Here is a 561,491-nt window from a genome sequence, read left to right on the forward strand (position 1 = left end):
AGTGATTGATAAGTTTGTGGCCTAAGGTAGAAGAAGATGAGTTATTAACTTCAAACTTTCTGCATTTTCACTCAAAGAGTCGAACTGTACGTGCATGTAACGAGAGCTGTATAACTCATCTCCTACCTTAGGCCACAAACTTATCAATCACCCCTGCGTGTGGACCACTTCTGGAGGTTCAAGACGCCGACTTCTACAAAGAAGGGATCGGTAAGCTCCACGACCGCTGGACTAAGTGTGTAAATGTAGGAGGGGACTATGTTGAAAAATAAATGTGCTAGGTTTTCTAAAATTGACTCCTTCTACCTTAGACCACAAACTTATCAATCACCCCTCATACTTCATATGAAATGTGCTATTAACTGCATTTATCTTGAATTTTCATTTCTCCATGTAGATAGCAAAATATTTCACCAAAAATCTAAGTTTTCCACTAAGGGAAAGCGTGCTCAAAGTTAAATGCAAAAATTATCAGAAATGCTTTGGTTTCATTTTGGGAAAAATAAATATTTGACCAACCACAGACTTTATTTGGTCGGGGAGAGGTGGAATTGTGGAAGAAAGCAGGATCTCTTGATGTATTTGTCCATTACTACTGATAGTATCATGTAGTTTTTTTTATGGACTTGTGGTTAGCTTTTGTTTACAACTTGAAGAACATTAGTCATACAGAATGGAATGCACCTGTTTTTACTCTATTAGCAGTATCATACATGCAACTGAGCTGTGAATAGATGCCAAGAAGAGGAAAACTCCTCCTTTCTGGATCTCATTTGTTATGTGCCGTGTTGTATGATGTGATGATCATGGTCTTTGTTTTCTACAGAAGTCCTTCAGAGACTATTTGCCTGGCGTCAGTGGTCGCTTAACCAAGACTCGTGATATGCGCAGCTGCTCATATGACTATCCACCTCCTGCTCCCATGGCTTTGCGTGACACTGATTGGGGAGTGGGGGGCTAAGCAAGTGCTACACATTGCCCAAGGATGACCTACAGGCTAGTGGAGGGAAGGAGTGCCTTTGGTAGAGACGTATCTCCACCCCGCCCCCCCAACCGGTGCAAAAGATATATTTATTTACATTTTAGAATGGGAGTCATTGGGAAGTATTTATTCCCCATGCTTAAATCCCCTTGAATAGTTGATATTGAGGCACCATCTTGAATTGTTGCTGTCCGTCTGTGGAAGTTACTTATACAATGTAATACAATGTTCCAGGATTTGGACCCAATGACATTAAAGGAACAATGATATATTTTGAAATCAGAATGGTTTACAACTTCAAGAGCACATATAGGTGGTGCTGTTCCCATGGATCAGTTGCCCTTGTCCTTTAAGATAGGGGCCACGGATCTGGAAAGTTGTGTCAGAGCACTTAAACAACCACAATAATATCTACCTGTGGGTTACTACGACAATTAGAGTGTTTTCTTCTTGATATGCCTTGAATTAAGTTTTATTTGAACTTGTTGATTCTACACCTCGTTCACTCCTACCTTGATATTATGGAAAGTCACACTGTCACATGACTTCTGGATTCATCTTTCAGATCAATGTTTGGACAAAGACTATGATGAAATCTCAAGTTGAGTGGTCCTGGTGAAACCCAAACAGTGGTGATAGGTTATTTGTAAATGTCACTTGACAACACTGTTGATGATATATTCTATCACATTGCTGATCATTGAGAGGAAAATGAATGAACAATAGTTAGTTGAATTTAACTTTTCCTCTATTTTTGAGGACAGGCCATAACCAAATTTCCACATTGCTGATTGCAGCTCTTTTTATCATATATTTTCTCTGAAGGGACAACCAGATCTTTTATTCTGGATGTGGCTTTCCAAGCCCTTGGTTTTTGTGGATGAAATCAATAATTTATGTATGATGGGTTTGTAGCAAATAGTTATTTGAATTGAAACATATGTCTGCATATACTAAACAAAGCTTTATGTAGGAACGTCAGTTAGTTGCACCAGTCCCAAATGGAGGGAAAAGTACTACACATGCAAGATTTAATAGGACTAACTGATTTTTTGGAGGACACAGCAAGAATCTGAATGAAAGCCTAACATTAGAAATGTCAGACACACACTCAATTGAATCTTCTCACTTTTCAAATTTGACCAGCACAGGATCTTTTCAAAATGCTGTTTATCTTTTAAAAATGGCACGCAAAAGTTTGGGCATCCCTGGTCAAAATTTCTGTTACTGTGAATTGTTAAGTGAGTAGAAGCTGAACTGATCTCCAAAAGTCATAAAGTTAAAGATGAAACATTCTTTTCAACATTTTAAGCAAGATTAGTGTATTATTTTTATTTTGTACAACATTAGAGTGAAAAAAGGAAAGGAGCACCATGCAAAAGTTTGGGCACTCCAAGAGATTTGAGCTCTCAGATAACTTTTACCAAGGTCTCAGACCTTAACTAGCTTGTTAGGGCTTTGGTTTGTTCACAGTCATCATTAGGAAAGGCCAGGTGATGGAAATTTCAAAGCTTAATAAATACCCTGACTTCTCAAACCAACAACCAGCAGCCATGGGTTCCTCTAAGCAGCTGCCTAGCCCTCTGAAAATTAAAATAAATGATGCCCACAAAGCAAAAGGCTATAAGAAGATAGCGAAGCGTTTTCAAGGAGCCGTTTCATCAGTTTCTAATGTAATTAAGAAATGTCAGTTAACGGGAATGGTTGAGGTCTGAAAGACCAAGAAAACTTCCCGAGAGAACTGCTCGTAGGATTGCGAGAAAGGCAAATCAAAATCCCCATTTGACTGCAAAAGACTTTCAGGAAGATTTAGCAGTCTCTGGAGTGGTGGTGCACTGTTCTACTGTGCAGTGACACCTGCACAAATATAACCTTAATGGAAGAGTCATCAGAAGAAAACCTTTCCTGCTTCCTCACCACAAAATTCTGTGTCAAAAGTTTGCAAAGGATCATCTAAACAAGTCTACATGTACAAACAAGCTGGATGAACTCAGCAGGTCAGGCAGTATCCATTGAAATAAGCGGTCAACAGATGCTGTCCGACCTGCAGAGTTCATAAAGCTTGTTTGTATGTGTTGATTTGACCACAGCATCTGCAGTGTTCTTTGTGTTATCTAAACAAGCCTGATGCATTTTGGAAACAAGTCCTGTGGACTGATGAAGTTAAAATAGAAATTCTTGGCCACAATGAGCAAAGGTATGTTTGGAGAAAAAAGGGTGCAGAATTTCACGAAAAGAACAGCTCTCCAACTGTTAACCACGGGGGGGGGAGGGGTGGATTGATCATACTTTGGGCTTGTGTTGCAACCAGTGGCACAGGGAACATTTCACTGGTAGAAGGAAAAATTAATTCAATTAAATTGCAGCAAATTCTGGAAGCAAACATCACACCGTCTGTAAAAAAGCTGAAGATGAAAAGAGGATGGCTTCTACAACAGGATAATGATCCTAAACACACCTCAAAATCCACTATGGACAACCTCAAGAGGCAGAAACTGGAGGTTTTGCCATGGCCCTCACAGTCCCCCAACCTAAACATCATCGAAAATCTGGATAGACCTCCAAAGAGCAATGCATGCAAGACGACCCAAGAATCTCACAGAACTAGAAGCCTTTTGCAAGGAAGAATTGGCAAAAATCCCCCAAACAGGAATTGAAAGACTTAGCTGGCTACAGAAAGCATTTACAAGCTGTAATACTCGCCAAAGGGGGTGTTACTAAGTACTGACCATGCAGGATGCCCACACTTTTGGTTCAGGCCCTTTTCCTTTTTTGGTATTTTGAAACTCTAAAAGATGGAAATAAAAAAGTAATCTTGCTTAAAATATTAAATGTGTCATCTTTAACTTTATGCCTTTTGGAAATCAAGTCATCTTTTACTCACTTAGCTATTCATAGTAACAGAAATTTTGACCAGGGGTGCCCAAACTTTTGCATGCCACTGTAACATTTCTTACAGCACAGCTAAATGGAAAAGGAACTCTTTGACACTAGACCGAAGCTTGGCTCATGAGCTTAGCCTGAACTGAAGCCTTCCACACAGGAGAATGACGAACCTCTGGACACATGCACTGAGCCAGTACTGTACATTCCCCGTTGAATTGAGTGGAGCAGAAATAGGTTCCTCAGATGATGTGCCTGCTAAATCAGATGGCACAAGGACAGAAAATCCATGGAAATAAATCAGGGAAGAGTAATAACACCTTTTGTTGTTACTCTGTTTAAATCTTTTAAATTATTTTAACTGAGTGTTTTAATTCTTTTTTTTAAATCCTGAAATATTTCTAATGGTTCTGAAGTTTTTTTTTGACTGCTTCAATGAAAAAAGACACAATATTTGATATCTGCATTGATCTCGAGAGCTGGTAAGCCAGTATCAAGGAATTGCTGGCTGTTAAAGCCATTCTGGTAATGCAGTCAGCCCCTTGAAAGGTCTAGTAGTAAGATTTCATCTTAGCATTTTCACATGTTTACTATTGTAATGGTTGGTTGATGAACTCAAGTAACTTCAAAGATAAAATGCTATTTTATAAAATTTCTGAACAGCTAGCATGGAATCTTAGGCTACAAATAAAGTTATGTTTAAGCAAAAGATGTTTACTGCATAAAATCTCCACCAGAAGACCTCAGCCTTTGTCTCTCCCAAGAACTAAGGATTGAATTTAATATTTTTTAATGGTGCTAGTGACTATATTTGGCTGTAATAGAAATGGTTAACAGGAAAACTAAAGACTAGCTTAAGTTATTCTAATGCTTGATCATCTTCATTTTTCATTATGTCATCTAAAGTTCTACTGCATCTTGACTTGCAGTAATTCACTCATCACTCATTACCCCAAGGTTTGTCTGTCTGTCTTTGGTATTTGTATCTCCTTATCTCCGCTGTTGCTTTCTAGAATTCTACAAATTCTTAATAGCGATGAATTTAATCAGTCACTTTCTTTTGGTAGACAACTTTTTAGACAAATCTAAATTTTATACATTGAATGTATAATGGGAGGGAGGGAGATTTTTATACATTCAGTATGGTGGTATTCCTGAAGCCCTAACTCCTTTACACTTTTCCAAAGCTGTCAATTCCCAGATCTTTAATTTTTTTTTTTAAATCCAAGAAAGTTTCAGACATTTTTCAAACTTTCAAACAAAATTTCAAAAACTACCTCATCTTTTAATACTTTCAATGTTCTAGCTTCCACAACTCTTCAGGGCTGTGAATTCCATAGATTCACTACCCTCTGTCAGGAGAAATCTCTTAGCACCTCAGTTTTAAATTACTATCTTCTTGCAATTATATCTCCTTGTTTGAGGCATTCCTGCTAGTGGGAAAATTTTTGGGTCTACCTGATTATCTTATGTTTCAGTAAGATCAACCTTCATTCTTCTAAACTTCAAAAAGTAAAGATCCAACATTCCCAATTCATGCTAGGTCAGCTCTCTCATGCCCAGAATTAATTGAGTGAATCTGATTTGTACTGCCTCCAATGGCAGAATAATCACATCTCTCCATCTCCACCCCTTAAACTTTTTTCAATTACACTCCTTAAAAACTCGCATTTTCCAGGCATTTGGTCAGCCATTCCAACATCTCAGACAGCTAGGTGTTTCGTGTTTTTGTGAACTGTGTTGGATTGCTATGTTAAAGGGAGCTGTGGAGTGAAAAGATGAGAAATTGTAAAAGCTTGTTTTATTTTCCAATTGTCTTGGAGAGAGGAAATTGTTACTGTTAAATATTTTGTAATATATTGAAACACATTAAATTGGGGAAAAAAAACAATCCTTTTCTGACCAGATATATTACATCAAATAAGACAGACATGAAAATGGTTAGGTTATATTATCAAATTAATGATATTTTGAAATTTAATAATCAGCACTATTAATCTAATATTACTGCTTGCTTCTCTCTTCTATTACTTTCTTTCCTGACTACTATCCCTACTATCCTGCTGGACAAAGTACAGTCTCTGGAAAATAAAACTGAAGACCTCAGAGCAAGACAGCAGTACCAGAGGGACATCAGGAACTGCTGTGTATTCTGCTTCAAGGAAACATGGTTCACCCCACCTTTTTGGATGCAGCTGTACCTCCTGAGGGCTTCACCATTCAGCGTGGGACAGCCAAGTCTTCTAAAGGTAGAGGAGATAGAGTATATTAATTCATCATGGTGCACAGATTTGATGGTTCTGTCTCAGTCCTGCTCACCCAACCTGATCATATGTTGTATATTTTATCTGCTGAGAGTTTTTCACTGTCATCCTGGTAGCATTGTACATTACACCTCTGGCCAGTGTCAGAGAGACACTGGAGGAGCTGAGCATCATGATCAGAGTGTACTCTGATGTCTTCCCTATCATTGCACTGGATTTCAACCAGGCCAGCTTGAAGTCTCTGAAAACTGCCACCAACATATCACCTGTGGAACCACTGTTTCACCACAATCAAGAACGCTTACCATGCCATCCCATATCCACACTGATCACCTGGCTGTACTTCTACTTCTGGCATATAGGCAGAGACTAAAAACTACAGCATCAGTGGTGAGGACCAAACAGGAATGGACAAAGAAGGTGGAGGAATACATACAGGACTTCTTTGAATTGGTGGACTGGACAATATTCAGGAATTCATAATCAAATTTGAATGACTATGCCACTGTCGTCACCTACTTCAAGACCTGTGTGGATAAGTGTGTGCCTTTGAGAGCATACCTGAGATACCCAAACCAAAAGCCATGGATGAACCAGGAGTTTCATAGTCTGCTAAGGGCTAGATCTGTAGCAGTGATCCAGTACCATACAAGAAGTCCAGCTATAACCAAGAGCAAATAGTCAGATGCGCATCAGTTCTGGCAGGGTTTGCAGGCCATTGCTTCCCATAAGGTGAAACCTAACATCATGAATAGTTGTGAAGCTTGACTCCCAAGCTTTGAAAGGGAGAATAAAACTACACTGGTGTGAATCCCTGCAGATGCTGGTGACCCTGTGAAGGTAGATGTCAGAATATCTTTCATGAGGGTGAACCCTCGCAAGGCTTCAGTTCCTGATGCTGTACCTGGCATGACACTGAAAACCTGTGCCAGCCAACTTGCAGGAGTGTTTAATGGCATATTCAATCTCTCATTGCTGAAGTCAGTGGTTTCCATTTGCTTTAATAGGGTAACAATTATACCAGTGCCCAAGAAGAGCAGGGTGAGCTGTCTCAAAACTGTTGCCAAGTGGCACTCACATCTGCTGAGATTAAATGCTTTGACGAGGTTAGTCAAGGCCAGAATCAATTCCTACCTAAACAAGGACCTGGACCCAATATAATTTTCCTTTTGCCACAATATGTCCACAGCGGATGCAGGTTCTCCACTCAGCTTTACCTGGATAAAAGCTACACTTGCATCAGGCAGCTGTTTATTGACTACAGCTCAGCGTTCAACACCGTAATACCCTCAGTACTAATCAACAATCTCCAGAGCCTGAGCTTCTGTACTTCCCTCTGCAACTGAATCCTTGACTATTTCATCAGGAGACCACATTGGAAACAACACCTCTGCCTCACTGACGATCAATACTGGCACACCTCAGCTTAGCCCACTGTTCTGCTCTCTACACCCATCGCTGTGTGGCTAGGCACAGCTCAAACACCATGTGTATGTATTTGCTGATGACACAACTAACGTTGGCAGAATTTCAGATAGTGATGAGAAGGCACATAGCAGTGAGATCAGCTGATTGAGTGGTGTCGCAACAACAACCTCACACTCAACATCACTAAGACCATGGTATTGAATGTGGGCTTCAGGAAGGCGACGTCAGGAGAACACACACCAGTCCTCATCAAGGGATCAGAAGTGGAAAGGGTGAGCAGTTTCAAGTTCCTGGGTGCCAACATCTCTGAAGATATATCCTGTGCCCACCATATTGGTGCACCTACAAATAAGGCACAACAACGTTCATTAGGAGTTTGAGGAGACTTAGTATGTCACCAAAGACTCTCGCAAATTTCTATAGATTTACTGGGGAGAGCATTCTAACTGGTTGCATCACCATCTGGTATAGAGGGGCTACTGCACAAGACAGGAATAAAATGTAGAAACTTGTAAACTCATCCAGCTCCATTATGGGCACTAGCTTCCCCAGCTTCGAGGACACCTTCAAAAGATGATGCCTCAGAAACGTGGCATCCATCATTAAGGACCCTCATTACCCATGACATGTCCTCTTCTCATTGCTGCCACCATCAAGGAGGAGGTACAGGAGCCTGAAGACACACAACATTTTGGGAATAGTTTCTTCCCCTCCATTACCAGATCTGAATGGACAAATGAACCCATTCACTATTTCTTTATCTCCTTTTTTGCTCTCTTTTTGCATTGCTCATTTAATTTTTATTTTATTTATATTTCTTATTGTAATTTTTAGTTTTTTTTTGCTAATATGTATTGTAATGTACTGCTGCCACAAAGCAGCAAATTTTGCACTATATGCCTGTGATATTAAACTCGATTCTGGTCCCAGTTCTGGTTCTGCCTCTGCCACCCCACTCTCTACTCAACTTGGCTTGGTTTGCTGTGTTTTAGTTGTTGAAATTCTTTCTTGTATAGAGTGCCAAATCTCAGGAATTCTCTTCCCCGGTGGGTGGTGGAAGCTGGAGTATTAGAAGTATTTAAAGTGGAGGTGGATAAAATATTCAGTGGATCAAGGAATAAAGGGGTAAGGAAAAATGGCACAAGTTGAGACCAGTATTGATCAGTTTTGATCCTAAAAACCAATAGAGCAGATTTGAAGAGCCTGATGGCCTACGGCTGCTCCTGTTCTCCTGTTTCTTGTGTCAGTGAAGTGCCCTTTCATTTACATGTGAAAAGATGAACAAAAAGTTACCAGTCCTGCCCTGAATGCAAATATTGTCATTTTTGGAGTCAGCAGATTAGAGATTACTGGAAAGGAATGCAAACTCTGTGCAAAGCTTGCAATAGCAAAGTTTTTATTTTAGAAATATGAGTTTTATTGATCAATTTTTATTAAATTGAAAGTTATCTCCTGTTCATTGAAAATATTAAAGGAATCCATAAGCTGACTTTAAAAATCTAAATGTTGGAAATCTGAAATAAAACAATGCTGGTTAACAGTGGGCCACTGATTGCCTGTATAGGAAAGAAAATGATTTACATGCTACATTAGTATCTTTAATCAGAGTAATCTTTAATCCTGATATGGTTCACACTCCAACAATCTGCTGTGGAGAGCTAAGAGGGATGACAATGCACAGTTCCAGAGTGCCGCAAGAGACGGGGTTGAAACTCATCTTTGGGTGCATGCAGTAAACCGGTGTCAAGTGCTCAAAAAGCTGAAAGACCTAAGGATACATACGTCAACCAAACCAAATGAACTGCACCCTAGGGTTCTGAAAGAGGTAGCGGTAGACACTTTGGAGGCATTAGCAATGATCTTTCAAAAATCATTGGACTCTGGCATGGTGCCAAAGGACCGGAAAATTGCAAACGTCACTTCACTCTTCAAGAAAGGAGGAAGGCAGCAGAAAGGAAATTATAGACCAGTTAGCCTGACCTCAGTGGTTGGCAAGATGTTGGAGACAATTGTTAAGGATGAGGTTATGGCATACTTGGTGACACAAGACAAGATAGTACAAAGTCAGCATGGTTTCTTTAAGGGAAAATCTTGCCTGATGAACCTGTTTGATTTCTTTGAGGAGCTTACAAGTAGGATAGATAAAGGGAATGCAGTGGATTTGTATATTTGGACTTTCAGAAGGCCTTTGACAAGGTGCCACACATGAGGCTGCTTACTGAGTTAAGAGCCCATGGTATTGCAGGAAAATTACCAACGGTTAGTAAGAGGGTGGTGAATTTGTGGAATTTATTACTACGGGCAGCTGTGGAGGCCAGGTCGTTGGGTGTATTTAAGGCAGAGATTGATAGGTTCTTGATTGGACATGGCATCAAAGGTTAAGGAGAGAAGGTCAGTTAATGGGGTTGAGGAGGGGAAAAAGGATCAGCTATGATTTAATGGCGGAGCAAACTTGGTGGGCCAATTGGCCAAATTCGGCTCTTATGTCTTACGGTCTTATGATTGGAGTTCCACCCAGCTATGTTGCTCCTCTACAATATTCACTTAGATTGAAGTCAATGGAGCTGAATAACAGGGCGTATAACAGGCTGATATCCTGACACCCATTTAAAGCTAAAATTACAATCTCATTCACCTTGGTGGAGACCAGTGCAGCTTCCAAAATGATGCTAGCTTCATCCTGTAGTGCGCAGGAATGAGATAGATTAGCTGGTTGAGTGGTGTCACAACAACAGCCTTGCACTCAACATCAATAAGTCCAAGGGATTGGTTGTGGACTTCAGGAAAGGGAAGTGAAAAGAGCACACTCATTGAGCGATCAGCAGCTATACATTGTTAGGAGTTTGAGGAGATTTGGTATATCACCAAATTCCTATAGATGTACCATGGAGATTATCTGACTGGTTGCATTGCCACCAGGTATGGAGGGTCCAAAGCACAGGATCAATAAAAGCTGTTAAGGATTGTAGAATTCACCAGCTCCATCATGTGCACTCACCTCCTCACCATCGAGGAAGTCATCAAAAGGTGGATCAAGAAGGCAACATCTATCATTAAGAACCCTCACCACCCAGGACATGTCCTCTACACATTACCACCACCACGGAGGAGGTTCAGGAGCCTGCAGACACACAAGGAACAGCTTCTTCCCTTCTGCCATCAGATTTCTGAATGGTCCATTAACAATACCTCACTATTTTGCTCTCTTTTGGACTACTTATTTATTTTTATTGTTCTTATTATTATCTATATTATTTTGTATGTACTGCAATGGTACTGCAACCACAAAACAACAGATTTCATACGTATGTCAGCGATGATAAATCTGATTCTGATTACATTCTTTCCTTCTCATGACTGTTACGTTCCACCAATGATCTTTGCTCCCTGCACCAACCTCTGCCCCCACAACTAATATACTTATATATTATACTAGTTATACAAGTAATATACTTGTATATTATACTTAGTTGTATACTAATATACAACTAATATACTTTTATACTTGTCGCACCAGCAGACCCAGCATTCACTTGAATGCTGATATGAATTATACTTGTTGGTCTTCGGTCATTCTCATTGAAACTTTTCTTTCAATCTTAGTGCTCTTTATGTCTCAGTATGTATTTACAGTTTTGTATCTGTGACCAAAAATATGCTGTAAATAACAAGTGATTAGGAGAGCTAACAGAATGTTGGGAGCGTTAAGTACAAAAGTCGGGAGAGTATGCCTTGGTTATATAGGGCATTTACGAGACCACATCTGAAATACAGAATTGATATTGTATCAGGAAGAATCTTAATGATGCAGTTCAGAGAATATTTAACTGGAATAGCCTGGTTGTCTTATGAGGACAGGTTGGGTAGGCTAGGTTTGTATCTGCTAAAGTTTAGAAGAATGAGAGAGGACTTGTTTGAAATATTTCAATCCTGGAAGGTCTTGATCGGGTGGATGTGGAGAAGATGTTTTATCTTGTGAGCGAACCTTGAACCAGAGGTCTCTGTTTAAAGATAAGGGTTCCACACTTAAGGCAGAGGCAAGTATTTATTTTATTCCTCACAGGATTGAGACTTAGAGATCTCTTCCTCAAAAGGTACTGCAAACAGAATCTTTGAGTATTTTAAAAACAACGGTAGCTAAGCAAGGTTGTGAAAGTAGATGGGAATTGTTACGAACCCTGTAACTGGGTTACTTACCAGCAAAGATAGAGGTGTCCGTTGGAGTCTGATGATAATATTTTTAACGGTATTTATTAGTAAAAATACACAAAAATAATATCAATGCAAATATACAGATAATATACGTCGTCAATACTAAACCTAAAAGTGCGGGTATAATAATAATCAATAAGAAATAAGCTCTGTCGTTGTCTAGGGGATAATGAATTGTCCGAGGGAAAATATACAGTTCACTGCAGTTCACACAAGCTGCCATCATTTGGTTGTCGCTGTGTTGCAATTGTTGGAGAGAGAGAGAGAGATAGAGAAAAATTTGCCGATGTTCCTTTATGATTTCGATCTGTCAGGTGTCTCGTTGTCGTGGCCATTCAAGTGTGTCCTCTCCTTTAGCTAAACCGTTCTTCCGTGATGAGCCCGCCACCTAGGCAAGGGAGGACGCACATGAGCTCCCACCGGCTTTCGCTATAAAACGCTGTCACTGGATTTCTAGCGTTTCTCCTGGTGCGTCTAAGGGGTGTTCCTGAGACCCGTCTTTTATCCTCACTCACGGGGTCTCAGATGTCAATCAGGTTGGGATGATGCAATCTCTCAACCAGACCACTCTGGTTGTCCCCTGAGGGGTTTCAATGAATAGTACAGTACTCAATACACAATTCCTTCTCCAAGAGACAATAAGCAGTAATCAGTGGTTCTGTTCCACTTATGTCAGGAGACATTCCAAACCTTGTGTATTCTGCATCTCCCTCTCTCATTATTGACATGATGTGTATCTCTCTCATTTCCTGGGTCTCAGACCCGAAATAATAGCGATCTTGCGATTCTCAAAAAGGAGGGGGCGACTTTGTACCCTTCAGCCCCTCAGAGTTGCTCCACATTCGTAACACCCCCATCCTTCTAAAGATTTTTGCCACAGGTAAAAATTAACTAATACAGAGTCTTACAGAATTTCAGAATCTAACACAATACAAAAAGAGTTTTTTTTTCACTACAGAGTAATACAGTTATACATTCAATTCAGCATCTAAACAGTTAGTGATTACATTGTCACTTCCTTTAATATCTTAATATCTTGTACCTTAATAAATTCTTGTAGCATCAGAATCCAATTTAATAACCACCTATTTTTATTCCTTTTCTTCAGCAAAACAAGACTGAAGAGTTGTGATCTTAGCTTCCGTGTATATTACAAAAGTTCGTGCAAATACTAATCTTTATTTTACTTTCAAACTTAACAGTCAATCTTCCATGGTGTTGTCTTTATTATTTACATGCTTTGTCGAAATCCCTTAAAACCGGATCCTGTTAATTAAAGTGGCATCCCGTCAACCCGCGCCCCTTTTCCAGTTAACTCCCACGGGGTTAGCTTGTGTACCAGTGTGGAATAGGCTTTTGCATGCTCCTTTCATAGGAGTTATTTTATCAACAATGTTTTCCAAACGTAGCCCATTTTCTGAACGTCCACTCAATTCTTTATTCTTAAGCAAGTCGTTAGTTTTATCTTCAGGACCCTTCATTCTATTAGTTTTCAGTTTAATATCTGCAAGCGATCCCTCTTTGTCCAAACAACATTTCAAATTCTGCCTCTTCACAGCACACCCTTGAATAACATTAGCACATGGGGCACCTTTACATTCCAAATCAAACTGTAATTGATTCGCAGGCACCGTGCTAACAAGCCATTGTCCCTTCAGCCTGGTTACTGCTTCTGACACCAATCCAGACTTTAAATTTTCTTCATTCAATTTAGGAACTACACTTTTCCCTTTCCCCTCAATAATAATATCCACATCACCACCTTTTATCTCCTCACTAACTTTTAACACACCTTCGAACACAAACAACTGGGAATTCTCACTTCCCACTATTACCACGGTTAACCCTTTCTTCACTGAACCAAGTCCATCTGACCCACAAGGACTGCATTCCTTTTTAACTGAATCAAATACCTCAGACTTTTCCTGAGTTCCATTACTAGGTTCAGTACCATGTGCATCCACATCTTGAACACACTCAAACGGGACATCTGCCTCTTCCAGCCTTTCAATACCCATCCCCTTTTCAAATTCTAAGTTCCCCTGATCCTCCCAGTTACTCTCTGGGCAACTCCCTTCTGGAGTAAATTCAACCCTGCGGGCTGAAACAACCTCATCTGCCAACCCAGCAGACTTCTTCAAGGTAATGGCATCCTTTTCATCTAGGACTGCCCTCATTTCATTATCGGGAATACATTTAAAATTTTCAACTTCTTCAAACAGTTCTGTCAAGCCAGACAGATCACCCATGTCCAACCCTGGACCTTCTAACAGCCTTATCTGTTTCTCATTTTTACTCCGTGCCTCTATAAATTTCCTCCTGGCTAAGGGTAGGTCTACCTCCTCTCCTTTACTCTCTTTCACCTCCCTATTCTCCATTTTACCATCCTCTAACCCCTCTTGGTACAGGGTCGGTAAAAACGTCTCAGCCAAATCGATACTGGCCTGAATTAAACTGGTCTCTTTCTCATCTGTCTTTCTCGACATGCTGCGAGTGGTCGCGCATGCGGGATAGATCTTGGAACCTAGGGGCGGGTCCTCAATACTTACAGGCTGGCTCGTCAGCTCCATGGCTGACCAAACTTCACCACCAGCTAAATCGTTACCCAGAAAAGGACGTCTGTGTCAGTTTTCGGAAATTCTGATCGCACCCCTATTTCAACTGGTCCAGATACCAGCTCACAATTTATAATGATCCTATGCAAAGGCACAGCTTCTGTCCCTTTACCTATGCCTCTCAAAGCTACCTCTCCCATCTCAGGACCAAAATCTAGTACCTTACTGAGAATCAATGACTGCTCAGCTCCAGTGTCTCTCCAGATCCGCACTGGAACTGGTGTTTCTCCCTCTTTCACTGACACGGTCCCTTCTGAAATAAATTTCTCATGCCTCTCTCGTATTCTATCTACCTGGGGCTTTCTCATTGATTTACTGATCAACACAATATATCCTGTAGGGACTGCTGCGTTCCCTTTTCCTGTCTCCTTCCTTGGAGCAAAGCACTTAGATGCAATATGACCCACCTTTCCACAATTAAAACAGGTCAAGCCAGGACCCCTCCTGCCATCTTGCCTTTCTTCCTCCTTATTTTTACCACTAGCTCCCGGCTGAATCTCTGCTTCAGCCGGCGGGCTTTCTCTACCGTTCCCACGGTCTTTCTGGTAACTCTTATTCGAGGAAAACTTTGTCTTGTGGGTTAGGGCATATTCATCTGCGAACCTGGCAAATTCGGATATGGACTTATTCGGCTTCTCGTTCAAATACATCCGGATATCATCCGAAACACAACCTTTAAATTCCTCAATCAGAATTAACTCCCTTAAATGCCGAAAATCTTCTTCCACATTTCCGCTGCACACCAACGATCCAAGAGCACACCCTTCTCATAGGCAAACTCTGCATACGTCTGAGTCCACACTTTCTTTAAATTTCTGAACTTTTGTCTATGGGCCTCAGGTACCAATTCATAGGCCCGAAGAATGGCCTCCTTTACTTCCTCATAATTCTCATACTCCTCCTCTTCCACAGACAACGCCGCATATGCTCGTTGTGCCTTCCCTTTTAACACACTTTGTAACAACGCCACCCACTGATCTCTGGGCCACTTCTGACTCACTGCCACCTTTTCAAAATGCAAGAAATAACTATCAACATCCGTCTCCTCGAATGGAGGTACTAACCTAAACTCCCTACATTAAACCGCTCCTCTCGGTCTGGCCCTTGAACTCTTCGCTCTTTCCTTAACGTCTCCATGTCCCGCCCATGTTGCCTCTGTTTCTTCTTCTCCTCATACTCCTTCTGCTTTTCAGCTCTTTCCTTTTCCTTTTCAGCTCTTTCCTTCTCCTTTTCGGCTCTTTCCTTCTCCTTTTTGACTCTTTCCTTATCCTTTTCAGTGGCTTCCAGCTGTTTTAACTTAGTTTCATGCTCCAACCTTACTTTTTCCAACTCTAACTGAGCCGTCCCACTAGCTGGTACCTTTTCAGGGATATTTTCCAATACCTCAGCCGAAAACACATTCTTCACAATATAATACTGAGTTATGGCCCTCCGCACCTCCCGCTTTTTCATTGACAACCTCACCTCTGCGAGATTCAGTCCTTTCGCAATATTTATCAAGTCCGACTTTGTGGCAGCCTCTAGCGCCTCCAGAGTTGGGTTTTCTATAAATTCGTCTACGTCCATCTTTGCTGGTTTCCCGTCTGGTTACCCGCGCAACCAGATCCAAGTTTGGACTTAAAAGCCCGATTTACTGGCCCTCCAATTTGGTATCAAATCTCGAGACGAGGCCCCAAGTTGTTACGAACACCGTAACTGGGTTACTTACCAGCAAAGATAGAGGCGTCCGTTGGAGTCTGATGATACTATTTTTAACAGTATTTATTAGTAAAAATACACAAAAATAATATCAATGCAAATATACAGATAATATACGTCGTCAATACTAAACCTAAAAGTGCGGGTATAATAATAATCAATAAGAAATAAGCTCTATCATTGTCTAGGGGATAATGAATTGTCCGAGGGAAAATATAAAGTTTGCTGCAGTTCACACAAGCTGCCATCATTTGGTTGTCGCTGTGTTGCAATTGTTGGAGAGAGAGAGAGAGAAATAGAGAAAAACTTGCCGATGTTCCTTTATGATTTCGATCCGTCAGGTGTCTCGTTGTCGTGGTCGTTCAAGTGTGTCCTCTCCTTTAGCTAAACCGTTCTTCCGTGATGAGCCCGCCACCCAGGCAAGGGAGGACGCACACGAGCTCCCACTGGCTTTCGCTATAAAACGCTGTCACTGAATTTCTAGCGTTTCTCCTGGTGCGTCTAAAGGGGTGTTCCCGAGACCCCTCTTTTATCCTCACTCACAGGGTCTCAGATGTCAATCAGGTTGGGATGATGCAATCTCTCAACCAGACCACTCTGGTTGTCCCCTGAGGGGTTTCAATGAATAGTACAGTACTCAATACACAATTCCTTCTCCAAGAGACAATAAGCAGTAATCAGTGGTTCCGTTCCGCTTATGTCAGGAGACATTCCAAACCTTGTGTATTCTGCGTCTCACTCTCTCATTATTGACATGATGTGTATCTCTCTCATTTCCTGGGTATCAGACCCGAAATAATAGCGATCTTACGATTCTCAAAAAGGAGGGGGCGACTTTGTACCCTTCGGCCCCTCAGAGTTGCTCCACATTCATAACAAAATACAGAGATGAGGTTATACTCAGATCAGCCATGAGTTTATTAAAGAGTGGAGCAGGTTGTAGAGGCCTGGTGTCCTGCTCTTAACTTGTGTGTTCTTCAGAATTCTGTTTTCCATTTCCACTGATTGTATATCGCCTGATAAGAGGAATATTTTCATCATTTTCTATTATTACATAAAATTTCTTAACAACTGTGATATTTTGTATTCCTAGTTTTTTTTTTCTATTGCTTGCTCCTTCAAAACCCTTAGCCAGGTCCACCACAGCACAAGCTTTAGCAGAACCAGAATCAGGTTTATTATCACCAGCATGTGACGTGTAATTTGTTAACTTAGCAGCAGCAGTTCAATGCAATACATAATCTAGCAGAGAGAGAAAATAATAATATTAAATAATATAAAACACAATAATAAATAAACAAGTAAATCAATTACATATATTTAATAGATTTTTTTAAAACGTGCAAAAACATAAATGCTGTATATTTTAAAAAGTGAGGTAGTATCCAAAGCTTCAATGTTCATTTAGGAATCAGATGGCAGAGGGGAAGAAGCTGTTCCTGAATCACTGAGTGTGTGCCTTCAGGCTTCTGTATCTCCTACCTGATGGTAACAGTGAGAAAAGGGCATGCCCTGGGTGCTGGAGGTCCTTAATAATTGACGCTGCCTTTCTGAATCACCGCTCCCTAAAGGTGTCCTGGGTACTTTGTAGGCTAGTACCCAAGATGGAGCTGACTAGATTTACAACCTTCTGCAGCTTCTTTAAGTCCTGTGCAGTAGCCCCTCGAAACCAGACAGTGATGCAGCCTGTCAGAATGCTCTCCATGGTACAACTATAGAAATTTTTGAGTGTATTTGTTGACATGCCAAATCTCTTCAAACTCCTAATAAAGTATAGCCACGGTCTTGCCTTCTTTATGACTACATCAATATGTTGGGACCAGGTTAGATCCTCAGAGATCTTGACACCCAGGAACTTGAAGCTGTTCACTCTCTCCACTTCTGATCCCTCTATGAGGATTGGTATGTGTACCTTCGTCTTAATCTTCCTGAAGTCCACAATCAGCTCATTCATCTTACTGACATTGAGTGCCAGGTTGTTGCTGCAGTACCACTCCACTAGTTGGCATATTGCACTCCAGTACACCCTCTTGTCACCATCTGAGATTCTACCAACAATGGTTGTATCATCAGCAAATTTGTAGATGGTATTTGAGCTATGCCTAGCCACACAGTCATGTGTATACAGAGAGTAGAGTAGTGGGCTAAGCACACACCCCTGAGGTGCGCCAGCGTTGATCATCAGCGAGGAAGATATGTTAACATCAATCCGTACAGACTGTGGTCTTCCAGTTAGGAAGTCGAGGATCCAATTGCAGAGAGAGGTACAGAGGCCCAGGTTCTGCAACTTCTCAATCAGGATTGTGGGAATGATAGTATTAAATGCTGAGCTATAGTCGATGAACAGCATCCTGATGTAGGTGTTTGTGTTGTCCGGGTGCTCTCAAGCCGAGTGGAGAGCCATTGAGATTGTGTCTGCCGTTGACCTATTGTGGCGATAGGCAAATTGCAATGGGTCCAGATCCTTGCTGAGATAGGAGTTCAGTCTAGTCATAACCCACCTCTCAAAGCATTTCATCACTGTTGATGTGAGTGCATGGCACTCTTCTGAGATATGTGGTGGCTATTGTTGGAAGTGACTGATGGTGCAGTTTCATTTTTATTGTCTTCTTTCACTTCCACTCATTTCCTACCTCACTGCCCAGTTAGCCATATCTGTCTGTTTGAAAGGAGAAGGCTTTAGGTAAGGTTGTGGTGAGTATGGTGCAGCAAATTATGCACACTTACATCACTACCGTTTACAAAGAGCTCATGTAATGAGGGGAGAATCTGATATGAGATGGAGATTCATTATCAGGATACTGGTTCAGTTCTTCTGCTGGCCACAGCCTCAGCAGCAGTTGCTCTGATGGTAGCAAAAGCTGCCTCCTCCACCTCCAGCTTGCTTCTTTAGTTAATTACTGCTGCATCTAGTTCATATGCAGAGTTTGATCAATAATGGTGGGGGGAGGGGGAATGTGTAATCTATGCCTGGGTGTGTTCTGGAGCTCCGTGGATATAGCAGGTAACAATTCAAACAAGAACCAGTCTTCAGTTCTTACTGTAAATGTAAAATGTTCAGGGCAGTTGCAATTAGCCTTCAGTTCTTATTGTAAATTGCAAGCAGTAAATTGAAGTTAAACTGTCCCATAAATTTAAGAGATTGCATATGCAAAAGCCAAATATTAGGACAAAAGGGTTGTGTTAATTGGCTTGCATCAAACTAGACAACGTGGCTTTGTTATTTGCATCATTGTGACTCATGTTCAAGTTGGCAGACCAGATGAATGTTGTCACTTAGCATAGCAAACATGGTCACAGGTATAGATGATCAAAAGTGTTTGTGTACTTATGATATTTGCATACTCAGAGACGACAAAATTAATCTTGGGTGCCTGGTCCTCTGTGTCAAAAGTTTTTTAGAATATCTGTGTTAATCATTTTCTCCCAAAGGTGTTTGGACCTTCAGGGGTGTCTTATCAAGTACAATGTGCTTCCACTATATATCTCAAAGGAAACATTTGTCAATCCAAAGTACTGAAGTAAACAATGTTATTGTAACTACTGAAAATTATTGAATCACCTACTGTTACCCTTGATCTTAAGGGTATAAAATGCGATGTACCTTTGGGTTTGTGAGCCTCTACCAAGAGTGTCTCCAGAATGATGCCTTGTTGTGACAAGTAGACTTCTATATCAGCAGCTTCTGTGTCTCTCTGGTGACTTTGATCATAGTCATAACAATGTGTATTAATGACTACTCTGTGCATGTCCTCAGTCACAAACAAGAGAAAATCAGCAGATGCTGAAAATCCAAGCAGCGCACACAAAACGCTGGAGGACCTCAGCAGGCCAGGCAGCATCTATGGAAAAGAGTACAGTCGACGATCCGGGACGAGAACTTCGGCAAGACTGGAGAAAAAAAACTGAGGTTAAAAGGTGATTTAAAAGGTGGAGGGAGGAGAAAGAGAAACACAAGGTGATAGGTGAAACTGGGAGGGGGAGGGATGAAGTAAAGAGCTGGGAAGTTGATTGGTGAAGGAGGTACAGGGCTGGAAAAGGGGGAGTCTGTTAGAAGAGGACAGAAGGCATCTGGCCATGGACTCATCTCCACCTTCCTGCCTTTTCTCCATAACCCTTAATTCCCCTACTATGCAAAAACCTATCCAACCTTGTCTTAAATATATTTACTGAGGTAGCCTCCACTGCTTCATTGGGCAGAGAATTCCACAGATTCACCACTCTCTGGGAAAAGCGTTTCCTCCTCATCTTCATCCTAAATCTACTCCCCAGAATCCTGAGGCTATATCCCCTGGTTATATTCTCACCTACCAGTGAAAACAACTTTCCTGCCTCTATCTTATCTATCCCTTTCATAATTTTATATATTTCTATAGGATCTCCTCTCATTCTTCTGTATTCTAGCGAGTACCAGGCGACTCAATGTTTCCTCATAGTCTAACCCCCTCATCTCTAGAATCAACAATATCAAGTATTTATTTGAACAATAGAAATTAAATTGATCATAAATTGAAGGCAAGTCTTTGTGCTCATTAAAAACAATGAAATGTTTTGGTATCACTCTTGTTTATTAAGTTTCACATCAGAATGGCTTTTCTCAAGAAAACATTAAGCACACTGGAATAACTTTCAACAGTGTCACACTTTAAGGAAAAATATGCAGTCAAAATGTAAGTTTAAAATTATTTGTTTTATCATTTCTTTCCCAAAATGCATGAATTATGTACACTGAAGAACAACAAAAGTATATATTTTCTTTCATGACCTGCTTTTTTTTTTTTTTTACAAATGTAGCAATAAATTTACTGGAATATTGAACAAGTTAAGATTATCTGCAGGCATGATTAAAATAACATGATGGTGTGTGTGATATATTCCAAAGAAAGAATTGCACAACCATTTAATTGGAATAGTTTATGCTATAAAATACTTGAACTGTAGACTAAATATAAAAGATGACTTTAAATTTAACAGTGATTGGAGCATTGCACAATATTCACTCATGCTCATGAGCAGTCACTACTCCCACTGTATGGTAATATCATTGGTCATATATACAGTAAGTTTCAGGAACTGTAGGAGGAAATTCTTGGGAGCAGATGCATGATCTGAATCAGATTTTTGAAACATGATCAGGCTATGAACTGCATTTTGGGACAGAATGAATCCATCTGCAGAACAGTGGAGCGGAACAAGAAGAAGCAAAATTCAGTGAAGCAAGATTATAAGCATATTTATCTATTACTCGTCACCAACGCTTGTTTTCCTCAGCACAACTTCAAATTCCTCAGTTGAGAAATGGAGCATTCTCGGCAGTGTCTGTTTCCAAAAGATCAACCTTTTTGTAAAAAGCCCCGTTTCTGAATATGGATAAGGTGAATTGCCTTTTGCACTAACATATTTTAGTTCTTACTCCATATAGTTTCCATGTGAACAATTTAGAGATAGTAAATGCTACTACTGCATAGCATAATTTTTTTAAATTGATTTTTTAAATGCATTTTCTACAACACTACAAAAAAAAAACCCCAAGAACAAAGTAGGAAATTAATACAGTGGAAGATAAACATACAATGGTAATATAATACAGAATATAATAATTGAAAAAGCACCCAAATTGAAGTCGTGTAAAGTTAGTATCCACCCCCACCCCCACAAGGAAAAAAAACTCCAGACCAACCAGAGCAAAATGTAGGAAATATAAATCAGAACATTCAAACCCCCAAAACTGTAAATACAATTAAAAACAGAAGATAATAATGCCTACTACCAAAAAAAAGCTGAAAGCAAGGGACTGAAAAAGAAACTTAGTCAAAAGGAAAGTTACGAAAATACTCAATAAAAGGTCCCCAGACCTTATGAAACTTTATGTCCGAATTAAGATTTGAGTAATGAATTTTTTCAAGATCTAAACAGGACATAATATCGTTAAGCCATTGAGCGTGCGTGGGTGGGGCAACATCTCTCCATCTAAGAAGAATTAGACGTCTAGCCAGGAGAGAAGCAAAAGATAATATTCGACATTTAGTCAAACTCAAACATATATCTGTCTCAGCCAAAAAACCAAAAAGAACAATTAAAGGGTTAGGTTCTAAGTGGCGATTCAGAATACAGGATAAAGTTAAGAAAACATCCCTCCAAAATTTCTCTAGACTAGGACAGGTCCAGTATATATGAATGAGAGAAGTCTCGCCACTTTTGCATTTATCACAAAGAGGACTAATATTAGAATAAAATCGAGATAATTTAGATTTGGACATATGAGCCCTATGAACAATCTTAAACTGTAAAAAACAGTGGCGAGCACAAAGAGAAGTTGAGTTAACCGACTTGAGAATCAAGTCCCAAACCTCATCAGATAAAGGGATATTTAAGTCATGTTCCCAAGCCATTCTGATTTTATCCAAAGGGGCGTGCTGTAAGGATACTAATTTATCATGAATAAAAGATATTAAACCTTTACACAATGGATTAATAGAAAGAAACAAGTCCATAGCATTTTTCTCGGGCATCTCAGGGAAGTTGGGTACTAAAGGATTAATGAAGTGTCTAATTTGGAGATATCTAAAGAAATGGGCATGAGGTAGATTAAACTTAGCAGAGAACTGTTGAAGAAATGTGAAGCGATTATCAATGAAAATATCCTCAAAATACCTAATGCCCTTTCTATACCAATCATAAAATGTTAAATCATGCATAGAAGGTAGAAAAAGATGGTTATGTAAAATAGGACTAGAAAGGGAAAAACCATAGAAACCATAAAATTTCCTAAACTGGGCCCATATTCGCAGAGTATGTCTAACAAGAGGATTAACAATTAATCTAGGCAAACTACTAGGGTGTGCAGAACCAAGAAGTGCAGAGACAGAGAGATCCTTAGTGGAATTCAGCTCCATTGCTACCCAATTAGGGCGGTCAGACTGGCTATGGAAAAAAGACCAGAAGATAAGACAATGAATGTTAGCTGCCCAGTAGTATAGACGGAAATTAGGTAAGGCCATGCCGCCCTCTTTTTTAGATTTTTGAAGGTAAGTTTTATTAATTCTGGAACGCTTACCCTTCCACAGATAGGACAAAATAATAGAGTCTAAGGAATCAAAAAAGGTTTTAGAAATAAAAATTGGAATAGATTGAAATAAGTATAAAAATTTAGGGAGAACATACATTTTAATAGCATTAACACGACCTACCAAGTACATAGATAAAGGTGACCATTGTGACAAACTGTTTTGTAGAATACAAAAGATTGGCAAAATTTTCACGAAAAAGATCCTTAAAATTCCTTGTAACTGTAATACCAAGATAGGGGTAAATTGATTATCAACTACTTTAAAGGGGAGGTCGCAAAATACTAATACTTGTGCTTCTTTATTAATTGGAAAAGTTCACTCTTATGTAAATTAAGTTTATAGCCAGAGAACTGGCTAAATTGATCAAGAAGTGAAAACATTGGAGGTCAGGATGTGGACGGATTTGAAAGAAAAAGTAATAGATCATCAACATAAAGAGAAACTTTATGCTCAACACCCCCCCTCCAGATCCCCGTCAATTCAGGACAACTTCGAAATGCAATCACCAGAGGCTCTACAGCCAAATCAAAAAGAAAGGGACTTAAGGGGCATCCTTGACGGGTGCCACATTTAAGGTTAAACAACTGGGATTGCTGAAAATTAGTCAAAACAGAGGCGGTAGGACATAGATATAGTAGTTTGATCCAAGAGATAAAACTTTGACTGAGGTCAAATTTTTCTAAAACCGCAAAGAGGTAGTTCCACTCTATACGATCAAACGCTTTCTCCGCATTGAAAGAGATAACACATTCAGGAGTCCCAGTTGAAGGTGAGTATAAAATATTAAATAAACACCATATGTCAAAAAAGGGAAGATGATTTTTAATAAAACCAGTTTGATCATCAGAAATAATAGAGGGTACAACAGTTTCTAATCTATGAGCCAAAACTTTGGCCAAAATTTTAATATCAACATTAAGCAAAGAAATCGGCCTGTAAGAGGAGCACTCTGTTGGATCTTTGCCCTTTTTAAATAAAAGAATAATACTTGCCTCATTAAATGAGGGTGGCAATTTACCATAATTAAATGAATCAGATAGTACTGAGAGTAACTGAGGTGAAAGAAGTGAAGAGAATGATTTATAAAATTCTATGGGGAACCCATCAGGACCAGGAGATTTGCCTGATGACAGTGCAGAGATTGCAAAAGGTACTTCTTCTAATGATATAGGGTCATTAAGTTTTGCTTTAGAATCAGATGAAATCGAAGGGATATTCAAGCTATTTTAAAAAAAAGTCAACAGAAATATTCTCATTCAGGGATTCGGAGGAATAAAGCCGAGAATAAAAATTCTTAAATAAGTCATTAATTTCTGAGTGACTTGATGTAATATCCCCATTCTCCTTCCAGATCTTTGTAATATGTTGTTTAGCTTTAGAACGTCTCAACTGATCAACTAGAAACTTGCCAGATTTGTCACCATGAATATAAAAGCGACTCTTACTTTCAAGAAGTTGACGTTCAACTGGTTGAGGAGAGAGAAGGTCAAATTTAGTTTGGTGCATAACATAATTTTGTGGATTTAAATTGGTTAGCTGGTTTATTCTTGTCACAGTTACCGAGAAACTTTGAAAAGCTTGTCTTGCATTCTGTTCATGCAGATCAATTCATTACAACAGTGCATTAAGTAATATTTAACAGTTTACAGAATAAAGTGTAACTGTGGCAGAAAAAGTACACTGCAAGTAGACAGTAAGATACAAGGTCATAATGAGGTAAATTGAGAGGTCACAAATCCATCTTATTGTACAAGGAAACTATTCAATAACCTTACAACAGTGGGATAGAAACTGTTCTTGAGCTTGGTGATTTCAGTTTTTTGCATCTTCTGCCCATTGTTGAGGGGGGTGGTCAGGGAAGAGAGAATTTGTTTACGGTAATATTTTATATAAATGATCATTGAACTACTGGCTTCTAGGGATATGTAATCATGTTGCTCTTTAAATGCCATTCCTCTTTAAATTTAAAACAAAAATGAAACGACTTATTTCAATTTGCAAATTGACAGCCACATTCAAATAAGCTATGAAAGGTTTACCACGGAGAAACTGCAGGGGCCCTAGCAGAGATATTTAAATTATCCTTGGTGACAGGTGAGATATTGGTGGTTTGGAGGATAGCTAATATTGTTCTGCTGTTTAAGTAAGGCTCTAAAAATAAACCAGGAAACTATAGGCCTGTGAGCTTGACGTTAGTAATAGGAAAGTTATCGGAAGGTATTCTAAGGGAATGGATATATGAGTATTTGGATAGACAGGGGCTGATTAAGCATAGTCAGTATGGCTTTATGTGTGGTAGGTCATATCTAACCAATTTTATAGAGTCTTCCAAGGAAGTTACCAGGAAAGTTGATGGCAGTGGATGTTGTTCATGTGGACTTTAGCAAGGCATTTGACAAGGTCCCGCATAGGAGGTTGGTCAAGAAGGTTCAGTTGACAGGCATTCAAAATGAGGTAGTAAATTAGATTAGACATTGGCTTTGTGGGAGAAGCCAGAAACTGGGAGTAGATGGCTTGACAGCCTGTGACTAGTGGAGTGCCTCAGGGATCAGTGCTGGTTCCGTTGTTGTTTGTCACCTAGATCAATAATCTGGATGATAATCAGCAAATTTGCAGATGACATCAAGATTGGGGTTGTATTGGACAGCAAAAAAGACTATCAGAGCTTGCAGCGGAATCTGTACTAAGCTGGAAAAATAGGCTGAAAGTGGCAGATGGAATTTAATGCAGACATGTACGAGGTATTGAAAGAGTACAGAGAACTTTTACAAGGATGTTGCCGGATCTAGAGGACCTGAGTTATAAGGAAAGATTCAAAGGGTTTGGAATTTATTCCTTCGAATGTAGAAGATTGCAAGGAGATTAGATAGAGGTGTACTAAATTATGAGGGGTATAGATTTGGTCATTGCAAGGCTTTTTCCATGCTGTTGGTTGGGACTTGCAGCTTAAGGGTGAAAAATAAAATGTGATTACTCTGCAAGTACTTTAAATTTATGTCCTGTAACTTTTTTTACTCCACTGCTAAGAAAAGTAAGTGCTATCTATTATTAGGCACTTTGCTGCTTTATTCAACTCAAGAATCTCTCCCCTCAGTATCCTGTTTTACAGAGAAAACCATCCAAGCTTACCTAACCTTTTCTGCTCATTACCATTTTACAATCTTGGCAACATCCTTGTAAATATCTTCTGTACTCCCTCCAGTGCAATCGGATCCTTTGTGCAACCAGATCTATCTACAATATCTCACGTGCAATCTAAGTAGCAGTCGATACCATTCTGCCCTAAAGTCCCAATACTCATGACCTGTGCTTTGGCTAATGTAGAATCCTCTATGCTTCATTAGCCATATTATTGCTATCTTTAAATATTTGTGGATAATTCACTCTTTCTCTACACCACTCAATCCTTCCAATTACATATTTCCCTTGTTGTTGAATCACCACAAACGCAATACCTTACACCTCTATGCATTATATTTGGGTTGCCTTTCTAAATGATGTTTCATGTTGTTCCTTGGAAATGATTCCAATAACTTTTTCACCAGCAAAGTTCAATTAATAAGCCTGGTTTACTTAGTTTTTGCCTTCCTCGATTTTGGACATGATACACATTAGCAGTCCTTCAGAAGTTTTGTGCCACTTCCATTGCCAGGAAGGAATGAAAAATGATGGTCAGAGTCTCCACTATTTCTTTCACTTCTTTTCAACAGTATATGATATATTGTAAGTAAGCCAGTGATTTAGTCACTTTCAAAGATCACCTCCTCTTTTAGAATATTTGTCCCAACTACTTTTTTTCTGTTCTTCCTCCTGTAGGATTATACACAGTCTTATATTAAAGCATGTGTTGTGTTTACACCACACAGAACGCTGATGTTTAATTTTGCATATTTTTGCCTAGTGGTGCCAGGATGGTGTGGTAGCATCTTTCCAATTACATGAAAATTGCCCAAAGGTATCAAGTCCACACTTGCAATCTTCTCAATGAATAGTAGTACAGAAGTAGCAAGATTTGGACCACATTCATTTAAGGACAACATGACATTGTCGATCAGGAACAGGGGACATGAAGTCTGAAAGAATTCAAATTGGCTCTGGGTGATGGTGGTGAAAAGGACAGTAAATCACAGTGAGCATGGTCCCAAATTGAAGCTAACAAAGGCGGAACAATTTCCCACTCAAACTGCTGATTAACTCCAATCCTGCTAGGAAATTATTGCAATTGAGAAGTATGTCAACAAGGAAGATTGGGAAGTGTTGATATGGTGACTAAACATTACTTGACACAGTCTGCATTAGGATTAGGCCAATGGTGGATCCATTGAAAAGGGCCGTGGCCTTTGTGTTATTTGTGAAGCAGACAAGGGATGATGACAACATTTTTGAGGACAGCCAAAATGTGCACATCTACATGGAGCACTTTCGTAGGAAAGCAGCATCCATCATTAAGAGGCAACACGAGTGAATCTGCAGATGCTGGAAATAAATAAAAAACACAAAATGCTGGCAGAACTCAGCAGGCCAGACAGCATCTATGGGAGGAGGTAGTGACAACATTTCGGCCCGAAACATCGTCATTACCTCCTCCCATAGATGCTGTCTGGCCTGCTGAGTTCTGCCAGCATTTTGTGTTATTTATCCATCATTAAGGATGCCTGCCACCAAGGCCATGCTCTCTTCTCGCTGCTGCCATTAGGAAGAAGGTACAGGAGCCTCAGAACACATACCACCAGGTTCAGGAACATATATTACTCCTCAACCATCAGGCTCTTGAACCAGAGAGGAAAACTTCACTCAACTTCACTTGCCCTATCTCTGAAATGTTTCCACAACCTATAGACTCATTTTTAAGTTTCAACCTATAGACTTTCACTTTCCATAAGGCCAGAAGATATAGGAGCAGAATTAGGCCAGTTGGCCCATCGAGTCTGCTCTGCTGTTTCATCATGCCTGATCCAATTTTCCTCTCAGCCCCAATCTCTTGCCTTATCCCCATATCCCTTCATGTCCTGACCAATCAAGAATCTATCAATTTCTGCCTTAAAGATTCGCCCTCCAAAGCTGCCTGTGGCAAAGAATTCCACAGATTCACCACTCTCTGGCTGAATAAATCCCTCCTCGTCTCCATTCTCAAAGGATGTCCCTCTATTCTGGGGCTGTGTCCTCTAATCTTAGACTTTCCCACCATAAGAAACATCCTCTCCACACTCTATCAAAACCTTTCACCATTTGATAGGTTTCAATGAGGTCACCCCTTCATTCTTCTAAATTCCAGTGAATACAGGCTCGGAGCCATCAAATGCTCTTCATATGACAATAAATCAATCCTGGAGATCCTTGAAAGTGATCCTTGATCACTTTCAATGGTCTGATGTTCTCGATATTTATTGCTTATTTATTATTATTATTATTTCTTTTTTTCTGTTGTATTTGCAAAGTTTGATGTCTTTTCCACATTGGTTGTTTATCTGTCCTCTTGGATGCAGTCTTTCATTGATTCAATAGTTCAATTTTTCAATAGTTCCATTTAATATCAGAGACGTGTATACACTATACATTCTATTCTATTATGTTTCTTGGATCTACTGAGTATGCCCTCAATAAAATGAATCTCAGGGTTGTATATGGTGACATACATGTACCTTGATAATAAATTTACCTTGGATTTTTTTGATCTTTGAACTTTGAAAAGAATGCTCCATAACCTCCCTTGTTCGACGACAATGAAGTGCTTGTGAACTGATATAATGTATTGGTACTGATCCCTACAATTTTCTGGAATCTGTCGTGTGGTGATGATATTCCTTTCTTGCTTGTTACAATCCCAGTTGTGGCTTTGGGAGGGGCTCTGTCCATCGAAAGGAGTCAGTTGAGGATAATCTTATTCATTCATTTTTTGATGGATCTGGGCACTGCTAGCAAGGTCACTAATCACTACCAGCAACAATTTTTTTTTCATGAGAAAGTAGTGGTAAAGTCTTCTTAAATCAAGCAGTTCTTCCAGACACCAGTAACCACAATACTGTGAGATAAGCATTTCCAGATCAAGACCCAGCAAAGATGAAGGACTAATTCCAAAATTAGTTGGTGTACAGATGAAGGGAATCTGTAAATACGAAGTACAAAAGTACAAAGTAAATTTATTATAAAAGTACACATACATTACCATATACTCCTTTGGGATTCATTTTCTTGCAGGCATTTACAGGAAAAAACAATAGAATTTACGAAAAAGCTATACATAAATAGAAAAAATCTGGCAAACAACACGTGCAAAAAAAGACAAGTTGTGCAGATAAAAAACAATGCTGAGAATATGAGCTGTAAAGAGTCTTTGAAAGTGAGACTGCTGATTGTAGTATCAGTTCAGAGTAGTTGTGATTGAAGTTATCCATGCTGGCTCAGGAGCCTGATGTTTATAGGGTAGAAAAAGTTACAGAACCTGGTGTGAGGGACCCAAGGCTTCTGTTTCTTCTGTACGATGGTAGTGGGTGTTGGGAGCACAGTTTGCAGCTTTGGGAGGTACTATCAGAGTAGCCAAGGTGAGTAAAAATTATGGATTCTGAACATAGTACTCACTGCAGCCAATGCGTACTGGTAATGCAGAAGGTGACTATTTTGGGTGACTAATGCAGTGCACTCTGAGTCTTATGTTCAGGTCTGGTCTAGGAAGGATGTGAAAGCTTTAGAGAGGGTGCAGAGAAGATTTACCAGGATGACTTTTACCCAGGATGGAAATGGCTAATACTTCAGGGTATAATTTTAAAGTCATTAGAGGGAAGTATAAGGTGGAGTCAGAGGTAGGTTTGTTTTTTTTACACAGAGAGTGGTAAGTGCACTGCTGGACTGGTGATAGGGCAGGTACATTAGGGACTCTTAGATAGGCATATGGATGGAAGAAAATGGGAGGGAAGAGTTAGACTGATTAAAAGGTTGGCACAACATTGTGGGATGAAGGGCCTGCACTGTGCTATGTTCTATGCCTTTACTAACAAGAGAAGTCCCTTCTTTATGGGGTATCAATTTCTGTATCTCTAAATTTCATTGGTTATCCACAAGTCATTCATGAATGCTGGGAGGAGATCCAGTAAACGTATTAATTTCCGAACAATTAATTAGTAACCACAAAATCTGTAATTTCTGAACCACTAAACATGTTGGACATAATGAATGAAGATGAAATATGTTGCCATATAATGTTTGTATGCTTACCTAAAAATTCACAAATTTTTTCTTTGAATTCAAAACATTTCAGAGCGAACAGACTTTTTTTTAAACCAGCTTCTATTAACACAACAGTGATAAAAGACAGGAGTTAGTGGAAAACAAAAAAAGACAGCAGATGCTGGAATCTGGAACAAAACAAGAACAGAACCCTGGAAAGTGGGTTAAGCAGCAATCTGTGGAAGCAAAAGGTGCATGTCAACCTGTTGCATTAATTAGTGGAAAATGAAGGCGGGCATGATTCTCCTTTCAAAGGAAATATGGATGAAAAATTGCAAATCCATCTGATATAAATGGGTGATCACTGGCCCACTTTACTATCTGTTTCGATGTATATAAATAAGTAAAACCGATTCTGGAGATTGTGGATCCAATGGCCAAGTCTCCATTCTGCATGACTCTAAATTGGAAACACTTGCTTTAAGGCTACCTCAGTAAATGTGTTTAATACAAGGTTGAATAGATTTTTGCATCCTGGGGTAATTAAAGGTTATGGGGAAAAGGCAGGTAGGTAGGTGGAGATGAGTCCATGGCCAGATTGACCATGATCTTATTGACTGGTCAGGCCTGATGGCCTACTCCTGCTCCAATTTCTTATGTTAAGCTTTGGATTCTTATCTGGGGAGCCATGGATAGATTTCAGAGGGTCCATGAACTTGGACGGGAAAAAATTTACATTTGTATTTTCACTAACTTTTAATTGAAATTCAGAATTTCTTTCAATTATGAATGTAGACAACAAACCACAGTAGTATTAACTGTAGCTGTGATTTGGTCGCCAATAGAAATCACAGATATTTTCATATCACATTACAGTTGTTGCAAATATCTTAAAATATCATTTACAGCAGCTCACCATGATGCACTATCAATAACTCTCGGAGACAGGAGGCGAACAATAGGCTTTTATTAGCTGCAAGAGACCACGATTAGCAGCAAGAGACCACCACACAACATCCTGGAGACTGAGGGGGGAGCAGTGCCTCCAACCACCTTTATACAGGGGTCTGTGGGAGGAGCCACAGGAGCAGTCAGCAGAGGGGTGTGTCCAGACAGGTATATGTAGTTCACCACACACCACTACTTTGAAATTACAGTAGTCATTAGACCTGCCACTCACCTGAACACAATTGCAGTCTTCCTGCCTGCAGATGCTTGTGCAATGTAGCTGTCCAATTTTTGGGCAGGCCTGCACCTATAGGCTTTCAGCTGCCAGATGGTTAAGTCACTTGCTCTCAGATTTGTGACCCAGACATCTATATTGCTCTCCATTATTCCCTGTCTACAGTTGCTTGTTAATCAATGTGTAGAAGGAAGTGAGTCATTTTACTTGCTAAAGTTTTGCACAACTGGACAGTTCAAATGAAAATCCTTAACTCTCTAAGGCAGCATGATTCCATGTGCAACAATAGCCAAATTCCAGGAAGGACATGACACCTGAGATACTGCTGTAATCCTTGTGTCTATTCAAGTATCTAAAAGCTATTAAAAGTGTTAAAACATTGGATAAATTGTAAAACCTGCCTTTTTTTACTAACTTGGCATACAACTTTCTTGAATATCTTACACTTCACTTAATTAACATATAGATTACTTATTTCTTTGCAGATTTATCAAATTACTTAAAACCATACAAAAATATTGAGTTTCAAAACATGTCAATTGAATCAAATATTTAATTTTAGCTTTATTTATTTTGTATTCTTTGCAGACCAAATATAAGTTGAAATGTCAAAGAAAAGGATGGATGATGAAAACTATATGTTACATGGTTTCACTTGCACTAATGGATGTGATGGGACACAAAAGCCACAGTGCTTTTGTGCGGAAAAATTCTTGTGAACGCAAGTTATGAAGCTGGCAAAATAAGGAAATAATGCTGAGCCTTTATAAGACATTGGTCAGGTTGCATTTGGAGTATTGTCAATAGTTTTTGGCCCCATATCTCGGAAAGGATGTGTTGTCATTGGAGAGAGTCCAGAGGAGGTTCATGAGGATGATTCCAGGAATAAAAGGATTAAAATATGAGGAGCGCTTGGCGGCTTTGGGTCTGTATTCACTGGAATTTAGAAGAACGCATGTGGATCTCAATGAAACCCGCCAAATGTTGAAAGGACTAGAAAGGGTGGATGTGGAGAAGATGTTTTCTATGGTGGGGGTATCCAGAACTAGAGGGCACCACCTCAGACCTTTTAGAACAGAGGTAAGGAGGAATTTTTTTTTTGGCCAGAGAGTAGTGAATCTGTGGAATGCTCTGCCACAGACTGCAGTGGAGGCCAATACCGTGGGTATACTTAAAGCAGAAGTTGATAGTTTCCTGATCGGTCAGAGCATCAAAGGATATGGTGAGAAGGCAGGTGTATGGGGTTGAGAGGGATCTGGGATCAGCCATGATGGAATGACAGAGAAGACTCGATGGGCTGAATGGGCTAATTCTGTTCCTATGTCTTACGGGCTCATCTGTCTTTGCTGCCTCAATGAAAAAGGAATTCCTCCCGTCATCATCACCCATTGTTTTTTATACAGACATGAAGACAACAAAGCTCCAACAACTCTGAGAGAAATTTTGTCAACAGCCATAACAGTCATCAACTTTATTAGAAGCAGGTCTCTGAATAATTGCATTTTTAAAAGACTTTGTCAAGAAATGGGTGCAGAATATGAAGTGCTTCTCTACCACACAGGAGTTCATTGGCTTTCAAGAGAACAAGTTTTGAGGCACTTGTTTGAACTAAGGGCAGAAGTCTCACTTTTTTCTGAAAGGAAGAGAAAACCCACTCTTGGAACAGTTTGATAAAAAGGATTGTGTCCACATGTTGGCTAATCTGAAATATTTTTAACCATATGAATGAAATAAATCGTTCAATTCAAGGTCCTGAAGTCACCATTACTGATGCTACTGAAATATAAGGTTTCTTTTCTAAGTTGTTGAAATGGAAGAAGAGAGTAGAGGCTGACATCTTTGCGAACTTTCAAAATTTGAGGAAGTGCTTTAGCAAGATGGATCTGAGATACAAAATTCAAAGCCAACATCTTTGAAAAATTCTCAGAACATTCAGGCTCCCTTCCAAAACTGTCCAGTGTATCCAGAGTTTCTCCACTAATTTCACCTGCAAAGTCAATGTCAATTTCTTTGAAGAATTCTCAGATCATATGGGATCTCTTCCAAAATTGTCCAGCTTATCCAGAGTTTCTATGCTAATTTCACCCGCACATTTGGGGACTGTAATTTGCTCTTTGAAGTCAAGACAGGAGTCGGGATGATGTGTGATGTCGGGGATATTATTTACCCTGGTGTTAGACTGGATTATGAGGCAAACAATGACAGATATACTGAGAGGCATTAGGTGGACTCTATTCTCTACTTTAGAAGACCTTGACTTAGTGGATGACCTCGCATTACTATCACATACACACCAGCACATGCAAGAGAAAACTCAGTGCAAGTGTACTTTTGGTGGACAGTTGGACTCAGAGTAGGCCAGGGAAACACTGAGACCATGACCTTCAGTGTAGAGTTTCCTCTTCCCGTCAAGGTATATGGTGTCGACTTACCCAGCACCAGCAGATTCACCTACCTGAGCAGCATCATTCAGCAGGAAGGTGGGACCAAGGACGACATCCAGTGCAGACTCAGCAAAGCTAGAAATTTCTTCAGATCAGTGAGCAACATATGAATATCAACCAAATGCAGCATCCACACCAAGGTGAAGTTGTGCCAGAGCTGTGTTCTTTCCACACTCTCGTACAGGTCAGAATGCTGGTGCATGACAAGGAACGAGTTTGCCAAGCTGTCATCATTCCACAGCAGGAGCCTCCGGAAGATCCTCCGTATTTTCTGGCCAAGGAAGATCTCCATCCATGCCCTGCTTCTTCAGTGTCATCAAGAGGACATGGCCACAATCATCATGAAGAAACATCGGAGCTGGATTAGGCACATGATGAGAAGAAAGGCCAACTCCATCATCAAGGCAGCATTTCATTGGACTCCTGAAGGGCAGAAGAAACTCAGGAGACCAAAGACAATTTGGTGCCACGCTTTAGAGGCAGAAATGAGGACCCTGAACCACACCTGGGGACTGACAGAGATGGAAGACCTTCATTGCCACCTTAAATACCATCAGCAACTCATCATCAATCGCCAACAGGCAGCAACTTATTTGAAGAGAGACATCTACGAACACCTGGAAACACTTCAGAACTCATTCAATAGTTATTTCCATCTTGGTGGCATTAAAGCTGAACCATTGATCTGCAATCAATTTCTTTCTGATATAAACTGTATCAAAGACTGACCTTGGTACAAAAACTTACTACAATTGGAGTTTAACTTAAAAAGCCTTGGAGAATCTGGTGTTCCTTGACAGAAGCCAATTGTCGCCTTGGAAAGTGAGCCATAGAAGCTGTAGTTCCATTTGCAAAAATATATGTTTGTGAATGAGGATTTTCAACACTTGAAAACAAAAAATCAACATTAAAGTTGAGTTAAAACAAAAATCATGTCATGTTCGACATGACATGTGCGTGGCTTTGTCAAAGACCACCTCAGTTTAATGTTCTTATTCTAGCTAAGCAACACCTTCACACTGACATGTCTTTAAAAAGTAAAATTTAATTTTAACTTGCCTGTGTTTTGAATTACTAGTCTTGTTATTTACCGTATTAAGAAATAAGCACATATATTACTACGTCACCAATGTGTTTTAAAAAATATTTTAATGATTTTGTTTCAATATAATTGGTTTCTTCTGTAATCGTCTTGTATTTTGTTTTATATATTTAAATACATGGACTGCCTAGTAATGGTGAAGAACTCCCGCCGCGTTTTGTTCGACAACTCCACTTGAACGAGAACCTGTTGCCGATGATGGTGCAATTGCCTCTCGTGCGCCTCCAGTTGGCGCGTTCACGTTCCCTTCCTGGCTCGGGATGCGTGCGGGATGACGCAATGACGTCCACTCCGCTGAATGTGGTCTCTGGCGCAGGGGGTTTTCATCATGGCGTCAATGCAGGTGAGTGTGTCGCCGACGGGAAGGCGCAGCGGGGAGGTTGCCCTCTCCTCCCAGAGCGGGTGGTTGATTTTCTTCTTGTGACTGAGGCATAGTAGAGGGGAGGGGGCTGGCGTGTCGGTTTGCTTGTATCAAATCCTCCCGTTGTGCCTCGAGGGAGACCGGGTAGCAACGGCCGGAGGGACCGGCCCGCCGTGTTTTTGGACATGTTGTCCGTGTATTTGGTGTTGCCTCGCATAAGCCGGCGGACCCCGGGTGGTCCCGCCGCTCGGCAGCTGCCGGACTTGTAACAGTAAGGCTAGTGGTAAACGGGGAGTTGGGCGACTCTGATCCCCGGGAGAGGTGGGCTCCATCCCTTACCCTCGTCCCGATTCGCTGTCCGGCTAGGTGATGCCTGGCCGCTCGTATGAAGGTTACAGGTGTCAGTCGGCCGCAGCGATTGAGGCCCTGCGGGAGCAGCAACTCGTCGCCCCGCCAGCAGTCGACAGGCTTTCATTACCTTAGTTTTGTCAGATCTTCCCTTCGGAGGTAACCTGAAATCGAGAGAGGGCTTACATAGGCAAACTTCAGCAAACATCTAGTTTTTGGTGATACCCGGCTTTTTAATCGGAATGATCAAGTAATATTGGATACCACGGGTGTGAACTTGCGTTTCTTTAGTGTTCATCTTAAGTGGTAAAACTTCTTTTTGTCAATCTAGAAAAAAGATCTTTTTAAATCCTCTATTGAAAATGATAGATATTGGATGTTCCAATTGAATCCGTTGCTGTAAATGTGTTCCTTTGTATGCTGTGATTCACGTATATTAAGCACAAGTTTGACAATTTGGAGTTAGGTTCATAAGTTTAGCAACTATCCTGGCTTTTAGTATTTATATACACACACACAAAATACTGAAGGAGCTTAACAGGCCAGGCAGCATCTATGGAAAAGAGTACGGTGGATGTTTATGGCCAAGACCCTTCATCAGTATTTATATGTTATTTCTACCGTTTATTAAAAGAAAATTGGAAATACAGTGGATTCTGGTTAATTGGGCCATCAGTTAATCAGGACAACTCTTAAAGAATAAAAACTAATCGAGGAAATAGTTGGGATTCCCATCGTTCATTTCGGACACCAGGCTTGCAGATGCTGGAAACGGCTGGGAGTGAAAATGAAATGACTTCACTACTTTAGCAAGTTAAGAAGATGAAGAATTTGAAGCTATGGACAATCATCTTGAATGTTACAATGAAACGAGGATTTGGAGGATTCAGTCGTCAATAGCATTGTATGAATGCAGTCCACGATCATCACTTGATGTGAGTGCTTGATGCATTTATAGTCAAATCAAAAGAACGTGGCCGCGTACACTGGGTTAATTTTTCCGTCGATAACTATAAGTGACTAATACACCTATAGTACTGTTGGAATTTGTTGTATATTTCATTTAAGTACATAATTTGTTACTCAGTTAAATGGTAGTTTGTCTTTTTACACCTTAACTATTTCCATGAAACTTACGCTAATTAGGCCAAATGTACTCGTCTCAATGCAGCCCAGTTAACCAAAACCCACTCTATATGAAACTGGATACATATACTCCACGAGCCAGGTGGCCTATTCCTGCTCCTATTTCTTACTATCCTTATAATTTATAGATTTGTTTTTAAGTTAATTCAGTGGAACACAATGTTTATGTAGAGAATGACTTTGGGAATGAACAATGTGCAGTGTTTCTAACTATTCCATCCTTTTTTTTATTAGAAAAGATTACAGAAAGAACTAATGGCATTGCAAAATGACCCACCCCCAGGGATGACTTTAAATGAGAAGAGTGTGCAAACTTCAATTACACAGTATGTATTTGAATTTTTTTAATGTATCTCTTTTAAAATGCAAATAGAGGTTTAAGGTTTACCTTTAAATCTTGACAAAATAACTAAAGATCTTTCTAATGAAATAGTGAATGAAGACTTGAATGACATATATCATAAAGTTTGCTAAGTTGTACAATGATATATTTGACATCATGTTAAGAGTAGAAATAATCACTTGTCAGATTTTTTTAAAATAAGATGCATTTTCATAAAAATCACAACTTCATAAAGTGGATATCAAGATGAATCATAATAGTAAAAAAACAAACCATTTGTGGTGACTGTGAAGTTCTCACAAAGATTGTTTGATGTCTTATGAATGTTAATTTTTGAACAACTTTTCTTTAACAGCGATGCAGTATAAAATTATGATTTTTGCAATTGCCAGACATGGTATAACCAGGGTGTTCAAGAAAATGAAATGTAACTTTAATGATGTTGGTATATTGTTTGGTTGTGTTTCAATGTGTAATACCACCTTTTTCAAATTTTTAAGTCCTACATAGTTCCTTTGTTTACTTTGAGTTTGGCAATGTTTAGGTATTTAATGAAGAAGCTTGGCAGTTTTGCAATTTTTGTGATTATGTATACACAATCATTGTTTAATAGCTTTCTTTAACTCTCCACCCACAGTACTCCAGAACAGTGTATGGTCAGCACCATTAGTTTGTAATGTCTTTTATTTGTGATGCAAGTACTTGTTTCATGATGAAATAACATTGATATTTCTAAGAACAAATACATTTTCTATAGATTATTTGCAAGTAATTGAATGCTTTAAAAGTTACTACTCTTTATTTACAAGATATGTTTAACTTGTTTTCAAAAAAAACTTGTGCTACAGAAGATATTTTGTTCTGCAAGTTATTGTCTGTCATGTATAACACATATATTCTAAACAAATAACAAGGTTAGTAGACTTGATATGATAATGCTAATTACAAAAGCATAATTAAAGAAAATAGAACTAACAGTCATATTTGTTAAAGACTATAGTGCTATGGTGCAGACAGTTCATTTTCACATCCAGATCCTCTCTTCAGGAAACTGTCGATATTGTTTAAAGGAAACAATAAACCATATTTTTAGTTTGATATATTGACTTTGGGTTGTGTATTTGATACTTTGAGTGAATGGACCTTTTAATATTAACAGCATATTGCATTTAATCAGGAGATAGTGAACATTATGTGACTTGAGGGATCATTTTAGTGGATCAACTAATGTGTTTAAAAACCAATAATAATTCCATTTAAACAATTGGTTTAAGAAAAGTTTTAATGTCTGTTTGATCCTAGCAATAAAAAAATTGGACCAAGTACAACATTACACACTATACTTTCAAGCCGTACAAATAACTGTTCAATATTTTTTGCAAGCAATAGTAAGCTTGAATTCAGTTTATTCTTTCATAGAAATTAAGTTAAATTTGAATTCAATTTTTCCTCATGGGAATATATGAGTGAGTCAGAAAATGATAGTATTGCTTTAATATTTTATGATTCCTTTTATGTACATTAGATGTGCTGAAATTAAAGGATATTCACAGTAGCATTCAACAAAATAGATTTTACTGTTATGACTAAAATTAGCACAACTGAGACATGGATGCCGCAGATGTACAGTTGCAAGAAAAAGTTTGTGAACCCTTTGCAATTACCTGGTTTTCTGCCTTGATTATAAAATGTGGTCTGATCTTCATCTAAGTCACAATAATAGGCAAACACAATCTGTCTAAACGAATAACTCACAAAACAATTGTACTTTTCATGTCTTTATCAAACACATTGTTTAATCATTCACAACCCAGACCAGAAAAAAATGTGAGCACTTGTATTTAATAACTGGTAAAACCTCATTTATTAACAAAAACCTCCATCAAGCGTTTCCTGTAGCTGCTGATCAGACTTGCACAATAGTGAGGAGGAATTTAAGACCATTCCTCCATACAAAACTGTTTCAGTTCATCAATATTTCTGGGAAACCTTGCATGAATAGCCCTCAGCAGGTCATGCCACATCATCTCAATTGGGTTTAAGTCTGGATTCTGACTTGGCCATCCCAAAACAGGAATTTTCCTCTTTTTAAACCATTCTGTTGTTGACTTACTCTTCTGTTTCAGATCATTGTTTTGTTGCATCATCCAGTATTTGTTAGGTTCAGGTGACGTACAGCTACCCTGTGACATTCTTCTGTAAAATGCCTTGATACAATTTTGAATTCATTATTACCTCAACAATTGCAAGTTGTCCAGGTCCTGAGGCAGCAAAGCACCCCAAAACCATGATGTTCCTTCCACCATGCTTCACAGTTAGGATGAGATTTTGGTGTTGGTGCCCTTTTCCCTCTGAACATAGCGGTGTGCATTTCTGCTAAAATGTTCAATCTTTGTCTCATCTGTCTGCAGAATATTGTCCTAGAAGCATTGTAGAGCATCCAGCGGGTGTTTTGCAAACTAGAGACATGCAGCAATGTTTTTTTTTGGAGAGCAATAGTTTGAACACCTTTCTTGTTAAGTGTTTTTCTTATAGTGGACACATGAACAGAGACTTTAGCAAGTTCTAGAGATTTCTGCAGGCCTTTTGCTGTTACCCTTGTGTTCTTTTTCATCTCCTTCAGCATTCATTAATTAGAACACCTGACTTCAAATAGCTTTTGTAGAAGGTATTACCCCAGAGGTTCACATACTTTTTGAACGCAGACTGTGATTGTTTAAATGGTGTACTCCGCTTTGACAAGAACTATTATTTGTGTGTTATTAATTTAGGCAGATTTTGTTTGTCTATTATAGTAACTTAGATGAAGATCAGACAACATTTTATGAGTAATTAATGCAAAAAACCACGTAATTGCAAAGGGTTTACAAAATTTTTCTTGCAACTGTAGAGATCTCATAACTGCCATCCTGCGTCAGCTTTTTCAAAAAGTTATCTAATTTTACTTTTTCCTCTTTTCAAAAGGCCTTGCAAATTCTCTTGCTTTAAATATTTATCCAATTCTCTTTTGAAAGTAATTTTTAAACTGCTTCTAACTCTACTTCAAGCTAGGAATTCTTGTTCTACAATTTAAGACTTTTTTCCCCTCATTGTCTTGGATTATTTTGCCAATTACTTGAATCTTTCTCATAATCAGGCAGCACAGAAGGATGTCCTTTGGCCCACTCTGTTCAAACTGACAATCAATCACCTACCTACCCTGATTTTAAGTTCCCTGGCCCCCACCGCCTTATTTTCACCATGGATGTCTGGTCCCTATACACCTCCACCCCCCACCAGGAAGGGCTCAAAGCTTTCCACTTCTTTTTGGATTCCAGACCGAACTAGTTCCCCACTACCACCACTCTCCTCCATCTAGCGGAATTAGTCCTTACTCTTAATAATTTCTCCAACTTCCCCTTTGGCTCCTCCTACTTACTCCAAACCAAAGGTGTAGCCATGGGCACCCATATGGGTCCCAGCTATGCCTACCTTTTTGTTGGCTTTGTGGAACAGTCCATGTTCCAAGCCTATAATGGTATCCGCCCCCCACTTTTCCTTCGCTACATCAACTGCATTGGCGCTGCTTCCTGCACACATGCTGAGCTCGTTGACTTCATTATCTTTGCTTCCAACTTTCATCTTGCCCTCAAATTTACCTGGTCCATTTCCAACACCTCCCTCTCCTTTCTTGATCTTTCTGTCTCTATGTCTGGAGACGGCTTATCTACTGGTATCTACTATAAGCCTACGGACTCTCACAGCTATCTGGACTATTCCTCTTCCCACCCTGTCTCTTGCAAAAATGCCATCCCCTTCTCGCAATTCCTCAGTCTCCACCGCATCTGCTCTCAGGATGAAGCTTTTTAGTCCAGGATGAAGGAGATGTCTTCCTTTTTTAAAGAAAGCGCTTCCCTTCTTCCACCATCAACTCTGCTCTCAAACGCATCTCTCCCATTTCATGTGCATCTGCTCTCACCCCATCCTCCCGCCACCCGACTAGGGATAGGGTTCCCCTTCTCACCTACCATCCCACCAGCCTCCAGGTCCAGCATATAATTCTCCGTAACTTCCACCACCTCCAATGGGATCCCATCACCAAACACATCTTTCCCTCACCCCCCTCTTTCTGCTTTCCGCAAGGAACGCTCCCTACGTGACTCCCTTGTCCATTTGTTCCCCCCCCCCCCCCCCATCCCTTCCCACTGATCTCTCTCCTGGCACTTATCCTTGTAAGCAGAACAAATGCTACATCTGCCCTTACACTTCCTCACCACCATTCAGGGCCCCAGACAGTCCTTGCAGGTGAGGCAACACTTCACCTGTGAGTCGGTTGGTGTGATATACTGCGTCCAGTGCTCCTGTTGTGGCCTATATATTAGTGAGACCTGACACAGACTGGGAGACCATTTTGCTGAACACATATGCTCTGTCCGCCAGAGAAAGCAGGATCTCCCAGTGGCCACACATTTTAATTCCATGACCCATTCCCATTCTGATATGTCTATCCATGGCCTCCTCTACTGTCAAGATGAAGCCACACTCGGGTTGGAGGAACAACACCTTATATACCGGCTGGGTAGCCTCCAACCTGATGGCATGAACATTGACTTCTCCAACTTCCGTTAAAACCCCCTCCCCTTCTTACCCTATCCCTTATTTATTTATTGATTGATTGATTACTTTCCCTTTTTTTCCTTTTCTCTTTTTCTCTCTCTCTGCCCCTCTCACCATCACTCCTTGCCTGCTCTCCATCTCCCTCTGGTGCTCCCCTCCCATTTCTTTCTCTCTTGGCCTCCCATCCCATGATCCTCTCCTTTCTCTAGCTGTGTATCCCGTTTGCCAATCAACTTTTCAGTTTTTAGCGTCATCCCTCCCCTCCTGTCTTCTTCTATCATTTTGGATCTCCCCTCCCCCTCCCACTTTCAAATCTCTTACTATCTCTTCTTTTAGTTAGTCCTGACGAAGGGTCTCGGCTTGAAATGTCGACTGTGCTTTCTATAGATGCTTGGATTTCCAGCAACACACTGCAGGTTTCCTCGTGTTTACCTACCTACCCTAATCTTGTCTACTAACACTTGATCTGTAGCTAATTGAAATTGTTATCTGATTCACTCCTGAATGTGAGATTACCCACTTCCACCTCCTACTCAGTGTATTTGAAGTTCCAACTTCCCTTTGGGTGGAAAAACAATTCTTCCTCAGATTCCTGCTTAAACCTCTTCCCTGTTACCCTAAATCTGTCCTCTTGTTTTTGCCGCCTCCATTAATGAGAAAAGTTTCCTGCCATCTCTTCTGTCTGTGTCCCCCATAATTTTGTTTCCCTCAATTACACCTTTCCTTCACTCAAAGGAATACAAACCAGCCAATCCATTCTCATATTTGAAGCATTCTATCCCAGGCAGCATTAAGTGAATATCTTCTGCAACCTATCCAGTGAAATCATAAATACCTTCCCATAATGTAGTGGCCAAAATTGTACAGTGTTCATCCAATCTTTTTATAATGATGTATCATATTTTCACCACCTTATCTATCCATGCTGCCACCTTCAGGGATCCTTGGACTTGTACAAGTCCTTCTATTCCTCAATACTCCCTAGGGCCCTACCGTTCATTGTGCATTATTCAGCCTCTGATTATTCAGCCATTTGCCTGTAGCCCTTTTTAAAATTTCTATCAAAGCAGTTCATACCAGATCTTCACTTAGCTGTCTGATGAGAAACACAAGTTTCTCATTTCTCCACATTACAGATGAATTTCATTTCTGGTAATGTAAATTTCTCTGCATCATCTTTAAGACATTGATGTCCTTTCTGAATTTTGTTGCTCCATTCAGCCATTTGGTGCCTTCTAAACCTGTTTTAAAATTAAAGTTACCACATCATCCTGTACATTTTAAGTTCGTTCAATAGGTACTTCCGTCTTCAAGGATATCCCTGATATCCATGTTACTCTGCTTCTGTGTTCTAGGTTATACTGTTTCTTGTCATCCTTTTTATCAAATTAAATCACTTCATGCTTCATATTATTAAATTTCAAATGCCTATTTTACCACCATGCTTGCCCCCTTGAAGTCTTTTGCTGTCATCTTTACTGTTTCAAGTCAAGTCAAGTCACTTTTATTGTCATTTCGACCATAACTGCTGGTACAGTACATAGTAAAAATGAGACAACGTTTTTCAGGACAATGGTGTTACATGAAACAGTACAATAACTATACTGAACTACGTAAAAAAACAACACGGAGAAAGCTACACTAGACTACAGGCCTACACAGGACTGCGTAAAATGCACAAAACAGTGCAGGCATTACAATAAATAATAAACAGGACAATAGGGCAAGGTGTCAGTCCTGGCTCTGGATATTGTGGAGTCTGATAGCTTGGGGGAAGAAACTGTTACATAGCCTGGTCGTGAAAGCCCAAATGCTTCGGAACCTTTTCCCAGACGACAGGAGGGAGAAGAGATTGTATGAGGGGTGCATGGGGTTCTTCATAATGCTGTTTCCTTTGCAGATGCAGCGTGTAGTGTAAATGTCAGTGATGGCGGGAAGAGAGACCCCGATGATCTTCTCAGCTGACCTCACTATCAGCTGCAGGGTCTTGCAATCCGAGATGGTGCAATTTCCGAAACAGGCAGTGATGCAGCTGCTCAGGATGCTCTCAATACAACCCCTGTAGACTGTGATGAGGATGTGGGGTGGGACTTTCCTCAGCCTTCACAGAAAGTAGAGATGCTGCTGGGCTTTCTTTGCTACGGAGCTGGTGTTGAGGGACCAGGTGAGATTCTCCGTCAGGTGAACACCAAGAAATTTGGTGCTCTTTACAATCTCTACCGAGGAGCCGTTGATGTTCAGCGGGGAGTGGTCATTCCGTGCCCTCCTGAAGTCAACAACCATCTCTTTTGTTTTGTTCACATTAAGAGACAGGTTGTTGGCTCTGCACCAGACCGTTAGCCGCTGCACATCCTCTCTGTAAGCTGACTTGTCGTTCTTGCTGATGAGACCCACCACGGTCGTGTCATCAGCAAACTTGATGATATGGTTCGAGCTGTGTGTTGCAGCACAGTCGTGCGTCAGCAGAGTGAACAGCAGTGGACTGAGCACGCAGCCTGGGGAGCCCCCGTGCTCAGTGTGATGGTGTTGGAGATGCTGCTCCCGATCTGGACTGACTGAGGTCTCCCAGTCAGGAAGTCTAGGATCCAGTTGCAGAGGGAGGTGTTCAGGCCCAGTAGGCTCAGCTTTCCAATCAGTTTCTGAGGGATGATTGTGCTGAACGCTGAACTGAAGTCTATGAACAGCATCTGAACGTATGTTTTTATTTTTTGTCCAGGTGGGTTAGGGCCAGGTGGAGGGTGGTGGCAATGGCGTCATCTGTTGAGCGGTTGGGATGGTACGCAAACTGCAGGGGGTCCAGTGAGGGGGGCAGCAGGGTCTTGATATGCCTCATGATGAGCCTCTTGAAGCACTTCATGATGATGGATGTAAGTGCAACGGGACGGTAGTCATTTAGGCAGGACACCGAAGACTTCTTCGGCACGGGGACGATGGTGGCGGCCTTAAAGCACATTGGAACGGTGGCGCTGCTCAGAGAGATGTTGAAGATGTCAGTGAGAACATCTGCTAGTTGGTTTGCACATCGTCTGAGCACTCTACCAGGGATGTTGTCTTGTCCAGCAGCCTTCCGTGGGTTGACCCTGCGCAGGGTTCTTCTCAAGTTGGCCACGGTGAGACACAGTACCTGGTCATTTGTAGGAGGGGTGGACTTCCTCGCCGCCACATTATTTTCCGCCTCAAACCAGGCGTAGAAGTTATTCAGTGCATCTGGGAGGGAGGCATCACCTGCACAGTCAGGTGATGTTGTCCTGTAATTGATGATGTCCTGGATGCCCTTCCACATGTGCCACGTGTCACCGCTGTCCTGGAAGTGGCTGTGGATTAGCTGGGCGTGTGCACCCTTTGCCCGTCTGATGGCTCGGGACAGTTTGGCCTTATCTCCAAGTTTTCTTCAGCCTTTAATGTAACACAGTATGTGTCCAAGAGTTCAGTGATTTCAGCACCATCCTGTGGTACACCATTGCACATTTTTAGTCTGGAAAATGACTGTTCACAACTAATCTCTGAATCAGTTTCCTCTTCAGAGAATCTTTTTCTCCTTTAATCCAATAAGCTTTAATTTTGTCCGTGTTCATTATGGTTCTTAATCAACAGTCTTTTAATAGTCCATATGCATCAACTTTCATTCATCCCTTTATTATTTTGAAAAAAACTGAAAGCTTGTTAAGCATGATTTGCTTTTAAAACATCCATGCTGACTTGTATTTATTTTTACTCTGTTTTTCCAAGTTGTATTTTTTTCTTGGATAGTTGCCTGAAGAAGGAACTCGAAAGTTTTCTTTTCTATTACTCATAAAATATATTCCAAATGCTATTTTTGCTTTCAGTTCCTTTTTTCATTTCCCCCTGAAGTTTCTATTTAAATTAGTCATCTTTAAAAGGTCAGTCAAAACATTTATCTTTTTGTTTTCTTGGTTTCCATTAAGGTTGAATTTTGTTTCATGATGGAATTGATTAATTTGTTTCATTTTTGAGTGTTTAATAATTAGTGAGATCATACGTAAATACAATCTGAGTTCTTTGTCCATAGGAAAAACAATACAGGTTTCCCCCGCTATTCGAAGGTGGAGCGTTCCTATGGAATGGTTTGTAAGCCGGAATGTCGTAAAGTGAAGAAGCAATTACCATTTATTTATATGGGAAAAATTTGTGAGCGTTTGCAGACCCAAAAAATAACCTACCAAATCATGCCAAATAACACATAAAACCTAAAATAACAGTAACATATAGTAAAAACAGGAATGATCTGATAAATACACAGCCTATATAATGCAGGAATACTTTGCAATTATTGCAGCACTGTCCACCGTAGCAAAAATCTCACGCAAGCGCTCTCGGCAGCGCTCGCGGCAAAAACACACGGCGCAAGTGCTCCCGGCAGAAGCACTCTTTCCAGTAACCTTTAAGCTATGAAGCTGCCAAATAACACATAAAATACACGGCCTATATAAAGTAGAAATAATGTACGTACAGTGTAGTTTCACCTACTGGAATCGGGAAGACAGTGAGCACACTGATGATGGTGTGTTAGGCTGAGTCGTTGGAGGTTGGGGTGGTGGGAGGTAGAGGAGACTGGAGTGTCATCTCATCATCGTCTGTTTCCATCAGGGCAGACAGGTCACCTTCTATGTCTGCCTGCCTTGATGTCGAAGGTCGAGTTTCGTCATCTGCTGTGGCTGATGTGGAAGGCTTGAAAAACAGAATGCTTGACTGCTTAGCCTCGTGCATTTTTCTATCATAGTTCTTTGTAAGCACTCAAACCATCCTGCAAATATGCCCTAAACCTATGTGACCTTTCAAAATTAAATTCATACTTTTTTGCAATCATTGCAGCATTCTCAATCACAGCAAAAATCTCACACAGTTGCTTCACGTTCAGTTCCTGGACAACTTCACTTTTGGGCCATTCGCTACTGCGTTCAGCTTCAATTGTTATCCTTTCCTCTTCATCAGCTCTTCATTTTTCAGTTCTTGGTCATGGGATGCCAAAACCTCTTCAACATCATCTTTGTCAACTTCCACAAACCCTCAGCCAAACTCACTATATCCTTACTTTGTTCACCATGATCGAAACGCTTAATTATGTCTAATTTTACACTAAGTGTAACACCCTTATGTGCTCTTTTAGGCTTTTCCGATACCTTAGAACTCATCTTGCTAACGAATGCACAAAGTAAATCGACGTAAAGCACAGATGCTCACAGGCATGTGTTTAAGCAGTGCCGATTAGAATGCAGTTCTGGGGGAGGAGCTTGGCTGCTTGGCGCATGCACTGCCTTTTTTCGTAACAGTGAAAACACCTTCTGTTAGCGAAAACAGGTAACTAATGTAGGTCTTTCGTAACAGCGAGGTGTCGTAAAGCAAATGTTCGAAAAACAGGGGACACCTGTATATGGCCACCAAAGTCCATTGATGTTGGCCTTGGAATATTTAGGTGATTCCTAAACACTATCTTTTTTTTAATTAAATTTTTTTATTAGTTTTTCAAAACATTTTACAAAATTAAAAACCCCAAATCCCAATGAGGAGCATTAATACAGAGCAAGGTTAAGCATACAATAACAATATGCTACAGAGGAAGAGAATTTAACAAAAAAGCACCTAAATTAAAGACAAGTGAGCTTAGTGTCCTCCCCAAACCCCACAACACAAGAAAAAAAAACAACAATTCCAGACCAACCACCACACAATATAGAGAGTATAAGTCCGGACAGTCAAACTCCCAGACTGTGAATACACTTGGCAACAGAGGATAATACTGCCTACTACCAGAAAAAAAAAGGGAGCTGAAAGCAAGGGACCGAAAAGAAAAAAAACCCTAGTCAAGAGGAAGGTTATGAAAGTACTCGATAAAAGGCCCCCAGATCTTATGGAACTTTAAATCCGAATTGAGAACTGAATAATGAATTTTTTCGAGGTCCAAGCAGGCCATAATGTCGTTAAGCCATTGCGCATGAGTGGGCGGGGCAGCATCTCTCCATCTAAGGAGGATCAAGCGTCTCGCCAGGAGAGAGGCAAAGGATAGTATTCGGCATTTGGTCGGACCCAGACATAAATCTGTCTCGCCCCAAAAACCGAACAGAGCAATTAAGGGGTTAGGTTCTAGGTGCTGATTCAGAATACCCGATAGTGTAGCGAAGACATCTTTCCAGAATTTCTCCAAGCTAGGACAGAGCCAGTACATATGGATGAGAGAGGCCACGCCCCTCTTGCATTTATCACAGAGCGGACTAATGCCAGGGTAGAATCGAGATAGTTTAGATTTAGACATATGGGCTCTATGAACAATCTTAAACTGTAAGAGACAATGGCGAGCACAAAGAGAGGTTGAGTTAACCGATTTGAGAACTGAGTCCCAGCTCTCCTCGGATAAGGAGATATTTAAATCCTGCTCCCAGGCCATTTTAATTTTATCCACAGGGGCCCGTCGTAAGGCTGCTAGTTTATCTTGGATAATTGAAATTAAACCTTTACCTAGTGGATTAATGGAGAGAAATAGGTCCATAGCATTTTTCGCAGGCATTTCAGGAAAGTTAGGAATTAAAGGAGCAGTAAAGTGTCGGATTTGGAGATATCTGAAAAAGTGAGCGTTAGGCAGGTTGAACTTAACAGAGAGCTGTTGAAAAGAAGCGAAGCGGTTATCAATGAAGAGATCTTCAAAATGTCTAATGCCCTTCCTGTACCAAACATGGAATGCTGAATCGAACGTGGTAGGTAAAAAAAGGTGATTATGTGCGACAGGGCTAGAAATGGAAAACCCCTGGAAACCATAGCATTTCCTGAACTGAGCCCATATACGCAAAGTGTGTCTAACCAGAGGATTAGCTATTGATCTGGGCAGACTGCTAGGGAGTGCAGAGCCAAGAAGTGCAGATATAGATAATTCTTTAGTGGAGCTCAACTCCATTGCCACCCAGTTAGGGCACTCAGGTTGACCGTGGAAGAAAGACCAGAAGAAGCTGCCCAGTAATATAAGCGAAAGTTAGGTGAAGCCATGCCACCCTCTTTTTTAGATTTTTGGAGGTGGATTTTATTAATTCTAGAGCACTTATTCTGCCACAGATATGACAAAATAATAGAGTCTAAGGAATCAAAAAAAGATTTAGGAATAAAAATTGGGATAGATTGAAATAAGTATAAGAATTTGGGGAGAACATACATTTTGACAACATTGATACGACCTACCAAGGACATAGATAGAGGTGACCATTGTACCAGACTCTGTTTTGTGGCATATGAAAGATTGACAAAGTTTTCACGAAAGAGGTCTTTAAACTTCCTTGTGACTGTAATTCCAAGATAAGTAAATTGATTATGGACTACTTTAAAAGGGAGATCACAAAATATTAGTTCTTGTGCTTCTTTATTAATTGGGAAAAGTTCACTCTTATGTAAGTTGAGTTTATAGCCAGAGATCTGGCTAAACTGGTCAAGAAGTGAAAACATTAGAGGTAAGGATGTAGACGGATATGAGAGAAAGAGTAGTAGGTCATCAGCATAGAGAGAGACTTTATGCTCAACACCCCCTCTCCAAATCCCGGTCAGTTCAGGACATTTTCGAAATGCTATCGCCAGAGGTTCTATAGCCAAATCAAAGAGAAAGGGACTTAAGGGGCGTCCCTGACGGGTGCCACGTTTGAGATTGAATACTTGGGATTTCTGAAAGTTAGTTAGAACAGAAGCAGTAGGACACAGGTACAGCAATTGGATCCAAGAGATGAAACTTTGGCCGAGGTCAAATTTTTCTAAGACTGCAAAAAGGTAGTTCCACTCTATCTTTTTTGAGTTTTTTTATTTTCTACTCATTATTGAGTGATACAATATGCTACTTCATTTGGCTTAAATAGCCTAACTCTAAATGCTTTTTTCTTTCGGTCTGTGTTTACATCTTCTACATGAGAATGAACACCTTCATTGGGTCATCCTAATCTTCTAAGCTCAAGGAATTGCAAGCTGAAGAAATGCAACTTGACCTCTACCCTTTTAAGACAACGAATTCCAGTGAATTTGCTCGATTTCTCTCCTCCCATGGTGCCCCTCTCCCCCAATCTTTACTTTGGATTGTTGTCTGAAGGCAAGTAAACTGTTCCAGTTGTCTACAGGATTCTGTGCAAATGAAGCTTCATTTACACTCTTCTGAATTTCATGCATGTGGAGATCAAGACCATCATTTGCCTTTTAGATTACTTTTTGTACTTATCAGCAAACTTTGGTAATTTTGTGTATGCGCAACAGCTGTTAGTCTTCTAATATTTAAAAAAATCTCAGTTACCTCCCCTGGTCCCAATCCTCTTTGTCACCTTTCACTAAAGATTGCTGTCTTTCAAATTGATTTTTGTCTGCAAACTTCCTTTTTTACAAAACGGGAGTTATGTAATCAGATTATGAATATATATGACTAAAAGTCGAGACCTCAGAAAAATTCCTTGGAGAACATTAGTTGTCACCAAACCAGTGACAGAATGCTCTCTTTATCTCATCTATATTTCTCAACCAATTATCAATTACTGTAAATTCCGAACTATAAGCCGCTACTTTTTTCCCACGCTTTGAACACTGCGGCCTATACTACGGTACGGCTAATACATGTTTTTTTTTCATGCCGCCAAAAACATTTTGCCTCGTAACAGTAGACCAATAAAATTGATGAGTAGTTCACAGAGGTCCAATGAAATTGTACGATAAATCAAGCGCACTTTCACAATTAAATTATTGTAAATCAGTCATTTGTACTCACCCTCATCAACATGGAAAACACTCGAAGAAAAGCATATGATGCAGCTTTTAAGTTAAAGGCGATCAATCTGGCGGTTGAAGAAGGAAATCGAGCTGCTGCACATAATCTTGGCATAAATGAATCGATGGTGAGACGGTGGAGACGCCAGCGTGAAGAACTGAGTCAATGCAAAAAGACGACAAAAGCTTTCAGAGGTAATCATAGCAGATGGCCCGAACTTGAAAACTTTCTTGAAGACTGGGTTAACACACAGAGAGCAGGCGGCCGCGGTGTTTCCACCGTGCAGATCAGACTGAAGGCTAAAGCAATCACCACCAAAATGAAAATCGAAGATTTTAGAGGTGGGCCATTGTGGTGTTTTAGATTTATGAGACGAAAAGGCCTGTCCGTCAGGGTACGCACGACTCTGTGTCAGCAGCTCCCTCCCGACCACGAGGAAAAACTTGCTAACTTCCGCACATTCACTCAAACAAAGATAGCGGAGAATTCCATCGGGCCAGATGATATCATAAATATGGATGAAGTACCTTTGACGTTTGACCTGCCTCTCACTCGGACTGTTAATAAAAAAAGGTGACTCGTCCATCACACTGAAAACAAGTGGCCATGAGAGAACGCATTTTACTTGTGTTCTGAGCTGCACAGCATCCGGACTAAAGCTTCCACCGATGGTGATTTTTAAGTGGCTGACAATGCCAAAGGAAAAATTCCCAAAAGAAATCATGGTGAAAGTCAATAAGAAAGGTTGGATGATGGAGAGTCTAATAAAGGATTGGCTGAGAGAGTGCTACGCCAAGCGACCAGGGGGATTTTTTCACAGAAAAAAAGCATTGCTCGTTATGGACAGCATGAGGGCCCATATAACAGATTCAGTGAAAGCTGCCATCAAGAGTACAAACTCAATTCCAGCTGTGATTCCTGGGGGCACCACGAAGTATTTGCAGCCACTGGACATCAGCGTGAACCGGGCATTTAAAGTGGCTCTGCGCGTTGAGTGGGAGACTTGGATGACGAGCGGCGAGAAATCCTTTACCAAAACAGGCCGCATGCGAAGAGCATCTTTAACTCAAGTCTGCCAGTGGATCCTAAATGCGTGGAGCCGTGTCACAACATCCACCATCACCAATGGGTTTCGAAAGGCTGGACTGCTGCGTGATGAAGAGGACCGCGTGCGCTCAAGTGAGAGCGACAACGAAGAGACTGAAGTGAGTGACGAGATCCTGAGGTTGTTCAATTCGGACACTGAAGAAGAGGACTTTGATGGTTTTAGTGCGCAGGAGGAAGATGAAGAAGGCGATCAATAACTTTTCCTGGTAGGCTGCAGTATATATATATTTTTTACCAGTCGTTAGGAGATATTGGAATGTTGTTCGTGCACTGTTCAGTAAAAAAGTATACGCAACATAATTTGTGTGTTACCGATACGTATGTATATTTAAAAGTAGCTGTGTTACAGGCACTGTTCGAAAAAAAGCATTTGCAATATGTATTTGTTTATGTTGCCATACGGATTTAATTAAAAGTTAAAAAATCCTCACGTGTAATATCTTTCTGTGTAAATATCTCATATTACAACGTGGGACACCTGCGGCTTAAAATCCGGTGCGGCCTGTACAAGTACAAAATTGATTTTCTTTCTAAAATTAGATTGTGCGGCTTTTAATCAGGTGCGCTCTGTAGTCCGGAATTTACGGTATTTCAGATAGAAAACCTCAGGAAATGTTTGCTAACCTCTAAGCAGGACTATATTATTCATGTCTTCTTGAAACTCTTTTTAACAATAATTATGACCGATCTTTAAAACACTTTTACTGTACTTTTAAACTTCAAAATACAAATCTTTTGATTTTTTTTCAACATTTTGACAGTTAATAAGGTGAAGTATTGAAGAAGCTCAATGAGAAACTCAGATTGCTTGTTGAAGTTTAGGAATTTCAATCTGCTGACTCTTTGAAGGGTGAAATCAATTTATTTCAATTGCTGTCTTTATTCGGAAATCACTATAGTATTGTAGATTTGTAAGTTGCCTATTGCTTTTCTGGAAGAGTGATTCACTGTCTTGACTTATTCATCTGCATTATTTATGATTTTGTTTTGAAAATCTGGATCTGTATAGTACCCCTAATTTACCAACTTCTCCCAAGTGTCTTCACAGAAATTTGTCACATTAAGAAGATAAATAGAAATGGATGTAGATTGCTTGCGCCATTGTTCAATAAGTTAATGAGAGATTTGTGTCTGTTGGAAACCCACTGACTCTTACAGCTACCTGGACTATACCTCTTCGCGCACTGTTGCTTGTAAAAATGCCAATCTCTTCTTTCAATCTCTACATCTTCACTGCATCTGCTGTCAAGCTGAGGCTTTTCATTTCAGAACTATGGAGGTGTCCTTAATTCTCCTTTTTAAGAAAGGGGCTTCCCTCCCTTCACCATCAATGCTGCTCCCAACTGCATCTCTTCCATTTCACACATGTCTGCCGTCACCCCACGCTCCCACCACCCCACCAGGGATAAGGTTACTCTTCTCCACACCTGCTGCCCCACTAGCCTCCGCGTCCAGCACATAATTCTCTGTAATTCCTGCCTTCTCTAACAGGATCCCACCACCAAGCACATCTTTCCTGTTCACTCTCCTGGCACTTTTTCTTGCAAGCGGAACAAGTGCTACACCTGCCTTATACCTTCTCCGTCACTCCCATTCAGAGCCCTAATCAGTCCTTCCAGGTAGGCAACGCTTCACTTGTGAGTCTGGTGATCATATACTGTGTCCAATGCTCCCAGAGTGGCCTCCTGTATATCGGTGAGACCCGATGTTGATTGGAAGACCACTTTGCTGAGCACCTACGCTCCAGCTGCTACAAAAAGTGGGATCTCTCAGTGGCCACCTATTATAATTCCATTTCCCATTCCCATTCCCACCTATCAGTCCATGGCCTCCTCTGCTGTCACGATGAGGCCACACTCGGGTTGGAGGATCAATACCTTGTATTCCATCAGGTAGCCTCCAATCCAATGGCATGAACATCTGGTACTGTCCTCCCCCCCTCTCCTTCACCATTCCTGGTTCCCCCCGCCCCTTTCACCTTATCTCCTTACCTGCCCATCACCTCCCTCTGGTGCTCTCCTCTCTCCCCCCCCCCCCCCCACCCCAACCTTTCTTTCTTTCATGGTCGTCTGTCCTCTCGTTTCAGATTCCTCCTCCTCCAGCCCTGTATCTCTTTTGCCAATCAACTTCCCAGCTCTTTACTTCCACCTTCAATAAGTTGGGACCAGGTTAGATCCTCAGAGATCTTGACACCCAGGAACTTGAAGCTGCTCACTTTCTCCAGTTCTGAAACCTCTATGAGGATTGGCCTGTGTTCCTTCGTCTTACATTTCCTGAAGTCCACAATCAGCTCTTTCATCTTACAGATGTTGAGTGCCAGGTTGTTGCTGCAGCACCATTCCGCTAGTTGGCATATCTCACTCCTGTGCGCCCTCTCATCACCACCGGAGATTCTACCAACAATGGTTGTATCATCACCAAATTTGTAGATGGTATTTGAGCTATGCCTAGCCACAAAGTCATGTGTATACAGAGAGAGCAGTGGGCTAAGCACACACCGCTGAGGTGCACCAATGTTAATCGTCTGTGAGGAGGATATGTTATCACCAATCCGCATAGACTGGTCTTCTGGTTAGGAAGTTCAGGATCCAATTTCAGAGGGAGGTACAGAGGCCCAGGTTCTGCAACTTCTCAATCAGGATTGTGGGAATGATGGTATTAAATGCTGAGCTGTAGTTGATGAACAGCATTCTAACATAGTTGTTTGTGTTGTCCAGGTGGTCTAAAGCCTTGTGGAGAGCCACTGAGATTGCATCTGCTGTTGACCTATTGTGGCAATAGGCAAATTGCAATGGGTCCAGGTTCTTGCTGAGGCAGGAGTTCAGTCTAGTCATAACCAACCTCTCAAAGCATTTCATGATTGTCGATGTGAGTGCTACTGGGTGATAGTCATTAAGTCAGCCCACATTATTCTTCTTAGGCACTAGTATAATTGTTTCCTTTTTGAAGCAAGTGAGAACTTCCGCCCGTTGTAGTGAGAGAATGAAAATGTCCTTGAGAACTCCCGCTAGTTGGTTGGCACAGGTTTTCAGAGCCTTACCAGGTACTCCATCGGGATCTTCTGCTTTGCGAGGGTTCACTCTCTTTAAAGATGGTCTAATATTGGCCTCTGAGACAGAGGTCACAGAGGCCTCAGGTGCAGCAGAGATCTTCACAGCTGTAGTTGTGTTCTCCCTTTCAAAGTGTGTATAGAAGGCATTGTTCATCTGGTAGTGAAGCATCACTGCCATTCATACTATTGGGTTTTGCTTTGTAGGAAATATTGTCTTGCAGACCCTGCCAGAGTTGCCATGCATCTGATATCGCCTCCAACCTCGTTCTAAATTGTCTCTTCGCCCTTGAAATAGCCCTCTGCAAATCATACCTGGTTTTCTGGTACAGGCCTGGGTTGCCAGATTTGAATGCCACAGATCTAGCCTTCAGCAGACAACGTACCTCCTGGTTCATCCATGGCTTTTGGTTTGGGAATGTCCAGTAAGTCTTTGTAGGCACACATTCATCCACACAGGTTTTAATGAAGCCAGTAACAACTGCATGATACTCATCCAGATTCAAAGATGAATCCCTGGATACAATCCAGTGCCCAGATTCAAAGCAGTCCTGTAGGTGGTCCTGTGCTTCCCTTGTCCAAACTTCCTTGGTCCTCACTGCTGGTGCTGCAGTCTTCAGTCTCTGCCTATACTCAGGGAGTAGAAGTATAGCCAGGTGATCAGACTTCCTGAAGTGAGGGCGTGGAATAGCACGGTAGGCATTCTTGATAGTGTTGTAGCAATGGTCCACTGTGTTGTTTCCTCTGGTATTGTAAGTGATCTGTTGATGGTAATTGCTTAGTAACTTTTTTCAGGCTGGCCTTCTTAAAATCTCTCAAAACGATGGTGAAGGCGTTAGGGTGTGCTGTTTCGTGCATGTTGATCCCATTGCTCAGATCATCTAAAGCTTGCTTGACATTGGCCTGAGCTGGAATGTAAACTGCTACCAGAATGACCCCAGAGAACTCCTGTGGTAGGTAAAAAGGGCGACACTTTACTGCCATTTATTCCAGGTCTGGTGTGCAGAATTGGGACAGCACTGATATATTTGTGCACCAAGAAGAGTTGATCATGAGGCATACTCCTCCACCTCTGCTTTTGAGAAACTCTATAGATCTATCATGGCGGTGTATAGTAAACCCGTCGATCTGAATCGCTGCATCTGGTACGGAAGGGTTTAACCAGGATTCCGTGAAACAAAGAACACACGCAGTCTCACCATTATAATGTCAGCTTCATCAATGAGATTATACCCAGGTATTTCTGGGAATAATGCAGAAGGTGCAGGATCGGTTCATTCCAAAGAGGAAGAAAGATCCTAAGGGGAGTAAGGGGCGGCCGTGGCTGACGAGGGAAGTAAAGGGCAGTATAAAAATAAAAGAGAAGAAGTATAACATAGCAAAGATGAGCGGGTAACCGGAGGACTGGGAAGCTTTTAAAGAGCAACAGAAGATAACAAAAAGGCAATACGCCAAGAAAAAATGAGGTACGAAAGTAAACTAGCCAAGAACATAAAGGAGGATAGTAAAAGCTTCTTTAGGTATGTGAATAGCAAAAAAATAGTCAAGACCAAAATTGGGCCATTGAAGACAGAATCGGGTGAATTTATTATGAGGAACAAGGAAATGGCAGATGAGTGGAACAGGTACTTTGGATCTGTCTTCACTAGGGAAGACACAAACAATCTCCCAGATGTAATAGTGGCCAAAGGAACTAGGGTAAAGGATGAACTGAAGGAAATTTATATTAGGCAAGAAACATTGTTGGATAGACTGTTGAGTCTGAAGGCTGATAAGTCCCCGGGACCTGATGGTCTGCATCCCAGGGTACTTAAAGAGGTGGCTCTAGAAATCGTGGACGCATTGGTAAGCACTTGTTCCTACATTTCTGCCCTCATCCAAGGACCTAAAGAACCCTTCCTGGGAAAGGCTAATTCCAATTTCCTGCATTCAGCCTATACCCTTCCATGTAGTTATCAAAGTGTCTCTTGGATGATACTATTGTATGCCTCAATCACTTCCTCCAGCAGCTTGTTCCATGTACTTACCATCCTCTGTGGAAATGTTGGCCCAAATGCTTCTTCAGATATGTCAATGGCACCTTCGTAGTGTGGCCTCATGGACTCCGGGCACTCCCAACAGTTCCATGACCATCTGAACAGCATATATCCAAACATTCAATTTACGATGGAGATGGAGAAGAATGGTTGCCTCCTATTCCTGGATATTCTAATATGACGGACATCGGTCTGTATCCTTTTGGGCATGGCATCCACCAGAAGCCCACTCACACGGACTTGTACCTCATCAGTAGCAGTGACCATCACATTTCCCAATGTGGAGCAGTTCTTTCTACTTCAGTTAACCCTAAGAAAACTATTTCAGACCCGGAAAGTCTCCATGAGGAAATAAGATAATTACGTATAATGTCCCTACAGAATGGCTACAAGTTGAAGGAAATCAATCAGACCCTTAAAAGGGCCAACAGAAAAACCAGGAAACTTAACAACAAAGAGGAACCCCTCACTGCCACCTGTCTTCCCTATATTTCAATGTTTTTTGCAAGGATTGCTAAGATCCTGAAGAAATACCAGATTAATTCTACCCACAAATCTGTAAGGAGGCTCAAATCCCAGTATACGCGAGTCAAAGACGACCTGGGATTCGGGAGAACCGGTGTTTGCAGGATGCCCTGTGAATGCGGAGCAGCGTATATTGGCCGGAGGGATTGTGAGGTGGAAACCCGCATCAAGAAGCATAGGAGGTGTATGCGTTTGGGTTAATCAGAGAAATCAGTGGTAGAAGGACTGACCACAGGATTGACTTCGAAGGCATAAAACTACTGTGCTTGGCTTTTGAGACCAACTAGTGAAGGGAGACATTGAAAAATATTTTAACAAAGACAAAGGTCTCGTTCTAAGTAAGAACTGTAATGCATTTTTAAACAAGATGGGACAGCAGAAACCTGATTAGTTGAGGACTAGCCAATCAGAAGGGAAGAACGGCGGGTATTGAGAGTATATATATCGTCAGACTAGACATGCTAAGAAATCATCCCTGATGAAGATGGAGTTTGTTATTAAAACATTGGACATGGATGGAAGCCCATGAAGTGTTTATATGTCATATATACTGGGAAAGCCCTAGTTCCTTTTTCCCTTTTAAATCTTTCCCCTCTGACCATAAATTTATGGCCCTTAGTTTTGGACTCCCAGGCCCTGGGGAAAAGACTATTATCAACCACCTTGTTATGCCTCTGTAAGTTTACCCTTCATTCTCCTGTAGTCCAAGGAATAAAGATGTAGCCTGACCAACCTCTCCCTTTATCTTCAAGCAACACACACAAAATGCTGCTGGAACGTAGCAGGCCAGGCAGCATCTATAGGAAGAAGTACAGTCGATGTTTCGGGCCAAGACTTCGACTGTACTTCTTCCTATAGATGCTGCCTGGCCTGCTGCGTTCCACCAGCATTTTGTGTGTGTTGCTTGAATTTCCAGCATTTGCAGATTTCCTTGTGTTCTCCCTTTATTTTTGGCCTTTTAGTCTGTGCAACATTCTTATAAATCTTTTCTGCACTCCTTCCAGTTTAACCATGTCCTTCCGAAAACAGATTGACCAAAACTGAACATTGTACTCGAAGTGTGGCCTCACCAATGAATTACACAACTGCAACATAATGTCCCCACCGCTATTGGTAATCATATTGGTTTATTATTGTTACATCTTCTGAGACACAGTGAAAAGTGTGTGTGGCATACTTTCTATACGGGTCAGTTCATTATTCAGTATACTTTCTGTGGGCTATGCCTTTGACTTAAACCTATTTACAAGGATGATTCCAGGAATGACAGGGTTATCATACGAGGAACATTTGGTGGCTCTGGGTCTGTACTTGCTGGAATTCAGGAGGATGAGGGGAACTTCACTGAAACCTTTCAAACGTTGAAAGGCCTAGACAGAGTGATGTAGAAAGGATATTTCCCATGGTGGGAGAGTCTAGAACAAGGGGGCACAGCCTCAGGATAGAAAGGTACCTTTCAAAACAGATGTAAAAAAATTTCCGTAGCCAGAGGGTAGTGAATTTGTGGAATTTGTTGCCACATGCAGCTATGGAGGCCAGGTCATTGGATGTATTTAAGACAGAGATTGATAGGTTCTTGATCGGACATAGCATCAAAGGTTATGAGGAGAAGGCTGGGAACTGAGGGTTGAGGAGGAGATAGAAAAAAGGATCATCCATGATCGAATGGCAGAGCAGACTCAATGGGTCAGATGGCCTAATTCTGCTCCTGTGTCTTATGGACTAGTTCCTGCATGGTAGGCTGGTCTGGAAAGATAGGTCCAATGGAACCCAGGAAGAGCTAGTTAGGTAGATACAACCTCTTCAAGAAAATTGTCAAGCTCAATTTTCCATACACAAAGCCATGTTGACTCCTCCAAATTAGATTTTGTCAATCCAAATGCTGGTAGATCCTATCCCTCAGAATCCCCTCCAGTAACATCCCCACCACTGATGGCAGGCTGACCAACCTTTAGTTCCCTGGCTTATCCTTGCTATCCTTCTTAAACAACAGAATGACATTAGCTTCCTACCACTGGCTAACAACAAACCAAATTTATCTACAAGGCCTCCTTAATTTCTTCTTATTCTTAAAAATTTTTGATGTTACATGAGAATTACATATGTACAAATACTAGATAAATGAGAATTTACTTTTAATCACAAAAGAGCCAATGTGGAATTAATAGGCATACGAGAGAGAACTAGTTGCAGGGATGAAGAGAAGGGGAATGGGATAGTAGGGCTTGCTATGCTTGGAGCCTGCAAAGTGCTGAATAGTCCCATGTGACATAAATTTGTCAATTTAAGATTTTTTTTTTACTACTTTTTCCATTGAGAATTTTAAAAGAATTCTGCTCACTAAGGAGCAGGCACTGTGTCTGGGTGCAGCTGATATGAGGAAGACTTTAGCCAGGGTCAACTCGCGTAAAGCTGCGGAGGCTGATGACTTACCTGGTTGAATGCTGAGGGACTGTGCAGCCCGTTTAACTGAGGTTCTAACAGACATCTTAAGCATCTCTGGAACAAACTACTGTCCCCTCACGCTTCAAGGTAGTCACCACCATCCCGGTGCCCGAGTAACCTGCCTCAGTGACTACTGTCCCGTGGCACTGGCCTCAACAATAATGAAGTGCTTTGAGCAGCTAGTTATGGATTACATTAAATCACTTCTTCCTGCTACATCGAACACTTTCCAGTTTGCTTATCGTTCAGATTGGTCCACTCATGATGCATAGCCTCTGCATTCCACTCTGTCCTGTCCCATCTGGAAAATGGTGTCTCATATGTCAGGATGCCGTTTTTTGACTTCATCACGGCGTTCAATATGATTATACCTCAGAAGCCAGAGGGCAAATTGTTCTCATTGGGTCTCAACATCTCTCTGTAACTGGATCCTGGACTTCTTGATGGAAAGGCCACCATTCAGTCCATGTTGACAAAAACACCTGTAGCTTCATCATAGTGAACACTGGCGCTCCCCAGGGCTATGTACTCATCCCACTGCTGATGCATGTTTACATTGCTGGATGCATTTCAAACCGAATCACCAAGTTGGCTGATGACACAGCTGTGGTTGGCCTCATCAACAGCAATGAGATGGTGTACAGTGTGGAACTTTGTTAGACTTTGAGAGATTTCTATAGATGTGTAGTGACACTAGCCAGTTTCATAGCCTGGGTTGGAACCACCAGTGCCCTTGAATGGAAAATCCTACAAAAAGTAGTGGATGTGGCCCATTCCATCATGGGCGAGGCTCTCCCCACCATTTTGAGCACATCTACGTGAAACATTGTTGCAGGAAAACAACATCCATCATCAGGGACCCCCAGCACCATGCTCTCTTCTCATTGCTGCCATCAGGAAGAAGGTACAGGAGTCTCAGGACTCGCACCATCAGGTTCAGGAACAGTTATTACTCAATCATCAGGCTCTTGAACCAAACTTCGCTTGCCTTATCATTGAAATGTTCCCACAACCTGTGGACTCACTTTCAAGGACTCTTCATCTCATGTTCTCATATTTCTTGCTATTTATTATTGTTATTTGTTTCTTTTCGTATTTGACAGTTTGTTGTCTTTTCCACACTAGTTGAACACCTGAGTTGTGGGGTCTTTCATTGATTCTGTTGTGGTTATTATTCTATTATGGATTTGATTATGCCTGTGCAAAAATTAATCATAGTGTTGTATGTGATGACATATGTGTATTTTTATAATTTACTTTGAACTTTGACAAGACCAAAGTGATGATTGTGTACTCTGGGAAAATGCACGCTTGCCATTCTTCACTGCACATACATGGCTCCTCCCTGGAAAGAATTAGGAGCACCAAGTTTCTAGGAGTGTACAGTGGATGATCGCACTTGGTCCCTCAGCACCACCACTGTGGTCAAAAAAGCACAGCAGAATCTCCACTTCCTGAAGAGATTGAGGCAAGTGAGGTTTTCTTCCCCACCCTTTTAACCAATTCTTACAGTAGTACCATGAAAAGTGTCCCAACTACATGACCGTCTGATGTGGGAATTGCAAGGCATCTGACCTCAAGCTCCCACAAAGGATTGCAAGGTCTTCTGAGAGGATCATGGGGGGGAAAGGGGCTCTCTTCTTAGAAGAGATATTTATCAGGAGTGCTGTGTATGCAAGGCCATTAGCATTGCCATTGATCCCTTCCATCCATCCAATAATCTCTTTGAACTACTAGTGTCAGGCATGAGGTACTGTGGCATTAGGATAAGATCTTTAGGATTGGAAACAGCTTCTTCCCCCCCAAGATGTAAGAGTACTGAACTTCCTGCCACCATCCAGGTCACATCACATATGAAGTGCCGATGGCATTAAACTATTTACTTTTTAACTTGTGTTGTAAGTGCACATTATTAATTGTAGTAATATTGCTTTGTGTTGTTGTGTGAGTTACATGTTCTGTGTAGTGCACCTTGGTCCAGAGGAACATTGTCTCATTTGGTAGTATTCGTGAATGATAATGACCTTAAACCTGAAAAAAAACACTTTGACACAAGCGAGTGTCGATGCTGAAATATGGATTTGAGAGTTGAGAGGGAGAAGGCTAGAGACATAGCCTGGTAGGTAATAGGTGAAACCAGATGAAGAAGGTATGATGGGCATATGGAGCCAGTTGGGGAAAGGTAAGACAATTTATGTTTATTTGTTTTTTCTTCTTTCCCCCTCTTGTTACCAACACCACTATCTCTGTATGCCTATCAATAATCAGCTTTATTTGCCATAAACATTTTCATGTATTGGGAATATGCTGTGGTCAAAGCGCATTCAATCATTATAAATAATAATATTTTAAAAAGCTTGAAGGACTGTAATGGAATAAGATATGCATAAGTAAATTACAGCATGTATTTACAATGTAAACAGCATCATAAAAGTGGTTTAAGGTGTCTACAGTGCAGTGATGGGGTAATAATAGAGGAGGGTGGGAGGTGGGCTAATCCCTGCCCTCCTATCATTCACTTACCTATCTACCTGGATTTCTTTACCCACTCCCACCAATCCAACCTACTGTGCTCAGTTGTTTTTTTTTTCTCTCACTCTCTTGTTACCAACACATCCTCCAAGACCAGCAGATTCCACATGCCAATCATAAGGAATTTCTTTAGCCTGAGGGTGGTGAATCTGTGCAATTCATTGCCACAGGCGGCTTTGAAAGCCAAGTCATTTTTAAGACAGAAGTTGATAGGTTCTTGAATAGTAAGTGCCTTAAAGGTAATGAGACACGAACGGGATAATAAATAAGCCATGATGAAATGGCAGAGCAGCTAGACAGAGGGTAATGTTCATAGATGTGTTCAAAATTGCAAGAAAGGTGCAAAATCCCCATTAACTCTTGAAGGGTAAGAAATATTTAGAATAGTATTGAGAAACTTGTAGCAGAAAATGATGACCATCTCAGGCCACTGATCCATCCAGCCCATCGGCCTTTTCCTCCATCTTCATTGGTGGAAGAGACTTAAATTTCATTAAAAGACAACCTCTGAGAAAATAGTTTCTTGCGTGGGGGTTAAATGATTTCTCCAGAAATCGCATTGTACTGTTGTTACCCACTACTTGGTAAAGTTTAAATAGAAATAAATCTTGACAGATACTTTGAGCTTTGCATATGCATTGAATTGCTGGACATTTAACAAAGCAGTTTTCTGGCCCACAAGTGCAAAAACTGTGATCAGCTTTATTTTGTTAAAGCGTGGTTCCAATTATCTTATTCCAAGTATGGCAGAAACCTAGTCCATGCTTCTTGATTCAGTAGAAAGATGGTGTTCTGCCATAAAACAGCAATTGAAAATGTATTTTTCAGGTTGTTCAGTTTGGGATTTTTGCTCACAAATTTTATACAGTTTCTAGCATTCAAGCAGCTAACAGCTTCAAACAAAAGCAATGAGATATTTGCAACTGATGGGGTTACTTAGAGTATCAAACTCATCTCCTAGTAGATTGCAAAGTGAACACAAAGTACACTGCAGCTGCTGTGGTCAAATCAAGACGTACACAAAAGCTGGATGAACTCAGCAGGTCAGGCAGCATCCGTTGAAAGAAGCAGTCAACGTTTCAGGCCGAGGCCCTTCGTCAGGACAGTCCTGATGAAGGGTCTTGACCCGAAATGTTGACTGCTTCTTTCAACGGATGCTTCCTGACCTGCAGATTGCAAAGTGGACTTGTTTCAATTCCGTATTTTGTAAAATTTATGAATTATGAAATCAACCTTGAAAGAAGAAAAAAATTTTTTTATTACTGTCTCCAAATTTGTTTTTCCTTAAAATTTGGAAAGTAGTTTGAAGGTTGTAGAGCAGCTTCAACAATAACTTATCTGTACATAAGTGTATCACGTCAGCCTTTGACAAATTCAGATCTTTTCCAAGCAGTCTTGCTAGAAAGAGGAATGGCATCCCTTCACAATAAATGGCACTTATTGTAGGGCAACTGTTGCACATTATTTTCAAAAAATGTCTGACAAATACATGCTACAAACCTGTCATGTTTCTGCTGAAGGAACTACTCTGAAATAGATTGCTAACCGGTCCATTTGATTGATGAATGATTAATACATTCCTGGTGGTGACACCTGTACAGATCAGAACTCTCTTTTTCCCACGTTGTTTGCAGATGGATTGTAGACATGGAAGGCGCTGCTGGCACATTATATGAAGGGGAGAAATTTCAGCTTCTCTTCAAGTTCAGCAATCGTTATCCTTTCGATTCACCTCAGGTAATTCTTGTTTGCAGACAGATCCAGATGACTGCAATTTTATTTCTGTAAGTGTATGTTTAACTATTTGATGGACGTTGGTAAACTTCATATGAATCTACAGTTTCATTTTATTGCTTATGCCATGAAAAAAGAAATTCATAAATATTGATACCAAATGACCAGTGAACGTAGAACAAAGAAATCGGCCCACAATGTTGTGCCAACTATGTAACCTATTCTAGAAACTGCCTTGAATTTCTCTACCTCTTAGCCCTCTATTTTTCTAAGTTCCATGCACCTATCTAGGAGTGCCTTAAAAGACCCCATTGTATCCCCTTCTACCACTGTCACTGGCGGTGCATTCCAAGCACCCACCATTCTCTGTGTGACAGCTTAACTTACCTCTGACATCCCCTCTGTACCTACTTCCAAGCACCTTAAAACTATGCACCCTCATGTTAGCCATTTCAGCCATGGGAAAAAGTTTCTAGCTATCCACTCGATCAATGCCTCTCATTATCTTATATATCCTCACCTCTCATCCTTTATCTCTTCAAGGAGAAAAGGCTGAGTTCACTCAACCTATTCTTATAAGGCATGCTCTCCAATCCAGGCAACATCCTTGTAAATCTTCTCTGCTCCCTTTCTATAGTATCCACACCCTTCCTGTAGTGAGGTAACCAGAACTGAGCACAGTACTCCACGTGGGGTCTGACCAGGGTCTTTTATAGCTGTAACGTTACCTCTCAGCTCTTGAACTCAATTCCACAGTTGATGAATGCTAACACACCATACACCTTCTAATGAAATTTAAAGTTAGTAATCAGAATAACAGAACAGAAGCTGAGTGCTGAATGCTTCAGCATAGGACTGAGGAAGTGGTTCAGTGTGAAGCTGTCTATCAACCCTAGCTGCACTTACAAGTGGACGTAACATGTCCTGCAGATGTATTTTGAATTGCACTGGAGTTTTGCGTAGTTTTATGGTCAATATGGTCAACTCTTGCCTCAGCAAGGACCTGAACCCATTGCAATTTGCCTATCGTCACAATAAGTCAGTGGCAGACGTAATCTCAATGGCTTTCCACACAGCTTTAGACCACCTGGGCAGCACAAGCACCTACGTCAGGATGCTGTTCATCGACTACAGCTCAGCATTTAATACCGTCATTCCCACAATCCTGATTGAAAAGTTGCAGAACCTGGGCCTCTGTACCTCCCTCTGCAATTGGATCCTTGACTTCCTAACCGGAAGGCCACAGTCTGTGTGGATTGATGATAATGTATCCTCCTCACTAACAATCAACACTGGCGCACCTCGGGTGTGTGTTTGGCCCGTGTTCTACTCATGGCTCACAGTCATACACATGACTGTGTGGCTAGGCATAGCTCAAATACCATCTATAAATTTGGTGATGATACAACCATTGTTGGTAGAATCTCAGATATGCCAACTAGTGGAGTGGTGCCACAGCAACAATCTGGCACTAATTGTGGACTTCAGGAAGGGTAAGACAAAGGAACACATACCAATCCTCATAGAGGGATCAGAAATGCAGAGAGTGAGCAGCTTCAAGTTCCTGGGTGCTGAAATCTCTGAGGATCTAATGTGGTCCCAGCATTGCGGCTATACTTCATTAGGAGTTTGAAGAGATTTGGCATGTCAACAAATACACTCAAAACTTCTATAGTTGCCCAGTGGAGAGCATTCTGAGAGGCTGCATCACTGTTTGGTATGGAGGGGCTACTGCACAGGACCGGAAGACGCTGCAGAAGGTTGTAAATCTAGTCAGCTCCATCTTGGGTACGAGCCTACAGTGTACCTAGGACATCTTTAGGGAGCGATGTCTCAGAAAGATAGCGTCCATTATTAAGGACCTCCAGCACCCAGGGCATGCCCTTTTCTCACTGTTACCATCAGGTAGGAGGTACAGAAGCCTGAAGGCACACACTCAGCGGTTCAGGAACAGCATCTTCCCCTTTGCCATCCGATTCCTAAATGGACATTTGAATCTTTGGACACTATCTCACTTTTTTAAAATACAGTATTTTTGTTTTGGCACATTTTTTTCAATCTATTCAATGTAACTGATTTACTTGGTTTTTTTTCTCTGCTAGATTATGTATTGCATTGAACTACTGCTGTTAAGTTAACAAATTCCACGTCACATGCCGGTGATAATAAACCTGATTCTGATTTTGAATATTCGTCATATTATCTAGTCATTATCACATGATATTTGTGGGAGGTTGGTAAATGCAAATTGGCTGCTGAGTTTCCTGAATGTCTGTGATAAACGTGCATCATGAAGTATTTCATTGGCTATGTTGTAAAGCTATCTAGAATAATTGGAAAGGACATGATTAATGTTCCATACATGCAAGATATTTGTTTTTGGTGTTTTGCTTTTTCAGAATGGACATGACCAACAAACTGAGTTATTACCATCTTAGTTGGTTCCTCTATTTGATGATCTTGATAGTTGGTATATGCTTTGTCAAGTATTAGTTTTTGAAATTAATTGCCAGATGAACATTATTAACTAAAGAAAAAATGCAATTTATAATGACCTTAATTTGAATAAATTAGGAGATAATTCAGAAACAGAAGTTGACAGTGTAAAGCATTCAGAAACAGAAGTCAGTAATCTAAAGCAACACAGTAAGTTACAAGGTTAGAACTTTGTTTTCTCTGTTTCATGGATGTCTGTGAAGAGTAAGGATTTCAGGTTGTATACCATATACATTCTCCAATATTAAATGGAACCATTGAGTAATGTAATCTGTTTCAAAGGAATATCTTTGTAGAAGTTTATGAGGCAACTATTCTTGTATTTCAGTATTTTAGGGTCAAGGAGGAGAGCCAACAAATAAAATGCTACATATTTTTTTGGCACGTATTTAAACAATCTCATCAACATTTGTCTGATGCTTTTATTCATGATTCAAAATACTTCTGAGTAGATTTATGCTCTTGGTGGATAAAACAAGCAAGTTCAGATCTGGGGAAATAAAGCAGTACTGTATTCAAAAGGTGAGAAAATCTGGATGCCTTTTTCTAGTTCTGCCCTAACTCAAAAATGATGAGATTGTGTTATATTTTATGGCAGTCTGCAAAAGGCTTTGAGAGCTTTATATTGTGCAGATAATCGATATTGTAATGTATTTTTAATCATTTTCAAATTATGCGTGGTGGTTAGATTTTCACTGTTGGTAATGGTGAAACAGATCAGATTACTTGCCATGTATTTGTTAGGCTGCTAGTTGTGGATAATTTTCCAAAGGTGGACTTAAAAAATTGAGCATGAATGGACAAACCAACTCAGAGGCCAACTCAATTCTGTCAAAGGAAAGACATTCTTTCAATTTTAGGTACAAGAAGTGTTGTCATAAGAGTAGAGAATTTATAAAACAGCAAAAAGGACTGATTATAAACAAAAAAAAATCAAGTAGTTGTGTTCATTGAGCAATAGAGTTAGTCTGCTGTATCTTAAAATGTTTACTTCTGAATTGTGGGGAAAAAAGCTTTTTGCAAAGTTTTGTAAAATGGTAGATCATTAGAAGTATCAATACAGGCTGCTCATCATTTTCAGAAGGCAAACATAATTTATGTTTTTGTTATGGATTACTGAATATTAGATTGAAAATTATGACTGAATAACAAAAAGAAATAGGTTAGTGTTTTCAGAATAGATTATACATTCAGATGTGTTAACCTGGTAGATGTACAATCAAAATTCCAGTGGTTTTATTCCAGCTGATTATATTGAAGAAAAATGCTAAATGTTAGCATTCAATTTTGGAAAAAAAAGATTATTTTATATCTGAATTTGTCTCCTACTAGAGAAGTTTCCAATTTTTTCCATTATGCTTGATAAGTGAGTGATTACATAAGACTTTCATATCTTATGTTAATGGCCATAAATTTTGGTTCTCAAGAATTAACCTCTTTAGTGTCACAAATCCATCAAGTTTAATTGCATTATTAGTCAACATCATTAAATACTTCACATTCTAATTGTGACCTTTACTCAACTTTTCTATTCTAACTCCCAAAATCCATTTCTAGACTAACAAACCTTCTACTAAAATCCACTGACATCCCTCCTGTCCAAGAGAGGTGAAAAGGAATCAAAATCTTGTATCAAATACTGGCAGAAAACTTCGCAGCTAGAGGCTGACATGATATGGAATTACAGAGTGTACAGCACAAGGAATTTAGTCTCAACAGCCCATGCTGGATTATGCTCCACTCAAGGCATCTCCTATCTTTCCATTTCTAAATTTATATGTGCAGATAAATCCTTCTCCCTCACAAGCTTGCCCTGCCTCCCCTTGGATAGATGTTATCCATCTTCCCAGATTTTGTACCAGTGATTAACTTAATGGGCAAACAGCCAGAGATCTGGGCACAAAGTAAGCCACATGGGAACTTAAATTCAAGAACTGAAATGAATCTGAAATTTGTTCGGTTTCTGTCATGGTATCTAAGGAACTACTGGATTATTGCTAAAAACACATCTAAACCACAAGGCTACTAAACAGCTTCCTCCCACAGGCAGTCAGACTGCTAAATAGCTGCTCTACCTGACTCTGCTTTGGACACTTTTAACTTGCACTGGACACTTATAACTTGTTTTTAACTGACATGTGGCTGTTGTGTTTTACTATTTATTGTTATGTTTATTATTTAGTGTTGCATTTGTTATGTTATGATTGCACTGCTCCTGGGAAACGCTGTCTCATTCTGCCCTGCAGAGCTGATGTACGGTTAGAATAACAATAAAGTTTTTGAATTTTTTTTGAATCTTGAATCTAATTCACTATTTGATTTCAGGGAACTTCCTGGTTTGTTTTTTGGTTTATCACTTCAGAAATGCTTGTAAGAATGGCTATAGTTTAGTGGCATAGGAAATAAAGCCAGAAACACCTGTGTCTCTTGAATGAATTTAATAAAAACGAGTTCGCCATTCACACCACTTTATCTAAAAGTTGTTTCTTCTGAATATTCCAGTGGATTTCTTGAAACTTTTATAGATGAATTAGTTATTTTCTTTATATATCAACCCATAACCTCCTTCCATAAAGTCCAATGTAAGTTTATTATCAAAGTGCATGTATGTCACCATGTACACTGGCCTTATTATTGTTGTCTCCTCCAAAATCAACATCCTCAGAGTTACTTCTGACCTGAATCTGACTTGGACTGTAAATTACTTCCAGACATCCCAAAGCCTTTCCACCATCTACATGGTACAATTTGGGAATCTGATGAAACATCCCACTTCCCTGGGTGAGTGCTGTTCCAATATTATACTCAATTTTCAATAAACTCGATACCATATAGTGTAAATCAGCCAGTTGGTGGTCTCCTTCCTGAAACATACATTCCTTCTACCACTGGCACACTATGGTATGTACCATGTATTATTCACGTGGACTACTTTGATAGCATGTCTAAAACTACTGATCTCTGTCACCAAGAAAGATGAGGATTTTAGATGCATGGGAGTGCCACCACCTGCTGGTTCCCCTCCAAATGGTACACTATCTGTATTGGAAATATCACTGTCTTCATCCTGCTAGATCTGAATCCTAAAACACCCCCCAAGGCATCATTTCAGGGGTACCTTACCAGTAGGCCTTCTGCAGTTCAAGAAGGCAGCTCTACATCACCTTCTTAAGGCCTTGTCCTTTATACCAGATCTTGAAAAATTAATAAGTAATTTTAAGTAACAGATCACCTCCCCATCATAACTTTCTCAAGAGTCTGTTCATCATTTTTGATATATACACTCTCACATCTCTGATTTCATCCTTGTATATCCTGTTTTGTTATAATTGCCAGAATTGTACTCCTAACATAAAGGATTGTCTAACTAAGGTTGAGAATGATTTCCCTTTTCAATTCTTTCTCTCTAGAAATAAACCCTAGTGTTTTGTTTGCTTTCTTTATAGCCTTTCTAACCTGTGGCTCAACATTTAGTGATTGGTGTATTTGTACTCCAAGATCCCTTTGTTCCTCTACTTCAGCTAGACTCCCACCTTCCATGTAGTAAGTGACTTTCCTATTCTTCCTATCAAAATCTAAAACTTTGCATTTATCTGCATTGATCTTCACTTGCCACTTATTTGTCTTTATTGAGGACATCTTGTAAATTTTTTAGGTACTTCATGGTGACTACTCCTCCTAATTTGGTATCTTTGGCAATTTTGAAAGTAATTCTTTTGATTCCATACTCTAAACTGCTAATGTAATGATTCAAATTAAAATCCTTGTGGAACACTTCTGCCCACCTTCTCCTGCTGCTCTTTAGTTCTTGCTTTCCAACTTTAAGTTAAGCTGGCAATCCTGACTCCATATTCTCAGAGTTTAATCAGTAGTTAATCTATTGTAGGACATCAGAAGCTTTTGGAAGATCTAGATAAATTACAGACAATGAAATACTACTTTTGAGTCCCTTCAATCAAAATTTTCAATATTGAGTCCCCTTTAGAAAACCATGCTATTTATTATTATACTTTTGAGTTTCCAGGATTGTATTTCCTCCTTGATTCCATTAATTTTCTGAAGGTGTTTCATCCCATTTCTGAAATATAGGCACAACCTTCTGACACCATTGTTTTTACTAATGATTGTGGGATATAGTTCAGTCATGGGCTCGACAAATTCCCACAAGAGAATAAGGAAGAATGCACTTTGTTGAAGTTCCTGGATGATAGGCATAGAGAGAGTAAAATGAAATTGTAAGTAGGTTTGGTAAAAGTCAGATTCAAATTCACAAGGGAATCAAGCTAAATACAAAAAAAACGAGGCAGCTAAAGGTGAAAAGCGTACTAAGCGGAATTTATGAGGAGATTAATCAGACCATAAGACAGCAACAAAATTATGTCATTTAGCCCATCAAGACTGCTCCACCATTCAAACATGGCTGATCTTTTTTCCCCTCCTCAGCCCCACTCCCCAGCATTCTCTCCATAACCTTTGATGCTGTGTCCAATCAAGAACCTATTAAGCTCTGCCCTAAATACACCCAACCACCTGGCCTCCACAGCTGCCTGTGGTAACAGATTCCACAAATTCACCACCCTCTAGCTAAAGAAATTTCTCTGCATCTGTTTTACATGGACGCTTCTTTATCCTGAGGTTGTGCCCTCGTCCTAGACTCCCCCACTATGGGAAACATCCTTTCCACATTTACTCTGCCTAGGCCTTTCAACGTTCAAAAGGTTTCAATGAGACCCCCCCCCCCCCCAAATTCCAGCGAGTACAGACCCAGAACTATCAAATGTTCCTTATATGATAACCCTTTCATTTCAGACTCATCTTTGTGAACCTCCTCTGAACTCTCTGCAATGCCAACACATCTTCTCTTCGATGAGGAGCCTAAAATGTTCACAATACTCAAGGTGAGGCCTCACCAGTGCCTTATAAAGCCTTAACATCACATCCCTGCTCTTGTGTTCTAGACCCCTTGAAATGAATGATAATGTTGCATTTGCTTCCTCACCACTGACTCTACCTGAAGTTAACCTTTGGGGTGTTCTGCACAAGAACTCCCAAGTCCTTTTGATCTGAGATTTTTAGATTTTCTCCCCATTTAGAAAATAATCTGCATATTTATTTCTGCAACCAAAGTGCAGGACCATGCATTTTCCAACATTTTATTTCATTTGCCACTCTCTTGCCCATTCTCCTAATCTGTCTAAGTCCTTCTGCATGCTACCTGTTTCCTCAACATTACCTGCCCCTCAACCAATCTTCGTATCATCTGCATAATACTTGGCAACAAAGCCATCTGTTCCATCATCTAAATCATTTATATACAGCATAAAAAGAAGTGGTCTCAATATCGACCCCTCCAGAACACCACTATTCACTGGCAGCCAACCAGAAAAGGATCCTTTTATTCCCACTCCCTGCCTCCTACCAATCAGCTAATGTTAGTAACTTTCCTGTAATACCTTGGGCTTTTACTTTGGTAAAGCAGCCTCGTGTGGCACCTTGTCAAAGGCCTTCTGAAAGTCCAAATATACAACATCCACTGCATCTCCTTTATCTACCCTACTTGTAATCTCCTCAAAGAATTTCAATATGTTCATCAAGCAAGATTTCCCCTCAAATTAGAATTTATCTTTAAATAAACATGGGAATAGTCAAAAGAAGTTGGGAACCAAAAATGATATGATCTTGTGCTATGATATTAAGTACTTTTGTATTCATGTTGATTAACGGATCATTGTCAGTATTATAAAATAGAGCAGAAATAGTTGAGAAATTGTCAACTCCTAGATTGTCAACTGTTAGCCCATTTCTTTGGTTGTGAAACACATTGCTATCTTCAACATTAACTAACATTCTAAACTGTGTCATATCCATCAACTCCTGATGGTGGCCTAGGTTATTAGTGTATCAAAGGATGCAGTGGTTTATTTGATTATTATTGTCATTGTACCAAGGTACATTTTAAAAAAAACCAATGAAACCAATACTCGCTAACATTTATCAGTTGTTTTGAAATCAGATCAGAAGATGGAAGCGGGAGTGGAAATTTTTGAAGAATTGGCCACAGTAGGTCAATTCTATAGGCAAAGCTAAATGTTCAATGTTTATAAATGTTACACCTGTGATCACAAAAAGTGAAATAGATAAATCTAACAAAATCAAGGTAGTCAACCTAAAGTTGAAGATGATGGAACCTTTAGCCATATTTATCTGGAGGAAAAATAATTACAACTTGGAAACATGTTTTTATATTTGAAGCAAGTGATGTTTGCCAAGCTTGATTTAAGTAATGGAGGCTTTTATGGGTTTGTTTTCTTGTAGCATATTAAGCAAGCTGTTTTGTCCTTGAGGTCAATGACAACATCGAAGCAATCCCATTCCCTCATTTATTTCCTTGTATATTCTTCTTTCTCACATATCCAGCAACCTACAAACCAGCCCATTTGTGAGGTGTAGGCACACAAAACCGGCAAGGGACCTGAAAGCAAAATACTGAACTTTTTCGGGCAGAAGGGAAATGCGCAGCAGTGTCCCTCTAGGATTAAGAACATGTTGTATTTTGATAAGTTGCACTCTAGTGTAAAGGGCATAATTTAAAAGTTCGCCAGTGACGTTAAAAGCAAACAGAGAAGGGTAGTAATAGGCTTCAGGAAGACATAGTTCAAATGCCTTCCAGTATAAGTTAGGTTTATAGAGCCTTCTCATTTGGAAAAGCAGTAACTTTCATTTGTTTATAGTAATGTGGTTGTAATGGATGAATAATTAGCCAAGAAAGTTGAACGTAATGTGACTTCTATTGGACTGGCCACATTTAACTATAATGTTACTGTGTCAGAAATTCTTCTCAATTATGTCAAATTATATTTCATGTTAAACCTGCAACGTGCAACTTAAAGCATACATCAGAGAAGGCAAGTTGTGGAGTGAGTATTCTGCCAAAACAAGTATGCCAACATCAGTACAATAAGTATTTTAAATAGATGCATTGACAAGGATTTTGACAAATGGTCTCATCATACATAGTTTCAAAATATATGATGTCACTTTTATTTGTCTTTTAATTAATGACAATGAGGGATGTAAAATAGACTTTAGCAGTTTACCCAATCCTGAAAGCAATTATTTTCCCCTATTATAAGCAGAACAGTACAGTCCTTGCAGCATCTACACAAGTACCTGTACTGAGAGCTATAGTGTTCTCACGCTGTGTGATGAGCCTGCTACGAGTCCATGCTATAACCTGTACTGTTGCAGTTAAGAATTAAAAATAGAGAACCATGGTAACTCTAGATAATTGCTAATGTAAGGACATGATCGGCACAGCATTGTGGGCTGAAGGGCCTGTATGGTGCTGCAGGTTTTCTATGTTTCTAACCACACACAACTTTATATAGGGAGGCTGTATGTGAGGAATGGTGAGAGCTTATGTAGAGTTCGTTGTGACAACTAATGTTGCTGCTTAGTGTAGAGATGTGGGGCTTAGGACTGCATAGTGACATGCATGGTATATGCAGATTGACAACTGTGGACTGACAGCACCAAATCTTTGCTTGGATCCTGCTGTCTTTTTTGTCACTCCCATTTAATATGACAGATGTTGCAGTATTTCCCTTCACTCTCACCCCACCCCACACTCCATTCTCTTTGATTGATGGAACAAACTCAAAGGCCAATAACTACTATTAACCCTTTTGCCATAAAGAAATCTCGAGATTGGGGAGAGCTGTGCAGTTTAACAGAGAAAAGGGGTGACAGCAACTTCCATCACATTCAACAGGGTGGACAAAATAGACCATGGGATTTAGGCAATCTGTCGACGCAGATGTCAGTGGCCCACATCTCAGCATTGAGCCGCTTTACCACTTGCCTCAACTTATCCAAAGTCAGTGCTCATAATAAGCCTTGGATGATTTATTTCTGGGTTTCTGGCATGGCCTCAAGCAACAATGGTTAGTGCAGGAATTTCTGCTTAGTACTTAGTACCCAGGTTCCTGATGCAATAATGGAGCTTGCAGGGGTGCATGCCAGGTTCCTTGCACAATTTCACTCCTGATAATGCATTTCTATATTTATAATGATGTAATAACCCTTCTGAGCACTGATTCTTTAGCACTCTTTCATGGGAACACATCCTGAGCATGAAGCAAGGTACCAATGTGTACATGCTTGTACAATTTCATCAAAATATTCTATAATATGTGGACATGGGGTGTGAATTACGTTGACTATGTTTTGATTTTGAAGAAGATATTGCCTTAGAAAATCAATGTTTAGATTCTTTGTCTGATGAAGAATGAGCTCTTAGGAAACGTAACAATCAAAGCTGCTAATTAAATAATAAATGGATCAGCTCCCCATTTTCTTATGAAGTGTTCTTTCCACTGTTCACTTTAGGAGAACAAAACAGTTTGATTTCTACACTCAGTCCCCTAAAACTGTCCTCATTTGACACATAACCATTTGTTTAGTTTTAAATTGTTAGATAACTTAGTGTCATCGATTTGCAACTTCAGAACGACGAGATTGTTGAGAACAGTGAATTTCTGCACATTTCTAACAAAGCAAAATGATTGTGCTTAACAGTACTGAGATATTATTAAGCATAGATAATCCATATAAAGGATTGTGGAAGGCTACCAAAAGTTAAATAATAGCTTTAGTGAATTGGGCCATCAATAGAACAGCAATTAATTATGAGATGAAATTAATGGCAAAAATTAGTAATGTAGCTATCCTGTAAAATGAAGATTAGAGTTCAGGACGCCACACCAACATAGCAGTTGCGTGATGCTGTTACAGCTCGGGGTTTCGGAGTTTGCAGTTCAATTCCGAAATCATCAGTATGAAGTTTGTACATCCTCCCTGTGGACTCTGGTTTTCTCCAACAGTCCAAAGACCTACCAGTTAGTAGGTTAATTGGTCATTGTAAATTGTCCCATGATTAGGCTAGGGTTAAATTGGGGATTGCTGAGCATTACAGTTTGAAGGGCCAGAAGAGCCTATTCTGTGCTGTGTCTCAATAAGTAAATAAAGATGAGCTCCAATGTTGCACACACACATCTTTTGCTACTGAACCACAAAGGAATTTAAACTGCACAAAAGGTTGTCACTCTGCACCTCATTGGCATGTTAAGTATATCAATAGGTTCAATAGGTATATTTAATGTCAGAGAAATGTATACAATATACATCCTGAAATTCTTTTTCTTTGCAGAGGAGTGCCCCAAAGAATGATTGACATTTAAACGTTTGAACCCCAAGAGCACCCCCCAGCTCCCCCCTCCCATGTACAGACAGCAGCAAGGCAGCAACCCCCCCCCCCCACCCCGCCCACCACCACCACCACCAGCAAAGAAGCATCGGCGGCCTCCACCGAGCACTCAAGCAAAGCATGCAGTAAAGACACAGACTTGCAGTACTCCAAAGACTACTCATTCATTCAGTAATTCAACATACCACAGGTTCTCTCCCTCTCCCGAGGTGTCCCCGTTTCACAGCAAGAGGGGAGACTTAAACAACTGGCTGATTTATGATGTTAAAAGTCTGTTGCATCACTTTTTCCGAGCTCTTCGCCTAGAGAATCAGCCCTGGAAAGACTCGGGTCTCTGGACACACAGCAGGCAGCTAACCCGCTGCTCCAGATGTTCCATGTTCTCCCATGACATCTCAGTCAGGGGCACTGGCCTTGAATCAGCCCGTCTCCAGGGCCATGAAAATCCGGCACCCTGAAGGTGTGCTAATTTTCCAGGCCGCATCCTTGGGATATCAAAAAGCGGCTGGTTGTGAGGCCCTGAGAGCGAGTCCCATTCACGCAAAGAACCGAAGTCAGATCATACACAATCACATTTCCTTTTCCAGTTTCTGATGCGGATGGTGTTGACAACATGGAGTTTGTGATGATTTGTCTGCAGATTGTAGAACCAGCTTATTTATACTGTTTTTATTGAAGCAATTATTCAGTGTGCACAGGTTGTCACTGGGCAAAAAATTGCACAGGACAAGATTTTTGCACACACTGGTCATTACAAATCAGCGGAAACATTTATGAGCTGGTCCATATGGTTATTTGAAAACAAGGATGCAAATTTTTAATTTAGTTATTTTTCTGGGAGTCAGTATAGATAATCATGGAAAATGATGGATGAAACAAGGTTAAGTTGGGATATGAATAGCAGATACCAGATACTTCAAATTTAGAAAACATAGAAACATAGAAAATAGGTGCAGGAGTAGGCCATTCGGCCCTTTGAGCCTGCACCGCCATTCACTGTGATCATGGCTGATCATCCAACTCAGAACCCTGTACCTGCTTTCTCTCCATACCCCCGATCCCTTTAGCCACAAGGGCCATATCTAACTTTATTGAGCTAAAGAATGAAAGATGTCAGCCACAGATGTGTTGAATAAACCACATTTACAAATTGCAAAGACATGATTGAGGGTCTGATTACTAAATGATCTAAATCATGGATTGGCCAAACTGATATTGTGTAGGGGATTGATGGTAATATACTCTTTGCTAGATTCAGAAACTTAATTTGGGCAATGTGGAACAGAGATTTTATCTCATCATTTTGGCTCTTTCCTGTCACACTTTTATCAGACAACAGAAGGGATTAGAGAAGTTATTATATAATTCATCACTTTCATTTCACATGTTACTGTTCTAATTATGATGTTTACCATTTTTTAAATAAATGAACACAACCCAGAATGCATAGGAACAGGCACTTCAGCCTACAATATTGTGCCAGACAAATTAGTAATCAAAGTTCAAATATTATCAAATATATACGTATACATTATACAATCTTGAGATTCATCTCCTTACAGACAGCCACAGAACAAAGTACAGGCAGCCGGGTTATGTACGAGTTCCATTCCTGAGTCTGTATTTAAGTCGGATTTGTACGTACATCGGAACAAGTACATCCGGTATTATTAAGCGTCAGTCAAATGTTTGTCTTGGTATATAGTATATATTTTACTTTTCTATGCATGTAAAACACTTAAACGTATGTATTCCAATAATTAAACCACTGCGCTGCTTAGTAATAATTGTAGTTTTCATCAGGGCAGGGCCTTTCAAATGCTTCATTATTCTCACTTTATCGGTTACACTTTAAAACTGTTGCGATCGTTGACCAACTGTAGCCTAACACTTTTCTAATGACCGATGGTGTTTCACCATTTTCCAAACGCTTTATTATTTCCACTTTATTTTCAATCGCGATCGCTTCCCGTCAATGGAACAGAAACACTGAGGGCGTTGGGTCCCGACCTCCGCCAGCTCCCAAGGTCCGCCGGGTCTTAATTACCACCACACACCGTCAACGGAACAGAAACACTGCAAGCATCAGGTCCCGACCTCCGCCGGCTCTCGAGGTCCGCTGGGTCTTCAGGACCACCGCACACCATCAACAGAACAGAAACACTGCGGGCAGCAGGTCCCAACAACCACCACACTGAGACAGGCTGAATGGGACAAGTGGGGGCTGTGCTGGGTTTACGTATTTGATCATCCACAATATTCCGCGTGGGAATTTAAACTGGAGATGGCAGTGTTTTTTTTACGAGGTCGAGTTGCGAGCTCGATATCAACCTGGCACGGATGGTACGGGAGTCACTGGATCGACATCAACCCGGCACGGAAACCTCCGTTCTCCAGCCTGGCGCTGATCTCACTGCACCACCAGCCGACCGGAAACGGGGGGGGGGGGGGGGGGCGGGTGGGGTCAGGGTGAATCTTACTAAGAAAATTTTAAGTTGTACACTCAATAGACAGTAGGTGCAGGAGTAGGCTATTCGGCCCTTCTAGCCAGCACCGCCATTCACTGTGATCATGGCTGATCATACACAATCAATACCCCGTTCCTGCCCTCTCCCCATATCCCTTGACCCCACTATCTATAAGAGCTCTATCTAACTCTCTCTTGAATGCATCCAGAGACTTGGCCTCCACTGCCTTCTGGGGCAGAGCATTCCACATATCCACCACTCTCTGGGTGAAAATGTCTGCATCTCTGTTCTAAATGGCCTACCCCTTATTCTTAAACTGTGGCCTCTAGTTCTAGACTCAGCCATCAGTGGGAACATGCTTCCTGCCTCCAGCGTGTCCAATCCCTTAATAATCTTTTATGTTTCAATCAGATCCCCTCTCATCCTTCTAAATTCCAGTGTATACAAGCCCAGTCGCTCCAATCTTTCAACATACGACGGTCCCGCCCATTCTGGGAATTAACCTTGTGAACCTATGCTGCACTCCCTCAATAGCAAGAATGTCCTTCCTCAAATTTGGAGACCAAAACTGCGCACAATACTCCAGGTGGGGTCTCACCAGGGCCCTGTACAGCTGAAGAAGGACCTCTTTACTCCTATACTCAATTCCTCTTGTTATAAAGTCCAGCATGCCATTAGCTTTCTTCACTGCCTGCTGTACCTGCATGCTTGCTTTCTTTGACTGATGTACAAGAACACCTAGATCTCGTTGTACTTCCCCTTTTTCTAACTTGACTCCATTTAGATAGTAATCTGCCTTCCTGTTCTTGCCACCAAAGTGGATAACCTCACATTTATCCACATTAAACAGCATCTGCCATACATTTGCCCACTCAAACAACCTGTCCAAGTCACCGTGCATTCTCATAACATCCTCCTGACATTTCACACTGCCACCCAGCTTTGTGTCATCGGCAGATTTGCTAATGTTACTTTTAATCCCTTCATCTAAATCATTAATGTATATTATAAACAGCTGCGGTTCCAGCACTGAACCTTGCGGTACCCCACTGGTCACAGCCTGCCATTCCGAAAAGGACCCGTTAGTTGCTACTCTTTGTTTCCTGTCAGCCAGCCAATTTTCAATCCATGTCAGTACTCTGCCCACAATACCATGTGCCCTAATTTTGCCCACTAATCTCCTATGTGGGTCTTTATCAAAGCCTTTCTGGAAGTCCAGGTACACTACATCCACTGGCTCTCCCTTGTCCATTTTCATAGTTACATCCTCAAAAAACTCCAGAAGATTAGTCAAGCATGATTTTCCTTTCATAAATCCATGCTGACTCGGACTGATCCTTCTACTGCTATCTAAATGTGTCGTAATTTCCTCTTTTATAATTGACTCCAGCATCTTTCCCAGTACTGGCGTCAGGCTAACCAGTCTATAATTCCCTGTTTTCTCTCTCCCTCCTTTCTTGAAAAGTTTGATGACATTAGCCACCCTCCAATCCGCAGGAACTGATCCTGAATCTATAGAACATTGGAAAATGATTACCAATGCATCCACGATTTCTAGAGCCACCTCCTTAAGTACCCTGGGATGCAGACCATCAGGTCCCGGGGACTTACCAGTCTTCAGACCCAACAGTCTATCCAACACAGTTTCAACAGCAGCGACTTAAAATGGCAGACGGCGTCGGGATCTGACTTAAAATGGCGGACGGCGGTCTCCTTCCTCAGTTTGTAAGTACGAGTTGTCCGTAAGTTGGATGTTCGTAACTCGGGGACTACCTGTAATTCAAAAGAACTCAAAAATGCAGAGGAAGAAGAAAAAACAAATTGTACAAGCAATAAAAATAAAAAATAACATTTAGAACAAAAGTGAGTCCTCAGACACTAAGCCCAGAGCAGGCTTCAGCCTCAGCCTCATTTCACTGCATAGCAGAGTAAACGTGGAGCCTGCAGACACAAAACCCGGAGAAGGCCTCAGTGCAGTGCAGAGTGGAGTAAACGTCACTGAGCAGCAAGCAGGACGGGCTCAAACCTTGCCTCTGGTCCTAATAGTCTGCCTCTTCAATCCATCTGACACTGTGTTTGTTTAGCTCATTGATGCACCATCAATAACTCTCGGATAAGGGAGGCGAACGATAGGCTTTTATTAGCTGCAAGAGACCACCACACAACATCCTGGAGACTGAAGGAGGAGCAGTGCCTCCAATTGCCTTTATACAGGGGTCTGTGGGAGGAGCCACAAGAGCAGTCGGCAGAGGGGTGTGTCCAGAAAGGTATATGTAGTTCACCACACTCATGCAAACTTCAGGCCATTTTGCGCTCTAAGACCCAGGCTCTGTCGCATTAATACATAGTGGGCCTGAACCTTGCCACTACGTCTTGGCCCATACCCAACTCTTCCAAACCATCTCCTTGCTTAGATTGATCAAACCCACTCTTGGTTTAGGTGGACGAGCTGTGAATCTGCCTCTTCTCTGCTCTGACTTTGCTCCACTCCACTCGCCTTGAATATGCCACAACCTCGCACCAACTTCGCCCTGCACCTGCTGGCTTTAATCCTCAACTCAGCCTTGCCTTCGCCCACCCCTCCATTGTTTTTGGTGATCAGTTGCTACAGTGTTTTGCAGGAAAAGTGTTATTAATAAAGCATTTAGTTGTATTCCTTGTCTTGTTAATCTCCATTAATTGGTTGCTCACCTTCAGCAGTGCCATCTTAAACTGGAAGTAATCAAATGCTTAACTAAACTAATCCCTTCTGTCTACACCATGTTCATATCCTTCCATTTCCTGCACACTTTGTGTTTTATCTTTTGAACACCTCTATCGTATTTGCCTTTGCCACTAGGCAGTGCATTTCAGGTACCCTATCTCTGTTTTTAAAAGAGAACCTTGCTTCACGTATCTCCTTTGATCTTATCCCCTTCATCTTAAATGCATGCCCTCTGGTATGAGATGTATCAACCCTGGGAGAAAGATACTAGCTGTCTACTCTATCTAAGTCTTTCATAATCTATCAGATCTCCCCTCAACAAGGGATTTCTTTAAAAGAAATCATTGCTGTAAGGGAATTGGTAGAGTTCCAGTAATTATTCTACACACTTTTTTGATATTTTTGAGGAAAATTTTTAAAAGCCTTTTGGTTAAATTTAGAAATGTTTTTTTGAATGAAATTGCATAGGTCAAACATGTTGTAAGCAGTCAATAAATGACCACTTTTGATTTGATGAAATAGTAATGGAGTGTAGCCAACTACACGGGATCTTTTTTCTTTTGGGTTTGAGTCAATTTGGGTTCAAAAATAGGTGATAAAGCATCAGATTGGGCAAACTGAGGGGACAGGTTAATGACAGTGTCGAATAGGTGGTAGATACATTTTAGTGCAGTGTGTTGTAAGCAATGTGGATAAAAGCTGAACACTACCAAGATGGAAATAAATGAAGCAATCCTTAAAACTGTCAGAAGTCACTGTAATTGCATAAGTCTTCTTCCATTTTGGATCTAAAACAATGAATCGGTGTAAATGATGAAGAGCTATAATTTATTGAAGGTAATGAGAATTGGTTTTGGAAAAGAATGTGTAAACTCTACACATGCTATCAAAATGCTATTAACACGTGCAGAAAATGACTAAAGAGCAAACAGAAAAATTGGTTGAGGAAAATAATACAATGAGTAGAAGTTATTATGCCTTTTTCCAAAAACCTGGTAAAAGTACATTTGACATATAGTTAACAGTAAGACCCAGCACACCTTTGATCTATTGACTTTGAAGGAGTGAACTGATTGCCCTTAATGCTATTAGGATCCACAACATAAAATGACACATAATGTGATTGCACTATGTGGTATTTAGAAGTTTGAAGTTATTTGATGGGATTTTGATTCCCATTAATGAATGAAACATAGTTATCATTTACAGGAATATGGAAGTATTCTAACATTAATGTATTATTTTGTTCAATCTTGGAGAATTAATATTAAGCTGTATTATTTTGCTATAATTGAAACAACCATTCTCATATTGGTTCATTTCGATCTTCCCATAGAAATAAATGGTTGATCTACTATCATTGTCACAGTCAGAATATTACACTGATTTACGAGTCATCATTTTCATCTAGTAACCCAAACTATGAAGTAAAATAACATAGAAAATCAATGAACCAGTGCAATAATAACATTTTCTTGGTTGTGCCTTGTATTCTTTCTGATAAGAAGGAAAAAGTGCTTTTCGGTCGCTGTCAGGAGGTCTCATGAGTGAGATGGGCTGCATTTTCTGTTCATCCTAATTCAGTAAAATATGAAAATGTTGTTGACCAGCTATGCATTGAGGTATGTGTAGTGCTGAAATTGTTTTCCTTTTCTTTTAGGTTGTGTTCACTGGTGAAAATATTCCAGTTCATCCTCATGTTTACAGCAATGGACACATTTGTCTATCGATTCTGACAGAAGACTGGTCTCCAGCTCTTTCTGTACAGTCAGTTTGTCTTAGCATCATCAGCATGCTTTCCAGTTGCAAAGAAAAGGTAACCCATGATTAGATAAAAAGCTATTACGGATCAAAGCCTTTCTTGTCTCTGATGTGCCTGATTGTGTTGTTTAAATTATGAAAGGAAAAGATGAAAAATTTTTGCCTAATATTTGCATGCACTCAAAAATTTTGAAGATGTAATGCTTACTTGTTACCTTACTAGTGATGAATTGTGCATGCTTTTATACCTCTTGAGAATAGTTTGATGTGGATGTCCATTTCATACGTGCATTTCCTTGTGGTTCTTAAGTCTTTGTAAATATTATCAGTAAGGAAGGTAGGAAATAACTTAACTATTTATTAAAATTGCATTTATTTCAAACTTAAGGTCATTTGATTTCCTCTCTGACTTGCAAAATCTCAGGATACATAGTAACATAGTATTTGGTAGCTAACTATAAATTGTTTGAAAGTGTGCTTATATAATATGTGGTCACTCATGGAAAATATTGCCAAATTAAGACCAAGATTAACAAATGATCCTTAGTTGCATTCTTCCATTGCCCAGTTATTTATCTTAACCTGTTAATTTTACTTCTGGACAGTTAAATCAGTTATTACTATATTTTTGATTGTGTTACATTGCCTTGATAGAGAGGATTGATTTAATTTCCTGACATCAGATTACTTTACCAATGTTTTTCACCTTTGAAGCAATAACATGGCTTATCATTGCCCACAAAAGTAGTTTTTATTTAGTACCCCTTGAGCTATGCATGAACAAAGCTATTTCAAACATTTTAGTCATCAAGAGGCCAGCTGTTTACTATGTTGTCATCTCAATTATGCTCCTTTGAAAGCACGGGACCAGACATATTTAGAACTAAAATCTTCTGCTAAATATGATTATTATTGAGCCATTCTGAAAATAAATCATAGTGACTAAACTTATTTAAATTATTACCCTAACCTTGAACTTGTTTTCTTTCTAGAATAGCAAATAGTAATTTTATTAAATAGTTAACATTGAATAGGAATTTTGATCATGTTAAATGCTTAATTTTATGTTGATAACTATGTACTCTTACGTATTTTATTGTGAATGGTTCATCTGAAAGTTTCATTTTTATGTTTGTGAAAGGTGACATGATCTTGACTTAAAATAATGTATTGAGATAGTCAATTAAATAACTAAAAATTCAAGGCCAGTGTTAAATTTTCTTAGCTTGATAAAATTCTATAAAATGGTATCTGACCATTTGGAAAGCCTGATGGATCAGTATGTGGGTCACCTCGGGATGTTTCTCTTGTTCTCCATCCGACTATCTATGGTCTCGATTCTCATGATCTTCCTCTGCCTTTCTGGGAGCATAGTTTTCATGCTTTCCTTAAGCTTACTTGGTTTTACTGAGAAATTTATTACAATAGATGTGATATCTTCTTTTCCCAGAAAATTTGCTAATCTGGCACCTGCAAAGTCCTTAAGGTGCTGGATTAGGGGCGAGTTTACAAAGAGCAGCAAGCTGCCTGAACTCACATATTTGAAACTAATATCCTCCCAGTCATTTTCTTCTGAAATGAGATCAGCTCCCAATATGTTGGTGAGGTCTTCACTGCAGGATCTGGTGTCTCCAGGTTTAACAGCTGTCAAAGTTCAGTTAACTGAGCTTGTAACATTGCAAAATGTGATCACAATGAAATCACAAAATCACAGTGGGGTGTCAACTTAACAATTCATAGTGAAGGTTAATAAAAATGGGTTGATGAAATGGGATTTTAGTTTATTTCTAGAGGAAACCAGTGAATGAAAAAAAGATTACATAATGCTGTGCAGCACAGCTGGAAAAAAATGCTAGTTAGTAATTTGACCAGTAAATGTAAAGAGTGCTCAGTCATTTCAAGGATTGCAAAAAATGGGTTCAAATAGACATACGAAAAATCACAGATCCCATTTGTCAATTGCAGACGTGCCACAGTCCAGTTTATTCCTAGAATTACAAGTACGATCAAATTCACTGAAACTGAAACAGTGGATAGTTTATCCAGTGTGAAATATGCTGGGAATTTAACCCAAAAGTGTATTTTTACTTCCAAATGAGCAGAAATATTTTCTAAAGTTTGCTCAGTTTAAACAAGTTAGATCACAAAGCACTTGCTGGTGTCGTACATTTCTGGCTCTCCAGGAATGATGGGGAGCATGAGTTTTTGAACTGTAGAGGTTGGTGCTTTCATGCTGAATGCTAGATAGAACTGTGTTTCCCATCATGAGGCTCGGTTATTGGTATCCAACAATTTACAAGCTTGTCATTGAAGTGATTAGCTTTGAAGTTGTACCCTATTGTGCAATGAATAGGAATGATAAGAATCAAAGTTCAATTTAGTTTACCATACGATAATCTGACATCTATTGAAGTAGCTATTGTGACCTCAGATAATTTCAATATAAAATTAATTTATATGACTTCATAACCTGAGCCTCTGTACCTCTCTCTACAACTGGATCCTTGACTTACTGATAGACCACAGTCAGTGTGGATAACGAATAAGATTATTAGAGTGTGACATTCTTTAGCATCCCCTTTTTGTTTACTGATAACTGCACTTCAGGGCCTCCAGGTTGATCAGCTCTGCAAGGCCTGTTTTAATCTCCTGATTCCTTCTCTCCACCACCCCACTGAACTGCAGGTGTAATCCAAGTGTTGGTGGAATCCAACTGGAGCTGGACTCCATTGTGTTCCTACTTGTTCCTACATAGCTTGAAAGCTTTTACCAATGATGGAAGACCATTGGTCTGTATGTAAATAGGTGGGAATGCCAGCATGTAGAAGTATCAAGTTCTGGAATGCTATGATGGTAGAGGTCTCACCATAAGTGGTGGGAATTAATCATGTATATCTTTTATAAAGGTAAATTTCGCAAGAATATACTTGTTTGGTTTCCAGTAAATTGGATTGTTTTGGGATGCTGGAAGTGGACTTTTATGATTGGTTTGCCACATGCGCATTGGTGCCTGCTTTTATTTGCCTTTTAGGAGGTGGTCTTGTGACTGCTCCCTTATTATAGATCTAACATTGTTTTACAATATGCAATGAATTGCTGACATTAATCAACATAAGGACATCACCATAACATTGCTAATTTCACGAGTGCTTTCCAACACCATGAATATGTCCATATCCTTTAAGTTTCCTTGAATCCATTCTTATGACTATTAGCAAGAGGTATTTGCTTCTATTTTGGGTGGCATGCCCAAACCTTGCCTTCACCTTCAGCCTTGAATTTATACTGTGTTGGTAATACTTTGGGATTCAGTGTAGTAACATCTATGAATACTGTTAAAAGATCTTCCTTTTTTTAAAAATTTTGTTGCTAATTACTACCATAACCCTGGCCTCCCTAACCCTGGCAAAGTCCATCCTGTTAACTAGTTTTGTTTATGGAATGGAGTACAGATGATGTTTCAGGCCACAACCTTTGACTGGACTTTCCTCACCAAACCTGGAAAAAGCAGCTTTCCCAGGTTTGGTGAGGACGGTCCTGCTGAAATGTCTCAGCCTAAAACATTGACTATACTCTTTTCCATAGATGCTGCCTGGCCTGTGAGTTCCTCCAGCATTTTGTGTGTTGCTTGGATTTCCAGCATCTGCAGATGTTCTCTTATTTGTAACTAGTTCTGTTTGTTCATCTGCTAACTTACTACCAAAGCATTGTCAGTGACCATTGGTGGTCTACCACATGGACAACTGTTGAAGTGGTTTTACTGCATGTGCTTTTCATCCAGTAATTTACCAGCTCACTTTCCACTGCATGCCTGACATAATTAGAATCAATGAAGATCAGACCGGTTCAACCACAATCACTTGTTTCAAGCATATTTCAAGGGTTCTAGCCACAGCAAATTGTGCTGAAAGGCTCCCTTAAAAATGGGCTTGTAACTCATGAGGTTCAAATTTTGTTTCAGATAAAAATCTACCTTTTATATTTCCTGCTCCTGCTTGTAGTCTTCTAGATTTACCTTTCTGGATTTTCATTCCTGATTATTCACAGAATGATGTCTCAGAAATAAGAGATTCTGCAGATGCTGAAAATCTAGACCAAAACACACAAAATGCTGAAGGAGCTCAGCAGGTCAGGTACCATCTATGGAAAGTATTTTTCTGGCCGAGTCCTTCATCGGGACTGGAAAGGAAGGAGGAAGAAACTGGAATAAGGAAGTGGGAGGCCATATTGGCATTATGGAGATACCATATCTCACAAATGGAAAATGATACTGGTGAGGTAGTAATGGGGGACAAAGAAATGACAGATTAACTTTATGGGTACTTTGCATCAGTCTTCACTGTAGAAGACACTAAAAGTGTGCTTCAGGTCCGTGAATGTCAGGGAGCAGGTGTGGATGATACTGCTATTACAAAGGAAAATGTGCTCGGCAAACTCAAAGGTCTTATGGTGGATGAGTCACTTGGACCAGATGGACTACATCCCAGAATCTTGAGAGAGTTTGCTGAAGAGATAATGGATGCATTGGTCATGATCCTTTAAGAATCATTTGATTCTGGCATAGTCCCAGAGGACAGGAAGATTACAACTGTCATTCCACTCTTTAAGGAGGGAGGAAGGTAAAAGAAAGGACATTATAACAGTTATCCTAACCTCATTGGTTGGAAAAGTGTTAGAGTCTATTAAGGATGAGGTTTCAAGATACTTGGAGAGTAATGATAAAATAAGTCAAAATCAGCATGGTTTCTGTAAAGGGGTGGACAAAGGAGAAACAGTGGATGTCATTTTCTTGGATTTTTCCAAAGCACTTGGTAAGGTGCCACAAGATGAAGTCCTATGGCATTACAGGAAAGATACTGGCATGGATGGAGGAATGGCTGACAGGCAGGAGGCAGTGAGTGGGAATAAAAGGAGCCTTTTCTGATTGGCTGGCAGTGACTAGTGGTGTTCCTCAGGGGTCAGTATTGGGACCACTACTTTTCACATTGTTTGTCAATGATTTGGATTATGGAATTGATGGCTTTGTGGCAAGGTTTGAGGATGATACAAATATAGGAGGAGGGGTAGGTAGTGCTGAGGAAGCAATTTGATTTCAGCAGGACTTAAACAAATTAGAAGAATGGGCAAAAAAGTGGCAGATGGAATAGAGTATTGGGAAGTGTATGGTAATATATTTTGGTAAAAGGATTACCGAAGGATTACCATTTGGGGAGAAGGTTCAAGTATCACAGATACAGAGGGACTTGGAATTCCTCGTGCAAGAATCCCAGAAGGTTTATTCACAGATTGAGTCTGTGGTAAAGACTCAATACAGTGTTGGCATTTATTTCAAGGAGAATAGAATATAAAAACAAGGAGATAATGCTGAGGCTTTAGTCACTAATCAGGCCACACTGGGTGTATTGTCAACCGTTTTTGGCTCCATATCTCAGAAAGGATGTGGTGTCATTGGAGAGAATCCAGAGGAGATTTACAAGGATGATTCCAGGAATGAAGGGGTTAACATATGAGGAGTGTTTGTCAGCTTTGGGCCTGCTGTATTCACTGAAAATTAGAAAAATGCATGGGGATCTCATTGAAACCTACCAAATGTTGAAAGGATAGGATAGGGTGGATGTGGAGAGGAATATCTAGAACTAGAGGGCACAGTCTTAAAATTGAGGGGGGATCTTTTAGAATGGAGGTAAAGAGAATTTTTTTTTAGCCAGAGAGTAGTGATTCTGTAGAATGCTCTGCCACAGACTGGGGTGAAGGCCAAGTCCATGGGTATATTTAAGATGGAAGTTGATAATTTCCTGATCAGTCAGGGTGTCAGAGGATATGGCGAGGAGGAGGAGGGAGGTGTATAGAGTTGAGTGGTATCCAAGATCAGCCACAATGAAATGGTGGAGCAGACTTGATGGGCTGAATGATGGAACAGACTCGATGGGCTGAATGGCATAATTCTGCTCCTATGTCTTATGGTCTATGGTCTAATAATGTTTTAAATGATATTGTGCCTTACTGGGCCATAGAGGAGATAGTTCTTCAACCTCCATGACTGGTAAGGATTGTAAATCATAGCTCTCAGGAACATACTCCCATAACAAAGTCTCATCTTGTAAGAATGCTTACCTTTTTCATACCTAACTGATGTAGCTAGCTATCTGTTCATTTAAGGGTCATTTTATTATTTTTCAGGGATGCAAATTATTTGATATTAGGATTCTCTCCTTATAGTGGCCTTGCTGCAATAAATATACATCCTATCCTCGTTATAGGGATACGTTCCTTGCAGTTGGCGCATAATGTGAAAACGCACAATGTGAATAATTATTTAAATGGAGGCAATAGGGATGCGTTCCAGAGGCCTTCCTAAGTATTTTTTATCTGTAAATTATTCACATTTTCATACCAATACAACACAAAAGCTGTATCACAAAGGCAACATTCGTTTTATATTTCATCAATTTAAGGTAATATTCAAAGTAATAAATCAAAGTTAACATACTAGAGTGTACAGTACTCACCAACAGTGGCAGGTGTGTTCAGTCTGGGAGATGAGTGGTTGTTGTGGTGTCGGGATCATATCAAGCACAGCAAGGGGTGAAGGAAGACTCTCAGAACTCTCAGACCTGCTGGCACTGGTTTGAAGAAAGTGTTGAGGCTTGGCAGCATTTTGTTTTTCAGCATAAATTTGCTTGTAGGGAAGAAGGGTTGACAGCAGGGAACAACTGAAATGCTGACTCCGTTCTAAACTTGGGTCCATGTCCATCACCATTTGTGCCAAGTGTTCCAACTTCCACCGTTCCCTCACCATTGGTAAGCTCCTGGGATTTTCAAAATCTTCTGTTGCTTGCAGCATCTGAGAGATAGTTTGCTGTAAAAAAAAAATGCACCTTGAATATGGATCACACCTTGGTTGAGTGGCTGAATCAGTGATGTTGTGTAAGGCAGCAGGAAACACACTGTTATATTAGGAGGAATGCTGTCCAAATGTTTAGGATGGGTTGCGCATTGTCAAGCAACAAAAGAACTTTAAAGGCAAGATTCTGTTCCCGGTAGTAGTGTCCCAGAGCTGTGTTACCTTCAGCTGATACCGCGCTGTTTATAATTTCCAACTGTTTTTCCAAGTGTTAAAGCAGTTCTCTGCCGCTCGGCTGATGACCCAGGACATGACATCAGATGCTTAGGAGCCATAGATAAATATTTCAAACACAAAATCACTGCACCGTAGGTAAAGCCAACAAAAGTTTAAGAGCGCAAGATCATGCATCCACACCTTGGCAAAACTAATGCGAGACTGGCGGGAGTGAGATTGTGAAGCGTGTGCATGTGACTTGTATTGGCGGGAAACCAGGGCTCCTCGCATAACTGAGAGTTTTGGACGCCTATAAGGAGACATTGGTAGAAATAGGTTCCTCGCATAACTGTGAATCCACATAGTCTGAAGACGCATATATCGAGGATGGCGTGTATATTGAGGTAGTAAATTTTAATTATTTTAATAGTGCATACTTAAGTGTGATTGAAATGTAAATTTAAACAGTTAACTCTACAAATAATTTCCAAATACATGTAGAATTCTTGCAAACTAGAGAAACATCCCAATGAACTACAGACAAGCAAGTCATCCTTTACGGTAAGGCGGCAAAAGATCTTTCTCTGGTTTTGGCTGAGGAGTGGACTCTGTTTTCATCCCTGTACTTCTCCCCATTCTCACAGCCTTCTACTATCTAGCGATGCACCTCATCTGCATGTTGTGTATTCTCAACAACAATGGTCAGGTCAGATGGCAGGAAATTTAGGTAGGCTAGCAGAGAGTGGTGTTTTTTCAGATTAGGTTGCAATCTCCATTAATTTGACAATAGGCTTCCTAAGCTTGGACAACAGTGTTTCTCCAGAAAATGGGTAACTATACTAGTTAAAGGTTAACAACAAACATCTTGAACAGTTTCTTCTACTGTGCTAAAAAGTTGTTGAGCAAAAAGACTCCTGAACCTGGATAGTAAATATTCATTACAGAACGAACAGGAGAGATTCCATTTCATGAAAAGGAAAGTGGAGGATAAAGGAAAGAAGAAAAGCTTATCATGATTTTGTATAACAGTCTATAAAATTTCTTGAACATTTGGCAGACTATCATAGAGTATTGATGCAAGGTCATTCACTTGAAGCATTTCCTGTTTCCATCTCGATGGATGTTCAGTATATTTTGTCTTTTATTTCAGATCTGTGGTATCTGCTGTATTTGTGTTGAAAGTAAAAAGCCCTTTTTACATAACTATTATTTAAAAAGATTAATGGATTATTTCAGACAAATAAGAATTAATATATCCGTGTTCAAATGTTGAATGTTAATCTCTGATATTCCATAAAACTGCAGTCTTAAAGTCACATGCCAGTTTACTAGCATTCACTACCATTACCATTCACTCCTCCCTTGCTTCCATTCAGGGCCCTAAACAGTCCTCCCAGGTGAGGCGACACTTCACCTGTGAGTCTATTGGGGTCATTTACTGTGTTTGGTGCTCCCGTTGTGGCTGCCTGTATATTGATGAGACCTGACGTAGATTGGGAGATCGCTTCACTAAGCATCAACGCTCCATCCACCAGAGCAAACGGGATCTCCTAGTGACCACCCATTGCAATTCCATGTCCCATTCCCATTCCGGTATGTCCATCCATGGCCTCCTCCACTGTCATAATGAGGCCACATTCAGGTTGGAGGAACAACACCTTGTATTCTGTTTGGGTAGCCTCCAACCTGATGGCATGAACATCGATTTCTCAAAGCTTCCAGTAATGCCCCCAACCTCCCCCCACTCCATTTCCCATCCCCTTTTCTATCTCTCACCTTTATCTCCTTGCCTGCCCATTGCCTCCCTCTGATGCTTGTTCCCCCATTTTCTCCCCCTCTAGGTTTCACCCATCACCTGGTGGTTCTCTCTCACCTCCAGCTACCTTTTAAATCTACTTTTCAGACTTTTTTCTCCAGTCCTGCTGAAGGGTTATACTTTCTTCAACTGTACTTTTTTCCGTAGATGATACCTGGCCTGCTGAGTTCCCCCAGCATTGTATATGTGTGTTGCCAGTTTACTTAAATATTACCTTTGCCCCCACTATACCTTTTCTTTGTCAAAGATGGGCTTCTGGGATTTTGTCCGAGTAACTGTTTTATCGGCTATTTGAATCTGTGTATAAACAAATTTTGTATGATGTATGTGCAGTTCACTACCAATTGTGATACTAGAGCATAAGAATTGAGTGCACTGGTATCTCAATTAGTGTGCATGATATGTGTCCAGCAATGAGAGTGTACTAAATGGAAACATGGCATTATGCAGATGTGTTATTGACAATGCTTCTGGCAACCTGGCTCAAATCCAACAAGAGCCTACCCTTGACTTTATCTATAATATAGCAAAAATTAGTGGGAAGGTAAAGGATTAGGAAGCTTTTAAAAACCCACCGAAGGGAACTAATAATGCTATAAGGAGAGAAAAGATTAACTATGAAGGTAAGCTGGCCAATAATATAAAAGATGATGCAAAATGTTTTTTCAGATATATAAAGAGTAAAAGCGAGGTGAGAGTGGATATCATTCTGCTGGAAATAACGCTGGTGAGACAGTAATGGGGTCAAAGAAATGGCAGGCAAATGTAAATTGATATTTTGCCTCAGAATTTACTGTGGAGGACACTGGCAATATGCCAGAAATTCAAGAGTGTTGAGACAGAAGTGAGTATAGTTGCTATTACAAAGGAGAACGTTCTTGGGAAACTAAAAAGGCTAAAGGTAGAAAAGTCACCTGGACAATTTGGACTATACCCCAGGGTTTTGATAGAGGTTGCTGAAGAGATTGTGGAAGCTCTGGTAATGTTGTTTTAAGAATCACTAGATTCTGGAATGGTTCCAGAAGACTTGAAAATTGCAAATGTCTTTCCATTCTAAGAAGAAAAGGAGGCAGAAGAAATGAAATTACTGACCAGTTAGCCCAACTGGTTGAGAAAATGTTGGAGTCCATTAAATGTGAGGTTTTGGGGCACTTGGAGGCACATATAAAGTAGGCCAAAGTTAGCATGGTCTTCTTAAGGGGAAGTCTTGTCTAAAATCTGTTAGAATTCTTTGAGGAAATAACAGGGAAGATGGTCAAAGGAGAGTCAGTGGATGTTGTTTACTTAGTTTTGTAGAAGACCTTTGATAAGATGCCACACATGAGGCTGCTTATCAAGATAAGACCCATGGTATTACATAAATGAAACTAGCATGGTTGTAAGGTTGGCTGACTGGTAGGAAGCAGAGAGTCGGAATAAAGGGTCCTTTTCTGGTTGGTTGCTGGTGACTAGTGGTATTCTACAATGATCAGTATTGGGAGTGCTTCTTTTTTGCAATTTATGTCAATGATTAGGATGATAGAATTGATAGCTTTGAGGCCAAATTTGCAGACGATGCAAAGCTAGGTGCAGGGTTAGATAGTGTTCAGGAAGCAGGGAGTCTGCAGAAGGACTTAGACAGATTGAGAGAATAGGGAAAGGAATAGCAGATAGAATTTAGTGTAGGAAAGTGTATGGTCTTACACTTTGTTGGAAGAAATGAAAGGGCATACATTGTTTTCGAAATGGGGAAAGAGTTCAAAAATCAGATATGCAAAGGGGCATGGGAGCCCTTGTGTAGGATTCCTTAAAGGTTAACTTGCCGGTCGAGTTGTGGTAAGGAAGACAAATGCAATGTTAACATTCATATCAAGAGGACTAGAATATATGAGCAAGGATGTATGCTAAAGCTTTATAAGGCATTGCTCAGACCACACTTAGAGTACTGAGCAGTTAGAGGATGTTCACAAGAATGATTCTGGAAATGAAAGGGTTAACATATGAGGTGCGTTAGATGGCTCTGGACTCTTATTGAAACCTATTGAATATTGAAAGTCCTAGATAGAGAGGATGTGCAGAGGATGTTTCCTATAGTGGGAAAATCTCAGAGCAGAGGGTACAGTCACAGAATAGAGTGATGTCCATTTAGAGCAGAGATAAGGAGGATTTCTTTAGCCAGAGCAATAAATCTATGGAATTCATTGTCACGATCAGCTGTGGAGGCAGTCATCATTGAGTATATCATGAATCCTGATGAAAGGTCTCGACACAAAACATTAACTATTTATTCCCAATCATAGGTGTTGCCTGACCTGCTGAGTTGCTCCAGCTTTTTGTGTGTGTTTCCCAGCATCTACTGTTTTGTTTGCCATCCTGGTAAATGTCTTCTGCACACTCTCTAAAGCTTCCACTAACTTCTTATAATGAGGCAACCAGACTAAAAGCAATATTCCCAGTGTGGTCTATACGGAGTTTTAGAGCTGCAACATTACCTTGTGGCTCTTGAACTCAATCCAACCTAAGAATGCTAACACATCATACAGCCTCTTAACCACCTTATCAACTTGCACTATAACTTTGAGGGATCTGTGGGTTTCAATCCCAAGATCCCTCTATTCCTCCACACCATTAATTGCAATGAACCTGCCATTAACTCTGTATTCTGTCTTCAAGTTCGACTTTTCAACATGAATCACTTCACGCTTTTCCAGATTAAACTTTCCTGCCACTTTTCAGCTCAACTCTGCATCCTCTCAATATTCCAATGTAACCTATCCACAGCAGCACCAACATTTGTGTCATCTGCAAACTTACTAACCCACCCCTCCACTTCCTCATCGAAATTCTTTATAAAATTCACAAAGCAGTTTCCTACAGAACACTACCGATCACCGACCTCCAGGCAGAATGCGGTCCATTCTCTTTCACCGTCAGTCTTCTGTGTGTAAGAGCATTCTGAATCCATGCAGACAAATTTCCTTGGATCCCATGCATCCCGACTTTATGAATGAGCTTACTGTGAAGAATGTTGTAAAATGCCTTACTAAAGTCCATATGCACCACATCCACTGCTCTAGCTTCATCAATATATTTTGTCACTTCCTCAAATAATTCATTCAGGTTCACGAGTCATGACCTGCCCCTTACAAAGCCTTTTCAACCCTCCCTAATCAGACTATGCTTCTTCAAATGTTTCTAAATCCAGTCTTTCAGAATCCTCTTCAATATTTTACCAGCAAGACATAAGACTAGGATTATTCCTATTACCCTTCTTGAACAAAGGTATAACATTTGCCAACTTCCAATCCTCTGGCTCTGCACCTGTGGCCGGTGAGGATGCAAAGATCATTGCTAAAGGTGAATTGATGGCTTTGTGGCTATGTTTGTGGATGATACCAGGATAGGTAGTGGGGCAGGTTGAGTTGAGAAAGCAGGAATTCTTCAGGAGGACTTGGACAGATTAGGAGAAAGGGCAAAGATGCAGCAGATGGAATACAGTGAGAGGAATCATATGTTCATGCACTTTGGTATAGGGAATAAATGCAGAGACTGTTTTCTAAACGGGGAGCGACTCCATACCTTAAGAAGAATGGGTAGTTCAGTGTTCCGCAAACTTAATTCTGTTTAATCAATGGGAAGAGCTTGATTGGTATTTCCATTTCTTGGGAGCAAGAATAAAACTCCCTCCAGCCACTTGGAGAAACCCAGTCATCAGTCCCAAGTGGCTGGAGGGAGTTTTATTCTTGCTCTTGTTTTCTTAATATAGTGAGGCAGTATCAAGGTTTTATCTGGGCTCTGCTGGATGGAAAAAAAATTAATTAGATTTATTGCTTAAAAGATTGTTTTTCAAAGTACATATATGGTATATGTAGATTCAGTTTCTTGAGAGCATTTAAGAATCAATGAAAAACTGCACACAAAGCATCAGAATCAGGTTTATTATCACCGACATGTGACATGAAATTTGTTAACTTAGAAGCAGCAGTTCAATGCAATACATAATCTAGCAAAGAGAGAAAAAAAATAGAACATAATAAATAAACAAGTAAATCAATTATGTATTTTGAATAGATTTTTAAAAATGTACACAAACAGAAATACTGTATTTAAAAAGAAAAGTGAGGTAATGTCCAAAGCTTCAATATCCATTTAGGAATTGGATGGCAGAGGGGAAGAAGCTGTTACTGGATCGATGAGTGTGTGTCTTCAGGCTTCTGTACCTTCTTCCTGGTGGTAACTGTGAGAAAAGTTCATGCCCTGGGTGCTGGAGGTCCTTAATAATGGATGCTGCCTTTCTGAAACACCGCTCCCTAAGGATGTCCTGGGTACTTTGTGGACTAGTACCCAAGATGGAGCTGACTAGATTTACAACCTTCTGCAGCTTCTTTACGTCCTGTGTGGTAGCCCCTCCATACCAGACAGTGATGCAGCCTCTCAGAATGCTCTCCATGGTACAACTATAAAAAGTTTTTGAGTGTATTTGTTGACATGCCAAATCTCTTCAAACTCCTAATAAAGTATAGCTGCTGTCTCACCTTCCTTATAACAACATTGATATGTTGGGACCAGGTTAGATCCTCAGAGATCTTGACACCCAGGAACTTGAAACTGCTCACTCACTCCACTTCTGATCCCTCTATGAGGATTGGTATGTGTTCCTTCATCTTACCCTTCCTGAAGTCCACAAGCAGCTCTTTCGTCTTACTGATGTTGAGTGCCAGGTTGTTGTTGCGGCACCACTCCACTAGTTGGCATATCTCACTCCTGTACACCCTCTCATCACCACCTGAGATTCTACCAACAATGGTTGTATCATCAGCAAACTTATAGATGGCATTTGAGCTATGCCTAGACACACAATTGTATATATAGAGAGTAGAGCAGTGGGCTAAGCACATACCCCTGAGGGCAGAAGTTCCCACTTGCTTCAAAAAGGCAACAATTATACCAGTGCCTAAGAAGAATAATGTGGGCTGCCTAAATGACATCGCCTGATAGTACTCACATCAGCGATGATGAAATGCTTGGAGAGGTTGGTTTTGACTAGACTGAACTCCTACCTCAGCAAGGACCTCAACCCATTGTAATTTGCCTATCGGCACAATAGGTCAACAACAGACGCAATCTCAATGGCTCTCCACACGGCTTTAGACCACCTGGACAACACAAACACCTATATCAGGATGCTGTTCACTGACTATAGCTCAGCATTTAATACCATCATTCCCACAATCCTGATTGAGAAGTTGCAGAACCTGGATCTCTATACCTCTCTCTGCAATTGGATCCTCGACTTCTAACCTGAAGCCCACAATATGTGCAGATTGGTGGTAACATATCCTCTGCGCTGATGATCCACACTGGCACACCTCAGGGGTGTGTGCTTAGCCCACAGCTCTACTCTCGATGTACACATGTGTGGCTAGGCATAGCTCAAATACCATCTACAAATTGGGGCACGACTACGCAAGTGCATGGATGTCAGCCAGTGAGAAGAGCGAGAAGAGTTTAATGGGAGACAGTTATTTCTTCAGCAGTTTGACAAGGGCACGACTGCGCAAGCACATGGACATTAGCCAGTGAGAAGAGTTTAAAAGGAGACAGCTTTATAGAGTGGGCGTGGGAGTAGAGGGAGACAGAGTGGGAAGGCTTTGGCGATAATAGTTTGATGCGAGGTAGGTTGCCTGTGTAAAGTACAGACAGGAAGTATGTGTGTGAGGCTGGTGGTCTGTGCTCGGTGTTAGATGTGGGAAGTCCGGGAGACTCCCAGCCTCCCAGATGGCCAGATCTGCACCAGCTACTTTGAGCTGCAGCTCTTTAGGGACCGTGTTAGGGAACTAGAGAACTGAAATTGCAGCTCAATGACCTTTGTCTGGTCAGGTAAAGTGAGGAGGTGATAGAGAGGAACTGTAGGCAGCTAGTCACACCAGGGCCTGGGGAGACATACAGTGGGTAACATACAGGAGAGGGAAGGGCAGGAGTCAGAGGCTAGAGAGCACCCCTGTGGCTGTACCCCTTGAGTACTGTTGGGGGGTGGGGGGTGGCCTCCCTGGGGGAAGCAACGGTGGCCGTGCCTTTGACACAGAGTCTGGCCCTGTTGCTCAGAAGGGTAGGGAAAGGAAGAAGAAGGCAGTGGTGATATGGGACTCTTTAGTTAGGGGGTCAGACAGGCGATTCTGTGGGTGCAGGAAAGAAGCACGGGTGGTAGTTTGCCTCCCAGGTGCCAGGGTCCAGGATATTTCTGATCGCATCCACGGTATCCTGAAGTGCCAAGGAGAACAGCAGAGGTTGTGGTACATATTGGTACCAGCGACATAGGCAGGAAAAGGGAGGAGGTCGTGAAAGCAGACTACAGGGAGTTAGGAAGGAAGTTGAGAAGCAGGACCACAAAGGCAGTCATCTTGGGATTACTCTCTGTGCTATGTGACAGTGAGTATAGGAATTGAGTGAGGTGGAGGATAAATGCGTGGCTGAGGGATTGGAGCAAGGGTCAGGGATTCAGATTTCTTGATCATTGGGATCTCTTTTGGGGCAGGACACATGTTCTCAGGGAAATACAAACCCCATTTCCAGAAAAGTTGGGATATTTTCCAAAATGCAATAAAAACAAAAATCTGTGATATGTTAATTCACGTGAACCTTTATTTAACTGACAAAAGTACAAAGAAAAGATTTTCAATAGTTTTACTGACCAACTTAATTGTATTTTGTAAATATACACAAATTTAGAATTTGATGGCTGCAACACACTCAACAGAAGTTGGGACAGAGGCATGTTTACCATTATGTTACATCACCTTTCCTTTTAATAGCACTTTTTAATCATTTTGGAACTGAGGATACTAATTGTAGTAGATTTGCAATTGGAAAGTTTGTCCATTCTTGCTTGATATAAGACTTCAGCTGCTCAACAGTTCGTGGTCTCCGTTGTCTGATTCTCCTCTTCATGATGTACCATACATTTTCAATAGGAGATAGATTTGGACTGGCAGCAGGCCAGTCAAGCACACGCACTCTGTCTACAAAGCCTAGCTGTTGTAGCCCGTGCTGAATGTGGTCTGGCATTGTCCTGCTGAAATAAGCATGGACGTCCCGGGAAGAGACGTCGCCTTGATGGCAACATATGTCTCTCTAAAATCCTAATAAACGCCTCAGAGTCAATGATACCTTCACATACATGCAACTCACCCATGCCGTGGGCACTGATGCACTCCCGTACCATCACAGATGCTGGCTTTTGCACCTTTCGCTGATAACAATCAGGATGGCCATTTTCATCTTTGGCACGGAGAACTCGATGCCTGTTTTTTCCAAAAACTAGCTGAAATTTTGACTCATCTGACCACAGCACACAGTTCCACAGTCTTTCGGTCCATCTGAGATGAGCTCGGGCCCAGAGAACTCGCCGGCGTTTCTTCATAGAGTTGATGTATGGCTTCCTCCTTGCGTAATACAGTTTCAAGTTGCATTTCTGGATGCAGCGACGTACTGTGTTAAGTGACAATGGTTTTCCGAAGTACTCCCGAGCCCAGGTGGCTATAATTGTCACAGTAGCATGCTGGTTTCTTAGGCAGTGCCGCCTGAGGGCTCGAAGATCATTCGCATTCAACAGTGGTTTCCGACCTTGCCCTTTATGCACTGAGATGTCTCTGAATTCTCTGAATCTTTTCACAATATTATGTACTGTAGATGTTGAAAGACCTAAATTCTCTGCAATCTTGCGTTGAGAAATGTTCCTTTTGAACTGACTAACAATTCTCTCATGAATTTTGGCACAAAGGGGTGAGCCACGACCCATCCTTGCTTGCAAAGACTGAGCCTTTGATGAACGCTACTTTTATACCCAGTCATGATACCTCACCTGCTACCAATTAGCCTGCTTAATGTGGAGTCTTCCAAACCAGTGTTACTTGAATTCTGTGCACTTTTCAATCTTATTTTAATTCTGTCCCAACTTTTGTTGAGTGTGTTGCAGCCATCACATTCTAAATTTGCGTATATTTACAAAATACAATTAAGTTGGTCAGTAAAACTATTGAAAATCTTTTCTTTGTACTTTTGTCAGTTAAATAAAGGTTCATGTGAATTAACATATCACAGATTTTTGTTTTTATTGCATTTTGGAAAATATCCCAACTTTTCTGGAAATGTGGTTTGTATATGGAAGAAATGTGGCAAATGTTCAGTGGATATTTGCGTGGAGTTCTGCATAGGTATGTTACAATGAGGCAGGGAAAGGATGGTAGGGTACAGGAACCGTGGTGTATAAAGGCTGTTGTAAATCTAGTCAATAGGAAAAAAGCTTACGAAAGGTTCAAAAAGCTAGGTAATGCTAGAGAGCTAGAAGATTATAAGGCTAGCAGGAAGGAGCTCATGTAAGAAATTAGGAGAGCCAGAAGGGGTCATGAGAAGGCCTTGGCGGACAGGATTAAGGAAAACCCCAAGGTGTTCTAGAAGTATGTGAAGAGCAAGAGGATAAGACGCGAGAGAGTAGGACCAATCAAGTGTGATGGTGGAAAAGTGTGTGGAACCGCAGGAGATAGCAGAGGTACTTAATGAATACTTTGCTTCAGTATTCACTATGGAAAAGGATCTTGGCGACTGTAGGGATGAATTGCAGAGGACTGAAAAGCTTGAGCATGTAGATATTAAGAGGATGCGCAGGAGCTTTTGGAAAACATCAAGTTGGATAAGTCACTGGGACCGGATGAGATGTACCCCAGGCTACTTTGGGAGGTGAAGGACGAGATTGCTGAGCCTCTGGCAATGATCTTTGCATCGTCAATGAGGGCAGGAGAGGTTCTGGAGGATTGGAGGGTTGCAGATGTTCTTCCATTATTCAAGAAAGGGAGTAGAGATAGCTCAGGAAATTATAGACCAGTGAGTCTTACTTCAGTAATTGGTAAGTTGATGGAGACGATCCTGAGAGGCAGGGTTTGGAGAGGCATAATATGATTACAAATAGTCCACATGCTTTGTGAAAGGCAGGTAGTGCCTTACGAGCCTGATTGAATTTTTTGAAGATGTGACTAAACACATTGATAAAGGTAGAGCAGTAGATGTAGTGTATATGGATTTCGACAAGGCATTTGACTAGGTACCCCATGCAAGGCTTATTGAGAAAGTAAGGAGGCATGGGATCCAAGGAGACATTGCCTTGTGGATCCAGAACTGGCTTGCCCACAGAAGACAAAGAGTGGTTGTAGATGGGTCATATTCTGCATGGAGGTCGGTCACCAGTGGCTTGTGTCTGGGATCTGTTCTGGGACCCCTACACTTTGTGATTTTTATAAATGATCTGGAAGAAGTGGAGGGATAGGTTAGTAAATTTGCTGATGACACAATGGATGGAGGTGTTGTGGATAATCTAGAGGGATGTCAGAGGTTACAGCGGGACATTGATAGGATGCAAAACTGGCCTGAGAAGTGACAGATGGAGTTCAACCCAGATAAGTGTGAGGTGATTCATTTTGGTGGGTCAAATATCATGTCAGAATAGATTATTAATGGTAAACTCTTGGCAGTGTGGAGGATCAGAGGGATCTTGGGGTCCGTGTCCATAGGACACTCAAAGCTGCTGCTCAGGTTCACTCTGTGGCTAAAAAATGCATACGGTGCTTTGGCCTTCATCAATCATGGGATTGAGTTTCAGTGTTGAGAGGTAATGTTGCAGCTATATAGGACCTTGGTCAAACCCCACTTGGAGTACTGTGCAGAGTTGTGGTCGCCTCATTATAGGAAGGGTGTGGGAACCACAGAAAGGGTGCAGAGGAGATTTACAAGGATGTTGCCTGGGTTGGGGAGCATGCCTTATGATAATAGGTTGAGTGGACTCGGCCTTTTTCTTTGAGCGATGGAGGATGAGAGGTGACCTGATAGAGGTGTATAAGATGATGAGAGGCATTGATCATGTGGATCGTCAGAGGCTTTTTCCCAGGGCCTAAATGGCTAGCACAAGAGGGCACTGTTTTAAGGTGCTTGGAAGTGGGTACAGAGATGGCGGGGTAAGTTTTTTACGCAGACAGTGGTGAATGCTGGAATGGGCTGCCTGCCACGGTAGTGGAGGTGAATAGGGTCTTTTAAGAGACTCCTAGACAGGTACATGGAGCTCAGTAAAATAGAGGGCTATGGGTAACCCTAGGTAATTTCTAAGGTAAGGACATGTTCTGCACAGCTTTGTGGGCCAAAGGACCTGTATTGTGCTGTAGGTTTTCTATGTTTCTAAATTTGCTGACAATACAACCATTGTTGGTAGAATCTCAGGTGGTGACGAGAGGGTGTACAGGAGAGAGGTGTGCCAACCTGTGGAGGTGGTGCCACAGCAACAACCTGGCACTCAATGTCAGTAAGACGAAAGAGCTGATTGTGGATTTCAGAAGGGTAAGACGAAGGAACACATACCAATCCTCATAGAGGGATCAGAAGTGGAGAGAGTGAGCAACTTCAGGTTCCTGGGTGTCAAGATCTCTGAGTATCTAACCTGGTCCCAACATATCGATGTAGTCACATAGAGAGCAAGACAGTGGCTACACTTTATTAGTAGTTTGAAGAGATTTGACATGTCAACAATTACACTCAAAAATTTCTTTAGTTGTACGGTGGAGAGCATTCTGACAGGTGCATCACTGTCTGGTATGGGGGGGACTACTTACTGCACAGGACCGATAGAAGTTGCAGAAGGTTGTAAATCTCGAGAGCTCCATCTTGGGAACTAGCCTCCAAAGTACCCAGGACATCTTTGTGGAGTGGTGTCTCAGAAAGGCAGCTTCTATTATTAAGGACCTCCAGCACCCAGGGTATGCCCTTTTCTCACTGTTACCATCAGGTAGGAGGTATACAGGTGTCCCCTGTTTTTTGAACGTTTGCTTTATGTCAACTCGCTGTTTAGAAAGACCTACATTAGTTACCTGTTTTTGCTAACAGAAGGTGTTTTCACTGTTACGAAAAAAGGCAGCGTGCGGCGAGCAGCCAAATTCCTCCCCCGGAACTGCATTCTAGCCGGCATTGCTTAAACACGTGCCTGTAAGCATTGTGCTTTATGTTGATTTATTTTGTGCATCTGTTAGCAAGATGAGTTCTAAGGTATTGGAAAAGCCTAAAAGAGCGAGTAAGGGTGTTACACTTAGCGTAAAACTAGACATAATTAAGTGTTTCGATCGTGGTGAAGAAAGTAAGGACATAGTGAGTTTGGCTAAGGGTTTGTGGAAGTTGACGAAGATGATGTTGAAGAGGTTTTGGCATCCCATGACCAAGAACTGAGAGATGAAGAGCTGATGAAGAGGAAAGGATAACAATTGAAACCAAACGCAGTAGTGAACGGCCCGAAAGTGAAGACGTCCAGGAACCGAACGTGAAGCAATTGCGTGAGATTTTCGCTGCGATTGACAACGCTGCAATGATTGCAGAAAAGTATGATTTTAATTTTGAAAGGGTACGCAGGTTTAGGGCAGGTTTGCAGGACGGTTTGAGTGCTTACAAAGAACTGTATGATAGAAAAATGTGCGAGGCTAAGCAGTCAAGCATATTGTCATTTTTCAAGCCTTCCACATCAGCCACAGCAGACGACGAAACTCGACCTTCGACATCGAGACAGGCAGGCATAGAAGAAGGTGACCTGCCTGCCCTGATGGAAACACAACGATGAGATGACACCCCAGCGTCCCACCACCCCAACCTCCGACGACTCAGCCTAACACACCATTATCAGTGTGCTCACTGTCTTCCCGATTCTAGTAAGTGAAACTACACTGAGCGTACATTATTTCTACTTTATATAGGCTGTGTTTTTTTATGTGTTATTCGGTAGCTTCACAGGTTAAAGGTTACTGGAAAAAGTGTTCCTGCCGGGAGCACTTTGTGCCGTGTGTTTTTGCCGCAAGTGCTGCTGAGAGCGCTTGCATGAAATTTTCACTGTGGTGGACAGTGCTGCAATAATTGTAGAAAAGTATTTCTACTTTATATAGGCTGTGTATTTATCAGATCATTCCTGCTTTTACTATATGTTACTGTTATTTTAGGTTTTATGTGTTATTTGGCATGATTTGGTAGGTTATTTTTTGGGTCTGCAAACGCTCACAAATTTTTCCCATATAAATGAATGGTAATTGCTTCTTCACTTTACGACATTCTGGCTTAAGAACCGTTTCATAGGAACACTCTACCTTCGAATAGCAGGGGAACTCGTATGGTCAAAATGACAATAAAAGTGACTTGACTTTATTTGAGCGGATCCAAGTTACTGCTCAAGCATGAGTTGGCATGTTTCATCACTGACCTCTCAAAGCACTTCATCACTGTGGATGTAAGTGCTACTGGATGTTTGTGATTGAGACAGTTTATCAAGTTCTTGGAGATGTATGTTAGAAGTCTGTGGAAGCAAGTGGGTACATCAGACTGCTAATGCAGAGGTTAGAGATATTAGTAAATCCTCCAGCCAATTTATTAGTACTTATGTTCAGTACTCGGTCAGCTACACCTTCTGGGCCAGGTGTTTTCCTTGGGTTCTCTCTCCTGAAAGATGCTCTCGCATTGGCCTCAGACTGAATTTGTGGGGTCATTGAGGGTTGTGGGTGTTTGTGAAGATGCTTCCATGTTTTGAGGTCAAAGCAAGCATAAAAGGCACTGAGCAGATCTGGGAGCTACACTTTGTTGTCACGTGTCACTTGGTGTCACTCTGTCGGAGGTGATAGCATTCAAGCCCTACCAGAGCTGTCAAGTGTCCTCAGTGATTCAAGTTTGGTCCGGAACTGCCACTTCACATATGAGATGGCTTTGCAGAAATCATACCTGGACCTCTTGTACTTTCCCTGGTTGCTAGAACTAAACATTTCAAACATCATTCCCCCTAGAACCCCATGCAAATCACATTCATCATACTTATACTAAATTCTGAGATGCCGTGCCCAGCGCTTTACTTTTTGCTAACTAACAGTATAAGTAAATTTCAGCCAGTATATACAGAAGTAATTGCATCCCCCCAAAAAGAGTGAACTCAATGAGTCAGAGCTCTGATTGAATGAGGAGTTTCCATTGCTTAATACTATAATATAAATGGGTATGAATCATGAGCTTTAACTTTTTATATATAAATTTATCATCAAAATCTTATTCAAGTATTGATACTCCTTTAATGAAAATATTGCTATTTTGATGATTAATATATTTAATCGAAAACAATTAAAATAATTGAGTGCTTCTAGAATGGATGGATCTTATAGTGGTTCGGTTTACTGGGGCAGTTTAAATTGTGGTATATTGCTGATGGATATAAACCACAAGGATTGCATTGTTCATTCCTCACTCTGGAGGAAGAACGTGGTTTCAATATTATTTATTATTGTTGTATTTGCACAGTTTGTCCTTTTCGCATAGGTTTTTTGTAGTTTTTCATTGATTATGCTGTTTCTTTATATCTACTGTGAATGCCCACAAGAAAGTTAATTTAGTTTTATATGGTGACATACAGATTTTGATAATACATTTATAATGAGGGTTGAACTACTGAATACATTGGCACATCCAAGGTGGAAAATCGGTCTGCAGTCATAATGGTACATATTGGACAATGTTTTCCAGTATTGGAATTCATTGTTCTGATGTGCAGAATGGATTATTTATGAGTATTATTGTTAATTATTTCAATTTATCTGCTTTATTTTAGAGGCGACCTCCAGATAATTCATTTTATGTAAGGACGTGTAATAAAAATCCAAAGAAAACAAAATGGTGGTATCACGGTAGGTGTAGATCTGCATACCATTGTGTAGTGTTTAGTTTAGAAAATTGGTCAAAGTTTAAAAATGTCAAATCATGATACTGTTCTATATTGTTACCTTGTTAAACTTGCAGAATTCATTTTCTGGAACAACAACATAATATTAGCTTAAATATAGAGATGCATCACTGATCAGTCATAAATTGCCCTTCTGCCTTGTGCCAGAGATTTGTTTGACGACACAGTTCTCTCCTTTTCAAACTGATATAATTGTCATGTAGTTCAGTGTGGAGTGAGGCCACCAAGATCATATACAAGGCTTGCCTATGAAGGCCAGCCATGTTTTTACTAAAGTGAGCAGTGCAGCCTCTCTGAGCTGAGATGTGGGACTCAGGGCTGCATACTGTCTAGAACTGTGAATGCAGTCTTTACTGGGGCCTGGCTGTAACAGTTCCAGGTGTTGAAGGAGATCATGGATCTGCTGGCTCTTATCGCCTCCTGTTGGATGTAAAGGAAAGTGTTGCCTCTCCCTCTCCTTGTATGGTGACACAACACTTTTCCTCTTTGATATTGAACTTGACAACCCGTAATGATTATGAAGGCTACCATTTAGAAATCTCCATGCTGGTGAGAATTGAACAACCAAAATAAAAAGGGAACAGGGAGGTGGAAGAAGCATTATGTGGACCAGGCAATGCTGGTCTCTAGCAGTAGTTTGCATTCCCCTTGCCAGTCAAGTTGCATCATTAAGCCCTACATCAAAGTGCTGAGTATCTACACTGCTTGCTCTAGGCTACCCAACATCAGTCTTTACAGCAGCTACTGCACATTACCTTAATGGTTCATACTGAGCCACATGGTGACAACATCATTAATACACTGCTTTGGGAGTGTTAAAGAGAGCAGGTGTTCATGCCAGTTTTCTGGTGCTGCAGCACAGAGCCCAATTGGATATCTTTCATTAACCTAGCAGGGCTAGGGGAGGCAATATATGTAAGACACTGCTGAATGTTTGCACTTCAGAACAAGATTGCAAGAATAAATCGATGATCAGCAGTTAGTACTAAATGGGTTATCAGTATAGGCAACACATTTTTGTGATGCACTGAGTATGATTTAAAAGCAGCTGAAATTGTTAAAGTCAATATTCACAGAGTTAGTGTGTTTAAATCTGTTAGTTCTGGGTATCACAACAGATGTTAACAAGCTAACTTCGGTACCTAAGACCATTTGAATAAAAAAAGTTTTATTGAGTTAGCAAACTTTAACTTACTATTCTAAAACAACTTGTTCAATTTTCGTCTTTGAAGCATATTGAATATACTGTATATTGGCCATGGAAGGGTGATGTTATCTGTTCACCAGATAACTAAGTGTTTAATAATAAACCTGTACAGTGATGGCTCATACCCTCTTTAGGTTAGGTTAAGGACTAATTTTGTTCAGATGTTTAAAGTTATAAAAGGATTTGAGTGAACAAATGTAGACAAGTTTATTTGCTGGGGCATCCAGAATAAGAAGGTATTATGTGCCAGGACATTTGGTTTTGAAATTAAAATGCATATTCTCCAGAGTATTGCAGATCAGGACAAGTTTTCAAGACTCTTCATTTAGAGAAGCTTTTGGTTGTGATGTACACAATAGGTTGAAATACATTTTAGTAATTCCATAGATTAATTTGCACACTGATTAGGGCTATTTCAGTATTGTGGCAGGATGGAATCCTGTTTTGAAGCAGTACTTTAGGAAAGATGATCGTGTACTTGGACAGGGACCTTGAAGAGGAAAGAGAACTTGCACAGGCAGAGCGTTTCTTTTTGTATGGCAGGATTAATGGATAAAATGAGCGACTTTAGTCCTAGATAAAGTTAGGAGGAATATTGCAGAAAGCAGGGAATGTAGAAAATAATCCAGCAGGAAGGCTTGTTCCTACAAGTAATGAAAAGAAACTAAAGCAGCAGAAGCAGCTCAAGAGTACTCTTCACATTTGTGACCAAGAAATTCCAGAGATCCTTGCTGTTGGTTAAAAGGTCTCGCTCAGGACTCTGACCATCAGGTTCAAGATCAGTTACTACCCCTCAACCATCAGGCTCTTGAACAAAAGGAGATAGCTACACTCGTTTAAGGACTCTGTTATCTTGTTACTTCATGCTTTTTTATTGCTCTTTATTTATATCTGCATTTGCAGTTTGTTTATAGTTAACAGTTCCTGATATTTACAGCTTAGTTACTGTTCTGTAAATTTGCTAATTATACCTGCAGAAGAAGAATCTCAGGGTTGTATATGGTGATGTGTATGCACTCTGATAATAAATTTTACTTTGAAGGTGGGGGCATGACCAAAATAGGAATAGAAAATTATATAATGAGGTTTAGTGGAATTCAGAGGATGCAGCAAGTTAGTGAAATCAGAATGAATGAAGAGTTACTCATTTGAGAATCTGAAGGAGGCTTGTGCACAGATTGGAGTTAGAACTGTTGTTGAAAATGAGAATTTGAAGATAGAATGGAATCACAGAGAATACAGATATGAAGATATACAAGAGAAATTTGATTTTTTTAAAAAGATATGCAAAAATGTGGGTTAGCAAACAGTTTAGGAGGAGGGGATATCTTGGAAAGGGATTCGAGGGTCAGGCTCATGAGAGATTATTTAGAAGGGTTTTAGTGGGGCAGTAATGGGTTAAAACATGGCAACCTTGTGGAAATGGAAGCTGTGAGGAATTGCTTTAAGGAGCTGGCCATGGCTACTACAGCTCCTCAAGAGGAAATGCCTCACAGATGAAGAGCACAGCAACGTGACATCAGGGATTTGGCAGTGACTGCCAATCCAACTGATATTGTGATGTTATATTTATAACTTATTACCCCACATCGAGTAATTAAAAGTAAAATTTGTTGTTTCTTAAGCATTTTGTATTTATTCATTTCCCATAACTTCTATAAATAAATTTATTCTGTATCTCAAAATTTTGGGTAGTGATTTGTGACTTCCATAAGGGAGAATTTCTGTACTCCAAATGGCTGTAATGCAGGAGTTGCCTGTATTCATACATTAGAATTCAGTGATGTGAATTTTGAATGAGGTTCACCATATCGCAATGAAGGTGGCACATTTTTTGATGTATCTTTGAGTTGGGCATTTGACCTATTAGCTAACTGTCAGTTAATAATATTTTTCCAGGCTTTCCATTCTCTGTATTTGTTTTACATAAATAAGAATATTGCACGTCCCCACTGTTTAGCTTAGTATTCTTAACTTGATCTGTTTTGTTTTGCAGATGATACATGTTGATGCTTCGGAATCTTAATCTTTGTAGAAAGAAAAGTACTGCTGAGTCCAAAAGCACTTTGATCAGTCAATCTTCGAACTTAAAAAGAAACCTGCCGGCAGGCACTGAAGACTACTTCCTTCACTGCATTTTTACTGGTGTTCATCTGGGCACATGCTGATAGCTGGTTAAGTCCCTGCATCTGACCCCATTTGGTTTATTAACAGTATTAATGCAGCACTTAGGAAGAAATGTTATAATTCTAATAATAAACCATTTGTTTAGTTTTTTTTGTGTGAGGAGATACCTTGTGAGAAGGTTTAAAGCCCTCCTATATTGTGCAATAAGTAGATACTGATGCATGTTGGATTTAAAACAGAAAGAAATCTGTGCAATAAAAGTTTTGGGATCCATTTTTAATTGACATTTGCAATTTTATTAGTGTACTAAATTTAATGTATTATGGTCAAATGGCAGGGTATGTAAAATCTTGTGGCATGTTTAGCTACAACAAATTTCATATATAATGAAGCATTCCAGAGCAGGAAAATTTTTGAGTATCATTTGTCTCACTTAAAAAACTATATTTAATTTATTGTTCTTGAGTTGAGCCAAATTGCCTTTTGAGCAATGTATTCTTTATCGGTGTTCTTCAGGGTCATTGACTAGTCTTCAGTGTGGGCCCTTTTGCTCCTATTCTTTTCATAATGGACAGTTTAAACTGGAACACATCCATTATGCATTGCTTCATTTTATTTTTTTCTTCATTGTCACGTTTTTGTTACCATACTTGAAGCTTCTAATATGAAATATATTTTGAATGAAACGCTGTTTCGTTGTAATATTGTCTTGTAAATTATTTTCATTTCACTTGTGGATGACAACTTGTCTTTAGTGCTTTACAATATAAAAAGTACAATTCATCTTGAAGGATACAATTAATGTTTTCACAATTTTTTTTTATTACATAACACTATTTTAATTGTATGTTTTTGGTTTGTTAGCTTCACTTGATAATGGAAAACAGAGCAAATCTTTGTTATACCATTATTTATTAATGGAATTAAATACTGTAGGTTGGAATTTGAAGGTAATTGTAAAAAGCGTGGAACTTGTAAAATAAATGCCAATATGGCATTACTAGTAGAAGCAAAATTAGGGCTCAGAACTGTGGAAAACTATTTCAGGGTGCAACCTTAACCTCCAAAGATAATAAGGTAGATCAGAGATGACAGTGACCTTTTTCCAAAGCAGTGCTGATATGTCTAAGATATGTAACCCTTTGTGTACTGGATCATCTTAGCAGCATTCACAAGTTGATTTTGTTAGCTCCTGTAAACACATTTTATAGATTTTAAATATAAAAAGAAGTAAGGAAGCTTATCTCTTCCACAGTATCCTCCATAAATCAGACCAAGAAGTCTATCAAAAGTTATTTTTAATGGTGCAGCATATCAGCTATGTGGTTATGTAGTTGTGTATCCCCTTCGAAAATCTGTAAACACTGTTAAAGTTGTTTTGAGGGAAAGCAACTAACTTTTATAATCTATTTAATTAACATTTTGAATTAATTTTCCTGTTGTTGGATTAAGCTATTCACAAGCTACATTTATTTGCAACATTCAAGTGGTCTATCAGTGCATAGCCAGTGGCATTTTTCAGCTCAGTGATAATTTGAGCAGTTTTTATAAACATCTGACTCCTGATTTTACTGTTGTACTTCATTTGCAAGTGCCTATGTACTGATTGCCATTGGTCATAACATAATCATAAATCTAAACGATTAACACGTCAGCTTAAATTTTTACTTTTTTTGTGAATTTTCTTTAATTGGGTTGTCTTCATACATATAGACTTGTAAAACTGGGATTCAAATTTCAGCGATTTCAGCATCTTAGCAAATGACTACTGTGAGACCCCTGTTCATGTAAGTGGTGAGAATTTTGTATGAAGATGCAGCTTATCAATCAAACCTTTTTACCCATCTCTATAGGAAAGTTGTGCAGCCTGCAGTGTTCTAGTAGAGGTTAAAATCAGAAAATGTTGTCACTTCAAAAAATGTTATGGTTTCAAAACATTGGTCAAACACTTTGTGTGTGTGTATATTTTGAGATGAAAGCCCTTTAGGAATAATACTACATTTTAACTAGATTTAATTTATTATTTTTAAAAGAACACAGGCTAATTGATGCTGTGACCTGAATGTAGCCTATATATTTGTACAGTCTTGCACTTGCAAAAGTTTTAACAAAATGCTGCAATTACCACTTAGTAATATCATTGGAGATGGAAGTAATCTTAAGGTTTTCAGTGTCTATTCGGCACTGTTGTGAATCAATGTTACACACTGTTTAATTACATCTATATTTTCTGAGTGATGTACTGTGGGGAAAATACATAGCAAAGAATTGGCAAAGGAAAAATAAATTCTAGTTTTATAAGGCACTTAAATAACATTTATTAACAAATAACAGTACAGTATTCTGCTTAGGATCATTTTCACTTCTGAATGCAATTACCACAATATGAATGAGAATTTTGGTATGTTGTGAGTAAATGTAGACTATTCATCATTTTATAACAACCTTGCAGTTCTTCAGAGGTCCTCTGTTTATTCCAGTCTGTTCTTCCTCACCTACTTTAAAAAAAAAGGACTGATTTCTGCTGAGTAAGGTAGCTATTAAGAAATTGCATACTGAGATTTAAATCGGGTCCGTGGACAGAATTTGTTCCAAGAAGTTCTGAAGAGTGCACTGATGGTGCTGGATTACGATTTACATAATCAATGTTTGTCACCTCTGACAAACTTGTGGAAATCTGACTTCATGCAGAATGGACGCGTGACCCTTGAAACTTGCTATGCAAATTCTTGTTGACTTAGTTTTAATCCACAGTATTTGTGATAATATTTTGTTGTTTTTTTTTGTCTGAATTCAAGGAGTAGTCGAAAGTGTGAAATTGTTAAAATGTAAATGCCATAGAAATGATTAGGTGCTTCCTAATTCACATCCTTGCTACGTGTGACTTTTCCTTTTGTTTTCAGTTATTTCTCTTATATCTTTTGTAAATTTATTTGCACTTTCACGTCTTTATTCTGAAGAATTTTGTGTGTGCTCGAGTGTATGATGTGTACATTACATTTTGTATATGAACTTAATTCAATCCTCTACATGTCTGCAGATTAACAAAGTCCTTAGCTGCAAAGTGAAGACCTAGAAGTATATCTGCAAAATATTAGAAAGATGCTAGATCGATTGTGCAAACTGAGAGCGTTTGTGGGTGTTGGGGGTTGGCAGTAGGACCTGACAGCATCTCTCATTTAGGGGATAGTGAAAGCCAGCTGTTACTCCTGTGTATGATCACTGTTCTCTTCATTAACAATCCCCAGAAGTCCAGACTAGCCTCAGTTTTGATGTTTCAGTAGTGAATTACCCACCAGATAAATTCAAACTATCTTAAAGCAGAAGGTTGTTCATCTTTTTCAGGATGAGCCATGGGCATGAAGAGCAAAAATTTGCAGATAATTTGCATTAAGTTTAATATTCCTTATTGCAAAATAAGCATTAATAATTTATTCTTAAACCAAAACATTTTGTTGGTGAGATATTTACATGAAGTCGTAAAAGCCAATTTTTTCATTGTTCTGCATGAATCTTTTTATGAAGGCACAGCTATTTAGTGTGTGAATAGTTGCTGAAGCGAATAATAAACCACTCCCAAAATGTTTGGATTCCTTGCAAAGCATAGGTAAAATTGCATTTCAGATTGTGTTTATATCTCTGAAGTGGACTGGGCAACACCATGCCTGGTGTGGAACTGAGGAGTACTGGCAGGATATGAATAAATTCTATTCCATTTCTCTAATAAGTCACTCAACTCCTATTGCTGGAGAATTGTTAGAATAAGATACTGCTTGGGCTTTTGGAAACTGGGAGCAGGTGTGATGGGTTGGTTTGAGGTATATAGTGGTGGCTGATGCAGATGACGATGATAAATAACTAGTGAACCTCTGAAGCCATAGAGGGAAACACATTGCTGGGGAAAAAGTGAATCTTGGATAAGATTAGGATTAGCTTTCATAAGATTGTTATCAAAAACATAAATTGCATATTTCAGAGAGAAGTAAAAAAGAAGAAACATCTACTCTGATAATAGTGCATTCTCTGGTTCTTGCATATTTTCCTGATTTACACTTTGATTTATCTTGTCATTTCTATAAATGTGAACTTTGCTGTTTTTACTCAGTGGAAATAAGAAATGTGACGCACTGTCTTGGGAACTACTTTTGTGTATGTATCCTCTAATGTCTGATCATCCTGATGTACTTTTTGACTGGTTACTTTCACCACTAATCTATCAGGGCAGATTCATAATCTTATAGAAATTGTTCTCCATTTAAGAAAAACATTTATTTCTTATGCAAGGACAATGACATTCAACTTAGCTGTTTTAAAAATAATAAAAGTTAACATTAAAATCTTAATCTGTACTCTTGTGCTGTTTGTTGAGAAACAGAAGAATGCAAATAAATGGGGGCAGGAACAGGCCATCAGGCACCTGAAACCTGCCCTACCATCATGTATACTGGTGTCAGCTCCTGAGATATTTCTCCATACTACTTTATTCTTTGATTTAGAAAATACCATCTACCTCCACTTTTAAATACTTCAAATGATTCAGCTTCCACAGCCCGCCAGGGCAGAGAATTCCAGAGATTCATCAACCTCTGTGAGAAGAAATTTCTATATCTTTTTTTAAGAAGACCTACTCAATTGGGTCCTGGCATCTTGCCCACCTATCCTGCTAGTGAAAATATCCCAGCAACCACTGTGTCAAGTTGACTTAGTTCCTTACATGTTTGACTAAAGTCACCCATCATTCTTCTGAATACAAAGGAATTCAAGCCCTAACTAATTGGTCTATTGGTAGGTCTGTCCACTCATGACCCCCATGCAATCTGACAGAGCTTGAGCATTTTTGTACAGAAGAATGGGGAAAAAATTGCTGCTAAATGGACATCTACAAAACACTGACTTGAAGGGGGTGAATGCTTATGCAATCAATTATTTTGTATTTTATATTAGTAATTAATTTTTGTACTGATCTCTTCACTTTGCCACAAAAGTGTCTTTTTTTTTTATCGGTGTCAATAAAGGCAAATTAAATCCATTGTGATTCAATAGATAGATAGATACTTTATTCATCCCCATGGGGAAATTCAACTTTTTTCCAATGTCCCATACACTTATTGTAGCAAAACTAATTACATACAATACTTAACTCAGTAAAAAAATATGATATGCATCTAAATCACTATCTCAAAAAGCATTAATAATAGCTTTTAAAAAGTTCTTAAGTCCTGGCGGTAGAATTGTAAAGCCTAATGGCATTGGGGAGTATTGACCTCTTCATCCTGTCTGAGGAGCATTGCATCGATAGTAACCTGTCGCTGAAACTGCTTCTCTGTCTCTGGATGGTGCTATGTAGAGGATGTTCAGAGTTATCCATAATTGACCGTAGCCTACTCAGCGCCCTTCGCTCAGCTACCGATGTTAAACTCTCCAGTATTTTGCCCATGACAGAGCCCGCCTTCCTTACCAGCTTATTAAGACGTGAGGCGTCCCTCTTCTTAATGCTTCCTCGCCAACACGCCACCACAAAGAAGAGGGCGCTCTCCACAACTGACCTATAGAACATCTTCAGCATCTCACTACAGACATTGAATGACGCCAACCTTCTTAGGAAGTACAGTCGACTCTGTGCCTTCCTGCACAAGGCATCTGTGTTGACAGTCCAGTCTAGCTTCTCGTCTAACTGTACTCCCAGATACTTGTAGGTCTTAACCTGCTCCACACATTCTCCATTAATGATCACTGGCTCCATATGAGGCCTAGATCTCCTAAAGTCCACCACCATCTCCTTGGTCTTGGTGATATTGAGACGCAGGTAGTTTGAGTTGCACCATATCACAAAGTCCTGTATCAGTTTCCTATACTCCTCCTGTCCATTCCTGACACACCCCACTATGGCCGTGTCATCAGCGAACTTTTGCACATGTTTTATTGTAAAACAATAAAAGAGCAGTCTACTTTTTATAGGCACTGTACATAACAGCTCCTTCCTCCAGATCATTAATGTAAATACTGAACAAATGTGGGTTAAAACATATCCCTGCAGCACTCATGACCTCTCTCCAGTTTAAAAAATAACCATTTATTGCAATTTTATTTTCTGTGAGAAGGCTAATTCTCAATAAATTCTAACACACTTCCTCCAATATCATGAGTTTCAATTTATGAATTTCCTATTTTACATCTTGTCAAATGCTTTCTCTTCCAGGGAAGGTGAGACCTGTGTAGAAGAGACAGTTTGCACCTGAGCTATAAGGGGATTAAGAGGAAACGTTTGCTAGTACTACACAGGGGGTTTAAGCTAGAGTTACAGTAATATGGGAACTAGAGTGCTGGAACAGGTAGTGCAGTGGTTGCGGAGACATGTTAAGACCTCAAGCAAAGTCAGGAATCAAAAGGTTGAGCATGGTGGGACTAATGTTCTGAGCTGCATCTGTTTCAATGCAAGAAGTATTTCAGGAAAAGCATGGATAACTACATGGAATTAATGATATTGTAGCCGTTACTGAGACTTGGTTGCAGGAGGGGCAGGTCTATATTCCGGGGTTCCATTGTTCTAGGAGTGATAAAGCAGGAGGGGTTAAAAGCGTTACTAGTCCGGAAAATGTCACATCAGTGCTCTGTCAGGATAGACTGGTGAACTCGTATAACTTGGCTTTAAGGATGGAACAGAGGAATAAGAAAGGTATGATCACATTAATGGGGCTGTATTATAGACTGCCCATCAGTCCACAGGAATTAGAGAACAAAGCTGTAGAAAGATCACAGACTATTGCAAGAAACAAAGTTGTTATAGTAGGTGATTTTGGCTTTCCACATTGACTGGGACTCCCATATTGTAAAAGGACTAGATGCGATGGAGATTGTCAAATGTGTTCAGGAAAGTTTCCTTAGTGCATCAAAGTCCCAATGAAATGGTGTGCAATACTTGATTTAATAGGGAATGAGACAGGGCAGGTGACAGACGTTTGTGTGGGGAGAACTTTGCATCAAGTGATCATAATACCATTAATTTGAAGGTTATTATGAAAAAGGATAGGTCTGGTCCTCAGGTTCAGATTCTAAACTGGTGAAGACCAATTTTGGTTGTATCAGAAAGGATCTGGCAAGTGTAGATTGAGACAGGCTGTTTTTTGGCAAAGGTGTACTTGTTAAGTGGTAGGCCTTCAAAACTGAAATTTTGAGAGTACAAAGCTGTATGTGTCTGTCAGAATGAAAGGCAAGGATAACAGGTTTAGGGAAACCTTGGTTTTCAAGACATTGAGGCGCTGGTTAAGAAAAAAGTACAAAGGACCCAAGACGTCTTTAGGGAGCGGTGTTTCAGAAACAAAGTGTCCATTATTAAGGACCTCCAGCACCCAGGGCATGCCCTTTTCTCACTATTACCATCAGGTAGGAGGTATAGAAGCCTGAAGGCACACACTCAGTGATTCAGGAACAGCATCTTTCCCCTCTGCCATCTGATTCCTAAATGGATGTTGAAGCTTTGGACACTACCTCACTTTTTTTTAATATACAGTATTTCTGTTTTTTGCACCTTTTAAAAAATCTATTCAATATACATAATTGATTTACTTGTTTATTATTATGTTTTTTCTCTCTCTCTCTGCTAGATTATGTATTGCATTGAACTGCTGCTGCTAAGTTAACAAATTTCATGTTACCTGCTGGTGATAACAAACCTGATTCTGATTTAAGAGCAGGGAGGTTATGCTGTAACTGTACAGGGTATTGGTGAGGCTGCACCTGGAGTACTGCGTGCTGATCTGGTCTCCTTACTTGAAGAAGAACATACTGGCTTTGGAGGCGGTGCAAAGGAGGTTCACCAGGTTGATTCCAGAGATGAGGGGGTTAGACTATGAGGAGAGATTGTTGCCTGGGACTGTACTCTCTGGAATTCAGAAGAATGAGAGGAGATCTTATAGAAACATATAAAATTATGAAAGGTATAGATAAGATAGAGACAGGAAAGTTGTTTCCATTGATAGGTGAGTCTAGAACTAGGGGACATAGCCTCAAGGTTCAGGGGAGTAGATTTAGGAGGGAGATGAGGAAGAACTGTTGCCCCCAGAGAGTGGTGAATCTGTGGAATTCTCTGCCCAATGGAGCAGTGGAGGCTACCTCAGTAAATATATTTAAGACAAGGTTGGATAGATTTTTGTATAGTAAGAGAATTAAGGGTTATGAGGAAAAGGCAGGTAGGTGGAGAAAGGTCCATGGTCAGATCAGCCATGATGTTATTGAATGGCGGAGTAGCTCGATGGGCCAGATGGCTGACTCCTGCTCCTATTTCTTATGTTCCTATGAAAGAAACATGGCGTGAACTAGAATCCATTACTCAGGCATTGAGGAGATGCCATTACCACCCCCCCCACCCAATCCTTCTCTATTCCCCATACTCTTTTCCCTCTCTCACCTTATCTCCTTGTCTGCTCATTGCCTTGTTCTGGTGCTCCTCCCCCCTTTTTCTTTCTTCCATGGCCTTCTGTCCTCTCCTATTACACTTCCCCTTCTCCAGCCTTGTAGCTCTGTCACTAATCAACTCATCAGGGTGATTGATAAGTATGTGGCCTAAGGTAGAAGGAGATGAGTTATTAACTTCAAACTTTCTGCATAATTGCTCAAAGAGTTGAACTGCATGTGCATGTAACGAGAGCTGTATAACTCACCTCCTTCTACCATAGGCCACAAACTTATCAATCACCCATCTGTGGACACTTTATGGAGGTCCAAGATCCGTATGCTCCACGACCGCTGGACTAAGTGTGTAAATGTAGGAGGGGACTATCTAGAAAAATAAATGTGCTAGGTTTTCTAAAATTGACTCCCACCTTAGGCCACGAACGTATCAATCACCTTGTAGAGTTGTAGGTAAATTGTACAGACTATTCAAAAAAAGCTTAGGTCTGTTGTGTTACGTAGTTTGGTTCAGTGGTTGTAAGTGCTTTATACTAAGCTGCAGCAGGAATGTGGATAGAACATTTGAAGTTGAAGTGGACTTTGCAATTATAAGGACAAACTGCATCAAGCAGGATGTCAAGAAGAGGTTGATGGCTTTGGTTTTCCCAATGTTAGCTGAAAAAATCCGAATTTTCCCTCAATTAGATATTAATTAAGTAGCTCAATGTAACAAAGAAAATGCAAACATTAAGTAGATGGAGGCTGACATATCCACATCAGTCAAAGAAATATCTTTGTAGAATAAATATTAAGTCATCCTTGGTGGATTTAATGCAGTGTCGAAGGGCAGAAAATGCCATATGGATGAATGCCATTGTTATTACAAAGGATATAATTTGACATTATTTAAGACTATTTAAAAATTTTCCTTAATCTCCCTTCCTCCCACACATTCCAACATTCATCCAATCTTTGTTGCAACTTCTAATTTGAATGTTCAATTAGCCTCCAAATTCACTTTTGCAGTCTCTAGTGAAACTCAAGCAAACTTGTCATAAGCATAGAAAGTAGAGTTGATGAAACAAGAAGGATTTAGTTGGATTTTCAGATCACAATAGATGAGAAGTTTTTGGTGCAGAGGCAGGAGGACTTCGGTAAGAAACTCTGGGTGGATGCTAGAGAATGAGAGTGTAGAGAAGTACTGCAAGGTCTGCTGTTTGAGGGAGTAGATGCAGAGAATACGAAGGAAAAGAATAAAACAAGTTAAATAAAACAAGTTAAAAAAGAATAAAACAACGGAATCTCATGTGGATTGGGTGGTGAGGAAAGCTTTTGGTATGCTGGCCTTTATAAATCAGAGCATTGAGTATAGGAGTTGGGATGTAATGTTAAAATTGTAAAAGGCATTGGTGAGGCCAAATTTGGAGTATTGTGTACAGTTCTGGTCACCGAATTATAGGAAAGATGTCAACAAAATAGAAAGAGTACAGAGAAGATTTACTAGAATGTTACCTGGGTTTCAGCACCTAAGTTACAGAAAAAGGTTGAACAAGTTAGGTCTTTATTCTTTGGAGCGTAGAAGGTTGAGGGGGGACTTGATAGAGGTTTTTAAAATTATGAGGGGGATAGATTGAGTTGACGTGGATAGGCTTTTTCCATTGAGAGTAGGGGAGATTCAAACAAGAGGACATGAGTTGAGAGTTAAGGGGCAAAAGTTTAGGAGTAACACAAGGGGGAACTTCTTTACTCAGAGAGTGGTAGCTGTGTGGAATGAGCTTCCGGTAGAAGTGGTAGAGGCAGGTTCGATTTTGTCATTAAAAAAAAAATTGGATAGGTATATGGACAGGAAAGGAATGGAGGGTTATGGGTTGAATGCAGGTAGGTGGGACTAGGTGAGAGTAAGCGTTCGGCACGGACTAGAAGGGCTGAGATGGCCTGTTTCCGTGCTGTAATTGTTATATGGTTAAGTTGAATATTTGCTATTGGATTGGAAAAATAATTTTTAATCTTATCTGTATAGATTTTCCTTTCATTTGTTAAATATCAGAGGTCATATGCCAGAAATAAATTTCCTAATGTACTTCAGTTGTAAAAGTCCAATTAATTTTCTAAAATAATTGTCCATTTGTGGGTTAGATAAAATCTTATATTTCTTGAAAGTTTTGTAATCATGGTACTCTTCAACTTTCCCTGTTCCTAAATTACAAAAGTTAAAACAAAACCTCCTCTCCCAGAGATGCTGCCTTATCTGCCTAATTTTCAGCAACTAGTTTTTTTATTTGTTTATTCAATATTTTTCTCAGTTTTGTTTTTTTCTACATTAAGCACTGCTGTTTCCTACCTAGTTATTGACCTTCTCCTACGACCATTGCCTTGATATTGCCTAGGTACCAATTTCAGATATTTTATTAATGCCTCTGTTTGGATCATTATTACATTTCCAGCTTTCTCAGAAAACAACTCAACTTTTTCTCATACAAACACAACTGATTAGGGGCATCAACATTTATGATTATCTTGTTTTGATTTGGACCTGTTTAGATGTAAACAATTTCAGACAATTAATTCACTATTGACCATTTCAATAAGGTAGATTGGAATAGAGTAATTCCTTTCCTCCACATAAAACGTCAATTAGAACACTGCAAATACATTTCTAACAGCTATACAGTATTTCTCTCAAAAGTACAGCTCTAAATAGGCACAAAGTTCTCACTGAAATTCAAACATCATTTAATGTTTATTACTACTTAAAACAGTTACAATTAGAGCAGTTACTGAAATAAAAGTTCTGAAAAACTAAGCCTTCAATCTTGTTTGAAATATTGGTATACTGAGGAAAAAACCCATCGAAAGTCAAGTAATGTAATATGAAGGCCTATATTTGTACTTATGAATTAATGTATATACCAGAATCCCGTATATCGGGTTGACAAGAAGATAAAAGATAATGCTAAATTGAAAGTTGGGTTATAGAAAGTGGCAAGGGCTAAGGTATACCTGAGGGTTGGGTAGTTTAGTATCAGAATCAGAATCAGGTTTATTATCACCGGCATGTGACGTGAAATTTGTTAACTTAGCAGCAGCAGTTCAACGCAATACATAATCTAGCAGAGAGATAAAATAATAATAAATAAAATAAAACAATAATAAATAAAGAAGTAAATCAATTATGTATATTGAATAGATTTTTTTAATGTGCAAAAGCAGAAATATTGTATATTTAAAAAATGAGGTAGTGTCCAAGGGTTCAATGTCCATTTAGGAATCAGACGGCAGAGGGGAAGAAGCTGTACCTGAATTGCTGAGTGTGTGCCTTCAGGCTTCTGTATCTCCTACCTGATGGTAACAGTGAGAAAAGGGCATGCCCTGGGTGCTGGAGGTCCTTAAAAGTGGATGCTGCCTTTCTGAGACATCACTCCCTAAAGGTTTCGTAGCTACTTTGTAGGCTAGTGCCCAAGATGGAACTGACTAGATTTACAACCTTCTGCAGCTTCTTTTGGTCCTGTGCAATAGCCCCTCCATACCAGACAGTGATGCAGCCTGTTAAAATGCTCTCCATGGTACAACTATAGAAGTTTTTGAGTGTATTTGTTGACATGCCAAATCTCTTCAAACTCCTAATAAAATATAGCCACTGTCTTGCCTTCTTTATGACTGTCAATATGTTTGGACCAGGTTGGATCCTCAGATATCTTGACACTGAGGAACTTGAAGCTGCTCGCTCTCTCCACTTGTGATCCCTCTATGACGGTTGGTATGTGTTTCTTCGTCTTACCCTTCCTTAAGTCCACAATCAGCTCTTTCGTCTTACTGACATTGAGTGCCAGGTTGTTGCTGTGGCACCATTCCACTAGTTGGCATATTTCACTCCTGTACGCCCTCTTGTCACCACTGAGATTCTACCAACGATGGTTGTATTGTCAGCAAATTTGTAGATAGTATTTGAGCTATGCCTAGCCACACAGTCATGTGTATATAGAGAGTAGAGCAGTGGGCTAAGCACACACCCCTGAGGTGCACCAGTGTTGATCGTCAGCAAGGATGATGTTTTATCACCAATTCGCACAGACCAGTCTTCTGGTTAGGAAGTCGAGGATCTAATTATAGAGGGAGGTACAGAGGCCCAGGTTCTACAACCCCTCTAGCACTGAAGGCCAAAATGTATAAGTCTGAACTGCTGCCTACATTTGTACAGTTGTCTGCCACTTGGGTGACTTCACACACGATATATTCTTTCAGATACTGTGCCTTTTAGCACACATAGTCTAAAAGCTTTTTGGAGACACAGATCCCATGTACCAACAATTAAAGCTGTAAAGCTAATTTCCCTGAGTATATAAATCTTCCAAGTTACTAATAGACCAATTATTGATGTGCTCAATGATTGTCTTCGTCTTGTCTGCAAGCGTCTTTAGCAATATACAGGTGCTGTGACCCAACATGTTAATTTCTATAGAGGATTTTTACAAAGCTGTTTTTTTTCAACTTCAAGCTGATTACTGCTTTCTATTTACATTAGGATCTGAAGACCAGCTCCTGTTTACTACTAAAAGCTAAACAATGAATATTAGTTGGAAGTTTAATTTACAACTATTTGATCTTTACAAGTGGCAGCTGCTGTATTTAGAAAACTAAACTTGGCAAAATAATTTAAAAAAAGTGACTGCCAGCCAGGCAACAATTTTCCATTACATAAGTACTCCAATTAAATTTTTTTCCTGCAAATGTCAATCTGCTGGAGGAACTCAGCAGGATAAGCAACATCTGTGAAGTCTAAAAGGATGGTCAGTAAGTTAAGATTGCACCAAGACTTGCCAGGAATGATGTTGGTTTACTTGCTGAGTTCTTCCGGCAGTTTTTAAGCTCTAGATTTTAGATTCTGCATTCCTTTATGTTACTAAGATCCCCCGTTTTTTTGTGAACAGCTTATGTCTAGGAATTCTGGAACTGCAAACATGCAGCACGACAACCAATATTCAAAATCGTCCCAGAATCTTTGCTTTTTCCAGTGGTCGCGGCTGCTTTGCAACATTATTAAGAATGAGTAATAACTTTCATTGACCGAAGACCCGCTTTGGTGAGGGGGGGGGGATCGCAGGAACATGCATAGGGTTCTGGAGCAGGGAATAGTGGAATCTAAAGTAAAACTGCTGATAATGAAAACGTTGTAAGTGTCAGAGCAGGAGGCAGGAATGGGGAGGGAAATGAAGTGATTGATTGGCATTGTTAAGTAGCAATCTACCACCAGATCGGCCGATCGGGCATGCAGTTCGCATGGATGCTCCTCTCCAGGCGCTGCACAACGGAACCATCAATCACCCAGTGCACACGCCCCGCCCACAAGCTGCGTTACTGCTGCTCTAAGTACGCGATTTCTATTGGCCAGTTTCGGTTTGAGCAAAGTCCAGGAGCAGCCTGAGCTTTCTATTGGTCAGTCTCGGACGAATCTGTCAACTGGCCAATCTTCCATTGGACAGGCTCAGGCCGAGATTTCGATTGGCTGAAGTGTTACCCCGGTGTCATTGGTCGGAAAGGGGGCGTGGAGAGCGGCTGGGATCGACCATTTCGCGGCGGCGGGAGGGCTCGGGGGCTGCGGTCGCGGAGTGGAGGGGGTGGGGAGGGGAGCGTCCCGGGGACAGGATGCGGGGAGCGGGATCTCAGGCTGGGGCTGACAGGGTGGCGGTGACCTCGAGCTGTCAATGTAGCGGAGGCGAGCGGTGCCCGTGAAGCGGACGAGGGGGGGTGGTTGCAGTGGTTGGCTCCCTCCTCCCCCCGCGGGGTTATTTCTCTTTAGTGTTTGCCGATGTTGGAGCCGCTTCCAGGCCTCAGGTAGGGGCGAGGGGCCGGCAGCGGGCAGGGGGAGAGGGGCTGGGGGCAGAGGGGAGCGTAAGGGAGAGGGCCTGGGGTGGAGGGGAGAGGGGCCGGGGGTGCAGGGGAGAGACAGGCCGGGTGAGGGGGGGGGGGGTAGAAGATGGGTGAGGGGGCGAGCAGAGGAGGGGAGAGAGGCTGGTGGAGGAATAGAGGAGGGCAGATGGGAGAGGAGGTGTTGACTGACATATCTTATGGATGCTGTATCTATGATGCTGTCATGCTGAGATTTTTTATTTTGCTTTATTGATATTGTAATTATGTCATTACATGCACTGTCCACTTTTCTTTTTCTGCAATGTCTGATGGAGTCCATCCCAAGTTATTGAAATTGGTGGTGGTTTGACAAATGTCATTGTGTCGTCTTTAGCCACAGGCAGGTTTCCAGAGGACTGTTCCTTTGCGATGTATGAAATTATAAATTGGTGAACCTACACTAGCAATGTGGAAACTATTGGAGACACTTCTTGGAAATAACATTCACTCACATTTGGAAAAGTATGGCCTTGATAGTGAGAGTTGGGGGGTGGGGGTGTTGTACCTGTGTTGCAAACTTGATTATGTCTTTTGAGGAAATGATGAAGATGATTGAGAGTAGGGATGTTGTCTGACTCAGAAGATTAAGTCCAAGATGTATGCACTTTGTAGGTAGGGTTCAAACTTGGCCTGCCCGTAGAATATGGAGTGCTCTAGTGGAGGGGTGTCATTTTGACTGAAGATCTGTGACCAGTGGTGTTTCGCAGGGAACTTCTGTCATTTGTGATTCTGAATGCAAGTGCTGTTGGGCTGATTAGTAAATTTGTAGATGACACAGAAGTTTATGTAATTGTGGATGGTGAAAAAGGTTATAGAGAGCCAGGATGTCGACACATTGGAAATATGTGTTCACGTGCTTACTGCCTGTTATGCCGCTGTCATTTAGGGCAGTAGTGAAGGTCCTCTGTCTCTGCCTGTCCTTGGCCACTCAAATGCAGAAGGATTCTTCATTTACTGTTTCTGTAACAGTTTTGTTTTCCCAGATGAACTCCTGAACCTCTGACCTCTACCCTTTAACCTGTTTGGCTTGGGTGACCCTACCAAGAGCCTAAGAATAAAGCCCTGACTGCAGCCAAAATAGATTTCTGGGTTGTTGGGGCACGCAGGCCTCCAAACCATGACAAAGTTGTGGTCCTCTTAGAGGTTAATCTAGGCAGGTGTGAGCTAATTGCCCTTTGGGAAGTCAAATGTAAAAGGCAAGTATGCTGTAAATGGCAGCACCCTTGGGTGTATTGTTAAGGATCTTGTGGTGCAAGTGCAGAAACCGTGTTTGAGCATTGTATGCAGTTCTGGTCACTGTGTTACAGGGAAACTGTGGTGGTTTTGAAAAGGATACAGGAGAGTTTCACGAGGATGTTGTCAGGATGTTATCACGAGGATAAGGAGAAGTTGCATAAAATTGCTTTCTTTTGAAACTTCTCAGGTTGAAATATGCCTTGATAGAAATTCATAAAATTTTGAGAGACATCGGATGGATACATGCTCTTTTTTTCCAGGGAGGAAAGATCAAATATCAGAGGCCATAACTTTAAAGTGAGAGGAAGAAACTTTAAAACTTCTGAGGCAAGTTTTTTTTTAACAGAGAGGGTATGCATTTCCAGGGAAGTTGGTGTGAGCAAATACAACAGTATTGTTTAAGAGGTGTTTAGACAGGCCCATGAAGAGGCAAGTCTTGGTAGGACCAGGTGCATGCAGATGAAGTTGCTTTAATTTGGCATTGTGGTCGGCCAGAATCCTGTGCTGTTCTCTGCAATGCCCAATGAAAGCTGTGTTTATGTTGATGCAAAACACTTCTGTGTTGTTAATATGCCAATAATCTTTAATGGAAGCTCATTGCATTATTTCCAAGTGCACTGATTCTGGTGAAAAAGTTAAACCTTTAAGTTAAAATATTGCTAATAAGAATAGCTGATGTTTGCATATCTAACACATATGAGGCTGCACAAGCTGGAATCTGAAGCAACGGTCTACTGGAATAGCTCAGTGGGTCAAGCAGCATTTGTGGTGGGGGGGGGGGAGAGAAGAAATTTGTCGATATTTCAGGTTGAAACCACGATGTTAATAACAATTTCTTTCAGCCCACTGAAACTACTTGACCTGCTGAGTTTGTCGAGTAGATTGTGTAGTAGACATTTAACTTTAGTGTGTGTTTTCACGTGTTTTTTTTTATTAATAGCAGCACAGCAAGGCAGGCTGAACCAGTTCTAAGTATTCCCAAATTAATTTGAGTAGGGTGTTCCCAAATTTAGACCCGGAGATTATGATAATGATGAACTTCATATATCACTAAAGCAGGATGCTGTGTGATTTACACTGAAACCAGCAAATAGAGGCATTCCTAGGCATCTGCTGCTTTTGTACTTCTTGATGATGAAGTTGAGTTTGAATTCAAAAAGCCTATTGTGGTAGAGTTTTATACTTGTTTGAAATTCGCAAGTTGTGGGCTCAAGTTCCACTTCAGGGATTTGAGCACAAAGGTTTCATAATGGCCAGTGCAGTACTCAAGGAATTCTACATTGTCAGCAGTGCAGTCTTACAGGTGAGGTATTAACATGAAGTCTATGCTTTCTCAGGTGAAATACTGCCTTGGAATTTTCTTTTTATCCTAGCAAATATTTATTTCTTCAAGTGGAGTTTGTTGCATACAAATTTACAGCTGCATACTTTGCATTATAACAGTGACAGCATGTCAGAAATACTTAATTGGCTATGAAGACTTGCAAGATATTACATTTGTGAACAGCATGAGCGGAAATGAATATACTTTATTTTTTTTGCCAACAGTTGGTTAGGGAAGAGAGGATTTAACATATGCAGGGTATGGTTAAATTAAGTTTTTAAAACTGGGCCAATCAGGAAACAATGTGGAAAATTTCTTTCCACGCTGACAGTGATTAAATCTAGTTCACTGCATGCGACAGGATCCTTGTGCAATGCTGGGCAGAAGCAAATTCAGCACTTGGTGTCCGCCTTAAGTCAGCAACTCGGTCTGTTTCATTGGTCGTGAGCACCATTTCTGAAACCTGTACTGGTAGGATGGCCCCACCTGAATCTGGATGAGATGGCGTGTCAGAGAAAGAGCAAAGGTTTGATATTAGGAAGGGCGAGACTCCACAAAATAACATATATGGTTATATGTTATATGGTTTTAAAAAAACATGTCATTTTAAACAAAATGGAAAATGAAAGTCTAGCATATTGGCAAGAGATTGCCTGAAGTTGGAGGACAGGAATCTAAAAGGGCAGTTAATGATAAAGTGATTGGAAATCCCAGTTCAACTCTACAGAAGTGCACTCAGTGGCAGTCATGGCAGTGACTATACTTCATTAGGAGTTTGAAGAAATTTGGAATGTCAGTAAAAACACTCAAAAAAAATTCTATAGATGTACCATGAAGAGCATTCTGACAGGCTGTATCACTGTCTGGTATGGGGGGGGGGGGGGCTACTGCACAGGACCGAAAGAAGCTGCAGAGGGTCATAAATTTAGTCGGCTATATCTTGGGTACTAGCCTACAAAGTACCCAGGACATATTCAAGGAGCGGTGTCTCAGAAAGGCAGTGTCTATGATTAAGGACCTCCAGCACCCAGGGCATGCCCTTTTCTCACTGTTACCATCAGGAAGGAGGTACAGAAGCCTGAAGGAACACACTCAGCGATTCAGGAACAGTTTCTTCTTCTCTGCCATCTGATTCCTAAATGGACATTGAAACCGTGAACACTACCTCACTTTTTTAATATGTATTCTGTTTTTTGCTCGACTTTTAATCTATTCAATATACATATATTGTAATTGATTTACTTATTTATTATTTTATTGCTTCTATATTATGTATTGCTGCAACAAATTTCACAACACATGCCAGTGATAATAAACCTGATTCTGATTTTGATTCATGAAATGGGGGCTGAAGGCAGTCATGCATTGTGACGAAGGGGATCATAATAGGAATTACAGAGACATGATTGCTGAAAAATCAGGATTGGGAATAAATCACTACAGCATGTAGCATGTTTGTAAGGAGGAGGTGGAGAAGCAATGCTTTTTCAATTTGCACAATTGTATTTAACCAAAAGGAGATGGCTCTAGGACAGGTAAGTAGAAACCCTGTGAATGGGAAATATGTCATGAAGTATCAAACCACATTAATAGGCATAATTTGCACATTTTAGAAGTCTGTTCAGTATACGTTTACTCTAATTGATTTACTTGTTTATTATTAATATTTATTTTTTTCTCTCTGCTAGATTATGTATTGCATTGAACTGCTGCTGCTAAGTTAACAAATTTCACGTCACGTGCCGGTGATAATAAACCTGATTCTGATTCTGATACATCACCTAGTAATGCAAATGAAGAAAGATGTATACAGAAAGATTGGGGGTGTCTAGTGTGGTGATGTGGAAAGAGATGTCTGAAATCTCCAGAGAGCTTTATTGAACTGAACAGAAGAGGCTAGTTTGGGTATTGGGGAATAGAGTTTCAACAGTGTTTAAAGAGTTCAAAGTAAAATTTATTATCAAAGATCATATATGTCACCATATTCATGTCACCCTGAGATTCATTTTCTTGTGGGCATACTCAACAAATTTATGGAATATTAACGATACAGAATCAATGAAAGACTGCCCAACTAGGGGGCTCAATCAGAGTGCAGAAGACAACCAATGGTGCAAATGCAGATACAAATAAATAGCAATAAGTAATGAAAACATGAGATGACCATTCCTTGTAAGTGAGTCCATTGGTTGTGGGAACGTTTCAATGATGGGGCAAGTCAAGTTATCCCCTTTGGTTCAAGATTCTGTTAATTGAGGGGTAGAAACTGTTCTTGAACCCGGTGGTGTGAGATTTGAGGGTCATGTACCTTCTTCCTGATGGCAGCGGTGAGAAGAGAGCATGTCCTGAAGGGGGTCCTTGATGATGGATGCTGCTTTCCTATGATAGCATTTTATGTAGGTGTGCTCAATGGTGGGGAGGGCTTTACCTAGCTATGGACGAGGTCAAACTCATACTCTTTGTAGGTTTTCTGTTCAAAGGCATTGGCTTTCAGTATACTTTCCATTACATATGTATTGAAGTTTAGTCAAAGTTTTAGATGTCATGCGGAATCTCTGCAAACTCTAAGGAAGTAGAGCTACGGTTATTTTTTCTTCGTAATTACACTTGTGTGCTGGGCCCAGGACATGTCTCCTGACATAGTAACACCTAAAATACCATTCTGCAAGAGGTATAGAAATAAGGAAGCATCTGGGTAATCATGACTATAATAAAATAAGCCTTTAATTGATGGAGGGAACAGTTACGATTAACAGGCTAATACATTGACAAAAAACTTTCCAAAGGTTTTAGAATGGAATTTGGGAAGAAAAATGCAGGTGCAGGAACAGAGTAACAACAACAAACATTTAAACTGTTACTCAGAAAAATGCAATAAAATATACACTTGGTGGCCACTTAATTAGCCACACATGCTTGTTAAAGCAAATATCTAAATAGCCAATCATGGTAGCAAGTCTATGCATAAAAGCTTGCAGACATGTTCAAGAGGTTCAGTTGATGTTCAGACCAAATGTCAGAAAAATTAATCTCCAGTGATTTTGACCATGGAATGGTTGTTGGTGCTAGATGGAGTGGTTTGAGTATATCAGAAATCCTGGGATTCTCACACACAACAAATCTAAAGTTTACACAGAATGGCGTATAAACAAAAAAAAATCATCCAGTGATTGGCAGTTCTGTGGGCAAATACGGCTTGTTAATGAGGGAGGTCAGAGGAGAATGGCCAGACTGGTTCAAGCTGCCAGGACGGTGAAAGTAATTCAAATAATCGTGGTACAACAGTGGTGTGCCGAAGAGTGTTTCTGAACATATAACACGTTGCCTCTTAAAGTGCATGGACTACAGCCTCAGGAGACCACCCCAGTTCCTAATAAAGTAGCCACTGAGTGAATACTCTGCTGAAAGAAACAATCATGAGAGACCATGGATGAATGAGGATATAAGGAAACAGCTGAAGCAAGGAGGAATGTGTATATTACTTAAATAGATAAGGTGTGTGTGAGAGAACAGAAAGGATTTTTTTTTTTTGAAGTAAATGCCAACAAGAACCAGAAAAAGAAACAGTGAAGTATTTCTGGATCTTTGACAAGAATTATTGGGATGGGGGTGTTACATTTAAGGGATTGACAGGACAGTACCACAGCTCAGAATGGTCGATCGAATAACGAAGCATCTGATCCAAAAGAGTGATAACTTGGCTCCATAGCAGGAAATGGTTGTTTCTATGTTTAGAAAGCTGTTAACAATGGGATTCCATAAGGCTGAATACTTGGTTCCTTTTCATCAGTTTCATGATTTGAAAGGGGTGTGTCTAATAAGATGGTACAAAGCTGAGGCCTTTTATTTAAGGAGATGATATTATGAGACAACATAAATGGAAAAAAAATTGAGAAAAGGGGAACCAGAGTGTACATCCTTCAAAGCAGCAGAATAGGCACTTTAAAGTAAGTAGACATTTTATTGTTTGAGACATAGAACATAAAGGCAGGAAAGTTGTAGTTCAGTAAGCTTCAGATACGACAGCATGAGTAAAGTGTACAGTTCTGACTATATTACAAGAATGATTTGAGGGTATTGCCAGAACTGGGAATTTTAGTCATGAAGTAAGTTTGGATAAGTTGACATTATATTCTCTGGAACAGATGAGCCAAGGTTGACGATTGTTTTGAAGTCTGGAGTGCTTGGCGAGAATGAATTGAAAGTACCTGTTTCCCAGTTATGAGTTTGAACATGAGGTTTAAAGAAAATGGCAGAAGGATAAGACAAGGGATGGGGAGAATTCTTTTCAGTTGCGTTGGAAGTTTGAGGCTTGCAGGTTGGAAGGATGGTAGAGGCAGAAACTTGCATCTTTTTAAAAAGTGCCTGGATGAATGGTTGGAGAGTTGTCACTTGTACATCAGCAGATCTGACTCCAGAAGAGTCATCTTTTGATTCACAAGGAGCACTGTATGGACTCCTATGTCTTCTAAAATTTCAATGACATAGCAATGGAAGAAATATTAAACCTTTAATTTGCTTCAGTATTTACTAGGGAGCTGGAATAGGTAGAGATGACATTAAATGACGAGGTTAATGATAAAATGAATGCAGTTAAAATAGAAACTGGATATAGTAAGGTAATTGAACTTGACATCACTTCAGAATCAGAATAGCGGTCTAATATTACTGGCATATGCTGTGAAATTTTCTGTTGCTTTGCAGCAGCAGTACGTTGCAATACATAATAAAAAACTATAAATTACAATAAGAATATATTTTAAAAAATAAATTAAGTAGTGTAAGAAGAGGAAAAGAAGTACTGAGGTAGTGTTCATGGGTTCATTGTTCATTCAGTAATCTTGACAGCGGAAGGAAGTACAGGTGTCCCCTGCTTTAAGAATGTTCACTTTACGCCACTTCGATTTTACAAAAGACTTATATTAGTAACCTGTTTTCGTGTTACAAAGAGGACTTTAGCTTTTACGACAATTTTTCCCATATAAATTAATGGTTCTTTGCTTTACACCTTTTCTGCTTAAGAAAGGTTTCATAGGAACACTCTACCTTTGCAAAGAGGGGGACACCTGTAGCTGCTTTTGATATGCTGAGTGTCTGTCTTTAGGCTGCTGCACCTCCTTGATGGTAGCAATGAGAACAGGGCATGCCTGGGGTGATCACATCTAGGGAAGCAAAAGCATTGTTATCAATGCACATTATTAATAATTAGAGAAAGATGCAGTGCCAGAAAACTGGTGGTTATCAATGGGAACTGAAGGTGTGCAGGGAATTAGACCATTTGGTATAATATTGTTATGAAGAAATTTGACGGTCCCTGTCAAATGAGGGAACAAAATGTTTGTGATGGTTTTGGGTGCCACGGTAGCGAAGCTGTTAGCAGGTTAATCAGTCATGGTAAATTGTCCTGTGATGAGGTTGGTGTTAAGTGGGTGAGTTGCTGGGTTGTGAGGCTCGGTGGGCTGGAAGTGCCTGTTCCGTGCTGTATCTCTGAATAAATTTAGAAATGGGAAGTGTAATAGTGAAGAGTGAGAACAGGTTTCTGAGTGGACAATGATACCATGAACACAACCTGAGTACTTTTCCCTCTCTTTTTGCACTGCTTAGTTAATTTAGTTTTTTTATGTATGCTTGTAATTTATTGCTTTTATTATTATGTATTGCAATTTACTGCTGTCGCAGAGCAACAAATTTCAGGCATGTACCAGTGATATTAAACCTGATTCTGAGCAGCGATCTTCCTTGATGATAAATGCAGTAACTATAATTTACCTAGATTTTTAAATAAGTCTACAGTAAATTACTCAATAATAAACAAATAAAGTCAGAGAGGCAGAGTAAGTTGCCTGGAATAGTCAGCTAGCTTCAGGGTGGAGAGTGGGAGTTAATGGCAGTCTAAGAACGTGTGGAGTGGAGGTCTTTAGCATCAGTGGAGTTCATGATGCATGTTGACATTTAGACTTGGGTATCAATACTACAGTTTTTCTGTTTGCAGATCCCTTTGGGATGAAGGGCTGATCAACACTGAGGAGAATTGGAAATAAAAAAAAAGAACATTAATTCATCCTGGTTATCCAGCTGGACTCCTCCAGCATTTTGTGTGATTGCTTAATGGAATTGCAAAATTGGCAATTGAATTTGAACTCGGATGTGAAGTAACACGTTTTGGTAAAAAGAAAAGGGAGATTACTTGTTCCTTGGAGAGTGAGAGACCAGGTGGGGTTAGTGGACAAGGGATCTTGAAGTACAGACGTAGCAATCACTGAAAATAGTTGCAGCTTCAAAAACAGGAACCATGCAGCAACATTAACTTCCAAAGGGATCTAACTGAAATGTTGCGATGCAGTCTTTATGAACTTGATTAGAGACTGCTGTTTATTCTTGGTGATTTTTTAAAGTTTCTTTCTTGATTTTTGCTGTTTCAGTGCCAAGGTCTGACACCTAATTTTCTCAACCTGGGAGATATAATATGGCTTACATATAATATCTCTTGCATACCTGTGCACCCTGTGTTAGTCTCATTGAATAGAATGTCTCGTATTAAAAAGATACAGTGTGTGTAGTAGTGCATGGGTTATACCTTTAACTGAGCTGATACTACAGCAAATATGTTCGTATTCTTCCTTTGGGTGTTTCAGAATGTGAATATAACTGAATATCCGGCTATACAATTGTAACTATGTGGATTTTTAAAATTCTTGAACGTGACACAATCTTTTTGAAGCAAGGAAACTTGTTCACGTTGTTTGGCTAACCTGTAAGCCATTTCATTTCACAGCAAGAAGATCAATTGTACTCTGCTCTCTGAAGTGCCAAGCAAGTCACTCAGCTGCTTCAAAAGGATGAGAACATGGGTGACATGACTATTAAATTTGCAGATGACATTAAAATTGGTAATCTCATGGTGAAGAAGTTTGTTTGAGATTACAACCAGATCTGAATCAATTTGGAAAGTGAGTAAGAGAATAACAGATAGAATTTAACTTGGACACATTCAATGTCATGCATTTTGGGAAGTTAAACCAGGATAGCATAGTTACAGTGAGTGCCAGAGCTGTGGAGAGTGTTATAGAACCAAGAGATCTAGGAGTACAAGTGTATTGTGGAGACACAGATGGTCATTGTGGTGACCCCTTCTTTGCTTGAGGCATTTGATACAAGAAATGGGACACCATATTACAGTTGTACATAATGTTAGTTAGGAATGTGGTGTGTAGTTCTGGCGGTTGCCATATTAATGGATGTGATAAAGCAAGAGAGGGTATGGAAAAGGTTTGCAATGATGGCAGACTTTGAAGGCCTTGAGTTAAAATGGGAAACTATAAAGAGTCATACAGCACACCACTAGATCCTTTGACCCAACTGGTTCATGCTGATTATCTAAGCTAGTTCCATTTGTCTGCATTTTGCCATATCTCGTCTAAACGTTTCTCATCCATGTACATGTCCAGGTGGCTTTTAAATATTGTTAATGTATCTCCCACAACTGTTTCCTCTGGCTGCTTGTTCAATAGGCTAGGACGGTTTTCCTGGATTGGAGGAGGCTGAGGAGTGTCCTTTCAAGTTTAAGTTTAATTATCATTCAACCACGCACGAATACCCATGAATACAACCAAATGAAACAGCGTTCCTCTGAGGCCAAGGTGCAAAACACAATACCAACAGTCATGCACAGCACAAGGTACATATAGAAGATATAAGATAGCAGTAAAGATACATTCACACGAAAAAATATGGTGCGTGGGTGTTAATCGGCACGAACAAGCAGTTCACAGCAGTCTGCAGATGGACGAATGAACACAATCCAGCTTGTCTTCCACCGAGTAAACACTAGAGGGCAGCACCAACTACTAATGGAGACATCCTTTCCCCATCCACTCTTCCTAGTATGTTTAAGAAGATAAGAAATAGGAGCAGGAGTAGGCCATCTGGTTCATCGAGCCTGCTCCGCCATTCAATAAGTGAGATACTGTTCCTTCCCCTCTCCCCCACACCCAATCCTTCTCTACTGCATAGAGTACAGATCCAGAGCTGCCAAATAGTTCTCATATGCTGAGCCTTTTGATTGATATTCTTGTGAACCTCTTCTTGACTTTTAGGCGCAGCACATCTTTCTTTAAGTATCGTACCCAAAAGTTGCTTAGAATATTCCAAATGCAGTCTGATCAATGCTTTATAAAGTCTCAGCTTTGCATCCTTGTTTTTATTTTTGAATGCTTTCAGAATAAATGCTAACACTGCATTTGGCTTCCTTATTAGCAATTCAGTTTTGAGGGAATTCTGAACAAGAACTTCCAAGTTCCTTTGCACTTTCAATTTCTGAATTCTGTCTCCATTTCAAAAATGGGCCATTTCCATGTCGCAAAGTGCATAATCTTACTCTTCACCCTGTTGTATACCACCTGCCACTTTGCCCACTCTCCTAAACTGTGTAAGTCCTTAAGCAGGCTCCCTGTCTTTGCAACACTACCCAACCCCTACAGTCTCCTGTTAATTTTCACATGATTTGACACTTTTCAGATAGCGGGCTCTCTGCAAAAATGCCATTGTCTTAAGTTTTCTGCAGTCTGAAGACTTTGATAATATAAACTATCTGAATGACTGCAGCTTGCTGAGCGTTAGAATGTGATTGGTATCATTGTTCAATTTCTCTTCCTCTCCCTTTTACAAGTTGTGAATTGCTGCCATCTGCCAAGTTTCTGATTCATAACGTACAGTGCATAGTTCATCGTTTTTGCTGGTGACATTCTAATTTGCCAGAAGCTCAGCTTTGTGTTTGTCAATGACTGACTTGAGTCATTAATTTAAGGGTTATTTTATCTGGTAACCAGAACAGAGCATTAAATCTTGCCAACATACAGAAAAGCAGGTTTGTTTTCAATCTTCAAAGGCAAGACAAGACCATACAGTAATAACACAAGACTTCCCATCTAGAGACTTCATTGGATGTGTTCACTGTAACAAGGTGTATGTGGAAAATAAGGAAGGGAAACAAACTGTTTGGCCCATGGATTTGCGTTGATGTTCTCGTTGTATGTGAATTGCCTATTCCAATTGCATCTTGGTGTTTCAGCATGTAAATATAGGAAAATTGAAGCAGGTGATGGCCATTTGGCCATCAACAGTTGTGACAGGTGACCTACCTCAGTAATGTGATCCTGCTGACTCACTGTTTGTTTTAATATCCAGAAATCTGTCTGTCTAAAGCAGGGGTTGCCAACCTGGGGTCCATGGACCCCTCGCTTAATGGTACTGTTCCATGGCATAAAAAAATTGCTGGGACCCTCTGCTCTAAAGGGAAGGAGGTACCAGAACCTTGTGTCCCACACCACCAGATTCAGGAACAGTTATTACCTTTCAATCATCCAACTCCTGAACCAGCGTGGATAATTAGACTCGCCTCAACTCGGAGTTTATTCCACAACGTAGGGACTCACTTTCAAAGGCTCTGCAACTCATGTCTTCATTGTTATTTGTTTGTTTGTGTGTACCTTATTTTGCACATTAGTTGTTTGTCAGTGCAGCTTTTCATTGATTCTATTGTATTTGTTCTGCTGTGAACCCCAGGGTTGTATATGATAACATGTACATTGATAATACATTCACTTTGAATTTTGAAATTTACTTTGTTATGAAATCACTGTCATGTGGTAGTGAGTTCCACAGATCCTCCTTCTGAATGAAGGAGTTCCTCCTCATCCCTGCCATGTTTGTCTTTGCCTGCAACCTGAGGTTGCAACTTCAGGGGAAAGGCACTTCCTGAATCTAGCCTGTCAAGCCTTATCAGAAGTGTGGAGACTTTAATGAAATTTCCTGTCATTTTCCTAAAATCCAGTGATCTAATCTCTTCTCATGTGATAGTCTTGCCCACCCAGGAATCAGTGCACCTTGGTTGCACTCTCTCTGGCACACATCCTTTCTAAATGAACACTGAAATAACACTAAATACTTTAGGTATGGTCTCACGATGTCCCTTGATAATTATAGTAAGATATCCTTGCTCCAAATTTCTTAAATAAAGACCAACTTACTCTTTAGTACCTTAATTGCTTGCTGCACCTGCACGTTTGCTTTCAGAGATGGGTTTACAAATGCATATAGAATGCCCATGTACATTGGTGTTTACCAATCTATCATGATTTAAACAGAATTTTCTCTTACTGTTCTTCCTACGGATGTGGATAATCACATTTGCCTATTCTGCCTTTATTATGTAGTGGGGTTGCATCATGGAAACCAGCCTCTGTCTGTACTTGCTGCCTCGGTAAAGCAGCCAGCATAATCAAAGAGCCCATCTACCCTCAACGTTCTCTTTCCTTGTCTTTTCCATCAGGCAGAAAATATAAAACCCCCAAAACACATTACATTAGGCTCAAGGACAGCCTCTGCCCTGCTGTTCTAAGACTATTAAATGATTCCCTAGTATGATAAGGTGGACTCTGGAAGCTCACAATCTATCTCATTATGATCTTGTACCTTATTGTTGACCTGCATTTCACTTTCTCAATACTTGTTACACTTCTTATTTTACCTTTTTGAACTTCAGTGAGTCGGGTAATGATTTGATCTGCATTAGCAGTTTGCAAGAGAAACTTTTCACTGTAATTCAGTGCATGTGACAATAGTAAAATAATTTATCTGTTCAGTGATTTTGACTGAATTGTGTTGAAGCTCACAGCTTACCATCCCACCCACATTTGTATTGGATGTAATGTGAATAGGGGTTCCAAGCACTAATCTCTGTAGTATTCAGTTAGTCATAGAAAGTTCAGTTTATTTCTACTGTTCCCTGTTTATGGAACGATTTTCATTCCATGCAATATGCTTATTTTTGTGCTCTCAGCATTTATTGGGATCAGGTTTATTCTCACTGACGTAAGTTGTGAGATGTTTTGCTTTGTGGCAGCAGTATAATGTAGGCATAACACCTAACTATAAGTTAGAATAAAATAAATAGTGCAAAATGGGGGGAGGCATTACTGGAAGTTTGAGAGATCTATGTCCATGCCATCAGGCTGGAGGCTACCCAGATGGAATTGAGGTGTTGTTCATCCAGCTGAAGTGTGGCCTTATCCTGACAGTGGAAGAGGCCGTGGATGGACATATCGGAATGGGAATTGTAATTAAAATAGGTGGCCACTGGGAGATCCCGGTGGTTCTGGTGGACGGAGTGCGGATGCTCGGCGAAATGGTCTCCCAATCTATACCGGAAGACCTATTTGTTTTCACTTTGCCACCAAATTTCTGGTGGAACCTTGTCAACAAATTGTTACAGTTACAAAGAAAATTTTTTGAAGTTTTAGATTATTAAATACATTTAACCGAACAATATCTTCCTTGCCAGTTGCCTTTCTATCCCCACTGAAATTGAAGGAGAAGGGATTTTGTGTCAGTACTAACCTGGTGCTGGGAACTCTCAGCAAGCTTGTGCTCCACTGTTGAACTCCTTGGGGAGTCCAGCAGCAGGGCCCACTAGGAAATGGCCAATGGAGTGAACCATTAATGTGCGGACTTCTGTGTGGGCGTAACTGCTGGAAACTCCTAGGAAAATCCAGGCTTTGTATCCTGTTCCTTATGGAAGCACCTTTATTTTTCATTTTCTGCAATGTTTATACTTTCAAGTGGACTCGTAAAGACTGAATTTAGAAACAAAAGGGGTGGTACAACAATGTGGAATACATTGTCACAGATGGATGCCAAGTCATTAAGTATATTTAAAGTGGGAGTTAATAGGTTCTTGGGGACGGGTGAGTCCTGGGCTGGGTGTCCTGCTCACTTAAGGATGGTGAAGCTTCTCCCATAGCCTCTCCTTTCCGAGTGTAGTGATTGCTACAGGACCACTGTTTGGTTTGCCATGCAGGAGGTCACTCGCATATGGTCTCTGTTACACTACTGTGCCCATAGCAACACCTTCATGTGGCGTCCCTGTTATGTCATGGTGCAATCGTGAGGTCAATGGTATAGCTGGGCGGGCGGGCAGGCTGGGCTCATCAGCCTAGGTTGGTAGCCAGCCTAGGAGAAGGACAACTTGGATTCCAAACCCAGGTAGATGAGACTTGTTAGCCTTGCCAGGCAGTCTGCTAGGAGAAGCAGAACTTGGATGCTCAACCTACAGCCTTGGGGGTTGCTGCAGTTGTCACAGCTCACGGGCCATTGTGGAACATCCCCCAGCCTTGGGAATGGAACCACACGCACTGATCCTCACCATGCTGTGCAGGCAGCAAATATAGTCCTACAGCAGTGGAGTTCCCTCCTGATCTTCTGAAGCGAAGAATCAGCCATCGTCAATAGGTTCTTGATTAGTAAGGGCATTAAAGATTATGGGGAGAAAGCAGGAGAATAGGGTTGAGAGGGATAATAAACCAGCCATGATGGCAGAATAGACTTGATGGGCTGAATGGCCTAATGCTGCTCCTATGTCTTATGGTCTTTGTCTTTTCAGTGTTATTGGTTCTTACATGGAGTGCTTAACTGGATCCTTTTCCAGATCTTTCCACGCTAACTATTTTAACATGACCTTTTGTCCAGCAGGTGGAAATAATATACCGTTAAGGGGATCTTGATCACGATGGTAAAGAGTACTTTAAATTTCCCTCAGTACAAAATTTACATTTACCTTCCCATAATCAGCACCTCTTCCCAACTTCCCATTGCCCACTGCATAATTCCTTGGTTGTGATTTTATCTGACATTCCCCCAGAGACTTATTTCAGGTGTGAAATAAGTCCTTAATAATTTAGTGAAGAAATAAGTTCTACACAAAGTCATTTGTTTTCTCTATCCTAATGGTTGGCAGTTATATTTTCTCCTTCCTACATATGTAACTTTCTTCTGACTATATCATAGAAATAAATTACCCAGTTATTTGTCTTTCTCCCTTATGTAGTCCTAAGAATCCCAAGTTTTCATTCTGATGTTAAATCATTGCTAGTAAGTCTCAGTGCGGCTAAATTTGTCATGACCTGGACCATAAGAACAAAGTAACGGCATTTGTTTGGATCATTTGTTTCCTGTTCAGTTTCAGAACTTTTACAATAAGAAAGATTAATGTTATGCTTCTGCAAGGCTACAACTCCCCTGGGGTGTGTTTTTTATGATGGTGATTGTAGTTGCAGCTCTTCAAATTGTTGACTCATTTTGGCCTGATTCCTGGCCCCAGCAATGTCTTTGAGTAAACTCCTTTTCATATTCCACAATTATTGGCAGAACTGAAATCAAAAACAAAACTAGTGGAAATCCCCAGAAGGTCGGGCAATATCCACAGAGACAGAAACAGACATTTGAAGCTGCAGGACAGTGATCTTTCATTAGAGCGGATTTTTTAAATCAGTCCTGATGACCTGAAACTTCAAGTATACTTCTTGCCTCCAGATCCTGTCTGACCTGAGCATTCGCAGCATGATCTGTGTTTATTTCAGTTTTCAAGCAGGTAATATTTTGTGGGTTTTTCTTTTCCCCTCTCAGCTTCATTGTAGTAATGGAAGTCTTTGCTGGCCTGAGCAGATCTACTTTGTGTAGCTATAATGGGTTAACAAACAGAAATGAAATTAAATAAATTCTACAATTTGTTTTCGGGTAGAAGGGTGGAGGGGTTTGCTCTGGAGGAGCACATGTTTTATAAAAATGGTCAGAGGTTAACCTTGAAATGACGAAATACCATATTCCACTTCAGTGATACTGAAAGGACATCAAGTACCTGGAAGATATGATTAGATTGGAAACAGAAGGTCTCCGTGTGCTGCATGATTTAGGCTAGTAGTTTAGAAAGAAAAATAATAATCGTTCTAGAAAGATTTCTTTCCAATCATCCTGCTGAATTCTTACGAAAAGGTCTTGGCCCGAGACGTTTACTGTACTCTTTTCCATTGATGTTGTCTGGCCTGCTGAGTTCCTCCAGCATTTTGTGTGTGTTGCTCGGATTTTCAGCAGCTGCAGATTTTCTCTTTGTCTATCTAAATCATTGTAGTTTCAGGCAGTTGCATCTTTCAGTTTTTTGTATAGTTTTACTAAAGCTTTGTGTATTATGACTTTTAAGTATTCAGAATTCTATAAATCAGTACATCAGAACCATTCTTTATAGAAATTGATGTTTTATATAATAATGGGCAAAAGTTTTACTTTGTTTACCAAGCTTAAATCTTTGAAAGGTGCTTCATAAGTCATTAAGAAATCAAATGAACTTCCTTAAATTTTAGTTGTGACAGTCTGATTTGCTTTTCAGGCATGTTGGTGACAGGAGTTGAGTAGAATTTATATTTTGATTTGGTCAGTTGTAACTATAGATTGCAAATTAAATTCAAGTTTATTATCATTCAGTAGTACACATGAGCACCTCCAGATCAAGGTGTTCAACACAGTGCATATAACTCAAAAAAACTCAAGTAATCTCATGCTTTTCATCTATAGTCTCACAGCTGATCCCAGTAACTCTAAATCAGATCAGGGGTGTCAAACTCATTTTAGGTCACGGGCCGGATTGAGCAAAATGCAGCTTCACGCGGGCCGGATCAGTCAGACGCGTGTGAACGCAGCTTTCGTTGCCTCCGTTTTTTCAGCCTGCTCTCATGTGTCTCAGTCTCTGCTATAACTACAAAGTGTTTCACTTTACAAATTCTGTTTCTTATGAAGAAGACTGCTGAATAAACACTAAAAACCCTGAAAACCTGGTACCTGAATAAACTCAGCATTAGCCATATCATACGCCATAGGCGCTTCGATTACTGGGGCCAGCTTTAATAGTAATTAGATATTATCTCGCGGGCCAAAGATAATTCCACTGCGGGCCGGATTTGGCCCGCAAGCCTTGAGTTTGACATATATGCTCTAAATTTTCACTTCAAGAAGTTTCAGTAGGATGATTGCTACATTGGAAGTGGGCAGGAGATAATTATGATAAAAAATTATCAAAATTATGTTTACAATAGACCTAGATGTACCAGGTGAATATCATTTCTGCAGAACAGAATGAAGCTTTATAATAGGCAAATTTATCTCATTGAATTGGATAAGTTTTGGTCATTTCCAGCATACGTTTAAATATAAGTTGTAATGTCTTCAACTATCTAACATAATTCTCAGTAATGCTATGAAGTTACTCAGTTTTTGTTCATGGAATGTGATAGTAGCTGGCCAGGTTGAAATTTATTCTCCATTAAATTACTCCTTGGCCATTTCCAAGAGTCGTTAAGAGTTCATTATTGTTTCACAATAGCTACTGATGTGACAGTTTAAGGATGATAGATTTCCTTTTTGCCATGATAGTTTGGTAATTTAATCAGCAACATCACTGATGCTACTTTTTATTCTATTTAATTGCAGTGGGTTTTGAACTTGACTGAAGATCAGCAATTCAGATCTGAGTACCAGTCATGAAACTTGCCCATTGGGGTACAGTACCTTCTGTGTAAAAAAAAATAAAAAAATTAGTCATATTTATTTGGAGTCCCAACCTTGAAATGCAATTGAAGTTTTATAGTAAAATCAGATCTGCATTATTAACTCGTCGTCATTATTGTATGAATTTCAAAATAGAATGATTGTGTTTGTATATATTCCCAGTGGGATCAAGCTGGCTTTTCATACATAAAAACGCAGTACAATTTTCAATGACTAATCTACCCTGTACGTCTTTGGATTGTGGGAGAAAACAGGAACACCGGGGGGATACCTGGACATTTCATGGGACAAAAGTACACAGACTCTGTTCAGAGGATGCTGGGATTGAACTCTGACCTCCAGTGCCCTGCGCTGTAATAGTGCCATGCTAACTGTTACAAACCATGGTGTCTGTGTGCAAGTAGATGCATTGCAGCTGTGAGGAAGGACAGGCATATGATAGGGCAAAACTGTATTCAGTGGGCTGAGTTGAAGTGTAACATGGCAGAATTGAAAAGGATGATATAAACTGAAGGTGTTTGAATGCATGCAGTATACAGAATAAAATGGATGATATTGTAGTGCAGTTAGAGATTGTCAGGTATGATGTTGTGGGCATCACTGAATCATGGCAGAAAGAAGATCACAGTTGGGAGCTTAATATCCAGGGATACATGAAGTTTTCAAAAGGACAGGCAGGTGGGCAGAGAGGGTGGGGTGGCTTTGTTGGTTTAAAAAAAAAATCAAATGTTAGAAGTGACTTATGGAGGTTTTGGGGTTCTAACATTTAACTGTCATTCATTCTTTGGGGCACTCCTGTTTTCATGGATATTTGTGAAGAAAAAGAATTTCAGGATGCATACTGTATTAATTTCTCTGACATTAAATGTACCTATTGAACCTATTGATCAGAAGATGTAGAATCCTTGTGGGTAGAGTTAAGGAACTACAAGGGTAAAAAAAGACCCTGATGGGAATTTTTTTCAGACACCTGAAATGTAAGAGAGGGATGAGAGTGGATATCAGACAGCTAGAAAAGAATATGGAGAGATAGTAATGGGGGCAACGAAACAGTGGATAAACCAAATAAGTATTTTACATCAGTCTTCATTGTGGAGGTCACTAGCAGTATGGTATTGGGGCATGAAGTGTGTGAAGTTACCATAAACTAGAGAGGAGGTTTTTGGGAAACTGAAATGTCTGAAAGTAGATTAATTATCTGAACGAGATGGTGTACGCACCAGAGTTCTGAAAGAGGTGGTTGAAGAAATTGTGGAGGCGGTAGTAATGATCGTTCAAGAATCACTGGATGTGGAGAGGATGTTTCCTCTGGTCGGAGAGTCTTAACACTAGAGGGCACAGCCTCAGAATAGAGGAGCATCCTTTTAGAATGGAGATGAGGAGGAATTTCTTTAGCCAGAGAGTGGTGAATCTGTGCAAATCTTTGCCACAGGCAGCTGTGGAGGCCAAGTCTTTATGTATATTCAAGGCAGAGACTGATAGATTCTTGTTTGATCAGGGCATGAAGGGATTAGGGGAGAAGGCAGGAGATTGGGGCTGAGAGGAAAATTGGATTAGTCATGAAATTGTGGAGCAGACTTGATGGGCCACGTGGCCTAATTCTGCTACTTTATCTTATATACAAACCTCTGAACAGTGTCCAGGCTGTGGGGTACAAATTACAATGGGAGTTAGAGAAGAAATGTCCAAAGAGCAATGTTATAATCATGGTAGATTTCAATATGCAGGTAGATTTGGAAAATTAGGTTGGTGCTGGAACCCAAGAGAAGGTATTTGTAGAATGCCTATGAAATGGCTTTTTAGAGCAGCTTATGATTGAGCCCACCAGGGGTTCAGCTTTTCTGTATTGGGCGTTGTGTAATGAACCAGATTTGATTAGGGAACTTAAGGTAAAGGAACTATTTGGAGGTAGTGACATGTGATTGGATTCACCTTGCAGTTTGAGAGGCAGAAGCTAAAGTCAGTTGTATCAGTATTACAGTGGAGTAAATGGAATTACAGAGGCATGTGAGAGGAGCTGGCCAAAGTTGATTGGAAGGGAACACTAGCAGGGATGACGGCAGAGCAACAATGGCTGGAGTGTCTGGGAACAGTTTGGAAGTCGTAGGATAGTAACATCCCCAAGATGAAGTATTCTAAAGGGAGGATGAAGCAACTGTGGCTGGCAAGGGAAAACAAAGACAGTGTAAAATCAAAAAAGAGGGCATCTAATTTAACAAAAAAATTAAAAGGAAGTTAGAGGATTGGGAAGCTTTTAAAAACAAACAGAAGGCAACCAAAAAGCCATAAGGAGAGGAAGATATGAAGGTAAGATAGCCAATAATATAAAAGAGGATATCAAAAGGTTTTTCAGATATAAGTAAAAGAAGGATGAGAGCGGTTATTGTTCTGCTAGAAAATGATGTTGGAAAGGTCGTAATTGTGGAAAAAGAAATTGTATTTAATAAGTATTTTGCATCAGTCTTCATGGAAGACACTAGCAGTATGCCAGAAATTCGAGCATTGGGGCAGGAGTGAGTGTAGTTGTTATTACTAAAGACAAGGTGCTTGGGTAGTTGAAAGGTCTGAAGGTAGATAAGTCACTAGGACCACACCCAAGGGTTCTGAAAGGGGTAGCTGAAGAGATTGTGGAGGCATTAGTAGCAATCTTTCAAGGATCACTATAGACCAGTTAGCCTGACTTCATTAGTTGGGAAGGATGTTGTTTCATGGTATTTGGAGTCACATGGTTTCCTGAAGGGGAAAATCTTGATTGACAGAGATATAAGGAGATCAACCATGATTGAATGGCAGAACAGACTCGATGTGCCAGATGGCCTAATTCTACTCCTATGTCTTATGGTCTTAAATCTGTTGGAATTCTTTGAGGAAATAACAAGCAGGATAGACAAATGAGAATCAGTGGATGTTGTTTGCTTGGATTTTCAGAAGGCCTTTAACAAGGTACTGAACATGGGGCTGCTTAGCAAGATGAGAGCCCTTGGTATTATAGGAACGAATAAGCATGGATAGAAGATTGGCTGACTGGCAGTTGGTCAAGAGTGGGGATAATGGGGGCCTTTTCTGATTGGTTGCCGGTGATTAGTGGTGTTCTGCAAGAATCGATATTGGGACTGCTTCTTTTCACGTTGTTTGTTAAAGATTTAGATGACAGAATTGATGGCTTTGTGACCCAAGTTTTCAGACAATATGAAGATGGGTGGAGAGACACATGTGTTGAGGAAGTAGACAGTCTGTGGAAGGACTTAGACAGATTAGGAGAATGGGCAAAGAATACCAAGTGGAATACAATGTAGGGAAGTGCATGGTCATTGGTAGGAGGTATAAAGGCGTGGTTTACTTTCTAAATAGAGAGAAAAATCAGAAGTCAGAGGTGCAAAGGGACCTGGGAATCCTCGTACACGATTCTCTAAAGATTAACTTGCAGGTTGAGTTAGTAGTAAGAAAGTAAATGCAGTGTTATCACTCATTTTGAGAGGACTAGAATATAAAAGTAAGGATATCATTCAGAGGCTGTATAAAGCATTGGTTAGACTTCACTTGGGTCCCTTATCTAAGTAAAGATGTGCTGGTATTAGAGGGGGTCCGGAGGAGGTTCATGAGAATGACTCTGGAATGAAACGATTAACGTATGAGGAATATTTGATAGCTCTGGCCATGTACTTCTGGAGTTTAGAAGAATGGCAGGTCCAGGGGTGGGGGTGGAGGGGTTGATCTCATTGAAACGTATTACATTTTGAAAGGCTGAGACAGAGTGGATGTGAACAGGATGCTCGCTATAGTGGGTGAGTCCAGGACCAGAGGGCATGGCTTCAAAATAGAGGGGCGTCCATTTAGAACAGAGATGCAGAGGAATTTCTTTAGCCAGAGGATGGTGAATCTGTGGACGTACAAAAAAGCTGGATGAACTCAGCAGGTCAGGCAGCATCCATTGAAAGAAGCAGTTTTGGGTCGAAACCCTTCGTCAGGACTAAAGAAGGAGGGGGCAGGGGCCCTATAAAGAAGGTGGGGAGAGGGTGGAAAACCAATCAGAGGAAAGATCAAGAGGTGGGGGAGGGGATAGGCAGGAGAGGTGAAGAAGGAATCTAAGGGGAAAGCACTATGGGTAGTAGAAGAAGGCAGTCATGAGAGGTGATAGGCAGCTAGAAGTGGAGACAGAGTAGAGGTGGGATGGGGAAGGGAGAGGGAGGGAATTACCGGAAGTTGGAGAATTCGATGTTCATACCAAGCGGCTGGAGACTACCCAGACGGTATATGAGATGTTGTTCCTCCAACCGAAGTTTGGCCTCATCATGACAGTAGAGGAGGCCATGTATGGACAAATCCGAATGGGAATGAGAGGGAGAGTTGAAGTGAGTGGCAATCGGGAGATCCTATCTGTTGTGGCAGACGGAGTGTAGGTGCTCGATGAAGCGTTCCCCCAATCTGCGTTTCGGGTTTTGACCCGAAACATTGACTCCTGCTGCCCGACCTGCTGAGCTCATCCAGCTTTGTTTGTACGTCTTGATTTGACCACAGCATCTACAGTGCACTTTGTGTTTACTATTTATGAATCTGTGGAGTTTGTTGCCACAGAAGGCTGTTGAGGACAATTCACTTGCATTTTTTAAAGCAGAGGTTGCTGGTTTCTGGATTAGTCAGAGCACAAAAGTTATAGGACAAAGGCAGGAGTATGGCCTTGCGAGGGATAATACATCAGCCATGATGGAATGTTGGAGCAGACTCGATAGGCTGAATGGCCTAATTCTGTTCCTACGTCTTATACTTGTATGGACAAACATTTCCAGTTTTTATGATGGAATTGAACACAGTATACATAGATATCCAACAGATTTTGAAGAGGTTATGAAATTAGGGCAGAATAAAAAAATATATAACATTGATTGCAAGTAAAAAGAACACACAAGGGACTTTTTCCAGTGAAGTTGGCAGTGTATAATATTATCCTAAAGCATTTTGCTTTGAAAACAGATCCAAGCTTTGGAATCTCTCTGCTGGAGTGTTGTGCAGCATCTCTGTCTGCTTCTCACTTGCTGTGACAGTATTTTTGACACTTCAGTTTCAATGGTAATCACATGATTTTCTGCACATTCAGTATTTTACAGTGGCATGCAGAAGTTTGGGCACCCCGGTCAAAATTTCTGTTACTGTGAATAGCTAAGCGAGTAAAAGATGACCTGATTTCCAAAAAGGCATAAAGTTAAAGATGACACATTTCTTTAAGATTTTAAGCAAATTTATTTTTTTGTTTCCATCTTTTACAGTTTCAAAATAACAATAAAGGACAATAGACAGTAGGTGCAGGAGTAGGCCATTCGGTCTTTCTAGCCAGCACCGCTATTCACTGTGATCATGGCTGATCATACACAATCAGTACCCCGTTCCTGCCCTCTCCCCATATCCCTTGACCCTGCTATCTATAAGAGCTCTATCTAACTCTCTCTTGAATGCATCCAGAGACTTGGCCTCCACTGCCTTCTGGGGCAGAGCATTCCACATACCCACCACTCTCTGGGTGAAAAAGTTTTTCCGCATCTCTGTTCTAAATGGCATACCCCTTATTCTTAAACTGTGGCCTCTAGTTCTGGACTCACCCATCAGCTTCCTGCCTCCAGCGTGTCCAATCCCTTAATAATCTTATATGTTTCAATCAGATCCCCTCTCATTCTTCTAAATTCCAGTGTATACAAGCCCAGTCGCTCCAATCTTTCAACATATGACAGTCCCGCCATTCCGGGAATTAACCTTGTGAACCTATGCTGCACTCCCTCAATAGCAAGAATGTCCTTCCTCAAATTTGGAGACCAAAACTGCACACAATATTCCAGGTGGGGTCTCACCAGGGCCCTGTACAGCTGCAGAAGGACCTCTTTACTCTTATACTCAATTCCTCTTGTTATAAAGGCCAGCATGCCATTAGCTTTCTTCACTGCCTGCTGTACCTGCATGCTTGCTTTCATTAACTGATGTACAAGAACACATAGATCTTTTTGTACTTCCCCCTTTTCCTAACTTGACTCCATTTAGATAGTAATCTGCCTTCCTGTTCTTGCCACCAAAGTGGATAACCTCACATTTATCCACATTAAACTGCATCTGCCATACATTTGCCCACTCACCCAACCTGTCCAAGTCACCCTGCATTCTCATAACATCCTCCTGATATTTCACACTGCCACCCAGCTTTGTGTCATCAGCAAATTTGCTAATGTTACTTTTAATCCCTTCATCTAAATCATTAATGTATATCGTAAACAGCTGTGGCCCCAGCACCAAACCTTGCGGTACCCCACTGGTCACAGCCTGCCATTCCGAAAGGGACCCGTTAGTCGCTACTCTTTGTTTCCTGTCAGCCAGCCAATTTTCAATCCATGTCAGTACTCTGCCCCCAATACCATGTGCCCTAATTTTGCCCACTAATCTCCTATGTGGGACTTTATCAAAGCCTTTCTGGAAGTCCAGGTACACTACATCCACTGGCTCTCCCTTGTCCATTTTCATAGTTACATCCTCAAAAAACTCCAGAAGATTAGTCAAGCATGATTTTCCCTTCATAAATCCACGCTGACTCGGACTGATCCTTCTACTGCTATCCAAATGTGTCGTAATTTCTTCTCCAGCATCTTTCCCACCACTGACGTCAGGTTAGCGGGTCTATAATTCCCTGTTTTCTCTCTCCTCCTTTCTTGAAAAGTGGGACAACATTAGCCACCCTCCAATCAGCAGGAACTGTTCCTGCATCTATAGGACATTGGAAAATGATTACCAATGCGTCCACGATTTCTAGAGCCACCTCTTTAAGGAAAAGGGCCCGAAGCAAAAGTTTGGGCACCCTGCATGGTCAATACTTAGTAACACCCCTTTTGGCAAGTATCACAGCTTGTAAACACTTTCTGTAGCCAGCTAAGGGTCTTTCAGTTTGCCCTTTCTTCCTTGTAAAAGGCTTCTAGTTCTGTGAGATTCTTGGGCTGTCTTGCATGCACTGCAGTTTTGAGGTCTATCCACAGATTTTCCATGATGTTTAGGTTGGGGGACTGTGAGGGCCATGGCAAAACCTCTGCCTTGCACCTCTTGAGGTAATCCATTGTGGATTTTGAGGTGTGTTTAGGATCATTATCCTGTTGTAGAAGCCATCCTCTTTTCATCTTCAGCTTTTTTACAGATGGTGTGATGTTTGCTTCCAGAATTTGTTGGTATTTAATTGAATTAATCCTTCCCTCTACCAGTGAAATGTTCCCCGTGCCACTGGCTGCAACACAAGCCCGAGGCAGGATTGATCCTCCCCCATGCTTAACAGTTGGAGAGGTATTCTTTTCATGAAATTCTCCCCTCTTTTTTCTCCAAACATACCTTTGCTCATTGTGGCCAAAAAGTTCTATTTTAACTTCATCAGTTCACAGGACTTGTTTCCAGAATGCATCAGGCTTGTTTAGGTGTCCCTTGGCAAACCTCGGACACTGAATTTTGTGGTGAGGACGCAGGAAAGGTTTTCTTCTGATGACTGTTCCATGGAGGTCATATTTGTGCAAGTGTCGCTGCACAGTAGAACAGTGCACCACCACTCCAGAGTCTGCTAAATCTTCCTGAAGGTGTTTTGCAGTCAAGCGGGGGCTTTTGATTTGCCTTTCTAGCAATCCTACGAGCAGTTCTCTCGGAAAGTTTTCTTGGTCTTCCAGCCCTTAACTTGACCTCCACCATTCCCGTTAACTGCCATTTCTTAATTACATTACGAACTGAGAAAACGGCTACCTGAAAATGCTTTGCTATCTTCTTATAGCCTTTTGCTTTGTGGGCATCATTTATTTTAATTTTCAGAGTGCTAGGCAGCTGCTTAAAAGAGCCCATGGCTGCTGATTGCTGGGACAAGGTTTGAGGAGTCAGGGTATTTATAAAACTTTGAAATTTCCATCACCTGGCCTTTCCTAACGATGACTGTGAACAAGCCAAAGCCCTAACAAGCTAGTTAAAGTCTGAAACCTTGGTAAAAGTTAACTGAGAGTTCAGATCTCTTGGGGTGCCCAAACCTTTGCATGGTGCTCCTTTCCTTTTTTTCACTCTAAAATTGTACAAAACAAAAATAATACACTAATCTTGCTTAAAATTTTGAAAAGAATGTTTCATCGTTAATTTTATGACTGTTGGAGATCAGTTCATCTTCTACTCACTTAACTATTCACCGTAGCAGAAATTTTGACCAGGGGTGCCCAAACTTTTGCATGCCACTGTACATGCAGAAACTGATAGACTGCTGTTACATAAGTGGTTTATGGAATACTGATGTAATTAAATCCTTTATTCCTTATCTACCTTCAGTGCTATTTTTAATGTCCTATAGTTCTGAAATCCATTTGCAGTTTTGGTCCTACTGCTATATTTAATTTGTTTATTACCTTGGACTGATTTCACATGTGAGACATTGCATTTGATCTAAAAATAAACGTGCTTTTATGTTTTGATGAATGGACATTTAGTGGGTCTTCTTATTAAAGCAAACATAGTGTTAGGGTGAAACTTTTAAAAGTGTAAAATTATTGGTTTTAAAAATTGTTCACCTTATAAGTTATGTCATGTTTGTAATCTCTGCTAAGGCATAGGTTTTTACTAAGGTTACTTTTTCCTATTTTTGTATCCACCTTCAGTTATACAGAGTTTCTATTGTTTGCCAACAAGCCTCTGAAATTATAGTCTTGAAGTTTTTTAGCTGGCTCAAGGTGTGATTTTTACTGGAATTATGGCATGTGCAAAATGCACTCGCATTATTGGACTAAAATTACTGCATGCTGATTTTTCACATCTGCTGTTGCTCTCTAATTACGATGCAATATACCATATACAATATACAACTACTAATGTAAAAATTATAAACGTTTTTATTGGTCTTTACAGGTAAATATTTGAAATTCACGGTGGCATGTGATAAGAATATGAGAGATGGGCGAAAGAGTTGGCCAGTTGGCCTTTCGCCCTGCTCCACCATTCAAAGTAATCATGATGGATCTACCTAGATCTCGTCTCATCTCTGCTAACTCCCCAGAGCCTCCAGTTCTCTGATTGTTCAAAAATGTGTCTGTTCCCTCTTTTTAAGTAGACCCAATAGTTGAGAATTTGTGCAGAATTCCAGAGGTTCATTTTCTCTGTGAGAAGAAATTCTTATTTGTCTGGGTTTTAAATGGCCACCCCTAATTTTGTAAGCTTGTCTCCTTGTTCAAGATTGGTATATTATTTTCACACCTATCACAGTACAGTGGAAAAACTTTGTTTTGCATGCCACTTATACACATCATTTCATCATATTGACACAAGGCGAAAGCAATAGCTGATTGCTGAATATCCCTTTGCTGTTGCAGAGAATGCAGAGTAGGCAGACAAAACGTTGTAAGACCATGACAAGGTAAATTGTGAGGTCGAGAGTCCTTATTGCAGTAAGCTAGAAGCTGTCCTTGACCCTGTGTTTTCATGCTGTTCTATCTTCTGCCTCTCTTTTACCGCAGTCCCTAAGAAGTTTCTACGCTTGGATTTGTTTCACGCATGTGGCTGTGTGGCTAAGCACAGCTCCGACACCATAGCCAAGTTTGCCAGTGACACCACTGTTGTGGGTCATATACAAGGTGGTGATAAATCAGCATACAGCAGGGAGATTGAAAATTTGGCTGAGTGGTGTCATAATAATAACCTCTCACTCAATGTCAGCAAGACCAAGGAGCTGATTGTAGATTTCAGGAGAGGGCAACCAGAGGTCAATGGGCCAGTCCTCATTAGAGGACCAGAGGTGGAAAGGGTAAGCAACTTTAAATTTCGGGGTGTCACTGTCTCAGAGGACCTGTCCTGGATACATCATATAAATGTAATTCAAAGAAAGCATGACAGCCCCTTAGTTCCTTAGGAGTCTGCGGAGATTCGACATGTCATCAAAAACCTTGGCAAACTTCTATAGATGTGTGGTGGAGAGTGTGCTGACTGGCTGTATTACTGCCTGGTATGAGAACACCAATGCCGTTAAATGGAAAATACTACAAAAAATAGTGGAACTGGCCCAGTATGTCACAGGTAAAACACTTCCAACCATGAAACTTTGCCATAGAAAAGCAGCATCAATCATCAAAGATCCTCACCACCTAGGATGTGCTCTCTTTTCACTGCTACTATCAGGTAGAAGGTACAAGTGCCTCAGGACTCATACCACCAGGTTCAATAACAGTTACTACTCCTAACAAAAGGCAATAACTACACTTATTCTATTTCTGGTGTTACAACAACTGTTTTTCTCACTTCAAGGACTCTTTATCTTGTTATATCATGCTCTCGTTATTTATTGCTATTTATTTGTGTTTGCATTTGCGCAGTCTGTTGTTCATTGATCCTGTTCACAGTTACTGTTCTATAGATAATAGGTGTAGGAGTAGGCCATTCGGCCCTTTGAGCCAGCACCACCATTCAATGTGATCATGGCTGATCATCCACAATCAGCACCCCGTTCCTGCCTTCTCCCCATATCCTTTGACTCCGCTATCTTTAAGAGCTCTATCTAACTCTTTAAGCTAAGTATGGCTGCAGAAAAATGAAAATGAATCTCAGGGTTGTATGTAGTGATGTGTATGTACTCTAATAATAAATTTTACTTTGAACTTCTGAACTTTGAGATCACCTTCCTTTTCCTCAATTTCAGATAATACAGATATAATTTACTTAGTTACTCGTCATTGATATATTCCAAATAAGAAAAAATTTTCAAAGGAGAGAAAGACACTACTGTGGCTGACAAGTGAAGTCAGAGCCAAAATAAAAGCAAAAGAGAGAGCATACAAGGAAGCCAGAACTAGTGGGAAGATAGAGAATTGGGAAGCTTTTAAAAACTTCCAAAAGGAAACTAAGAAGGTAATTCCAAAGGAGAGGATGAATTACGAGAGGGAGCTGGCGACTAATATCAAAGGAGATACTAAAAATTTTTTTAAGTATATAAAGGGTAAAAGAGAGTTGAGGGTAGATATAGGACCAATAGAAAATGATGCTGAAGATATTGTAATGAGAGATGCAGAGATAGCAGAGGAACTGAATGCGTATTTTGCATCAGTCTTCACAGTGGAAGACATCTGCAGTGTACCGGACATTCAAGAGTGTCAGGGAAGTGAAGCTTGTACAATGAAAATTACGACTGAGAAAGTGCTCAGGAAGCTTAATGGTCTGAGGGTGGATAAATCTCCTGGACCTGATGGAATGTACCCTCGGGTTCTGAAGGAAGTAACTGGAGAGATTGCGGAGGCATTAATAATGATCTTTCAAGAATTGATAGATTTTGGCATTGTACTGGATGACTGGAAAATTGCAAATATTCCTCCGCTATTTAAGAAGGGTGGGAGGCAGCAAAAAGGAAACTATAGACCTGTTAGCCTGACATCAGTGGTTGGGAAGTTGTTGGAATCGATTGTTAGGGATGAGATTATGGAGTACCTGGTGGCACATGACAAGATAGGTCAAAGCCAGCATGGTTTCCTGAAAGGAAAATCCTGCCTGACTAACCTATTGCAATTCTTTGAGGAAATTACAAGCGAGAAAGACAAAGGAGATGCAGTAGATGTGGTGTACTTGGATTTTCAGAAGGCCTTGACAAGGTGCCGTACATGAGGCTGATTAGCAAGATAAGAGCCCATGGAAATACAAGAAGTTACTAGCATAGGTAGAGCACTGGCTGGTCGGCAGAAAACAGAGAATGGGAATAAAGGGATCCTATTCTGGCTGGCTGCCGGTTACCAATGGAGTTCCACAGGGACCACTGCTTTTTACGATGTATGTCAATGATTTGGACTGTGGTATTAATGGATTTGTGGCTAAATTTGCTGATGATGCAAAGATAGCTGGAGGAGCGGGTAGTGTTGAGCAAGCAGAGAGCCTGCAGAAAGACTTAGACAGTTTAGGGGAATGGGCAAAGAAGTGAAATGAAATACAATGTTGGAAAGTGTATGGTCATGCACTTTGGTGGAAGAAATAAACGGGCAGACTATTATTTAGATGGGGAGGGAATTCAAAATGCAGAGATGCAAAGGGACTTGGGAGTCCTTGTGCAAGATACCCTAAAGGTTAACTTCCAGGTTGAGTTGGTTGTGAAGAAGGCGAATGCAATGTTGGCATTCATTTCTAGAGGTATAGAATATGAGCAGGGATGTGATGTTGAGGCTCTATAAGGCACTAGTGAGACCACACTTGGAGTATTGTGTGCAGTTTTGGGCTCCTTATTTTAGAAAGGATATGCTGACATTGGAGAGGGTTCAGAGAAGATTTCCGAGAATGATTCCAGGAATGAAAAGGTTAGCATATGAGCAACGTCTGACAGCTCTTGGGCTGTATTCCCTGGAGTTCAGGAGAATGAGAGGGGGATCTCATAGAAGCATTCCAAATGTTAAAAGGCCTGAACAGATTAGATATGGCAAAGTTATTTCTCATGGTAGGGGATTCTAGGACAAGAGGGCATGACTTCAGGATTGAAGGACATCCTTTTAGAACTGAGATGCAGAGAAATTAGCAGGTGGTAAATCTGTGGAATTTGTTGCCACGAGCGGCTGTGGAGGCCAAGTCATTGGGTGCATTTAAGGCAGTGTATATAGATTCTTGATTAGCCAGGGCATCAAAGGGTATGGCACGAAGGCAGGGGAGTAGGGATGACTGGAAGAATTGGATCAGCCCATGATTGAATGCCAGAGCAGACTCGATGGGCCGAATGGCCCACTTCTGCTTCTATATCTTATGGTCTTATTGGACCACATTCACATCCCGGTAACTAAATGTCAGGACTGGTTTTACTCCCAAAGAGTTCTTATTTATTTGGGAACCATAAAAAGTCAAAACCAGCTTCTGAGATTACTTTGGATATGAAAAAGTTGTTTGAAGCTTTTGTTTACTCTCAATGCGTTAATCTGAGGGGCAATCAGTTGCTTGTTTTGAAATGTAGCTGTTTGAATTTTCTTCTCAAATTTGAAGCCAGCAGGATGCAACTTTTTATCTATTTTTTAAATAATATATGTAAGATCATGATCCTTTTTAAATTATAAACATGAATTTACGCACAGGATGCTTATTGTACTCTGATGAGATGGGTGTGCTTAATACTGTAAGGACTGATAATTGCTTTCTGGGAACAATACAATGTACAATACGTATTTCTGAGTGAGGAATTGGAAGCAAAATCAGGGCTGAATTGAAATACTGAAAAAAATGTTTCTTTGAAACAGCTGGATCTGGTAGTTGCTATCTCTAACAGGTGACTAAAACATTTATATGATTGTTAATATTTTGTGTGTGGTTTCTATAACAGTCAATTTTCAAATGCAGCACAGAAATCCTCAAGATATATAGCATTATACAATGATGAACATGATTTGCAACTTTGTTTATTTGCAACTTGCAGTTTAAAGCAGGGCTTACAACTGGAATGGCACAACTTTTAAAGAAATACAGGGTTGTTGTAGTGGCCTTTGTTCCATCTCACTTTATCTGGATACATTTGCCGAGGTTTTCCCACCATCATCTTTGCAAACATTTTGTTACAAGAGTGCCCTCTGTTACTTTTGATCCTTCTCTTTGACTCTTCAATATCTTTGTAATTCATTCAACTCATTTATTTTTGAAAAATTTGAAAATACTTGTGTCAACATTTTAGGGAAAACCTGTCATTTATGATTCACATAAAAATAAGGCCAAGCATAATTTGTTGCTGTGATCCCAACACAAAACTTGCATTTTTTTTGTCATGTAAGGAGTTATTGGAATCAGTAGTTATCTTCATGCTCTGGATCTTGGGCACATACTTGTTATATATGTGAATATATAAGATAATGGGGGCCATAATTTACTGCAAATTATTTCCATTTTAATATCATTCTGCTTTGTATATACCTTCCTACCTGCTGTGGATAATTAAAATTCATTTTTGTTTTTTTACCATTTTGTAGCCTTTTTGGCTCATGAACATTTATTTCTTTCAGTGATAGAGAATGGCGCAAGTTAAAGTTCAGACTGCAGTAAACCTATCTGGATCTACGTTAGGTGTCACAATGCAATCACCATCTGTGGCTACTTCTGTTCCTTTGGTGCTGCAGTCTTCTGTGAATGGGTCAGTCCCAGCCTCGACTTCCAGCTGTGTCAGTCCTGCAGCTGGTCTCGTGGATTCCACTGCTTCTATTGATAACTCACCAGGTGAGAATTTTTTATTAAATCTACAAGCTCTTTTGAATCTGAAGTTTGTGTAGCTTTCAACTGGCTATTTGATATAAAGTGATCAGTGAAAACAATGAAATGCACTTTACTTTGAAAAATGTTGTTGCAGTTACTCTAATGAGTGAATTAAGGAAATTGTATTATTATGCATATTATCCAAGATTTAGCAGATGGAATTTGGGTATCAAAGTTCAGCCAGCCCCAAAATATTTTAATGTGTATGAGTTAATCTGCATCTAAAATAATTTATGATATAACTTTCAATTGGTCTTAGTATAATTTTGATTTTGTAGCTTACTGTCATAGTGTATTTATTTCTAATGTTTGAGAGACCTGTGGCAGCCTCCAGGTCACGATACATGCACAATTCCATGGGATATACTAGCTCTGTTAAGATGGATAGATAGATACTTTATTCATCCCCATGGGGAAATTCAACTTTTTTCCAATGTCCCAGACACTTGTTGTAGCAAAACTAATTACATACAGTACTTAACTCAGTAAAAAATATGATATGCATCTAAATCACTATCTCAAAAAGCATTAATAATAGCTTTTAAAAAGTTCTTAAGTCCTGGCCTTAAGTACCAAGGCCTTAACTTTACACTTGTTAAATCATTCTGTTGTTTTCAAGGATATTCTATTACCATATAGTGCCATACTATGCAAAGTTTTTCAGTGTTCATAGCATCAGATTTTGTTTATTCTGTTCACAAGTTATAAGCTCCCCATAAGCATATTCAGTAGCAAAGATGTGGGTAAAGAAATTACAATGGGAATAGAAAATGCGTGCTAAAAGAGCAATGTTAGGATAGTCATGGGAAATATCAATATGCAGGTAAATTAGAAAAAATAGGTTGGTGCTGGATCCCAAGAGGATGAATTTGAAGAATGCCTACAAGATGGCTTTTTGGAGCAGCTCATGGTTGAGCCCACTGGGGGATCAGATGTACTGGATTGGATGTTGTGCAATAATTAGTGATCATAATGTGATAGAATTTGCCCAGCAATTTGAGAGGGTAAAGCTAAAGTCAGATATAGCAATATTGCAGTGGATTAAAGGGAATTACAGGGGTATATGAGAGGAGCTGCCTAATATTGATTGGAAGGAGACACTAGCAGGACTGATGACAGAGCAGCCATGGCTGGAGTTTCTAGGAGCAATTCGTAAGGCACAGGATAGATGCATCTCAAAGAAGAAGTTGTATTCTAAAGGCAGGATGATGCAACTGTAGCTGACAAGAGAAGTCAAAGCCCACATAAAAGCCAAAGGGGGGCATTTAGTAGAACAAAGATTACTGGGAAATTAGGGGATTTGGAAGCTTTTAAAAAAAAAACAAAGGCAACTAAAAAAGTCATAGAGGGAAAAGATGGAATATGAAGATAGGCTAACCAACAATAATAAAGAGGATACCAAAAGTTTCTTCAGATGTACAAAGAATAAAAGAGAGGTGAGAGTAGATAATGGACCACTGGAAAATGATGCTGGAGAGGGAGTAATGGAGGACAAAGAAATGGCAGAAAAACCGAATAAGTATTTTGCATCAGTCTTCACTGTGGAAGACACGAGCAGTATGCTGGAAGTTTGAGAGTGTCAGGGCAGGAATCAGTGAAGTTGCCATTACTAGGGCGAAGGTGCTCGGGAAAACTGAAAGGTCTGAAGGTAGATAAATCTCCTAGGCATGGTGCTCTATACCTCAGGGTTCCGAAGGAGGTGGTTGAAGAGTATGAAGGCATTAGTAATGATCTTTCAAGAATCAATAGATTCTGGCATGCTTCTGGAGGATTGGATCATTGCAAATGTCACTCCACTCAAGAAGGGAGAGAGGTGGAAGAAAGGAAGTTATAGGCCAGTTAGTCTGACCTCAGTGGTTGGGCCGATTGTTGGAGTCAATTGTTGAGGATGTGGTTTTGAGGTACCTAGAAGCACTTAATTAAAAAAAAGCCATAGTCAGCATGGTTTCCTTAAGGGAAAACCTTGCCTGACAAATCTGTTGGAATTCTTTGAAGAAATACAAAGCAGGATAGACAAAGGAGAGTCAGTTGATGGTGTGTAAATTGGATTTCCAGAAGACCTTCAACAAGGTACCATACGTGAAGCTCCTTAACAAGTTAAGACCCCATGGGATTACAGGAATGATACTAACATGGATAGCGCATTGGCTGATTGGCAGGAGGCAAAGAGTGGGAATAAAAGGAGCCTTTATCTTGTTGGCTGCCGGTTACTAGTGGCGTTCCACAGGGATCTGTGTTGGGACTGCTTCTTTTTATATGTTAGTGATTTGAATGATAGGAATTGATGGCCTTGTGGCCAAGCTTGAGGACAATATTAACATAGTTTTGAGGAAGCAGAGGGGCTGCAGAAGGAGTTGGATTAGGAGAATAGGCAAAGAAGTGGCAGATGGAATAGAGTGTTGGGAACTGTTTGGTCATGCACTTTGGTAGAAAAAAAGGGTTGACTATTTTGTAAATAGATAGATAGATAGATACTTTATTCATCCCCATGGGGAAATTCAACTTTTTTTCCAATGTCCCATACACTTGTTGTAGCAAAACTAATTACATACAATACTTAACTCAGTAAAAATATGATATGCATCTAAATCACTATCTCAAAAAGCATTAATAATAGCTTTTAAAAAGTTCTTAAGTCCTGGCGGTAGAATTGTAAAGCCTAATGGCATTGGGGAGTATTGACCTCTTCATCCTGTCTGAGGAGCATTGCATCGATAGTAACCTGTCGCTGAAACTGCTTCTCTGTCTCTGGATGGTGCTATGTGGAGGATGTTCAGAGTTATCCATAATTGACCGTAGCCTACTCAGCGCCCTTCGCTCAGCTACCGATGTTAAACTCTCCAGTACTTTGCCCACGACAGAGCCCGCCTTCCTTACCAGCTTATTAAGACGTGAGGCGTCCCTCTTCTTAATGCTTCCTCCCCAACACGCCACCACAAAGAAGAGGGCGCTCTCCACAACTGACCTATAGAACATCTTCAGCATCTCACTACAGACATTGAATGACGCCAACCTTCTTAGAAAGTACAGTCGACTCTGTGCCTTCCTGCACAAGGCATCTGTGTTGGCAGTCCAGTCTAGCTTCTCGTCTAACTGTACTCCCAGATACTTGTAGGTCTTAACCTGCTCCACACATTCTCCATTAATGATCACTGGCTCCAAATGAGGCCTAAATGGAGAGAAAATACAAAAAAACTGAGGTGCAAAGGGATTTGGGAATCCTTATGCAGGATCCCCTAAAGGTTAATTTGTAGGTTGAGTTGGTGGTGAGAAAGACAAAGGCAATGAAGTCCTTTTGAAATGAGTGCTTGGAATATAAAAAGCTAGGATATAATGTTGAGACTTTATAAGGCAGTGGTGAGGCTACACTTGGACTATTGTGAGCAGTTCTGGGCCCCTTATCTAAGGAAGCAAGTGCTGACATTGGAGGGGGTTCAAAGTAAGTTCACAAAAAAGGTTCTGCAACTGAAAGGCTTATCATATGAGCGTTTGATGCACTCACTGGCATTCAGAAGAATGATGGGCGGTCTCATTGAAGCTGTGCAGAAGGACTTGGGAGTGCTTGTGCATGAATCACAAAAGATTGGTTTGCAGGTGCAGCGGGTGATCAAGAAGGCAAATGGAATGTTGGACTTCATTGCTAGAGGGATTGAATTTAAGAGCAGGGAGGTCATGCTGCAACGGTACGAGGTACTGGTGAGGCTGCACCTAGAGTACTGCATGCAGTTCTGGTCTCCTTACTTAAGGAAGGATATACTGGCTTTGGAGGCGGTACAGGGAGGTTCACCAGGTTGACTGCAGAGATGAGGGAGTTGGACTATGAGGAAAGATTGAGCTGCCTAGGACTGTACTTGCTGGAATTCAGAAGAATGAGATATCTTATAGAAATTTATAACATTATAGAGAGGATAGATAAGATAGAGGCAGGAAAGTTGTTCCACTGGCTGGTGAGACTAGAGCTAAGAGACATCGCCTCAAGATTTGGGGGAGTAGATTTAGGACGGAGATGAGGAGGAACTGCTTTTCCCAGAGAGTAGTGAATCTGCCTAATGAAGCAGTGGAGGCTGCCTCAATAAGTATATTTAAGACAAGGTTTTTGACTAGTAGGGGAATTAAGGGTTATGGCAAAAAGACAGGTAGGTGGAGATGAGTCTATGGCCAGATCAGCCATGATCTTATTGAATGGCAGGGCAGGTTCGACGGGCCAGATGGCCGACTCCTGCTCCTATTTCTTATGTTCTTATGTAAACCTATTGAATGTTGAAGGTACTCTTAGATTGGATGTGGAGAGGGTGATTCCAATCACTGACCTGCCAATGATTTTTATTATATTTCCTCATGAATATGAGCTACCACTGATGCTCTTCCCCTTTTGGCTTTGAGAATGTGGCGATCTATTCCTGTGAATCTTTGTGGTGAAATGATTTTGCTGTTCCATGAGTTTTGACTCCCTGCAGTTGAGATCTGCTGGGACTGCTTCTGGAATACCGTGTACTGGCCTTCCTTCCCTATTTCAGGAACTGTGACTTGCATGGCAACGTCCCAGGCCCATGCTTTTCTTGTTCATCTTAGGTGATGAAGATCTTGGGGTTAGTAGATAGCAAAAATGCAGAGATTTTTCAAGCATTTCACTGAAGTTTTGGGTACCAAATGTCAGAGAAAACTATGTTAGTGCAGAGCCACCTACTGGTATCATGAATGAAAGAAAAGTTGTATTTTTGTGGTTTAAAAAAAACCTCCCATGTTTTATCTTGGAATTTTTAACAAAATGTATGAAATTTGGGGTATACCATTGACTTTTAGCACTTTAAACCAGAAAAAATTGACATTTGTGGACATTTATAGTTAAGTGATTATATATCTGATATGTGATTTATTTACTTTTTCTAACATTTTGTGGGATTGGATTTTAATGACCAGTTTCCCAAGTAAGATGGAGGAAGTCATCCTGGTAAAGCTCTGTTTGAACCTAAGTTTACCAGAAGTATTCATAGAAGAATAAATAACTTAAGAATTTTGTTTTCTTCAACTTGCTTGAGATTTGATGTACCTTGACCTAGAGGAAAGGAATGAATGTGATGGTATTGGTTTATTATTGTCACATCTACTGAGATCCAGTAGATAAACTTGTGTATGCATGACATCCATACAGTTAATCTTGCTACACTATATTGAGGCAGTACGAAGGGGAAACAACAACAATGCAGAATATTCTGTCATGGGATGCAAGAGTCACAACAAAGTAGATTTCAAAGTCAAGCATTCATCTTTAAATGCAAAAGGTCCATTGAAGAGAACAGCAGGTTAGAAGCTGTCATTGAACCTAGTGTTGCACACTTTCTGGCTTTTGTATCTTCTGCCTGATGGAAGGGGGTGAAAAATCTTTGAGGAGAGAGGAGCTTTCTGTTTCATTTTTTTGCTGCCTCAGAAAAGCATTCAACATAATCAGAATCCATGGAGGGGAAGCTGGTTTTTGTGATGGACTGAGTTGTGTCCATAACTGCAGATTCTTGTGGGCTTGAGCAGAGCAGTTGGCTTAGCAAGATGTGTTGCATTTGGATAGTATGCTTTCTTTGGTGCATCTGAGGGAAAAAAAAATTGGTGAGGGTAAACCAGGAAATGTCGGATTTCCATGGTGGAAAACTGATGTGCTCTCATGGCCTTGCTTCTACATGACTGGACCAAGATAAGTTATTGGTAACGCAAACTAGAGAAAATCTGCAGATGCTGGAAATTCAAGCAACACACACAAAATGCTAGTGGACCGCAGCAGCATCTATAGGAAGAAATACAGTTGACATTTTGGGTCAAGACCCTTCGTCAGGACTAACGGAAAAAAGAAATAGTAAGAGATTTGAAAGTGGGAGGGGGAGGAGGAGACCCGAAATGATAGGAGAAGACAGGAGGGGGAGGGATGAAGCTAAGAGCTGGGAAGTTGATTGGCAAAAGGGATACAAGGCTGGAGAAGGGAGAGTATCATAGGATGGAAGGCCTTGGAAGAAAGAAGGGTGGAGGGGAGCACCAGAGGAAGATGGAGAACAAGCAGTGAGTTATTGTGAGAGGGAAAGAGAGAAGAAGGGGAGGAGGGGCATTAACGGAAGTTAGAGAAATCAATGTTCGTGCCATCAGGTTGGAGGCTACCTGGATGGAATATAAGGTGTTGTTCCTCCAACCTGAGTGTGGCTTCATCCCGACAGTAGAGGAGGCCATGCATTGACATAAGGGAATGGGACGTGGAATTAAAATGTGTGGCCACTGGGAGATCCTGCTTTTTCTGGTGGACCGAGCGTAGGTGTTCAGCAAAACAGTCTCCCAGTCTGCGTCGGGTCTCACCAATATATAAAAGGCCGCACCGGGAGCACTGGACACAGTATATCACACCAGCAGACTCACAGGTGAAGTGTCACCTCACCTGGAAGGACTGTCTGGGGCCCTGAATGGTGGTGAGGGAGGAAGTGTAAGGACAGGTGTAGCACTTGTTCCGTTTACAAGGATAAGTGTCAGGAGGGAGATTGGTGGGAAGGGATGAGGGGGGATGAATGGACAAGGGAGTTGCGTAGGGAGCGATCCCTGCAGAAAGCAGAAGCGGGGGGAGGGGAAGATGTGCTTGGTAGTGGGATCCCGTTGGAGGTGGCGGAAGTTACAGAGAATTATATGTTGGACCCGGAGGCTGGTGGGGTGGTAGGTGAGGACAAGAGAAACCCTATCTCTAGTGGGGTGGCAGGAGGATGGGGTGAGAGCAGATGTGCATGAAATGGGAGAGATGCGTTTGAGGGCAGACTTGATGGTGGAGGAAGGGAAGCCCCTTCCTTTTAAAAAAGGAAGACATCTCCTTCGTCCTGCAGTAAAAAGCCTCATTCTGAGAGCAGATGCAGCAGAGACAGAGGAATTGAGAGAAGGGGATGGCATTTTTACAAATAACAGGGTGGGAAGAGGAATAGTCCAGGTAGCTGTGAGAGTCCGTTGGCTTATAGTAACATCAGTAGATAAGCTGTCTTATCTAGAGACAGAGAGATCAAGAAAGGGGAGGGAGGTGTCGGAAATGGATCAGGTAAATTTGAGGGCGGGGTGAAAGCTGGAGGCAAAGTTGATGAAGTCAATGAGCTCAGCATGCGTGTAGGAAGCGGCTCCAGTACAGTCGTCGATGTAAGGAAGGAAAAGTGGGGGACGGATACCAGTATAGGCTTGGAACAAGGACTGTTCCACAAAGCCAACAAAAAGGCAGGCATAGTTGGGACCCATACGGGTGCCTATGGCTACACCTTTAGTTTGAAAGAAGTGGGAGGAGCCAAAGGAGAAATTATTAAGGACCAATTCTGCTAGATGGAGGAGAGTGGTGGTAGAGGGGAACTGGTTGGGTTGGAATCCAAAAAGAAACTGAGAGCTTTGAGACCTTCCTAGTGAGGGATGGAGGAATATAGGGACTGGACATCCATGGTGAAAATATGACGATGGGGGCCAGGGAACTTGAAATCATTGAAAAAATCCAGAGCATGAGAAGTGTCATGAACATAGGTGGGAAGGGATCGAACAAGGGGGGATAAGACAGTGTCAAGGTATGCAGAAATGAGTTCGGTGGGGCAGGAGCAAGCTGAAACAATGGGTCTACCTGGACAGGCAGGTTTGTGGATCTTGGGTAGGAGGTAGAAACGGGAGGTGCGGGGTGTGGGAACTATGAGGTTGGTGACCATCTCCAATGGGATGCTTGGTTGTTGATGTAGTGATAGCTCTTCTGGGTTTACTTATGGTTTCAGCCATATTGTAGAGTGAAATGTTATAAGACTTCCTGAGATCAAGAAGGCTGCCAAATAGTTATTTGATGGTCCAGAGCACACAGAAAATGCTGGAGGAACTCAATAGGTAATGCAGCATCTATGGAGAGGAATCAAAAGTTGATGTTCCTTGGTAGAGGCTTTGGTGTACTTTCTTGGCCATCGTGATTTGATGATTTTTTTTTAGAAACTTGGTGCACTCAACCTTCTCAATCTCAATGCTCTTGATGCATTCAGGGGCATTTAGTTAGACAAATAGAAAGGTGGCATATTTATTTAATTGCTGGCAGACTAAAAGGTGTTGATGTTCAGTGTGATCTGTGGGGCCTTGTACACTACACTGAGTTCAGTAAGCAATTGGGAAGGAAAATAATGTATTGGCCTTTATTACACTAGAATTTGAGAACAGAATTGGAGTCCCGAAGTATGAGTAATATTCCTGGAGGAAAAAAAAACCTCATTGTCTGTCCAAGTTGAAATTAAGTGCCAAACACACAGCATAGAGCAAAAAGGAAGTGGCTATAGAGATGGTGGACCCATATGAAGGTTTTAAATACTCACTGATTTCTGAGAGTATGCCAGTATTTTGATATAAAACAACAAATGTGATTCCCTTGTTTAAGGGAAAAAAGACAAAATGCAGGTCAGTTATCTTAACAATCATCGCTGGCAAAGTGCTTCAGCTAAAGAAGAAATAGCTAAACATTCAGGAAAACTTTATCTGATCAAACCAACAAAAAGCAAATCATGACTGATAACTTTGCTTGTGATTTTTGAGGATGCAAAAAGCAGAGTAGATAATTGGGAGCCAGTGGATGTGGTGTATTGGCACTTCCACAGAGCACTTGACAATGTGCCACCTAAGAGGTTGGTGCACAAATTAGCAGCTTACGGTATTGGAGGAATCATGTTAGCATGGATTAATAAGTGATTGTCACACAAATAAATGAAACTTTTTTGGCATGTAAGGGCATAACTAGTGTAGTAACACGGGTGTCAGTTCTTTGCAATGGAATATAGATTGAATTGATGAAAACTTAGCAAATTGAATTCAGGTGAGAAAATGTGAGGTCAAGTAATTTTGTTAGAATGGAATCAACAGACAAGATTCAGATTCAGTTTATTGTCATTTAGAAACCACTAATGCAATGCAGTTAAGAAATGAGACAATGTTCCTCCAGAATGATATCACAAAAGCATATGACAAAACAGACTACACCAGAAAATCCACATAACGTTTGGCAATCCCCAATCCAGAGTCCGGAGAGGCTGCTGCATATTAATATCGCGCTACCGTCTTAGCGCATTCCCCAGAAAGGAGCTCCAAATCCACCAGACAAACAAGACCAAAAACTAAAGCTACAAGACCTGCACAAAACCACATAGTTACAACATATAGTTACAACAGTGCAAACAATAGCATAATTGATTAAAAAAAACAGACCATGGGCACAGTAAAATAGTCCAAAGATGTTAAAAGACTATAAGTTCAAAAGAAATCACCACACAGTTTCCACAAGTCCTCAGGGTCCCGACAGACTCGCCATCCCACTCTGGCGGCAGAAAGGAATACCCCTTCAAGATTATTGTTTAAAGGGAAAGAGGTGACAGTGAGTGAAGTACACATTGTGGTCTCTTTCCATTTAAATAATAATCTAGGACGTTAATTAATTAAATGATCAAGGGTCCTGTATAAGAATCCAGGTATTTAAGAAGGTAAATTGCATGCTGCCCTTTATTGCAAAGGGGTGGAGTTTAGAAATAGGTTTTTGTTATAATCTGCATGTTTTTGGGACTTGTTGAAACCCAAACACATGGCAGAAACCCACGTGGTCACAAGAGCAATGTGAGTAGGCAGCCCTGAAGCTCAGGATTGAACTTGTGTCTTCTGTGTCACGAGGAAGCAGCTCTACCGGCTGCACCACTGTGTCCCCCAAAACTGCACACAATCTTGGCTCTCTTATTTAAGAAGTGGTATAGGAGCATTGGAGGCAGCTGAAAGTAGGTTCAGCAGTCTACTTCCCAGAATGAGAGGATTGTCCTTTCAAGAGACTACATATTCTTTGTAGATTCAGAAGAATGAGGGATGATCTTATTTCCTGAGAAAGCTTGACATGGTAGATGCTGATGTTTTCACTAGTGAGGAGACCTAGTATCAGGGTAAGGGGTTAATTTTTTAAACTGTAGGTGCATGAAAATTTCTTCTCGACAGTGAGGTCTCTACCCTAGAGAGTGTGGAGGCTATTTGAGTATTTGAATTTGAAGTAGATAAATTGTTGAATAAATGGAACAAAAATCAGAAGAATTTTTACATAGCAATGTTGAAAGAATATGAAATTCATCATTTTATTTTCATAAAAAATTATGTTCTCCAAAGATGAAAATTATTACTTTGTCTAAAGTATGTTGGTTGTAGTTTCTTTCCAGGATAACATGGCAAACCCCAAAGAGAAAACCCCAATGTGTCTGGTGAATGAGTTAGCCCGTTTCAACAGAATCCAACCCCAGTACAAACTTCTGAATGAAAGAGGACCAGCCCATGCCAAGGTAGTAGTTTGGCAGCTTTTAAGAGTGTTTTGGATTTTTGAAGCACTTTTTCACATGCTAATATAGAAAGCAATGGTAATTTAGATCCAGTGTCTTTCATTTTACAGGTCTATCAAAATCTTGGTGTAATTGCCTGGTAATTTTTTTGTGTGCAATAATTTTGACTATAGTGAGAACACACTTGGAGCCCACAAAATGCAGTAGAAGCCAACCCATCTATGATCCCAAGGAACTGCCACAGCAGCAAATGCAGTACTTGGGATATAATCCGATGAGTGCTGAATGCCATTCCAGCATAATTTCTGTTCTCATTGTGTTTTGTCTTAATCACCTTGTTGACTTTTAAGAACCTATGAGCACACCAGAAGATCTTTCTCTCTCTGTTCAGGTAAAGGATATTTGAAGGTTCAATAGATGTTACCTAACCTGCTGAGTGTATTCAGTGTTTCCTGTTTTTATTTTGCATCACAAGATCACTCAATTTACCACCTTGGCTGTCGTCTGAAATGAACATTTTATCTGTGAGATCTGATGAGTCAAGTCACTTTTATTGTTATTTCGACTGTAACTGCTATGTACAGTACATAGTAAAAATGAGGCAACATTTTTCAGGACCATGGTGTCACATGACACAGTACAAAAACTAGACTGAACTACGTAAAAAACAACACAGAGAAAAAAAAAACAACTATACTAGACTACAGACCTACCCAGGACTGCATCAAGTGCACAAAACAGTGCAGGCATTACAATAAATAATAAACAGGACAATAGGTAAGGTGTCAGTCCAGGCTCTGGGTATTGAGGAGTCTGATAGCTTGGGGGAAGAAACTGTTACATAGTCTGGTCGTGAGAGCCCGAATGCTTTGGTGCCTTTTCCCAGACGGCAGGAGGGAGAAGAGTTTGTATGAGGGGTGCGTGGGGTCCTTCATAATGCTGTTTGCTTTGCGGATTCAGCGTGTAGTGTAAATGTCCGTGATGGCGGGAAGAGAGACCCCGATGATCCTCAGCTGACCTCACTATCTGCTGCAGGGTCTTGCGATCCGAGATGGTGTAATTTCTGAACCAGGTAGTGATGCAGCTGCTCAGGATGCTCTCAATACAACCCCTGTAGAATGTGATGAGGATGGGGGGTGGGAGATGGACTTTCCTCAGCCTTTGCAGAAAGTAGAGACTCTGCTGGGCTTTCTTTGCTATGGAGCTGATGTTGAGGGACCAGGTGAGATTCTCTGCCAGGTGAACACCAAGAAACTTGGTGCTCTTAACGATCTCTACCGAGGAGCCGTCGATGTTCAGTGGGGAGTGTCAGATAATTGTCAATATATCTTTGACTTTTGCCATTAGTTGGCTATATTTTAATCAATTTCATAATCTTTAAGTATACAGTACATTAACTCACAGAAAATATAAAATTATAATCTATTATAAAGTAGATTATAATGAAATAAGTTAATAAATGAATGGATTGAGATAAATGGTTATAGGTTTGATTAAGTTTCAAATGACAATAGAAACATGTAAACTGTTTTGTCCGTACATTGGATGTGATAGTGTAAGTTACTCTGTAATAGTTTCTGAATGATGCCCTTCTGGGTGCCAGCAATCTCTTAAAGTTGTGCAAGTCCGTGATGTAGGCACAAATTGATTAATTATGTGTGTGCCAATTTTGGCTTTAACTAGTTTGATGCTTCCAGATACAAGTAATATATATTTATAAAATGAGTTACTTCAGATTTCACTATGATGCAATGAACTTTCCACTGGGGCAGATAACGTACATTGGGTAGTATAGTAGGTGATGACTGATGATCCTTCCTAGGGAAAAGGTAAATGTTACTTGAAATGTAAAGTGAAAGTTTTAGTTCCATAAGTTTAATTGGGTACTTGTTTTCCTTTCCTTGAACATCAGAATCGGGTTTATTATCACTGACATGTGTCGTGAAATTTGTTAACTTAGCATTGAAGGTATTATAGTAGTTCAGGTTATCATTGATCCAGGCTTCCTTCAAAATATCTGTCTTTTGGCAAATGAAGATTTTAAGAATAAAAGAAGCACAGGTTGCTTCAACAAAATTCAATCAAATTCTAAAACACAAAGGCACATTGATTAATTCTGTGTAATCTCTTTATTGAAAATCAGATGAGAATTGTAGAACCTAGCATTGGGCTGCGAAACTTTCGTTGACTGTAATGGATGTTTTCAATAAAATCTACGTATTAGCATAATTTTTCTTTTTGTGCAGATCTTCAGTGTACAGTTGACCCTTGGAGATCAAACTTGGGAAGCAGAAGGAAGTAGTATCAAAAAGGCTCAACATGCTGCCGCAGCCAAAGCATTGAGTGAAACCACTCTCCCAGAACCAACCCCACGGCCAGCAAAAGCAATTATGAATAATAATCCAGGTATTTTAATAATCATAGTTTGTGCTTTCCTGGAATGATTCCAGGAGCTACTCTTAAGTGATAGATTTGAAAAGCTATGGTTCTTGAAGCAAAGAAGGCTAATAGGATGTTTGATAGTTTAAAAAATCTTAAGTAGAAGAAATACTAGTAATTGATAAATGGCCAATATAACTCAAGGGAGTACGTTTAAGGTGACTGGTATGAGACCATAAGACATAGGAGTAGAATTAGGCTATTTGGCCCATCGAGTCTTCTCCATCATTTAATCATGGCTGATCCTTTTTTTCTCCCCCTGCTCAGCCCCACTCCCTGGCCTTCGCCCCATAACCATATAACAATTACATCATGGAAACAGGCCATCTCGGCCCTTCTAGTCCGTGCCGAATGCTTACTCTCACCTAGTCCCACTGACCCGCACTCAGCCCATAACCCTCCATTCCTATCCTGTCTGTATACCTATCAAATTTTACTTTAAATGACAATACCGAACCTGCCTCTACCACTTCTACTGGAAGCTCGTTCCACGCAACCTTTGATACTGATATGTAACCTTTGCCAGAGGCATTGAAGAGGCTGTGTATCAGTTGGAATTTGGAATAAACTACCCGAATAGATGATGGGCACTAAATGAATGGCAGCTATCCAAAGAGAATTGGATCAATAGGATATGGGGCAGAACAGAACCCTTAGAAAGCCAGTGTAGGATCAATGGGCCAGTGTAGACTCAGTGTGCCAAACAGGCAATGTGATGGTTATTAAACCATCTTTGATTTTGATAGAATACCAGCTTTTTAATCTTGTTTTGTCACGCTATTTTTACAAGAATGTAAGGGAAGTGAAATATTTCTTTTGGCTAGTTGTTTTGTGCTGAAGCTTATTCTGCATATGTTTTACATTCATCTTTAATTCTATCAACATAATCTTTTTTTTTCTCCCTTGTGTATTTAGTTATTTATTTTCTCTAAATTTAGCTAGACTATTCATGTCAGCTACTCCTTTTTGTAAGAAATGTAACAAGACACAGGATTTTAGTGAAGCTCCATTGCAAACATCTGGATTGAATGCAAAAATCCTTGAATGGCAAAAAAAAATTAAGCACTAGTTCCAGAGCATGTATCCTTCTGAATGGTTACTGTATTTAGGCAGGTATTTTAGAGCTCAGTAAAATGGGACTGTGGAACAAGTATAGAAAGCGCTATTTTTGTTTTGACTGTTTTCCACACAGTGCCCCGTGCCCCATTCCCCACTTGATCTGTCAGCATTGACCACAAGAACTCGAGAAAATCGGGTCACCAGACTTCTCACCTCTGACCCTGACCAAACCTGCCCATAATCATGACGGCTGGTCTATGCTGGGCTCTGACTCTTGTGCCATTTCTGCATAACATTAATTCATTGACCTTTAGAATATTTATCGATTTCCATTTTAAATTAATCTAATGATCTGGCTTCCTGCACCCTTGAGCAGAGAGGATTGTAGAGCTTCACAATTCTTTGAGTGAGGGAATTTCTATGTAACTCAGTTTTAAATGGCTGACTCCTTATTTGATAGCTATGTCTCCTTTGTTTGTGACAATCCCAATGTTGAGAATGTCTCAATGTCTACTCTTGTCAAGAATTCTCTCCACCCCACTGTCCATTCTTCTAAACTCCAAAGGCGCTGACTGTCTAGCCTCCCTTAAAGGGAATGAGCATAGTAAATCTTTTTTTGGACTATCTAATGTTAGTATTTTTTTTTAGTTAACGGGACCAAATCTCTGCACAGAGTTCCAGGTGTGGCCTCAGCAACACCATGTCCGATTGTAACAATGTATTCTGAAACTTAAACTTTTCCACAATAAAAGTCAAAATGCCTTTTGTTGACTTGACTATTTGTCGCACCTTCCTGCTAACTTTTTGTGATTCATGCACTAGCACACCTAGATCCCTCTGAACTTCACTAATTTGCATTTGCATCATAATCCACTCTTTCAGAGTTCAAAGTAAAGTTATTACGAAAGTATGTATTTGCTACCATATACTACCTTGAGATTCATTTTCTTGGCATTTACAGGAAAAATAAAGAAATACAAAAGAACCTGTGAACTACCATACATAAAGACTAACCAATATGTAAAAGAAGAAAAAACGTGCAAATAAAAACAAAGTAATACAGAGATCATAAGTTGCGCAGAGTCCTTGAAAGTGAGTCTGTCGGCTGTAGTATCAGTTCCTTTTGACTCTTCTTAAAGGAGTGCACGGCCCCTCACGCTTCCTCAAATTAAACTCCATTTGCCAGGTATTTACCCATTCACTCTCTCTGTATCCTGTTGCAGAATCACAATTTCCTCTTCATGATGTGCTTCTCCCTTCTAGGTCATTACTGTAAATCGCAAACGATTACGGGGCAATAACTGGTCCCTGGAGTATTCCACAACTCTTTTTAGCCTGAAAAGGACCCATTTATTCTGTCTTTTTTTTCTATGTGGTGGCCAGTTTGTACACTTTCTTCAATACCATGGGTTCTTAATTAATGCAACAGCTTCTTATTTTGCACCTGGCCAAATGTCTTTTGGAAATCTAAGAACGCTGCATCTGCAAGTTCCCCTTTATCAGCTCTCCCTGTTCGTTCATCAAAGGATTCGAGGAATTTGTCAAACACAGCCCTCCTCCATCTGGCAGGACTAGTCCTCATTCTCGCAATTGCTCTTTAGGCTCCTCCCACTTTCTCCAAACTCATGGGCCCCAGCTATGCCAGCCTTTACCCTGGCTACATAAAACAGCCCATGTTCCAAACCTTTTCTGGTAATGCTCCCTAACTCTTCCTGTGTTACTGTGGTGAACTAGATATACCTGTCTGACTGCTCCTGTGGCTCCTCCCAAGACCCTGCTGACTACCCCTGTGGCTCCTCCCACAGACCCCTGTATAAAGGCGACTGTGGCCTGCTGCTCTCCCTCATTTTCCCCAGGATGTAGTGTTGTCCTTCAGTCAATAAAAGCCGATATCTCACTTCCTAAGTCTCGGCGTGAGTTATTGATGGTGCATCAATTTTATTGACTGAAAGTTACAACATGGAAACCGCTTTACGCCCAGAACGCCTAGACTTGGACCCCCGAGACCCTGGAGCAGCCCTTGCCTTTGAACACTGGCTGGTGTGCTTCCAATCGTACTTAGAGGAGGTTCGTGCCACCGACTCGGCTGCTCGGCACAAACTTCTCTTCTCGAGGGTCGCCCCAAAAGTTTATTCGTTCATCAGGGACATATCCACCTACGAGGAGGCGCTTGCCGCCCTCCGAAGACAGTACCTGCGGCCAGTAAATCCAGTTTATGCACGGCACCGCTTGGCCACGCGAAAACAGCGGCCTACGGAGTCGACTGCTGAATTCCTCAGCGAGCTACAGATACTCGCGCGAGACTGTGGCTGCAAAGCGCTCACAGCGGAACAGCATAAGGAACTCTTGGTCCGAGACGCTTTTGTGACTGGGGTTCGGTCAGTGTGTATCCGCCAGCGGCTGCTCAGGGAGGGGATCATTGAGCCAAGCACAAGCCCATGGCGGTCCCAGGTGGTCGTTGTTCGGACTGGGCAGAAAAATAGGATGGTTGTGGACTACAGCCAGACCATCAATAGATTCACGCAGCTTGACGCGTACCCCCTACCCCGCATCGCGGATATGGTCAACCAGATAGCTCAGTACAAGGTGTACTCGACAATTGATCTGAAATCCGCTTATCACCAGCTCCCCATCCGCCCAGAGGACCGCCCCTACACCGCCTTCGAGGCGGGTGGCAGGCTCTATCACTTTCTGCGCGTCCCATTTGGTGTCACAAATGGGGTCTCAGTCTTCCAGAGGGAGATGGACCGGATGGTGGACCAGTACAAACTGACGGCCACATTTCCCTATCTAGATAACATCACCATCTGTGGTCGCGACTGGTCGGACCATGACGCCAACCTCCAACGTTTTTTCCAGGTGGCCGATGCTTTGAACCTCACTTATAACAAGGACAAGTGTGTGTTCAGAACCACACGGCTCGCTATCCTTGGGTATGTCGTGGAGAACGGGGTCATTGGCCCTGACCCCGACCGTATGCGCCCCCTGTTAGAACTCCCTCTTCCCACTACTCTCAAGGCCCTCCGGCGGTGCCTGGGGTTTTTTTCCTATTACGCCCAATGGGTTCCCCATTACGCAGACAAGGCCCGCCCCCTGGTCAAGTCTACCACCTTTCCCCTCTCTGCCGAGGCCCGCGCGGCCTTCAGCTGCATTAAAGGGGACATTGCCAAAGCAACGATGCATGCGGTAGACGAGACCATTCCCTTCCAAGTAGAGAGTGACGCCTCTGACGTTGCGCTGGCTGCTACCCTCAATCAAGAAGGCAGGCCAGTGGCGTTTTTTTCTCGTACCCTTCAAGGCTCTGAACTTCGGCACTCCACGGTGGAGAAAGAAGCCCAAGCCATAGTGGAAGCTATTCGGCACTGGAGGCACTATCTCGCCGGCAGAAGGTTCACCTTGCTGACCGACCAGCGCTCGGTTGCGTTCATGTTCAGCAGCCAACAGCGGGGCAAAATCAAAAATGATAAAATTTTGCGATGGAGAATAGAACTCTCCACCTATACTTACGATATCCTGTACCGGCCTGGCAGGCTCAATGAACCGTCTGATGCCCTATCCCGGGGACCGTGTGCTAGTGCCCAGCTCGACCAGCTGTATGCCCTTCATGCCCAACTTTGCCACCCGGGGGTCACCCGGTTTTATCACTTCATTAAAGCCCGGAACCTGCCATACTCCCTGGAGGACATCCGGACGATGACCAGGGACTGCCAGATCTGCGCTGAGTGCAAACCGCACTTCTACCGTCCTGACACTGCGCAGCTTGTCAAGGCCACCCGCCCTTTTGAGCGACTGAGTATTGACTTTAAGGGCCCCCTTCCCTCCACCGACCGCAATGTCTACTTTCTCAGTATTATTGACGAGTACTCGCGATTCCCCTTTGCCGTTCCCTGCCCCGACACTACTACCACGTCGGTCATCAAAGTCCTGCGCCAGCTCTTCACACTGTTCGGATATCCCTGCTATGTCCACAGTGATAGAGGGTCCTCCTTTATGAGTGACGAGTTGCGCCGGTTCCTGCTTGCTAGGGGCATAGCTACTAGTCGCACCACGAGTTATAATCCCCGGGGGAATGGCCAGGTGGAGAGGGAGAATGCCACAGTGTGGAAGGCCATACTTTTAGCCCTTAAGTCACAAGGGTTGCCGGTCTCCCGATGGCAGGAGGTCCTCCCTGAGGCACTCCACTCTATCCGCTCCCTGTTGTGTACGTCCACTAATGCCACCCCTCACGAACGCTTATTCTCTTTTCCCAGGAAGTCTGTCACTGGGACCACCCTGCCAGTTTGGCTGACGTCCCCGGGGCCAGTGCTGCTGCGTAAACATGCGAGGAGTAATAAGTACTCACCACTGGTCGAGAAGGTTCACCTCCTGCATGCTAATCCCCAGTATGCTTACGTGGTCTTGCCTGATGGGCGGGAGGACACGGTCTCTGTCCGCGACCTGGCGCCCGCCGGAGCAGCAGACCACTACCCCGAGCACTCCACGGTAACTATGCACCCTGTACCCGAGGTGACTCCGCACGCACCGTGCCCCACACAGACTCCGTATGCGTCTGTTCCAGGGCCCTCGCTCACACGCGAGGGGTCCCTGACACCTCCTGTTGGGACAGAATTAACCCACTCTCCGCCTTCGGAGCACACACCACCTCCGGCACCTGTGCCGTCATCACCTCCGGCTCCTGTGCAATTGCAGCCGGAGCTACGTAGATCGCAGCGAACGATTCGACCACCTGATCGACTTAACCTGTAAATATGCTTGGGAATTTTTTTTTAAACAAAGGGGGGGTGAATGTGGTGAACTAGATATACCTGTCTGACTGCTCCTGTGGCTCCTCCCAAGACCCTGCTGACTACCCCTGTGGCTCCTCCCACAGACCCCTGTATAAAGGCGACTGTGGCCTGCTGCTCTCCCTCATTTTCCCCAGGATGTAGTGTTGTCCTTCAGTCAATAAAAGCCGATATCTCACTTCCTAAGTCTCGGCGTGAGTTATTGATGGTGCATCAGTTACATTGATGTCTACATTGGTGCTGCTTTGTGTGCTCATCCTGAGCTCATCAATTTCACCCTCCAACTTCCAACCTGCCCTTAAATTCACTTAGTCCATCTCTGACATTTCTGTCCTCTTTCTCGATCTCTCTGCCTGCATCTCTGGAGACAAACCATCTATTGACATGCTTTATAAACCTATTGATTCCCATGGCTATCTCCACTCTTCTCACCCTGTCTCCTGTCAAAATGCTATTTCCTTTTTTCAATTCCTTTGTCTCCGCCGGGATGAGGCTTTCCTTTCCAGGATATCAGGGATGTCGTCCTCTTCCATTATTGATGCTGCCCTCATCGCCATCTCCTCCATTTCCTGGACATCTGTGCTGACTTATCTTCCCAGTACCTCAACAGGGATAGAGACCCTCCTGTCCTCGCCTACCACGTGAGCCTTCATTTCCAACACATCATTCTTCGCTGCCTTCAATGGGATTCTATCATCAAATGCATCTTTACCACTTGCCACCACCCCCCACCCACTGACTACTTTCCTCAGGGATCACTCCCTCTGTGATTCTCGTCCCTCCCCACTTATCTCCCTCCTGGCACACAGCCCTGCAAGCAGCAGAAATGCTACACCTGTCCATTCACCTCCTCCCTCGCCTCCATTCAGGGCCCCAAACAGTCCTTCCACGTGAGGCAACACTTCACTTGTGAATCCGATGGGGTCATTTATTACGTCTACGCTCCCGATGTGGCCTCCTCTTTATTGGTGAGACCCAAGCTAAATTAGGGAAGTGCTTTCTCAAGCAACTCTGCTAAAAGAACAATTTCCTGGTGGCTTAACATTTTACTTCCTACCCCCATTCCTGTTCCGACATGTTAGACCATGGCCATCTTTGCCATGATGAGGCCACCTTCGGGGTGGAGAAGCAACACCTCATATTCTGCCTCGGTAGTTCTTCTGGAACTTCCTTCCCTTACCCTTCCCCTTTCATTTATTCCCCATTCTGGCCTCTTAACTTTTCTCCTCACCTGCCTATCACCTCCCCTAGTGTCCCTCCTTCTTCCATGGTCCAGTCTTCTGTCCTCTTCGATACCTTATAATCTAACACTTTACCTTTTGGACCTACCTGGTTTCACCTATCACCTTCTAGCTAGTATTCCTTGCCCTCTCCCCCCCTCCCCTCTTTATTCTGGTGCCTCCCCCTTCCTTTCCAGTCCTGAAGAAGAGTCTTGGCATGAAATGTCGACTGTTCATTTATTTCATTGATCCTGCCTGATCTGCCGAGCTCCTCCTGCATTTTGTGTGTGCTGTCGTCAAACATGACTTGCTTTTGATAGAACATAGACCGGTACAGCACAGGAGCACGTCCTTTGCCAACTATGTTGTGCTGAACCAATTAAATTCATAATCAAATGGCCAACTAATCCTTTCTATCTACACAATGTCCATATCCTTCCCTTTTCCTCATATTCATTTGCTTTTCTAAATGTCTCTTAGAAGTCCCCAATGTATCTGCCTCTAACACTTCCCCAGGCAGTGCATTCCAGGTGCCAATTTGTACTTAAAAAAGAAAACCTCTCGCATCTCCTTTGAACTTGCTCCCTCTCACCTTAAATACATGTCCTCTGCTATTGGACATTTCAATCCTGAGAAGAAGATACTATCTGTTCACTCAGTCTGTACACCTCATAATCTATAAGCTGCTATTAAATCTCCTTTCAACCTCTGCCACTCCAAAGAAAACCTCTTGTTGGATGCCCTTCTAATCCATGCAGCATCCAGGAAACCTTTTCTGTACCCGTTCCAAAGCCTCAACATCCTTCCTATAACAGGGTGACAAGAACTGTATATAATACTCAAGATGCAACATAACTAGAGTTTTATAAAGCTGCAACGTAACTTCCTGACTTTGAACTCAATACCTTGTCTAATAAACACACGCATGCCATATGCCTTCTTAACTACTGTATCAACCTGTCTAGGCACTTTCAGGGAGCTATGAACTTTGACCCCATGATCCTTCAGCTCATCAACACTGTTAAAGCACTGTTAATGGTGCAATGTTTTTTTACATTTGACCTATGAAGGTGCAATACTTAACATTTGGCGGGTTAAATGCCATATGCCATTTCTCCACCCATATCTGCAACTGATCAATATCCTGCTGTGTTCTTTGCTAGTCTTCTATGGTAACCACGACACCACCAACCTTCGTATCATCTGAGCACTTAGTAACCCACTCACCTACATTTTCATCCATTTTATTTATATACATGACAAACAGCGGAGGTCCCAGCACAGATCTCTGCCGAATTCCTCTAATTACAGACCTCCAGCAAGAGTAAGTCCCATCGACCACTATCCTCTGTCTTCTATGGACAAGCTAGTTCTGAATCCAAATGGCCAATTCACTATGAATCCCATGCACCTTAATTTTCTGGAAGAGCCTCCCATGAGGGACCTTGTCAAATGCTTTACTAAAATCCATGTGCACAATATCCACAGTTCTACCTTCATCAATCACCCTCATCACCTCGTCAAAAAACTCATTGAAGTTAGTAATACATGACTTTTCATAAAGCCATGTTGAATAGCTTAATTATGTTCAGCGATTCATTATTTCCTCTTTTGGTTATTGATTCTAGCATTTTGCTGACAATAGATGTTAAAATAACTGGCTTGTGTTTCCCTGCCTTATGTTTACCTCCCTTTTTGAACAAGGGAGCCACATTAGTGTTTTCCAACTTCTAGTGCTCTCCAGAACTGAGTGAGTTTCGAGAAATATCAACATTGGGTCTACCATCTCTACACCTACTTTGTTTACAGTCTCGCTGCAGGCCACATGTCCTGGTGATCTATTATCTTTAATCCTGTTAAGGATCGAAATAAGCTGCAGAGAGTTGTAAAATTAGTCAGCTCCATCATAGGTACTAGCCTTTGTAGTATCCAGGACATCTTCAAGAAGCAATGCTTCAGAAAGGCACTATCCATGGTTAAGGACCCCTGCCAAACAGGACATGCCCTCTTCTCATTGCTACCATCAGGAAGAGGTACAGAAGCCTAAAGGCACAGACTCAATTATTCAGGAGCCATTTAAGCTGTCTACTCCCATTGACCTGCACTGGGACCATAGCCCTCCCTACCCCTACCATCCATGTACCTATCCATATTTCTCTTGAATGTTGAAATCGACCCCGTATCCACCACTTGTGCTGGCAGCTCGTTCCACACACTCACTACTCTAAGTGAAGAAGTTATCCCTTGTGTTCCCCTTAAGCATTTCGCCTTTCACCAATAACCCATAACCTCTTCTTGTAGTTTACCCAACCTCGATACATTTACCCTATATACCCCTCACAATTTTGTATATCTCTGTCAAATCTACCCTCAATCTTCTACGTTCTAAGGAAATAAAGTACAGTTGGCCCTCCTTATCCGCAAGTTCCGCATGCACGAATTCAGCCAACCGCGAATCGAGAAAACCCGGAAGTGCTTTTCCAGCACTTGTTGTTCGAGCATTGTTCGCCTTGTGTCTCGTTCGTTTTCTACTTCGTCCTGTGAAAAAATGGCTCCTAAAAAGCAATTAGGTGGTCAAAATAATTCCTCAACGGCTAAGAGAGAGCGTAAAGTGCTATCTCTTGTCGAGAAAGTAGAAATCTTAGATCTTTTGAAAAGTGGCATGTCGCATTCCGAAGTGGGCCGTAAGGTTGGTAAGAATGAATCGGGCATTCGCACAATAAAGCAGAAAGAAGCTGAAATTCGTGGAAGTGTTAGTGCTGCCCCTACAATGGCAAAAATAGTTTCTTTGGTTCGTGATAAAGTGCTTGCGAGGACTGAGAAAGCATTAATTGTGTGGCTAGAGGACATGTAACAGAAGCCTGTCGATGGCCAAATTATACGTGAAAAAGCTCTTAGTCTCTATGAGCACTACTGTGACAGGGTTGATGAGAGCGAGAGAAGAGTTCCAGGCTAGTAAGGGATGACTGCAAGATTTGTTTGATGCAAAGAAAAAGAAGAGACAGCTTCCTATAACAAAGTTTGATCATTGTTCGCCTCACGTCTCATTCGTTCGCTGCTTGTGTTGTGAGCGAGAGGAACATGTAGTTTTTTTTCTTGTCAATGTTCCCTAAACAAGACAGTGTAACAACTATTTACATAGCATTTCCATTGTATTAGGTGTTATAAGTTCTGTAATATAGAGATGATTACAAGTTTTACTTGTTGTTTGATCATTGTTTGCCTCGCATTTCCATTGTGTTAGGTATTATAAGTAATCTAGAGATGATTTAAAGTATACAGGTGGATGTGCGTAGCCTATATGCAAATACTATGCCATTTTATATAAGGGACTTGTGCATCCACGTTTTTTGGTATCCACGAGAGGTTCCAGAACCAATGCCTCACTGATAAGGAGGGCCGACTGTAATAACCTGTTCAACTTTTCCCTATAACTCAAGTCCTCCAGTCCTGGCAAATGTCCTTGTAAATTTTCTTTGTATTCTTTCAATCTTATTTACATTTTTCATGCAGGTAGGTGACTAAAACTAGACACAATACTCCCAGTTAGGCCTCTCCAACATAACATCCCATCTTCTTGATTTATAGATAGATAGATAGATACTTTATTCATCCCCATGGGGAAATTCAACTTTTTTTTCCAATGTCCCATACACTTGTTGTAGCAAAACTAATTACATACAATACTTAACTCAGTAAAAAAATATGATATGCATCTAAATCACTATCTCAAAAAGCATTAATAATAGCTTTTAAAAAGTTCTTAAGTCCTGGCGGTTGAATTGTAAAGCCTAATGGCATTGGGGAGTATTGACCTCTTCATCCTGTCTGAGGAGCATTGCATCGATAGTAACCTGTCGCTGAAACTGCTTCTCTGTCTCTGGATGGTGCTATGTAGAGGATGTTCAGAGTTTTCCATAATTGACCGTAGCCTACTCAGCGCCCTTCGCTCAGCTACCAATGTTAAACTCTCCAGTACTTTGCCCACGACAGAGCCCGCCTTCCTTACCAGCTTATTAAGACGTGAGGCGAATTATGAAGGCCAATGTGCCAGAAGCTTGCTTTACGGCCCTTTCTACCAGTGCTGCCACTTTCGAGGAATCATGAATCCCTCTGTTCTATCATACTCCCAGATCTCAGATCTGGGATCTACTGCACTCTTCAGCACTCTACCGCTCACAGTGTAAGCCCGATCCTGGATGGTCTTCCCAAAGTGCAACACTTCGCACTCCATCTGCTACTTTTCAGCCCATTTGTCCAGCTCGTCCAAATCCTGCTGTAAGCCAGGTTGGTCTTACTGTGCACCATACTCCAAATCTTGGTGTCATCTGCAAATTTGCCAGTCCAGCTTACCATATTATTCAGATCATTGATATAGGTGACAAACAACAAAGAACCCAGCACCAATTCCTGCAGCACACCACTAGATGCGGGCCTCCAGTCAGAAGCAACCATCTGCTATCACCCTCTAGCTTCTTCATGAAGTCAACATCTAATCCAGTTTACTACCCCATATTGAATGGTAAGCGGTTGAACCTTCTTGACCCATTTCCCATGCAGGGCCTTGCTAAAGTTGATGTAGACCACATTAACTGCCTTTCCTTCATCAACTTTCTTGGTAAGTTCTTTGAACAACTCTATAAGATTGGTTAGACACAATATACCACGCATAAAATTATGTTGACTATCCCTAATCAGTCCCTGTCTGTCCAAATATTTGTATATCCTGTCCTTTAGAATACCTTCCAGTAACTTCCTCACTACTGATGTCAGGCTCACAGGCCCATAAGTTTCCTGTCTTATTCTTAGAGCATTCCTTAAACAGAACAACGTCACCTATTCTCCAATCTGTGGCTAAGGATGTTTCAAATATCTCTGTTAGGGTCCCTGCAATTTCTGCACTAGTTTCGCACAGGGTCCGAGGGAGCACATTTTCAGGCCCTGGGGCTTTATCCACTTTAACTTGCCTTGACAGCAAGAACTTTCTCTGTAATCTGTATAGGGTCCGTGACCTCGCTGCTCTGTCTTCTGAATAAATGCAATCTTAAAAATCCATTTAAGATATTCCCCATCTCTTTCGGCTCTAAGTATAGATTACTACTCTGATCTAACAGAGGACCAATTTTGCTCCTTGCTATTCTTTTGCTCTGAATAGATCTGTACAAGCCCTTGGGATTCTCCTTCACCTTGTCTGCTAGAGCAACCTCATGCCTTTGTTTTGGTCTTCTGATTTCCTTAAGTGTTCTCTTGCATTTCTTGTACTCTTCGAGTACCTCATTTGTTCTTCCCTGCCAATACCCGCTACTGTAGTGGTCGCCAACCCATCGATCACAATCGACTGGTCAATCTTTGAGACTTTCCCAGTAGCTCCCGGGAAAAAAAAAGAAAAATAAATACACAAATACTGTTGAGAGGTTGTTTCCGGGTTGCGGGGTTTTAGTTTCGTTCTTTCTGCCCAGTGCACATTCGCATAGCTCCCCCACACTACACAGTATACTTCAGTGGTCCCCAGCCACCGGGCCACGAGGAAACAATATGAGTCAGCTGCACAATTCCTCATTCCCTGTCACGCCCACTGTTGAACTTGAACCCACGCGAGGTCATCAGTCGCCTAAACGCAGTGATACCCTCGCGCCAGTGTTCACCTCGCATGGCCGGCGAGAACCACCGATGCTACTGGCCTGGAGCACGGCCGGCGGGAAGTGCCATTGGTACTGGCCTGGAGCGCGGCCGGCGGGAAGTGCCATTGGTACTGGCCTGGAGCGCGGCCGGCGGGAAGTGCCATTGGTACTGGCCTGGAGCACGGCCGGTGGGAAGTGCCATTGGTACTGGCCTGGAGCACGGCCGGCGGGAAGTGCCATTGGTACTGGCCTGGAGCGCGGCCGGTGGGAAGTGCTGATGCTACTGGCCTGGAGCGCGGCCGGCGGGAAGTGCCATTGGTACTGGCCTGGAGCACGGCCGGCGGGAAGTGCCATTGGTACTGGCCTGGAGCACGGCCGGTGGGAAGTGCTGATGCTACTGGCCTGGAGCGCGGCCGGTGGGAAGTGCCATTGGTACTGGCCTGGAGCACGGCCGGTGGGAAGTGCCATTGGTACTGGCCTGGAGCACGGCCGGTGGGAAGTGCTGATGCTACTGGCCTGGAGCGCGGCCGGTGGGAAGTGCCATTGGTACTGGCCTGGAGCACGGCCGGTGGGAAGTGCCATTGGTACTGGCCCGGAGCGCGGCCGGTGGGAAGTGCTGATGCTACTGGCCTGGAGTGCGGCCGGCGAGAACCACCGATGCTACTGGCCTGGAGCGCGGCCGGCGAGAACCACCGATGCTACTGGCCTGGAGCGCGGCCGGCGAGAACCACCGATGCTACTGGCCTGGAGCGCGGCCGGCGAGAACCACCGATGCTACTGGCCTGGAGCGCGGCCGGCGAGAACCACCGATGCTACTGGCCTGGAGCGCGGCCGGCGAGAACCACCGATGCTACTGGCCTGGAGCGCGGCCGGCGAGAACCACCGATGCTACTGGCCTGGAGCGCGGCCGGCGAGAACCACCGATGCTACTGGCCTGGAGCGCGGCCGGTGGGAAGTGCCATTGGTACTGGCCTGGAGCGCGGACAGATGGGCGCCGCCTTTAAACCTGCTTAGCACACCGAATGTTCGTGGGGAACCCGGTGCTAAAATATTAGCAGACGACCTAATTTGGGTTCAAGGTTTCATAAGTAGCAGAGCAGCTACCTTGCTGTGATCTGCTGAAACAAACTTTTGTTGGCCGATAGCTCCTACAAGGGGGGGGGGGGGGGCAGGCGCAGGCCTGTTGCTCTCTTCGCTCGGTCGGATCACTCTATCCAGACTGCGATTGCCGCGGCCCCGGTACAGGGACCTCTGGCCCTGACCTTGTCCTCTCATCTGTTGGGCTTTAAATTCTGCCCTGTGTTCGTTTAGGAAGAGAGACAACCAACACCGGAATATTACAAAACTTGGCTTTAATGCAGAAGCGTAACTGGCACAGCGAGGTGACAAGACCTCGCTGGGAAGGCGCGTTCTCCCCTCCCCTTACATTCTTTTCTTATTTATACCCCTTTTTCCCTTAGCCCAACCCCCGCTACACATATCTGATAATGCTGAACTTTGTTATACATATTTGGTAATATTGGACACTTTTGCCCTTCTAATTGGTCTGATATCAATTTTTTCACGAATTCCCAGTTTTTACTGAATCACGTGACACTTGCAGTTTAGAGACAAAGGATCCCTTGTTTCGCTCCCTCCCTTGTATCTCTGTCTGCTAATATCACGCTGACCTGAACTGGCAGTCGCAAATTAACCCTAACACATCCCACCCACGACCAGCTGCACCTGGCCAAGGCGTCTGGCAGCAGGCGTAGTAGAGGCTGGAGTTCAGGACGGGAGGCTGTCTAATGAGGCAATGAAGCCCTCAAAACTGCTTTGGTGCCCTGAGTCCAAGCACCCGCTGAGTTTTTTCAGCAGAAAAAACGTGAGCAGCGTGGGACAGCAGCTAAGTGCCGAGAGCCGTGAAAACTAAATTGCGGAATAGACTGGACATAAGGAACCTGCTTCGAGTATCGCTGTATTCCCGTCGTGTTTAACACCCCCCCTCCCCCGTCAGCTGGTCAGCAAGAATATTGTCAATATTAAACCGGTCCGTGGTGCAAAAAACGGTGGGTACCCCTGGTGTTTATGCATTATTTTTACTTCTGGGTTGTGGGATTTTACTTCTGGTCTTTTCTGCCCTGGTGTGCATGTATGTAACTAATCGATCTGCGGTCGATCTTGCCTTTCACTAAGGCCAAGGTAGGGGATCTTGGGCTTAAAAAGATTGGTGACCACTACGCTACTGTATACATTTTTTAAAATCAGGGCTTATATATCTCTTGAAAACCAAGGTTCCCTAAACCTTCCTTCCCTCCCCGCACCGAGACTAATCTCAGAGTCACAGACAGTTATCCCTGAAGATTTAAAATAAATATCCTTGGGATATTTATTGCTTGTTTTATGAAAACATATTATTTGACTGTAATAACTTTACTATTTGTCGGAATCTGCTGTTGACCAACTGACTGACAGATCTCCTGCATTACTATGTTGCATATGTTGTGAAATATTTGGCATGTTCCAAGATTGTGATAAGTGACCTAAGAATGTTTGCATGAATGAGTGGGGCAAGTTCTTGAAACTATAATAACCCAAGACAGGGATATGTAAAGGTTTTCCAAGTTTCAATTTGCCTATTTGTCTTGCTTTCTGGTTGTATGAATTCTTTTTCCAAATGGTTCTCTGTGTCAGAAAATAGACATCAATCTGTCTTGTTGGTGTTATTCATAGATCTCCTCTGGGAGCATGTACTTGAGACAATAGAATTTGTCATCTTTAATCGATTTTAAAAAAATTTAGAGTTAATTTTTATGCAAACTCATAGTGATCAAGACCAGTGCAACACAAAGGTTAGTTTGCTCAGAGCTTTAAATTGGAATTCTTTCCTAAAGAAATTAGCAACCAGATAGAACCTACATAAGAAACATATCAAATAGAAAATGGTATTTCCTGATGTTATTTGCTGCAGCAATCTGCTAGCAAAAGGGCAATGAAATATTTGCAATTGGGCACTCCCAAAGTAGCCTGCATTTAAAAAAAAATACCATTGAAAAATCTCACACAGAAAAGTTTGGAACAGCTTAGAAAGTCCTGATGAATGGTTTTAGCCTGAAATGTCAACTGTTTATTTCCCTCCATAGATGCTGCCTGACTTGCTGAGTTCCTCCAGCATTTTGTGTGTATTGTTCAAGTTTTCTAGCATTTGTGGAATCTGTCTATTGATAAATACCTTGCTTTGTAAACACAAAAGCAAACTGCAAGCTACAGAAACCTTCACTGTATCTTCTGTTTAATTGTTTACAGTGCCTTGGAGAAGTATTCAACCCCAACGCTTTGTTCACATGAACTACAACCAGGGATTTTGATCAATTTAACTGAGAATTTTTATTTGTGAATCACATGCTCCTTTTTCGCAGTAGAGCCTAAAAATGGGGAAATTGTAAAGCATGAAAAACTAAATTCAAAACTGAAATGTCAGCAATTCAAAAGTATTCATCCCCCTTTGCTCAGTACTTAATTGAACCACCTCTTGCAACTATGACAGGCAGTAGTCTTTATGGGTAAATCTCTATTAGCTTTGCACAACGTGATGGAGAAAGGTTTGCCCATTTCACCTTGCAAAGTTGCTGAAGCTGTGCCAGGTTAATTGGGAAACAGCGGTGTACAACAATCTTGAGGTCCTGCCAGAAATGTTTGATTGGGTTAGGGTCTGGACTCTGTCTCAGCCACTAAAGAATATCAATTGTTTTCATTTGAAACCACTCCATGGTTGCTCTGGCAGTGTGCTTTGGGTCATCATCCTGCTGAAAGATGAAATTCCTTCCCAGTTTAAGGTTTCTGGCAGAAGCGAGCAGGTGTTTTATCCAGGATCTCTCTGTATTTAGCAGCATTCATCTTTCCATCAATCCTGACCAGAATTCCAGTCCCTGATGCTGAAGAGCATCCCCATAGTGTGATGGTACCTCCACCATACTTTACAGTAGGGATGGTGTTACCTGGCTGATGTGCTGTATTAGATTTACGCCTCACAGTATTAGTGTTGAAGTCAAAAAGTAACACTTTAGTCTTGTCTTTTCACTAGACCTCCTTGCAAATCTTTACAATATCTTAGTGTGATTTGCAAAGTCTTAATGGGCAAGGATATGCTTCTTTATAGCCAGGGCTTATTCCTTGCAACTCTTCAATAAATACCCTTTTTGTGCAAGGCTTTAGAGATTGTGAAGCCAAGAACTTCATCACCAGTTGCAGCCACTGACTTCTGCAGCTCCTTAAGTGACTGTAGGCATCATAGTAGCCTCTCTTAAAAGTGCCGTTCTTCTCCAGCTAAGTTCAGAGGAGCAGTCTGACCTGGGCAGTGTGGCTCTGGTTTCACAATGGATTGCACTAAGCTCTGAGGTATGTTCAGGGTCTTTGAGATAGTCTTGTACCATTCCCCAGATTTGTGGTTTTCTATTAGCCTTTCCCTGTTTCGTTTTAAATGCTCTTTTTTCCTTTGTTTTAGTTTAATCTGTTGGAAATCTACTATGCAGTTGTTCCTTGGGGGGGGGGTATCTATTCAGTAGGGGTATTTATTCAAATGATCCTCCAATTTTCTACATAAACAAATTGGGCAAGTTTTTAAAGTAATATGCAATGCTGCAACTGAGGAATGTTAGTGTGGTTATTACAAAGGGGATAAATACTTCAGCCTCACAATTTTGGTTTTTAATTTTCGGTATATTGTTGACAGGTTTTGGAATTATTCTTTTGATTTGACATGATGCACGATATTTTGCAGATTAGTTTAAAAATCCTGCTTTAATATATTTTAAACTTAGACAATGAGACAGTAAAATGTGAAAATAGCTGTGGGGGCTGAATATTTTTCATGTACTTGCCCCTCTCTCTGAATCTCTGAAACTAACCCCTCCACATATTGACTCAACCTCCCACCTTTCAGCCCGCATCAGTGTTGAGTATATGTTGACAATTCAGTGACAGAGGCCTAATTCATCTCAAATCCCTTTCTTAAACTCTTCTATTACCTCGAGTATATTGGAACTCTATACTTGCTCTATTCAAAGCTCCCAATAGTTGACGACTGGTTCAGCAAGTGATGTTTCCCATCCTCCCGTGAAGCTCACTAAGACCTCCATGACATATTCCTGTGATGCTCTTTGGCAAATCTCACAATAAAATAAATCTGGCATTGGTATTGCCCAACAGAATTTTCCTTCTGTTGGATGTTATTTCTATTAATACCATGAGGTGACTTTCTTACACATCATTATAATTTTCCAGAGATCCAGGTAAAATGAAGTGGACTGTGAGTGCTAATCCAGAAAAAATCTGAACTGTATCCACTGTTCATAATACACATTAATGATCTGGAAGAGGAGACCGAGTGTAGTGTATCCAAGTTTGTTGATGATACTAAATTGAGTGGAAAAACAAGTTGTGCAGAAGATACAGTGAGTCTGCAGAGAGAGATGGGTTAAGTGAGTGGGCAATGAGGAAAATTGTAAAAGCAGATTATTATTTAAATGGTAAACTGCAGCATGCTTCTGTGCAGAGGGACTTGGGAGTGGTAGTGCATGAATCACAAAAGGCTGGTTTGCAGTTACAGCAGGCTGTCAAAAAAGCGAATAGAATGTTGGCCTTCATTGCTAGAGGGATTGAATTTAAGAGCAAGTAGGTTATGCTGCAAATGTACAGGGTACTGGTGAGGCTGCACCTGGAGTGAGTGCTGCCTGCAGTTCTGGTCTTCTTACTTGAAGAAGGATATTGTGGCTTTGGAGGTGGTGCAGAAGGACGTTCACCAGGTTGATTCCAGAGATGAGGGGGTCAGACTATGAGGAGAGATTGAATCGCCTAGGACTGTACTCAGTGGAATTCAGAAGAATGAGAGGAGATCTTATAGAAACATAAAATTATGTAAAGGATAGATAAGATAGAGGCAGGAAAGTTATTTCCACTGGTAGGTGAATCTAGAACTAGGGGACATAGCCTCAAGATTCAGGGGAGTAGATTTAGGATGGAGATGAGAAGGAACTGCTTTTTCCCCAGAGAGTGGTGAATGTATGGAATTCTCTGTCCAATGAAGCAGTGGAAGCTAACTCAGTAAATACATTTAAGACAAGGTTGGATAGATCTTTGCCTAGTAGGGAAATTAAGGGTTATGGGGTAAAGGCAGGGAGGTGGAGGTGAGTCCATGGCCAGATCAACCATGATCTTATTGAATGGCGGAGCAGGCTCGACGGGCCAGATGGCCGACTCCTGCTCCTGTTTCTTATGTTCTTAGAATTCCAGTTTTTGTGAAGTTCCCCAGCACTTTGGAGTGTTTCTACAGCAAAACAAGGCACATAAATAAGTTAGTGTGACCTGGTAATATGTAAAAAGAATTTATTTTGTGGAATGCGGAATTTTATACTCTTGATCCAGGTTGAGCCACTTGGTGACTAGACCGGAATGCTCATTTATCCGTAAGCAACATGCCATTCAGTAAGACACTGTAATTGCACCTGCCAAAATTCTAACCTTTTCCATCAGTACCTTGGGTTCTGATGATCTATTATCAGCTGATGAGCTCCTGCCCACCTCTCCCAACAAATATTAGCAGCTGAAGCACAGGAATAATCAAAGACCAGTATCTCCTTAACCAGAAAATGAACTGAAGACTCATTCTGTTGGTGTAGTGCTGGTACTGGGCCTGATCTCTGGTGAGAGTGAAGGCAAAGAATGCTAAATTTCATTCTCAAACACGCTACTTTCTCACTCTTACCCCTCAATGTTTCTCGATTCTACCTACTTTAATATTCCATCTATGCTTAATTTAATATCTACACTTCTGTCATATTTTCAGGCTTTAAAAACCTTTGTCATGTTTTACTATTTAAAATATAATGATATAAATATTGAAGTATATTTAAACGTGTCAGGGACTTTGGTCACTGACACAAATTACTAAATAATGTATTTGTTGCAGAATGCTCATTTAAATTGTCCTGCATATATATCTGCAGCAATTGAAGTTGCATTTTTTTGATTTTTTTTAAAGAAGCTATTGTATTTACTTTGTATATTACAGGAAGTATAACGCCAACTGTTGAGTTGAATGGTCTTGCAATGAAGAGGGGTGAGCCTGCTATCTATCGACCATTAGAACCAAAGCCATTACCAAACTACAGAGCTAATTATAACTTTAAGGGCATGTACAATCAAAGGTTAGTCTGGTGATTTATTTATTGGCAAGTTATCTGTCTGTTTAAGTACTAAAGTGTGATTGTACTTCATTAACAATAACAACTGAATAAATGTTATTACATTAATAAGAAATTTTTTAAAGTAAGCATTTCAAAAGAAATAATGTTGATTGTACTTGAATCTTTTGTCTGTTAAAGGTATCTACAGTATTATACTGTTTTGATTTAGTTTTTGGCTGGTATAATTCAGTTTCCAGTGAAATTCCAACAATAGAAAATGCAGTGAATGTCAGGTGAAAAATATTTATTTACAACAGAAAAACCTTTATCATCAAATACTAAATGTTGAAGTTGCGAGATTCATTGAAACTCTATTGTAATTTAGAAAATTTCGTACACTAAACAGCACTACATAACTGTTCAATTGTCTGTTAGAGAAAATTCTTAGAGCCACCAACACCATCATAGTAAACAGCATAACATTCTGAAACATCTTGATCTTTGAATATACAGTATCTTTCATCAACTAGATACTTGGCTTCACGTTTTCTATACACTTTGTATAGAAATGTTTGTTTCCTCAGGTCTGTGCTCGTTTCTCATGTATTAGAATTGGTTTGCTCTTGGTGATAAGATTGTCATGTATATTGTTTATACAGAGTAAATCATTGTGCTTTGTTGTAGTACAACGTAAAACAGTAACAATGCAGAATAAAGTACAATAGCTGTAGAGAAAGTGCAGGTAATAAAGTGCAAGAACATTACGTGATAAATTTTGAGGTCATGAGTCGATTGAATCACACTAAGTAACCATTCTTAGTACAGCAGAGTAGAAACTGTCCTCAAGTTTGGTGGTACGTGCTATCTTCTGAATTGGGGAGGAAATAAAAGACAATACCAGGGGTGAGTGGGATCTTTGATTATGCTGCTGCTTTACTGAAGCATCAAAAAATGTAGACAGAGTCCATGAAAGGGAGGCTGGATTTCATGATGTGCTGAGTTGTGTCCACGACTCTCTGAAGTATATCTCTCTGTATCATAAGCTTCCTAGTATTTGAGAACTTTAGAACTATAATTATAATCGTGGCACTTGCTCTAAAGTTTGGCACAAACTTTAGTTACCAACTTTATTTTAACATGTAGTCAAATTTGTATTAATCCCAAACATGCATGGGTGCTTTTCCTGTTGTAAATATTTATGTGACATTTTCCCCATGGATAACTTTGTTCATTTTCCTATGCATTCCAGGAAATTTCCTAGTTTACATACTTAATTATGCTGAAGTAACTTTTAAGTTGGGCATCTCCAACATCTGTCCATTCTACTGTCATATTCTGAACAATCACAGCTGGCCAATTCCTCCTTTCTATGTTCTGTGTTCACATGTACACTGTTAGATCACTTAGATCAAGTTATTATCATCGTGCAGCTCATGAAAAAGGAAAATCAAGTGTTTCTTTGCTTTATCTTTGAAGTATACCCTTCATCAGAAGGACTACAGTGATTTAAGCAGATGGCTCACCACCTCTCAATGATAGTTTAGGGATTTGGTTGTGCACATTTTTATTACTTTTGGGATGTTCAAATCCCAAAATGAATATAAAATGTGTTCACAGTAAGGTCCCACTTAAAGGAAAGAATTGATTTATTTCAGATGTTTCATCTAAGGGACATATATTGCCAGGATATCAGGGTTAATTGCCAGTGAAGACAGTGGGTTTTTGTTTTCGTATCAGTCTTAGTTTTTACCAATATGACAGCAGTTAGTTTCAGCAATGACTTTTGTAATAGTATCACTAGTTAGGATTTGAATCCTGGGCTGCTTTTTGCGCGTAGAGGTGAAAGTATTGCATCTGAGTCATAAGACCGTAAGCTATAGGAGCAGATTTAGGCCATTCAGCCCACCGGCTTTACTCTGGCTGATTTATTATCCATGTTAACCCCATTCTCCTGCCTTCTCCCTGTAACCTTTGACACCCTTACTAGTCTGGAACTGATAAATCTCAGTCACAGTTGACTGTTTCAACTTTGAACTTTGAATCATCAACCCTGCTGTGTCATAACTACTTTGCTGTTTTTATGCAAAATTAGACCATAAGACAAAAGAGCAGAATTAGGCCATTTAGCCCATCGAGTCGACCTCACCATTCCATATGGTTGCTTTATTATCCCTCTCAACTCAATTCTCCTGCCTCATCCCGTAACCTTTGCTTATCTAATCAAGAACCGATCAACCTCTGCTTTAAATGTATCAAATGACTTAGCCTCCACAGCTGTCCACAGTAATGCATTGCACAGATTCACCATCCTCTGGCTAAAAAAATTCCTCCTCATCTCTGTTGTAAATGGGCGTCCCTCCATTCTGACACTATAGCTTTTGGTCCTGGACTTCCCCGCTATAGGAAACATCCACTCCATGTCTGCTCTGTCCAAGCCCTCCAGTGCAATTTTTTTCCCCCCCATTCATTCTTCTAAACTCCAGTAAGAACAGGCCTAGAGCCATCAAATGCTACTCAGAAGTTAACCCTTTCATTCCCAGAATCATTCTCAGGAACCTCCTCAGGACCCTCTCTAACATCAGTACATCTTTTCTTAGATAAGGGACCCAAAACTGTTCGCAATACTAAGTGCAGTGTGAACAATGCCTCATAAAGCCTCAGCATCACATCCTTGCTTTTATATTCTGGTCCCCTGGAAATGAAAGCTAACATTGCATTTGCCTTCCTTACTACTCAATCTGCAAGTTAACCTTTAGAGAATCCTGCACAAGCTTTACCAAGTCTTTCTGATTTCCAAATTTTCTCTGTTTAGAAAATATTCTACACCTTTATTCCTTCTAGCAAAGTGCATGATCGTACACTTTGCTACATTACATTCCATTTGCCACTTCAGTGCCCATTCTCCCAATCTGTACAAGTCCTGCAGATTCCCTACTCCCTCAACACTACCTGCTCTTCCACCTATGTTTGTATTGTCTGAATACTTGGCCACAAAGCCATCAATTCCATCATTCAAATCATTAACATCTGAAGCGAAAAGAAGCGGTCCCAACACTGACCCCTGTTGAACATCACTAGTCACTGGCAACCAAAGGCCCTCTTTATTCCCACTCTTTGCCTCCTATCAGTTAGCCAATCCTCTATCCTGTTCTAAAACACTTGATGATATTTTTTTAAACTTGAGACTCTGCTGCACAATCATAATTGATAAATAACATTTCTGGGCATTGATCATGTATATTATAGTGTTCTCGCACAGGTGTAAAAGAACTCTGAACTAAACACCAAGCATAAACCAGTCAATGAGGCGGTCCCAGTGAGATTAACCGTTTACTGTTCACTCTTCCACATTAACGTATGGTGAAAACTGTTGATAAAACAATACAAAATATATACAGTATTTCCTTCTTGACATCACATTTACATCATAAATACTTGCGAAAGTAAAACTACAACAACTATATTACATTAAAGTGCAACATACAGTCAGAATCTACCTACGCCATCGACTGGCTTTAAATGCATTTCAACACAAACTATCCGCAACTCTTTAAATAACAAAAAACATAAACTTTATCAACCGTCATTACTTTTAACAGAATCAGCGTTAACATTTTTAATTCAACATATCGATTATCTCATGAACTTACGGCGTTGCTTCACTGATGTTTCTAGTGTGCAGAAAGAAAACTTTTCTCGTGCTGATCCTGCACACATAAGCCCCCTCCTTCCCGTTTCTCCAAACCGGTATTTTCCCACAAGACGCGGCGTAACCGGGTGTGACATCATCACATGCAGCGATATATCACAGACAACGAATTTACTTTAAACAACCTTAACTTTAACTAGAAAATGATAACAAACGAATTACTAAAGCGAAAATATAATAAACTAAACAAATGCCTTAAAGGCAACACATATATAGTTCTTAAATGTTGAGCTTTTAAGGTCTAGTTCATTAAAAAATATCATCTTAGGATATCTTCTTCCACCATCAACTCTGCTCTCAAATGCATCTCTCCCATTTCCCGCACATCTGCCCTCACCCCATCCGCCCGCCACCCCACTCGGGATAGGGTTCCCCTTGTCCTCACCTACCACCCCACCAGCCTCCTGGTCCAACGTATAATTCTCCGTTACTTCCGTCACCTCCAACGGGATCCCACTACCAAGCACATCTTTCCCTCACTCCCCTTTCTGCGTTCCGCAGGGAAGCGACACTTCACCTGTGAGTCGGCTGGTGTGGTATACTGCGTCCGGTGCTCCCAGTGTGGCCTTTTATATATTGGTGAGACCCGATGCAGATTGGGAGACCGTTTCGCTGAACACCTACACTCTGTCCGCCAGAGAAGCAGGATCTCCCAGTGGCTACACATTTTAATTCCACGTCCCATTCCCATTCTGATATGTCTATCCATGGCTTCCTCTACTGTCAAGGTGAAGCCACACTCAGGTTGGAGGAATGACACCTTATATACCGGCTGGATAGCCTCCAACCTGATGACATGAACATTGACTTCTCTAACTTCTGTTAATGCCCCTCCTCCCCTTCTTACCCCATCCCTGATATATTTAGAATTTTCCCCCTCCTCTGTTTTTTCTCTCTCTCTCTGCCCATCACTCTGCCTGTTCTCCATCTCCCTCTGGTGCTCCTATCCCCCTTTCTTTCTCCCTAGGCCTCCCGTCCCATGATCCTTTCCCTTCTCCAGCTCTGTATCACTTTCGCCAATCACCTTTCCAGCTCTTAGCTTCATCCCACCCCCTCCGGTCTTCTCCTATCATCTCCCTCCACCTCCTACTTTCAAATCTCTTACTGCCTTTCCTTTCAGTTAGTCCTGACGAAGGGTCTCGGCCCGAAACTTCGACAGTGCTTCTTCCTATAGATGCTGCCTGGCCTGCTGTGTTCCACCAGCATTTTGTGTGTGTATCTTAGGACAAAATAGGGGTACAAATAAATGTAACTGTACAACGAAAAACAGGCAGTTATAGGGGGGAAAAGTTGTAAGATTTTGTTCTCTATTTGAATCAGCATCAAACGTCAGTGTTGTGCATAGTTTTGAAGAAAGAATGTGGACATTTAATACCTGATTCTAAACTCTCACTCCTTCCTTCCTTGTGATCTGATTGCTTTCTACCCCACCTGACTGTCTTATCAGCCTTTACATTGAGGAGCTTTGTTCCTCTTGCCCTCCACCCCCCCCCCCCAAAATCTCTGCTTTCCCATCCTCCCAAAATGAATCTTCCCTTGAATCTTTCCAAACTAAATTTGTACAAAATCTTGCCATCTCTACTTTTGTGATCTTTCTCTTTAGAGGTTTGATTATTGACAAGACCATTCTAGGCCCTTGATCTTTTTTAAAGCAAGCTTTTTTCCTCCTTTTCAAGTCCTCCAAAAGCTTCTATTCCCGTCTATCCTTCAGTCGCTTCTGAATGTATTTGCTAAGTCTTGCTGCATTGTTATCGTTTTCTCGGCTACTTTCTTTCCTCAGTGTTTGGTTCCTTTGTTCTCTGCAAGTGCCCCCTTTGCCTGGATAATCCATCACCAGCTGCCTTTTTATGTCTCTCTTGCATTGTTTCCACCTCAGACTGAACTGTTTCCTTTAGTTTCTCTCTCTCTCCCCTCTTCCTTGACTATGACAGTGTTGACTTTATCCAATTCTTCACTTAAAACTAATCTAAATAAAGTTATGAATGCAGTTCTTGATGCCAGACTTGCTGACGTTGTAGTCCATTCCAGTTCTTCTGGGGCAGCCTCACTTCCTTTTAAAACCATTGCCTTTAACTTCCTGGGCTCTTACAAGATGTTCCATCTTCAATTCATGATTCCTTTAAAATTCTTGCAAGAATTCAGGTGTTTCAAATCTACGCCCACCTTTCCTGCAACATCCTATTTAAAATATGTCAGTAATCTTTGTTCTACAACTTCAGTACTGAAATGGTGTTAGACATGTTCAGTGATTAGAATGCATTATTATTTTATCATTCTTAACTCTATATACTGCAGCTTTTATTATGCACACCACATATCTCTAGTGAATACACACACACACACCCCCCCGGGGGGGATGCTCTGTCGGGCTGCCCACATGTACCATCCCTTCTTGCTGAAGTAGAGATTTTAATGGAAAAGTTATTCTTTGTGTTACTGAAATATTGGCTGTTCCTAGGCAGGATAATGAATGGGTCTTATTGTAATATAGAATGTGCAGGAGCATTTTGCCCACAGGGACCAATGAAATATGGAGCAGATCTGTCATGATATGGGATAAATAATGGCTAGACATCAGAGATAACAATCTCTGTCTTCATGGAAAGTGACATTTGATCTTGCACTTCCACTTGAGACATAACTTTAATGTTCTCTGGCTGAGATGTTAACTTCATGTGCTTTTATGATAATAGAATAACAGTAAATGTTTTTCATTTCTGTGGGAAAGTAAAATGAAACAGAAAAGTGCAGTGTAGTAGAATACCTTCACTGGAGTTCTGACTAATTTCTGAGCCCATCTGTAGCACTACAGCCTAGAGATGATCAAAGTGTATTGCTTTTTCTGTATGCAGAGGGCCAAGCATGTTCTTGGTGTCACGTGGAGTAAATTCATTTACTTTCAGGCTTCTTTGGTGAAAATCTTGGGTGAAGCCAAAGCTGTTCATCCAAGTGAATTATGACATTGGCAAGTATTTCAAATTTGTATTGTGTACTTGCACACTGGGTTTCCCTACCATGAATGAATGTGGAGTACGTTTATGAAGTGCCTCTTGTCATTAGTTGGATGCCTGTCTATCACAGTGTTTATAACTGAATATGGTAGAGCTGCCTAGGGTTCTGTAGAACATTGTGTTTCAGATGTTTTGCATATCCACACAATGTCATCTCATTGGTGCATTATTTTTAGGTATGCTTCTAGTTGTCGTTAGTATTCTCTGCATCGAAGCACAGATACATTGACATGTTGAAGCAGTGGCAGAAGTGTGATCCATCTGTAGTTTGTATTTCTGATTTCTGCCCATGAGCCGGGTGGAGAACATCGATTAAATGATCAGATGATGGGACAAGCCAATGTCTCCTCTTTCTGAATGTTCACATGAACTCACATCATTGAGAGACCTGGAAGCTATTAGTGTTATTGCAAACGGCTTTCAGTTTCACAGGAGAGGAATGAGAATGGAAATAGAAGCAACTGGGTGACTGTGAAATTAATGATTTTGGAGTTAATTTTCTTGTGTAGTTTCACGTGCTTCAGCCCATTTATATCTAAAGTTATTATCAGAACATGCGTGTCACCACATACAACCCTGAGATTCTTTTTTCCTGTGTGCATACTTAGCCTGCAGGAAATTGGCACCAGCAAACGATTCTTCCAGTGCCATCTTCCAGATAGTCAATCATTTCAGTTTTTCTACGTCTTCTACTTGTTATTTTAATTTTGTGTCTGACGTTATTAGAGCCTGTGACTTGCAGTCTGTAGTTCAATTGAGTGGGCCTGCACTCTGCTGTCCCCAAGAAAACTCCAGGAGAGAAGCATGAGCTACCAAAAGAAGAAGCTCAAGAAGAAGGTTAGGACTTTATTCCCTGGAGCGTAGGAGAATGAAGGGTGATTTGATAGAGGTGTATATAATTATGATGGGTATAGACAGAATGAATGCAAGCAGGCTTTTTCCACTGAGGCCAGGGGAGAAAAAAAACAGGTCATGGGTTAGGGGTGAAGGGGGAAATGTTTAAAGGGAACATTAGGGGGGAGGCTTCTTCATGCAGAGAGTGGTGGGAGTGTGGAATGAGCTGCCAGATGAAGAGGTGAATGCGGACTCACTTTTGACATTTAAGAAAAACTTGGACAGGTATATGGATGAGAGGGGTTTGGAGGGATAGCTGCAGGTCAGTGGGACTAGGCAGAAAAATGGTTCGGCACAGCCAAGAAGGGCCAAATGACCTGTTTCTGTGCTGTAATGTTCTATGGTTCTAACCTCAACGAGACGAGGGGCCATGATTGACCACATTTCTCACCAAGAAAAACGTCGAGGAAGATTGAAACATTGAGGCAAATATGGAGTCACTCTTCTAGGAGGGGCTGCTGTGTTTGAGTTGCTTCCCTCAGAGGAGCCGCTGGGTTTGAGGCGATCGCTCTCCTCGATGCTCTCAGAGATGTTACTGAAATTCTAAGATTTATGGATTGGACTCCAGTTCAGACTAACTATAGTTCATATTGGCCTTTTTCAGTTCTATGTTTTGTGTTCTTGCCCATTCTTTCTTGTTGCCGATTGGTTTGCTGGGGGTTTGGGGTTTGATGTTCTTGGTGTTTTTCTGTGTGGGTGATCTGTTAGTTTTTGTGCGATGGGGTGAGCATTGGGGTTTGCAAGATTGTGTTTCTTTTTCTTTTTCGTGCAGGGGGATTGATGTCTTTTCTTTCAACTACTTCTATGGTTTTTCTGTATTTTTATGGCTATCTGGAGAAGACAAATCTCAGAGTTGTATACTTTGATAATAAAATGAACCTTTGAGCAAATCTACAGGACAGCTATGTAAACAGGATCAATGAGCAACAAACTGTGCAAATGAAGATATATATAAATAGGAATAAATAATGAGAGCATAAAATAACAAGCTAAAATCCTAAAGTGAGATCATAAACAAGAGAAAATCTGCAGATGCTGGAAATCCAAGCAACAGAAATTGCCGGAGGAATTCAGCAGGCCAGACAGCATCTATGGAGAGTACAGTTGACTTTTCGGGCCGAGACCCTTTGGCAGGACTGGAGAAAAAAAGATGAGGAATAGATTTAAAAGGGGAGAGAGAAACACAAAGTGATAGGTGAAACCGAGAGGGGGAGGGATGAAGTAAAGAATTGGAAATTTGATTGTGGTTGAAAGATATGTGGGGCATGGAGAAGGGGAAGTCCAATAGGAGACAACAGAAGGCCATGGAAGAAAGAAAAGGGAGAGAGGAGGACCAGGGGAAGGCGATTGACAGGCAAGGAGATAAAGTGAGAGAGGGAAAGGGGGATAGGGTGGCCACTGGGAGAACCCACTTCTTCTGGTGTTCAGCGAAATGGTCTCCCAATCTATGTTGGGTCTCACTGATATACAGGAGGCCACACCGGGAGCACTGGACATAGTATACGATCCAAACAGACTCACAGGTGAAGTGTTGCCTCACCTGGAAGAACTGTTTGGGGCCCTGAACGGTAGTAAGGGAGGAGGTGTAGGGGCAAGTGTAGCACTTATTCCATTTGTAAGGGTAAGTACCGGGATGGACAAACGGACAAGAAAGTTGCATGGGGAGCAATCTCTGCGGAAAGCAGAAAGTGGGGGGTGGGGGGAGGAAGATGTGCCTGATGATAGGATCCCATTGGAGGTGGCAGAGGTTCTGAAGAACCATGTTCTGGATGTGAAGGCTGGTGAGGACAAGAGAAACCCTATCCCTGGTAGGGTGGCGGGAGGATGGGGTAAGAGTAGAAGTGCGTGAAATGGAAGAGATGCGGTTGAGGGCAGCATTAATGCTAGAGGAAGGGAAGCCCCTTTCTTTTAAAAAAGGAGGACATCTCCTTTGTTCTAGAATGAAAAGCCTCATCCTGAGAGCAGATGTGGTGGACGTTGATTTCTTGGACTTCTGGTAATGGTACTCCTCTCCCTCCCCCGCCCTTTCCCTCTCTTACCTTACCTCCTTGCCTGGCTATCGCATCCCTCTGATGCTCATCGTCCTCTTTTTCTTCTTCCATGGCCTTCTGTCCTCTGCTATCAGACTCCCCCTTCTCCAGCCCTGTATCTCTTTCAGCAATCAACTTACCAGCTCTTTACTTCATCCAAACACCTCTCTTCCGCCCCCCCCCCGGTTTTACCTATCACCTTGTGTTTCTTTCTCCCACCCCACCTTTTAAATCTACTCCTCATCTAAAAAAAGAAGGGTCCTGCTGAAGGTTTTTAGTCCAAAATGTCAACTGTACTCCTTTACGTAAATGCTGCCTGGCCTGCTGAGTTCCTCCAGTATTTTGTGAGTGTTCCCTAAAGTGAGATCATTGGATGTGGAAACACCAGAAATTGAGCATAGTTATTGTCTTTTGTTCAGGAGCCTGTGATGGTTGATGGGTTGCAGAGGGCTCATCACAGCATGGGGCCTGAGCATTTGAGAGCTCTACTCTCTGCATTCCCATGACTGTGTGGCTAGGCATAGCTGAAATACCATCTGTAAATTTGTTGATGATACAACCATAGTTGGTAGACTCTCAGATGGATTCGAGAGGGCGCACAGGAGCGAGCTATGCCAACTAGTGAAGTGGTGTCGTAGCAACAACCTGGCACTCAACATCAGTAAGACGAAAGAGCTGATTGCAGACTTCAGGAAGGGTAATACAAAGGAACACATACCAATCCTCATAGAAGGATCAGAAGTGGAGAGAGTGAGCAGCTTCAAGTTCCTGGATGTCAAGATCTCTGAGGACCTAACCTGGTCCCAACAAATCGATGCAGCTATAAAGAAGGCGACTATACTTCATTCGGAGTTTGAAGAGATATGGTCTGTCAACAAAACACACAAAAACTTCTATAGATGTACCGTGGAGAGCATTCTGACAGGCTGCATCACTGCCTGGCATGGGGGGAGGAGGGTGGGTTGGGTGGAAGCGGGGCTACTGCACACGACCGGAAAAAGTTGCAGAGCGTCATAAATTTAGTTGGCTTCATCTTGGGTACTAGCCTACAAAGTATGCTGGACATCTTCAAGGAGCGGTGTCTCAGAAAGGCAGCGTCCATTATTAAGGTTCTCCAGCACCCAGGGCATGCCCTTTTCTAATTGTTACCATCAGGTAGGAGGTACAGAAGCCTGAAGCACACACTCAGCGATTCAGGAACAGCTTCTTCCCCTCTGCAATCCAATTCCTAAATGGATATTGAACCCGTGAACACTACCTCACTTTATAAATGATATTATTTCTGTTTTTGCTTGATTTTTAATCTTTTCCATATACATGTACTGTAATTGATTTACTTATTTATTTTTGATCCTATATTATGTATTGCATTAAACTGTTTCTGCTAAGCTAACAAATTTCACAACACATGCTGGTGATAATAAACCTGATTCTGATCTGTGATTAAGAAATAGAATTTGTGAAAAAGGATTGAATGTGTTCACCCTCCCCCCACTACTTTCAAATCTCTTACTATCTTTCCTTTCGGTTAGTCCTGACGAAGGGTCTCGGCCTGAAACGTCGACGGTCCATCTTCTATAGATGCTGCTTGGCCTGCTGTGTTCCACCAGCATTTTGTGTGTGTTGTTGTTTGAATGGGACTTCAGTCTTATAATTTGGAGACTAAAGTGGTCAAGAGAACTGATAGTGTGGTAGTTGGCATAAATATAAGATAGCTTTGTATTTGTGTACGATGTCGCCCAGAGATAGCATGTAGGTGAGAAACAAGAATTGGGAAAGGGAAAGTTAGATCCTTCGACACAGTTGAGGTGAAACCGTTGCAAGAGTTTCTGGTAGGAATCAGGAAAATGTGTGCCACCCTGCTGCATGACAGTGGAAAGGAGGAGGACAGAAGGAGATGAGAAGCAGGAATAAAGTGGCACGATGGTTTTAAATTAGAGGTATGAGAAATGGCTCAGGTACGTGCAAAGGTGGAAAATGCGGTCAAGGAGTAGGGGAAAGGGCATTGGGGTGTTTTCATTTCCAGAACCATCAATTCAGTTAGAATGAGAAGAATTGTGCAACTTTTAGCAAGACAGGGATGCAATGATTAGAGGGAAGCTGTCATCGCACATTTGGTTTCTGTTGATGCAATCGCTCACACAAGACCAGTGGATGGAAAGAATCTAGAAATGGATGATTTAGAGGCATGATGTTGACAGCTCATCCATTTACTGGCAAACTGAACACCATCAATTTGATGGGAAGGTTTCAGATCTGGATTATTTCTTTCTTGTGTACGCTGGGGTGCAATTAAATTCCTTGCTTACTTGAAGCTCACAGGACAAGTGGTATAATGGTAATAATAAACACAGCAAGTGCAAACCAGCATGGTGCAAAAATAGTCGTACAATCTGAAGAAGTACACCAAGAAATGTGAAGGTAACAGTAATGCTGGGGTTCCCAAACATTTTTATGCCATGGACCAATACCATCAAGCAAGGGGCCAGTGGACCACAGGTTTGGAGTCCCTACAATAATGGAAAACTGAAAAGTAGAGTGAAGGAACTGAGAACTTGGCTGCATTACTAGGATATTCATCAGATTAAATCCCATGTGTGGGAATAGGATGAGGCGAGAATATATGCTTTTCAGTAAACTCTTAAGAGGATACTAAGAGCAACAGAGAGACAAACCTTTCTAAGAGCAAGTCAAACCTAGAAAGGGAAGCAGTAGGGTTGAGATCAGTGGACTTAGGGGATCAGCGAACCCATGAAGGAAGGAATGAAAACAGTTGACATGAATAGGAGGAGTGAGAATAAAAGAAGAGTAGGAGAAAGTGGAAATATTACATGTAAGTGGGTGGGAAAGAGATCCGATTTCAATGTAATTAAGCCTAAGTGACGCATTAGGAAGCACGTACCTTGTCAGGCTGTTGACCAAATTCTCAGCCTGTCTGTTGCCCTAAAAGGAAAACTAACGGCACAGTACCACAGCTGGGGGTTCATGGTTTTGTCCCTTTTCTCCTCCCTTGCATAAGTAGTTCTGAAAATGACACCTTCTTAACATCTGAACCCCCAGAAATCTTACAGCAAGTGTGATTTTTAAAATTGGCTCCCAGTTACACTGTGGGAGTCTGATGTTAAATATGATTAAGTACCCTGACTCTCCGTGCCAAGGTCATACAGTAGAACATGCTGATGTCCAGTGTGAATGTTGCTCCAGTACGCCACCTAGTTGTCATCCATTTTGTTACAATGGTGGAGTGGAGCTGTTAATATTGTGGCTGTAATAATTTTCACATTACAAAAAAAATTAAAGAAAAAAATTATGTGCCTTTCATTCAAGTTCTTTGTTTCTGCCTTTCTTCAGTGTATCTCTTGGTGTTTACTACTAACTGATAAATGTCAAAATTTTCAGTCTCATTAAAATAGTGCTTGGGGGATATAGGACTTCCCAGTATATTATAAACCGTATCGAAATAGTTCAGACCTTCATCTATTACTGACTCAGCTGGCATGGCAAATGGAAACCCACAATTAATTTGTATAAGGAATGTGAAGAATCATTGCCCGTATGCCTTATTAGTTAAAGGTTTTGTTGAACATTGCACACTTGGATACATTGGCTGATAACAGCTGAAGTGCATTCTAACATCTGAGAACATTTGGTCAGAAGATGTTACTTGCTGGCGCAGTGGTACAAAATTAAATTGGGACTTGGCGTCTCGTGGTGAAATTAAATAGAAAGCATTAGCTTGTCTTCACTTCCAGCTGGTAGCAATTTGTGTTGGGCAGCATGAGATTTATGGATATCTGGTGAGAGGCAGATTGACTTTGAAGGTTGAATAAGCTACCAATAAGTTGACTGCTGTCCTAATGATTTCTTTGTTATGATATTAGATGGTTGCCAACAGCAGAAAAACCTTAGTTTATACTTGATCGAAATGGAGGAAAATTAACTGGTGCCTGAAGCATTTTAACTTGATGTTTCATACCTTTGATGTAGGATCTCTGAATTTAAGTATTCCTGTGTTAATTTTACTGGTTTGTAAAGGCTCAATGTTGATCCAGATCTGTAGTTATTTGTAGCTTTATTTGGCATGGTTGGAGGTACCTGTGGAAGTCCGAACATACATTGGGGGTTTAATCCTTCAATCATTAAAATTGCAAACAATTTTTCTTTTAGGTTCGAATATGCAGAAACAGAGAATCTGATTAGTGAGACCAACGGGTAAGAAAAATTTCAGTCATTGCTTTAGCCCCATTTTGAACTGTAGGGAAGATGCTGTATGTTTGGCTAAAGTTAAATAATTTTAATTGTAGATTTTGCTCAGAGGCTGTGAAATGTGATCATTAAACGTGCTGATTGGTTTTTAAACAATCTGCTCTATATCAGATCTTTATTTTGTCTGTTGGAAGAGCCTGAATTTTAAGAAGCTGAGATAATGCAGTTTTATCATGAACAATATTGTGTTATGGATTCTGTATGCCATTTTAATGCATCATCTAAAATTGGTGAAGTACTTTTATTACAATTGACCAATTTTGATCAATTTTGAATAAAGTTTTTCAACCATGTTTCAAACTAAGATTGGAAAGTTTTGTAATTAAGGGTCAACGTATGAGGAACATTTGAATGCTCTGGGCCTGGAGTTTAGAAGAATGAAGGGAGAATCCCATTGAAAGGCCTAGATAGTGGACATGGAGAAGATGTTTTCTTTCATGGGAGAGTCCAGGACTTCAGAATAGAAAGAGGCCCTTTTTAGAACAAAAATGAGGAGGAATTTCTTTAGCCAGAGGGTGGTGAATCTGTGGAATTTTTTTTGCCAGATATGACTGTGGAGACCAAGTTATTGAATATATTTAAAGCAGAGGTTGATAGATTCTTCATTAGCAGGAGCACTTTCTAATGGGGTTGAGAGGAATAATAAATCAGCCATGAAGAAATGGCAGAGCAGTCTTAATAGGCTGAGTGGCCTAACTGCTGTTTTATGGTCCACAACAAAAATATTTAATATCAGCTCAGCTCTCAACATGAAGCTTCAAGATATAGGTGTGTGCATGCAAATTTCCTTTTTGATCTCATTTTCTTAGACAATGGAAGAATTGCTTCTTCCTGCCTACACATTGGAAAGAATATCAAAATCCAGAAGGCAGTCATTTGTCCATTGTTAATAACATGTGAAATTGGCACTAATATATCCCTGGGAAGAAGTCATCACACAAGTGCTTTCTCCTCCTCCATCCCCATCCCTACCCACAGCCCAGCAAAGGATTTGAGGACAACATGTGCCATACTGCTTTTGAATGTATTGTTTTAGTTTGGTAGATTACTTGTAGTGGTTTTTGTGGTCATTATCCTGGCTATGCATGGAATAACCAGTAACCATAAATGAGAAAGGGAAGAATATTCACTTCAGAGGTGGGTGAGTTACTGGAATTGGTTTTGAGGGACAGCAAGTACCATTTAGAAATAACAGATTAATTAAAGGCAATTGGCATGGATTTGTTTTGGGAAGGTAATTTCTGAACTAATGTGTTTTATAAAATGATGCCTCCTTAACGAATTCAGTTCCAGAATGACATAGAATAGATTTAATTTTAAGAGATTGATAGTAGTAGTTGGCATCTATCTGTCATGAAAGACAATGAGTGGTGATGATCATTATCAAAAGCCTGGGTGGAAGGTATGCGATGGAGTGTGGGGTGGTTCATTTTGGTAGGTCAAATATGATGGGAGAATATAGCATTAATGGTAAGACTCTTGGCAGTGTGGAGGATCAGAGGAATCTTGGTGTCCGATCCATAGGACATTCAAATCTGCAGCGCAGGTTGACTCTGTGGTTAAGAAGGTGTATGGAGTATTGGCCTTTATCAATCATGGGATTGAATTTAAGAACCGAGAGGTAATGTTACAGCTATATAGGACCCTGGTCAGACCCCACTTGGAGTACTGTACTCAATTCTGGTTTCCTTGCTACAGGAAGGACGTGGAAACCACAGAAAGGGTCTAGAGGAGATTTGCAAGAATGTTGCCTGGATTGGGGAGCATGCCTTATGAGAATAGGTTGAGTGAACTCGGCCTTTTCTCCTTGGAATGACAAGAGGATGAGAGGTGACCTGATAGAGTTGTATAAGATGATGAAAGGTATTAATCGTGGTCAGAGGCTTTTCCCCAGGGCTGAAATGGCTAGCACGAGAGGGCATAGTTTTAAGGTGCTTGGAAGTAGGTACAGAGAGGTAAGTTTTTTATGCAGAGTGGTGAGTGCGTGGAATGGGCTGCTGGCGGCGGTGGTGGAGGCGGAAGCGATTGGGTGTTTTAAGAGACTCTTGGGTGGCCATATGGAGCTTTGAAAAATAGAGGGCTCTGGGTAAAGCCGAGGTAGTTCTAAGGTAGGGACATGTTCGGCACAGCTTTGTGAGCTGAAGGGCCTGTGTTGTGCTGTAGGTTTTCTATGTTTCTATCCTGAGATGCCCAGTCATCAAGATCCCCCTCTCAGCCTCACCAGTGTAGTCCAAAGGAAAGCTTATGAAGCAATACGTTTGGCACCAGCTTGGCTGGAGGAAGGATGTTCAATGACGTCCAGCCACCTTTGGGGCTCCACTCCGGATTTACTGTTTGGGTTTACTCCCATATCCTTCATCTGTCCTGAAGCTGCCCACAAGGCCTTGGGACTATTGACCCAAAGCAGGGAATTTGCTTCACGAGCACCAGCGCATGCCCACACACCAGTGGGCCTACGTGCTCTGTGTACAGGGGCCAGACCTCCTCCCTGTCCACTGTAGTTCAACCGAGTCCGAAAGGTGTTCAGTTTCCGTGTATCACCAGCAAGGAGACACTACATGAGGCTTGCTATTGGAGAAGCTCTGTACTGGCAGGGAAAGACTTCGACAATCAGCTCTCCTTTTCACAAGGCTGCTAGCCAGTGGTGGAAGCTGAAAGTGGGAGCGACAAGCACTACCCACTACACCACCGCACTAGACGCATCACAACGACATTGTGATATTCCAGTCAAAAAGTGGTATAATGCATCTGAAGATTAAAGGAAAGCATTAGAACAGTGTTTTATATTTCACAGTGAGAACAATGGCAATGAAGGCATACATTTCATGAAATTAATATTGCTTGTTGGTATTATAGGAGGAATTGCAAGTATTTCATCACGAGGAGAAAGTAATCAGTTATAAACTACCCCAAGTATGTACAGTGCAGTAACGGGCCATTCATTGGTGCTCCATTTCCCTTTGCCATTGCACTTTTACCTTACTCATCAAGCTCCGTTCAAATGCCACTTTACCTGAGCTGCTGCTAGCTGAAGCAAATTCTACATTCTAATAACTCAGTGACGAGTTAATTAATGAAGGACCAGTGATACTAATTATTCAGCTGGTGATTAATTGGAATTAATGGACATATTTTCTACAAATCGATTTTTTTGAAGTTTTTAAAATACACCATCTTGAAACAAGCATTCATGCCAAAACTGCAGGCTGTAATAGCCTCATAACTGGGGCATTGTTGGAGATTATGCTGAGTATCTTTGAGACATGGGCTAATTGAACGTAGTGTTTTTCTTTTCCTGGCTACTCTTCAAGAGTTAATGCTGGTGTGTGACTGAGCTTTGTTTAAGCTGGTCTGGCTTTGGAACAATTATTGTAACATAATTTTAAAGTAAGTTTAAAGGCTAAATATAATTCATAATAGCAATTTTATTACTGCCATTATTATACCATGGAATGAAGTAGCTGGTAGTGTTAACATACCTGTTTAAAGATGTTTTTTTTATTTAGCGATTATAATGCAGAATAGGCCCTTCCAGCCTTTTGAGCTGTGCTGCCCAAAACCCTTAGCCTAATCACATGATGATTTACAATTGCCAATTACTCTATTAACCAGTACATCTTTGGACTGTGGGAGGAAGCCAGAGCACCCGGAGAAAACCCATGCATTCCACGGGGTGAACATGCAAACTCCTTACAAAGGATGCTGGGATTAAACTCTGAACCCCAACGACCTGAGCTGTAACAGTGTCACGCTAAGCACTTCTCTACTCGAGCAATGATGAGTAAGGAATGGGAAAATGTTGAACACATGCCAGAGCCCGAAGAAATCTTTAGTAAGCTCAGCTAGATACTATAACAAATCAATTATTTAGCAATTCTTTCGGTATACTTCTATAATTTTCAAAGTACGATGTTTAGTGTGCTGAGCCACAGTTTGTGTAGTAGAGTTCAGATTCAGATTCAGTTTATTGTCATTTAGAAACCACAAATGCAATGCAGTTAAAAAATGAGACAACGTTCCCCCAGAATGATATCACAAAAGCATATGACAAAACAGACTGCAGCAGAAAATCCACGTAACATTTGGCAATCCCCAATCCAGAGTCCGGAGAGGCTGCTGCATATTAATATTGCGCTACCGTCTAGCGCGTTCCAGGAGCTCCAAATCCACCAGACATAAACAAGACCAAAAACTAAAGCTACAAGACCTGCACAAAACCACATAATTACAACATATAGTTATAACAGTGCAAACAATAGCATAATTGATAAAAACCAGACTATGGGCACAGTAAAAATAGTCCAAGATGTTAAAGGACTGTAAGTTCAAAAGAAATCACCACAGTTTCCACAAGTCCCCAGGGTCCCGACAGACTCGCCATCCCACGCCGGCGGCAGAAGGGAGTACCCCCGCTATGGACTTCAAGGTGCCGCCCGACTCAGCCTCGCAGACGCAGCACACAATGGAAGCCAGTCGAAACCAGCCTCGCAGACGCAGCACACACCGAAAGTGACCTGAGTCCGTCGAACCTCCAAGCCGACGACCATCCCCTCCGGCACAGCTTCTCCGAGCACCATCCTCTGCCAAGACTATTAAGACAGCCCCACCAACGGCCATCGGCAAAGTGACCCCGAAGACTGGGGGCCTGTTCTTCCCAGCAGAGTCCCAGACCTGTTGGAGTCAATACCTGTTATAGTGATACTAGATGTTCTCAATTCGAAGGTGTCTGCCTCCCATTACACTCAAATCCATTTGGTGGTTTATTGATCTTATTTTTCAGGATACAAACTTGACTTGGAGTTTGGACAAAATTAGTCAATTAATGAACCGAAACATCTTGTGTTACAGATTCCTTATTTAGACACATTTACCACTTCAACTACAGCCTAAAAGTTGACTGTGAGAGTTACAGTAATTAAGAAGCTGGATATAATTGCAAGATTAATCTTTAACACAATTGTGGAATTTTTACTCCAATGTTGTTTTTTTTTAAGGGTCTTGGATTTCTTCATGAAAGGCCACAGTATTCAATATTCTGTGGTCCTAATTCTGTTAAAATGCAGAAAGTGACTTTGGAAACGCAAACTTGAAAAATGTTCTCACCCTGATAATTGTCCAAAAAGATTGCAGGGCACTTCGTCAAACACACAGAAAATGATAGATGAGTAGGTCTATGATTCTGTTCAGTTGCATGTAAAAGGATTAACTTGAATCCAACCATCTGCTGATACCACAGATCAAAAAGGTGTAATAAATTTTCCAAAATATGCCTAATTGTGGATTCTGATCGTTGGCGTGCTGAAGCAAGCCACTGATTATCTGTTGTGTACAAGATCTTTCCTTTGCATTGTCTCGCTGATGAGGGGGAAGTGGAGTAGGGCTCCAGAGGATCATGTAAGGTGGTTAGGGGAGGATCCCTAGCATCTGGCATGGGGTAGATCGGAGGGGTGGTTAGGCAAGTTAGTGAAGGGTTGCATTTCTGCCAGCCTGTTATGGTGGTTTATGATTATTGGTGAGGCGCTGCTGAATGATGGTGGGATTCTGAAACAGGCTTCAACTTTCCAGTCTAGGTTTGTTTCAAACCTTCAAGCCAAGCGGAATTTTCCAGAAGTAAAAGCAAACAAGTATTTTATTCCAGACTTGTGCAAGGAAGGTATAATAGCATGGTGTTAGGATACTGGCATATAATGGATCAGACAGTTGATCCAGTGCTGTAATTATAAATTCCATCCTGGCAGCTGGAGAATAAATTTTGGAAAAATGCTTCTGGTTCACTTATGTTCTTCAGAAGGAAATTTGTCATCTTTGCCTAGAGTGGTGTATATATGATTTCAGACTAATTAATATGTTTATTCTTGCCTGCTTTCTGAAATGGCCAAGCAAGCATTGCTGGTTTAAAAGTAAATTAGGAACAGACAATAAGTGCTGCCTTGCTAGTGATTATTTCAGATTGTGTTCTTTTGGTCTAAACTGTAATTAGCTCTCCAAGCTGAAATGTCACTTGAGCCCTTTGCAGAACAGGCCCTTCACCCCATGATGTGATGCCAAAGCAGGTTTAAAAAAAAGTAAATCAACTCCCCCCCCCCCCCTTCCACCACCCAGACTAATCCCTCCTACCTACACAATGTCCATATCCCTCCAACTTCCTCATAGTTATGTGTCTATCTAAACCTTTTTAAAGCCTGGCATTTTGAATTTAATATACGTGCTTGATACAGAACACTGTTGTTTCTTTATATTTCATTACAGACCTTGCTTTTGTACTGAAATTAAGTTTTGTCGGTTGTTTTGTTCCCCCCCCCCTGCTATTATTCCATGACACCTATTCATACTTATTTCACCAGATGAAAATTTAACCAGATTTCCCCCAGTATAGTGGTTATCCCTTCTGCCACATGACTTACAAAGTCAGCAAAAAACTATCAACTGGAAATCTGAAATGAATGCACAAAATGTTGGAACTGCTAAGATGGAAAGACTGATCAGATCCATTTTATTTTGCTTTTCAAAGATGCTACCTGACCTGAGCATTTCCAGCATGCTTTTTAGTTTAGTTACAAAGTTCCACAGCAACCTCTTTTCATTCCTGTTCAGCTAGCTTGATCAACTTATCCTTCAATTTCTTTTTTCCTCGTGTTTCCTTTTGAATCTATGTACACATGTTGCTGGTCCTGTGTGTTTCTTGGGATAGCTGGCTGATCTCTGGATGAAGAAGTTTCTCATGGATTCTCAGTTGGATGTATTAGAAAGTAATGTTTATGGTCCCTAGTTCTGCTAATGTCCACTAAAGAAACACCATTGTCTGTTCCATTGATTCCTTCCATAATCAGTGTCAGAATGCTCCTTGGTATTAACTGTCCATTATCTTTGTCTTTCCATGGATCCTGACTGACTACTGAACATTTGCAGCATTCTCTTGTTTTGGGTTATTTTGTTTCAGGCTTCCTGTTTTGAGTGAAAGGGCCAGTTTGCAGTTGTCTGTTCAATCTTTCCTGATGGCCATAACTTAGTTTCAGCCTTATTGTAATAAATCTTTAAAGCACCTTATCCAGTGTATTTTTATCCCCTCTATGGAAATTAAGCAAGTTTAACATCTCATAATTTGCATATTTTATTAATCTTAGTTTGTTGAAAAAGTTCCCCTTTGTGACTCTGTTGTGAAGAATTGCAATCTCAGTGCGGGAACATATTTGAGGCAAGTATATCTGGGCTGTTGCAACAGGGAATAATGGGAAAAAATAAAGCCAAGATTGCCTCACTTACTGGATAACTGGTGTGATAATTCCTGTTGGAGAATGTGTTTAGGAGAACATTAAATTATGAAACAGCCTGGCACTGCTTTAATATGCTGTGACTACATGACTACCCATGTACAATAGCTCATCAGCATTTCAGCAAACTGCCAACATCTTGTTAATACACTCAACACGTACAAACAAGCTGGATGAACTCAGTAGGTCGGGCAGCATCCGTTGAAGCCAGCTTGTTTGTACGTGTTGATTTGACCACAGCATCTGCAATGTACTTTGTGTTTGTTAATACATTGATTCTACAAGCCAGTAGGAGGCAGTACCTTGAATAGATCAGGGAAAAATATTGCTGCAGGATTTCTTCCCATAATAACCTTGTGACATTTGAATACTGAGTTTTGCAATTGCTCCCAAGGTTTTTAGTAGGTGGTTTTGGCTTGCATTCCTGAATTTTAAAATATTGCATCATTTATCGAGATCTCTTGTGTCAGAGACGTGTGAACGGCTCATATCCTATCGTCTACTCTTGCTAATTACTAAAATGAGCAGTGAGACTGACCAAGATGATAGGTATTTCATTGATGTCAGGGCTGCACTTAGTTATTTTAGATGATAACCATTTAGCCAAAACATTGTTGTCATGACATTGTTATAAGCAAATATGAAATTGAAAAGGAATATAGCCGATGGTATGAAATTAATGTTTTACTTGTTTACTTTGACAAATACAGTGGTGTAGCAATTGCTTAACAGCGTCAGTGATCACCAATTGGGGCTCAATCCCCACTGCTGTTTGTAAGCAGTTCGTCGTTTCTCCCAGTGACCGCGTGGGTTCCTGGTGCTCTGGTGTCCTTCTACATTCCAAAGATAAGTGGTTGGGGTTAGTGAATTATGGGTGTACTATGTTGGCGTTAGAAGTTAGGCGACATTTGCAGTTTGCCCCCCGCACAATCCTCGATCTGTGTTGATTGTTGATGCCACATAACATATATTCACTGCATGTTTTGTTGTACTGTTGATAAAATAAAGCTTATCTTTATAATGTTTAAACAAGAAACCTTAAGTGAGTGATGAAAGTGTTCCTGTCATTGGCTTTGGTTGGTAAAACAGTTCTACCAACGAGATATTCTTGTGAATTCAAGCTGGGGATCTATAGTAGATATCAGAGTTTTTCAGTCAAGAGGTTACAGATCAACCAGTGTTTCATTTTAATTGCTGCCTCGTGATCTTGACTTTAAAAATATCTGTGGAGATTGAGTTAGAAGATACTGGGTTGTTACAACTCGGTAGCTTGCTTGTCTCAACTTGTATGAAAAATGGGCATGTAAAGGAAAGGTTTGACATGTGCTTTTCATGTCTGAGAGTCACAATATATTTTTGAAGTGCTGATAACATACCCAATTTGTGCTCAGCAAACTTTCTCAAATACGTGATCTGATTAATTGCAAATTATTGAGAAATTTTATTGCTTTCTTATCTAAATGTGAAACTGGGACTGAAATTGCTATGTGTATTGTTGTGACTGTGAACAAAGTCACCGGACAGACACTGAACCTGCTGGATATAGAAGCCTTTATTCAGCAAAACAAGCAGCAGGCATTAGACTCCAGACACTCTTGGAAGAAGAGGCCTGCCTGATCCAATATTACAGGACATTCTTTATATGCTAAAAATCAAGGATAGTAGAAGGAAAATTCTATAGTTACAACATATCTACAATGTTTCCTTTTAATTACATGTAATTTTCAAATACCTCCACCTTCACACCAACACCCCAGGCACCCAAAATGACTCTGCAGCTGCATTCATGTTACACCCTATCCTCGTTATATGCAGGGGAGACGTTCCTCGAAGTTGACGCATAATGTGAAATTGCATAATGTGAATAATTATTTAAATTGAGAAAATAGGGATGCATTCCAGAGGGTTTCCTAAATATGTTTTATCTGTAATTTCTTCACATTTTTATACTCATACAACACAAAAGCAGTACCACAGGACAACATTTGTATTATAGTTAATCAATTTAAGGTAATATTCAATGTAATAAATCGTAGAAAGTTAACGTCCTGGGGTTTACAGTTCTCACCAACAGTGGCAGGTGTGTTCGCTCCAGGAGATGAGTGGTTGTTGTGGTCGTCAGGATCATGTCAAGCACAGCAAGGGGTGAAGGAAGACTCACAGAACTCTTAGAACTCCCGGCAGCAGGAGATGACACCAATTTGAAGAAAGTGTTGAGGGTTGTTTGCTTGGCAGCATTTTGTTTTTCAGCATAAATTTGCTTGTAGGGAAGAAGGGTTGATGGCAGGGAACGACTGAAATGCTGACTGTGTTCTAAACTTGGGTCCATGTCCATCGCCATTTGTGCCAAGTGTTCCAACTTCCACCATTCCCTCATCATTGGTAAACTCCCGGGATTTTCAAAATCTTCTGTTGCTTGCAACATCTGAGAGATAGTTCACTGTAAAAAAAAAACACGCCTTGAATGTGGGTCACACCTTGGTTGAGTGGCTGAATCAGTGATGTTGTGTTAGGCAGCAGGAAACGCACTGTTATGTTAGGAGGAATGCTGTCCAAATGTTTAGGATGGGCTGCGCATTGTCAAGCAACAAAAGAACTTTAAAGGCAAGATTCAGTTCCTGGCAGTAGCGTCCCAGAGCTGTGTTACCTTCAGCTGATGCCGCGCTATTTATAATTTCCAACTGTTTTTCAAGTGTTAAAACGGTTCTCTGCCGCTCGGCTGATGGCCAGGACATGACATCGGACGATTAGGAGGCATAGTTAAATATTTCAAGCACAAAATCACTGTACCGTAGGTAAAATCAACAGAAGTTTAAGAGCACAAGATCGCGCATCGACACCTTGCCAAAACCAATGCGAGACTGGTGGGAGTGAGACTGTGAGATGCGCGCACGTGACTTGTATTGGCGGGAAAGCAGTGCTCCTTGCATAACTGTGAGTTTTGGACGCATATAAGGAGACGTTGGTAGAAATAGGTTCCTCACATAACTGGGAATCCGCATAGTCTGAAAGACGCATATAATGAGGATAGGGTGTATATGCAGACACCTCAGGTGAATGGACGTTTCCTGGTTTGCAATAATGCCAATCTGCAGCTCCAGGAAGACTATTGTCTACAATCCACATTCAGGTCTGTAGACTGGTTGCTGTTGAAATTAATACTTGCTATATACAATAGCGCCAGTAAACACCTCAACGTAAATGATGACAGAATTCCTTTTAGTATTTATTTCTATTATAATTTACTCTCTTCAGACAGCGGCAAGTTACTCAGAGAAGTGCCCTAAGTCCAGCTACCTGCAATGAACTCAATAACTTCTGCTATTGCAGTAACCTAGGCAAGAGCCATCGAGGAAATCGCAGGCAGCGGGAGTGAGGGCACTTCTCTGAGTAACCTCAGAAGCAATGCACTTTGGTGATTAACCTCCAGTAATCACAAACGTATCAACGCTGTTTGACAGTTCTTCCAGCAGTTTGTACATTGCATCATAAACAAGTTACTTTGTTCAAGTTAAATTCATAACAGGAGTATTTTCCCCAGGATTCCCACTAAGACCACAAGATATTGGAGCAGAATTAGACTATTTGGCTCATTGCGTCTGCTCTGCCTTTTCATCATGGCTGATCCAATGTTCCTCTCAGCCCCAATCTCCTGCCTTCTCCCTGTATCCCTTCATGCTTTGACCAGTCAAGAATCCATCAACCTCTGCCTTAAATACACGTGAAGACTTGGCCTCCACAGCTGCCTGTGACAAAGAATTCCACAAATTCACCATCTTCTGGCTAAAGAAATACCTCCTCATCTCTGTACTAAAAAGACACTCTTCACTTCTGAGGCTGTGTCGTCTGGTCTTAGACTCTCCCACCATAGGAAAATCCTCTCCACATCCACTCCATTAAACCCTTTCACCATTCAAAAGGTCAAAACGAGTCACACCTCATTCTTCTGAATTCCAGTGAGTACAGGCACAGAACCAGCAAATGCTCTTCATATGATAAGCCGTTCAATCTTGGGAATTATTTTCGTGAACCTCCTTTGAACGCTTTCCAGGTTCAGTACATCCTTTCTGAGATAAGGGACCCAAAACGGCTCTCAGTACTTGTCTATTATTTATTGTAATGTCTGCACTGTTTTGTGTGCTTTATGCAGTCCTGGGTAGGTCTAGTCTAGTGTAGTTTTTTTTTCTGTGTTGTTTTTCACGTAGTTCAGTGTAGTTTTTGTACTGTTTCATGTAGGACCATGGTCATGAAAAACGTCTCGTTTTTACTGTGTAATGTACCAGCAGTTATGGTCAAAATGACAATAAAAAGTGACTTGACTTGAAGTCAGAACTCACCAGTGCTTTATAAAGTCTCAACATTACATCTTCGCTCTTATACTCTAGTCCTCTTATAAAGAATGCTAACGTTGCATTTGCCTTCCTCACCACAGATTCAACTTGCAAATTAACCTTTAGACTCCCAAGTCTGTTTGCACCTCAGTTTTTTGTGTATTCTCTCCATTTAGAAAATAGTCAACCCTCTCATTTCTTCTACAAAAATGCATGACCATACACTTCCCCTTCACTGTATTCCATCTGTCTACTTCCTTCTGTATCCTCTCTACTTCCTCAAAATTACCTGCCTCTCCGCCTATCTTCATATCACCTGCAAACTTTGCAACAAAGCCATCAATTCTTTCATCCAAATCAAAAAGAATTGGTCCCAACTCAACCCCTGTGGAACACCACTAGTCCCTGACAGCCAGCCAGAAAAGGCTCCATTTATTCTCTCTCTTTGACTCCTGCCAATCAGCCACTGCTTTATCCATGCTGGAATCTTTCCTGTAATACCATGGTCTCATAGCTTGTTAAGCAGCCTCCTATGTGGCACCTTGTCAAACGCCTTCTGAAAGTCCAAGTACACAACATCAACCAATTCTCCTTTGTCTATCCTGCTTGTTATTTCTTCAAAGAATTTCAACAGATTTGTCAGGCAAGATTTTTCCTTGAGGAAACCATGCTGACTACAGCCTATTTTATTAAGTGCCTACAAGTACCCTGAAACCTCATTGTTAATAATTGACTCCAATATCTTCCCAACCACTGAGTCCAGACTAACTGGCATATAATTTTCTTTCTTCTTCCTCTCTTCCTTCTTGAAGACTGGAGTGCAATTTTCCAGTCTTCTGGAACAATTCCAGAATCTAGTGATTCTCCACAAACTCTTCAGCCACCTATTTCAGAACCCTGGGGTGTACACCATCTGGTCCAGGTGACTTACCCACCTTCAGACTTTTCAGTTTCCCAAGATCCTTCTCTCTAGTTATGGTAACTTCACACACTTCGTGCCCCCTGACACCTGGGACTTCCACCATACTGCTAGTGTCTAACACAGTGAAGAGTGGTGAAATACTTATTTAGTTCATCTATTTCATTGTTCCCGTTACTACCTCTCCAACATTGTTTTCCAGCAGTCCTATGTATATTTGCGCTTCTGTTTTACATTTTATGTATCTGAAGAAACTTTTGGTATCCTCTTTGATATTATTGGCTAGCTTACTTTCGTATTCCATCTTTACCTTAATGAGTTTTTTCATTGCCTGTCTTTTTTTTTAAATGGGTTTCCTTAATCCCACATCTTGTTAAATGGCTGTCATCTCATCATCAGCCATTTTTGTTGTTTGGACGTAGAATGTGATGAGGCCTGACAAAATGCAGTCAAGGTCCTGGTGAATCAGTGCTGCTTCATAACACTGCTGGCAACAACTTCCGTCACATAATCAGTTGTGTATCAGGGTTTAACGGTACTGGAGCAGGTTGGCTGGAGGCATGGCTAGTTCTGGAGCACAGATCTAAACTACTGTAGCTGGAGTGTGACGATGGTCTCATCGTCTACTGTATCCGTCCATGCTCTTAGCTGTTTTGCTTTGAATTGATTGAAGAATGGCTTTTGTGGGGGGGGGGGGAACATGGTGCTCTACAGGAAAGAAAATCTCTCTGGCTGACTCTTACCTGAAGTATCCTGGTAATACAGGAGCATGTACTAAATACTAACTTCATCCTCATTCCTTGACAAAATGGGGTGGGGGTAGATTGCACTTCTGAAAGCACGTGACAAAAGCAAAGAGGGAAGAGAGAGAACAGCTCCAACATGATCCTACCACCAGTCACATCTTCCCCTCTCCATTCTCCACTGCATTTTGCAGGGACTGCTCACTTCATGACTCGCTGGTCCTCCTCTCCATTCCCTGTTGCATGGCACCTTTCCATGCACATGGAGGAAATGCAACACCTGTCCATTCCCCTCTTCCCTCCAGTCAGGGACCCAAACAGGTGAAGCAGCAATTCACTTACCTTTCTTCCATTCACGTCTACTGTATTCAGAGTGTGGCCTCTACACTGGAGAAATAGTTTGGGCGATTGTTTCGAGGAGAACTCATACTCGGTATGGAAGAGTGACCCTGATCTGGTTACCTGCCATTTTAATTCATCGACTGCTTCCACTCCAATCCCTTTGTCTACAGCCTCCAGCACTGTTATAATGAGGCCCAGTCTCACTGAGGAACACCTCATCTGGATATGTTGAGGATTCCAGGACTCTTACTCAATTGACGAACTTTGGATAACATGCTGTCCCTTTCCTTTTGTATTTGGACTGGATATTTGTACATGCTGTTCTTTTACAAAAATTTTTATATTTTGGCATGCTCACCGCAGTTCAGTAGGAGAGATGTTAGAGTTCCCATTTTCACAATATTAGTAGCTAACAAAGGAGTTTAACCATTCAATGATAGTCTATCATTTCATCCTGGTAGTGAGATTCCCTATGTTCCAACCACTGGCCTTCCCCATCTTTTCTGTAAGTTTCTTTCTCTATTCTGATGAAGTATCTTTCACCTTAAAAAGTTGTTTGTTTCTTTTTCCGTACTGGTTTCTCTTTCCACAGATACTGTTTGACTGGTTGGGTTCTTCTGGGATTTTGGTTATGGTAAAACAGATGATCAGGTTTGAAAGCCATCAGTTGAAGGCTAAATCAGAGATAAGATGGAAAAATTTCAGAAACATGAGATTCTGCAGATGCAGATTCAGAGTAACACACACAAAATACTGGAGGAATTCAGCAGGTCGGGAAAAGCTGGAGAGGAAAAGCTGGTCGACGTTTTAGACCTTGATCAGGACTTTGGGACTCTGTATTTTTGACAAGGTCCCACACAGGAGATTAATGTGCAAACTTAAAGCACACGCTGTTGGGGGTATGGTATTGATGTGGATAGAGAATTGGTTGGCAGACAGGAAGCAAAGAGTGGGAGTAAGCGGGACCTTTTCAGAATGGCAGGCAGTGACTAGTGGGGTACCGCAAGGCTCAGTGCTGGGACCCCAGTTGTTTACAATATATATTAATGATTTAGACGAGGGAATTAAATGCAGCATCTCCAAGTTTGCGGATGACACGAAGCTGGGTGGCAGTGTTAGCTGTGAGGAGGATGCTAAGAGGATGCAGGGTGACTTGGATGGGTTAGGTGAGTGGGCAAATTCATGGCAGATGCAATTTAATGTGTATAAATGTGAGGTTATCCACTTTGGTTGCAAGAACAGGAAAACAGATTATTATCTGAACAGTGGCTGATTAGGAAAAGGGGAGATGCAACGAGAGCTGGGTGTCATTGTACACCAGTCATTGAAGGTGGGCATGCAGATACAGCAGGCGGTGAAAAAGGCAAATGGTATGTTGGCATTCATAGCAAAAGGATTTGAGTACAGGAGCAGAGAGGTTCTACTGCAGTTGTACAAGGCCTTGGTGAGACCGCACCTAGAATATTGTGTGCAGTTTTGGTCCCCTAATCTGAGGAAAGACATTCTTGCCATAGAGAGAGTACAGAGAAGGTTCACCAGATTGATTCCTGGAATGGCAGGACTTCCATATGAAGAAAGGCTGGATCAACTAGGCTTATACTCACTGGAATTTATAAGATTGAGGGGGGATCTTACTGAAATGTATAAAATTCTAAAGGGATTGGACAGGCTAGATGCAGGAAGATTGTTTCCGATGTTGGGGAAGTCCAGAACGAGGGGTCACAGTTTAAGGATAAAGGGGGAAGCCTTTTAGGACCGAGATAAAGAAAAACTTCTTCACACAGAGAGTGGTGAATCTGTGGAATTCTCTGCCACAGGAAACAGTTGAGGCCGGTTCATTGGCTATATTTAAGAGGAAGTTGGATATGGCCCTTGTGGCTAAAGGGATCAAGGGGTATGGAGAGAAAGCAGGTACAGGGTTCTGAGTTGGATGATCAGCCATGATCATACTGAATGGCGGTGCAGGCTCAAAGGGCCGAATGGCCTACTCCTGCACCTATTTTCTATGTTTCTATGTATAATGCCAAGAAACCTTCACTAGCAGCTGGACATTGAACAAAAATCAGGTGTGACACAGAAGCATTAGGCTAGCATCAGGGTTGATTGTGCTAAATCTCAACTGCAGTGCTTCAGTTTGACACCTTTGAAAAGCAAAAAACTGATATGTTGCTACTGACTTGGAGTCTTCGTTTAATTTTACAGATTGATATCCAAATATTAAATTTATTTGCTATTTTAATGGTTTTATTTATCTGAAATTGTTGGCATTGTTTTGGTTTATTCTCCTGATAATGCCCTATTGCTATTTTTAAAGAGGAGCTTATAAATTTAGTCAGCTAATCAGTCCTGTTTTTAAAATAATTATGTGTTCCCTCAGTATCTTTTCCTCTATTCAACACTAGTTCTCAACTAGACAGGGTAATATTTTTATATTGGTGCAGTACCTGGCTTCTTTCACTAGATGTTCCAAGTGAGCTGCAATTTCATAATGGTTCCGCAATTCCAAACTAATGCTATTTACTTGTCATATCTCTCTTAGATTATATGATTTGAATTTTGTCTTTTTATTTCCATTGTAAAGGTCCACTACTAATTTCAAAATATAGTATCTGTAGATGATTGTACACATGAGAAGTTCTGCAGATGCTGGAAATTCAAAGCAATGCGCACAAAATGCTGGAGGCACTCAGCAGGCTAGGTTGCATCTATGAAAATGAGTAAACAGTCAACATTTTGGGCCGAGACCCTTCTTCAGCACTGGCAAGGAAGGGGGAAGACACCAGAATAAAAAGGTGGGGGAGAATAAGAAAGCCAGCTGGAAGGTGATAGGCGAAGCCAAGCAACACACCCAAAAAGCTGGAGGTACTCAGCTGGCCAGGCAGCTATGGGGAGAAAAAGTAGTCAATATTTCAGGCCAAGACCCTTCGGCAGGAGAAAAGAAAAGAAGTTTAAACACAAAGTACACTGCAGATGCTGGGTAATCCTGACGAAGGATCTCGGCCTGAAACATTGACTGCTTGTTTCCACGGATGCTGCCCGACCTGCTGAGATCCCCCAGCTTGTTTGTACATGAAGAAAAGAAGTTCTTTTTTCCTCCGGCCCTGCTGAAGGGTCTTGGCTCAAAACGTTGACTGTACTTTTTTCTATAGATGCTACCTGGGCTTCAGAGTTTCTCCAGCATTTTGTGTTGCTTGAATTTTCAGCATCTGCAGATTTTCTCTGGTTTGTGTTAGGTGAAGCCAGGGGGGTGGGAAAGGTGAAGGGTTGGAGAAGAACAAATCTGATAGGCAAGGAGGGTGGACCTGTGGAGAACGGGAAGGAGGCCTTGGATCATAGGATAATAGAATGTAAACCTACCTGGGTTGGACGCATGAATTTTGGAGGCATAAATCATTGAATATAAATGACTGTTAGCTTGATCAAATACTGTAGAGAACATAAATCAGAGAGCAAAAATATATAATTGCAATCTAAAATTAAAATCAGATGTATGTGAACTAGATTGTGAATCAGGCAGCCATGTAAAGAGAAAATAGTGGTTCCAGTTAATTTGGCCATTGATTAGGGTAGCTGCTTACTTGGGACAACTCTTAAAGAACAAAAACTAATCAAGAAGATAGCTGGGATTCCCATCATTTACTTGGGCTACGGTGCCCAAGTAGTTGCTGCTGAACAGTTTCTAACTAGCGTTGATCACTTGCACTTGTGTGGTTGTTAGACACTACACTGTGCTTAGAGCGAGCAGTTTTTAAATAGCATCAGTTATGTGTGTTTGTGTCAAGAAGCAGTGATTGTTCTCGAGAAGAAAAGCAGCAAGACATTCCGGAACAGTTTTGCTCACTGTGATTTCAAGCATTCAGACTTCGTGATGTCAGAAACAGCCGGGTACTGAAAATGAAGCTATTTCCCTACTTCAGCAAGTTAGGAATGATGAAGAATTTGAAGGTATTTGGAATTATCTTGAATGTTACACTGAAAATCAAGATTTGGAGGATGCAATTGTCGAAAGCATTGTATGTATTACTCTGAAGACAGTCCATTACCTGCACTAGGTGCCTGTGCTGATTTTGTTCATTTATGGCCAATCAAAACAAAATGGCAGCATACGCTGGATGAATTCCTCCATCAATAACTAATAGGAACTAATACACAGTTTTTTAGTGCTATATTAGTATTGGTAGTGGTCTAATTTCTGTGTTATGTTTAAATACATAATTTGTTATTCAGTTAAATGGCGTGTCTTTGTTATACCTTTGTTAAACCTCAAAATCAGATTGTTGCAAACCACAGGGTCAAGCTTTCTGAACTAAACTTGAACAATGTGCATGTTTGGCTTGTTTTCAGGCAGCTAACTTTGAGCAGAACCAGATTTGCACCATTTATCTTTCAGCATTCTGATGTTAATGTGCACATGAAAGGCCCATATACCCTTCCGGTTATTCCTGGGTTTTAGTGCATCATCTTGTGCCAGTAAAAACTGGGAGTTGGCACAGTTTAGATCCTATTATGTTTGGAATTTGGCTTTGTAGTGCATCACTTTGCCTGAGTGTTACTACTTGATTTTTTTATTGCTATCTGGTGAGCTTGTGAAGGATAGGTTTATGGGATTAATGCCTGATTTTGTAGAAATGAATTGTATGCATTATTTGCTGATCCTATTATTTTAGGTGGATAATATTACATTACATCTGAACAGAGCCTACTCCCATTTTGATAAGGAGGGCAGCACTGAGGAACTTTTTTTTTGGATTTTTCTAATGCCTTCAATACTATACAGCCCTAATTGCTGGGAGAAAAGTTCCGTTCAATGCAGGTTGGCACTTCCATTGTATCCTGAATAATGAACTACTTGACTGACAGACCACATCTGTATGTCAGACATGGCTATAAGCAGCACTGGGGCCCCTCAGGGGACTGCATTGGCTCCCTTCCTGTTTACCCTGTATACCTTGGACTTCAGATGCAATACTCAGTCATGTCATCTGCAGAAATTCTCTGATGCTCTGCAATAGGTGGGTGTATAAAGGAAGGACGGGAGGATGAATACAGGGCCTTGGTGGAGGACTTTGTCAAATGGCGCAATCTGAATCTGCAGCTCAACATCAGTAAGACAAAGGAGATGGTGATGGACTTTAGGAAGGCTAAGTCTGCACTGCTCTCTGTTACTATTGATGGTGAGGACCTACAAGTAGGGAAAATCCTGGGAACTATAGACGTCAGTGGTCTGCAAACTATTGGAAAGGATTCTTAAGGATAGGATCTACGAGCATTTGGAGAAGTACAGTTTACTCAAGGATAGTCAACATGGTTTTGTGAAGGGAAGGTCGTGTCTCACAAGCCTAACTGAGTTTTTTTGAAGAGGTAACAAAAGAAGTTGATGAGGGTAGGGCAGTGGATGTGGTCTACATGGATTTCAGCAAGGTATTTGACATGGTCCCCCACGAGAGACTCATCCAGAAAGTCATGAGGCATGGAATCGGTGGAACCTTGGCTGTTTAGATAAAAAATTGGCTTGCAGGAAGAAAGCAGAGGGTAGTAGTGGAAGTAAAGTATTCTGCCTGGAGGTCGGTGACTAGTGGAGTGCCGCAAGGATCTGTCCTGGGACCCCTGCTCTTTGTGATTTTTATAAATAACCTGGATGAAGAGGCGGAAGGATGGGTGAGTAAGTTTGCGGATGATACAAAGATTGGAGGAGTTGTGGATGGAGCTATACATTGTCGAAGGTTACAAGAGGATATAGACAGGATGTGGAGTTGGGCAGAAAAGTGGCAGATGGAGTTCAATCTGGATAAGTGTGAGGTGATCCATTTTGGAAGGACAAACCAGAAGGCTGAGTACAGGGTTAATGGTCAGTTACTTAAGAGTGTGGATGAACAGAGGGACCTTGGGGTTCAAATCCATACATCCCTCAAGATCGCTACACAGGTTGATAGGGTAGTTAATAAGGTCTATGGGATGCCTGGCTTCATTAATAGGGGGATTGAGTTCAAGCATAGAAAGGTCATGTTGCAACTCTACGAATCTCTGGTGAGACCACAGACTCTACAATACCCTGGTGAGAGTATTGTGTTCAGTCCTGGTCACCTCATTATAGGAAGGATGTGAAAACTATGGAAAGGGTGCAGAGAAGATTTACCAGGATGTTGGATTAGAAAACGAGTCTTATGAGGCAAGGTTAGCAGAGCTGGGACTTTTCTCTTTGGAGCGTAGAAGAATGAGAGGGGACTTGATAGAGGTCTACAAGATTATGAGAGGCATAGATAGGGTGGATAGTCAGTACCTGTTTCCCAGGGCACCAATAGCAAACACCAGAGGGCATATGTACAAAGTTAAGGGAGGGAAGTTTAGGGGAGACATCAGGGGTAAGTTTTATACACAGAGGGTTGTGGGTGCCTGGAATAACTTGCCAGAGATGGTGGTGGAGGTTAAAACATTAGGGTTATTTAAGAGCCTCTTGGGCAGGCACATGGATGAAAGAAAAATAGAGTGTTATGGGGTAGTACTTTTTTTTTAAGGAATATATGGGTTGGCACAACATGGAGGGCTGAAGGGCCTGTAGTGTTCTAGTGTACCTGGGGATGCGTCTGGAGTGGAGCACTAACACAGAGGCTGTGCACAAGAAGGGCCAGAGTAGCCTCTTCCTGAGGAGACTGAGGTCCTTTGGAGAACGCATGCGTCTCCTTCACAAGTTCTACCAGTCTGTTGTTGTCAGTACAATCTTCTATGCAGTGGTGTGCTAAGGCAATGGCATCCACATGGGTGATGCCATCAGGCTCAATAACCTGATTGGAAAGGCTGGCATTGTTATAGGAGTCATACTGGACACACTGAGAGCTGTGGTAGAACAAAGGACCCTCTGGAAAATCCTAGTAATTCTGTCCAATGTTTCTCACCTCTGCATGCAACCTTGGCAGAACAGAGGAGCACTGTGAGTCTTAGACTAAGAGAACTTTGCTGCTCCAAAGAGCATTCTTACCCTCAGCAACTAAGCTCTATAATGAGCCAACCTATAGCCGGGGAAGTGATGACTCCCTCCTGTTAGATTATTATTAACCCCTGTTTACCAGACCTCTCTGTTTACCACACCCTGCTATCATGGACACCCTGTGCAATACTATCATCACTTCTTGTTGGACAGTGTGAATTTGCGCTTACTACTGTAGAATATTATGGTAATTCTTGTACTACCATCTTATCAGTGTGAACTTGGAAATCTTGTAAATCTTGTAATCTTTGACATGTACATCTTATATTAAGGTTTTTTTAATTCTTCTCTTCTGAGATTTCTAACTGTGCATTTGTAATGCTACTGTGCCACTGAAATTTCCTTTGGGATCAATGAAGTACCTATCTATCTTCATCAGGACTGGAAAGGAAAGGGGGAAGACACCAGAATAAGGTGTGAGGGGAGGGGAAGGAGTACAAACTGGAAGGTGATAGGCGAAGCCAGGTAGGTGGGAGAGGGGGGTATGAAGCAAAACTGAACTTTCTTTTGCAGCTATTAAGTGGAGGACTGGAGAATTTCTCTTCAATTTGTGATGAGGCAGTGGACCATGGATCCTCAGAATTAATGTATACAATAGTTTAAACAGTAAACACACAATACATGCATGCCACCAAGCTCATTAATCCTGCCTGACTATTCTATATGGTTAAGGCTGACCTGTCCTGCCCTCAACTCCTCGTCTGTGCCAGAACCTCATCGATCTTTAAAATTTTTATCTCTCTTCACCCTAAGTTTAATGACTTGACATCTACCACCTTGGAGGTGAAGTGGGGGTTGGGGGTGAGGGGGATGCATTGAGCATTCCAGAGATGCACTAGCCTCTGAGAGAGGTTGCTAAATGTTCCTGTTTTAAATGAATTATCTGTTACTTTGCAGCCATGTATCGTTATTTGTACTCCCCCACTAGTGAAAACATCTGAACATCTACCCCATTATGGCCCCTTAGGATCTTGGATGTTTGTATAAGGTTGCATCTCTTCTTAACTCCAATACAAGCACAAAAATGTCTAGCCTCATGATAGGAAAACCCTGTCATTCCAGGAATGAGCCTAGCAACTGCCGTTGGATTGCCTCCAAATCTGATGTATCTGTTTTTTTTAAGAAGAACAAAAGTGTACATAATGTTCCAGGCGTGACCTCAGCAATCCCCTATACTGTATAATTGTAACAAAAGCTCCCTATTTTTAAACTCCTATTCCTTCACAATAAATGGCAACATATCATTTGTTGACTTAACTAGTACTCGGAAGTGCCTGTTAATTTTTTGTGATTCATTCACTAGAAAATCTAAATCTCTTTGAATCTGACTCATTTGCAGTCTCTCTGTCTGAAAATCATCTGCCTTTTGATTTCCTCTTTATTAAGTCTTAGGTGGCAGAGTGGAGATGTATCTCTACCAAAGGAGGTGTATGTTACCCCTTCCCTCCACTAACCTATAGGTCACCCTCGGGCAAGGTGTAGAACCTGCCTAGCCCCCCCCCCCCTCCCCCTGAATCAGGGTCACGTGAACCCATGGGAGCAGGTGGTGGATGGTCATTTGAGCAGCTGGCGCATATTACAAGTCCTGGTTATGCAACCACTGAAGAAGCCAGGCAGACAATCTCTGCAGAGTATTGGTAATGGCTAGGGTCACTGTCTTGTAGAGACACTGCCCAAAAGAAGGCAATGGCTGACCACTTGTGTAGAAAAAAAATGGGCAAGAACAATCAAGGTCAAGGACTATGATCAGCCACGTCATAAGACACAGCACATTATAATGATACCAAGGTGCATGACTTCACAATTCAAAATACATTTGTCAAGTTTTTGCCCAGTAACTGAATTTATTTGTATCCCGTTGCAGAATTGCAATGTCTTCATCACAATAACCTCTTCTACCTAATTTTGTATCTTTGGCAAACTTGAGAAGCTTGTGTTTCATTACCTCCTGCAAATCATTAATGAAGCTTTGAGGGCCAATGGATGTTATTTTCAAAAAGTGACAAATAGGCTTTGTTAAATCCATGAAAATAAGAAGATAATCAGATAGTATATACTCAAGTTTACTTTTCATGTAAAGTACTTTAAAATGGTAGTCAAAGAATTCTGTGAGGATAGAGATTAGTACTTATTTTTTTCTCTGAGCAGGATTGCTTCAAACAACCTGTTTTTTCTTTCACATTCACTCTAAAAATACTTTTTATCATATTCAACTTCCTCTCCCCTCATCCTTGAACAACGACGATCTTTTTTGTTGTTGTTGCAATAAATGCTTGGTTTAATTTGTAAGCAGAAGAGAACTGCCAGTGCGCAATCAAGCTAACTATCTTACTTCCCTTAAAGTAATTTACTATTTTTTGTGAAAATATATGGGAACCAGGGGAATCTAAAGCCTTGGGGACCTTTTTCAATATATTTTTTATTTCCACCATTTCATCACGGATCAGCCATGATGAGATGACAGAGCAGGCTCGATGGGACAAATGGCCGAATTCTGCTCCTATATCTCAAGTCCTTATTTAAAACAATTATTGATGACTGGTTCAAAAAAAAGTGTTGCATGTTATATTGCATCAAGAAGAGAGAGGCTACTATTTCCCTTTCCTGATTTTGTTTACCACGCAACAAATGCACTTAGGATAGATGCTTACTTCGCTCTCCAAGTAGTGAAACAATCCCAATCTTGTATTGATGGGATGTAGGAATTTTTAGTTTGGGGGAATAACAAATTAATATTAAAATGATTGAATTTGACATATTGTATGCATCAATCATGTCTTAATAATGTGCATTGCATGCACATCAACACAGCAGCATGCAATGCATAGCAACAGCTCTCTTTGCTTTTTCTACCTTGGTTTTCTTAGCAAAAGATCTACTGACCACACACTTTTTAAATTGTAATAAATAATTTATCGTGTAAATCTTCTATGGTATGTACCAACACTAGCAGAAATGCGCACACACAGCAGTGGAAGATTTTGGTGTAAATGTCAGGTCATGACCAGCTCAAACGTGAGGAAGTTCAGCTACTAATAAGCTGGGAGGCTCTGGTAAATAAAAGCTTAACTGATCTGTTTTGTCACCTTGGATACAATAGCAAAGGAAAGGACGTTATCCACTGTGGTGATTGGTTCACCTCCTGACCCTTTTCCATCATCAGTGAAGCTTGTCTGGAGCATATTGGAATGCAGATCCCTTCTCTGGATGAATGTATCTGAAGAGCATTGAAGAGGGTTAATAGTCCAGGACAAGTACGCTTTAAACATATCTTCCCTGCCACAAAAAATTTCACATTGTTGTTTTAATAGTGTTTTCCTTCCCTGTAGTCCAATCCAAGCAAACTGACTGGAGCATCAGTATTACTGGAATACAGTTAACTGCAAGTTTGCTATCGAATACACACCATTATAAAACATTGTTATTTCTTTAATATCTTGGATTTCTTCACCTAGCCTCATTGTGACAGTATTACCACGAACTGAGAGATTAGGAAAGTGCAAAACAGATTACCTTTAACAGGATAGTCAAGACGCAATGTAAAAATAAGATTACATTTGTGAATGGATGCAGTTTTATAAAACTGATTTTTAAGGTTTGCTTGTATTGATCCACGTTGATGTTAATAAAGAACTAACTGAGTGTCTTTGGACACATGAATGGAAGTTAATACGCACGCTATTAGGAAGATAACTGTATGTTGACCTTTATTGCAGGAGGGTTATCTTGAACCAGTTGTATAAAACTTAAAAACCAAAATGCAAGAGGTCTAAAATAAGAACAGAAAATGCTGGAAACGCTCAGCAGATCGGTCTACAGCTGGGGGTAGGGGAAGAAAATGAACATCTCATGAATGAAGCAAAAGAGGTTTGTGAATTTGCAGGCAGGGTGGAGGAGGGGATATCTCTGAAAGGGTAAAATTAAGGTGACCAGAGGAATAAATTGTAAATAAGGCTATCAGGTCGATGGGTGAATGGGAAAAGTTGAAGAGTGAGAACTGAATATAATGAAAGAGGTGTAACTGCAGATATTGTGAATAGGATGTGAATGTACGTGATGGCCCAGGGCCAAAACTATCTAACTTCCCTTCAAGTAATTAACTGCTGCATAATGAAGCTTTTGCTGTTACTGTATAATAACAACAGCTGATTTGGAAATAGACCTGTAATCTTGTCACAAACAAGAGAAAATCTGCAGATGCTGGAAATCAAAGTGCTGGAGGAACTCAGCAGGCCGGTATTCCTGTGCTCCCTTCGCTGATGGAATGGAAACTTTCAGTTTTTGTCTGCTATGCGGTTGATGCAAGGGATTTCTAATGTGGTTGTTAACGTGCTTGGGAATCTTGCCACTTTTGCTGGCTAACTGTTTAACATCTTCATACACTGGAATTGATAAAAATTATTTTCTATGGTTTAATTGGTGTCTTCTTCCCGTATTCAGTTGGATGGAGGTGTTACCTCATTTAAAACATAGTTCATTTTTATTTGACTCTTTCCTGGATTAGTGGCAAACTAATGATATACTATATATATCCTGTGTAGTGGAGATGAAAAGAAGATGCAACTGGAATGTAAAGGCTGGCGGAGGCAGGTTTTTAAGTATATAGGTGAACAATTTAGTCATCAAGCTGCAGAATGCTATGAAACAAGGACTGATAACTGGGATTAGTGCAGATGGGTACTTGATGGTAGATTTGGCTATTTCTGTCCTTATGATTTTGTAGAACTGTATAGTTTTTGAGTATTGTGCTGTGCACTGCAAATGTATACAAAAAGATGTATCAAATATCTGCACATTATTAAGTTAATGGAAACCTAATAAAATTATTTCGAACAGGCATGTTAGATTTTTATCAGCGGAATGTGTAGCAGTTCATGCATCATTAGCTAGTAGTTAAGTTTTTTTTTTGTAGAACTGTTTGGTAAATAGGTGTATTTTTGTGAAATGTACCAAAGTTCAAAATAAATTTATTCTCAAAGTACGTATCTGTCACCGCATACAACCTTCAGATTCATTTTCTTACCGAGATAGAAGGAAAACTTGTCTTGCATGCTGTTCATGCAGATCAAATCATTGCACTGTGCATTGAGGTAGAACAAGGTAAAGCAACAACAGAATGTCGAAAAAGAGTAAAGGCTACAGAGAAAGTGCAGTACAGTGCAAGGTCATAGGGTAGATTGTGAGGTCAGTGTCATTTTATTGTAACAGAATAACGTTAGTTACAGAAAATGCAATACAGGCAGACAATAAGCTGAGGTTCAAGAGTCACGCTGTTCAAAACACTTAAAACAGCAGGGTAGAGGCTGTCTTTGAGATTGGTAGTACGTAGTTTCAAGCCTTAGCATCTTCTATCCAATGGGAGAAGGGAGAACAGAGCATGTCTGGGGTAGTTGGAATCCTTGATTATGTTGGCTGCTTTGCTGAAGCAGTGAGAAATATATAGACAGAATCCATAGAGGGGAAGCTGGTTTCCATGATGTGCTGAGCTGTGTCCACAACTCCCTGCCTCTGCCCTGATATGAAGCTTGTTTCTGTTTTCCTGGAAAAAAGTAGTATTTGCAACATCTTGAACTTTATCTTGCAACATCTTTGTTTAATGTACGCTGATAGGAAACTGGTCATTTCTTGGATAGATGAGTATCTACCGTCTCTGTTTTCTATGCTTTAAATCATTTCGGAGTATCTACTCAAAGTGGATATTTTGATTTGCTCCGCCATTTAACAAGACATTGACTGGTCATCCATTTCAATGACCTCTTTCCACCTTCTCTCCTTATCTCTGTCTTGACTTCCACTTCCTTCAGTGGTTAATTCTGAGTTCACCTAAAAGGGGAACATTTTAATGTAGGCACTATAACCAACAATATTGTGCCGACTTTGTAACTCACTGTAAGATCAGTCTAATCCTTCCTATATAGCCCTCCATTTTTCTATCATCTGCCTATCTAAGAGTTTCTTAAATGCCGTGAGGACTAACCAATCACGAGGGACGGATGACAGGAGTATAACTACCACCGGACTAGACATCCCTGATGTTTATTATTGAAACTTTGGTTAAAGTTGAGACCTGTACCTGGCTGGAAGCCGGAGAGGCGTTTATCAGTTTTACAGATGCTGCTTCACAGTAAAAGGCAAATTGTAATTAACTACATTGACTAAAATCCTGATGAAGGGCCTCGACTCTTTACTTTTTCCCATAGATGCTGCCTGGCCTGCTGATTTCCTCCAGCATTTTGTGTTTGTTGCTTTGGATTTCCAGATTTTCTCGTGTTAGTGTAACTAAATTGCTCTCACATTTTTTTTCAATGACATTGCCAAAGAGAATCTTCTAGATATTCTGCTGACGCAGAAAGGTGAGTTTTCATTGTTTGGGTGAGGCAGTGGTAAGTGTTGGGTGAGGAAATTAATCTTATGGCTAATGAACTGTGAAATGCATTAACTTAATCTTTATTTTGAAAGTTAAAAATCTGTTCCCATCTTTTTCTGCATTCTGTTTTGACAGCCCATTTAATGGTGTATAGCTTATTGATCTCACAGTTTAAAAAGTAAGTTGTGCATAAATTAACTAAAAATTGAATAGTAAATGTGTTCCTTTCATTGAAGGAATGAATAATCTGTCCTGAGGCACATGTGTGCATACACAATCTGTTACGTGAGTGAACTAGAGGCTGACATTAATGGCTGAACTCAGGGCAGGGTCACTGATGATAGCCAGTTTCGGGGTGGTTGGCAAGATTTGGCTATTTTTGTCCTTATGATTTTGTAGAACTGTATAGTTTTTGAGTATTGTGTTGTGCACTGCAAATGTATACAAAAAGATGTATCAAATATCTGCACATTATTAAGTTAATGGAAACCTAATAAAATTATTTCGAACAGGCATGTTAGATTTTTATCAGCGGAATGTGTAGCAGTTCATGCATCATTGGCTAGTAGTTAAGTTTTTTTTTGTAGAACTGTTTGGTAAATAGGTGTATTTTTGTGAAATGTACGAAAGTTGTTACAATACTATTGCTGTTACGAAACTCCACAATTTTTACTATTTCTTGCTAGATGTTTTGCTTAGAAAATTCAATCTTGTGCCCTGAGAAAATTACCACTCATAAAAAGTATTCCTTGCGTAAAACCAGTCAAAGCCCTAAGCAAAAGAGAATTTCCATGAGCTTTCTGTTGTAGGGTCTTTTACCTTTTCATAGCCTGAGGAGGTAGGTAGGTAATACTTTTTTTGATCTAAATGTTTTCTTCCACTGTTCAGATGTGAATGGGCCATATGCACGCAGGTTTTAAGAGATGAGTAAGTGGTAGGGATTATGGAGGGCTGTAGTCCGGATGCAGGTAGGTGGTTCAGCAGGGACTAGATGGGCAGAAGGGCCTGTTTCTGTACTGTATTTTTCTATGATTCTATGAACTCAGTAGTGGTTAGTGTAATGTTATTACAGTGTCAGCAACACAGGCTCATGCCCACTGCTGCCTGTAAGGAGTTTGTCAGTTCTGTCTGTGACCACGTGCATTTGCTCTGGGTACTCCGGTTTCCCCACGCATTCCAAAGGCCTATGGGTTAGACAGTTAATTGGTCACTCGGATGTAACTGGGTGACGTGGACTTGTTGGGATGGAAGGACCTGTTATCATGAGCCTCTTAATAACTGAAAATAAAACTTATGTAATGTCAGAAGTATTGTATTAAGTGGCCATGGTTAAACAATCAGGCTCCTGAACCAACACGGGTAACTTCACTCACCTCAAATCTGAACTGATTCTACAACATACCAATTCACTTTCAAGGACTCTCCAACTCATAATCTGCTGTGCTGTATTTTTTTTCCACAAATTATGTTATATTTCTTTATTTTCCTGTAAATGCCTGCAAGAAAATGAGGTAGTAAATGGTAACATATACATACTTACATAATAAATTTACTTTGAATTTGACTTTTTTGTTTCAACAAATACCTTCTTCAAAGATGTAGGTTTGTAAATAAGCATGAATGCTTCAGAATAGCAGGGTTCCCTTTCTTGGTCTTGCTGCTGCTGTGCTCAGTTGTTGACCTCAGAGGAGTCCAAAGGGATCTGCTTTTTGACTCCTTTCTCCATGAGACATAACACTGCACCAGCAGCAGATTCAGTCACTTCAGTAGGGAGGACTGGCTACGAATGATGAGCATTGATCCATTAATTGGTGGAATTTATTTAAATTTGGCACTTTCCTAATCCTGGGGTGAAGCTGAACTGCCTTTCAGAGTTTGTCTGTTACCTTTTCGTCGCGGGTTTTGTGCTCCACCATGGACTATTTGCACGGCCTTGACACCACATGGCGCTTTCTCATTTATGAGTGCCGTGGCGCATTTAATATGGTGGATCCAAAAGGGGTAAGAAAATTCTTAACTTTGACTAATATTTTTCATTCACTTGAAGAGAAAAAAAGGTGAATTATCAGCTTGGAATACCAATTTACTTGTGTCAGATAGTTTGTGTCAGTTTTGATAGCAAAATGGAGCAACCAGGCAGCCAGGATGTGTTCTCGATACTAGTTCATTTATTTAGGTAAATTAAATTGCAATATCACTTAAGCACACTAGGCCAGGGGGTTCTCAACCTTTGGACCCTACCATTAACCAAGTGGTCTGGGAAACCCAGCTTGGAAAACCTTGCTCTAGGCCTTCATGAAGGAAATAGTCTATCAGAAAGTGGTGTGAGGTGGTGCAGCAGTTTCTATAGTTACCAACATAAAACAGTATAGCACAGTACAGACCTTTCAGTAATGATGTTGTGCCAACCTTTAAAACTTCCTTGATGATCAATCTAACCTTTCCCTCCTACGCAGCCTGTAAGCTTCCATTTTTCTTCCTCCATATCCCTTTCTAAGAGTCTTTTCAAGGTCCCTATTGTAACAGCTTCTACCAGCACCCCTGGCTGTTTTTGTCATTCCAAACATGACTGCCTCTCTTGGTTAGCCCCCATTCAACTACATTCCTTCTGTGTTATCCCTAAGCCAAAATCCAAGGGCAAAATGGAGACACGAGAGACTGCAGAATCTGGAGCGGCACAAAGGAACTCCCTGTCAACTCAAACTGTCGACTGTCTCTTTCCCTCCTTACATGGTGCCTCACCAATTGAATCCTTTCAACACTTGGTGCATTGATCTGGGGACAAAATATGGAAACTGGAAAGGAAATGCTTAGTGAATGAAAATGTGCCATTCCCCATTTCATAGTATTGAAATATACCTCTGTATCCACCTAATATATTTGGGGATTTCTAAATGTACTCTCTTGTTAATAGTATTGTTACAAATGGTCAGGCCATTAAGAAGATGCAGGTATATGGTCAGGCAAAGAAAGAAACAAGTTAATGTTCCAGGTCAGAGACCTTTTACCAGAATTGGGAAGGAGAGACACAAGTCTTCAATTTGAAATATTAATTTTGTTTCTCTCTCCACTGAGAGTGTATACAGCATTTGCTGTTTTTGCTTATTTTATTTCCATTAATAAGGTGGCAGAACTGAGGATAGAGATAAAGATTGCGATTTGTAGTGTGAACCCACCAGGGGAATTAACTTGGACATTTTACTGTGGGCTCACATCTGTCCCAGTGAGCTCATGTAGTTACTGTGAGGTCAACAGGAATTAAATTTAAGGATGGTAATAGTTTTCTGCTTCCAAGAACAAGAATTAATGAAAACACAAAGCTGAGCTAACTAAAGCTGTGAACGAGCTTCCTGAATGAAGAATTAAGCCGAGGCAAATGTTTACATCTTGAAGATGATTTAGAGGAATACAACGGCCACTATTGGGGATGATGTGATTTTTTTTAAGGTAGTTCATCTTATTATTATAGGAAACATTTCCAGATGTTTTAAAAACCCTTGTGTAATTGTCATTATTTATTCACGTGCATTTTGCAAAACAGACAGCTGCTTAATCTGGCATCTGTCACATTTCTAACTGTTGGACAACTGGAGAAAGGCATGTGGAGAAAGATTCATTTTCACTATGTGTTCTGGGGGTATCCTTGGAGTTGTGGAATCGCTGAGTAAGAATGGGGCAGTGGGATAATCTGAATATTGGGGGGGAAATATTTTGTATGCAAATAATCACTACAATTGGGAAGGTATTTGTGATAGATTTGGAGTTGTTAAAATACTCTCTCAACCTTTTTGACATGAAGTTCATGATTAAGATACATTCATGCAAGTGCAAAGCACCTGGTTTGCAGAATACTGAGCCCTCTGGAAGCCTGGGGGTGACCTGTCCTGGGGCTGGAGGTCAGTCTGTGTGGGTGGGTGGGTAGGAGTGTGGAAATCTTGTTTTGCTGTTGTTTTGTTTTTGTTCTGTTATTGCTTGTGTCCTGCTGAACATTGTGGGCATGTCATGTTGGCGCAGGAATGTGTGGTGACCCTTGCGGGTTGCCCCCAGCCCATCCCTGGGTTGTGTTTGTTGTTAATGCAAACGACGTATTTCACTGTTTGTTTCGACATGCATGTGATAGATGAATCTGAATTGGATTAATATCGGTTCGGATTTTGCATGGTATTATCAGCATTTTCCAATGTAACCACTAGTATTTTTTACAGTCACCAGCAACATGTTTTTAAAAAATTAATTTAGAGTTCTGAAATTGCAGTCAATAGTTTGTGGTTGTTTTTCTGTGTTCTCTTAAACACTGCAGTCATTAGTGAGTCTAGCATGAAGACACAAAGTAAGCAAAATTGCCGCTAACGTTCCAAGTATGGACTGCAGGCGACATTGATTTTATTGGAGGAAACAGCTGCAAGCATCCTTAGAGAATGAATTTGGTAATTCAGATTTTTTAATATGTTTTTGTAATATATTTTGATTTTTAAGTTTTTGTATTTTCATAAGCCTTTAAATTTTTTGATAATCTTCAGAATTTTTTTAAATGTCAGGACATGAACTCTTTTGACAGCTGATCAAGTCGGTAAGCATGGCTGAGCTGACTTTATTTTGAGGACAGATCTGACCCACACACGATCTTGTTCTGTTAAAGGAGGCCTTGCCACAAGACATGAAGCTGGATCCAGACAGCAAGCATCTGCCACTGATTGTAAATTTTCAGCCATGATGTTACAATAGAGAAACACACAAGTTGGCTGTCTGATCTCAGCTGATATTTATCCCTAAATATTATTATTCCTTTTGTTGAAGTGAATGGAAATATCTCATTTATAATAGCATAGAATTCTAAATTCCCAAGAATCCTTTTTTTTATTGTTTGGGAATTCGTTATTTTAGTTTGTCCGTTGTGCTCACACCAAGGAAGTTTGTGCCCTTCACTCTCTCCACATCGCAGCCTTTAACATGCAATGGAGAGTGGTTGACCTGTGCTTTTCTGAAATCCAGTCATCTCTTTTATCTCATCCAAGTTGAGACTTGGGTTGTTCTCACAGCATTTGGCAAGCCTCTCTACTTTTCCCCTTCTGCATGCTGACCTATCGTTGTTGCTGACGAAGCCAGCCACTGCTGTATCATCAGCAAACTTGAATCAGCAGCGTGAACAGCCTTGGGCTAAGCACATTGCCCTTGGGGCCACCAGTATTCAGCCTGATGGAGCTTGAGATATCTTTTGCCACTTTGGACTAACTGGGGTCTTTTCATCAAGAAGTCCAAGATCCGGTTACAGAGAGGGGTGTTGAGTCCCAACAAGTTCGGTTTACCCACCATCATCTGAAAATTGATTGTGTTAAATGCCAAGCTGAGGTCAATGAACAATATCCTGGCACATGAGGCATCGTTTTCTAGCTGGGACAGGACAGAGTGGAGGCTCAAGGCTATGGCATCATCAGTGGACCAGTTTGAGCCGGAGGTGAAATGGAAAGGGTCCAGTGTAGCTGCAAGGCAGGATTTTATATGATCCATCACCAACCTCTCAAGGCACTTCATGATTGTTGAGGTCAGTGACACTGGGCAGTAATCATTTAGGCTAGTTACCATCACTCTCTTGGGTACTGAAATGTTGGTGGCTCCCTTGAAGCCTACAGGGACAGTGGACTGTTGCAAAGAGATGTTAAAGATGTCTGTTTAGCTAGGCCGCATAATCCCTCAGCACCTGACCAGGTATGTTGTCTGACCCCACAGATTTGTGTGGGTTTACCCTGGCCAGGATCCTCGCATTGGCTGCGGCCAGACAGTGCCTGTTCCTCGAAGAGAGGGGGCTTTCCTCGATGTCACATCATTTATTACATCAAATCGTGTATGGAAGGGAAATGATGCTGTCACTGAAGTGCAGTGTGGACTAGTATGTAATCTGATATGGTTTGTATACCTTTCCGTGTGTCCCTGGTGTCAAAAAGTGGCTGTGAATTTTGATAATTTTGAAGTTGTCTACCAATTCTAACTTTCCCCATATTGATGAAAGGAACCCTGTGTTTGTATCACTTATCCTCAGAACTTCCTACATTGTGATGATCAATGTGTAACTGTGGCATAATTAGGAGTAGGTAAAACTGTAATAGCAGGCTTGCCTTGTGTCCCTCTGTGAAATGATACAGCACTAAAGAAGGCAGTGCAGTTCATTTGGAAAAATGTGTTACTTCCCTCCTCTTATTCCGTAGCTGATTAACTATTTTCCTTTAGAATATTGTTGATTGAGAAAGCTTGTCTTATTCTCAGTATTTAGTAGAATAACCAGCTTTTAGATTGCGGTTCAATTCCCGTCACTATCTGTAGTTTGTACTTTCTGTAACCGCATGAATTTCCTCCAAGTGCTTTGGTTTCCTCCCATATTCCAAAGACATACAGTAGGGTTAGTGGATAGTGAGTACAGTCGGCCCTCCTTATCCGCGGGGGATTGGTTCTGGGACCCCCTGCGGATACCAAAAAACGTGGATGCCCAAGTCGGTGGACTTTAGGACCCGGCATAGCTCCGGACTTTATTTAACCTGTCGCAGTGAAGTGGACTTTAGGACCCAGCGAAGCTCGAGACCCGCCTCCTGCAGTGTTTCTGTTCCGGAAAACGATCACGATTGAAAATAAAGTGGAAATAATAAAGCGATCGGAAAGAGGTGAAACGCCATCGGTCATTGGAAAAGTGTTAGGCTACAGTCAGTCAACAATTGGAACAATTTTAAAGGATAAAGTGAGAATAATGGAGCATGTGAAGCCCTGCCCTGATGAAAGCTACAATTATTACTAAGCAACGCAGTGGTTTAATTATTGAAATACATACATTTCTTAAGTGTTTTATATGCATAGAAAGGTAAAATATATACTAAGACAAACGTTTGACTAACTGACGCTAAATAATACCGATGTACCTGTTCCGACTTAGAGAACTTCTGTTTTTTTTTCGATTCCCGATCCGCAGTAACCTATGCACATCCTCCTGTGTACATTAAATCGTCTCTAGATTACTTATAATACCTAATACAATGTAAATGCTAAGTAAGTAGTTGTTATACTGTATTGTTTAGGGAACAATGACAAGTAGTAAAAGTCTGTACATGCTCAAACAACAAGTGCTGGAGAGGGAAATTCCGGGTTTTCCCGATCCGCAGTTGGTTGAATCCGTGCATGTGGAACCCGCGGATGAGGAGGGCCGACTGTATGCTCTGTTTGTGCTGGAAGCGTGGAGGGCTGCCAGTGCAAACCTCACTGATTTGATTTAACACAAACACTGTATTTCACTCTGTGCTTTGATATACATGTGATAAAGTTAGCCAATCATTAAAATCTTTAAGCAGGCATATAAGGCTGATCGAGATGGGATTCTTGGTCCATGCAGATGAATTAGATTGAAGGGCCTGTTCCTCTCCTAAATGACTCTTATTACTTTGGATGCTCTGTGTTTTTTCAAATGCCACATTTTAGACCATAGTTCCAAAAGACCTTAAGTAAGATAAAGTCAGTGGTTTCCTGTTTAATCCTCCCTTTCCTGTGCTGTATTACATTTGCTGCAAAGTTCTAAAAATCTGTATCCTTCTGCACTTCCATATTTTCTCTCCAAATATTCATACATTCATTTGAAACCATTTATCTACCTATCCCAGGTTTAATAGCTTCTTCCGGACAATCTGCATGTAACTTCCATTGCATTCATCTTTTGGCCTATAATTGCGATTTCTATCACCAGTGATAGATAGATAGATAGATACTTTATTCATCCCCATGGGGAAATTCAACTTTTTTTCCAATGTCCCATACACTTGTTGTAGCAAAACTAATAACATACAATACTTAACTCAGTAAAAAATATGATATGCATCTAAATCACTATCTCAAAAAGCATTAATAATAGCTTTTAAAAAGTTCTTAAGTCCTGGCGGTTGAATTGTAAAGCCTAATGGCATTGGGGAGTATTGACCTCTTCATCCTGTCTGAGGAGCATTGCATCAATAGTAACCTGTCGCTGAAACTGCTTCTCTGTCTCTGGATGGTGCTATGTAGAGGATGTTCAGAGTTTTCCATAATTGACCGTAGCCTACTCAGCGCCCTTCGCTCAGCTACCGATGTTAAACTCTCCAGTACTTTGCCCACGACAGAGCCCGCCTTCCTTACCAGCTTATTAAGACCACTGAGGTAAAGTACATTTAGTATCTTCCTGCTACTGTCTGTAAGGAATTTGTACGTTGTCCCCGTGCCCACGTGGGTTTCCTCTAGATGCTTCAGCTTCCTCCCACATTCCGAAGATGTAAGGGTTAATTGGTCACATGGTGTAATTGGGCAGCATGGGTTCAATGGGACAGAAGGGCCTGTTACCGTGATGTATCACTAAATAAAATCAAAATAATATATTTTTTGCATTGCCATCTGTAACATAAGCTTACCGTGTTGTTTGATGGTGCTCCTATATGTTGTCTACCAGTATATTAAAATTCATAGCCTTCACCTTTCGATTTTTCTTGGGAGGTTCTTGTGCATTTTATGTCACAGATTCCACTATTGTGGTTTCAGATTTTTAAATACTTCCAATTTCTTTCATGTAAAATGGAAATTAATTTGTACTTTGTATCTTCATTTTTAATTTATAAACTCCTCTGAAAAAGAATTAGGGTAGTCATTATATTCTTCCTTTACATATCTTAGAGTTCCATCATGTTTGAAACTGCCGCAAGAACGTTGACCACGAAATCATTAGCCTTATGTTCTGATGCTGAACTAGTATATTTTATTTTGACTGTATGATGTTTTCCCAGCAGACAGTTCTTTTAACACTCTTCATGCATGAAGGGCAACATCCTGAAATTTCAACTCTATTCTGTTTTTTTTAAGGTTGGTTAAGTTAATTTACTTTGTGCCTGTTCCACTTCAGCACCTGCAGTTCAGGTCATGTTAAATGTCACCATAACTCTAATGCAAGCCTAGGCTGAACATATTACGATTGTTGGAGGAAAATAGTTTGACGTTTCTTTGAAATTGTTACAATAAGACAGGTTTTTGACTCAAGAACGTAAAAGGTTTTGCCTGCAATTTGCAAATTTTAATTGTGTAGAGCAACAATTATTGAGCAGAGATTCATAATAAACATTCAAGTTGCAAGCAGTAGCCAAGTAGCTTTTCTGATCTATGCTGCTGAAAGAAAGGCAGTTGTATTTATCTCATATTTGCTGTGGTATGGAATGGACACTCTTGTGAAAGATGGGACTGAGGTTGAGAAGTTTTTTGTGCATCTTCCAGCAATCAGAAACAATGTGTTCTTTATAAAGGTTTTCCCTTCTTGGCAGTCAGCTATCTGTGGATGTATGTTTGGTCTTTTCACCCATAGATGATCTTCACCTTGCACACTTCCTACTTGTACTGATGCAGCCCCAGCTCAACAAGAGTTGGAAAAGGGGAGACACCTTTCTTCTCCTCTTCACACTGGCCATCGTGCCTCTCCACTCTTTGATCTGGAATGTTGACAATTTCTTTCCTTCTTCAGATGCTGCTCAAGCCTTTGAGTTCCTCCAGAAGATTGTTTGTTGCTCAAGAGTCTGATGAGGGCATCCAGCCACTCAAAAACAAGGAAATCTCTGGAAAAAGTTGCTGCTGAGATTTCTAAAAGGAAGCATGATAGAAAAGTACTTCAGCTCTGAAGTAATAACTTTCTCTTCCTCATCTGGGAAGAAGAAAAAAATAGGATCTCTCAGAATCCAAAATTGCTATCTTCTTCAAAAAAAGCATTGACACCCAGAAACTTGAAATTGCTCACTCTCTGCACATGTGATCCTTCCAAGAATTGGTTCATGTTCCCTTGTCTTGCCCCTTCTGAAGTCCACAATCAGCTCTTTTTGTCTTACTGACGTGGAGAACATGAGAACATAAGAAATGGGAGCAGGGGTAGGCCACCTGGTCTGTTGAACCTGCTCCGCCTTTCAGTAAGATGAGCTCAGAGCATGGTTTCACAGAATATTTTGATAGTGTAGCCATTAGTGAAACTTGGTTGCATTTTTCCTTCCAAAGTGGATGCCTCACTTAACCTATCTATATCTCTCTGCAGACTCTCCATATCTTCCGCATGATTTGCTTTTCCACTCAATTTAGCATTTTCAGCAAATTTAGATATACTGCACTCAGTCCCCTTTTCCAGATCATTGATGTATATCGTGAACAGTTGTGGGTTCAGCACCGACCCCTGCGGCACACCGCTCACTACTGATTGCCAACCAGAGTAACACCCATGTATCCCAACTCTCTGCTTTCTATTGGTTAACCAATCCTTTGTCCATACTAATACATCACACCCACCTCTATGCATCCTTATTTTATGGATAAATCATTTATGCGCTACTTTATTGAACACCTTCTGGAAATCCAAGTAAATAACACCCATCTGTTCCCCTCTATCCACTGCGCTTGTTATATCCTCAAAGAACTCCAGTAAGTTTGTCAAACAGGACCCGCCTTTGCTGAATCCATGCTGTGCCTGCCTCATGGATACATTTCTTTCCAGATGCCTCGCTATTTCTTCTTTAATGATAGCTTCAAGCATTTTCCCAACTACAGATGTTGAACTAACTGGCCTGTGGTTACCTGCATTTTGCCTACATCCATCTTTGAACAGTGGTGTGACACTTGCTATCTTCCAATCCACCAGGACCTGCTCAGAGTCCAGAGAATTTTTGTAAATTATCACCAAAACCTCTGCTATAACTTCTGCCATTTCTCTAAGTACCCTGGGATGCATTCCATCAGGACTAGGGGACTTAACAATCTTCAGAGCTGCAAGTTTGCTCAGTACTACCTCTTTATTGGTAAGGTTGAGTGCAAGGTTGTTGCTGCAGCACCACTCAACGAGCTGGTATGCCCTCTCATCTCAATCTGAGATTCTACCTACAATGCTTGTATCATCAGCAAATTTATAGATGGTATTTGAGCTATGCCTAGCCATACAGACATGGGTATAGAGCAGTGGACTAAGCAAACATCCCTGTGGTACACCAGTGTTGATCGTCAGCGAGGAGGCAATATTATTACCAATCCGCACAGATTGTGGTCTTCCAGTTAGGAAATCGAGGATCCAATTGCAGAGAGAGGTACAGAGGTCCACGTTCTGTAGCTTATTGATTAGGGTGGTGTTATAGTCAATGACAGCACCCTGACAAAGGTGTTTGTATTTGCACGATACTTGATTTCTTAATACGGAGTGAGACCAGGTAGGGGACTGAAGTTTGTGCAGATGAACACCTCGCATTATCATACATTTCACAACACTGCATTCCGTCTGCCACTTTTTCCCCCCCATTCTTTCAATTTGTCTAAGTGCATCTGCAATCCGTTGCTTCCTCTGCACCCCTTCACCTACCTTCGTGTCATTTGGAAACTTTGCCACAAAACCAGGAAATTTTAGGCCAGTGAGCCTGACGTCAGTAGTGGGAAAGTTATTGGAAGATATTCTAAGGGACCATGTATATGAGTATTTGGATGGACATGGACTAATTAGAAATAATGTGGTAGGTCATGTCTAACCAATGTTGGACTTTTTCGAGAAAGTTATCAGGAAAATTGATGTGGGGGCAAGGCAGCAGGTGTTAACAAAATGGACTTTATCGAGGCATTTGACAAGGTCCTGCATGAGAGGTTGGTCAGGAAGGTTTAGTTGCTTACGATTCAAGATGAAGTAGTAAATTGGATTAGATTTTGGCTTTGTGGGAAAAACTGGAGAGTGATAGTAGATGGTTGCCTCTCTGACTAGAGCCCTGTGACCAGTGGAGTGTCATAAGGATTGGGGCTGGGTCCATTGTTATTCATCAAATTTGTGGATGACACCAAGTTTGAGGGATGTAGTAGAGAGCGAGAAAGATGAACCTGGCTTGCAGCAGAGTCTGGACAAGCTGGAAAAATGGGTTGATAGATGGCAGATGGAATTTAATACAGTCAAGTGTGAGGTGTTGCACCTCAGTAAGGTCAGCCAGCTGGTCTTGTACAGTGAACGGTAGGACACTGAAAAGTGCGGTTGTACAAAGGAATCTGGGAATACAGGTCCATAAAAAGACCAGAAGATATCTGGCCCATCAAATCTACTCCGCTATTTCATCATGGCTGATCCAGTATTCCTCTCAGCCTCAACCTCCTGCCTTCTCCCTGTATCCCTCCGTGCCCTGATCAATTAAGAATCGATTCATCTCTGCCTTAAATATACATAATGACTTGGCCTCCACAGCTGCCTGAGGCAAAGAATTCCATGGATTCGCCACTCTCTGGCTAAAGAAATTCCCCCTCATTTCCGTTCTAAAAGGACACCCCTCTATTCTGAAGCTGTGTCCTCTGGTCTTACTCTCCCACTGTAGGAAACATCCTCTCGACATCCACTCTATCAAGGCCTTTTAATTCATTGAAAGTGGCAGCACAGATGGATAGGGTCATAAAGAAAGCTTTTAGCACATTGGCCTTCATATTGAGTATAGGAGATGGGATGTTATGTTGAAATTGTATAAGAGTGGTGAATCTATGGAATTCATTGCCACAGGAAGCTGTGGAGGCCAAGTCTATGTATATTTAAGGCAGAAATCGATAGATTTCAGGGCACGAAGAGGTACAAGGGAAATGTGGAGATTGGGGCTAAGATCAGCCATTATGGAATGGCAGAGAAGATATGATGGGCCAAGTGGCTCTAATTCTGCTCTAATTTCTTATGGCCTAATTTGGAGTATTGTTTTGGTCACCTTCAAGAAGGATGCAAATAAGATTGAACGAATATAGAGAAAATCTGCAAGGATGTTGCTGGGACCGGAGGACCTGAGTTATAAGGATAGATTTAATAGGTTAGGACTTTATTCCTTGGACCACAGAAGATTGAGGGGAGATTTGATAGAAGTATACAAAATTGAGGGATATGGATAGGGTAAATGTAATCAGTCATTTTCCACTGCGGTCGATGGGACTCTAGAGAGGTCATTGGTTAAGGGTGAAAGGTGAGAAGTTTAATGGGACGATAAGGAGAAACCTCTGCACTCAAAACTGTGAGAGTGTGGAGCAAGCTGCTAGCACAAGTGGTGGATGTGATTTCTATTTCAATGTTTGAGAGTTTGGATAAGTACATGGATGGTACGTGTATGGAGGGCTACAGTCCGGGTGCAGGTTGGTGTGAGTAGGCAGTATATAGTTGGGCATGGACTAGATGGGCTGAAGGGCCTATTTCTGTGTTGTATTTTTCTATGACTCTGTTCTGGAAATATGGAATAGTATGCAAAATCCTGGGAAGAACTCAGCAGATGAGAAGTGACCTGATAGAAGTGTACAAGATAATGAGAGGCATTGATCATGTGGATAGTCAGAGGCTTTTTCCCCAGGGCTGAAATGGCTAGCATGAGAGGGCATAGTTTTAAGGTGCTTGGAAGTAGGTATAGAGGAGATGTCAGGGGTACTTTTTTTTACACAGAGAGTGGTGAGTGCGTGGAATGGGCTGTGGGTGGCAGTGGTGGAGGTGGAAACAATTAGGTCTTTTAAGAGACACCTGGATAGGTACACGGAGTTTAGAAAAATCGAGGGCTATGGGTAAAGCCTAGCTGGTTCTAAGGTAGGGACATGTTTGGTGCAGCTTTGTGGGCCGAAAGGCCTGTATTGTGCTGTAAGTTTTCTATGTTTCTAGATCAGGCTACATCTGTGGATGGAAATGAACAATTGACGTTTCAGGTTGAGACCCTTTATCAGAACTGGGATTCCAGGCCAGGCTGTTTTGTTTCTTTAATTTTATGACTTACTCATCCATCCTGATGAAAGCCAAAAGTTTCTATATTTGTAGGGCAGACCTTCACTTGGAATCTTTAATTACTGTAAAAGGGTTTAAACTTGAAGAAGCTAGCTATGCTCTTAATTTTTTTTGCTTTTTTTGTATAGTTCTTTGTATTTTTAGCTATCAAGCAAGTTCATTGAAAATAAAAGATGACTTTCTGCTTGTTGCAGTCGCTTCAAGAGCAGAAATAGATATGAGATGTGCATAAAAAGATGGTGATCTCTCTGATGGTGGTAACAGAATAGTCAGCTAGAGCTCTTCCTCACAGTTCAAAAACCCTGGATTTGGTCTTAATCTTAGATACTTTTGTGTGGAGTGTGCATGTTTAAAAATATTTTCAGTTTAGGGATATGAGTTGCTCTTTTTATTAGAAGAGTCATCCATGGAAATTGCAGAGTTGACTTTATAATCATAAGACATCACCCTCAGCTCCATTCTCCTGCCTTCTCTCCATAACTTGTGATGCCCTGTCTAATCAAGAACCTATCAACCTTTGCTTTAAATATACTCAAATAACTTGGCCTCCACAACTGTCCATGGAAATGAATTCCACAGATTCACCAAACTCTGGCTGAAGAAATCCCTCCTCATCTCTGTTCTAAATGGACGTCCTTCTGGTCGTAGACTGAACAACTATAGAAACCATTGTCCCCACATGCACTCTATCTAGACCTTTAAATAGGTTGCAGTGTGATTTTCTATCTTCTAAACAGCAAGTTCAAGCCCTGAGTCAACAAACACTCGTGTATTAACTCTTTCATTCCCTGAATCATTCTTGCAAGTCAAGCTTCAGGGAATCCTGCATAAGGACTCCCAAGTCCCTTTGCATCTCTGATTTTTGAATTTTCTCCCCATTCAGAAAATAGTCTACGCCTTTATTCCTTCTGTCAAAGTGCATGACCATACCCTTCCCTGCACATTATTCCATCTGCCACTTCTTTGCCTAATCTCCCAATCCAAGTCCTCAGTCAGACTCCCTGCTTCCTGAACAGTACCTGCCACTCCACCTATTTTTGTATCATCTGTGAACCTGGCCACAAAGACATCATTTGCGAAATTCAAATCATGGAAATATAACGTGAAAAGAAGTGGTCCCAATCCCAGCCCCCGTGGAACACCACTAGTCACTGGCAGCCAACCAGAATAGTTCTCCTTTATTCCCACTTTTTGTTTCTTGCCAGTCAGCCAATCTTCTATCCATGCTAGTATCTTTCCTGTAATACCATGGACTCTTGTTAAGCAGCCTCATGTGTGGCACCTTGTCAAAGGCCTTCTGAAAACCCAAGTAACAACATCCACTGACTCCTTTGTCAATTCTGCCTGTTCTGCCTCAAAGAATTCTAACAGATTTGACAGACAATATTTCACCTCAAGGAAACCATGCTGACTTTGGACTACTTTACACATGCCTCCAAGTACACCAAAACCTCATTGTTGATAATGGATTCCAACATCTTCCCAACTACTGAAGTTCGGCTAACTGGTCTATAATTTCCTTCCTTTTGCCTCCCTCCCTTAGAGTGGAGAGACATTTGCAATTTTCTTGTCCTCTGGAACCATTTCAGAATGTAGTGATTCTTAAAACATCATTACTACTGCCTCCATAATCTCTTCAACCTCTTTCAGAACCCCAGGGTGTAGTCCTTCTGGATCAGATTTTTCAGTTTCCCAAGTTCCTTCTCCTGAGAAATGGCAACTATACTCACTTCTGTCCCAACACTCTTGAATTTCTGGCATACTGCTGGTGTCTTCCACAGTGAAGACTGATGCAAAATACTTATTTAGTTTGTCTGCAATTTCTTTGCCTCCCCCATTACTACTCCAGTGTCATTGTCCAGTGGTCCAGTATCCACTCTTGTCTCTTTTATTTTTTATAGATCTGAAAAATCTCTTTTATATTATTAGCTAGCTTATCTTCATGCTTCGTCTTTTTTCTTTGTAGATATTTAGTTGCTCTTCACTCACAATCCCCATGTAATCTGACAGAGTTTGAGCAGTTTTGTGAAGAAGAATGGGGAAAAACTGCAATGTCCAGATGTGTAAAACTGATAGACTCATATCCACATAGATGCAAGGCTGTAATTGCTGCCAAAGGTGCGTCTATTAAATACTGACTTGAAAGGGGGTGAATACTTATGCAATCAATTATTTTGTGTTTTATATTGCTAGAGGGATTGAATTTAAGAGCAGAGAGATTATGATGCAACTATATAGGTACTGGTGAAGCCGCATCTAGAGTACTGAGTGCAGTTCTGGTCTCCTTATTGTGGCTTTGGAGGTGGTGTAGAGGAGGTTCACCAGGTTGATTCCAGAGATGAGTGGGTTAGACTGTGAGGAGAGATTGAGTCACCTGGGACTGTACTCGCTGGAATTCAGAAGGACGGAAGGAGATCTTATAGAAACACAAAACTATGAAAGGGATAGTTATGATAGAGGTAGGAAAGTTGTTTCCACTGGTAGGTGATACTAGAACTAGGGGAATTCTCTGTCCAATGAAGCAGTGGAGGCTACCTCAATAAATATATTTAAGACAAGGTTGGATAGATTTTTGTATAGTAAGAGAATTAAGGGTTATAAGGAAAAGGCAGGTAGGTGGAGATGAGTCCATGGCTAGATCAGCCATGATCTTATTGAATGGCGATGCAGGCTTTATGGGCCAGATGGCCGACTCCTGCTCCCATTTCTTATGTTTTTATATTTGTAATTAATTAAATCATTTTGTCGAGATCTGTTTTCACTTTGAGATGAAAGTCTTTTTCTGTAGATCAGTGTCAAAAAACCCCAAATTAAATACACAGTGATTCAGTGTTGTAAAAGAACAGAACATGAAAACTTCCAAGGGGTGGGGATGTGAATGCTTTTTCTAGGCACTGTATTGTGGGCTCACCATGGTCCAAAAGAACACTTTTTCATTTTGTTGTATATATGTATAGCCAGGTGACAATAAATTTGTATTTGATTTTATGTTGACGTAGAAAAAGTATGCGGTTTTTTTCTTCCTTCTTACTTTGTATATTTTCACAAGTGCAATGACGCCAACCACACCCTTAAATGACGTAAGAATCTTGCGTATTGTTCTATACCAACCTGATGGACAGCATAACTCGGGAATCATAATAGCATACTGAAATCTGGGAACCTCTGATGCAGTGTTCTGACCTGAAACAATGACGGTTCATTTCCTTCCACAGATGTTGCTGGACACAGTCTTCCCCCAGCAAACAACGTTTGTTGTCCTGATTACAGAATCTGCAGTGTTTCACTCACAAAATGCTGGATGAACTCTGCAGGTCAGACAGTATCTATGGAAAGGAATAAACAGTCAACATTTTGGGCCAAGGCCCTTCATCAGGACTGAAAAGGAAGGGGGAAGAAGTCAAAATAAGAAGGTGGGGTGATGAGGAGTACAGCCTAGAAGGTGATAGGTGAAGCCAGGTAAATGGTGGAGGAAGGGTTGAAGTGAGAAGTTGGGAGGTGATAGGCGCAAAGGTCTTGGGTTGAAGAAGGAATCTGATAGTGCAAGAGTGGGCCATGGGAGAAGAGCAAGGAGAAGGGGCAACAGGGAGAGGTTGGGGCAGGTAAGGAGAAGAGAGGAGATAAGAGGGGAGCCAGAGTGGGAATTGGTGAAGAAGGAAGGGGGCTGTGGAAAGATGACCAGAAGTTAGGGAAGTTTATGTTCATGCTTCAGGTTGGAGGCTACCCAGACGGAATATGAGGTGTTGCTCCTTCAGTCTGAGGGTGGCCTTATCTTAGCAGTGGAGGAGGCCATGAACCAATATGTTGGATTGGGAGTGGGGATTGGAATTAAAGTGCTTGTTGTGGATGAATCTGTTGGGGCTGTCTGTTTGTAACTGGGGCTCTCGATTTTGGCCTCCTCTACATTGCTGAGAGCCAAAGTAGATTGGAGTACTCCTTTGTCAATCACCTCAGCTCCATCTGTAAAAAGCGGAATTTCCTGGTGGCCAACCATTTTAATTCCTATCCCCATTCCTGTTCCGACATGTCAGTCCATGGTCTCTACTGCCACGAGGTCACTCTCAGGTTGGATGAGCAAATCATATTCCATCTAGTTAGCCGCCAAACTGATAGCATTGATCACTCTAACTGAAATAATTTTTCCACCTCCCCCTTTCCTCTATTTCCATTCCCCTCTCTGGCTCCCCTCTTACCTCTTCCCTTTCACTTTCCTCTGATGCCTCTCCTCCATCCCATTCTCCCATCGTCCACTCTCCTATCCAATTCCTCCTTTCTTTTCCACCTCGCACCATCTAGCTTCTCACTTTATCCACCTCCACCACCCACCTGACTTCATCTATCACCTTCTAGCTTGTACTCCTTCCCCTTCTATCACCCCCTCCACCATATTCTGGCTCCTTCCCCTTCCTTTCCAGTCCTGATGAAGGGTCTTGACCCAAAACATTGTTTATTCCTTTCCATAGATGCTTCCTAACCTACTAAGTTCCTCCAGTACTTTGTGTGCTCTGGATTTCATGCCTCTGCGGAATCTCACGAGTTTTATCCGTCTCTCTGAAAATATCTTTACAATCTCTTTGAAGGCAATTGGGCTAAACTAATCTATTCAAGTTTTGTACCTTTAAACTGCTTCATTCCACTTGTGAGTGTAAAGGACAGTGGTGATGTTCAGATTTGGATATGTTGATTGATGTATCTTGCATATTATGCACAATAATCATTGCTTAGATATTTTTCATGTGGTGAAACTTCTTATAACACCATGAGGCATTGGAGCAGAAGTAGTCTGACTTGGCCTCCACAGCCATCTATGACAATGAATTCTACAGATTGATCAATCTCTGGCGAACGAATTCCTCCTCATTTCTGTTCTAAATGGACAACCCTCTATTTTGAGTCTGTGCCCTCTGGTTCTAGACTCACTCACAATAGGAAGGATTCCCACATCCACTGTATCTAGACCTTCCCATATTCGATAGGTTTCAGTGAGATCCTCCTCATTTTTCTAAACACCAGTGAGTACATGCCCAGAGCCATCAAACACTCAATCATTTGTTAACCCTTTCATCCCCAGGATCACTCTCATGATACTCCTCTGGACCCTGTCCAATGCCAGTACACCTTTTCTTAGATAAGGGGCCTAAAACTGTGAAGTTGCTTGGAAAAATCCTTGATGTCCTGTCTTTCCGGCTAAGAAATAATCACTTTGCAAGTTCATCACTTCCCACAGTTCGATAACACTTGCTGCCTGCCTATTTAACTTTGTTGTTCTGAAAGCTCAACCCTTTTGCTATATGTGCTCAATTTTCTAATAACCAAAACCTTGGGAAAATCTTCGACCCTTTTTCTGATTGATAGGGGTTGTTTATTGATTCTTCTCTGGGATTTCGGATTAAATCTAATTCAGCACTTTCTAAATCCCTTTCAAACCATAAATGATCAAAAGTAGAAATATATGATCTTTGAAAGATTCTTCTCAGTGTTATGACACATTATTTGTTGATGTAATCCACTGCTGAATTAACACGAGTTGAAGTGTAAGGCCATAAATTACTAATCCTTCAGCGAGAAGAAGCAATGTGAAACTAGTTAAACTTGATGATTGCTGTGAATGTCAGTGGTTAAAGAATCAATCAACTATAATTGGCTAATAAAGCTTGATCAAAGAATAAATGATTAAAAAATGTACTGAAGCAGAAGAGAGAGGTAGAGAGGCAAGGGAGTTTGGAAAGAAAGTGGAGATCATAGGAAGAATAGGATGTTGGAGATGGAAAATTGGAGTTGTTTGAGTCTGGAATTAGATGGGGTTGGGGGGTGGGTGTAGAACCACAAGTTTAGACAGAAGAAATTACGTAAAGAGAGGTAAAGAAAAAGAGGTAAAGTATGGAGATGTTTGAGAACAAGGAAGATCATTTTAAGATACAAAGGGTGCCCATGCTTACCAATGTAGATCAACAGCTTTGGAGATGATGGGTGAATAATATGAGTAAGAGTGCAGATGGTTTGAGCATTTCAACGTAATTTGTGTTTACACGGCCATTTTATGATGGACTATTCTGGTCACAACATGCATGGTGTAAAATGCAATATAAATGACGTAGAATACACCTCTAGTCAATTTCTGGTTAAGTATAGCATAGAAGAAACAATACCATATATGTTGCACATAAATTATGAACTCAGCATCAGCAGTCCAGTATCTTCAGTCACACAAACCCACATTTAATAACGATCCCAGTAATGAAAGGCACAATGTATGAGAAGCATTTGATGCTGTTGGGCCTGCCTGTGCTCGATGGAGCTCAGAAGGGTGAGAGTATCTCATTGAAATCACTAGATCCTGAAAGACCTGGATAGAGTGGAAGTGGAGAGGATATTTTCATCTTCGTATTGAAGGGCACAGCCTCAGAATAACTCTCTTTAAAACTGCGATGAGGAATTTCTTCTATTAGCAGTTGGTTAATCTGTGGAATTTGTTGCCACAGAGTGTTGTGTCGGCCAGGTCATTGGGTATATTTAAGGCAGAGATTTGAAGGTTTTTGATCAGTAAAGGGATTAAGGGTTATGGGGAGCAGGCTGGAGAATAAGGTTGGAAACCGACTACCATGATTGAATGGTGAAGCACTTGATGGGCCGAATGGCTTAATTCTGCTCTTATGTCTTATTCTCTTAATTTATATTATTGCATCTAGTAGTATGCCATATGAAGTTTTCTATATTAAGATCCGATATAGAGCAAAAATCCAATCAACCTGTACATGCTGCACTCTGATCCTGGATGATCAGATTTTCTAGACAATCGGATGTTTCTTGTTTCTAACTATCAAAATATACTTTTAATTCACCATTTTTAGATACTATAGAGTATTAAACAAAACTCTTCAGTAAGTTTAAAGGGAGCACAGGAAATTGATTTCAGTCTGATTAAGGAAAATTCATGAACCAAAGCCGTGATCAGTCCAATGAGAGAGTGGGAGCAGATCCCCAGTGAGATGGAAGGGACCATGGAAGTTGGAGCTCCAGTGTGTAAAAGATCAAAGTAAATTTATTATTAAAGTACAACTATGTCACCATATGCATCTCTGAGATTCATTTCTTGTGGGCATACTCAAGAAATGAAATCAATCCAATGACCGTAATGGAGTAAGACTGCACCAAGAGGGCGGACTACTAGTGTGCAAATACAAAAAAAAACAGAAATAGTTATAAATAAAATTTTAAGAGTGTTGACTTCTTTTCAGCTTTGGGGTAGGGCTGGGTGTGAATTACAAATAGATTTATCTTGGGGGGGAAATGCGAATACGAGTTTCATTAAGGATGTGTATGGTATTTGAAGTTTTGCAATGAGTATGACAGCAACAAGCTACCTTAGTGACAAAGAAGTAAATTAAAACTCCTATAGCCCTGGGGACTTTTCTTTTAACAGACTATTGAAATACCCCAAGACACTTCTAATTTCTTTCTTTTCGATGTTGTGCGTTAGTATAAAAATGTTTTAAGTGAATTTAAAGAAAATACAGGAAACAAAACTTGACAAGTTTAATTGGAATTTAAAAGAAGTGTAGAAAATGTGGCCAAAAGGAGCACAGAAAATGGGGCCTTGGTGAGTTTAAAAAGAATGTGGCGAGCGTCACCCAGTGATCCAGTTGCCAAGCCATCAGGACTCCTAATTGGTAGGACAGCAGATTATCAGGGTTTTATTGTAAATGTTTTATTTTCAACAAAACTTAGACTAGATGGTCTCAAATCTCCCTTAGGTCAAGTAAGCAGTTGGAATCTCAGTTGTGCACATCAATGGACAGTGCACAAATGTTGTCAGAATTTCTGCTTATTCTCCTCGGTTTTATTTTTATTCATTGAGTAAAAGCAAGATCGAAAATAATTTCGATGATTTCACAGTTGAATTGTTGTAGAGCATAAAATAAGACAGCAGAGAATTAAGCAGAGTCCTTCATGCACCTATTGAACTAAACCATCAAGAATAAGCGGAGAAGTATTGCGGAAGAGTTATAGTTTATGACACAAAAGTAGTTTAATAAGCATTGTATATGATTGATTAGTTCTGGAAGAGGAGGTCTTTTGGACATTTTCCTCTTAAATTCTGAAAAGTTGCCAACAGAAAAATATATACGTCACATATTCTTGATTATATATTTTAAAATCCATGATTTTTTTAAAAATTTCCAACTTTAAGAATGAGATTAATTCTGTCTGTATTGGGAATTGGACTCCCTTTAAAATAGCCGCGATAACATCGTCATGCATTTTCAACACACCAGCTCAACGATTTCTAATATGTCGGAGTGTTAGCAGCATCATGTTCCATTCAAGTGCTTGTCTGGAATTGAATTGGAAATGAGTGAGCAAATTGCAAACAACCTTCTCTTTACTGAGTTGAACTGCACAGATTCAGTAGAATAAAGTAAATACACCTCAAATCATCATTAAGTGTCTTTGATCTTCACAGTGTGTTCTTGCACACAGGAGCTTATAACATATTGAATTGACCTTATTACGGTACTTGCGTCCTTCACATACATGAGGAGTAAAATTCTTTATGTTACACCTCCATCTAAATGTTCAATGTGCAATTTGTAGTAATTTGTAACAACAGTATGTACAGTAAGATAAACAACAGAACAGTCAATATACTTAGAAATACAGTTGTGTCAGCTTGAATTAATCAATCTGATGGCCTGGTGTAAGAAGCTGTCCTGGACCCTGTTAGTCCTCGCTTTTATTCTGTGGTACTGTTTCCCAGCTTCCACTTCATTTCAAGTGTAGACTGAGTGTGATGTTTTATTCTTCAGAATACTGAGATTTTATGATACCCTTGATAGTTGCGCTACTTGTTAAGTGTGAAGAGGTTGTTATAAATGTATGAAAGATATTTTGGATGTAGGAATACAGAACTTCAGTCAAGTGGTAGTAGAGGTGCAAGTCAATTTGAGTACTGAAATAGGCTGAGGGGATGAGTGATCCTGTTTTCCTGCCTGTGTTTATTCAATGGGTTTGTGGTTGAGATAAGCTATAAGTAATATCAGGGATCTAGATGTGACGAGTTGCTACTTGGATAATTGCTGAATATAGGCCACGTTTAGCATGTACGGTAGTTGGTTTCTCACGGGGGGGGGGGGGGGGAGAGTTTGACTTGAATTTTGCAGCAAAGAATTTTTTTTTGCATATTGGAGCATTAACAATGTAACATTTTATTAAGGTTGAGAGAAACTGATTAAATTACAAGGCCAACAATGACAAGAATGTTTTGCATTCCATGGATGCTGCCTCTAATTGTTTATGACAATTGTCAACAACAGATTTCTTTAAAAAATCATCTTCCTCTTGGGGTGGCTGGGGTGTGGTAGTCTCCACTTGGATATTTTGCCAATAAATTTGCCGAGATTTCATATACCTTCCCCACTGGCACCCAAATAAATGCTCTGTTTTATCTACAGTTACAAACACAAGACCAGCTGGCAACAATCAACTGTTGTTTAATTGTTAATTGTCTCAGAGTTCACAAGAACTGCATGGTGCAACAAAGTGATCATTGTTAACAAACCCAAGGTGAGTTCTGCTTGTCTCAAAATATGTTTGTTGACTTTTGCTCAACACAGGTACCATTATCCAACTCCCAAATTATTTTATGTCCAGTTGCTTGTGGGTCATTCGGAATTTATTGGAGAAGGACGGACTCGTCAAGCTGCTAGACACAATGCTGCTATGAAAGCCGTTCAGGCTCTTCGTGATAAACCAATTCCAGAAAGGACATGTCGGGTAAATATTTATCAATCACCAGAATCTGAATAATCTGCATTAATTTTGCTAGCTTGTCTTAAATGGTTTACCCATTGCTAAAAGGTTTATCTTCACTAAAAGTTTTAATAATATCTTCCGGTTACATGCTTACACTATAGAATAACCCCCTTCTTTCCCTTCCCCTCCCCAATTTTATACCAAAAATAGTTGTGGTTACTGGAATAACTTTGCACTCTGGGACGCACTAAAGTAGCAGTCCTTTTGGTAGATTCATTAGTGGTGACTTCCATTTTGCAGATGTGCCCAGTTCTATTTTTTATAGTGATCAGGAACAGAAAATCTAGCAGATTTTTCTTTCCATTACCCAGGGATCTGAAATCCATTCTGCTCCAGTTGCTTGCCTGTAGCACCTTGGGACATTTTCTGATTTAATATTTGGTTCCAAATTATAACTTGCCTTTGGAATTTTATTTCAATAGGGGAAGCTACCTAAATGATGTTAAGGATATTTTTAAATTAATGTGCTATCTAAAATATGGGCATTATTTTCACTTCATGTCCTGAACAAAGCACAGATGTCTGCCAAGAATTAAAGTGGGCGACTTGTTCCAGTGCTGCATAAAACTATTGATGGTTTTATTTCCCTAATTGAGGCAGAGGGTAAGATTACATCGAATGAGGTAAACCAACCCTCACAACAAACTCTCATAAGATACGAATCCATTGTTTTTGCATCCAAAATTCTCATGTGGCTAGTAAAATTTCTAAGAATATTGAGCAATATTTAACTTTTTTCAAAAACATATGTGGCACACAGTTAATACATTAATAGATAGGGACCATGCTGTCGTATGCTGATTAAACAGCAGCATCTTTTAAAAAGAATTGGCACTTCCTGTGATGGTGGGTACATTTATTTGATTTCTCTTTGTCCTATCTTGAATTAATGCTGCCTACCTTAAAATTTAGACATTTATTTAGAAGGATAATGAAATGTTATATAGTTTAGCAGCTTATTTAATGGTTTAAGCATAGCATACTAGTGTGTTATGTAAAGTAATGTTTGTATTAGGCAATTCTCATTAAGCTAGCATATTTATATAACTGACCTGCCCCCATTCTCCATGATGTCAGATTCTTGAGAAGGTTCTGTAGAAGGATAAAATAGATATTGGGGAGGACTGCACATATCTCAGAGAGACTAAAATGGACCTGAGTCATCTGAGCTTTAGTTAATACTGTCCTCTCCTGCATCTCCACCATTTCTTGGGCATCTGCCCTCAATCCATCTTCACAGGGATAGAGTTCCTCCTGTCCTTGCCTACCACCCCACGAGCCTCCGCATCCAGCACATTATTCTTTGCACATTCTACTTAACACCAAACACACCTTAACCTCCCCCTCTCACTCTCCGCAGGGATCATGCTCCATGATTCCCTTGTCCGTTCATCCCTTCCCCACTGATCGACCTCCCGGCACATATCCCTGCAGGTGGAAGAAATGTTACACCTGCCTCTTCACCTCCTCCATCACTTCCCTTCAGGGCCCCAGACGGTCCTTCTAGTGAGGCAACACTTCACCTGCAAATCAGTTGGGGTCCTCTACTGTATCTGGTAATCTTGATGCGGCCTCCCCTACATTGGTGTGGCCCAATGTAGAATGGGGGGACCATCTGCAACAAGCAAGATTTTCTGATGGCCAGCCATTTTAATTCCAGTTCCCATTCCTATCCTGACACGTCAATTCATGCCCTCCTCTACTGCCATTGTAATGCTACTCTCAGGTTGGAAGAACAATACCTTTTATTTCCTCTGGGTAGCCTCCAGCTTGATGGCATGAACATTGATTACTGTAAGTGAGTAATTTTCCCCTTCCCTCTTCTTCCATTCCCCACTCTGGCTCCCCTCTTTACTCTTCTCACCTGCCTATCACCTTCCCTGGTGCCCATCCTCCTTTCCTTTCTCCTATGGACCAATCCCTTTTCCTAGCTGATACCTTCTTCTTCAGCCAATGACCTTTTCTTCCTATAACCTCCCAGCATCTTGCTACAAACCCCTCTTCCACACACCTGGCTTCACCTATCACCTTCTAGCTTGTACTCCTTCCCCTCCCACCATCTTCTTGTTCTGGCTTCTTCCTTTTTAATCATGATGAAGATTTTCAATCTGAAATGTCAACTGTTAATGACTTTCCATAAATGCTGCCTTAACTGCTGAGTTCCTCAAGTATTTTGTGTGTGTTACTCTGGATTTTCAGCATCTGCATCACTTGTGTCTTTACTTAATGAGTTGGGCTCCCGTGGCAGACAAGTATGCTAGTTACCTGGATACAATTTCTCATCCTTATTTTAGGAAAACTTAGCTTTAATAATTAATGGTTTAATTAGCTAACGGAAAAGAATGGGGATCACCGATTGAAACTATGCAATCTGTTTGGGAAATGATGACTCTGTAGAACTTGTTAGAAGCTGATGAGAATGAGGAAGTTTCTGAGTTACAAAATCATGTATTAGCCATGGTCTGCCATTGCTGGAGACAGTATTTTACAAGGTGAGCACTCACACAGTTCATTCTAGAAGTAATGAGGTTTTCAGCAGTAAATTGGTTGAAATAAGTTATGGGTGAGAAATGAAATCAATAATTTGATTTTTGGGGCAATTAGAAAGCACAACAAAACTCCAGAAATCAACAATAGCAGCAGAGGGGCCAAGTTGGACATAAGAGCACTCATTTGAAAAGTAGCTTGGTGCTTGTGAATGAACCCTTTGAGATGGTGTGCAAGTAATGAATCAATTGCATCTAAAGATTAGATGCTATACATTAGAAGTAGACACAATTAGTGCAGTCAATGCAACAAGGCACAGCAGCGGAACTCTGAAAGATTAGTGCTACTGAAGTAAATAACAGAGAATAGGATGGCCAAAGAGCTGCAGGAGGTGCAGTCATTTAATGGGACGGGTTGATAGCATATCAATATGGTCAATTTTGTGACTAGTAAGAAACTGAAAGCGAGCTGATAAAGTACAGTCACATGTAACTGTTAATAACAATGGGTTTAATGCAGTTGGCTTTGTCACCAACAGTACAGCGAATACAATGGAAGTTAGTTTCAGACAGATACAAACATGCATCTGCCATTGCATTCAGTTGCTGAACTCCATATCAGATTGGAATTCTTTTGATTTCAGTGGAGATTCGCAGATTGCAGATGGAAAAGGCAAAGGGGAAATACTTGTTAAAAATAGTTTCATGTTTTAATTATCTCTAGTGCCTTTATGAGACTTCAATAATTTTTCAAAATTTTTTAATCATTCCCTTCAATTTTATTAGTTTATAAATGACCATTGATTTAATTTTTATTTATTCATGATATTTAAAATTGTTAGAAATTCTTAAAAATTTTGACAGATTATAAAGCTGCTTTGCCTTCTGTGAAAGGCTACCATGGGCACCTAGCAATAGGCCTTCAGCTGCTGTCGCAATCTCACCACTTGTATCCTGGACTGCAAACGTCTTTTGAAATTGGTTCTCTGGATTTGGCTGGTGGAAGGTGACCATGGAAGTGCTGCAGACTCTAGGCAGGACCTTGCATATTCTGATCCAATACATACGTTGACCTTGAAGAGTGTGGAAAGTTAAAATTTAGATAGTTGATTTAATCCTAACAAAGAGAGGAGATGAGGGTTCTTTTAGTCTGAATATATTCTGTTGCCCATTTAAATGATTTAAGGCAGAGGCTGATAGATTCTTAATCAGTCGGGCATGAAGGGATGTGGGGAAAAGGCAGGATATTGGGGCTGAGAGGGGAATGGATCAACCGTGATGAAATGCTGGAACAGGCTTGATCGGCCATATGGTCTAATTCTGCTCCTATATCTTTTGGTCTTAATTCTAGTTTCATTAACGCATTTTACCACTTGGTTGCAAAAAGTGATTTTTTGCAGGGTAATTGAGAATTTAATGTGCTGGAAAGACATTGATGTGGGATGCGTGAAAACATTTTCATTGTGTGTAAACAGACAGCAGGAAAGTGCTTTGATTAAATGTTAGAATCAGTTTTCGTCATGTAGAGTTCCTGTTTATTCAGCAGGAAATATGTTAAGAATATCAGTGTTTAAAATGTAAATGTTTATATAAGGGATATGTAAAGATTGTGCAGATGTTTTTTCTCATTTCTAAATTAGTACTGGATACTACTGTTGGACCTAATTGGGGAAAATTACCAGACTTCTCAAGCAGATCTTGAAGTCTGAGAGATCAGATCTCAAAATTTAATGTTTCATAAATGCTAACTGTTAGTGATTATTCAAGGCGTATATGGAAGGATTCTGATCGGGGGAAGTAGAGTTACAAATACACTATTTACTATTCTCATTTCTGGGACAGACGCTGCGTTGCCCTGGTTGGTTCTAGGTGGTGGTTATTATACTGGGTGCCAGCATGTCAGACAATCCTGGGAGCCAATCTCTGGGTGTCTGAATCTGGAAGAAAAGTTGCTATCATGTTGGCACTGCCTTATATCCAGCTGGTAGATATCTTCCCATAAGTGCAACAGACTAATGTTCTGAGCTCCATTTAAATGATTAGAGATTTTAAACAAAGTCTAGTAAGACAGACTGCTCTGAGAAATAAAATCCGAGGCGAATTGTCAAGTTGGATCCAAGATTGGCTCAGTAGCAGACACTGAAGAATGTTGTTTAATAGGATGTGTGTATGCAAAGAAGGGTCCTTGGGATACAATAGTGGCTCCATTGCTTTTAATATATATCACTGATTTGTTGTACGTCTATAATTTGTTTTTAATGCCAGTGGCATAATGAATAAATATGCAGATGATAGCAAAACTGGTTATGTGGTTGACAGTGAAGAAGAAAGTTTAAGACTGCTATGAAATATCAGTAGGGTGGTCAGGTGGACAAAGGGCCAAATGGAATTCAGTTTGGAGAAGTATATCATAATGTAACAAGGGTATACACTGTGCAAAAATTAGATATGTGGGCCAAACGACTTGTACTGTGCTTTAACGTTCTATATCAAGAAGTGCAGGGAAATTCTAGGATATTTAAGAGCATATATCTGAAGTTAGCAGGCCAAATTCAGATTCAGGTTCAGTTTATTGTCATTTAGAAACCACAAATGCAATGCAGTTAAAAAAATGAGACCACGTTCCTCCAGAATGATATCACAAAAGCATATGACGAAACAGACTACACTAGAAAATCCACATAACGTTTGGCAATCCCCAATCCAGAGTCCGGAGAGGCTGCTGTGTATCAATATCGCACTACCATCTTAGCGCGTTCCCCGGAAAGGAGCTCCAATGCCACCAGACAAACAAGACCAAAAACTAAAGCTACAAGACCTGCACAAAACCACATAGTTACAACAGTGCAAACAATAGCATAATTAATTAAAAAACAGACTATGGGCACAGTAAAAATAGTCCAAAGATGTTAAAGGACTATCAGTTCAAAAGAAATCACCACACAGTTTCCACAAGTCCCCAGGGTCCCAACAGACTTGCCATCCCACGCTGGCAGCAGAAGGGAATACCCCCACTATGGACTTCCACGTTGCCGCCTGACTCAGCCTTGCAGACGCAGCACACAACAAAAGCTCCGTCGAACCCAGCCTCGCAGACGTAGCACACACCGAAAGCGACCTGACCGCAGCGGACTCCGAGTCCGTCGAACCTCCCAGCCGACGACCAGCCCCTCCAGCACAGCTTCTCCGAGCACCATCCTCTGCCAAGCGTATTAAGCCGGCCCCGCCAACCGTCATTGGCAACGCGACCCTGAGGACTGGGGACTTGTTCTTCCCAGCAGAGTCCCGGACCTCACAGCAGCAACAGCAACGAAGAAGGTCTTCCTGGAGATTTCCTGATGTTCCTCCGTGCTCCCACGTCCGTTTTCAATTGATTATGATTGCGCACGGCACCCCACTTCACAAATAACAGATAATCAGCTCCATAGTGGCCACTGCAAGCTGTGTCGCGTCGCCATCTTGGAAGTATGTATGGATAATATGGTTAGAAATATTGTCGTAGAATCAGAGAGAAAGTGCACAGAAGCATCTCCTTGCTTCATCTAGACCGTGCTGACCATCTGGCACTCAATTTCTACTAATCCTACTTTAATCCCATTTTTCAATTTCCCCATATCCTTTTCAATGCCCCTAGGTTCTATCACCAATTAACCATTGTGACCAATCACCAATTAACCCATTGTGACCAATTAACCTACACAACATTGGGATGTGATGGGAAACCAGAGCATCTGGAGAAAACTTACGCAGCCATTGGAAGAACATGCACTGCTGTGTCACCTTGTATACTTTACTGGCAGTGGGACAGAATCATTATTGGCATTATAGGAAGGATGTGATAGTGGAGCACTTCTCTGCAGAGAAAATCACCATGGTGAGTATACAGAGTTTTTGTAATACATGGAGATCTTTGAGGCTGTGATTCTTTTTGCCATGTGGCTGAAAGTGACTTAAAATAGGTTTACAAAATTACATGAGGTTTGAATAACAAGGACAAAATAGGCCTCGTTACCTTGGCAGAGAGGTTTATTGGAGTTGGGTTATTTCCTTTGGAGGCAAGAACCTGGGTGACTGCCAGGAGAGAGGAAGGGAATAGGCAGATACCCTTGTAGCCATTCCCCTCAATAATAGTATACTGCTTTGGGTACTGTATGGACAATTAACCTATCAGGGAGAAGCCACAGTGAGCAGATCTCTGAGTTTTGTTCTGTGGCTCAGAAGGGAAAGGGGAGGAGTGCAGTAGTGGTAGGTGATTCCATAGTCAGAGAACCAGGCAGAAGATTCTTTGCACATGAAAAGACACCCTGGTGTTATTTTGCCTCTTAGGTGCCTGGGTCAGGGATGTCTCACATCGGGTCCACAGTGTTCCAAAGGGGGAGGGTGAACAATGACAAATCATGATACGTATTGGTAGCAACAACATAGGAAAAGGGAGGAGCTCCTGAAGAGAGAATCTTGGGAGCTTGGTGGAAAGCTGAAAAGCAGGACCTCCAGAGCAGTAATCTGAATTGCTGCCTGTGCCATGTGCCAGCGAAGATAAATAAGAATAGGATGATTTGGCAGATGAATGTGTGGCTGAGGAGTTGGCAGGGGGCAGGGTTTCAGAATTCTGGATCATTGGAATCTGTTCTGGGGAAGCTATGACCTGTGTAGAAAAAGACAGGTTGCACTTCAACTCAAGGGAGAACTAATAATCCTCTCGGACAGGTTTGCTAAAGCTGTTGGTGAGGGTTTAAACTAATTTGGCAGGAGGGATGGGAACTGGAATGATAGGGCTGAGGATGGAGCAGTTGGTATGCAACTAGATGCAGTTTGTAGCAAGTCTGTGAGGCAAGACAAGGCAGATGATAGAGCAAAATTGTAGTCACTGGAATGGATTAAAGTATAGCAAGGAGTTAAAGTATAACAAGGGGCCAAACTCAAAAAGGATGATGAATATAGGACTGAAGGTGTTATATTTGAATGCATAGAATGAGGTAGATGATCTTGTAGTGCGGTTAGAGATTGGTAGGTATGATGTGGATCTCTGAGTTGTGGCTGAAGGAAGATTGTGGTTGGGAGCTTAACATCCAAGGTTACACATTGTTTTGAAAGGACAAGCAGGCAGGCAGAGGTGGCTCTGTTGGTTTAAAAAAAAAAGAAATCAAATCTTTAGAAAGAAGTGACTTAGGATCGGAAGATGTGTAATTCTTGTGGACAGAGTTAAGAAACAGCAAAGGTAAAAATATTCTGGGTGTTATATACAGGCCTCCATATTGTAGCCGGGATGTGGAGTGCAAGTTACAATAGGAGATAGAAAATCACCTTGGTGCTGGGTCCCAAGAGGCTTTTTAAGAGCAGCTTGTGGTTCAGCCCCCCTTGGGGAAAGACAGTTCTGGACTGGGTGCTGTGTTATGAACCAAATTTGATTAAGGAGCTTAAGGTAAAAGAACCCTTAGGAAGCAGTGATAGAATTCTCCCTGCAGTTTGAGAGGGAGAGGGTAAAGCTAAATGTGTCAGTGTTACAGTAGAGTAAAGGGAATTAAAGAGGCATGAGAGAGGAGCTGGACAAAGCTGATTCGAAGGGTACACTAACAGGGATGATGGCAGAAAAAATATGGCTGAAGTTTCTGGGAACAATTTAGATGGCACAGGATAGAAAAATCTCAAAGATGAAGTATTCTAAATGGAGGATAAAGCAACCGTGGCTGACAAGGGAAGTCAAAGACAGCATAAAAGCAAAAGAGAGAGCGTATAATATAGCAAAAATTAGTGGGGTGTTACATGTTTGGGAAGCTTTTTAAAAAAACAATTAAAACAACCAAAAAGCCGTAAGGGGAGAAAAGATGAAATATGAATGGAAGCTAGCCAATAATATCAAAGAGGATACTAAAAGCTTTTTCAATATATAAAAGAGTAAAAGAGGTGAGAGTGGATATTGGATTGCTGGAAAATGTCCCTGGAGAGGTAGTAATGGGAGCCAAATTTAATAGTGGGGGAAGTTTATAACTATTTTCTGTAAATCTTCACTATGAAAGACACTAGCAGTAGGCTAGAAGTGAGTATCGTTGCTCTAAGGAGAAGGTACTTTGGAAGGTGAAAGTTATGAAGGTAGATTAATCACCTCAGGGTTCTGAAAGAGGTAGTTGAAGAGATTGTGGAGGCATTAGTAATGATCTTTCAAGAATCATTAAGGTGAGGGAAATTGCAAATGTCACTGCAGATTTTAAGAAGAGAGGGAGACAGAGGAAAGGAAATTATAGACCTGACTTCTGTGGTTGAGAAGATGTTGGAGTCATTTATTAAGGATGAGGTTCAAAGGTGGGTTTTATTGTCAAGGTATGCATGTAAAATACAACTCTGATATTTGTCTTTTCCAGATAGGCATGAAATACAGAAAACCCATGTGAGTTGTTGAAAAGAAAAGCCATCACTCCCCCACAACAATACAGAAACAAAACTTACAAACCCCCAAATCCCCTGTACCTAGCTCACACAAAAAACTAACCAGTCACCCTCATAAACCCCAAAGCCCCAATACTCTCACAAAAAACAGTAATGATGGCATAAAATCCCTCAACCCCTTCCTTGCAGAGAACAACAGCGACAATAGCATCAAAACCCCCAAACCCTTCTCTGTCACACAAAAACTAACAGATTCACCCACACAGAAAAACACCAATAAGAATATCGGATGCCAAATTCCCAACTTCTTCCTCGCATAAAAAGTAATATTTTGCCCAGCTGCCAATCAGTGACAAGCAAGAAAACACGGAAAACTGAAGGAGACCAATAGAAAGTAGAGTCCAATATTCACATAAATCTTAGCAGATCGCAAACTTCTCCCATCAGCTTTGAGGGAGAGTGGCTGCACGTACTCAGTCCTTCCACGAAGAGCGACCACCACGCCGGGTCCAAACACAAACACTGCAGACCCGGCTACTGAGCCCGTGGCCTCCGTTGAGAGTGACTGCTGACCTCCTCTGCATTCACATCTTCCTTGACACTTCGAAATAGAGTTGTTCATGACTCCCCACCTCTTCTCTGATCTTTTCTACAAAGCAGCTTGTGTTCTTGCTAGGTCATTCGATTGAATTCCAAACTGCGTATCACAGGCTCCAACAGTTTCTGTAACACAGTCAAGACAAAAAGAACAAGCTGAAGATGTAGAGAAAGTGAAGTAATTGAAGAGATTGGCTATCTGAAAGTTGTTGCTCGAGAAAATGTTTTCACTGGTGCCATCTTGACTGGAGGTTATGGAATATTTTGAAGCATGTGCTAAAATAGGCCAAAGTCATTATGGTTTCTTTAAGGGGAAATCTTGCCTGATAAATCTGGTGGAATTCTTTGAAGAAACATGAAGGGAAACTTCACTCAGAGGGTTGTGAGAGTGTGGAATGATCTGCCAGCGCAAGTAATGCATGCAAGCTTGATTTCAACATTCAAGAGAAGTTTGGATAGGTACATGGATGGTAGGAGTATGGAGGGCTATGGTCCGGGTGCATGTCCATAATTTGTTCTGAAACTACATAAGTTAGTTCTTCCACCAGCACAAGCCTGCTGACATGGTTAGAAATATGCATTTTCTCCTTGAGTATATCCAGCAAGCTAAGTTCATTTGAGAATCAGAATATGCCATCAAATGTAGTCTCAGGTTTGACATATCGAATAATTAATATCTGAAATAACAAGGCCATGTGTAATTTTTAATTGTATTTCTTGTATCCAAATCTATTAATTGCTTTCATTTAATTGTCCTGCCAGTTGGTAACACTGTGCTGTACTATCTGAGATGTATTAATATTTTTATAATAGCATTACTGTAATCTCATCGGCTTTATTTAATCATTTAATATTGTCTTTAAAAACAAGTTATTATTCTAACAGCTACACACACATTTTTGTTCATATTGCTCAACAGATGACTAGATGGTTATCTTTCTTTTAAAAGAAGTTTCAACATACATTTCAGCAAATATGCCACCAAAGAAGACTGTGTGCATTAACAATATGCTGTGTGCTGAGTAAATTAGGTGATTGAAGACATTTTTGGCTGGAGTTGTAAAGTAGCTTGTTAATCAGCAGTAAACATTCAAAATTGTATAACTCTCTGGAGTAGAGTATAAAAAAAGGTGTGATGTCTGTTAAAATAACATCATTGCTCAGTACATTGCAATAGCTAGCTACGAATCTTCAGAAGCCAGATATTAGTGTCTTGCTGTCAGTATTAGCTAAAAGAAGTTAAATTATGCAACAGTTGTTAAAAATATTTTGCCTATCTTTGACGCCAGCATCATGAAAGCACTCAGTTCTGGGGGAATCAGTAGTATTATTGACATGCCACCATATTCCCTTGTCTCTCTTGCTTTTTAATCTCCAGCAACTCTACTGAAGCTATATCTTTCTGAAATTAGCTACCTTACTGCCAGAAACTACGGCCTGCTGTTCTTCTGACAAACTTTAGTATGAAAATTTTCAATCTTAGCTCTCAGGAGGAGAATTAAGCAACTAATTACTGATACAATCAGTACAGAACAAAGATCATGCCCAAGGCTTTCTTTGCATGGTATCAAAGAATAGCATTCTTTGAAGTGATATTTTCTTTCTGTCAATTTCCTGCTCACCTTTTGAAGCAGTGACTTTTTGGAGGATGAGTTCCACAGATTATAGTGACCCCTACTCCCTTCCACTGTGACTTCTTGCCAGCCTCCAACGTTGTTTGGCTTAAAGGCACATTTTTGTTTAACAGTAATGTGAATGACTGGATATTTAATTTTAAGGGGGTACAGGGAGAGCGTTCTTCGTTAAAGTAAACCATCCTCTTAGGGGAATAAATATGCATAATAAATGTCACTTGCCAGAGACCCAGCCTTACAGTCCAGAGAACTGTAGAATTTAATTTATTTTAAATCTAGTCATTGGTAAATTGCTATATTTTCAAACATTTCTCATAACATGCATGGGAGAAAATCTGCTGCCTTTGCCTTTTCTGGTCTACATATGACTCCACATCTAACGAAATGGTTGACTTTTCAGTGTCCTCTGAAATTACCTAGCAGGCCCTACAATTACAACAGCCAGGGCAATCAGGGATGGACAATAACCCTCACCTTGTCACTGATTTCTCCACTGAAATAATACAATTATACTTTTTCCAGCTGAAGTCACTGGCCCGGAATGCTAATGACACCAATTAGAACTTCCCAGTCACTCAAAACTACATGTTCATCTGTTTGGTTTGATTGAGAGTTTGAAATGCAACAAGGTTGAGGGAAAAAATGTGTCCCTGTATTTGTAAACAGTTGTGTTAGCAGCAACTACAGTGCTTCTTGCAGACTTTACCAAATAGGTTAGGTCCACTTATTGTGCAACTGCCATGTCGTGTAATTAAACTCAACTACATACATAGTAGTGACAGCATTTTGACAATTTTAAAAAATATAATTTTATGTTCATTTTCTTGGATTAGTTCCTCTTGACTTGCACTTGGATTTATTCTGTTCTGCGTAGTTGTGCAACAGCCAACTTACTTTTCTCTTAGAATTTTTTTTTCAGATCATGGTCCTTGTGTGTAGGAGTCCTGGTACTCTATGCCCCAGAGCTGGAGAATTTCTCTTGATTATCATTTGTATTCATTTTGTGTTCCATATTTAGTCAAATGTGGAGACGTCAAATGGAAGCAGTCATGTTTTCCTGCAAAAGTGAATGGAATAATGAATGAGGCAAACCGATCAGGACAGTGCCTCATTTAGCAACACAAGAGATGCTAGAATTCTAGAGCAACATACACAAAATGATGCAACAACTCCGCAGGTGAGGCAGCATCCATGGAGATAAACCTGAGACCCACATCAGGAGGAATATTAAATGTTCATTTGGCTCCATGGATGCTGCCTGACTGCTAAGTTCCTCCAGCATTTTTGGTATGTTGCCTAATTTAACAAATAGCCAGGAAACCCATTGAAAAAACTTTTGAAAGTAAACATATTTGGAGTTTAAAAATAGGCACAATTTCAGGTAAATTGTAAAATCTTATAATGAATAAAGATGAGAAATGGTGAATAAATTCACTAGATTTTTTAAGTGTGATGCCTGGTAGTTGCAAAACGTAATGGCCTCTGCCTTTAGTAGCTATGTTTCCGGCAGTCAGTTCCTAAATGAAGATTTAGTCATCTTCCAAATGAAGTGTGTTTAGTAATTGTTGACTTTCTTATCTGAAGACTCAAAGTTCCCTACTGCTTCATCAGAGCCATATATAGAACATACTTCTCCATGGATTGTCACCTTGTCGTGGTGGACAAGCTTGTGTGGTCCTGTGATCCCGAGAGCGATGCCGTTTGGAGCTATGCTCCTGGTAGGGTCACCCATGGCGGTAAGGTTAAGAGTGAGGACCCTGACAAAGAACAATCTAACCAAGACCTCAACAGTGGAACAGACGGACGAAGTTACTTCAAACTCAATGGCTATGAAGGCTGCAACAAATCCATCAGCTCCAATTGTCGTGGTTTCCATGCCATTGGAATTGGTTGATTTGTGAAGTATCGTGTGCTTCTTGGAGTACAACATCAAGTACACATTAAACAAATACATGCACAGGCATCTTTGCTCTGGAAATGCAAAGAAGACCATCATCCTCGCCTTCGAGAGATAGCGACGATGATATAGAACATAGAAATTTACAGCATATTACAGGCCTTTCAGCCCACAATGTTGTGCCTACCATGTAACCTTCTCTAGATACTACCTAGAATTTCCCTAGTGCATAGCTCTCTAGTTTTCTAAGCTCCATGTAAGAGGCTCTTAAAGATCCTGTTGTATCCACTTCCACCACCGCTACTAGCAGTGCATTCCAGGCACCCACTGCTGTGTGTTTTAAAAAAAAAAATAAAAATAAAAACTTACCCCTGATATCCACTCGGTACCTATTTCCAAGCACCTTAAAACTATGCCCTCTCATGTTAGCCATTTCAGCCCTGGGAAAAAGCCTCTGGCTATCCACATCATCAACGCCCTTTATCATCTTATATACCTCTATCAGGGCACCTCTCATCCTCCATTGCTCCAAGGAGAAAAGGCCAAGTACACTCAACCTATTCTCATGAGGTATGCCCTCCAATCCAGGCAATATCCTTGTAAATCTCCTCTGCACTCTCTCTATAGTATCCACATCCTTCCTGTAGTGAGGTGACCAGAACTGAACACAGTACTCCAAGTGGGGTCTGACCAAGCTTGTATAGCTGTAACTATATCTCAAAAGAAATGAAGAAGCTGTATAATAATTAACTAATAGTCTTTAACTAATGAATGTGAGTATGTAGAGGGAGCTGGATATCGTGGTGCAAAAAATACCAAATTGGCATGGAGCTTAGGAAGGCAAATGGAATGCTGGCCACTTTGTGAGGAATGGAGCTCAAAAATGGCCTTTGTCCAGCTATGATTGGTTAAATTCAAGGCCATTTAATGAGAGGTGTATTTTCCTTGGCTCAATAAATGTGAGTGAAAGAGTTGCTGAGAAGAACAATTGACCTTTACTGAAGGCTCAATTAGGCAGCATGGCAGTATACTAGTTAGTGTAACATTATTATAGTTCCTGCTGCTTTCTGTGAGGAGTCTGTACGTTCTCCCTTTGACTGCATGTGTTTCCTCCGGGTGCTCCGGTTTCCTTCCACGTTCCAAAGATATTTGGGTTAGGGTTAGTGAGCTTTGGGCATGCTATGTTGGTGTCGGAAGCCCAGCACAATCCTTGATGATTTGACACAGATGACACATATCGCTGTGTTTTAACATGCATGTGACAAATAAAGCTAATAGAATAAAACATGGTCTTTTAAAAACATAAGATTCTGAGGTGGCTTAACACATTAGATGCTGTAATGATCCTTTCTCTGGAAGGAGGTAAACTTGCAATTAGGGAACATAATCTCAGGATATGGAGACAAACATTTAAGACTGAAGCTTCACAAAATTTTCTTCTCTGGGTGTTGTGAATCTTCAGATTTTTTTTATTCTGAAGAGCAGTGATGCTGAGTTAAATATATTGAAGGCTAAGATAAATTTTAGGACTAATGGCAAAAGAGGGGGCATGAGAGTTAAGCAGGAAACTGGAGTTGACCCAAGCAGTGCAATACATACAAAATGCTGGAGGAACTCAACAGGCCAGGCAGCATGCTGCTTGGCCTGCTGAGTTCCTCCAGCATTTTGTGTGTGTTGCTCGGATTTCCAACATCTGCAGCTTTTCTCTTTGTTGTGATTCAATCAGTGATTCAGGCATGATTTTGTGATATGGTGTTGGAAGGACAGAATGACTTACTTGTTTCTAATGTCCTCTTTTTGGTTTGACTGTTAGTGTTGGAAAACACAAAGTAATCATAATTCCTGTTCATATTAGAAATGTTGATTAGTTTCAATTGCAGACTCCTATATAACATCCTGTGTGTTAATTCAAAATGATATTGCCACTGTCAGTACAGCACATACTTAGTTCCACACTAGTGTATCTGGTTGGATTAGAAAATCACATTCAACATTTTTAGAAATGTTGGGATCTACTTATTGAGCACGCACAGGAAGGTAATAAAGGTACAACTTATTCATTATTTCTGTAGTGTTCTCAGGATTTTTAAAATTTTTTTTTAATTAGTTTTTCAAAACATTTTACAAAATTAAAAACCCCAAATCCCAATGAGGAGCATTAATACAGTGCAAGATTAAGCATACAATAACAATATGCTACAAAGGAAGAGAATTTAACAAAAAAGCACCTAAATTAAAGACAAGTGAGCTTAGTATCCTCCCCAAGCCCCAAAACACAAGAAAAAAACAACTCCAGACCAACCACCACACAGTATAAAGAGTATAAGTCCAGACAGTCAAACTCCCAGACTGTGAATACACTTAGCAACAGAGGATAATAATGCCTACTACCAGAAAAAAAAAGGGAGCTGAAAGCAAGGGACCGAAAAGAAGAGAAAAAAAAAGAAAAAAAATCCCTAGTCAAGAGGAAGGTTATGAAAGTACTCGATAAAAGGTCCCCAGACCTTATGGAACTTTAGATCCGAATTAAGAACTGAATAATGAATTTTTTTGAGGACCAAGCAGGCCATAATGTCGTTAAGCCATTGCGCATGAGTGGGCGGGGCAACATCTCTCCATCTAAGGAGGATCAAGCGTCTCGCCAGGAGAGAGGCAAAGGATAGTATTCGGCATTTGGTCGGACCCAGACATAAATCTGTCTCGCCCCAAAAACCAAACAGAGCAATTAAGGGGTTAGGTTCTAGGTGCTGATTCAGAATACCCGATAATGTAGTGAAGACATCTTTCCAGAATTTCTCCAAGCTAGGACAGAACCAGTACATATGGATGAGAGAGGCCACGCCCCTCTTGCATTTATTACAGAGCGGACTAATGCCAGGGTAGAATCGAGATAGTTTAGATTTAGACATATGGGCTCTATGAACAATCTTAAACTGTAAGAGGCAATGGCGAGCACAAAGGGAGGTTGAATTAACCGATTTGAGAACTGAGTCCCAGCTCTCCTCAGATAAGGAGATATTTAAATCCTGCTCCCAGGCCATTTTAATTTTATCCACAGGGGCCCGTCGTAAGGCTGCTAGTTTATCTCGGATAATTGAGATTAAACCTTTACCTAGTGGATTAATGGAAAGAAATAGGTCCATAGCATTTTCGCAGGCATTTCAGGAAAGTTAGGAATTAAAGGAGCAGTAAAGTGTTGGATTTGGAGATATCTGAAAAAGTGAACGTTAGGCAGGTTGAACTTAACGGAGAGCTGCTGAAAAGAAGCGAAGCGATTATCAATGAAGAGATCTTCAAAACATCTAATGCCCTTCCTGTACCAAACATGGAATGCTGAATCGTACGTAGTAGGTAAAAAAAGGTGATTATGTGCGACAGGTCTAGAAACGGAAAACCCCTGGAAACCATAGCATTTCCTGAACTGAGCCCATATACGCAAAGTGTGTCTAACCAGAGGATTAGCTATTGATCTGGGCAGACTGCTAGGGAGTGCAGAGCCAAGAAGTGCAGATATAGATAATTCTTTAGTGGAGCTCAACTCCATTGCCACCCAGTTAGGGCACTCGGGTTGACCGTGGAAGAAAGACCAGAAGGCAGCACAACGTATATTAGCTGCCCAGTAATATAAGCGAAAGTTAGGTAAAGCCATGCCACCCTCTTTTTTAGATTTTTGGAGGTGAGGATTTTTTCTTTATATTAGTAACTTGCATATTTGGATCAGCAAAAGCTGGAATTTAACAGGATGTCAGCGGGGGGCAGTGGTGTAAAATTTTGGTTTTCATCACCAGTCATTTACACTAAGTAAATTTTACCCTCATATTTTTTTAAGATAAAGCACAGGAAACAATGATATAACTTTTTTTTATTTTTTCATACTGTAGACTGATGAAATTTCAAAAGAAGGAGAAGAGGATGCAGATATAAACAAGTCCGAAATCAGCTTGGTGTTTGAGATTGCTTTGAAGCGAAACTTGCCAGTCAATTTTGAGGTAGGTGTTTATATCTAAAAATAGAATGACATTCTTCCCCATCAGAGGAAAATGTTTCTGATCAGCTTTTGCAAGAACTGGATGATGAGTTCCAATGAAACATAACTATTACGATGGTGTAAATCTTACAAAGCTCTTTGACCTATACTAATGAGTCACTTCTGCTTTTTGTAATCAGTGACACTTTGCATCTGGCATCCACCAAAGTTGAGAATAAAATCCCCAAACTGCCATCAAAAGCACATTTTGTTAAATATCCATATGAATATCAGTCGCTCTGCTGACTTATCTGGGCAACTGAATTAAGATATTCTCTAAACATCTGATTCTTGGGATTCAGATTTCATGGCACATGCTGGTGCTATTAAACCTGATTCTGATTCCTGTACAGTGAATATCAGCATGCATGACGATAGTCCACATCCAACAAACTAAGTATTTAAGAGGCACAGCCAGCATTTAATTTGAAACAAAAATAGACAATCTTGGAAGCATTGAAGAAGCCATTTAGAATCTGTGCATAAATCATTTCAGGCCAGTGACCTTTCATCAAAACAGTTCACCAGGTACGTTGCCTTCTGGCTGAGCATTACTGTCATCTGTTTATTTTCAGTGTATGAAATATCTTCCTTTTTGTAAGTGAGCTGAAACGTTAGGAGCTGTAAAGAAGAATTTTTACCGTGGAAAGAAGTCTAGCCTCACTTTTCCTGTACCTTCCTGGATATGACGGTGGGATTTGTTTGGTCTTTCTTCCAGCTGTGAAAGGAAGAAGTCTGTAAGGGACATTGGGAAGATATGACTGGAGGCATGATTGATCAGCAGGATTCATTGCACGAGGTGGTTAAATAGAAACACGACAGGAACAGAGGCAGCATTGGTCTCCTTACAATGTGACACACACATCCCACACCAGTTTTCCTTGCAAAGCACCATCTTTTTCTGTCTCTGCACTTCCTCAAATCTGCATCTACCCAAGCTTCCATGAATAAGAATGCTCGTCCTTAGTGTGGGAGGCTGCTTCCTCAGAGTCACCTTGAAGTTCTCCCCAACCAACCTGTGAAAAGTAGCATTTTCCCTCATGGATCTCATCTGCCTTTCCTTGCAGGACAAGAGAGCAAGGAAGTAGAGGAACAACTTTACTGATCTTGTAGTTGGTAACTGAAGAGGAGGCAGCACTAAAGATTAATAGAGCCTCAGTATGGCTGCTTGATGTACATGGTAGCAAATATCAGGCAGCTGCATGTTAGATAATACATCTTCACATTGCCAATGTCAACAGTATGTGTAATGTAATTGTGTACGTAATGAGCAGATCAAGCAACCTTAGCTTGACTAATATAAAGAGAGAATGCTGGGAACACTTAGCAGGTCAGACCATATCTGCAGAAAGAGAAATAAAATAAAGTTAATGAAAGGTTGACCTGAAATGTTAACTTACCTTTCATCCCGTAGATGCAGCCTGACCTGCTCTGTGTTTCTGTTTTTATTTTAGATTTTAACGTCTGCAGTTACTGTGCTTTTCAACTTAACTTGATGGCTGCTATTCATGTCTTTTATCTTCCACATTTCCCTCATGCATTGTTTTGAGTCACTGATGACTACAATTCGGAGGGGGTTAAACTATTACGGATCATGTCCTAGCTCCGATGTGTATGCAGAGAGTTGGATTTTCAAGTATTGCATTTCCCAGTTGGAATTGGTTTATTATTATCACATGAACTGATATACAGTGAAAAGCTTATCTTGCATACTGTTCATTCAAATGAAATCATTACACAGTGCAATTTTATGAAACAATAAAATGCAGAATTAAGTGTAACAGTGAAAAGAGAAAATGCAGTGTGGCTGAACAGTAGGTTGCAAGATCAAGTGTTGAGTACAGGAATTGGAATGTTATGCTGAAGGTGTTGGTGAGGCCTAATTTGTAGGATCGTGCGCCGTTCTAATCACCTGCTCATAGGAAAGATATCAATAAGATTGAAAGAATGCAGAGAAAATTTACAAGGATGTTGCTGGGACCTGAGTGACAGGAAAAAGTTGAATTAAGTTAGGACTTTATTCCCTAGAGAAGTGGTCGCCAACCCGTCGATCGCGATTGACTGGTCGATCTTTAAGACTTTCCCAGTAGATCCCAAAAAAAAGGAAAATAAATACACAAATACTGTTGAGAGTTTGTTTCCGGGTTGCGGGGTTTTAGTTTTGTTCTTTCTGCCCAGTGCGCATGTGTGTAGCTCCCCCGCCCTGCACTACAGTGTACTTCAGTGGTCCCCAACTACTGGGCCAGGAGGAAACGATATGATTTGGTGATATGAAATGGTATGAATCAGCTGCACCTTTCCTCAATCCCTGTCATGCCCACTGTTGAACTTGAACGCACACGAGGTCATCAGTTGCCTAAACGCAGTGATACTCTTGCGCCAGGGATCACTGGTTGGCCTCAGGTAACCGGCCGCCTCGCGTGGCCGGTGGGATATACCATTACTACTGGCCTGGAGCGTGGACAGAGGGCGCTGCCTCTAAACCTGCTTAGCACACCGAATGTTCTTGGGGAACCCGATGCTAAAATATTCGCAGATGACCTAATTTGGGCTCAGGGTTTCATAAGTAGCAGAGCAGCTACCTCACTGCGATCTACTGAAAGTCATCCCTTGAGACAAACTTTTGTTGGCTGATAGATCCTACGGGGGGGGGGGGGGTGGGGCGGGTGCGCACCCTGTTGCACTCCTCACTCGGTCGAGTCGCTTTCTCCAGACTGCTACCGCCGCGGCCCCGGTACGGGAACTTCCGGCCCTCACCTTGTCCTCTCACCCCACCCAAACCAGCCGCACCTGACCAAGGCATCCGGTGGCAGGTCGGAGGCTGGAGTTCGGGCCCAGAGGCTGTCTAATAAAGCCCTCAAAACTGCTTTGGTACCCTGAGTCCAAGCACCCTGCACTTAAAGACAAATCTGTTGAGTTTTTTCAGCGGAAAAAACATGAGCAAGCGGGACAGAAGCTAAGTGCTGAGAGCCACGTAAACTAAATTGCGGAATAAACTGGACATAAGGAACCTGCTTCGAGTATCGCTGTATTCCGGTCGTGTTTAACATCCCCCCCCCCCCCCCCCCCCCCCCCCGGTCGACCGATCCACAAGAATATTGTCAATATTAAACCCCAGTCCGCGGTGCAAAAAAGGGTGGTGACCCCGGGTGTACATACATTATTTCTACTTCCAGATTGCGGGATTTTACTTCCAGTCTTTTCTGCCCAGGGCGCATGCGTGTGACTAATTGATTTAGTAGGTCGATCTTGCCTTTCACTAAGGCCGAGGTAGGGGATCTTGGGCTTAAAAAGGTTGCTGACCACTACCCTAGAGTGTGGGCGAATGAGGGGAGTTTTGATAGAGGCACACAAAAATCTCCACTGAGGTTGGGTGAGACTAGAACTAGAGGTTATAGGTGAAGAGTGAAAGGTGAAATATTTAAGGGGAACATGAGGGGTGGTGAGAGTGTGGAACAAGCTGCCAGTGGAAGTGGTGGATGCAGGGTCAACGTTTACGAGAAATTTGGATAAGTACCGGTACATGGATAGGAGGGGAATGGAAAACAATGGTCCTGGTGCATATTGATGAGATTAGGCAGGTTAATAGTTTGGCATGGACTAGATGGGTCAACGGGGCCTGTTTCTGTGCTTTAGTGTTCTATGACTCTGTCTGTATCATAACAAGGTAGCTGTGAGGTCAGGAGTCCAAGATCATAGACTTTATTTCTACTCGTAATCCTCTAACTGAGCAAAACAGAACTGACCAACATTTGTAATTGGAACATTGAATTCCACAAACAGCAGCAGAATGTTTTGGGTTGTGGTGTATTGAAGTGCTGCTTTAACACATGCCATATTTACAATAATATCATAAACACAAGAAATTCTGCAGATGCTGGAAATGCGGAGCAACACACACAAAATGCTGGAGGAACTCAGCAGGTCAGGCAGCATCTATGAAGGGGAATAAGCAGTCGACCTTTCAGGCTGAAACCCATCTATTACTTTGATCCCAGTTGCATTAATGCTATCCGCCCACTTAAAGTGTTGTAAGCTGATTACTCGGAAAAAAACTAGGTATTACAGAACAGAGAAACATTTAAAACAATCAGTGGATAAGAACGCAATGCTGCACTAATTTCAGTACTCCTTTCATTACAGCTGATTACTTCTAAGGGAAAGAATAACAAAAGGAAACTTTCATTGTAAATCCTCTTTGCATTTTTTCCTACTTAAGTCTTTCAGTTAACATGAATAACCTGTTGAAACCAGCACTTTGCTCAGTCACCTGATCAGCAAAGTACATACAATTAACCTTGACTGACCATTGAAGGGCAGAGTTCACATAACACTGTCAGAAATGTAACAGTTAGGGAAATTCAAGACAATGAGTGCATATGAAGTATTTAATAACTTATAAATGTCTCTGAATGCTTTACAATGGGGAGAAATGGATATTGAGCAGGAACCGAACAAATTAATGGAAGGACTAAAAGCACTCTGCGAAAATCTTTGAAGAGAAAGAGCAGTCATGTAGCTGAAGAGAATTAAAAGGTCAGCAAGAGAGGGCCTGCAAATTGAAGGTCTGGGAATAAACAACATTATAAACTTTAAATTGTTAGAGCCAAAAGATACGAAAAACCTACAATTAATTGCAGAATGACAAAAGATTTGGAATAAGTTTAAATGGCTTACTCAGGGGTTAATTGTGGGTTGCTGAAAAAGTTTCAAAGTTAGAAAGTCTCTGTGAAGAAGAACCATATAAAGAATACGCCTAGACAAAGGGAAGGAGAGTGATAAAAGGAAGTACAAGGCATGCTGATAGGTCATATGCAAACAATAAGATGCAAGCAAAAATATTTCCACAACTGTTCAACAAACTAAAGGCAGATAAAAAGGAGCAATAAAATAAAATGGTAAACTTCCATCCTTTCATATTTCAGATTGCAATAAACGGCAGGAAATTGAGTATGTGTAGAGGAACAAAGAAATCTTGCAGTGTTTCTGCTCAGATCACTAACAGCAGAAGAACCAGCTGACAAGTTGATTTTAAAAAAAGCACACAAATTGTTATCGATCATTATGCAAGGGTTAGAATTTAAAAGCAGTGACGTTTTGCCAGTACTGTACATGGCACAGGTAAGGTTGCAGCTTGAGATTTCAACAGAGAAGCAGTAGAGGAGATTTACAAAGCTGCTGCCAGGAGTGTAAAGTTATTGCTTTGAGGGAAGATTGGATAAGTTAATGTTGTTTTCTTTCAAACAGAAAAGGTTGCAGGGAGACTTAATTTAAATGGATAACATTTTGATGGGCTGGGATACATAAAAGAGAAGGTGGACCTGTTTCTCTTTGCAGAGGAGTCAAAATCTAAGGATTTATAGATTTTAAAGTAATTAGTAGAAACATTAGAAGGGAAATAGAGAAAAATATTTTCACAGAAAGTGCTGGTGACCTGGAGTTTACAGGAGTAGAAATAAAAGTACTATGATGCCTCTTATTGTAACAGTTAGATTAACTGTGAAACACTGTATGTATAACTGTGTAATTAATCTTTGTTGGAAGAAATTTCTGCCAGAAGTGTAATCTTGGGAAAGCTTGGTCACGAGGCTTATGTTGTATTTGCGTTAGATAATATGCTTGGGAGCAAAACAATACTACTTAACTTTTGTCAGACTGCCACAAATTTATTGCAACACAGAACTGAACTAGGACCATTTCCAGCTGAGTGTCTTCGGCTGGTACTGTTGATTGTGCAGATGTGTTCAGTATGGATACCAGCCATTAAGGATCTGGAGGCTATGGGCTGTTGCGGTTAGATGTGGTGGGGCAGGAGAATCCGGTTCTGGGGATCAGTGTGATGAGGCATGTAGCTGGAGCCTTGTGCAGGCAGTTCAGGATCAGAATCCAGTTTAGTATCGCTGAAATGTCATATGTCATGACATTTGTTGTTTTGCAGTAGCAGTACATTGCAGTATGTAAAAAAAAAACTAAATTACATTAAGAAATATGTAAATTAAATAAGTAGTGTAAGAAGAGAGTGAACAATGAAAACATAGTGAGGTAGAGTACATGGATTATTGTCCATTCAGAAATCTGATGGAGGGAAGAAGGGGCTCCTGAAACATGAGTATGTCCTCATGTTCCTGTACCGCCACCGTGATGGGACCAATGAGAAGAGGGCCCATCCTGGGTGATGGGGTTCCTTAATAATGGATGCCGCCTTTTGAGGCATCACCTTTTGAAAATTTCCTTGATGCTGGAGAGGCTAGTGCCCATTGAGGAGCTGGCTGAGTTAACTTTTTGCAGCTTTTTCCGATCCTGTACAGTGGCCCCTCCATACCAGATGGTAATGCAGCCAGTTAGAATGTCCTCTAGGTACAACTGTAGAAATTTGAAAGAGTCTTTCATGAAATACTAAGTCTTCTCAAACTCATAATGAAATAAATCTGTTGTCATGCATTCTTTATAATTGCATTAATATATTGGGCACAAGATAGATGTTGCCATCAAGGAACTTGAACCTGTTCACCCTTTCCACTGCTAATCCCTCAGTGAAGACTGATGTGTGTTCCCTTGACTTCCCCTTCCTGAAATCCACAATCAATTCCTTGGTGCAAGGTTGTTGTGACATCACCTAAGTAGTTGATCTGTCTCACTCCTGTACACCACCTGGTTACCATCTGAAATGCTGCAAACAATACACCTGCCCATTCACCCCCTCCCTCACCTCCATTCATGGCTCCAGTCATTTTAGGTGAGGCAATCCTTCACCTGCAAATCTGCTGGAGTCGTCTATTGTGTCTGGTGCGGTCTCCTCTACAATGCTGAGATCCGTCATAAATTGGGAGAGCACTTCATTGAACCCCTAAGCTCCATCCGCCTACAGCAGAACTGTCCAAATCTTTTAATTCAATTCTCATTGCTGCTCCAACATAAAAAAGTTATTCCCCCCCCCCCCTTCTTTTATTCCCCACTCTGGTCCCTTACCTCTTCTCACCTGCCTATCACCTTTTAGCTCTCCTTCCCCTCCCCTCACCTTTTTAATCTGGCATCTTCCCTCTTCCATTCCAATCCTGAGAAAGGGTCGCGGGCCAAAAAGTCAACTGTTTATTCATTTCCATGGATGCTGCCTGATCTGCTGAGTCCTTCCATCATTTTGCATGTGTTATTCTTCCAACAATAGTTGTGTAATTGGCAAATTTATAGATGGCATTTGAACTGTGATGGGTGTAGAGAGAGTAGGGCAGTGGGCTAAGTGTGCCAGTGTTAATCGTAAGCAAAGAGGAGGTGTTACTTCTGATCCACACTGACTGTGGTCTCCTGGTGAGGAAGTCAAGGATCCAGTTCCAGAGGGAGGATGGATAGCTAAAAGGAGAGGTCATATACATAGGTGTCCATACAGAACCCTATGCACCTGGTGAGCAGGCAAGAAGGGTGTGAAAAGTGTTTAAGCCCACAATACATGCATATATGTGTACATTGGGCAGCCACCTACACTTATGCTGACCTATATGTAAGTATAAATATCCATACAGGAGAGACTGGTCTCCAGTTGTCTTTATCCCCCTTGCTGTCGGATCAAGATCTTGCTCTGTGAAGTTCATGTGGTAGCTGGTCCAACAGTCCAAGCTTCCTCCACAGCCATCTCCTTCAGTGCTTGACAGGTAACTCACCGAATCACTGATTTCCATCCACCCAGAGACCTAGCGGTCATGATCTTCACCACACAACTTCAAGAAAAGTGCTGAGAGCTGTATCAGCCACTGCAAGTTGCATTTATGGCCTTTACTGTTGAATCCATCAATCTGAATGGGAATGGACTGCTGAAGTTTAGCTGCCCACAGAAATTGATATTCGGTTTATACTTGCTTTATGATATTGATCAGGGTATATAAAACTGATCCATTCTTCATGAGCATTTGTCTTAAATAAGGCTGCATCATTAGCCCAACTCCTCTTCTTAAATCTTTTTCACTGCAATGTTGCATGTTACCTCCATCAAGCACCCTGTGAGAGACTGGTGTTAGTTGTAAGAACAAATGGGAAACTGTTCAACCAATGGTGATTATATGAACAATGCAGAAAAGCATTGTAGGAGCAGCAATAGGCATCCCTGAACTATCAGGTACCCACCTGGTGAGGCTACAGACGGTCAACTATCACAGCTAAGCTTTTCTGCGATGATTAAGTCAGATTAAACATATCTACGCGTGAATGGTGGTTGAAAATTAAACTAAGTATGAAACAGAGCATGAAACAGAACTCGAGCATGAAAATGTAAAAGGCAAGGGTGAAACATTTGCAACCATAAGTGTCAAGCTGTTGATTCATCTGTCTTCCCTTGAAAATCCTGAGCATCACAAAATTTGGTCTCCATCCAATTCAATTTGTTCCATTCCATATGATAGTAAGAAGTAGCTGAGCACACCGGACGTAACAAAGGCAATTGGGCCAGGCACTGTCCCTGCTGTTGTGCTGAAGTCTGCTGCTGAATCAGCCGTGCCCTTCCACGATAGCTATAACATTGGTATCCGACTGGTGAAGTGGTAAATAGCCTAGAAATGTGCTTTTCACAAAAGAAAACTCTCTCCTGCCCAATTACTGCACCAACAGTCTATTTTCAGTCATTTCAAGTTGAGAGAGGTGAGGTGGGGTAGTGTAGAGGTTAGCATAATGCTTTACAGTGCCAGTGAGCCGAGTTCAATTCCCACTGCTGTCCGTAAGGAGTTTGTACATTCTGCCCGTGAGCACGTGGGTTTCCTCTGGGTGCTCCAGTTTCCTCTCACATTCCAAAGACTTATGGGTTAGGATTAGTAAATTATTGGGCATGCAATATTGGTGCTGGAAACATGGCAACATCCTTGGACTGTGCTAGTCATTGATACAAACAGCACATTTTATTCTAAGTTTCAATGTATATGTGACAAGTAAACCTAATCTATAGATTGATCCAAGGTGAAATTGATAATGCGATCAGAAACTACCTTTTGACCAGTTTACTTAGTATGCTTGGTACTACTTCAGATTCAGGCTTTTGATGCTAAAGTTCCAAAGGGGATTATTACTGTTTTAGCACCAAAACTTCTTCCACAATATTGTCAGGAGCAGGAATGTTCATCAACAAATGTACTGTGTTTGCTATTGATTGTAACTCCTTAGATTGTGCTTTATACAGACGCATATTGATTTACAATAAAGATAATATTCAAAGTTAGCCATAATAAATGGTAATGCCAAGGGTAAAGCAACATAAATATTGGACAGCAATTACATTCAAGTTCTTCCTAGTAACAACCCATCCTGACTAAGAATTATATTTTTGTTTCTTCATCAATAGTGGGCCAGATCCTTCTGCCATGGCTCAGTTTTCATTGTAAGGATTGCAACTGTGTAGAAACTGGCTCCCTTCACCTCAAGAACAGTTGGGGATGGGTATTACCAATGATACCACACCCAGTGCATGAATAGAAGTACCTTTCAATAGAATTTTAACACAAGGAGACAGTAGTTCTGTTATTGCTGCTTTATCTTTTTCCTTCACTAACTATATGGTTTTCAGGGCTTTTATAAGATTACCGCAGGTGTCTGATTATATCAGCATTCTAAATGTTGAAAAGGAATATATAATATAGTCCTAAAATAATACTGCAGGAAGAGAAACTGGTTCACTTTACACAAGTTTACATTATATGGCAGTGGAAATAAGATTATCAATAGAATAGCAGTAGGTTCTCCCAGATTATTGTGTTACTTTTACTATAATTTCTTAATTCTGTGATAGTCTCAAATTCTGTTTCTTTGTTGACTCCACCCGCCCCCCCCCCCACTCAAATGTCATGGAATGTAGTATACAAATAAGAGATGAGAGCAAATTTGGCACTAATTGTATGGTGTCATCTTGCAACCAATTGCAGTGAACTTTAATTCAGTCAAAAATGTTTAAATTTTATAGTGTTGTAATGTGAAGTAGCTCATTAAATAACATCACAAAATCATTGCCACAATGACAGTCTATGTGTAAAACATACATAGCAAGCAAGCTCTTTGGCTGGAAATAATCAGCTTTTAGTGAAGGGCTCCAAGTCTAAACTTTACTGAGGCAATGTAACCCAACTGTCATGATTCAGAACCAAATGCTCAGAGAACCAATTAAAACAATTATTTGGAGCTGCATTATAAAATCATACTGACCTCTGTTAAAAATCCTTGCTCTTCTCATGCCCTGACAATAATGTACGCATATTTGAAGTCACATTTGCAAGCTCAGTTTTTTTCCCCCGATTGAAACATTCACTAATGCTTTGTTGTCGCAAGTACAGAAAAAGAGGGATGGATAATGACTGCTTAATTTATTCTTTCTGTAAATGTAGTACAGATAAATTCAGTTTGGATTTTTGCCAGGGAAAGTGTAAAGCTGGAGCCCTTTATCCTGGCTCTTCAATCTGCCAGTATTGTAAATAACTCCCTGCTGATTCTGATGCAGTCAGAAATTCCAGTGGGATATTGCTTCCATAAATGGATGATCAATGCTTTCAAGTTTTCCGCCCTAAAATGTACTTTATTTGCAGAGTGTACATTTACTCCTTCGATATTGATGAGAGAATGCTGCTCAGGATGAACCTCAGTAAAGACCACTGCTGAGGTGGCCTTTGAAATCACATTCTTGCTAAACACGTACTGCTAAAGAAGATGGATGATGGTCTAATCTGGAGCACAGCCAACTCAAGCACATCATTATAATGAAGCAACAGCACCTCTACTTTCTTAAACGTTTGTGCAGAGTCGGCATAACATCCAAAACTTTGACAAACTTCTGTAAGATACACAATGGGGAGTATCCTGACTGGTTGCATCATGGCCTGGTCTGGAACCCCTAAAGCCCAGGAATGGAAAAGTCTTTAAAAGGTGGTGGATACAGCCCAGTCTATCACAGGCAAAGCCCTCCCCAACATTGAGTGCATTTACAAGGAGAGCTGCCACAAGAAAGCAGCATCCATCATCAAGGACCACCACCATCCAGGCAAAGCTCTCTTTTCGCGGCTACCGTTGGGACGGAGGTACAGGAGCCTTGGGTCCCACATAGCCATGTCCAAAAACGGTTATTACCCTTCAACCATCAGCCTCCTGAAACAGTGTAGATAACTTCATGTCAACTCCAAACTGATTCCACAGCCTATGGACTCACTTTCAATGATTCTGCAACTCCTGTTAGATATGCTTGCTTGCTTAGATTCTCGTCTTTACGCGTTAGTTGTTTGTCATGATTTGTGTGTGGTTTTTCATTGATTCTGTTGCATTTTGTTTTGTTCTGAAGGAAAATGAATCTTGAGGATACTATATGGTGACATACACTTTCATAATAAATTTACTTTGAACATTTGCTTACAATACTTACATGATGTCAGCGTGGCATCAAATTTTCCTTTCCAAGTGTATTTGAAAGGATATTACATAGGACCCAGGCCTTCATAGTGTTCCGTGGTACAGAACTGAGGGCTCTATGCTGGAGTGTTTCCCCACAGTATCTTTGTAGCAGCAGAAGCACTGAGCATCAGTGCATCCCTTGGAGCTACACCATTTTGCTACATTTATTTATAGCTAGTTCCTTGAACACCTGCAAGCTCCAGACAGGCCATTATGTGTCTTTCACCGAGCTCATGATATCCCAGCAGCAGTCGATGTTTTTCACATTTGTATTCCTGGAAACAACACATAAAACACAGTGCAGCTGGACAGGATGAATCTCAGCAAAGACCATCTGACCCTTTTCTTGACCTAGGTTAGCACACAGTGCAGCAGAAGGTGGATGGTGGTGTCATCCACACTCCAGGTAGATCCAGACATCGAAACTCTGAAGGATCTTACAGTGAAGATCCTTCGCACTGCAATCCAAGTAAGGTTTTAGTGTGTGAAAGTTCTACTGACGAGCCATTGTGGCAAATGATTTTGGCAGTCTGCTTGGGGAGCCGTCTCTCAGGATCTGACTTTTTCTTTTCTTGCAGAGCTTTGTGACACGTGAGGTACAGATGCTGGATCTGTAGCAACACACAAGATGTTAAGCAGAATCTGTGCAACCAGTATTTTGGGTCAAGGCTCTTAATCTGGATTCGGTCTATTTCTCTCCGCAGATACTACCTGACCTTCTGAAGTCCTGTAGCATTTTGTTTATTCCTCTTTGGTTGCTTTGTCAGGTGTCTGGGGGCTTCTGTCAATGTATAATTGCCTAAGATGGCAGGAGAGGATCCCAGCTCTTCCTCCCCACTGCCATGCACAGGCGCACACAGACAGGCACAGGCATACACACAGGCACTGACACACAGACAGGCACAGGCATACACACAGGCACTGACACACAGACAGGCACAGGCATACACACACAGGCACTGACACACACAGACAGGCACAGGCATACACACAGGCACTGACACACAGACAGGCACAGGCATACAAACACAGGCACTGACACACAGACAGGCACAGGCATACAAACACAGGCACTGACACACATACAGGCACAGGCATACACACAGGCACTGACACACACAGACAGGCACAGGCATACACACAGGCACTGACACACAGACAGGCACAGGCATACAAACACAGGCACTGACACACAGACAGGCACAGGCATACATACAGGCACTGACACACACAGACAGGCACAGGCATACACACAGGCACTGACACACACAGACAGGCACAGGCATACACACACAGGCACTGACACACACAGACAGGCACAGGCATACACACAGGCACTGACACACACATACAGGCACAGGCATACACACAGGCACTGACACACACAGACAGGCACAGGCATACACACAGGCACTGACACACAGACAGGCACAGGCATACAAACACAGGCACAGGCATACACACAGGCACTGACACACAGGCACAGGCATACACACACAGGCACGGGCATACATACAGGCACTGACACACACAGACAGGCACAGGCATACACACAGGCACTGACACACAGACAGGCACAGGCATACAAACACAGGCACAGGCATACACACAGGCACTGACACACAGGCACAGGCATACACACACAGGCACGGGCATACATACAGGCACTGACACACACAGACAGGCACAGGCATACACACAGGCACTGACACACAGACAGGCACAGGCATACAAACACAGGCACTGACACACACATACAGGCACAGGCATACACACAGGCACTGGCATACACACACAGACACGGGCATACACACACAGGCACTGACACACAGACAGGCACAGGCATACAAACACAGGCACTGACACACACAGACAGGCACAGGCATACAAACACAAGCACTGACACACACATACAGGCACAGGCATACACACAGGCACTGGCATACACACACAGGCACAGGCATACACACAGGCACTGACACACATACAGGCACAGGCATACACACACAGGCACTGACACACACAGACAGGCACAGCGCACACAGGATGATATAGTGAGTAATGATGTTTTTGATTCACCCTTGGATAACAAGAAAACAAAAGTGCTTAGAAGTTTTAATTTTTTTTCTCATTTTGATGTGTCTCAAGAATTGATTTTTCTTTTGACCACCTTGTGCTTTACGTATTTATTTTATTTTTTAAAAATTCTTTCTGTAATTTATAATTTTTATTATCTGTTGCAGTGTACTGCTGCCACAAAATAACATATTTCATGACGTGCCAGTGATACTGAATCTGATTCTGATTCTGTCCTTGGTGACAGGTAACCAGAGAAAGTGGGCCTCCTCACATGAAGAGCTTTGTTACACGCGTTGCAGTGGGAGAGTTTACTGCAGAAGGGGAAGGCAACAGTAAAAAGCTTTCCAAAAAACGAGCAGCAATAATTGTTCTTCAAGAACTGAAGAAACTTCCTCCCTTACCAATTATAGAGAAACCTAAAACTCATTATAAAAAGCGCCCAAAATCTATACTAAAGGTAAGAGTACTCATGCAGTAAATTATGTTTTTGTTGAAACAGAAGGAACTTCAAGTTTTTTAAACTGGAGCTGCAGCTGGATGACCTTCAGCTCATATGTGAAAATGAGAAGGGGATAAATAGGTGCTGCAAGGAGGTCGTCACCCCTGAGATGCAGGAGGCAGGTACCTGTGACTGGTCTAGAAGAGCAAAAGGAAATAGGCAGCCAGTGCAGAGTACCCCTGTGGCCGTTCCCCTCAATAATAAGTATGCTGCTTTGGGTACTGTTGAGGGGGACAACCTACCAGGGAGAAGCCACAGTGATCAGGTGGCACCGGGGGAGTGAGAGAAGTGGAATACAGTAATGATGGAGGATTCCATAATCAGGAGCAGAAAGAAATTTCAGTGGATGTGAATCCCGCGTTTGAGCGGCTGGATTGCATGCTAGGGGACTGTACCATCGATTGCTGGACATTGGCGCTCAGGTTCTTGGACTATATTTACTTTTTTATAAGTGAATATGCCTCTTTGCTCGCTATTTTGGTTATGTTACTCGCTATTTTTGAATGTTTGCTTGCTATTTTGACTGTTTTGCACCTTGACCCCAAAGGAACGCTGTCTCATTCAGCTGAATCTATGTATGGCTTGAATGATAATTAAACTTGAACAGAATTGAAAGAGACACTTGGATGGTCTGATGCCTCCCAGGTGCCAGGGTCAGGGATAGAACATAGAAAACCTACAGCAAATACAGGCCCTTCAGCCCACAAAGCTATGCCAAACATGTCCCTACCTTAGAACTACCTAGGCTTTACCCATAGCCCTCTATTTTTCTAAGCTTCATGTAGCCATCCAGGAGAGAATGCAGGATGTCCTGGTTCAGATCTACAGTGTTCTGAAGATGGAGAGTGAACAGCCAGTAGCTGTATTGCATATTGGTGCCAGCGACGTAAGTAGGAAAAAGGAGGTGGTTTTGAAGAGAGAATATAAGGAGTTAGGCAAAAAGCTGAAAAGCAGGACCCTCCAAAGTAGTAATCTCTGGATTGCTGCCTGTGCCACACACCAGGGAGGGTAATTTGGCAGGGGGGTGGGGGTCAGACTGATGGGGCTGAGGACGGGCCCTTGGTGTACAAGTAGATGTGATGTGTAGTCAAACTGAGGAAGAACAAGCAAATGATCGGATATAATTTCAGGCAGTGGGATGAGTTAGTGTGTCAGGGGGTCAAAGTCAAAAAGGGTGATGAATAGAGTACCCTGCCACCCCACCAGCGAAGGGATTCCTCTTGTCCTCATCTACTAACCTCTGAGTCTGATGCATAATTCTGCATAACTTCCGCCATCTCCAGTGGGATCCCACCACCAAGCACGTCTTTCTCAATCCCCCCCCCCCCACCCCACTTTCTGCTTTCTGCAGGGATTGTACACTATATGACTGCCTTGTCCATTCATCCCTCCCATTGATCTCCCTCCTGGTACTGATCCTTGCAAGCAGAACATGTGCCACACCTTTCCCTTCACTACCATTCAGGGCCCCAAACAGTTCTTTTAGGTGGGGCAACACTTCACCTACAAGTCTGTTAACATCATCTACTGTATCTGGTGCTTCTGTATATCGGTGATAAATGACATTGATTGGGAGACTGCTTCGCTGAGCACCTGCACTCTCTGCCAGAAAAAGTAGGATCTTCCAGTGACAACCCATTTTAATTCTACTTCCCATTCCCATTCCATTATGTCAGTCCATGGCCTTCTCTACTGCCACGATGCGGCCACACTCGGGTTGGAGGAGCGATACCTTGTATTCGTCTCCGTAACCTCCAACCTGATGGCATGAACATTGATTTCTTGAACTTCCTGCAATTTCCCCCCCTCCCTTAACCATTCCCCACTCCTATTTTCCTTTCATGTCTCTCCCTCTGGTGCTTCTCCCTCTTCCATAGCCTTTGGTCCTCTCCTATCAGATTTCCCCTTCTCTGCAGGGATGATGGCAGAACAGCAAAAGCTAGAATTTCTGGGGACAATGCAGAAGCAACAGGATGGATGCATCCCAAAGATGAAAAAGTATTCTAAAGGGAGAGTGAGGCAACCATGGTTTACAAGGGAAATCAAAGAGAGCATAAAAGAAAAAGAGAGGGCATATAATACAACAAAACTTAGTGAGAAAGTAGAGGATTGGGAAGCTTTTAGAAACCAACAGAAGGCAATTAAAAAAGCCATAAGGAGAGAAAAGATAAAAATGTGAAAGGAAGGTAGCCGATAGTCTAAAAGAGGATTCAAGAAGATTTTTGAGATATATAAAGAGTAACAGAAAGGCGAGAGCAGCTATCAGACAGCTGGAAAATGATGCTGGAGAGGTACTAATGGGGGGCAAAGAAATGGCAGAAGAACTTAATAAATATTTTGCGTCAGTCTTCACTGTGGAGAACAGTAGCAAAATGCCAGAAATGTGAGAGTATCAGAGAGCAGAAGTGAATGTCACGAATACTGAGGAGAAGGTGCTTGGGAAGCCGAAAGGTCTAAAGGTAGATACGTCACCTGGACCAGATGGGCTACACCTCAGGATTCTGAAAGAGGTAACTGAAGAGATTGTGGAGGCATTAGTAATTATCTTTCAGGAATCACTGGATTCTGGAATGACTCCTGAGTACTAGAAAATGGCAAATGCCACTTCACTCTTAAAGAAGGGAGAGAGGCAGAAGAAAGGAAATTATAGGCCAGTTAGCCTGATTTAAGTGGTCTAGAAGATGTTGGAGTCCATTATTAAGGATTATGTTTCAGGGTACTTGGAGGCACATGATAAAATAGGCCAAAGTGAGCATGCTTTTCTAAAGCAAAAATCTTGGCTGACAAATGGAATTCTCTGAGGAAATAATAAGCAAGATAGACAAGGGAGAGTCAGAGGATGTTGTTTATTTGGATTTTTAGAGGGCCTTCAACAAGGTACCACTCATGAGGCTGCTTATCAAAATAAGAGCCCGTGGTATTACAGAAAATGTATTAGCATGGATAGAAGATTGGATGACTGGCAGGAGGCAGAGAGTGGGAATAAGCAGGGCCTTTTCCAGTTGGCTGCTGGTGAGTAGTGATCTACCACAGGGGTCCGTGTTGGGGCCGCTTCTTTTCACATTGTATGTCAATGATTTGGATGAAGGTATTGATGACTTTGTGACCAAGTTTGCAGGCAATGCAAATATAGGTGGAGGGGCAGCCAATGTTGAGGAATCAGGCTGTCTGCAGAAGGACTTGGATAGGTTGGGGGAATGTGCAAAGAAGTGGCTGATTGAATATAATGCAGGGAAGTGCATGGTCCTGCTCTTTAGCAGAAGGAATAAAGGACTGTTTTCTATATAGGCAGAAAATTCAAAAATCAAAGGTGCAGAGGGACTTGGGAATCCTCATGCAGGATTCCCTAAAGGTTAATTTGTTGGTTCAGTTGGCGTTAAGGAAGTCAAGTGTATTTTTAAAAAATTAGCCAGTTCTCTTTTCTCATGCTCCCTTGCGTATTCTCTCTGACTCCCCAACTATGCTCATTTCAAAGCTTTTATGCACCTTTATTTGTGTTCTAGCTCTCTAACTGACATAAGAACATAAGAAATAGGAGCACGAGTGGACCATCTGGCTCATCGAACCTGTAATGCCATGCAATAAGATTATGGCTAAACTGGCCATGGACTCATTTCCACCTACCTGCCTTTTCCCCATAACTCTTAATTCCCCTACTGTGCAAAAATCTATCCAACCTTGTCTCAGATATATTTACTAAGGTAGCCTCCACTGCTTCATTAGGCAAAGAATTCCACAGATTCACCACTCTGTGGGAAAACCAGATCCTCCTCATCTCCGTCCTAAATCTACTCCCCTGAATCTTGAGGCTATGTCTGCTAGTTCTAGTCTTACCTACAGTGGAAAAAAACTTTCCTGCCTCTATCTTTCCTATCCTTTTCATAATTTTATATGTTTCTTTCAGATCTCCTCTCATTCTTCTGAATTCCAGTGAGTACAGTCCCAGGCAACTCAATCCCTCCTCACAGTCTAACCCTCTCATCTCTGAAATCAACCTAGTGAGCCTCCTCTGCACTGCCTCCACAGCCAGTATATCCTTCCTCAAGTAAGCATGCAGTACTCCAGGTGATGCCCACCAGTGCCCTGTATAGTTGCAGCATAACCTCCCTGCTGTTAAATTCAACCCCTCTAGCAATGAAGGGCAACATTCCATTTGCCTTCTTGATAACCTGCTGCACCTGCAAACCAACCTTTTGTGATTCATGCACAAGCACTCCCAAGTCCCTCTGCACAGCAGCATGCTGCAATTTTTTACTATTTAAATAATAATCTGCTCTTCCATTTTCCCTTCCAAAGTGGATGACCTTGCATTTACCAACATCATACTCATCTGCCAGACCCTTACCCACTCATTTAATCTACCTATATCTCTCTACAGACTATCTGTATCTTCTGCATAATTTGCTTTTCCACTCAATTTAGTATCATCAGCAAACGTGGATACCCTACACTCGGGTCCCCTCTGCCAGATGGTTAATGTATATCGTGAACAGTTGCGGGCCCAGCAACGACCCCTGCAGCACACCATTCACCACTGATTGCTAACTAGAGTAATACCCATGTACCCCAACTCGCTGCTTTCTGTTAGTTAACCAATCTTCTATCCATGCTAGTACATCACCCCCAACTCTGTGCATCCTTATCTTATGGGTAAGTTTTTTATGTGGTACTCAAAATATGACAAATTACTGATACTTTTAATTGCTTTAATGAAAAATTAACTTGCAACCCTCAATGACTGTCAAGAGCTTTGGTTTAACAATAATGCTTTTATTCCTAAGAGTGCAAACTGAAAGTGCTGACCATTGAATACCAGAGAAAATGGCATTTTGGCCTGAGATGAGGTCTACTGAACCTATAGGATTGTGGGTTATTGGGGTCTGGTGCACTGTTGTTTAGCAGCCCTCTGAAGTTTTTGACTGCAATGTGGAATTTGGAAGCACACTGCAAATTAGGTGTCCACAGGACTTGCTGATTGAATCCAGTGGTGATTCCACAATAAACTGAGCTGATGGGCTGAATTTCATTTTCATTCTCCCCTTCAGTTTTACACCAGCCAAGGAGAGTCCATTCATTTGTATGAGGTTGCTGACTTTTGTTAAAATGTTTTTTTTTGGTTTGGAATGTGAAATGAAGATATCTAAACAATGTTCATTAATTTGCAGCAGTATAGTACTGGAGACACAGTGGATTGCAGATGCCATCCCTTTCTTTTCAGATTCCATAATCTGCACCCCTTTGACTCTTAACAATCATCTCCCTGCCTCCGGTAATGTCTCCCCCTTTCCCTCCCCCATCTGGCTCCATCTGCCTGTCAACCCCTCTTCACCTAATTCCACCAATCACCTACCAGCCTATCTCACCCTTCCCTCTCACCTCTTTCTATTGGCTATCTTCCCTCTATGTTCTCAGTCCTGGTGCAGAACCTCAACGTTAAATAACCTCTGGCCTCCACAGATGTTGCCTGACCTGCTATGTTCCTCCAGCAGTTTTTATCTTTTGAAATAGCTTAATATTCTTATGTTTTTTGTTTTGCATTTTTCAAACCAAAATAAGCTTTCAGTGCCTCTGAAAATCAGAAATGTTTAAAATTAAAGAAAATGCCATTGCAAGAATGAGCCATCAAAGGTTGTAAGTAAAATTGTTAACTTCAGATTTAAGTGAGGTTGCTGTCATTAATTGAGGCATGAGATCTGCCTGTCACTACTAAATTATCTTAGTCTTCTCTTTCCACCAGTGCAAGTACACTCCATTGTGTATTTTTTATTTAATGAATTATTTCTGTTACAGACTAGTCCAGAATATGGCCAAGGTATGAATCCAATCAGTCGATTAGCCCAGATACAGCAGGCAAAGAAAGAAAAAGAACCTGAATATCTTCTACTATCGGAAAAAGGTCTTCCTCGTCGCAGAGAGTTTGTTATGCAGGTACGTTGCCTAGTTGACTTACAGAATTATTAAGCATAATTTATCTTTAGAATTGTCTAAAACAAACTATACAGAGGCGGCATCTTAATTCTCATGTTTCCTAGAAGTTCAGGTTACATTATGGGGTACCTCTATACCTTTCACATGTAGAACTATGAAGAATGACATTAAAATGTTAACTGACTTAATTTGCACATACTTTATCATTCTAACTCACTGGACTTTAGTCTTCAGCACCCAGAGAGTATTCACAGAAAATAGTCATAACTATAGAATTTTAGAGCGCAACAACACAGAAACAGGCCCTTTGGCCCATTTAGTCTGTGCAAACTATTATTCTGCCTTGTACCATTAACTACACCTGTATCCCTCCCGTTCATGTGCTTATCCAAACTTCATTTAAACACTGAAATCTAGCCCCACATCTGCTTCTGCTGGCGGCTCATTCCGTGTACTCACCACCCTCTGAGTGAAGTTCCCCTTAAATATTTCACTTTTCACCTCGTAATCCACAACTTCTAGTTCATCTCATCCAACAGCAGTGGAAAAAGGCTGCTTGATTTACCCCATCTATACCACTCATAATTTTGTTTACCTCTATTAAATCTCCCCTCATTCTCCTACACTTCAGGGAATAAAGTCCTAACCTATTCAACCTTTTCATATAACTCAGGTAGGTAGGTGACCAAAACTGCACATGCTACTCCAAATTAGACCTCACCAATGTCTTATACAACTTCAACACAACTTCCGAACTCCTGTACTCAGTACTTTGATTTATGACGACCAATGTGCCAAAAGCTCTCTTTATGACCCTATCTGCCTGTGAGCCACTTTCAAGGAATTGTGGATCTGTATTCCCAGATTCCTCAGTTTTCCCGCAATCCTTGATGCCCTAACGTTCACTGAGTTAGTCCTACCCTGGTTTGTCATGAATCATCTGCAGTTCAACATCAGTAAGACAAAGGATATGGTGATGGACTTTAGGAAGACCATGCCTGCTCTGCTCCCTGTTACGGTTGATGGTGAGGACCTATAAGTACCTGGGGGTGCTCCTGGATGACAGACTTCAGAGGAGCACCAACACAGAGGTTGTGTACAAGAAGGGCCAGAGTCATTCTACTTCCTGAGGGAACTGAGGTCACTTGGAGTATGCAAGCCTCTCCTTAGCATGTTCTACCTATCTGTTGTTGCCAATACAATCTTCTATGTGGTGGTGTGCTGAGGCAATGGCATTAACATGGGTGATGCCAACAGGCTCAATAAACTGATTAGAAAGGCTGGCTCTGTTGTAGGAGTCAAACTGGACATACTGGAGGCTGTGTTAGAACAAAGGACCCTATGCAAAATCCTCGCAATTCTGGACAATCTTTCTCACCCTCTGCATGCCACTTTGGCTGAACAGAGGAGCACTTTTAGTAATAGACTTAGACAACTGTGCTGCTCCAAAGAGTACTATATGAGGTCATTCTTACCCTTTGCCATTAGGCTCCATAATGAGTCTACCTATAGCCAAGAAAGTGATGACCCCTCCTGTTAGACTGTTTGAGGTAACTTGTTTTTTTTTATTCTTTCTTTCTTCTCTTCTAATATTTGTGTATCTGTACACTTGTAATGCTACTGTGACACTGTAATTTCCTTTGGAATCAATAAAGTATCTATCTGTCTATCAAAGTGTAACACATCACAGTTGATTGTATTTAATTCCATCTGCCATTTTCAGTCCATTTTTCCAGATGGAGCTGCAAAATTTGATAGTGTTCCTCACTGTCCATTGCGTCCCTCCCCCAATGTTGGTGTCATAAAGAAGCAAATCATAAACAGAATGTACAATTTAGAATTTGAGAGTGGAATTGTAGAGGGAGAAAGGTATTGGATTTGCCTTCAAAACAGAGAGCAGTTATCAAGGAAAATGCAATGGTAATCTCTTGAAAGAGGATTTGAGTATGAAAGTAGAAATATCTTCATCTAATCATATGGGGCCCTGATGAGACTGCATCTGGAATATAGTATAGAGTCATACAGCATGGACACACGTCCTTTGACTCAACAAGCTGTTCCCATTTTCCTGAGTTTAGCCCATATCTCTCTAAGCCACGTCTCTCCGTGACCCTCGTCAAGTGCTTCTTAAATTATGCTATTGTACCTGCCTCAACCTCTTTGGCAGCTCATTCTATATACTCAGTACCCTCTGGGTCTTGTTCCTCAGGTCCCTTTTAAAATTTTTCCCTTTTAATCAAAACCTACTCCCCCCCCCCCCCCCCAGTTTGAATCTCCCTAATCCTGGGGAAAAGACCATTGTCATCCCTTTTTGTAAATTTTTTTTTGCACCCTCTCCAGTTTAACCAGGTTTTTCCCATGACAGGGTGACCAAAACTGTACACGAGTGCAACCTCACCAACGACTTGAACAACTGACAACACAATGACCCAATACCTGTACTCAATGCCCTGACTTATGAGGATCTGCATGTTACAACCCTGCCTACCTGTGACGCTGCTTTCAACAAATGCTTTTAAACGCATCAAGCAGCAAGTTTGAGACGAGACTGCAGATGCTGGGAACTGCAGCAAAAACGCAAGCTAGAGTGATGCACAAAGTGCTGGAGGAACTCGGTGGACCAGTAGTGTCTGTGGAGGGAAACAGAGACTGTCGATGATTTGGATTGGGACCCTTTGCCCGGACTGGTAAAGCAGTGAGATATTCAGTCCAGTGGTGATATGGTAATGGCCAACTGTTCCAAAGTACACTGCAACCAAACATCTTAAAGCTGAGTGGATCAATTCAGGGACTGGAATTTAGGGCATGCATTTCCAGTGCCATCAACCCTGCAGATGAATGCCTGGATTGGCGGACTTTAGTTACGAGGAGAGATTGGACAGGCTGGGCTTGCTTTCCCTGGAGTGAAGGAGGCTGATAGAGATATATAAAATTATAGACACGGTAGATGCTTAGAACCTGTGGTGGAGACATCAAAAGCAAGGGCAAAAGTTTAAAATGGAAGACAGTTTTAAAAGGGTAATTTTTTCTTAACTGTGGTTGATACCATAGAGGTGGTGGATTTAGATACAATTACTATGATTATGAATCATTTAAACACATAGTTAAATAGACAAAGTATGAGATATTGTCCTAACTCTGGCAACAGGACAGTATCAGTTAGATGGATGTAGTAGCTTGAAGGTCTGTATCTGTACTGTATGACTCATGGTAACCCCCCCCCCCCATGCCTCCCCCAGAATCTTAACTTTTCCATCAGTGGCAGCTCCAGCTGCCCAATGGCAAGATGGTAATGGCCAAGTACCATTCTGTATCCTCATTGCCCTGTCCAACCCTCTGTGTTACCACAGCCAGGTTCAATGTACAAAGCAAACTGGTCACGGTGCAATTCAGTATGTTTGCGCTCAGCAACAAAGCTCGGCAATCCTGGTTCAGATTCGCATTCTGTAACCTAAGCCAGCTGTGGATGGTGGGAAACAAGAGCTGAATGTTCTGTGAGCAATCTCACCCTTAACAATGGTGGAACCTAACATGAATGCAAATGAGAATCTGAAGCACACGTCAGCAAGAAATGTAGAGTGGACAGCCTGCTCTTGAGATCCCACCATTGTACATGGCAGAGACCACACCCTAAGAGATATCACCCCACCGGATCATGCTGCCTTTTTATTCACCGCTGGCCTCACAGTAAACAGTCAAACCTGTTACATGTTTAAAACAGTTGCTGCTTCTCCTTCCTTAACCTCACATTAAAGTAAAAACAAAACAGCATGTTTGAAAACGGATCAATAGTCCAGAAATCCTCTCCCCTAGAAAAAAAGTCTTTATCCATTGAGGATAAATCCAGCCTCTCCAACCTCTCTTTGCAGCCCTTCGTTCCAGGCAGCATGGTGGTGAGTCTCTTCTGCACTCTCTCTGTCGCTACCACATCCTTGCAGCAGGGTGGTAAGCAGTCTAGTCAGTGTTTTGTACAACTAAAATACGATGCCCCAACTCTTGTACTCAGTGCCTTAGTTGATGGAGTCAAGCTCACCAAAAGTTGCCAGCACTACCCTCTGCACCACTTTCAGCAAGTTTTGTACATCAACACTCCTTAGTCCCCTGCCATATACTTCACATGTCCTACCAGAATTTGACTCTCCCAACTGCATTACCTTACACTCGTTTGGATCAAGTTCCATCCTGACGAAGGGTCTCGGCCCGAAATGTTGACTGCTCATTTCAACGGATGCTGCCCGACCTGCTGAGTTCATCCAGCTTGTTTGTACGTCTCCATCTGCTACTGCAGTGCTCATCTTCCCAGCGGATCTGTGTCCCACCATATCCTTCATCTAGAGCTCCAACGATTTCTGTGTTGTTTTCAGACTGTTAATCATTACACTGCTGGACATAACCACGTGGGAGGGTGCCAACACATGTATTACACAGTATTCACATATTTAACATGTTCATACAACTTTACCCTTTACCACATAATACCCTGCATTTCATTATGAAATCCATATGGTGCATAATGCAGTTCACACACATAGGTTTCACAGCACAGAACACAGCTAACGTACCGTAGCACAACACTCACACTGTGACGTGCATGGAACAATGCACAAACTGCTGGTTGAATGTTCCTCTGCAATCCTTGTGGAAGTTGCTGATTCACAGGACACAGTACTGGATGTTTCTCTGAACCAGGGTGTAAAGCACAGTAGTACACGTAACACACAGATGATTTATGCATAAATAAGCAAAGTAAAGTGCAGAAAAGTGTCAGGTGCAGAACAGATTAACTGGTGACACTTTGCATGCAATGCGGTAGGGAATTCAGAAGCCTATTGGCCTGGTTCCCCACCAGTTTCTGGGTTATGATGATGAGGACTTTGGAAAAGAACTGTAAATAATCATTTTATAGCAAGAGTGTCACTACAATTAAGGAGAATGTGTTAATATGGTACAATCTAGAGTGGGAGATAAGAATTTTAAGTAAAACATTAGCACAAGTCATATTAGAATGTTTAGTCCAAATGAGCATTTATTTATACAAGCACAGAGTATAAAGAACCAATGGAATGAAATGCAGGTGCAATCAACTGGAAGGGTTTGGCATGGAAACCATTACTGTACTAAGGGTGCAGGACAGCAAACAGAGAGCACTAAATACATTTAAAGTTTGCAGAGAGGAGAAGATTTGTTGGTAATGTGTGACTACTTTGTAATTAATGCTGAAATCACTTCGGTAATGAGGGAAGCAATAGCCAGAGGCAAGAAACACTGGAGATTTTATATATAAAATCAGTAAGAACAGAGAATAATTCAAGAGTCTCTGGTATCAAAATGATAAAGATAAATGCACAGACTAGATAATGGTTAAGGTGGTTTAGTGGGAATTTCAACTGCCATCCAATTTTGGATAAGCAGATAAATTCACAATGACAGAACTTCTTGAGTTTGTTTGAGATAGCTTCCTGCGTCAATTTTTTTCATAAGCAGTGGGACAGATTTATTCAAAAACCTAGCAAGTAACACAATATTTATCTGATAGTGGCCACAATGCATTTGAAGCTGTTGTAGTGCTTGAAAGGAAGAACACAAAGCAGCTACTGGGTCTCTAGATTTAAGTGGGTTGATTACAGTGCAATGCGTTTGTCTGTCTATTAAGGTTAGTAAGGTCTGTTAACAGGCAGGATAACAGATGATCTTGAAGGTATTGATAACCTTGAGAGATGAGAACTCTCCTGTTCTTTTTTCAAAGAAATAAATGAGTAGCAATAAGGCATAAATGTAAAAGCCAGCCAGGAATCCCGGTTACTATAAAAACAGATGTAGTTATGCTGCTTTGTAGGTTTTATGGATAAAGACATTACATTACAGGGAGACATTAATAGATTAAGTAATGCCTCACCTGGATGGACTGCTTGGGGCCCAGAATGGTGGTCCCTGCAAGTGGAAGAAGTGCTGCACCTGCCCATCCACCACCATTAAGGCCCACAAACGATCCTTCCAGGTGAGTCAGCATTTCAACTGCAACACACAAAATGCTGCAGCAACCCAGCAGGCCAGGCAGCATCTATGGAAAAAAGTGCAGTCGACATTTCAGGCCAAAACCCTTCGGCAGTACTGGTGGAAAAAAATACTGAGGAGGAGGTTTAAAAGGTGGAGGAGAGTGGAGAGAGAAACACTAGGTAATAGGTGAAACCTGGAGGGGGATAGATGAAGTAAAGAGCTGGTATCAGTAGTGGGAAAGTTATTGGAAGGTATTCGAAGAGGTTGGATTATGAGTACTTGGATTGAGAGGGACTGGTTAGGTAGAGTCACCACGGCTTTGCGTGTGGTGTGCCGTGTCTAACCAATCTTACAGAGTTTTTCCAGGAAGTTACCAGGAAAGCTGATCAAGGCAAGACAATGGAAGTTGTCAAAATGAGATTTAGCAAGGCATTTGACAAGGTCCTCTGTAGGAAATTGGTCAGGAAGGTTCAATTGCACGAGGTAGTAAATTGGATTAGATAATGGCTTTGAGGGAGAAGCCAGAGAGTGGTAGGAGATGGTTGCCTCTGTGACTGGTGGTGTGCTGCAAGAATCGGTGCTGGGTCCGTTGTTGTTTGTCATCTATATCAACAATCTGGATGATCATGTGGCTAATTGGATCAGCAAATTTGTGGATGCGGTGGACAACAAGGAAGACTATCAAAGCTTGCAATGTCAGCTGGAAAAATGGCAGATGGAATTTAATGCAGGCATGTGTGAAGTGTTGTACTTTGGAGGACCACCCAGGGTAGGTCTTACATGGTGAGCAGTAGAGCATTGAGGAGTGCAACAGAGCAAAGGGATCTGGGAGTACAGGTCCATAATTCATTGAAACTAGTGTCACAGGTTAATAGGGTCGTAAAGAAAGTTTTGGCACATTGGCCTTCACCGATCAAACTTGATACAATATATACTTGATATAAGACATTGGTGAGGCCTAATTTGCAAGATTGTGTGCAGTTTTAGTCACCAACCTACAGGAAAGAAGCAAATAAGATTGAAAATACAGAGCAAGTTTTCAAGGATGTTGCCAGGACTGGAGGAACTGAATTATAAAGGAAGATTGAATAGGTTAGAACTTCAGAACTTTATTCTCTAGAATGTAGAAGATTGAGGGGCAATTTGATAGAGGTATGTAAGATTATGAAGGGTATAGATGGGGTAAATGCAAGCAGGCTTTTTTTCAATGCAACTGAAGGTCACAGGTTAAAGTTGAAAGATGAAATGATCAAGGGGAATATGAGGGGAAACTTCTTCACTCAGAGGGTTGTGAGTGGTGTAAACTGCCAGCGCAAGTGGTGAATGCGATTTTGATTTTGAAGTTTAAGAGACGTTTGGAAGGGTATATGGATGGGGAGGGATTTGGAGAGCTGTGGTCCGGTTGCAGGTCAGTGGGACTAGGCAGCTTAGATGGTTTGGCATGGACTAGTCGGGCCAAAGGGCCTGCTTTTTTGCTGTAATTTTCTATGACTCTAATATTTGCAATTGTTCTTGCTAAGTGGTTCTTGTTTCCATTGCACCACTTTAATGAGGTCTTATCACAAGAGATATTCCCCTTACAGTATTTCAAAGGGAATATTACCTTTGCAACTTCCTGATTCACTCTTCCATCCTCACCATCCACTCTCCCGTTCAACTTAAAACCAGTTGCTTTGGGCAGATAGGGTCATCAGGTGTGGTTAGCAGCTCATCCAAGAGAAGGAAAACTGAACTCAAACCTTCACTGCCTTGCGGTTATACCCACACTTGAGGAAAGCTTCGGGAGTAAACCCAGAGGGAAAATCTGGAGCTGGACTCCCTAAAGCAGTCCTAGGCTGTATTGAAAGCTGACTGGCAACCCTAGCAAGCTGCTGGTGCCAAACTATATTGGTCTCTGCCGTTCCTGTGGATTCATCAGCTGTGTGGAGAGGGGGAGCCTGCTGCAAGGGCAACAGCTTATTCTCCATATCATACTGTCCTGGTTTGCATTCTATGATCAAACCTGACCAACGGAGGGCCTCAGTGATTTTATAGTCCTCAGGAAATTAGAATGTGGTGTGGGGAAAGAGGTGATTACATCATCTGGCAATAAAGTAACACTGTGAAAAATGCTGTTATTTTTGAATTCCCTTAATCCTTTACATAATATGTACAAATCACAGATCAGTGAGAATGGCCCTTACCCTCATTGCTTGGCAATTACTAATGAAAAATCTAGTTTACATTGACATCCTGTTCATAACCCACACTGTGCCATTTTTCACTTGGGAAAACTTGTGTCTTTTTGCAGCAGTTACAGATTGCACTCTAATGAAATGCTGATGGTATTTTCTGCTGTTCTTTTTTTGTGCGTGTGGAATTCCTGCCAAGCATTGAAAGTAGGAGTTAAAGATTGACAAAAATAATTACATGTAATGTAAAGATCTCTTAAAGATACACAAATAAAATTTTTTTAAATAGTTTTCTTGTTATCATCGGGCTTCGTTTTGAAGATGGTCATCAACAAAAAGTGCTCAGATGCAACCGTAAACAGGAGAAAATCTGCAGGTGTTGAATGTGGAAGTGTGGGACCTCCCTCCTTCCTGATGGCAAGAAGACAGCATGGCCTGGATGGTAGGGTTCCTTGACGATGGATGCTGCTTTCCTGCGACAGCGCTCCTTGTAAATATACTCAGTGGTGGGAGGGCTTTCCTTGTGATGGACTGGCTTGTATCCGCTACTTTTAGTAGGCTTTTCTGTTCAAGGAGAGTGGTGTTTCCATACCAGGTCACGATGCAACCAGTCAGTACACTCTCCACCACACATTTGTGGAAGTTTGTCGAAGTTATAGATGACATACCACACTTTGCCTTATTCTATGAACTGAACATAAAGTAGGTAGGTCAAAAGGTTGCCTTCTGTGTCATTACAAGTGTTTTTCTCTTGAGTATGGTGTTTGGATTGCATCTCTCATGCAGTGATGAGCAGAATATTTAGAGATGTGTCAAGCAGAAGCTACAGCTGTCTGGATGACAATGAGTCTGACCTTGATCCCAGTGGCTAAAGCAGTCAGGGTACGTATGAATAGTGAGTCAGGCAAACCAGGTTGGTAAAACCTAGTTGTTCCTTTACTCACTAAGAAATGACAATTTTTAGAGCATCTCATTGTGGACGAACCTTGCATGTTGCACGTACCATAGAACCATAGAACATTACAGCACAGAAACAGGCCTTTTGGCCCTTCTTGTCTGTGCTGAACCATTTTTCTGCCTAGTCCCACTGACCTGCACCTGGGCCATATCCCTCCAAACCCCTCTCATCCATATACTTGTCCAAGTTTTTCTTAAATGTCAAAAGTGAACCCGCATTCACCACTTCATCTGGCAGCTCATAACCCCTCTCATCCATATACTTGTCCAAGTTTTTCTTAAATGTCAAAAGTGAACCCGCATTCACCACTTCATCTGGCAGCTCATTCCACACTCCCACCACTCTCTGCGTGAAGAAGCCACCCCTAATGTTCCCTTTAAACTTTTCCCCCTTCACCCTTAACCTATGACCTCTTTCTTTTCCTCCCCTGGCCTCAGTGGAAAAAGACTGCTTGCATTCACTCTATCTATACCCATCATAATTTTATACACCTCTATCAAATCACCCCTCATTCTCCTACGCTCCAGGGAATAAAGTCCTAATCTATTCAACCTTTCTCTGTATCTCAGTTTCTCAAGTCCTGGCAACATCCTTGTAAACCTTCTCTGCACTCTTTCAACCTTGTTAATATCCTTCCTGTAATTAGGTGACCAAAACTGCACATAATACTCCAAATTCGGTCTCACCAATGTCTTATACAACCTCACCGTTACATTCCAACTCTTATACTCAATCCTTGATTTATAAAGGCCAATGTACCAAAAGCTCTCTTTACAACCCTATCTACTTGTAACGCCACTTTTAGGGAATTATGTATCTGTACTCCCAGATCCCTCTGTTCTACTACACTCCTCAGTGTCCTACCATTTACCTTGTATGTTCTACCTTGGTTTGACCTTCCGAAGTGCAATACCTCACACTTGTCTGCATTAAACTCCATCTGCCATTTTTCTGCCCATTCCTCCAACTGGTCCAAATCCCTCTGCAAGCTTTGAAAACTTTCCTCACTGTCCACTACACCTCCAATCTTTGTATCATCAGCAAATTTGCTGAACCAATTTGCCACATTATCATCCAGATCATTGATATAGATGACAAATAACAATGGACCCAGCACTGATCCCTGTGGCACACCACCAATCACAGGCCTCCACTCAAAGTAGCAATCCTCCACTACCACTCTCTGGCTTCTTCCATTGAACCAATGTCTAATCCAATTTACTACTTCTCCATGTATACCTAGCAACTGATCTTCCGAACTAACCTCCCATGCGGGACCTTGTCAAAGGCCTTACTGATGTCCATGTGTACAACATCCACCGCCTTCCCTTCATCCACTTTCCTGGTAACTTCCTCGAAAAACTCTAATAGATTGGTTAAACATGACCTACCACACAACAAAGCCATGCTGACTGTTTCTAATAAGTCCCTGTCTATCCAAATATTTGTAGATCCTATCTCTTAGTATTCCTTCCAAGAATTTACCTACTACCGATGTCAAACTTACCGGCCTATAATTGCCTGGCTTACTTTTTGAGCCTTTTTAAACAACAGAACTACATGAGCTATCCTCCAATCCTCCGGCACCTGACCTTGAGTCACTTCTGGGGGAATTTTATGCCAGGTGAAAATTGTAAGAGAGAACAAAACTCTGGTCAGTAAATGAGATGACAAATGTCCTAATAGCTAGGGTGGCACCTGAAGATGTAAGCAGTAGTGCTGTAGTCTGGGTTAACCCGATTCCCAACTGTTTTTGGAGCTTGTGAATGATCTTCCAGTAGTTAGTATTCCTGAGCTGTAATGCTGAATTTAAATGTGTTGCCTATTTCAGACTTATTTATATCTCTCACTTGAAGACCCATACCTTACCTTTCCATAGTCATTCCATCAACAAATTTAGTTAAAGCCACTTACCAGATTAGTTTGTGTTTATCTTGGCCATTATTTGGGCTTCCAGATGTGCAGAATGCATTATTTTTAATGATCTTACAAGTAATTTGTGCAGTATCCCCAATATAAGCTCCAGCTGTATTTACGGTGACCACAAATATCTCAGTGGTAGTGTCCTCACAAGTTTCAGTTTGTTATATGTAGCAACTTTGCTTCTGAATCATTCATGCTCCAGCACATAATCTAGTTTAGCACCACTGAACAGAGTAGAATTGGAGCTGCATCACTGGCAGAGCTGTGTTTCTTAATAATAATTGTAAAACCATTTACAGATAAGACAAGTTCTTCTGGCTTCCTGCTTGCCAGTTTTATCTCACCTAAAACATATAAGTAAGAATAATTGGTCATTTATTGTAGCACTGCTTTGAGTTTGTAAGCATAACTAGGAAAAAGGCAATGACTACACTTCCGAGGCAATCTTTGCCCTTGAAGCAGTTTGGGATATTCTAAAAGGCACAATATAAATCTGTTCTATCTGTCTGCAGATTATACACTGGTTCTTTTTTTATCTGAATTGTTTCATCCATCTCTACACTTGATGTGAGCTTCTCTGTAGATTTTACTTCTCATTGTGAATTTCCCACTGATCTTTCTCTGGAAAGGTAATACTACTCTACCAGGATCCGGCCTGGAATTTCTGTGAGATCCCAACAACACTTACACAATTCCTGAAACACCCAATGCAAAATTTTCAATGAGATTTACAGGAAAATGTTTCCTGCTTGGCATTGCTGCCTACTACACCTTCAACAGTACCTTGGGTCAGCTGCAGGATCATCAGCCAGGGACCACCACTACTATTTGTGTGTAAATACTGAGTACAAATTGAATTTTACGGATTTTTTGTCTATAGTTGACCACCCTGTGGCGCCTCCTCACAACCCTGTCCCCTGTGCGGAACTGCAGATTAATTCCCAAGATGCAATTAATCACCATGATGAGTTTCTGCTAATTGCATCCATTTGTGAGACTTCAGGAAGTTATTTAAAATTAAGTACAAGGGCACTAAAAGGCACCTTTTTTAAAAAGCTTTTAAATTTTTTTTTGCTCAGTAACTGTATTACTCCACCATAACCAGTAAATAGTTCTGTATTTTTTTCTGAAATCTAATGCTACAGATGCTGGAAATGTGAAATTAAAACAGGAAATATTAAGCAGTTCAATATTTTGCTATTAAATTGGATTTAAAAAATGTACTTGACTGGATCATACTCAGAAATGTAAATATTTCAGTGAAAATCTATTTGTAATGGTTAATAGAATGTAACCATTTGTGAATGCAGATAATGAGAATTAAATAGAAACGTATAACTGCTCTGTTATTCCTTTAGGTCAAAGTAGGCATTGAGATAGCAACAGGAACAGGTCCAAACAAGAAAGTTGCAAAGAGGAATGCTGCAGAGGCCATGTTACTGCAGCTTGGATACAAAGCGTCCATCCCTAGTCAAAATCCACAGGAAAAGGTAAACACAAATTTTAATTTCTCTTTTTAAAATTGAATTCTAAGAGATAAGAAACAAATACAAGTGAATAATGAAGTATGAGACAAAGCATTATTTATCTTAATTCTACTTTTAGATCTGATGATAAATTTTGCGCTGGGTGTTTATGTTTTGTTTTAACTTTGTAGCCAGTTGAGAAGAGCTGGGATGGACGAAAGGTCACTTTTGCAGATCAGCCAAATAGTGAGTAGTTTTTAATCTTGGGGGAAAAAACATTTTATGATTAAATGCATTTTAAATTATTTCAAACCCTCAATTCAAATTTATTTTTTATTTATAGTGGCACAAGTCTTTGTTTTTTTTAACTTATTAATGTGCTTTAAAATAACTAATGTATGCAATACCAAAATGTAGGTTGCAGAAGTGCTTGAGCATTGAACATTGATACTCTTTTTGATCCCAAGCTTTGAGGGAGTGGTTTCATTATTATTTGCTGAATAATTAATCCAGTTTAGATAAGTTTGAACCAAGAATTGGTCAGTAAAACATAGTGGAACAATGAAAAGCCTTCAGGGAAGAGCTTGAGAGATACAAAGCAAAAGCATTTTGGTGAAAAAGAAGTTTAGAGTATTCAAATTTAGAGCTCCTAAAATAACCAAGATGTTTGAGAATTTAAGGTTTATATCTATAAAGAACCAACCTAATCAAAGAAAATTTATAAAAATAACTAATTGTGGATTATGTAATGATGAGGCTATTAAAGGTCGAAGAAGGAATCTTTTTTTGTAGAGGCAGAGGACGAGACTAAGGTCTCAAATCAGTATTTTATATTTGGTTTTGCCAGTAAAGAGAAAGGCGCCAATTAACAACAGAGGAGGAGGCATCATTGATTGGGATAAAATTAGATAACTGGTTGTATTTAAAGCAGGAAATCCCTTTAGATTGGATTTGAATGGTTTTGTTGGAAGGCTGGATGTTTGATAGATGTTACTGGAGCTATCTCCTTTAGATATGGAGATAGTGCTAGAGGGCGAAAGAATTCCATATTTTATACCTATATTGAGAAAGAGGGAAGAAAGAAATCTGATAGCTAAAAATTAGGCAGCCTAATGTCAGTGAACTACAACAATTGTTCATCCCAGTTTGGCAAAAGAATAAACCAGGGAAGGTAGAGCACCCGTGGCTGACAAGGGAAATTAGGGATAGTATCAAGTCCAAAAAAGAAACACATAAATTAGCAAAAAAAAGCAGCACACCAGAGGACTGGGAGAAATTCAGAGACCAGCAGAGGAGGACAAAGGGCTTAATTAGGAAAGGGAAAAAAGATTATGAGAGAAAGCTGGCAGGGAACATAAAAACTGACTGTAAAAGCTTTTATAGATACGTGAAAAGAAAAAGATTGGTCAAGACAAATGTAGGTCCTTTACAGTCAGAAACAGGTAAATTGATCATAGGGAACAAAGACATGGCAGATCAATTGAATAACTACTTTGGTTCTGTCTTTACTAAGGAGGACATAAATAATCTTCCGGAAATAGTAGGGACCGAGGGTCTAGTGAGATGGAGGAACTGAGGGAAATACATGTTAGTAGGGAAGTGGTGTTAGGTAAATTGAAGGGATTAAAGGCAGATAAATCCCCAGGGCCAGATGGTCTGCATCCCAGAGTGCTTAAGGAAGTAGCCCAAGAAATAGTGGATGCATTAGTGATAATTTTTCAAAACTCCTTAGATTCTGGATTAGTTCCTGAGGATTGGAGGGTGGCTAATGTAACCCCACTTTTTAAAAAAGGAAGGAGAGAGAAACCGGGGAATTATAGACCGGTTAGTCTGACATTGGTGGTGGGGAAAATGCTAGAGTCGGTTATCAAAGATGTGATAACAGCACATTTGGAAAGAGGTGAAATCATCAGACAAAGTCAGCATGGATTTGTGAAAGGAAAATCATGTCTGACGAATCTTACAGAATTTTTTGAAGATGTAACTAGTAGAGTGGATGGGGAGAGCCAGTGGATGTGGTATATTTAGATTTTCAAAAGGCTTTTGACAAGGTCCCACACAGGAGATTAGTGTGCAAACTTAAAGCACGTGGTTTTGGGGGTATGGTATTGATGTGGATAGAGAATTGGTTGGCAGACAGGAAGCAAAGAGTGGGAGTAAACGGGACCTTTTCAGAATGGCAGGTAGTGACTAGTGGGGTACCGCAAGGCTTAGTGCTGGGACCCCAGTTGTTTACAATATGTATTAATGATTTAGACGAGGGAATTAAATGCAGCATCTCCAAGTTTGCGGATGACACGAAGCTGGGCGGCGGTGTTATCTGTGAGGAGGATGCTTAGAGGATGCAGGGTGACTTGGATAGGTTAGGTGAGTGGGCAGATTCATGGCAGATGCAATTTAATGTGGATAAATGTGAGGTTATCCCACTTTGGTTGCAAGAACAGGAAAACAGATTATTATCTGAACGGTGGCCGATTAGGAAAAGGGGAGATGCAACGAGACCTGGGTGTCTTTGTACACCAGTCATTGAAGATGGGCATGCAGGTACAGCAAGGCGGTGAAAAAGGCAAATGGTATGTTGGCATTCATAGCAAAAGGATTTGAGTACAGGAGCAGGGAGGTTCTACTGCAGTTGTACAAGGCCTTGGTGAGACCGCACCTAGAATATTGTGTGTAGTTTTGGTCCCCTAATCTGAGGAAAGACATTCTTGCCATAGAGGGAGTACAGAGAAGGTTCACCAGTTTGATTCCTGGGATGGCAGGACTTTCATATGAAGAAAGACTGGATCGACTGGGCTTATACTCACTGGAATTTAAAAGATTGAGGGGGGATCTTATTGAAACGTATAAAATTCTGAAGGGATTAGACAGGCAGGTTGCAGGAAGATTGTTTCCGATGTTGGGGAAGTCCAGAACGAGGGGTCACAGTTTAAGGATAAAGGGAAAGCCTCTTAGGACCGAGATGAGGAAAAACTTCTTCACACAGAGAGTGGTGAATCTGTGGAATTCTCTGCCACAGTAAACAGTTGAGGCCGATTCATTGGCTATATTTAAGAGGAAGTTAGATATGGCCTTTGTGGCTAAAGAGATCGGGGGTATGGAGAGAAAGCAGGTACAGGGTTCTGAGTTGGACAATCAGCCATGATCATACTGAATGGCGGTGCAGGCTCGAAGGGCCGAATGGCCTACTCCTGCACCTATTTTCTATGTTTCTATCGTAGGAAAATATTCGAAATAATAATCCTGAACAAATGAATGTTGTAAAATAATGGCTAATGATAGTCACTATAGCTTTGTTAAAGGAAAATTGCATTTGACTGACCTGTTTCAGTCCTTTAATGAAGTTGCAGAGAAGATTGAGGATTGTGTATTTGAACTTTTAGAAGGCCTTTGTTAGACAAATTAACCTCCTAGGGATTAAAATGACAGTGGCAGCATGAATACAGAATTGGCAAAGAAACAAAGCAGAGAGCAATAAATGGTGTTTTTTGGATTGAATCTAAATGGTTCCCCAGGGACCACTGTTCTTTTGATATGTTTTAGATTTGCAGATAATCCGAGTTTGGGAACTGGATAAGCAACAAGGAGGATAAATGGTAAACTTTAGGAATGTGGACAGACTGGCAAAATGGGCAGATGGTATGGCAAATTAAACATAACTCGGGAACATGAAGCAATTAATTTTAATTGAAAGACTGACAAGAAGTAGGATGAATTAAATTGTACAGTTTTGAAGTGAGTTTCAAAATGGACTTAATGATAATATATGTACAAGCCTTTAAAGGGGAAAGGACAATGTGAGAAATCTGTTTAAACAGATACGGACCCCTTAGCTAATTTACTGGAAGAATAGAACGACGCAGTTAGATGTCATCTGGAAGGGTGTAGGACAGAAGTAAAAAATATGTTTAAAAAAAATAATGAAGGGCTAAAACATTTACAGGGTTATGAGAAAAAAAGCTAACGCGGGCAAAAAGGACCGAACAACTTCCCGTGGTGTACCATTTAATGGTAAAATTATCCTGCTTCTAATCTTCTGATTGTCACTTTTAAACTTGATCTTAATTATGCTCTCTGACCTGAGTTCCTCTAGTATTTTGTGTATGTTGATCTGGATTTCCAGCATCTGCAGTCGCTTGTGTTGATGTAGCTGATATTCACATTTTCTAGCACTACAAGGAAATTGGGCCATCGTGAAACTATGGTTATTAAGTGTACTAAAATTAACATGATTTTAAGCTGGTGAAGATGCCATCAATACCACAGCATACTTCAGCAAATGTTTTATTTTTTGCTCTCCCATCCACTCTGGTCTCAGAATGAAACTATGGAAAAAATTTAAAGTCTCCTTCAGTCGCAAGGGATGAATGTATAATTGTGATGTATGTAGAACACAGATCTCAGATACCTCATCAAATATTCAGAAAAAAAGGGCAAAGAGTGACAAAATCATGAAACCAATTTTAAGTGTAAACTGAAGAGATTCTGCAGATGCTGGAAATTCTGAGCAACGTGCGCAACATGCAGGAGGAACTCAGCAGGTCAGGCAGAGGGAGAGAGAGTAAATATTCAATCTTTCAGGCTGAGACCCTTCATCAGGACTGGAAAGGGAAAGGGAAGTAGCTAGAATAAGAAGATTGGGCGGGAGGGGAAGGATTACAGACTAGAAGGGGGTGGGAGAGGGGGGTTGAAGTAAGAAGATGGGAGGTCATAGGTGGAAAAGGTAAAGGAGAAGAGGAAATCTGATTCGAGAGTGGACCATGGGAGAAAGGGAAGGAGGAGAGGCACCAGGGGAGGTGATAGGCAGGTGAGAAGGGGAGAGAGGTAAGATGGGGGCCAGTGGGGGGCATTGAACAATAGGGGAGGAGGAGAGAAAAATTACTGGCAGTTGGAGAAACCGATGATCATACTATGAGGTTGGAGGCTACCCAGGCACTCTGAGTGTTGCTCCTCCAACCTGACAGGGTCCTTACCATGGCAGTAGAGGAGGCCATGAACCAACATGTCAGAATTTGAATGTGGGAGCACTAGATGCATTAAACAACCCCAGCAGGTGAAGCGTTGATCTGGAAGGACTGTTTGGTGCCCTGAATGAAGGTGAATGGGCAGGAGTAGCACTTTTTCCTCGTGCAGGGATAAAAACAAGGAGGGAGATTAGTGGAGAGGGACAAATAGGGAAAGGAATCAGAGAACCCTACCACCAAGCTCACCTTTATATGTCTCCCTCCCCCATCGCTCTTTGCTTTCTGCAGGGATTGCTCTCCATGATGCCTTTATCCTCTACTCTCTCCCGTGGCACTGCTAAGTATTTTGTGCGTTGCTCCAATTTAATGTGTTATTCTTTTTAAACAAATACCTTGGAATGACTTCAAGGCAACAGAAATTTAACCTTGCTGTGGCTTTTATGATGTCAGCTTGATTGATAAGATTGCTATTTTGTAGTTGTTGCTGGGTATCAATTGTTTAATATATTTTACTTGGAATGTACAAAAGTTGCAAATACTATTCACTCTCTGAGATTATCTCATATTTGCCTAGGGAAAAACTTCCATTCCAGTAGAATTTAATATTCGCAACTCACCTGTGTAACAATGAACTGTACTGTTTGAATAAATTTATAAGTTTCTCACACAACCATTCTGTCTGCCTCTCCTCCTGAGGTATAATTCCATTATATTCACTTCCATTTGCTCTGTATTTTGCCTAAATCAGTCTTGTCATTCAAAAGTGTGCAAGATGCACTAAAAAAAATCAGATTGTTTCTGTCTTGACTCAGTGTTTATAAATCCTTTCAGTGAGGACATTTCATTAATGTCTTGAACATTTCATCCACCCCTGCTTAATCCAAGATGTTAAAGTTAGTTTAGCATGAAATCTTCACCCAGTTGGATGCACAAACCCAGCAGTGACCCAAGACCTTGCTGCAGAATGGGTCACTCTCCGAAGTTGGTAAACTGAGAGCAGTTGAATGCAATTAAACTGAGAGCAGTTGAATGCAATGATATTAAATATTATTGAAAATCTCTCACACTTGAACACTTAAATACTGCACTAGTTATTCAACCTTGCACTTTAACGTCTTTCTCACTGCTCTGAAGAGTTGAACAATACATCCTGTTCACACTTGTGTCTGTGAATTTAGAACAATATGTTTTGATTACAAATAATTTATTAAAAGGTTAGCCACTGCAGTTTTCTGTCTCAGCTGGGTCTTCAAAGTACAGTACTCCCGAATTTAAAAACTATAGGTGACACCAAACTTGTGGTTCTTTTGTTATTGGTTGTTGTGAAAAGTATTAACTACCTTGTCTTAGTGACGTGAAGGACCATTTTATTGAGCTTTTCAAGGAACTCCTGTTCTCATTTCCTCCGAAAGGAACATGGAGGCAGATGGATCTATTGTCTTAGACCCAGCAATGTATTGTAAAAGCACCAAAAGAGACTGCATACCTCCACAAAAGATGTAATCAAAAACCAGAAGAGTAACCACTCCACCCTAGTTTCTATATAATTGTATGTTTGGGGAAGGTTTTCAATATCTATCTATCTATCTATCTATCTATATCAATCTATCATCTCTCTCTCTCTCTCTCTCTGCTCCCCCTCTCCTCCCCCTCTCTCTCCCCCACTCTCTCTCTCCCCTCTCTCTCCCCCCTCTCTCCCCCCTCTCTCCCCCCTCTCTCCCCCCACTCTCCCCCCTCTCTCCCCCACCCTCCCCCTTCTCTCCCCCCTCTCTCCCCCCTCTCCCCTCTCCCCTCTCCCCCCTCTCCCCTCTCCCCCCTCTCCCCTCTCCCCTCTCCCCCTCCCCCTCTCTCCCTCTCCCCCCTCTCTCTCCCTCTCTCTCCCTCTCTCTCCCTCTCTCTCCCTCTCTCTCCCTCTCCCCCCTCTCTCTCCCCCACTCTCTCTCTCCCCTCTCTCTCCCCCTCTCTCCCCCCTCTCTCCCCCCTCTCTCCCCCCACTCTCCCCCCCTCTCTCCCCCACCCTCCCCCTTCTCTCCCCCCTCTCTCCCCCCTCTCCCCTCTCCCCTCTCCCCCCTCTCCCCTCTCCCCCCTCTCCCCTCTCCCCTCTCCCCTCCCCCTCTCTCCCTCTCCCCCCTCTCTCTCCCTCTCTCTCCCTCTCTCTCCCTCTCTCTCCCTCTCTCTCCCTCTCCCCCCTCTCTCTCCCCCACTCTCTCTCTCCCCTCTCTCTCCCCCTCTCTCCCCCCACTCTCCCCCCACTCTCCCCCACTCTCCCCCCACTCTCCCCCTCTCTCCCCCCTCTCCCCTCTCCCCTCTCCCCCCTCTGCCCCCTCTCCCCTCTCCCCTCTCCCCCTCCCCCTCTCTCCCTCTCCCCCCCTCTCTCTCCCTCTCTCTCCCTCTCCCTCTCCCCTCTCCCCCCCTCTCTCTCCCCCCTCTCCCCTCCCCCTCCCCTCCTCTCCCCTCCCCCTCTCCCCCTCCCCCCTCTCCCCCTCTCTCTCCCCCCCCCCCTCTCTCTCCCTCTCTCCCCCTCTCTCTCCCTCTCTGACTCTCTCTCTCCCTCACCCTTCCCCCTCACCTTTGCCACCCGCCCCCCATTTTAGGAGTGGAAAGAAGAAAGTAACAACAAAAACAAAATACATTATTGATTTTTATTATACTGCAGTATCAAGTGTAATATTATGTGCCTTTTTTAATGAAAAAGTAAAGTGTACTTTGTACTCCATGGAGGAGTATTTAGCTTTGAGAGTTCTGGGAAGAATTGTTCCTGCAGACACCAAAATGAATATGCAGTTTTTGGGGAAATTCCCACTGGCCATTCCTTCCCAATAACTTCATATTTGCATCCTTCTTTCAGTTTTTTTTTCTGGAACCTCTTATGTAATCCATTCAATTGAGGAAATAAAATTAAGTGGTACATATGCTATAGTTACCAAAAAATGTATACAATTTTCTAAATTTCCAGCTAAATACAAATTAGGTTGTCATTCTTTACAAATAGGATCACAAGATTTATGGAACCATTTTCATGTATTACTAATGGAATTTTATTTGGCTTGGATTTAATGTCACTCCTCTCTTTAAGAAAGGGAAAGCAGCAGAAAGGAAATTATAGATCAGTTAGCCTGACTCAGTGGCTGGGAAGAAGTTGGAGTCAATTGTTAAGGATGAAGTTATGGAGTACTTGAAATCAGAATCAGGTTTATTATCACCGGCATGTGTTGTGAAATTTGTTAACTTAGCAGCAGCAGATCAATGCAATACATAATATAGAAGAAGAAAAAAAATTACTAGTTATGTATATTGAATAGATTAAAAATAATGCAAAAACAGAAAAAATATATATTTTAAAAGTGAGGTGGTGTTCATGGGTTCAATGTCCATTTAGGAATCAGGTAACAGAGGAGAAGAAGCTGTTCCTGAATCGCTGAGTGTGTGCCTTCAAGCGTCTGTACCTCCTACTTGATCGTAACAGTGAAAGAAGGACATGCCCTGGGTGCTGGAGGTCTTTAATAATGGATACAACCTTTCTGAGACACAGCTCCTTGAAGATGTCCTGAATACTTTGTAGGCTAGTACCCAAGATGGAGTCGACTAAATTTACAACCTTCTGCAGCTTCTTTCAGTCCTGTGCAGTAGCTCCTCCATACAAGAGTGATGCAGCCTGTCAGAATGCTCTCCACGATACATCTGTAGAAGTTTTTGTTGACATACCAAATCTCTTCAAGCCTCTAATGAAGTATAGTCACTGTCTTGCCTTCTTTGTAACTGCATCAATATGTTAGGACTAAGTTAGGTCCTCAGAAATCTTGACACCCAGGAACTTGAAACTGCTCACTCTCTTCCACTTCAGATCCTTCTAAAAGGATTGGTATGTGTTCCTTCATCTTATTCTTCCTTTTCAGCTCTTTTATCTTACTGACGTTGAGTGCAAGGTTGTTGCTGATACACCATTCCACGAGCCGGTATATCATGCTCCTGTACACCCTCTCATCTCCATCTGAGATTCTACCAACAATGGTTGTATCATCAGCAAATTTATCGATGGTATTTGAGCTAAGCCTAGCCTCACAGTCATGTGTATATAGAGAACAGAGTGGGCTAAGCACACACCCTTGAGGTGCACCAGTGTTGATCGTCAGCGAGGAGGAGATGTCATCACCAATCCGCACAGATTGTGGTCTTCCGGTTAGGAAGTTGAGGATCCAATTGCAGAGGGAGGTACAGAAGCCCAGGTTCTGTAACTGGATGTTGTATTTTTGGATTTTCAGAAGGTCTTTGACAAGGTGCCACACATAAGGCTGCTTAACAAGTTAAGAGCCCTGGTAATACAGAAAAGTTACTGGGAAGGTTAGAGTATTGGCTGATTGGTAGGAGGCAGTGAGTGGGAATAAAGCTATCCTTTTCTAGTTGGCTGGCAGTGACTAGTGGTATTCCTCGGGGGTTGCTGTTGGGATACTTTTTTATGCTGTATATAAATGATTTAGATGACGGAATAGATGCTTTGTTGCCAGGTATGCAGATGATATGAAGATGGGTGGAGGGGCAGATAGTGTAGAGGAAACGGGTAAGCTGCAGAAGGACTTAGCCAGATTAGGAGAATGGGCAGGAGAGTGGTAAATGAAATACAATGTTGGAAAATGCATGGCCATGCAATTTGGTAGTAGAAATAAATGAGCAGACAATTTTCTAACTGGGGAGAAAATCCAAAAACCTGAGATGCAATGAACTTGGGAGTCCTTGTGCAGAACAACCTAAAGATGAAACTGCAGGTGGAGTCGATGGTGAAGAAGGAAAATGCAGTGTAAGCATTCATTTCAATAGGTCTAGAATACAAGAGCAGGGATGCGATGCTGAGGCTTTATAAGGCATGGTGAAGCCTCACCTTGAGTATTGTGAACAGTTTTGGGCCCCTCATCTAAGAAAAGATATGCTAAGTTCAGAGGAGGTTCACAAGGATGATTCTGGGAATGAAAGGGTTATCATATGAGGAACGTTTGATAGCTCTGGGTCTGTACGCAACGGAATGTAGAAGGATGAAGGCAGGGGATCTCATTGAAAAACCTAGACAGAAAAGATGTGGAAAGGATGTTTCCCTTGGTGGAAGAGTCTAGGACAAGAGGGCACAACCTCGCAATAGAGGGGTGTCCATTTAAAATAGAGATGCAGAGAAATCTCTTTAGCCAGGCAGTGGTGAATTTGTGGAATTTCTTTACCACAGCCAGCTGTGGAGGTGAGGTCATTTGGGTGTATTTAAGGCAGAACTTGATAGGTTCTTGATTGAATACGCCATCAAAGGTTATGGAGAGAAGGCTGTGGATTGGGGCTGAGGAGGGGGAGAAAAAGGATCAGCCATGATTGAATGGTGGCACAGACTCAGTGGGCCAAATAGCCTAATTCTGCTCCTATGTCTTATGATTTTATGGTCTTGTGATTTAGGCGTGTTGTAATCATATTTGTCTTTAGGTGGGGGGGGGGGGGGGATGAATCCAGTTTAGGTCACCACTGCCTGCCAGGGTAAAGTTATCATTGTCCTGCTGTCCTCTTTTCCCCCGTGGCCGCAGAGTGGTTTCTGGAATCACAGCATGGATCCACCTTGAGGCTCAGTGGATGTCATTTTTATTGCACAGCTCTATCAGGGGAAAAGCAGGGACACACTATTAATGACTATTGATGGATGATTTTGACCTCGCCAAAGCTTCTGACTCCACCAGTCTCTGGGCATTATGAAGTATCGTCAAATGTGGCATTCCATGGAAATTCAGTTCCATATTGTGTTTGCTTCATGATGATTCCAAGCTGTAATCCTAGCCAATATATCCACAGCAGCAGCACGGTAGTGTGGCAGTTAGCATAATGTTATTACAGCACCAGGCTCAATTCTGCCACTGTCTGCAAGGACTTTGTACATTTTCCCATGACCACATAGGTTTCCCCCAGATTCTCCACTTTCTCCCACGTTCCAAAGACGTGTGTGTTAGGTTAATTTGTCGTGGGTGTAGTTGGGTGGTGTGGAGTCATTTTGCCAAAAGGGTCTATTACTGTGCTGTATCTCTAAATACAAATAAATAAATAAAGCAGCCAAGACCTGGATCATCAAGGAAGGCTGTATCATTGTGCCAACATTTTCTTCACTTGTTCTTGCTCCAGTGCTGCACCTTGCTTTGAACTTGCAGGATGAATGGGGGAAACCCTTACTTCTCTTTAACCAGTGCTTGTTTAGTAGATCGGAGAAGACTGCAGAAAATCTTTTATATCTGACGTGCTAGGGCTGTCGAGAGAGGGTGATCTGAGGAAGGGTAGAGACCGAAAGCCACCATCCAGCAGAGCCAACTTGATGTGGTGTGGCCTGTAGATTGAGAACAGGGAAGTGGGATTAGTCTTAATGTATTTTTGTTGGTCAGCATAGACACTTCACACCAGATGATCTCCTTCTCTACCACTGACATTTATGATCCAGTAGCAGGTTATCAGATTCTGAGAGTTCTTTGTCCGGACTGGTTGGCTGTACAGGAGGTAGGTCAAACTGCCCAGTGCATCACCGGCACCAGCCTACTCACCATCGAGGACATGTACACAGAAAGGTGCTGGATCCCGCCCACCTTGCTCACAGATTGTTTATCCCACTCCCATCAGGAAAGAGGCTACAGAGCATCCACGCTAGGACCACCAGACTCAAAAACAATTGTTTTGCCCAAGCCACTGGGCTGATCATCACCTGCACCCACCTAAGCCACCCCATCACCAGTACTTTATCATTTTCTGTCGAAGTCACAGTATGTGCAAATAATCCTGTACGTAGCATCTCTTTTTGTACGTACAATATTTCTGTGGAAACAGTGTGAGCTAATCTTATGTATTTATTGTGTTCTTTCTGCTTACTGTGTTTTTTTTTGCTGCATCGGATCTGAAGTGACAATTATTTCATTCTCCGTAACACTTGTGTACTGAAGGAAGACCTTAAGTAATTTTGAATCTCAAATCTTATTGTTTTCCAGAGTATTTGTCCTTTTCAGTGTACTCTGGCTCCAAAAGCTGACACTTTTGCTTTTACACCCTGATTTCAAAGCTTTAGATCGAAAAGCACGACTTGTAATTCTTTTCTTGTAACTGCCTCATCAATGTCTCATCAACAGCTCAAGGCTGCCTGTGCTCACAATAACTCGGTGCTGAACAAGAGGCCTTAGGTGAAAGTAAATTTTGTCACATGCCAGGACAAGTGTAATTGTTGGAGATCTCTTCATGTGAAATTCAAAAGGTTAACTCTCTCAGAACAGTTAAGGAATTTCAATCCAGTTCTAAACATCAAAGTACGTTTTACTTAATCCTTATGAAATAAGTAGCTTTGTGCCATGTCTGACCACAATAGGAGGAAGACCACAGAATACAATGAGGCATCTGAACTTCTTCATTTTGAAACACAGATGGGTTTTATTTAAGGTTGTGGTTCTTATCACAGCACAAATGTATGACGCTTTGCTTTTGGATTGTAGGCATTCATGCAGAGGACTCCACTCACTGAATTTGGAGGGATGAGGGCCAATCTGATTGTAATGTTCAAAATTTTCAGAGGCATGCACAATGGCGGGAGGCGACCTTCTCTCAGTCCCATCAAGATGATGGTGAGCTGCAATGTTTGTCAAGGTTGAGGTTAATTGTTTTTGTTGAGGTTCATAGGATGATTTTGGGCAGAGCATGGGAGTTAGATGTCAGGTTTGGGTTGAGGGACAGGGATGAGTGAGCGGAAGAACGGTAAATGAATATCAGGGCAGGAGCCAGTGTTTGGAGTCCAGGTGAGAGCCCCACGTAGTTGAAGGTCAGTGATCCCAGAGATTGGCTCTGCAGGAGCTGAGGAGACCAACAATCCTCAAGTCGGCAAGTTCTGGGGTTGGAGGTCTGTATGGACGTGAGTCACGAGGGTCATATCACCAGGGTTGAGACCTGAATATCAAACCTGTGATTGGTGAGTCTGGAGGTAGAAGCCCGAAAGTCGAAGCCCGTGGGTCAACTTGTCCGGAGTTCAGAGGCCAGATATCTGCGAGTCTAAGCCTAGGAAATGGTGATTGGAGGCCCATTGTCTGTGAGTCTGAGAATCCGGGGCGAAGCACTGGAGACCAGGAGATGGTCGGTTCTGGGGTTGGAAGCCTGTCAGTGCGTGTGGGAGGGTGGGAAAGGGGCTTGTTATGCTGTTGTTGTTGCTGTTACTTGTGTTATTCTGCTGAACATAGTGGGTATTTCTTGCTGGCGCTGGAATGTGTGGCAACACTTGCAGGCCCCCAGCACGTCGTTAAGTGTGTTGATTCTTGACACAGATGATACATTTCAGTGTATGATCTTTTGTATGTGTGATTAAACAAATCGGAATCTGAACTAGGAGTCATTGTTCCCAGAAATGGGGTCAGCCATTTAAGACTGAAATGAGATTTTTTTTCTCTGCTGTGGATTTAAGCTTTTGAAATTTTCTACAGAGGAGTGTGGATGTTAAGCAATTGCAAGTATGTTCAAGGCAGGTTCAAGGGTTGGTTTAGTCATTGAGGGAATCGGTAAAAGGAACTGGCAACAAATTGAACTTGAAATATAGCATGAGCCATTGTCGTATTGAGCAACCTTCAGGAACTATCTTGCCTGCTCCTGCATTAGTTTCTTATCCTGCATCATTTCAAAAAATGATTAAACTACATTTAGTTTTATATTCGTTTTTTGTAATGACGTCAGACATTCATCTCTTAGTACAAAGAGATACTAAACTGGGCATGGCACTCCATTTATACAGAATGCAAAAGCATCTATTCACACTGACATTCAGTAAAACTGCAATCTGACTCTTCTCTCTCACCCCTCCCCTACCCCTTGACTAGCAAAGGCACATTTGGCTATTTAAACAAATCTGGTTCATTTCAATCAAAGTTTGTGTGTGATCTTGAATATAAGAGGGAAGGCGTGAAAGAACTTCCTGTTCCAGAAAGTTGGCAGACTCTGGAAGAAAACAGCTCGGCTGTTTTCACTCCTGCAATAGAATACCAGCAGCTGTTTATTCTGTGTGGTTGCCAAAAGATCTGCTTAAGAAAGAATCTTATTGGTTGATACTGATCTGACCCAACTTTCAGAAGGTCCGCTTAAGGATGGATCAGATCTCTTAATGAAAGTATCCACTGTGAAACTCTGCACCATAGTTGGGGTCTTGATGACAAGCTTTACAGTTTTGATGGTTTAAATGCTGTATCTGTGGCATGCAGACTAGAGGGAGCAGAAAACAGAATTTTTTTGTTTGTATTATAAGCCATAATTCCATGAATTTTTTTTGTATTTTGCTCTGAAGTGCCCTGTAACTTCAGAAAGACTAAAATGACAAGTGGTGTGGTAACTGGTACTATGATGTGCTAAGATTGAGTAGAAACCATTGTTTATAGACAGACAGACAGACTTTATTGATCCCGAGGGAAATTGGGTTTTGTTACAGCCGCACCAACCAAGAATAGTGAAGAAATATAGTAATATAAAACCATAAATAATTAAATAATAAGTTAATCATGCCAAGTGGAAATAACTCCAGGACCAGCCTATTGGCACAGGGTGTCTGACACTCTGAGGGAGGAGTTGTAAAGTTTGATGGCCACAGGCAGGAATGACTTCCTGTGACGCTCAGTGTTACATCTCGGTGGAATGAGTCTCTGGCTGAATGTACTCCTGTGCCTAACCAGTACATTATGGAGTGGATGGGAGACATTGTCCAAGATGGCATGCAACTTGGACAGCATCCTCTTTTCAGACACCACCATGCTGATAAAAGGGATGGAGATTGTTCATGGAATCCGGAATATGTTTGTCTTTTTCAGATGACTTTTTTAGGGTGTCTGCTTTGCGAACAAATCCTGAAATATAGTAAGTCTTCAAAGGATGATGTACAAGCCAGAGGCACTGCAATAGTCCAATGAAGAACATTTTCTTTCATTTAAGGCTGATGATTGTTTTCTCTGCTCAAGATATAAATAAGGACATCATTTGTTGAAGTAAAGAACCATGAGTTTCGGTTTCTTTACCTAAGGGAGGACATATTTCAGAATCAGAATCAGATTTATTATCACTGGCATGTGTCGTGAAATTTGTTAATCTAGCAGCAACAGTTCAATGCAATACATAATATAGAAAAAGAAACAATAATAATAATAATAAATAAATCAATTACTGTATACGCATGTTGAATAGATTAAAAATCATGCAAAAACAGAAATAAAAGTGAGGTAGTAAAAAAGTGAGTTAGTGTTCATGGGTTCAGTGTCCATTTAGGAATCAGATGGCAGAGGGGAAGAAGCTGTTCCTGAATCACTGAGTGTGTGCCTTCAGGCTTCTGTACCTCCTACCTGATGGTAACAGTGAGAAAAAGAACATGCCCTGAGTGCTGGGGGTCCTTAATAATGGACGCTGCCTTTCTGAGATACCGCTCCTTAAACATATCTTGGATACTTTGTAGGCTAGTACCCAAATGGAGCCAACTACATTTTTGACCCTCTGCAGCTTTTTTTTGGTCCTGTGTAGTAGCTCCCCGATACCAGACAGTGATGCAGAATGCTCTTCACAGTACATCTATAGAAGATTTTGAGAGTTTCTGTCTATGGTGAATATCCAGCTTCAGACTAGAATAGCAGGAACTGTTGAGGATGGGAAGAGTTTGGGTCAACTAGGCCTATATTAATTTGAAATTCCAAAACTGAGAGACTGTCTCATTTGCAGTTTGCCGAAGATAGACCATATGCAGAGAAGAAGAGATCTCACAGGTGTTTGTAAGCCTGATTGAGTCAAGGACAAATTTCTTCACTCAGAAGAAATTTATGAAAGTTATGAAAATATCAACCATAGAAGATGGTGAAAGCCAATTTACTGCATAGACTTAAAGAAACATATAGAATGTTGTTGGTTCCTCTCTGCACCTCATGATGCATCAGGCAGCAACCTTGCTGTTTCTTTAGCATTTGTTTTGTACGAGACCGAGTTGCTAGCTCGATGCTCAACCTAGCACGGATGGAAAACATGCAAGGAGCTGGCCGAATTCAAACCCGGGATCACTTGCCCTGAAGTCCGGATTGGATGCCACTGGCTGGCAAAGATACAGATAAATTGCTTATGTGCTGAAGCTATCAATGGGTAAGGGAAGATGAAGGGAATATGATATTTACAGTAGAGACCAGCCAAGAAGAAGCAGGCATGAAGTGCTGTGAAGCCTACTTCTACCCTCTTTAAAAGTTACTGTCCATTTAGGTTTGCATTAAAATCATGAAGAGTTGCACTTTATTGTTCATGTGATATTGACTTGTTCTGTATTTATTCAACCACATTCAAAAACAATAATAACTATTTACACTTCAGATGAACTCTTTTTAATAGATTTTTAGAGTTGTGGAGTTTTAAAACTTTAGGCTTACATAAATATTAAAGCTTCTTCATGCACAAAACCTGCTCTTCTAAAGAACGGTCACAAGTTACTAATTACTCTTGCTGTTTTCCCTGTTGGTCACTGACGCAGTTCCATCTAGAATAAACATACAAAGCTAGATGTGAACTCTGAAATGGGAGAACTGAAAAAAAGGCACAGATTATTTCCTTTAAGTTGCTACAAGTATGTAAGCATTATATCAAGTTTTACTTCACAGATACCCACAAGGTCAAAACTCTCCAAGGCAGTAATTAGGAAACACTATGTTGCATTTGGGATTTGTTTAATAGATGTGTGAGAAAAATAATCTGAAGGGCATGGGAAGAAGCAGGAGAGTGTTAGAAGTGACATGCCCGGGAAAATGTATTTACCATTTGATAAGCAACATTAGCCATGTAATGTGCACATTGATGAGTCATGTTTGCTGCATAATTGTCACATCTTCTCAAGTACCAAGTTAACAGCATGAAGGAAGTAACGTCGTCTGCCTAAAGTGTGAAAAGGACATTTGTTGCTGATGAAAAGCAGACAGAATGACCTCAGTAGAATTAGAATACTAGATTGCAAAAGATAGTCATGTGATTATGAGTGAAACTTTCAGCACATTTTGTTACATATGCTTAAAGATTAGTTTTATCAAAATTCTTTCAATAATAGCTAGTACCTTGCTTTTTATTTAACAGAGGAATGTTTATTGCAATGAAAATTAGAGAATAATATTCCCATGTGTTATTGCGGTAATAACTTTTGCAGTTTAGATAGCTACAGCAATCACAAAATAATAGTTTGTGCAGTAGCTATTAAAGGTTTGATTAATGTTAGCTATTATAATCAAAATTATTTTTCTTGTTGCTAATTCTTATTTTATGGCATACTGCCCTTTAATGAGGCCAGAAGGCACATTTCGTGCCTCTCACCTGTCTTTCATCAAATTAGTCCATTGCACTGCCTTTAAATAGGTGGGAAGCTACAGTTCTGGATTGTGGGAAGCTGCAATTATTGATCAAACCTAATAGTTTGTTAAATCCTTATGAATAAAAAATTCCACTTTATAGCGGCAATGTACTTTTAAATACAATACTGTATAATGAGAAGGATGAGAGGCTAATTTTAGTCCATTCAGACTTCCTCCTTGCGTTGTGCATCCTTTTCCTATATAGTGTTGAATGCCATAAACTGGATGTTGGACTCGCACAGGACAAGGGGCAAATTATACCTCAAGCTCGTGTGAAAGAGAGTGTATACTTTTTATGAGATAACTAAATAAAGATATATTGGAATAAATTGCACAATATAATATGAGGGGTAAAGCTTCCATGGTGCAAAGTTATAAAATCCTAATTTAAGTTTCCAGGTGATTTCCAGGATTTTTTGGGTGTTTAGATGGAGGTTAAAATCTATGACACATCACTTAAAATTCAGAGTAATAACAATGACATTTCATAATGTTTTCTTTCATTTTCAGCCCAGAAAGGAATTCTCCATCTTTCCCCTGATGTTTACCAGGAAATGGAAGCGAGTCGTAATAAGGCAGCTCCTACAATGAACTATCTGACATCTAAAGAAATAAACCAAGGATGCAGTTCATTCTTCAGCTCTACAAGCAACACAGCAACTATTGCAAGAGAGCTTCTGTTGAATGGGACGTCCCCAACTGCAGAAGCTATAAGTTTGAAAGGCAAAGCACCAGTTTCCCCCTGTTCAGCAGTACAACCCTCTCAACAGCTAGAGTACTTAGCCAGAATCCAAGGTTTTCAGGTGGGGAAAATGAAACCGCTAAATGGATAATTTTTACGCATCTTTAAAAATCGTAGGCTATGTTAAACCGTGAGCATAATTTGCTGCATTCTCTTTTATTTTGCAACTTTATCAGGATACTGATGAAGTTGCAAAATGTGAGTGTAAAGTATTTTTAATGTTAACTGGTTAAGATCAAGTTTAGCAAACATAACCACTGTCTGTCCTATTTTCTGCATGTAATTTCTTCAGATCTTTCAACAGAGATGGTAAGCTTTGGAAAGTTGAATTTGAGAGAAATTTTGAAAATCGTATTAACCTTCTTAACTGCATGCTGGCAATTAGTAAGTTTTAGGCAAATCAAAGACCAGAATTTGCAAGGGTTCATCAGAGGTTGATAAAGGCTTATTTGTATTATTGTTTATTTTTGATTAGCACCTAGACTTGCTCCTTACCTGACTGCTGACGTAAGCACACCGTAGAAGTTAAAGTGAGCTTTACTGTGGTCATGTGAGGGCACAGATGCCGGAAGCATTGCAATCCACTGTGCTAGCAGACTACAGTATCTAATCCATCTTGTTATTATTTTAAACCAAACAATCAATGTCAGCAGGCTGTTTAATCATGGAGGCCATTGGAACCAAGCGTTAGCTTTCCCTCACCCAACAGACAAACATATGTTCTTTCCAGCTGGAGTTCTCAGATTGTAGTTAGAGCAGGAATGTTAACTGATTCTTTTCGCCTTCCTATCCCATGGTTTTTTTAGACCAATTGTTGCATTCCACCTGAGATAAGCTGACTCAGCGTGGGCCATAAATCAATCGGAAACAATTTGCTCCCATGTCGTGGTATTAAATAGTGTAAGCTCCTTAACCAAATAAGCCATCAAAGAATTGTGCAACTACAAGCATTCGCAGTTATGAATGCTGTTTCTTTTTGAGATTTTGTACTGAAAAATTAAGGTTTTGTTACACCATTTCCCAATTGCCCACATGGTCCAAATAACCCTTGAACAGACTGCCTATGAAGTTTCAAACCGTGAAGTAATATTTAGCAGATCACTAATGCGAAATGTAAAATAATGGACAATTCCAGGTCATGTGACTGTTGTTAAATCACTATAATCAAAACAAAGCATTAAACACCATAAATCCTACTAAACTAAGAATGTTGACTTTAGATTCTTAATTGTGTCACCAACATACACCTACTAAAAGATCCTGCCAGAATTTTAAATCAGCATTCGACACTTAGGCTATACAAGAAGCATTCAGCCACAGTAATAACTTTTTAAAACAATGAAAAAAAATTTATTAAGCTATTTTTCTAGCCTGGTAAAAATGTTACATTGTCATGGTAATAATTAATTTGGAATTTGCTCTTGCAGCCCATTCAATTCAGAGCTAGATAATATGTATGATTTATTTATTTGGTTGCTTTTAAAGTACAAAATGTGTGTGTTTAAAACAGTGGATAATGTAATCAAGTAATAATTTTGAATTAAGAGTAAATTATAAAAGCTAATTTTGTTTGTCACTGGTTAACCACATTGTTTCATATGTGCTTAACTAGCGATGTTGTGGTAAATTGCTGATATATTCACGGTTACTTTCTGGGATTTGACTTGATTTTAAAACTATTTGAGCTACTAATTTTTCCAGATTTTATAGTCAGAGGAAAATAATAGTCTGGTAACCATTTAATACTTTTAGCACATGCTTAGTCTTCTGCAACCTTTTGCAGAGGTACTTGAAGATGCAAGTTCCCGATCAAAAATCTGCAACAGGAAAATGCAATGGGGTGTCACCATAATCAATGAAGTGAATGAATCCACACTGAGGCATACAAAGTCTGAATCAGGGTGTCTTAAGTTTAAAAAGTTAACATGTAAATCATTGCTCAGGTGGAACAAGGGAGGGAATGAAACATAGTTTTAAGACAACAATGAAAAGAGAGCAAAAATATTAGGAAGTTTTAATTTACAGATGCAATTATTTTAAATCTAATAAAGTTTAAAGCAATAACACTCATTAAAGTTAAGTTTTACAATAGTAAGGTTATTTGGCAATAATCAGCATCACAATCAGATTTAATATCTCTGGCATATGTTGTGAAATTTGTTGATTCATTGGTGAGTATAGCAGCCTGACTGACATACATATATGGTGAAGACCAGGGTTGGAGATAATTACAGCAAAACTCCTGGATTTGCTGAGCAATTAAGCATTTTGATTTCTGCGTTAAGTGCATGTATGTAATGATAGGATCTGCTGTGTGGGTTACTGCTTAGTAACAAATGCATTCTGTTTTCCATTGCAACCTCTTGACTGGTAATGTTTTGGTGTGAAGAATAATTGTACATGAAAGTCAATGGAATGTTGTTAAGTGCTAGAACACAAAGGATCAAGATTAAATCCAATTTTGATTGGTGGAGTTGCCAATTGCTTATTTTATAGCTTGTTTGTCATAGGCAAGGATGATTCTGGAAATTAAAATAATTATAATTGTGGATTCCTTACATCAACATCAAAATATATGGTAGTGCAGCTCTCCTTGGAGAAATTAAGGTTCTTTTCTCCCCCTGTTGTCTTGCAGGGCTCAATTATGGAAATTATTTTTCTGTAAACGGTTAGGTAATATTTTGTGTTAGTATTTGAATCAATAGGTATAAATTATTTATTTCTTCTGTCAATTGCCAAATCCATCTGCCAGTTATATTCTGTAATTTACCTTTTGATGTCTTGACAGCAGTATTCTGGTATCAAGATTTAAAAAACTTGGACAATGTTGACAGATACAGCCAGAGGGTTTCTTCATAGCATTGTAGGTACATACATTGTTGTGTTTTTAATCGATACACATCAGTAAAGTCACTCCTTTGATCTCTGTTCTATGTTGCCTCATAACAGTATCAGCACCTTGTGTTTATATAACACCCTTAAAGCAATATGACATTGAATGTTATCAACAGAATTTGTAATGAGCCACAAGACTAAATTACCTGAATTTGTCAAGAAGTTGGATTTTAAAGATGAAATAGAGTTATAAAGAAGGGATGGTTTAGGGAATGAATTCCAGAGCTCGTGCCATTGCAGCTGAAGGCACTCTTACCAGCATGAACAGGAGATTAAAATCTGCATTCTCAAGGGCAGAATTGCTGACATACAGCTAGCTTGGAAGAGTGTTTGAGGCGATACAGAGACAGGTATTTGAAATTGTGGCATTGAGAGCTACTGAAGGTCAGCCAGCAGAGGCTGTGGGCGAACAGGATAGCCCCAATTTGTACAAGTGTAGAAGAGTTAAGGAGGGGAGGAAAACTGAAAGAAGCTGGCCAGAAGTTATTGCATTGGGACAATCAAATTCAGTGGTTGTATATTTATGCTTACAACTCAAACAGTGATCCCCAATTGCTAGAGCAGAGTCAGCACAAACAAGAGAAAGTCTGCAGATGCTGGAAATCCAAGCAACACACACAAAATGCTGGAGGAACTCAGCAGGCCAGACAGCATCTATGGAAACGAGTACAGTCGATGTTTTAGGCTGAGATCCGTCGACTGTACTCTTTTCCATAGATGCTGCTGAGTTCCTCCAGCATTTTGTGTGTGTTGAGCAGAGTCATCAGTCCAATTTCCTGTTTCTGCTCAGTGCCCCTCTGGAAATACATATCAGATGAAAAGTAGGTCTTGGTACTGATCTCTGTGTGGAGAAGTAGCCTGGCAGTATACAGTAAGATAATAGCAATAACTTTGCACCAAATATTTGCCAACTGCAATGTGGCTTAACCTTGGTAATAGGAGGTAAAAATAGCAATGAAATTCAGAGAGGAAACAGTTATTTATTTGCTGCAAACTTCTCTTTAAAAGATAAATTTATTATGCATTTGGAGCTGTAGTCTACTGGGGTCTGATTACTGTTATGTTAAAAGGAAGAAGCTTGTTTTTATTCATTTTATGCACTTTGACATAAAAAGAAAAATAAATAGCTTTTACATTAAATAATTCACCAAGGAGTACTTGGTTACCATGTGGCCTAGATTATAGAAGGCCAATTGGCTGCCTTTCAAATCCTATGTAATAATAAAACGGAAAAACAGCAAACAATAGGCAAGTGCTTATGTGAATTGACCATTGTGGATGTTAAGGGCCATCAGTTTAGTGGTGCAAACCAGAACCATGAATATGTTCTGTGTTCTAAGCCACAGGAAGTCATTGGTTCTGGTGAAATCAATAGAATATCACACCAGGATTGAAATGTATTGTCTTTCACTGATTTCTTTGACGTTATGCATTCAGAGTTTCATTGATTAGTGTGATCCTGTGGATAGAAAAGAGTAGTCTACATACTACTGTTACCCACTCCCCTCGTTCAAATATTGATTATAATCTTGGCCAGTGATCACTGGGGAAGCACAGCAACTTGTGCTGTGTCTCCTAAAAATCTGCAGATTTCACAATGAATAAACAACAAATATTTCTACAGAACACCAAAGTGTACTTTAATATACAAAAGCATTTTCAAAAGGTTATTCTGATACAGTAAGTAAAAATAACCTGTTGAAAATACATTTCTGATGCTGGAGGACCTCAGAGGGTCACAGAGCATCTGTGGAGGGAAATGGGCATTCGATATTTCAGGCTGAGACCCATCATTTGAGTCCAGGTCCTTTGGGGTATCAGTGTACATCCTGTGAACCTGAAAAGAAACCATTGCTGTTGATTCTGTGACAACAACTGGAAAGGTAAAAATAGAACCACTGCAGATGCTGTTCCATCCAGCTGGCTGATGGTAAGGAATTATCGGAGGAAGGAGCAATTGGGGGAATTGTGATCATTGCTGGTGCTTTTTCAAATCAGTTATTGCAGATTTAGCAAATGTATAGAACCTGATCTTTATTAAATTCACATGTTGCTCTCACCAGTCTGAAACTTTGGGATCCCTGTTGAATGAAACTGCGATCTTGTACACATTTATTTCCAGATATATAAAATTAAATTGTACACTGCACTTTTTGTTTGCATGATGTTTTGTTAATTAATATTGGAGAATATCATTTTCTGATAAGAGTATATAGAAAGATACTTTCAGAATGCATATATAGCTTTTTTTATTCTTTTTCCCCAGAATGTGGGAAATCCTAGGTTGCTACCCATGCCTTGTGCTAGTGAGACCAGAAACCAGAAGATCATACAGTTGAACATGTTGCTGAGATGGTGCAGAGGGAGGACTTCAGATTATTGGATCATTGAGCTGTCTTCCAGAGATGGTGGCACCTGTACAGAAGGGACAGTTTTCACCTGAACTGGAGAGGGAATTAATATCCTACCAGAAAGATTGCCAGTGCTGCAAGAGGGGGGACATTTAAACCAGAGTTGCAGGGGAATGGGAGCCAGAGTGCCAGAATAGATTGTGGAGTGGTTGTGAAGAAAGATGTTGTTGAGTCTACAAACAAAGTCAGGAATTAAAATGATGGGAATGTTGAACTAATGTTCTGAGCTGCGTATATTTCAATACAAGGAGCATTGTAGGAAAGGGGGATGAGGTAGGACATGGATCAACATGTGGAATTATGAGATTAGAGCCATTAGTGAGACTTGGTTGCTGGAGGGGCCAGACTGGCAGCTCAGTGTTCCAGGTTCCGTTGTGTTAGATGTTAGAGAGCAGAAGGGATTAAAGGAGGAGGGTGGCATTGCTATTTAGGGCAAATGTCATGGCAGTGCTCAGTCAGGATGGGCTGGAGTGCTTGTCTAGTGAGGCTTTAAAGCTAGAACTGAGGAATAAGAAAGGTTATGACCACATTAATGGGATTATACTATAGACCAATGCAAATTTAGTGTAACAATTTTTTAGAGAGATCACAGACTGCGACAAGATTTGTGATATGGTGCAACTCAAACTACCTGCGTCTCAATATCACCAAGACCAAGGAGATGGTGGTGGACTTTAGGAGATCTAGGCCTCATATGGAGCCAGTGATCATTAATGGAGAATGTGTGGAGCAGGTTAAGACCTACAAGTATCTGGGTGTACAGTTAGACGAGAAGCTAGACTGGACTGCCAACACAGATGCCTTTGCAGGAAGGCACAGAGTCGACAGTACTTCCTTAGAAGGTTGGCGTCATTCAATGTTTGTAGTGAGATGCTGAAGATGTTCTATAGGTCAGTTGTGGAGAGCGCCCTCTTCTTTGTGGTGGCGTGTTGGGGAGGCAGCATTAAAAAGAGGGACGCCTCACGTCTTAATAAGCTGGTAAGGAAGGCGGGCTCTGTCGTGGGCAAAGTACTGGAGAGTATAACATCGGTAGCAGAGCGAAGGGCGCTGAGTAGGCTACGGTCAATTATGGAAAACCCTGAACATCCTCTACATAGCACCATCCAGAGACAGAGAAGCAGTTTCAGCGACAGGTTGCTATCGATGCAATGCTCCTCAGACAGGATGAAGAGATCAATACTCCCCAATGCCATTCGGCTTTACAATTCAACCGCCAGGAGTAAGATATGTTAAAGTGCCGGGGTTAGGACTCAATGTATTTAAGTAAACTACTTAAGAACTTTTTAAAAGCTATTATTAATGCTTTTTGAGAGAGTGATTTTAGATGCATATCATATTTTTACTGAGTTAAGTATTGTATGTAATTAGTTTTGCTACAGTAAGTGTATGGGACATTGGAAAAAATGTTGAATTTCCCCATGGGGATGAATAAAGTATCTATCTATCTATCTATCTATCTATAAGATTGTGATAGGTGATTTTAACTTTCCACATATTGACTGGGACTCCCAGACCAGAAAGGGACAGGATGGGATATTTTGTCAAATATGTTCATGAAGGTTTCCGTTATCAGAACATAGAAGTCCCAACTAGAGAGAGAGAGAGTGAGACTAGATCTCCTATTAGGGTATGAGACAGGCCAGGTGACAGGTGTTTGTGGAGAGCAGAGATTCCTAACCTGGGGTCAATGAACCCCCTGCTTAATGGCATTGGCCCATGGCATAAAGAAGGTTGGGAACCCCTGGTGTAGGGAACACTTGCATTTAGTGATCATAATGTCATTAGTTTCAAGGTAATTATGGATAGGTCTGGTCCTCAGGGTGAGATTCTAAATTGGAGAAAGGCCAATTTTGATGGGATCAGAAAGGATCTGGCAAGTGTGGATTGGGACCAGTAGTTTTCTAGCAAAGGTGCATATGGTGAGAACAATGGCTTGAAAAGTGTAATTTTGAGAGTACAGTGTTTGCATGTTCCTGTCAGAATATTAAGCAAGGATAACAGACTTGGGTGACCTTGTTTTTTAAGAGATATTGCACCCCTGGTTAAGAGAAAGAATGAGGTACATAGCTGGTAGGAGCAATTAAGTACTTCAGGAGTATAAGAAGTACAAGAGAACACGAAAAAGAAATCAAGAAATCAACTTCTTGATCCAAGATGGCGGCGCGACGCAGCTTGCAGCAGCCACTCCGGAACTGAATATCTGAATATCTGAATAACTGAAGTGGGGTGCCGTGCGCAATCATAATCAATTGAAAACGGACGTGGAAGCACGGAGAAACATCGGGAAATTCCAGGAAGACCTTCTTCGTTGCTGCTGCTGCTGTGAGGTCTTTGCTGGAAAGAACAGGGCCCCAGTCCTTGGGGTCGTATTGCCGATGGTCGTTGGCGGGGCCATCTTAATACGCTCGGCAGAGGATGGAGCTCGGAGAAGCTGTGCCGGAGGGGATGGTCATCGGCTCGGAGGTTCGACGGACTCAGGTCGCTTTCGGTGTGTGCTGTGTCTGCAAGGCTGGTTTCGACGGAGCTTCCATTGTGTGCTGTGTCTGCGAGGCTGAGTCGGGCGGCGCCTTAGAAGTCCATAGCGGGGGTACTCCCTTCTGCCGCCGGCGTGGGATGGCGAGTCTGTCGGGACCCTGGGGACTTGTGGAAACTGTGGTGATTTCTTTTGAACTTACAGTCCTTTAACATCTTGGACTATTTTTACTGTGCCCATAGTCTGTTTTTTTTTATCAATTATGCTATTGTTTGCACTGTTGTAACTATATGTTGTAATTATGTGGTTTTGTGCAGATCTTGTAGCTTTAGTTTTTGGTCTTGTTTGTCTGGTGGATTTGGAGCTCCTTTCCGGGGAACGCGCTAGACGGTAGTGTGATATTAATACGCAGCAGCCTCTCTGGACTCTGGATTGGGGATTGCCAAACGTTATGTGGTTTTTCTAGTGTAGTCTGTTTTGTCATATGCTTTTGTGATATCATTCTGGGGGAACGTTGTCTCATTTTTTAACTGCATTGCATTTGTGGTTTCTAAATGACAATAAACTGAATCTGAAATCTGAAGAGGGCTAAAACGAGGTGAAAGAGAATCCTAAGGGCTTCTACAGACACAGTATATTAAGAGCCAAAGGATACCCAGTGGCAAAATTGTACCAGAAGACCAAAAAGGATATGAGCAACATTAGGCCTTTCAGCCCATCGAGTCCTATGCGCCATTTTATTCTCTCTCAACCCCGCTCTCCTGCCTTCTCCCTGTAATCTTTCATGCCCTGACTAATCAAGAACATATCAACTTCCACCTTAAATACACCATATAACAATTACAGCACGGAAACAGGCCATCTTGGCCCTTCTAGTCCGTGCCGAGCGCTTACTCTCACCTAATCCCACTGACCCGCACTCAGCCCATAACCCTCCATTCTTTTCCTGTCCATATAACTATCCAATTTTGCTTTAAAAGACAATACTGAACCTGCCTCTACCATTTCTACTGGAAGCTCATTCCACACAGCTACCACTCTCTGAGTAAAGAAGTTCCCCCTCGTGTTACCCTTAAACTTTTGCCCCCAAAGTCTCAACTCATATCCTCTTGTTTGAATCTCCCCTACTCTCAATGGAAAAAGCCTATCCACGTCAACTCTATCTATCCCCCTCATAATTTTAAATACCTCTATCAAGTCCCTCCTCAACCTTCTATGCTCCAAAGAATAAAGACCTAACTTGTTCAATCTTTCCCTGTAACTTAGGTGCTGAAACCCAGGTAACATTCTAGTAAATCTTCTCTGTACTCTCTCTATTTTGTTGACATCTTTCCTATAATTCAGTGACCAGAACTGTACACAATACTCCAAATTCGGCCTTACCAATGCCTTGTACAATTTTAACATTACATCCCAACTCCTATACTCAATGCTCTGATTTATAAAGGCCGACATACCAAAAGCTTTCTTCACCACCCTATCCACATGAGATTTCACCTTCAGGGAACTATGCACCATTATTCCTAGATCACTCTGTTCTACTGCATTCTTCAATGAACTACCATTTACCATGTACGTCCTATTTGGATTATTCCTACTAAAATGTAGCACCTCACACTTATCAGCATTAAACTGCATCTGCCATCGCTCAGCCCACTCTTCTAACTGGCCTAAATCTCTCTGCAAACTTTGAAAACCTACTTCATTATCTACAACGCCACCTACCTTAGTATCATCTGCATACTTGCTAATCCAATTTACCACCCCATCATCTAGATCTTTAATGTATATGACAAACAACATTGGACCCTGTACAGATCCCTGAGGCACACTACTAGTCACCGACCTCCAACCTGACAAACAGTTATCCACCACTACTCTCTAGCATCTCCCATCCAGCCACTGTTGAATCCATTTTACTACTTCAATATTAATACCTAACGATTGAACCTTCCTAACTAGCCTTCCGTACGGAACCTTGTCAAAGGCCTTACTGAAGTCCATATAGACAACATCCACTGCTTTACCCTCGTCAACTTTCCTCGTAACTTCTTCAAAAAATTCAATAAGATTTGTCAAACATGACCTTCCACGCACAAATCCATGTTGACTGTTCCTAATCAGACCCTGTCTATCCAGGTAATTATATATACCATCTCTAAGAATACTGTCCGTTAATTTACCCACCACTGACGTCAAATTGACAGGCCTATAATTGCTAGCTTTACTCTTAGAACCCTTTTTAAATAATGGAACCACATGAGCAATATGCCAATCTTCCGGCACCATCCCCGTTTCTAATGACATTTGAAATATTTCTGTCAGAGCCCCTGCTATTTCTACACTAACCTCCCTCAAGATCCTAGGGAATATCCTGTCAGGACCCGGAGATTTATCCACTTTTATATTCCTTAGAAGTGCCAGTGCTTCCTCCTCTTTAATCGACATAGTTTCCATAACTTCCCTACTTGTTTCCCTTGCCTTACATAATTCAATATCCTTCTCCTTAGTGAATACCGAAGAAAAAAAATTGTTCAAAATCTCCCCCATCTCTTTCGGCTCCACACATAGCTGTCCACTCTGATTCTCTAAGGGTCCAATTTTATCCCTCACTATCCTTTTGCTATTAATATAACTGTAGAAACCCTTTGGATTTATTTTTATCTTACTTGCCAAAGCAACCACGTATCTTTGTTTAGCTTTTCTAATTTCTTTCTTAAGATTCTTCTTACATTCTTTATATTCCTTGAGCACCTCATTTACTCCATGCTGCCTATATTTATTGTAGATATCTCTCTTTTTCCTAACCAAGTTTCCAATATCCCTTGAAAACCATGGCTCCCTCAAACTTTTAACCTTTCCTTTCAATCTAACAGGAACATAAAGATTCTGTACCCTCAAAATTTCACCTTTAAATGACTGCCATTTCTCTATTACATCCTTCCCATAAAGCAAATTGTCCCAATCCACTCCTTCTAAATCTTTTCGCATCACCTCAAAGTTAGCCTTTCTCCAATCAAAAATCTCAACCCTGGGTCCAGTCCTATCCTTCTCCATAATTATATTGAAACTAATGGCATTGTGATCACTGGACCCGAAGTGGTCCCCAACACTCCGTCACCTGATCTATTTCATTCCCTAACAGAAGATCCAACACTGCCCCTTCTGTAGTTGGTACCTCTATGTAATGGCCTGGCCTTCACAGCCACCTGTGGCAATGAATTCCACATACAGTCGGCCCTCCTTGTCCACGAGTTCTGCATACGCGAATTCAACCAACCCCGAATCAAGAAAACCCGGAAGTGCTCTTTCAGCACTTGTTGTTCGAGTATATGCAAACTTTTTTTTCTTGTTATTATTCCCTAAACAATGCAGTGTAACAGCTATTTTACATTGCATTTACATTGTAATTTTCATTGAGATTTACACGTAATCTAGAGATGATTTAAAGTATACAGGAGGATGTGCGTAGGTTATCATGGATCAGGATTGAAAAACATCAGAAGTTCTCTTACTAAGTAAGTGGGAACAGGTACATCCGGTATTATTTAGCGTCAGTCAAGCATTTGTCTTAGTATATAGTACATATTTAACCTTTCTATGCATATAAAACACTTAAGAACATCTGTTTCAGCACCGAGCTCGGAAACAGAAGTTCCCGAGTTCAATCCAGTGACAGATCGCTTCCAAGCGCTCTCTCCATCCGTGCCTGGTTGATGTGGAGGATCAAAAACCCAAAACCCAATAATTAAACCACTGCGTTGCTTAGTAATAATTGTACCTTTCAGCAGGGCAGGGCCTTTCTCACTTTATCCTTTAAAATTGTTCTGATCATTGACCAACTGTAGCCTAACGCTTTTCCAGTGACTGATGGCATTTCACCTCTTTCCAATCGCTTTATTATTGCCACTTTATTTTCAATCGTGATCATGATTATTTTCATGAACAGAAACACTGCGGATTCCGAGCTCTGCTGCCGGGTCCTAATGTCCACCACACTGAGACAGTTTAAATAAGGGACTTGAGTATCTGCGTTTTTTGGTATTCGCGAGGGGTCTCGGAACCAATCCCTCACGGATAAGGAGGGCCAACTATATTCACCGCTCTCTGATTAAAGGAATTCCTCCTCATCTCTGTTCTAAATGGACTTCCCTCTATTCTGAGGCTGTGCCTTCTGGTCCTAGACTCCTATAGGAAACATCCTCTCCACATCCACTCTGTCGAACATTTGAAAGGCTACAAGATCTCCCTCTTTGAAGTTCCTGTGAGAACAGGCCCAGAGCCAAGAAATGCTCCTTATATACTAACCCTTCCATTCCCAGAATAATTTTCGTGGACCTCTTCTGAACTTTCTCCAGTGAAAGCACATCCTTTCTTAAATAAAGGGCCCAAACATGCACACAATACTCCAAGTGAAGCCTCACCAGTGCTTCATAAAGCCTCGGCATAAGTCCTTGCTTTTATACTCTAGTCCTCTTGAAAAGAATGCTAACATTGCATTTTCCTTCCTCACCACTGACTCAACCTGCAAGTTAACCTTGGGAGGATCTTGCAAGAGAACTCTCAAGTCCCTTTGCACCTCAGATTTTTGAATTTTCTGCCCATTTAGAAAATAGTTCACACCTTTATTCCTTCTCTCTAAGTGCGTGATCAGACACTTCCTGACACTGTATTCGATCTGTCACTTCTTTGTACATTCTCCTAATCTGTTTTAGTCCTCCTGCAACCTCCCTGCTCCCTCAAGATTACCTGCCCCTCCACCTATCTTCATATTGCCTGTGGACTTGGCCACAAAGCCATCAATTCTGTCATCCAAATCACTGACATTTACGCAAAAAGAAGCAGTCCCAACACTGACCCCTTTGGAACACCATTTGTCACTGGAAGCCAACCAGAAAAGGCTCCCTTTATTCCCAGTTTTTGCCCCTTGCCAATCAGCCAATCCTCTATCCAAGCTAGTACTTTTCCTCTCATACTATGGGCTCTTATTTAGCAGCCTCATGTGTACTACCTTGTCAAAGGCTTTCTGAAAATCCAAGTCCTGGAGCCACACGTTCGTCTGCCAAATCATTGTATTCTTACCCTCATTGGCACGTAGCACAGGCAGCAATCTAGAAATTGCTAACTTGGAGGTTCTTCTTTTCAGCTTTTTGCTTAACTCCCTAACTCTGCACCTGAGAGGCAACATACCATCCGGGTGTCTTTTTCATCACCAAATCCCATGTTTACTCCCCAGTCTGTGGAATCCACTATCACTACTTCAAATCCTCTTCTTTCCCTCCTCCCCCTTCCCTTCTGAGCCTCAGTACCTGGGACCCGGTTGCTATGGCTGCGGTTTCCGCCGGCTGGTCATCTCCTTCTACAACATCCAAAGCTATACACTTATTATTGAGGGGAATGGCCACAGATTACTCTGCACAGGATGCCTATTTCCTTTCCCTTCTCCTGAGATGCACCCAGTTACCTTCCACCTGGAACGTAAGGGGTGACAACCTCTCTGTAGCTCCTCCTCAGTTTCCTGTATAAGCTGAAGGTCATCGAGCTGCAGCTCCACTTCCTTAACACGTTCTCAGAGGGGCCGCAGCTTGGTGCACCTGATGCAGGTATGGTTATCCAGGAGGCTGGAGGTCTCCTAGAATTCACGCATCTCACGCAAAGGTCACAACACAGCGCTCGAAGCTAGTGGAGTGCCACAGTGGTTAGTGCTGGTTCTGTTGTTGTTTGTCACCTGGATGATGATGTGGTAAACTGGATCAGTAAGTTTGCGGATGACACCAAGATGGGGGTGGGGGGGGGGGGGGATGTAGTGCACGGCAAGGAAGACTATGAAGGAATGCAGTGAGATCTGGACCAGTTGGAAAAATGTGCTGTACAATGGCAGACGGAATTTCGTGCAGGCAGATGTGAGGTGTTGCACTTCGAGAGGACAAACCTGGTCTTACAAGGTGAGCAGTAGAACAGAGGGATCTGGAAATACAGATCCATAATTGCTTTAAAGTGGCATCATAGGTGCATAAGGAACATAAAGGAAGCTTTTTGAGCATAGGCTTTTCTAAATCAATGTATTAAGTGCGGGAGTTACGATGTTACGTTGAAATTGTATACAACCTAATGGTGAGGCCTAATTAGGAGTATTGTGTGCAGTTATAGTCACTCATCTACAGGAAAGATGTAATTAAGATTAAAAGAGTGCAGAGAAAGTTTAGAGTGTTGTTGCTGGGACTTGAGGACCTGAGCTATAGGGAAAGGCTGAATCGCTTATGACATTATTCCCTGTAATGCAGAAGATTCAGGGAGTATTTGATAGAGATCTACAGAATTGTGAGATGTATAGATAGGGTAAATGCAAGCAGGCTTTTTCCACTGAGACTGGGCAAGACTACAACTAGAGGCCATAGATTAAGGATGAAAGGTGAAATATTTAAGGGGAATATAAGGGGAGGAATAACTTCACTCAAGGTGCTGGAAGTGTGGAATGAGCTGCCAGCACAAGTGGTGGAAGCAAGGTCGATTTCAACATTGAACAGAAATGTGGATAGGTTTATACATGGGAGGGGTATGGAGGGGATATTGTTTGGGTGCAGGTAGTTGGGGCTAGGAAGATTAATGATCTGGCATGGACTAGATGGGCTGAAGGGCCTGCTTCTTTGCTGTAGTTTTCTATGACTATGATTCTACTTTAGGAACTGTTTTGAGGCTGGTTTTGTGTGAAAAATTCTGCCCAGGATGTTTTTGTTCCTCAATTATAATATGAAAATGCCATTCTATTCTCTTCTGTCTCATATTGTTCTATTTTCTGAAAGTAGCAATGGTCTTACTAACTCCAGCAGCCTTGTTAATTTGATATCCATTCCATGAATATCTGCATCTGTGCAGTCTGTATTTTCAGCCCTTGCCAAGTTGTCTCAGATGAATGGAATGTTGAACAATTGATTTTCTTCTTGCTTTGTGTGATGGAACATGATTGACTTCTGTATCTCATTTTGCTGAGGAATTGGTCTTGTTTCTATACAGCCATTGGTGGATCACACTACTCAAAAATCTGACCTCCATGTTATGGGGAGATCATTGTTTTGTCCTGTGATTTTTAAATGTGTTATTATTGCCCTTGCAAATCTGTGAAGCATTTTCCCCAATGGGACTCTAAGAATGACTTGGAATGTGCATCAGTGACATGTGTTTTGGCATTGTGATCACCATCTACAACCATATTGTAGATGTGCTGAGCATTGTTGTTTATTTCTGACATTGATTAACTCGCACAGGTTCTGATTGAGTATTTGTGAGCAGGCTTGGGTTGGAGGAATAACACCTTCTATTCTGTTTGGGTAGCCTCCAACCTTATGGCATGAACATTGATTTCTCAAACTTTCGGTAATGTCCCCTAAACCCCACCCCCCTCTCCATTACCCATCTCCTTTTCCCTCTCTCACCTCATCTCACCAATCAACTCCCCAGCTCTTTACTTCATCCCTCCCCCTCCAGGTTTCACCTATCACCTGATGGTTCTCTCTCCCCTCCCCTCACCTTTTAAGTCTACTCCTGAGCTTTTTATTTCCAGTCCTGCGGAAGAGTTTCGGGCCGAAACATCGACTGTACTTTAACTTTTTTCCATGGATGCTGCCTGGCTGCTGAGTTCCTCCAGCATTTTGTGTGTGTTGCTCAGATTTCCAGCATCTGCACATTTCCTCTTGTTTAATGGCAAGCTTAATTGGCGAACTGATTCACTTACCGATATAACTTTAAGTAATCCTACATACTGCAGAAATTGACAGCAAAATTTAATTTTGGATGATATATGTAATGTCAAAAATGAACGCACCTGTATTCCCAGTTCTTCTACTCAGCAGTGTAAACTCCCGTGCCTTGGCTCTTGTATTTCTAATTAATTATGCAGACTCACTGCTGAGCACAATATAGACAATAGCTGCTTTTATTTATTGCTACACGCAAATATTTTATGCATTTTGAGTGCCACCGTTCCCAAGGAGACATTGGATTATGTAGACGGAGAGGGAGTTTAAAAGAAGTGAGCAGGAGCAGTTGGCACACTTAACACCATTGTGGCAGGGGCTCACATAAACCAGACCAATACAGGTTTAAAAGCGAATCTTACAGAAATTTCAGCGAAGTAGAACACATACAAAGAGCAGATAAAAATAAATGGTGGCAAAGAGAAAAAGCTGAAAAGTGAAGCTGCACCTTCAAAAAGAGAAGTAATCTGTGTTTTGCTGATGAGAATGACACAGGACTGGGTACCCTTGAGATTTATTAAGTGAAAACTAACAGTAGACAAGTAATATGGTTTCTACCAGAAGTAAACAGCAAATTAATTAAAATGAAATTCGATGCTGGCTCAGCTGTTTGTCATTCCACAAAATGAATTTGAACGGCATTTCAAATATACTAATCTGAAACCTGCAGATATCCAACTAAGAATTTATACTGGCATGAAGATCCTGTGGGAAATGCATTTGTAACGGTGAAATATAACAACCAACATATATATGTAATCATTAAATAGGTAGTGCAAAAAATTGAAATAAAAAAGTAGTGAGGTAGTATTTATGGGTTCAAAGTCTATTTAGAAATTGGTGGCAAAGGGGAAGAAGCAGTTCCTGAATTATTGTGTCTGTGCCTTCAGGCTTCTGTATCTCCTTCCTGATGGTATCCTGGGTGATGGTGGTCCTTAATGATGGATGTTACCTTTTTGAGGCGTTGCTCCTTGAAGATGTCCTGGATACTATGGAGGCTAGTGCCCATGATGGAGCTGATTAATTTTACAACTCTCTGTAGCTTACTTTGATCCTGTGCAGTAGTCCCTTGCTCCCCCATACCAGACGGTGATGCAGCCAGTTAGAATGTTTGTCACAGTACATCTGTAGAAATTCATGAATGCTTTTGGAGACTACCAAATCTTCTGAAACCCCTAATGAAATAGAGCCAATGAAATTGTGCCAACTGAAAGTGAATTTAGAAAGGTACCTTATGATGCCACAGCAGTGTTCAACGATGACATTGGAAAACTCAAACATATCAAGGGTAAAATTGTTTTACTTGAAAATACCACACCTAAATTTTTCAAAGCCTGTCCAGTTCCTTATATCATCCATTATAAAGTTGCCGGTGAGCTAGATTGCATGGAGGCTGTAGGAATTCTTTCCAAGGTTGAGTGGAGCCCATGGGACACACCGGTAGTTCCACTAGCCAAAAAGAATGGGTCTGTCAGGATCTGTGGTGATTTTAAGATCACCATAAACCCAGTCTAAGTAGATCAATCCTTCTGCCCAGGATAGAGGACATCTTTGCAAACCTTTCTGGAGGAAAAAACTTCAGCAAAGTGGACTTAGCTGAGGCCTACCTGCAGATGGAAATGGAAGAATAGTCCAAAGTGTTTCTCACAATGGGCTTTATCACTATAATAGGCTTATTTTTGGAGTAGCATCTGCCCCTGCACTTGGGCAGAAAGCTATGGACAAGGTACTGCAATGTTGCCCAGGGACTCAGTGTTACCAGCATGACATTAATGTTACTGGTGAGGATGACAAGAAACATCTCCAAAATCTCAGTTTCTTTCTTGAGCTTCTTCCTGCTAGCCTTATAATCTTCCAGATCTCCATCATTACTTGGTTTTTTGAACCTTTCATAAGCCCTTTTTTCTTGACTAGATTTACAACAGCCTTTGTACACAATGGTTCCTGTACCCTACCATCCTTTCCCTGTCTCATTGGAACATACCTGTGCAGAACTCCCCCTGAACATTTGCCACATTTCTTCCGTACAATTCCCTGAGAACACCAGTTCCCAATTTATGCTTCCAAGTTCCTGCCTGATAGCTTCATATTTCCACCTACTCCAATTAAACGCTTTCCTAGCTAGTCTGGTCCTTTCCCTCTCCAATGCTATGGTAAAGGAGATAGAATTGTGATCACTATATCCGAAATGCTCTCCCACTGAGAGACCTGACACCTAACCAGGTTCATTTCCCAATACCAGATCAAGTACAGCCTCTTCTCTTGTAGGCTTATTAAACGTTCTTGAACCCTAACAAACTCCACCCCTTCTAAACCCCTTGTTCTAGGGACACGCCAATCGATATTTGGGAAATTAAAATCAACCACCACGACAACCCTGTTATTATTACACCTTTCCAGAATCTGTCTCCCTATCTGCTCCTCGATGTCCCTGTTACTATTGGGTGATCTATAAAAAAAACACCCAGTAGTGTTATTGACCCTTTCCTATTCCTAACCTCCACCCACAGAGACCCTGTAGACAATCCCTCCATGTCTTCCTCATTTTCTGCAGCCATGACACTATCTCTGATCAGCAGTGCCGCGCCCCCACCTCTTTTGCCTTCCTCCCTGTCCTTTCTGAAACATCTAAAGCCTGGCACTTGAAGTAACCATTCCTGCCCCTGAGCCATCCAAGTCTCTGAAATGACCACAACATCATAGCTCCAAGTACTGATCCATGCTCAGCTTTGTTCATAATACTCCTTGCATTGTCATAGACACATCTCAAACCATCGGTCTGAGCGCATCCCTTCTGTATAACCTGCCTATCCTCCCTCTCACACTGTCTCCAAGCTTTCTCTATTTGTGAGCCAACCGCCTCTTCCTCCACCTCTTCAGTTTGGTTCTGAGTAATTTGAATAGGTACTTGGATGGCAGAATATGGAGGGCTATGGTCTGGGTGCAAGTCAATGGGACTAGGCAGATTAATGTTTTAGCATGAACTAGTTGGGCTGAAGGGTCTGTTTCTGTGCTGTAGTGTTCTATGACTAAAAATCTGGGCATAATCAGAAATACCCATTATTAAAAAGTTGATATGATTCTTAAAAGGAAATGTACTCGTATAACTTTACAATGCCCTAGGCACTCGTAGGATAATTTGTAAAGTGGCTCATGAGACCAATGTGACTATCTCATTCCCTTCTGCAAATGGGGCAAGATGTGCCTAATGAGTTGAGTGTGGGGGTGGGGTGGTAGTTTTTGAGGTGGTGTGTTTCTTCTACTGCTTATGCATGTCTTATGTCTGGCCCACATTTTCCCTGGTGTGGGTATGAATATTTATCGTCAGGGAACAATGTGGAGTAGCTGGCATAAATTCCTGAATGGCATTCACCTTGCAGATGTTAGGTGTGAGACCCATTCTGTGGGACGTCATCAATGTTTTAGACCTGGCCTCCAAGCATATGTCAATGCAAGTGCTGTTTGCATTCTGGAGCCTCACTACTGAAGTTCAGGTGACCTTGGTTCTGGACTGTTGTCACTGAAAGCTGAACAATGTACGTAGGAAGTTGAAGGCAGTGTATAACTCTGCAACGTGAAAATTTCAGAGAAATATTTGTGGATAAGGATGTAATTGTGTTTGACACTGGTCTTCAAATGAGGGTGGCTCTCCTGTAAGCCAATAGGTTAGTGTTATGGCTTGCAAGTATGAAATGGATATGAATTCCTGTGGGTAGCCAAATTTGAGAAGGATATTCCACTGAAAGATGGTGTTGAAAGGCTTTGGTGAAATCCAAAAAGGCCAAACACCATGCTGGCATTGTTCTCCGCAGCCTATCTGGAACAATTCCACAGTGAGGATCAAACCCACTTTGTCCCCAGATGAACAGTGCATGCTAACATTCAGCGAGAGGCTTCTTGAGCACTTTGAGGTGGTACAAAAAAGGAGTATTTTATCTCATGTGCACACTTCATATTTAAGTTTCTACTTTCCTTTAAATTCATCTGTCTGCTCTTGTAAGTGCCTCTCCAAAGGCTCTTTATGTGTGATAAACTCCCAGTATTAAAGAGTTTGTCACATTATGCTGTTGCTGCAAGAACAGAAGAGGTCAACAGACTGATATTCAGGCAGGTGATGACACTGAGCAGTCTAATTAACACACAGTTGACAAACACCCTGACTTTATTTGTATGGAATGACAACAAGTGATATTGTGTGTTTGGTGATACTGTTCTGGTCACAGTAATAGAAATGAAGTCAAATTTTGCACAATGCCATAATTATTAAAAATTCTGTTTACACATAACATTATTTGTGTTATAATTTGAATTAATCGATCATTACATGATTAACAATATCACTAAAAATTTTTACTGCAAAAACTGTTCATTTAGAGATTCCACTATTAATTTATGGTCTTAAAAGCTATAAATCTTTTAACTAGAAAGAGGCTAAAGGGAAGTGGTCTGAGATGCAACTAATTTGTGCTGTCAGAGAGAAAAAAATCAATTAGTGTTATATGTTATAAATTGATTCACAGTAATTGTTTAAAGTACATAACTACTTGAGACCCATGAAAAGTATTCGTATCAAGCACATTTCTTTGACGTGATGTTTGGGTAATCTATCACTTACAATTGCACAATTCCATTTCCCTCCCTAATGATCTTGTCAGAATCCTTTTAAACTGTGGGCATTTTTCATACTCTCTTTGGGACAGGCCACAGGGGGGTGACCACTAAAAAAAGTCTGATGGACATAATGTTAATCTGGGTCTTGCTGAGGTTAGTAAAAATACTAAATTTTGTGGTCACACAAACATCAAGGATCTCCAGCATTGCAGGAAATGGCTGATGTTCAGCTTTCTGGAATCTTTACTCCTTGTAGAGTTGGAGGGTGGGGGAAGAAAGAACCCGGTTCTCTGTTTGTAACTAATTGTGTGCATCTGGCTTGATTTAAGTTATTATTAGTAACTTTTAAAAGTATAGAATCTCTACACACGAATGTTCCTTTTTTAAAATTTGTATATCCTTGCGGTATTTGCTTCCTGTGCATTGCGGTGGGATTTAAATTAAAATTTCAAATAGTTAACGTGGTCCCAGTGGATTAAATGAATGAAAGTGAAAGTATCTTGCTCATACTATAAAATGCAAGCAACACAGATAAGAAAGGCTGCTGCTTTCAACATCTTTGCAGTCTTATCTAAATATGGAAATTAAGACCAACTGGAAAATAGCCCATGTGGTATCTTTATTTCAGAAGCAGGAACAGGAGAAGGCAGCTGATGAAGGATCAACATGGTTACTTTGATTTGGGGGTTTACAGATTATTGGGATGGATTTAGGGATGATGATAGCACAAAGTTGTGTGTTTTAGCAAAGTGCAAAAGAGCTCCAAAATTTTTAAAGTGCAATTAAATTAGCAACATGTGCAAACTTTAACCTAGAAGGGGCAAGATAAATGGGCTCAGCTGAAGGAACACTGTAAATAAAGTTTGGCACATGCAAATTATAACAAGTTTTAATTGTGTGAATGGACACTTTTTTGACTTGGCTCATCTGACCACTCATCACACTCATCAGGTCTCAGCTGTGTCTCCAAGTAGCTGTTTGCATGCGACAGCTGCCGCACCCTGCTTCACTGCCTCAACAGGCGAGGGTAGCCAGTGGCCTTGTACCCCAGTGAGATAGGGACATACCTGTCCTTGTATGCGAAGTGAGCGCCCATGGAGATCCGATGGCTAGGAAGGCAGTGCTGCCATGGTCCATGGAGAGCGAAGGACATGACAAGAATATCTCCGTTTGTGACACTTGTTGGTATCATTGGACACGGACTTCTGAAGCTGACAGAGTGGAACTGCCTCAGTGCAATGCCTTTTCCACTTTTAAAACTCTCCTGCACAGGTTTCTTGTATCGCTGGACGCAATGGACAACGGCCGCTCATCTAACCTGCAGACCTTTAAGTTTCATTGACAGTTCAGGCCTTAGTTTTCTTTAAGTTATAGAATTTTGGAAAAGTGCCTTCAGACATCTGAAGTTCAATCCTCTCAATTGTCAATTTTCAAGTAACAAATTTGTCTGAAGAACTCTTATTTTTGTTGCTTTGCTAGAAGAAAGATCAGATCAATCAAAAAGTTACTGTTTTGTATGTGATCTGTGTTGGTTCAGCTTGATCTTAGAAATATAGAAAACCTACAGCATAATACAGGCTCTTCGGCCTTCAATGCTGTGCTGAACATTTACTTACTTTAGAAATTACCTAGGGTTACCTATAGCCCTCTGTTTTACTAAGCTCCATGTACCTATCCAGGAGTCTCTTAAAAGACCCTATCAGCTCTTTATTCCTCTCCAGAGATGCTGCCTGAGCTGCTGAGTGCCGCCAGCATTTTGTATATTTTACCAAAGATGAAAGAGTCTGTGTTAGCAATGATTCAGCGTCTAGCACCATCACTGGAGTTAGAAGGTTGTGGGCTTGAGAAACATTCCAGTATAGTAATTGAGGAATATTAACTGTCTAGGGTGCTGTCTTTCATAAGTTACCAAGTTGAACCATGAGAATGCAGAACTCATTGGTTTGCAATGGAGCCTCAAGAGCAAAGAGGATACAGCGGATTGCCAATTCACTGTACCAATCAGAATTATTGGCTGCTGGGCTGTAACTATCATGTTGTCATGGGGTTGGTTACACCTCAGTTGTATGTTCAGGACTGGAAGCTTGTGTGGTTCTTACATGCTGATGTTCTCTTCAAAGTGATGTGAATGCAAGCAGTGTACTGGAAAACCACAAAGCCTTGTGAAAGCAACCCCTAATCCTGTTTTTCAGAAGTGGAGTGTGCTTAGAAAGTGGCTGATTGAAACAATGAAGTATGTGAAAACTCTCCCTCTTTAAGACATTCACCTAGATGCAGAGCTAAATCAAACCTGCATAAAGCCTTTATGCTCCTCACTTAAGCAGGTGGCATCACCAACTTTTTGCAGGGTGGACACACACTTCACTCCTTTTTGGGATGCAGAATGGAATTGCTCCCTGAATAGGCTAAAGAGTCTTGCTGGAGATTCAAGATTCAAAAACTTTAATGTCATTCTAACCGTACATCAGCTCTGCAGGGCAGAATGAGACAGCGTTTCCCAGGAGCAGTGCAATCATAACATAACAAATGCAACACTAAGTAATAAACATAACAATAAATAGTAAAACACATTTAAAAACAGATCTGCTCTGTTTCCACCTCCTTCCTTGTCATATAGTTTGCCTTGCTTTATGTGTCCTCTTAATTTTCCCTTTCATTGTTTGGAAACAGTTCCAGAAGGCACATTTCGGAGCAGCAGAGTTCTGCTGAAGTTTTGAAATGAAGCCACTCATTGCTTGATTCTGTCACGTTCACTCCTATTGACGTCACAAGCCATAACAAGACGACCAACATGTAGGTTACTCAAACATGTCAGCTGGTAACTAACTGGCAAATAAATAACACATATACAATAATAGTGTAATCTAATGGAGGGACTTGTTGGTAAATCGTTAGCATGTATCACGGTGAAAAGAAGTTGGAAAGAGGGATGATATTGGGAATCTTCCATTCCAGTTGAGCACATTTAATCATTCAGATGCACTTGGGCACTTTTGCACCAAATCACCATTGACTGCCATCTTTACCTGCATATTCTGCAAACCTCTGGGAGAGCAACGCCTGTTCACTGTGTCCTTCCCAGTATGCTAGTTACTAAAACCTGAACTATAAGCATCTTTGTGTGTATCACTTAGTAAATTGGAATAAAATTGACACTGATTTAGCTTTAGTTAATTGGTACCACGCACACAACGTTGTAGCCCTATGTTCACAGTATAGGTGAAGGCCTGATTCACCTTTTCTTGCTAGTGCAACTCAAAATTATCACTACCGCTTTCTTTTCCTCTCCTATTCCAGTATTTGTTACAATACTAGCAACCTGGCTTTATTTCCGCTGCTTTCTGTAAAGAGCTTGTATATTCTCCCCGTGGCAGTGTGGGTGTCCTCCCACATTCCAAGGACATGTGGGCTAGTAGTTAATCGGTCACATGGGTGTAATTGGGCGGTGCAGGCTCATTGGGCTGAAGGTCCTGTTACCATGCTGTATCTCTAAATAAATAAATGTGATTTGAAAACAACCTCTTCATTAATGCCTAATGAGAGGAAATAGAAAATGCATTAGAACTCTTCAGAGAAAATAGATTGTTGGCTTCAGTTGATGAGCTGTTATTTGACACCATATCAATAAAATTCCTAGTTTTCTTATAAGAATACTGTGTTCTTGGATGCTGAAAAATCACAGGGGTTCACAGATTCAGCTGTCACCACCCCCCGCCCAAAAATGCATAGTCATTGACTATACAGACTCATTTTTCAAATCTACATTTGATTGAAGTGCTAAACTCTTCCTAACAATTGCAAAACTAATTTTATCACATTTTCTGTTTTCTACCAGGATTTTGGAGGAGGAAATCAAAACCATTAGATTAGGTTCCTTGCCATTTAGATTCTTTTCCTTACTAGCATTAATTACTGGTAATATTACCAATTGTTTTCTTGCCAGTACTCTTGGGGTTGACCAACAGATAGTAGATGATTAACTTAAACTTTTGTGGGTAGCACTTAGGCTACCCATACCACTGATTTTTAAGCTCATGACTACACACCAAATCTGTGGAACTGAAATGTTATTCAACCCATTGAGCCTTGGCACAATTCTGATGATGCTCTGAGATAACTTTTTAAGAGCACCCTCTCTTGAGGGCTGGGCCCAGGAACTGAATGCAACAGAAACAAGAATTAGACCAAGGTTGTTTACAACTGAAAAATACTATATATTCCCACTGCAACACGAGTGAATCTGCAGATGCTGGAAATAAATAAAAACACAAAATGCTGGCAGAACTCAGCAGGCCAGACAGCATCTATGGGAGGAGGTAGTGACGACATTTCGGGCCGAAACCCTTCGTCAGGAGAAGAGTTTCGGCCCGAAACGTCGTCACTACCTCTTCCCCCAGATGCTGTCTGGCCTGCTGAGTTCTGCCAGCATTTTGTGTTTTTATATATTCCCACTCTTGTTTCCCACCTCCACTGCATAAGAAAGGCTATTCCTTATACTCTTTATATTTACCTATTAGTTGTTATTTGCGTAAATTAATGCTGGAGTTCTCTCCTGCTGTCCATGATTTCAAAACATAACGAGATGCATTGGATTCCAGTTATTTGGGATATATCGGAACCAATGCATTTTGACCCAGTTAAGCAGCTGCCCCAATTAGCTGGAGTTTCATGGAAATATTTATATAAGGATATAAAAAAGACAAACAAGCTGATTAGTTTAACTGAATAACAAATTATATTACATAATACATAAATGTATTAGAACACTGTCAATACTACTACAATACCATAAAATTATTAGTTCCTAATAGTTATTGATGGAGGAATTCATCCGGTGTATGCTACCATCTTCTGATTGACTATAAATGAAGAAAATCCACACAGACACCCAGTGCAGACAAGGGACTGCTTTCATACAATGCTTTTGACGACTGCATCCTCCAAATCTTCATTTCACTGTAACATTCAAATTGATTGTTGATACTTTCAAATTCTTTGTTGAAGTAGTGAAATTGTTTCATTTTCACTCATGGCTGTTTCTGGCATCTCTGAGCCTGAATGCTTGATACCACAGTGAGCAAAACAGTACTGCTTGTTTCTTGCCAACTATTAGTGACAAAAATCACTTTTTTGAATGCAAACACACATAACTGATGCTATTTAGAAACTAATCGCTCTACGTTCTAATGGCCACACGACTGGCAATAGTCAGTAATTGTTCGGCAACAGTCCCCTGCCCCAATTAAGTGATAATAGTGTCCCACCTATTTCCTCGCAGTTTTTGTTCTTTTAAAAAGTTCTCCCAGCTGCCCTAATTAACCAATGGCCCAATTTAACTGGAAACCACTGCTTTACAGTTTTACTTTCTTGGATTGTACTTTCACATGTCACATTCTGCTGACATATTTGGTTCACTCAGTTTTTAATACCGGTACTTTCTGTAAATTTTTGCTTTTTATCTACATAATTGTCCCACCCATCTCTGTATAATCTGTAAATTTGGACAGGAAGTTCTCTGAACTTTTATCTAGTTAACAGTGAAGACTTCATTCCTGGTCCAAGAAAATCATTGTTATCACATGTAAAATTTTCACAGTTGAGTGACCCCTCCACTCCTTTCTATCTGTGATTTATAGGAAGATGATTTACTATCATCCAGTCTTGTACACCCTTATTCTGATTCTTATCCAACAACTACCAACTCAAGAACAAAGTTCTCTGAAACTGTCTGCTTTCGTTTTTGCTTGTTCATGTGTGAAATGTTATTAAAGGAAGTCTACAAAGATAACATTGTAAAGGTTACTTTATCCACAGCGCTTGTGGTTACACAAGATAACCAGGTTACACAATCATTTCTGAAACTATTTTCACTTTCATATTATTTATCCACTTACATGTATTCACTCACTTTGAATCTGATGACAGATTCCTCTAACATCCCTGAAACTGTTAGGAGGGTTAGGCTGGAACCTGTTTCTCTTTTTCTCTCTCTTACACACACACACACGCACACACACACACCTTACATGAAAAGACATTTAAAATTTGTGATGCTGTACAGTTTTTATCTTTTTCATTTATCCTATGTACTTAAAGCAGAGCTGATTGATATTTTTTATTTTACCAAGTCATTTCAGAGCTCATTCTCCTGCTCTTGCTATGTTCTTAACGACTTTTATCCTGTGACATTGTAATGTAACTGAGATCACCAGAGACTTTTTCTTCATTTAAGGTATTTTATTTTCTCTGTTATTACAGAACATCTTCCATTAAATGCAGCCATCACTGGAGATTATATTTCATTGTATGCTAAATATATGCCAACATCTCTTATTTAATTAGCTGCTATACATTTTGGAATTCCAGATTGTTTTTTCACAAAGATTTTGCCTGTTATTTGCCCTTGAATATATCCTCTTGTCCTCTGTATTCCTTTATGCAGAAACTAATAAAAATATTGAAAGAGAATATATCCTAACTCTCACCCTAACTTCAGAAATTTTGACTTTTTCTCTCTTGAAAGACGTCATGCCCTGACCTTCTCTAGCCTATCTGAAATCCCTCTTCTCAGGAATCATTCTGGTAAATCTTTTCTCCAGTGTCTGCAAGATCTTCAAATCCTTCCTAAATTCTGGTATCCAGAATTGGATTGTGTTTCTGCTCGCTGTTATAGTTTTTGCCTCTGTTTATGAAGCATAGAATTCCATATTTTTTATATACCAAGCAGTCTCTTCATATTGCCATGCCTGTTGTTCCCACAGATTGATGCATACTCACGAGTCCCTTTGTCTGTACTTCCTTAGAATGGGGCCTTTTAGTCCTATTATGTCTCACTCAGTCTGCCAAAATGTGTCACTTTAACTCTCTCTATTTTAAGTTTGATTGGCCACTTCAAAAAGCAAACATAAATGTTGAAAATTTGAAATAAAACAGAATGCTGGGAATATTCAGGTGGCTAGTACTGCGTCTGTAGGGAGAGAAACAGTTAATGTCTCAGGCTATTGACGGATTGAAAGCACTGGCATTTCCACATTCTCTTATTTTTATTTCATCTGCAACTAGTCTGCATGTTGTATTAACCTACCTAGGGTCTCTTGTGGTATTATTGCTGTCTCCTCACTGTTCATGTCTGCTCAATATATCTCACCCACTCGTATTCAAGTTACTAATGAAGCCAGTGGTCTCTGCATTGAAACTTGGGACCCCACTTCTACCACTCTCCAGTCTGAAAAACAACCGTTTCTGTTGCCACTGACTCTTTATTCATGTACATCAGTGTTGCAAAGTAGTATTTTATGTGACCCGAAAATGTGTACTATGTTGCAACAGATTCAGTTGAATGTGTTGCCTTCAGTCAGCCTGGGATTTAAATATTTAAAGTTGAAAACATCCAAGACTCGATTCAAAGTACTGGAATTTGATATGTTGAATGCATTCGCTACAAATGTTTATTTACAAAACTGTGTGTGTGTGTGTTTTCTCCATGGGCAGCAATCAATGCAGGCTAATAAAGAGAAAAGAGGTGTAAGCGGAGCAGCCATTGTTGGAGTGGGGCATTCTAACAGTGTTCCGGGACAGGCTTGGATAAGCACTGGTGGAGGTTCTAAGTAAAGGCTGATTTACACTTGTGTGTTGCATCGACGCCGTCGGTAACACGTACCCTACGCTGTGGGGTGACGCGTACCTCCCCAAAAAAGTAACTCGTGTCATTGACGCAGACTGCAACAACTGTGATTGGTCCGCTTGGTAGCATCGCATTTCCTACTAAACATTTCTGGTTGCTTCTTCTCCGCCATGTCTGTACACCGATACGAAATAGATGAACCAAATCGTCAGATCTACCTGCCAACATGCAAAAACGTTTGAAGTGCATTTTCTCGTCCATGTCTGTCACAAAAAAACTCAACACAGTGGCATAGAAACCCCACCGCCAACTAGCGTTTTCACGCACACCAGCGCATACTCGCTACAGCTTAGAGCAACACGGAAGTGAAAATCAGGGCTACGGCATAGCCCTATGCACAACTATAAATCAGCCTTTAGAAAGAAGGTTTCTACTATTTTTTTTCTGTTAGTTCATAGCTCAGAATGGGTCTGGAGGTAGTGATATGTTCCTTGTGTGAGATGTGAGAAATTTGGGAGACTGCTAGTCTCCCTGATAACTACATCTGTAAAAAATGCATCAAGCTGCATCTCCTTAGAGACCAAGTTAAGGAACTGCAACTGCAGCTCAATGACCCTTGCTGATATGGTAGAATGAAAAGGTGATCGATAGGAACTCCAAGGAGCTAGTTACCCCTAAGTTGCAGGAGTCCAGTCCTTGGGTGGCTGTCAGGAGAGGGAAAGGGAATAGGCAGCCATTGCAGAGGACTCCTGTGGCCTTTCCCCTCAATAATAAGTATACCGCTTTGGATACTGTTGCTGGGGATAACCTACCAAGGGGAGGGTATAGCAATCAGATCTCTGGTATGGAATTTGTCTCTACATTTCAGAAGAAAAGGAGGGAGAGAGGAATGTAAAATAGTGATAGGAGATTTCATAACTGGAAGAGCAGAAAGCAGATTCTCTGGATGTGATGATATGTTTCCTCCCAGGTACCAGGGTCTCAGATCAGGTCCATAGCATTCTAAAGGGGGAAAGCAGAGAGTTATGGTACATATTGGTACCAACAACATAGGTATGAAAGGGGAGATGATCCTGAAGAGACAATATAAGGTTTTAGGCTGCAAGCAGGACCTGCAGAGTGGTAATCGCTGGTTTGCTGCCTGTGCCGTGTGCCAGTGCAGTTAAGGATAGAATGATTTGATACGTAGATGAATATATGGCTGAAGAATTGGTGCAGGGGGAAGGGTTTCAGATTTCTGGATCATTAGGATCTCTTCTGGGGAAGGTATGATCTGTATAAAAGGACAGATTAAACCTATACCCAATGGGGATGAATATCCTTGTGGCTAGGTTTGCTGGAACTCTTGGGAAGGTTTCAACTAATTTGGAAGGGGGACGGGGACCTGAGTGATAGGGCTGAGTGATAGGAGTGATGGCACAGTTGGTATACAAGTAGATGCAGCGTGTAGCGAGACTGTGAGGAAGGACGGGCAGATGATAGGGCAAAGTTGCAATCAGTGGGATGAATTAAAGTGTAATGGGGCCAGAAGGGTGATGAAAATGGAACTGAAGTTATTATGTTTGAATGTACACGGAATAATGGAGATGATCTTGTCACGCAGTTAGAGATTGACTGGTATGATGTTATGGGCAATTCCAAGTCATGGCTGAAGATCATAGTTGAGAGTTGAACATCTAAGGATAAACAACATATCAGCAGGGAGTGGGGTGGGTCTATTTGTAAAAAATGAAATCAAATCCTTAGAAAGAAGTAACTTAGGATTGGAAGGTGTAGAATCCTTATGGGTAGACTTAGCAAATTGCAAGGATAAAAAGACCTTAATGGGAGTTGTATACAGGCCTCCAAAAGGTAGACAGGATGTGGGCTACAAATTACAATGGGAGATTTAAAAAAGTCATGTCTAAAGGTCAATTTTGTGATTATCATGGGGGATTTCAATATGCAGGTAGATTGGGAAAATCAGGTTGGTGCTGGATCCCGAGAGAGGGAATTTGTAGAATGCCTACGAGATGGCTTTTTAGAACAGTTTGTGGTTGAGCCCACTAGGGGGGCAACAATTCTGGATTGGGTGTGTAATGACCCAGATTTGATCCGGAAACTTAAGGTAAAGGAACCCTTAACAGGAGAGATCATAATATGATTTCACCTTACCGTTTGAGAAGGAGAAGATAAAATTGGATGCATCAGTATTACTGTGGAGTAAAGAGAATTATAGAGGCATGAGAGAGGAGTTGGCCAAAGTTGATTGGAAGGAGTCATTAGCAGGGATGATGGCAGACAGCAGTGGCTGGTGTACCTGGCAAAATGCAGAAGGAGCAAGATACATCCCAAAGATGAAGTATTCTAAAGAGAGGATGAGGCAACCGTGGCTGACTCAGAAATTCAAAGGCAGCATAAAAGACAGGGCATATAGCAGAGGAAAATTAATGGGAATGTAGATTGGGAAGCTTTAAAGAACTAACAGAAGGCAAATACAAAGGATGTAAAGAGAGGAAAGATGAAATACGAAGATAAGCTAGCTAGCTAATAATATAAAAGGATACAGAAAAGTTTCTTCAGATATACAAGGAGTAAAAGAGAAACAAGTGGATATTGGAATACTGGAAAATGACACTGGAGAGATAGTAATGAGGGAGAAAGAAATAGCAGAGGAATTTAATAAGTATTTTGCACCAGTCTTCACTGTGGAAGACACTAGAAGAATGCCAGAAATTCAAGATCACCAGGAGGCAGAAGTGAGTATCGTTGCTATTACAAAAGAAAAGGTGCTTTGGAAGCTAAAAAGTCTGAAGATGGCTAAGTCACCCGGACCAGATGGTTTACACTCTAGGGTTCTGAAAGAGTTGGCTGAAGAGATTGTGGAGGCATTAGTAATGATCTTTCAAGAATCATTAGATTCTGGAGTGGTTCCTGAGGACTAGAAAATGGCAAATGTCAATCCTCTCTTTAAGGGAGGGAAACAGAAGAATAGAAGTTATAGGCCAGTTAGCCTGACTTCAGTACTTGGAAAGATGTCAGGAGTTCATTTTTGAGAGTGAGGTTTTAGGGTACTTGGAGGCTCATGATAAAATAGGCCATGGTTACCTTGAGGAGAAATCTTGCGTGAGGAAATAACAGGCAGGATAGATAAAGGAGTGAGTAGTTCTTTACTTAGTTTTGAAAGTTTCAAATCAATATCTCACTTCTCTGATTTGACACACCTGTGATATTTACATTTGATGAACAGCTGAAACACTTGGCAGTATATAATTTTGTTGCTTTTACAGCATAATGTATGTGGAAGAAGTAGTTTAATGAACCGCTGAGTGGGAGAAAACAGTCTAAATATGTGAATAAATAGTAAGGCAGTGTCCTTTGAAGATCTATTACACATTCTCCTCCTTTTCATAGACATGGCAACAGAATTCTTTCCCAATGAGTTGATGATCATGAAAGAATATTTCTGTGTACTGTATCAGGGAATTTAGTAGATATTTGGATTGAAGTTATCCCTGACAAGGGCAACCATACCATTTTCTCCAGTGTGAGAAAGCTACTGTTGATTGACTAGTTTTTATGCTTTGTGTTTAGATGATCAGTCCTGCGTCTGGCAAAGATGTAAGTGCCATTACTAAGAAAGTACACCAACACCTTTACTTCGAAGTTTGCAGATTCGGCATGACATGTAAAATTCTGACAAACTTCTATAGATGTCTGGTAGAGTATATTGATTGGCTGCATCACAGCCTGGTATAGAAACACCAATGTTCTTGAACAGAAAATCCTACAAAAAGTAGTGGTTTTGGCCCAGTCCACCATGGGTAAAGCCCTCCTCAACATTGTGCCCATCTACACGGAGCTTTGTCACAGGAAAGCAGCATCCATCATCGGTGACCCCTAGCATCCGGGTGATTCTCTTTTCTCTCTGCTACCATCAGGAAAAAGGTACAGGAGCTTCAGGATTCACACCACTAAGTTCAGGAAGAGTTATTACCCCTCAATTATCAGGCTCTTGAACCAGAGGGGAGAACTTCACTTGTTCCATTACTGAACTGTTCCCATATCCTGTGTACTCACTTCCAAGGGTCCATTTCATGTTCGAGATATTTATTACATTTTTAAATTTCTTGTATTTGAACAGTTTGTTGTCTTTTACACACTGGTTGTCCACCCTGTTGTCTGTCTTTTAATGATTCTATTATGGTTATTGCATTTATTGTGTATGTCAACAAAAAGAGAATCTCAGAGTTGTATATAATAAATTTACTTTGAACTTTGAACTAGTTTAAATCAAAAATAGATTACTGGCCTCCAGGAATACCCAAAAGACCACGTCTATGAAGCCGACTGCTCTCATTTTGGCTAAAACATTTAAACCCTTTAGATGTTTAACTCTAAAAGGAATCTCAGTGTACATATATTTGCATAATTAAAATATGCAATGGAATTTTATTTTAGCAAATCTAATGCTGATTAATTTTATTTGAAATTTGTCACACCTTGGTCATAGGTTTTATTTCTGTACTTGTGTCATTATTTTTCTAGGTGCAGTACAGTGATATGCAAAACGGCAAAGAATGTATGACATACCTGACACTTTCTCCCGTGCAGATAACTTTTCACGGCATAGGAAGTTCCATTGAAGCTAGCCGTGATCAGGTAAACGATGAAAAATATAATCTATATTAAAAGTGATGACTTATTTTTCTTTTTTAATGCCTAATATGTTACTATGTCTAGAAGTATACTGTCACTCACAGCCATATTAAGGGTCATAGGGTCAAGCTGCTTGCTGGTTTATGGTGAAATACAAAGTTGTCATGTTTTTAAAATCATTTTTTTCTTGGTTTATCCATGTCCTGATCAGGGAAAAGTTTGGTGATTAAATATCAACAAAGATTGGAATCTCAAGCAACACACACAAAATGCTGGTGAGACACAGCAGGCCAGGCAGCATCTTTAGGAAGAAGGGTCTCGGCCCAAAATGTCGACTGTACTTCTTCCTATGGATGCTGCCTGGCCTGCTGCGTTCCACCAGCATTTTGTGTGTGTTGCTTGAATTTCCAGCATCTGCAGCTTTCCTCATGTTTGCCTTTTAAAGATTGGAATCTGTGTCTTTTTCTTCTAATGCACGGTTAAATACCAGGGGCAGATCTTCCTTTGCTTCAGGATTGCTGCTTGCCTACTTCAGGCCACAACGTTGCCTCCAATACCATTGTCCTTGGGAACCCAACATTTTGTATGGTGGAGTGTGGCAGGGGGGAATTCTTACTGCAGCTAATCAGCAGTACCTAGAAAATGCTTTTAACAGTCACTGTGGGCAAGCCACCCAGGCTGTCACCTTACCAAAGCTAACAGTATGGTTGTGGCCATTGAACGACTGTGAATGCCATAAATGTTTAACAAATATTTTTTATATTTGCAAATATGCAATAAAACTCACAAACATGAAAAGAAAACAGTGTTGTTAAAAATTAGTATTAAAGTACTTCCCCTTATATTTGGAAAGCTATAAAACAGTCACACAAAAGATCAATTCAAATAATTAAGGTTGACTTAAATAATAAAAATACATCTGCCCTTCTCCCTTGTGTCCACGTCCCCCATTTGTTTGAAAAGGAGCTTTCATGTTTCATACAGCACATGTTCAGAAAGATTTGCAGCCCGAGAGCTGGGAGGTCTGCAGCAGATAGTGTTGCTCAGTAGGACTGACTCCATAAGGAACCCAGTGGTTCAACATGGGCAAGTTTACATCATAAATATTAAAACAGAAATCGTCTCTGCTGGTTTAAACCAAACCAGCACCTCTGCCGTGATACATGAGCAAACCCTGACAAAAGCTTTGGAATTTAGGAGAAGGTCTGTCCCATTGGTTTTAATCATTTTTCCGTTAACTATGTCTTTCAATTGTACCATTTAAAAACAGTTTAAAATTTCCTGGGGAGTAGAAGCTTGTGGAAGCTTTTTTTTTTGACACAAGTATTAGATTTCACCATAGTTGGAAATATTGCAGAAAATGTAATTTAACTGAAAAGTCATTATTCCTGAATTACAGTAGAGTACTACAAAGATAACATCAGTTTCATTCAAGCATTAATGTAGGAGTACTAGATTTATTGTTGATCTTTATTGAAGCATGAAATTAGCTGCTCAGAAGATAGAGTCTACTATGTTCGCTTGCTCTGATGCTATAGCTTCATATATTTGGAAAGCTTTTTCATTACCATGAATAGATTTACCATTGTATGTTGTAAATGAGTAACAGATTTCATGATGGTTATCAACAATTTGTTAAGTATATTATGTTTAAGCTACTGTTGCATGAAGATGCTAAATTAGTATGAGAAAGTGTAGAAATTAACCTCGTAAAAGATTGCCCCATTGGCTCCCATATTTTATTTAAATAAAAGAAAGTAGCCATTAATGTCCAGCCGGGAGACCATAGGTTCTGAAATGGATTCTGGCAACTTTGATTATATATCAGGGATCTATTAGCTTCAGTAAAGGGAATGAGGACAGTTGTTTTTAAAATAGTTGACGCTTTCCCCTCCCCCAGCAGCATAGCTAAAGACTGGAAAAGTTATTCATTGGTTTGAGAATTTTAAAGAACAGGTTTGAGAATTAGATGTCAGAGATTTAATCTGAGTCTACAGAGGTTTGAAAAATCCTATGATCACTGGTCCACACAATCTCTTGACATGCAGAAATACCAGCAAGGATTAGAAATATATTAGTAAAATGTTATATTGCGGTAATTCTTCAGCATTATTCTGTGTCAACTTGTTCAAGAAAGTTTTACCTGTTTTTATACCAAAATTTGTCAAATAGAATATTAAGCTGCTACAGATTGAGCACCCCTCACCTAAAAATCCAAAATATGAATTTTTTTTGAGCGCTGACGTGATGCCGCTTATGGTAAGCTAATCATGAAACAAGCACAGATCTGTCATGACGAACTGAACATTGAAGCTAATTGTGAATATTCAGCAGGCTGTTTGCAGAAATTGAAGAAAAAGGCACAACATTACATTTTTAAAGATTTGTGGTGACAGGGCATCTGTTGATCATGAAGCAGCAGCAAAATTAATTGATGAATTTGCTCAGATTGTCACAGATGAAAATCCCAACACACTGAATGGCTCAGTGCCTCACTGAATGTGAGATGAACAAGTATAAGACAAAGACTGCTTGCCAGTCGCACATAAATTCCTAGTCAGAAATGATGGTGATGTCAAACAACCAATGACTGTCCACATGTGTGACCGAGGTAGTGATAGCTTACCTTCCCGCACAAAATTATTAAAATATTATATAAAACTACATTCAAGCTATATGTGTAAGCTGTATTTGTAACGTAAAGGGATTTTGTGTTTAGCCTTGGGTCCCATCCTCAAGGTATCTCATTATACAGGTGCCAGTTTTCCCAAATTTGAAAATTTCTGAAATCTGAAACACTTTTGTTTGGCAAGTGCTCAACCTGTAAATAGGTCCAGGCATTTACTTCAACGATAGGACTTGTTGAGGTGGATGAAGTAATGGAAAGATGACCAAATGAGTGGATAAACATTCATTCATCATTACTTGTTAATTGTGTGCATGTGCGCGCGCCTCCTTAACTCCTGGTGGAGTCATCAGGGCGCCATCATGTCAAGCTTTTTGCTCATCGTACGGTGTGTCTTGGGCATCTGAAATCTGGTGGAGCCCATCCCTCTCCAGGGATTTTTTAAAATGAGGTCGAGTTGCTAGCTCGACACTCAACCCAGGCACGGATGGAGAGCATGCAAGGGAGCCGGCCAGATTCGAACTCGGGACCTCTTGCCCCGAAGTCCAGCGCTGATGCCACTACGCCACCACCTGGCATAAATAACTAAGCAATAAATATTGAGAACATAAGATGAAGAGTCCTTGAAAGTAAGTCCATAGGTTCTGGGTATCATTCATTGTTGGGGTGAATTAAGTTATCCGCTCTGGTTCAAGAGCCTGATAATTGAGGGGTAATAACTGTTCTTGAACCCACTGGTGTGGGTCCTGAGGCTCCTATGTCCCCCTCTTAAGAGGTTGTTGTTGTGGCACCATTCAGCCAGATTTTCAATCTCCCTCCTGTATGCTGATTTCTCACCACCTTTGATTCATCCAATGAGATTGGTGTCATCAGCAAACATTGAATACATCGGAGCTGTACTTGGCATCACAGTCATAAGTGTAAAGCGAGTAGAGCAGGGGGCTAAGCGCACAGCTTTGTGTGCCCCTGTGTTGATGGTAATTGTGGAGGAGATGTTGTCAATCCAAACTGACTGGGGTCCGCAAGTAAGGAAATCGAGGATCCAGTTGCACAAGGAGGAATTGTGGCCTAGGTCTTGAAGCTTATTGATTAGTTTTGAGGGGATGATTGTACTGATTGCTGAGCTATAGTTAATGAAAAGCATTCTGATGTACTGTATGTATCTACACTGTCCAGATTATCCAGGGTTGAGTGAAGAGCCAGTGAAATGGCATCTGCTGTTGACCTGTTGTGACGGTAGGTAAATTGGACTGGATCCAAGTTGCTTCTCAGGCAGGAGTTGTTAGTCAAACTATTGTTACTTATTTTGATTAGTGCACCTAATATTTTTGTTTTAAGGTGACATGACCTGCTCAAGAATCATGATAACTAATTGAGCTTTCTTTTACATTAAAACTTCAATAATCTTATCCGGTTGTTCAGAAATCCCAGTGGTTCAGCATCTGTCCCTCAGGCTATTATTACTCTTGATCCCTTTAAACTCACTGGGGTCCTGTTTACTTGTTCCACAAAACTCACTGGAGCCCTGTATCCAGCATTCCTTGGAAACATAACATGGCCCAATTCTATGTTCCTTATAAATGCACTGTTGCTCTGGTTTCTCACATTTTTAAACTCACTGGGGTCCCATTTCCCATATTCATTTTGTCCTCCATGGTCCCCCGTTTCCTGTGCTCCCTTTAACTTTACCGGAGTTTGATCTCCACCCCCATTTCTCCATACTCATCCAGTTCTCTGAAAATAATAATTTACAATTGGTTTGCATTTTTAAAAAATTGAATTACAAGTGGTCTTAATATGAAGAATGTGCAAAATGCTACGGTGCTGGATATTTTAATATACTCCACTATCAGTATCATAGTGGCAACTGGATTCAGTCATTCTCACTGACTACAAACCTGCAGATCCCATGCACAACACTGATACTTCTCACTTTTATTCCTACCTAAATTGATTCATAATTCTATCCCAGCTGAAAAAATAATTAGCAATGTACTCCCCAATTAGAGCTACGTGACAGTATATATTTGCAATAACAGTTCACTACTTCTCTTTCATCATAATATAGAAGGTAGGCAATAATATTGAAATATCAAAAAGGGATAATATAAAGTCTTGTTCAGTAGAAGCATAGACTAAGTTTGTTTCACGGACCATTGACACCTGTTTATTAACTGGACAGTCACTGACAGTTCTGATTCATGACTGAGTGACTGCCGAACTGGTCTTCAAATGAACCCTGTGGTGAGCTTTCTACCGCCTACTGGATGCAGATTGTTTGAAGTTTCCTTTAAACACTTCTAAGACATTAGTGCTGCAGGACACCTCCGATGGGGTCCTGAATGTCACCAAGACAGCAGCTGTTGAAATCTTTTCATTCTGGCATGAGCTGTCTTTAAAAAAAAAGTCTGTTCCAGTTAAAGGAATGCCCAGCATATGACTTAACATTACTTTAGGAAGAGAAAACTGGAACAATGCAAGTCTGTGTGACAGTGGCATTTTTAAAAAAAAATTAAAGTTGTGTATGTATCAGAAGTACATCTTCCACAGAATGCGATAATAGAAGAAACTTTTGTATGCTATCAAAGGATTATCATGTCAGAGGCACTGTAAGCACCATCACTATCAGAAGATCTTGTGTTCCAGTATTATGAATGCAGCAAATAATTTCAGTTTTGGGACAAGCTTGCAAATTTGAATCAGTGCATGCAAGTTGTGAGAAGTATTTAAACATTCTTTAGTTTGTTATTAGTAAATATTGCATCCTGTCATCAAAGCTGTTTCTCCTCAGCAGTTTCAAACATTCAAGGCGGATGTAATCAGTTGGCCACTTGAAGGGCGCTATTTTATTTTGGATATATGACAGGAAAAACTAGGAATTTGTTATATCCAGTTGATTCCCCATCCCAGTAAAATCTTGTCATAATTAAGAAGTGTGATGTGAGTTAGTTGCTTACATTCAGGTTCAGTATATATTAATATGCAATTTATTTGAACCAGTATTGCTAGCTTTTTAATTACATATGCAAGATGTTTATTGACCTAATTTTCAAAAACTGAATAATATTGAATTATGCAAGAGGCAATGTAACCACACATATCTTGTGTTTGGCTTATAATTCCATTTGTGGTAACATAAACACAGTCATTACTACTTTTAGAGTTCCCAGACAAAACTTCCCACATATTTTCTGGGGGTATCACAAATAAGCTAAAAAAAAAATCATTCGAGATCCTAATTAGGGGAATCTATGGAAATAAGCATGTCATCCCAGTGAAATGAAATGCAGTTGCAGTGGATCTGGAATGCCACTTCCTGGCTACTAATCTTCTTCCCTCTATTTCTGAGAATTCAGAAATATCTGAGAAGAATGGAGCAATCAGTTTGCTGAAGAGCCAGAAAAAGTAGATGAAAATCACAGTGCTGCCACAATTCTAATGATATACAGCCAAGGGGGGGGGGGGGGGGGCCTGATTGAAGAGGTGCAACATTGTCCTGTACTTTTCACAAGAACCTGGCAAGAGTTTCAGCACAAACTTAGGAGCAGAATTAGACCATTTAGCCTATCAAGTCTATTCCATCATTGCTAATTTATTATCCCTCTCAACCTTATTCTCTTGCCTTCTTTCCATAACGTTTGATGTCCTGACTAAGCAAGAACCTATCAACCTCCGCTTTAAATGTATTCAATGATTTGGCCTCCACAACCATCTGTTGCAATGAATTCCACAGATTCACTACCATCTGGCTAAAGAAATTCATCCTCATCTGTGTTCTAACTGGACATCCCTCTCTTCTAAGGCTGTGCTCTCTAATTTTAGATTCACCTTCTATAGGAAACGTCCTCTCCACGTCCACTCTAGCTCTAGCCTTTCAATATTTGATGGGTTTCAATGAGATCTCCTCTTCCCTCCCCCACTCCCCCCATTCTTCTAAACACCAGTGAGTACAGGCCCAGAGCTATCAAATGCTCCTCATACGCTAACCTTTTCATTTCCACAGTCATTCTCATGAACCTCCTGTGGACCACTTCAATGTCCCTTATATAAGGGGCCCAAAACTGCTCACAATACTCCAAGTGCATTCTGACCAATGCCTTATAAAGACTCAACAGTACAACTTTGCTCTAATATTGAAGTCCTCTCGAAATAAAAGTTAACATTTTATCTGCCTTCCTTAATATTGACTTGGCCTGCAAGTTAATCTTTAGGGGATCCTGCCCAAGGACTCCTAAGTCTCTTTGCCCTTCTGATTTTTGAATTTTGTCCCAGTTTAGAAAATAGTCTATGCCTTTATTCCTTCTACCAAAGTGCATGACTACACACTTCCCCACACTATATTCCACCAGCCACTTCTTTGTCTATTCTCGCAATCTTAAGTCCTCCTGCAGACTCCCCCCTTCCTCAAGATGACCTGTGCTTCCACCAATCTGCATATTGTCTGCAGACTTGGCCACTAAGCCATCAAATCCATCATCTAAATTGTTGGCATATGAAAACAAGTCATCCTAATACTGACCCCTGTGACACATCACTAGTCACTGGCAGCCAACCACAAAAGGCCCCCTTTATTCCCACTCTTTGCCTCCTGCCAGTCAGCCATTGTTCTATCCATGCTAATATCATTCCTGTAGTACCATGGGCTCATAGTTTGTTAAGCAGCCTTGTGTGTCACCTTGTCAAAGACCTTCTAAAAATCCAAGTAAACAACATCCAGTGACTCTCATTTGTCTATCCTTCCTGTAATTTCCTCAAAATAATTCCATTTGCTATCTTCCCACTCCAAATCAGGATTAGCAATTTAGTGGAAGCAGGTATTCCTGTCCATAGAAACACATGCCACTGCTCTCAGTAGAGACTAAGGGGCCAGCCTGTCCAGAGAAAGCAGTGTTCTTTCTGGTCTGCTGAGCATCAAACATCAGGCAACTTTGGAGGTCCCAGCATTTGTAACATATGTTTTAACAATGTAATGCAGAAAACTAATTACTTAGATTAGGTTTTCCCATTTTTCAGAATAAAATCTTAGAGATTATCTTGAAGTTCTCTAAGCAAGTCTAATTGCCTTAAACTTGCAATATAATTTTGACTCTGTTTATACTGGAAATGAAAACAATAACAACCTAATCTGTTGCATTCTGGCAGAATTTGATATATGGTGGCTGTTAGTTTGTACATTTAGAGAGAAGTTCTGTTAGTTAATATTAGGAACACAACATGGTTTTTATATTCTGAAAACACTTTAACAAACTTTGACCGAGTTCAAAAAGTTCCAGGGGCAATCCAAGTAGCCATTTGCTTCTTCAAAAGCCTATCCTAAATGGGTAAATGTTCTCAATCAGCATTCCTCTTAAATGTACTTGATATTGTTCTTGGTGCTGAGTTCTTTGGCTTGTTACCCAAGCATATATGCTACAATCTATTCCGACTGAATTTAGTTATGTTTCAACTTCTTTGGCATTCTCAGCTATTGTGTTTGGGTGAAAAATTGAGACCAGTGATACATTCAAATTCTACTTCTGTTCCAAATTGATGTTGGATGTGCGCTCAGATATATATCTGGCAAGGAATGTCAGTAGTTTTATTAATGAGCATGTTAGCACATGTGCACAGCCAATAACTGCTGGAACTGTGCAGAGTAGGTAGATTTTAAACATCACACAGAAAATGATGGAGGAATTCAGCAGGCCAGACAGTATCAATGGAAAATAGCAAACAGTCGGATGTTTTGGGCTCTCTTTCAGCCCAAAACGTTGACTGTTTGCTGTTTTCCATAGATAGTGCCTGCCCTGCTGAGTTCCTCCAGCATTGTGTGTGTGTTGCTTGGATTTCCAGCACCTGCAGATTTTCTCTCGTATGAGATGTTAAACATGTTGAGATTGCCACTTTGAAGCACAATCATTCAGCTAACGATCTCACTTACTGCCAGTTTGAAAAATGTCCCAGTGGCAGAGTCAATGGATGTTCAAAAGATCATTAAAACTGTAACATCTACAGGGAGCAATCTGTCAGGTGCTGAAGGAATTTATCTCACTTTGGGCTCTCAAAAAAAAAGGATTTAGGAAGCTCAGAGAACAATTCCTCTCGAATGCTAGCAAGCAGCCATGTCTAAAATATACATGTAAGAATGTTTTTTTTGAAATGTAATGCCTGCTACATTTAAATTGTTTACCAGCACAGAGCAATAGCCCACGGTTGATCTTTGTCTTAAGCTGGAGATATTTGCAACTAATTGATCCTCGTGGTGTAAGGGAGCCCAGTAACAGAGATACCTAATTATGTTCCATTCTTGTGAGCTACAGCATGTGGTCTTTGAGATCCAAAGGCATTGGAGAGTGCATTGTGCTGGCAAGTGAATAGATTTCATACCATTGGATACCATCTCTGAGAGACAACTGAACTGAACTCCCTTCCCTTTCTTCCATGGTCTTCTACCCTCTCCTATCAGATTCCCCCTCTCCAGCCCTTTATCTCTCTCACCAATCAACTTCCCAGCTCTTTATTTCACCTATCACCAGCCCACCTTCTTCCTCTCTTCCCCCAGCTTCTTATTCTGACTTCTCCCCTTCCAGTCCAGTCCTAATAAAGGGTCTTGGCCCAAAACGTCAACTGTTTACTCTTTTCCACAGATGCTGCCTTTATATGTGTGGTGCTTTGAAAGGGATAGGACTGCTTGGCCATCTTTGTATTGTGTGGCATTAGGCAGTGATGTTTGCAGGTCATTATCCGGACGTCCAGCAGCATTTTACTATGCAGACAGGAAGGAAAGCAAACAGTGGCTAGTCACTGAGCAGCAGGTGCTGTTCACTGACAGTGTGGATCCTGTAGGCGGCGCGGCACACGGCAGCAGCGGCCTTTCGGATCTGGTGCTACTTTAATTTAGTTTTTTAAAAATTTAATTTAATTTTAATTAAATTTAATTTTACTGCACGATTAGGGTTTAGGGCAATGGATAACAGAGTGACTATCTACCATCGCCAGTTACTGCTACAGTATAGAGATCGCCCAAAAACAAACCTTCATGAAAATCTGCTGGTTAGATTGCGCGACCTCGACTTGCTGAGGGAATCGGGCCTGCAGTTCTCGGAGTCGCCTGATGCTGGGGGCCAGAGGTGGGGACAGTGTAAGCAGTGTGCGAGGAAGCGAGGCGAGCGGGCAGGAGTCCGTGCCAGGAAAAAAGCAAGTCCTAGCCGGCCGGCTCTCCCGTCCATACTGCTCTCCAATGGACTTTAAATTGGACTACATCTATGGAACGATATACTTGGCAGGAGTACAGAAACGGATGGAATCCTGGATGCCGCCATTCAGCTGTTTATATTATGTAACAAATTTTTCCCCAAGCCATCAGACTACCAACCTACTGACCTCTACTGTGCCTACTGTCTTGTTTATTATTTATTGTAATGCCTGCACTGTTCTGTGTACTTTATGCAGTCCTGGGTAGGTCTGTAGTCTAGTGTAGTTTTTGTATTGTTCATGTAGCACCATGGTCCTGAAAAACGTTGTCTCGTTTTTACTGTGTACTGTACCAGCAGTTATGGTCGAAATGACAATAAAAGCAACTTGACTTGACTTGAGTGCACAGCTTCAGTATTCTCATGAGTTGCATATATTCAATAAAATCCAGGCTGCCACAGGTATTATTCCAGAGTGATCCAGGTAGCAGAAGTACTGTTTAAGTACCAGTGGGTGATTAAATGGTGCTTATGCGACTTGGACCACTCTGGAATAAACCTACCCTACTTGGCAAGCCATCGTGGACATGTTTAACTCGCAACTCATGCTTGTCATTTGCTGTATCGCAAGTAGCCGCAGATTTGGACCTCTTGTTTATTCCATGGTCTACTGTCTTCTATATCATATTCCATCATCAGTCCTTTATCACTTCTACCTATCATCTCCCAGCTGCTTGCATCTTTCCCACACTCCTCCTTCCCTCACCTGCTTATCACCCCCACACATGAATCGACGAATCACCCACCAGCTCTTGCTCCACCCTTACCCTCACCTCTTTACACTAGCTAGCTTTTCTTTCTTTCCAGCTCTGATTAAGTGCCTCAACCCAAAATATTGACAATCCATTTCCTCCTCGTAGATGCTGTCTGATCTGCTGATATCCTCTTCTTCCATTCCAGTTCTAATAAAGGGTCTTGGTGTGTTGATATAAGTGAAGGATATGGTGATATTGATGTGACAATAAATTTTAAGAGGAATTTGTTGGACTCTCTTGTGGATATGGTTATGCCAGGCATTGGTGTTACTTGCCATTATTCAGCCATTCCTGAATGATGCCCAGGACATACACTCCCTGCAGGCAGGGACTACCTTGTTACCTGAGAAAAGATTGCACAATAAGTTAGTAAATATTCCTACTGATGTCCTTCTGAAGGAATGGAAGCCATGAATGAAGCAGCTGAAGATGTTTGGAAATAGACATTGTACTGAGGAGTTCTTACTGGGATGAATGATTTCTGTCAACAACAGCCACCTTCCTTTGGCTGTTGAACAGTGGACATTTTTTCCTCTTGATTCCCATTGGCATTAGTTTTAAAAAGGCTGTTTGATGCTATACTTTATCAAATGGAGTCTTCTTATCAAGGACGAGAAAGCTTGTTGTTTTTCTCGCTCTAGTGCACCGTCAATACCAAAATACCCTATAACAAGATGTAATAAGTTTGCGCTGACATTGTTTCAAGACTCATTCAGTTCACTTATATTTGTCTTTTGCGATCCGATAATTTCATAGAAAAGTTAGAGTAATATACAAATGAGCAGTTTTAATTTTTAAAAAGATGCATGGTGGGTGTATGCTTTTATTCACAGGATGTGAGACCTTATGTGTCCCTAACTGTAATGGAAAGTACTTATGAGCCAGAGCCTTGAACTGCTTGCAGCCCTTGTGCTCAAGGTAGTCTGAAGTTGCTCTTGGTTAAGGAACTTGTGATTTTGACCCAGTGAAAGGTTTCCAAGGTAAGATTGTGAGCCACTGTTCAAATTTGAAGCAGGGAAGTTCTCCCACTGCTCTGGGTGATCATTATGATAATGAAACAGGCTCAAGGGGTGGAGGCAGAAATGGAAGCTATTGCTGGAGATGTTTGGAACATTAAAAGCTAAAACTCATTTCATGATCCCCTGGCAGTAAGGTGGAACAGGAAGGAGGAATTGTGAAGGCAAAAAGCTGTCTAACTCTCATCATTTGCAGTAAGGAGATTTATGCATGTGTGCATTATATATGTGTACTTTGTGTACCCATAAATTTAAATTGCCTTGCACAGCCAAGTTATTAGTCCCTTCTTTATTTCATTGTGGTTAGTGGGACCCTAGAATGGGTACCCCATCTTCAACATAGAATATGACTGTCATCTTTTGTTTATAGAGTGCTCTGCTCTTATGAAGCCATGCAAAGCCCAGTGAAAATGCACATTCTTGCAGAAGTTTTACAAACATTCCATCCTCATTCCACCAATCGAGAGCATTTGATTCTGCCCTCGTTCCCATCATCTCACTCCAAATTCTACACTCATTAGGAATTCACTCATAATTTAGTGGCTAATGAGCATACCAGCCTGTGTCTCTTTGGGATGTGAGAGGAAAACACAGGAAAAGATAGCCACTCTGTGCAGAGAGCTCTGACCCTGGATGGCAGGAACTGTGAGACAAGAGCTCTACTGTCACCCCTACTACCATTTGTTTTTCTTTTTTATCTGCCCTTCTGAAAAATCCTAGCGGGTCTGTCAACATTTGAAAGAAAATGGATCGGAATTTTCAGGGAGAAAACCTTGCTAGCAATGCCCACATCCCAAGAATAATTTTAAAATGGATACTTTGGTCAATGTTGTTAAAAGACAATTAACATTGAAAGCCTTTATTACGGTAATTACTTTTCTTTCCTGAGCTTCTTGTGTGAAGCCAAATGTATTAGTACTTCTACTCCGGCTGTGATCAGCTAACCCATATGAAGTTAGTATATTTGTACTGTGGACCTTTTCCTGCTGTTCTACCTGCCCCGCCCCTTCCTTTGTTTTGGTTAGCCTTACAAAGGGGTTCGCTTGTCGGTGTTCTATCAGATCTGACAAAGGCTTTTTGTCTGAAATGTCCAACGGCTTTTTCCTTTTCAAATGTTGACAGACCTCCTGTGTACTTTCAGCATTATTTGTTTATATTCGGAAGAAAAGGGACAATTAGACTGTAATTAAAGGATTTCTGATTTCTGTAGTGAAGTTGGATGAGAATATCTACTGTGTAAAATAAAACCTTGTTTGAATGTTAGAGGTGCACCTTAACATAATAAGGTGATTAGTTCAACTTGGATTGAGTCTTTAGCTTACTAGAGGTATTCTAAACTCTCAAATAGAAGGTGGAGAATTAGAACCAGACTCCAGATGGTTCTTGTGACTTGTGGCTGGAGCTCCACCTCTTAATCCTGACATCCAGCAAGATATTCACCATTAGTTGATGCTAGTTGCCCCCCTCATTGTGTAGGTGTTGAATAGAACTAATCATCCAGACAACTGTTATCAAAGATTACTTAGAAAGAAAAGCAATTAGCCTCTAAATCCACCCAGTCCTATCCAAGGAAAGAGTGAAAAATACAAAAAAAAATTAGAAGATCTTAATATTTTCCAATGGAAAGTAAAAAAACATTAGTGTATTTCACAAAATTTGTTGACACCTGATATGGCGCCCATTTCTTCTAGTGTAAACCCTTTTGAACAGTTTTTAAATAGTGCATTTGTAGGACAGGGATTTTCTTTTTATTTATCTAGCAGTATTGAATCATATTGAAAGGGCCAGTGAAAATCCAACTTTGTAAATGTTAGTGAGAACTGAGTCAGGAAAGCTTGTGATCAGAGCCTATGTTTAGTCTTGATTGTAAGCTTGTAAACACATTCTTCATTGTAATGTCTTTTTAATCTCTAAGTTACCAACATCCAGCAAACTGGGGTACAACATGATGATCCGGGGAGGATGAAGGACTCATTCTTAAATTGAATTCCAAAGGCTATGCTTTGATTATTAATACTTTTATACTCAAATCTCATCACCATTTAAGAAGCACAAAGGAGAGAAACTGACACCCAAGGGAGAATGCAGATACTGGAAGTCGGGAGCCACACATGCGAAATGCAGGATGGATTCAACAAGTCAGGCAGAAATCGGGAGCCACACATGCTAAATGCAGGATGGATTCAACAAGTCAGGCAGCATCCTTGCAGAGAAATGAACAGTTGACATGTTTGGCAGAAGGGTCTTGGTCTGAAATGTCAAATGTTAGTTTCCTTTCAAAGAAGTTGCCTGACCTGCTGTGTTCCTCCATCATTTTGTGTGCATTGAAGGAGAGGAACTGGAAAGGATCAGAAGTAGCCAGAGGAAAATATTTTGGGGAGAAACTTAGAACAAAGATCAATAGAATGTAAGTTCTTATATGAACAGATCAAAAGTTGAATCAGAATTTGTGGGGTTACAGCAGACATTGAATAAAGAGAGAAAATTAATTTCACTTAATCAGTCCATTCTAAGAGACCTATAAATTTGGTATTTGTACAAATGTATCATTGCTTATACAGAGGAATTTTGGCTTCACCGATTTTTTTTTGTATCATTTTAGTGGCCTGTGACTAATTAACGACCCTTAAAACTTGCATTGGACCCATTTTTATTATTAATTTGGCAAATAGAACTGGAATAAATTATTCTTTTTACATATTTTTCATTTTAAATTAAAGCAGTAATACATAATGGATGGATTATGTTACCTAATATAGATCGGCCTGAACTCTACTCTGGAGTTAAACATTCCTTGCAGGATGATATTGTGTAAATCAGGGGTCAGATTTCAGTGGGAGGCACAGGTTTGTACAGCATCCATTTGTCAATTTGATGGCACCTCTAAGAGGTTACATCAGCTTTTCTTTGAAGATGAGGGGAAATTTTACGCTCCTTTTTCAGAGCACACAGATAATACAAGGTAATGTCAGGATACAATCAGACTCTAAAAGCATATGACAACTTTGAGCAACTGCTCCTTACAGAAAATTGTTCAATATGCTGAAAACTAAGGAGATTAGCACAAATTAGTCTAGAATTTCATTTGAGCCATTACAGTCAACAATGATCTAAAATAATTGAGTTGTCCCCTTTGCAAAATTGTCCATTTTAAGAAAAGCATTGGTTTCACATATCAGATGGTGATTTAATCAGAACATTTACAGCAATTTGCAAAATGGAACAAAGCACAGCGTTAATCAGTGATTTTAGTTGCTGAAACAGTAAAACAGCACACCGACTTTACAGCCTTGTGTTGCACTTTATTAAGAAATAGATGTAGACACAATTCAAAGGCTGATTGCAATGGATTACTGAAATTCTGCATAGAAATTGATCTGAAATAGGGTTTAATATGCCCTCTTTCAATTCAGTAACAATATAACACTCTTAAAATAAATTTCTCTCTAGCACTGTGGTGATATTCTTAAATTTTATGAACTTAAAAGCTTTTGTTTTCACTCATTTTAGTTGTAGAAAACTTATGATTAAAGAGTGTTATATGGTGATGGAAAGTAGGAAACATCTAGAATTCAAGGGAATCGTCTGTACTGATACTAGGCTAATAATATCATCTCCTAATACAATATGCGTCAGTGCAGATTACTTTGCACATTAGGTTCTAGTCAGAGCTCCTGATATCATACTTATTTGCTTTCAAATGTGTTCAGTTTGTCAACACTCTGAGGATGATTTTGTTGTCCTTCAAAGTGAAGAGCTTCCCATTGAAGGGAAGAAGAAAACCAATCTATCTGACAGCTGGGGACAGAGTGGTACTGGTCACCATTCTCTGGAAAAGGAAGCTGACTGCAGACACAGCAATGGGAAAGCAAAAGTAGCTGAAAACCTTGGAATGAATGGCGAGGAGTGACATTAAAAAATACAACAAAGCCAATTATACAGGAACATTTTTTTAATGCCTCCCATTCAAAGTTGGTGAAAATTTTATAATTTGGGAGAATGCTCTGAATACGTACTCTCATAGGTCAAAATGCTTTGAACACATGAGCTTACAGGATCTGTGGACTTAGTTGTTGGAACATCAATCTTAATGATGATTTGAATGCAAAGATGTTTTTCCAGCGACAAAGGTATTATAGAAGCCAGCAAAGAAAGAGATCATTTACACAGACAAACTTTACAGGAGTTCAGCACTGAGCTGAGTGGCTGGGAACAACTGTAAAAAGACAGTGAATGTTTTCATTTGGCAACAAGTGCTTGGAAGAACTGAACATAACGATCAGTAAAACTTGTAATTCTGGGACTAACTGAAATTATAAAAAAATATTTTTGCAACGCTTAAAGACGACAACTAGAAGGAACCAAATCTAATTTATTTTCTCATGAAGTAAAAGAAGGAAGATGGTGCCACTTTATAAAATATTATACAAAAAATTTGAATTGTAAATTTGGTTTGCTTTCTAAAAGAAAATATAAACATTTGGTAGTGTGCTGTGTCAGATGGAGTATCAAATGAATTCTGAATATACAGTGTTTTTTAATATCACTATTGACTGGTATGCAGTAATTGTAAAATGTAGTCAACTGAAGATGGACTGCACTTTTTTGTAAGAGAAAGCTAAGAACATGAAAATATTCAATTCTGGTGATTGGATGTTCTTACATAAATTCAAATTTCAAAATATGGGTTATTAGAATCAAAGCTTTTTAAATACAAGTATGGATGTCTGACAAGACTAATATACATACATGTCTTATTAGGATAGGTTGAGGAAGCTAGACCTTTTTCTTTGGCGTAAAGGAGGATGGAAGGTGACATGATAGAAATGTACAAGATAATAAGAGACATAGATTAAGAAGATAGCCAGAGATTTTTGCCCAGGGCAGAAGTGGCTAATATGAGGTGGCATAATTTTAAGGTGATTGGAGGAGAATATAGGGCAGAATGTCAGAGTTGTATTTTTTAAAAACACACGCAGTGGTGGATGCATGGAGTACATTGTCAGGGGTGGTAGTAGTGGCAGATATATTAGGGGCTTTTAAGAAACGCTTAGTCACATGGATGATAGAAAAATGGAGGGCTATGTAGATGAGAAGAAATAGATTGATCTTAAAGTAGGTTAAAAGGTTGGCATAGCATCATATATGTGCTGTAGTGTTCTATGTTTTATGTTCACCTGAGCAGTTAATAACTTTGATTTGGAGACAATCTTTGAGTGTATCTTGACTAATAATTCCTGCTGAAAATTTGTAAAAATTATTCAAAAGCTAACTGTTTAACTGAGATTCATCATAACTAAACCTATCCTTGCTCACATCTTTATTCATGCAAAGAAGCTTTGGGTCAGGCATGGGAAATAGTTGACGTGGCTAAAGGTTTAACAAGTAAACTCTGAGATGGTTAGACTGCAGTGCACTCATATGGTACATGGACCTGCAGTTTTGATTTCTCCAATCCCTTTCAGCTTTACGTGCAGGATTTTAAAATGGGTGAAAATTAAAAGTTAAGATGGGCTCTTTGTCACATACATTTGAATTAGTTGAAGAGTGTCCTTGTTAATAGTTGCAGGAGTAAGTCTTCTGCAGAATTGTTCAACCAGGGAGTAGAACATGAAAATATTAAACCTTGGTCCAGAGATGCATAGAACTAGCGAAAAAGTAATGGTGCAAAAATCACTGGTCGCTGCATGGCATTTTTGAAGTAGAAGGCATGTAACTTGGTATGTATTTGACCCTCTTGCCATTGAAATGTTATGGCAATCATCAAATATTTTACAGCAGTGTGAACTTTGTTCCAGATCTGACCTGAAACTCAAGTGAAAATGGAAAGGAATTTGAACTTTAATAAGCTGAATTCTCTCCGCAATTATGATCTCCACCACGTTGGTCTGTAATGCCAAAAAATTTTTAATGTTTTAAAAAAGCAAATAAATCATTGTTAAGAGTCATTCAGAACTAAAATCAAATACTAGCCACAGTAGTTGCAAGTATTTTTGATTTGAAGCAGTGAGTGACTACAGTTACTTTCTTTGGTAATCTAAATCAGCTGTTCCAGGTTTTAATAACAGACCACCTACCCTTTTTTACCCTGATAAGAACTAATTGCCGTCAACATTTTGGTATGTGTAGATTTGCTGCAGCGATTCAGATCAATCTGGATTAGTTTATTTTCACTAGTGAAGTCAGGGTTTTGGTAGACTGATCAGGCTTAATTTGAAAGCATTCCTTCCACTGCTGACAGAATTAGATTATCCAGGTATACATTCGCTGCTGCAGCTAAACTGATAAAGATACATGGGAAAAGTGGTCTGGTTGTCCACATACCATCAGAAATTTGGTCAAAATAAAAGAGTAGGCTTTTATTGTTGTGCTTCACATTGCAAGTGCGTTTAGTTTTTATTCCTGGAATAGTTTAATGTTCTCATCTCAAGGCTGTAATTCCAGCTAAAAGATATGCTTGTTCACTTGCTTCAGGTACAGTGGATTGCGGTCAATTGGGGCACATCAGGACCAGTACATTTTGGCCCAATTAAGTCCCTGCCCCAATTAGCGAAAATTTCATGGAAATAATTAAGATATATAAAAAGACAAGCTACTATTTAACTGAGTACCAAATTATGTATTTAATTGAAATACAGAACAAATTAGAACACTACCAATACCTGTACGGTACTGTAAACTATGTATTAGTTCCTAATAGTTAGACAGAGAAGTTCATCTGCCATGTTTTTTTTGATTGACTGTAAATGAACAAAATCAGCTCAGACACCCAGTATAGATAATGGGCTGTCTTTATATGATTGCATCCTCCATTTTCACTGTAACATTCAAGATGCTTCTTGATACCTTCATAATTCCTAATTTATTGAAGTGGGAGAATTGTTTCATTTTTCACTCCCAGCCATTCCTCACATCTCCAAGCCTGAATGCTTGAAACCACAGTGAACAAAACAGTTCCAAGTTGTCTTACTTTTTATTTCTCATTAATAATCAGTGTCAAAATCACTGATTTTTGAACACAAACACGCGCAACTGATGCTATTTAAAAACTGTTCACTCTAAGCCATATATGTCAAACTCAAGGCCCACGGGCCAAATCCGGCCCGCGGTGGAATTATCTTTGGCCCGCAAGATAATATCTAATTACTATTAAAGCTGGCCCCAGTAATCGAAGCGCCTATGGCGTATGATATGGCTAATGCTGAGTTTATTCAGGTACCAGGTTTTCAGGGTTTTTAGTGTTTATTCGGCAGTCTTGCTCGGCAGTCTTCTTCATAAGAAACGGAATTTGTAAAGGGAAACACTTTGTAGTTATAGCAGAGACTGAGACACATGAGAGCAGGCTGAAAAAACGGAGGCAACAAAAGCTGCGTTCGCACGCGTCCGACTGATCCGGCCCGCATGAAGCTGCATTTTGCTCAATCCGGCCCGTGACCTAAAATGAGTTTGACACCCCTGCTCTAAGCACTGTGTGGTATCCAACGGCTACACGAGTGCACATGACTGGCACTAGTTAGAAACAGTCTCCTGCCCCAGTTAAACGCTATAGTGTCCCAAATAAATGAAGGCATTCCTGGCTATTGTCTTGATTTACTTTTTGGTTTGCTAGTATTGTCCCAAATAAACAGCTGCCCTGATTAAACTATGGCCCAATTAACCAGATTTGCACATGCTGCAGCTTCTCGGGTTAGATCAGTGATGAGTGGTATCTATTTAAATGTGCATATTAGAAAGCTGTACTTTCCTTGGGCTCCAAATTTGATTATGTTTGACCAAAACATTTGGGAATTGCTAACAATTCCCTGTTCCTTCCTCTTAGAACTATTTCTGTGAGCATGACCGAGAGGCTGCTCAGTGTTCTTCCTTGGAGTCAAACTCAAAAATTTAAATGCTTGGCTGAAGAGATGATGTGAGAAGAAAGTGATTTTATTCATGAGGAACTGGCATCAACTATTTGGCAAAAATGAGTTGTTCCCTTGTGATAGATGCTATTTAACTCACTCCAGGATAAATTTCCCAGTTAAACAAATAACTAGGTTGGCGAATGACCAACACCTTCCTCTGGTGCCCCTCCTACTACTTGTTCTCTCATGGTCCACTCTCCTCTCCAACAGATTCATTCTCCTACCTTTTACCTTTTCCACCCATCACCTCTCAGCTTAGCACTTCCATTTCCCCCTTCCCCCACCCATCTACCTTTTCTCCCTCACCAAGTCTCACCTATCACCTTCTAGCTTGTACTCCCTCCCCTCCCCTCACCTTCCTAATCTGGCTTCTTTCCTCTTCCTATCCAGTCTTGATGAAAGGTCTCAGCCCAAAATGTCAACTGTTTAATCCTTTCCATAGATGTTACCTGACCAGCTGAGTACCTCTTGAATTTTTGCATGTTTTGCTCAGGAAGTTTCCATCTAAATAATTTCCTTGACAGGCACATTTAGTTCTCTTCTTTCTGTGTAATTGTGGTAGTTCCTGCAGCAAGTACTGTATTTCAATGAGATCATTGGAACTGAAACACAGGTCTCTTTCAGATTCTCACTTTGAGGTGCAAGTACCCTGACAAGTCAGCTACAAATGCTTTCTGTTGAGTGCCCCCCTTTCGTCCTCCTCTTCCTCACCTCTTCTTGTTGTGTGTGCCCTCGGCTCAGTCTCTGAAGTGCTCTGTACTCTGATAAGACACTAATGCAACTATGAGTTGCATAAACTGTCTAGTTACGCAGCAGGCTTGAAATGAGACAGATATTCTGAGAGTTGTGGTCTGCTGAGAGTAGGTCTGTGGCATTCAAGACCAGTGATTGAGAACTATACAAGATGTCCAGGTAGGACCTATGGAAGGCTATTTTAAGAGCAAGAAAACAATTCTGAAGAGGGGTTTGCAGGCCACTACTTCCTACAAGGTGAAGCCCAACATCATGAATGATTGATGCTTCACTCCCAGATGAGCTCTATGCCCCTTTTTATTTTAAAAAATACGCTTTAAAAGGGAGAATAAAACTAAATTTGTGCGAATTCCTGCAGCATCTGGTGACCTTGTGATCTCTGTCTCAGAATCCGATGTCAGAACATCTTTCACGAGGGTGAACCCTTGCAAGGCGTCAGGCCCTGATGCTGTAACCAGTAGGGCACTGAAACCCTGTGCCAGCCAACTGGTGGGAGTGTTCAAGGATATCTTCAATCTCTCACTGCTGCAGGCAGAGGTATCCACCTGCTTCAAAAGGGCGACAATCATACCAAGAAGAGCAGGATTAATCAAATTTCACCCAATAGAATTCACATCTACTGTGATGAAGTACTTTGAGAGGTTGGTCATGGCCAGGACTAACTCCTGCCTATGAAAGGATCTGGACCTGCTACAATTTACCCATTGCCACCATAGGTCAACAGCGGATGCAATTTTACTGGTTCTCCGCTCGGCCTGGACCACCTGGACAAAAGTAATAGTAATCAGACTACTGCTTATTGATTCCAGCTCAGCTTCAACACAATCGTACCCTTAGTTCTAAACAACAAGTTCCAAAATCTGGACTTCTGTACCTCCCTCTGCAATTGGATCTTTGACTTCCTCACCAGAAGACCACAGTCTGTGTGGATTGGAAATAACATCTCCTCCAAAGGTGGCATAACAGCGGCTATATTTCATTAGGAGCTTGAGGTGTGTCACCAAAGCTTCCTGTAAATTTTTACAGATGTAATGTAGAGAGCATCCTAACCGGTTGCATCACGATTTTGTATGGAGCGGCCACTGTACAGGATTGGAAAAAGCTGCAGAAAGCTATAAACGCAGCCAGCTCAATGATGGGTGCTGGCATATCCAACCTAGAGGACATCTTCAAAAGGTGATGCCTCAAAAAGGCAATATTCATCATTAAGGACCACCATCACCAAGGACATGTCTTCTTCTCATTGCTACCATCAAGGAGGAGGTATGGAAGCCTGAAGACACACACTCAACATTTCGGGAACAGCTTCTTCCCCTCTGCTATCAGATTTCTGAATGGACAACGAACCTATACTAACTACTTATCTTTCTATTTATTCTCTCTTTTTGCACAACTTTTAAAAATTTTATTTAATTTATAGTTTTTATTATTATGACTGCAATGTACTGCTGCCACAAAACAACATATTTCACAGCATATGCCAGTGATATTAAAGCTGGTTCTGATTCATTTGATGTTTGAAGCATCCACAGACACTTTAAGAATGTAGCAGCCAGCTTAATCAGCGCTGCAGACATGCATCCAGGTGTCATATGTCACCTTGAAGCAAATTTGATAGCTGTAGCGCTCAAAACAAAAGCTTTGTTACCTTATTGCAGCATACCGAGTTGTAAAAAGGATAGTTACAATGGGAAAGAGCAAAACAATTAATCCCGATAAAAAGGATGGCATAAACACCCCAGAGGAAAAAGATGTAGATTGGATGAGAGATTGGAAAATCTATTTGGGTGAAAGGATCAGAGCAGAAATGCATAAATTATACAGTTCAAACAAAAAAAAGTCTATTGTAGTGTGAAGTGTTCATGATTTTCCTATACTGGAGGTGGTGATTAGGGTTGCGCAGGTTGGTTTAAGAACCCAGTGGTTGAAGGAAAACTGTTGTCCTTGAACCTAATGAAATGGGACTTGTGGCCTCTGTACCTCTTACCCAGTCAAAGCTATGAAAAGATGACATGGTCCAGGTGGTGGAGATCTTTGATGACAGATGTTCCCTTTTTGAGGCATCACTTCATGTAGGTAATTCCAATGGTGGGGAGAGACATGCCAGTGATGTATTGGGTAGAATCCACGATTCTCCGCAGCTTCTTATTTCCCTGTGCATTCGAAGTACTGTACCAGACCATTATGCAGCCAGTTGGGTACTGGCTTCCACCACTGGTGCATAGTGCAGCATCGACAAAATAAACTGCAGTCATTTACTCAGACTACACCGACAGCACCTTCCAAATCTATTATCTCTAGTACAAGGGCAACAGGCACGTGGGAACACTATCCTGACTGGGTGTGAATTTTAGAACTCCCTCCATGACGGCATTGTCATCAGAAGGACTGCACTGGTTCAAGTACATCGCACCACTTCCATCTCAAGGGCCATTAGGAGTAGGCAATAATGCCCAGGGCCCAGTTCCCAAAAATAGTTTAATAAAGTTACCTATAACATGATGGTCCTTGAGCTGATCACGTACAGTGTTATTATTGTGTTACAAGAAAGGTATACAATTTAAAGATATGTAAAGTTATCAATAGTGAGTTATCAATTGCTTTCTTATTATTGAATATTTCTAATATGAATATTTCATAATTTCAGAGATTAGGATTTTCTCTTTCAGTGACAAAATGTCTGTGTTGATCTCTGCCTTTGACTATATTTGAAGTACCATAAAGGCTGTTGGATATAATATCTAAAATATACTGATTTTTCACCTCTGCACATTAGCAATCAATACTTCTTTTAAAAATTTACAAAATCACTTCAAATAACTTAAAAATCTCACATCTAGTGTCATGAAATGATCTTCGTCACACTTAACATTCCTGTGTTATAGCCCCAGCAATTACCATGTCCCTTTTAAACTTATTTTAGCTTGATGTTATTGATCTTGACTGCCTTCATTCACTGAACATTGTTGTGGTGGTTTCTCTTAATAAGAAATGTTAAGTAGTGCTATGCCTGCTGCAGGGCACACCGATAATAAGCTTATAATCTTTGGCTTTAAAAATTCCAGCAACATGAGCAGTCCTTTTGTGTTTGACAGCTTGGCTCCAGAATATGTCTTAAAATTACTGCAAAGTCTGGTGTATGATCAATATCCTGGGAATTGTTTTAAAAAATGATTGGGGTGAAGTTTATACTCTGATACAATTTATATACTGTACCTGGATACATGACAGTAAATCTTCCCCAAATGTGGGATGTGGACATGTTCTGCCGGCTTCTTGCCAAAGTGTTCTTTTCAGTACTGCTGGATTCAGGTCCCTCTCCGACTGTCTAATAATCTGGGAATCTATTTTTCCCATAACGTGCATTATGTGTAAAGTGAGCAACTTGAAGCTACCTGGACAAAGAAATTAACCAAAAAAAAGGGCTCAAAGATTTTTAATTCCAATAATTGATGTTTGCACAAGTGTGTGTGGGTGGGGGAAGGTAACTTGAGCACAGGTGCAACTTTATACCAGATTCAATAGAACTATTTTCCCTATAAAAGAAACATCCAATCCACATTCTATATCCCTAATTCTTTGTTTCTCCTGTGTGCATGTGTGCTATTTTAATTTGAACTTTCTTCAGAATATCATTCAGTATCCCGAAAATTTGGCAAACTAGACGAAGTTCATCTTTCTCAGCATTGTTTCAGAATATTCATACGATACCAGTGTAAACTATGGTTCTTGATTCCACGATTATAACATGGGCAGATTATTTTTCAAAAATAAACTCTGTGTTACCTAAAATATATCATAAAATGCCAACAGGGTTCCTATTACAAATATAAAAACAAATTACTTGAAAAATAAACACAAAATCATGATTATACCTTCATTTTCCTCTCTCCCAATGGCTCATTGTTTTATTTGCCTATAGACTGTATTTATCCCCAGCCCGGGTGATATCATTCCAGTCTGACACTTACTTTTTTATTTTTCAGATAATTTCGCTAAGTGCCTAACTACTAACTCAACTTCCTATATTTAATTTTATATTTAAGTTTAGCCAGGGCATCAAAAGGTATGGGGAGAAAGCAGGGGAGTGGGATGACTGGAAGAATTGGATCAGTCCATGATTGAATGGAGGAACAGACTGAATTGGCCAAATGGCCTACTTCTACTCCTATACCTTATGGTCTTAATTTCTTTTTTATTGAGATTCAGCACGGAATAAGCCCTTTGGGCCCTTAGAGCCACACTGCCCAGCAGTGCCCCGATTTAATCCTAACCTTATCACAGGATAATCTACAATGACCAATTAACCTACCAACTGGTAAATCTTTGGACTGTGGAAGGAAACCAGAGCACCCAGAGGAAACCCACACAGCCACAGGGAGAACGTACAAACTCCTTACAGGCAGCAGCAGGAATTGAGCACAAGTCGCTGGTGCTGTAAAGTGTTGTGCTAACCACTACATTACCGTGCTGCCCTGTACAGCTATTTCCCCATGTGCACACACTATTGCAGTAGCACAACTGAAAACTGAGACCAAAAATCAAGTATGTACCAGTCAGTTTTAATTGCCGTATTACCCTATCCTAGCTGAAGCATATATCCAAATCACACTCAAGAGAAAAATCTGCAGATGCTGGAAATCCAAGCAACACGCACAAAATGCTGGAGGAACTCAGCAGGCCAGGCAGCATCTAGGAAAAGAGTACAGTCAATGTTTCAAGCCGAAACCCTTCAGCAGGACTGGAGAAGAGTGGTGGTGGAGTTATTTTCTCCAGCCCTGCCGAAGGGTTTTGGCCTGAAATGTCGACTGTACTCTTTTCCTAGGCACTGCCTGGCCTGCTGAGTTCCTCCAGCATTTTGTGTGTTGCATATATCCAAATAATTGGTTATTCCCATTTCAGAAGCAGAACGTGTTGCATGCTGTAGAGGTAAACAAATACGTCACTGGTCTACCATAAAGTAGTTTACTGACGATGCAAACCATTTCACAGTGCAGCTCTTAACAAAGTAATAGGGCATCCCCCTGAGGGCCTGTAAAGATGAATTCAGAGAGGCAAATTGTATGGGAGTTGGAATGATAACATTTATCCTTTAGGTTTGCATAAATAACATTTAAAAATATTTAATTAGGAAATGGTGGTCATAAAAGATTCTGCAGATGCTGGAAATCTATGTATTTATATATTTATTTAGCTGCTTAGTCGAACCTTTCGACTTTTTGACCCATGCAGTCCCAGCTACACCCTATGAATCCGATTAATCCAAACGTAACCACAGGACAATTTTCAATGACCAATTCACCTACTAACCATTATGCCTTTGGACTGAGAGGGGAAACTGGGACAGCCTGGGAAAATCCATGCATTCCACAGGGAGAATGTACAAAATCCTTACAGAACAGTGCCAGAACTGAACTCTGAAATGGCCTGAGCTGTAATAGTGTTGCAGTAACTGGTACACCACCGTGGCGCCCATGTTGAGAGACACATACAGAATACTGGAGGAACTCAGCAGGTAAGGCAGGTAGGAGATAAACAGTTAAATTTTTGTGTGAGCCCCGGTGACTGTTTCTTTCCCTCCATAGATTTTTTCTGAGCTACTGAGTTGCTCCATTTTAGGAAGGATGTAGAGACTTGAAATGGTTTACCAAGATGCTTCTTGGATTAGAAGACAGATCATAAGACATAGGAGCAGAATTAGGTCATTTGGTCCATGACATCTGCTTTTCTATTCCATCATGGCTGATTTATTATCCCTGTTAATCCCTTTCTCCTGCCTTCTCCCCATAACCTTTGATACTCTTACTAATCATGAACCTATCAACCTCTGCTTTAAATATACCCAATGACTTGGCCTCCACGGCTGTCTGTGACAATGAATTCTCCACCAGCTGGCTAAAGAAATTCCTCATCATCTTTGTTCTAAAGGTATGGCCTTCTATTCTGAATCCATGCCCTCTAGCCCTGCACTTCCCCACAATGGGAAACATTCCCTCCATATTCACTATCTAGGCCTTGCAGTGTTCGATAGATTTCAATTAGAACCCCCCCCCCCACCCCCCACCCTCAATTAGAACTCCAGCAAGTACTGGCCTAGAACCGTCAATCACTCCTCATATGTTAACTCTGTCATTATTGGGATCATTCTCGTGAACCTATGCAGCTCATCCTTTCTTAGAAAGGGGGCCCAAAACTATTCACAGTACTCCAAGTGAGGTTTGACCAATGACTTTAAAAGTCCCAGCGTTATATCCTATTCTACCCATGATTACTGAAAAAGTAGATCAGAAACATTTGATTTTATCTATAACATTTAAGAGTTCAATTTGAATACAATATTGTACTTTGTTCGAATTCCACAAGAGCTTATAATGTTCCATGTAAAGAATTCCACAAATCTTTAACGTCCAATTCTATTATCAGTTAAAATGCATTTTGAGTATCAATATGTTAAACTTGATAGATGGTGGAGCAAAATTTCAGTACATGTCAATAACATGTATACACAAAGATTCTTTGACTTGTATAAATCATGACTGATGTTTTTCATTGAGATTTAGGTGACCCAACATGTTAGATTATTCTAACATGCAGCGTTTCATTAATTTTTCTCTTTCATTTCAGTTACCCAATTTCACTGTTACTAGTGAAAATATTCTTGACATTATATATTTTAAAGTACGTTATTTCTTCTCCTTTTCCTATTCAGTCAATCTATGCTGTAAATTAGTCTTGGTTAAAGTGCTATCTAGCTGGAATCTGCCTGATCAACAGATAGATTCTGATCTTTCATTTCATTAAATTAATGTCATATTCCTTTATTCCTGTTTAAGTTTGCCCATTTTGCTTTTATTTCCCATCATTCCCTTTTTCCTTTAAAATCAAATCTATTTTTGAATATCATCCTACTGTCCTTTCTTTTAAACTTAGTGAATTTATTAACTTCATGAAGTGTATAAAATTTCTCTTGCTTTAAATACTAAAAGGTCTTAAGAAATAATCTTTTATTTTTGATCTGTCTATCCTTATGCAATTTTGAACTTTTAATTTCATACAAATTACAGCAGTTGTATTTAATAATTAAAGCCTTCTGTTATGTAACCGTCCTATCCACTATGAAAACAACAAGTTCTGCAAGTATGCTGACAACACCCTGCTGTGCATCACAACTCTCCATCTCAGCCACTCCGCTGTCATTACTTGGTTCTCCATCAACATCTCTTGAGCAGAAACATATTGTGAATACTGAAACCGTTGCTTTTCGTCTCTGGCATTGACTCCCTCCACAAATGTTTGGAACTGTACCAGACAAATAACAACCTTGATGATGAATTTGAAATTCTAACCACCAGAACGTTTTCAGGTACTGTATGACTGTATCCATAACAACTGTAGGAGAAACTGTCATTCAAGCCTTTATCTCAAGAATTGACTATCCCAGTCCTCTCTGATTGGTCTCCCATCACTTTCTACTTCCTGTAAGCTGGTATGCATCTAAGATTGTGCTGCATCCACTCTAATTCACCAATTCCCATTCATCCATCAGTCCTGCTCCCACTGGCATACCTTGGCTCACAGCCTGTCGAGAGCTCAGTTTTGTAATTATTATCTATGTTTTCCAGGCCAGTTAACCTTTCAGATGGAGGGAGCTTTCCAACAGAGTAGTCAAACAACAGATAACATAGTAACTTGCAATGTATTGGACACCTTCATCGCAATCGCAGACATACTAGTGGTGCTGATATGGTTGCTACTGGTATGAACATGTCATATACTACCATGAGATTCATTTTATTACAGGCATTTACATGAAAAAAGAAATACAATAGAATTTCATGAAAAGCTATACATAGACATTCATTTTTAATGAATTTGTGGAGTGTATGAATTCAGTATTTTTACTGTTTGTTAAAAGTGTCACGGTGACATCTAGCACTGAGGAATTGCGTGTGATATTCAGATGGTATCTTTTGCATCAAAATGCAAGCTTTATGATGCTGTATTTAAATGAAGTCTTTCTATATCTACATCAGAAAAGTTTGGTTGTCAGTAGAATTAGATTTGTTGTGCTGGTGGAAAACTAACTCGTGCACTGGAAAACTTCCCTTTAAATGTATTCTGGAGAATCACCCATGACCATATTGCTGAATCCACACCCTCTGCCCTCTTCACAAACGTGTGCACTTGCAGCCAATTCCAACACACATAAATAACGTGCATACTCCCGTTCAGGCCTCACACTCAGACTCACAAAGACTCACTTAGACCCGCACATAAATAACGACTGCTTCAGAAAGGCAGTCCAAAGTATTTGGTATCTATGGTGCTATTCCTCAGCAGTAATTTAAGTCAGTATAGAAAGTAGAAGCAAAAAAAAAATGTAATTTTTAACCGGGTAACAAAATTAATCAAAAAACTATAAGCCATATTTCTGAGAAGAAAAATTGTTTTGATATATCAGTAAATTTAAAAAAAAGTATTTGTTAGTTAAAATTTTTTAAAGTAGATTGCTTGGGTTTGAAATGTTCCAGTTGGGGATTGTTAACTGAAGTATGCTCTCTCCACCACCCATAAAACTGCGGTATTCAAGCAGTCTGTCATTTATAAATTATGGGTTCATTCTCAGAGTATGTTGTTGACCTTTTTTTGAGTAATAGGTACAATCTAATGATTACATAAATAAACCTGGAACTCTGAAACCCCAATTCTGAAGGCATGTCCTGTTTAATGTGGCTTTAGCTGAAGTTAGAGTTAAAATGTAGCAAGATCAGGACTCAAGTTAGTTTATCTTGTGTTCTGACAGTCAACATGGTAATCTCATTAAATGCATGTTGCATATCAATACTGTAAACTTGTACCAATAAAAGGATAGAATTGGTTAAATATTCTAATGATGTTAAATCAGGAATTTCCCACACTTTCAGGTTAGGAAATAAGGTGGTGTATGCAACAATGGGTGACTAAACTCTGTGACTTCATCACAGCCAAGGCATGGTTGGGCAATTTAGTGAATTTGTTATGCAAACTTGCTTAAGTGGAATTCAGTTGAAAATCATTTTGCACTCCCGGTACACATCAAATCTGCTTTTTGTATCAGTTAATTAAAGGGTATTAACCAATGTGAACTAGTATTGGCCAATATTAATTCACAGGACAAATTAATCGAGAACCTGATTTATTTGATATGAGAATGAGAATTATTTTATACTCAGTTTCAAGTGTGGTTAAATTCACCTAATGACTTCACTAACTTGCTATCATACTGTACATTCTGACAAAAGTTAAAAATTTGATATTCAAAACTACACATTTCAATTATTCAGTTTTACATTTTTTGTTGTGAAAGTATTTCATTCAATCAATTGAAAGCTATATACCAGTAAGTTTCCATGGTGTGCTCAAAGAAATTCTAATTTTCTTCAGACTGGATTTGTAATAACTAGATTTTACAGTCATTGCTGGGAATGCACTCATAATGTGGGTCATAGGATTATACTGTAGGAGTTTTCAGTGCTATTTTTAGCATGGCTTTGAATTTCATGGAAATGGCCATGTAGGGAAATTGGAATAATGAGTTGATTTCCTGTGGTTCCGTACCGAAGGGTGATGGAGTCTTTTTCCAAGCTGTCTGATACTTCACTGTTTTATCAAGTGCAGAAAATGGAATGATTTCATCAGTAGATTAAAACATCTAAAAGCTCTTTTCCAGCAGAAAAGTTCATGAGTGGCTTTATGACTTTATAGCCATGAAACAAGATTTCAAAAGAATGATTTTTATCAGTGTTTTCCCAGATTAAGAAGCTAAATGTTATTATAACTTCAATACTCAGTCAATACTGAGTATTGAAGTCATAACAGTTATAACCACAGAGTCCTCTGGAACTCCTGACTGATGATAGTGCTGACATCAGAAACCATCCTAAGACTTCATAGCATTCTCCAGTGTCTAGAGCCACATATCATATCAACTTCAAATCATTTTCAATTAAATTCCTTAGAGTAGAATGAATATATCTATGAAACGATAAATGACATTCACTATTCAAGGTTGTCTTTCACAACCTCAGAATGTCCCAAAGCTCTTTACAGGCAATGCACTTACAATATTTTTGTAATGTCGGAATCAATAGCACATTTGTACACAAACTCCCACAGATAGCAATGTATTATTAACCGTGTGTTTATTGAGATTTGATTGACAGATGCATGTTGACCAAGACACTTAAGATAAATCACATGTTCTTCTATTCATCTTTCATGTCCACCTGAGAAACCAAATAATCTACCGTTTAACTTCAGTCAAAAAAATGCAGCGCCTTTGTTATTGCTGCATACCTTCAGAACAACACTGGGATTTTGCCTTAGATTTCCATTCAGGCTTTTGACTGCGACTTCAGCCCGAAGTGCCAAAGACATGAATGAGTTCTACCAAATGAAATGCATGTGACCCTAAATAACACTAGTAATCCCGTGGTAACAGGAAAGAAAAAGGATGCCATTCAGCCATGGAGTTAATACCCCTCCCCCAAACTTAACTATAATGTAAAGATCGCAAAGATTTGCAATTCTTTTCAAAATGTTGACTTAATTAACTTTTGAAAACTATTATTGAATCCACCTCCTTCATCTTGTCAGACTGTGTACTCCAGATGATAACCTTTTGTTAAGGAAAGTTTTCCCTAATGTTATTTTGGTTCTTCTGCCACTCTCTTTAAATCTGTATTTTTGTGTTCTTGATTCTTCTGACATGACAGTTGTTTACCTCTATCCTCTCTGTTTGATCATTCATTATTTTAGCACCTCTCCCAGACTTCTCCTCATCCCTCCATTCTCTAGAACAATCCCAGCTTTGACATAACATTCTTTCTCAATGTACCCTTATACCTTTAAAGATTTAGATCATACACGGTACCTATATAAAGTATTCATCCGCCATGAAAGTTACATATTTTATTGTTTTAGAACATTGAGTCACTGGATTTAATTTGGCTTTTTTTACATTATTCAACAGAAAAGACTGTTTCGTGTCTACGTGAAAACAAATTTCTACAAATAAGTCTAAATTTATTACAATTATTAAACACATAATTGACTGCAGAATTACTCAACCCGTTCAAGTCTGTATTTAGTAGATGTACCTTTGGCAGCAATTACAGCCTTGAGTCTGTGTGGATAGGTCTCTATCACCTTTGTACAACAGGACACTGAAATTTTCTCCCCATTCTTCTTTACAAAAGTGCTCAAGCTCTGTCAGATTGCAGAGGAATCGTGAGTGAACAGCCCTTGTCAAGTCCAGTCACAAATTCTCCATTTGACTGAGGTCTGGACTCTGACTTGGCCACTCCAGGACATTAACTGTTGTTTTTAAGTCATTCCTGTGTAGCTTGACTGGGGTGCTGTATATGCTTGGGGTCATTGTCTTACTGGAAGACAAATCTTCTTCCAAGTTGCAGTTCTCCTGCAGACTACATCAGGTTTTCCTCCAAGATTTCCCTGTATTTTGCTGCATTCCTTTTACCCTCTACCTTCACAAGCCTTCCAGGGCCTGCTGCAGTGAAACATCCCCACAGCATGATGCAACTTCACGGTAGGGATGTTGTGTTTTTGATGATATGCTGTGATTGGCTTACGCCAAACATAGCATTTAGTCTGATGGCCAAAGCTCAACTTTGGTTTCATCAGACCATAGAAGCTTCTCCCAGCTGACTTCAGAGTCTCCCAATGACTTCTGGCAAACTTTAGTCAAGATTTCATGTGCGGTTTTTTTTCCAACAGTGGTTTTATCTTTGCCACTCTCCCATAAAGCTGCAAATGGTGAATCTCCAGTTGTTATATGCACAGTCTCTCCCATCTCAGCCACTGAAGTTTATAACTCCTCCATCTCCTGACTTGTGCTTTTCAATAACACTTTTCATGGAGTTGCTTGGAGAGTTTTTTTTATCTTCATGGTGTAGTTCTTGCCAGGACACAGACTCGCCAACAGTTGGACCTTCTAGATACAGGTGTATTTTTACGACAATTGAAAATCCTTGACTGCACACAGGTGATCTCCATTTAACTAATTATGTGACTTCTAAAACCAATTGGCTGCACCAGTGATGATTTGGTGTGTCATATTAAAAGGGGTGAATACTTAATACAAACAATGATTTTGTGTTTTATATTTGTAATTAATTTAGATCACTTTGTAGAGATCTGTTTTCACTTTGACATGGAATAGTCTTTTTCTGTTGATCAGTGTTAAAAAAAGCCAAATTAAATGCACTGTGATTCAATGTCGTAAAACAATAAAACATGAAAAATTCTGAAGGGGGGGATCACTTTTTATAGGCACTATACAGACTGCTCTAGCATCAGTTTTAGATAAAACTACAAAACCAAATCCATATTATCAATAAAAAGTAAGCCCAGGGAACACCGCTGACCAATTTCTTATAACCCAAAAAGAAACAGCATTCACTTCAACAGTTTTTTGTCATTATCTTTGCTTCCAATATAACTTCTATTGTATGAGTTTAAATCTTGAACAAGTTTATTATATGGCACTTTAATCTATCAAATGTTGTAGGCCTTGATGGTGTAGATGTGGAGAAGCTGTTTCCTCTGGTGGGAGAGACCAGAGGACACAGCCTCAGACTAAAGTGGTACCCTTTTAGAAGGCAGATAGAACATAGAATATAGAAATCTACAGCACATTACAGACCCTTTGGTCCACAATGTTGTGGGCTTAGAATTTCCTTACCACATAGCCCTCTATTTTTCTAAGCTCCATGTACCTAGTCTCTTAAAAGACCCTATTATATCTGCCTCTACCACCGTCACTGGCAGTGCATTCCACTCACCCACCGCTCTCTGTGTGAAAAATTTACCTCTGACATCCCACTTGTAGCTACTTCCAAGCACCTTAAAACTAGGCCCCCTCATGTTAGCCATTTCAGCTCTGGGAAAAAGTCTCAGGCTATCCACATGACCAATGCCTCTCATCAGCTTATACACCACTATCAGGTCACCTCTCATCCTCCAACGCTCCAAGGAGAAAAGGCCAAGTTCACTCAACAATTCTCATAAGGCATGGTCTCCAATCCAGGCAACATCCTTGTAAGTCTGCTCTGCACTCTCTCTATAGTATCGACATCCTTCCAATAGTGAGATGACCAGAAATGAACACAGTACTCCAAGTGGGGTCTAACTAAGGTCTTATATAGCTGTAAAATTACCTCATGAGGAGGAATTTCCTTAGCCATAGAGTGGTGAATCTGTGGAATTCATTGTGAATCTTGGCAGCTGTGGAGGCCAAGTCATTGGGTATATTTAAGGCAGAGGTTGATAGATTCTTGATTAGTCAGGGTATGAAGGGATACAGGGAGAAGGCAGGAGAACGGAGCTGAGCAGGAAAATGGATCAGCCATGATGAAATAGCAGAGTAGACTCAATGGGCCAAATGGCCTAATTCTGCTCTGATACCTTATGGTCTTTACCAGCACTCTTTGAAAGTTCATGCCACAAGAACTGCATTGACCTAGTCAATCCTCTTGTTACCTCTGTCAAACTGCTTTTTACAAATCATTGCAGGCTGTCATTAATTAATCTATTCTTTACCAAATGTCTACTAATTTTATCCCTCATTATTGTTTCCAAAAGCATTATTGTTGCTAATGTTAAAATAACCAGCCCTCAGTTCCATGTTTAATGTTGCTCTTAATTTTCAACACAGTTATAACATTTGAATTTTTCTAATTTTCTGACAGTACATTCAGGTTGAAAGAGCAACACCTCATAATCTGTCTGGGTAGCCTCCAACCTGATGGCATCAGCATCGATTTACCTAATTTCTAATCATTTCTCCCCCCTCTTTTTCCATCCAATTTCCTTCTCACCCTCTCTCTTCTCCTCGCCTGCTCAGCATCTGCCTCTGGTGCCTCAGCTCTTCCACTTCCATCCATGGTCTACTATCCTCTCCTATCAGATTGCTACTTCTTCCACCTATCACCTCCCAGCTTCTTAATTCATCTCCACTCCCCCACCTTCCCCTTCACCTGGTTTCACCTATCACTTGCCAGCTTGTACTCTTAACCCTACTACTCCACCCACCCTCTTGTTTTGGTTTCTGTTCCCTTCATTTCCAGCCCTGATAAAGGGTCTCAGCCCAAAATGTCAACTGTTTATACCCCTCCATAGATGCTGTTTGATTTGCTGGATTCCTCAAGCATTTTGTGCTTGTTAAACAAGATTTCCAGCATTTGTATACTGTATACAACATTTTTAATGCTTTTTAAAAAAAATCAATTTTCTGTCTCCTTTTTTATTGTTTCTATGGCAGACACAATTTCCTTAATAAAGGCAGGCGTAAATATTAATTAAATATGAAAGGCCTCCATCAGCAGGTCCATTTTGACCCACCCCTCCAGCTACTTTACTATTTATACTATTGGTATGTTTTCAAAAGAATTCTGGACTCCATTTTTATGTAAGCAGGTGGTCTACTCTTATAATCATACTTCACCCTCCTTTGTGTTAATAACATAATCTCTCATTTATCCCTGTCCTTTATTGTACTCTTAACTTTTCCACCATCCAAGAAAGTTCCAACGTGGTTAGTCTACTTTGCAGCCCGGTGTGAAATTACCAAAATTATCCATGTTTTAAGCTCTGTCCATTGTTAAGTATATTTTTGCAACCTGTCGTAGATTGTGGGTTATTTGTGCCAGATCTGTTCATAACTCTCTCCTAATTGAGTGTTATATCCAAGTAATGTACTCGAGTGGTTACAGAGAGATGGGGATAGTGATGAGAAACAGTTTGTATATAGTTAAGTTTAATAAAGAAGTATGGTAGAAAACTGTAAACTGTAATACCTGAAAGGGTTTAAGTTGCATTTAATAATGAGTACAAAAATGCTTAAAGGAGAAGGTAAAATTTCTACTTAATCCTTCATTTAGTATGACTAAAATTCTTTAGTACTAATTACTTTTTATGGTAAGTAATCCATTTGTTGTTTTTCATACAAGCCTCACAAACAAAGATGTTCGTTTTTCTGTAACTCAAGTCAGATGATCCTTGGATTAGGAGGCAGTTATAACAGGGGCCTTTTAGAGGGAAGGGAATAAAAGAGTATGGAACATTAACTCATTTTCATTAGCTGTACCAAGAACAACACCCTGAATAGCCTTTGTGTACAAAAACTGCTATTCAAATAAAGTTCAGTAAATATTAATTTTAAAATCCTGCTGTGGAAGGCAAGATAAAGGTAGTTGTTTAAGCTTTTACAATTAAACTTCACACTCTGAACAATGCTTGTGCTGTACATAATATATTTTAAAGACATTGCATGACTGAAGGTCCTGTATTGGAAAAGTATTATCTACTGACCCCCAATGCTGTTACATTTGTTTTAAATTAATGGAGAAGAAAAGCTCCATGATGCATCCTGCTCGACTTAAAAGTAAACTCAAAATTAAGGTAATTTTCCATTTAGTTTATAACATTGGAATATTTGAACTACTTTAGATAGATAAACAAAAATCACGTTTTAAATAATGTTGTTGAAAGTCTCCAATTTCTAACTAATATTTGTTTTGCATCTTGCTTGAGTACACTCAGTAAAGGGGATTTGGATGTGGACATCTGCCTTTGTGCCCATCAGGTATCTTGGCCCTAGTGCTTTTTCGAAGAGCTTCCTCGAATGAGCACAGTGGGATTTCTGTCAGCTGCAAGATTTATGTTAGTTCCTTCTTTTCTGAGAACAGCTCTTTCAGCTCTTGACATCTGGATTCAATTGAACAGACATTTAGTGGTTTCGAAAAGTCATCTGACAGAATAACGGTGCAGACTGGTCTGTTAGGAGACTAGGTGCCATTAGGTTAAATAAGACATACTGAGATGGGGGTTACCAAGCATGCCTTTGGAAAATTATTGTTTGGAGATGGGTCTATAATTTTCAACTTCTTAGAAAATATGTCTCTCAAATAAACTTTGGAAGCTGGTTATAGTTGCTGGATGAAAAGTTCCTTTACTCAAAGGTGGTGAGAGTGTTGAATGAGCTGTCAGTTGAAGTGGTAGATGCAGTTTCACTTGCAACATTTAAGAGAAGTTTGGATGAGTACATGGATGGTGGGGGCAGGGATAGAAAGGCGATGTTCCAGGTGCTGGTCAGTTGGACTAGGCAAAGTAATTGCTCAGCATGGACTAGATGGGCCAAAGGGCCTGTTTCTGCTGCAGTGCCCTATGACTTTATTGTTAAGCTTGCTACAGTTGACAGTGCTTATCTCTTTCTGTGCATTTCAAGAAGGGGAGTAGTTCTGTCACCACTAAGTACAAACTCTGTCTCTGAGAAAGATCTGGATGCACTGCTTATCTCAGTGTCCTTGTCTGTCAATTTTACAAATCTCTCAGCCATCTTCCGCAACTTTTGCTTTCTCTCGTGTTCTACTCAGTATTGTGCAATAAAGAGTAGTTATGAACCCATTCATCCAGTGGAAGCAGTCGATTTGGTGAGGGTGACTATAAGACGGGTGCATCACATTGCATAAGGCATGGGTTGAATAATATTGGTAAAGGTTGGTAGTTTAGAAACTGGACTATTGGTAACTGAACTTGTGTCAATGGTCTAAAGTTGCCCTGCATTTTCTTTACTTGAGCCATATTCCTTACTCTTAACATCACCACCAAAGTTCAAAATAAATTTATTCTAAAAGTACAGATATATCACCATATACAATCTGAGATTCCTTTACTTCTGAGCAATCACAGTAATTACAAGAAGCACAATCAATGATAGATCACACCCAGCAGGGTGGACAACAACCAGTAGGCAAAAAAAAGTCAAGTAGTTGAGAAGGAGTGCAGAGGAACTTGGGAGTGGCACCAGCAATAGCTAAGAATAATAAGGTGCCAACTCAGTGAATCTCCCATGCAGAACCATTTCCTCACTAAACCAAAATGGCATGCAATAGGCAGAGCTAAATGATTTCTCAACCAAAGATTAGGTCAAAGCTCTGCAATCTCACCACATGAATTTGTAAATGGTAGTGGACAACTAAACAGCTAACTGGAGGAGGCGGTCCCTGAACATCCTCGTCTTCAGTGAAGGCCCAACCACGCAGCATGCGCATGCTAAAGGAAAGGCTGAAGCTTTTACGATAGTGATCACCAAGAAATAACAAATAAATTATTCTGTTTCTTTCTGCGTTGCCGTTCATCACAGAATCAAGACTACAGCCATTGTGTTCACTCTATACCGTATCAGGAAATGGCTGACAGCACTGGATCCAGCAATGACAATGATCCATTGCTTATTGTTAGAGCTGGTGTATTTCGGATATGGCATTAAACCAAGGAGAATCTTTCCCTTCCAGTTGTTCAGCTATTTATCCCTATAAACATAGTATAGTCTTCCTTGTGTCCTAGCCAAGTATGCTCCTTCATACAAAACCATAAAAAACAAATTCATTCACCATGTATTTTAATTATTAATTGTAATCTCTTCTTCTTCTTCTTCTTCTTCTTCTTAAGCCTACCACCCCTACTGGGACGCGGGCTGCTGACAGCAGCTCGCCAGAGTCCTCTATCTTGGGCCAATCTTTCAAGTTGTCCACAGGTATGGTCCATCTAATAGATTGGGGTTCCCAACCTGGGGTTCAAGGATCCCCTGCTTAATGGTATTGGTCCATGACATAATAAAGGTTGGAAATCACTGTTCTAGATCCTTCCTCTCCCAGGGATGAGGTCTTTGGAGCTTCTGTTGGCATTCCTTTAGCACTGGGATTTGTGGGATAAGGTTGCTAGCCCCAGGCCTAACCACTCTCTTTCACAGCTGCAGTATCACTAAATCATTGTTGAAGGATGGTTGTCATCATCGTCGTTGTGGCTATCCCTCAAGGTCGAGAATGATGGTCTTCATTCCGTTGATCTATGACAGAGCGAAGATGCCTGTGCGTGTATTTGTTTAACGTGTACTTGATGTTGCAATCCAAGAAGCACACGATACTTAACCAATCAACCAACTGGTTCCAGTGGCATGGACACCACGATGATTGGAGCTGATGGATTTGTTGCAGCCTTCAACCACCTTCCCAGCCGTTGAGTTCGAAGTAACTTCATCTGTCTGTTCCACCATTGAGGTCTTGGTTGGATTGTTCTTTGTCAGGGACCTCACCCTCGGCCTTGCTGCCATGGGTGACCCTACCAGGAGCATAGCTCCAGATGGCATCGCTCTTGGGATCTCAGGACCACACAAGCTTCTCCACCACGACAAGGTGACAATCCACGGAGAAGAGGATGGTTGTAGTTGGGAGTTGAATGTCCAAGGTTACACATTGTATCAGAGGGATAGGAAGGTAGGCAGAGGGTGTGGCATGGCTCTGCTGCTAAAAAATGGTGTCAAATCAGTAGAAAGATGTGACATAAGATCAGAAGACATTGAATCCTTGTGGGTTGCATTAAGAAATGGCAAGGGTAAAAGGACCCTGCTGGCAGTTATATACAGGCCTCCAAACAGTAGCTGGGATGTGAACCACAGATTACAATGGAAAATAGAAAAAGCATGAAATAGAAAATAGGAGGGCAATGTTATGATAGTATTGGGAGATTTTAACATGCAGGTCTCAATCAGTTGTCTCAGGTCTGTACTTGCTGGAATTTAGAAGGATGGGGGGGTGGTGGGTAGGAGAGAAATCTCATTGAAACCTTTTGTATGTTGAAAGGCCTAGATAGAGTATATGTGGAAAGGATGGTTCCCATGGTGGGGAAGTCTCAGATGAGGGCACAGTCTCAGGATAGAGGAGCGTCCATTGTAAACAGAGATGTGGAGAAATTTCTTTAGCCAGAGGATGATGAATTTGTGGCAGGCAGCTGTGGTCACCTGGTCTTTGGGAGCGTTTAAAGCAGAGCTTGATAGGTTCATGATTGGCATCAAAGGTTATCAGGAGAAAGCCAGGGAGTGGGGCTGAGGATGGGGAAAGAAAGATCCACCATGACTGAATAGCAGAGCAGAGTCGATGGGCCAAGTGGCCTAATTCTGCTCCTATGTATTATGGTGTTATGGTCTTATGGACTTCGGAACATTCTTGGTAGAGCTAATTGTAAGTTCTTGCTGTATCCAAAATAGATGTCAAATTTGTATTAATATGCAGACTTCCCAACCTAAAGAAATAGATGATTGAATGCTTAATTTGTGACATGTCTCCAACACATCATGTTACAGTATGTTTACTGTAAATAGCTTAATGCTGTCATCTTCAAGCCTACATGAGAAAGAAGGATGAATCATTACAAGGTAAATGAAGAGCAAAATAGCAGATGATGTTCAGTCTCTGCCTAAATTGGCACTGTGCCAATGTGAAACAATTTCAGATGTGCATACATTGGCTCAAAACTGGAATTATAGCTTGTAAATTAAGTTGATGTTTTGGGCAAATATTGCCAGTTTTGCAGGGGAAAATAGCACTGCTGTTCAGTTCACAATTCATCCCCAAGGATGGTTTCCAGGTGCCACCAGTGTGTTCCTGGCAAGAGGCCAGAAGCTGCTTCCCTTTTTGATTCAAGATGTCCAATTGGGTGGTAGATTGACTAGTTGGAGCATTATTCCACCACCCCACCCTATGACCTCTGAACAAAAGTATGCCCATAAATTCAAAAACCATGGCTCACAAAACATTAAAGCTTCTTTTAGGGATAAAATAAATCCATATTCGGCTTATGGACTTGGCAACATAGCTGTGGGTTGCACTAAACACCAAAAAATGTTCAATTCCAAAAATGTACTTTTCCTGGGTTGAAATGTAGTAATGATGTTTCTTTGTTATTTTATGTCACTTTGAAAATTAGGTTGTTCACCTCCTTGTGTGAATCTTTTTTGTGTAGCTGAGATGATTTCATCAGATGATATACATTCAGTGGCTACTTTAGTAGGTACCTCCTATAACTAATAAAGTGGCCACTGAGTGTATTTCTGTATATTCCTGGCTTTTGCTATTGTAGCCCGTCTATTTCAAAAGATGCTCTTCTGCACACCACTATTTTAACTCATGGTTATTTGAGTTACTATTGCTTTTCTGTTAGCTTGAACCAGTCTGGCCATTCTCCTCTGACCTCTGTCATTAACAAGACATTTTTGCCCCTAGAAGCGTCACTTACTGGATGTTTTTTCTTTGTTTTTCATGCCATTCTCTGTTAACTTTAGAAACTGTGGAAATCCTACACAATTTCTGAGATACTCAATCCACCCTATCTGGCACCAACAATCATTCCATGGTCAAAGTCACTTAGATCACATTTCTTCCCCATTCTGCTGTTGGGAGTATGAACAATAACTGAACCTCTTGATCTTACCTGCAAGCTTTTATGAATTGAGTTGCTGCCACATGATTGGCTGATTAGATATTTGCATTATCGAGCAGATGTACCCAATAAAGTGGCCCCTGAGTCTATTTTTCTTTGCATCCACCTAAGGAGTTTAATCTATGATGTTGCAGGAGTGGCCTTTTTCTATTGGGACTTCCAGGACAACTGCATTTTCATAGTGTAGGGTGGAGTCAAACAGCATGGCCTCACTGACAAAGCCAACTGATTGGGACTAGAACCTAAATTGCAGTGAATGTAGTATCAGCAAATATAACAGCCATTTTACAGTTAGCAGTTCCCTATGTACAACAGCTGTCAAGAAACTTAATTCTGATTTTCAACCTACTGAGAAGAAAATACGTTGCCTGGGATGTCAGTTGAAATTGCTTCGGAGTTTTATCATTTACCAAATAATTGGAATTCCATGCCAATTTTCTTCATGTCAATACCTCCTCCAAGCTCCATTCCAATACTTTCCTGAGGCACTCTTGGTATAACAATCAATTCATGCCATAACCTGTTCCTTATAAAAATCCTCTGCTTCCAACAATCAGTCCTTAAAGATATCCACTGGTTCTTTTATCCATAATGTTGCCTTAGACTCTTCTTCTTGAACTCCCCCTACCTAACTTGTTCAACATCCCTTGTCCCTTACGCCAGATTTCTACCTGACTTTTGACATCCTCCATGCTCACTATAGTAACCTACTCTGTTTTTGATAAAATACTTAATTGAACTGTCATCCTATAGATTGGAAAATGGAATCCTAAATACGAATACAAACTTACAAGTCTCAATGCAAATCCTTGTTCCTCGCTAAGCAGCTCCTTAAAACCTATCTCTTGAGTATAGTTTCAGTAATTACTCCACCTCCTCTTCCCTAACCTACTCCACACATACTTGAAATCTTTCCATATGTTTAACGTCTGTTCCTTAACTTGATATCTGAGTTATATCTGACTCTTTGAATGCAGTAAAGGGTTTGCAACCCCATCATGTACTGTTCTTTACAGAGAGTTCTTTAGCAAGATGAAGCTCACATCTTCCTCCATGGCTCAGGATGAAAATTAATTGTTTGGATAATTACAAAGTCATCCAGAGCAAAAACCTTGTTGTTTTCATCTGTGAATTAAACAAAGGTGAGAGAGTGGGATGAATTGGTAAATGAACAAGGAGAAGAAAACTATGAAAAACCAGATTATGATGTATATTTATTTTTAGAGAAGTCTTTTATTTGCAGGCAATTTCTAAAATTTATTAGTTGATTTTTTAAAGGAACTATAGTAGTGTTAGATAGCTTAGTACAGTACAATAATCATTTTCAAGTAATATTGTACCTTAATTTCTGCAGCAAAATGTCTCTTCGTAACCAAGTGTAAGAATTAAATGAACAGTAAAATTTTTTCAGCTGCATGCCAAGAGGTTAAGAAGATAATCGGGGTGAGCTTTGTCACATTATGGAGACACGAGAGTGCCAATGCTGGAATAGAACATAGTGCAGTACAGAGATTGACCCTCTGAGCCTGCGCCATCACCAACCATGATGATGGCTGATCTACCCTAGGCCGCAACTCCTCTGTGCCAGATCCTCATAGCTCTCAATCCCATCATCTTTTATTAATTTTCCTACTTCCCCTTCATCAACATTTTGGGTTTGTATGTATTTTTTTTGTATTTCTGGTAGCGGAGACTCCACAACGTGGGAAGTTATTCATTATTTCAGTATTCCTGTAATATTCTCTCCTCACCAACAACTTTCCATCCAGAAGCAACCCCTAACCCCACCGCATCTCAGAACTTTATTTCTTGACTTTACAATTCTAAAGACCTTGATTAAACACTCTGGTATTTGCAAAAGTGTGTAAATGAATGGTAGGGCACTAGGGAGTTTAGTGGAACACAGGGACTTAAGAATACATGTTCATTGAAAGTGGCATCTCAGCAGATGGTGATAAAAGTGTTTAGCGTGCTGGTCTTTGTCAGTCAGACAGAGCTGAAGAGATTGAGGAGGCATTAGTAATGATCTTTCAAAAATCACTAGATTCTCAGGTGGTTCCAGAAGACTGGAAAATTGCAAATGTCATTGCACTCTTCAAGAAGGGAAAGAGACAGAAGAAAGTCAGGGGTTGGGACATTATATTGCAGTTGTATAAATGGTGAGGGCACACTTGGGGTTCTGTGTACTGTGTTGGTCACCTTGTTATAGCAAAAGTGGTGTTAAACTGGAAAGTGTACAGATAAGATTTGAGTATGTTGTGAGGACCAGGGGATCTGAGCTATAGGGAGACATTGGCCAGGCTAGATCTTTATGACTTGGAACGTAGGAGAATGAGGAGTGCCCTTATAGGAATATCTAAAATTATGAAAGGCATAGATAATGTGGATAGTAAGTCTTTTCCCCAGGGTAGGGGAGTACAAAATTAAAGAGTATAAGTTTAGGGTGAAAGGGAAAAGACTTAATAGAGATCTGAGGAGCAAGTTTTTCACACAGCGATAGGTATATAGAACAGGCTGTCAGAAGTGGATGGGTATCAGTGAACATAGTATCTAAAAGCAAAGAGCCTTGACCAGCGGCCAATCCACACATCAGAGGTTTTGAGAGGGTAGAATTTCAATCAGGTCCACTACCCAAGGATAAAAGATCGGTAAAGCAAAAAAGAGCTTTGACCAACAGCCAATCGGCATTTGGGATTGATTAACAAGAGCAAATTAAAGAAAGCCAGGGCAAGCTAAGCGGCTATCGTCAGAGCGGTCGTCGAATGAGTGGACATAGTCAGAGTGTGATCTTGAGGCTTCAGTCAGAGAAAGCAAAGGAAAGAAAAGCTCAAGTTTTGTTCCTTCTCTTCTTTATATCTGCTCAGCTACAAAAGTAGAGATGACAGGCAGGATAGTTGAATGCTTCCCTTGCAGGATATGGGAAGGGAGGGAAATCTCGAATGTCCTTGGCGACTACAACTACGAGAATTTCATCCTGCTACAGCTTCTAACAAGCTGTGCTAAAGAACTGGAGCTGGAGCTAGAACTGGATGAACCCCAGATAATTCAGGAGGCTGTGGTGGTGATAGATAGGACATTTAGAGAAGTAGTTACACCTACAGGTAGTTAGCAATATGGTGGAAGTGCCGGATGTCAGGGGTCATGAAGTACCATAACTAGAGAGAAGGTTCTTGGGAAACTGACAGGTCTGAAGGTAAATAATTCACCCTGACCAGATGCTGTACACACCAGATTTCTGGAAAGGGTGGCTGAAGAGATTGTGGAGGCATTAGTAATGATCTTTCAAAAATATCTAGATTCTCAAGTCGTTCCAGAAGACTGGAAAATTGCAAATGTCACTCCACTCTTCAAGAAGGGAAAGAGACAGAAGGAAGAAAACTATAGGTCAGTTAGTCTGACCTCAGTGGTTGGGAAGCTGTTGGGAGTCGGTTACTAAGGATGAGGTCTCAGAGTTCTTGGAGGCACATGATAAAATAGGCCATAGTTAGCATGGCTTCCTCAAGGGAAAATGTTGCCTGACAAACTGGTGGAATTTTTAAAAGAAATAAGCAGGATAGACAAAGGAGAATTGGTTGATGTTGTGTACTTGGATTTTCAGAAGGTCTTTGACAAGATGCCACATATAAGGCTGCTTAACAAGCTACGAGCCCATGGTATTACAGGAGAGATTCTAGCATGGATAAAGCAGTGACTGATTGGCAGAAGGCAAAGAGTGGGAATAAAAGGAGCTTTTTTGGCTGGCTGCTGCTGACTAGTGATGTTCCACAGGGGTCTGTGTTGGGACTAATTCTTTTTATGTTATATGCCAATGATTGGGATGATGGAATTGATGGCTCTTTTGCAAAGTTTGCCGATGATATGAAGATAAGTGGAGGGGCAGGTAATTTTGAGGAAGTAGAGAGGCTACAAGAAGGACAGACAGATTAGAAGAATGGGCAAGGAAATGGTAGATGGAATTCAGTGTCGGGAAGTGTATGGTCATGCACTTAGGGAGAAGAAATAAAAGGGTAGACTATTTTCTAAAAGGAGAGAAAATGCAAAAAAACTGACGTGCAAAGGAGCTTGGGAGCCCTTGTGCAGGGTTCCCTAAATGTTAATTTATAGATTGAGTCTTTGATGAGGAAGGCAAATATAATTTTAGCATTCATTTCAAGAGCACTAGATTATAAAAGCAAGGATGAAATGTTGAGACTTTATAAAGCTTGGTGAGGGTGCATTTGGAATTTTGTGAGCAGTTTTGGGCCCCTTAGAAAGGATGTGCTGAAACTGGAGAGAGTTCAAAGGAGGTTTGTGAAAATGATTCCGGGGTTGAATGGCTTGTCATCTGAAGAACGTTTGACGGCTCTGGGCCTGTATTGACTGGAATTCAGAAGAATGAGGGGTGACCTCATTGAAACCGATCAAATGGTAAAAAGCCTTAATAGTGTGTAAGTTGAGATGATGTTCCCTATGGTGGGAGAGTCTAAGACCAGAGGACACAGCCTCAGAATAGAGTGGCGTCCTTTTACAATGGAGATAAGGAGGAACATCTTTAGCCAGAGAGTGATGAATTTGTGTAATTATTTACCACAAGCAGCTGTGGAGGCCAAGTCTTCATGTATACTTAAGCAGAGATTGATAGATTCTTGATAGTTCAGGGAGGAATAAGGAGGTGATTGGGGCTGACAGGAATATTGGATCAACCGTGATGAAATTGCAGAGCAGATACGATAAGCTAAATGGCGTAGTTCTGCACTTATATCTTATGGTCATTTGGGAAGCATTTGGAAAAGGATGTGGAGGTGCAGGGCTTAGAAGGATATAGGCTAAATGCAGGAAGCTGGGTCCAGCTGAGTGGTTGGCATGATCTGTTTGTCCCAAAGGGCCTGTATCCATGCTGTATTGCTCTGAAACTCCAAACAAATTAGTGTAGTAATTATGTTTTTATTGTTTTTAGACACATAACAGATGTGTACCATGTCCAGACACAAGGCCCTGGACCTTCACTTCAACAGTGTATTACTCTGCTCTGTTTAGCAGATGAACCTGCCAGCTGCCTCCAGTCTATTTAAGATTGATTTAAACATGGAAAGGTTTTAGAACCTTTTGCAGGATTGCCTGCAAAACTCTTGAAAAAGTGAATGGACCATGCACCATGCAAGCGTGAACTAGTGCACCCAGTATCCATAAAATGCTGTGGAAGAAACCATAGGGAAGGTGTCTTGATTGTATCTTCTGTGGACCATTTGATGAAGTGTAAGTACAGGATCCTATGCCTGGGCATGAGATATTGGAGAATTCCTCCCAGCGATACGACACAACTATTGACTTCTCTCGGCCTGATAGTGGTCTTTTTGCATGTACTCAATGTGTTGGAAATTTGCAGTGTAAATTTAGGACTTATTAAGTCCTAAAAAAAATGGCAAATTTAGCTTCCTGCACACAGTGAGAATGCTTAATGAATGAACCCTAGTTACACATTTACCTATTGGGACTAATTTCTATTCATCCCCAGTAAAGTCACCAGTCTTCTCCCCATTGTTTGCTCATCTATGAGTATTGCTCCCATGTACCAGTGTTACCAATGCACTTGCTGTCTGGCTCGGCATGAAGTATATTGAGCCATAGTCATGCCCTGCTGGTAGGGTTGCCAAATTTGCACTTTAAAAATAAGGGATGGTTTTCTCAGTATGTTACTGCCAAAATTAGTGTTTGACAGCTTTGACAGCCTGCTTGTCAGGAGGTGTGGCTTAGCCAGCTGTCAAAATATTTTGTGGATCACAATGAAAGGTCCATCCCAGCTGGCAGCAGATGTCAGCACTGGGAGAATTGCTCCAGTAGCAGTTTAAATGTATCTCAGAAGTTAGCAATGAGCAGGCCTTGTTAACTGTTGACAATAAAATCCTAGGGCACTGTGTCTTTCAAATGATATCAGGCCAGATACAGTCCCCAAGTCTTTGTAGGTCAATGGACTGAGTTGGGAAAATTATACAAAAGGCATTCTGTACAAAGTGTCATATAGGCTAGCCAATTTCCAATTTAAATATGGGGTCTCTTTTCAAATTTGCAGCTATTGGCAAACCACCTTCCCAGTCAATACTCAATCTTGACAAATACACGTCCTGACACTCAGTGTTACTTGTCCTCCAGGTATTGTGTAATGTCATTAGAAATGACATCATTCACAATTTTAATGTATAGCAGGCGTTTAACAAGCCACTTGTGACCGCATCTATTTTATAATCCATAACACTGTTCCTTAGCAACTTCATTTTGTCAGATCATGTGGTATTTGATTAGCGTGAAGTATATGTACTCAGAGAACCCGTAACCTTTAATGAAGTCCATTGCAGCCTGTACAGACCTAGGCCTGTGAGACATGAAGACATCAAACAATGTGTTTGTAGCTTATTCAAAAATTCTATTTGGACTGCACTTGCTTATGCTATTGCACATATCACTTAATATATCATAAGGTATGTTACACATATTGACATACCCACTACATTCCACATTAGTAGGATATAAATGCCCTCAACTTTATCCTTCAGCAGAGACCTAGCCAGTTCCCCTCCTCCAACACATTCGTTCCCCTGGCTGAATTTGACCTAACATTGAACGACTTCTTGAACTCATTTCTCCAAATTGAAGGTTACATGTTCTATATTAGTTACATGGGCTAAAGCTATGCCTATCTTTTTGTGAGTTACATGTTTTGGTTGTATTTTGGGGCCACTCCATCAACATTTTTTTTCAATACAGTGATGACTGCATTGGTTTCACTTCATGCATTTGTACAAAATTTGAAAAGTTCATTCCTTTTACTTTCCCTCACCTTGACAGGGACTGTCTCTAACCCTTCCCTTTCTGGATCTCAGGGAATAAGCTGGCCACAAGCATCTATTACAAGCCCACAGACTCCCATAACTACTTACTATACTTAAAGGTGGGGGGATATATGGGAGGCAGGGTTTAAGGTTCGGCACAACATTGTGGTCTGAAGGGCCTGTACTGTGCTGTACTATTTTATGTTCTATGTTCTAATCCCACCCTGCCTCCTGTAAGGATTCCATTCCTAGTTTCTCTGTCTTCATTGCATTTTCTACTACAATGAGACATTATCTTTGAAATGTATTTTTTCATTCTGAACCATGGCTTCCCCACTGCCCTGATAGATATATCCCTGAACTGTATCTCGTGTATTTCCCATATTCCTGATCTCACCCCTTGTCTGAACCTTATTTGCCAGATCATCCTTCGAAAGTTTTGCTAGATCCAACAAGGTTCCACCTTAGCATTACGATGGTGTGCCAAGTAATTGGCACATTGCTCCCTTCCCAACTCCCAGCTCTATTCTTCTGTCTCCACCAACTGTTCTCTGTGGTATAGAACGCTCCCACGCAGCAGCATGAGATGCAGTGTCTGTCGTTTCACTTCTTCCTGTCATCCAAGGACTAGGACAGACTTTCCAGGTGAAGCAGCAATACACCTGCAGCTTTCCAAGCTCGTCTACTGCACGTAGTCACAATGTGGCCTCCTCTACACTAAAGAAACCAGATGCAGATTGGGTGATCATTTTGCGAAGCACCTATGTTCTGTCCATACAAGTAATGCTGAGCATCCAGTTGCTGGCCACTTTAATTAACCATCCTCGTCCAAACTAATCTGTGGCCTCTTACACAACTATAATGAAGCCCTATGCAGGCTCAAGGATTGACATCTCATCTATCTGGGAACGCTGCAGTTTTCTGAGCTCAATACCGAATTTTCCAACGTTACCACGGTTTTGTTTTCCTATCTGTATCAGAAATGGTGCCTATCATCAGTTTATTTTAGTTTATGTATTTTGCGATACTACACGGAAACAGGCCCAACAAGACCGCACTTCCCAATTACACCTATTGTGACCAATTTGAAAGGCAAACACGAAGAAATCTGCAGATGCTGGAAATTCAAGCAACACACACAAAATGCTGGTGGAATGCAGCAGGCCAGGTAGCATCTATAGGGAGAAGCGCTGTTGACGTTTCGGGCCGAGACCCTTCTGCACGCATGCTGAGCTTGTTGACTTCATTAACTTTGCCTCCAACTTTCACCCTGCCCTCAAATTTACCTGGTCTAATTCTGACACCTCCTTCCCTTTTCTTGATCTTTCTGTCTCCATCTCTGGAGACGGCCTATCTACTGATATCTACTATAAGCCTACAGGCTCTCACAGCTACCTGGACTATTCCTCTTCCCACCCTGTCTCTTGCAAAAATGCTATCCCCTTCTCACAATTCCTCCTTCTCCACCGCATCTGCTCTCAGCACGAGGCTTTTCATTCCAGGATGAAGGAGATGTCTTTTTTAAACAAAGGGGCTTCCCTTCTTCCACCATCAACTCTGCTGTCAGATTCATCTCTCCCATTTCCCGCACATCTGCCCTCACCCCATCCGCCCACCACCCCGCTCAGGATAGGGTTCCCCTTGTCCTCACCTACCACCCCACCAGTCTCCGGATCCAACGTATAATTCTCCATAACTTCCACCACCTCCAACGGGATTCCACTACCAAGCACATCTTTCCCTCCCCCCCACTTCTGCTTTCCGCAGGGATTGCTCCCTACGCGACTCCCTTGTCCATTCATTCCCCCCCCAATCCCTTCCCACCGATCTCCCTCCTGGCACTTATCCTTGCAAGCGGAACAAGTGCTACACCTGTCCTTACACTTCCTCCCTCACCACCATTCAGGGCCCCAGACAGTCCTCCCAGGTGAGGCGACACTTCACCTGTGAGTTGGCTGGTGTGGTATACCGCGTCCGGTGCTCCCGGTGTGGCCTTCTATATATTGGTGAGACCCAACGCAGACTGGGAGACCGTTTCGCTGAACACCTATGCTCAGTCCGCCAGAAAAAGCAGGATCTCCCAGTGGCCACAAATTTTAATTCCACATCCCATTCCCATTCTGATATGTCTATCCATGGCCTCCTCCACTGTCAAGATGAAGCCACACTCAGGTTGGAGGAACAACACCTTATATACCGGCTGGGTAGCCTCCAACCTGATGACATGAACATTGACTTCTCTAACTTCCGTTAATGCCCCTCCCCTTCTTACCCCAACCCTGATATATTTAGTTTTTTTTTTCTCTGCCCATCACTCTGCCTGTTCTCCATCTCCCTCTGGTGCTCCCCTCCCCCTTTCTTTCTCCCGAGGCCTCCTGTCCCATGATCCTTTCCCTTCTCCAGCTCTGTATCACTTTCGCCAATCACCTTTCCAGCTCTTAGCTTCATCCCACCCCCTCCGGTCTTCTCCTATAATTTCACATTTCCCTCTCCCCCTCCTACTTTCAAATCTGTTAGTATCTTTCCTTTCATTTAGTCCTGACGAAGGGTCTCAGCCTGAAATGTTGACAGTGCTTCTCCTTAGAGATGCTGCCTGGCCTGCTGCATTCCACCAGCATTTTGTGTGTGTATTGTGACCAATTAATTGGTTTGGTTGTTTTTTTTTGTATAGTCTAGCCTGTTGGCCATGTCCCACAGCCTCATTATTAGCAACGCATCACACTGACAAAGAATCATAATGTCTTTGTAACTTCACCCATTAACCTGTTTGTATTCATCCTTTCAGGGATATTACCTTTGTTCTGCCATCACTCCTCCACCTACTACACCCTTGAAAACTAACTTGTTTTGCTGTCTTCCTCAGTTCTGACACAAGGTTCCAGACCTGAAATGTTTACTGTTCTCATTCTGTGGATGTTGCCTAACTTGACTTTCATGAGTGTTTCAAGCAATTTCTCTTTACCAATCCCTCCACTATTTCCTTTTCTCTTATAAAGTATGTAAATCAATTAAATATTTGTTAATTTAACCAACTCAAAGGATTTTTGATGCGTAAAGATCTCAGTAGTACTGATGTGCTTTGTGTTCAATTTGCATACTTACCAGATATTGTTAGAATATCGTAAACACGAGAAATTCTGCGGATGCGGGAAATCCAAAGCAACACATACAAAATGCTGGAGGAGCTCAGCAAGTCAGGCAGCACCTATGAAAATGAATTAACAGCTAACTTTGGGCTGGGGCTCTTCTTCAGGACTGGAAAGAATGGTGGAAGGTAACAGGATAAAAAGATGGGGGAAGGGAAGGAGGATAGCTAGAAGGTGAAAGGTAAAGGGCTGAATTCTGATAGGACAGGAGAGTGGACCATAGGAGAAAGGGAAGGAGGAGGGTATCCAGAGGGACATTCCCCTCCCCCTTCTTTTATTCCAATTCTGACCCCTTGCATCTTTTCATCTGTCTATCACCTCCCCCTCAATCCGCTCCTCCTTCCACTTCTTCTGTGTTGCACTCTCCTCTACTATCAGATTCCTTTCTTGCCAGCCCTTTACCTTTCCCACCCACCTGGCTTCACCTATCTTCGTCCAGCTATCATCCTCTTCCCCCCCCCCCCCCCAACTTTTTATTCTGACAGGAACGTTCCAATGAGACAGGAGAAAGATAGTAGGGTAAAGGTGTACAAAGGCTGTTGAAAATCCAGTCATGAAGAAAAGAAAAGCTTACGGAAGGTTCAAAAAACTAGGAAATGATAGAGATCTAGAAGATTATAAAGCTAGCTGGAACAAGTTTAAGAATGAAATTAGGAGAGCCAGAAGGGGCTAGGAGAAGGCCTTGGCGAGCAGGATTAAGGAAAACCCCAAGGCATTCTATAAGTATGTGAAGAGCAAGAGGTTAAAACATGAGAGAATAGGACCAATCAAGTGTGACAGTGGAAAAGGAGGAGATAGCAGAGATACCTAATGAATACTTTGCTCCAGTATTCACAACAGAAAAGGACCTTGGTGATTGTAGGGATGACTTGCAGCAGATTGAAAAGCTTGAGCATATGGACATTAAGAAAGAGGATGTGCTAGAGCTTTTGGAAAGCATCAAGTTGGATAAGTCTCCAGGACCAGACGAGAAAGAGATTGCTGAGCCTCTGGCAACAATCTTTGCATCATCAATGGGGACAGGAGAGGTTCTGGAGGATTGGAGGGTTGCAGATGTTGTTCCCTTATTCAAGAAAGGGAGTAGAGATAGCCTAGGAAATTATAGACCAGTGAATCTTACTTCAGTGGTTGGTAAGTTGATGGACAAGATCCTGAGAGGCAGGATTTATGAACATTTGGAGAGGTATAATATGATTAGGAATAGTCAGCATGGCTTTATCAAAGGCAGGTTGTGCCTTACGAGCCTGACTGAATTTTCTGAGGATGTGGCTAAACACATTGATGAAGGTAGAGCAGTGGATGTAGTGTGTATGGATTTCAGCAAGGCATTTGACAAGGTACCCCAAGGCTTATTGAGAAAGTAAGTAGGCATGGGATCCAAGGGGATCTTGCTTTGTGGATCCAGAACTGGCTTTCTCATAGAATGCAAAGAGTGGTTGTAGATGGGTCATATTCTGCATGGAAATCGGTGACCAGTGGTGTGTCTCAGAGATCTGTACTGTAACCCCCTTCACTTTGTGATATTTATAAATGACCTGGATGAGGAAGTGGAGGGATGGGTTAGTAAATTTGCTGATTGACGCAAAGGTTCAGGGTGTTGTGGATAGTGTGGAGGACTGTCAAAGGTCACAGTGGGACAGCGATAGGATGCAAAACTGGGCTGGGAAGTGTCAGATGGAGTTCAACCCAGATAAGTGTGAGGTGGTTCATTTTGGTAGGTCAAATATGATGACAGAATATAGTATTAATGGTAAGACTCTTTGCAGTGTGGAGGATCAGAGGGATCTTGGGGTGCGAGTCCATAGGACACTCAAAGCTACTGTGCAGTTTGACTATGTGGTTAGGAAGGTATACAGTGCTTTGGCCTTAATCAATCATGGGATTAAGTTTAGGAGCCGAGAGGTAATGTTGCAGCTATATAGGATGCTGGTCAGACCCCATGGAGTACTGTGCTCAGTTCTGGTCACTTCACTACAGGAAGGACATGGAAACCATAGAAAGGGTGCACGGAGATTTACAAGGATGTTGCCTGGTTAGAGGAGCATGCCTTATAAGAATAGGTTGAGTGAACTCAGCCTTTTGTCGTTGGAGTGGCGGAGGATGAGAGGTGACCTGATAGAGGTGTTTAAGATGATGAGAGGCATTGATTGTGTGAATAGTCAGAGTCTTTTTCCCAGGGCTGAAATTGCTAACACGAGAGGGCACAGTTTTAAGGTGCTTGGAAGTAGGTACAGAGGATATAGCAGGGTAAGTTTTTTATGCAGGGAGTGGTGAGTGCATTGAATGGGCTGCCGGCAACAATGGTGGAAGCAGATATGAAAGGGTCTTTTACGAGACTCCTGGCTAGGTACATGGAGCTTAGAAAAATAGAGGGCTATGGGTAACCCTATGCAATTTCTAAAGTAAGTACATGTTCAGCACAGTATTGTGGGCCGAAGGGCCTGTATTGTGCTGTAGGTTTTCTATGTTTCTATGAGTTTCAAGTGCTTGCTTTGTTTCATGGCCATTCCTCCGAGTTTCTTTCCATATTGGACTGAACAAAACTTGAAATATGTTCTGTGTCTTCCATGCAACAGGAGACTGTTATTGTGCAGAGTTGTGGTATTCAATAACTTAGTCTGTGTTTCATGGTGAATTAGTGGATTAATTGCATAGATTGTTGCTTTGATATTTCCTGAACTGTGTCTCCTATTTGGATCTGGCTGGTAAGAACAAGTGATATCAGGTTTTAATCCATTATGAATTCAATGTTAACATTCATTTCAAGAGGGCTAGAATGTAAAAGCAAGGATGTAATGCTGAGGCTTTATAAGGCATTGGACAGACTGCACTTGGAGTATTGTGAGCAGTTTTAAGACCATAAGAGATAGGAGCAATATTAGGCTATCATCGAATTTTTTTCTCTCAGCCCCAATCTCATGCCCTGACCAATCATGAATCTATCCTCTGCCTTAAATATACATTAAGACTTGGCGTCCACAGCTGCTTGTGCCGAAGAGTTGCACAGATTGACCACTCTCTAGCTATGGAAATTCTTTCTCATCTCCATTCTAAAAGCACACCCCTCTATTCTGAGGCTGTGTCCTCTGATCGTAGACTCTTCCACCATAGGAAACATCCTCTCCACATCCACTCTATTTGATAGGTTTCGGTGAGGTCACCTCTCATTCGTCTGAATTTCAGTGAATACAGGCCCAGAGTAATCAAACGATCTTCATTTGACAAGCCATTCAATCCTGGAATAATTTTTGTGAATCTCCTTTGAACCCTCTCCAGTTTCAGTACATCCTTTCTAAGGTTAGGGGCCCAAAGCTGCTCAAAATAGTACAGTGTGAAGCCTCACCGGTGCTTTATAAAGTCTTAACATTATATCCTTGCTTTTATATCCTAGTCCTCTTGAAATAAATGTTAACATTGCACTTGCCTTCCTCATCACAGACTCAATCTGCAAATTAACCTTTAAGGAATCCTGCACAAGGACTCCCAAGTCCCTTTCAACCTCAGTTTTTTGTATTTTTTCTTCATTTAGAAAATAGTCACCCCTTTCATTTCTTCTACCAAAGTCATAACCACATACTTCCCAACACCGTATTCCATCTGCCATATCTTTGCCCATTCCTGTGGGTCCCTTATTGAGGAAAGGATGTGCTAGCATTGGAGAGTACCCAGAAGAGTTCCACAAGAATGATCCCAGGAATGGAAGAATTGATGTATGTGGAATATCTGATGGCGCTGGCCCTGTACTTGCTGGTGTTCAGAAGACTGAGGGGAAACCCACTGAAACTTATCAAATACTGAAAGACGTAGAATGGATGATGGGAGGATGCTTCCTATAGTGGGGAGTCTAGTACCAGAGAGCAATGCCTCAAAATAGAAGAATGTCTCTTTAAAATAGATGAGGAAGAATTTCTTAAGTCAGAGAATGCAGATCTGTGGAAATTTCACGTCACGTGCTGGTGATAATAAACCTGTTTCTGATTCTGAAATCATTGCCACAGACGACAGTGGAGGCCAAGTCATTGGTTATATTTAAAACAGAAGTTGATAAATTCTTGATTGGTCAGGACGTCAGATTACAGGGAGAAGGCAGGAAAATGGGGTTGAGGGGGGGGTAAGTCGGCCACAGTGGAATGGCAAAATAGACTCGATGGGCTTATGTCTTATAAATGACTCAATTTGAAGCAATCTGAACTGTGGACTTCTGTCTGATACACCTTGTTTAAGACCATGTGTGGCAAAGATAGATCTTAATTCCTTTATTGTGTTTTGGAGGTGGTGTGTGGTCCGACGTCCAATTAAATTAGATTAGTTTATTGTCATGTTCGCCAGGGTGCAAAGAAATTCCTAGTTCACATGAAGCTCACAGGATAAACACTATACATGGATTAACTATTGGGATCTTTTTCACAATAATCTGTATTGAACTGCTGTAATTGACTTGGGTACCACTTCTACACCTGCAGTATTAGTTTTTAGGTTGTGTTCTACAAATCTGATATACTAAACATCTGCTGGCTAGGTTTTCTGTGTTTGTGACTATGCTAGTGTAACCAACCTTCATATTAACTATATTAACTGAACTAAAGAGAAAGGTAAGCTTTTTTTGTCACATGTACATCAAAACATTCAGTAAAATGTGCCCTTTGCATCAAAGACCAACAAACTCCAATGGGGGCAGCCACACTTCTAGCACCATTATAGCATGCCCACAACTCAGTAATCCCAACTCTAACCTGTACATCTTTGGAATGAGGAAGGAAAGCAGAACACATGGAGGAAGCCTACATGGTCATGGGGAGAATGTACAGACTCCTTACAAGCAGTGTTGAAACTGGATCAGTAATTGCTGGAGCTGTAAAGCTAATCATTACCATTAGAGAGTCCAGAACCAGAGGCCACAGTTTAAGAATAAGGGGTAGGCCATTTAGAACAGAGTTGAGGAAAAACTTTTTCACCCAGAGAGTTGTGGATCTGTGGAATGCTCTGCCTCAAAAGGTAGTGGAGGCCGATTCTCTGGATGCTTTCAAGAAAGAGTTAGATAGAGCTCTTAAAGATAGTGGAGTCAAGGGATATAGGGAGAAGGCAGGAACAGGGTACTGATTGTGGATGATCAGCCATGATCACAGTGAATGGTGATGCTGGTTCAAAGGGCTGAATGGCCTACTCCTGCGTCTATTATCTATTGTCTATTACCATGCCACCTCTAATGTCAGTGTTCTGCGTAATCTTTCATGAATTCTTCTATTTTAATATCCTTGTAAACTAGTTTTGACAAGGCATGTTTAGATGCTCTTTATCAATGTTATAGTCATACTGAGATGTGGGATGACTCATTTTTACATTTTTGATACCACAATTACCAAAGCCAAGTTGGCGCTGATGAACCACCATGATGTGTTGCGGCTGCTTACTAAACTTCTAAATATACTTCTGGATTACTCTTACTGCAATCTGCAGTCTGTAATTTCCCTTTAAGCAACGTACTTTTGATCTACCTTAATGAACTAGCGATTTCATGATCTTCTAAAATCGGTGCATTTAACTCTCAAGTTTGCAAGTACTGCAACTTTAAGCAGACAAAGGTGCATCGCCATGGCTGAAAGAGAGAATAGGATGACTCCAAGCCAGGCTGAAATGCTGAGGAATGTAATTTTCTTGACAGAGGATTTTGTTAGCAAATGTACATTCGTTGGAGAACAAGATTGAGGTTCTAAGGACAAGATTGCTATATTAGTAGGAAATGAGGAAGTGTTGTGTTCTGTGTTTCACAGAGACATGGCTCACTCTGGACATGCTTCCAAGAGCTTCCTTGTACACCAGGTGAATCAGGTGGAACATCGGATGATTAAGTGCTGACCATTCTACTTAGCTTACAAGTTCTTCTCTGTGATCCTGATTGGTGTTTAAATACCTCCAAAGGCAGGTGTTAAAAAAAGCACTGTGTATTGAATACCGTGATTAGCAAACAAGAAACAGTTTACCCCAACACCTTTCAAGTCATAATCGGAGACTTCATTCAGGTTTGTTTGAAGAAATTCTGCCCAATTATCATCAATATATCACCTGCAGTACCAGGGGTCCTAACACACTCAACCGCTGTTACACTACAATTAGGAATGCCTACAGTTCCACATCTAAAACACATTTCAGGAAATCTGATCATTTTGCTCTTCTCCTCCTACCTGCATACAGGTAAAGGCTAAAGACCAAGACCAGAGATAAGGATAACAAAGAGGTGGTTATGGAAGAGCAGCAGTGGGATTGTTTCAAACTGATAGACTGGCCTGTATTCAAGGACTCAGCAGAGATTCGGAATGAATACACCATGGTTGTCACTTCTTTGCAAAAATATTTATAGGCAAGTGTGTCCCCACAAAAGCATTCAAAGTCTTCCTTAACCAGAAGCCCTGGATAAACCATGAGGTCCACAGACTGCTGAGTGCCAAATCTGTGGCATTCAGGTCTGGTGTGCAAATTACATACAAGAGGTCCAGGTACGATCCCTGGAAAGCCATCTCACTTGCGAAATGACAATTTTGGACTAAACTTGAATCACTGAAGGATGCTCGACAGCTGTGGCAGAATTTGAATGCTATCACCTTTTACAAAGTGAAACCAAGTGATATACTGTAAGTGACAGCAAGGCTTTTCTCCCAGATCAGCTCAATTCCTTTTATGCACTCTTGACCATCAGAACATGGAGTCATCTTCACAAACTCCCGTAGCCCCTGATGACCCAGAGATTTCAGTCTCTGAAGCTGACCTGAGAGCATCCTTCAAGATGGTGAACCCACAGAAAGCATCCAGCTCAGATGGGGTACTTGGCCAAGTACTAAAGACCTGTGCTGATCATTAGCTGAAGTGTTCACCAATATCTTTAACCTCTCTCTTTGGCAGTCTGAGGTACCCACCGGCTTCAAGCTAGCTTCAACTATACCATTGACTAAGAATTACATAGTAACCTATATCAATGACTATCGTCCAGTACCACACATCCACTGTGATGAAATGCTTTGAGAGGTTGATGATGAAACATATCAATTCTTGCCTGAGAAGTGTCTTGGACTGACACCAATTTACCTACCGTCACAACAGGTCAACATGACAATGCCATTTCATTGGCTCTTCACTCAATCCTGTAACATTTAGACAGTGAAGATGCATACCTCAGGATGTTCTTCATTGACTACAGCTTAGCACTCAATGCCATCATCCCCTCAAAACTAATCTATAAACTTCAAGTCCTAGACCTCAGTACCTCCTTGTGCAACTGGATCCTCATTTTCCTCACTTGCAGACCCCAGTCACTTCAGATTGGCAACAACATCTCAACAATCTCCCTCAGCACAGGTACTTCAGCACAAGACTGTGTGCTTAGTGCTCTGCTGTACTCACTTTGTACCTTGTGACTGTGAGACTAAACACAGCTCCAGTGCCATATTTATGTTTGCCGATGGCCAAATCAAAGATCTGGTGATGAAGCAGCATATAGGAGCGAGATTGATTACCTGGTTGAGTGTCACAGCACAATATCAGCAAGACAAAGGAAATTATTATTGACTTTAGAAGGAGGTAATTGGAGATCCATGAACCAGTCCTCATTGGGGGAATCAGAGGCAGACAGGGTCAGCAACTTTAAATTCCTTAGTGTTATCATTTCAGAGGATCTGTCCTGGGACCAGCATATAATTGCCATTACTAATAAAGCATGGCAGCACCTCTGCTTTCTTAAAGTTTGCAATGATTCAGCATGTCATCTAAAACTTTGACAAACTTCTGTAGATGTGTGGTAGAGAATATATTGACTGGCTGCATCACAGCCTGGTCTGGAAACACCAATGCCCTTGCACAGAAAAGCCTACAAAAAATAGTGGATATGGCCTAGTCCATTATGGATAAAGTCCTCCCTACCATGGAGCACATCTATATGGAGTCCCATATAGAAAGTCCTACTTTCAAATCTCTTACTATATTTTCTTTCAGTTCGTCCTGATGAAGGGTCTCAGCCCAAAACGTCGACAGTGCTTCTTCCTATAGATGCTGCCTGGCCTGCTGCGTTCCACCAGCATTTTGTGTGTGTTACATCTATATGGAGCTTTGTTGCAGGAAAACAGCATACATCATCAAGGACCCCCACCATCCAGGCTGTGCTCTCTTCTCATTGCTGCCATCAGGAAGAAGGTACAGGAGCTTCAGAATCCACACCACCAATTTCAGGAACAGTTATTACACCTCAACCATCATGTTCTTCTACCAGAGGGGATGACTTCACTCAACTTCACTCACCCCATCACTGAACCTACACCATATGGGACTAGCCTTCGAGGACTCCTCACCTCATGTTCTTAATATTCATTGCTTATTTAAACTAGACTTATAGTGGCATGTGAGCCCAAGCACCAGAGCAGATAGTGGAGTGGTTGTGGAGAAACATGTAGGTAGGCCTACGTACAAAGTCAAGAATTGAAAGGTCATGCATGGTGGGGCTAATGTTCTGAGCTGCCTAGATTTCATTGCAATGTGTGTTATAGGAAAGGCAGATGAGCTTAGGGCATGGATCAGCACGTGGAATTACAATATACAGGTGGTCCTCGTTTTTCGAACGTTCGCTTTATGACAGCTCACTGTTACGAAAGACCTACATTAGTACCTGTTTTCGCTAACCAGAGGATTTTCGCTTTTACGAAAAAAAGACGCCCGCTTTGTTTGTGTGTTTACCCCGAGAAAGACTACCATAACTGTGAAGCCTTGTGCGGGCATTTGTGTGCGCATGCATGTACGTGTGTATGCGTGCACTTGCGTAGGTGTGTACGTGTGCATACGTGTACATGCCGATTTTTTTTCTCCAAATCGATTTTGGCTTCCTGATTTTGATAAGTGAAACTACACTGTACATACAATATTTCTACTTTATATAGGCTGTGTATTTATCATATCATTCCTGTTTTTACTGTATGTTTGTGTTATTTTGGGTCTTATGTGCTATTTGGTATGATTTGTTAGGTTATTTTTTAGGTCTGGGAACGCTCAGAAATTTTTCCCATATAAATTAATGGTAATTGCTTCTATACTTTATGACATTTCAGCTTATGAATGGCTTCATAGGAACGCTCTACTTTCAGATAGCGGGGAAAGCTTGTAGTAACCATTAATGACACTTGGTTGCAGGAGGGGCAGGACTGGTAGTGTTCTGTAGTTTTAGACATGATAGAGCAGGAGGGATTAAAGGGAAAGGGTGGCATTACTAGTCAGGGAAAATGTCACGGCGATATTCAGTCCGGACAGACTGGAGAGCTTGTCAAGTGAGGCTGTAGGGGTAGAACTCTGGAAGAAGAAAGGTACAACCACGTCAGTGAGATTATATTATAGACCACCTGACAGTCCGTGGAATTTAGAGGAGCAAATTTTTAAAGTGAGATTGTAGACTGTTGCAAGAAAGATAAGCTTGTAGTAGGTGATTTTAACTTTCCATATATTGACTGGGACTCCCTTACTCTAAAAGGGCTGGATGGGAAAGAGTTTGTCAAATGTGTTAAGGCAAGTTTTCTTAATCAGAACAGAGAAGTCCCAACTTGAGAAAGTGCAATACCAGATCTTCTATTTGGGAATAAGATGGGGCAGATGACAAATGTTTGTGTAGAACACTTTGCATCTAGTGATCATAATTCCATTAGTTTCAAGGTAATTATGGAAAAGGATAGATTTGGTCATTGAGTAGAGGTTGGAGAAAGGTCAATTTTGATGGTGGCAGAAAAGAACTGGCAAGTGTGGATTGGGACTGTTTGTTTTCTGGCAAAGGTGTAGTCAGTGGCAGACTTTCAGAATTGAGGGTATAAAGTTTGTAATGTTCCTGTAAGAATAAAAGGCAAGGATAACAGTTCAGTGAATTTGAGAGACATTGGATTTTGAGAGACATTGAGACTTTGGTTAAGAAAAAGGAGAAGATGCATAGCAGATATAAGCAGGCAGGAACAAATAAGGCAGTTAAGGAGTATTAAGAAACACAGAACATTTAAGAAGGAAATCAGGATGGCTAAAAGAAAACATGAGGTTGCCCCAGTAGATAAAGTGAAGGAGAATCCTAAGAGGTTCTACTGCTTAATTGCCTTTAATGGCTAAAATCAAGGGTGTTTAGTATTGGTATCAATTCTGACTATTCCAGTCAGAATTACAAAATGATACTATATTTCCTTGAATTCAGCAATTAAAGCATCTTGCTGCACTAAACTGATTAATTTGTGCTGAATGATTCCCATTGCGATGGTTGTACAGTTCCCTCTCAGACCTGGCTTGAGCAAATTAATGTGCATGAGACCTAGGCTTAATATCAGAGGTGCTTATGCCTCCCATCGCATATCGTTGTAACACTAATGTACCAGGCAATATCCTTTCTTATTTTTCAAGACCATTTCCATTGATGTAACCATCTTATATAACTTAGCTCTTACATGTCTGGTGACTTGGACTGGGTTAGTTTGAAAACAAATTTATTGCACCATCTATAAATACTCTGAATTTGCATTGTCACAACAAATTTTTCAGAATGGCCAAATTACTGTTGCCAGTCCTGATGAAGGGGTTCAGCCCAAAACGTCAACTGTTTTCCATAGATGCTGCCTGGGCTGCTGAGTTCCTCCAGTATTTTGTGTGTGTTGCCTTTCCTGCCCTCTGATCATAGGACCATAAGATATAGCAGCAGAATTAGACCATTAGGCTCTTCGTGTCTGCTCAGCATTTCATCATGGCTGATCCATTTGCCTCTCAGCTTCAATCTCCTGCCTTTTCATGCCCTCACTAATCAAGAATTTATCACGCATGCCTTAACTACAGCTAGCAGTGGCAACAAATTCCATAGATTCATCGCGCTCTGGCTAAAGAAACTCTTCCTCTTTTCTGTTCTAAATGGAAATCCCTCTATTCTGAGGGTGTGTCCTCTGGCCCTAGACTTCCCCACCATAGGAAACATCCTCTCCACATCCATTCTATCAAGGTCTTACAATATTCAATAGGTTTCAATGAGATTCCCCAATCATTCTTCTGAATTCCAGTGAATACAGGCCAGTGAAATCAAACACTCCTCATTTAACAAGCCATTCAACCCTGCAATCATTTTTGTGAATTTCCTTTGAGCCCTCTCCAATGTCAACACATCTTTTCTTAGATAGGGGGCCCAAAACTGCTCACAATACTCCAAGTGAGGCCTCACTAATACATTATAAAGCCTCAGCCTTTAGAGAATCTTGCACATGGACTCCCAAGTTACTTTGTGCATCAGTTTTTTGTATTTTCTCTCCATTTAGAAAATAGTCAACCCTTTCATTTCTTCTGCCAAAGCACATGACCATTCACTTCCTGATGCTGTATTCCATCTGGCACGTCTTTGCCCTAATCTGTTACTAATCTGGTACTTTTTCTTCTAATCTGTCTAAATCCATCTGCAGTCTCTCTACTTCCTCAAAACTACCTGCCCCTCCACTTATGTTTGTATCATCCACAAACTTGGCCACAAATCCATCAATGCCTTTATCCAAATCATTGACATATTACGTAAAAAGAATTGGTCCCAAGAGAGACCTCTGTGGAACACCACTAGTCGCCGGCAGCCAACCAGAAAAGGCTCCCTTTATTCCCACTCTTTGCCTCCTTCCAATCAGCTAATGCTCTGTCCTTGATAGTAACTTTCCTGCAATACCATGGGCTCTTAACTTGTTAAGTGGCATCTTGTCAAAGACTTTCTGAAAACCCAAGTATACAACATTCACTGATTCTCCTTTGTCTATCCTGCTTGTTATTTGCTCAAAGAATCCCACCAGATTTGTCTGGCAAGATTTTCACATAAGGAAATCTTGCTGACTTCAGTCTCCAAGTACCCCAAAACCACATCCTTAACAGTCGATTCCAGCATCTTCCCAACCACTGAGGTCAGACTATGATTTTCTTCCAGCTGCCTCTCTGCCTTGTTGAAGAGTGGAATGACATTTTCAATTTTCCTGTCCTCTGAGCCATGCCAGAATCTATTGATTCTTGAAAGATCAAATATTCTTTCCAAATTTCAGCTATCACCTATCTGTCAAAATAAATGTATATTTAATGCATTTGCTGACATTAATATGTAAAAGGTCCAACTGCAAAGGTCAAACAGAAGGTCCAGAAGTTACAACTTGTCAAAGGATGCTGTACCCATCTACTAGTTACTTTGTGGCAAAAATAATCCCTCAGTCCTCAAATAATCCCTCAAATTAGGTTCATGGAGATGCCATAATTGTACGTTATTTGCCCATTAGATTTGTCACTGAAATTTAAAGTAATGTTAGAGCATCATTACCACTTTGATAAATTTAAGTTTCTACAACACCAAATAACTCCTCTAGCACTGAAATTCAATCTAGAATCTCAGTCTTACAAGTAGAGTATTTTTGTTCATTTTTAAAATTATTTTTATTCGCATGTTTTCCTTTGTTCATTCATTTTTTGTTTTCTCTATATATGGTTTAACAAATTTACCCTTCTGTTCCTTCAATGTTACTGTTTAGTTTTCAATCCTTAGTTATCACTGACTGAATGAAGTACACTGAAATGTTGTTATTCACAAAGGATTCATTGTGCAAGTATCAGTTCAAATATTTAGCAATTTACAAGGCAAAATAACTTTCCTGAGTTTAGCTAAGAGGATGCACTATGTGGTGCACGCACGAAATGCTGGAGGAACTATGCATTTGCAGATTTTCTCATGTTTGTGGTATGCTATGTGGTGCCAGCTTCATTCAAATTAGAAACATACAAAACCTACAGCACAGTACAGGCCCTTCGGCCCACAATGCTGTGCCGAACATGTACTTACTTTAGAAATTGCCTAGGATTACCCATAGCCCTTTATTTTTCTAAGCTCCATGTAACTATCCAGATGTCTCTTAAAAGAGCCCATTCCATGCACTCACCACTCTCAGTGTAAAAAAACTTAGCCCTGACATCTCCTCTGTACCTACTTCCAAACACCTTAAAACTGTGCCCGCTCGTGCTAGCCATTTCAATCCTGGGAAAAAGCCTCTGACTATCCACACGATCAATACCTCTCATCATCTTATACACCTTAGTGTCAAGGTAATTAACAATATGACTACAAACAAGAGAATATCTGCAGATGCTGGAAATTCAAGCAACACACAAAATGTTGAGTTCCTCCAGCATTTTGTGTGTGTGTGTTAATAGTATGATTATCTGGTCTTTTGATCTCTGTCTTGGTGGAGTATTTTAAAAATATTAATTAACAATAAAAAAAGGTTCTGTGATTTAATTTTACCTGCTGGATCCTTATTTGGAGAACTGTTTTAGAGTGTATTGGCACGAGAAGCTTTATGCTAGTAAATAAAATGAAACTTAAAAAGTTGGAAATACAGGTCAGGCAGCATCTGTGGAGAAACTGGGAAAGAAAATAACATTGGTGTCCATATTTCATTATAACTGTGTTTCTCCACAGGTCTTGCAAGACCTGCTGAATATTTACAATATTTTTTCCAAGTATGGAACATCTGCAGTACATCGCTTTTAGCTGTTGGTAAATGAAAATCAGCCTTTGAATTGGCTGACAAACCTTAAGACTTTTTATGTTCATGTCTTTCAGATGCTTGTCCCTCAAATGGATGCTGTGGTTAGGTGTTTTTGTTGGTTCTTGAATAGGTATCTAGGTGGAGATAAAAACATGACATTCTTAGGCTACCTCACTCAAGTTGCATTTTTGCTGATTCATCATAGACTAATACTGATTGTGGCGTAATATCATTACCTGCTGTCACTAAAAGACCCTTTGTTTTTAAGTTTGGCAGAAGTAGTGACAGTACAAGAGAAATCAAATTGGAGATGTTATTGATGTATTTGCAAAGAAGCATTCATCAAAGAAAGTATTGTAAATCTCAATAGAAAATTATCTTGTGTACTATCTTCCTCTGTTCCCCAGAGCTAAATATATTTACTAGAATCCCTTTTTGTGGTAACTATTGTAAATTCTGAAGGAACTGTTTGTTAACAAATGATTCTGTCAACAAGTGATGAGATCTATTTGCAAATGGACTTTTCCTATCCCTGTGGATTTGTTTCAGTTATACCTTAAAAGGAAGGTATCGTGCATTGGTATTGCCTAGTTCTCTCTTTACAGATTTGATTTGATGAGCAAAGGTTAGGTTTCTGTGACACAGCACCCAATGAAACGTTGCCCATTTGTTATCAGAATTAATTTCTGTCTCTCTCAACTGCGAGCTTTCCACTTACAGTGACAACATAATGGCTGGAATTGTACAGCAAGTGAACAGCACTTCAGAACTTCTATATTTCTAACAAGAAAGCTGTTTTGTAGGGCTAACCAGGACAAAGAGGCATAAAGAAATTTGAAGTACTGTACTGATAACTAACTACTCGGGCAAGAAAGTAACCAACTTTGGAGTGAGATTTTTTAAAAAAGCTGGAAATGGTGGCAGTGTAGAGCAACACATACAAAATGCTGGAGGAACTCAGTAGGTTAGGCAATATCTACGGAAATGAATGAACATTTGACGTTTTGGGGCAAGACCATGCTGTCTGACCTGCTGATTTCCTCCAGCATTTTGTGTGTGTTGCTCTGGATTTCCAGCATCTGTCGTATCTCTTTGTCTTAATGGTGACAATGTGCTGGTTGGGCCTCAAAGGAAATTCTCAACCAGTTACAAGAGCATTAGAAAATGGAAAGAGAGATCTGGGGTGGCACAGTACTGTAGAGGTTAATGTAACGCTGTTCCAGCTCCAGGGTGCCAGACTTCAATTCTGTTGCTGTCTGTGAAAGGTCTGTACGTTCTCTCCGTGACCACGTTGGTTTTCATCAGGGGCTCAGGTTTCCTCTCACATTCCAAAGGTGTATGGGTTAGCAGGTTAATTGGTCCCTTGTAATTGACAGCGTGAGCTTGTTGGGCTGGAAAGGTAAGTCACTATGTTAAATAAATAAATAAATAAATATCCGGAACTGCTCCAGGACCAAAGGGAACATAGTGAATGGGAAGGATAGAAGAAATTATAGAAGGGTGCTGCAATTTCCAGCTGTACACGATGACCTACATAGGTATTTAAGAAATGACTCTCCAGCACTTGAAGATTGTTCTGTCCTTCACTGAAGGACTTGGCAGTCTAAAAATATAAATATCAGAATGTGAATGAGAGCATTTGTTGACATAAAGACGCCATGAATGAGTAACAACAAAGACTTGGCTTTTCATAATGCCTTTTATGTCCTTTGGAGACTGAATGCAGCTTCGCAGTGGCTGTTGTCTGAGTGGACGGAGTCAGAGAGGTCATCTTGAGGCCTTAGCTCTTCGAGGATTCAATGAAGGGAGGCTTCAGTCAGAGAAAGCAAAGGAAAGAAAAGCTCGTTTTTTCCTTCTCTTCTTTATATCTGCTCAGCTAGGACAGTAGGGATGACAGGCAAGATAACTGAATTCTCCTCTTGCAAGATGTTGGAAGGCAAGGAGACCTCCAGTGTCCCTGACAACCACAACTGCAAGAAGTGCATCCAACTGCAGCTTCTAACAATCCATGTTAAGGAGTTGGAGCTGGAACTGGATGAACTCCTGATTAGGGGGCTGAAGGGGTGATAGATAGGAATCTGAGTGACAGGAAGGGGAAGGAGGTTAAAGAGCTAGTGCAGAGTACCCCTGTAACCATCCCCCTCAATAACAGGTATATCACTTTGGATACTGGATAACCTAACATAGGAAAGTTACAGTGGGCAGGTCTTTGTCACTGAGTCTGCCTCTGTGACTCAAAAGGGAAGGGAGGAGAAGAGGCATGCTGTGGTGATAGGAGATTTGTTAGTTAGGTGAACAGATAGGAGGTTTTATGGATGAGAACGAAATTCCCGGATGGTATATAGTCTCCCAGGTGTCAGGGTCCTGGACATCACAGATCAAGCCCTCAGCATTTGTGAATGAGAGGGTGAACAGCCGTAAGTCGTGGTCCCTGTAGTTAACAGTGACATGGGTAGGGCATGTGACAAGGTTCTGCATAGGGAGTTCTGGGAGTTTGGTGCTAAGTTAAAAGGCAGGACTTTCAGGATTATGATTTCAGGGTTGCTACCCATGTCATGTGCTAGTGAGGCCAGAACAAGGCAGATTATACAGTTTAATATGTGGCTAAGGAGTTGGTGTAGGAGGAAGGACAGATTTTTGGATCATTGTGCTCTCTTCCAAGGAAGGTGGGACCTGTTCAGAAGGGATGGTTTGCAGCTGAACTGGAGGGGAACTAATATTCCAGCAGGAAGATTTGTTAGTGCAGCACAGTGTGGTTTAAACTAAAGTTGCAGGGAGATGGGAACCAGAGTGCCAGAACAGTTAGTGGAGAGGTTGTGGAGGCAGATGTTGGTAAGACCTTAGAAAAACTTAGGAATCAAAATGTTGAGCATAGTGTGACTAGTGTCCTGAGCTGTATATATTTCAATGCAAGAAGTAGGAAAGGCAGGTGATAGTGCTGAAGATGAGGTACGTGGTTTACAAGCAGAGGCAATGTGTAGTGAAGAGAGGCTGTTGAAAGGCAAAATTGCAGTCAACATGATGAGTTGCAGCATAAAGATGGACAAAATTGAAAAGGGTGAATACAGGTTTGAAGGTGTTGTGTTTGAATGCACGCAGTATATGGAATAGGTAGATGAACTGCAGGTATGATGTAGGCATCACGGAATCACTGCTGAAAGATTATAGCTGGGAAATAAATGTCCAAGGATACACATTGTTTCCATAGGATAGGCAAGAAGGCAGAGGGGGCAGTTTTGCTCTGTTGGTAAGAAAATTATATCAAATCATTCCAAAGGGTCGACATAGGGTCGGATGGCGTTGAATCATTGTGGATAGAGCCAAGGAACTGCAAGTGTAAAATGGCCCAGACCCCCAAACAGTAGTATGGCTTACAAATTATAATAGGAGATAGAAAATACATACCAAAAGGGCAATGTTACAATGGTCATGGGGGACTTCGATTTGTAGGAAGATTGGAAAAATCAGGTTGGTGCTGGATTACAGGATGGGGAATTTCTAGAGTGTCTATGAAACAGCTTTTTAGAGCAGCTGTTGGTTGAGCTCACTAGAGGATCAGCAATTCTGCATTGGGTGCTGTGCAAAGAACCAGAATTGATTAGAGGGCTTAAGGTAAAAGAACCGTTTGGGTCAAATGTACATAGTATGATCGAATTCAACTTGAAATTTGAGAAGGAGAAGCTAAAGTCAAATGTATCAGTATTACACTGGAGTAAAGGAATTACAGAGGCATGAGGGAAGAGTTGCACAGAATTGATTAGAAATGAACATTGGCAGTGATGACAGCAGAGCAGCAATGGGTGGAATTTCTGGAAGCAATTTAGAAGACCCAAGATATATACATCCCAAAGAAGAATTCTAAAGAAAAGATAACAGAACCATGGCTGACTAGAGAAGCCATCATTAAAGCCATCATAAAAGCCAAAAAGGCATAAAATAGAGCAAAAATTAGTGGGAAGTTAGAGGATTGGGAAGCTTTTAAAAACCTACAGAAGACAACAAAAAATGTCATAAAGAAGGTAAAGATGGAATCTGAAAGTAAGCTAGCCAATAGTATTAAAGTAGATCTTCAGATACATAAAGTGTAAAAGACAGGCGAGAGTGGTTATTGATCTCTTGGAAAATGATGCTGGAGAGGTAGCAATGGGGGACAACAAAATGGCAGACGAACTGCAGAAGTATTTTGCATCAATCTTCACTGTAGAATACATTAGCAGTATCATGGAAGTTCCAGTTGTCATAACTAGGGAGAAAGTTCTTGGGAAACTGAAAGGTGTGACGGTAGATAAGTTAACCTGGACCAGAGAGCATATACCCCAGAGTTCTGAAAGAGGTAGCTGAAGAGATCGTGGAAGCATTAGTAATGATCTTTCAAGAATCACTAGATTCTGGAATGGTTCCGGAAGACTGGAAAATTGCAAATGTCACTCTACACTTAAAGAAGGGAGAGTGGCAGAAGTCCAGTGGTTAGGAAGATGTTGGAGTTGGTTATTAAGGATGAGGTCTCAGGGTACTTGGAGGCACATGATAAAATCTGTTGGAATTCTTTAAAGAAATAACAAGCAGGATAGACAAAGGGGAATCGGTTGATGTTATCTATTAGATTTTCAGAATGCCTTTGACAAGGTGCCACACGTGCAGCTGCTTAACAAGCTATGAGCCCATGGCATTACAGAAAAGATTTTAGCATGGATAAAGTGGTGGCTGATTGGCAGGAGGCAAAGAATGGTAATAAAGGGAGCCTTTTCTGGTTGGCTGCTGGTGACTAGTGGTATTCTACAGGGGTCTGTGTTGAGATTGACTTTTTTCTGTTATGTCAATGATTTGGATGATGAAATTGATGGCTTTGTTGCAAAGCTTGCAGACGATATAAAGGTAGGTGAAGGAGCAGTTAGTTTTGTGGAAGAGAGAGGCTACAGAAGGACTTAAGACAGGTTAGGAAAATGGGTAAAGAAATGGCAGATAGAATACAGTATCAGGAAGTGTATGGTTATTGAACTTTAGAAGAAGAAATGAAAGGGTTGACTATTTTCTAAGTGGAGGGAAAATACAAAAAACTAACATGCAAAGGGACTTGGGAGTTCTTGTGCAAGATTCCTTAAAGGTTAATTTGCAGGTTGAGACTGTGGTGAGGAAGGCAAATGCAAGGTTAACATTCATTTCAAGAGGACTAGAATATAAAAGCAAAGATGTAATGCTGAAATTTTATAAAGCACTGGTGAGGCCTCACTTGGAAAATTGTGAACAGATTTGGCCCCTTATCTTAGAAAGGATATGGTGAAACTGAAGAGGGTTCAAAAGAGGTCCATGAAAATGATTTCAGGATTGAATGGCTTGTCATATGAAGAGCGTTTGATGGCTCTGGGCCTGTATTCACTAGAATTCAGAAGAATGAGGGGGTGACCTCATTGAAACCCATCGAATGCTGAAAGGCCTTGATTGAGTAGATGTGGAGAGGATGTTTTCTATGGCGGGGAGAGTCGAAGACTAAAGGGCACAACCTTAGAATGGAGGAGCGTTCTTTTAGAATTGAGATGAGATATATCTTTAGCCAGAGAGTGATGAATCTGTTCAATTATTAGCCACAGGCAGCTCTGGATGTCAAGTCTATATTTAAGGCAGAGGTTGATAGATTCGATGGCCAAATGGCCTAATTCTGCTCCTAGATCTTATGCTCTTACCACAATGTAATTCTTTTTGAAGTCCAGTCATTGTTGAAATTGAGGAAATGCAGAAGTTAATTTGTTTTGACATTGTTAATTGAAGGATTAGTATTGACCAGATAGGTTTACTCACTTACATCACTTCCAAATGGTGCCAACCCTGAGAAAGCAGGTAGCATTTTGGTTTAAAATTTCATATAAAGGGCAATACTTCTGACAATATCAGTGCCTAGGTGGAGTTTCGTTTCTGATCTAGGTTCCTTAGATTGTCACTTAAATATCCATCTTTCTGCTTCAAAGGTGAGAATACTACCAATTAAACATTAATTGACAGATTTGTGCACCTTTGTTCACTGTGTGCACATCCAAATCACACTATACATTCCTAATAATCTCGGTGAACACTGTTTCATAAAATGCCCCTTTTTTCTGTCCAGAGGATCTTTCCTCAGTTTATTGTAGAGTCTATTTAACAATTTACATTAATATGCAGTGACAATAAGAAACCAGCCAATTTGACTCAAAAATCGTTTATGCTTCAAAGTTCAAAGCAAATTTTATTATCAGAGTAGACATGTGTCTCCACATACAACCCTGAGATTCAGTTTTTTTTCTGCGGGCATACTCAGCAACTGTTTTGAATAGTAACTATGACAAGATAAATGAAAGATCAACCAAAAGATAACAAACTGCAAATACAAATATCAATAAATGGCAATAAATGGACTTCCTCTCATCCTGCTTTATTTAAACATGTTAACATTATCCACCCTCTTTTCATGTGTCCACATGCTATTTGCCTCTCTAGTTCCTTGACAAAGAGTACTCCAGGTGTGAACCATTCTCTCGGTGAAAAGAAAATCGTCTCCTTGGTTTAACAGTGAAAGTAATATAGGATATTCTTGGAGAACACACATAACTCATTGCATGTTGTTGACTCAGTAGTAAGAAGCAGAGGTTGACAGTTGAAGGTTGTTCCTCAAATTGGAGGCCTATGTCTAGATGAGGTCATCTGCCTTTGAGTTTGGACTGGGGTTAATGCAGCAACTTGCAGCTAATTGCTGTATGTCAGAGGTCAGGAAGCTTAGTGGGACTGTGAACAAAACCTTCAGGAACAAAGTGGTTTTTTAAAGATTAGATTTATTTGTAACGTGCACATTGAAACATACAGTAAAATGCATCGTTTGTGTCAACGATCAACGCAGTCTGAGGATGTGCTAGGGTCAACCGGCAAGTACCGACATTTTTCCAGAGCCAGTGTAGCATTGCCCAATTTGTTAACCCTAACCAAGATGCCTTTGCGTTGTGTGGGAAACTGGAGCACCTGGTGGTAACCCATGTGGTCACGGGGAGAACATACATATTCCTTCTGGACAGCGGCAGAATTGAACATGGGTTGCTGGCACTGTTGTAGTGCTACACTACCATGCCGCCTCGGTGTATGTATCAGCTTTGAGGTGCAAGAAATTACATATCTCAGTGATGATAACGAATGCAATTTGATTGTTGTCCTTTTAACTGTTATGGTTTCAGAGGATACAGGGTCAGTAATTTAACTTCTTGTGCAAATTAATAAGAAATGTCATTTTTTAAGCCAGTAAAGTTGAAAATCTCTATACTCATAAATTCTGTTTTCCCCAACTGTTGATGCACACTCTTACACAATTTTACACCAAAAATAATGTGCTCAGAGTATCAAAAATGTATTTGAAAGGTCTGGCCTCAAATTTTCCAACAAGTACTGAGTTAGGTTCTCAGAAATGTGTGCAAATGTCCTGTGCTGCAGACTAAGCTGACTTTCAACTGTGAGGTGGCTGTTTTTTTGTAAATGAATTTTAGTTGGTGTAATTTATCTGATCTAGGAGTTGACATATGAATTTCAATATGCCAAGCTCCTTAAGAAGCCAAGGCATTTCTTCCAGTAGTCCCCTGTGAGAGTTGTAAATATTTGGTGAAGTGAATGTTTCATTTGTCCTTGCTGCAGCTCCAGCCCATTACCAAGGGACTGTATTATTTTCCTCATTGATGGCTAGGGTCATTTCTTTTAGGACACGGGTCACTGACTTTATCTGAAGAGGTAATACTAATTCTGATTTTAATTTCACCTATTTTGACTGACTACAGCAACTGAAATTTTTGGGAAAATCTACAACGTGAGAAGTTTTTAAAATGATGGTATTGACTGATTTGTATTTCCTTCCTCTGTGACCTATGACAAACAGCTGTTTGCTGCTTTCAGTAGCACAAAGATTAGAATAACTAAATGAGCTTTTCGTTAGCCACGTAATCTGCCTTGAAATACATCACCATGTTACGAAATGTCACTGTAGCAATTCTGTATAATACCATAATAGATGTGATGACAGACAATTGGTTCTATTCTTTTTTTCAACAACATAATGATGTTATTTTTTTTATTTTCTGAAGTACCCATTGATCATTTATATTTTCTCAGAAGCTTGTGAGTCATTCTCTGAAAGGGTGTTGAAAGCTGAGCCTTTGAACATTTTCAAGCCAGAGGTAGACAGACGCTTCGTAAGCAGGGAGGGGGAAACAATGATTTACTGGGGAAGTGCAGAGTTGAGTGTACTGCTAGGTTAGCCATGGTCTTATTAAATGAGGAAGCAGCCTCCTTTGCCCCTATTTCAATGTCCGTATGCTTCTAGACTTAGCTTGTGACTGATTGACCTTGTGGGGACATCAAATTCCATTGCTGTTTAATGTTCCGATGCATGCTTTTTGCATTAGAGCCACTGGATACATAGCAGCAATGTGGTTGTGGAGACTAGCGATGCAGCTTCAGTTGTGAACTCACGCTTGGGTATAATGTTCAAAGTTGTAAAACAAACCATTCTGTCATGAACATAGAATGTAAAATTACTTTTTGTAGTAAGTTTTCTGAACACACCAGCACCAATTTGTATTTATTTAGCATCTTTAACATAACAAAATATCCCAAAGTGCTTCAAAGAAGCATTAACAAGCAGTAGTTGAAACTGTCCCACTTTAAGTCCTTTGGAAGATGACTAAAAGCTTAGCCAAAAGGTTGGCTTTCAGGTGCATCTTGTATGAGAAAAGAGAGGTAGAGAAGTGGTGAGATTCCGTGAAGAATCTCCAGTGGCTAGGTCCTTGTCTGCTGAAGATTTGGCTCCCAGTGGTGAGATGCTTGCATTTGGGGATAAAAAAGCCAGGGCTGGAGGACATTGTGGAGTAGAGGAGAGTGAGACCTGAGGGATTTGGAAATAGATGAGACAGAAATGTTGCTTATATTGGTCAGCAAAAACAACTGGTGGGTGAACTGCACTAGCTGTGAGTTTAGGACGTGACTGGAGTGTTAGATGACCTTAAGTTCATAAAGGGCAGGAGAGAGGAGGCTGGCTAAGTATAGTATGTTAGTCAAATCTCTGAATGCTAGATGAGCTGAGATAATTATTGTACTGTTCCATTCAGGCATATATTCTGAAAAAGTTCTTGCACACACAATGATCTGCATAGCTTAGCTGGTTTTCTGGCATAATTTTAGAAATACACTGTTAGAAGTAATCTATTAAAGACTTGATTCCATAAGTGGAAATGCTTAGATAACTTAAAAGCTCTCATCTTGAAAGGTAATATTAATTACATTAGTATAAAAACCCAGGGTATAGCATTACGTGGAATGAATGGATTATATTTAATATTATTTGTATTCCAAAATATTCATATAAGATTTATAGTTCTCGAGAATGAATGAGGAAAAAAAAGTGACTGACATTATGGGAAACTTGTAATTACTATGAAACTTACAAAAATTTGTTTTTGGTTCCACAGGCAGCTTTAAATGCCCTGAAACAGCTATCTGAACAAGGACTCGACCCAGTGGAGGGTGTAGTCAATGTGGAAAATGGATCCATTGAAATGTAAAGTACAGCAGTTCTCAGTGAAACCATTCTTCTCTCTACTAGATATAATAAGTAAATAATAAAAAATATACAAGACATCAAATAAAAAGTAGCAAAGCAGCCTAGTTACAGAGTAACAACTAACTGAGAAAACAGTTGGCAGATCTATTTCAATGTGCATAAGTGTGCAATCATTATGGTGATTTCTTGTCTGTTCCTTGATTAAATTGTTGCTGTGAGATCTGGTTCTTTTGGTAGCATTCTTCTCTGAGTCAGACAAGAAGACTCTTAAAGAGACAAATCACTATGGGCAACTATGCACTGAATCTCCACTTAATGGGGTTGTATTATAGAATACCCAATAGTCAGTGAGAATTGGAGGAGCAAATCTGCAGAGAGATAGCAGACAACTGCAGGAAACATAAAGATGTGATAGTAGGGCATTTTAATTTTCCACATTGATTGGGACTCCCATAATGTTAAAGGTCTAGACAGGTTAGAGTTTGTCAAAGCATACCATCGGGGCCTGACTCCTTGCAAGGGTTCACCCTTTTGAAGTATATTCTAACGTCGGCCTCTGAGACAGATCACAGAGTCACAGATGCTGCAGGGATTCGCACAGGTGTAGTTTTATCCTCCCTTTCAAAGTATCCATAAAAGGCATTGAGCTCATCTGGGAATGAAGCACCACTGCCATTCAAAATGTTATGTTTCACTTTGTAGGAAATAATGGCCTGCAAACCCTGCTGGAGCTGACATGCATCTAATTCCGTCTCTAACGTCAATCAGATTTAGCTTTATTTTGCCCTTAAAATAGGCTTCCATAGGTCGTATCTGTATTTCTTGAGTACTTCTGGATCACTGCTCTTGAATGCCACACATCTAGCCCTCAGCTACACCATTACTAGGATGATGGCGGACAATTCCCTCGGCAGATAAAATGGATGACACTTGACCACTAGATGTTCCGGGTCAGGTGAGCAGGGCTGATACAGAACTACCACGATGAGTTAATCATAAAGCATACTCCACCTCCTCTGCTTTTAAAAGATTCAGCTCTCCTCCTTTGCAGAGAATCATGAAGCCATCAAGCTACAGCACTGCATCAAAATGGTGGGGGATAGCCATGTTACCATTAAGCAAAGTACAAAGCGGTCCCTGGTGTCCCTCTGGTACAGTATTCTTGCTCTGAGGTCTTCAATTTTATTTTCATGAGACCTTCTCCCTGTAACATTTGACATCCTTACTATTCAAGAATCTATTGACCTCTGCTATAAATATCTCCAGAGACTTTGCTTTCACAGCTGTCTGTGGCAATGAATTCCACAGGTTCACCACCCTCTGACTAAAGAAATTCCTCTTCATCTCTGTTCTAAAGGAATGTATCCTCATTGTCCTAGACTCTCCCACTATAGAAAATATCCTCTCCGCGTCCACTCTAAGTAGGCCTTTTAATATTTGATAGGCTTCATTCATTCTTCTAAACTCAAGTGAGTACAGGCCCAGCACCATCAAACACACCTCATACTTTAACCCTTTCATTCCCAGAATCATTCCCGTGAACTTCCTCTGGACCCTCTCCAATGTCAGCACATCCTTTCTTAGATAAGGGGCCCAAAACTACTCACAATACTTCAACTGCTGTCTGACCAATGCCTTGTGAAGCTTCAGCATTATATCCTTGTTTTTATATTCTAGTCTTGCCAAACTGAATACTCATATTGCATTTGTCTTCTCAATTGTGATAAAATTTATTAATCATGAGTCTATAATATATTGATTTTTTTAAAAATACACACACACAATATAACATATTACAACCTGCCAAATTGTCAAGTTATTTACAAAGTGAAAAAGATGGTACTCTCAACTTTATGTTCAAGGATTGTCATCTTCCAAACCCATGACTCCTACCCTACCATCAAAGAAGACAAGGACAACAAGTCCCTCCCACTAACCATACATTCTGCTCAAGTTTCACACTAGCTAGAAATGTATTGCTGTTTCTTTACCATTAATAGGACAGATGTCTACCCAACAATACTCTGGGAGTGTCTTCTCCAGAAGAACTGCAACAACTGGAGAAATTGTTCCTCAAATAACTGCTTGGTTGTGCTCGTGGAGTTTGAACCTTTAATCTAATGGGACAATTAGCAGTCTATGCTAATGCAACATATTAATCTAATGCAACATTCACTAATGCAACATCTAATCCACTCTGGACTGCTGTGTTGCAGAAGGGAATAGTCTTTGAATGAATCATTAAACTGAGGCTGTGTTTCTCTTCTCAGGCCTACTTTAAAACTCTCATGACACAACAAAGAGCATTGGAGTTCTCCTGGTGTCCTTGGCAACACATAGCATTTGTCAAAAACAGCACAAAAAACAAGATTAGTTATTATCTATCTCATTGCAGTTTGAAAAATTATGATTTACAGTACAGTCACCTGAACTAAAGAAATTACTTTTAGTGCTTTTAATTGTTGGACCATCCCGTGGCTCCAATGGTGCAGCTTACACCCAAATATCCCCATTATTAAAAAAATCTTACTGGAATTGTAGTGGAAGAGAGAGGGCACAAATATGAAAAGTCATAAGGAACATTGCAGACAACACCTGAAATGCTGTAAGATGATTTGGAAAGATTGTAATCTTATTTTTTTGCAAAATAAATATTTAATTTCTCAAATTAGAGATTTACGAAAATTGGTCTTGGCAAATTTATCATTTTGGTAAAGGGTTGATATTATAGATAGATAGATAGATAGATAGATAGATACTTTATTCATCCCCATGGGGAAATTCAACATTTTTTCCAATGTCCCATACACTTGTTGTACATACAATACTTAACTCAGTAATAATATGATATGCATCTAAATCACTAACTCAAAAAGCATTAATAATAGCTTTAAAAAAAAGTTCTTAAGTCCTGGCAGTTGAATTGTAAAGCCTAATGGCATTGGGGAGTATTGACCTCTTCATCCTGTCTGAGGAGCATTGCATCGACAGTAACCTGTCGCTGAAACTGCTTCTCTGTCTCTGGATGGTGCTATGTAGAGGATGTTCAGGGTTTTCCATAATTGACCGTAGCCTACTCAGCGCCCTTCGCTCAGCTACCGATGTTAAACTCTCCAGTACTTTGCCCACGACAGAGCCCGCCTTCCTTATCAGCTTATTAAGACGTGAGGCGTCCTTCTTCTTAATGCTTCCTCCCCAACACGCCACCACAAAGAAGAGGGCGCTCTCAACAACTGACCTATAGAACATCATCAGCATCTCACTGCAGACATTGAATGACGCCAACCTTCTAAGGAAGTACAGTCGACTCTGTGCCTTCCTGCACAAGGCATCTGTGTTGGCAGTCCAGTCTAGCTTCTCGTCCAACTGTACTCCCAGATACTTGTAGGTCTTAACCTGCTCCACACATTCTCCATTAATGATCACTGGCTCCATATGAGGCCTAGATCTCCTAAAGTCCACCACCATCTCCTTGGTCTTGGTGACATTGAGACGCAGGTAGTTTGAGTTGCACCATATCACAAAGTCCTGTATCAGTTTCCTATACTCCTCCTCCTGTCCATTCCTGACACACCCCACTATGGCCGTGTCATCAGCGAACTTCTGCACATGGCAGGACTCCGAGTTATATTGGAAGTCAGATGTGTACAGGGTGAACAGGACCGGAGAGAGTACGGTTCCCTGTGGCGCTCCTGTGCTGCTGACCACTGTGTCAGACCTACAGTCTCCCAACCGCACATACTGAGGTCTATCTGTCAAGTAGTCCACTATCCAATCCACCATGTGAGAGTCTACTCCCATCTCCGTTAGTTTGTGCTTTAAGATCTTGGGCTGGATGGTGTTAAAGGCACTAGAGAAGTCAAGGAATGTAATCCTCACAGCACAACTGACCCCATCTAGGTGAGAGAGTGATTTGTGCAGCAAATACGTGATAGCATCCTCCACTCCCACCTTCTCCTTATACGCATTATATTATGAGGTAACAAGTTAAAAATTAGTATCCTAAAATGATTATTCATTTGAAATTAATTCTTTGTATTTTAAATTGGAGAAAAGGCCTTTAGAAATTGGGTACAAGAGGGATTTTGAAATGTTAAGTAATATGGTTTAATTTAAGTAAATAAGGGTTAACTTTAACAATAGGGACAGCAATCAAAGCACATCAATTTAAGATAAGATTGTGAACAAGAAATTTAAGTCATGTAGTTGGTATGACCTACTATGTATAGTTAAATGCAACTTAAGTTTGCAAAACTGGACTTGGATAAAATACAGGGCTGCAGGGAGAGAGAGCAGGTATGAACATCTCTATCAAAGATTGATACTAACATGACAAGCTGGTGTCTCAAATGTCGTATCATTATGAGGTTCTTGTAAAAAGAGAGTGAAGGGAATGGTGAGAAGCTGCAATCAATGGTAGTTTCTTCAGGTTGTCCATTTCAGGACTCTTATTTTTGATGCTGACATTATTGAAGGATGTAAAATAAGCAGCTTAATTCTCTCCCAAGTTCAGTGATGCCTTTTTTTTGTGATTGTCTGATGTATATTTGAAAAATGACTCAAACTTTGTATGTTAAAGCTATAATAATAATAACCCTACGAATGATTACACTACTATTGGATAGATATTTTAAACATTAATTTCAATTTCATTTAAAATACTTTGCAAACAACTGATTACTGCAAAAAATGACAGCCTTACCACCCCATCCGCAGTGCAATTTCTGATAAGTTCAAAGTAAAAAGGCACACAGACAGTCAGCTGATTGATTGTGCTGGTTTCCTGCTGGAATTTCCTGGTTAGGATCAAACCAGTTTCCTTGGGGAAATAAAAATAATTAGGTCCAAAAATAGTCAATTTATAGAAACTGCAGCATTATAGTCAGGCAGTAAGCAAGTTTACCTCAGAGTTTCTAGCTGGAAACATTTAGGCCCAATTAGTGTGTGCTGCCTTTTATTCTCGATAATGTTTGCTTGACCCTAGGAGTTTCCAAGTGCTTTAAACAAAAATTAGTTGCTGTTGTCATGTAAGGAATTTTTGCAGCCAATGTGTAAGATAGCAGGATCCCACAAACAATAAGGTAGAAAGCCATATGATGGGTTTTATTGACAATGATGGGTGAACACATATCTCCCTGCTCCTCAATGATTGGTTCCATTATCACATACACTTGAGAAGGAGCAAGCAAAGACTTGGCTAAATATCTTTTTTCAAAGACTTTGTCTTTGACAATGCAGCATGACTCAGTGTGCACTGAAGTGAGGGTGATAGATATCTGCAGAAATCTCTGTCGCGAGCCATTAACTGTCAATACTAATTCGGGATGAGTGTTGTATCCAGTAAACTAACTCTAAAATCTTTTCATTAGGCTTCTTCATCAACAACCATATCTATTCTTTTGTTGTCTGTAAATTTCCACAGCAAACATTGTTGATTGTCTTCACATGGCTACTTTTAAACATTCTTTTAATCAGATATCTCCCTTCTTCTCCGTAGCTGACAAGAGAAGTCAGAGCCAAAGTAAAATCAAGAGAGGGCATACAAGGAAGCCAAAGATATTGGGTAGAGGATTGGGAAGCTTTTAAAAACTTGCAGAAGGAAACTAAGAGGGTCATTAGGAAGGAAAAGATGAATTGTGAAAGGAAGCTGGCAACTAATATCAAAGAAGATACTAAAAGCTTTTTTTTTAAGTATATAAAGGGTAAAAGAGAGTTGAGGGTAGATATAGGACCAATATAAAATGACGCTGGAGATATTGTAATGAGAGACACAGATATGGCGGAGGAACTGAATGGTATGTTGCATCATTCTTCACAATGGAAGACATCTGCAGTGTACCGGACATTCAAGAATGTCAGGGAAGTGAAGTTTGTGCATTGAAAATTATGACTGAGAAGGTGCTCAGGAAGCTTAATGGTCTGAGGGTGGATAAATCTCCTGGACCTGATGGAATGCACCCTCGGGTTCTGAAGGAAGTAGCTGGAGAGATTGCGGAGGCATTAACGATAATCTTTCAAGAATCTATAGATTCTGGCATTGTACCGGATGACTGGAAAATTACAAATGTTACTCCACTATTTAAGAAGGGTGGGAGACAGCAGAAAGGAAACTATAGACCTGTTAGCCTGACATCAGTGTTTGGAAAGCTGTTGCAGTTGATTGTTAGAGATGAAATTACAGAGTACCTGGAGGCACATGACAAAATAGGCCAAAGCCAGCTTGGTTTCCTGAAAGGAAAATCCTGCCTGACTAACCTACTGCAATTTTTTGAGGAGATTACAAGAAGGGTAGACAAAGGAGATGCAGTATATGTGGTGTACTTGGATTTTCAGAAGGCCTTTGACAAGTGCCGCACGTGAGGCTGCTTAGCAAGATAAGAGCCTGTGGAATTACAGGTGAGTTACTCGCATGGGTGGAGCATTAGCTGATTGGCAGAAAACAGAGAGTGGAATAAAGGGATCATACTCTGGCTGGCTGTCAGTTACCAGTGGAGTTCCACAGGGGTCGGTGTTGGGACCGCTGCTTTTTACGATGTATGTCAATGATTTAGACTTTGGGATTAATGGATTTATGGCTAAATTTGCCAATGGTACACAGATAGGTGGAGGAGTGGGTAGTGTTGAGGAAACAGAGAGCCTGCAGAGAGTTAGATAGTTTAGGGGAATGGGAAAATGAAATACTACGTTGGAAAGTGTTTGGTCATGCACTTTGGTGGAAGAAATAAACGGGCAGACTATTATGAAGATGGGGGAGAGAATTCAAAATGCAGTGATGCAAAGAGACTTGGGAGTCCTCGTGCAGGATACCCTAAAGGTTAACCTCCAGGTTGAGATGGTTGTGAAGAAGGTGAACGCAAAGTTGGCATTCATGTCTAGAGGTATAGAATATAAGAGCAGGGATGTGATGTTGAGGCTCTGTAAGGCAAGCATGAGATCACATGTGGAGTATTGTGTGCAGTTTTGGGCTCCTCCTTTTCAAAAGGATATGCTGACATTGGAGAGGGTTCAGAGAAGATTCACAAGAATTTTTCCAGGAATGAAACGGTTACTGTATGAGAAATATTTGGCAGCTCTTGGGCTGTATTCCCTGGAGTTCAGGAGAATCAGGGGGAATCTCATAGAAGCATTCCAAATGTTAAAAGGCCTGAACAAATTAGATATGGTAAAGTTATTTCCCATGGTAGGGGAGTCTAGGACAAGAGGCACAACTTCAGGATTGAAGATGGTCCATTTAGAACAGAGATGCGGAGAAATTACTTTAGTCAGAGGGTGGTAAATCTGCGGAATTTGTTGCCATGAGCGGCTGTGGAGGCCAAGTCATTGGGTACATTTAAGGCAGACATAGATAGGTCCTTGATTAGCCAGGGCACCAAAAGGTATGAGGAGAAGGCAGGGGAGTGGGATAGCTGGAAGAATTGGATCAGCCAATGATAGAATGGCGGGGCAGACTCATGGTCTTTACTTCTCTTCCCCCCCCCCCCCCCCCCCCACCCCACCCCCCAGGTATTCCCATTATATTGAATCTACTTTAATCTAGCATGATTACTGTTAAGATTCCCAAAAACCAAGAAACCTCTTCAAATGTTGCAGTCATTATTATGTGAGCCCAGCTGAGGCTTTGCACCGTCAGAGAACCAGGAGAGTGGAGTTGTCCTTTTCTTAGTTACATTTTTGTGAATTACTCAGATAGCAAGTTCCCTATGAATTTATAGATAACCTTTTAAGTTACCCGAGTCCAGGTGAAGGATTTCTTGAGGCCTTTGTGTCAGAATCTGTCTTGCTGGGTTAATTTTATTTGACTTTTTCTTTGTATAATATTTTCAGTTCCTTGAACTTCCTCTCTCGTTTGCCCAAGCATTGCCAATAAATCATTTTGTCAAAGTTCACAGGAAGACTTTCAACCAGATTCCTTCCCAAAAGAGAGAAGAGGTACAGGTTTATGGACTTAATAAAAGAAACTGTCAAATCATGCAAAGTAATATTAATTTTTAATTAAAACTTGCAAACCTACCTGATTCTTCTATGCCTAAACTATCAGCATATTTTTGATATCTTTCATGCATACAGCTCAGGTCATGCATAATGGTACAAAACCTTGGTATCATTAATGTATGAGGAAAACATAAATAAAATGAGATGGCCCTCATGTCCTTCACCCCAGAAAATAGATTTACTTGCAAATTAGTTGCTTTGTTAAGTATAAAGTTCAATGCTCTGAGAACAAACTGACATCAAGATGATATTAAATGACTACTTCACAATTGCAAAACATGCAATTATTTTCTTAAACGGTTCCCGGATATTTTCTTAACCACGGCTTCTGACATTTTAATGTGCTGTAGTGCGACTGCAATGGTGCTGGGAGGCACCGAGTGTCCTGGCGCTTGGGCGGTAAGCGAGCCGTCTGTGAATGTTGCCTGGCCATTTGACCATGGCGGCAGTAATTGCTCCTTTACTACACTTTAACCCTTGTAATTTTAAAATTATAGTCTACATTTAATGTTTTTGCATTCTTATAGATCTCTTGCCAGAATCTAAATGAAATTGTGTAAGATAAAATGCATATTCAAAAATTTGGATCTTGAAAGATGCTGTTGAAATGGTCATTCCTGCTGTGATTATATTGGTTCACTATTATTAGAGATTAAATCTACAATGATATCCCATAAATAGCGCACAGGGTGTTTTTCTCATACGTTGCAGTTCTACAACCTGCCCACGTAGATGAGAGCTATCTGATGAGATTTAGACCACAGTCTGCTTCAGAGAAATCCTTTTGTTTCAAGTTGGCTGATGGACAAATATTGACCAGGACATACACTCAGTGGCCACGTTATTGGATCTGCCTGCACAACATGTTTATTAATGCAAATAGCTAATCAGCCGAATCCTGTGTCTGCAACTCAATACCTAAAAGTATGTAGACAAGCTCAAGAGGTTCAGTTGTTGTTCAGACCAAAGACAGATGGGAAGAAATGTGATCTAAGTGAGTTTTTCCTGTAGATTGACTGTTGGTGCCAGACGGAGTGATTTGAGTATCTCAGAAACTGCTGATCTCTTGGGATTTTCACGCACAACAGACTTTAGAGTTAACAGAGAATGGTGTTAAAAACAAAAAAATAAAATCCAGTGAGTGGCAGTTTTGTGGGTGAAAACACTTTGTTAATGAGAGAGGTCAGAGGAGACTGGCCAGGCTGGTTCAAGCTGACAGGAAGGAGGCAGGTAACTCAAATAACTATCCATTACAAGGGTGGTGTGCAGAAGAGCATCTCTGAATGCACAATATGTTGAATCTGGAAGTGGATGGACTATAGCAGCAGAAGACCATGAACATGCATTCAGTGGCTTGAGTGTAAATGATAACTCTCCTGGTCTTTGTTCTCTGCTTGCATTTGGACCCACTTTTTTTTTCTGCCAACGAGCCACAGTTGACGCAGGTTATAGTATCTCAAGTAGATTTTAATCATATTGTGTTTAATTTTTTTAAAAACAGAGTTCACTGTTATGTGCCTTGTAATCTGTTGAAATTTTTGACATTCTGTTTGCTTCAGGTTTTAAAACTAATTTGGATCAATTCATCTTTACAGACAAGTCAAACATCTGGTACAAAATACTGACTATAAACAGGCTAACTCAGGCACCACAGCTCAGGACTGCAAGGATTCAAAGGCTGTCGTAAAGGAGCCTGTCGCACCCACGGCTGCCACTGCATCCTTATAAAGCTGTCAACACGCAATAGGGTGTATGTGTATGAGGAAATGACCTATACCATTATATGAATCTATGTGAAGACAACAATAATAGAATGCAAGAAATAAATGCATGGTAGCATTAATCTCATGGGAAATGACCAGAGTGTAAAGATTCCCCTTTGCAAAGCAAAATAAATACATGTTGGTTGCCTGTTAGCAGTAGATTTGCTATCATGCTGCTAAGCTTGTATATCGGTTTTTGAGTGAAGTGTTTTTTTTTTAAAAAAGTGATAAGACAAATGTTTCACCATTGGCTATAAATACTCACTATTGTTTCATTAATTACCAATTTTCCATGGTGTAGCTTTAGTTTCTGCTTTTTATGCTTCAGCATTTAAAAGTTAACCAATGGCAATGCTATGAGAGATGTAGTTGTTGTCTTCATATATAGTCATTCAGTTTATCCTTTATGATGATATAAGCATTTATCATTCTATATGCATATATATGATTAAGATACAGATTGCTACTCAACGTATACAGAGGTGAAAACTGAATCACACAAAATGCTTATTGATAATGAACCGATGGTAACACTGATCAGTGTAATTTAAAGATTATACTCCAAGAAGGCAGTTACGCTGTTTGATTTACATTACCATCACGGAAGTGTGAGGTGATTTGCCAAGCAGTAACATTTTGTATCCTTTGCTCCTCTGTTCTGTGAAACACATTTACACCCATTCTGTGTGTTGTACAACCCACTGTGTGCATCAACTGAGTGTTTTTAATAACTGCATTCAGAGCTGCATAAATAAAGTAACTTTGGTAGAAAGCAAGGTTGACATGTACAGTAAAGATAACAAGTACAGTTAAACATGGATGTTGTCATTGGACAGATTGGTTATTTTTGGATTAATAATTGCCCAAATGCAGTAAAACCACATCAGTTCATGAGTAATTTGGTCGTGTCTTTATTTAAATGTAATCCTTATTGGCTTAAGCTGGTTTCAAAGTGTTACAGGTACCAAAGTATAGCAAAACACTGCATCATGCAGGCCATTACACAGATCATTTCATCACATCAGTGAATTAGATTCTGCATTCTGTAATTGCTTTTCCCTCATACTACCTCAATGCAGAGCAAGGACAGTGCAGGCAGACAATAAGGTGCAAAGGCATGACAAAGTATAGTGCAAGGTCAGGCGTCCATCTTGTTGAACTGAGACCATTCAACAATCTGATAATAGCAGGTCATAAACTGTCTCTGAGCCTGCTTTCAACCTTTTGTGTCTTTTGACCAGTGGGAGGGGGAAGAAGAGAGACTGTCTGGGTGGCTGAGATCTTGGTTATGTTGGCTGCTCTACCGCGGCAATGAGAAGTGTAGACAGAATCCATGGAAGGGAAGCTGGTTTCAGTGATGTACTGACGGGTGTCCATAACTCTCTGCGGTTGCTTGCAGTCACGGGCAGAGCAGTGGCCATTCCAAGCTGTGATGCATCCAGATAGGATGCCCTCTGGGATGCGTTGATAAAAATTAGTGAGGGTCAAAGAGAACATGCTAAATTTCTTTAGCCTTCTGAGAAAGTGGAGGCACCGGTGAGTTTTCTTGGACATGTCCATGATTGGACCAGGACAGGATTTTAGTGATATTCACTCCAAAAAAACCTTTTTCAAGCTCCTTGACCTCAGCACCATTAATGTGAACAATTGTGTGGATTACACACCTTTCTCACCACCGTAGCAGGCTGAATATAAATGATGAATCAGAGAACAGGGTGGAGATAGGGAGCCTAATGGTATGGTGTCATGACAACGACCTTTCCCAGTTTTGTTTTACTGATATTGAGGGAAAGGTCATTGTCATGACACCATAGCACTAGGCTCCCTATCTCCACCCTGTTCTGATTTGTAAGCCTACTGCCAGCTAGTCTGGGACTCCATTTTGGACTGGTATTGTCTCCTGGCATTCCAGATAGCTCGACCAAGGTCATATCTCTTTATTTTATATAGGTCAGGGTTAGCAGATTTGAACACTGTAGTTTTGGACTTCTGTTGAGTGAATCTCCCATACCATGCATGGTTTCTGGCTTGGGAAACCCCTGAACCATCCTCCTTTGTGCACAGTCCTCAACACACTTACTGATAAAGTCCAGATAGATGCTACCTGGATTAGAGAGCATGTTGTATGAAAAATGGTTGAGTGAACCAGGACTCTACTCTTCGGAGTGAAGGAGGATGAGAGGTGACTTAAATTCATAGAGATGTACAAGATGATTGATCGAGTGGATAGCCAGAGCCTCCCCCCCCCCCCACAGTAGAAATGGCTAATAGGAGGGGCATAACTTAAAGATAATTGGGGGGTGGGGAGAAAAATGAAGAGGAGGGAAAGATTAGATTGTTCACCTCCATTCAGGGTCCCAAACAGTCCTTCCACATGAGGCAACACGTCACCTGTGATTCCATTGGGGTAATCTGTATCTGGTGCTCCTGGTACAGACTCCTCCACATTGCTGAGACCTGACTTGTGGGAATCGCTTTGTTGAGCACCTCCACTCAGTCTTCAAAATGTAAAATTTCCTGGTGGCCAACCATTTTAATTCCAATTCCCATTAATATAGAATACCTACAGCACAATACAGGCTCTTCGTCCCACAATGCTTTGCCGAATATGTACTTACTTTAGAAATTACATTGGCTTACCCATAGCCCTCTCTTTTTCTAAGCTCCTTGTACTTATCCAACAGTCTCTTAAAAGACCCTATTGTATCTGCCTCCATCACCATTGTTGGCACCCAGTCCATGCACTCACCACTCTGTGTAAAAACTTACCCAACACCTCCTCTGTACCTACTTCCAAGCACCTTAAAATTGTGCCCTCTCATATTAGCCATTTCAGCCTTGGGAAAAAGCCTCTGACTATCCACACAATCAATGCCTTGCATTATCTTATACACCTCTATTAGGTCACCTCTCATCCTCTGTCACTCCAAGGAGAAAAGGCCAAATTCACTCAACCTATTCTCATAAGGTATGCTTCCCAATCCAGGCAACATCCTTGTAAATCTCCTCTGCACCCTTTCTATAGTTTCCACATCCTTTCTGTAGTGAGGTGACCAGAACTGAGGACAATACTCCAAGTGGAGTCTGACCAGGGTCCTATATAACTGCAACATTACCTCTCAGCTCTTGAACTCAATCCCTTGGTTGATGAAGGCCAATACACCATATGCCTTCTTAACCAGAGAGTCAACCTGCGCAGCTGCTTTGAGCATCCTATGAACTCAGACCCCAAGATTCCTCTGATCCTTCATACTGCCAAGAGTCTTACCATTAATACTATATTCTGCCATCATATTTGACCCACTAAAGTGAACCACTTCACATTTATCTGGGTTGAATTCCATCTGCCACTTCTCAGCCCAGTTTTGCATCCTATCAATGTCCCGCTGTAACCTTTGACAGCCCTCCACACTATCCATGACACCCCCAACCTTTGTCATCAGCAAATTTACTAATCCATCCCTCCACTTCCTCATCCAGGTCATTTATAAAAATCATGAAGAGTAAGGGTCCCAGAACAGATCCCTGAGGCACACCACTGGTGACCAACCTCCATGCAGAATATGACCCATCTACAACCACGCTTTGCCTTCTGTGGGCAAGCCAGTTCTGGATCCACAAAGCAATGTCTCCTTAGATCCCATGCCTCCTTACTTTCTCAATAAGCCTTGCATAGGGTACCTTATCAAATGCCTTGCTGAAATCCATATACATCTACTGCTCTACCTTCATCAATGTGTTTAGTCACATCCTCAAAAAAATTCAATCGGACTTGTAAGGCATGACCTGCCTTTGACAAAGCTACGCCGACTATTCCTAGTCATATTATGCCTCTCCAAATGTTCATAAATCCCGCTTCCCAGGCCCTTCTCCATCAACTTTCCAAACACTGAAATAAGACTCACTGGTCTATAATTTCCCGGGCTATCTCTACTCCCTTTCTTGAAAAAGGGAACAACATCTGCAACCATCCAGAACTTCTCCCGTCCCTATTGATGATGCAATGGTCATTGCCAGAGGCTCAACAATCTCCTCCCTCGCTTCCCACAGTAGCTTAGGGTACATCTCAGTCAGTCCCAGTGACATATTCAACTTGAAGCTTTCCAAAAGCTCCAGCACATCCTCTTTCCTAATGTCTATATGCTCAAGCTTTTCAGTCCACTGTAAATCATACCTACATTAGTCAAGTCCTTGTCTGTAGTGAATACTGAAGTATTCACTAAGTACCTCCACTACCACTTCTGGTTCCATACACACTTTTCCACTGTCACACTTGATTGGATTGGTCCTATACTCTCACGCCTTACCCTCTCGCTCTTCACATACTTGTAGAATGCCTTGGGGTTTTCCTTAATCCTGTCTGCCAAGGCCTTCTCATGGCCCCTTCTGGCTCTCCTAATTTCATTCTTAAGCTCCTTCCTGCTACCCTTATAATTTCCTAGATCTCAAATCATTATCTAAGCTCATCCACTTTGTTCATGATGCTTCTTGCATTAAAATAGACACATCTCAAACCATCAGTCTGAGCGTATCCATTCTCTATCACCTGCCTATCCTCCCTCTTGCACTGTCTCCAAGCTTTCTCTATTTATGAGCCAACTGCCTCTCCCCAGTCTCTTCAGTTCAGTTCCCACCCCCCAGCCATTCTAGTTTAAACTCTCCCCAATAGTCTTGGCAAACCTCCCAGCCAGGATATTGGTCCCCTGGGATTCAAGTGCAACCTGTCCAAAAGAGGTCTCAATGATCCAGAAATCTGAATCCCTGCCCCCTGCTCCAATCCCTCAGCCACGCATTTATCTTCCACCTCCTTCTATTCCTATACTTACTGTCACGTGGCACAGGCAGCAATCCCAAGATTACTACCCTTGTTATGCTTTTCAGCTTCTTTCCTAACTCCCTGTAGTCTGTTTTCAGGACCTCCTCCCTTTTCCTACCTATGTCATTGGTACCAATATATACAACGATCTCTGGCTATTCACCTTCCCACATCAGGATATCGTGGACACGATCAGAAACATTCCAGACATTGGCACCCGGGAGGAAAACTCCCACCCGTGTTTCTTTCCTGCGTCCACAGAATCACCTATCTGACCCCCTAACTATAAAGTCCTGTATCACTGCTGCCATCCTCTTCCTTCCCCTACCCTTCTGAGCCACAGGGCCAGACTGTATGCCAGAGGCAAAGTCACTGTTGCTTCCACCAGGTAGGTTGTTGCCCCCAACAGTACTCAAACAGGAGTACTTATTGTCAAAGGGGATAGTGACAGGGGTGCCCTCTAGTATCTGACTCTTGCCCACCTATCTGTCTCCCAAGGCTCCGGTATGACTATTTGCCTATAGCTCCTATCTATCACCTCCTCACTTTCCCTGACCAGTCAAAGGTCATCGAGTTGTATCTCCAGTTCCCTAACCCTGTCCCTAAGGAGCTGCAGCTCAAAGCACCTGGCCATCTGGGAGACCAGCAAGATCCCTTTGCTCAGTGTCAATGAGCAAAGGGATCTTGGGGTCTGTTCCTAGCCCCTGAAACTGGCTGCACCAGTTGATAGGGTGGTTAAGAAGGCAAATGGCATACTTACCATTATTAGTTCAAAAGTAAGGAAGTGATATTGTAGCTTTATAAATCTCTAGTTTGGCTGCATCTGGACTATTGCATACAGTTTTGGTTGCCCTGTTGTTGGAAGGATGTCCGTGCTTCGGAGGGGGTGCAGAAATGGTTTACAAGGATGCTGCCTGAATTAGAGAGCACTGCATTAACAAGAGACTGCACAAACTTGGGTTGTTTTCTGTGGAGCACCAGAGGCTGAGGGGAGATCTAACAGAGGCATAGCTAGAGTAGACAGACTGCATCTTTTTCCCAGGGTTGAAATGTCCCAGGCTGAGAAGGGGTAATTGGAAAGATGTGAAGGGCAAGATTTAAAAAAAAAATATACACGGGAGTGATGGGTGCCTGAAATGTTGGTAGAGGCAGATACAGTATATTAGGGGCTTTTAAGAGATGTTCAGACAGGCACGTGCATGAGATAAATGGAAGGACATGGATATTGCATAGGAAGAAGAGATTAGTTTAAAATTCAAAGTAAATTTGTTATCAAAGTACATATACGTCACCATATACAACTCAGATTCATTTTATTGTGGGCATATTCAATAAATCCAAGAGCCAATATAGAATCAATGAAAGTCCACACCCAACAGAGCAGACAACCAGTGTGCAAAAAAACAAATACAAAAGAAAAAGAGCACAAGAGGAAGAATTCTTGAATGCGAGCCCAGAGGTTGTGCAAACAGTTCAATAATGGGGCAAGAGAAGTTGAGTGAAGTTGTCCCCTCTGTTTAAGAGCCTGATGACTGAGGGGTAATAACTGTTCCTGAACCTGGTGCTGTGGGTCCCGAGGCACCTGTATCTCCTTCCTGATGGCAGCAGTGAGAAGAGAGCATGACTTGGTTAGTGGTGGTCCCTGACAATGTGTGCTGCTTTCCTGCAACAATGCTCCATATACATGTGCTTGAGGAGGGCTTTACCTGTGATGGACTGGCCTGTATCCACTACTTTATGTAGGATTTTCTGTTCAAAGGTGTTTCTGTACCAGGCTGTGATGCAGCCAGTTGATATACTCTCCACTACACATCTATAGAAGTTTGTCAAAGATGTCATGCTGAATCTTCACAAACCTCTAAGGAAGTAGAGGCATTGCCTTGCTTTCTTCATAATTGCACTTATGTACTGGCCCCAGGACAGATCCTCTGAAACACTGAGGAATTTAAAGTTTTTGCCCCTCCCAACCTCTGATCCCTCAATGAGAACTAGCTCATAGACCTCTAGTTTCCTCCTGAAGTCAACAAATCAGCTCCTTGGTCTTGCTGACAGTGATTAAGCGATTGTTGTTGTGGCACCACTCAGCCAGATTTTCATTCTCCCTCCTATATGTTGATTAGTCACTTCTGATTTGACAACAACTGTGATGTTGTCAGCAAACTTAAATATGGCATTGGAGCTATGCCTAGCCAAACAGTCGTTAAGCGTAAAACAGATAGATCAGGGGGGCTTGGCATATAGCCTGGTAGGTGCACCTGCGCTGGTGGAGATTGTGGTGATGTTGAACTGACTAGGGTCTACAACTGAGGAAATAGAGGATCCAATTGCACAGGGAGGTATTGAAGCCAAGATCTTGAAGTTTATTGATTAGTTTTGAGGGGATGGTAGTATTGAAATCTGAGCTGTATTTGATAAAGGGCATCCTGATGTATGCATCCTTACTGTCCAGATGTCCATGATTGAGTGAAGAGTCAAAAGAGATGGCATCTGAAGTTGACCTTTTGTGCTGCTAGGCAAGCTGGAGCAGATCCAAGTCACTTCTCAGGCAGGAGTTGATGTTTCATCACCAACCTCTCCAAACACTGCATTGCTGTGGATCACAGATTACGCTTTTTAAGCACTGGTATAATTGAAGCTCACTTGAAGCAGGCTGGTATCGCACACTGCCAAGGCATGAGCCATTTGATTACTAATTAGTTCAGCACAGCATTATGGGCTCAAGGGCCTGTTCCTCTTCTGTACTGTACAGCAAACACTGGCAACTGCATTCGAGCACAAAAATGAAAAAAGTGCTTTAATATGGTATAATTAATTCTTGACAGATTGTTGTACTACTTGAGGTATATGTTTTGATGATGCAAGTTCAAAACCTACTGTACTTGATAATGAATGTTAGTCATCTAGAACTCAGACTATAAATCAGATATTTAAGGTTGTTAAAGTCTTTCAAGATGTCATCACAAAGCATTTAATCAAACTGCTTTTATACTGATCACAAAATTATGTTTAAAACCATTTCAAATCAATTACAGGCTTCCCCCACTATCTGAAAGTAGAGCGTTCCTATGAAACCTTTCGTAAGCGGAAATGGTGTAAAGCAAAAAAAGCAATTAACATTTATATGGGAAAAACTTTTGAGTGCTCCCAGACCAAAAAAATAACCTACCAAATCATACTAAATAGCACATAAAAGCTAAAATAATAGTAACATATAGTAAAAGCAGGAATGATATGCTAAATACACAGCCTACATAAAGTAAAAATAATATATGTACAGTGTAGTTTCACTTACCAGAATTGTAGAATCAGGAAGGTTTAGCCGAAACCAATTTGTAGAGAAAAAAATAAATAAAATAAATTGGCACGTACACCCATGCGCACACACCCGCCCGCGCAAGGCTTCACGGTCATGGTAGTCTTTCTCAGGGTAAACACAAGTTTAAAGCGAGTGCCTTTTTTCATAAAAGCAAAAATCATCTTCGGATTTCTTTTGGTTAGCGAAAACAGGTACTAATGCAAGTCTTTCGTAAAAGTGAAGTGGTGTAAAGCGAACTTTCAAAAAGTGGGGGACAGGTACCTGTACCCTTAAACAATTAACAAGTACTTAATGGAGTCAACAATTGAAAAGTAATTTGTGGCTCTGTAAAGTTCAACATCATGTGCTGTATCTAAGATTGAGTTATAGTATCATTCCAAAATGGTTATATAGTGCATTTGAGTTGAACATGAATATTTATCAGTAGATCATTTTATACAATTTAATGTGCTGTCATATGCATTTTTACCAGGAAAAAAATCAAATTGGTCTTTATTTCCAGTACATTTCATCTGGTATTGGATAAACTTTTGTATTTTGAAATGTTAAATAAATGAGCATCCAGGATTTAGGCTAGAGTAGAGCTGGGTCAAAAGGCACCATTCATTGTAAAAGTCATACAATTATAGTGTTGAATAGGAATAACATTTTTCAGAGCATCCAGGTAGTATAGATTTACTCAGAGCAGATTCTACTAAAATAGTCCAATGCAAAGTGAAAACAGAATCCAAGAGCTAGCAAGATAAAAGGCCTTCAAATAAAACAGATTTTTAGTATTAAATATGGAGGGCCTAATAGTGAGAAGTCTTCAAGTCAAACCATTAAATTCTTCGGAAAGAGAAGAACAGTCAAAGTGACGATGTTTCGGGCTGAAACCCTTCATCAGGAGTGAAGGCCCAAAACATCATCACTACCTCCTCCCATAGATGCTGTATGGCCTGCTGAGTTCTGCCAGCATTTTGTGTTTTTATTTATTTCCAGCATCTGCAGATTCACTTGTGTTACTTTTTGCTGAGTTGGAGAATTGGCCATGATCTCATTTAATAGTGGAGGAACACTCAAAGCACTAAGTGGACTATTATTGCACATGTTCATGTTTACAATGCACTTCTGTAATAGTCCATCAGTGGACCATAAACTGTTATGGGGAATTTGACAATTGATGCTATATATGCCAGCAGTAGCAACTGTTCATTTTAAAGAAAAGGGACTTACTGTGATGGACCAATATGTAACAATCGATTTTCAAAACATGTGAACTGAGATTGAATGATTGTAATTTTTCATAATTTTAACAGCACGAACTGGAAGGCAGGAGGGGTTTGAAAGACATGTCTAACTGGATGATTTGGGACAAAATGGCCCAGCTGTCTAAGATTTAACATACAAGGGCATGCTGATGCAGGTAGAGTGGTAAATGAAGACAACAAAGTACTGTTCAGAAATTCTGGCCCCTTTCCCAGCCCCTTCAATCACTAACCTTCAACATGAACTGATGCAGTTTTTCCAGCATTTAAACCATTAACTTCATTCTCACTCAAATACCAAACAGAATTGTTCAACCTTGTCAAATTTTGACTTCACAAACGTATTGTTTTCTATCTAACGCACAATAACATTTCTATTTTCTAGCAATGCATTTTATTGTAATCAAGTTATCAAACTAAAAGTATACCATCTAAGTACAAATAAGCAACAAGTTCTCAAATTCACCAATGTTGTCTTGGCAGTATCACAAATGACAAAAACAGTCCTCTATAACAGTAAAAGTAGCAAATAGTGTAATCTATACAAGGACTTATCACATGTATAACATGGAAAAAAATCTGTGTTGGATCACAAAATGAGAAAAATTTGGTAAAGAAAATTTGCAGTGTAAAAAAAACCATATGATAAAACTAACTTATGCACAGCACAAAATGCTGGAGGACTCAAGGGGCCAGGCAGCATCTACGGAAATGAATAAACAGTTGATGTTCTGGGCCAAGCCAACATGTTGACCGTTTACTCTTTTCCATAGATGTTGCCTGGCATGCCGAGTTCCTCTAGCATTTTGTGTGTTACTTGGACTTCCAGCATCTGTAGATTTTATCATGTTTGTAACTTATTCACAAGTCCATTTTGTTTAAGGAAAATTCAGATACTTCAAGTTCTTCCAAGGTGTGTTGGATTTTAAGATGCCTGATTTCACAGACAAGGTCTCATAGGGTATTTGGGCACTAAAGTTCTTTTAAGAATCATTTCATTGAATATGAGGGAAAGATAACCAACTAATGAAGTAATATTTCACCCAACTGATGTGCACGGTTGAGTGTATTGATCATGAGACTCAATTTCTCAATTATCAAGCACCACAAAATTTCAATATTTATGCATCTAATAATCACATTTTAATTAAAAACTTTTACAATTAGCTACATTACCAAAAAAAACTACAGACATTGGTCTTCATATAAAAGTAGTGACACAAGATTCACAAAGACATTATTTTAGGCGTTCTACAAATAGATATACAAAGGAGGTAGAAATTTCAGGCCTTTAAAAAAATGGACCACTAATCCACAGAAATTAGGACAATAATTAAACTGGATTTAAAAAGGCACACCAATAAGATTTTCCTAAAAAAGTGTTCCTTGTGCTGAACAGGAGCACATTCGTTCTGCAAAATTAATTGGGAGATATTTGCAATGCTTTACAAGTAATAATGTTATAATTGGTATAATCAAGGATTTACAGAAGTAAATAAGATGAACCAAGTTGTCAATAAGTACAGTGCATTTACTATTTAAAAAGTTATAAGTGGAAAATTCTAAAGTATTTTTTATTCAATCTCTAGTTCAACACAATGTACAATACAGCTCTATCAACAAACACAATGGCATTGATGAGTAAGGTAAAATGTTAAAATTATCAAAACCTTGCTTTTCTCAGTTGACATTAACATGTACAAGTCTAATCACTAGAAAAGTTAAAAAGATTGGCATAATGCATAATACATTTATCTTGTGATTTAATACACAGGTACAGTAACCATTTTATCCACAGTGATCATGGAAGCTGAAGTTTCACAGCCATTTGCATCAAGTTCAACCAACCAATCACTGCAAATGTTTGTCATTCTGAATTGTATGGAGATGGTGAGCTAAATATTGCATTCACTTGGAAGGGGTCCCAAAGGATGCAGTGATCAGTTTTGCTTTAGATTTCGTTTTTGGCCTCATTGTTGTTCAAAGCCTGTTTCCTCTCTGCAATAAATGGATACATGCACTTGTCTGCACCCAAAAAACGGTACATGCATACGACTGCTTCCCATGGCATAATGCTGAAATGGAAGCAAACATATTTGTATTATCAAAGAAGCAACATTGCCCCATTTAACATTTCAGAGAATCTGTAAATCAAAGTCTGGTACAAAAGTGTTTAGATACAAATGCCACCATCTAGATTTAGGCTTTTTTTAAAAACTTCCTTTTGAAAACTTTGAGCATCTGTCCAGATGGTATGATTCCAGAAGGATAAATTAAAGAGGAAAACAATATCAAGATACTGGATTAAATATAAATATATTAAGATACAAAAAACAAAAACATTAGAGCAGAAGGTGCAAAAACAGAATTTTTAAAAAGTACAATAAATGAAAACAGAGATTACCAGAGTGGTCTAGAACAAGTAGTAAAAGTCAACATTCAAGAGAAATATCAACTTCCTTCCTACAGGAGGAAAACACTTGTGTTTTATGAATGGGCACCATGATAGCATAGCAGCTGGTACAATACTACTACAGCTCAGTGCATTCTGTAGTTTAGAGTTCAATTCCAGTGCCGCAGTGAAAGGAGTCTCTGTATGCTCTCCATGCGGAATGTGAGGGTTTTCTCCGGGTGTTCTGGTTTCCTCCCACAGACCAAAGACACATCAGGTAGGTTAATTCCAACCTAAGCATGCAACAATAGGGTTTGTTGGGAGTTGCTGGGGCAGCATGGCTTGAAGGGCCAGAAGGGCCTACACACAATGTTGCTACGTAAAAAGTAATTAAAAATCTAAACAAAAAGCATAGTAAAATCTGAAGTTTTGCAAGGTTTTTCCAAGACCTAGTCCATAATATTCAGAAGACAGTGGCAAGTTTAGAGAACTCCAGAATCCATAGGATTGTTTGTGGACAGCAAAAGTACAAGCTGCAATTGGAGAGAGGTAGATCAACTGAATCAAAAGACAATCTCTCATCTGCAGCACAAGAAAGATGATAGCCCTTTCAAAAAAAAATCTTTGCACCACAATCCAAACTTGCTCTTGATGCATTTACATCTATAAGGTATTAATGAGGGTCAGCTGAACAAAAATGGACAAAAGTTTATCTGAAGTTTAAAAAGGCAGCATCTCTTAACAGGAATGTAAGAAAATGTAACAATGAATTTTAATTTCTATGAATAAGAACCATGTTGCACAATAGAATGAGGTTTCAGGTAGAATGCTCATAGGAATACAGTACATTGAAGAATATTCATCAGACCTGAAATTCAAGGAGAATCTACAGAGACTCCACATAATGCAAAGGCAGCCTCGGCCAACATACAAGATGCAAAGTTGATTTTCAGAGGTGGGGTACAAACTTTAAAGTTGATTGGTCCATTATAGATCAACATTAATTGTAAAATTATCTAGCAAGGCAACTTGGATGCAATTTCTAAGAGTTGCACTGTGCTCCCTCTTACCAATTTCCACTGCTAGCAATGAGGTCACTTCGGAAAATGTATGGTATTTTTTGAAGAATCTACTTTGCCATTCAAATCATTTAAACAATGTGAATCAACAACCCAAGCCCCTGTTGGTACTCTCTAATGAAACAAGCCTTTAAATAATGACAAAACCTGCAGATACCAGAAATATTAAACAGATTAGGTAGTGCCCATGTAGAAAAACCTGTTAGAGTATCAGATCACAAGGTCCTTCATCAGATCTGGGAAGGGGAGAAAATCTATACTATCAGCCCCCAAAAGGCAATTGCATTTCAATTATCAATTCTGACCTACATCCACGATATTCCTCATGTTCTCAATCTCCTCACTAAATTTTAATTCCCTGGCCCTGACTGCCTCATTTTCACCGTGGATGTCTAGTACAGGCAGTCCCCAGGTTACGTACGAGTGCCGTTCCTGAGTCCGTCTTTAAGTCGGATTTGTACGCAAGTCGGAACAAGTACAACCAGTATTATTTAGCGTCAGTTAGTCAAACATTTGTCTTAGTATATATTTTACCTTTCTATGCATATAAAACACTTAAACGTATGTATTCCAATAATTAAACCACTGTGTTGCTTAGTAATAATTGTAGTTTTCATCGGGGCAGGGCTTTTCACATGCTCCATTATTCTCACTTTATCCGTTATCCTTTAAAATTGTTCCAATCGTTGACCAACTGTAGCCTAAGGCTTTTCCAGTGACCGATGGTGTTTCACCTCTTTCCAAACGCTTATTTCTACTTTATTTTCAATCGCAATCGCTTCCTGTCAATGGAAAAGAAACACTGCGGGCAGCTGGTCCCGAGCTCCGCTGGGTCCTAAGGACCACCACACTGAATTCCCAGGGTCCTGAAGTCCAACGCACTAAGACAGGCTAAATGGGACAAGTGGTGGGTTTGGGTGTTTGATCCTCCACAATATTCCGCGTGGGAATTTAAACTGGAGGTGGCAGGTTTTTTTTAAACGAGGTCGAGTTGTGAGCTCGACATCAACCTGGCACGGATTAGATTAGATTAGATTATGAGGACACTCAGTCCTCGTTTATTGTCATTTAGAAATGCATGCATGCATTAAGAAATGATACAATGTTCCTCTGGAGTGATATCACAAAATAAAAAGGACAAGACTTCACCTATGAATTCACTGTCCGGTTCTCCCGATACCGCCTCCTCTACATCAGTAGGATTGCTTTGTTGAGCTCCATCTGCCAAAAGTGGAACTTCCTGATGGTCAAACCTTTTAATTCCTATTCAGACATGTCAGTACATGGCCTCCTCTTACATCACAATGAGGCCATCCTCAGTGTGGAGAGCAACACTTTATATTCTACCTGGGAACCCTCCAACCCGATGGCATGAATATCAATTTCTCCATCCAGTTTAAAAAAATCCCTTCCCCTCCCCTCTTCTTTTCACCACTCCGGTTCTTACCTCTATCATTTCCCCCTGCTGCCCCTCCTGCTTCCCTTTCTCCTATAGCCCATTCTCTCTGATCAGATTCTTTCCTCTCCAGCACTTTACCTTTCCTTCCCAACTGGCTTCACCTTCTACCCATCTTCCTTCCTCCCTCCTTCCTTCCCCCACATTTTTATTCTGGCATCTTCCCTCTTTTCCAGTCCTGAAGAAGGGTCTCAACATAAAACAGTAACTGTTTGTTCATTTTTATGGATGCTGCCTGACCTGTCCAGCTCCTACAGCATTGTGTGTGTAAGCTACAAAATTTGTTTGTTGGAATGTTTACTTTCAAAAGTGCTTCATCTTCTCCCACATGTTTAAAACATGGCTCTTAAACATTTTTGGAGAAGGAATCCATTTTTTAAATCCTTATCCACTTACCTCTTCATAAATGTTACAGTATACATTAGTCGAGGTGTACAAATCATTGGTTGGTCTGTGAGTATGGCTCTCATAGCTTCTTTCACACAGTACTCTGGTTTCAAAGGCGGAAGAAAGGGCTCAAATTCTTTTCTACAAGATAAAAAAAACCCAGAAGAACTTATGAAACAAATACAAAGATTAACCTCAAAATTAGTTAATTGTGCATTGCAGAAAAAATTCCAATTAAGTATTATTGAATTAAGACAGTTTTTAAAACATGAACAGTGGTTAACCCGTATAATTATAGGACACACGTGGTAGATACCACTTGATACTTGCACAGAGTAGATAGATTAAAAGGAGCTCAAATTTAAAAAAAGCAAACCAATTCTGTCTCTTCCACTGTAAATTGGCAAATAATTCACTCCGTTTAATAATAGCCTATTGCACACCAGCAAGTTGGACTCTAACAAATCCTCCAATTGGTCTAATCTGGATCAGACATGTACCAAAAAAGCAAATAAGATCAATTAGTTTTAAATAATTCAGACTATTATACTGAAAAGCACCAAATTAGCAGGGTCAGATTTCAATGACAACACAATTGAGATCAAACATTTCATAAAAAACATTTACACGGTGCAATCTGAGGCTTCCTCAGAAAAGTAAATGAGAGGTTGTCAAACAGGGGCTCCCATCTGGGGTTCAAGGAGACCTCCCCCCCCCCCCACCACTAGTTAGTGGTAGGGGTTCATGGCAGGAATCCCTGCTCTAAAATAAAGCACCAATAAAGCACCAGTGGTTCTGGATTAGGAATTGAAATCTTGCAGGCCTCTTCCCCCACCATTAAAAGAGTATTTATAGCAAGATACGATCGTCCTGTCAAGCAAGTTTTGCCCCCCAAAATTTAACATCAAGTATAAAAGAATAGTGTTGAAAACATTGCCTGCTAGCCAGATCACAGGTGTCAAAGTTTGAACACAAAGGCTGCAAGTTTAACTCCAAAATGTTACTTGTTGATTTATGAAAAATACTTCCATGGAAAAAGTAAAAAGCTTTTGCTAAAAGCAAATAAACACAAGCAAAAGTTCAGTTTTACTTCAATGACTAAAAGTCTTTTGAAAAAGGTCAAGAATCTTCTGGTTTCCTATAAAATTTCCCCAGAAATCCCAATGCATCCCAAACTCCATGAGTCATCATCATGAACAAAGTTCAAGTACCCTAGTTCCTGGTACTACAAATATTGTATTATCTGGACTTGAAAATCATTGGTAGTTTAATTATTACTTTTCCACTGGCAGCTAAATTGGTTACCAGGAATGAAGTACTGTCTGAGGCTGGTGCACACCCACAGTGCTGCAATCAGAAATCTCATTTGAAAGTGTAGTCTTTCCACCGCACGTTTGTGGGCTGAAGTAACAAAAATTAGTCAGAGAACACTACAGCAAAGAAACAGGTCCTTTGATCCATCCAACCCATGCTGAGCTATTATCTGTCTAATCCCATCAACCTGCATCTAGACCATACCCCTCACCCATGTAACTACCAAATTTTCTTTTAAATGTTGAAATTGAACTCACATCCACCACTTCCACTGGCAGCTCTTACCACCCTCTGTGAAGTTACCCTTCATATTCCCCTTAAATATTTCACCTTTCACACTTAACCCATGACCACCAGTTCCAGTCTTACCCAACCTCAGTGAAGGAAGCCTGCTTGCATTTACCTCACCTATACTGCTCACATTCTGTATACCCTGTTAAATCTCCCCTCATTCGTCTATGCTTCAGGGAATAAAGTACTAACCCATTCAACCTTTCTCTATAACTCACGTCCTCAAGACCCGGCAAAATCTTGGTAAATTTTCTCTGCATCTTTCAATCTTATTGACATCTTTCCTGTAGGTGACCAAAACTGCACACAATACTCCAAATTAGGACTCAGCAACATTTTATACAACTTCAACACAACATCCTAATTCCTGTACTCAGTACATTGATTTATGTAGGCAAATAAACTTTCTTTACACCCTTATCTACCTGTGACACCACTATCAAGGAAATATGAATCTGTATTCCCAGATTAATCAATGCCCTATTGCGCATCATGCAAATCTTATGCTGGTTTGTCCTCCCAAATTGCAATGCCTCACACTTGTCTGCATTCAATTCCATCTGCTATTTTTTCAGTCCATCTTTCCAGCTGGTCCAAATCAGACTGCCAGTTTTGATAGTCTTCCTCACTGTCCACAACACCAAGTTTGGTATCCTCTGGAAATTTGCCAGTTTACCATCTTATCATCCAGATCATTGATGTAGATAACAATGGACCAAGCACCAATCCCTGCAGCACTTCAACAGTCACAGGCCTCAGAGGCAACCATCAACTACCATTCTGGCTTCTCCCACAAAGCCAATGGCTAATCCAATTTACTACTTCAGTTTGGATGCCAAGCAACTGAACCTTCTTGATCAACCCCTCAAGCAGGACCTTCTCAAAGGCCTTGCTCAAGTTCATGAAGACAGCATGCACTGCTTTGCCTTCAACTTCCTCGGCAATTTCCTCAAAAATCTCTACAAGACTGGTTAGAAACTGTACCACGCACAAAGCCCTGTTGGCCATCTTTAGCCAGTCCTTGTCTATCCAAATAAGCACATACCCAGTCCCTTAGAATATCTTCCAATAACTTTTCCCACAACTGATATTAGGCTCACCAGCCTATAATTTCCTTGCTTACTCTTACAGCCTTTTTAAAACATTAGCTATCCTCCAATTCTCCTGTACCTCATCTATGGCTAAAGTAGTTTTAAATTTCTCTAGCACAAGGAAATCTGCAGATGCTGGAAATTCAAGCAACACACACAAAATGCTGGTGGAACGCAGCAGGCCAGGCGGCATCTATAGGGAGAAGCACTGTCGACGTTTCGGGCCGAGATCCTTCATCAGGACTAATTGAAAGGAAAGATAGTAAGAGATTTGAAAGTAGGAGGGGGAGGAGGAAATGCAAAATGATAGGAGACCAGAGGGGGTGGGGTGAAGCTGAGAGCCAGAAAGGTGATTGGCAAAAGGGATACAGAGCTGGAGAAGGGAAAGGATCATGGGACGGGAGAAAGAAAGGGGGAGGGGAGCACCAGAGGGAGATGGAGAACAGCCAGATTGATGGGCAGAGAGAGAGAAAAAAGGGGGAGAAAAACTAAATCTATCAGAGATGGGGTAAGAAGGGGAGGAGGGGCATTAACAGAAGTTAGAGAAGTCAATGTTCATGCCATCAGATTGGAGGCCACCCAGACAAAATATAAGGTGTTGTTCCTGCAACCTGAGTGTGGCTTCATCTTGACAGTAGAGGCGGCCATGGATAGACATATCAGAATGGGAATGGGACGTGGAATTAAAATGTGTGGCCACTGGGAGATCCTGCTTTCTCTGGCGGACAGAGTGTAGGTGTTCAGTGAAACGGTCTCCCAGTCTGTGTTGGGTCTCACCAATATATAAAAGGCCACACCGGGAGCACCGGACGCAGTATACCACACCAGCCAACTCACAGGTGAAGTGTCACCTCACTGGAAGGACTGTCTGGGGCCCTGAATGGTGGTGAGGGAGGAAGTTTAAGGGCAGATGTAGCACTTGTTCCGTTTACAAGGATAAGTGCCAGGAGGGAGATTGGTGGGAAGGGATGGGGGGGAAACGAATGGACAAGGGAGTCGTGTAGGGAGCGATCCCTGCAGAAAGCAGAAGGGTGGGGGGGAGGGAAAGATGTGCTTGGTCGTGGGATCCTATTGGAGGTGGTGGAAGTTACAGAAAATTATACGTTGGACCCGGAGGTTGGTGGGGTGGTAGGCGAGGACAAGGAGATCCCTATCCCGAGTGGGGTGGCGGGCGGTTGGGGTGAGGGGAATGGGAGAGATGCATTTGAGAGCAGAGTTGATGGTGGAAGAAGGGAAGCCCCTTTGTTTAAAAAAAAGAAGACATCTCCTTCATCCTGGAATGAAAAGCCTCATCCTGAGAGCAGATGCGGCAGAGATGGAAGAATTGTGAGAAGGGGATAGCATTTCTGCAAGAGACAGGATGGGAAGAGGAACAGTCCAGGTAGCTTTGAGAGTCTGTAGGCCTATAGTAGATATCAGTATATAGGCTGTCTCCAAAGATGGAGACAGAAAGATCAAGAAAGGGGAGGGAGGTGTCGGATATGGACCAGGTAAACTAGAGGGCAGGGTGAAAGTTGGAGGCAAAGTTAATGAAGTCAACGAGCTCAGCTTGCGTGTGGGAGGCAGCACCAATGCAGTCGTCAATGTAAATTTAAATTTCTGTTAGGGCCCTTGCAATTTCTACACTAGCTTCCCATAACTCCAAACAAAAACATTGCCAGGCACTGGAGATTTATTCACCCCAATTTTCCCTCAAACAGCAAGTGCCTCCTCTAATCTGTATATGGTCCGTGTCCTCATTGCTGCTTTGCCTCACATCAACAGACCATGTTCAACTCCCAAGTAAATACAGATGAAAAAAATGCACTTAAGATCTCCACCATCTCTTTTGGCTCCACAGATTACCACTCTGATCTTCCAGGGGACGAATTTTGTCCCTTGCTATCTTTTTGCTCTTAATATACCTGTAAAAGCCCTTAGGATTCTTCACCTCATCTGCTAGAGCAATATCATACCTTCTTTCAGCCCTCATGATTTCCTTCCAAGTGCTCTCTTGCATTTCTTATACTCTTCAAGTACATTATATGTTCCTTCCTGCTTATACCTGCAATGCACCACCTTTTTCTCAACCAGTGCCTCAATATCTCTTGGAAGCCATGCTTCCCTAAACCTGTTATCCTTGCCTTCTATTCTGACAGGAACATACTTTCAATTAAACCAAATAAATACTACCAAATAAACCTTCACCAGAAAACAGCCTGAACTTGTAGATCCTTTTGATATAATTAAATTTCAGCCTTTCGCCAATTTAGAATCTCAACCCAAGGACCAGATCTATCCTTCACCATAATTATTTTGAACCTTATGGCATTATGATCACTAGATAATCCTGGACAAACTTTGGTCACCTACCTTGTAGTTGAGACTTCTATATTCCGATTAAAGAAACTTTTCCTGGACACTGGACAAACTCTTTGCCATCCAGCTCTTTTGCAATATGGAAGACACAGCCATATTGTAGGGGGAAAAAAATCACCTACTATCAAAATGTTAGGCTTCTTGCAACAGGCTGCAATCTCTCTACAAATATATTTCTTCAAATCCCACAGACTGTTGGGTGATCTACAATATTAACATAGCCATCCCTTTCTTATTGGGGGGGGGGGGAAGGAGGCAGGAGACTGGGGTTGAGAGGGAAAATGGATCAGCCATGGTGAAATGGCAGAGTATATTCAATGGGCCAAATGGCCTAATTCTGCTCTTATCTTTATGGTCTTATTTCTCAGTTCCACCAATAGTGGCTCAGTAAATGTGCTTTCCAGTCTGTCCTGTCTGAGCACAGCCCTGACGTTTTCCCTAGCCAGTAATGCCACCACTCCTTTAATTCCTCCTGCAACCAATTCTCAGTATTGTCTACATGTCATAATTCTGTGTTGATCCATGCCCAAAGCTCATCTGCCCATCCTACAATACACATTACATTGAAATATACACATCTCATAATATTAGCTCCATCATGCTCAATCTTTCGAATAATTTCACACTTTTGCAGGTGTAGCAAAGACTTTGTTTTGGCAAGACAAACAATTTTCACCTCAGTGATAGTTTTCAACTACACCTTTATTGTAGAATGTTAAATGCTGATATATTAATGTGTCAGGCAATATTCACTTCTCAAAAGCAGTAGTCACCTCTTTACTATTCATGGGACCTTGATATTCAAAAAAACTACACTTACAATAACTTATTGTATGTGAAATGCTTTGAATTCTGACAAATTCTATGCAAGGTACACTAACTTCAAAAGACTATCCTGCAATCCATCTGACAGTAGAGTATTTTAATGTTAAGCCGTAACTACACCCTAGAATAACAGATGGCATTATAAATGTTGATGTACAATATTTCAGATTTCAATTAGCAAAAACACCATCAGTTGCTGCTGAACATAGCAATACAACAGAGAATAGTTGAATGTAGGTTTTAAAAGTAAATCAATTTTGGACAAAATAACCTAGCTGCAAGAAAATTACAACAAATGACAGGCAAAGCATTACTTCACATTTCAAAAAATATTCTGAATATTCAGATAATAAAATCATTATCTCAACAGTTCTTTTCCCAATCCTGTTCAATCTTAAATAAAGGATGCTTATTCCATTGTAAAAATAAATTATACCAATAGAATTCATCGAAGGGTTCATACTCATAAGGCTCATTGAACGGTTCATACTCAATAGTATCTAACAAGTCAGCCTCCAATATGTAAGGGAAGTTACTTAAATATATTTGTAAAAAATGTCTAACTAGAAGGTATTGTAAAAAGTGTGAATATGAGAGAATATTTATCAACTAATTGTTCAAAAGACAATCTGTCTTTAAATAAATCCAAAAAATAACTATTTTTCCAAAGTAAAATAATTGGATCACTCAAAGAAGATTTAAAAAGGTAATTACAATAAATTAAACTACAAAGTTTAAATTTTTTATTAAGAAAATTGTGAAACTGGAGCCAAATTTGTAAAGAGTGCTTAATCACAGGATATAGGTTTAAATGAGCAACTTTAGCTAATTGTATAGGTAAAGCAACTCCTAATAACGAGGTTAAATAAAACTTTCACAGCTCTGAGTTCCAGGTCTACCCAAATTGGCCGATCATTCCCATCAACCCAATATAACCGAAAGGACGTATCGCAAATTAACAGCCCAGTAATACATTCTTAGATTAGGTAAAGCAAGACCTCATCCTTTTACAACTTTAATAAATTATAGTAAAAGTGAATTGCTTCCTTTAAATGAATGTCTCATATATGATGATATTCCCTTTAAAGTTATAGATTCTTTTAGATATTTAGGTGTTACAATTTGTTCCCTTAGTGGACTTCATGAAGTATTCATTTAATAGATGGAGTCCACTTACATTTTTACTTGTTGGTCGTATTTATATAGTTAAAATGATGATTTAACCAAAATTTTTATATTTATTTCAGAATATTCCTGTTATTTTGACTAATAAGTTTTTTGATCAGATTGATTCTATTATTCTATCTTTTATTTGGAATAATAAGACCAAGAATTAGTAAATGTCATTTACAAAAGTTGAAAAAGGATCTCAACAGTTCTATATTAAGAGATTTGAAAATGATACTTCTGTACCTCCAGTTCAGTAGTGTGGAGTATTGGCCGGTCGGCAGAAAACAGAGTGGGAATAAAGGGATTGTACTCTGGCTGGCCGCCCGTTACCAGTGGAGTTCCAATAGGGGTCGGTGTTGGGACCGTTGCATTTTACAATGTATGGCAAGGATTTGGACTATGAAACCACACATGAAACCACACTTGAAGTACTGCGTGCAGTTTTGGGCTCCTTATTTTCGAAAATGTACTGACATTGGGAAGGGTTCAGAGAAGATTAATGAGAATGATTCGAGGAATGAAAGGGTTACCATATGAGGAATGTCTGGCACTCTTGGGTTGTATTCCCTAGAGTTCAGGAGAATGAGGGGGGAGATCTCATAGAAGCATTCCAAATGTTAAAAGGCCTGAACAGTTTAGATATGGCAAAGTTATTTCCTATGGTAGGGGAGTCTAGGACAAGAGGGCACAAATTCAGGATTGAAGGATGTCCATTTAGAACTGAGATGTGGAGAAATCACTTTAGTCAGAGGGTGGTAAATCTGTGGAATTTGTTGCCACAAGAGGCAGTGGAAGCCAAGTCATTGGGCGTATTTAAGGCAGAGATAGATAGGCTCTTGATTAGCCAGGGCATCAAAGGGTATGGGGAGAAGTCAGGGGAGTGGGGATGACTGGAAGAATTGGATTAGCCCATGATTGAATGGCAGAGCAGACTCGATGGGCCAAATGGCCCTTTGAGTCCATTCTGCTCCTATATCTTATGGCCTTATTTATCACGTTCCCATTCAACTTACCACATTTACTGGAAAATATGGTGGAACATCCAATGAAGTAAATCAAAAGCATTATTACTTCTAATAGGAGTAACAAACAACAAGCTGGAAAATCTGCCAGTCCACTTAAGTGCTAGTGTGCCAGATTATTGAAGTTTTGTCTTAACATTCAGCTAGTGTCTTGGACCATATTCTTCTAAGCTACTTTAGGGAAGTTTCAGAATGTGAACTTTCTTCAACATGCAAAGCACAACACCACATTTTCTACATAGACTAACTTTTGTGCTTCTCAGCCAGTGCCAGGTAAATACCACACACTAATATACAATTTAAACTTCAACTGAATAATTCAAATTATCTCACCTTATTCTGCAACCACGGAACATACCGGTGTCCACCAAATAGGGGCAAACTAGTGTCATCTTGATCCCATCTTTGTCAGTTGCCTTCAACTCATGGCTTAAGGATTCATGAAATCCTATTGCTCCAAATTTGCTTGCACAGTAATCCTAAATGGCACAAGAATAAAGAAATCAGAACAGTTTGCACCTTAACTAGTATGTTCGACCAAGTTTATGCTTGGTTCACAACCCAATCAGTACAAGTTACTAGCAACCCACAAACTATGAGAGAATTGCTAATACTGCAAATCAAAGTGCAAAAGATCCTTGGCAAATTCTTTGAAAATTCCCAGGCACTGCCCAATTAAACCCCGAGACAAGAGAAGAAAGGGTGCAAGTGAAAAAGAACTGCTGTTGCATGGAAGCAGAAAATAAACGAAAATAAAGATTTTTATCATAGCCAGTTGGATGAGCCACAATGGGCAAATATTTTAAAAGTGCATTAAATCTTAGTGCTTTCTTTTATTGCAGAGTTGTGAATCTAATTGATTTAAAAGGTGAAATTGAACTAAACTCTACGCAGCTGCATAAAAACGCGAGATTCTGCAGATGCTGGAATTCAGGAGTAAGAAAATACTGGAAGAACTCAACAGTTGAGGCAGCATCTATGGAAAGGAATAGACCGTAGATATTTCAGGCTGATCCCTTCAGGACTGCAAAGGAAGGGGAAAGAGGGCAGAATAAGGCAGTGGGGGAGGAAGGATGAAGTGAAGATAGATGGAAAAGGCAAGGGCTGAAGGAGGAATCTGATAGGGGAGAGGATTATGAAAGAAAGGAATAGCAGAATGACATTGGGAATCACATTGACAGTTAACGGAGAAGAGGTAAGAGGGCAGAGTGGGGATTAGAAGAGGGACGAGGGAAAGGGAAAATTACCAGAAGTTTAGAAAAATCTCTGTTCATGCCATCAGGTTGGAGACCAGATAGATTGAGATGTTGCTCCTCCAACCAGACGGTGGCCTTGTTGTGGCAGTAGAGGAGGCCATGAACTGGCATGTCGGAATGGGAATGGGAGTGGGGAGTGGGGACTGGAATTAAAATGGTTGGACACCAGGAATTCCTGCTTGTTGCGGATGGAGCAAAGGTGCTCGACAAAGCAGTCCTGCAATCTATGATGGGTCTGAGCAATGTAGAGGCCACCGCATTAGGAGCAATACAATAAGATGCCCCAACACATTTACGGGTGAAGTGTTGCCTCATCTGGAAGGAGTGTTTAGAGCCCCGAATGGAGATGAATGGACAGATGTAACTCTTCTTCCACTTGCCAGGATAAATGCCACAAGGGAGATTAGTGGGGAGGGACAAATAGACAAGGAAATTACCCACCACCTAGCCTGCACTCCTTTCCCTCCCCCCAGATTATCATCATTATAATAATACAGAATAAAGAGAAACACTGTCATGGCATGAAAACTTAATCTAGTGTTGTGCAAGTCGAGTATTAGAATTGGGCTGTATTCCAGCCGAGGCAGAGATTCATATGCACTTCCTGCAACCTGGCATTTGGTTTGCATGACGTGGCCCTTATGTTAGGAAGGTCATGTAGAAATCATTACTAACCATTTCCAAGGATGCTGCTTGGCCCACTGAGTTTTTTTTTGCTCCATTACACTAGTGTTTATTTCTTTCTTTGGAAGTTGGTTGCAATCTGCTCTCTATATTTGTAACACCACAAGCAAACACTGCATTAACACCAAACAAAAACAAAAGAAATTCTGCAGATGGAGGAGCTTAGCAAGTCAGGCAGCATCTCTGGAAATTAATAAACATTTGATGTTTTGGGCTGAGACCCTTCATCAAGACTGGAAGAAAGGGGAAAGATGTCAGAATAAGAGGGTAAGGAGATGGGGAGGGTGAGGAGGACAAACTCGAAGGTGATAGGTGAAGCCAGATGGGAGGGAGGCAGGATGAAATAAGACCTGGAGGTGATAAGTGGAAAACCTAAGAGGGCTGGAGAAAAGGGAATCTCATTGGGGAAGATGGTGGATAATGGGGGAAAGGGAAGGAGGAGTCATCCTGTGCAGGTGAGAAGTGGTAAATGGCCAGAATGTAGAAATGACAAAGAAGCTACCAGTATTCGGAGAAGTCAATGTTTATGTTATCAGGTTGGAGGCTACTTGGACGGAATACAAAGAGTTGCTTCTCAATCCTGAGAGTGGCCTCATCATGGCAGGAGATGAGGCCATGACCTGACATGTCATAACACGAATGGGGATAGGAGTTGAAATGCTAGCCACTGGGATGTTTCACTTTTTACAGATGGAGCCAAGGTGCTCAACAAACTGGCACAGAGTGACATCAAATTGAAACCTAATACATACGAGGGCAACTCAAATAGCTTGGAATGATTTCTATGTCCAGATGTCTTACCCAAAGTTTTTAAAGTTATGAAAGGGGAATGGATGCAGAAAGACCTAGGGGCAGAGGGCAATGTGTGCACAAAAATCATTAAAATAGCAGGTCAACTTGAGTGATGAAGCATAAGCAATTCTAGACTCCAAACATGAAATTTGGAGCAAAAAAAAGCAAGCGGCTGGAGGAATTCGGTAGGGTAGAACATCTGTGGAGAGAAATAAACAGTGGATGTTTTGGGCCAAGACCCTGCAAGGGCCACAGTAGTGTAGCAGTTAGCGTAATACTATTTACAGCTCAGGCCAGAGTAGATTTCAATCCTGCATTCCTCCCCATGGAATGTATAGGTTTTCTCCCAGTCTAAAGACGTACCAGATTAATCGGTCATTGTAAATTGTCCCATGATAAGGTTAGGGCTAATTGGGAGGAAGTGGTTGGGGGTTACTGGGCATAGTGGCTCAGAGCTGGAAGTGCCTATTCCACGCTATATCTACAACTAAAATAAATTCATTTCCATAGATGCTGCCAATTGCATTTTGTGTGTTACTCTGGATTTCCAGCATCTGAAGAAGCCCTTGTGTTTTGAATCAAGCCAAGTCTTTCTTCCATTGGCACTTGGAAGTTTAGATTCCTCAAAATCCAGCAATAATAGGATTCAAGTTTTCCACCGATCAAAAAAAGTACTAAAATATAAACAGTTGGACTCAAGATCATATTTAAACATTTGAAAATGTATTAATATTGTCTTGAAAGTCTCAGCCAGAGGATCTGCTCACACACCAGGCCAATGGAGTGAGATACATTTCAAATGGAATGATTACACTTCAATATGCAGCTTTATCTTCTGGAAAATAAAGCAAATTAAAATGTTTCACAATATAAAGATGGACAAACCTCAACACCAGCAGTACTGAACAATCCTAAGGAGCTTGCGACTGTTACAATATGTCCATGATTCATTTCCAGCATCTTGGGAAGAAATGCCTTGGTGGTCTTTAATAGAAAAAGTCAGAAATTAGTACTGGGCTAGGTACTCCAACATATTAAGCATTAGTACTAGCAAACTTTGAACAGGTGAAACCAAATGCAAAAGCAATAAAAGCAAATGACAATGAGCCAAGTCTTCAACTACCCCAGAATAACAAGTCAGTAGTGCTTAAACCATGAAGTTTCTTGTTATCTACCACTGGGAGGCTAGTTCTAACTTGACAGTCAAGATAGTCTTGAGAGCTGACAAGGTCCCATCCCAGGTGCACAAATAGTCAATGACCTTGGTAGTTGCAAATGACTGAAAATTCAATAAACTAAGGCATTGAAAATACAAGTTGCTTGAAAATGTCACTGCCTCTCCTCACAGCAGCCATTCACACATTTCAATGGTATTACTACAATTCCTGGCACAGACTCAGCGGGGAGATATCCCAGCTTGATAGCCAGGAAATTCACTGCCCATTAGTTTACTTGGGGAATTCTCTGGTCTAATGCAGGCTGAATAGTAGATATGCTGGCAGTCTTTCAAAGAAGCTGACGGATGCCAGAAACCCTGGCACATTGGACAACTTGGCCCAATTAATTTGCAGATAATGGAAAGAAAACAAGAAATTCAACATATCTGGTAATCCAGAACAATACACAAAAAGTTGGAGGAACTCAGCAGGTCAGGCAGTATCTATTAAAATAAATAGACAATCAAAATTGAGCTGAGGCGCGGGGGTGGGGGGGGGGGGGGGAAATGCTGGCAGGGGGTGGGGGGAAGGACTTACTAGATGATAGGTAAAGCTAGGATGGAGGGAAAGATAAAGGGCTGGAGAAAAAAAATTGATAGGAGAGCAGAGTGGATCATGAATGAAAGGGAAGGAAGAGGGGCACCAGGTAAAGATGACAGACAGGTGAGGAGAAGAGTCAGAGGCCAGAGTGGGGAATACAAGAAGAGGGAAGAGGGAGAAATCAATGTTCATGCCATCAGGTGGAGGCTACTGGATGGAGGTTTGCTCATCCACCCTGATGGTGGCCTCACCACTGCAAAAGAAGAGGCCATAGACCGACATGTCAGAATGTGAATTGAAATAGGAATTAAAATAGTTGGCTACTGGGAAATTTTTCTCAGTGGATGGAGCAGAGGTGCTCAAAGTGGCATCCCAATTTACATCAGGGTTCACCAAATGTAAAACAGGCCACATCGGGAGCGCTGGAGACAGTAGATGACCCCAAAAAAGTTGGAGGTGAAGTGTTGCCTCACCAGGGTTTGGGCCCCTGAATGGAGGTAAGGGAGGTGGTGAATTGGTATGTGTAGCATTTCATTTGTTTGTGGGTATATGGCAGGAGGGAAAGTAGTGGGAAGGGACAAATGGACAAGGGAATCAGAGGGAGTGATACCTGCAGAAAGCAGCAAGTGGAGAGGTAAAGATGTATTTGGTGGTCGAATCCCATTGAAGATGGCAGAAGCTGAAGAGAATGATATTTGTTAGCCCGTGAGCCTCTGCATTTCAACATGAGGACAAGAGGAATTTTATCCCTGCTAAGGGAGCAGATGTCTGAAAAATGGTGGAGCATTTGGAGCACCTCCATCAATGGTGGAGGCTGGGAAACCATATTCTTTGAAGGGCACCTGATGTTATGGAAAGAAAAGCCTCATCCTGAGAACAGATTCATCAGAGACAAAGGACTTAAAATGGAATAGTACTTTAAAAAAAAACGAGATGGGTAGGAAGAGGTATACTCAAGATAGCTGTAGGAACTGATAGGTCTAGAAAAGAACGCTAGTAGACTATTTGTCTCCAGTAATGGAGACAGATTGCAAAAGGAGAGGGAGGTGTCAAAAATGGACCAAAGAGTGGAGACAAATGGAGGCAAAGTTGATGAAATTGACAAGAGCAGCCATGAAAATAAAATTCTTCTTGCTATACACTTCAAGTTGCCCAAATGTCAAAATTAAAAGAAAAAAAAATCAAGAATTTAATTTTATGGATGTAAACTAAGCCATCAGTTAGAAATTCTTCTGACAAATCCAACAAGGGATGGGAGCAAACGTATTCCTTCACTGCTCAATATAAAAGATCAGTAAAATTTGTGACTTACAAATTTGTGAAGTCAAAATAAAGGAAAATGGATTGCTTTCCTAGAGACACTTCTCTCTGTCCTGCTAGTTGACATTCATTTTAAGAAAATGAAGTCATTTTGACTTCAGGCTTCATCTACCTGTTGCAATACCGGCATACTAAAAGAAAGATGAGTTAATTCCAAGATGAAATTCAAAAATACCATTTTATTGATTTACTATTTTGCTTAAAAAATTCAGCAGTTGTGACAAGGAGTTGCCATTCCCCCTCATTTTGAACAGCAGCCAGAGATCGGGAGTGAGAGAAGAGGCAACTCTCAGGTCAGCAAAAATGCATAGCTTCATGGAAACTATGGTGTTTGAACAATGACTGATCGGAGCCATCAGATTCATTAGCAAGGGCAAATAAAAATAAGATAGGGGCAAGTGGATTGGCCCTTGTTGGAGCGCAATGTTCGAGTGGGGATTTGAGATTTTAGTTTTTCAAGGCTTCAACAAGGAGAAGCTTGAATGAGAGAAGGCAAAAAGCTATAGGTAGATTTTTTCAGTTAATTTATTGTTTCCTTCTTTACAATTACACAGTTGGAGCAGTAGAAATGTCAGGCAGGATAGCTGAATAGTCCTCTTGTGGGATTATGGGAAGGTAGGGAGACCTTCAATGTGGCTGATGACTACACCTAAGAAGCTGCAGCTGGAAGCACTTCAAACACTCCACGTTAAGGTGCTGGAGCTGGAACTGGATGAACTCCAGATCATTCAGAAGGCTGAGAGGATTCGATCAGTACATAGAAGTCCCAATGTGAGAGTGTGCAAAACTTGATCTCCCATCAGGGAATGAGACACAGCAGGTGACAGAAGTTTGTGTAGGAGAGCACTTTGCATCTGGTGATCATAAGCTATTAGTTAAGTTAATTATGGAAAAGGAGGGGTCTGGTCTTCAGGCTGAGATTCTAAATTGGAGAAAGGCCAATTTAGATGGTATCAGATAGGATCTGGCAAGTGTGGATTGAACAGGTTGTTTTCTGGCAAAGGTGTACTTGATAAGTGGGAGGCCTTAAAAGTGAATTTTGAGAGTACAAAGCTTGTATGTGCCTGTCAGAATAAAAGACAGGCATAGCAGGACTAGGGAACAATAATGCTGCCAATATAGCGCCAAAATACCCCTACTCCCAAAAAATTGCAAAAAATGGTTTTATGGTCATTTCTTGTACTTTCAGATACTGAACAACATATCAAAAGTTGGACAGAAACAGAGCATGGGAAAGTTAAAAAAAAAATCTGATGTTAAAAAAGGCTGCCAATGAAAAGAATCAGACCTATCTATATCTGTCTTATTTTGCTATATTTCTGTTTCTAACAATGGCAATCCCAAGATTACTACCTTTGAGGTCCTGCTTATCACTTCTTTCCTAACTTCCTATAGTCTGTTTTCAGGACCTCCTCCCTTTTCCTACCTATGTCATTGATACCAATGTATATGACAACCTCTGGCTATTCACCTTCCCAGATCAGGATATCGTTGACACGATCAGAAATACCTCGGACCTTGGCACATGGGAGGCAAACTACCATGTTTCTTTCCATGTTATTTAAAGTATTCTAAGGGACTGGATATATGAGCATTTGGATAGACAGGAACAGTCAGCATTACTTTGTGTGTGATAGATTGTGTCTAACCAATCTTAGAGTTTTGATGAAGTTAATAGGAAAGTTGATGAAGGCAAGGCAATGAAGGCTGTCTACAAGACCACAAGATATAGCAGCAGAATTAGGTCATGGTGATGCAACTCTCCTCTCAACCCGAATTTCCTGCCTTTTCCCTTTATCCCTTCATACCCTGGGCCAATCAAGAATGTACACGGACTTCAGCAAGGGACTGGACAAGGGCTCACATAGGAGGTCAATCAAGACTGTTCAGTGGCTTGGCATTCAAGATGAGGTAGACACTGACTTTGCATGAGAAGCCACGGAGTGGTAGTAGATTGTTGCCTCTCCGACTGGATGCCTGTGACCAGTGGAGTGCCACAGGGATTGGTGCTGGATCTATAGTTGTTTCTCATCTATATCAACGATCTGGACAACAATGAAGTTAACTGGATCAGCAAATTTGTGGGTGACACCAAAATGGAGGTGACATGGACAGCAAGGAAAATTAACAAAGCTTGCAGTGGGATATGGATCAGATGGGGGGAAAAAAGGGCTGAAAAATGGCTGCTGGAATTTAATGCAGACAAATGCGAGGTGTTGCACTCTGGAAAGGCCAGGTCTTACACAGGGAGTGGTGAGGTACTGAGCAATGTGATTGAGCAAAGGATTTTGGAATACAGGTCCATAATTCGTTGAAAACAGTGTCACACAGATAGGGTCATAAAGAAAGCTTTTAGCACCATTACCTTCGTAGAGCTAAGTATGGAATACAGGAATTAGGATATTATGTTGAACTTGTACAAGATATTGGTGAGTCCTAATTTGGGGTATCTTGTGCAGTTTTGGTCATCTACCTCCAGGGTAGATTTACAAGGATATTACGAGAGTTCAAAGCATATTTATTAAAGAGTGTATAAATCATGCACCTTGAAATCTGTCTGCTTACAGGCAGCCACAAAGCAGGAGACCCAAACAACCCAATAAAAGAAAGACCAAAAACCACAGTTCAGGGAAAGAGGAAAAAAAAACAAGCAAACAATATAAGCAAGCCAACAGCATCCCGAACCAGAGTGAGTCCCACATCTGCTCCCAAAGCAGCTGAAGTAATTACAATGAAAGATTGAAAAGGTTAAAATTTTATGCTCTGGAGCATGGAAGATTGAGGGGAGATTTAGAAGTATATAAAATTATGGGGGGTATAGATAGGGTAAATGCAAGCAGGATTCCCCCACCCCCAGAGGTTGGGTGAGACGACAACTAGAGGTCATGGGTTAAGGGTGAAAGATAAAATGTTTAAGGGGAATGAGGGGAAACTTCTTCACTCAGTGGCAAGAGTGTGGGCGGGCTCTGTCGTGGGCAAAGTACTGGAGAGTATAACATCGGTAGCTGAGCGAAGGGCGCTGAGTAGGCTACGGTCAATTATGGAAAACCCTGAACATCCTCTACATAGCACCATCCAGAGACAGAGAAGCAGTTTCAGCGACAGGTTGCTATCGATGCAATGCTCCTCAGACAGGATGAAGAGGTCAATACTCCCCAATGCCATTAGGCTTTACAATTCAACCGCCAGGAGTAAGATATGTTAAAGTGCCGGGGTTAGGACTCAATGTATTTAAGTAAACTACTTAAGAACTTTTTTAAAGCTATTATTAATGCTTTTTGAGAGAGTGATTTAGATGCATATCATATTTTTACTGAGTTAAGTATTGTATGTAATTAGTTTTGCTGCAAGTGTATGGGATATTGGAAAAAATGTTGAATTTCCCCATGGGGATGAATAAAGTATCTATCTATCTAAATGGTTTGACATGGACTAACAGGCCAAAGGGTTTGCTTCAGTGCTGTAGTTTTCTACGATTATGATTGAGCTGATTACCTAGAACAGCTTGTGACAGCTCCTATGAATTAAGTCAGTTTTAGTTTCAACATCTGCATGTGCCCAAATTGTAAATAGATAGGGATGCTTGGATTTAAAATTAAAAATGGCACTGCCATAGATGGAAAAGGTCTGGAGAACGAAGGGGAAAAAAAAGTCTACTCAGTGAAGATGACTCCTAGGCTTTGATTTGGGGTTATTTACTGCTTACTTCTCATGCTGAAATATATAGAAGTATTTAAAGTTTATTTCTAAAATCTGTTGCAAATGATCAATGTTGATGATTGAAAAAAAAACACTTCATTTCAAATATACCGTGGTTCACAATAACATAATTTGTAGTTTAAAGTAATGATTAAAAATACTAAGGTTAAGTGGTTTCCTTCAGATGGGAAAGCAGTATTCACCTCTGAACACAATTTTCCTCAATCATATCCATTTATTGTTTAAGCACTTACCTAACAAGATTACTGTCATTAAATTACAAGAGGCCATTGAACATAAAAGACAGGTCAAAACTCATGAAAGGTGAACTCCCAACAGCATCTCAATATTTTCAACAACAATCCATTTATTGATCAGTTATACTAAGTTAACACCACATCCAATGCAAACCCCAGGGAAATTATTGCAAAAACATTCCAAAATAACTAACCTAACATATTGGTAGGGTTTTTGGGGATGGGGAGGGTCTAAGACAATTATGGAAGACACTTAGATATATTTTCCAAGAGGTTATCATGCATATAAATGCTGAAGATTCAAAGAATTAGTGTCATGAGCCATCATTGCATGACCAAAATTCTAGCTTAAAATAAAAAGCATTAAATAAAATTGGACACCAAATGCTGCTGGCATGTATGATTAGCTAATAGCTTGGCAAGTGCACAAAAATGCTGAGAATTATACCAACAGCACATGTGAAAACAAAGTTTGAAATGGCATAAAAACAGGGTGCAGACAGAACTATCAGGATTTTTTTTAAAAAACAGTACAATACTAGGTACTTAATTTGTAATCCTGACTAGTTAATGCTGTGTATCTCTATTCACTAATAACATCAGGAAGTTCAGGACTCCCACAATAATGAAGCTTTCTAACCATGTTAACTGCAGTTTGCCAATGACTCTCTGGTGTTGAGTCCTCACAGGAACACAAACTTTTTGGCACAGAATCAGCAACTCCATTCATGAGAGAAACCACTTCAAGAAAGCCAAATTTTGAGTTAATTGGGATTAATACAATTTAGTTGACTAACAATTGCGCATTTAATAGTTTAAAAATCTGAAAGACTGAAATACAAACATTTCAAAACCCAGTTTGGGATATGGCTTGGTTAGCCATCAGAGTTTAAAATCTTCACCCACATTAACTCTGACCTCTTGCAAGACCTCAACTTCAAACATGTCATTTTACAATCGCTTGGTCTCAAATTCAACATTTTCAAATCAAGCCTACAAAATGAGTCAATTGTTGCCCATTTTCAGCATTCCATTTCATCCCCACCCAAGATCTTGAATGTTACAGAGCTTTCAGATACTTATGTCAATAATGACATTAAGCATTTCAGTTCTGTACCAATGCTGCCCGACCAACCATTTGTTTTAAGATTTCACCATCCTCATTCTGCCTCCACCCTATTACATCTACTATTTTAAACTTCAAAAGGGTTCTGTGCTGCAGCATGGTAGGAGCAGGCCCTCAGGCAGGGCCATGAGAAAATGCACAAAAGATTCAGTTAATTGTAGATAATTTGTCACATTTAGGCAGCTATTGGAACAAACATTTATTTTGTTCATAAAAGTAAATATCAGCAACTGTACAGATCATCTTAAAGCTGGAATAGGACTGGTTAAAGGTGTCTGCAAATACTCCAGCCAACTAGTCCAAACTGAATAGAAGGATACAGTCATGGACTCCTGAGCCTGTCACTTTAAGGCAGGCTGATCTGATGTGTTATTACCATGAGTTTAATCTGTTACAGGTACCAAGTGGTGTCATTTTACTGACCTTCTGTTCAAAATATACATGGAAAGCAGAGCTTAAATCAGAGAGGATGCACTGTTTCAAAAGATACTGCCTGACTTTGCTTCATAGTCCATAACATTGAAACCTTGCCACAATCAACAGTCTATGTGATTAATCTGGGATTAAATCACCCGTACCTGAACTCAACCTGAAATACTAAGATACCCAATTATAAGTAGAATTAAGGAACACTCTATGCATCTCATGCAAACCTCAAATAAACAAAGCAAATATTAAACAACACACACAAACTGCTGGAGGAACTCAGCAGGTCAGGCACCATCAATGGCCACTAGTTGACATTTTTGGCCAAGAACCTTCAAGGCTGAGAAGGCAGGAAGATGCTAGAATAAGGCAGTGGGGGAGGTGAAGGAGGCTTGTTGGAAGATGATTGGCGAAGCCAGGTGGGTGGGAAAGGTTAGAACTGGAGAAGTAGTAATCTGATAGTAGAGGAGAGCTACAAAGATTCCAAATTATCCCTCCAGGTGTTGATGAACCACCCATGATAAGGGCAGACTTTTTAAAAAAGAGCAAAACTTGCAGTTGTTGTCCCAGAGTTTAAATTGCTGAGAGCGCCCAAAAGGATCGACTGCACTTTCAATAGTCATCTCCCATTCATAGTACTGGTCTCAGCTGACCAAGCTTGCTCAGTTGTTATACTGAGTGGACCTGAGATGTAGAAGACCACAACAGTTTTTTTTTTTAAAAAAGTCAGTAATGTTAGGCAATGCTCCCAAATTCAGAGACCCCTTCTGCAACCATGGGCACTGTCACATCATAAAACATCGTCAACACCATGATAAGCGGCAATGCAGATTTGTAATTAGAAGGCTGCAGTCAGCCAAAGGCATTTGAGGCTTAATCATGATTACAAAGAACAATGACTAGCTGAGCGAAGGGCGCTGAGTAGGCTACGGTCAATTATGGATAACTCTGAACATCCTCTACATAGCACCATCCAGAGACAGAGAAGCAGTTTCAGCGACAGGTTACTATCGATGCAATGCTCCTCAGACAGGATGAAGAGGTCAATACTCCCCAATGCCATTAGGCTTTACAATTCTACCGCCAGGACTTAAGAACTTTTTAAAAGCTATTATTAATGCTTTTTGAGATAGTGATTTAGATGCATATCATATTTTTTACTGAGTTAAGTATTGTATGTAATTAGTTTTGCTACAACAAGTGTATGGGACATTGGAAAAAAAGTTGAATTTCCCCATGGGGATGAATAAAGTATCTATCTATCTATCTAAAAACACTACAGGCAGCAAGATCCATTATTAACATTTTGCTGCAGTTATGCGAACCATAGTCAGTGTTCAACTCTTGCACTGTCACAAAGCGTGAAGAATATAAACTACATTATCACAGTTGAGTCAAAGGGTTCCATCATGACACGACAGACTTAGACTCATGTTTTCTTGCTCTCTTCAAGGTTACACAAGCAGATTTGACACAAAACTTGACTCAAGAGGCTCAAACCTTAGCTGACTATTGCTATGCTTGATGATTGTAATGCAGGAATAGAAGTGGAAGCAATTAGCTACGAACAGCCATTCTCATGGGATTTCTTAATGCGAGCATAGGGCTTAATAGCACCAAAGTGATCAATCCAACAGCAGATGTGCACCATATTTATCTAGTTCCCTGGGAGTCTTAGCTGAGTAACAAATCATTTACCTTTTGCTTGGTGACAATGACATCAAACATCCTTACATGCAAGTTTTGAGTCCACATTCCCAAACTGCACCCAGTCTTGGTAAACTAGTTTGAAGCTCATCCTTTAATGTAAAGTTATTCATGCAATACCCTACTCCCAGCCGTCTCTCCCAAAATAAAGCCACCCAATGTGAGTACAGGTCATCCCCAGACAAGATTTGTTTTAGACATGCCTAAGCCAATTTTATCTGCAAATCAGAATGTTGCCATTAAAACTCAACATGGTAACCATACTGCCACACTAATGTGAAAAATTATATCAAACGCTACAGGAAAGATGAGAAACAATTATGACAAGTGGAGAGGGGAAACTAGTTCTGCTGTTGGAACAATCACAGCATGTACATTGGGTCTTCTGAACTTAATAACATCAGAACTCATTCTCATATAGGGGTGTCTTAAGTTCAGTGCTCATAACCTGGGGACTGCCTGTACACTGAAACAGATAAGCCTCACAGAAGCCTGACTAGAGGCAGAGGGAGGGTACTGCTTTAGTCATTAAACCCACAAGATTCTGGGTCAAATTAGAAAGTGCCATCTTTCCATACTTCTATATAGCACTTACAGATCACCTTGTGCTGAAACCTGGCACACAGAAGAAATCTGAGCAAACAATGTTCGGACATTTAAATTTAATTTAGAAGAAATGCACTTAAGTTTAAGAAAATTATATTTTTAAAATTGACCAAAAAATTGATGTAGAATGCAAACGTATGCAGTTTGCAAACTATCAGGAATCCTGAGAAATCACAATGTCTTCCCCCACGCAAATTCCTTGAGCAACACCAAACACAGTTTATCTGTACCATACAGCTGCCTGACCAAGTTAATACATCAAGTCAGTTATTCCACAGACATTTAGAAAAGGGTTTATTTCTGGCTGTTGGAACACAGCCAACCATGTGAAATACTTAAAATACTTAATATCACAAGAATTACCATCAATTGATCCAAATCAGCAGGTGGCATTAAGTTTGCATATTATTACAACCCAGTAGGAAGTTAATCCTGTATACCACATGATACGATCATACTCTGGCTTTGATGTTAACTAAACATCAAGGCAAGGTGATTTTTGGAGCCAAAGTTACATCGGAATTCGACTAATCACTTTAACTGATGATATGGCTATATTCCAGTGTCATTGTTATGGTAGGACCAGCTTGCAATGAAACAGAAAAACACACAGGATTTAGCTGACTGCTTTGGACAAAATATGGTAGATTTTTAGCTGTTAGCTTTGATGCTATGTTCAAACATTAGCAATCATGTGCCTGGAGGAAAAAAAAAGATTGGTGAAATCCAGCACTGAGATGAGATGTGGTCAAGTTCTTCCACATGGCTTTACAAGTTAACCTGAGGAAGCATTAGATACTCACAAAATGCCAGAGGAACTCAGCATCTATGGAAGAACATTTCAGGTCAGGACCCTTTTATCAGGACTCAATGGTTTGGGTTTGCTATATAAATTAATTTAGAATGAACAATGATAACAGAAGACAGTGATTAAGACCACTCGAGAAGTGTTCAGAACTAAAACTTAACAAATATTCTGCAAAATTTCAAGCTAACAACTCAGGGTTTGGTATGTAGTGGAATACATTGCCTAGCTTCTATTTAATTAAAAATCATGAACTTATAACTAATCAGGCCCCCTCTTCAGACATGTGTGGCTCTGCTCCAGCACTTCCTCCAGCAAGAGCTCTGCTTTTAATAGTCAAAGCAGCAAGCCACAATAAAAGGGACCTGGTTGACTAAATACAGCAAAATAAATCCCAACAAGTAGAGCAGTATCCCCTCTTCAGCACAACCACAATATTCTTCACTATGCAGGCATGGCACAGCCCGCACTATCTTGGCTGTTTAAGAAAAAGTCTGAGTTATTGTATTCTGCAGGTGATAACTGGTGAGAAATAATGGTAGGAAGATGCTTTCCTCAAAAAGGTAACATGTTAGACTAAAGCAATATTAAATTAGTCACAAACACCAAGAGGACACAAGTGCTACTTGCTATCCACTACTAGCTGGACAAATAGAACTGATAGCTTCCCTGACTAAGGAGGGCTCAGATTCCACAGGTACTCCAAACTTCACTACTGCAGTGATACATTTGCAGACATGCTGGCCTGGATTTAAACACTGCCATGTGAGCAGAGCTTCTGAAATTTCAATTGACACCCATATTCTAGGCCAGTAACTTTATTATCCAGCTATTTGTCCTAACTTGGAACTGCACTGTCAAGACTCAGTCAAAGCAATTGTACAGATATTACTGTAGCCACATGCCATCCTGATTCGCATAAAGAACACCCTCAGCCAATTAAGTGGACAATTGAGGAAGTGGAACAAGCAACTCAGCAGAAATTAACTAACGGCACCTTGGTAAATGCAACAGCTTCATTGTAATTAGGCAACAAATTCTGGACAAGTTTAAATAAAGGAAAAAGACTCCATAGTACAGGTGTATTGAAACAAAAGAAATATTGTTTAGTATTGATATCCTAGCCCAAGTGTCACATTTATTCATTAAAATTCCTAAACGATGCTCAGTCATAAAAAGAGCCTGAAGGACTCATTATGAAGACTGTCATAAAAACAGAACAATGGGAGCGTGGGAAATAGTGATTTACTGCTCTAATAAAGGCTTTGTTTTTCCACACTTCTGACAAACAGTGACAGTGAATCACATTGACAAGTGAACTATTAGTCAAGTGATAAATCCAAAAATGTGATTTAAGATTAATCAGCATCATCTTTCCTCAGCCGGTTAAAACTTTTCACATTCCAGAAATGTGTAGAAGACAAAGCAGTCTTTCCATCATGTTAGTGCTGATAAAGAAATGACAGATCTTGATTCACAAACTTTATAAAAGGGTATATAATCAGATGTTTAAGGCATCCACACAATTTGTAAATCTTTTCAATTAAAATTTGTTTTTTTTGAGAGAATAGCTAGTGCATGTGATATGATATGGGTAGCTACAGAAAACAGACATTTCTGGCTTACAGAAAATTGGCATAAGGACTCTTCTCATGAATGGAGAGTTATGCAAGAGGGACTGTCTCCATTTCAAAATATGTTCAGCAATAGATACAGCTGCAAAGTTGTGTTATCCACTTCCTTCTGCATTCGGTAGTCTGCTGTTCAACAGAATGTGACCGACAACAAATGCGGCTATGGCTTATTTGTACTAATTTTATGAGCAAATTCATTTCCATAGAAAAAAAAATTCTGCACACAAGGCAAAGCCTTCTAGGACTTGAAATAGCCAGTTTTCTTATAGCACTGCTAAGTGACAGGCAAGAAAGTGAAGTACACAAATTACTGAGCAACACACAAAATGCTGGAGAAATTCAGTAGTTCAGGCAACATTTATGGAAATAAATAACAATCAACGTCTTGGGCTGAGACCCTTCATCAGAACTGGAAAGGTGTGGGGTGGGGGGGTGTGAGGAGAAGGAGAACAAGCTAGATGGTAATAGTTGAAGCCAGTGGATGGTGGGGGTGGGGGGGTGGAAGAAGATGAACTAAGAGGCTGGGAGATGATAGGTGGAAAAGACAAAGGGCTGGAGAAAAATGAATCCGATAGGAGTGAGGAGCAAATCATACGGGAAAAAGGGAAGGATGAGGGTAACTAGAGACAGGTGAAAAGGAGCAAGAGGCTAGAATGGAAATTGAGGGAAAGGAAAGGGGGATGGGAGGGGGAAAAAAATCACTGGAAGCTGGAGAAATCAACGCTCATGCCATCAATTTAGAGGTTACTCAGACGTAATATGAGGTTGTTCCTCCAATCTGAGAGTGGTCCCTTCATGGCAGAAGAGGGGGCAACAGACCACACATCGGAACAGGACTCAGGATAGTAATCAAAATGGTTGGCCATGAGGAAATTGAACTTTTCTGCAGATGGAGCAGAAACACTCAACAAACCAGTCCCCCAATCCATGCCAAGGTCTCACCAATGTACAGGAGACTGCATTGGGTACAGCAGATGACTCCAACAGATTCACAGGCAAAGAGCTGCCTCATTTGGAAGGACTGTTTGGGACCCAGAATGGAGGCAAGGAAGGAGGTGAACTTCTTCCACTTGCAGGGATAAGTGTTAGGAGGGATGAATGGGAAAGGGATTCACAAAGGGAGTGATTCCTCCATGATTCAGCAATACCTCATTCTATCTAAGTAACCTCCAGCCTGATGGCATGAGCATCAATGTCTCCAGCTTGCAGTGACTCCAACCCCCCTCCCATTCCCTCTTCAATTTCCCACTCTGACCTCTTGCCTCTTCTCCCTGTCCACTTCTTGTGCGCCTCCCTCCTTCCCTTTCCCCCATGACTAGCCCTCTATCAGATTACTTTTCCACCCATCACCTTCCAGGTCCGTTCTTTATCCCTCTCCTCCACCTGGCTTCACATCATCTTCTAGTTTGTCCCTTTCCTCCACCCCCCCCCCCCCCCCACAAACCACCTTATTCTGGCATCTTCCCCCTCCTTTCTAGTCCTGATCAAGGGTCTTGGCTTGAAACGTCGACTGTTTCCATTGATGCTACCTGACCTGGTCAGTTCCTCCAGTTGCTCTACATTTCCAGCATATGCAGAATCCTGTGTTTTTACTACAAGGTTGACAGATTTTAACTTGTCGGTTACATCTGCTTAATTGTTGGAGCTAACCCATTTTCAAATATGAATAACTAATAGCTTGCGACCAATACAAATGGGAAAGCAAATTGTGAGGAAGACTGAACAGATGAAAACAAGGCAGACAATATAATGTGGTAAAGTGAGAACATTGAATTTGAAGAGAAAAGGTTAAATGGTGCAATAAGTAACAGAAAATGCCAAGAATATTTACATCACTTAGCATCTGTTCAGAAATAAAGTTTCAGATCAATGACCTTTCATCACAGATCTTAGAATTCCCTTGTTATTTTCTCTTCTTTCACATTTCCAGAGTTGCAGCTTTCAATATCTCGAAACAAAGGGACCTGGGGGCATGTCTGTGAAAAAAAACAAACAGACATGCAGGTGCAGCAAGTAAAAATCACTCTTATTGCAAGTTGGGGAATGGAGTCCAGGAGCAAGGAAGCCCAACATTGAAAATGGGGTATCAGCTGGAGCCTACTCCATGAAATAAAACTGTGGCTGACAACTATAACTTCACATTCCTACTTGTCCCTAATAATTTTCCACCCCATTGCCTTGAATATTCAAAGATACTACATCTTTTGGAGTCCAGAGACTCGTGGTCCTTGGGGAATAAACTGAAAATGTACCAAAATGGTGGTGCTTTAACGTTATTGAACATTATCCCACAAAATGCTGTATTATCTCCACATACAGCATGTTAAGAACATACACAAACACATGGAATCTTTGCACCTGAGCACCAGATACAGGTTTAACCTGTGAAATCTTCTTTTAAAATACCTTTGACAGCAAACTACAGTTTGGTCTCTCCATCCAGAGGTAGTATATATAGCAAAAGGGTCAGTGGGCTCACAAGTTTGTTCAAGAAAAATTGTTCTAACTTGGCACGTTCTGCTCTAACTCATTGAAATATGATTGAAAAATAGGAAGAACACCAAGGTAACTTTCCTCCAGTGAAATGGCTAGATCTAGGGTCTAGGTTAAGGGTAAGACACTTATGACTGAAAATAAGTGAGACAAAGACCTTTTGCAGTTCTATTTTAAAGAGAGCTGTGATCTTTAATGATAAATCCACTCTAAACACTTTGAACTATTGAGAGAAAGATGTTAGGATTATAGGGATTGGGCAGGACAAGATTAAAAAGGATAAAAATCAGTCACAATCCAATTTAATGGCAGAGAGTACTTGAACAGTCATCTGGCCTACTCTTGTTGATCTTACTGGCCTTGCAAACTATAGTTAGTGCATCTTGCTACCATGATTAAAACAATTGATTAAGGATTAATAAATTGCCTTTCTGCACACTTGTTAAATTACCACACACTTGTTAAATTATCAATGACTATCAATTACCTAACTCTACATTAGCAATACCACTCAAGGTAATGCTAGATAGTAACTCAATTTCTTCACGAACATCCTGTAGGATTGCAAATCCCATTTAAAAATGTCTTTAAAGTTAAACAAAAAGAATGTTTGCAATGTAAAATAAATTGCTCAAAGTTCACAGAAGAACAGCCTTAACGAGTTCTTGCATAAATGGTCAACTTTCATAGACTAAGGATCCTATCAGTTCTTGGTTCTATTGACATTAATTACCGGTATTCAAAAGACAGAAATGTCAAACTGAGTAACTTCAGAAGGACTGGTGTTTACTAAATGGACATAATCTTAAAAGTTTTTTCTCCTCCCTCTAAACCAGAGAAACTGCCAGGTAAAATGCCAATCTTTGCTTTAAGGCAAGAAAGAAAATCATTTGTTTCAGCTTTTAAGAAAACAGATGAGCATAGCAATCAAGACATTTTCTTTTAAAATAGGCTGCTGGCTACAGTCACCTTTCCAGCATCTACAGATTTACACTTAAATTGTTTTGGTTGCTAATCCCATGTAACCCACACAACAAATGCCAGACTCATTACATAAAGTTATTGACAACAATGCACCCCCTCCCCTCAAGTAAAAAGTGTAGGTGGCAGGAAGGCTTTTGTCTCAACTAAAATTGCCCACTAGTGGGATTATCAGAATCAGTGATCACCATAACTTAAGAGGAAGGGAGGGCATGTTCAAAAACCATGAAAAAAATTAAACTCGCTATCATACAATGGATCACAAGTAGTCCAGGAACCCATAATTAGAACCCTAAAACTCAGATGGCTTGTTTTGGAAATGCAAGTGAAAGGTGGTAAAATTAAACTCGGACAATCTAAAGAAACAAGAGCCGATTTAAAAACAAAATTCAAAAACCACACACCATCCAAGTCAAAGAAAGGCGCGAATGAAACAAGTGCGAGTAGGAATGAAACAAAAACCATTCCACGTATCCCACAAAAGACAGGTGTAGCTTGAGGCACATGCAAATACTCACAGCTGCACTTTTGATGTGGAGAAAACAAGTAAATTTCAAAGATTTTATTCAATATGTCTCTTCCACTCCCTTTCTGCATTTCCCTACCTCCATCTCAGGGGAAAGTCATCCATTATAAGCCCACAGCTCTATTAATTATAGATCCATGCAACCACAGGAGTGGAACATCTGCTCTTTCACCTTTCATCTTCTTACCATCCAGAGACCCAAACACTCCTTCTTGGTGAATCAGTGATTTATTTGCACTTCTTCTAATATAGTGTTTAATGTTGGAGGAATGATCCTTACCTCAGAGCACCTGTGCTCAGTCCATAGAAGTGAAGTTTCAGGTTCCTGCCACTTAATGCCAGTACAGGAAGAATACAGGCAAGGCCCATGGCACAGCTCGTCCAAGCACTGCTTCAGTTCCAGAACCGCAGATTCAGTACTGACCTTGGGTGCTGTTTGGACATTGAACAGTAGAGTGTGGAACGAGCTGCCAACACAAGTAGTGCATGCAATCTTGATTTCAACATTTAAGAGAAAATTGGATAGATACATGGATGGTAGGGGTATGGAGGACTGTGGTCCGGGTACAGGTTAATGGAAGTAGGCAGTTTAAATGGTTCAGTACAGACTAAATAGGCTGTATTTCTGTGCTGTATTTTTCTATGACTCTAGTATAGTGTAGGAACATGCCCTTAATTATGTTATTTAGTCATCAATGACCAACCAATCCCTTCTGCCTACACCATATCTATATCCTTCTATTTCCTGCACATTCATGTGCTCATCTAAGAGTCCCTTGAACACCTCCATCGTATTTGCCTCCACCACTACCCTAAACAGCACATTCCAGGAACACACCACTTCAGAAGCTTACTCAACATCTCTTCTGAATCTCTCACCTGAAATGCATGCTCTCAGGTATCAGACATTTCAACCCTGGGAAAAAGATACTTGCTGTCCATTCTTTTTATGTTTCAGTCTTAAAAACCAATCAGATCTACCCTCAACTTCCACCACTCCAGAGAAAACCACCCAGGTGTCCAATCTCTCCTTCTAGCACATGTCCAGGGTGATTGGGGGTGGGGGGGGGGGTCCTTAATGGACACCACCTTTTTGAGGCTCTGCCTTTTGAAGGTGTTCTAGATGCTGGGAAGGCTAATGCCCATGATGGAGCTGGCTCAGTTTACAACTTTCTGCAGTGTTTTTCCCGATCCTGCACAGTGCCCCCCCACCAAATCAAATGGTGATGCAATGACTTAGAAGGCTCTGTACAGCACATCTGTAAAAATTTGAAAATGTCTTTGGTGACATACCAAGTTGACTCAAACTCCTCATGAAATACAGCCACTGTCATGTCTTCTTTCTAATTGCATCAACATGCTGGGCCCAGGATAGACCCTCAGAGACACTGACATCCAGGAACTTGAAACTGCTCACCCTTTCCACTGCTGATCCCTTGATGATGACCTGAGCGTGTTCCCCCGACTTCCCTTCCGGAAGTCCATAATCAATTCCTTGGTCTTACTGATGCTGTTGGCATCCATGACCAAGGTTGTTGTTGCAACCCCACTGAACCATCTGATCTATTTCACTCCTGTATGCCCCATCACCTGACATTCTGCCAACAATAGTTGGGTTATCAGCAAATTTATCAAAGGCATTTGGGCTGTGCCCAGCCACAGAGTCATGGGTGTAGAGTGTACAGCAGTGGGCCAAGCACACATCCTTGAGGTTAAACAAAATGAACATAAATGGAATTAATGTACACTTAATGTATGCTTGGTCAAAACGAGCACATGTATCTATAGTCACAGAAGCAGACATGACCAAATTGTCCATTGTTTACTTTATTCCCTTACAGCCACATACATCCATTCAAAAAACAAAACTGAACATGATCCAATTTCATGCTCAATGGACAGATTCACCAGCTGTGCCAGACTCCATGAGAACCACAATGGAGTGTTTAAACTCCTTGGGTGGTGTCTAAGGGGCACACTCAGTATTTCTAGAATTTAGTGAATACCTCAGGTTTTAGGATCCCCTTTTCCAATTGCTCCCCCCAACACATCTTCAGAAGTTTAAACGCAAGTAAGTAACAATTCAAATTTTTTGGGAAAAAACAATACACAGCATCATTTCAAATTGCTAAGAACACAGATACTTCATTTCTCTATCTTGCACCAATTAAAAAAGTTTGCTGTTGCCTTTAAGCTGGGGAATGGACTTTCTTTAGATATGAAGCTGATCACAGCTGCAGTGTCATCCCACATTAATGTAATAAGGCAGCTGAAACAACATTTAAACAGATTTAACTTTCAGGAGCCACCTGGATTTCATTAGTTTGAATCCTGACAATGATTAGTCCCTCCAAGAAATACCAACAACCAGTTATATTTTCATTTAAACTGTAGTTTCAATTGTTTGAATTTCTTTGCTTGCCAACACAGGAGGCTGTACATGTACTGACAATGTACTAAGCAAGATTTTGAAAACTATGGGTCATGCCATCACTGATCCTGCTCCATGTATCCATCAAGTTTTTGCAAACCAAAAACTGTTGCCCACAACTTAATGTGGACTAAACCCCATCACTACCACTGGTTGCAGATTTAATGGCCTCTTATCAAACATCAGATTTCAAAAATTTTACTGTGTCCTTTTAAAAGATTTTTCATCTCTAACTCCAGTCCTTAAATCATTTGTCTTTCTCAAAATTCAGTAACTTAATGTCTTAATTCCTTTTGTTGACATAGCTTGGGAAAGCTTTGCCTAACCAGTTCCATCTCCTTTAAGATGCTTGTTAAAATCTTTAACCAAGTTGTTTGTCACTTGCCCCAATTGCTCCCCATACACAGTGCCTATATAAAGTATTCACACCCACTTGCAAGATGTTATGTTTTATTGATTTACAACATTGAATCAGTGGATTTAATTTAGCTTTTTTGACAGTTGATCAATAGAAAAAGATGCTTTCACGTCAAACAGAAAACAGTGATCTCTGCAAAGTGATCTAAGATAATTAGAAATAAAAAATAATTAATTGCACAAGTATTCACTGTCCATTACTATGATACCAAATTATCACTGGTGCGGATATTGGTTTTAGTCACATATAACAATTACAGCAAGGAAACAGGCCATCTCGGCCCTTCTAGTCCATGCCGAACACTTACTCTCACCTCGTCCCACCAACCTGCACTCAGCCCATAACCCTCAATATCCTGGCAAAAACCACAGCACTACACAAAAACTCAAAAAGGTTATTGAAAAACACGAGTCAGGAGATGGATACAAGAAAATTTCCAACTCATTGATATCCCTTGCAGTAAAGCCAATCATCAAGAAATGGAAAGATTATGGCACAGCTGTAAATCTGCCTAGAGCAGGCAGTCCTCAAAAACTGAGTGACCATGCAAGAAGGGGACTAGTGAGGGAGGTCACTGAGAGACCCATGACAACTCTGGAGGAGTTACGAGCTTCAGTGGCTGAGATAGGAGAGACTGCATATAAACAATTGTTGCCCAAGTGTTTCATCAGTCGCAGGTTTATGGAGAGTGGCAAAGAGGAAGCAAACACCACACATCAAAAAACACACCATCCCTACCATGGTGGCTGCATCATGCTGTGCGGAAGCTTCACTGCAACAGGCCTTGTAAGGCTTACAAAGGCAGAAGGCAAAATGAGTGCAGCAAAATACAGGAAATTCCTGATCCAGTCTGCAAGAGGACTGCGACTTAGAAGATTTGTTTTCCAGCAAAACAATGACCTCAGGAATAAAGGCAAAGCTGCACAGGAATGGCTTAAAAACAAAGTTAATGCCCTGGAGTGGTCAAGTCAGAGTCCAGACCTCAATTCAAGTGGCTGGACTTGAAAGGTCTGTTCAGACACAATTCTCATGCAAACTGAGAGCTTGAGCAGTTTCGTAAAGACTGGGGAAAAATGGCAATGTCCAGATGTGCAAAGCTGATGGAGGCTCATCCACACAAACTCAAGGCTGTGATTGCTGCGAAAAGCTGCATCTACTGAATTGAAGGGGGTGAGTAATTAAGCAATCAATTATTTTGCGTTTAGTAACTGTAATAAATTTAGACAAATTTAGACCAATTTGTAGAAATTTGTTTTCACGCAGACATGAAAGAGTCTTTTCTGGTGAACAGTGTCAAAACAAACATGGAAACTTCCAGGGGTGGTGAATATCTTTTATTGGCACTGTAACTCAGTGCCACTTTTTGACAATGCTTTGGGAAGTAGTTGACCATACTAGAAAATTCTGTATAAACAGAAATAATCTAGGACAAGGTCAGTGGTTCTGTTTCTATACAAGCTTGTTTCTAGTGTAAAAATGCTACATGCTCTTTAAAGTCCCAGATGATTAAATAAACTATTTGACTTAGATAACATGGATTTACAGATGTGACCTTTTGCCCATATTGATTTAATGATGCAATTCTTTAAAAGCTTAAATAAAACAAATTGTAATATACACCAATTCCCACCCAAATAGATTCAAAGTTAACAACTTTTTATGGCTGAATTTGAAGACCTGGTTCAATTCTGCTATGCAGATTCACTGTTCCAAAATATCCTGTGCAAGGACTACTGCAAACTTTAAAATGTATGACTGAAAGCACAGTCATCAAGAGAATGGAAAACCAATCTTTTGGAAATGTACAAATTTTAGTTTCAAAAATCATTTCACACCATTCACTTATTATGAATGCATCTCACCCCCCCAAAAAAAAACAACTGAAATGTGCAACACTAATCTCAGCATGACACTGCTTTCAATTGATTATTTTAGAGGGAACCATGTGAAGTTTCAGTACCTTTGCCAATAGGATGCATTACTAAACAACACTGATGCTGCAGGAAACACACTAGACAAGTTTAAATGGAATTAAGAATCCTTCAACTTTCTCATTTAATGAAAGTGGTAGGTAAGTTCATTAATTATCACATCCAAAAAGCATGCATTCTGCATCCCCACTTCCTCTTGCAATGAGGTGATTAGCTTGGTAGTGTGGCAAGTTTAGCGACTTCATTCATTTCTAGAACCCAAGCCAATATAAATGAAAGTGATCTGACAGCATGGGGATATTAGGAGATAACCCACGTGTAACTTGTGCTGCTACATGTAGTATTATATTTTGTAGCAGGAAGGGAGGTTTGTTGAAATGCTTCATTCTTTTTGCAACATAACCCTTTTAAACAAAGTTGACAACTACCCAAAATTAAGATGATTAGAAGAGTGGTCTTTGTAACCATGTATTTTAACACAAAGTTGGGCGGGACCAGACGAGTATATGGAGAATTATTGAACATATTGAAAATGGACTGTGTACTAATCATTAACAGAACCAATACTCAGCTGGCAAGCCCAATTATCTATAGGAACAGTGAGAATGCTTTGCCACCAACATGGCATTTGCTCCCTGTCACACAGCATCTTGTCAAACAATTCCCCAAAACAAAGTAACCAATTGTAAGATAACTGGGTCAGCTCAGCACATCTCCCTACCTCCAAGATCCATTAGATTTCATCTTGAAAGCGAGGGCTCCGTGCCAAGTACCCTTGTTTACAAGCTGGCAGAATCCAAATCAAAACACTTCCATTCCAGTCCTACAATGCACATTTAAACTGAATATTTACAATATAATACATTATGCACGACTACCAGAAAGCATGAAAGTTCCATGAACACCTGTGCATGGAATGCAGCCTGTGTTGACTATTTAAAAAAAATTCAAATAGCTAATAATTAAGAGCAACAAAAACATTAAATTTTGTATTATAACTATCAGAATCTTTGAACGTTCTAAATCATGTTCAAGTTGAAACTACATTTTCACTACACTGCATTTGCTGGAAGCCAATGATCAATTTTCCTGTCACTGAGCTCAAATTTGACCAATTGCAACAAACTTAACTTTGCTGGCTAATACAGGAAGTCCCCTGGTTACCACAGGGTTCCACGAGTACTTTTCATAGCCGGATTTGTTTGCAAGTTGGGAATGAAGGAACAACAGAAACTGATGCAACGGGAGTGTAAACAACCACCAGCCAGCCTCACCTACTCTGCTCAGCACTCTCACCTCTGCTCTACTCACCCTTCCACAATTGTGGCTCAGATTCAGGGACCTGGAAGTGGGACATGGAAATGCCTTTCCCTTCGAGCAGAAGATGCCTGCAGAAGCCAGCAAATCAATCCTGCCCGTCTCCCATGTGCTTTTTCATTTCTACAGGGTGTCCATTAATTGGACATTTGTAATCCAAGAACAGTTCATATTTTCAGAAAGAAGATTTTAACATCCGAATCTTCTTATAGCAATTGAAACAAAAATAATTTAACTTTGTACAATCTAGCACAGTTAATTTAAGATGGCTTCAATAGGAGAGAGAAAAAAAAACAGGAAATTCATATTGCTTACCAACTTCTCCAAAGCAGTACTAAGACACTAGTTCCAGTTAAAGTACCACTGGGTCTGGATAGATTTGTCTCACTGAGATAGAAAAAGTATGGTAGGGTGAAGTTGGTTGACAAGTAGAGCATTTAGTCAAGTGGAAAGAGATTCTGAAGATTTAGAAGATCAAGTGGTCATTTAGTCAAGTGAAAAGAGGAAGTATTCTGAAGATTTAGAAATTAAAAGTCAGACAGGGCTCTTAAAAGTCATATGGTAGACAGGAAAGAAAATGAAGGGACTTAAGAGCTAAACAAAGGCCTTGGTGAGTATGAAAAACAGGAGGATAACTAGAGTGAGGGAAGGACCCAGTCAGATAATAGAGGAAACATGTGCCTGGGGTTGGAGGTGGTAGGGGAGGTCCTTAATGAATAGACAGGATAGACAGCAAAGCTGAGTGAATTCTTTGAGTATGTGACAAAGGACATTGATGAAGGGAGAGCAATGGATGGGTTGTATATGGCTTTTGTAAGGTGTTTGATAAGGCTCCCATGGCGGTCTCATTCAGAAAGTCAGGAGGCGCAAGGTCCAGGGAAACTTGCCTGTGTGGATACAGAATTGGCTTACCCATAGAGGCAGAGGATGGTAGTAGATGGAGAGTATTCTGCCTGGAGGTCAGTGACCAGTTACGTTTTGTAGAGATCTGTTCTGGTACCCTTGCTCATTGTGATTTTTATAAATGACTTGATAAGTGGAAGGTGGGTTAGTAAATCTGCAAATGATGCAAAGGTTGGTGAAGTGGTGGGTAATATGGAGGGTTGTTATAACTTTTAACGGGACATTGACAAGCTTCAGAGAAGAGCTGAGAAGTGACAGATGGAGTTTAACCCAGACAGGTATTAAGTGATTCATCCTGGAAGGTCAAATTTGAAGGCGGAATCAGGGGTTAATGGCAGGTTTCTTAGCAGTGAGGAACAGAGGGATCTTAGGATCCACACCCATCAAGCCCTCAAAGTTGCTGCGCAAGTTGGTAGGGTAGTTAAGGTGTATGGTGAGTTGGCCTTCAGTAGTCAAGGGATTGATTTCAAGAGCTATGTGGTAGTGTTGCAGCACTATAAAACCCTAATTCGGCCACACTTGGTACACTGTTTAATTCTAATAGTCTCACAATAGAAAGGATGTGGAAGCTTTAGATATGGTGCAGAGCAGATTTACAAGTATGCTTCCTAGACTAGAGGGCACGTCTGAGGAAGGCAGGTTGAAAGAGATAAGGCTACTTGCTTTAGAGAGGATGAGAGGCGACTTGATAGAGGTGTACAAATCAATAACAGGCAATAGATTGAGTGGATAGCTAGAGACTTTTTCCCAGGGCAGAAATATCTAATACAATGGGGCATAATAAGGTGACTGGAGCAAAGTACGGGGAGGGGGATGCAAGTACAGGGAGACAAGTTCTTTACACAGAGTGTGGAATGCACTGCCTGGGTAGAAATAGAGCAGATACATTTAAAGTAATTAAACTAAGATAGGCACATGGATGATAGAAAAATGGAGGGTTACATAGAAGGGAAGGGTTGGATTTATTCTAGAGTAGGTTAGAGGATTGGCACAACATCATGGGCCAAATGGCCTGTACTGTGCTGTAATGTCCCACGTTCTATTCAACACTACCTACTATCAAAGCTTCTCTACCAACTTTTCTCCCAGTGTTGGTGAGAGACTTGGTATTGCAACATGTCCTCACAATCAGCAATAATTCTATATCATGTTAACCTTATTTATAAAAAGGTACTTGACCACATCCTCATGGCATTCAAAACATGTCAATATAGCAGTCCCACAGTAAAACAAATATTTTTAAAAACTTCAGTCACTATCAATGGATCATTATGTTTGTCCACAAATATTTATTGCTTTGATTAATAACCTAATTTCAAGATAGACATCTTGATCAATACAAATACCAAAGTAAAGCAATTTTTAATTATATGCTCAAATCTACAAGAGGCATGGTTCAATCCATTAACTGGAAAACCCGTTTCATCAACTAATTAAGTCATCTTCAATCAGTTGAATTGATCGAAGATTACTCAGTTATGACAATGACCCTGGATTAAAAAGACCTGTAGCAGATCAATAAAAGCAACAAAAGTTGTTGTTGCCAATCCTCACCATTTGCAAAAATAATTTCTGGAATGTTGGCAAACCATTCTGGAATAATAGTATTTCCACTGCCTAAATACAACAAAGTAAAGCTGAAATAATTAATCCCAAATACAGATCATAACCTGATAAGGGAATATTGAAATCATATTGAAGTCCAAGACAAATTGCAATGAGAGAAGTTTTCATTGCTTCGTGCAAAGCTTATTGGCCCAGATTTTCCACTGCTATTTCTAAAGAAAATACTAGCAAATGATGCATATCTGCACAGCAGAAACTTGATCTGATCCTGATTATCAAGGACTTAACATTTCAAAGCATTTAAAATATCTAAACCAAACTATGACAGATCTCGCAAATATTATGTTTGCACTGTAACAGGCTTTCAAACGATACTTTAGGGAGTTAAGAGTCCAGTAATCACTTCAGAAGCTGCAACAGGTGTAGGAAGCAGGAACAGCAACATTTAGAGGCATCTGGACATGTACAAGGCATTGAGCGCTATGGAATTAATATAGATATGCAAAATAGTTGTATAGTTAGAGTGAACCAAGTGTTCGCTTCCATGCTGTAAACACACAATTCTATAGAAAGTTTTAGACCAATATTAATCTACCAAAGAACAGCAGAAAATATTTCTGGTTGAATGTGCAACCTTTCCTGGGAAAAGCCTGCTAGAAGATTGCAGACATTTATAGTGAACAAGGAGGTAAGTTAAGTGCCACTGTGGTTGTCAGAGGTATCATGCTTCATTACAAGTAAAATGAATCATGAGTAGATAATCCAATTTTACTACACAGTAATAATTTAACTTAGTTGGAAAGCGATTTGCATAAAGCCTATTCAGCAAAGACCAAGATTATAGTTTTTATACCTTTCAGCTATAGCATATCACAAAAAATATTTTCATATATTCCACTTTCTGCAAGTTAATAGATTAGTTTAAAAATAAACAGATGAAAAAGAATCACCCTGGAATTTACACAAGCTAACAGGAAATTGCCTTTAAAACCTATATCCTTGCAGGCAAAAAAGCAACGGTTGAAGTTAAAAAAAAACACTAAAAAGTTTAAATTTTCTATCAGAAAGTCTGATGTTCATTGGCAGGTAGTAGGCACAAAGGCCAGCAACAGGAATTTGGTAAGAAACCTAGTTCTCAATATTATGAGAACTAATCTTAGCAAAAAAATGATCATATATTACCCATTTAAAACTTTACAAAAGACTGGGAATATTATAACAAAATCCAAACCTTATGAATTTGGAAGTATACCATTCAGTCAATATTTCTGAAATAAAAAGTACAGAAGCTATTTCTGTAGTTTCAACTGAATTTTTACTCAAACATAAGCACACCGCTGACAAGATCCCTGTCTGTTCACACGAAGAGGAACAGTTGTGCTTTTTAAAAAAAATAAAAACCAAGCTAGTATACATGAGAATGAAGTTAAAAAAAAAAACTGGTGTTCTTAAATCTAGCTAGTATCTATGTATGCTAGGTTTCTGTTAAACATTACACTCTTCTCCAAAAGGCATTAAATATTACAGCTGAATTTAGAGTATTAAGGGTTCAGTTCAAACACCAAAAGTGAATTACTGTACTACAAGTGCAGCATCAAGTTAAAGAAACTGGATGGAAATACCAAAAAGAATGTTATACTTGCAAATTCTGGTTACTTGCAGCCAAGATCCAAGATGGTGGCGTTACGCAGCTTGCAGCGGCCACTCCAGAGCCGATTATCTGTTATTTGTGAAGCAGGGTGCCGTGCGCAATCATAATCGGTTGAAAACTGACGTGGGAGCATGGAGGAACATCTGGAAATCTCCAGGAAGACCTTCTTCGTTGCTGCTGCTGCTGTGAGGTCCGGGTCTCTGCTGGGAAGAGCAGGCCCCCAGTCCTCGGGGTTGCGTTGCCAATAGCTGTTGGCGGGGGTGTCTTAATACGCTCAGCAGAGGATGGTGCTCGGAGAAGCTGTGCTGGAGGGGATGGTCGGAGGTTCGACGGACTCAGAATCTGCTGCGGTCAGGTCGCTTTCACTGTGTGCTGCGTCTGCGAGGCTGGGTTCGACGGAGCTTTCAGTGTGTGCTTCATCTGCGAGGCTGAATCAGGCAGCTCCGTGGAAGTCCATGGCGGGGGTATACCCTTCTGCCGCTGGAATGGGATGACGAGTCATTTGGGACCCTGAGGACTTGTGAAAACTGTGTGGTGGTTTCTTTCGAACTTATAGTCTTCTAACATCTTTGGACTAATTTTACTGTGCCCATGGTCTTTATTTTTAATCAATTATGCTATTGTTTACACTGTTGCAACTATGTGGTCTTGTAGCTTTAGTTTTTAGTCTTGTTTTGTCTGGTGGATTTGGAGCTCCTTTTCAGAGAACGTGCAAAGATAGTAGCACAATATTAATACTCAGCAGCCTCTCTGGACTCAGAATATGTACACAACGCTGGAAGAACTCAGCAGGCCAGGCAGCATCCGTAAGAAAAGAGTAGCCAACGTTTCAGGCCGAGACCCTTCATCAGGAATGGAGGGGGAAAGAGAGGGCCGAAGCCCAGTAATAGAGATAGGGGAGGGGGTAGGGCCTAGAGGCACCAGGTGGAAAACCAATCAGAGGAAAGATAAAGTGGGGAGGGGGAGGGGATAAGCATGAAAGAACTGTAGAGATAAAGAAGCAGAAAGTTGAAAGGGGAGAGAGGCAGAGAGGGACCTGGGATAGGGGAAGGGGGAGGGGGAGGGAATTACCGGAAATTGGAGAATTCAATGTTCATACCACCAGGCTGGGGCTACCTAGACGGTATATGAGGTGTTGCTCCTCCAACCTGAGTTTGGCCTCATCATGGCAGTAAAGGAGGCCATGTATGGACATATCTAGATGGGAATGAGAGGCAGAGTTGAAGTCTGCCCAATGCAAAAATGCCATTCCCTATTCCCAGTTCCATCGTCTCCGCTGCATCTGCTCCCAGGATGAGGCTTTCCATTCTAGGACTTCTCAAATGTCCTCTTTCTTTCAGGATCGTGGTTTCCCTTCTGGCGTCATCAAAGATGCCCTCACCCGCATCTCCTCCACTTCCCGCACTTCAGCCTTTAACCCATCCTCCCGTCACCACAACAGGGACAGGGTTCACCTTGTCCTCACCTACCACCCCACCAGTCTCCGGATCCAACACATTATCCTCCGCAACTTCCGCCACCTTCAACAGGACCCCACCACCAAGCACATCTTTCCCTCCCTACCCCTCTCAGCTTTTCCCAGGGATCATTCCCTCTGCGACTACCTGGTCCACAAGTCCCTCCCCACAGAACTCCCACCTGGCACTTATCCCTGCAAGCACAAATGCTACACCTGTCCCCACACCTCCCCCCTTACCACCATTCCGGGCCCCAGACAGTCATTCCAGGTGAGGCAACACTTCACCTGCAAGTCTGCTGGAGTCGTCTATTGCATCCGGTGCGGCCTCCTCTACATCGGCAAGACCTGACGCAGATTGGGGGACCGCTTCGTCGAGCACCTACACTCCGTCCGTCACAATAGACAGGACCTCCCGGTTGCCACTCACTTCAACTCTGCCTCTCATTCCCATCTAGATATGTCCATACATGGCCTCCTCTACTGCCATGATGAGGCCAAACTCAGGTTGGAGGAGCAACACCTCATCTACCGTCTGGGTAGCCCCAGCCTGTGGTATGAACACTGAATTCTCCAATTTCCAGTAATTCCCTCCCCCTATCCCAGGTCCCTCTCTGCCTCTCTCCCCTTTCAACTTCTTTATCTCTACAGTTTTTTCCTGCTTATCCCCTCCCCCTCCCCCCTTTATCTTTCCTAGATAAATCTTTCCAGGTTTTCCACCTGGCACCTCTAGGCCCTACCCCCTCCCCAATCTCTATTACTGGGCTTCGGCCCTCTCTTCCCCCACCCCCCCCCCCCCATTCCTGATGAAGGGTCTCGGCCCAAAACATTGGCTACTCTTTTCTCATGGATGCTGCCTGACCTGCTGAGTTATTCCAGCATTGTGTACATATTCTTTGATCCACAGCATCTGCAGTTGTATTTTTGTGTCTCTGGACTCCGGATTGCAGATTGCCAAACGTTATGTGGATTTTCTGGTGTAGTCTGTTTTGTCATATGCTTTTGTGATATCATGCTGGAGGAACGTTGTCTCATTTTTTAAACTGCATTGCATTTGTGGTTTCTAAATGACAATAAACTGAATCTGAAAAAAGTTCCCTGTTCATATTTAATACTTCGAATGAAATCTTTAAAATCATAAGAAAGCATGTTTAGAAGCACCAGTAATTTGGTCCAAATAATTGTACTGTCACCACTATCACAATGACCAACTTCAAGCCAGACTGGATTCCTTGCATCAAAAACAATGACCAAACACAAAAGGTGCATTCAAGATAATGGAAAAATCTAGGCTTGAATCTATTTACTCGTGTACTTGAGGAAGTGAAGGAGTGTGGAAAAAAGGAACAATTAACTAGGAAAACAGAATTTCCCCAGGTAGTACCTTCAATCTAAAACAGTTTACACCTTGCGTCCATGGATCCCAAGAAGGGCCTTTTCCCTCACCGCCTCACACATGCTGCTAGGACTGAATTAATAGTTTAGTTAGTACATGTCCATTCCTCAGTCTCCACATGAAGATTGTTAAATGGCGGCTATGGGCTCTAAAGCTGTAAATTCTATCCCTTGACAATGAAATTACCTTTTCAAAACAATTTCTCCATCTATTTACTTAGGGCCAGCACACAGAAGCTAGCACCTTAGTCTTTACCCATCCCATTAAACACCATCTTGAAATGGTGACAGTTTTGGTCGAATAACAATTCTAGTGAATTATTTCCTCATTCCATGTTAAACAGCTACTGAGGAAGAGCAATGGCTGCTATGATCAAGTTATTCAAGTTGAAATAAGCCACAAGAACACAAGACATAGGAGCAGAAGTAGGCCATTTTGGCCCATTGAATTTGCTCCACCCTGGCTGATTTATTATCCCTCTCAATCCCACTCTACCTTCTCCCTGTAACATCTGACACCCTTACTCTGCTTCAAATATACCCAAAAAGACATCCCTCTATTCTGCGGGAGTACCCTCTGGCCCTAGGTTCCCCCATTACAGGAAACATCCTCTCCATATTCACTCAGTCTAGGCTTTTCCATATTCAGTGTGACCCCACCCCTCCTCATTCTTCAAATGTTAACCCTTCTATTCCTAGAATCATTCTTACAAAACTTTGATGTATTTTTAGAATAGGGTCCAAAACTGCTCATAATACTGCAAGTGTGGTCTGAGCAATGCCTCAGAGTCTCAGCATTATATTCTAGTCCTCTTGAAATGAATGCTACCATTGCATTTGCCTTCCTTACCACTGACTAGACCTACAAATTAACCTTTAGGGAATCCCACACAAGGGCTCCCAAGTCCCTTTGCACCACTGATTTCCAAATTTGCTGCCCACTCTGTGCCTTTATTCCATCTTACAAAGTGCATGACCATACTCTTCCCTACACTATACTCCACCTGCCACTTCTTTGCCCATTCCCACAACCTGTTTAAGTCTTTCTGCAGGCTTATTGCTTCCTCAACACTATCTGCTCCTCCTCAAAACTATCAATTCCACGATCCAAATCACCGACATGTAAAAAAAATCGTCCCAAAACAGACCTCCGCAGAACATTACCAGTCACCCTGAAAAGGATCCCTTTATTCCCACTCTGACTCCTGCCAGACAGCCAATCTTCTGTCCATGTTAGTGTAATAAGATGGGCTCTCATCTTGTTTAGCAGGCTCATGTGTGGCACCTTGTTAAAAAAAAAAATCATCTCCTCTGAATCTTCAGGCAATGTCCCCTAGTTCTAGTCTCACATATCAATGGAAACAACTTTCCTACTTCTATCTTATCTATCCCTTTCTAAATTTTGTATGTTTCTATAAGATCCCCTCTCATTCTTCTGAATTCCAGAGAGTACAGTCCCAGGCGATTCAATCTCTCCTCATCTCTGGAATCAACCTGGTGAACTGCCTCCAAAGCCAGTATATCCTTCCTCAAGTATGGAGGACTGCACACAGTACTCCAGGTGTGGCCTCACCATAACCCTGTATACTTACAGCATGACCTCCCTGCTCTTGAATTCAATCCCTCTAGCAATGAAGGCCAACATTCCATTTGCCTTAATAACCTGTTGTATCTGCAAGCCAAATTTTTGCGATTCATGAACAAGCACTCAAGTCCCTCTGCACAAAGGCATGCTGCAATCTTTCACCATTTAAATAATAATCTGCTCTTCTATTATTCCTTCCAAAGTGGATGATCTCACATTTACCAACGTTGTACTCCATCTGCCGGAACTTGGCCCACTCAACCTATCTATATCCCTCTGCAGACTCTCCACATCCTCTGTACAATTTGCTTTTCCACTCAGTTTAGTGTCATCAACACGCTACACTCAGTCCCCTCTTCCAAATCATCAATGTAAATGGTAAACAGCTGTGGGCCCAGCACAGACCCCTGCAGCACCCCACTCACCACTGACTGCCAACTGCAGAAACACCCATTTATACCAACTCTTCGCCTTCTACTGGTTAACCAATCCACTATCCATGCCAATACACTTCCTCCAACTCTATCCATCCGGACCTTATTTATAGGTCTCTTGTGCGGCACCTTATTGAACGCCTTCTGGAAGTCCAAATATACAACATCCACCTGTTCCCCTCTATCCACTGCACTCATTATGTCCTCAAAGAACCCCACTAAGTTTGTCAAACAGGACCTGCCCCTTCTGAATCCATGCTGCATCTGTCTAATGGAACCACTCCTTTCAAAATGTTTCGCTATTTCTTCCTTAATGACAGCTTCAAGCATTTTCCTGACTACAGACGTTGAGCTGTAGACGTTGACAAGTTGCTTGTCTTTTGCCTACATCCTTTTTTTAAAAAAGTGGCATGACATTTGCTGTCTTCCAATTTGCTGGGTCCCAGAGTCTAGAGAGTTTTGGTAAATGATTACTAATGCATCTACTATAACCTCTGCCAATTCCCTCAGCACCCTGGGATGCATCTCATCAGGACCGGGGACTTATCTACCTTCAAGCCCTCTAGTTTGCTCATCACTATATCTTTAGTGACAGTGATTTTAATTGAGGTCCTCGCCTCCCATTTTGTCCATAACATCATTTTTTGGCATAATAGACGTGTCCTCCACTGTGAAGACTGAAACAAAATAGTCGTTCAATGTCTCAGCCATTTCCTTATCACCCAATATCAAATTCCCCTTCTCGTCTTCCAAGGGACCTACGTTGACTTTAGCCACCCTCTTCCACTTTATATTTATAAAAACTTTTGCCATCTGTTTTTATATTTTGTGCTAATTTACTTTCATACTCTTCCCTTTCCTTTTTTGTTTAGTTGTTCTTTGTTGCTTTTTAAACTTTTCCCAATCCTCCAGTCTCCCACTACTCTTTGCGACTCTGTACACGAGCTTTTAATTTTAATTATTTTTTTAAAAAGAGCTGAGCTAAAAAGCATTTAAAAATTAACACTGCTTTTATCAAAGTTTGATGTATTATTTAATTTGAGGTTGGTTACATACAAACACAAGAGTGTTTAGCTAGAAATTAATAAATGCAACAGATCTCCACCAAATCCACATTTTAACAAGATTCACAATGGATCCTTACAAAATTTTGTTTGAAATATCAGACAGATATTTCCCAAATATTTAATGATACTTTTGAAAAATGAAAAATTAAGACACTTCATTAAATTCATACAAAATTATTTCTAAATCTGATTAGTTCCAAGATCCTTTGATCTTTTTGAGATGGTAGAATGATCAAGGAAACTGTGACATTGGATAATCCCCTTAATCTTCTGTAATAAAGAGGCCATTTGACATTCTTGCTGCAGATTTGTGTCTGTTTATTGTAACTTTCAAAAAGGATGGATTATTGCACAGATCTACACAACTATCATTAAAGCACAGAATGTTAAATAGACATTTTCTGAAGCCATCGAACAAAATTTTCCAGTTTTTTTTTTAAAGTCCATTTTTATGAGTAAAACAATAACAGATGGCTCTCATCCAAATCACACTCAATGGTATGCCAAGTCCAAGGGTTTAAAATCTACGTCTTTATCATTAAGCACATCATAATAAATATTTAGCACAAAATATCATTCCCCATAGATTGACTAACAATATTTCATGCTTAGTGAGTGATGATTGTGGCAAACGACTTACAATACAGGTTTGATTTTAAAATGTTCTGGGTCCATTTCCTCCACGCCTCTCAAAACTGGGTATAATATCCAAACAAAAGAATTCACCTCCAGACAAACTTTAATATCATTGACACATTTAATATTTAGTAGTATTTCTGGCAGATAGTCAAGATCATATTAATCAAAACACTCAAGCCTCTCATAAAGTTAGCTGACAACATAAATTTGCGAGTTAAAATTAATCTTGCATGCAAGAGCCAGTACCAAATTACAAAAATTGGTAATTAGCCAGGAATGCTCAAGCATAATTCTCTACCAATGCATGAAGTAAAAACTAGTTTAAATTTTGTATTAAATTAGAAAAATAGAACAATTTTAAATACCAGGTGCAATATAAAAGATATTATAGTTCAGGCACTGTAAGATGGATACTTACTTTCAAAAGCAAGTTTAGATGTACATATGATATACAAATATCTAATTACAAGACATCAAAGCCATAGAGTGTACTAACTTTTGTTTATGGGAACTTATACACACTGGCTACTCTACAACAAGAGTTGACCATTTGTCTTTTGCTCCCCCAACTAGCTTCTGTTAGTATTATGGAATGATTTACAAACGTTTGCAACACAGTAGCCCATTGTATTTCAACAATTGTGCTTTAAGCTTTGAATGAATTATCTAGTTGGTAGAATTCTATTTTTTCCTTCAGGTACAATTAACCATAGGGGAGCATGATGTGGCAATGGAGACTTGGCAATCAAAGATGTTAATTGGAATCAGAGCAAATATTCCACTGGCGGGGCTCAAAGGATGATCACGACTGCTAGAACTAATTTCAGCCCCAGGAAATTACTGGGGGAGTTCAGGGCAGTGACAGAGGCCCAATTATCTTCACCTGCTCCTCGAACAACTATACAAATTTTGTGCATTTCACTTACATGGCTAGCAACAGGCTTTTGCCATTTTCTATATTGAGCCTAAGCCAATAACATTAAATGTTATCTTTTGAAAGACATATGCAATTAGATTCACCTTAAGACTCATGAATTACAAAAAATGTAATAATTTGCTTATTATAACACCAATGATCATCAACTAAAACCCGATTTTATTAACTATCTTCTAAATTATACTTGCAGTTTTAGAATGGATTAACTGGACCAGTGAATGATTAAATAGTATTTGCCTATAAAAAGCTGCAGCACAACTTCTCAATAAAGAATTTCAACTGGAACACTTTACTAAATTGCTAGCTTTAGCTTACTTTGTGGATTTGGGCCATGAGAGTGCAAAGAAATGCCCCATGTGAGGATGTTTGGAATAAGAAAGATGGATCTACACGTTCAAAGGGTCTCGGCCCAAAACGTCGACAGTGCTTCTCCTATAGATGCTGCCTGGACTGCTGTGTTCCACCAGCATTTTGTGTGTTGTCTACACGTACTACCTGCCAAAGATGTGAGCTAGGTTGGAATTGTTATCCCAACTAGTGTAAGCTAATCTACCATACAGCTAACTTGAAGAATATTTAAGTACACCTTAGGTATATGGCAATTATATTTACATGACTACTTTAAAGATCTCTGGATCCTCTAAAGCATTTCCAGTTAATAAAGTACACTTGCAGGATTGCTGTTCTGGTAGAAATGTTTACAAGTTGCAAGTTTGAACCAAAAAAAGCAAATTGTCTTCATTGAAAGAATTAACATAAAATAGCAGTACACAAAGAAGATGTCCCAGTATGGATCCCTTCAGAACATCCAGAGTCAGACTTCAGACAATCCTATGAACAACTACCCTCTCTCATATGGGAAAGATAACTCTGAATACAAAAATGCTAAGTCACCATGGATCTTAAATTTCTGCATGAACCTACCATGAGGGATGGTACACTAAATAGCCCATACATTAGCTAATGATACATGCCAAGTACAAAGACCTGCACATAACAGACAATGAATATTGAGAAGAACCCCCACACTGGAAATTGATAACAATGCTGGATACACAGCAGATCAGGCAACATGCATGGGAAGAGAAAACCTAATGCTCCAGATCAAACTTTCATCAGAATAGAAATTTTAAAAAATAGTTTCAAGTTGGAGAGGGATAGATATGCCAGAGATGAGGTGACAGTAGCTCTGGGAATAAGCCATCAACAAAGCCAACTGATTAATAGGTTACAAGAGGTAAACCAATAAAAAGGGGTATGAAAAACAACAATTTGGAGCTGTAGGAAATGATGTCTGATTGTGCTAAAAAAAAAGAAAATAATCAGTATTACAGATTGATGACAAATAGGCCCAATAAATAGATAAAAAGTTATCCAAAGTTGTTGAAAGCTGATTCACCCAAATACAAGAGGTGCTGTCCTCAAGCTTATACTGGTTCTTAGACATGGCAAAATCTATAATCAAAGGGGATACAGAATTAAATTGGTAGTGGTTAGAACTGACAAGGATGGTTGGAAAATCTCTGCAAATTTAATGCAAATGCTCCACAAGCATTTAACCTAACCTGTCTTTCATTTCTTCAATGTCAGACAACCACATTGTGAACACTGAATGGAAAAGACCTTGTAAGAAGACATGTAAAGGAATCAGTGCTTCACTTGAAAAGACTGGTCAAGTTTGGCAAAGTTGTTCAATCCTAGAAAATACTCAATATGAACAATTTCTCCAGGTCAAACTGTGCAGCTGTAGGAACTTCCATGAACCTAAACTATACCCAATGCAAGGAGTAGTTGTCCTCTAGGACTTCCCTTCTATCATCTGAGCGTCCTTCCATCTTCTCTAATGCTTTTGCTTTCATCCCATTGCCTCCCAAACAAAATTGATTATGTTCAAGGCCAGAGTTCAAAAGTTCAAAGTACAATGTACAGTTTATACATGTCACCACTTACAACTCATTCTTTTTCCTGTGGGCAAATCTATAGAATAACTGTAAGCAGGATCAATGAACAAACTGTCCAAATACAAATATAAATAAATAGCAATAAAGAATCCTTAAAGTGAGATCATTAGTTGTGGGAACAGCAGCAACAGAATGAGTAGTTATCCTTTTCTACTCTCTTCCCCCGAAGAAACTGTTTCTGAACCTGGTGGTGCGAATCCTGAGGCACCTGTACATTCTACCTGATGGCTGCAGTGAAAAAAAGAACATGGCCTGGATGGTGAGGATCTCTGATGGACGATGCTGCTTTTCTTCAGCAACATTTCATATAAAAGTGTTCCATGGTTGGGAGCGTTTTACCCGCAATGTACTGGGCCAAATCCACTAGCTTTTGTAGGATTTTCCACTCAAATGCATTGGTGTTCCCATACTAGGTCATGATGCAGACTGTCAGTGAACTGTCGATGACACATCAAGTTTGTGATGACGTTCCAAACCTCCACAGACTCCTGAGGAAGTAGAGGGGCCGTTCTGCTTTCTTTGCAATTATGTTTATATGATGTGTCCAGGACAGGTCCTATATGATAGTTACTGACCCTCTTCATCTCTGATAATCCAATGAGGACTGGCTAATAGACCTCTGGTTTCCCTCACCTGAAAACTACAACCAGTCCCTTGGTCTTGCTGAGAAGGGTTATGACACCACACAGCCAAATTTTCAATCTCCCTCCTGCATGCTGATTCATCACCACATTGATATGGCCCACAACAGTATCAGGAAACCTGGTGCAGGAGCTTTGCTTAGTAACACAGTCATAGGTATAAAATGAGTGGAGTAGGGGGCTAAGCACACATCCCTGTGGTGCAACTGAGCTGATGGAGATGGCAGAGATACTTTACCAATCTGAACAGACTGGATTCTGCAAGTGAAAAAATCCACAATCCAGTTGCACAACGTTCACCCCACTGGCTGCAATTCAATGGATCTTTTGTCACTCAAATCACCTTTAATAAGATATCAGCTCTAGATATCTTGCCTCCAATGTTCAATCTTAATGTTTCAGATTCACTCTCCATATACAGGTTTGATGTTTCCAGCAATTTCTGATTTTTATTTTAGTTGGCTTTAAGTTCTCTTTTTATTTAGAAAAAATGCCGCACTTTAAACAAACTATGTTTTGAAAGTCATTGTAAGTCATGGCCATTTCAGAAAATTAAATTCTGTATACTTGGAAGGAATTAATTGTTCCATTGAGCACAAAGAGTCTGTTATTTAAACCAACCATACTTATTCTTCAGGCAGATTTTTGATAACTTGGTTTACATCAGTACAACACATTAGAATGTCCACAATAACATGACACCACAATGTTTATCTCATTTCTGATCTTGAAAATTCATGTATCAACACTTCCCCATAAACTTACAGCAGTAGCCTGCAATCCAAGATCAAGAGACTGCATACAGGAATTTAAATTACAGTAGGTTGACATTTTTATTCTCCCTTCCCCAAATATGCAAACATGAGCCAAGTTTCATGTTCATTGGTCAACAGGTTGAATAAATACACTTCCAGCTCAGGGCAGAGAATGGCCTCCTACCAATTTCTTAACATTTTGTTTAAAACAAGTTCTTTATTTCTTACAACAGATGGTTGTATTATTTGTTGCAGTATGTTTACATTTTAGTGGCTTGTTATCATATCTAGAAGCTGAAGCTTTAGGTGCTGAAAAAGAATTCAAGAATTAAAGGAAATTTTGGAACCAAGATTTTATTTTATAAATGTATAGTTGAGGGCAAGGAAAGCAGTAAGAGCAAGAAGCGTAGGAAGTTTGAGGTAACCATGAATCAATGTGGGCTGCCTGGTGGTAATTGCTGCAACTACAAACTACAAAATAGAAAGTTGCAAATAGGAAGATACCATAATGCTGCAAAAAAAAAAAAAACCAACAAAAACCCAAACATTTGACATGGTTATAGTTAGTTATATGGCACAAAAACCAGTTCTTCACTCAAAATCATTTATCTGCGTTACACCATTGCTTTCAATGTCTTCCCTATTTAAGTGCCTGACTAAAATTTCTCAACTGCAAGGAATATATTTGACTCTACAACATCTTCTGCTAGCAAGCTCCAGATACAAACTAATAGAAAAGTTCCTTCAAAGCCCTTTTAAAATTCTTTCCACCCATGTTGTTGCTTACGTCACAAGTGAAAAAAAATTCTGATCATCCATCCTAGGGTCCACACAACCCTCAGTTAATGGTAGGGGTCCATGACACATAAAAGGTCAGGGGCCCTGATCTAGCTTATTTATACCTCTAATGAAATCAGGACATCCCTTTGCCCATTTTTGAGAGAAGATAAACCCACTGGCGAATCTCCTTGGCACTTTTGCCTGTCAACCAGATATGCACATATTCCAAAGAACCAGTTAGACAACAATTGGATAAAATAGTAACATGGCATCACATCTTTCACATTTATGCTCAGCATGCCATGTCTTCATCACCCCATGTTACCACTTTCAAGGAACTATGGATGCAAGCTCCAAAACTTCTGACAATAGCCAAATCCCTGCATTTGGCTGAAGAACACACAGGGAAAAGTGCTGGTAAATACACAATAAAGTTTACTGGAAACCATTCACATTTACCAAATAGGATTTGCTTTTGCACTGAAGTACTCAAAATAGTTTAAATAGTGCATGGAACCATATCATCAAAAAAAAAATTAAGTTCCTACATCACTATTGTATTTTCTCCTCTCCCTTCCCCACATTATACTTTCCCTCCTACTATAATGTGACATTAAAAAATCTTCACTATGGCCAACATACATCCACAACCCCTCCCCCACCCCCAATTCTCCTCCCCTCCCTGATTCAGTTTCCCCAAGTTAAAAAACAGATCTCAGCTTTCAGCTTAGGAAAGGACGGTGCAGTTACAAGCCAAAACCACTGCAAACAACTATCAAGTTAAATAGGCAATACATCATTATGCAGAAACTTGTATCATCTGATTCTGTCTAAATATGTGGTTTCATTACACCCTTAATTTCACATTGGGACCATATTGTACAAAAGTCATTGTTTAAACCAAGGATTCCCAACCTTTATAATGCCATTAACCAAAGGGTCTGTGTACCCCAGGTTGGGAAACCATGGTTTAAACAAATATTTAGAAAATATTAACTTCAATACATATTATATATTCATATAATATGAATATTCATATATGAATATTCATATAATATGAATATTCAATATAAATATAAACAAAACAACATTAAACCTTCAAATTCACACAACTGGATTCACAAGGCCAGCTAAACTTAAGTCTGCAATAGAATCGTCCCAAGCATGCAGAGGAGGGTGAAGAAAGGTATTAAAAACATTAGAACATGACAAGAGGTAAATATATTGATTGTAATACAGTGAATTCTGGTTAATTGAGCCACCACGTATTTAGGACGACTCTCAAAAGAACAGAAGCTAATCAAGAAAATAGTCGGGATTCTCTTTATTTATTTGGGACACAATGCCACTTAATTGGGCAGGAGACTGTTGCCAAACAGGTTCTATCTAGCATCAATCACTTGCACTTGTGTGGCTGCAAGATGCTACAGTGTGATTAGAGCAAATGGTTCCTAATTAGCATAGGCTATATGTACTTCTGTTCAAAAAGTAGTGAATTTTTCACAGATAGGCAAGAAATAAGCAGCAGGACCATTCTCACTGCAGTTTGGCGATGCCAGAAATGGCCAAGAGTTAAAATGAAACAATTTCACTAATTCAAGTTAGGAACTATGAAGAATTAAAGTATTGACAATTATCTTAAATTTTACAATGAAAATGAAGATTTGCAGGATGTAATTGTCGAAAGCAGGGGTTCCCAAACTGGGATCCACAGACACCACCCCTCCTCAGTTAATGGTCAGGTTCTATGGCATAAAACAGGTTGGGAAGCCCTGGTCTAAAGCACTGTATGAAGGCAGTCCATTTTCTTCATTAGGTGTCTGTGCTGATTTGGTTCATTTACAGTAAATCAAAAGAACACAGCAGATGAATTCCTCTGATAACTATTAGGAACTAATACATTTGTATAGTGTTGTAGTGCTATTGGCGATGTTCTATTTTTGTCTGTGTTTCATTTAAATACACGATTTGTTTATCAGTTAAACAGTAGTTTGAAATTTTTAAAAAATATACCTTTGAACTATGAAACTTGGGCTAATTGGACCAGCCACTTGATTGGGCCAAAATTCAGTGATCCCAATTAACTGTAATCCATTATATTTATAATTTGTGTCTTAGCAGGAACTAAGCAGAGCAATCAAACTGATTAAATTTCCTTGACGTTCATCAAGTCAATTTTCTTTCGAATGAAAAAGGGGGTAGAATGAAGCCTGTGGAGGGTGGGTTAGTCCAATTTATCAAAAGGCATGCTAACCCTGGAGCAGCAGCCATGAGATCCAGAACAGAAGGAAGACTAATCAATGAGACCCGATTCTACATTACTACCCCACCACCACCAACCCTCCACAAACACTCTCACTGCATGAAATTAAGCAACAAGTCCATGTTTCAATTCAGTCTTTACTTGCTTAACTAAAAAAAGTCCTGCTTTGTAAGCTTAAAGAACAAATTATAAGACTAGAAAACAAAAATTTGGAGCCCATTTCTACACCAAGTTCAAGTAATCTACCATTTAGAGAAAAATATTAACACTAAGCCCATTACTAACTCGTTTAATTTACTGGGAGATGGAAAAGACAGACCATTTACATTTTTAGCTAGAGCTGTTGCAGAATTACTTCCAAATAAACTACAAGAGAATCAGTGCTTCTGAGGATACTTTGTTTAAAGGGCAAAAAGCTTCACTTCTATGCAGAAAAGATTTGAGTTCTGGCAATACCCAGAAGGGAGTAGGTTATATGGTTAGGACTTTATTCCTTGAAGCATACAAGAGGGGTGTATAAAGCCATGAAGGGCATAGACAGGGTGAAGGACACACAGCCTTTTTACTGGAGTTGGGGAATTAAGAACTAAAGGGCAGAGTGTGAGAGAGCACAAGAGATTTAATGAAAGGGGCAACTTTGACCCACTACCATCAGGCAGGAAGTACCATTGTGTTATTAGGACAAGGACGGGGTAAAGCTTCTTTCCCCAAGCCATAAAGACTACTGAACTCCCTGCCATCACCCAGGTCTCATCACTTATGAAGCACCAGTGACATTATGCTTATGAAACTTGTCATAAATGTACCTTATGCTAAATATCAATCTTCAATACATTTTATTAATACCACTATTTTGTGTGTTGTGTGAGTTATGTACTGTATTGTGTTGTGCACCTTGATCCAGAGGAACGTGGTTTCATTTGGCAGCATCTAGGTGTACAGTTGAATGATGATAAACTTGAACATGATCTGGAATGAACTAGAGAAAGTTGTTGAGGCAGGTACGAGATACAACTTTTAGAAGACACTTGAATATATATAGGAAAGGTTTACAGATATATGGGCTGATCATGTGCCATTGGGATGAGCCCCAACCTGCATCTTGGCTGGCATGGACTGGATAAGCCAAGCAGATCATTTCCATTGTCTACAATTCTTAACAAGGGTTCCAAACCTTTTTTTAAAATGCCACATACCAATACCATTTACCATGGGTCCATGGACCCTAGGTTAGGAACCCCTAATCTGTAGTAAGAGATCAGAATCTCAGATAATCAGGGAAGACAATGAGGACTCCAGAGAAATTTCTTCAGAGCAGAATTTACCATCACAGGAAGTTGGAAGCCCAGAAGCAGGAAAACATCGTGGATGCAGACAGATTTTGATGGAGGGCCATCCAAATGTATGGTATTGGATAGATCAAAGGCCATCATCTTTCTGAATGGCACAACAGGCTTGAGGAGTTGAAAAGCTTACCTCATTCTCATGTGTTCATTCCATTGTTCCTAATTTAAAAAAAACTGGCCAATCCAATTATTGCGACAGGCATTCAAAACAAAATATACAAAATTGATTCTTGAAGGAAAAAAATCCTGAAAAACAGGAAATGATGCAATGAATATTGGCTTTTGGCAGCTGTCTCCAGCTCTTTGTCAGGAACACAAACGTGGGTTTCTGTGGAGGCACAGCTTGTCTGTGTCATTGCTGATTCAACCGCCCATGGATTCTGGACACAATGGGCAGTTTGACAGAGTTTATTTCAATGTTAATAATCGATTTTGAAAGTATCTCCAAACATGAAAGACACTGTATCCACATTATTCAAGAATCTCACTAGCATCTCCTAACCAGAGGTAGGTGATTGGAGTGATTAGGAATCAGATTAGGTAATCTAAGCAAAACAAGAGAAAATCTGTAGATACTGGAAATTTGAACAAAACACTGGAGGAACTCAACAGACCAGTCAGCATCTATGGGATAAAGTACAGTTGACATTTCGGGTCAAAACCCTTCAGTAGGACTAGACTTCGCCACCAGTTTGGATTGGTAAAAACAGCTCCACAGTCTATCAGCTCAGGTGTACCACAAGGCTGTGTGCTTAGCCCCTCTGATTTACATTGCTGCTTGGCTGTGAGGTCAAGTACAGCTCCGATGCCATATTTAAGTTTGCTGACAATGCCAGTATTGTTGGCTGAATCCAAGATGATGAATTAGCATATAGGAAGGAGACTGAAAATCTGGTTGAGTAGTACTACAACAACCTCCCACTCAATGTCAGCAAAACCAAGGAGCTGGAGGAAGCTGGAGGTCCACGAGCCAGTCCTCATTGGGGGAGATCAGAGGTGGAGAGGGTCAGCAACTTTCAATTCCTCAGTGTGATTATTTCAGAGGACTGTCCTGGGTCCATTCCACCAAGATGAAACACTGAGCGGCATAGGAAGTCATTCCTGCCTGTGGCCATCAAACTTTACAACTCCTCCCTCGGAGTGTCAGACACCCTGAGCCAATAGGCTGGTCCTGGACTTATTTCCACTTGGCATAATTTACCTATTATTATTTAATTATTTATGGTTTTATATTGCTATATTTCTACACTATTCTTGGGTGGTGCGACTGTAACGAAACCAAATTTCCCTCGGGATCAATAAAGTATGTCTGTCTGTCTGAATGCCATTATGAAGAAAGCACAGCAGTGCCTCTACTTCCTTAGAAATTTGTGAAGATTCAACATGACATGCAAAACTTTGCCTAACTTCTGTAGATGTGTGGTGGCACGTATATTGACTGGTTGCATCATCGTCTGTATGGAAACACCAATGCCCTTGAATGGAAAATCCAACTAAAAATAGTCATCACAGATAAAGCTCTCCCCACCTAAGCACATCTACACGGAGTGCTGTCGCAGGAAAGTAGCGTCCATCATCCAGGCCATGCTCTGTTCTTACTACGGTCATTGGGAAGGTAGTACAGGAGACTCATGACTCACTGCAGCAAGTGCAGGAACAGTTATTACCTTCAACCATCAGTTTCATGAACCAGAAGGGATCACTTCACTTACCCCATCACTGACCTGTTCCCACAACCTATGGACTTGAACCTTAAAGGACTATTCATCTCATGTTCTTTATATTTATTGCTTGCTTATTTATTATGTATCTCGCAGAGTTTGTTATCTTTAGTTGTTTGTCTGTCCTGTTGGGTGCAGACTTTCACTGATTCTATTGTGTTTCTTGGATTTATGTGTATGCCTGCAAGAAAACGAACCTCAGTACTGTGTATGATGACATGTATGTACTTTGATGATAAAGGAACTTTGAAGGTGTGGTGGAAGCAGCCAAAATTTTCCGCTCTGTTCTCAGTTGCGAGATGAGGTTTTACATGGGAAAACTGCAGCAGCGCCACTCTGTGGTTAGCCCATGTAGTTGCATGGATCTAAGCAATTAAAATTATTCAACTCTAAATTACAACAGCATCACCTATGTAACAGGTGCTCCAAAATCAGCACTCTTTCCACTTGCTATGTTCTTGGATTTATTTTTTGCCCAAGGGTTTAACTGTATTCTAATTCCAAAAGTGCTCTACACAATCAACAGAGCAGGCATGCTACAGAACAAGATGGAAGATAAATTACTGGGGTTGTGCTTGTACCTCAACCACATGGTTGCTGGACGTTCAGGACTACACAAATATTTTGGAACCAACAATATGAAAGTTGTTTTGGCAACTGTTCAAATGCACCTCTCATATTGCCAATATTATTCAAATTTACTAAATGATCAGGATTGCCATTTTTATAGGGTAATTCTGCACTGTATATATAGAGATAGGGTGCCTAATTTTGTGTGGTACTGTAGTAATTTTATTTTTTGAACTGTACTGCTGTTGCTGCAAAAAAAAATCACGACATGTGAGTGATGATAAATCTGATTCTGACATGGGTCTCTATTGTGGACTGAGAATGGGAAGGGGACAGGGAGATAGGAATCATGGTTGGGAAAAGGGGAAGAGAGAGGGGAGGGAGTAGGAAGGACCAAAGAGACATTCTGTAATGATCAATAAACCAATTGCTTGGAATCAAATGACCTTGCCTGGTGTCCAAGGGCTGGGTGTGTCTGCACTTGTACCACCGCCCACTCCTTCTCTGCCACCTGTCCTACACCCCTCCTGCAACACACAAACCCCCCCAAGACTTTTGCACATTACTGCAGATACCATGCATGCTTACAAACTGCAGAAAATGGTGTAAATGGTGTCAGACAGCATATGAGGTATTTCAGGGATGAAGAGACTGCAACTGAATAAAACTGAGAGAAAAAAAAGCCTTCAACCTGAAACACTTCCCTTTTCCCACAGTTGCAGCATGACCTGCTTTGCTGAGTTTCTACAGCATTTTGCTTTGCTTCTCACAGATTTCCAGTATTTGCAATTTTGATTTTCAACTATTACATTCTTCAGCTTCAATTCCACGATTTTCCAATGACAGCAATCTGTTTTTAAATGCTGAATTTACTGAACATTAGCTTTAAATAATTAGCCATTAACTTCACACAACTCAATGCAAGTCACTTAAGTTTTCTTAAGTGTACTTACAATTCTTTAGATTCAGGTTGAGGCTATTACATAAATACAGATATTCCTCCAACCTATGGAACATGCCTACACATCAGCAAATGCGATGTCTTAATCATGGATGTCCACCATTAATCCTGTTCCTTAGTTCATTTATTTATTCAGAGATACAGCGCAGAACAGGCCCTTCTGGCCCAATGGGGCTTGATGTCAAGCAACCCAACTATTTCACACTAGCCTAATCATGACCAATTAATCTACAAGTCTTCGCAGTCTGGGAGGAAACCTGAACACCGGTAGGAAACTAATGTGGTCACAGGAAGAATGTACAAACTTTTCAGTCCAGGTGGTATCAAGGTAAATCTTCTCTGCACCCTCTCTAAAGCTTCTACATGCTTCTACAATGTGGCAACCAGCATTAAACAATAGTTCAAGTGTGGTATATTCAGGATTTCTCTTTTTAAGAGCACCAACATTACCTTATGGCTTTTGAACTCATTCTCCAAATAATCAAAACCGAGTTTAATATCACTGGCATATCCCGTGAAATTTATTAACTTTGTGGCAGCAGTACAATGCAATACATAATAACAAGCAAAAAACTGAATTATAGTAAATATATATTAAATAGTTAAATTAAATAATTATTGCAAAAAAATTAGCAAGGTAGAATTCAAGGGTTCAATATCCATTCATAAATTAGATGGAAGAGGGGAAGAAGCTGTTTCTGACTCATTAAGTCAGGCTTCTGTACCCCTTTCCGGATGGTAGCAATGTGAAGAGGGCATGTCCTGAGTGATGGGGGTCCTTAATAATGGATGCTGTCTTTCTGAGGCACTGCTCCTTGAAGATGTTCTGGATACTACAGAGGCCCATGATGAAGCTGACTAATTTTACAACTCTCCTTTAACACACCTTCAACTTGCACAGCAACTCTGAAGAATCTATGGGTGTGGACCCCAAGATGTTTCTGTTCCTGCACACTGGAAAGAATCCTGTCATTCTGTCTTCAGATTTGACTTTCTGAAGTGAATCACTTTTCCAGGCTGAACCCGTCTGCTACTTTTCAGCCTTGCTCTGCATCCCATCAACACCCCTCTGTAACCCTCCCCAAACTTTCAAACTATCCACAACAGCAATTTTCATGTTATCTGCTAATTTATTAACTAACCCTTCCTATTCTTCATCCAAGTCATTTATAAGTCACAAGGAGCGAGGTCCCAGAACCAATCCTTTAGTAGAAATGTAGCATTCCAAATCAAGTATTATTGAAAACAAAAACTATTTTATTGTAAATGAAAAGTGACATGCTATTATAGGACTAAAATCAGCAACTTTTACAATTTCATTTTTTCAATACAATACAGCCTATTTCTGGGTTATGAACAACCAATTTAAAAAAAAATTGAGATACAGTGCATATTTAAGCCACACCACCCAGCAATCCTCCAATTTAATCCAGCGTAACCACAGGTCAATTTACAATGACCAATTAACCAACTCACTGGTATGTCTTTGTCCTGTTCGAGGAAACCAAAGCACCCAGAGGAAACACACATGATCACAGGGAGAACATACAAACCCCTTAGAGACAGCAGCAAGAATTGAACCAGGGTCACTGGTAGTGTAAAGTCTTGTGCTAAACACTATGCTACCATGCAGCTCCTCGTGGACACCCCACAAACAAATGAGCTCCTATTACACTTCAACAAACTTGGTGCTTCTGATACCATTCTCTACAACATGGTTACCATGTAGTGATTTTTGTTATACATTCCAAATTAATGACAACTAAAAACAGAATGTTGCAGCTATATGGGACCCTGGTCAGACCCCACTTGGGGTACTATGCTCAGTTCTGGTCGCCTCGCTACAGGAAGGATGTGGAAACCATAGAAAGGGTGCAGAGGAGATTTACAAGGATGCTGCCTGGATTGGGGAGCATGCCTTATGAGAATAGGTTGAGTGAACTCGGCCTTTTCTTCTTGGAGCGATGGAGGATGAGAGGTGACCTGACAGAGGTGTACAAGATGATGAGAGGCATTGATCATGTGGATAGTCAGAGACTTTTTCCCAGGGCTGAAATGATTGTCACAAGAGGACACAGGTTTAAGGTGCTGGGGAGTAGGTACAGAGGAGATATCAGGGCTAAGTTTTTTTAGTGGTGAGTGCGTGGAATGGGCTACCGGCAACGGAGGTGGAAGCAGATACGATAGGTTCTTTTAAGAGACTTTTGGATAGGTACATGGAGCTTAGAAAAATAGAAGGCTATGCAGAACCCTAGTAATTTCTAAGGTAGGGACATGTTCGGCACAACTTTGTGGGCCAAAGGGCCTGTATTGTGCTGTAGGTTTTCTATGTTTCTAGAACATATTTTTAGTGTGGGGCCAACCTGTACTGGGTAAATTTACTGGCAGGATTGTTGGAGCGTGGTAATTCTAGTTCCAAATTTTACAATTGTCTTTGACTTAAAAGAACAAAGTCAAAATTCACCTACTAAAAACTCTGCATCAATTTAAAAAGGCCACCTATTTTTCTCCGTTGTGTTGTCATGACAACGTTCTTCATTACACTAGAAGCATTAAAACAAAATTAATTTCCTATGTAAAATTATATAGAATAATGAATTGAATAGTTGAGGTGAAGCAAACTCTGCAACGGAGACCATGTTCTTGGTAACCACACAAGAGATGTCATGGAAGAGAAAGATCAAATCTACTGACTGAAACAGGACTTTGAAAAAGGAAACGCTGATTTATTCCTCCCTACCACCAAATGTATTGTTAGAATAAAGTTAAAAACAAGTAAGTGCAATAAGATCTCAGGTAATTGGGAAAAAAACTAACTTAGTCCTTTAGGAAAGTAGCTTTATTGCACGTTTAACGCTTACAGAAGTCATACTTGTAGTTTTGTTACCAGATATCAGGTCAAGTGTCCCGGTCTCGCCCGAAGCACCGACTGTGCTCTTTTCCACAGATGCCCCCTCCCCGCCTGCTGAGTTCCTCATGCATTTTGTGTGTGTTTATTAAGTTAAGTAATTTAGGTTATGTAATCATTTAAAAGTCTAAAGAAAACAAATAAAACAGCTCAGATGGTTCAAGGGATTAAATGGGTTATCAGTTTGTATTACAACACGCCATCAAATCCAAAAGCGTTTTCCCCGACTCAAATATACAGGGATCACGGACCACGTTGATAGATTAATGTACTTAAATGCAACTACTTGATCAATTAGAGATCCTCAAAATGACGTAGACAAATTTCAGGATTCACTAGAATTCGTATTACTGGTCCGGACATCGATTGCATTGGCTTACAAATTTGAATCGACTGTAAAACCAAAAGCCATTTAATGCTCCATCACTAACGTTGCTGGGCAGACGGAAGCAACGAGAGTGTATCTCACCATCTTTCAACAACTCCATATTTCTTTCAAAAATAATTCAAGGCTATAAGGCACCGTCACATTTAACACGTTTCCAAGCACGTGTGATCGTTCCTAAAACACACATTTATGATGGGAACGCGTGCGTTCATTTACGATGCGTTCCGCAATGTTACCGAAGCCATTCAATAAAGACAAAAGCACGCTTAATGATGGGAAATACAATTGAACCAATTTTGGCACAGCGTACAATACCTACATAATGAAAACCTGCGAAAACATACTACTTCTGCGAAAGTAGTATGCATTATTAAATTATTAGTGGTGAATTATATACCAATTTTTATACTCACTGATCTGATTCACTTTTGCTTCCCTTCAAACAGTGTCGATACCAAGCTTCTGGAGTGGATTATTACTGCAATGCAGTGATTTATTTTGCAATCTCGCATGCCTTTGACTAACTACCCCATTCAACGAATCAACGTGACATTATCTACAAAACGTAGCATCTTCGCACCAAAATTAAGAACTGCCGCAATTCAAAATACACCTGGATTAGCAATCTCTTCAAACGCAACCCGTAATAGATTTCGCGACAAACTTTGCTCATCAAAAAAAAAACAGGCGCTTACTCTTACTTCTACTGTAGTGTCAATTTTTGGTCTTCATAAATGAAAACGTACGGGGGTAGAAAAGAACAGGAAGAAAAAGTGGGCAGAACCAATACTTAAGTAATTCAGTTTAATTAATAAAAGGGGTTCCTAATCTTTAGTCTGAAACTTACCCAGAAGTGTGCATGGCAGTTGACCATCATGGTCCTCTCGATAAGTTCATCGGGACATTCAAGAAGATGGTGCCCGGACACTACACCTGCGTTATTGACCAGCACCGTCACGTCGCCGATCTCCCTCCGCACCAAGTCGGCAGTCCTGTAGACGCTACTCCTCTTGCTCACGTCGCAAGTGTAAGTGTGGACCCGGACGCCCAGCTGCCGGACCTTCTCGGCCGTCTCCTCGTTGCTCTCCTGGTTGATGTCCCACAGCACCAGGGCGGCTTTCCTCCGGGCGAACTCCAGCGCGAAGAGCCTGCCGAGCCCGCTGCCCGCTCCCGTGATCAGGCACACCTGATCGCACACGCTCTTCTCCTTGGGCTTGATCACCCATCTGACAGCGGCCAGCACGAACGCCCAGAGCACTTTGAAAGTCACGACGAAGAACTCCGCCACGATATTCATGGCTGACGCCGGCCCTTCCCCGGGAGGAGCGGCCAGTGGTGGCGGATCCGGGAGCCGGCTGCTGGTGTGTGTCAGAGCCAGAGCCGGGGCCGCACTGCAGACACTCCTCCTCCTCCCCCGACCGCCGCCACTTAACTTTCAGCATCTTCAGCTCCGCCTCACCCTTTAAATATGGAGCCTGCGCGGCCCGCTCCCAGGACCCCGCCGACGACCTGCAGCCGCCTACTCCTGAGCTCACGACTGGCGTGCCATCGGCACATCTGCTTTTCACATGTCCCGTCATACGTGTACAGCAGGCTAAAATAATTAACTCGATCCGTTGAATCACCTGCTGTTGCCGTCATTGGTTCAGGCAATCACGCAGACAGCTTCCCGGGCGTGGGCTTAAGAGTTCTTGCGCATGCGCGTTTCTCTCTTTCCCCCAGCGCTGTAGCAACGATGGCGAGTCCGAAGTGAGTGTGGAATCGGGTGAATTTAAATCTGGTTACATCCGTGGTTAAATCTGATCTTTTGGCCTTGTGTGACTATGAAGTATTATCAAGCGATGAACAAGTTGTATTTTACAGCGCTTTTTAAAGTTACGATGGCTTTGGGCACAATGTTCTGGTGATGCAACTCCTGTCTCGATCTCTTGTGTGATCTGAGGCTGGAATAAGTAGTGCTGTTATAATTTACTGTAAAGCCACTTATGTTATCAACTAAACAAAATAGGAAAATGTTTCGAAGCAAACTTGTATGCGCTGGTAAGCTCGTTATATTCTCTTGTTCATCGTCCGCCGTCAGTTTAGGGCCTAGTAGATGAAACTACAATTTGGTCTACTTAAGTTGTTTGTTGCTTTTTAAAATATTAATATCTATGCTAAAGACAGGGTATGCAGATGTACGTAAAATAATGTATCTCTAACGGCTCCGTCCATGCTTCCCTTTTTTTGCCTGTCAGAGAAAAGAAGGTCCCGTCTGTCCCGGAAAGCCTTTTGAAAAAGCGTAAGGCGTACGCAGACATGAAGGCCAAACGTGCCAAGCGTTTGTTATTAGAAAAGAAGGTGTGTAAATCGATTTTTGCCGTGTAGATCAACATATGTGTTTTAGTAGTGCATGTTTAATATGTAATTTAGTTCAACGTCCCACGTGTCTTGCACTGTTCTGGAGACGTTAGTGGTTGTATTGTTAAAATGAATGATATCAAAATGTATCAAGTTATCTTTGGTAAGAAAACTGGATGCATTTGAAATACCTGAGTCAACAGCATCTGTATTCTAGCATCTTCCCCCGTCCTCTCCAACCCTGAAGAAGGGTCTTGGCCAGAAACGTCGACTGTTTGTTTATTTCCATAGATACTGCCTGACTTCCTGAGTTACTCCAGCATTTTGTGTGTGTTGCTCTAGATTTCTAGCATCTGCAGAATCTCTTGTGTATCTGTATATTCTGATCTCAAAAGCAATATTTTCTGTAATATCTGTTGACACCAATGTCAAAAGATGAAACTTCTGTTTGTGCATAGTTTAACATGCAAAGTTTGGCTTTTTTGTCATTCATGGGTTCATTGTTTGCAGACTTTTTCAGTAGAATTGACAAAAATTACATTGATTTAACTTGCAGAACTGTGTATGACCCACTAATATGATAAAATGCCCTGGAAAGAATATTGTACGATGACTGTGCAAACTAAGCCATGGTTTAATGTTTACCAGACCTGCCTGCCCTTAAGGACTTCCATAATAGCTTGTAACTCTCTATGATAGATAATTATTAGAAACTCAACATACATATTTGCCAAATTTAGGTCACTTAATTTAAATTCAAATTTAGCCTAAAAATGTACCAGTGTTTCAATGACACGTTCTAGACCCTGATCATCATTTTGATTGGGTAGGGGAATAATCTGATCCATTTGGTTATTTACAGTTGTGGCCCTTGGTTGTAGATCTTTCCTATGAACTCAATGGATTTTAACACTTTTAAAAGTTTGTGGTATTCCATTTTAATTTTATGTGAATTGACCAGTAAAGGTGCACTATTAGTCTTTGTAGGCAGTTTTCTTTCTCATCAGAGAACATCTCTGGCAGTAAATTTCAGGTCAATTTGAAATATTTTTGCAGATTCTTTTATCAATCCTATTTAAAGGATTTTTCTGTTAAGGGCAAGACATGGGGGATATCAGGTGAACTAAATGAATAAAAATTGTTCTGAACTTGAGTATAATGTCAACCACATAAATTTACTATGTGTTATCATGGTTTCCAGATAAATAGGCAGAAGAGAAAACTCATCTACAAGAGAGCTGAGAGTTACCACAAGGAGTACAGGCAAATGTACCGAAGTGAGATTCGACTTGCCAGAATGGCACGCAAAGCCAACAATTACTATGTCCCTGCTGAACCCAGGCTAGCATTTGTGATCCGTATTAGAGGGTGAGTATTGATGGTCAATTACTGTCTGAGTGCTGGTGAATAAATCTCAGACTGTTAAGTGAAAATGAAAATAAACCATTTTAAATTCAGCATGCATTGAAAATGGTATGCTTCTTGGTGCTAATTTCTGATTTATGACTTTACAGCATCAATGGTGTTAGCCCTAAAGTTCGCAAGGTGCTTCAGCTCCTACGACTGCGTCAGATCTTCAATGGAGTGTTTGTGAAACTGAATAAGGCTTCAATCAATATGCTCCGTATTGCAGAGCCATACATTGCATGGGGGTATGTGACTGGATAATAAATAGTTGCAAAAATAAAACTTCATGCTAATAGATGTTCATAGAATCATAGAAAAATACAGCTCAGAAATATGCCCTTTTGTCCATTAAGTCTGTGTCGCGCCATTTACACTGCCTATTCCCATCGACCTGCACCAGGACCATAGCCCTCCATACCTGTACTATCCATGTACCTATCCAAACTTCCCTTAAATGTTGAAATTGGACTTGCATGCACCACTTAACGCAGGCAGCTTGTTCCACACACACTCAACCCTCTGAGTGAAGTGGTTTCCCTTCATTTTCTCCTTAAACTTATCACCTTTTACTGTTTACCCATGATTTCTAGTAGAAGTTCCACACAACCTCCTTGGAAAAAGCTTGTTTGCATTTGCCCTATCTATACCCCTCATGAGTTTGTATATCTCTAACAAATCTTCTGTCAATCCTCTATGCTCCAAGGAATAAAGTCCTAACCTGTTCAATCTTCCCTTATAACTTGGGTCCAACAGACCTGACATCATCCTTGTAAATTTTCTCTGTGCTCTTTCAACCTTATTTACATCTTCCCTGTAGGTAGGTGACCAAAACTGCACATAATACTCCAAATTAGGCCTCACCAATGTCACGTACAACTTCAACTTAACATCCTATCTCCTGTACTCAATACTTTGATTTATAAAGGCAAATATACCGAAGGTTTTTTTTATGACCGTATCAATCTGTGATGCCACTTTAAATTATAATGGGCATGTATTCCCAGATCCCTTTGTCACATCACAGTATAAGACCTACCCTGGTTGGTCTTACAGAAGTGCAACACCTAGCACTTACTGGCATTAATTTCCATCTGCCATTTTTTTCCAGCTGGTCCAGATCCAACTGCAAGCCATGATAACTTGCACGCTGTTTACTACACCCCAATCTTGGTGTCATTCGCAAACTTAACTGATCCAGTTAACCATGTTATCATTCAGATGATAATTAATACCAACGCAGCACTGATCTATGTGGCGCTCCAATAGTCACAGGCCTTCGGTCAGAGGCAACCATCTACTAACTTCTGGCTTCTCCCACCAAGCAAATGTTTACTTCCAGTTTACTACATCATCTTGAATGCCGACTGGCTGCACGTGCGGAGCCATGTCAGATATATCGCTGAAGTCCGTGTACGCAACATCCACTGCTTTGCTTTCATTGACCTCCCCGCTAACTTCCTTGAAAAACTCTTCAGATTGGTTAGACGTACTACAAAGCCATGCTAATTATCTGTATTCAGTCCATGTCTATCCAAATACTCATATCTAGTCCCTGGGAATAACTTTCCCACTACTGACGTCAGGCTCACTGGCCTATAGTTTCCTGGTTTGTGTTTAGAACCTTGCTTAAACAGCAGAACAACACGGTGGTTATCCTCCAGCACTTCACCTGGTGCTAAGGACAATTTAAATATATCTGCTAGGGACCTGGCAGTTTTGGCACTTGCCTCCCATAGGTCTAAGGAAACACTTTGTCAGGATAAATCCCCAGAGCCCCTGAGAAATCATTCACCTTAATTTGCTTCAAGACAGTAAGCATCTCCTCTGTAATCTGTATAGAGTCCATGAAGTTGATGCTGTTTTCCCTTCTGTAGACTGTGTCTTGTCTCCTGTGAAAACATGCAAAAAAATGCATTTAAGATCTTTCTCCATCTCTTGTCTGCAGGCATGGATCAACCATTCTGTTCTTCCGGAATACCAAATTTGTCCCTTGCAATCCTTTGGCTCTTAATATATCTGTAGAATGCCTTAGGATTCTCCTTCACCTTATTGGCTAAAGCAACCTTATGCCTTCTTTTAGTCCTCCTGGTTTCTTAAGAGTTCTCTTGCATTTCTTGTACTCCAAAAGCTCCTCATTTGTTCCTATCTGCCTATACCTGTAATGGATCTCCTTTTTCTTAACCAGGGCTCAGTATCTCTTGAAAACCAAGGTTCCCACACCTGTTATCTTTTACCTTTTATTCTGACAGGCATGTACAAGCTTTATACTCTCAAAAATTTTACTTTTGAAGGCCTCCCACTTACTGCGTACACTTTTGCTGGAAAACAACTTGTCCCAATCCACACTTGCCAGATCCCCTCTAATACCATCAAAGTTTGCCTTTCTCCAATTTATAATTTCAACCCGAGGACCAGACCTATCTTTTTCCATATTTACTTTGAAACTAATCACATTACGATCTCTAGATGCAAAGTGTTCCCCTACACAAATTTCTGTCATCTACCCTGCTCATTTCCTAATTGTAGATCCAGTATAACACGCACTTGTTGGGACTTCTGCATACTGATGTAAGGAAAATTAACTGAACACAATAGACAAAACTATCCCATCTAGTCCTTTTACAATATGGGAGTCCCAGTGAATAACAACCTTGTGTTTCTTGCAACCGCCTGCAATCTCTCTACAAATGTTCTTCTAAATCCCTCAGACTGTTGGGTGGTCTGTAATATAGCCAACATTAACGTGGTCATACCTTTCCTTTTACTTGGTTCCACGCGTAACTCCTCACTGGACTCTGTCAGAATGAGTGTGAATGTCATTGTTGGACATGTTCACTTGAAACATTCTAGATTTTTGTTGATAAGTAATAATTACTGATAATTATTTCAATACTGAAGCTCCCAGAGGATCCATTTCCTGGAGGTTTTGTCAGCAAGTCTGATGTGAATCTGACTGTTTTAAGTTTAGGCTGTTATGACCTCTTTAATTTGCTGGGCTTTTTAAAGAACTGATTCATAGAATTTCAAAATAAGCTGCACAACTTAGGCTCAGATCCAAGCTGATGAGATGCTGTGGAAAATTGTACTTAAACTTGCTATTAGCAAATGTTCGCTGTAACATTGTCCTTTGGAAATGTATGTGAAGGGTTATATTTTGATCTTGAGGCATGTTAATTCTTGGTCTTTAATTACTTAGCTATCCAAATCTGAAGTCTGTTCGTGAATTGATTTACAAACGTGGCTTCGGCAAGATCCGGCATCAGCGCATTGCGCTCACTGACAATTCCTTGATCGAAAAACAGCTTGGTAAGTTTGTAGTTTTAACTGACACTGGATAAATGTGATCTTAGTCATACAGATTGAACAAACATTTTCTCATGATAATGCTTTATCTTTCTGGTACCTTTACCACCTGATTACGACCTGATTTTGCCCAATCATACAAAAGTTGTTATAACATGTTCTGAATGAATTAATTTCAAAATTTCTACTGGCATGCATTGTGAGAATCCTGGGTTTGTTGTCATAGAGAGGGTAACATGGAGGACCTTCAGTGGTCAGTTATTGTAGGGAGTTCGTGTAATTTAAGTGATATATGAAGGAATAGTGAAGAATGAAATTTAGGATGTTGTCTGACTTAGTGTTCGTTAGTGTTTCTGCCATTCTTTTTCTAGGTGACAGTGGATTAGAAAAATGCTGCCAGGGACCCAGTGGCAAAGTGTGGCAATGCTTCATTCCATCTTGAAATGATAAATACTAAGCTTTACTATCTTTTATTCAAATAGATTGCTTTGTTCTGGGTAGTTTTGAGTTACTTTGGTGTTAATAGAAGTTGCATGCAATCAGGGAGGTGGACTGTACTCCGTCAAATTCACATTAGATTAAACTGCGTCCATTTAGATGGTTGTTGTAATGCCTGCCATCTGGTCTGCTCTACTCGGCTATCATTTGTAATGTGTGGGATATGTTATGAGAAAGGTTAATGATGGTACAGTTCAATGACGTGGATGGGCAGTATGGATTTTATTGCTTGTTCTCCACTGCTATGTTGGCGTGGGCTCTTCAGTCTAGTTTTGATCTTGGCAATTACTGAAAGCTTAGAGTTACAAGCTTGAAAGACTAGGATGTTTGAATCAAGATTAATCCCTTTTATATGTGGATTATATTTTCATTGATTCTTAATGCGTATTTTCAAAACAAAATAACCATGATTTGCAATTTATTCACATCTCCATATGGATTGTACACAATTTTTTGTGTGCTCGGTTACCAGTTACTGGCACAAGAATTACGTGTATGGAATTTAGACAACATACACAGAATAGATACAAATTTCCAGTAATTTCTTGGGAGGAAGGTGTAAACCAGTGGTAGCATTTTATTTTGTCTAAAGTTCAGGAGATGCCATTATAAAACAGAGCATAAACTGCAAGTAGAAAAGTATCATTTTAAGTTATTTTCAATGTTCACATTTTTCTGCAAGTTTAATGTGTTATGTATTTTAAAAAGTGGTTTCAGTATTTTTATTAGGTTCTGGTTATACTGAATATTTGTCAAACACCTTGAAAACACTGACTACTTTGATGGCCATAAGACCATAATTGGCCCATTCAGCCCATTGGGTCTGCTGTGTCGTTTCATCATGGCTGATCCCATATCTCTCACAACCCCATATATGCCTTCTCGCCATATCCTTTGATGCCCTGACAGATCGGGAAACCATCAACTTCTCCTCCAATGACAAGACATCCTTTCTAAGATATGGGACCCAGAACTCTTGATAATACTCCAAAGTGCCACCTAACTAGTGTCTTAAAAGGGCTCAGCGTTATCTCCTCGTTTTTATGTTATATTCTCCTTGTAAAAAATGCCAATGTTGCATTTGCCTTTTTTTAACCACAGACTCGACCTGTAAATTAACCTCCTGAGAGTCTTGCATGTGGATTCCCATGTGGTTAGTGGTGTTCTGTGAGGATCTGTACTGGGACCTGTGCTGTTAGTGATAGATAGATAGATAGATAGAGATATATATATATATATAAATGAACTGGATGAAAATGTAGATGGGTGGCTTAGTGAATTTTCAGATTATATGAAGGTTGGTGGTGTGGATAACATAGATGACTAGCGAGAATACAATGGAATCTGGATCAGTTACAAATGTGGGTGGAGAACTGGCAGATGAAGTTTAACCCAGTTGGATATTGAAGTGTTGCACCTTGGGAGATCAGATGTAATGAGACAGTACACGGTTAAGGGCAAGATTCTCAACAACGTTGATGAGCAAAGGGATCATAAGAATCCAAGTACATAGCTCCCTGAAAGTGGCTGCATGGTCGATAGGGTGGTTCAGAACGATGTGACATGGTTGCCTTTATTAGTTGAGGTAATGAGTTCAAAAGTCAGGAAGTTGTGTGGCAGCTTTTTAAAACTCTAGGTAGGGCAAGTCTGGAGTACTGCATACAGGTCTATCGAGGCTTTGGAGAGGGTGCAGAAAAGGTTTTTGCCTGGACCAGAGGGAATGTGCTATAAAGGAGAGGTTGAGTAAGCTTGTGTTTTAACATCTGCCAGACGATGCTGAGGGAGGCTGTGGTGGCCAGTGCTATCATGTTTGCTGTTGTGTGCTGGGGCAGCAGGCTGGGGGTAGCAGACACCAACAGAATCAACAAACTCATTCGTAAGGCCAGTGATGATGTGGGGGTGGAACTCTGACGGTGGTGTCTGAAAAGAGGATGCTGACCAAGTTGCATGCTATCTTGGACAATGACTCCCATCCACTCCATAATGTACTGGTTAGGCACAGGAGACTCATTCCACTGAGATGTAACACTGAGCGTCATAGGAAGTCATTCCTACCTGTGGCCATCAAACTTTACAACTCCTCCCTCGGAGTGTCAGACACCCTGAGCCAATAGGCTGGTCCTGGACTTATTTCCACTTGGCATGATAACTTATTATTTAATTATTTATGGTTTTATATTGCTATATTTCTTCACTATTCTTGGTTGGTGCGGCTGTAACGAAACCCAATTTCCCTCGGGATCAATAAAGTATGCCTGTCTGTTTTCTCTGGAGTGGCAGAAATCTAATAGAGGTTTATAAGATTATGAGAGGCATTGATATAGATAAGAGAAGACAGTTCCTTTTTCCCTAGGGTTGAAATGTCTACTACCAGAGGGCATGCATTTATGGTGAGGGGGTATAATTTCAAAGGAGATGTGAGGGGGAAGTTTTTTTCCATACAGAGTGGTGGGCGCTTGGAATGCACTTGCCTATGGTGAAGGTAGAGGCTGGTAGGAAACATTTATATAGGCACATGAATTGGGGGGGGGTGGGGGGAATGGAGGTATATGAACTCTGGGCGGAAAAGATTAACTTAGTCGGTCACTTGATCACTAGTTTAATTGGTTCAGCACACCACTGTTGGCTAGTACTTTTTAAAGTTAAGTGTTCTTATTCTTCAGCTTAGGACCATACAAAAGTAACGTGGTATCCTGCAAAAAATAGATCAGCTCAACTTTTTGTAGGAAAGCAATTTTGTTAATCAGTTACTGTAACAAAACTGCTAGGGGAAAATTTTAGTGTAGACTTATTTTAGGCAAAAAAGAGGGAGTTGCTATTATAATATCTCCAAAAATCTGCGGTTTGGGTTTTCTAAGAGTTGAAACTTGGAGCTGTTGTTTCTGTGCTCAACAGATGTTGAACAGATTATCAGCTGGCATAACTAACGGTCACATTTCATTATCCATGAACACAGACCAAGAAATACACCTGATATTTAAAACATGTAGTTAGTGTATTGAGTGAGGTCAGACTTTGTATGTTTTACTTAAGTGTGATTTAAAATAAAACCCTAATGCTTATTTTTCATGTTAGTCATCTGAACTAAATGTTTTCTTTCAGTGTGTTCTGAGTACAAATAATAACAGTATGGCTGTGAATCCAAAATAATCTAAAACCAGAGGGGAGACAGTAGGCTGCAAAACATGGAACAATATAGAAGCATCTGTTGTAGGAAGATTTGAGATCCTGCATCAGGGCTGCATTAACAGCTTTCAGTGTGAACCATTGACAGTTGACCATTGACACTGCACAAATACTGCTTGAGTTCATCCCACAGTTTTTTTTCTTATTCTTTAACTTGTTTCAAAGATGATAATTTGTCATATGCAGTGTCAAAAGCTGGAATCTTTGTGGGTGTTTCACAAACACATAATTCAAAAACTTCATAAACAATGGTAATTGACAATTTTAAAAGGTTTGAAATCAAAGCCAAAGCACTAAGTTTATCCCAATTTACTTTAAAAAATTAATTTGCCTTTTGGTTTTGCAGCCATTTCTTAAGGTTCAAGGGAATTGGCTCTATCGTGGTAGGGTTCCGTGCCCAGTGCTGGGGAATTAAATGTTTGCACTGGGTGCCAAAGTCCAAACAGAACCGTAAATCAACCCTATAGCCAAAAGGCCTTTTAAACTGCTGCAATCCCCTGTCCCCTGAAGCAGGTGTTGGGAATAAATTTTTGAATGAATTTTCAAATAAGTTGTTAATAATGAGCCAATGATTTGCATTGCAGGAAGGTGTGGCATCATTTGCATTGAAGATCTGATTCATGAAATCTACACGGTAGGGAAGAACTTCAAGATGGCCAACAATTTCTTGTGGCCCTTCAAACTGTCCTCACCACGTGGTGGCATGAACAAAAAGACGACTCATTATGTTGAGGGTGGTGATGCTGGCAACAGAGAAGACCAAATCAACAGAATGATTAGGTGTATGAACTGAGGTATGCTGTGTTTCTGTGGATGTTTACTTGTGCTATTAGGGTTATGGATAGGTAAAAGGATGTTGAATATAATCTCACTGTTGATGGATATAGATAGTAAATGAAGACATTGCAAGTTAATGTCTTCACTTTAATGCATTAATTATGCCCAATTAATGTCAGCAAAAATCATGTGCAGTGTTCCATAATTGTAGCAAATCCACTGGTTACACCTGTTGGACATCTCCCTGGACTCTATTGCGTTGTCCATAAAAGGAAGTAAGTTGTAGGTGCAGACCTTACCTTGCATATAGTATACAGAGTATCTGGGTTGAAAACCGAGGTTTTTGTTCCAGTCACTATTTCCTCTCCAGCCACTGGCTTGGGCACTTGAGTCTTGAAGTAATTCTCTTGATATAGTCTTTCAGTGATTTGTAGCATTTGCATCATCCTCAAACTTGGTTTACTTTGAACCAGTTTGTCACCCACATCTAGAACAGGTGGAGTGTAATAGTTGGTTAAACTTGGCTTGCTCTCTAGAAGAGATGAAGATGCCTGAGCTAAGGAAGAGCAAGTCCCTTGTGATCTGTTATTCTCTGTTGCAATTTAAATTTTTGAATTTTTTTAAAATCATGCTAAAACAAGTACTTTAGTTGCCTGACAACTGCTTAAATTGGAATCTTGTAGTTAGAGCTTGTAACTAAAAGGTTACAAGGGGGCTGATCAAGTATCTGCTGGTTTTCTGTGATCAGGTAAACTGAAAGCTCAGCTTCATTTGTGTCATGCATTTGGTTCTTCCCAGAGATCTGGCTATTATAGTTAAGCAGAGAATGCGGACGAATGCATCTTACTGAACTTACAAATGGGTTGGAGTGGTTGAGTTAACAATTCTTAACCCTTTTCACCTAAACTAAGGAAATGTCCATAATGTCAATTTTTGTGCAAGCTGCAAAATCATTTATTTCAGTAGTCCTTTCCGCAATACCTGTCTTGAGAATTGTTGGTTAGGCCAGAGGAGTATGGAGGGGTCTTGCATCACGATTTTTGTTTATCGTTCCATTGTGATTTTTGATTGGCGGAAGATGTTGGTAATGTGAAGCTTATTCTACTGTGTGTTGCCATAAAGCAAAGCTTGGTTCAGTACAAAACTCATTCGAAAGTTTAGATGGTAGGAAAAGGATAGTTGCGCTTCATAATAAAGCTGTGTTTGAATCGACTTGAAGCTCCCTTGTTCAATTTCAGTACATGTGCCATTGAAGTTATTAACTAGAATATTTTGACACTGGGATTTAAGTTTAGGGGGAAAAGCATGTAGAGATTGGATGTGCGTTAAAATGAAATGGTATATTGAGATTAATGCATTTGTGGTGCATTAGGCTCGATACACTTCTTAAATACATTAAAATATTTTTTTAAATTGTAGAATAGAGACAAAAAACATTTTGCATATAATGACACTCCAAAGGCAATTGTCAGCACATTCCAATTGTGTCATTTTAAGGGCAATGTGGAAAAGGAGAAAATTATGATGTGTATATTTTTCTGTATTAATGAAAACGGCTATACTGGACTTACTGGTGACAGCTTGCGCTTTGCCAGATGGGATGATGCCTGCTTTATGTCTGAAGGCCAGAAAGTACTGTAGAATTCTCTAATTTTTGTATCTCTTCCCTTTTAGGTGTGCCGCAGCTGTCAGATTTCTACCATATCTGTTAAATAAAGAAATTTATTTACAGTGATCTTTTGTGTTGGGCTTTTTTTTTCCAATGTTCAAGATACACTTCTTATCAAAGTATGTACAGGTAGCCCCCGTTTTTTAAATGTTCACTTTACGGCACTTGTTACGAAAGACCTACATTAGTTACCTGTTTTCACTAACAGAAGCTGTTTACACTGTTACGATAAAAGGCAGCATGCACCCCGAGCAGCCAGGCTCCTCCCCTGGAACTGCATTCTAGCCGCCATTGGTTAAACATATGCCTCTGAGCATCTATGCTTTATGTCGATTTATTTTGTGTATCTGTCAGCAAGATGAGTTCTAAGGTATTGGGAAAAGCCTAAAGAGCTTGTAAAGGTGTTACACTTAGCGAGAAACTAGATATGATTAAGCGTTGCAATCGTCGCTTAGCGAGAAACTAGATATGATTAAGCGTTGCAATCGTCATGAACTAAGTAAGGATGTTGTCCGCGCGTTGAACCATTCGCACTATTTATACACAGAGAGAGAATCTTGAAGGCTGCTGATGTTAGTGTTGGTTCTGTTCGTAGCAAAGTGGTCTCTCTTAGTCAGCATCCAATAACGGATAAAATGGAAAGTCTGTTGCTTGAGTGGATTGATGGGTGCACAAAGCGTGGTGTTATACTTAAGGAGAAATCAGTCAGTCTTTAATAAGCTGAAATAAAGCACTGGACGATGGTGATGAAAGTGTTGCGGAAGTGGAATTTAGAGGTAGTCATGGGTGGTTTGATCGGTTTCTGAGGGGAGGGCAGCTTCATAGCTTAAAGTTTACTGGAGAGAGTGCTTCGGCTGATACTGAAGCTGCCAAAAAGTTCCCAGCGGAACTGAAGAAAATAATTACAGAAGGTGGTTGTTCATATGAGCAAGTGTTTTAACTGTGATGAAACTGCAATTTATTGGGAAAAAATTGCCGAGCACTCCAACCTGACTCAGCCTGACACACCGTCAGTGTGCTCACTGTCTTCCCAATTTCGGTAAGTGAAACTACACTATACATACATTATTTCTACTTTATATAGGCTGTGTATTTATCATATTATTCCTGCTTTTACTATACATTACTGCTATTTTAGGTTTTATGTGTTATTTGGCATGATTTTCTGGGTTATTTTTTGGGTCTGGGAATGCTCACAAATTTTTCCCATTTAAATAAATGATAATTGCTTATTCACTTTATGACATTCTGGCTTACAAACCATTTCATAGGAACGCTCTACCTTCGGATAGCAGGGGAAACCTGTATGCAGTATACAACTGAGATTTGTCTTCTCCAGGCATGAAACAAAACCACGGAAGCTGTCAAATCAATCTCTCACACAAAAAACAAAATTGTGCAAATGGCAACCAGAATGAGTGAAAACAATATTGAAATACGATTAAACTACTGTATAGTCCAATCCATAAACCACAGACCCAGAGAGTCATAGCACATACCTTCCCACAGCAGCAGCGAATGAGGCTGATAGATGGTGCTGAACACTCCATGTGCACTCACCTTGAGGTTTCAATCCTCCTTGATGCTTTAATCAGCAAGAAATTAAGTCAATTATGGGTTTGAGCCCCATCTCTTGGCCTCAAGGCTATTCACCTGGAACCTTTTTAATAGCAAAGCACCTGATCACCCAATCATGGGCCTCCAACATTACTAGAACCCTATTTAAAAGTAAACAGCGTAACAATAGTGAAAGAAGCTTAATGTATTTTTGCAAATACAATAGGTTTTTAAATATTTAATTTTAATTGTTTTACCTAACAAATTTTATTACAAGGATGAAATACAAAGATTGAGATTTCAAATTTGGCAAATGTTCCTACTAGAAGATTTATGAAGGAGGAAAAAGTACTATATCTTGATTGTCCTTGGTTATATACTGCAGTACTTCTATGCTAACTTTAATGTTAAGCTTCTCATCGTGTTTATTGGTATGTATGAGTCAAAAATTAATCAGACCTTTGAGATGTAAGTGGAGAGTTTTTACGAAGTAATGTCATTCCTCAGAATTCATAGTTTGGAGAGAAAGAGCTCACAAATGAAAGCTTATTTTGAATTTGACCAAGTAACAATTGTAATAATTAGTTTAAATAGACGAATGCATGGGAATTAACTTTAGTGGAATTTAGACAATTTTTTAGAAAAACAAATGATATTCAAATTTATAGTCTTATACACAATGATGTGCACGTTATTCTCATTTTCTAAACCACCCAATTCACACACTGGACTTCTGACCTTGAAGTAATTTGTCCTAATAAAATTTTGGTTGATTTTTCCTTAGTTGTACATTTCCCTAATGTGTATCTAGTCATTGTTTTTTTAATACACACTTCATACCTCATGCTTTTCATAATTTTACTCTTAAATAAATACTTGAGACCAGAGTTAGCATGACCAGAAATATGCAGATCATGTGAAGATGATATATTTTGCAATAGTGAAGTTCATGCATGCAAAGATCAGAAAGATTGAACAATAAAGTAAGGTAATGGAACCAACCAATGTTCTGGTTGCATTGAAGAAGCTACTGAACAATCTGCTTTTAACTAGGCGTGCAGCCGAATTGTGATTTGCAGCTGCTCAAACTTATCTTTCATGTTCCTCCGGCTGGGCTAATTGATTTCTGGAAATTACTGTTAACAAGAGTGGAGTTACTGAGTACAAGAGAACAAGTTGCTCAGGGAGAGGTTAAACTTGTAATACAGTTCAAACTAGGAGATGACACCGGCCATGATAGTGTGTTATTACAGCACAGCATTCTGGAGTTCAGATTTCAATTCCAGTGCCATTCTCTAAGGAGTCTGCATCTTCCCTGGGGTATGCATAGGTTTTCCCTGGGTGCTCTGGTTTCCTCCTACGGTCCAAAGACCCACTGCCTAGGTTAATTGGAATATTGTAAATTGTCCTGTGATTAGATTAGGGTTAGTTGGGTATGGCAGGGTTTGCTGGTGTGGCGTGGATCGTAGTGCCTACTTCATACTGTTATCGCTAAATAAATAATCTATTGTTAGTCTTGCTCATTAAAATACTAGCAATACCTAACAGTGTAAAGCCTTATATAGTTAAGGGCAGGTCAAATATAATCCTAATTTATTGTCAGTTTTGCAATTATTTGCAAGTTAGTTGAGGGTGCTGTTTTGATCATATCGAGCAGCATATAGACTAGTTAATGCTGTTTTTAGTTTGCCATTAACACTTGGCTCCAGGCTAAATTTAGTCTTGTGTTCCAAAAGGTAATGTCAGATTTTAGAGTGTCATGTAGGCAAGTTCTGGAAAACTGAAGTTAATGGGATAGAGACTTTATGGTAGGTTTATCTTGCACAAAGGAAGATAGTTGTACATCAGTCTTCCTAGCTTCAAGATAATACTTAAGAGCTTCTTTCAGTTTTTTGCCCAAATAACTTCAGCTTTTGGTGAATTTCCATTGATCATATAAGTTTGAAAAAAGCCTCTATCCACACAATCAATGCCTCTCATCATCTTGTACACCTCTATCAGGTCACCTCTCATCCTCTGCCGCTCCAACGAGAAAAGGCTGAGTTCACTCAAACTATTCTCATAAGGCATACTCCCCAATCCAGGCCACATCCTTGTAAATCTCTGCACCCTTTCTATAATTTCCACATCCTTCCTGTACTGAGGTGACCAGAACTGAACACAGTACTCCAAGTGGGGTCTGACCAGGGTCCTATACAGCTGTAACATTACCTCTCAGCTCTTAAACTCAATCCCACGATTGATGAAGGCCAATACACCGTATACCTTCTTAACCACAGAGTCAACCTGCACAGCAGCTTTGAGTGTCCTATGGACTCGGACCCCAAGGATCAGAAGGCCAACACACTACAGGCCTTCTTAATCACCCTACCAATGTGCACGGCAACTTTGAGGGAACTAAGAACCTCAAGATCCTGCTTCCTCTACATTGCGAAACATTCTGCTACTAACCATGTAGTCTGCTTTTTAGGCCAGCCTTGCAAAGTGAATTTCTGCACCATTTTTCAGATTGAACTCCTCTGCCACTTCTCAACCCAGCTATGCAACCTATCAATGGCCTGTTGCAACCTACGGCAATCTTAGATATTATCCTCAACGACCCCCAAACTTTGTGCCATCTCCAAATTTAGTAACCCACCCGTCCCCTTCCTCATCCCAATCATTTATAAAAATGATAAAGAACACCACTGGTCACTGACCTCCACGCAGAATACAATCACCCTATTGCTTTTGTGGGCAAGCCAATTTTGGATCCACATAGCCATGTTTCCCTGGACCCCGAACTTTCTGACTTTATGAATGGGAAAACTTGTCAAATGCCTTACTAAAATCCATATACACATCCACTATTTTGCCTTCATCAATACATCCTCTAAGAATTCAGTCAGTTTCGTGAGACACAAAGCCATATTGACTGATCGGAATATGCTTCTACAAATGCTCCTAGATCCTGTCTCTTAGTTTGCCACAACTGACGTAAAACTTACTGGCTTACAATCCCTAGCGTTTTCCCTATTACTTTTCTTTAGGCATGCACAGATCAATAAAAGATTCTTAAATTATTTTTCTCTAATCGAGGTACTGTAATAATCTTACGGAAGGAACTACTCACAGCAAAGTTTGTTCTTTGATGTGATGAGCATCGTAGGTAATTGATTTCCTCTACCCGTTGTGCAGTGTTTTTTTTTACACTTTAGTGATGATCATGCAGCAAACCAGTGCCCCGAGTTGGTTCATTTAAAAAGAAATCTCTTGTTTTGCCGCCGGGAATACCTGTCGATCGTTGCTAGGAGACGCTCGTCCCACCATCGGTGTGCCACCTCGATGAAGACGCTCAGTGACGAGGAAGGCAACGGACAATGCCAGCTCTTGGAAGAGGGTTCCGGGTCTTGGGGGGTCTAGTTCTTCCGGCCCACAGACGGCATTTCAGTCAAGCTGTTGCGGGACAGCGACAAAAGATCGCACGGACAAAACGGAAAGTACAACGTCGAACGGTTGGCGAAAGTTCAGAGACGAGAGCGGTGAAGTAGACCCCACCAGCTCCTTCCACCTGTCATTGGCGTGGGTCGAAGGTCCTTGCTTCTAATATTTACTTCCACCGAGGCCAGGACCAGTGACTTGACTTGCCCCCATCTAAGTATTCCCAACTGGTCGTTCTCTTGACCTTAATTTACAACTAATTACACTAATAGGTTTGTGCTGATGATTCACCGCACAGTCCTTTCACCCCATTCATACACTAGACATCTGACCTTGAGGCAATTTGTCTAATAAATTTTTGGTTGATTTTTCCCTAGCTGAAGCTTTCTTAAACGTGTGCCTAGTCTTTGTTTTTCTTTAATACACACTTCATACCTCCTGCTTTTCATAATTTCACTGCGGGATTGAACTCCGAACTCTGACGCCCTTGAACGGCAACAGTGTCGCGCTAACTGCTGTGCTACCGTGGCGCCCCAAAGTCAATATGGAAGTGGTCCCAGATCTGGTTCTGAGCAATGAATTTAGTCTCAAAACCTGAGCACATGGAAGCAGGCCAAACTGGGGAAAAGTTTAAAAAGAAGACCGCCATAACCAGCGGGCAGCGGAGTGACAGGGCTTTGGCTCAACGGGCGGTAATGGGACGAGGCGAGGTAGGTGTACCTGCGTTAATTGCGGAATGGAAGTAGTATGGGTGTGAGGCCGATGTTCTGTGCTCGGTGTCAGATGTGGGAGGTCCTGGAGTCTTCCGGCCTACCGGATGGCCATATCTGCACCCGGTGTGTCGAGCTGCAGCTCCTAAGGGACAGCGTTAGGGAACCGGAGATGCAGCTCGATGACCTTCGTCTGGTCAGGGAAAGCGAGGAGGGGATAAAGAGGAGTTGTAGGCAGGTGGTCCACAGGAGACAGACAAGTGGGTCACAGTCAGGAGAGGGAAGGGGAAGCGTCAGGTACTAAGAGAGTACCCCTGTGACTGTACCCCTTGACAATAAGTACTCCTGTTTGAGTACTGTTGGGGGTGGTGGTGAGGGGAACAGCCTAATTGGGAGAAGCGACAGTCGCCATGCCTCTGGCACAGAGTCCGGCCCTGTGGCTCAGAAGGGTAGGGAAAGGAAGAGGAAGGCATTAGTGATCGGAAACTCTATAGTTAGGGGGTCAGGCAGGCGATTCTGTGGACGCAGGAAAGAGATGGTAGTTTGCCTCCCACATGCCAGGGTCTGGGATGTTTCAGATTGTGTCCATGATATCCTGCGTTGGGAGGGAGAACAGCCAGAGGTCGTGGTACATATTGGTACCAATGATGTAGGCAGGAAAAGGGAGGAGGTCCTGAAAACAGACTACAGGGAGTTAGGAAGGAAGTTGAGAAGCAGGACTACAAAGGTAGTAATCTCGGGATTACTAACCTGTGCCATGCAACAGTGAGTATAGGAATAGAATGAGGTGGAGGTTAAATGCGTGGCTGAGGGATTGGAGCAGGGGGCAGAGATTCAGATTTCTGGATCTTTGGGGCAGGTGTGACCTGTACAAAAAGGATGGGTTGCACTTGAATCTCAGGGGGACCAATATCCTGGCAGGGAGGTTTACTAAGGCTACTGGGGAGAGAGAATTGTTGGGGGGTGGGAACTGAGCTGAAGAGACTGGAGAAGAGGAGGTTGGCTCATAAATAGAGAAAGCTTGTAGACAGTGCGAGAGGGAGGATAGGCAGGTGATAGAGAAGGGACACGCTCAGACTGAAGGCTTGAGATGTCTGCTTTAATGCAAGGAGTATTGTGAACAAAGTGGATGAGCTTAGAGCGTAGATCAGTACTTGGAGCTATGATGTGGAGGCTATTAGAGAGACTTAGATGGCTCAGGGACTGGAATGGTTACTTCAAGTGCCGGGTTTCAGATGTTTCAGAAAGGACAGGGAGGGAGGCAAAAGAGGTGGGAGTATGGCACTGTTGATGAGAGATAGTGACACGGCTGCAGAAAAGGTGGGCGTCATGGAGGGATTGTCTACGGAGTCTCTAGGGGTGGAGGTTCGGAACAGGAAGGGGTCAATAACTTTACTGGGTGTTTTTTATAGGCCGCCCAATAGTAACAGGGATATTGAGGAGCAGATAGGGAAACAGATCCTGGAAAGGAGTAATAATAACAGAGTTGTCGTGATAGGAGATTTTAATTTCCCAAATATTGACCGGCATCTCCCTAGAGCAAGGGATTTAGATGGAGTGGAGCTAGGTGCGTTCAGGAAGGTTTTTTGACACGATATGTAGATAAGCCTACAAGAGGAGAGACTGTACTTGATTTGGTATTGGGAAATGAACCTGGTTAGGTGTCAGATCTCTTAGTGGGAAAGCATTTTGCAGATAGTGATCATAATTCTGTCTCCTTTGTAATAGCATTGGAGAGAGAGATAGAAACAGACAAGTTAGTAAAGCGTTTAGTTGGAGTAAGGGGAATTACAAGGCTAACAGGAAGGAACTTATGAAGGAAATTAGGAGAGCCAGAAGGGGCCATGAGAAGGCCTTGGCAGGCAGGATTAAGGAAAACCCCAAGGCATTCTACAAGTATGTGAAGAGCAAGAGGACAAAACATGAAAGAATAGGACCTTTCAAGGGTGACAGTGGGAAACTGTATTTGGAACAGGAGGAATTAGTAGAGGTACTTAATACTTCAGTATTCACTATGGAAAAGGATCTTGGTGATTGTAGTGCTGACTTGCAGCAGACTGAAAAGCTTGAGCTTTAATATGTAGATATTAAGGAAGAAAATGTGCTGGAGCTTTTGGAAAGCATCAAGTTGGATAATTTGCCGGGACCAGATGAGATGTACCCCAGGCTACCGTGGGAGGCAAGGGAGGAGATTGTTGAGCCTCTGGCCATGATCTTTGCATCATCAATGAAGACGAGAGAGGTTCCGGAGGATTGGAGCGGTTGCGGATATTGTTCCCTTATTCAAGAAAGGGAGTAGCAATAGCCCAGGAAACTATAGACCAGTGAGTCTTACTTCAGTGGTTGGTTAGTTGATGGAGAAGATCCTGAGAGGCAGGATTTATGAATATTTGGAGAGGTATGATATGATTAGGAATAGTCAGAATGGCTTTGTCAAAAGCGGGTCATGCCTTACGAGCCTGATTGAATTTCCCACAGAAGGCAAAGAGTCGTTGTAGATGGGTCATATTCTACATGGAGTTCAGTGACTAGTGGTGTGCCTCAGGGATCTGTTCTGGGACCCTTACTCTTCATGATTTTTATAAATGACCTGGATGAGGAAGTGGATGGATGAGTTAGTAAGTCTGCTGATGACACAAAGGTTGGAGGTGTTGTGGATAGTTTGGTGGGCTGTCAGAGGTTACAGCGGGATATCGATAGGATGCAAAACTAGGCTGAGAAGTGGCAGATGGAGATCAACCCATATAAGTGTGAAGTGGTTCATTTTGGTAAGTCAAATATGATGGAGAATATAGTATTAATTGTAAGACACACTTGGTAGTGTGGAGGATCAGAGGGATCTTGGGGTCCGAGTCCATAGGATGCTTAAAGTAGCTATGCAGATTGACCCTGTGGTTAAGAAGGCGTACGGTGTATTGGCCTTCATCAATCATAGAATTGAATATAGGAGTCGAGAGGTAATGTTGCAGCTATATAGGACCCTGGTCAGACCCCACTTGGAGTACTGTGCTCAGTTCTGGTCGCCTCACTACAGGAAGGATGTGGAAGCCACAGAAAGTGTGCAGAGGAGATTTACAAGGATGTTGCCTGGATTGGGGAGCATGCCTTATGAGAATAGGTTGAGTGAACCTAGCCTTTTCTCCTTGGAGCGACAGAGGATGAGAGGTGACCTGACAGAGGTGTATAAAATGATGAGAGGTATTGATTGTGTGGATAGTCAGAGGCTTTTCCCCAGGGCTGAAATGGCTGCCACAAGAGGACACAGGTTTAAGGTGCTGGGGAGTAGGTACAGCTGAGATGTCAGCGGTAAGTTTTTTACGCAGAGAGTGGTGAGTGTGTGGAATGGGCTGCCAGCAACAGTGGTGGAGGCGGATATGATAGAGTCTTTTAACAGACTTTTGGATAGGTACATGGAGCTTAGAAAAAATAGAGGGCTATGGGTAAGCCTAGTAATTTCTAAGGTAGGGACATGTTCAGCACAACTTTGTGGGCCGAAGGGCCTGTATTGCACTGTAGGGTTTCTATGTTTCCAAGTCTCTCTGTTCTACAACTCCCTTCCTTCCCCCACCCCCATCCAGGGCCCTTTTATTCAATGTATGCATCCTGCCCTTATCAACCTTACCAAAATGCATCTCTTGGCACTTGTCTGAGTTAAATTTCATCTGCTGCTGCTTTTTCCAATTTCCCAGCTGATCCAGATCCTGTTGTAACTATTAGACTTTCTTCTCTGGCCATTGGACCACCACTTTTGCTGTCAACTGCAAATTTACTAATCAGGCCATTAATCTCATACAAATTGTTCACATTTGTGACAAAAACTGGGAATCCCAATACCAACAACTGTGGCATGCCACTGGCCACAGGCCAAACTTCGGCACTCCACTCTGTTTCCTTCCACCAGGCCAATTTTGGCTAGCTCACCCTGAATCCCATGCAATCTAACCTTCTGGAACACTATGTGGAACCTTGTCAAAAGAATCGCTAAAGTCCATGTAGTCCGAATGATGCCTTTGACTGACGTGCAAAAGGGCAAAGAAGGCCGATGCACAAAACATTCAGGAACACCTATCTGTTAACGATCCCTGGCGTATGAGACTGGCATCAAGGGCATTACTGATATACAAGGAAAAACAGCGCCAAGTGTACCAGTGATGCCTCCCTCCCCAGTGCTCTGAACAACTTTCATGCACACTGCAAGGCATGCAACACAACGCCAGACACCAAAGCTATCTCCCCTTCCAGGTGAGCAGATAAAGACGTTCCTTAAGAACAAAGACAAGGATGAATTTCTTTAGTCAAAGGGTGGTGAGTCTGGAATTCATTGCCACTGATGGTTGTGAAGGCTGACATTGGGTATATTTAAAGCGGACATTGTTAAAGTTCTTGATTAGTAAAGGTGTTGAAGGTTACGGGAAGAAGACAGGAGAATGGGGTTGTGAGGGTTGATCAATCAGCCATAGTGAAATGGCAGAGCAGACAAATGGCCTAATTCTGCTCCTGTGCCTTCTGGCAGTCAGACATGAGAAGGGCTCTGCAGGGAATCAAACCCCGTAAGACTGCTGGCTCAGACAAAATCTCAGGCCAAATACTCAGTGAGCATGCACACCAGCTCACTGATGTCTTCACAGACATCTCCAACACTTCACTTGTCCAGACTGCTGTCCCCATATGCTTCAAATCAGACACTACAATCCCTGTTTCAAAGAACTCTACAGCTTCAGAACTAAACAACCACTGGCTGGTGGCATTGATGCCAATCATCATGAAGTGGTTTGAATGACTGGTAATAGATCAAAAAGACCATTCCTGCCACACTGGATATCCATTAATATGCTTACTGACAGACCGCTCTATGACAGATGCCATAGCTTCTGTCGTGCATCTGGCCTTGCTTGGCACACCTAGAAAACATGGACACTTATGTTAGAATGGTTGTTGCTGGATTTCAGTTCAGTAGTCAACACTATTGTCCCACAGATCTTGGAGAACAAACTCCTACTCTTAGGTCTAAATATACCACTGTGCAATTGTGTGCTGGACTTCCTAACCCAATATGAAGCTACATGTATATGAAATAATATAAAAGAGGATACCAAAAGTTTTTCTTCAGATACATAAAAAGTAAAAGAGAGGCAGAGGATGAGCTCACTATATACTTTGTGCCAGTCTTCACTGTGGCAGACACCTGCGGTATGCCAGAAATTTGATAATGTTTGGGGACAGAAGTGAGTGTTGTCGCTATTACTAAGGAGAAGGTGCTTGGGAAGCTGATAGGTCTGAAGGTAGGTTAGTCACCTGGACCTGATTGACCACACCCCAGGGTTCTGAAGGAGGTAGCTGAAGAGATTGTGGAGGCATTAGTAATGATCTTTCAAGAATCACTGGATTCTGGAATCGTTCCGGAAGGCTGGAAAATTGCAAATGTCACTCCACTCTTTAAGAAGAGAGGCAGGCAGAAGAAAGAAAGTCAGAGGCTACTTAGTGGTTGGCAAGATGTTGGAGTCCATTACTAAGGATGAGGTTTTGGGATATTTAGAGGCACATAGTAAAAGAGGCCAAAGGCAGCATGGTTTCTTGAAGAGGAATGCCTGACAAATCTGTTGGAATTATTTGAGGAGAATAACAGGCAGGATAGACAAAGGAGAGTCAGTGGACATTGTTTATTTAGAGGTTGAAGTCAGGGTATAATTGAGTAGGGACACTGAAATTGTAAGGTTGCCTTGCTGCTGCTTACGCCCAGGAGGGGGGAGCTGGGGGGAGTTTGGTATTCTCATGTTTAACTGTCGTTCATTCTTTGGGGCACTTTTCTGTTTTTGTGGCTGTTTTGCGAAGAAAAAGCATTTCAGGATGTGTATTGTATACATTTCTCTGACATTAAATTGGACCTTTGAATTAAAATTCAAATGCTAGATGCTTTAGAAGTTTCTTGTTTTGGAGGATGAGGCCAATAAGGAAACACAATTTTTTGGCAAGACTTGAGATAATTTTTTTCTTTAATAAATGTTTATAATGCAGCTAAAGGACTGCAAAACTATACCAATGAGTAATGTACTGCGAGGGGCTTTAACTTTACTGGCATATAAATAGCATTTGTGATTGTGGCTTATTACAAGGAGTGGGGAAGATGGCAGGGAAATTGAAAATGGGGAAAATGCTTGTTTTCATTAGCAATGTTCTGAAATGAGGTGCAGCACATGGAATTTCAGCTGCTGATAACATCAGTTACAGCTTTTCTAGTCTTTGAGTTTCTTAAACGCATAGTCTTGCTGCTTTTTTGAGGATTTTGCTGCAGTTGTTGCAATTAGCTAGTGTTTTCATTCATTAAAAACTGAATACAGTGTCTGAATTATACTAAAAGGTATTGCAAGCCTGGAAATGCGTTTGGAATTCTACTTCACACTCAAATCTGGTGGAGGCATTTGCCTCATTATGTCTGTTTCTTGGCCGCACAAAACAAATTCAGCACTTGACGGTTACTGGCAAATAATATAGTGTGAAATAATGACATCATACATGTGGTATGATCATCTGGCATTGGTCTTGTTATCCATCGAACATGGTAACATACAAACTGAACCATATAGAGAAGTAGGTATTTTTGAGGTTCTATGATTGTAAATACTTAAGAAGTCAAAACCAGTTGCTCAGATATTAATGCATACAAGCACGAGGTAGGGAAAAAATCTGCTCTAACATTTTATGATGATAAATTCTTGTCTTAATTTTTTTTATCTTTGCTCAGTTAATTAGTTCCATTAAAGGAGCATTCATCAGTCATCCTTAAATTGTGAAGAATAAACATCTTGAAACATAGAAAACCTACAGCACAATACAGGGCCTTCAGCCCACAAAGCAGTGTCAAACATGTCCTTACCTTAGAAATTACCTAGGTTACCCATAGCCCTCTATTTTTCTAAGCTCCATGTAGCCATCCAGGAATCTCTTAAAAGACCCAATTGTTTCTGCCTCGACCACCGTCGCCAGCAGCCCATTCCACGCACTCGCCACTCTCTGCGTTTAAAAAAAAAACTTAACCCTGACATCTCCTCTATACCTACTTCCAAGCACCTTAAAATATGCCCTCTCATGCTAGCCATTTCAGCCCTGGGAAAAAGCCTCTGACTATCAACACGATCAATGCCTCTCATCATCTTGTACACCTCCATCAGATCACCTCTCATCCTCCGTTGAAACTTAATCAGTTTCAATTTCAACTCCAGTCGTAATAATAGTAATTTGGACAAAATACTTGCACTAACGGCACTTTGTGCATTACTATGATATTCTGGTGCTGCTGCAACTTATTTTCTGCCACATATCTATTTAATACTGTTTTTCTATTACTGTCTTGTTTTTATCTACCGCTTTGTTTAATTGTCTGAGAGGAAGCCAAACAGAGTTTTATTGTATCTATGTATAATGGCAATAAAGATAATTCATTCAGGACTTAAAAGTAACTGGAGTTACAAATGTTACATAATCAGCATCTTTTAGTTTGAGTATTGAGTCCTAGCTTCTCGAGTGGGGGCTCAGTTACAAAGGAATCCTGATGACATTTTTAAAAAATGCAGCATGTGGCACTTGTTCCTTGCAGCAACATCTGGTAACATTCTTTGTGAAATTCAGTGTGTGAATTTCTGAGCACCAGTGACAGTAGTGAAAACCGAGCACGCAAAACCCTGCATCTTATTTTAATTTTCTATCCGTCATTACTTTGGAGGGCAGAGTTCTGATTCATGCAAATAAGACTGAGAAGTCTGCACCTTTAGACTTAAACATAAAGATAAGTTTTCTTATTGAGGAGCAAACACGAGGAAATCTGCAGATGCTGGAAATTCAAGCAACACACACAAAATGCTGGTGGAATGCAGCAGGCCAGGCAGCATCCATAGGAAGAAGTAGAGTCGATGTTTCGGGCCGAGACCCTTCGTCAGGACAGACGAAAGGACTTGGCCCGAAACGTCGACTGTACTTCTTCCTATGGATGCTGCCTGGCCTGCTGCACTCCACCAGCATTTTGTGAGGTTGCTTTTCTTATTGAAAGTTGTCATTAGTACATTTTTGTTGCTATTATGTGTGACAGTACATGAATTTAAGTGAAGAGGATTTGAAAATTCTCAACAATAACTTCCGTACCACTGATGTAAGACTCTCCTGTCTATAGAGTTGAGGAGTGATGTATCTAGCCAAGGTCTTTTAAAAGTAAGTGTGTGTGTGTGTGTATGTGGGGTAGTTGGTGGGCTGGGGGGGTATTTGGTGTGGGAAGTAATCCTATATAGTATATTCAGAGAAGCCATTTCTTCTGGGTGAAAAGATCTGGAACAAAGATGAATAGTCAAAATTAGAGTTACGAATTCATAAGTAAAATCAATAATTTTGCACAAGGAGTAACAAATATTTTTAAAAACCCTCGAACTAAAAGCCAATTTGGTTGAATTTTCAAGATTATGTTTGAAACATTTATTAGAAAATATTATTTTAACAATTAGTTTTCCATATCTATTAAATAATCAAATACATGGAGAAAAGACAATTAAAGTGCACATTTATAGTTTCATTTTGTTTTTTGTTTATGTTGGTCCATGGACATTGCTGGCAAGACTAAAATTTTTTACCATTTCCTAAGTGCCATTAAGGTGGTAGTGAACTGCCATTCTTGAATGCCACTGTATTCCTTCTTTGCTTTAATGATCATACTTTTATTATATTTCATTGGATTGGGTTGAGTCCAGCAACAAAACAGAGTTCATCACCAATGGCAAATGAAAAAGTGCAGGGTAGACAAATGGTGGCTTCTCTCCTTTTCACTAAAGAAAGTGAGGACTATTTACATATATGAAACTGTCAATAGCGATTATAAGCGATTGGATTCATACTGGAGCATCCGCGATGCTGAGAAAGTCGTGAATAGCACGTTCAGTGAGTTGGCCACACCGCAGGTAAAGGCTACACAGGCAGAAAGGGAAGGGGTGGCCACTAGACAGCGTAGCAGTAGGCAGGTAGTTCAGAAGTCCCCTGAGGTCTTCTCTATTTTAAACAGATATACTGTTTTGGATACTGTTGGGGGAGATGTCTCATCAGGGAAAGGCAGCAGCAGCCGGCACAGGAGGGAAGGAAAAGGAGTGGGAGAGCAATAGTGTTAGGGGATTCGATTGTAAGGGGAGTAGATAGACGTTTCTGCGGCCGCAAACAATACTCCAGGATGGTATGTTGCCTCCCTGGTGCAAGGGTCAAGGATGTCTCTGAGCGGCTGCAGGACATTCTGGAATGGGAGGATGATCAGCCAGTGGTCGTGGTGCACATAGGTACCAACGATATAGGTAAAAAATGGGATGAGGTCCTACAAGGTGAATTTAGGGAGTTAGGAGATAAACTAAAAAGTAGGACCACAAAGGTAATAATCTCTGGATTACTACCAGTGCCACGTGCTAGTCAGAGGATATTTCAGTTGGATACGTGGCTTGAAAAATGGTGCAAGGGGGAGGGATTCAAATTTCTGGGGCATTGGAACCAGTTCTGGGGGAGGTGGGACTGGTATAAACAGGACAGTCTGCACCTGGACTGGACTGGAACCAATATCCTAGGGGGAGCATTTGCTACTGCTGTTCAGGAGGCTTTAAACTAATGTGGCAAGGGGATGGGAACAAGTGCAGAGAGATAGAGGGGTGTAAAATGAGGGTAGAAGCAAAAAGTAGTAAGGTGAAAAGTAAAAGTGGCAGGCAGGCAAATCCAGGGCAAAAAGCAAAAAGAGCCACTTTTCAACATAATTATATAAGGGCTAGGAGTGTTGTAAAAACAAGCCTGAAGACTTTGTGTGTCAATGCAAGGAGCATTCATAACAAGGTGGATGAATTGAATGTGCAGATAGTTATTAATGAATATGATATAGTTGGGATCACAGAGACATGGCTCCAGGGTGACCAAGGACGGGAGCTCAACATCCAGGGACATTCAATATTCAGGAGGGATAGATAGGAAAGAAAAGGAGGTGGGGTAGCATTGCTGGTTAGAGAGGAGATTAACGCAATAGAAAGGAAGGACATTAGCCTGGAGGATGTGGAATCGATATGGGTAGAGCTGCATAACACTAAGGGGCAGAAAATGCTGGTGGAAGTTGTGTACAGGCCACCTAACAGTAGTAGTGAGGTTGGGGATGGCATTAAACAGGAAATTAGAAATGCGTGCAATAAAGGAACAACAGTTATAATGGGTGACTTCAATCTACATATAGATTGGATGAACCAAATTGGTAAGGGTGCTGAGGAAGAGGATTTCTTGGAATGTATGCGGGATGGTTTTCTGAACCAACATGTCGAGGAACCAACTAGAGAGCAGGCCATTCTAGACTGGGTATTGAGCAATGACGAAGGATTAGTTAGCAATCTTGTCGTGCGAGGCCCCTTGGGTAAGAGTGACCATAATATGGTGGAATTCTTCATTAAGATGGAGAGTGACATAGTTAATTCAGAAACAAAGGTTCTGAACTTAAAGAAGGGTAACTTTGAAGGTATGAGACATGAATTAGCTAAGATAGACTGGCAAATGATACTTAAAGGGTTGATGTGGATATGCAATGGCAAGCATTTAAAGATTGCATGGATGAACTACAACAATTGTTCATCCCAGTTTGGCAAAAGAATAAACCAGGGAAGGTAGTGCACCAGTGGCTGACAAGGGAAATTAGGGATAGTATCAAGTCCAAAGAAGAAACATATAAATTAGCAAAAAAAAGCGGCAAACCTGAGAACTGGGAGAAATTCAGAGACCAGCAGAGGAGGACAAAGGGCTTAATTAGGAAAGGGAAAAAAGATTATGAGAGAAAGCTGGCAGGGAACATAAAAACTGACTGTAAAAGCTTTTATAGATACGTGAAAAGAAAAAGATTGGTCAAGACAAATGTAGGTCCTTTACAGTCAGAAACAGGTGAATTGATCATAGGGAACAAAGACATGGCAGATCAATTGAATAACTACTTTGGTTCTGTCTTCACTAAGGAGGACATAAATAATCTTCCGGAAATAGTAAGGGACCGAGGGTCTAGTGAGATGGAGGAAATGAGGGAAATACATGTTAGTAGGGAAGTGGTGTTAGGTAAATTGAAGGGATTAAAGGCAGATAAATCCCCAGGGCCAGATGGTCTGCATCCCAGAGTGCTTAAGGAAGTAGCCCAAGAAATAGTGGATGCATTAGTGATAATTTTTCAAAACTCCTTAGATTCTGGATTAGTTCCTGAGGATTGGAGGGTGGCTAATGTAACCCCACTTTTTAAAAAAGGAGGGAGAGAGAAAGCGGGGAATTATAGACCGGTGAGTCTGACATTGGTGGTGGGGAAAATGCTAGAGTCAGTTTTCAAAGATGTGATAACAGCGCATTTGGAAAGAGGCGAAATCATCGGACAAAGTCAGCATGGATTTGTGAAAGGAAAATCATGTCTGACGAATCTTATAGAACTTTTTGAAGATGTAACTAGTAGAGTGGATGGGGAGAGCCAGTGGATGTGGTATATTTAGATTTTCAAAAGGCTTTTGACAAGGTCCCAGACAGGAGATTAGTGTGCAAACTTAAAGCACACGGTATTGGGGGTATGGTATTGATGTGGATAGAGAATTGGTTGGCAGACAGGAAGCAAAGAGTGGGAGTAAATGGGACCTTTTCAGAATGGCAGGCATTGACTAGTGGGGTACCGCAAGGCTCAGTGCTGGGACCCCAGTTGTTTACAATATATATTAATGATTTAGACGAGGGAATTAAATGCAGCATCTCCAAGTTTGTGGATGACACAAAGCTGGGCGGACTTGGATGCAGGGTGACTTGGATAGGTTAGGTGAGTGGGCAAATTCATGGCAGATGCAATTTAATGTGGATAAATGTGAGGTTATCCACTTTGGCTGCAAGAACAGGAAAACAGATTATTATCTGAACGGCGGCCTATTAGGAAAAGGGGAGATGCAACGAGACCTGGGTGTCATTGTACACCAGTCATTGAAGGTGGGCACGCAGGTGCAGCAGGCGGTGAAAAACGCAAATGATATGTTGGCATTCATAGCAAAAGGATTTGAGTACAGGAGCAGGGAGGTTCTACTGCAGTTGTACAAGGCCTTGGTGAGACCGCACCTAGAATATTGTGTGCAGTTTTGGTCCCCTAATCTGAGGAAAGACATTCTTGCCATAGAGGGAGTACAGAGAAGGTTCACCAGATTGATTCCTGGGATGACAGGACTTTCATATGAAGAAAGACTGGATCGACTAGGCTTATATTCACTGGAATTTAGAAGATTGAGGGGGGATTTTATTGAAACATAAAATTCTAAAGGGATTGGACAGGCTAGATGCAGGAAGATTGTTTCCGATGTGGGGGAAGTCCAGAACGAGGGGTCACAGTTTAAGGATAAAGGGGAAGCCTTTTAGGACTGAGATGAGGAAAAACTTCTTCACACAGAGAGTGGTGAATCTGTGGAATTCTCTGCCACAGGAAACAGTTGAGGCCAGTTCATTGGCTATATTTAAGAGGAAGTTAGATATGGCCCTTATGGCTAAAGAGATCAGGGGGTATGGAGAGAAAGCAGGTACAGGGTTCTGAGTTGGATGATCAGCCATGATCATACTGAATGGCGGTGCAGGCTCGAAGGGCTGAATGGCCTACTCCTGCACCTATTTTCTATGTTTCTATAATGCAGTTTGGATGATGACGCACAATGCCTCATATTTGAGCTACTGGCTTTGTTCTGAATCCATTGTAATTGGTAGAGTAGAATTGTCACAGAATAAAGTGGAAGGCATCCTTGGTGATATAAGGGAGCAGTGGGTCGCTGCAGCACAACTGAGCTTTGACCAGTGACCAATCTGCATTTGAGATTGGTTAGCAAGAGCAAATTGAAGGCAGGCAGGGACAAGCGCAACAGCCATCATCTGAATGGGCAGAGTCAGAGTGGTGATCTTGAGGTTTTATCTTTTCAAGGCTTCAGTGAAGAGAGGCTTCATCAGAGAAAGCAAAAATAGAAAAGCTCTAGCTAAAGTTTTTTTTTTCCTTCCCTTCTTTCTATCTGCTCAGTTAGGACAGTAGAGATGCCAGACAGGATAGTGGAATGCTCCTCTTTTGAGATGTGGGAAGGCAGGGAGCTTCCAGTGTCCCTGATGACTACAACTATGTGGTGCATCTAGCTGTAGCTTCTAACAATCCGTGTTTAGGAGTTGGAGCTGGAAATGGATGAATTTCGGATCATTCGAGAAGCTGAAGGGGTGATAGATAGGACATGTAGAGAGGTAGTTACACATAAGGTACAGGAAACTGGGTGTCAGTCTGGAAGAGGAAAAAGATTAAGGAGCCAATACACTATACCCCTATGACCATCCACCTCAACAACAGGTATATCACTTTGGATACTGTTTGGGGGGGGGGGGGGGGGAAATTGACCTAACAGAGGAAAGTCACAGTGAGGTCTCTGGCACTGAGTCTAGCTCTATGACTCAGAAATGAAGGCGGTAGAAACAGCATATTGTGCTGATAGGGAATTGGTTAGTCAGGGGAATGGACAGGAGGTTCTGTGGGTGAGAATGAAATTCCCTGATGGTATGTTGCCTCCTGGATGCCAGGGTCTGAGACACCTTGGATCAAGTCCTCATTGTTCTTAGGTGAGATGGTGAACAGACAGAAGTTGTGGTCCATGTAGGTACCAATGACATGGGTAGGACAACTGACGAGGTTCTGCATAGGCAGTTCTGGGAGTTAGATGCTAGGTTAAAAGGCAGGACCTCCATGGTTGTAATCTTAGGATTGCTACCCATGCCACATGCTAGTGAGGCCAGAACTAGGAAGATTATACTGTTTAATATGTAGCTAAAGAGTTGGAGTAGGAGAGAGAGCAGAAGATGTTTGGATCATTCGGGTCTCTTATAAGGAAGGTGGGACCATACCATAGAACCATAGACCACTACAGCACAGTACAGGCCCTTCAGCCCTCCATGTTGTGCTGACCCATATAATCCTTAAAAAAAAAGTACTAAATCCACACTACCCCATAACCCTCCATTTTTTTTTCATCCATGTGCCTGTCCAAGAGGTTCTTAAATACCCCTAATGTTCTAGCCTCCACCACCATCCCTGGCAAGTCATTCCAGGCATTTGCAACCCTTTGTGTAAAAAAAACTTACCCCTGATGTCTCCCCTAAACTTCCCTCCCTTAATTTTGTACATATGCCCTCTGGTGTTTGCACCTGTGGTGTTGGGACCTGTACAGAAAGGATAGTTTGCACCTGAACTGGAGGGGGTCTAATATCTTAGCGGGAAAGTTTGTTATTGCTACACGGTGGGGTTTAAAGTTGAGTTGCAGGAGGATGGGAACCAGACTACCAGAACAGTTAGTGGAGAGATTGTGGAGGCAGATGTTGGCAAGATCTCAGACAAACTTAAGAATCACAGGTTTGAGGATGGTGTGACTAGTGTCCTCAGCTGTGTGTATTTCAATGCAAGACGTATCGTAGGAAAGGCAGATGACAGTGCTGAAGATGAGGTAGCTGGTCTACAAACAGAGGCAATGTGTAGTGAGGAGAGGCTATAGGTAGGACAAAATTGCAGTCAACAGACAAAATCAAAAAGGATGAACACAGGACTGAAGGTCTTATATTTGAATGCACGCAGTTTACAAAATAAGGTAGCACAGTTGCAGATTGGCATCTATGATGTTGTTGGCATCGCTGAATCATGGTTGAAAGAAGATTTTAGCTGGGAGCTTAACGTCCAAGGATACACAATGTATTGAAAGGACAGGCAGGAAGGCAGGGGGCGGTGTTGCTCTGTTGGTAAAAAATGAATTCATATCATTAGAAAGAGGTGCCGTTAAGTTGGAAGGTGTTGAAACATTGTGGATAGAGCTGAGGAGCTGCAAGTGAAAAAGACCCCGATGGGAGTTGTATACAGACCCCTAAACAGTAGTAGGGATGTGGTCTACAAGTTACAATGGGAGATAAAAAGTGCATGCCAAAAGGCAGTCTTGGGGGATTTCAATATGCTGGTATATTGGGAAAATCAGGTTGGTGGTGGATTCCAGGAGAGGATATCTTTAGAATGCCTAGGAGATGGCTTTTTAGAGCAGCTCGTGATTGAGCCCACTAAAGGATCAGCTATTCTGGATTTGGGTTGTGCAATGAACTGGAATTAATTAGAGATAGAATATGAAACTAAGCTAGCCAATAATATGAATGGGACACCAAAGGTATCTTCAGATGCATCAAGTGTAAAAGAGAGGCGAGAATGGATATTGGACCACTGAAAACAATTCTGGAGAGGTAGTAATGGGGGACAACAAAATAGTGGATGAACTAAATAAGGATTTTGCATCAGACTTCTCTGTGGAAGTTCCAGGTGTTGGGGGCATAAAGTGTGTGAAGTTACCATAACTAAAGCGAAGGTTCTTGGGAAACTGAGAGGTCTGAAAGTAGATAAGTCATCTGGACCAGATGGCGTACACACCAGAGTGGTTGGGAAGATGTTGGAGACAATTGGGATGAAGCCTCAGGATATTTGGAGGCACATGATAAAATAGGCCATAGTCAGCTTCAGCTTGGTTTCCTCAAGGGAAAATCTTGCCTGACTAATCTGTTGAAATTCTTTAAGGAAGTAACAAGCAAAGGAGAATTGGTTGATGTTTGTACTTGGATTTTCAGAAGGCCCTTGTCAAGGTACCACACATGAGGCTGTTTAGCAAACAACGAGACCATGCTATTACAGGAAGGATTCTAGCATAGATAAAGCAGTGGCTGATTGGCAGGAGGCAAAGTGTGGGAACAAAGGGAGCCTTTTCAGGCTGGCTGCTGGTGAGAAGTGGTGTTCCACAGGGGTCTGTGTTGGGACCAGTTCTCTTTATGTTATGTGTCAATGATTTGGATGATGGAATTGATGGCTTTGTTTGCAGATGATACGAGGATAGGTGGAAGGTCAGGGAGTTTTGAGGAACTAGAGATGCTACAGAGGACGTAGGTGAGTAGAATGAGTCAAGAAATGGCAGGTGGAATACAGTGTCGGGAAGAGTATGGTCATGCACTTTGCTGGAAGAAGTGAAAGGGTTGACTATTTTTTAAATGGAGAGAAAATACAAAAACACTGAGCTGCAAAGGGTCTCGGGAGTCGTTGTGCAGGATTCTCTGAAGGTTAATTTGCAGGTTGAGTCTGTGGTGAGGAATTCAAATGCAATGTTAGCATTCATTTCAAGAGGACTAGAATACAAAAGGAAGGATGTAATTTTGAAACTTTATAAAGCTCTGGTGAGGTCTCACTTGGTGTACTGAGAGCAGTTTGGGGGTTCTTAGAAAGAGTATGCTGAAACTGGAGGGAGTTCAAGGGAGGTTTGTGAAAATGATTCCAGGCTTGTCATATAAGGAGCATTTAGACCTGTATTCAATAGAACTCAGAGGAATGAGGGGTGATCTAATTGAAACCCATCAATGGTGAAAGGCCTTGGATGTGGAGAGGAGAGTCTAAGGCCGGAGGATGCAGCCTCACAATAGAGGACTGTTCTTTTAGAGCAGAAATGAGGAGGAATTTCTTCAGCCAGAGGGTAGTGAATCTGTGGGACTCTTTGCTGCAGGCAGCTGTGGAGGCCAAGTCTTTATGTATAATTAAGGCAGAAGTTGATAGATTCCTGATTGCCTAGGGAATGAAAAGATACGGGGAGAAGGCAGGAGATTGGGGTTGAGAGGAAAATTGGATCAGCCATGATGAAATGGTGGAGCTGACTCGATGAGTCAAATAGCCTAATTCTGTTCCTATGTCTTAGTGTCTTTTGGTTTTACAGGTTATCTCCCAGCCAAAGGTGTCTAAATATTTTTCTATAAATTGGCTTCCCCATGCCCATTTATCTCCTTTACAGTGGATAGTTGTGGAAAATGTGCAAGAATAAAATGGGATATCGTAGGGTTAGTCTTAATGGGTGCTTGCTGGTCAGTGTGGACTGTTTCAGGACCATATGATTCTATGACTCCATTGATTCAATCTTTCCCATAACTAAAGTGCTCCAATCTAGGCAATATCCTAGTGAGATGCCTTAAAACCTCACCATTACATCCTTAATTTTATATTCTAGTCCTCTCAAAATGAATGCTAACATTGCATTTGCTTTCCTTACCACCGACTCAATCTGCAAGTTAACCTTTTGGGAATCCTGCTGGAGGACTTTGCACCTTGGAGTTTTGAATTTTATCGTCGTTTAGAGAACAGTCTATTCTCTTATTCCTTCTACCAAAGTGCATCACCATACACTTCCTGATACCGTATTCCATCAGCCACTTCTTTGCCCATTCTCCTACTGCAGCTTCACTACTTCCCCAACATTACCTGCCCCTCCACCTATCTTTGTATTATCCACAAACATGGCCACAAGGCCATCGATTCTGTGACCACAATCATTGAAATACAACATACAAAAAAGCGGTCCTAACACTGACCCCTGCAAAACACTACTGGTCTCCAGCAGCCAATCAGAAAAGGCTCCCTTTATTCCTAATCTTTGCTTCCTGCCAGTTGGCTAATGCTCTATCTATATGCAAGGCAAGTTTTTCACTGTATCTTGCATGTTACATGAGACAATAGTAAATCAATTCCAAGATTCATTGACTCAAGAATTGTATTATATTGTCATTAGCTCCCTCTAGTGGCTTGATGGCATAAAAAAAAAACAAAATCATCTTGCACATTTTTAATATGTTTTTAATTTAGTAGTGATTATAAGTTAAGGGAAATAGTATAATTGGTAACAATAAATGAAAATTGATTGGCCTGTTCTAGTCAATGACTTAGGGGAGTGAATGCTAAGTCCACAGGTGCTTGTTCATTACAATCTATTAAAGCCAAGTACAATGTTAGAGAATGCATGGTCATGCACTTTGGTAGTAGAAATAAATGTGCAGGCTATTTACTAAATGGGGAGAAAATCCAAAAATCTGAGATGCAAAGGGACTTGGGAGTCTTTGTGCAGACCACCCTGAAGGTGAACTTGCAGGTAGAGTCAGTGATAAGAAAGGCAAATGCAAGGTTAGCATTCATTTCAAGAGGTCTAGAATAAAACAGCAGGGGTGTGATGCTGAGGCTTTATAAGGCACTGGTGAGGCCTCACCTTGAGTATTGTGAACAGTTCTGGGCTCCTCATCTAAGAAAAAACGTGCTGGCATTGGTGAGGGTTCAGAGGAAGTTCACGAGGATGATTCTGGGAATGAAAGGGTTATCATACGAGGAATGTCTGATGGCTCTGGGTCTGTACTCGCTGGAATTTAGAAGTAAGAGGGGGGATCTCATTGAAAGGCCTAGACAGAGTAGATGTGGAAAGAATGTTTCCCATGGATGGGGAGTCTTGGACAAGAGAGCACAGACTCAGGATAGAGGGGCGTTTCAAAACAGATGCAGAGAAATTTCTTTAGCCAGAGGGTGGTGAATTACAGGCAGCTGTGGAGGCCAGGTTGTTGGGTGTATTTAAGGCAAAGCTTGATCGGTTCTTGATTGGACACTGCATCAAAGGTTATGGGGAGAAGGCTGGGGAGCGGGGCTTAGGAGAGGAAAACAGGATCGGCCATGATTGAATGGCAGAGCAGAGTTGATGGGCCAAATGGCCTAATTCTGCTCATATCTCTTATGGGTTTTATGGTCTCTGGGGCTATTTATTTTGTAATGCCCTTCCGTTTTGTCACATTGTATAAAAAAATTGGGATGATTGGCCAAGTAGTGTTGCATTAAGGTTAATTTCCAAAGCAAAGCAACACGTATTTATGACATTGCAAAAAGTCTGTATTTTGGTTTTATGATTCACTAAAGACTGACTTTAAGTCCAAACTCTATACAGCTCCATCTTCCTTCAGGAAGTCTGTGGCCTCTCCATTTCTTGTTTTCAACGAAGACCCAAGTATTTGCTCAGTGGCACCTGTCCTTCTTTCAACAACTTCTCTTCGATTTCTCTCACTTTCTACAGATAAAAGGGCACATTCATGTCCTTTGGCTACAGGGAACAGCCATTGTTCCAACAAAAGGCAAACTTCTGGGGGAAGTTGTTAGGTAGTATTCTTGAGTTATGTGAATATAGATCTGATCTTCCAATGAGGACTGGCTCATGGACCTCAGGTTTCCTTCTCCTGAAGTCAATAACTAACTCCTTGGTCTTGCTGACATTGAGTCAGAGGTTGTTGTTTTAGCACCATTCAGTCAGATTTTATATCTCCCTCCCATATGCTGGTTGACCTCCTTTGATTCAGCCTGTGACAGTGGTGTCATCAGCAAACTTGAATATGCCATTGGGGTTGTGCTTAGTCTCACAGTCATAAGTGTAAAGTGAGTAGAACAGGGGGCTAAGCACACACTTTGTAGTACGCCTTTGCTGGAGATCGTGGAGGAGATGTTACCGATACAAACTGACTGGAGTCTGCAAGTGAGGAAATTGAGGATCCAATTATACAAGGAGCTTATTGATTAGTTTTGAGGGGATGCCAAGCTGTAGTCAGTAAAGAGCATCCTGATATATGCTTCTTTGCTGTCCAGATGTTCCAGGGTTGAGTGAAGAGCCAATGAGACGGCATCTGCTGTGGACCTGTTGCTCTGGTAGGCAAATTGGAGCAGATCTAAATCACTTTTCAGACAGGAGTTGATATATGTCATCACCAACCTCTTAAAGCACTTCATCCCTGCGGATTTAAGTGCTACTGGACCATAGTCATTGACGCAGGTTACCCCATTTTTCTTGGGCGCTGGCATAATTGAATTCTGCCTGAAGCGGGTGGGTTCCTCAGATTGCTGAAGTGAGAGGTTAACGATCTCAGTGAACTCTGCAGCCAGTTGATCAGCACAGGTCTTGAGAACTTGGCCAGGTACCCTGTCTGGGCCAGATGCTTTCCGTGGGTTCACCCTCCGGAAGGCTGCTTGCCCGTTGTCCTCAGAGACCGAAATCATAGGATCATTGTGGGCTGCGGAAGTTCGTGTTGGTTCCTCCATGTTTTAACAGTCAAAGCGGGCAAAAAGGTACTGAGCTCATTTGGAAGCAAAACCCTACTGTTGCCTATGTCGCTTAATTTAACTTTATGAGGGGTGATAGTTTTAAGCCACGCCACAACAGTTAAACACCTTGGGTTGATTCAAGTTTAGTCTGGAATTGCCATCACCTGTGAGAGGGCTTCCCGGAGATCGTACCTGGATCTCTTGTAGTTTTCTTGGTCGCCAGACTCGAATGCCTCTGATCTGGCTCGCAGCAGATTGCGGATCTCATGGTTCATCGAGGGCTTCTGTTTGGGAAAGACTGAATGCTTTTGTGGGGGCACACTCATCTACAACTGTTTTCATAAAGTCCGTGGCAACCATGGTGTACTTTTTCGGATCCACAGATGAGCCCTTGAATACAGCCCAGTCCTCTGACTCAAAGCTCTCTGCCTCCTGAGGCCACTTCTTTGTTGTTCTAATCTCTTGCTCTTGAAGTATGTACAGAATGCCTTAGGAGCCTCTTTAAACCGACTTGCCAGACATTTTTCATGTCCCCTCCTGGCTTTCCTAATTCCCTTCTTGAGTTCTTTTCTGGCTTCTTTATAATCCTCAAGGGCTCTGTTGACCCTGACTCCCTACACTTTACATACAGTACTATTCATTTTTCTTCTTGACTAAATTCATTACTGTTCTGACATCCAAGATTCTCTTACCTTGCCAACCTTGTCCTTCCGTCTGATTGGAACATACCTGTCCTGTGCTCTCTGCAGTTGTTCTTTAAACACCCTCTACATGTCGGATATGGACTTGCCCAAAAACAGCTGTTCCAATGCACTCCCCCTAGTTCCTGCCTAACGCTCTGTAATCTGTCCTGCTCCAATTTAATACACCGGCAAAGTCTGTGCTTACCTTTATTAGAGATATCTTAAAACATAAGTATTTATGGTCATTGTTCTCTAACTGGACACCCACTGAAAGGTCAATCAACTGGCCAGGCTCATAACCAACACCAGGTCCAGTACAGCCCCTCCTCTTGTTGGACTATCTACATATTGATGTAAGAAACCCTCCTGGATGCACCTAATGAATTATACCCCATCTAAACCTCTGGCACTCAGAAGGTTCCTATTTATATTAGGCAAGATGAAGTCCCCCATGACAACAACCGGATTATTTTACACCCTTCCTTAATCTGCCTGCATATCAGTTTCTCAATGTCCCAGCTATCGGGATGGCTGTAGTACAATCCCATCAGAGTGATTGCACCCTACCTATTTTTGAGTTCTACCTATGTAGACTCAGTGAATGAGTCCTCCATATGTCCCCCCTCCCGAGTGCAGATGTGATATTGTCCCTGATTAATAGTTTGACTCCCCATCTCCCCTCTTTTTCCTCCCTTTCTTTTCTAAAGCATTGAAACCCTGGAACATTAAGCACCAATGTCTGCCCTTCTCTCAACCAAGTCTTGTGATGGCCACAACATCATAGTTCCATGTACTGATCCATGCTCTAATTTCATCGCCTTTACCCATAATACTCCTAGCATTAAAATACACCCACTTCAAACTATTCTTCCCATCATATCTATTACTTTTCTCCCATCTGGTTTTACAGGCCCTGACATCTACTTTCCCCTCCATCCCTCCATTTTCTGATCTGGTGTTCTGGCTCCCATCCTCTTGCCAAACTAGATTAAAGCTTCCCCAGTAGCACCAGCAAACCTCCTGGCCAAGATATTGGTTCCCCTCCAGTTTAGGTGCAGCGCGTCCCTTTTGTACAAATCACCCCTGTCCCAGAAGAAGTTCCAATGATTCAAGACCCTGAGACCCTGCCCCATGCACCATTTCTGCAGACACTCATTCATCTGCACTATCATCCTATTCCTGCCCTGACTGGCACACAGCACTGGGAGTAACTGTGAGATCACTACCTTCGAGGTCCTGCACTTCAGGCTCTTTCCTAACTCCGTAAACACCGTGCAGGGTCTCTTCCCCCTTTCTACCCATGTCATTGGTGCCAATGTGCACCAGGACATCTGGCTGGTCACCTATGTTCCCTCTAAGCTGTGCGCGTGTGCGCGCACACGTTTTTCAACCAGCGCACAAAGGAAATTAATGTGCGCACAAAAGGTTGTTTACCTAAAATAATGTAGTAATTAATAATTATACTTATTGAAAATAATTTTTTAGCTAAATGTTTCTGTTAACTAGTTAGTCGGTTTTTCAAATACCACAATGCACGTCACTAATTTACGTCACTTCACCTTTCCTGTTCCGATTTGTACAGCTGCATCACAGTCGCAGCCACCTTTGGCGGACAGTGTTCATATCGTAAACTTCACATTTGGCTATGAACAAGTTAATGCCTTATGTCTAAAATATCATGACTTTCTAGCTGAAAATACTGTAATATGTAGTTAGACAGTTTAATGATTTCAAATTTTCCATGCAAGAAAAAATTAAATCCAAACTGATTTCAAACTTGGCTCAAATGGTGGCATTTGTACTTCAAAATGAACATTTTTGCGACCTTGCACAGTTGATGGACATTGGGGGAACCTTTCTTGGTGTCTAATATGGACTGTGAGCGAGGTTTTAGCCTAATGAATCAACTCAAAAACAAAGAATGGGTAAATGCCAAAGACAGAAGAGAGAAAAAATAACTGAGTGACTTAAATATGTTATTTTGTTGTTATTCTGTGCAGTTTTATGTCAATTATTTTGAAAACCTACACAAACTGTGCCATGTGTGCTTTCAGTGCGCACTTACTTTTGTCACAGGAAAAAAATTGCACAACTTAAGATTTTTGCGCACACTGACTACTAAAAATTAGAGGGAACATTGCCGGTCACCCACTCCGTTGAGAATACTCTGCAGTCATTCTGAGACATCCTGAACCCTAGCACCTGGAAGGCAACCCACCATCCTGGTGTTTCGTACTCATTCCCAGAATCTCCTTTCCATCCCACTAGCTATCAAGTCTCCAACGGTATCACTATGCCTGACTTTACCCTTCCCTGATGAGCTTCAGAGCTCGCCACCGTGCCACCGGCCGGGCTGCTGCTGCGCCTTGATATGTCTTGCCCCGCAGCAGTATACTTGTTGTTGAGGAGAATGGCTGCAGAAGACCCCTGCACTGACTGCTACTCCCCTACTTCTCCTCTCTGAGGTCACCAACTTTCCGTCTGAAGCCTGCTCTCCGGGCGTGATCACCTCAGTAAAGGTTTCATCTGAGGTTTTCAGCCTCTCAGACGGGTCTGAGTACATCCATCTTCAGCTCCAGTTGTTATATAGACATCCAGGTACCGTGTTTGAAGCTCAGTTTTCACTTCCTGCAACCTCGGACAAATGGAATTCAAGGGTGTCGGACCAAAAATGTGGAACGGTTACATAAGGCATCTACATGTGGTGCAGCAGACGCATGTACTTTCAGTGAAGAACAGACATGCATTAGTCAAAGAAAGAACAGAATAGAAAAGAAGTCATTTAACCCCTTGAGCCTGCTCCACCATTAAATATGATTATAGTTGATATACTGTATTTTAACACCGTATTCCTGCTCCCTTGCCACACTCTTTTCTACCTGTTCTTTATTTTAAGTAACTTCTTATTTTTACTCACAATGCCATTACAGAGAATATATGTCATAAAATCACATTACTTGGCCCAGATAGTCTATAATCACTACTTCTGTACCACTTCACCGGTTTTTCTCTTTCCCTCCCTCATCTAGTTTTAATTCCATTTTCTTCATTGTCTTATCCGAAGTATATCAGTACTACTCGCCTTCCCATTCCCTGTGGTAAAGAGTTCCACATTCTGAACACATCCTTTGATGTCTTGGTGATCTGTCTTATTTTTTTGGGGATCTACACTTATTCTTGGTGAACTGTACATAATTTCAGACGTCTTCCATTAAATCAACCGTTCTTCTCTATTTTCAGGAGCAACGAAATCGTGCTGTTCCTACTTCATTCCTGTAAATATTTCATGTACTCTTTCCACAAGAAAGCAGCATCCATCATTAAGGATCTCACCACCCAGACCATTCTCTCTTCTCGCTGCTGCCGTAGAGAAAGAGATTCAAGAGCCTTAGGTCCCACACCACCAGGTTCAGGAACAGTTGTTACCCTTCAACCATCAGGCTCCTGCCCCAGCATCGATAACTTCACTCACCTCAACACCAAAATATTCCACAGCCTACGGACTCACTTTCAAGGACTCTACATCTCATATTCTCATCAGTATTTATCTATCTACCTATTAGTTTCCCTTCTGTACGCTGGTTCATCACCCCCTTTGATATGGCCCACAACGGAGGTGACATCAGCAAACTTGTCTATGGTGTTGGAGCTGTACCTAGCCACACAGTCATAGGTGTAAAGCGAGTATTGGAGAGGGCTGAATACACATCTCTGTGGTGCTCCTGTGCTGCTGGAGATTATGGAGGAGTTGGTTTTGCCAATCTGAACTGAGGTAATCCAGGATTCAATTGCACAAGAGGGTTTTGAAGCTCAGGTCTTGGAGTTTACTGATCAGTTTAGAGAGGATGGTGGTGTTAAATGCCGAGCTGTAATCGATAAAGGGCATCCTGGTGTATGTGTCTTTGCTGTCCAGATGTTCCAGACTTGTGCGAAGAGCCAACGAAATGGCATCTGCTGTAGACCTGTTATTTTGGTAGGCAAATTAGAGCAGATCGAAGTCACCATTCAGGCAGGAGCTGATATGCTTCAACACCAGCCTCTTAAAGCACTTCATCCCTGTGGATGTAAGTGCCACTGGGTGATAGTCATTTAGACAGGTTGCCATGCTCTTCTTGGGCACTGGTACGGATTGCAGCTGCTTGAAGCAGGTGTGTACCACACACTGCTGGAGCAAGAGGTTGATGATGTCCGTGAACACACCAGCCAGCTGGTCAGTACTCGGCCAGGTACTCCATCCGGACCAGACGCTTTTCATCCGGACTGGAAGCACGATGTCTCCTGGGAGGAAATTGCACTTTATACCTGACCATTCTGATGTTCCTGTAACTGTGGCAAGTACTCCTTGATCTATTGTTCCCAAAACAAGTTTGACATGTATTGGACTTGCTTCCATTGAACTCTCCTGGTGGTAAGAATGGTGATGGCTTCAGAAGCAGCATGCGGTTGGGTATTAGTGCTTCAAAATCATTGGGATTGGAGGGTGCTTTAGTAATTAGACCACCATTGATAATAGCCTCTACTTCACAAAGGCCTATGTAGAAACCTTCATCAAAATTTTGTACCTTCATGGCAGAATTGAGGACATTTTGCACAGACCTAATCAACCTTTTCCATGTTTCTCCATGATGTGGACCAGCTAGAGGATTCAAAATCCACGTAATTCCCTTTTAAAGAAGGATACCAATGATCTGTGAATGATCCCACTTCTCTCAACTCACGTTCAGCTCCAACAAAGTTTGTCACGTTATCAGAGCACAGTTCACTAACCTGTCCTCATCTAGCTATAAAGTGTCAAAGTGCATTAACAAAGGAATCTGTCTAAAGAAGCTGCGACTTCAGTGTGAACCACACATATAACTAGACGGGTAAATACCTCTTCACTGCATTCCTTCCACTCCTCACCTCCAAAGGTCCAAAGTAGTCAACGCATGCATGTGTAGACTGAGGTTCACCCGGAGAGACTCTGCCCAGAGGCAGATCTGCCTGAAGCTGCGTGCAACCGGTAAACAAACAACGCCTTTAGACAGGGTGGTTCTTATAGTGGTACTAGCACCGGGAATCTGGTGTTTCTGGCACAACCTGGATAACGTGGTTACGGCCTCTGTGACTCATCTCTTCATGTACATGCCTCAGCACGAGGTCTGGGATATGAAGACAAAGGAGATGGTGATGGACTTTAGGAAGACTAAGTCTGCACTGCTCCTTGTTACTATTAATGGTGAGGACCTACAAGTACCTAGGGGTACACGTGGATGACAGACTTGAGTGGAGCACCAACACAGAGATGTGTACAAGAAGGGCCAGAGTCACCTCTACTTCCTGAGGAAACTGAGGTCCTTTGGAGTCTGCAGGCCTCTCCTTCACATGTTCTGTCAATCTGTTGTCACCAGTACAATCTTATATGCAGTGGTGTGCTGGGGCAATGGTATCAATATGGGTGATGCCAATAGGCACAGTAAACTAATTAGAAAGACTGGCTCCATTATAGGAGTCAAACTGGACACACTGGAGGCTGTGGTAGAACAAAGGACCCTATAGAAAACTTCGGAAATTCTGGACAATGTTTCTCACCCTCTGCATGCCACCTTGGCTGAACAGAGGAGCACTTTTAGTAATAGACTTAGACAACTGCGTTGCTCCAAAGAGCGCTATATGAGGTTGTTCTTATCTTGGCCATTAGGCTCTGTAATAAGTTAACCTATAGCTATTGGGTGCCTGTGGGGCTAAGGGGCTGATGCTGACGGGTTTTAATCTAGAAATGTGGGATGATTTTCAGGATCTTGGGGAGCTGCAAGGTGTAAGGCACTGGGTTTGCTTTCCTGAGGACCTTGAAGGGTCCGATGAACTTGTGTGCCAACTTTCTAGACTTGACCTGGAGACACAAATCCTGTGTGGACAGCCAGACCTGTTGCCCAGGGCTGCAAGCTTGCCCTGTCTTCTCCTTCGACTAGCCTTGGTTTCTGCCCACCGGGGAGAGGCCAGCAAAAGCTCCCTTGCTGTATTCCATTTCTGCTCACAGTGTTGGATGAGATCTTTGGCTGCTGGAACGCCAACCTTGGCCTCCTGCTGAGGGAAGAATGGCGGGAATACCCAAACTGGCACTCGAATGGTGACATCCTGTGCACCAAATGCTGTAAGGTCTTGTGGGCAACCTCTGCCAACATCAAATGGTCACAGCAGTTGTCAGATCTTTCTGAGGCCAGGCTTCTTGGGGTTCGTTCCAAATCTTGGTGGACCTGCTCTGTCCGGCCTTTGGACTGCGGGTGAAACCCAGAGGGGAGACTTGCTGTTGCCCAAATCAGTTTACAAAATGCCCTCCAGAAATGTGATGCAAATAGTGGACCATGATCTGTGAGTATGTGCACCAGAAAATCATGGATTCTGAAGACCTGGTCCAGGACAATTTCGGCTGTCTCCACCGCAAATAGTAGGTTGTCCAAGTCAATGAATCTGCAGGCCTTTAAAAGTCGATCTACAGTTACAATGACGATGGTCTTCCCCTTGGAAGGCAGAAGACCAGTGAGAATGTCCATGGAGATGTGCACCCACGGTCAGTCTGGAATAGGTGGGGGGTGGAGGAGCTCTTGAGGTCAAGTATGGGGTTCCTTGTTCCAGGTGAGGACCTACAAGTTGATCTACAAGCGATACTGTCGAATCTCTTTTCCCATTCTGGGTCACCGATACTTTCTCTTGATGAACCTGAGGGTTGTGGCAATCCCTGGGTGAGTGGTCATTCTCGATGAATATTACCACAGGAGTACCTGTGACCTGACAGAGTTTGGGCCAAACAGTCGACCCAGACCACTGTCCTTAGGAGTCTCCCCTTGCGCCTGGGCCTTGCGAACAAGCTCGTCGATTCCACAGTGAACTAGCGTCATCACCTTGGCTTGGGGCAAACCGGTGGTAAGCTGCTCCTCTCCTTTGGCTTGGTTGAGCTGATGAGACAAGGCTTCTGGGTTTTGATTCATTGACCCCGGTTGATAGGTCAGGACAAAGTTAAAATGGTTAAAGAAAAGAGACCACCTGAATTGCCTGGATTTCAGTCTCTTGGCCTCCGGGGTCTTGTGGTCTGTCCAGACAATAAGAGGTTTGTCCCTTCAAGCCAGTTTTGCAATTCCTCCAATGCCAATTCAACTGTGAATAGCTCCCAATTCCTGATGTACTTGTAGTTGCTGTCCGGTGGGGGTGGCCGTCTGGTGAAGAACGTACACAGATGCAGTTTGCTGTCCGAAGGTGACCGTTGACACAACACTGCACCCACTCCGATGTCTGAGGCGTCCACCTCCACAATGAAAGGAAGCTCCGGCTTAGGAGAAACCAAGATGGGAGCAGGTTTGAGCCACTGTTTAAGCTCTGCAAAAGAGCCTCTGCTTCAGTAGACCAGACAAAACAGCCTGTAGGTTTCTTAGTTAGTGCCATCAGCAGAGCTGCCACCAAGCTGAAGTTCCTGATAAACTTCCGAAAGAAGTTTGCAAACCCCAGGAACCATTGGAGTTGTTTGACACTGGATGGTTGTGGCCAGTCTCTGACTGCCTGGGTCTTAAACATAGAAACATAGAAAATAGGTGCAGGAGTAGGCCATTCGGCCCCTCGAGCCTGCACCGCCATTCAGTATGATCATGGCTGATCATCCAACTCAGAACCCTGTACCTGCTTTCTCTCCATACCCCCTGATCCCTTTAGCCACAAGGGCCATATCTAACTTACAGCATCTTGATAGCGTCCATCCTGAGATTGCCATTGGAGATAATGAAACCCTGAAAAAGAAATGGTTGTCATGTGAAATTCAGACTTCTCTAGTGTGACATAAAGTTCATGGTCTAGAATCCTCTTTAAAAAGTCCTGGGGCTGCCAGACGTACCTGAGGATCTGGGGTATCAGTGGTGAGTCAGTGATATAAAAACTAATGTCTTCCACATGATCCCCCATCCTCATCTGCAACACCAGTCTGTTGCTGGATCTACCCAGAACCTAGCGGGCAGCAGCCCAAGACAGTAGTGGACATTGTCTGGCTCAGCATGTACAGTGGTATATCAAGCTGATGGGCAGTTCCTAAGTCCAGAAAATACCTGCCGCCCCAGAGTCTACAAGAGCCTTGAGTTCTTACCCCAGTGAACCCCGCCTTCAGCATGAAACCAGAATCCGTAGGATTGGGGGTGGTGGCTGCTACCATCATCATCCTCCTGACACTGGACGGTCTAAGCAGGCGGCTGCAGCTTTGGACATTTGGTCTGCGGGTGACTTGCTTCCCCGCTGTATTAACAGCAGTATTGATTCTGATACAGGAGCTTCTTATTGGCAGAGAGCCTCGTGTAGCTGATCTGCATGGGCTTGACAGAGTCCTGATCAGGAGACAGGCTGGTCATAGGCCGAGATCAGGAGGGTGAAACCACGATGGGTTGAGACCGAGCCCAGCCTTGCCCTCTTCATCCTTATAAAGTAGTCCCTCTTACGTTCTGCCAGATGATTGTCAATGTGAATGGACTGGTTGATGAGAACCTCTAAGTCCCCTGATGGCTCTCCCAAGGTGAGTGCATCCTTTAGTTCGTCCCGCAGTCCGTGGCAGTACAGAGCGGATAAGGCTTTCCCGTTCCAGCCTCTCCCTTGGGCCAAAGTTCGGAACTCGATAGCGTAGTCGGCCACTGTCTGATTTCCCTGATGCAACTTCATCAGACCGTCCGATGCTCTGTTTACGCTGGCAGGATGATAAAATACCCTTCTCATGGTGGTCATAAATTCTTCTGAATCTGCTCAAATCTTCGACTTCCATTCCCAAAGTACGGTGGCCCAGGCGAGGGCTCTCCCGGTCAGGAGAAAGATCATGAAGGCCACTTTTCCGTCGTCCAAAGGGAACCGGGAGTTTGAACACCAATGAGCACTGAGTGAAGAAGCTGAGGCAAGAACCAGGTTCTCCATTGAATCTCTCCGGGGTCAGAAGATGTACTAGCTCCACAGAGCGACTCTGGCATCGTCCTTACGATAGCTGGTACATGGCAGCCTGGAGGTTGTGTATCTCCTGGTTCTGTCTGGAAATCCTCTCGCTGTGGCTGGCCACAACTGCTAAGAGATTCTGATACCCTGCTGGATCCACGTTGGCTTAATCATACTGCGATGCCAGACCTTGACAAGGATGGCTGGGACCCAAGTGCTGGATTATCCGAGGCTGGAATCAAGACATGATACTAGATAGAAACGAGAACTGAGTACTTAACAAGATGCTAGATGATAACCCAAGAGGCATTTTCAATTGAGCACCAAGGCTTAATTCAGGTGCTCTTTAAATACTGAATCCTTGGCACCAAAACATGATTGCCAATTAGTGGGACGGTCCCAAATCATTAAAGGGGCTGCGTCAGCTATCCATACTCCAGAGAGTTCGAGAGTCTAAACCACGTAAGCTGATGTCTCGTAACAAATGTAGAGTTACCCTGATTGGTTTTGAAGTTCAATTTGAGGCTACTCTTTGTCAACTAATGCTTGGATGTCAAGAGCACTCAATGTCACGTCGCTTTTGCAATTTAGCTGTTTCATCCATATCGGAGCAAGCACTATCTTTGCTATAATCTGCAACTGTTTGAAATTGGTGTATGATTTGTGGTTCATGCGTTCTTGTGCTAGTTTCCACATTAGCAGCTAGATGTCACTGTTGCAGCTGAGCTTGAAATATTTTGCTGGATCAGGCATCGCTGTGAAGTGCTAGTCTTCTGGATTACAGAACCTTTTATCCCTTTTTTAAAATGTATTTATTCACAGAATGTGGATGCCAGCGTTGTATATATTTTTCATGACTACTACCTCCAAACTGAGGAGTCAGAACCTAGAGTCAGATTTAGGCCAAAGTGGGTCAAGAGCAGATGACCTTCCTTAAGGAACCATGCATGCCCAATAATCAATGTTCATTGTTACAAGTTTTTCTTTTCCCCTCATTTTTATCTAATTCATTGGATGTGAATTCTTCAGCTGCGTCATAGTGAAATCAAGTCAAGGTGCTTGGGAAGGCAGTGCAGAATTCTGGCTGCCAATACTGTAGTTGAACTATTATGTTATTGTGTCTCCTGTTGTACTTTGCCTGTTCGTGAATTTCTTTATTTCTGGACTGAAGCAAATTGGCTGAAAAGTGGTGTCTGGAGAGGTCAGAAGGAAATTGAGAAAGATGATCAGCTTGGCTGTTTCAAGTTAATCTAATTTTAAATCTTCAAGCTTGACTGCTTAACTACATGCCAGGCTCAACTAACGTTGGCAATGCAAATATTCATGAAGCTGCAACCTCCTGTTAACTACTCTGCCAGGTTATGGCTAGAAGCCACATTATTGCAGAACAAATTATTTCATTTGATCTGTTGGTGCTGAGACTGTTTTTGTTTGTCTCTATAACCTGTCACTTTTGCTGATTAACTACCACTTAATCAGGTGTTGCGTCTTTGGCAGTTTGTCACATCATTTAGATAGACACACTGCTGCTCCAGTACAATATTTAATATTCTCCATTGAGCTGGAGTTGGTGTTCTCTCATTTGATGTGAATTATAGAACTAAGGATACCATGAAAGACCAGATTACAGTTATTGATGGCCCGTAGAATCTGACCATAAGATGTAGGAGCAGTATTAAGCCATTCAACCCATCTAGTCTGCTTCCCCATTCGATCATCATTGATTTATTTTTTTTCCAAATGCTGTTCTGCCTTCTCCCCATAAGCTTTGACTCCCTTGCTAATCAAGAACCTATAAACCTCTGAAACATAGAAAAGCTACAGCACCATACATGCCCTTCGGCCCACAATGCTGTTCCAAACATGTACTTACTTTAGAAATTACCTGCGGTAACCCATAGATCTCTATTTTTCTAAGCTCCGTGCACCTATCCAAGAGTCTCTTAAAAGACCCTATTGAATCTGCCTCCACCACCATCGCTGGCAGCCCATTCCACACACTCACCACTCTCTGCGTAAAAAAAAAAACACCCCTGACATCTCCTTTGTACATACTTCCAAGCACCTTAAAACTGTGCCCTCTCATGCTAGCCACTTCAGCCCTGGGAAAAGCCTCTGACTATCCACACGATCAATGTTTCTCATCAATGACTGCTTTAAAAATACCCAAGACTTGGCCTCCACATTGTCTTTGACAATGAATTCCATAGATTCACCAGCTTCTGGCTAAAGAAATTCCTCCTCATTTCTGCTCTGAAGGGATGCCCCTCTATTCTGAGGCTGTGCCCTCTAGTCCTAGATTCTCCCGTTAGATGAAACATCCTCTCCACATCCATTCTATCCAGGCCTTTCAATATTTCTTAGCTTTTAATAAGATTTCCCCCCTTCTAAACTCCAGCAAATACAAGCCCAGAGCCATCAAACTCTCCTCATATGTTAACCCTTTCATTCCCAGGATTATTCTCGTACACTCCCTCTGGACCCTCTCTACCGCAGCACATCCTCTCTTATATATGGAGCCCACTGGGTACATTCTGAATCTTCCAATCATCCTCACTAGTACAGATAGTTCCATTGGGTATGAATTT

At 40.9% G+C, this 561,491-nt stretch overlaps 4 protein-coding genes and 1 long non-coding RNA gene across 13 annotated transcripts; 3 read left to right on the plus strand and 2 right to left on the minus strand.

Annotated features, from left to right (window-relative positions):
• The first annotated feature begins 35,303 nt into the window (after positions 1 to 35,303).
• LOC140725219 (ubiquitin-conjugating enzyme E2 W) lies at positions 35,304 to 113,022 on the plus strand. Of its 2 annotated transcripts, XM_073040379.1 has the most exons (7): positions 35,372 to 35,388; positions 36,389 to 36,689; positions 37,135 to 37,226; positions 63,905 to 64,007; positions 82,598 to 82,753; positions 105,214 to 105,289; positions 108,549 to 113,022. In XM_073040379.1, exons 2-7 carry the CDS (start codon positions 36,594 to 36,596, stop codon positions 108,560 to 108,562), a joined length of 537 nt encoding a protein of 178 aa, XP_072896480.1. In that variant the 5' UTR covers positions 35,372 to 35,388; positions 36,389 to 36,593; the 3' UTR covers positions 108,563 to 113,022. The 2 variants fall into 2 exon arrangements, with proteins under 2 accessions (XP_072896490.1, XP_072896480.1); XM_073040389.1 differs by lacking the exon at positions 36,389 to 36,689 and having other exon boundaries at positions 35,304 to 35,388.
• A 9,668-nt stretch (positions 113,023 to 122,690) lies between these two features.
• stau2 (staufen double-stranded RNA binding protein 2) lies at positions 122,691 to 436,494 on the plus strand. Of its 8 annotated transcripts, none has more exons than XR_012098305.1 (16): positions 122,691 to 122,902; positions 154,907 to 155,117; positions 165,342 to 165,472; positions 167,716 to 167,875; positions 187,641 to 187,776; positions 201,567 to 201,611; positions 252,015 to 252,174; positions 269,093 to 269,200; positions 282,968 to 283,180; positions 289,013 to 289,150; positions 301,558 to 301,689; positions 301,857 to 301,911; positions 319,517 to 319,809; positions 352,044 to 352,157; positions 425,750 to 425,892; positions 435,429 to 435,555. XR_012098305.1 is itself a non-coding variant. In XM_073040402.1 (16 exons), the coding sequence occupies exons 2-16, from the start codon at positions 154,916 to 154,918 to the stop codon at positions 435,559 to 435,561; spliced, it is 2,109 nt and encodes a 702-aa protein (XP_072896503.1). In that variant the 5' UTR covers positions 122,691 to 122,902; positions 154,907 to 154,915; the 3' UTR covers positions 435,562 to 436,494. The 8 variants fall into 8 exon arrangements, 7 of the variants coding, with proteins under 7 accessions (XP_072896503.1, XP_072896540.1, XP_072896553.1 ...); XM_073040402.1 differs by having other exon boundaries at positions 425,750 to 425,838; positions 435,429 to 436,494; XM_073040439.1 differs by having other exon boundaries at positions 425,750 to 425,838; positions 435,393 to 435,515.
• LOC140725250 (uncharacterized) lies at positions 261,073 to 279,524 on the minus strand. The gene is made up of 3 exons (XR_012098307.1): positions 279,412 to 279,524; positions 264,209 to 264,371; positions 261,073 to 261,806 (listed from the first exon to the last, which is right to left on the minus strand). It is a non-coding gene; the product is annotated as an uncharacterized lncRNA (long non-coding RNA).
• A 9,601-nt stretch (positions 436,495 to 446,095) lies between the features above and the next one.
• LOC140725254 (retinol dehydrogenase 10-like) lies at positions 446,096 to 511,897 on the minus strand. The gene is made up of 5 exons (XM_073040486.1): positions 511,301 to 511,897; positions 461,978 to 462,076; positions 458,694 to 458,839; positions 450,299 to 450,430; positions 446,096 to 447,050 (listed from the first exon to the last, which is right to left on the minus strand). The coding sequence occupies exons 1-5, from the start codon at positions 511,748 to 511,750 to the stop codon at positions 446,927 to 446,929; spliced, it is 951 nt and encodes a 316-aa protein (XP_072896587.1). The 5' UTR covers positions 511,751 to 511,897; the 3' UTR covers positions 446,096 to 446,926.
• Positions 511,898 to 512,060: 163 nt separating this feature from the next.
• Positions 512,061 to 523,699, plus strand: rpl7 (ribosomal protein L7). The gene is made up of 7 exons (XM_073040498.1): positions 512,061 to 512,202; positions 512,691 to 512,793; positions 513,995 to 514,161; positions 514,308 to 514,445; positions 517,397 to 517,506; positions 521,772 to 521,981; positions 523,639 to 523,699. The coding sequence occupies exons 1-6, from the start codon at positions 512,189 to 512,191 to the stop codon at positions 521,978 to 521,980; spliced, it is 741 nt and encodes a 246-aa protein (XP_072896599.1). The 5' UTR covers positions 512,061 to 512,188; the 3' UTR covers position 521,981; positions 523,639 to 523,699.
• Positions 523,700 to 561,491: the final 37,792 nt, after the last annotated feature.

The sequence above is a fragment of the Hemitrygon akajei genome, chromosome 1 (genome assembly GCF_048418815.1).
Source record: "Hemitrygon akajei chromosome 1, sHemAka1.3, whole genome shotgun sequence".
In the NCBI taxonomy this organism is placed as follows: domain Eukaryota; kingdom Metazoa; phylum Chordata; class Chondrichthyes; order Myliobatiformes; family Dasyatidae; genus Hemitrygon; species Hemitrygon akajei.

What these genes read in the sequence shown, in the direction of transcription:
- LOC140725219 (XM_073040379.1), top strand. Translation starts at nt 36,594, where the DNA reads ATGGACAATCATCTTGAATGTTACAATGAAACGAGGATTTGGAGGATT. An exon ending in GTCCACGATCATCACTTGAT is followed by an intron (nt 36,690 to 37,134) that starts GTGAGTGCTTGA and finishes TTTTTTTATTAG; the next exon opens with AAAAGATTACAGAAAGAACT. An exon ending in GTGCAAACTTCAATTACACA is followed by an intron (nt 37,227 to 63,904) that starts GTATGTATTTGA and finishes CGTTGTTTGCAG; the next exon opens with ATGGATTGTAGACATGGAAG.
- stau2 (XM_073040402.1), top strand. Translation starts at nt 154,916, where the DNA reads ATGGCGCAAGTTAAAGTTCAGACTGCAGTAAACCTATCTGGATCTACG. An exon ending in AAGGGCATGTACAATCAAAG is followed by an intron (nt 187,777 to 201,566) that starts GTTAGTCTGGTG and finishes TTTTTCTTTTAG; the next exon opens with GTTCGAATATGCAGAAACAG. An exon ending in CCAGAATCCAAGGTTTTCAG is followed by an intron (nt 319,810 to 352,043) that starts GTGGGGAAAATG and finishes TTATTTTTCTAG; the next exon opens with GTGCAGTACAGTGATATGCA.
- LOC140725254 (XM_073040486.1), bottom strand. Translation starts at nt 511,750, where the DNA reads ATGAATATCGTGGCGGAGTTCTTCGTCGTGACTTTCAAAGTGCTCTGG. An exon ending in ACTGCCATGCACACTTCTGG is followed by an intron (nt 462,077 to 511,300) that starts GTAAGTTTCAGA and finishes TTTCTATTAAAG; the next exon opens with ACCACCAAGGCATTTCTTCC. An exon ending in ACTGTAACATTTATGAAGAG is followed by an intron (nt 447,051 to 450,298) that starts GTAAGTGGATAA and finishes CTTCCATTTCAG; the next exon opens with CATTATGCCATGGGAAGCAG.
- rpl7 (XM_073040498.1), top strand. An exon ending in TTTGTGATCCGTATTAGAGG is followed by an intron (nt 514,162 to 514,307) that starts GTGAGTATTGAT and finishes ATGACTTTACAG; the next exon opens with CATCAATGGTGTTAGCCCTA. An exon ending in GAGCCATACATTGCATGGGG is followed by an intron (nt 514,446 to 517,396) that starts GTATGTGACTGG and finishes TTAATTACTTAG; the next exon opens with CTATCCAAATCTGAAGTCTG.